This window comes from Salarias fasciatus, assembly GCF_902148845.1.
Source record: "Salarias fasciatus chromosome 7 unlocalized genomic scaffold, fSalaFa1.1 super_scaffold_4, whole genome shotgun sequence".
In the NCBI taxonomy this organism is placed as follows: Eukaryota; Metazoa; Chordata; class Actinopteri; order Blenniiformes; family Blenniidae; genus Salarias; species Salarias fasciatus.
Window position 1 is genome coordinate 2886376 of NW_021941229.1, and position 460000 is coordinate 3346375.

At 47.3% G+C, this 460000-nt stretch overlaps 23 protein-coding genes across 53 annotated transcripts in view; 8 read left to right on the forward strand and 15 right to left on the reverse strand.

Annotated features, from left to right (window-relative positions):
• Positions 1 to 52867: 52867 nt before the first annotated feature.
• On the reverse strand, positions 52868 to 116455 carry wdr7 (WD repeat domain 7). 3 transcript variants are annotated; one of them, XM_030084500.1, is made up of 31 exons: positions 116291 to 116455; positions 114884 to 115055; positions 114275 to 114381; positions 113983 to 114061; positions 113248 to 113422; positions 113062 to 113123; positions 112776 to 112895; positions 112424 to 112569; positions 112078 to 112180; positions 108319 to 108466; positions 107196 to 107311; positions 106977 to 107109; positions 106681 to 106901; positions 106393 to 106588; positions 104892 to 105106; positions 100595 to 100828; positions 100231 to 100524; positions 99673 to 99869; positions 97707 to 97804; positions 93228 to 93350; positions 89257 to 89375; positions 88961 to 89084; positions 83228 to 83341; positions 73495 to 73722; positions 68156 to 68342; positions 60407 to 60524; positions 60164 to 60313; positions 59980 to 60062; positions 59783 to 59882; positions 55710 to 55814; positions 52868 to 54534 (listed from the first exon to the last, which is right to left on the reverse strand). In XM_030084500.1, exons 2-31 carry the CDS (start codon positions 115040 to 115042, stop codon positions 54331 to 54333), a joined length of 4458 nt encoding a protein of 1485 aa, XP_029940360.1. In that variant the 5' UTR covers positions 115043 to 115055; positions 116291 to 116455; the 3' UTR covers positions 52868 to 54330. The 3 variants fall into 3 exon arrangements, with proteins under 3 accessions (XP_029940360.1, XP_029940359.1, XP_029940361.1); XM_030084499.1 differs by having other exon boundaries at positions 113047 to 113123; XM_030084501.1 differs by lacking the exon at positions 93228 to 93350 and having other exon boundaries at positions 113047 to 113123.
• An 810-nt stretch (positions 116456 to 117265) lies between these two features.
• taf1c (TATA-box binding protein associated factor, RNA polymerase I subunit C) lies at positions 117266 to 133175 on the forward strand. Its single transcript, XM_030084371.1, is given in 17 exon segments — positions 117266 to 117655; positions 118222 to 118333; positions 118585 to 118634; positions 118850 to 118948; positions 119028 to 119095; positions 119175 to 119326; positions 119329 to 119409; positions 119519 to 119653; positions 119763 to 119880; positions 119985 to 120056; positions 120158 to 120293; positions 120371 to 120499; positions 120639 to 120810; positions 120907 to 121044; positions 121122 to 122278; positions 124198 to 124590; positions 133123 to 133175. Coding segments are annotated over 16 exon segments (3000 nt in total). The 5' UTR covers positions 117266 to 117538; the 3' UTR covers positions 124462 to 124590; positions 133123 to 133175.
• On the reverse strand, positions 126270 to 131446 carry ccng2 (cyclin G2). 2 transcript variants are annotated; one of them, XM_030084377.1, is made up of 8 exons: positions 131340 to 131446; positions 130058 to 130206; positions 129836 to 129973; positions 129386 to 129636; positions 128782 to 128860; positions 128597 to 128695; positions 128130 to 128329; positions 126270 to 127214 (listed from the first exon to the last, which is right to left on the reverse strand). In XM_030084377.1, the coding sequence occupies exons 2-8, from the start codon at positions 130160 to 130162 to the stop codon at positions 127082 to 127084; spliced, it is 1005 nt and encodes a 334-aa protein (XP_029940237.1). In that variant the 5' UTR covers positions 130163 to 130206; positions 131340 to 131446; the 3' UTR covers positions 126270 to 127081. The 2 variants fall into 2 exon arrangements, with proteins under 2 accessions (XP_029940237.1, XP_029940236.1); XM_030084376.1 differs by having other exon boundaries at positions 129836 to 130206.
• Positions 133176 to 133404: 229 nt separating the features above from the next.
• ccni (cyclin I) lies at positions 133405 to 141249 on the forward strand. Of its 4 annotated transcripts, none has more exons than XM_030084373.1 (10): positions 133405 to 133629; positions 135132 to 135291; positions 137651 to 137785; positions 138012 to 138086; positions 138176 to 138316; positions 139008 to 139136; positions 139262 to 139363; positions 139762 to 140004; positions 140077 to 140167; positions 140245 to 141249. In XM_030084373.1, exons 2-10 carry the CDS (start codon positions 135178 to 135180, stop codon positions 140637 to 140639), a joined length of 1425 nt encoding a protein of 474 aa, XP_029940233.1. In that variant the 5' UTR covers positions 133405 to 133629; positions 135132 to 135177; the 3' UTR covers positions 140640 to 141249. The 4 variants fall into 4 exon arrangements, with proteins under 4 accessions (XP_029940233.1, XP_029940232.1, XP_029940235.1 ...); XM_030084372.1 differs by having other exon boundaries at positions 140077 to 140165; positions 140240 to 141249; XM_030084375.1 differs by having other exon boundaries at positions 140077 to 140161; positions 140243 to 140381.
• Positions 141250 to 143230: 1981 nt separating this feature from the next.
• Positions 143231 to 149414, reverse strand: sowahb (sosondowah ankyrin repeat domain family member B). Of its 4 annotated transcripts, XM_030084369.1 has the most exons (6): positions 148231 to 149414; positions 147485 to 148176; positions 146836 to 147036; positions 146301 to 146740; positions 146005 to 146192; positions 143231 to 145877 (listed from the first exon to the last, which is right to left on the reverse strand). In XM_030084369.1, the coding sequence occupies exons 1-6, from the start codon at positions 149328 to 149330 to the stop codon at positions 145424 to 145426; spliced, it is 3075 nt and encodes a 1024-aa protein (XP_029940229.1). In that variant the 5' UTR covers positions 149331 to 149414; the 3' UTR covers positions 143231 to 145423. The 4 variants fall into 4 exon arrangements, with proteins under 4 accessions (XP_029940229.1, XP_029940228.1, XP_029940227.1 ...); XM_030084368.1 differs by having other exon boundaries at positions 146836 to 147033; positions 147485 to 149414; XM_030084367.1 differs by having other exon boundaries at positions 147485 to 149414.
• Positions 149415 to 151895: 2481 nt separating this feature from the next.
• Positions 151896 to 195545, reverse strand: shroom3 (shroom family member 3). Of its 4 annotated transcripts, XM_030085682.1 has the most exons (26): positions 195214 to 195543; positions 188029 to 188183; positions 175247 to 175396; positions 165652 to 165777; positions 162350 to 162586; positions 161869 to 162173; positions 161531 to 161780; positions 161232 to 161281; positions 160499 to 160946; positions 159923 to 160201; positions 159383 to 159809; positions 159155 to 159279; positions 158926 to 159075; positions 158261 to 158736; positions 157552 to 157764; positions 157301 to 157457; positions 156852 to 157104; positions 156556 to 156632; positions 155155 to 155231; positions 154422 to 155088; positions 154112 to 154322; positions 153538 to 153683; positions 153085 to 153184; positions 152852 to 153017; positions 152640 to 152761; positions 151896 to 152549 (listed from the first exon to the last, which is right to left on the reverse strand). In XM_030085682.1, exons 1-26 carry the CDS (start codon positions 195355 to 195357, stop codon positions 152214 to 152216), a joined length of 5847 nt encoding a protein of 1948 aa, XP_029941542.1. In that variant the 5' UTR covers positions 195358 to 195543; the 3' UTR covers positions 151896 to 152213. The 4 variants fall into 4 exon arrangements, with proteins under 4 accessions (XP_029941542.1, XP_029941541.1, XP_029941544.1 ...); XM_030085681.1 differs by having other exon boundaries at positions 151896 to 152761; positions 195214 to 195545; XM_030085684.1 differs by lacking the exons at positions 188029 to 188183; positions 195214 to 195543 and adding an exon at positions 183496 to 183610 and having other exon boundaries at positions 151896 to 152761.
• Positions 195546 to 197655: 2110 nt separating this feature from the next.
• On the reverse strand, positions 197656 to 201485 carry LOC115383492 (uncharacterized). Its single transcript, XM_030085685.1, has 7 exons — positions 201388 to 201485; positions 200033 to 200152; positions 199562 to 199882; positions 199368 to 199484; positions 198839 to 199279; positions 198542 to 198658; positions 197656 to 198468 (listed from the first exon to the last, which is right to left on the reverse strand). Exons 1-7 carry the CDS (start codon positions 201467 to 201469, stop codon positions 197954 to 197956), a joined length of 1713 nt encoding a protein of 570 aa, XP_029941545.1. The 5' UTR covers positions 201470 to 201485; the 3' UTR covers positions 197656 to 197953.
• A 456-nt stretch (positions 201486 to 201941) lies between these two features.
• Positions 201942 to 211580, reverse strand: LOC115383494 (hippocampus abundant transcript 1 protein-like). 5 transcript variants are annotated; one of them, XM_030085689.1, is made up of 12 exons: positions 211275 to 211580; positions 206399 to 206491; positions 206250 to 206312; positions 206050 to 206177; positions 205860 to 205974; positions 205565 to 205783; positions 205297 to 205410; positions 205097 to 205168; positions 204869 to 204981; positions 204661 to 204758; positions 204416 to 204579; positions 201942 to 204337 (listed from the first exon to the last, which is right to left on the reverse strand). In XM_030085689.1, exons 1-12 carry the CDS (start codon positions 211347 to 211349, stop codon positions 204065 to 204067), a joined length of 1527 nt encoding a protein of 508 aa, XP_029941549.1. In that variant the 5' UTR covers positions 211350 to 211580; the 3' UTR covers positions 201942 to 204064. The 5 variants fall into 5 exon arrangements, with proteins under 5 accessions (XP_029941549.1, XP_029941548.1, XP_029941547.1 ...); XM_030085688.1 differs by having other exon boundaries at positions 206399 to 206494; XM_030085687.1 differs by having other exon boundaries at positions 206399 to 206497.
• Positions 211581 to 223794: 12214 nt separating this feature from the next.
• Positions 223795 to 233861, forward strand: LOC115383497 (spindlin-Z). The gene is made up of 8 exons (XM_030085695.1): positions 223795 to 223930; positions 229101 to 229165; positions 229572 to 229668; positions 230392 to 230440; positions 230542 to 230680; positions 230762 to 230879; positions 230953 to 231186; positions 231302 to 233861. The coding sequence occupies exons 3-8, from the start codon at positions 229629 to 229631 to the stop codon at positions 231499 to 231501; spliced, it is 780 nt and encodes a 259-aa protein (XP_029941555.1). The 5' UTR covers positions 223795 to 223930; positions 229101 to 229165; positions 229572 to 229628; the 3' UTR covers positions 231502 to 233861.
• Positions 233862 to 234067: 206 nt separating this feature from the next.
• dnajc25 (DnaJ (Hsp40) homolog, subfamily C, member 25) lies at positions 234068 to 238114 on the reverse strand. The gene is made up of 5 exons (XM_030085570.1): positions 237761 to 238114; positions 236575 to 236727; positions 235495 to 235865; positions 235313 to 235412; positions 234068 to 234883 (listed from the first exon to the last, which is right to left on the reverse strand). Exons 1-5 carry the CDS (start codon positions 238112 to 238114, stop codon positions 234761 to 234763), a joined length of 1101 nt encoding a protein of 366 aa, XP_029941430.1. The 3' UTR covers positions 234068 to 234760.
• Positions 238115 to 240668: 2554 nt separating this feature from the next.
• spra (sepiapterin reductase a) lies at positions 240669 to 243201 on the forward strand. The gene is made up of 3 exons (XM_030085694.1): positions 240669 to 240992; positions 241826 to 242116; positions 242188 to 243201. Exons 1-3 carry the CDS (start codon positions 240683 to 240685, stop codon positions 242376 to 242378), a joined length of 792 nt encoding a protein of 263 aa, XP_029941554.1. The 5' UTR covers positions 240669 to 240682; the 3' UTR covers positions 242379 to 243201.
• Positions 243202 to 244700: 1499 nt separating this feature from the next.
• On the forward strand, positions 244701 to 252995 carry LOC115383495 (histone-lysine N-methyltransferase SMYD1-like). Its single transcript, XM_030085693.1, has 10 exons — positions 244701 to 244957; positions 248603 to 248779; positions 248881 to 249094; positions 249178 to 249308; positions 250167 to 250205; positions 250321 to 250507; positions 250585 to 250677; positions 250759 to 250922; positions 252464 to 252632; positions 252723 to 252995. Exons 1-10 carry the CDS (start codon positions 244821 to 244823, stop codon positions 252828 to 252830), a joined length of 1419 nt encoding a protein of 472 aa, XP_029941553.1. The 5' UTR covers positions 244701 to 244820; the 3' UTR covers positions 252831 to 252995.
• A 286-nt stretch (positions 252996 to 253281) lies between these two features.
• On the reverse strand, positions 253282 to 262858 carry dqx1 (DEAQ box RNA-dependent ATPase 1). 2 transcript variants are annotated; one of them, XM_030085205.1, is made up of 11 exons: positions 262708 to 262858; positions 259625 to 259984; positions 258937 to 259518; positions 256543 to 256854; positions 256324 to 256423; positions 255675 to 255833; positions 255371 to 255562; positions 255162 to 255287; positions 254263 to 254453; positions 253977 to 254167; positions 253282 to 253886 (listed from the first exon to the last, which is right to left on the reverse strand). In XM_030085205.1, exons 2-11 carry the CDS (start codon positions 259931 to 259933, stop codon positions 253703 to 253705), a joined length of 2346 nt encoding a protein of 781 aa, XP_029941065.1. In that variant the 5' UTR covers positions 259934 to 259984; positions 262708 to 262858; the 3' UTR covers positions 253282 to 253702. The 2 variants fall into 2 exon arrangements, with proteins under 2 accessions (XP_029941065.1, XP_029941066.1); XM_030085206.1 differs by having other exon boundaries at positions 262575 to 262858.
• Positions 262859 to 264774: 1916 nt separating this feature from the next.
• Positions 264775 to 270549, reverse strand: thnsl2 (threonine synthase-like 2). 3 transcript variants are annotated; one of them, XM_030085207.1, is made up of 10 exons: positions 270520 to 270549; positions 269280 to 269381; positions 267926 to 268155; positions 267623 to 267819; positions 267373 to 267525; positions 267063 to 267299; positions 266416 to 266564; positions 265558 to 265683; positions 265332 to 265486; positions 264775 to 265262 (listed from the first exon to the last, which is right to left on the reverse strand). In XM_030085207.1, the coding sequence occupies exons 3-10, from the start codon at positions 268144 to 268146 to the stop codon at positions 265034 to 265036; spliced, it is 1467 nt and encodes a 488-aa protein (XP_029941067.1). In that variant the 5' UTR covers positions 268147 to 268155; positions 269280 to 269381; positions 270520 to 270549; the 3' UTR covers positions 264775 to 265033. The 3 variants fall into 3 exon arrangements, with proteins under 3 accessions (XP_029941067.1, XP_029941068.1, XP_029941069.1); XM_030085208.1 differs by lacking the exon at positions 270520 to 270549 and adding an exon at positions 270200 to 270432; XM_030085209.1 differs by lacking the exon at positions 270520 to 270549 and adding an exon at positions 270200 to 270432 and having other exon boundaries at positions 267926 to 268158.
• A 155-nt stretch (positions 270550 to 270704) lies between these two features.
• tbc1d13 (TBC1 domain family, member 13) lies at positions 270705 to 278464 on the reverse strand. The gene is made up of 12 exons (XM_030085454.1): positions 278355 to 278464; positions 276803 to 276876; positions 276644 to 276684; positions 275717 to 275778; positions 275162 to 275261; positions 274910 to 274992; positions 274416 to 274575; positions 274117 to 274327; positions 273871 to 274034; positions 273627 to 273787; positions 273485 to 273542; positions 270705 to 273378 (listed from the first exon to the last, which is right to left on the reverse strand). The coding sequence occupies exons 1-12, from the start codon at positions 278375 to 278377 to the stop codon at positions 273313 to 273315; spliced, it is 1203 nt and encodes a 400-aa protein (XP_029941314.1). The 5' UTR covers positions 278378 to 278464; the 3' UTR covers positions 270705 to 273312.
• A 1013-nt stretch (positions 278465 to 279477) lies between these two features.
• Positions 279478 to 288677, forward strand: zer1 (zyg-11 related, cell cycle regulator). Of its 2 annotated transcripts, none has more exons than XM_030085195.1 (16): positions 279478 to 279625; positions 281198 to 281445; positions 281536 to 281686; positions 281798 to 282252; positions 282857 to 283027; positions 283115 to 283229; positions 283870 to 284016; positions 284100 to 284273; positions 284357 to 284572; positions 284664 to 284705; positions 285184 to 285303; positions 285582 to 285697; positions 285788 to 285976; positions 286073 to 286170; positions 286254 to 286356; positions 287412 to 288677. In XM_030085195.1, exons 2-16 carry the CDS (start codon positions 281279 to 281281, stop codon positions 287497 to 287499), a joined length of 2352 nt encoding a protein of 783 aa, XP_029941055.1. In that variant the 5' UTR covers positions 279478 to 279625; positions 281198 to 281278; the 3' UTR covers positions 287500 to 288677. The 2 variants fall into 2 exon arrangements, with proteins under 2 accessions (XP_029941055.1, XP_029941056.1); XM_030085196.1 differs by lacking the exon at positions 279478 to 279625 and adding an exon at positions 279701 to 280136.
• Positions 288678 to 291239: 2562 nt separating this feature from the next.
• On the forward strand, positions 291240 to 297873 carry LOC115382728 (endophilin-B2). Of its 2 annotated transcripts, XM_030084585.1 has the most exons (12): positions 291240 to 291526; positions 292423 to 292564; positions 292805 to 292816; positions 292989 to 293117; positions 293196 to 293329; positions 293400 to 293492; positions 293635 to 293697; positions 294697 to 294720; positions 294799 to 294888; positions 295008 to 295108; positions 295244 to 295451; positions 295542 to 297873. In XM_030084585.1, the coding sequence occupies exons 1-12, from the start codon at positions 291464 to 291466 to the stop codon at positions 295647 to 295649; spliced, it is 1167 nt and encodes a 388-aa protein (XP_029940445.1). In that variant the 5' UTR covers positions 291240 to 291463; the 3' UTR covers positions 295650 to 297873. The 2 variants fall into 2 exon arrangements, with proteins under 2 accessions (XP_029940445.1, XP_029940446.1); XM_030084586.1 differs by lacking the exon at positions 292805 to 292816.
• LOC115382726 (protein FAM102A-like) lies at positions 293303 to 326698 on the reverse strand. Of its 4 annotated transcripts, XR_003930594.1 has the most exons (13): positions 326546 to 326698; positions 325930 to 326212; positions 319748 to 319868; positions 319166 to 319195; positions 317621 to 317737; positions 317135 to 317181; positions 316610 to 316770; positions 316383 to 316484; positions 316085 to 316292; positions 315760 to 315881; positions 315549 to 315618; positions 315321 to 315477; positions 293303 to 293330 (listed from the first exon to the last, which is right to left on the reverse strand). XR_003930594.1 is itself a non-coding variant. In XM_030084584.1 (12 exons), exons 2-12 carry the CDS (start codon positions 326073 to 326075, stop codon positions 315432 to 315434), a joined length of 1161 nt encoding a protein of 386 aa, XP_029940444.1. In that variant the 5' UTR covers positions 326076 to 326212; positions 326546 to 326698; the 3' UTR covers positions 312701 to 315431. The 4 variants fall into 4 exon arrangements, 3 of the variants coding, with proteins under 3 accessions (XP_029940444.1, XP_029940442.1, XP_029940443.1); XM_030084584.1 differs by lacking the exon at positions 293303 to 293330 and having other exon boundaries at positions 312701 to 315477; positions 319757 to 319868; XM_030084582.1 differs by lacking the exon at positions 293303 to 293330 and having other exon boundaries at positions 312701 to 315477.
• pip5kl1 (phosphatidylinositol-4-phosphate 5-kinase-like 1) lies at positions 298032 to 307637 on the reverse strand. Of its 4 annotated transcripts, XM_030084580.1 has the most exons (11): positions 306140 to 307117; positions 305752 to 305910; positions 305234 to 305449; positions 301505 to 301555; positions 301267 to 301421; positions 301054 to 301178; positions 300457 to 300491; positions 300318 to 300373; positions 300128 to 300240; positions 299619 to 299781; positions 298032 to 299539 (listed from the first exon to the last, which is right to left on the reverse strand). In XM_030084580.1, exons 3-11 carry the CDS (start codon positions 305447 to 305449, stop codon positions 299098 to 299100), a joined length of 1356 nt encoding a protein of 451 aa, XP_029940440.1. In that variant the 5' UTR covers positions 305752 to 305910; positions 306140 to 307117; the 3' UTR covers positions 298032 to 299097. The 4 variants fall into 4 exon arrangements, with proteins under 4 accessions (XP_029940440.1, XP_029940438.1, XP_029940439.1 ...); XM_030084578.1 differs by lacking the exons at positions 305752 to 305910; positions 306140 to 307117 and adding an exon at positions 307516 to 307637; XM_030084579.1 differs by lacking the exons at positions 305752 to 305910; positions 306140 to 307117 and adding an exon at positions 307295 to 307490.
• On the reverse strand, positions 308944 to 311392 carry dpm2 (dolichyl-phosphate mannosyltransferase subunit 2, regulatory). Its single transcript, XM_030084587.1, has 4 exons — positions 311335 to 311392; positions 310349 to 310438; positions 310043 to 310145; positions 308944 to 309631 (listed from the first exon to the last, which is right to left on the reverse strand). The coding sequence occupies exons 1-4, from the start codon at positions 311335 to 311337 to the stop codon at positions 309576 to 309578; spliced, it is 252 nt and encodes an 83-aa protein (XP_029940447.1). The 5' UTR covers positions 311338 to 311392; the 3' UTR covers positions 308944 to 309575.
• A 483-nt stretch (positions 326699 to 327181) lies between the features above and the next one.
• On the reverse strand, positions 327182 to 330821 carry naif1 (nuclear apoptosis inducing factor 1). The gene is made up of 3 exons (XM_030084951.1): positions 330252 to 330821; positions 329075 to 329125; positions 327182 to 328988 (listed from the first exon to the last, which is right to left on the reverse strand). Exons 1-3 carry the CDS (start codon positions 330694 to 330696, stop codon positions 328426 to 328428), a joined length of 1059 nt encoding a protein of 352 aa, XP_029940811.1. The 5' UTR covers positions 330697 to 330821; the 3' UTR covers positions 327182 to 328425.
• A 60780-nt stretch (positions 330822 to 391601) lies between these two features.
• rab27b (RAB27B, member RAS oncogene family) lies at positions 391602 to 439654 on the forward strand. 4 transcript variants are annotated; one of them, XM_030084817.1, is made up of 7 exons: positions 391603 to 391831; positions 418643 to 418807; positions 431302 to 431473; positions 434807 to 434895; positions 435445 to 435548; positions 435751 to 435874; positions 436160 to 439654. In XM_030084817.1, the coding sequence occupies exons 3-7, from the start codon at positions 431321 to 431323 to the stop codon at positions 436344 to 436346; spliced, it is 657 nt and encodes a 218-aa protein (XP_029940677.1). In that variant the 5' UTR covers positions 391603 to 391831; positions 418643 to 418807; positions 431302 to 431320; the 3' UTR covers positions 436347 to 439654. The 4 variants fall into 4 exon arrangements, with proteins under 4 accessions (XP_029940680.1, XP_029940677.1, XP_029940676.1 ...); XM_030084816.1 differs by lacking the exon at positions 391603 to 391831 and adding an exon at positions 417302 to 417348; XM_030084818.1 differs by lacking the exon at positions 391603 to 391831 and adding an exon at positions 417337 to 417352.
• Positions 439655 to 439752: 98 nt separating this feature from the next.
• The window catches only part of LOC115382872 (cingulin-like protein 1), a 47367-nt gene continuing 27119 nt past the window's right edge, over positions 439753 to 460000 (reverse strand). The window contains exons 4-22 of the mRNA XM_030084815.1: positions 459304 to 459421; positions 458582 to 458760; positions 458414 to 458498; positions 448447 to 448734; positions 447410 to 447505; positions 446826 to 447008; positions 446513 to 446623; positions 446200 to 446258; positions 445934 to 446081; positions 445748 to 445852; positions 445410 to 445562; positions 444411 to 444578; positions 444153 to 444326; positions 443693 to 443782; positions 443518 to 443601; positions 443136 to 443254; positions 442809 to 442917; positions 442445 to 442608; positions 439753 to 442348 (exon numbers count right to left, since the gene is read on the reverse strand). Coding sequence (XP_029940675.1) covers positions 442186 to 442348; positions 442445 to 442608; positions 442809 to 442917; positions 443136 to 443254; positions 443518 to 443601; positions 443693 to 443782; positions 444153 to 444326; positions 444411 to 444578; positions 445410 to 445562; positions 445748 to 445852; positions 445934 to 446081; positions 446200 to 446258; positions 446513 to 446623; positions 446826 to 447008; positions 447410 to 447505; positions 448447 to 448734; positions 458414 to 458452 — 2253 coding nt within the window. The 5' untranslated portion in view covers positions 458453 to 458498; positions 458582 to 458760; positions 459304 to 459421 and the 3' untranslated portion in view covers positions 439753 to 442185. The remainder of the gene's footprint in view (positions 442349 to 442444; positions 442609 to 442808; positions 442918 to 443135; positions 443255 to 443517; positions 443602 to 443692; positions 443783 to 444152; positions 444327 to 444410; positions 444579 to 445409; positions 445563 to 445747; positions 445853 to 445933; positions 446082 to 446199; positions 446259 to 446512; positions 446624 to 446825; positions 447009 to 447409; positions 447506 to 448446; positions 448735 to 458413; positions 458499 to 458581; positions 458761 to 459303; positions 459422 to 460000) is intronic.

Genomic DNA, 460000 nt, shown 5'->3' on the forward strand with positions numbered 1-460000 from the left:
CTCCTCTCCTCCTCCTCTCCTCCTCCTCCTCCTCCTCCTCCTCCTCTCCTCCTCCTCCTCCTCCTCCTCCTCCTCTCCTCCTCTGGCAGGCCGGGGTGTCGCTCTAATAGAAATCTGCTCTCTATGATCAGATAAGCAGCAGCAGCCTCAGAGGGTCCAGACGGATTCGGACAGAGGATCCAGCCGTGGAGCAGGAGGCTCCTCTGGAGGAAACACTGCAGCTCCAACTGTTGTCAACACCCAGCAGACTTGTTGAAAGCGTCAGAGCTGCATTTGTTTTTCCGCCTTCTCTTCTCTTTGCTCTTCTCCAGCCGCTCCAGGCAGTTATCCACTGCCGGCGTCTTCTCTGCACATTGCTGGATTCCCGTCGCTGCGACCCGTCAGCTGAGCCATGTGGGTCGGTCTCATGACTGCAGACGCTGGGTAGCACTTCCCAACCACTTCCTGACCAGCCAGCACAATGTGAGTCTTCAGTGCAGACTCCCTCTCTGGATTAAGGACAGCAGCTCTGCAGCTGTCTGTAAGGATCAGTAAACCTCGTATCTGTGACGGCCGGATCAAACTGAGTGATTCCACCATTCATTCAGCAAAATCCTAGTTTTCAAAATGTTTGCATGCACCTGAGCCTGGTTATAGGAAGGAAGGATGAGTCTGAGGCCCCGTTGACCAGTTTCAAGTGGAAACGTATTGTTTTTATGTTTTCATGTCTGAAACGGCAGAAATCCCGAAGACGGTGCAGAGAAGCCTATAAACACTGTCAACACTGACAATGTGAGAGCAGGGACATTGGTATGGACAGACCAACAGCTTGAAGACAGTCTACTGAGCATGTGGAGGACCAGGAGCAGATCTCTGCCATCTGGTGGAGGCCTCTGGAGCTCCAGTCTCCAGGAAGAGGCATGTTTCCTCTTCTCAATTGGTTCTCAGAATCTTGTGTTTGTCGTGGCTTCAGCAGCGCTGTGCTGGAGCTCTGTCCATGCTGGACGGAGTCCTCCGCCTCACACCGATGGCTCCAGCGTCGGGAGCAGCGTCTCGCCGCCCTGATATCGCCGCTCTGTCCTCCTCTCTCGGTTCCCATCAGACCCGGAGAGCAGCTGAAAGGTCAGCGCTGAAATGCCAGCAGCAGAGTCCGTCTGATGTCCAGCTGCTCGCCGCCCGCCGTGTTGAAGGACGTGGAGGAATCCTCCCAGGGCCTCCACCCTGTTTGCTGGACAGGAGCGCCTCTTCACCATCATTAGCGACACTCCAGCGCCTCGTCCTTCCTGTCATAATGTGAATGAAGGACATCATCAAAAAGTCAGAATTATCACTGAAGCTTTCTAAAACTTTGAGTTTCAAAGGAAAACATTGGAACGCTCTCCAACAGATCCACTTTTGAGGCATTTTGAAAATGCATGAAATACAGATTTTAACCAAACTGTAGAGATTCAGACTATGATTCATGTGAGAGTTTTGAGTTGATTTGCAGACCAGCAGAGGGAATATTAAACCCCCCCCCCGCAGAGAGGCTTCATGAATGCGAGAGGAGGCGGTGGCTGAGGAAGGAGGGGGACGATGAGAGGTAAACGGAGATGAGGAGAGATCCAGGATGCAGATATTGACGTATCAGCTTCCGCCTGATAAAATAGGCCACCTGGATTTTGTTAGTCTTGAGGGAGCTCCTCGTTCTGGGTTATCCCTCTCACAGTCAGAGCTCAGCAGTGTTCGGAGAGGTGTACAGTGCTGCAGTGAATGAGTGAATGGCGATTATCTGGAATGTGCTTCAGATCTGACTAACCTAATGCACATTAATGTAAAACGCTTGTGTTGTGTGAGAACCTGCATGTTCGTCACGAATCAGCCTCACTATGTTCTGGAATCAGCTTAAAAAAAGAAACAAACCTAAACCTCATTATACCTCGAAAGGCTTTTCTGTTGAATCTTTCACTGACTTGAACAAACCCAGACGAACAAACAGTTTATGGGATGCATTTTCATATTCAATTTGTAATAATGAAATGAGTTGGGTTCAGGTTAGCTGACTTTTTTTCTGAGCGCATTAATTTTGTGGATTAAATTTCTTTTCACAGTCTCACAGTTAGAGGACGGAGATATTTAGTGTGAGCAGTGATGCTGTAGACTGATGGATGAGCCACAGTGGCCGATGAAGCGACGGCTGTTTCTCTCTTTTACCTCTAAATGAGAGTGAAGTGACAGCTGCTCCGGAGACGTTAGCTAACAGAAAGCTGCCTGTGGAAACCCCAAAGAGGCTGAATGAGTGTGTAAGTGCAACTAATGTGGTGAAAATACACAGAAATGCTCTGAAATGACGTAAACAGACAGATTCAGAATGAAGTGAAGGAGACTGAACAGATTCTCTGCATGTAAATCGTCTGCATGATTAAAGTGAGAACAAGTGTCCGAGAAATGACTTGATGTCAGTATAATGGTGTCTGGTGTGTGTGTGTGTGTGTGTGTGTGTGTGTGTGTGTGTGTGTGTGTGTGTGTGTGTGTGTGTGTACAGTAGGCAGTAATTTCACGCTCCTCGGGCTCAGGCGCTGCTGCAGCCTCTGGTCGCCGGCCCCCTCCTCTCTCCTCTAATGACTATTGATTATTAATTGACTCCTTCATGAGACGTGAGCTCCTCTGATTGGTTTCATATCACAGAGTTCTCATGAAAATCTGACTGGCCCGACTCACGAGTTCGTTCTGTTTTTATTGAAGTGCTCAGCGGACTGTTGCAGCTTGGAGAGAACAAAAGAAGAACACACATTTCTGAGGTGGAGGGGTGGGGGTGGAGTAGCAGTATGTAGATGGAGCATATGCATTTATTCAAGATCAGGAGGCTAATCTAGAAGGTTTCTGGACTTTACGGCCTCCACAAGTCTGGAGTCAGACTGGAGGAGTTGGCTCCTGTGCTCAGTCCCCGCCCCTTTTCTCCATCAGCCAATCACTGCAAAGCACTGGTGGCAGAATTTCATGATGGGCAGACTGATGGACAGGTTGAGAGGAGTGAGGCGAGGCAGACACGTTTCTCTGAGTGAATCACTAGTTTAGGTACACGGCTCATGGATGATGGGTGTTCATAGTGTGCAGAGGTTTTATATGGAAATGTACGGAGGGACTAATCATGCCTGACTCGCCACTGAAGCGGTGTGCTCAGTTGGATTTGAGCGCGAGCGTCAGGTGAGGTGGAGCTCTGCAGGTGAAGAACAGACGGAGGGTGTAAATGAAGCCTCAGCCCAACGTCCAAGGTCACATTGAAGAATCCAGTTTCCACATTTCATAATTCATCATCCTAACCTCGAAATTGAACCTGTTCCTCTCTGAAGATGAGCTGTGTGTGTGTGTGTGTGTGTGTGTGTGTGTGTGTGTGTGTGTGTGTGTGTGTGTGTGTGTGTGTGTGTGTATAAATGGAGTCGGATGCAGTGCTTTGTTATGTCCACTGTATCGATGGAAGACAGCAGATAGACTGAACATCACTCATAGTTCAGACGGCAATGGACTGAGTCTGCTTTGTGTGTGTGTGTGTGTGTGTGTGTGTGTGTCGGGACTTGCACGTTCGCCTCAGTCACCCTCCTGTCTGTTATTCTCTCCTTTTGTGAGTTCAAGAAGAGCATACTTTATTGATCCTCTCTGGGAAATTATTTCTCTGTAACACGTCCCATTCATGCTCTACTTGAACTCCACATGTTGCTGCAGCGTGCATTTCAATCAGGTAGAGGAAAACCTGAGAAATACTCCATGACTTCAGTCACATCTGACTGTAATTTTCCATTTAGGTCAGGTGGATGAAGATATCTGACTGATTCAGGACGCCTTTCATTGATGATGTGAAGATTTACAGTTTTTCACAATTGCTAAAACACATTTCTTGAAACCTCCATCCATTTTCTCAAAACCTTAAACACAAATCCAAAATCCACACTACATTCACAAAAACCTCAGACATTTCTGTCAAAATCAAATTATCGCCTCAAAACCAGTTCTCTTGTGATCAAAACCACGCTATGCGTTCAGATCTCACACACAGCAAGTAAAAACATCTTCACCTCAGATCATTCATTAGACACTACATGAAATAACTGAGGACACAGCAGCAGTCCACACTTTTAAACCTGCTGGGTTATTTTCCCAACCCATTTCCTGGGTAGCCCTAGATTTTGTGCAGACTGGGTCACTTTTACCCAAAATTAGATGAATTGTGTCGACCCAGCAGAGTGAGGTGATGATTTGAACAAAATCACCATTTTGAACACTCCTGCAGCTCCTTCTCCTTCTTGCATCTGGAGACTTCTGGCAACAAACGCAACAGAAAACTGGAGTCCTGTGTTCTCACTGAGGATTATTGCAATGGCTAAGAAGGAAAAGACATACGACATCCCTCTCCTCATACTCATGTGTGGCTGTGGCTCAGTTGGTAGAGTGGTTGTTTAGCAGTTGTGAGGTTGTTAGTTCAATTTTTTTCCTCTACATGTCAGTGAACTGCACTGAACCCCAGCTGGCTTCCAGTGGAGGGTTTGACAGCCTTGCATGGCAGAGGGCACGTGTTTCTGAATTCTGAGGGTTTACATTTTTACTGTAAAGTAACCTTCCCAGACCCGCTGATAAATCTTGACCCAGCATCAGGGTCGACTCTTCAACCCAAACAGCTGGGTAGAAATAACCCAGCTTTGGCTCGGTCCCTTTTGGGCCCAGCGCTGAGTCAGCAATTCCACTCAATGTGGGTTATTTTTACAGTAACCCAGCAGTTTTCAGAGTGTGTAGTGCACAGAAAATTTTTATTTTACGTATTTGAAATGCATTTAGGAAAAAAAAACCATCTAAGTCAAAGTGATATCTAAATTCACTGTCATAACAAAAAATAAATACAAAACAAACAAAACAAAAGCACACTACTGCATGGTCACGGTCCTGGAGATTCAGTCTCCAGCATCTTGTCTTTGTGCACAGTTGGTCTGATCACATCATTAGAAATATGTGTGTTCAGTTTTGAGTTGTGTGTAAAAGATGACAGCTGTGTTGGAGTTGTGTTCACATTTTGCTGCCAGTGAGTACAATTTTGCAAAAATGTTGAGAAATGTGTTTAGTGACTGAGAATGTGTCTAAGGTTTTGCAAAAAAGAGCAGATCGGTTTTGAAAATTGAGCATAGGACCTGAACAGTGTTTAAGTTTTTGCCAAAAGAGTGTTTGATTCGAAAAATGAGTTTAGGCCACTGAGAGTTTGGTTCAGGCAATGGGGTTTAGTGTTTTAGCAATTGTGAAAAACTGTAACATGCTGAGCCGACATGCACGTTCCTTAACGTTCACCACACCATCATCTGCATAAAGAGACACGTCATTTCTTCCATACGTTCAGATGATGAGCAAGCCTTTATGAAGGAAGAAAAGACTAGACACAGGTTGATGTTAAAACATCAGTTCTTTTCTATTTCATTTTATTTTAAGTCTTTACTAAATTACTTTTTGAAAGGAAATCTAAGGATCAAATTCTGATGAAAAGTGTGAAACTGACCAGAATGCACCTATTTAATGATTTAGAGCTTTAAAAATGTGTGTAGATGTAAAATGATTCTGATTTGAGCTTCTGTGAGGTGATGAACTGTCATCCAGTCTTCCAGTACGATAAGCTCAGGCTTGAGGAGTAAAAGTACTTTAAACAGTTCCAGGTCTAGTTCTCAGAGTTTGGTTCATCATTCTCTTTTTCTATCAGTTCATTTTTAGTAAGTGTTCTTGTTTAACTTTAACAGGCTGTTTTTCCAGGACAGTTTTAACCAGTTTGAAACTGGTTTGACACACATTTTCCATAGTGTTTTTAGTAAAATAGATTCAAAGATCATCACTAAACAAGGTTAGAGTGATGATTCAGTCTAAGGAAACAACAATTTCCAGTGAAAACGAGAAACTATTGCTGCTTTTTGATTTCTGTTTACACGACAACAGAGCTCGAAGCCACTGACGAAAACACTGTTTCAGAGTCAACAGCCAGCCACAATGAAAACAATCCAACTTGACGGTCTGTTCATGTCAGTAATGGGAGTAATGCATTAAAACAAACAGCGTTACTATTTTAAGTCACAAGTAATGTAACTAATTACTTTCCCCAGCGTTACAATGTCATTACTGTTTCTGACACTGAGGCGTGGTTCCATTACCATAATTCACCTCTTTCAGCTTGGCTTTTCCTCCACTGGGGCCAGTTGAGCTGATGGAGCAGGAAGTCAGTGTCCAGAAAGAAGGAACCGCATTGGTGCAAAGAGCGTCACATGATGCGATAGAGATACAGCCGTACAGCCCTGATCATTCAGAGACAGCTTTTAAATGGAAATACATCTATGAATCATCCACGAATGTAGAAATGCTATCTACAGTTACAGATGACATTTGTTTGGCGTCTTGTTTCATATTATCACACAGAAACATTTGAATAATTTAAAGTAGCGTTTCCTGCCTGTAATTTATTCTGTCAAACGTCCATTTTTTTAATTAATCATTAACCTTAAGGAAGGCTTCTTCCTTTTAAAAGCTGTGACTGTTGGGTTTTCCTCTCTAAAAGAATCAAATATGAAGCACTTTATTGTGTTTGTAAAAACAAAGTTTTAAAACTGATACATTGTTGCCAACTCCTCACTCAGAACAGTTCTAAATGACATCATCAACTAATTTGCATATCTACTCATTTGCATATCTAGGTCAAATGAGACGATGACGTCATTTGAAAATGATACATTGTTGCCAACTCCTCATTCAGGACAGTTCTAAATGACATCGTCACAGAGAAAGAAGGAACAAAAATGCTTCACATGTTGTGACAGAGATACAGAAATAGAGCCCTGATCATTCAGACAGCTTTTAAATGGAAGTACAGACTTCTATTGACATACATCTACAGTGTTTTATTGTTATTTTACAAATGTAGAAGTGCTATCTACAGCTACAAATGACATTTGATTGGTATCATAGTGGTATCTCATAGTATCACACAGCAGCATTCAAATAATTTAGATGAATGTGGTGTTTCCCGAGTGTAATTTATGCAGTCAAGTGTGTATTTATTTCATTGATCATTTATTCAGTTTTATAATAAATAACTGAAAACGCATCTTAAAGTTCCATTAAAAGGTGATCCAAATTCTTTGACATATTTAAGCACTTTTTTTAAGTAATGCAGTAGTTACTTTGCCTAGTAATTAGTTACTTAAGACATTATTACTCAGTTACTAAGTGACTTTTTTGAAGAAGTAACTATACCAAATTAGAAAAAGAAAAATGCCCCACACTGGTCTATACCAATGTGTGTGTTCTCCTATCTTTAGCGTTTATAGCGTTTTGTTCTGTGTGTGTGGTTTCACTACAAAACCAACCAACAGCACCTACTAGTGGCCCCACATGAAAGCTACATCGTTTTAAGTGCTTTTGCTGTTCAGTGCATCGGTTTCAGAACGTGGAACTTTTCTGAAGTGAAAACACAAAAATGCTGTGCTCACATATGAAACGTTGTCTTGTAAACGGGGCCTAAATGTGACAGAATGCAGAATCCAGTACATCCAGATGGAAGCTGCAGGCCTGGAAGTTCTTTGTCCGACGCTCTTTGTCTGAGTGTGAACCTGGTGTCTGCAGGGCTCAGGTCCGTCCAGCCACATGTCCAGAGGCTGAAAGGTCAATTTCTTTCTCTTTCAGACCAAGCAGAGAAGATAAATGAGAGAATTAGGAGAGCGGAGATGATCCCCGTGCTGCAGAAGGAAGATGCACTCCTTTATTTCCACTCATCTCTCCAACCTTCTCCAGTCTTATCATATTTTACCTCCCTCTTCCTGTCTTCTTTAGCCTCCCTCCATCCTGTGCTCTCCCTCTCTCCATCCTCATCCCGTCATGTTTTCATCCCTCTCCTCCCGTAATCCAATATTTCATCCCTCCCTCTTGTCTCTACCTCCTCCTCCCCCTTTATCATTCATCTTTTCCTCCCCCTCTTTCTCCCCTTGTCCACAGCACCTGAGAGAGAGAGAGGGAAAGAGAGCGAGAGAGGCTGTTGCTAGGCAACCTGGTTGACCAACGAGGTGTGGAGAGTTGAAGGCGGAGGAGGAGGGTGATAGGTGGAGGAGATAAAAGGGCTGGAGTGGAGGGAGAGAAGGGAGAAAGGAGGGAGGGGGAAAGAGAAGGCGTGATGAGGGGGGAGGCAGAGGGAGGAAACGGGGGGAGGACGAGGTGCTGGTCGCCGCTCGCTGATTGCACCGAGTCGCTCGGGCCAATCAATTGCAGCAGGTGCGTGACCAGAGCTGACCAGCATCAATCACACACAAACACAGAGCAAAAGTCATTCATTGCAGAGCAATTTGGCAAAGTAACGAGATCAGAAACAAAAACAGTGTCAGAGAGAGAAAGAGAAAGAGGAAGAGCAGGACGGTTGGATTTAACGCCTCCAATCAATCTACATGTCTGCAACTTTTACAGCCACAAACTCACTAAATTCGTCTTCAACCACTTAAAGGTAACGTACAGTAATTTCCAAGAAGCTAACACGTAATCAAAAACAGCATTCTTACATTAGCAGCTGCAGTAAATGTGGTTCTAGTTAATATATAGTTTATTGCAGTGATGACTGCGACTTTAATATGTAATAATAATATTCTGTAAGGATTCACATAGTGACTGTAAAAATATCATTCAGTAGCATGGTGGCTATTGTTGTGGATGTGGTAGTAGATATTAAAAACTCATGAGACCTACAAGAAAACATGTCTCATAACAAGTGAAAAAAAAAAAAAAAAAAAACTAACCAAAAAAACTGCATTAATAACTTGACAACAGCAAGTTGCACGGTTAGCTTGTTAAAGGTCTAATACACGATTTTCTCGAAAAGACGAAGCCCCACGTCTGTTACTCACTTTTTGAACAACGCCATGCTCCAGACCATCCGCCCGGCTCTCCTGCTTCTCCCAGGAAACGCGGAAGTGTATGAGCGCGATCTCCTCTTCTCCGGCGTGCACGCCTCTGTTTACAGTTTCTGCGATCGGCCTCGCTCATAAATAAAGCTTTTTTTTTTCCGAAACAGTTACCGTTTCATTATGTCAGACTCGCCATCGGTAAGTACTAGCTCAGAAGCTCACCGGCTACATAAACACTCTGAATGCGCAAAAGGGAGAAGCTGATTGGGCGCAAGCACGGAGAACCGCCTTACGAAAGCAGCTCGTCAGGATGATTGACAAACAGACCCACCAGTGATTTAGGTGATCCACCCGGAAATCAAAATGTTGTATTACACCTTTAACTGCTGCAGGCATACAGAAACAATGAACTACAGACCGACGTGTGTTTGTGCCTGATCAGTTTCATTAAAGGTGCATTAAGGAGTTTTTCAACTTTAAAAATACTCATTTTCCACCATAAATATGTTACACATTTTTAATGATGTGTACAATGTGCCCTGACATATTCATTACAAGTACCTCTAACAGCGCTAAACTGTCACTTGAAAGTCACAGTGCCGGTCCGGCACCAGCTTTTTTTGGGGAGAATTTGAAAGGAATGACGTAATGCATGCTCCGGCTGGACTGATGGAGTTAAGTTTCATTTTGTCCACCATTACTCCGCCAGATGCTTAGTGAGCAACAACTGAGCAGGATCTTCCAGAAAGTAAGAACAGACTGGCTTCTAGCACTGCCACAACTCCACACAGACTCCACCAGGTAAAAGAAACTTCTATTTTACTTGAGCGCTACTAAAAGAGCGAGGAAGGAGTTCCTCTCTTCCGTGCATGCCAGCCACAGGCACGCGTGTTTCACTAAGCTGCATTACGCCCAAGGCCTGCAGGGGGCGCTGTTTCGCATAAAACGTGTAAACTCCTTAATGCACCTTTAAACAATAAAATCAATCAAAAATCAGAAAAGAGGACAAACAGTTGTAGAATATAAATGATCTAGTGGTTTTTTTTTTGCATGTTAGCTGTAGCTGGAGGAATTGTGGAAAAGGTGGTGTGAAATGAACGTATGAAGTCAAAGGTCAAATAATTAGAGTCGAGACAACTGAATGAATTAATTATGTGAGCAAACAGTAACAGGTTAGCATTGCTAGCATGTTATCTGCTGCAGGCTGGGTGGTTGTAGAAACATTTCCCAGAAGAATTGTAGGAGACGTGGCAGTGACACAAAGATTAACAACATAAACCCAGGTTATGGTCTTTCAACTGCAGTCGTAATAACAGCAGCGTGCACCAAGAGGTGAACAAAAGGGAGCGATCCAAGGCTGTTAGCATGCTAGCTGCTGCTGCAGTCGCGTTGGCGATAACAGCCCCCACAGGAAACGCTTCAAAACGAACAGTCCACGTCAAATGAGCTCCGTTTATGGACAATCAATTGTGGTGGGGAAAAATGTGCGTTAATAACAAGGAAGAGATAAAAAGTGATCAAGCGCAGGTTGTTAGCAGCTGCAGCCAGTGGTTTCAGATCCGGCTCCCAGAGGAGTTGTAGACGCCGTGACAGTGACATGAAGACTATTGAGCAGTGAAAACAGCAGACAAATGGGAGCTAATGAGGACAAAACCCGAAAAGGACGGCGAAAGAAAAATGTTTTCCACACCAGGTTCAAACCCAAATCTAATGTTCTCGTCTGATAAAACGGCGCTGTGTCAGATGAGTGGATAATAGAGTCATAAATTCCTGTTGAGGCCTGGCTGGGAGACACGGCAGACTGCACTCTGGTCCCTGATCGTTTGTGACACGCCGTCTTTCATGATCGCTGTCAGGTCATTAGGAGGAGCCCGGGGAAAAGAAGAGCAAACAAGGATGTAAGCAAACAGCAAACAAATGACGGCACGGCTCTCCTGAGCTCCGGAATCCACTCATATATACAGAAGAAATGAAGTTCTGAGACTGAAGTGGAGAAAACTTCATTAGACACAACTAAATATGCAGGGAAAGTCCAGAAAGAGCTGATGGGAGGCACAAGTTTAACCAGTTTGGAGTCAAAAAGAGTTACCGTTCAATAAAAGGCAGCTGCAGGTGAGAAAAAAATCAGGTTTCTTTGTTTTGTAAAGAAACATTGACATGCTCCTGACGTTTGGCACAGACCCTGAAAACACCTCCAGTCATTCTCATTCTGTAACAGGTGCTCATCCAGTTTTTGTTGGAGCTTTAAAGGGGCTGTATCGTGCTTTTTTAGCTAGTCCAAACCCTAGAAATGGCACTAATATGGTAATAGTTTATTTTTGGCGCTAAGGAAAAGTAATTTTGTGTGAAATAAAAGATTTTCTGGGGCTAATTCTGAAACCCGGAAGAGAAAACGCTCCGTTTCACTGAAAATCCCGCCTCTCCCCCTGTGGACTTTGACTGACAGCTACTTCAACCAATCAGCGCTTCAAAACAAATACGCTAGCTAGCTTTAGCTCTTTAGCTCTAGCTTCTCCACACGCAAAAACGTCTTTTCCGGTGAGAAACTCACCAAGCGCAGACCCTTCAGACCCTTCAGACCCTTCAGACTCTTGCTCTTGCTTGACTGTTGCTTTCAGACGATGGTCAAAGTTTATCCTCGAAATCGGAGTTACAAAAAGCAGCAACGCTGATTGCCGAGGGCCTGCGGGAGGGAGGGGGGCTCAGGGGAGCCATCTTCACAGTGTGACGTGAACGTGGGAAAACAGAGCGTTTTCACGGTGCGGGAGGGGCTGCCTCTCTGAGCAGCACAGACACTGGGAAAGCTCAAACACGCAGGCACGAAGGAAAAAAATGCTTTGGGGGTGTTTTAGGTGAGTACATAACTATATGACAAAGTTAAAACATACAAAAAGTGAATTTTGCATGATACAGCCCCTTTAAAACATCCTCTCAGCATGGTGGAGGGAGCATCATGACTCAGGGCTGCTGTGAGCCGCTGTGGACGGACGGCTGTTCATTCCTGCTGCTGTCACAACCTGAGGGTGGAGTTCTTATTCTATCCATCTGTCTACTTAACTTTTTTTCATCTTTCGCTGCTGTAACAGGTGAATTTCTCCACTGTGGGATTATTAAAGTACAATCTAATCTCATTTAGAATGAATTCCTGAGTTTATAAATAAAGTGCTGACATGTCCCATCAGATAATGAGGAAGTGTGTTTATAAAGTCATCAGCTTCGCTCCTCAGACCCCCGGAGCTCAAACCTTTGTTCAATGTGATGCAATCAGGACATCACTGGTTACTTTCTGCTGCTTTTCTGTTCCACTGTTCTGTTCCAGCGGAGCTGGAGTTACCTGATCCAGTGGTTGTGGAAGCTTGTGGTCAATGCTGAGACGGTCCTCGTCCCTCGCCCCCCTCCTCTTCCTCCCTGTCTGTCTGTCTCTGTCTGTCTCCTTCATTAAACTTCAGGCTCCCAGACATCACAACTCACCACTTCTACTGATCAGCCTGTCTCTAAGCAGCATTGATCCGTCCCGGTACGAGCTGCCATTGATCTGATCTGTTCGGATGATTTTACCCCGGGAGATGAACACTGTAAAATATGTCAGGCCTCACGATTCATTTCTCCCCAGCTCCGCCGGCAGTCAGCGCACACGCCGTGCACGTCCTGTCCCCTAGTCTGATTTCTAGGTAACACTTCGCTTGAAGCATATAACGTAGTTATAAACACTCATAAATGATCACTTGAAAGGGCTAGTTCATCAGCTCAACTAATCAGACTGATCTCTGATCAGTTAGTATCAGCTCTTTACTGCTGAGACGTTTTTCACATTTCTGTAACACTTTACTTGAAGCACCCGGTATAACACATTATAGGTAGTTATAAACACTCATAATGGTCTTATAATGTGTTATACAGGGGTGCTTCAAGTAAAGTGTGACCCACATTTCCCATCAAACTCCCTGGCTGTGTTGAAGCTGGTTTGGTGAACCCGGAGACAGTAAATAACCTGTTGTGAAATCAGCTGAGATATCTGGAATTCTCTGGTTTCAAAAAGTTCTGCTGCTGCTTCAGAAGTCGTTATTGTTAAACTACATGATTGATTCTTAAAATATATTTCAGCCAATTGGATGTTGTTAACATCTGAAAAGCTTCAAATAAAAGGGAAAACATTAAACTGCTGAAGATCTGCGCTCACTTTGAACCAAATCAGATCTTTGAAATGTTAATTTAGCCTCGTTAGCTCAACATATCAGGATATCCACCGAGAGTTCCGGGGAATAAAAGATCACACAGAATCACTTCAGACTTCTGAAGTGCATATTGTCCTTGTACAAACTTCACTTTTAAGAATATCAATGTTCTTGAAAGTTTGATGCTTGATTAGAAAATGCATCACAAATGGAGAGAAAACCGTGAAACAAAGTTGATCTAATCATCAGGCATTGATTTGAACTTTGGACAGTTCACTTCATCATATTTAGTAACTTCTGCATCTCTTTACAGTTCTTTATGAACCAACAATCATACATTGAAAAAACAGTAAAATAGAGAAACTAGTTATACTGATTATGGAGATGGTTTCTCTATTTTTGTTGATTTTAGGCCGGATCATAAAGTTTGGTTCTTCCAGTTTACAATGTAAAGAAACACTTGATGAACAGCAAACTGATGAGTCTGCTGAGACTGAACTGTCACTGTGCACGTTGGACGACATGCTGGATTATTATTGATTCCATTTCAGAGCTCACTGACACTCTGCAAGACGTATGAAGAGGCTCAATTAGTGGCAGGAATTCCCCTCTTCAGCACGTCAGCTGGGATTAATAGTGAGGATGTTCAGGAGTCTCGTTTCCTGTGTCTGATCTGTTGCAGCAGCATCTCAGGCCCGTTTACCTGCAAGTAGAAACGCAAAGCTGTTGTTGTGTTTCGGGGTTCTGCTTACGTGACAGCTGTGGTTGGAGCCACAAAATGCAGCTTCTTCAGAAAGATTCCCAAGGTGGAGCTTTTCCTTCGTCGAGAAAACAGGTGGAAAAGCAACTTTGTGGAGACGCATGAAAACTTGGTTCGACATGAAAACTGCATCGTGTGTGAGCCAGTGTGTGGTTCTTTCAGAATCCATGTCTTCAGAGAAATGGACCAGGTCCGGCTGACCTGACTGAAGAGCTCAGAAACACCTGACTCCTCTTCCTGCCAAATCAAAATTCAAGCATTTTGAGGAAATGTAAAATTTTCAACCAGCACTATTTTTTTGTATTTCTCAATTCTCCTTATTATTAGAACTTATCAATTTAACGCTTCTGGGCTTCGATAATCAGGGAAAATATAAACAGATCCAAGTTAGTGGGGAAATTTCATAAAATCACCTGATTCTTCAAAACATGTTCACATTTAAGATGAGTTGAAAAGTAGTTTTCCATTTCTGGAATAGCTAAAATGAAAAACGAATGTGTCCTTCAGCGCGTTCTCCACTGTCTCCAGTCTGCTGTCCAGCTGGAACGGAAGAGTCTTCTTCATGAGAACACACACAGTTTAACCAGCATCAGACGTATCTGGCAGGAGGAGCTCGTTTTAGAGAGAAATCCAAGCAGAACAATGAGAAACGTGGAGATTTAAGCCAATATGAGGGTAAACTGTGATGACTGAGTGTGTCTGGGCTGAAACCACGCCTCAGTGTCTTATTGTTATGGCTGATTGGTGTAGCTTCAGTTTGTTTTCTAGCCTCAGCATCCACATCAATATCAGCTTGATGCTGAACAAGTTCTGGACATATTCTGAGAGATAAATACATAAATCCCCCAGTGAGGCGTTCTGGTTTTATCAGTCGGGGCTTTTTACAGTGTGCTGGCTTCGCCGCCGTCTGGAGGAATTGACAGAGACGCTCAGCGAATGAGGCAGCGACACACACTCGTTCCACAGACGGTAATGTGAGATGTGATTATGAATTGATAAATGTGATAATGGAGGTTCGTACAGCGGGCCTGGGAGGAGACCGCAGCGCCGACTCAACGGAGACGCAGCGAACAGAAAACCAGCAAATCACGGCTTTACATTCGCTTCATGTCCATCGGGCGATACTCAGAATCCCACAAGAAATAAACTCAAACTCCTGACGCTGTCGGTCGATGAGATACGTAAATCAGCAGGTCATTAAAAAAAAGACCCTTCTAAGTGACACAGGGGTATAAATGATCCATTTACAAAGATTCTGTAGAATAAAATCTGCGACAGGACACTGACGCAGATACAATCAGTTTCAGTTTGAGGCTGTTTCAACTGACCAAAAAACAAGAAGAGACATGAAGCACAAACAAAAGTAATCAAATCAAGGTTTTTCATTCATTACTGCTACTGGAGTGACTGGACGGAACACCGAACCTCCAAAAGCACAAAATGAACAGCGGCACCACAGAGAGGAAGAAAGAAAAGATCAAACCTGTGAGAGAAAGAAGAAATTGAGCAAATATTACAGAGAAGATATCTATGAATGTGCAGGTGGAGGCGCTGAGGAGCCTCGATCACAGGAACAGCAGCGTCTCTGCTGGATCTGAAACATGAAAACACTTTCAGACGGTGTGAATCTCCTCCCTCAAACTCCTCCCAGTATTTTACCTGATCTGAAAAACTAACAACACTCATGATGGGAAAATGTGCCGGGTTGATAGAAAGTGTGTGAGATGAGTCAACTTCCACCTGCGGCCACGCCAGTGTGAATCCGGCTGATTATTCTCAGACTGTTAAACGCCACTGTGACGTCCAGGTGAAGGAGTCTCCGCCCCGGCCGCTGCTGTCTGCTCCGGTCCTGCCTGACGAGCCGGCGCTCAATACTGCGGGCGGGGAGATAATTGAGAAACAGACATATTAATCATCTTCAGAGGAAATGACCTGTAAAAATGACAATCAATATCCACCGCTGCTCTGACTCTCCGACTCAAGTGTTTAATCATTGACTCTGACTCAGTGGCACACTTTGAGTGGATTTCGGTTAAGAGTGTGTCTCTCTGTTCACACACACACACACACACACACACACACACGCCTTCCCGGAGCTTCTCGGCTGCCCCGTTTAACCATTGAGGTCCCACCTGTTTACAGACTGACGGCCGCTATCAGCGTCTCTGAACAATGGACAATGGTTGATGTATTCTGGGTTTGGATGTCAGGACACAACGCCGCCTTTTGTTCCAGCGCTGAAGGTCTGTAGCTGTAACCGGCTCTGATTTGGAGATATTCACCACTGTATTATCGCACAATGACATATCTTCTCTTTCTACCCTCCCTGGAATATTTCTGTTCTCTGCTGTTTGTCAGCTGTTCCCTGCAGCCTCGGTGTGGATAAAGCAACACAAGGTCTTCATGGGAGAATTCAAGAGATGCTGCTCGTTATATAAGTCCGGGGTGTTGAAGAATTCGACCCATTTAACAAAGAATAGACCTCATTTCTGGAAGACGAGCCTCCCGGACACAGTGACTATCGGAGTAATTTTAGGTTTTCAGTAGTTTGTGTGCCTCTTAAAACTCTCATGAAAGGTTTGTTTCCTACGTTCAAATAACCTGTTATGATCGTCGCTGAGTGAAGAAGCAGCGGCGAACCTCAAAATTCCACGAGTGATGGTGCCATCTAGTGGACATCCTAAATATGTCAGGAACAATGTAGATCTTCAGTTTCCTGTCTCTCTGCCGTGGTTCGTCTGTTTTTATGACGCCCAGGAACATTTCCCCTCCCTGTTCCGTCATCTCTCGTCTTCCTCTCTTGAATTCCTGTCCACCCCTCCCCCTCCCCCCCCCCCCCCCCCCCCCCCCCCTCCCCCTCCCCCTCTCGCCAGCTCCCGATATGCAGTAATATGTAGAGATGATGACCTATTGATTTCTGCTGCGGGGCGGCCTGACGAGCAGGCAGCGGCTGGAACACACTCCGCCTGTAATCTCACTTGTTCAGTAATTAGCTGTTGACTTATTAGACGGGGGCTGCGGCGGTGACACCGCCGCGCCACAGGCTGCGGCTGACTGATGGACCCGCTTTGATTTTATTTCAGTTTTAGATACATTAAGATGTTATGGGATCAGTCTGAGGCCTTCGCGTGTGGTGAAACCATCCGGTGTCTGTGGACATCAGGTGAAAAATGCCTCCCCAGTAGAACGCCACCCCGAGTCTCACGCCAACACTGCCACAAGCCCTGCTGGTGTGGGCGCCGCCAGGACAACGCTGCCTTGTACCGGCTGATTTACTGCTTCATGTATTGATTTTCAAGTGATAAAAGTCATGTCTGATCAAGGCCTTCTGGTAGAAACGGCTTGATGAAATGTTTCATTTTCAATAAATGACCTTCATCGAAAAGCAGCATTAATTTATACCTGATTAGCATTTAGGAAAACTGAAAACAGGCAGCAAGGGGAATATGAAATGTAACCAGCAGAGCAACTCTTCCTCCCGTCTCAACAAGGAGGAGTGTGTGTTTGAGGGTTAATGGTCGGGAGCTGTGTTTATAGGCAGGGCCGGGGTTAAAGGTTAAGGGTGAGAGGTCGGGTTAATCTCACCTATCAGAGCCGTTTGTATTCATGCTGGCCGTCGCTACCTGTAACGTTATGTAACATGCTGGATGTGTCTGGTGAAACTGCAGGACCGTGAACAGGGTTAGCGTGTGTTCGGCCTGTGATCGGTGCTGTTTGTGTTCGGAGACGCTGATCAACGTTCATCTGTCTTCAGATCTCAGAGAGGCTGCCAGGCAAGCGAGGAGAACTGAGAGGAAATGAAGCTCTGGACTCAGCAGTGAAGAAGCTGCTTCCTGTCGTCCAGACGGTTTGAGCTCATGTCTTCTCCTCATTCAGTTCCAGCTGGAGACGAGGCGGCGTGAAGAGGCCGCGGGGTCCCCCCGTCAGGACACGGTCCGCCTGCTCCACTGGACGAAGACGGATCAAGGAGTGAAGTTTGAAGGCTGCTCAAATAAATAGAGGTGCTGAGGGCGACGGCAGTAATTCTGACCAGACGGGGGAGACGCCGACGCCGGGGCGTGTGTTCGTGTTAATGTCAAGGTTCACAGCTTGAAATGACAATCACCATCAATTTGTGAGGTCCCGTTCCAGTGCCGGGGGAGTTCTACCATTCGGCAGGGATCACAGCTGTGGAGACGTTGTTGAAGACCACCGACTTCACAGGAAGGACAACAGGACAGGATGTTTCAGACTGCAGGTCACTCTCTTCTGGCTGATTATGCATTTTGTAACTTTGGATGAGACGATACAGTAGAAGTCTGACGGCTAACCATCAGATTCAGGAACAGACTCACAGAAGGTTCTGGAACACTGGGACTGGGTGAGGAGAATAAAGGCACGTTGTGCATGTTTATTTCTTGATGCCATTTTTCACAGCTGCGATACGAACCTGGTAAACGATACGAACCTTTTTCCATTTTGGTCAAAACAAACTCAGCATATTTATTTAAAGAACGTAGAACAGACAAAGGAAGATGAGAAGTGGAGAAATAGTGTGATTCTGTTGGGAGCTCCATCCTTTTTGTCCTTCCTTTCTCACCTCGTCTGTATAGTTTCACCTTTCAGCTGTCTGTCGCTGTCCAGGGTCCTGAAAAGTGTCCATTTCACTCATTTGTCTTCCAGCTGTGTTTCTTCTACTCTCAAGCGATGTGTCAGTGTTTCCTTTGAGTATGTTTCCTCTGTTGTGTCCATCCAGTGACCGAAGTGCTGGAGGATTATTTTCTCCATTTCCTTGTTGAAGCCTTTTTGGAAGCGATTAACAGATTTCTAACTAATTATCCGTCCCCTAAAGTATCTTTCTAATGTGTCCTCTATAAATGTGCCTTTAAAAAGAGAATTTTGTGGCTATTGATTGTTGCATATATATATATATGTATATATATATATACTCAACAGAAATGTATTGGATTTGTTTTGTTGTTTGTTGATGAATTTGCAGTTCACACAGGGAAATAAATGGATGGAACAGATCGAGCAGCGCTGAAGACTGAGCCACTGCTGAAGCCGTCACGCCTTCTCTGAAACTGTGAAAGTATAACTCAGTGTTTGTTTTGCACACAGGTGGCATCTGCTCTGACGGATTCCACGAAAACATCTTTAAAAAAAGGTTAAAAGACGAGAATCTGAGGAAAGCTGCTTTTTATGAGCTGTGAACGGAATATTAGTGACCGACAGTCACACCAGCTGCATCCTCGTCATTATTAATTTATATCTGATCCTGTCTGCAAAAGCTCCAGAGACCGACACACACACACACACACACACACACACACGAAAACTGATTTTCTAAAGACATGTACTGTGTATTAAATCTGCCTATTGGTCAAAAATATGTTTCTCTTGTTCTAAAAATGTAATTGATTTTAGTTCAGTTTATTTTAATTCAAAATAATTATTTGTAAACAAAAGACAAAGAGAGGCCACCCAGTCTTGTTTTATTTGACCTCATGTGAAAACATAAATAACGGCTTTAATTAAAGGGAAATAAAATGAGAGGCAGCATATTCTTCATCTTTTCCTTCAGTCCTCCTGGCCGTCCTCCTCCTCTTGTCCAGGCATGTTTTGCTGCTAAGTTGTTATTTATTACTTTACTTGCAGACACTACACAAACACGACCAAAAGAGATGATTTTTTTTTCTGCAGTTCGTCTGTAAAAAATGCATTCATGCCTCTCGGTGCTGCATGCGCTGTGGCAGCAGAGCGTGTGAGTGTTTGTGAAAGCATGAACGCTTCAAGATGCAGAAATCATGCCGGCTGAGAAGTGACAGACTTTATCTGTCTCAGTTCAGCCATACCCGCTGGTCGGACATGTCTGGAAGCTGATCTATTAACAGGACGCACAGACTAACACACAGCATCCATTTGGTGTGTTTATACCGTCATGAATATGAAGTATTGTCCACCGTGACACCCTGGAGGAGTTCATGCTCTGAACGCAGATTACTGGTCAGCTGTGAGCGACAGCTGGAAGTGGGTCAGTTTTTCTTTATTGCATCTGTTTCATCATGTTTTTAAATGGCTTCAGCAGATATCCTGCTGTTCATATGGTGAGGAGCATTTCCTCCACAACAAACATTTCATTGCTCAGGTTCATTGGTGATTTTTTAATTATGTCTAAAGTATGAACCTCACTGCTTTGAAACCCACTTAGTCTGAAATATAGCCAATTTTCATATCAGAAATGATCATTTTTTAAAATAAAATTTGGTCAATATTGTGAAATTTCAGAGCAGTTTTCTCCCAAAGAAAGATGGGTTTTATTTACTTTTTGTGATTTTATGGGTTAAGAGCCGATGAGCCACCGTGAGGGTAAACTGCAAAATCATTCATCTGAGAGCAGCTGTCAATCAAACTTTAAACAGTTCACCTGGTTTTCAAACTAAAAGCCCAAAACTGTTTCAAAATGAATGCTCTTGTTTATTAAAAATGTCAAACAAATCCTTTAAAATGGACATTTAGGCATTAGCCAGGGTTAGGGTTGACATGGAATTGCTTTCTAAACAAAAGCCAAAAACTCTTTCAAAATAAAATCCTTCCTAATTAAAAATGACTGGTAAAAAAATAAAAAACCCTTCAAAATTGATATTTCATCAATTTCTAAATGGACCAGAGACCATGACTCTCAGTCATAGCGTAACTTGAACATACACACTCCAGACCGGCTCTCGCTAGATGAGCCGGGTCTGTTCCTGCAGCCTAATGAGAGATCAGACTGCATTTAAAGCAAAATCATGCAGAAACGTTCACAGACTTCTTCTCACTGGACTGTTTATTAAAACACACAGCTGACTGGTTAAAGTCTGTCCTGCCAAGAATCAAGCATTTAAAAGTAATATAATCCAGTATTTTAGTGTTGGAGTTGAGTAAATGAACATTTTACTCAAGTACTTTCCACCAATTGGACAAAGACTGCTGAGAGGACCGAATCTTGGCCACATGCACGCCGTCCTAATGAAACGTGTTCACATGCACATACGCCTGTGTGTGTGTGTGTGTGTGTGTGTGTGTGTGTGTGTGTGTGTGTGTGTGTGTGTGTGTGTGTGTGTGTGTGTATCCTCTAACTAAATGGACGGGTCTAATCACCTCAGAGGGAGGAACCTCTTCCCCTTCCGCCGCCTCTTAACATTAACGGATATTAACGGCCCCCAACGCTCGGCCGTTTCCTACTGAGAAATGAAATACATCACTAATGGTTTATCACAAACATGGCTAATGCTTTATGCAGACCTCTTACCATTAATAAATGATGGCATGTAAAGGGGCGGGCGGGGGGGAGGGGAGGGGGAGCCGTGAAAGCTGGCAGGGCCTGAAGGGGTGAAAGTTGGATCAATTTCACATATTAAACAGAAAAAAAAGGGAAGCGCTTGATTTGTCCCATTTTGTGGAAACAAGGTGATTAAATCATTTTACCCTCAGTGGATGTTCATGAACTCCGCTCACACGCTTTCTTTCCTCATCCAGTGGAGAATACCGCTGATACGACCGCTGATCGCAGTGTTTTAGATCTGTCTGTGTGGAGTTTGCATGTTTTCTCTTTCATGTGTGTTTTCTCCACCATGAATTAAGGCTGCAACTAACAGTTGTTTAGACTTTTAATTAAAAAATGTTATTAAGAACATATTTTCAAGAGAAGAAGAAAAAGAAAACCAGGAGAGTTTTAAGCATTTTCTTAAAGCGACACTAAGGAACTTTCAGTTTTCGTTGATTTTGGCGGCGCCAGTGGACAAAGCGGTAGTATTTTTCCTGAAGGAATACCACAGTTTTCATGAGGCCTAGCGCGTGACGTGGTAAAATGCTGCTCCCGGTGGCGTGCTGTCGGACTGAACTCGCCTTCATTTGTTTCCAGTGGCTGTGTGAAGGATGGATAGCGATGAGGTAATGAATCTAATGGTGGCTAAACAAAGTTATATCATGATGTGACGCATGCAGTAAAGCAGTCCGCACATTTGGAGCTTTGTAGTGAGCAGGGTTCCTACCACCCTCCTCACAGCTGCTCAGTCCAAGTAAAAGCAATACTGACGTCCTCAGGCCGTGACAGAGGGTCATTCAACTAGTTGTAAGTTGATGTATCATCACAAAAGATATTAAAATGTTTTATTAAGGTTGAAAAGTTCCTCAGTGTCGGTCTAAAGTAATTTCTATAAAAGGCAGCTTAGATTACTGCTGTTGTTATTGCTCTTGTGTTCTTGTTTGTGTCTTAATTCCTCCTATTTCTATTTTACACCTGTGCCCTTTCAAATCTGTCCCGTTCTTTGTCTATGTTTGCACCTCCACCAAAACAAATTCCTCGTACAGCCTTCTGTACTTGGCAGTAAACTCGTTTCTGATTCTCATTCCGATTCTGATTCAGAAGACCTTAATGAGCATTAACGACATAAATACGAGCTGCTGACTCGAAGTGTTTCATAAGATGTTGAGCTCCTGAACCCGGCCAGTTGACCAATGCAAAGTTTTCAGGTCATGTGTGTTTTTTACTGGATTTATTGTGAGGTTTTCCCTCCTCATGTATCTTTTCTGTTCTTTCAGCAGCTGCTATTGGCTGCTGGCTGCTTCTCCTGCTGAGCAGGTAGATTCCAGACACAGGCAGCTCATTACTGCCACACTGTGGTCACAGCCAGTTCTCCAGTCTTAATGTTTATAACAACAGCACCCACTAGTGGCCTGGCCTGGTAACTACCTGGTCCTCAGTGTTCCATTTCCATATAAACGGACTTCTTTCTCGAAATGTTGTTGTGTAAAAGCAAAAATGTAACGATGATGCAGTTCCACAGGAAACCTCATGAACACAGCGGCAGAGAGCTAAACAGCATCTTATATGATAAAAAGAAAGTAATAAAATGTCATTTTCCTTCCATTTAAGATGCTGTAGGCAGGATTCAGCATCTCCGCCATCTTACTTAGGTTTACCTAAGCAAGATGGCGATTTGACCCATCTAAGATGGTGATTTCAAACCCAGCACAGCCAATCCTGTCCTGTTTTCTCTGACATCATGCCCTTACGCAAGTTAAGCCCCTCCCACAAGAACGTGTGACGAACGCCCCTCGACCAATCGCGGTTAGAGCCTCAGGGGCTCTTCTGATTGGTCAAAGATACCTGGAGCTGTCGAGATTCCTTTTCAGCTCAGAACAGAGACAGATGGAAACGCTGCGCCCTCGCGGTAGTGCAGTTATGCTACACTCCTAAAGGATTATCAATGGATACTCTAACATTTAATCCAAAGGAAACACAGAAAAATTAGCATTGACTAGCAAAATCCTGCCTACAGCAGCTTTAAACTGACGGTTGAAGCCTCTAAAGTCTGACATTCAGACGTTTCAAATGTGATTTTATTTTTACCTTTTATTAAAAACACAGTGCAAATAAATGTTTGTTTTTTACTCCTTTGAAGAGCCCTTTAAGTTAAAAAAAATTAAATAAAACTACCTTTAACATGATTATTTTCAGATACATGGGGTCGTTATCAGCAAAATGAAACGTTCTTTGCAGAAAGGTTTTTTTCACGCGTGTCACGTCACATTTCTTCCAGAGCAAAACTGCAGCGTTGTATCAAAAGATGATGGATTCCAGAAGTGTTAAAGGAGTTCCATCTACGTTAAAGTCCAGTTCCAGTCTGTACCGATGTGTCCTGAGGAAGAACAGTGGAGGCGAGCTTCATTAGCTGCTGTGACCGGATGGAAACTCACCACTGCTTTTACCTTGTGAAACCTGGTTTTCCACACACTCACACACACACACACACACACACACACACACACACACACTCACACACTCACACACACTCACACACACTCACACACACAAACACACAGGTTTGACCCTCATGTCCAGAATCCTCTGCGCTCCCCTGTGTCCTCATTAACCCTCCCTCCGAGGCCGCCATTCATCTCGGCGCTGCCGGTAATAACATCCTCGCCCCGTCGCCTCGTTTAACTTTTTCAATTAAAAGAGGAGGACCGCTCTATTAACCCCGCGCCTCCCCGCACAATTTTTCCCGCCTGGCGTTGTTGTGCGGCGGGCCGGGGGGACGGGCCGGCCGGCTGTATTTCACCCGGAGACCGACGGCGGGTCTCGGCGCGCTGACAGCCAGCGGCAGGCGGGACGGTGAGTTATGGGAGGGGCCTCGGCGGAGAGGGCAAATCGTACGTTTGTGTCTCATCCTGTTGCTGATCTGTGAGGAGGAAGATGAAGGACGATGGACACGAGGGAAGAGGTCAACGCCGGCGCCGATCCGTCTCCATACCTGTCCGTCCTCTCTTCTCATTGGCTCCTCTGTGACTCCTCTCTTTCTCCACTCGTCCGTTTCTCTCTCTGCTTCCTCTTCACGGCTTTTTGCCTGTTTTCCTTCAGTCTCTGTCCGTCTTCACCTTCTCTCTCTTTCTCTTTCTCACCGGACTTCCTTCCATCTTTGTAGCAGTTTTCTCTTCGCCTGGGGTCTCGCCTCCCGTCCCAGCGTCTCCGGTACTAATCAGGGTCGAGCCCAGTGGATTATATCGCAGATGAGCTGCTTTACTAGAAATGTCTACTCTCAATAATAGTGTTGCTGATGGATTCCTTCACTGTGACATCTTCATCATCATCATCATCATGAGTCCCACCTTGTCTGCTGGTGAAGGTCACCTTGCTTCGATAAAGACATGATTCCACACGAACATTAACCACATAAAGGAAGAGAAACCTCGTCTGTGTCGACCGTTTCAGGGCTTTTCCTTCTTCACTTCAATCACAATATGCTGAAAACCTGAAGGTTCCTTTATTATATCAGGAAGAGTTTTGAGATTTTAACTGCAGATATTGCAAGACGAGTCACCAAGCAGTCGAGAATGGACTCTGTTTCACACAGGAAATACACAACAACTGAAGTAAAACCTGATTTTTAAAAGGTCAGGATCAAAAATCACAAATATATGATCCATTACCTTAAACTTACAAAGTGCCACCAATGCAAGCAATCACATCAAAGACCAGATCCTCACTGGTAAAAGCACATTTCCTATTGAGACATGGTGAAACCATTCAGGGAAACGGAATGTTCTGAAACCAGAAACCGTTATCTACTGACGGGACGCACTAAAAGTCTCAGCTGACAGAAGAAAGGTTGGATTCCACAAAACCCACTGTGGGGTTTTATGGTAAGAGGTGAATCCATAATGTTCAGTGTGAAAGGAGGTGCGGATCAGTTCAGCCTGGAGCAGACATGCTGCTGTTAATATATTAAAGGTAATTCTTCAGCTGGCCCTCAATGACTCCTGTCTGTAGACTTATCTGTAAGAGAGTTTCTGTTTCTGAAACACTAAAGAAAGGAACATTACCGAACTGACGACAACTCGGAAACAAGAAACCTCCTCAGGAAATCCTGTCCAGTCTCGATTGTCAAATGTGTATTTCTCTGATTTTCTTTGACACGAGGCAGACCCTCCCTGCTTCACACACCCCCCCGAGGAAGATCAATGATTACAGTGAGATACTTGTGTCCAGTCCTCATGTTATCCTGAGGACGTCTTTCTCCAACAGCCCCACGTCCAACGTAACTCCATGTACAAACACAGAAGTGTGTAGTTAAACCTCCGCATTTCACACACACACACACACACACACACACACACACACACACACACACACACACACACACACACGCACACACACACACACACACACACACACACACACTTTTCTGTACAACCATGCAATTAGGCCTTGGATCCATAGTAGCTCGGCCTGTATAGCGCTCAACATGTTGTCTATTGATTTGCCTGTGAGTGGAGAACAGACCAGGGGCCATGTTAAAGTAACTGTGCCAGTGTGTGTGTGTGTGTGTGTGTGTGTGTGTGTGTGTGTGTGTGTGTGTGTGACCTGAGTCTATCCAATTTTACAAAAAAGCTAACCTGCAGCCCACTTGGCTTCACACCCTCCTTCCATCTTTCCTCTTATGTAATACTTCATAAGGCGGAGTTCTCATGTGGTTGTCATTGTTTTGAGTGTTTTGACGTCAGACTTCCTGCTGGTGGCTGCTGGACGTCCCGTCTCGTCTCGTGGGGATGATGGAGGCTGACATCTTTACTCTGCAGATGATGGTTTTCACACCGACTCGGACGGCCTCCAGCATGCCGGGTGTGGGGTGTGGATCAGCTCCTCCAGGCCGGAGTCACACGAGGCGGCTGTGGCGCGGTTGGTGAAGGTCAGCCTTCGATTGGAAGGTTGTCGGATCAATTCCCACTGCCCATTCATCGAAGTGTCCTTAAGTCAAACACCGGACCTCAACCTGAAGGTGCAGCCTCTCCTATGGCCACTGGCTCAGACAGAGCTATCATCAGCCTGGAGTTTTCAAGTGAAAATGGTCCAGTTCCATTGTATTTTTGCTGTTCTGTTTCACAGTAATGCTGTTGAGAGTCCCTAAAACCTGATTTTGTTTTCTTGAAAAACGATTTCTACCCTCAACCTCTGTCGAAGCGTAACTGTTATTGAAAGGCTGAGGAGTTCGTCTGTGCTCCACGCTCATCGTAAATACGTCCTCTGCACATGTACGAGCAGCTCAACAACCATAACGGAGGCTTCCAGACAGTTTGTGCTCCTCACTCTTCTCAATTTAACGGATTCTCCACAGAAGAAAGTACGTTTATCAACATTTATTAAACTATCATCTGCATACGTGGAGACTTTCCTTCCACACAGCAGATGCTGGGTGTCCCTGGACGAGGACCAGGACGAGGACGAGGGCTTGGCTTTACATCAAACTGATTTCTGTCAGCATGATCGGGTGCATTTTTAGCAATTTTGATGTTTCTGTGTGAATGGTTTTCATAACATTGCTATTTCAATGGGAACATTTTCTGAAACAGAAATGCAAAAAAAAAAAAAAAAAAAAAGATGCTGTTGGACAAATTACCTAAAATTCAAACCATCAGCCCACCGTAAAAGTCCTAAAGAAACTACTCTTTGACAAAAATGAGTCAGTTATGACTTATTATTTCAACAGTTATCATAATTTAAAAGAGAGGCTCACTGTTCAGAGCTAAACGTGACGGACACAGGCCCATAATGAGACGTCTGTTGAGTTGTACTTCAGACCCTCTGTTCTTAAAAAGAAGCTATTTTAAGACAATGAACAGGACTGAGCAGCATCAAGCACACTGACAGTGCATTACATTAATAAAACATCTTACCATCTTACCAAAACTAAAATATCAATAAAATATCATGTAGCTATACAATACTGGGTCCTTCTTTCAACAAAATAAAATGTTATTTGCAGCAAAGCACTGTGATACAACTCACAGGGTGTGTAAACACACACGTTTCAGAGCTGTTATATCAGCTGTTATGACATTCCAAAAGAAGAAAAAATATTTTCAGGATGTAGTGAAGCTGAGTTGCCATGGTAACACACTTTCACCAACAGCTGTGAGCACAACTGATAAACAAATCCGGTGATGTGTCTTTAAACGGAGCTAAATGAGCGGACAGATTCCTAAAACCTGAGTGGAGTGGAGGGTCGCTCTGAGCGTCCTGCAGAGGGGGTTGTCTCAGGAAGGTTAAAATGGAGGCTGGATGGAGAGAACGGCAAAAAAAACAAACCCTCAAATAACAGCAGCTCTCACCTTCAGTGTGTGTGTGTGTGTGTGTGTGTGTGTGTGTGTGTGTGTGTGTGTGTGTGTTAGCGTGTAGAGATGGGCTGAAAACAACAATGGATCAATAGGTTTACTGTGGCCTCTAGCCAGCGGCTCTAACACTCTGCTGCTCAGTGTGTGTGTGTGTGTGTGTGTGTGTGTGTGTGTGTGTGTGTCTGCTCTCGTCAATACTTCCATTCAGTGGGCCTGGGGGCCCCGGGCCCCCCCACAGCGCTCACATTTATTTTTAGAGGAGCGACAGCGTCTCTCAGCGGGGCGGCGGCTCCTCCGTGTGTCGGCAGCACGGCTGTTCTGTACAGTCGCCGTTCACCTGTATTCACACCTGACCCCTCGGGTGGAGGCGGCCATGTTGGAAATGTGTGTGTGTGTGTGTGTGTGTGTGTGTGTGTGCAGGGAGGGCCGAGCACTTTGGTAGCGGTTGCTAGGAGCCGGTGAGACGGGGTTGAGCATGTCGCCACACTGCAACACCTACACTCAACACCGCGCCTGAATCACCAGGGAGCTCAGGACCAGACGGATCCAGAGGCCGGCTGACAGTCTGAGGCGGAGTCACAGGAAGAAACGATGATCCGTGTGAGCCACGGGGCTCAGGCCGGAGAGAACGAGTCAGGCAACGCCAGATGGTTTGCCGAGTCTCCCAGTTTGACACAAATCGTCATATTTCACCATTTGAGGCTGGTAGATCCTTTAACGAGGTTCTAGATCTACTTCTTCATTCCTGAACAGGACCGTCGTGTAACACGATGTGTGTTTCACAAGAAAAATACAGAGAATATGAAATTTTATTTTCATTTTCTTTATTTTACTTTTGTAAAAATGTTAATGAGCTGCAATGAAAGGGGACATCAACTGGAGAAAACAAACAGGTTCAGAATCAAATACATAGAATGACTTTCTCTGGTTTTCACTGTCATCGTGTGTGTGTGCGTCTGTGTGTGTGTCTCTCGCTCCCTCCCATGTTTTAGCTCTCTGTCACACTCACACAACCTCAACACACACAGTTTCACCCCGACTGGCTCAGGATATTACCTATCAACTGGAGCTTGATTAATTAGTCCTTAATTGGTTGTCATGTCACTGACCAATCGTGCGACAGCACCCCTGAGGGCCGGGTGAGACAGAGGACACCAGAGAGAGAGAGAGAGAGAGAGAGAGCGAGAGAGAGAGAGAGAGAGAGAGAGGGAGAGGGAGAGGGAGGGAGGGAGGGAGGGAGAGTAAATGTGTGTCCTGAAGGGAGGGAAAGGCATCGGCAGCGATACTCACTCATCCTATCGGATAGAAAACAAACACAAAGAGAGAAACACCCACAGACACACTAAACGTGATTGACGGTGTATTTATGTTGCTGATTCACAGCCGCGGTCGGAAGCTTTAATCGAAGCTCATCATGAATTTACTGTCAGTTTCAGCTCTGAAACACTGGTCGATGTGCTTCCTGCTCAACTCCAAGCTGAAAGACGCTGAAAGGTTCGCCGTTTAACGCCACCTGCTGGACGGCAGCAGTGAAGCATGTTGAGACAACACACCACCTGCTGGTACAAACCGGTATTACCCTGGTGATGAAGCACTCTGTTCAGATAACTGTTGTTTTGGGTTATTCTGAAGTTTCTTTTAAAAAATACATGTGACACTTTATACTATTTGTCCATGTTTGCTAGCTTGTGCTTTTCTTGTTTTAGCATTACCAAAATGAAAGAAATGCTAGAATATTTTAAAGTCTGTTATTGAGATGTTAGGTGTTCTTTTTACTGTATAATCAAGTAAAATATCAGTGTGATTTAGAAAATCATCTTTTACTCCACCTGCTCTTTCTGCACCTGATGGATGCATAGAGTTAAAAAACAAACAAATGATAATTCATTTTACGCAAATTTTCAAGAGAACCGATTGTGTAATTGGACATAATGTTGAATCAATACATTGACTTTAAAGTGTTCAAACATTCTTCATCAACACCAAACTAACCGGGTTTGTGGTTTTGCAGCTTCTGTGGATTATTGCAAAATTGATCAGTGGAGGATCAGGTGAAGCTGCTCCGACCTCACCTGAATCCAGAGCCATCAGAGAGATGATTCAGCATGAAGCATGAAGAGCAGCTTCACACTCTGATCTGCTGGGAAACAGATCATTCCCAACATGGAGCTAAACACTGCATGAATGAACTTTAGCTTTACAGAAGGATCGTTGATCTGCTTTCTGCTGGAACTTTGTCAGTCAAGTGTGATGAGGACTCAGTCAGGGTAGTTCTAAGTATAAGAGCAGTTTTCTCCTTCTTTCTTCACTTCTTATTAGTACATTTCTGTAGATGAGTTACTTCTAGATACAGGAGAGCACTTAACAAGACATCACAAGATAAAACAAAACAACACAGGACAAAACAAGGTGCACAAGTAACAAAGACCAGAGAACAACGCTGAAGGCAATAACTGAAAATAAACTGAAGCAGTGGGTTATAAATAAAACCCTGGTAGAATAGATGAGGGTTAATAAATGAGAAGACACAGACTCAACACAAAACTCAACCAGGAGCTCAAGACAGATCAAGACTGAGGACATTAAGACTAAAAGGTGGAGAGCGAACCAGACATGGAGGCAAGAAGATAAACTACCTTGACTAGGTGCATTAGATTCGTGTCTTGACATCTTATGTTAGTCAGGCAGACAAATGTTTAAAATAATATATGTAAAATTGATATTTTTGGCAACCCGCCGGAAGTTGACACATTTTAATGAATGCTGCTGACACTCTAACTGAATCATGATGAAATATATGAGGGGGGAGTGCACAGAGAGCCCGGCTCGCGGGGGAAAGTGCCAGACAGGAGGAAATGTGAAGGTGTAGACCTCAGTCCACTGCCTGAAAATGTGCCCAAAATCCTCTGCAGGAGGGAATCTGAAAACCCTCAAAGTCTTCTCACAGTTCATCTGCAGCATCATGAAGAAGAGTCCTGGAAACTCCAAGCAGCTCCTCCCTAAACCAGCGGGGGGGGGGGGGGGGGGGGGGGGGGGGGGGCTGCTGGGGATCATTTCTGCACAAAGGCTGATACATAATTATTATTCCATACAAAACAGAAAGGTAGAGTTTTAACTTCAAACACCATAAATACCATTGACTGGGTTCATGGTTCAGTGTGTTGGATTCACAGCAGCTTACAGAGATAATAATACGAGCTCAAACAGGGGAAATTAAAATTGATGCCTTTCCCATTCTGATGAGTTCCTCATACTGAAAACAAATTTCAATTAATTTCAGATCATTATTCTGAGTATAAAAGGCCAGAAATCCACTGAAGGAAGGTAAGGCTCAAAACGCTCAGTTTATAAAAGTGATGTGTGTTTTTGTCTTTAATCAGTGTTTTTATGCCTGTAATGAAAATGGCCCTGCAGGGAGACATAAAGTCTATTGAACTGAATTGAATTGTTCTTCTCTGCAATCTCTGGCTACCAGGCACAGACAGGCTGTTAATAAAAAGGCTATTTGTCAGTCTGTCAGCGCTCGCTCCTCCAATCAATGAGGACTCACCCAGGCTGAGGACGCAACGCAGCAGGAGCACGGGGGACGGCAAGGGGGGACGAAAAGGGGGCAACAAGGGGGGATGAGCAGGGGGATGACAAGGGGGGGACGTCAATGGAGGGATGGCAAGAGGGGGATAACAAGGGTGATAGCAAGGGGGGTGGAAAGGAAGGATTACAAAGGTACGGGAAACAAGGGGGGTAGCAAGAGGTGGCAGCAAGGGAGGGAAAACAAGGAGGGATGGCAGAGGGGGCGTCAAGGGGGGACAACAAGATGGGTGGCAAGAGGGTATGACAAGGGGGAAGGAGGGGGCGAAAGGGGGGGGGGGGGATATGGGAGGACAGCAGGCAGAGGCCAGAAGGTGGGGAAGATATAGAAGGGACAACCAGGAGGAAGAGTGGGGGGGGGACAGAAACGGGGGATGAAAACTGGGGGATGACATGGAGACGGCAAGAGAGGGACAACAAGGGGGAGTGGCAAGCGGGGGGGGGGGGGGGGGGAGGAACAGCAAGGAACAGCAGAGAGGGAAGAAAGAGATAAGCAAAGAGAATCAGTAAGAAGACGACAATAAAGTGAGTTAAAGGAAGGAACAACTACAAGAAAACAAGGAGGAGAAAAGAAGGGGGGAGGGCAAGGATAACAATCAAGGGACAGCAAGAAGGGACGGGTGAGCTTGTTGTTGTCCCTCAGCTTCACGTACTGCTGCCATGTTGACGGCGTGGCTCTGAAAGACCGGAGGACTGAGCGTCCTCAGGCAGGGACACGGTGATGCTGTTAGTCGGCGTGCACACAGGAGGAGTTCATGTGAGTTTTCCCGCTCTGGAAATAATAATTCAATAATTCTGGTTTGAATGAGAGAAGAGAAAAGTTTAGGATCCACCGCTGTAAAACATAATGCCAACATTTCTATCAAACCTCCACCAATGGACTGAAGATAGAAGTGACTGAAGTTTACAGCAACACACGTTATCCTGAAGATGTCGTCTTTTCCAGTAATACTAATCACATTTATTCAGTTTAGTTATCTGTTATTTGCTCTGACTTTGAACTTAATGTGTTCCAGGAACCTGTTTCAGTACAAACCAGTCTGAGGGTAAGCCAGTCTCTACAGCAAGCACAGCAGATCAACATGTTTTAAATGTTTTTACAGATAAAACAACAGATAACAAGACTGAAAGCGAGCAAACACAACAAAATCTAACAATATCGGCATAATTAAGGAAGTGTATATATATGTGTATATATATATATATATATATATATATATATATATATATATATATATATATATATATATATATATATATATATATATATATACATATATATATAAATATAGAAATAGTGTTATTGTATTTAAATTTGAAAACAATTCAAAAAGTTTAAAAAGGCGCTGAAAATATAAGAATAATACAGATTTAGTTTAGAAAAATATACAGGGAAAATATACCAATCAGAGCATGGCAATGCAATCTGACAGTTGTTTCAATTAGACAGAGCATCATCAGCAAATGAAGCTTGTATAATTTATAGCAGAGAGTCTTTTATTACAAACAAAAATTTGACAAATGGGATTAAAAGATTTCCATCCATCCATCCATCCATTTTCTACCGCTTATCCGGGGCCGGGTCGCGGGGGCAGCAGTCTCAGCAGGGATGCCCAGACTTCCCTGTCCCCAGACACTTCCTCCAGCTCCTCTGGGAGGATCCCAAGGCGTTCCCAGGCCAGCCGAGAGACAAAGTCTCTCCAGCGTGTCCTGGGTCTTCCCTGGGGTCTCCTCCCAGTGGGACATGCCCGGAACACCTCCCCAGGGAGGCGTCCAGGAGGTATCCTAAACAGATGTCCGAGCCTCCTCAGCTGGTTCCTCTCGATGTGGAGGAGTAGCGGCTCTACTCCGAGCTCCTCCCTGGTGACTGAGCTCCTCACCCTATCTCTTAGGGAGCGCCCAGCCACCCTACGGAGGAAGCTCATTTCGGCCGCTTGTATCCGGGATCTTGTCCTTTGGGTCATGACCCAAAGCTCATGACCATAGGTGAGGGTGGGAACGTAGATTGACAGGTAAATCGAGAGCTTCGCCTTTCGGCTCAGCTCCTTCTTCACCACGACGGACCGATACAACGACCGCATCACTGCAGACTCTGCACCGATCCGCCTGTCAATCTCATGCTCCATCCGTTCCCAACTCGTGAACAAGACCCCAAAATACTTGAACTCCTCCACTTGGGCTAGGGTCTCTCCACCAACCTGGAGGGGGCAAGCCACCTTCCTCCGGTTGAGGACCATGGCCTCGGATTTGGCGGTGCTGATCCTCATCCCTGCCGCTTCACACTCGGCTGCGAACCGCCCCAGTGCATGCTGTAGGTCTGGGTTTGATGAAGCCAACAGGACAACATCATCTGCAAAAAGCAGAGATGAAATCCTGTGGTTCCCAAACCGGACCCCCTCCGGCCCCTGGCTGCACCTAGAAATTCTGTCCATGAAGATTATGAACAGAACCGGTGACAAAGGGCAGCCCTGCCGGAGTCCAACATGCACCGGGAACAGGTCCGACTTACTGCCGGCAATGCGGACCAGACTCCTACTCCGGTCATACAAAGACCGGACGGCCCTTAACAAGGGGCCCCGGACTCCGTATTTCCGGAGCACCCCCCACAAGACACCACGAGGGATGTGGTCGAACGCCTTCTCCAAATCCACAAAACACATGTGGACTGGTTGGGCGAACTCCCACGAACCCTCGAGCCCCTATGGAGCGTCTAGAGCTGGTCCACTGTTCCACGACCAGGACGAAAACCGCATTGTTCCTCCTGGATCCGAGGTTCGACTATCGGTCGGATCTTCCTCTCCAGGACCCTGGAATAGACTTTCCCAGGGAGGCTGAGGACTATAGGGGGATTAAAAGATTTATGTGATTGTTTTGAGAAGAAAACAAAATTAAATAGTTATCAGTGGGAATGCTTGTCTTTATATACGGCCTGATTTACTAAGATCTTGTGTGATTTTCAGGTCCTGGTTTGCACGTCATCGACTAAAAATAACTAATGTCTGTTTACAGGAGAACGATCTGAGTGAAGGGTATGGCTGTCCAAAGTGTTGAAACTCTCAGCTATCTGTTCTCCTGAAAGCTTTCTGAGGAATGTCTGGAAACATGGAGCACCGAGACGGTGTGGAGGTTATTTCTAGTAAATGTTTGTTTCAGCAGGTCGTCCAGACTGTGACCTCCCTCCAGGTCTGGACTCCTCACTGCAGGGTCGCCACTGAAACTCAAATCAAATGTCTTTATAAAGAAACACACGGTTGTGTAGCTTTGACAAATTAGCTGAAAAATCATCTCTTTCAGAAATGACTGATCCACTGGTTCAACATGAAGGCTGCTGGTCCCTGCTCCTGATGCTGACTCGTGTTAATGTTAGCTTCAATGAAACATCCTCCTTCACTCAGCAGGAGTTTAAAGGAGCGAGAGACAGCAGCTCTGCACCAACTGGGGCTGTTAATCATGTGGAAGTTTGCTGCCGAACGCAGTGGGGTGATGGATGCAAGCGGTGGTTTTACAGTTCTTTATTACCAACACTGCTCATCGTTGAGCTTTTCCTGATCCTTACATCAACGTGCCATTGGCTTTGACACATTGTAAAACTAAAAATAAATGCAAAAAAAAAGCAAAAGCTTCCACGTTCCACTGAAGTCTCAAAAACACGCTACACCTGTAATTAATTGATAAATTAGCATAATTTATACAACGAACAACACATCGATGCATCAACTGATCTGTTGATGCATTTACTGATCTGACAGACGCTTTAGAAATTACTTTAAATGCCAAAAATGATGTGTGACAAGTGAAAAAAAAAACCTGAAAAAAAGACATCATAACAGTGTACTACAGGCGGAACAGCAACAATAAATCAGAGGCTTATTCTAATGGAGAGAGGAGGAGTGGGAGTGGAGGAGGAGGAGTAGAGAGGAGGAGGAGGAGGAGGAGGAGGAGGAGGAGGGGGAGGAGGAGGAGGAGGAGGAGGAGGAGGAGGAGGAGGGGGAGGAGGAGGAGGAGGAGGAGGAGGGGAGGAGGAGGAGGAGGAGGAGGAGGAGGAGGAGGGGGAGGTCAGGAGAACAAACTGAGGGAGCCAAATCCCAGGAAGACCTTCGCTCATAATTAATAAATGAAAGATGTTGTTAGTGCATCTGATCAATAGAGTTGTTAGAGAGAGGGAGCGATTGATCCGCGGGATGAAGGATGGAGGGATGAGGGAGGGGGGCGGAGGGAGGGGAGGGAGGAGGCGAGGGGAGGTGCGCTGCTCGCTCTTGTGGCTGTTTCAAATTTTCACCCTCATTGAGAACAAAGGAGTCTCCTGAGCCTCATCAGCACTGATAGACACTTAGCACCATCCTGACCTTAATAGGACGGGGGGGGGGCAGAGGGAAATGAGGAGGACGAGCAGGAGGGGAGGGATGAGGGGAGGAGAGGAAGTTTTGCAGATACAGGACATAAAAATGAGAAAAGACACAAAAAGTGAAGAGAAGAGAGGAGAAGAATAAAAAGCTGCAAAAGAAGAAGAAAAGTGAAGCAGGAGTGTGTGTGTGTGTGTGTGTGTGTGTGTGTGTGTGTGTGTGTGTGTGTGTGTGTGTGTGTGTGCGTGCGTGGCTGGGAGACAGAAACCCTGACCTCACACAGAAAACAGAAATAACTTGAAATTAAAAGAAAAAAAGGAAAAGTAAAGTTTCTATTTTGTGTCCCATCTTGGGTCCAAACAGGTCTGAGCTATGAAGACACCTCAGCCTCTGATCCGACCAGCCTGAGCCGGAGGAGAACATTTATTCACTGAACAGCAGTTCAGAAGACACACATGGAAGAAGAAGTATTTCTAACAGGACTAAAATATCTTAATAGCTTCAAATTGTGATGGAAAAATTGGAACATCAATACTTGAACATGTGAACAGATCCAAAAAGAGGGATCAGAGGTATTGATCTGCATTTCAGAGAGGAGAACTGAAGGATGGATGGAGGAAAAGAGAAAATAAATAAATAATTAAAAAGGGAAAATGAAGGACGAGGAGGCGGAAGAGAGAGGCTATAGGAGCAGATCTGGAAAACAGGAGTGGATTTAAAATGAAGATTAGAAGAAAAGAGTAGGTGAAGAGAAAGAGAGGAAGAAGGTTGATGGGAGAAACTGGAAAGAAATGTGAGTGAGACAGAATAAGAAATGATGAAGAGAACATGAAACAGAGATATAAACACCTGCTTTAAGCAGTCGGAGTTATGATGTAGTGAAAACGGTAAAGAGGTCAACATCACAGCTGGAGAATCAACCCTGCAGGTTGATCATGAAGACGTTTGTCTTTCCATCTGTCTACTGCCACTTGTCTGGGACCGTCTAACAAGATGTCCAGACTTCCTGTCCCCAGACTTCCTGTCCCCAGACTTCCTGTCCCCAGACTTCCTGTCCCCTGACCCTTTCTCCAGCTCTTCCTGGAGGATCCTGAGGCGTCCAGCCCAGAGACGTAGTCTCTCCAGTGTGTCCTGGGTCTTCCCCGCGGTCTCCTCCCGGTGGGACATGTCCAGAACTCGTCCCCAGGGAGGCGTCCAGGAGGTTCCATCCTAAACAGACGCTGAGCCTCCTCAGCTGCTCCTCTGGATGTGGAGGAGTAGCGGCTCTGCTCCGAGCTCCTCCTCCTGTCTCTAAGGGAGCGCCCAGCCACCCTATGGAGGAAGCTCATTTCAGCCGCTTGTATCCGGGATCTTGTCCTTTCGGTCATGACCCAAAGCTCATGACCATAGGTGAGGGTGGGAACGTAGACTGACCGGTACATTGAGATTAAATTCTCCTCTCATTTCAGCTCCTTCTTCACCACAACAGATCGAAATGACCACATCACTGCAGACGCTGCACCGATCCTCCCGTCACTCTCACCTCCATCCTTCCCCCATTCCTGAACAAGAGCCCAGGATACTTAAACTTCTCCACCTGGGGCAGGGCCCGAGAGTGCAGACCACCCTCTTCCAGTCAGGACCATGGCCTCGGATTTGGAGGTGCTGGTCCTCATCTCATCGCTCCACACTCGGCTGCAAACCACCCCAGTGCATGATGGTCCAGGTTCAATGAAGCCAATAGGACAACACCATCCACAAAAAAGCAGAGACGAAGTCCTGTGGTCCCCAAACTGAACCCTCTCCGGCTCATGGTCCGTAAACCGGACCCCCTCCGGCCCCTGGCTGCACCCAGAAATTCTGTCCATAAAAAAGATGAACAGAACCGGTGACAAAGGGGCAGCCCTGCTGGAGTCCAACATGCACCGGGAACAGGTCCAGACCAGATGATACTCAACAACTCGTCAAACTCGAAGCTTCAAACTACAAGACATGAAAGAGAGCTGTAATTTATTTGCTTCTGAATTCAGATGAATCAGAAGTTCTGAACTGATCTAAGATCTGGTGATAAGAGGCGTTGCATCAGTTTGGAACCAACCTTCCAGCATGTTTTCAGCAGGTTAGTCCCATGAATTTAACACGGCCGTGTTCACAGTCGGAGGCACTGGTTCCTGGAGGTGTGTGGGCTCATCTGTGGGGGTCCGGGTCCAGATGGAGAAGTGGGAACCGCTGGTTCAGACCATCAGGCTCTGTGACCGTGAGTCCACTGGATCAGAAGGAGAGCCAGGCTCTGCACTGTGGTGGTGTGTTTGTCCATTAACAGCTAATAGCAGCTCTGTTTCCCCATTATCACTAATGGATGGAAGTCTCTGGACACACACACACACACACACACACACACACACACACACACACACACACACACACATACACACATAGACACGCACACACACATACGCACGCATGCTGTCTACTGGGACCATTACTTACTCTCTCATTCCCATGCTGTCAAAATTAGCTGTGCAACATAAAAAATACGCACACACGCACACACACACACACACACACACACACACACACACACACACACACACTGCTCTCTAAATGTCTCAGCGGACAGGAAGTGAGGGCGTTAGGGCAAACAAGGAAGTGTTTCCCGCGGCAACCAAAGAGCTTGGTGTCTGGCCGTGTGTCTCGCATGGCCTGTAAACGGTGTGTGTGAGGTAATGATGAGCTGCAGCTCGGGGAATCCAAAGTGCCTGTTGACTGTTTTAATTGTCTTCTCACCTCCATCCCTCTCTCCACAGCCTCCCTCCCATCCCCCGCTCCTCATATCATCATCCTCTTCCTGCTCCGTCGGATGTTTCCCCCTGAACTGATGGACGTGAACCCTGAAACTATTGTTATGATTTTTTTTTGCTTCACTTATCAGTTCATTTTGACTAAACAAAGCTCTGGATTACAAATGATGCCCTGCATATGCATACGCATATGAGTGTGGGCTCCAATATGCCAAATCTACGACTGTCCATGAATGCATCACAGCTGTAAGCCAGCGCTGATTGGCTGTGTGGCATTAATGAGTTTTTTCTTTGCACTTGATCTTAACTCTTTTGGGAGAAGTTAAACAGCAAAAATGGAGAAGAAAAAATACTAATGTGGCGCATTCAAGAGAAAAGCAAAAGAGAGAAAAGAGAAGTTGGTTGCTTCTTGTCATCAACTAACGTCTTACTTTTCATCAAAACTGCACCATGGCCGCGAGAGCACAACAACTGAAGACGAGGCTATGCTAGCCGCTAGCGGTAGGAGAAAGTGGTCGTCAGGTTTTCCAAGGGCAAAACTTTAAAAGACGACCACAGCATGTACAAAGTTCTGAACGTTGCTTTACACGTTACCTGGATTGTCTTGTTCGAGGATGTTCAAGGATTATGGAGGAATCAACTGAACTGTGGGCACCAGCACAGAGAGAGTGTCGAGTCGGTGAAACCTTCAAAAATATTATCTTCAGGGACGGCTGGTATAAATGTGCTAGCAGGGCTGAGCCCTCCCAGCACAAAAAGACAGCTAATACAAAAAAATATGAGAAAATTATTTTTTAAATAACTTACAACAGATTGTTTTAAGTTTAGGTGAAACCAAAGGAAGCAGCAGCACCAATCAGTCAAAAGGAAAACATAGAATATCTCTCAATGGGCTGGTTTTTTTTACAGTCCAACAGATACATTCATTTCATTCGTGTAAGTGATTGGCAGTTGTCATGTCCCGCCCCCGTGGTTTACTGAGCATTTTGGGCCAGCTTCAGTTAGCCCACAGCCACTGACTTTGACCAACAGCAGCGAGTTAACGCAGCGGGGCTGCTGTTGGTGCAGAGTTGGGAAGGAGGGAGAAAAAGTAAAGCTATGGCGGCGTCAGCATGAACCAGGTGGATGATTTGCTTTGACTGAATGCACTTGCCACGCTGTCTATCGAGACGGACTTCTTCCAAAAGTTACCCGACTTCAACGACATGGTGATTAACCTGTTTGCATCCCAGAAAGGCGTCGATGTGAGCTTCTTTTCAGATAAGGTAGGCCCATGTTGACCTGTTGAAGGACTGTGACGCCTTGTTTTTGCTGAGTGAAGGCGTGTTTGGCTCTACATGTAAGCAGGCTATCTCTGGGCAGTCGCTGAAGTTGGATTAGAACACGTTTGTAGTGCGTAAATGTATATGTGTGTGCGTGCACGCGCACTTGTGTGCATGAGAGAGAGAGAGGGACAGAGAGAGAGAGAGAGAGACCGCACTAATAAAGTATAGCGTACCTGTAATTGATGTAACTGTGTGTATCATAGGTGATGTTGCTTTTGCAGCTCTGTTAACTATTTAATCGGTATTATGCAAGCATTTGTTAGCCCCCCAACACATTTCACCACCAGCTGCCACTGATTATCTTTATCAGAATGCTGTGGTCTTGAATGTGGCCTGTTTGAATGTGCCTTGTGTTGCTCTCAACTATAAGAGACCGCCGAGTCTATTGTTTTTTTTTTTTTATTATACATGAATTCCAAAAGATATAGATAGCTGTGTCTATATCTGTCTGAATAGATTGCATGATTTTAGACCAGCTGTGTTCATTTTATTTTTAAGCTGTATCAAAGATGGTACAGATTTAGCCCGTGACTTTTTAATCTGAGTTTTCAGCACCATGGACAGCGAACACTCTGAGATTGACACCTGTCAGACTGCATTTGTGTGTGTGTGTGCGTGCATATGTGTATTTGTTCTTCAGAACAAGTTTGTGAACTGGTTTGTGACTTTATTCTGCTTTCCGAGGCATATAGGTTTGCTTGGCTCAATAAAAGTGAGCATAAGTGTGTAGTTTGATGGTAGCATGAAGGATTGTTTGAATGGTAAAATTACTATGATAAGGACCCGTCCAGAATGCTCCGCCCCCTCTGTGCTGAGACCAAGCTCCGCCTCTGGTTGTGATGGGTTTTTGTCGTTAGATAGATGTTTGTATGTGCGCTGGGTTCATCACATCATCACTAAGAAGAAGAAAATCCCCTCCAGACCATCGCAGCAGCAGCAGCTGAACCGTTGATCCCAGGCAGACTCGAGCGAAGCTTCCATGGTGTTTACACCAAACGCTGAGAGTTCTCGGACCCCCTCTGGTCCATTTCTGGTGGAGACCACCTTTGGCTAAGCCCCGCCCCCAAACATAAATGAACCAGTAGCGTTCAATGGCCAACTTCCCGGAAATCAGACATTGTCAGAGTAATACTTCACAGAGAAGGATTAAAGCTGGCTACACTGCTTCCTGCTTCTCCCTCTCTGTCTTCTTCTGTGGTGTCGTTCATGTTGCTTCAAACGGCTGTTTCAAAGGTCAGAACGCCTGAAGTGGACACAGAAATGTCACCTTTGGTCTTAACTCGCACGGATAAAAATACGCAGTCAGCTGCGACAAATTGTCCGATTTGTAGTTAGCAACAGTAAGTAAAGGGCTTAGGGGCGGGGCTTAATGTGCCCAATACACACTGAGACAGAAATGTTAACTCATGAAATGACCAAAACACCAAACTGGTCCTATAAGACACTCATACAGTCAAACACAAGTCCCAGACTCTCACCTTTTTCATTCCAGTTATCTAACATTGCCGTGACCCCGCTGTGACCCCGCTGTGACCCCGCTGTGACCCCGCGGTGACCCTTCACCACGATTCACATTTTAACCCTGAAATCCAGGGAAACGTTATCATGTCAGATTTTAGTCTCCACAAAGTCCACACATGCTGTGTGAGACCCCAAAGAGATGGCAAAGCCAGAGGGTGTACACACACACACACACACACACACACACACACACACACACACACACACACACAGTGCCTGGTGCAGGCAGCAGGGCTGTGGCTCATTAATATTGCATTGATTGGACAGAGAGGAGCAGTGGACTGGAAGAAGTGTGTGTGTGTGTGTGTGTGTGTGTGTGTGTGTGTGTGTGTGTGTGTGTGTGTGTGTGTGTGTGTGTGTGACTATAGCTTTGCATACTTCCATCTCTGGAAGTTTGAATTCATGTTGTGTGTTGCTCTATACACACGTGTTTGCATATAACCTGTGTGTGTGTGTGTGTGTGTGTGTGTGTGTGTGTGTGTGTGTGTGTGTTTTCTAATGCACTTGTTTCTTCCCCTAAGCTAAAGGACAGGCCTAAGGCTAAAGCTCTGTCAGTGTCAAGGTCACACACACACACACACACACACACACACACACGCACACACGCACACACACGCACACACACATGAATGACCACGTAAACAAACACACACTATTCATGTGAAAATAATAAAGTAATAGAATTCCATTTGAATTACATTTTAAAGACAGACATTAAAAAAATCTTCACATGCATTCATTTCCCGAGTCGCTTGTCCTTCTCAGGGTCGGGGTCGGGGGTCGGGGGTCAGGGGTCGGGGGTCGGGGGGTGCTCTCCAGCCTGTCACAGGGCGACACACATATAAACAACCGCTCACTCTCACACCTAGGGGGCAATTTAGCCTCACGAATCAACCTGACATGTATGTTTTTGGATTGTGGGAGGAAGCCGGAGGACCCACACACACACACACACACACACACACACAGGGAGAACATGCAGACTCCACACAGAAAGGCTTCAAGTCCCAGTCGCTACTTGAACCCAGGATCTTCTGTCTGCAAGGCAAGAGCGCTAATCTGTGCACCCCTGTGCAGCGCCCCCTGCCCCCCCCCCCCCCCCCCCCAAACTTTAACACAGGTTAGGAGCAGCAGAGTGATAGAATGTCCTCCTCTCTCTCCGTCCAGGCTCCCGCTGTATCGATCGTCCGTTTCTCACCAATCTCAGGTCTTAACCATCCTCTGCTGCCGCCGGTCACATCCCGCCCCCGCCCTCGCTCCTGCCGGGCTCCCGTCATTAGCAGACCTGAGGAATCTGGTCTGGAGGCCATTTGCGGCCGTCAGGGACGCCCTGCTCCTCCACGCTGTGTCCAGGTGGGCGGGGCTTAGTGTCTGACTGTCTGAGGTGAGCTCTGATGTTGGGGTTCAGAGGGTGGGGGCTGTAGCGGAGCCAGAATGGGGGCAAGGGGGCGGTTCCCCCAGGGCCACAAGGTCATAGGGTCCCGTTTCATGTGATGTGTTCACATTTACTCGTAAATAAATTCTTATAATAAAATGTGCAGTGTGTACGAGAAGGTATACGCAGATGAGTGTGGGCTCCAATTTGCCAATTCTTACATTACGACTGTCCATGAATGCATCAGAGCTGTAAGCCAGCTGATTGGCTGTGCTGCATGAACGAGTTTTTTTCTTTTGCACTTGATCTGAACTCTTTGGAGGGAAGTTAAGGAGTATGCTAAACACTATGCTAGCCACTAGCGGTACTACCCAAAACCTAACATCGAAGCCATTGATGAGTCAGTGAAACCTTCAAAAATATTATCTTGATCAGAATGCTGTGGTCTTAAACACCTTTCTATTTTAATGTGCCTTGTGTTGGTCACAACTATAAGAGACCGTCGAGTCTATTTTTTTTCTAAGATAAGTACGTGAATTCCAATAGCTGTGTCTATATCTGTCTGAACAGATTGTGTAATTTTAGACCAGCTGTGTTCATTTGATATTTAAGCTGTATCAAAGAGGGTACAGATTTAGCCAGTGAGTTTTTATCTGAGTTTTCAGCACCATGGACAGCAGACACTCTGAGATGACACCTGTCAGGCTGCATTTGTGTGTGTGTGTGCGTGTGTGTGTGTGTGTGTGTGTGTGTGTGTGTGTGTGTGTGTGTGTACGTGTGCGTATGCATATGTGTATTTGTTCTTCAGAACAAGTTTGTGGACTGGTTTGTGACTTTATTCTGCTTTCTGAGGCATATAGGTTTGCTTGGCTCAATAAAAGTGAGCATTAGTGTGTTGTTTGATGGTAGCATGAGGGATTGTTTGAATAGTAAAATTACTATCATAAGGGCCCGTCGAGAATGCTCCGCCCCCTCTGAACTGAGACCCACGCTCCGCCTCTGGGTGGGGGGGTTCAGAGGGTGGAGGGGTGCAGAGGGTGGAGGGGAGCAGAGGGTGGAGGCATCACAGAATTGACATTTGCCATTAGTGCAGTGTTTAAATCCGGCTGTTGTCTAGAGGATTTCCAGTTTGAGAGGTCGCCTGTGAAAAGTCATGTTTCCCGTTCAGGCCTGACAGATTTTCTTGGATTATTTAGAGACAAACGCTTCCTCAAAAAGAATCATTCTCCAAGTTCATTTTATTTAGTATAATAATGTCGATATACTGGTAGTACAGATGTAGGTCTACTATTTAAATGCTCTTTGGGACTAAATTGGTCCATTTTTAGTTTATCAAACGTTCACAGTTTTGCATCGTAATGATTTTTTTAAATGTATGTGTATGTATAATGCAGAAAGATCAATAAATAGTTTGGAAAAAAATAAACAATGAAAAAAATCCTTAAATGAAACCACAACCATTCATTACAGTCTCAGTAATGAAGAATTTCAGAATGAAGCCTTTTGCCTGTGAGACTTGCTTTCAAATAAAAATCTACGAAATGCTGATCTGTCTCTGTGGGTTAAAAAAGATGAAGTCAAGTTATGTTAGTTAGACTGTTCAATCACCTCCAAGCTGAGCGACAAACCTCCACATGCAGCAGAGATCATGAAATAGGATTTAAATATGTAGCATTACATCGCCAAGAATCCAAGAAATGTATTTGACAAAATAAAAGTATGCTCTTTCAGTTTCAGTTTAAAAAAGCATACTTGAAAAAACTTCTATTTTGAAAGAGTCACGATGTGTGTTTAACTTCCAGGCTTGAGAACCAGGAGAACAGACTCTCCAAGACGACAACAATGCAATCTGTGATGAACATCAGAAGCTCCTGCAGATTTCAGCTGGTTCATGGATTCTTTATTGTCACATAAGCACCCATGATGAAATGATGTGGAAGCACAGAAAATTGATTAAAATAGAATATGATGTGGATGTATTCAGAATTCCTTCACACAAGGGTTCTTTCTGCATGTGTGCAAGTAAACCAACAATAACAATGGAGGGTTCAGGATTTTAAATTTAACAGCTCCAGTCCAACAAAATTAAAAATAAGCATGGACTAACATTTACTCCACCATCATCTGCATAAGTGGAGACTCTCCCTGCAAACAGACACTGAGGGGATGAAGAAAGACCGTTTAACAGAGGCTGAATGTTTCTTTAACTTGGATTAGATTGAAGTACAGCAACACGTATCAGCTCTGCTCAAGTCAGCGAGTCGTATCACAGCTGGTGAGCTTCCTCTTCCTCTTCCTCCTCCTCCTCTTTCTCAGTAGATCGCTGCATGAAGACAGCCGTCAGTCATTGGGAGTGATGACGAGCGGCGGCTCTGACAGACGGAGCGGATGCTGCACCACAAAACCAATTCCTCGCCCATCAGCAGCTCATAAGCAGTCCGTCGATCGCCCGGCTCAGACCGTCGTGTCCGCAGACGCTCACGACAACCGGCACGTTGTTAGGGAGCCGCTTATCGACGAGCGCGGCTATAAAATATTTATTATCAAGCAGCTCTTAGTTTGAAAACTTGATCAATGGACATGCCCTCTGGTGTACAAATCACAGCGGTTAAGAGCAGAATCGTGCCGACACCTTCAAGACATCAAACAGGAGAAGGTATTGATCTGACTTTACAGCATGGTGAACATGGAGATGTGAAGTTTTTCACATTTGGAACAGGATTCCTCCACTCATTACCACGGGAACGAGTCTGTCTTCTCCTCACTGGGAGGCTGAGATGATTGGATATTTTCTAGAAAGTTTCACATCATGTGTTCACAGGAGCCTCGCTGTGCAGAATACTTCAGGTAATCTTCGCCATGAGACACATGGCAGCAAAGGTCCGCCTTCTGTCTGATGTTCCTCTGAAACTTTCTGCATCTCTTCTGATACGATGAGAAGATCAAGAGCTCTGTGGAGGAGATGCACTCCCGCCATGGCCAGTGAAAACCAAGCTTCTGAGTCTCTCTCCTCAAAGGTTGACCTTAAGAGCTGTAAAGAAGAGCTTCTTTGTGTTTTTTAGTCTCATTCTTTCAGTCATGACCCAAAACCAGGGATCAAACGTGAGCGGTGAGGCCCAGCATGAAGTCCTCCTCTGAACTGGGTCATTGAGGATTCAGCATCCAGATTTCTTGGGCAGAAATCCTGTGATGAAAATAGGAGGTACTTTTCTATAAGATCGATGTTTGTTTTGTTTTTGCTTTATTGACCAAAGCTCCAGCTGAGGTGCACCTGATCCATGAAACCTCCTGGCAGAGATCATTTAGTTTGAACAATGGAGCAGGTCTGAGGAACTACTGGAATATACTTGACTGAAAACCAGACGATAACAACTCAACTGTCTTCCAAATTAGCACCATGGACATGGAAATAGAGCATTTGACCTCTGTTCAGAGTTTGTTCAGGACATACTCAGGTCACCGCTAACATTAACGTGTCTGATAGTGTCCTGATCTGAGTCTTTAGAGCTGCAGAGATGTGAAGACTGAAGTCAGGACCTTTGACCTCAGGGCCACGAGGTTCAGCATCTTTGTTTTGGTCAGTTTGAGAAAGTTTTCCACCTCCCCAAGACAGAACCTGCTAGTCCTCAACTGAAGCCCAGAAGACCAAGTCCTAACACCGTTTTCCTGCCAGGTTCTCCTGTTTGGACGTGTTCCTCTCTTCAGCCACCCAGAGTTCACCTCCTCTCTAAATTTAACTACAAACTCCCGGCTTGTCGGCACTAAACACTCACACCGTCCCGTTTTTGATCTGCCCTCCGCACGGCACTTAACATCGACTTTCCTCGGTGGATTTCTTTAACTCCGTCCCACGTTTAAGTATGCACGGGTACTTTCTCAGGATTACAGCGAACTTAGCAGGTTGAAGACTCTGATGTTGAAACGCGCCTTCGCTGTCAAGAAGCTGCGAGAGAAGATGGAGGAGGATAAGTGGACGACTTTAAACTGTTTGTAGGGATGAAGGTCTGCAACCGGGCTGCTGCCAGAAGTTTTAATCCCAAATCTGAATTCTGAACGCCAGTTTGGAGAAAAAAGAGAAAAAAAATCCCCAAAGGGACAAATTAGTGCTTAAAGCACCCTACACCGACTTTTCCCTTCAGTGTCTTCTACTAGTATCCATTAATGTTTTATTATCTTCTTTAGGAGCCTGCTGTCAGTGTGCGTGTAACGAGTAATTACCTTAAATTGCTTATAAGAAGAGGATTTAGTGTTGAGAGGCAGATGATCCCAACAAAGGTCCAACCGCGCTGCATCTTAAACCCTTTACAGGCCAGGCACTGAAATGATCTCTTTTTATGGATATCTGAGAGTTTTTTAACTGCATTTTACTGTCAAGTTGACAAAAGTTGTTTAGTGAAATCAGAATTATAATTTGTTTCTTTTTTACATTTAAATGTAATTTTTCTAAATTTCTTCGACTGTTTGCACAGATGTGTTGTTTGTTTTGCTATTTAGTGCACAGCACTCTGCGAACCCCTCGTTCATCTCAGCGTGGTGTAAAGCAGTCGCTCTGCTGCCTTCAGGTCCGTCTACCCACCAAGTGGAAACTGACTTCCTGGGTCTTCATTTCATATTACCATCAGAAGAGTTGTCATCTCCACTTCATGAGATCATTAGAAGCGACAGCAAGTTTCAGGCTCTCGTGTGTGAATCATTGCTCTGATAAACGACTCTCACATTTCACTTTCCACTGGAAAAAATCGTCTGGAGAATAAACAAAATCCTGAAATGAGGAAAACAGCTCACACGATTTAGATACAGTTCATCTGTCATTCAAAAAGTCTCAGAGTTTCAGTTCATGAAGTTTCTGAATTGTAGGAACAGTGATCGTTTTCAGCTGTTATGGCCATTTTAGCTTTTCACACAGTTTGGTTGCTTTTCGTTCTTTTCCTACTGCTTTCAGCAATTTCAGACATTTTAGGACATTGAAACTGAAGTTTCATTCAACGAATCCAATTAAAACAAAGACACAGTGAACTCTTAGTTCTTTAAAGCCTTGTCTCTGATCACCTCACCTCGTTAACCCCCCCACCTCCACCCCGCCTCCACCCCGCCATCTTCACGGCTGTTAGTAACCTTAAGCCGGCGCTAAGCTGCTGCTCCACTCCACGCTGAATTGATAATTGAAAAGTAAAGCGGCGGTGATTAATTTTTGACAGCATTGTGGTTTTAAAGTCGGTGCTCCACCCGCCCCACCCGCCCCCTCCTTCAGCGTGGGGTGCCTCCACCCCCACCCCCACCTCCCCTCCCTCACACCAGCGCCTCCCAGGCTCCTGCGGTTGATGTGAGAAACTCCGGTGAATCAAAGCTCTGAGTGGGCTCTGATGGGGGGGGGGCTCCACCCCTCCACCCCTCCACCCCTCCGCCCCTCCGCTCCTCCACCCCTCCACCCCTCCACCGCTTGGCCGGGCTTTAATGCCTACCTGAGGGACCGGAGGGGAGGGAATCCGAGGCTCTCTGACTCCACGTCGATACTTTCTCTCTCCAGCTGAGCAGAATCACAGCCTCTCTGCTCTTAACTAATCGAAACCTCAACACCCCCACCAGCACCCCCCCCTCCTCCGCCTCCCCCCTCCACCCCACCTCCATCTCCATCTCCATCTCCACTAACTTCAACAACAAACTCCGGGCTTGTCGGCGCTAAACACACACATTGTCCCGGTTTTGATCTCGGCACTTAACATCGACTTTCCTTCGTACTTCTCTTTAAGCGTCGGCACCGGCGGACTCCGTCCCACGGTTAAATATGCACGGGTTCTTTCTCAGGATTACGGAGAACTTAGCAGGTTGAAGACTCTGATGTTGGGGCGTCAAGCGCCTCCGAGGGAGGACGGAGGAGGATAAGCGGGCTGTTTGTAGGGATAACACTCAGCAACCACAAGTTTTAATCCCAAATCTGAATTCTGAATAATGAAGGCAGCAGAGGAGCGAGTTCAGAGAGAAGAACCGGAGGATTTCACCTTCTTCAAGAACTTTCATTTTCTGCTGGTTTGCAGAGAAAGACATTAAAAAAATGTTCTAATCATGAAAAACCTGCTTTAACACATGTTTTTACTCATGTTCAGCACTTTGATCTACCTGGGTTGTTGTAAAGTGCTTTATAAATAAAATTGGATTTGATTTGATTTGGAAACGGTTCCAGTGACAGGATGGTGGATTCTGACAACTTCTAGCAAGTTAGTCCCTTCTACTTTTATTCAATAGCGATAAAATGATTGTCTATAGAACATGTTTTGATCATTTGGTTTTACAGTGTGTGAGAGTGTCAAATTTACTGTTATTTATTTAACAGGGTGCCACAGTGTTTTCATTCAATCAATCCATCCACTGATCAATAGATCAACCAAAAACAAACAAACCAACCAATCAATCAACCATCCAACCAACTGACTGACCGACCAACCGACCGACCGACCTACCTACCAAGTAACCAACCAACCACCTAACCAACCAACCAACCAACCATCTAACCAACCAACCAACCAACCTACCTACCAAGTAACCAACCGAATGACTGACCAACCGACCAATCAACCAAAATACCAAGTAACCAGCTAACCAGAAAAACAATTAGCTGACCAACCTACCAAGTAACCGGCCAACCATCTAACCAACCAACCAACCATCCAACCATTCAACCAACCAACCATCCAACCAATCAAGCAACCAACCATCCAACCAATCAACCAACCAACCTACCTACCTAGCTACCAAGTAACCAACCATCTAACAAACCAACCAGAAAAACAATCAAGTGACCAACCTACCAAATAACCAACCAACCAACCATCTAACCTACCTACACCAGGCGATGGAGGATTCTGGTTGTATGCAGTCCATGATTCAGCAGAACCCGGTTCGGCCTGGGGCTTCAGTGGAGGCAGAGTGGGTGGGCATAATGTGAGACCATGGGGACATTCACAGCTACTCTCTGGTTCCAGTGGAAATGAGGTTTAACAGGAAAGCATGGAGTGAAGGCTGTTCTCAGCTGGTACACCCCCCTGATGTTTGGTACAGATTGGTCAGGGTGTAACGATCTGTTAGGACAGTGTTCCAGGGACCATAACGTTGTGTGCTCAGACAGGAGTGGATCCACTCAGATCTACCACCTCAACCTCCTGGATAGAACCAAGAGCGGCTGAGGTTCTCTGCTGTCTGCAGGATCTGAGAGACCAGTCGAGACCACGACTCAGACAGGGAGAATTGTGGGAAAAGTGACGGTGAAGCTCCAGGTCTGAGTGTGGTCCCAAGTCCAGATGAGTCCAGAAGGTTCACAGCTGGAACCAGAAACAAGACGCACTTTAAAGACAAACTTTCCGAACGGCGACGGCCTGAATTTGGGTCATTTCTGCTTCCGACAAACTGCAGATCTGTATTTCTCCTGAAAACTCGCTCCCATCCAGCTGTGAGATCCCATCGATTCAAACCACCGCAGATCTTTTGATAATCTTTTTATCTTGCAGGGGGATGAAAAAAAAACACACTTGCAGCTAAAATGAAGGAACTTTTGGGAACATCAATAATGGATAAATACAACTCATCAAAACCTCCAGACAAACTTTCACACCAAGCAAACAGAACGAGGAGGCGGAGGGGAAACGTGGAGGATCAGGACCAGGAAGAGACCAGGACCAGAACCAGGACCAGAACAAGATCAGGACCAGGAAGAGGTCAAGACCAGAACCAGAACGAGGTGGATTCCTTTCCAAAATCAGTCTCAAAACTTTACGAGGAACAGAAAGAGAGAAGGAAGATGGAAACTGGAGATGGATGAGAAAAGCATGACTAAAAGCGTTGTTATTTTTAATGATCACATTAAAGTCCAGCACCATACTGGACGCCCTCCTTCAATCAGGGTGCTGAAAGCTGGTCTGGAGGAGACCAGGAGGAGATGTGGAGTGTGAAGACCCACCGTCTGCAGAACTCCAGGAACACATGCTGATAATGAACTTCAACTGAACTGCTGGGAAGGTTTCATGTGTTTCACTGAAGTCTTTCTGAGCTGTAAAACCCCCCAAACACTGAAACCTTCCTCTCCAGGTAATGAGCCACAGCTCAGAAAACTCTCCTCCCCACTTCGGTCCAGGAGCATCGGGAAGTTTCCCTCCATGACCGGGTCTGAACGACGGGCCTTCTCTCAGTCTAGCAGACGATCTTATGATCACCCGCTCGGCTCAAATCAGAAACTGTTCCTGAAGTTCACTTCAAAGACGCACCGAGTCGTTTCCTGGGTTCTAACAGGCTGGAAGGAACGGGTCGGAGCTGCCGATCAATACCATGGACGGCCGATGGGCTTCCATAGGAAAGGTGATTAAAGACTGGAGGAAGCAGGCGGAGAGTGTGTGAGGAGCATGGCAGGGTCAAAGGTCAGAGCCACGTCCGGGTTTCATAACCAGTAACCAGTAAGAAGAGATGAAACTGAAACATGAAGAAGACTGGAGAGAATCTGACTTTATCAGGAACTCCTCGCCAATCGCTGCGTCGCTTCCTGGAGTCACAGACTGAACAAGGTCCTGGAACGCTACTCCTCTGACCTCTGACCTCTGTTTGTCCCAGAGAACGACTTCTCTGCTTTATTGATTAATGTCGATTGTATAGAAAACTATTCTACTATGAAGCATCAGCGGGGTGAATATCTGGAGAAACTAAAACAACCAAACATCACCCTCCAACAGAAAAAGAGGAAAATAACTTCTGTGCAGATTTTGCCTAAACTGATGAATAAACTTTAAAAAGTTTCAATCAACAGTCAGAAAAGTCAGAGGAGTCTGGATCTAATTAGTCCGTCTTCATCCTCCTGTTTCATTTTTCAGACTGGAGTTGAAAGAGAATTATTGAGCTGCTGGTTAGTTTTCACATGCAGGACTGCAACTTTAATCACTTTGCACCTTTAAATTATGAACGATGTTTTTTAATGGAAACACGGTGTCAGGCCGGGGAAACAACGCTAAAGAGACGTGAGATTAAAGGAAGGAATTGATCCGCTTCCCTGTGATCACGGGCTCATTACAGTGTGTGTGTGTGTGTGTGTGTGTGTGTGTTCAGATCCGTCATAATAAACGAGATAAGTCCAACCAGCAGCCCTGGTTGGATGTTTAGAAGCCACAGCTGAATGAATGTGACACTTCCAGGAAAACTAACCGGGTTTTACAGGTGAGGAGAAACATTTTCACCTGAAGGTCATCAGAGTTTCAGAGAGACCAACAGAAAACTGAAATCTGAGGAGAAGAGTGGGAAGGTGCTGCAGAGGAAGGTAGAAACGTTCTGCTGCTGGGATTCAGGTGGGATTAGCTTCAATCCACACCGAAGGAGCAGGAATCCTGCATCTCAGTCCACATTTTCACTTTTTTGCAATAAAACAAAGTCAGAAGAGTTTAACTCAGCGTTTCCCCATCAGCTGATCATTTGGATTTCTTCAAACTAAAGTCGTAGTTTTACCGCTCAGGCTGGCTGAGATCTAAAAGAGCTGTATGTGACACTTCTGGTTGAAAATAAAAGATCTGTGGTGGATTGATGAGCCGCAGTCAGGGAAATGTGGACTTTCTCTCCCACACAGTGGAGTCAAATTTAATGTTTTACCAAAAGAAGTAAGATTAAAGATAAATACTTTCCTTTGGTTTTATTTAGCTGGGTGTTAAAACGAGACTTTTAATTTAAAAAAAAGAAAAACCTTTTAAAAAAAAAACCTCTGATTAAAGAACGTTCATCCAGTGGTTTCTGGTATAAATCTGAAGTCTTCAGTAAACAAGGCAGCTTTACATCAAATGAAGGTTTTTCTGCTTCCGGTTTATTTCCCAGAAGCAGTAGCACTTCCTGTTACCGTCGTCGGAGACCTAACGTGACGGAAACGTCTGGCTTCATGTGAAACAGACTCACAAACAGATCTGGACTCACTTGAATCTTTATTGGACACAAAGTTAACGACACGGGTCAACACATCACGTTTAGACGCTACACGGCCGTCTGCAGCACGTCAAGAGAAGCTCATATACATGCAACACACACCGGAACACACACACCGGCACACACCCAGGCCCAGGATCCGCTCAGAACTGGGAGGAAACGAGGTGAGAAAGTCAAGAATCACCCAGACTTCTGTCTAAAGTCACTAAGAAGCTTCAGTTTTTCAGTCTTAACAGGAACAAAGCGCTGTTTTCTTCTTCCTCTGGCATTGAGGGAAACATTTTGGTCGACTACCTTCACCTCAGACCCTTCTTTTCTGGATGGATGAGCTGATCTTCCTCACTCGTTACTTACTCCTCGGCTCTCCCTCACTTTTCTCACCCGTCCTCCCCGGAGACGCTGCCAAAAACAGCATCTCGCAAACCGTTAAGAGAAAAGGGAAGATTAAGATCTGAGAGCCGTCAGGACCTGCAGGACCCGGCGCCGTTGTTTGTGAGGATTTTCAAACATCCAGCAGACCTGAAGCCTGGTTTTTATTTATTTTTATTTTTTTCCCTCCAGAGGAAGAACCTGTGAAAAGCTTTGACACGCTCAGGTTTACAGGTGTGTAACGGTGTTAGAAGCTTTTTGACGGCACTAATGAAACTGACAGGAGGAGGAGGAGGAGGAGGAGGAGGAAGGGCAGAGGCAGGGCTTCAAACCAGACAGAGCGGCCGTGATTCACTAATAAAACTCTTCAGCATATATAGAGCAGATATTTAGATAGAACTCTCTCTACAGTAAACTCTGAAATCCACATTTTACAAGAAAAGATGGAGGATGGTGAAGGACGTGACGCAGTCTGTCTTCAGTCTGGAGGATTCCTCTGCTACGCCTCATTAGCGCTGTGGGCAGCTAGCAGCTAGCTGGCGGGTCAAGAGTCTGGATCAGGGTTGAAACCATCTGAGTCCAGAGTCTGGGTCCGTGTAGAGACCTGGATCAGGGTCTGGTTCATCCAGTCCACATCAGACGTGGACGTCTGTCTTTTCAAGTCACTTCAAAACTAAATATCGTCAAAGCTTTTTACAAACTGAGCAGGAAACTCCTCCTCTGCTTCACATCAGCCACAATAAATAAAGCAAACATCTCACACTCACACACACACACGCACACACACACACATACATACACACACACTATACACACTACCTACTTTACACAGCACTGCTCAGAACACACTCAGTATTCACACTCATGTGCAGAGAAAGAGTCAGAAAGGACGAATAGATGAAATGAAACAGTGGAGGACTTCCTCCAACAGCGTCACATCATCAGCAAACACACACACACACACACACACAACCACACACCTCTTCATCAGAGGCTGAAACATCTGGAATTAACTTCACAGCAGCGTCACGCCTCGGGAGGATGAAGATGACACAGAAAGAAGAGACGTTTCAGGTCCAGGTCTGGATTTTTGGAAACAGGAAGTGTGTGAAGGGAGCAGTGAGGAGTCAGAATGTGTGTTTAACAGCGCTGACACACTGGGTTGCAAACACACACACACACACACACACACACACGTCTCCGCAGGATGGAGGGAAGTGAGAGCAAACAGCGGTTCACACACGGACAGTCTGAAATGTGAAAAGCTTGTCGTGGTCGTCGGTTTCGGGGGGTGGGGGGGAGGGGGGGTCAGTGACGACCAATCAGCAGCCAGGAAAACAACGGCTCACTTTTCACATTCAAATCAACATTCCTGTGAAGGAAACACACATTTCTGCCATGCAGGAGGTAAACCTTTCAAAATAAAATCATGTACAAGACGACCGAAGCGTTCAGACGACAAATAAATAGGAATGATTCAAAAACACGGCGATGCAGATCAGGATGTAAACGAGCCGATCACTGGGTCACAAATCTCTCTCTCTGACAGAATCTATAAATCTGAGTCTGGTTTCTACTCTTCAGGCGGGAAGCCTTCAGGTTTAGACTCTCTACCCGGCGCTCCGGGCGCCGGGGGGCCGGCGGCAGGCTTCACACCATGAAGCGGTGCTCCTTGCCGTCGTGCGCCATCAGGATGACGTTGCGGTTGGAGGTCCAGATGAGCCTGGCCAGCTTGAGGTGGTTCTGGGAGCCCGGGGACGCCGGCTGCACCGGGGGGACCTGGTAGGTCTTGATGCAGCGCAGCTGGGGGGCCGAGTTCAGCATGCCGATGCTGCCCAGCAGGCTGGTGTTCATCTGGGGGGGGGGGAGACACACTCAGTGACGGCTGAAACACTGCAGCTGAGTTTTACAGAAAAACCTAAGTTGATGTTGTGATAATGTCCTTCACGGACCAACTGCTGGACCCGTTCAGGCCCCCGGGCCATATGTTTCACACCAAGGAAGATAAAGAGTCCAGGAAGGAAGCCTCAGCGCCGAATGAAGCGTGCAGCTGATTCTAACATGATCTGATGAGCAACAACCAGCAGGAACCGTCAGAGGTTCAAAACCCGAAAACTCCCCGAGAACCAGAGGAAACCATTCTGACGACCTGACCTGCAGGGCCTGACACTGTGTGTGTGTGTGTGTGTGTGTGTGTATCGAAACTCTATCGTTTCCTGACACAACACTATTCCTCCACCTCTCTCTCTCTCTCTCTCTCTCTCTCACACACACACAGACACACACACACACACCGACAGAGCGTCTGCCAGCTCATTACCACAGCAGCCGTCTTGTCGGCACGCTGGCAGTGGTTTATGCTTACAGTAATGCCATTAGCGCGTGGGTGTGTGTGTGTGTGTGTGTGTGTGTGTGTGTGTGTGTGTGTGTGTGTGTGTGTGTGCGCAGACAGCCGTGTCAGGGGTTATAAAGACATCTCATTTTAAAAAACAGTTCTGGGAAGGAGGAGATCAGAGGTGTGTGTGTGTGTGTGTGTGTGTGTGTGTGTGTGTGTGTGTGTGTGTGTGTGTGTGTGTGTATTATTCATGCATGTCTGACTACATGCTGTTCGCTGTGATGCAGCCTGGTCGTGTTTCCCGTTGCTGAGAAGAAACCAGGCCTGGCAGGATTTACTGAAACAACTGCAACTTAATTGAAAAAAGAAAAAAAATCTGACTTTTTTCCCCCTTGAAGTGTTTTTGTTTGCATCCTTTACACATTTTCTATTAATCACAGGTAAAATCAACCTGTAAAGTGCCTGTTTAGAAAATCTTCTCAGACTGTCGCAGCTTTAGATGAAACTCAAAATGACATGAAACGTTAATCCAGAGATAATCCAGCTGACTGATCCCGCGGCCCACCGGGGTTAAAACGGGTCGACATCAGAAACGGAGCTGAGGGCCTCAGAACTGGATGAAACCCTGTCAGGCTGACAGACGGAGAGGCCCCGGGCCCCATCTGGACCCCCCCCCCCCCCCCCCCCGGCTCACCTGCCAGAAGGAGATGTGGCTGTCGGCGTTGGAGTAGGTGGCGAGGTACCGGCCGTCCGGGGCGAAGGACACCGCCGTGATCGGACCCTTATGGCCGTGGATGTTCTACAGAGGGCCGGAAAGACACGGAAGATAGGTTAAACACAGCACAGAGTGTGTGTGTGTGTGTGTGTGTGTGTGTGTGTGTGTGTGGTTTCTTGATAAAAACACACATCAGCAGCCACTAGTGGCCTGACACGATAACTAGATAATTTTCAGCTTGTGAACCTTTGCTGAAACAAAAACATCAAAACGACGCCTTTTCTCCTGAAACACTGCCTCCCACTCGGGGCCTCAGAGGCCACCTGTGGCGGCATCATGGACGCAAGCAATGAGTCCAGATCCACCCTCAGACCAGTGCCTCCTCGGTACCGAGCTCCAGCTCCATCCTTCGCTTCCCGAGGGAAGAAAAACAACTGCATGAAAAGTGCTACAAGTCTCCAATACGGAGGGATTTTCTCATTTTCCAAAGTGTAAGAAGGGAGTTACTGAGGCATCATGGACCCGGTGAGGACGACATGCTCCTCCTGGCTTTCGGCCTCCAGCAGAGCCGAGTTCTGGTCTCGGTTCGTCTTTGTGTCTCCAGACTGCAGCAGCTGCCGGCCACGCTCCAATAAAGCTCAGCCGGCCTGTGATGCAGCCTGGATTAAAAACACATTTCGGTTCTTGTTGAAATTTCATCGTGGCGGCTCATAAACCCCCCGCCCCCCCGACCCCCCCTCCCTGACAGTAAGTGTTGATTTGAAGGAGATAATTCCATCAGACTTCTGCTCCGACAGATGCTGCCGTTTGCCTCCACAACTCCCGGGACGGAGAGAAGAAGAAAAAAAACCCACCGCCGCCGCCGCCGCTGCTGCTTAACGCAATAAAGAGTCCCGCCAGATGCGGGACGAGTAACGCAATAAAGGTCCTCCCAGAAACTCCTGGCCCCGCCCCCGCCGGCGACTGGGATTACAAACGCTCACCTCCAGATGAGATTAGGACGCGGCGCCGCGGGCGGCAGGGCCACCAAATAATAACCCGTCTGCGGCGATTAAAGCCAGAGAGAGAGAGAAAACTAACGCAATGAAATGAAGATCTCATCTTTTTAATTGGTTCTCTCGCCCCGCCTCGGTGGGGAAACCCGATTAGATTCCAGCAGAGCAGAAAAAGATGAATTCTTTTGTCTTCTTCACATTTTTCCTCCGTCCCTCCCCCCCGTGGTTTCACATCCCGCTCTGGAGACGTCCCAAATCTCATTCCCCACCACTCCTCTGACAAGAGGAGGAAGATCCAGAGGTCGATCGACTGGATCCAGTCTGTCGAATGATCAGTTGATCAGACTAAAGACCTCTGAAGACAATTAGACACAAACTCAGTCCGTCAACAGGCTTCCATATTCCAGGGGACCGAGCTCGCCACGCCTCGCTCACAACCAGACGAGTTCCCTCGGCAGACGGCTTCATCTCACCGCCGAGTCTGATATGAACTCTGTCGTCATGTTTTCTTCATCTCATCCCAAATATTTAGACCCCCCCCCCAGCTGATTCAGACCGTGGTTTTGAAGTAAAGTGAAGGTCGAGACTGATCTGATAATTATGTGTGAAGTTTTATAAAATAACTGGTGAACAGAGGAGATACATGAGGGCAATTAAACACAAGGCCTGATGTTCTCGTCTGTGTGTGTGTGTGTGTGTGTGTGTGTGTGTGTGTGTGTGTGTGTGTGTGTGTGTGTGTGTCACAGTGGACTGCCTACTGAATCAATCAGCCTATCAGAGAGCAGTGAAGCACACTGAAACCATTTACAGCACTCTGTACTTCGATATACCTGCTGCCTGGGGACGTGTGTGTGTGTGTGTGTGTGTGTGTGTGTTTCTCCAGGATTTACACCATTTGCAGGCTGGGAGAGCTGGGTGTTTGCTACATTCACGGGGTCCAAAATGTTTCCATCATTAAGAGTTTTCAGTAGTTTTAAAACCATCAGTATTTCGTATCTTCTCCATTTGAGCCGTTGACCGTTAGAGGGAACAATCAGGAATCACGTTCTCACTGCGGCTACACAATATTCAAAGACGAGAAACGCTGAGGGTCCGACTCTCTCTGGAGAGCCACAGAGGGCTGAAGAAGACGAGGCTCACACAGCTCCGTATACCGAAACACTCAGAGGGCAAAGCCTCGTCTGGCCGAGCATCTTCGCCAAAACACACGAGCGCCGCAGCAGCGTCCCGACGTCTCAGCCTCCAGCAGGGCGGCCGCGGTGTGTGTCCAGGTCCTGGACCCCAGAAGGACAGGAAGACCAGAGCCGGCACACAAACACACCCAGAACAGGACTGCTGACAAAGAGCGGGGCATGGATCCTGATCAAAGCCGTGGCAGATGGTCTCACTCACACACACACACACACACACACACACACACACACACACACACACACACACACACACACACACACACACACACACACACACACAGAAATGAGTATGAAGAAAAAAAACTGCTGCTTTTCCTTTTTCCCCCTGTTCTCTTCTTCTGTTCTTCCGTCCTCTTCCTCTGGTGTAATCTGGAGCGATCACACACCGGAGTGTGTGTGTGTGTGTGTGTGTGTGTGTGTGTCATCGCTCAATAAGCCTGCAACCCACTGATCAGCTCTCGGCCCTCACCACGTAAACTCACAATGAATTTAACCAAGTTCAGGATTTAAAAAAGAAGACTGGGATGACCTAACCAATGACCTAACCAGGTTCTCAGTTCATTTCTACACATAATGAGATATTTCAGCATCGACACACTCTGCCGCCAGCAGCTCTACGAGCCACGTAGCGCTGAGGTGTTGCTTGAGGAAATCAGTGTTTTCTGGTTGGAGCAAATCGAAACAATAAGAACAGCAGACACAGTCAAAACAAATAAAACGCATTAAAGAAGAGAGCTGGCTAATGTAGGACAGACATTAACATTAAAACTAGAACATGTCTGTTATATTGGAGCATATCAAAACGGCAAAGGTGTCCACACACACGCACATGCGCACACACACACACACACACACACACACACACGCGTCAGAGCGCAAACACACGCGCGCAATCAAAGCTGATGCGGGCTGAATGGGGCGATGCTGTTATCAGATATAAATGACCCCCTCCACCAGACTAGACTGCTCAGGTTACTGCAAATCAATAACGCAGCAAATTACCAACACACACTCACACACACACAAAGTCGAGCAGCACACAAACACTTGCACCGCAGCGTCTTACACACAATCAAACATGAATGTAGGCTAACAGAAAGAGTCATGGCTTCATCATTAATCAATTACTGGGACTGAACTCCTCCCCCTCCTCTTCCTCCTCCTCATTTAGTCTTAGTCACAGGTTTCGTTTCCTTCCAGTGGAAGACAGAGGCTTGACGGGCCTCACCAGAGGAGCAGAGGAGTTTGATTTGTTTATCTAATGATGTTAAGAGTGGAAAACAAATGGAAAGAGATAAAGCAAGGAAAATGGATCACATGGCTGTTTGACGAATGACCAGTTTACAATGCGAGACGGGCTGAAGATGTAGAAGAAACTAGATCCTGAGAGAAAAACCTGAAATAAAACACAAGTGTCACTAATGTGAAGTATAACTTCAAATGTTGGATATTCTGTGTCGCGTTTTGACAAATCTGTTGGAAAAACTAAAAACCCGTTAGTCCTCATGCTTCACTTGGTGGAAGATGATTGGTTGTTTCCACATATTCAGCCTGGCAGGATGACGCTAATGCTAATGCTAATGCTAATGCTAAGGCTGTTAGCTAGCACGCTTCACTTCTGGGTCTCAGTCAGTTTCTCATCTTGTCCAGCAAAGAAACATAAACAGTGAATTATTTAACTGCAACTCTGTAAACATGTTTTCATAACAATTGTGAGACTGAATGGATGTACTGTGGACTGATGGATGGATGGATGGATGGATAGGTGGGTGGATGGATAGAGAAGGATGGATGGATGATGGACAGATGGACATACGAAGGTAAAAGCCACAGACTTGTGCGGACAGGGCAGCTCCAAACCCACCTGACACTTCCCGGTTCGAACGTCGTAGAGCGCCACCGAGCCCTGGCGGGCTCCCACGGCGATCCGGTGACTCCGGTCGCAGTAGCCCACCATGTAAAACCTGCAGGAGCAAACGGCTGTGGTCACACACCGAAACCAGCAGCCGACCGAGAAACACACACGTCTGGCCAGGATGTGGTGAAAGAACCTTCACTCACTTGCAGATGGCAGGGAAACACTCCTGGAGGCCTTTCTTCTTCACCAGAGAGCCTTCAATACAGTACATGATGATATCCATCACCTGGAGACAACCCATCAATCAACCCATCAGTCCATCAAGAAAAGGTCTGGTAGTGCAGGAATAACGCCGAGCAGAGGCGGTTGTGGGATCTGACGGTTTACCTCGACCAGCAGGTCCACCACGTCTCCGGGCATCTTCTCGATCAGGATGTCGATGACCCGCAGGATCTCGGTCTTGGCTCTGGCCAGGGTGGTGGTGTGGACGTTCTGCTGCGACTGGGAGTTGGCCTGGGCGGCGTTGTACCGGTGGACCTGGAGGACCGGGGAGGAGAGAGAGAGACGGGGTCACGGGGCGAGCGAGGGAGGGAGGAACCGGCGCCGAAGAACAGGAAGCGTGTGTCAGACCTCTCTGGCGATGGTGGTGATGAAGGCCGGCGGCCGGGCCGTGGCGATCAGCGAGAGGGCGTGGCGGGCCGAGCGGGCCGAGTCCGCCGGGGGGTTGAGGGGCAAACCCATGGTGACGCTGGGGGGGGGGCAAGAAGAGAAAATCCATCAAAAACCAAGACCCAGACCGAGACAAGGACTCAAGGCGAAGACGATGAAGACTTCAATATACCTTTAATCAAATCACACAGTGTGGTCAGAGCAGCAGTGTGTTCGGTTCCTGGACACCGGTGGGGTACGGAGGGGGACGGAGGGGGACGGTGGGGTATGGTGGGGGCCTTTGGGGACGGAGGGGGACGGTGTGGACGGTGGGGGACGGAGAGGGGTGTGTGAATGGACGGAGGAGGCAGAGATTGAGTCTTACTGCTGCAGAGAGCCTGGAGATTAGCAGGCAGCTTATAATGTCAAGGCCGAGTCAATGGGAGCCATTCAGCAGACGACAGCATAATGGACTCCCACAATGCAACAGGAATTAGACACACACGCGCCCAACAGCTGGCCACACACCCCTCCGAGCACCAGGGGTGTGTGTGTGTGTGTGTGTGTGTGTGTGTGTGTGTGTGTGTGTGTGTGTGTGAGTGAGAGAGAGAGAAAGGAGGACCAAGAGGGCCAGCAAGGCCACCTTGTTAACAAATGACTCTGGGGAGGGAGGGGGGGTCGAGGGGGGGCTACGGGCGGGCGGAGCGCCGGGCGGCGCCGTTCATCTCCTCTGATTACACGCCGCAGCGACACATCCTGTAATTAATACTGGTAATATATCGGCAATACATCAGGGGCATTGAAATGTTTAATTTCATGGGCGGTAATTGGAAGCAGTCCCGGTGTTGATATAAGGCAGCCGGCCGGCGGCGGCTAATTGCGCCGAGACCCGCCGAGGTTAACGTCCCCCGTTCAGAGCCGCTAATGTAATAATCCGGATTACCGAGGAACACGGGGGCGACGGCGCGGCGACACCGGGAGGAAGCCGAACCGGCGGAGGTGAGCGACGAGCGGATCGATCGTATCGATACCGCCCGGATTGGTCCTCATGTTGAAACATCAACAGTCACATTGGAGACGCTATTTTTAGGCAGACGTGTGTTTTTCCATCAGAGCTAAAGAGTTCTGATATTCAGGCTCATGTGATTTCATAGCCTGTGGAGGGAAAAGACTAGAGATTTGACCAATAGAATAAGGGATCATCAACAGAATATTTAATCTCGTTGACCTTTTCCTCAAGATTTAAGAACAAAACAGAAACAAAAACTGTTAAACCATTAAAAAAACGTGTTGAATCTTCCAGCTTTTACAGAAAAGTAGTTTGAAGTGAGCATCGCTGCAGAGAACAGAGCTTTAACGCTGCTTTACGTGGCCGATCAAACTGTTTAAACCAGCGCGGCGTCCTGTAAACCAGGAAGTGAGTGAGAGGCGAGGACGAACCGATTCAGCTGGAAACACTCCAGGCTCGGCTCGGTGTGCCAACCTGGCAACATGACGGCTCTCACAGCCAATATCACGCTGACATGGTCCAGTCGATACGGGGACACACACACACACACACACTGAGGATATTGATTGCGCTGTGCTGGGAGGAGTGAATAACCTCGGTCACATGATGAGAGGAAACCATGAAGCGTCTGCGGCCGACTGACGCTTCAGGAGGGACTGAGTCTGAGACCAGGTTTTACACACACACACACACACACACACACACACACACACACACACACACACACACACACACACACACACACACACACACACACACACACACACACACACACACACACACACCACACGCACACACGCACACACACACACACACACACACACACACACACAGTTTAATTTTAGTCTAGATACACAGATTTTCAGCTATTTGAGGCATTCTGCTTCACTTTAGGAATTTAATCTGCTTTAGAAATGTTGGCTCCAGAGGCTGATTCATCTCTTTATTTGTTTTTCATTTCTTATCCTGAGGCAAATTTCATGGTTTTGGTAGTTTACTTAAAAATAAATAAATAAATAAATAAAGATATTATTGGTATTCTTTTCCCAATTCCTTTGTGGTTCAAACAGTTTCATCTGTTTCCCTGAACCCAGAAGTTTCTCTCTTCTTCCACAGTCACCAAAAGGTTCATTTAGAAACAACTAAAAGCTGAATACTGACACAACCAGGAAAGACACGTTCTAATGGTGACACACTGCATTTCCATGAAGTCAGCGAACTTAAGAAACTTTGAACCAAATCAAATCTGGAGCGACGAACCTGTGTTTTAACGATGCGTTCAGGGACAGTCGGGTATTCCTGAGCTCCAGCTTCACACACTCACACACATACAAACACACACGTGAAAATCAAACAGGATCAGCCTTTCTGAGAAGTGACCTGCAGTGATCGGATCGTTGTGTTTCTCTGTCAAACGCCCCGCCGGGTTCGTCCATCGTGACAACACGGTGTGCTTATCGCAGCGAGACGCAGCAAACACTCATTTCCCCTCTGCATGACAAACACAACCATACGCATTAAAAACACACCGTGTGCGGAGACGCTTTTATCTCTGCATGTTGAAAACATCCCATTGAAAACATGCATTATCTCTGTGGTCGCCTCAACACACACATCCACACACACACACACACACACACACACACACACACAGGTCAATGTCACCAGAGAATAAAGTTGGACTGAACTGGAAATTTTAAAACTTTTACATTTTTACTGTGGTGCTTTTTTTTGTGTAAAGGAAAGAATGAGTTATCTAACAGCAGCTACAGTGTTTGCTGAGCATTCGTCAACTGAAACTACAACACCGGGTGTGAACATGAGGCAGGGAGAGCTCAGGAATTAATACACGAACACTTCAGCGTCATCTGCATAATGTTAGATCATGTTAGATCATCTCAGGAGGAGAAGAGCCGAAAAATCCTAAAACTGCATGGAATGACTGTTTATGCCATAAATCATCAGGGAAGAGATATAAGTGGAGTTTATTTATTGGATCAGGAGGGGAAAAAACTATCTTTGTTCATCACTAGAAACCAAAGTCGACCAAAATGTCACCAAAAGGGCCTGATTGATGGTTAATAATGGCTTCTTCAAATAATCACACCATAATAAACATTTCATTTACACAAGAATCCAGGTTTCTTTCCACACATCTCATTTCTTACTGGGATTTGTTGGTGTTTCTGTGATTATTACAGCAGATTTCCTGAAGCTGAATAAATAAAGCAACCTTGTCAAAGCTCTGCCTGGCCGTTCAACCAGTGCCAAATCAGCAGAATTCAGTAGAAGGAAAATGAGCTTCGTGTGTCGGCTACTTTCCATTTTACTGATACATCCTGTTTTGGGTCCATTAAGGCTGAATCCCATTTCACCCCTTAGCCCTTCCCCTTGGCCCTACCACTTAGCCCTCCGCCTATGAAACGGAGTGCTAAGGGGTAGGGGAGAAAGTCAACCCCTCCGAATTGGGACACCCCTCCGACAATCGCGTACGTCATCAGTAGTCGCCGCTGCCGATGACGTAGGCAGATGCGACAATTATCTGCCGAAGAAGAATGTTTTTCTTACATTTTAAAACTTTATTAATTGACAAAATACTGACATTTATGAACGTCTTTCGTTGCGGACGCCGCCATCTTGCTGATCTTGGAAGGCTTTCTGAGAAATCTGTCATCCAGTGGCGCTGGTGGCGAGGGGCGCTTGTTTTGTTCGCCTGGACCGTCAGTGGCGGGTGGGGTTAGTTCACTTCCGCATTGGCGGGGGCGCTCGTTTCCCACCCGCGCATTCCAGGCGGGCCGTGTTGAAGAAACCAGTTTATTGAAAATAATCGTCTATCTGTTGTGTTTGGAATGCGCCTGGAATGCGCGGGTGTGGAAACGATCACTCCCGTCATTGCGGAAGTGAATTCACCCCGCCCGCCAGGCATGACCTAGGCTGAAAGAACAAGCGCCCCTCGCCATCGGCCGATACCCCTCCGTTTGGAGTGTGCCTCTCGAGAATCTCCTTTTGGAGGGGTGACTGGCCCTCTTTCTTGGCCCTACCCCTCCGTCATAATGACAACTGGGACACTCCTACCCCTCCACGTGAACGCGCAAAACGAGGGGTAGGGCCAAGGGGAAGGGCTAAGGGGTGAAATGGGATTCAGCCTAAATAGGCTGCAGATGGCCCCCGGGCCACGGTTTGGACACCTCTAGGCCACAGTATGTTGCTTCCACAGGTGAGTCACATTACATTTAGAGAAGTGACCTTTTGGATGAACTGCACTTGTGAGAATAGTTTTATTAAAACACGCTGTTGACGGGAGTAAAAACCAGAACGTTCACTCTCCGCTTCGCGCCGCTCGTTTCCATACATCAAAATAATCACGTTATTTTCCTCTCACGGAGAAAGAAAAGACTCCGTCCAGCGAAGCCAGAAAGTCACGTGAGTGCACGCACACACACACACACACACATCCACACAGCAGCACACACTCGGAGGCGACACGTGGTCCAGCGTCTGCAGACTCTCCAGGCCTGCAGGGTTTCCTTCAGCGCTAAAGATCACAGCTGCTCTGCAGAAACAGGCCCTTCACTGACTGAGGAGGAAATCTCTGCTGCCGCCGCTCAGATTCAGCTTCTGTTACTCCACTGATTTAAATTCAACATTGCACGCATACAGTATGTTCCATTTGCATTTCCAAATAAAGACAAAAAAGATTATCTGACGAGTTTTAACTGAGGACAGTTTCAGGATTCCTCATGTCACACAATGTTCCTGAAAAATAGAAGTCCGGCTCATTCTGGGGTCTTTTCAGCTTGACGACAGAAGAGCTTGGCCGCCGTGAGCCGTGAACGTCCTGAAGAGCTGCAGCTCCAAACACATTCACATGAAAAGTTGCATTTTTTAACACTGCTTGATGCTTTTTAGTCAGTTTTATGTGTCTGTATAGAAGAGGTCGGTCTGAAAGGAGCTTTTAGCCACAAGAAAGAATCTGTGCAGGTGTGGGACTCACACACACACACACAAACACACACACACACACACGTGTGTATGTGTGTGTGTGTGTGTGTGTGTGTGAGTCCCTCACCAGGAGCTTTTTCAAACCTCCACCTATTGAAAAGGGATTATCACACATACAGCGCTGCACGAAGTGTATTGACGACTGTTCGGGTGCACGAGGGACAAAAAGCCCGGCTGCGAGTCAGCTGCATGGAAATGCATCCCGCGGTGGACAGAGTCCGCGTACACACACACACACACACACACACACACACTCTTTCAGCCGCTAATGCATTCAGCCCGTCGCTCTCTCTTTCTCCGCGGAGCGAATAAACTGCCTGCGAGGAAGAAACACTCCGTGTGTGGGTGTGTGTGTGTGTGTATTAATGTATTCTCTGGGAGTGTATTATAATGCACTGATGTGATTACGGGGCGTGTCATTGATCAGCCCTCGTGCTGTTTGCCTCAACAACACCAGGAGGCAACAACAAACACCTGCAGACATCACAATATCAATTATACATGATCAGGACGGCTGGGTGTGTGTGTGTGTGTGTGTGTGTGTGTGTGTGTGTGTGTGTGTGTGTGTGTGTGTGTGTGTGTGTGTGTGTGTGTGTTCACACCAGAGTTCATTTTAATCAGAACAAACCTATTAAAGGTAAAGTATGTGATTATTTTTTAAGTTGAAATTAAAAAAAAAAAAATTTGGCTCATTAAATTCACGACTGAAGTTTAACTGCTGGTAGCTATTTAGCGAGCCGACACTGAAACCCGCCTGTAGTTCAGTCCAGAAGAGTTCAGAGTGAAGAGAAAGGTTTTAGAATCCACCTTCTGATCAGTGCTGCTAATGAGGAAACCAATAATCAATAGGATTGGTGGTGATCGATGGCTGCAAACAGTCCTGATCCAAAACTTTGAAGGAAATCAAGAGAAGGAGGAAGAAAGAGGAAGATACTGCAGCGAAAAGACGCTATGACAACAAATGTAATGCTGTCATTCAAGTTCTAATACTGAGTGAGAATCCGTCATTACTGATTATTTGGAATAATCTTTGGTTTTATTCATGTCCAGCGTAATCAAAAATGATCTGTCTGCTTCCCAAGACAACTGCTCGTTGCAGCCCGACTGAAAACCGCACATGAACAAAAGAGATTTCCAGAAGACAGACTCGCTCACACCAGCTCCGAGACGCAGACGCTCATGTCACAGCAGCACAGACGACGTTACATCATCATAATGCCCTCAAATCACATTACAGCCTGGCCGCCATAAGTCACTCTACAGTGTGTGTGTGTGTGTGTGTGTGTGTGTGTGTGTGTGTGTGTCTTTATGTCTGATATTTCCTGTAACATTACTTCAGATCTCTGCACATTAACCTCTGAATCAGGGGTGTCAAACGTAAGGCCCGTGGGCCAAAACCGGCTCACAAGAGGGTCCAACTCCAATTTGGCTGAACCGTCGAGCTGATTTCAAAAATTCAAAGAAAACACTGAATTTTAACAGGTTTCTTCAGAGCAGCAGACATAATACAACACTGAGAGCCGAGCTGAGGTCTCAGTGATGTCGCCATTAAATGCTAGCCAACCCAGCTGCTATCAAACTAGCTAACCCAGCTGCTAACAAACTAGCTAACCCGGCTGCTAACAAACTAGCCAACCCAGCTGCTATCAAACTAGCTAACCCAGCTGCTGTCAAACTAGCTAACCCAGCTGCTGTCAAACTAGCTAACCCAGCTGCTATCAAACTAGCTAACCTTGTTGCTATCAAACTAGCTAACCCAGCTGCTATCAAACTAGCTAACCCAGCTGCTATCAAACTAGCTAACCCAGCTGCTATCAAACTAGCTAACCTTGTTGCTATCAAACTAGCTAACCCAGCTGCTATCAAACTAGCTAACCCAGCTGCTAACAACCTAGCTAACCCAGCTGCTATCAAACTAGCTAACCCAGTTGCTATCAAACTAGCTAACCCAGCTGCTATCAAACTAGCTAACCTTGTTGCTATCAAACTAGCTAACCCAGCTGCTATCAAACTAGCTAACCCAGCTGCTAACAACCTAGCTAACCCAGCTGCTATCAAACTAGCTAACCCAGCTGCTATCAAACTAGCTAACCTTGTTGCTATAAAACTAGCTAACCCAGCTGCTATCAAACTAGCTAACCCAGCTGCTATCAAACTAGCTAACCTTACTGCTATCAAACTAGCTAACCTTGTTGCTATCAAACTAGCTAACCTGGCTGCTATCGAACTAATTAACCTTGTTGCTTTCAATCTAGCTATTTGTTTGCCAACCAACTAGCTACTTGGTTGCTATCAAACTAGTTAACCTAGCTATTATCAAACTAACTACCCTGTTGCTGAAACTAGCTACTTGATTGTTATCAAACTAGCTAACCTGGTCGCTATCAAACTAGCCTTGAAGTCATGCTGTCAGTTTGGAAAAACATCCAGAATGCAACAGTTGGAGGAGAGGTTTCCAGGACAGTTCACTGCTTAGCACCAGAAGTTTTCAATAAATTTGCCTTTATGTTGAGATTGGAGTCCTTTTCACCGTTTTCTCTGAACTGTTGTATTTTCCTCATGTATACTCTGCTCCACAGCAATGAAAAACTTTACAGTCTGAATTCAGAAGTCATTATGACTATTTTACCACTCAAGGTAAACTCAAGTCCCGTGAATTAAAACATGTTTGACACGCCGCGTGTTTGAATGGCGTCTGAACACCGTGCTGGCGGACTCACTTGGCCAGCTGCTTCTCGGCGTCGGCGCACAGCTCCAGCAGGCCCATGAGCACGGCGGACACGTCCATGTAGGGCTCCCAGACGGTGAAGCCGCGGCCGATCAGGTCGATGGCGGTGCGGCGGATGGTGCTGTGCGGCGGCAGCTTGGGGCTGGGCGGCTGCAGCAGCAGGAACGTCAGCGCCTTACCTGGGGAGAGGAGCAGCGTCAGAGCGCGGGCGGCGGAGCGGCGGAGCCGGAGCTGCTCTGGAGGTTTCAACCCAACACATGATTTGCAGCTTGAGCTCCGACTAAAAGATGAAACCGGCAGCATTTTTCACACCTCCATGTCTGCGGTCCCCTGACAGCAGCGCTGAGTGGCTGTGACCTCTTTCATTTCATATGGGTGCAAGAGCTATTAGCAAGGGGTCGCCGGTTTGATTCCCAACAGGCGAAAGCCCCCACTGCATGTTTTTAAGCACATTTTGTCTCTTTCTGAATACTTTGTTGAGCATATACCCATGGATTTAATGTGAGTTTTACAAAATCAGGTAATATTCTGCATGGTTAAGACGTACAATAATTTATAAATTACCTCATTTCTAGAACTCAGACTCTCTTTGTCTGAGCCATCGGTGGCTTCTTGGGCAGATTTGCTTGACTTCCTGTCTGATTCCCTTCTGAACTAGACACGATAATGGAGTGTAGACTGCAACACTCCCACTTCATGGTAGGAAGAAGGTAAACAAGGACAGCCGGTTTCCTTCGAGCAGCACATCAACATCGGCGATATGTCTAAATCAAATCCACACCATCACTAAGATTAACACCGTGAGATTTGATTACTTTGATATTCTTTAGTCTTAATTCCAGTAAATGTGTAGAGGTTCCTATAACACCCCTATTTTTACGGCGAGAATGAATCCTCCTGTTCCTGGAACAGACGCGCAGCGTGAGGATAAAGACAGCAGGCGGGATGGAGGTCACTTCATATCTGACCTGACATTTGAGCCAGTCTCTGTGGGGACAGGCTGACCATTAAGACTCCAGAAAATATCCCCCCATGCCTCAATAACACACACGCTCACACACCTTCCTCCAGGTCTGTCTGTCTGCACTGGTGCTCTCAGCGCCTCGCTCCCAAACGCACCGTCCCCGTTTCAATTTCAGCATCTTTTTCCTGAATTTACTTGTTTTATAATGAAGCAGCTGGTTGGTGTGTGTGTGTGTGTGTGTGTGTGCGATGTCGGGACAGCGTCGTGTCGTGTCATAAGACTCTCCTCAGACGCCACGCCAGCGTCAGGAAGGCTCCGTCTTCTGCTTTCGTCTGAGTTCCTCTCACAGATCAATACCGCTCATTGTGTTTTCACTTGAAATGTAAATGGTAAACAGTCATAATATGGCAATGTGAATATAGATATAGATATATATAAAAGATGTGATTTGGCTGAGTGATCTTCCTGCGGTGTCTCTAAAGGTCCTCCAGTCTCCAGACACACACGGCTAATCTCATCACCTGGATCTTCTGGCATTTCATCATCAGCCTGCCTTAAGTGGCAAAGCCCCTTCCTTATTGGTTTATATCCACACACGGCCCATGAAAGATACAGCTAAAGGCTAACTCTGTTAGCATTGTTGGGCATGACTTTTATATACCGGCAGTGACAGAGAGAGCACTAACTGCGTTAGCATGCCCGTGCTAGGTCCTGATGGGGCTCCATGTGAGAGCAGAGCGGCAGTGATAATGCTGTTAGGCGTCATGACGGCTGGGAAAAGGACGACCGAGCCTTTCTCTGCCCGGTGGAAGTGTCTCTGCTCGGTCCGGACTGACGGGGTCACGGTTCGGTTTGGCTCTTGAACAGCGATGATCGGTAGAGCGCAGCTAGCCGACAACAGAAAACAATTCAACAGGAAAAATGTGAAATTTGAGAAACGCGTCACGATAACTATGTGATTTAAGATAAATTCAAGATTCAAGAAACCTTTATAGAAACACTTATGTCGATGATATTTTGTGCTATCTTTCTTATCCCCCGGAGTGAAGTTTGTTATTGTTTTTAATCATTTTTTTTTCTAGATTTTTGAGCCTTTGCTGGAAACAGCTAACTTTCACTGTAGATTGATCATGTCGTCTGGGATGGAGCACTTTATCACACATGGTTAAAATCCTGTCATGTCCAAATTTCATGGGGATTTATATCAGTGAATATCAATCGTTTTTTTGCTAACTTACATCAACATTTAAGCGTGAACTCTGACTTTTACTTCGTCTTGTTACAAATGAGCACAAAATTCTCAATCAAACCATGAACAGACATCTTCTCCACCCAGTTTAGCGTCTTAGTGTTCAGTTATTTCTCCATGGAAGATCCAGAAGGCTGGAAACACCGGCTGCATGTCTGACGGCAAATTACTGAGCAGCTGCTAAATCAGCGCCGCTAAATGCTAAGCTAAAAAAAACAAGGCAGAATCCTAGCTAGCTCCTGATCAGAAAACAATCTTCCACAGAATTTTAGATTACAAACTGCTCATTGTAGCTTTAAACTATTCTTTATAACTATACTTTATACTGAATTCAGAAGGACTGGAGTTGTTCTTCGTCTGGACAGCGAGAGACGCCTGTTAACACCCTGCGCTGCACTCGGGTGGACTGAGTTCCAGGAGGCAGGAAGTGAGAGAGATCCACACTCCGGTCCATTCCTCACGGCGGACATCTTTGTTTAGAGGCAGGCCGGAGCCCGACTGAACCAACAGCTATTGACAAAGCGTCCGTCGGCCATAATGAGCTGGTAGTTCGGGCAGTAAACACGTCACATTAACACACCGAGGGTGATTAGCACCGCAGGACGAGGTGAAGGGGAGAGCCGGGGCGCCGCGGGAGGACGGAGGAAGGAGTGTGTGAAACAGTGACGGATCGGCGGCGTCTGAAAGTTACCAAGCCGAGACCAGCGCTAACCGGCCCGGCGCTCTCTTCCTGCGCCTCGGCCTAAATGAGAGACGAAGGTAAATCAATGGAGGGGACTGGGTTAGTGGACGAGAGCCGGATCGGACCGGCGGAGGGGGGGACGAGGCCAACGCGGGGAGACCGGGAGCGTCTAACGAGCCGGCGTTTACCTGCGTTACCGCCACGCAGGACACGGAGGAGGCAGCCGGCTCAGCACCGGAACACCAGTCTCCCAGTAACATATTGACGAGCTTCCTCCAGAGCGGCTCCACGGCTCAATGGCACGGACTGGTACGATAATCTGTTCTGTGGGGGGGGGGGCTCTGCTTCGGTCGGACCGACAGCAGACACTCGCCGCTTTCCGGTCTTTCCCTTCTGAATGTTTTATAATACAAAGTAAAACTCAATTTCCAATCAGCTCTCATGAATGTTTGAAAATGCCACGGCTCGGAGCGAGCGGGCCTCGCCGGGGACGCTGGGTATGTTTTGACATTTACCTTGAGCATTATTGTCCCGAGACCGCCGGCCGGTGCTCGGTTTGTCCCACAGCAGGCTCTCTTCCCTCTGTCATCCTCCCTCCATCCCTCCTTCCCTCCTCCTACCCTTAAGCTCAATCTCCCCTACATTTCCACCCCTCGCCGTATAAAAACATCAATCTACAGCGCGCCTTATGGACTACTGTACCCTCCCTCTCTCCGGGCGGACAGCTCTCATTCATCACACGCTGCGCTGTACGCCAACAACACCCATCCATCTTTCAATTTCATAACAGAGCGGCGGGGCGGAGGGGTGGAGGGGGGCGGGCGGAGGGGCAGCGGTGACTGGAAGGAAGGAGAAAAACAACAAACTGAGGAAGGAGAGGAGAGACGCTCACAGTGATCAGAGAGGAAGTAAAGAACTCTCCTGGAGAAACCCACTGTTCCTCCGAGGAGGAGGAGGAGGTCGGGGTCGAGGAAGGGCTCGAAGAGGAGGCGTCACTGTGAATAACCGTCCCTGAGTCTTCTTTAAGACAATAACAGAAAGTTAAAAGCCATCCTCAGTGACAGCTTTGTAGAGGACACTGTGACGATCAGACACTGTGATGATGAACGTCGACCAATGACTCCTGAGGAGAATCTGCCATAAACCTGGATGACCGGGAGCAGCAGTCCAACTAATCCACTATTTACAGCGAACGAAGCTTCTGGACCATCAGACCTCATTACTGCTGTGAGATTTTAACGACTCTTCATCTCGTTAATTAACCGTTTGGGAAGCTGCAGTTTTACCTTCAGAATCGGTTACAGCAGTATAGTAGTAGCTAACTAGTATTTTGATTTACACCTTTAAATCTGGTGTCGTTGGATTTTAAAGAAAACCTCTAACCTAACCTGGTGGGAACTTTAAATATCTGTGGGTTCTTCACATGTGAAACAGAAGTTGAAGGATGACATAAAAAATCGAAACATGGCGTTTTTAGTTTTCTAAATCAGTATTTATCAGATCAGCTTTAATGTCCAATTATTCCAAATGCAGAAGTTCCCAAAAGCAGTCACTTTACTTATAAACGGTGACTCTGCTCACAGAAAGTTGAACATAAATATCAAATTAATTTAAAACTAAAGACTTCTTTAATAATTGCGTTACTGAAAATATCAGAAATGAGACTAAATGTAGAGCAAAACTCATCAGTAATGAGAGCTGCTGCTTTCTACCCGTGATGAGGCTAAGAGATGATAATGAAAAGAGGAAGATGCTGTCGGAGGTCCCACGGACCACGACCTGCCCCGGGGGCGGAGCTCCAGGGGATCAATTAAACCTGGAGTTGTTTTCATCTGATAGAGCTGGACCGAGGGCTCCAGTGTGTGTGTGTGTGTGTGTGTGTGTGTGTGTGTGTGTGTGTGTCGGGGAGTCCACACAGGTGAGCGGCCCGCTGTGCACCACGCTCCACGGCCTATCAGTGCGAGCACAGGCCCTGTCGCTGGGCGGACGCCCCCAGAGGCGGCCAATCAGAGCGCAGGAGCAGCGGCACGGAAGAGCGGCTCTGCTTAGTGCAGGTTTGATGCCCACCAAGGTCCAGCGCTGCAGGCACAGCAGGGCACGGTGTGTGTGTGTGTGTGTGTGTGTGTGTGTGCGTGTGTGTGTGCGTGTGTGTGTCAGGACCAAGCTCCTTAAGGTGTCAGGGTTGGGAGGTGAAAATCAATCCCATCTCTCCCCTCACCTTTAATCCAACACTGAAGTTTCTACTTTGTCAGTTGAGAAGTTGAGTCAAGAGAGGGAAAAAAACAACAACGTAAAACCAGTGAAGAACCAGTGATCGTCTTTAAAACGACGCCAGAACAAGCGGTGGAAACTACAGATCATTTCTACAACAACACCGGTAGCTTCCTGTCCAGCCCGAGCCGGTGTGTGCAGGTGTGTGTAGGTGTGTGTACGTACAGGTGTGCCGGGCCAGGGAGTAGTTGGACGACCCTCCACTGGTCAGGCCGAAGCCCTCGGGGGCCTGGCCGCCGGTCCGGGCCCGTCCCGACCCCTTGGGGGGCTCGATCTCCGCCCCGAACTCGGCCCCGATGACCCCCAGCAGCACGATGGCCGTGGCCTGCTTGCGGCGCTCCTCGTACGAGTTGGAGATCTTCTTGGCGTTGGGGGGCAGGTTGGACAGGCAGCCTGGAAGACACGGAGGACCGGGAGCCGTGAGCCGCTTCAGTCTCTGCTTCAGAAAATATTCATTCAGATTTCATTGTTGTGTGAGCAACAGCTCCATGAAAGCCAGCTGGATGGTTTCTGGCCTGGGAGCGTGGCCTTCAACGTTCGGCTGATCGCTATGAAAAATAAAAGAAACAAGCAGCTAACTGCAGCCAGTTAGAGCAACGCTGACAGACCAGAGCCTCTTTATCCTCCTTCCTCGTTTTCTGACGGAGTGAATGAAGGAGGCGGACGCACGCAGGAAGCTTTTCCTCTTCCCATTCAACTCCGCCGCTTCTTTCTTTCCGTCGGTGCTGAAAGGTTTCAAAGGAGAAGCAGCAGGCCTGAGCCGCGCTGAGCCCATAACTACTGGACAGGCACGCTCCCATTGTCCCCGCAGCGCACACACACACACACACACACACACACACACACACACACACACACGGGCACACGTCTTATTGTCACACACTGAAAGCCTTTAGTCACAGTGCAAACACACACACACACGTCCATGTTGATAGAGCTTCAGGAGGATTTTGCACACTTGCAAGTGTGTGTGTGTGTATGTGTGTGTGTGTGCGCGCGAGCAGGCACATGTGGGCGTGCCCTCTCATTGTGTTCCCCATGACAACCCAAAATAACCTCTTTTGAGAGCAAAATTCGAATGTGTGAGAGTGATAAAAGCGTGTGTGTGTGTGTGTGTGTGTGTGTGTGCAGTATCACAGTGGGAGATGAGAGCTCCTTACACACTTTGGATCAAAGGCTCAATAAGGACTACATAAAAACTGTGTGTGTGTGTGTGTGTGTGTCCCACTGCCTCCACCCTCCGATTTCTATTTCTCATTTTCTCCCTCTCTCCTTGGATGAGCGAGCACAGCATTGTTATGGATTTGTATTACAGAAGGACAAGCACTCGCTGCACACACACACACACACACACACACACACACACACACACACACACACACACACACACACACACACACACACACACACACACACACACACACACACACACACACACACACACACACACACACACACACACACACACACACACACACTAACCCAGACGATCTGAATCAACATGAAGCTTCTCCGTGTTTCTCTGCGTCCCGCCGTCGCCCCGGAGCGAGTCGCCTCACTCCCGGTGCAGAGCGGTGTCGTTTCCGCCGAGCGCCATGTTTCATGCTGTAGTTGTGCGTCGTCACCGTGTAACAGTAATAAGCTGTGCCTAGGGGTGTCAAACATAAGGCCCGGGGGTCAAAAGTGGCCTGCAAGAGGCTGAGATCGAGTCAAATCACCAAGTAAAACAATTCAAAGAACACACAGATTGGTTTTGAACAGATTTCTTGAGAGCAGCGGACGCTGACCAGCACGAGGTTTTGAGTTTTTGAAGGAAACTGAAACCTGAGCAGCTTTCTGTTGAACCCAGACGCGATCTGTTCGGTGGAGATACATATTTTAGTGTTTTAGACCGAGTCCTACTGTAAGTGAATCCATTAATCTTGTTTTTCTGTGGATGTAGAGTTTTCTCCCCTTTGAGTCGTCCCTCAGCCCCGTTTCCTGGACCCCCCCTCGCCCCCCCCCCCCCCCCCCCCCCCCCCCCCCACCCCCATATTTCCATACAATATTCTGCTGCTTCTCTGTAATGAGATTGCTAAACGCCAGCTGTCATTTGGAAGAAGGCCCGGCGGCCGGCTCTGATAAATGGATTACAGATGGCATCCATCCCTCAGGCCAGACTGGGCCAGTAGATAACAGAATTAGAGATAGACTCCCAACCAGAATCAGCAAAAAGTTCACATCTACGCAGAAAGTGAAGGCGAGCGCGAGGAGCCAGGAGCCAGGAGGCGAGGACCGGCAGCCTTCCTGAGAGACGGCGGACTTCTGCCTCATTTCTAGATTTACTGAAGGTTTTGGGAGGAAGGTTGAAAAACACGACAGAACCGAACCGAAGAAGAACATCTGATCAACCTTCAATTAGGATCAAACCAACAAGAAAACAGGAAGTAAAGGAAAAGAACAGCAGGGGGTAGAACTCAGGTAATGTTCCAGAAAGTTGTGTTTAAAGTAATGACTGTACATTTAGAGCAAAAACAAACTAATATCTAAATATTTACTCATGAAACACTGTGAAACAAAGTAATAAGGTGTACTCCAGAGTCCAGGTTACTTTAGAGGTGGAGCTACAAGAAGTTACTGAAACTTTAAGCTGTGATAACTTCAACCAGAGCACTTCACAACCAGGCCAGAAGAAGCAACAACACACGTCAGCCTGAAGGGTTTTCACATTTCCACATGAAACGGTGCAGCGAGATCCGAGAAAACACTGAAAGAATCCGACGTGACGTTACTTTGAGTCACAAACCCAGAACTGAGAATAATTAAAGCAACAACGATAACAATAATACCAGAAAATGTTCATCATATCTGGAAAATACTGACTGATATGAAAATACATTTTTTTGGAGCACAGAAATAAACAGAAAAAAGAATTCAATAAATAAATAAATGCTGCAATAAAATAATAATGCAGCTGAAAAAGCTGTGACTAACAGTTGTCTGTCATGTAAAAAAACTGGATCTTAGGTTGTATTTATGAACTTTCATAACAACATAAAAAACTAATTAGGTTGTTTCTGGGATTTTTTTTTTCCCGCTTGCGCAGCTTTCATGGCAATTTTTCCTAATTTTACATTTTTCTATTTTTTGGGGGCCTATTTTAACCTACTCGGTTACTTCGTGTGTTTTATGGATTTTGAATGATTTGTTTTTTTCCCCGACGCTTTAAGGTGTTTCAGTCATTTCAGCACATCGAGTCATTTTAACAGTTTGGCTCTTTCAGCTACTGTATCACTTTTCTTCGCACCATTTTTGTTGATAGTTTTATCTATTTTCCTAGTTTTTACCTTTTAGAGTGATTTTAGGCATCGTGACTATTCTAAAACTAAAGTGTTTAGAAATTGTTTTTTTTTTTTTAGTAAGGGAAAAAAGGGGGTAATTTTTGCTCTTTCACATCAGATTGATAATAAATAACCCCGCATATTGCAGAGTTCTGCCACACTAAGTAAGTCAAGTAAACTTTGGAGTTTAGTTGATGAATTTCCAGAACAGCACAGAAGGCGACCGTAAGGCGACCCTCAGACCCTGACCGGACCGGAGCGCCCGGCGGAGGACGAGGAGGACGCTGAAGCTGCTCAGACGTCGGAGAGCTTTTTCTGGGATGCAGAGGAGGAACGCTCCGGACGCCCTGCAGCCCCGGCTGCCTCCGCGGCCTCGTGTCGACGGGCTGATTGATTTTTGAAGCCCATCGATCCGCTCCCTTCACGACCGACGGATCTATTATAATGACGTTGGATTTGAATCCTATTTGTTGGCCAACCTGCTCCCAAACATAACTTAATAAAGTAAATAGAGGGACGGCCGAGGCCCCCGCCGCCCGCCTCCGCTCGGCCAAATCATCATAAAAAACTGGAATGGATCGGGATAAAAAGGCTTTCTGCTAGAAATGACATTATCTGCACGGGAAGGAATCCATTTGGAGAAGTGATCTGGACACGAGGCCGAGCGGCGGCAACCTGTGGGAACGCCACGGAGCGGTAACCTTCAGGAAGACGCTCGCGCTGTCATCAAGGATGCAAATCAGTTTAGGAAGCCTGACTTCACGTATCCCAGCATTCATTAGGCCTCCGAGAGGCGACTGGGCTGATGACAGCAGCGCTGCAGGCTTCTGAGAGAACCCTCTGGACCCAGAACCGGACCGTCTCACACATACCATCCACACTTCCCGGTCAGGCTTCCAGCGAGGGGAAAACAGCGCAATGCATGATGGGAAGGACCCGTCCAGTCTCCACTTAAACAGACCTTCTGATGACCAATCGGTCACGTTTCCTATTCAGACATTTCTCGACACAGGAGAGCAAAACCAACCACGAAGTGAAGAGAAGAGTTGAAGAACGTCTTTCTGCCCACGATGCTAAAAAACAGCAGACTTCACTTGTTTATTGGAGAAAACCAAACTGCAAACTTTCCCATCCTTCCTCCCTCCTCGTGCAGCCGCCCCACCATCTTCCCATCATGCACCTCAGCTCTGCCTCCATTGGTAATCAATGGGAGACTGGTAAAACCTGATCGCCAGGGACCGAGGGAGGGGATCAATAGCAGCAGGAAACTGATGTGAGAACCGAGCGGAGGAGGAGAAAGTGAACGACAGGCAGAAAAGACTCGGTGGGAGGAAAGACTCAGACAACGGGCCGAGCAAATCCGAGTCTGCAGCAGCTGGGAGGCAGAGACGCCGCAGCCCGACGAGCCGACCGCCAGAAGCAAGCAGCCTAAAACAAAAGAGTGGAGCGGGGGGGGGGGGAGGTTTGTCCTTACAGCAAATGTCAGGAGACAGAAAATCTGGGGAAATAATTGAAAACACAATTAACTTGATAGAGAAAAAAGATTCGAGTCCTGAAACAGTGGCTGCCCTTCCAACTGGCCCCCGTCCATCTGAAGGTTAAGTGTATTTCGCCGTTTTAAGACGGACAGAGGAGCTATCTGCGCTCAGGAGGAACAAGGCAGCGCAATTAGAGGCTGCCGGGGGGGGGGGGGGGGGGGGGGGGGGTTTCCTCATTTGACTCCTCCTTTTCTGAAGCAAGTCGGTCTTCTTCGGTTTTATCAAACTATTCCTTCAATAACAGGGGACAAATGGGAGAATTTTATTTTATTTTTTTACAGTAAATTTGTAACTACTACTTAGTTAATAAACAGCAGTTACTAAACGGACAAAAGTAACTTGTAGATTGTGGTTAAAGCTCTTTCTGCTAATTTCAAAGTGAAGGTATGATTATAATGTTGTTTCATTCCATCCAGACTCAAAAAGTAAAGCTAAGCAGGTTTTTTTTTTTTCCCTATGTATGAAGTTTAAAGGAGACTGAAACCAAGATGGAAGACCTCATCAATCTTCTTGATCAAAAACAATCTCTGCGGTACTTTCCTCTTCAAAATACAGAAATCCCAGACTGTAAAGCTTGACGGTGATCATGCTGTGTTTAGGAAAACGTCCTGCAGCGCAGGACGCGTCCTCAGAGAAGGAATCAGGTCTCAGAGCGTTAGCACACCTGGCTAACAGGCAGCTAATGGCTACGTCAATAAAGTTGTAGCTCTGGAGATAAATCCAGCCATCAATTAGAAATCCATACGGTGTTTATGAGCATCGATCGGCCCGATCAAGTGTTTGCTTTATGCTTTCAGCACATGGGAGATCATGATCACATGTGCTACGGCCTCAGATCAAATGTTTATCAGCATTAAATATATTGATAAACCACAGAAAAGCAGCTTTTTGCATGTAAAGAAGTCTCAGTTCTTCCTCCCTGCTCTGACATGTGTTTGCAGTTTAATTGAGCAGCAGACGCTTTAATTACAGCTGATCTTCTCGCCACTCTGCAGCCGTCACACCCGTCCTGGAAGATCTCTCCTGAACTTAATTCCACTAATGCAGAGACACTGAAGGACCATAACCCTCTTCACGGAAGGAGATACTGTTTTGTTTTATTGAAGCCGCTGTGGATCGGTCACTTTCTCCTGTCGCTCCCACGGAAAATCAAATCTGTCCAAAGCAATCACATTTTAACCTGCTCTGAAGAAAGGATTCACAGCCTGACGGGGAGATGGAGGGGCGACGGAAATATCAAAGAATCACAGACAGAGAAGAAGAAGAGTAGGAGGAAGACAAAAGGAATAAAATGCTTTCTTTTTCTTAAAGTTACAAACCACTCAGTTTCTACCAAATGGCTGAAAATGTTATTTCAGCAGGGTAAAAAGCGCTATACAAGTGTAGTCCATTTACCATTTACCATTTAATGTTCAAAAACTGAACTAATCAGTTAAAAACAAAGAAAAATCTTAGTATATTATAATGATTAGAAGTTATTTTTGGGTAAAAGTTGTTTTTCCCCCAAATGAAAAGCTTCAAGCAGTTAAACTCACACAAAATCTGTCTGATGCTACCTGTACCTCGAGCCTGAATCCTGCTCTCTATCCAAACCGATCATACTAATGTGATGATATCTCCGATACAGCCGCCATGTGTTTGACCTGTTCAAGTACTGCAGTTTTCCACGAGCATCCCGGACACACACATTATTTATTAACAGTGCTGCTGATAGAAGGAAGTGAACTTTCAGGCTAATGAGTTGAAAAAGAGCTCCTGGGAGTCAGGAGGGATTAAACTATATGTCAGATCAATCAGCCACATTTCAATCAGCTGCTTAGTCTTTTATGAAAACACGCAAACTGTTTGAGTTTGTTATTCAGAAGACCTGATGAAGACCTGCTTTACAAAAACTAGTTACTGTTCAGGAAGTGTCGTTTTAATGTCACATAACACTGGAACTAATGTACCGTCGCATTGATAGATTAACTGTGTCTTGTCGGTGTAAAGAAGAAAAAATAATGTTGGTGTGTGTGTGTGTGTGTGTGTGTGTGTGTGTGTGTGTGAGTGCATACACACACCCCCAAGGCCAGCCCTTCATCTTTGTGAAACATTCACACACTCTGACACACAAAGGATGCCACCCACAGACACTGTCCATCGTCCAGCTGTTCATTCAGCTGAAACACACACGTGTGTGTGTGTGTGTGTGTGTGTGTGTGTGTGTGTGTGTGTGTGTGTGTGTGGGTGTGACAAAGCAGTGTGTTCTGCTGTGATTAGTCGGAGGCGAGGGGAAGCAGGATGAGCGCTGTGCTGCGTATCAAAGCGCAGGTGAAGGTGATCCGGTCTCTCTCTCTCTCTCTCTCTCTCTACATTCCTGTACATCATTAACATTCAGACAAAAGCTCCGCCGCCGGACCGTAACACAATAACCCCGCCGTGCAGCGGAGAGCGGCGGCGGCGGCCGCAGGTCAATCTGTTCAGGAGAAACGTGAGCTGACCCCGCGACCTCCAGGCTCACAGATCAGATTAGCTGGAGAGGCTGGCGTTTCAGCTAACCAAATCACAGCGGGGCTAATGACACTGGGAGGTGAGGGCCGGCGCCGTGGCTGACCCGTGACCTCTGGACCTCCGCCTCCTCCTGCCCGTTAGCGTGGCGCGGCGCGGAACGTCCACCTAATGATGCAGATTCAATAAGAAAAAACAATCCGGAGCAGATGAAACGTCCGTTCTTTCATTTCACACCTGAGTGGGGAGAATCTGCTCGCCGTGCCTTCAGGCGGCGCCATGAGGAGGGCGGCGGGGGAGGGGGGACCTCTGACCTCCCTGGGGTCAGCGCCTGGATGTGCGGCTGAGGGCGGCGCTGCCTGTTCGCTCGCAGAGCAGGACTGAGGGGATGGGCTCGGCGGGACGCCGCCCGTCTCCTGCTTCAGCCCGGCGGAGACCGGCGGCGCTGGAGCCGCCCCCCTCCCTCTGCAGCTCCAGGTCCAGTTCAGGCCGAGTCTGGAACCTCTTCTTCTTCTTCTTCTCAGGCTACTAATGATCAATTCCGTCCTTTGGTTCGATGGAATGAGTTGCCACGGCAACCAGCATTGCAACAAGGAGTCGAGTAAATTGATAAAGATTGATTTTTTTTAATAATGGATTGGTTGTGTTGTGGAGCTGTGGGCGCCACCTGCAGGGCTCCGTCAACGCCGACTGACTGCAGTAAAGTTTTCACGCCGGCAGCTTCCTCAGGCACACCGGAGCTAGCATGGAGCCGCTAACCGCTAACAAAGGAGCCGGCAGCTCCTTCCTGGAATCCATGAATTATTACCGACAGTAAAACTGACCGTGAAGGTGATTCCCAACACAGAAGCCAGCCATGATGTAGTTTTGTTATTGTTGATTGATTGATTGATTCATTCATTCATCCATTCATTCATCAGGCAGGATGCAGCTGGATCCTGGTGAAGAATCCGAGCTGAACTCATCCTCCATGTTTCCTCAGTCTTTACTGTTCACAGAGATTATCGTTGTTTTCATGTTTCAGCGCCCAGTCGCACATTTTAGCACCAAAATACCCAAACAAGGTGCAGCTGATGACCCGAACCCGGTGTGTGTGTGTGTGTGTGTGTGTGTGTGTGTGTGTGAGTGTGAGAGAGAGAGAGAGAGAGAGAGAAGAGTCCATACGGAGGAGGAGGTGCTGTAGATCCTAATGACATCCCCTGACACTGCTGGGGACGTAATTATAGCACACACACACACACACACACACACACACACACACACACAGAATGTGTGTGTGTGTGTGTGTGTGTCTCATGCTCTGGGAGGTTTTGCAGCTGTGGCACCGAGCAACAAATGTCACCTGCACATCCCGAACTCTGTTTTCATGTGTGTTTTCGTGTGTGTGTGTGTGTGTGTGTGTGTGTGTGTGTGTGTGTGTGTGTGTGTTAACAGCCTGCAGTTCCCTCATTCTGTGGCTGTCACCGTCTTTCCACCTTTGTCTCTCCTCTCTTCTTATTAACTAAAAAGTCTTGAGATTTTTTTCAATCTGGGAAAGATTATTCATAATCTGAGGATTAAATCCTCATCTGGTTCATTGAGGGGATTTTTATACAATGAAGAGGAACACGGATTATAGCCTGTGATTTTTCCTCAAAATGACTGTAGACAGACACACACGGTTCATCCATGGCCTCAGTAACGTGCACCGCTCTAATCTCCCGCCTGTCATTAGTCCCTGAAATCACCGAAAGGCCGACGGAACGAAGCGGGAAAGTCTTTCCTCCAAACGGCGGAGTGTTGAGTCTGAGGCCTCTGCTAACAGATTCCGGAGAGAGACCGGCGGAAAATGCTGCTGTCGATAGGAGAAAAATGAGCTGTGAGGAATGATGAATGGTCAGATAGGTGTGTGATATTGACTGGACGGAGAGAGCGATGGAGGCGGGACGGAGGGAAGTGGAGCGGCAGACCGTCTGAACCGCCGCCGGGGGAGAGAGAAACCTCATTAGGACAGATGAGAAAATACGGCTTCATTTAATTTCTCACCGACGACGTGATCACCGTCGGACTAATAAATGAAGAGAGGGCTTTTCTCTCCCGTCTCTCCAGTGTGTCTGCCACCGGGAAACACTCAGGGAAATGTGACAAAGATAAATGGATTGGAAAGTGTGTGTGTGTGAGTGTGTTTCCACCTGTGCTGCAGGTGTCAGTTGTTTCCCGGGGAGAGTGTTTCTCACCTTCCTGTGTGTGTGTGTGACGGTACAGCGCGAGGGAAACACCTTCTGAAATAATCCCACACTTTGAAAAGGAGGAGGAAACAGTCGACCGTCGCTGCGTTTCATTTTCACGACAAACCGCGCTTCCGGAGGGAGTTTATGAGACACACCGGTGTCAGAAGGGAAGGAGGGAAAACACTCCTGTCCTGCACCACGAGACCAACGGCACAAAGGCAGTCTGCACATTCACACATTCAGTCACATTCACACAGGGGTGGAAGACGGCGTGCCAGCGCCACACCACCAAACCGCCCTCGTGATCGTGAGCGTGTCGTTTTCCGAGCGCGTTCCGTCCTACCTGCCGTGATGTCGTCGTCTGTCACGTCCATCTCCTCCTCCGGCGCCTTGGCTTCTATTGGCTGGGGCTCGGCGGGGGGCGGGGCCGGGGGAGAGGGCTCGGCGGCGGCTCCAGCTGAGGGTGGAGAGGGAAGAGAGACGGGCTGTAAAGTGAAATATCAGCTGGTTTTCTCTCCCGGTAACGACCCCCGACAAACAGGCGCGCCGCTAATAAAGGTTTATTGGGGTTCCTAATTATCTGAAGAAGTAATGGAGAAAGAAACACACACCCACACACACACACACACACCCACACACACACACACACTTAGTGTTTTCATTTAGCCTGTATCTCTCTATTGCCAATTAAGAGAGGCTTTTCATTAGCTGCTGGCGCTAATGAACGACGCCGCGCTAATGAATGGAGCCACTAAAGGTGGTCTGCGAGAGGCTAATCTCTGGAAACACACCCCGCGCAATAAATTACACCACAGTGCACACACACACGCGGAAACACACTCACAGGAACACACACCTTCATTATGTCAACGTCTGTTTGTTAGTTTTTTGAAATTATTATTATAATTACATTATTGTTCTGATTCTAAAGCCGAAAGGAAAAAAATAAATATTTGACCAATAACATAAATGTGAAACACACACACACACACACACACACACACACTGTAATTACACTGATTGATCCTGGTTAACTCGGTGCCTCATGTTCCAATTAACACACTCTCTCTCTCTCACACAAACACACACCGCTGACAGCTCTGCATAATGACTTTATGTCTCACACACACGCACACGCGCACACACACACACACACACACACACACACACACACTGACAGAAGGCCGATACGCAGCTCGCTTGTTGATTTCGTGTCCAAAACATTAAAGTGATAAAAACCTAATTGGACTTAATGCAAACATAACTAATGTTTGACCGAGTTAAAGGTTTTTTTTACCGTCCTGTTGTGACTGAAGTCGGTTCTATTTGCTGCCATTGTCCTCTCACACTAACACACAGCAACATGAACACAGGACAGGCGGGACGGCTGAACCAGGACGGAGCGCCAGCTGCTCTTCAGCTGCTCTTCAGCAGATCTTCAGCAGATCTTAACGTGGAAACGTAACTGGTTGATTCACAGCGGAGAAAAGCTGAAACCCTCAGTCAGAAACACTGAAGCCTCACAGCTCTTCTGCAGATACGACGAGGAGAAAGGAGGGAATAATCCACGACACTTCGGATTACGATGGAACAACATGGCTGGAGCACATTTCCAGCCAGGAGAGGAAAAGACGAGGAGAAATACAAAAACACTGACATCTAGACAACTACAGGAGCTGGAAACACGAATATGAAGCCATGCAGAGAGACGTGGGCATCAACATGTAGACGCATGTTTACAGACGGAAACAGGAACAGACAGACATGCCGGCATATCATCAGATCTGTACTGTACATGACGACACCGGCTCTGTGACACATTGAAGAAGCTGGTTAGACAAGAGCGTCGAACCACAAAACGCCAAGTGGCTGAATAAAAGGTTGAGTTTTAAAAAGAAGAATAGGACGGCTGAAGTGGGCAAACTGCTAAAATCTTTTAAGCTCAAATGTAGTGATGAAACATTATAAATGTTCTCCTGAATTCAAAGAGTGAACGTATGTTGTTGCTTCATTTGTTGGGAAAGAGTCAAAGTGTCTCTCGGCCTGTTGCTGTTGGCGTGAGGAGAATCTGCTGGACCTCCTGACTGGACTGAATCACAGCTGAGGGCCAAAGCCAACAGCCGACCTGGGGAGTGTGACGGAACAACCCCCGTCTCACGGGTTCAGGAGAACTCCTGATGTCCCCTGATGTCTCCTGATGTCCCCTGATGTCTCCTGATGTCTGATTCCAACACTGACGTCCAAACACCGGCTGGAGGCTCGTGGAGATTAACAGTGTTTGAACTTAAAGTGTGAGGATTTACTACCCAAACTCTATTCCTGGATCTCTCTCACACACACACACACACCTATAACTCAACCGTCCAGGGTGAGGGGGTGAGAAAGAGAAGAAAAAACAGGAATGGATGAGGAAGGTGGATAACGGAGGGAGGAGGAGGAGGAGGAGGAGGAGGAGGAGGAGGAGGAGGCGTGCTGCCCTGCTCCAAGGTCAAGCTTGTCATGTCAGCCATGACACATAGCTCCCAGCATGCCTTGTTAACCTCCAGGACCTCCTCTTCTCCTCCCCTCCATCCTCCTCTTCCAGAGCAGAGTCACTGCTCCTCTTCACACCTTTCACTCCTCTTTCATTCATTTTTCATCAGGACTTTGTTTTCTAACGCGCTTCCTTTACAGAAACACCGGTTCGGCGCTCAGGACTCTGATACCCGACCTTCCCTTTGAGCATTTCTACGATTTCGTGCACTTTCTGTTAAATCTGACCTAAACTGACAGAATTTATTTGATCGTTTAGACGGTTTCATTCTTCTGAGACACGAACTCGTTTTAATATCCTCACAGAAAACAGGAAAGGAAGAACGCAACAAGGAGAGGAGGAGGAGGAAGAGGAGGAGGAAGAGGAGGAAGAGGAGGAGGACGAGGAGGAGGAGGAGGAGGAGGAGGAAGAGGAAGAGGAGGAGGAGGAGGAGGAGGAGGAAGAGGAGGAGGAAGAGGAGGAGGAGGAGGAGGAGGAAGAGGAGGAGGAAGAGGAGGAGGAGGAGGAAGATGAGGAAGAGGAGGAAGAGGAGGAGGAAGAGGAGGAGGAGGAGGAAGAGGAGGAGCTGAACCTCCTCCAACAGCAGGCTGATGAGACTGACCAACTGGAGACGGAGGAAACACCGACTGCTGCTCAGTGATCAAAGAAACATCTGCTTCACACACACACACACACACACCCTGGAATTGTGTGTGTGCATGCTGGTGTGAGTTTGGACAATGCTGTGAACTTGGTTAAATGGCGTTCAGGTGTGTGTGTGTGTGTGTGTGTGTGTGTGTGTGTGTGTGTGTGTGTGTGTGTGTGTGTGTGTGTGTGTGTGTGTGCGGTCTCAGCTCCTGGTGGGCCAGTGTGGACGCAGCTCCACCTGAGCTGGGCGGAGCTGAAGGGGTGAAGTGCTCCTTTAAGACGGAGAGAGGAGGACGGAGGCCTGGTTCTCTGAGCAGGTTAACTACTCCTGTTTCCTTTGTGTTTAAACCTTTTAAACACTTCCAGAGGAGCTGAAAGGTCAGGGTGTGTGTGTGTGTGTGTGTGTGTGTGTGTGTGTGGCACCGCATGTTGTGAAAGTGGGACTCTGGCTCAGCTCTGTGACATTTCCTCATGAGTGAGAGGGAGAAGGGGGGGGGGGGAAAGAAAGGGAGAGGCATTAGAGGAAAGAAATTAGAGGAGAAATAAAAGTAAAAGAGAGAGAGAATAAGACAAACGGAGAGAGTCACTCTTGTTCCAGTCACCAGAGAACAGACACTACATTCCACACCTGTTCTGCCTGCTCTCCATCTCAGCAGCTCCTCCCTCAGGCGGAGGGTCAAACTTCGACTGACGGGTCATTTTCAGTCAGACAGCCGGAGCTCACAGCTGTTCCTCAGGTATGAGGAGCAGAAAAGCTCCGGAGCAGAGAAACTGCAGGAAATTCATCTGAGGTGGAAATAAAGTCGTTTCCTGTTGCTCCTGAACTCTGCTCCTGCTGGAATGATTCCTGACTTCCTGTTTCACACTGTTTGAGGAAATAAATGCAATAAGCCTGACTAAAGGAATAAATTAGAAAATATAATAATAAAGAATAAATACAAAAATACAAGAAAAAATGAACAAAATATAGAATAAATAATTAATAATGAAAACTAAATGAAGACAACAACGCTGCTCCCTGGTGGCTGAGAGTGAGAACTGCACTTCTGTTTGGATTAAATCTCTTTCTTTTCCATTTTTGAAGCAGACAAATGAAGAGGAGGAAATCCAAAGTCAGCATCCAGACTTCACCCAACAGAGGCTGAGACTGTGCAAGTCTTCAGAGTTACAAAAAATTAACGTTTGGGCTAAAAGATAAAAATACATTCAGATTTTTCTGTATAAGCATATGCAAGTCTATTTACTGATTGATTCATCAACCAAAATCAGTTTAAATTGAAAAATATATTTAAATGTTGCACATATTTACGTGAATTTTATAGTTTTCAATACATGCTGTCATCAGAAAGTCTTATTTGCAGCTGGGTGATTTAAGAGAACACGCATATCTCAGCATCCTGATGAAAAAACAAAGAAAATTCTGTAGATCAATGCAACATAATGTATTAAAGTGTCAGCTCTGACGGAAACACAACGTGAGGAAGAATGAATTGAGGGGTTGAAACGTAGAACGCATGTAATGGTGAATGTCGCTGGAAATGCTGAAACAAATTTTAAAGACGTGCTGAAATGGCGTGACGTCCAGATTCAGGACAGCAGCTCCAGGCTGGACTTCATGTTTCAGATCCCAGGACGGGGTCAGGTTCGAGGGAGCCGTCCCTCCCGGGGGGGGATTCTTCCCCGTGATATTCCAGGATTTCCAGGAGCAGCCAGAGTCATCTTACTGTGCTGTACAGCCCACAGATCAGATTCAGTGACCCTGTAACCTCTCTCTACCTCTCTCTCTCTCTCCCTCCCCCATCCCCTGAGGTCACTGCTCCAGCGCTCCTGCCCCCCCCCCCCGCGCCATCCCCCGCCTGCGGTACTGCTGTGGTAACACAACACTGACCGGTGTCCGTTTCCATGGCGACCGGTCCCCTGAGGAGCCCGCCTCCTCCCTCCTCAGCATCCCGGGCAGCGGCGGGCCGAGTCCTGAGGTGGAGATTCACCTTCCTCTGCACCAGCAGGGCTAACACACACCGGGAAACGCTGCCCGCCGTCACGGAACCGGGCGGACCGTCGCGAGCGGGCGGGAAAAAGATCATCAGCGCACCGGCTGAATGCTCGCTCACGTTTGAACCCGGGTCGAAAAATGATCCGATCGCCGGCCGGCTGCACAGACAGGATCTGTCCCACCTCTCAGAGAGAAACACTCCCAGGAAGACTCTCCACAGTATTCAAACATGAATGGAAGGCTTCATCACTCAAAGCCGAAACACTGCAGAATTAGCTGTTTTTACAATAGAAGTGACAAACTCGCTCCGTGACGAGACATGTCGTTTAATGTTTGAATGGAAATTAAATAAAACTTGTATTTACAGAAAGCACTCAGTGGAGATGCTCTTTGTTTAGTTTGGTTTGAGTCCAACCTGAGGAGGCAGGAGATCGATCAGCCAGACTAAACCTGGCCACCGGGGGGCGACAGATGTCTGGAATTGACCTTTGTGTGGCACACCTGGGTTGATTATTCCACATATTCAAAAGTTCTCCTCACAGACAGACGCTATTGTGCTCCTTCAGCGGAAAGCTTTATGAATGATTCAGTAACTTTTGCACTGTTGTCCAAATGAAAAACTCTGGCAAACAGAAGTTTCCAATACTCGACTGGCCAATAACCAACTACACCGTGTGGTAATTATGAGTTACGCTTGGCCTAAAAAAATACAGCAAAGCCAGAAATCAGATGTGATGACCGACACTCCTCAGCTTCTGTTAGCATGTAGCACCTTTAAGAAACACACAAGCTTAAAAATAGCCTGGAGGTTCCTTCCAGATGGAATTAAAACAACGTTTCAAACCAGTTTCTGCAGCTTTAGATACAAACGACCTTCGTGATCGTCACGCCCCGTCAGGCAGAACGCACGGCGGCGTACTTACGGGAGCTGACGGTGTCCACGTACTGAGGCAGGTACGGCGCCCACATGTCGATGGTGTCTTTGCGTCCCGATTGGCCGATACGTCTCAGCTCGGCCAGCAGAAGAGCCTGGGCCGCCTCTCGGACCTGAAACACCAGCGGGGCCGTTAGCTGACGGCTCTGGATCATGTATACATGTGATGGAAAGGTCTGTTTTCATGAAACCCAACTCCAACAGAAATTCTACAATTTTGATGGAACGTTCTGGAGCAGAACGTGGCTTTGAGCCTCGCTCTGACTCCACACGCCGGGTACCGACCTCCAGACAGCGGTCCTGCCACCTGCGGGCCAACATCTCCAGCAGAGGAGGTCTGAACTTGTCCAGGCCGAGGAGGTCCGGGAGCATCACGCAGTGCATGGCCGCCAGCTGGCTCCACCCTGCAGGCACGCACACACACACACACCCAGAAAACAACAATCAGACAACACCACAGAGACGAGCCGTGGATGAACTGCCCAATGCTCGGACACAAACGCCACTGCTGTCACATAGAAATAGCTTCCCGGCCTCACGGGTAGAAGGATTACTGAGAGGTCCGACGTTTGGAAGAGTTAAAATGTTCAGATGACAGAGGAAGGGTTCTGCACAACCCATCAGCCATGTCTGACAACGAACGCTTCCTGTATCCTCGGATCTGCACAGAAGCATTTCTTTACAGAGCTTCAAAAAGCAGCAGCAGACCCGTGGTGGTCCTGAGCAGCGAGTGACTAACAGCCGAGGGCCTGGAGGGGACGCCTCGACGCGGAGCTCCCACCCACTCCAGACGCCACTCCTCGCAGGGAGACGTTCAAAGTTGTGACTACGCATTTTTATATGACAGCAGCGGCTCCCTCACCACTGGATTTATATTCCATTAACAACCATCGAGAAACACGACACACTTCAACAGGATGGAGGTATATCACCGACACATCATTTGTGCTCCTGGCTGAAGCAAATGATCATTTTCTGGAACAGTTAAAGTCTGAGTTTGATGGCACTTTAACAGGGAAACGACAGAAACAACGTGGTGCATGGGAGAGTCTTACAACAATACCTGAGACGGTTCAATTCCTTCAATTCAGAGGAAAACCGGTCAAAGACACCAAGCTCTCCATGTCATGTCACATTCAAAACGTCTCCGAAATGCTCGAGATCTGCTGACAGTGTAGCTGTAGCATCTGAGATTTAAACACACCAAACACTGGAGGAATACACACCAGCTTCCACACGTCTGGGACAGAAATGGACCGAAACGCTGATGCAGCAATACCAACATGAACCAAACATCTTATTCACATATATCAGGTTAATATATGGCTTCCAGAGAGGATGTATGGATGCCAGATGCACGTGTGCAATGGACATTGAATGGCTTCCGGGCAGGAAAGAAATTCATTCAAATTTCTTTGCTTTGGGGGGGCCGCCATGTGGACTTACCTGCCGGGCCAGTGAAATGTACAGAGATCTCTTCCTGTCAGGTTTGTTACAGGAAAATCCTGTGGAGAGGTGGACTGATATCGACTGAGGTAAATTAAAAATAAAACTCTCGCTCCACATGCATGTGTTCCACGGCTATCAGTCCACCTCTCCACCAAACATCAGCACCACTGTCTTGCAGAAACCTCAGGTGTTAAAAACATGACGAGACTTTTCAACTCCAGCACTCATGAAGTCTGCTTGAGTTTGGCCTGAAACAATGAGCCTGATGTTGGTTTTTCGTGGCTGCGTGGCGCCTCAGAACCTTTTAATGGACTGCTTTTACAGATGAAGTTCTTTTCAAATTAAACACTTCATGAATTCGTCTGCAGAATCAGTTCCTCGCGGTTTGAAGTCCACAAAGCTGCTCCTAACTCTCCGTCATGGTTCCAGCATTTGGTTGATGTGTTGTGTTTGTGTTGTCTCCTTCTGCATCCGTGTTGAAGCTTCTGTATTTTTCATTTCGCTGTTTGGACTCGTGTGGCAGATGTTTGCAGTGCATTTCTGCTGAAGCTTTTGTATTTGTACTGTGTGTTCATGCAGTCTGCTCTGTATGACTTTGGCGTTTGTGCTCCCTACTTTTGTATTAGTTTAACAACTTCTTCATCTGTGCCATCTGCACTGGTGTTCGTGTTACAGTTTGTGTCGAACTTTTTGGAGCTTTGGGATCATTTTTTCCATTTTTGGATCCATGTTGCAGATGTCTGGTGTGCATGTTTGTTGTGTTTGTGTCAAGGCTTTATTATTTGTGCTATAGCTTTTGTATTTGTGCTGTAACGTTTATATTTGTGCTGCGGCTTTTGTATTAGTATTGAAACTTTTGCATTTGTGCTGTAACTTTTATATTAGTATTGAAGCTTCTGCATTTTTGCTGAGGCTTTTTATTTTTCAGTGTCAGGGAAAGTTTTACATCTATATTATTTTTGTGGCTTTTGCACTCATCATACAGCCTTTGCACTCTAGACTAGACGACACGACCTGAGCTTTCTGTTTGTTCACCGACATTAAAAGGTCACTTTTTAAGGTAGATGAGTTTAAGTTGCTTTCATCAGACAGTATGTCAGTATCCACACTGGACTGTGGCTGCTTGTGAGACACTTCATTACTGAACTACTACTACTGCTGCTAAAAGCAACCATTACTGCTACGTCTTCTTGTGTTAGAATGACTGTAGTTGCTCCTAAAATGACAAAGCACTCATGCTGGCAGCAAACCGTTTTACAGACATTGCTAGAAGTAACTTTCACCTATTGTACTGTCATTTGTTCAACCGCTGAGGCCATCTGAAGTCAGAGAATTAAATTCATGATGGGAAAACCCAATAATGTGGATTTTTTTTCATTGTCAAATCACAAATTTTTCAAGTAATTGCAGTCAATGATATCAAGGGTGTACCACTGCTGGTATAAGAAGCCAAGAGAGAGGTCATGGGTTTCTGCATGGCAGTGTTTGAGAAGAAACATATTGAGTTTTAGTCCTCCCCAACATACAGCTCAGTTGGAGAATATTCCCACATGTTCTAGAAGGAATGGTCTCTGTTTGCATGCTTGCTGTTTTCCCATTGCAAAAGCATTCTTCATCAGATAGGTTTCCTCTGAAAATGGGACACTAAGGATTATCAGCTTAAAAGGCACTTGATTTCACCCGGAATAATCATAAAAGAGGAACTTCTCACATTTGAGAGCACATTCATTGGCGTGGAAGGAGAGGCAGGCCTCCAGCCTGTCACAGGGATCAGAATAATTCAAGAAGACGACCTTTCGGTTCAGAGACATTGAGTTACATTGACGATGCGCTGTCATCTGTACTGAAGCTTCGTTCTAATGTTACAATTTAAACCAATTTATCAGTTTCAGATGGATAAGCTGCAGGTGAAAACTGCACACCTACATTTAAGACAAAAAAAAAAAGATTTTAGTCAACCCTGAGCAAAAAGAAAAAGTTTTAGTTTTTTAAATCTGTCAATTTTTTTGTTTTGAAAGTTTGATTTTAATTCCCCCGGGACACACGTGTGGAAATAGCGAGCATGCAAACACAGAAACGTCTGGACGAGTGGACATTTAGACAGAGGAAGACAGACAGTAACAGGGCAGGACTGCACAATACTGAGAAACAAAAAGACAGACAGGATCAAAGGCTGCTGTCAATACACTCTCAAAGGCATCAGTCCCTCCAACGCCAGGGAACTCACACGATATGCAGATGATGCTGTTCTTTATCTCGCCGGATTTTAGAAGTCAGATCAGGTCAATTTTATGTAAAAACTTACAATTTTTCACAATTTCAATTGAAACTGCAAATTACAAGGCAAAGGGAACAAACGAGGCAACTGAATTTCATGTCACCAGGTCTGACGGATTTTAAAATTTGATCGACTTCCAGGTCAAGGATAAATAGAAAAATTCAAAAATGTATTGTGCCTGACTGTTTTGAAAGTGGACTGAGCCCAGCTGCAGCGGACAGACAAACAGCGCTGTGGACAAAAACAGAGCAAGACACCCGAGACAGAACCCTAAACACTGGCTTCAGACTGATGCAGGAGGAGACAAACCAAGGAGCCAGATTGAACGGCTGGAGAAACCGTGAGGAATAGGATGGCAGAGGTGGAGGAGATGGAGTAAGGACAGTAGTGATGGAGAAGGTGGACGGACGACAAGACATGACAGACTAAAAGAAGGAAAGAGAGAGGAGTAGAGGCCATGAAGAAGATCTCCAAAGGCAAAGGTAGGTAGCTCGGGGGGCTAAGTTGAACCCATCAGTTCAGGCTGTACCTTCGTTGACTGAGGGGATGCTATGAGATGCAGGGCCGGGGCTAGGGGAGCCGGGGGCCCCCTGAGGAGGGCCCACAGGGGCCCCCGGGGCCCCGGCTGTGGCAGCAGAGCCAGCTACAGCAGCTTGTAAAGGAAGAGAAAACAAATAGTGAAGAAGGAAAAGGTTAGAGAGACATCCGAGTACCAAATACCAAACGGAGAGAGGAGACAGGCAGTCAGGCAGCAGGGAAGAAGAAATGTGGTTACAGCGACGACGAATAAAATGCCAAAGCCGACAAAAAGATTGAGCAAAAAAAAAAAAAAAAAAAAAAAAAAAATTCAAACAGGAAAAAAAAAAAAAGGAAATAAGCACAGTTGCGTTTTTACACTGAGACTGAAATCAGGGCTGTGATTGGTCGTCTACCACGTCATTGCTGAACTGCCGGTATGAAGCCACCATGACTGTTATCCCTCACCTTCAGCCTTTTTCTTTACCTTCAAGTCGATAATGAGTCCAACATTATCTGAAGTCGTTTAAGCATTACTTTAGCTACTTTGACCACAAATACACTTAGAAGACACATCTCAGGGTAAAAACAGAACACTGCAAGAGAATATACACCCAAATAATAAAAACAGAAATCCCAGAAATAAATGTAAAAAAATAGTTTGCTAAAATGGTACTTAAATAAAAGAATGGCACAGCAAAGGTAAAAAAAAAAAAAAGGCTACATTTTGTAAGGGCAAATAACCAGTAAAGCAAATGTTAAATTCCCAGCAAACGCTTGACAAAGGGATGAAAATCAGAAGTTAGCTTGAAGATGAAAACTTCAGCCAAACAAACCAAATCACACATTAAACATGTAAATATAAAATCCCCATTACTGTGAAATACAAGGCTAAAACATAAACAGGAAGAAACAGGTTTTTTTTTTCCCATTTCCGGTCACACACATTTCAAACCTTGAATGACAAAACAGAATATGTCAAGTATCAAAGAAAACAAGTGAACATTTAAAGAAAATGTCAGTTGTACAGAGAAAACATGGAACACAGAGACGACAGAGAAAACACTGACAGCAACAGGACATCGGCTGGTCGTGAGGACAGGAAAAAAAGAGGATGGAGGGAAGAGGGAGATCCACAAATACAAGAGTAGTGAGTGGAAGTCAGCGAGGAGAGACTGTGGAGTACGTGAGAAAGATTTTGTTGTTTTATTTCCAGGCACTAGGCTGAAGCCATGCAGTGAGCGAATCGTGAAGATGAAAACCGAGACAGGAAGAAAGAGTGACAGGAGGAGTGATGAGAGAGACACGAGAAAGAAACCATTAAAAAAAAAAGATTTTTTTAAACTATATTTTAATGAAGTATCTATTTGCTCATACTCTAATTAGGACACTGTAAAATATCCATATATGCAGATGACACTCTTCTATTTATGCTCGCTTTGAGGATGCTGTGTTGACCAAATTAGACTCTTCAAGCTAAAACTGACATTTTATCATTATTATTAACATGGAAAAGAAAATGATGTTGACATGGAGACATTTACCAAAACGTTACAAAGAGTTTAAGCTCTATTCACTCACTTGATACATGTTTGTCAGAGTTTCTCTTTAGAGTTTATCAAACACTAACAGCAAAACAGAGAAATCTGCTTCCTCAGCGACGGCGGTAACATCGTTTATGTGGACTAGGATCCAACAGCTGCTTGGTAAAGCCAGAGTCACATGAGGATGGTATTAGAGACTGCAGCCAAGAAATGACTCAAAGATCAGTCAGTCCTTCTGAATCAGAATCTCTTACACACACCCTCATGTGAAGAGAAAAAACTGAGTTTGACATTTTTGAAATTTACCTTATAGCAGTGTAAACAATGTGACGTGAACTGCAATTGAGTACTGATAAAACTACAGAAAAAGGTTCCTAAAAATGTGACTGAAAACACAGTAATGGGTTTATATGTGATTTCTAACATCGTAATAACATTCCCACTCCATCTGATGCACAGCGCAGCCTTCATGTAAACGCTGCTGACGAAGTTCCAGATGTTTTGCTGCATTATTGATGCAACAGCAGTTAACCAGGATAAATTCAAAGCATTTTTTAATCTTATGAATTAAAAAAAAAAAAAAGTGGGCACTGATTAATTTAACATTGGTTAAGACCAGGAGTGTCGAATATACAGCTAATCAAAATGTTCCAATTCGTTTTTGCATGCTACTCTTGAAATATTGGGCGAACCGCTGTGATCATGATCAGCTGCACAAGTGTCAGAAAGACACGAGGGGATATTTGAAAACTTGGCAGCGTGAGTGTGAACATAACTGCGAAGGAATAATTAGAGGAGTTCTGAGGTGCTGTAAATGATGTGCGGCGTGCCGGCCCTCACTGCTCCCCTCTGCAGCGCCACACTTTATTAAAGGGGGCCTCCTCATTTATTTCCATGAGAAAAGAAAGTGTGTGCAGTGTTAACAGCGCTCTGCTTCACAAAGCCACACACACACACACACACACACACACACACACACACACACGGGGAGCAGGCTGAGCAGGGGTCACGGCCGAGCGTTCCCTCCGAATGCTGCTGAATAGGCGTGCGGTGTGAATAAGTCCACGCGCTTGTCACGCTTGGCCTCCATTAAGGCGTGACAATAGCTCTGAAACCCCGCCTCCACCCAACACCCGAGGGTGCCACTTAGGGCGTGTGTGTGTGAGTGTGTGTGTGTGGTAGGCAGTGTGAGTGTGGGTGGGGAGCAGGCAGATGGTGACGGCCTTTTTGAATCATCCCCTACTGAGAACCAGAGCAGGTTTCTGTCCACAATGAAAGAGCCGCCACTTCTACATTTTCACCTTCAGCAGGACAGATTCTGACTCAAACATTTATTTCATGTTCATTAAAGCTACAGATGTAACATCAGAGAGCAGAGCCGGGCATCGTCAGGGGAAGCGAAACCCGATTCTAGAATATATAGTCCCATATGAAGCCTCTAAACTGATCGGATGTCAGGCAGGCACATCCCAGGATGCTTTACCTTCATGAAAAGAAATGGGAGTTTTCTCAACAGTGCAAACATAAATGTATTTTAAATCTAATATAAAAAACCCAAAACCCCAAATAAAAATGAGCATTTAGTCTCCTCCACAAAGACAGAAGACGAGAGCTTTGGATAGAAGCTGAACTAAAATGAGTGTGGTTCTCCTGAAAACACACACAGCTGGAGTGTGGAGCGCCTGGCGGGGTCGGCCATGTGGGGCAGGACGAAGGACAGAGTCCAGACAGAGAGCGGTCGTCTGGATCTCCAGGTTCGGGGTTGAGCGGTCGGCTCAACACTTACCTTCAGGAAACCCTCTTCAGCTGCAGGAACCTCCACAGAGAGCAAAACCCAACGAGGCGAGCGCCGCGCACGCCGGCAGTCCTGAGAGGAGCGACGGACGGAAGGCAAAGACGAGATCTGAGGACCGGGAGCTGGAATCACACCAGCTGCAGACGAGCGCGATGCTCATACTGGGAGAGAGGCTGAAGCGAGGCTGGTCACTTCATCGCACTGCGATGTGGCGTTCTTTGCCAATGGCCTGTATTTCAATATGGAGAGCTGCAATACTGATATCCCAGCCTTGTAAAAGGCTTCGAAATGTGCCTGAGTGTTGATATTGGTGCACAGATGGAGGCAGATGTGTTGACTCCAGGCTGGGAATCAGAGTTACACTCGACACACATGCGGTTCGGGTTAGGAACTGCTTCTACCGGTCGCCTTCAATCAACGGGGGGAGGAGGAGAGGAAGTCTGAGGTTTGGTCCAGGAGTCTTCAAACTGTGCTGTGAGTTTGCTTTCACGACGTGTGTGTGTGTGTGTGTGTGTGCGTGTGTGTGTGTGTGATCACGCTCTAAACAGAAACGGGGGGATGAGGTGGGCTCTGCTGGTTTCAAGCTGTCGCTGGTATTATGATGAGCTTCACACCGTCAAACTTTGAGGAAACTCAACTTCACGATCAGATCAGCCTCAAATGAAGTTCTCAGAAAGGGGGACAGGAGTACTCCCAACAAAAGGACCATGAAGGAGGTTCTTTTTGAGGAAGTCCTGTTTGCATTTATTCCTGACATTTCTACCAGACTTCCAGAAAAGTGAGCGGCTGCTTCCCAGTGGCTGACTGAGGTCTTCAGCTCTCCATACCGTCCGCTAACCTGCCTCCATGGAGTCAGAGGAAATCCAACACTCAGCCTCCTCAACCAGCCAAACGGAGGGAACGGGAGCGACGGGAGGTGAGGCTGAACATCTCCGCCCCGGTGTGTTGAACCGGCGCCTCTCAGAGACCTGCTGACCTGCGAAACGGCAGCGGCTTCCTCCTCTCATATCCCCCTTTTCTTTTATTTGACCCTCTGTGGGTTTTATTGCCGGTGGGCCGCATTATCTAACCCCCCCCACCCCCGACCCCCTCCCTCCCCTCGCGCAGGGTCCCAGGGGCGTTGGAAGCGAGCGCGCCCTCCTTTTGTAGTTACCTTGTTTGATCTGGGCCTGTAGCGCCGGGTTGGAGGGCTGAGGGGGGGCGGCAGGCGTCCTGCGAGGGGTCTCCGGGGTTCCTCCTGGTCTGGGAGGCCTGCAGGACCGGCACAAAGGGGAGGCATGAAATATTAACACACACACACACACACACACACACACACACACACACACACACACACACACACGAGCCCCAAAAAACACAGAACACGATTTTTAATGAAAGAAATAAATACATTCTTGAGTTCTGTGTGTGTGTGTGTGTGTGTGTGTGTGTGTGTGTGTGTGTGTGTGTGTGTGTCTGGCTCCAGCCTATTGGATTTCGGTTGGAGGACTCGGTCCTTCCTGAGCAGACTGGAGGCGTCTGACTGTCAGTGACACACACACATGCTTCCAATACAACGATCGATGGTCTGGCCGATCGGGGTTGCCAGGCAACCAAAAACTTCCAGGAAAGCTCCCTCAGTTCAGAAACAAACACAAAAAAAGAACAGGAAGACGGCCACAGCGAGTTAGCAGGTAAATGTGTGAGATTTTGAATCAGAATGATCCAGTATGACGACTGACTGATCACTCCAACCACGTCTCCCCCGTCGGGCTCAGATTGCCCCGACGGAGCATGTCCGATACGTAAACATCCTCCCGACACGCTCCAGGCTCGCTGCTCTGGAGAAGCAGGACCGGTGGGTTCAGAAGACAAAGGAAGAAGCATCGACTTCCTGATCAGACTCTGGAAACCACGTTCAGATCTCAGTTTCTGGACACAACAAGCTGGATTCTTCTAGATTATTAGCACTATGCTGAAGATGCAGTGACCTTCATTTAGAAATTTAAACAGTAAGTTCCTTTTCATGGGGACTAGGTCAAAGAGGAACATTCCGAAGTGTGTTTTTTGTCTGATGGTGATTTAAAAGTTCAGTTTCTAATTTGGAGGTGTGTGAACTCCTGTTCTTGTGTTTCCAGAGCGCTCCTCTCAGCCTGCAGGCTTCCAGGCCCCTGATTGGCTGCTGCTGTGGTGGTTATGATGAAACGCTGGAGCACTAAGAGCTCGGGCGCGCCGCTCGCTCACAGTCCGGCGGCGGGAGAGCGAGCCGGTCCGCCGTCATAAATGTGAGATGGCGGATATGAAAAAGACAAAAACCAAAACACCTTTAAAAATTGAGGGGCGCGGGATCGGAGAACAGAGGAGGAGGGAACGGCGCGGAGCGCAGCCGGAGCCAAGCCGCCCGGAATTTTGGAGAGACGCCTTCAGCTTCTGCTCAATTACAGCCGCAGGAGAAGTTCTGCGCTCGGAAGAACTAACGGAGAGTTCGGAAAACTTCAAGCCTGCAGATGTGGACAGAACACCTCTGACCCCCCCGACTCCCAATACCCTCCCCACCCACACACACACACACACACTCACTCTGACTTCAGCATATGATTAACCAGGACGCCAGACGACAGAAACACTCCAGAAGAAGAAGAGTCAGATATGCAACTTCCTCCGAGCCTCGGCCTGTTTCATTATGTCCAGACCCCCCCCCCCCCCCCCCCCCCCCCCCCCCGCCCCTCCCCTCCCCCCTCCCCCCTGCAGGAGGATCTTTGAAGCGGAGTTGACCAAACGATGAAATGTTGTGTTGGTGTTGCAGCAGCAGGACCTGCTCCACCTGCGTGTTAAATCTTTCACAGCACAATGAGAACTCAGACAGACTAAACAATCAGCCTCACACACACACCCGGAGGACGGGGGGTGTGTGTGTGTGTGTGTGTGTGTGTGTGTGTGTGTGCTCCTGAATTGCCTCTCTGCTCCAGCTTGTTATTTTCAGCTGGAATATCTGATGACGACGGATCACAGGTGAATCCAGATCTGTTGATCTTATTCTCAGACTCTTCCAGGTTCTTCTGGGAGTTTTCACTCTCCAGGTGTGTGTGTGTGTGTGTGTGTGTGTGCGCGCGCGCGCATGCGTGTGTGTGCGTGCGTACCTGGCCGGGGCCTTCTTCATGTGCTCTCCCACGAAGGTGGCGTTGGTCATGCCCATCAGCGTGTTGGCGAGCGAGATGACGGACAGCAGGTGCTGCGTGGTGACGGCCCGCGACACGCCGTACGTCCCCTTCCCCACGATGTCCGACAGCGTCAGCTTGCGGCCCGTCAGCAGCGACAGCTGGCGCAGCAAAGACTCCTGGGAGACGGAGGGGGCGGCGTCAGAGTCCAGCACCGCAGCAGGGAAAGGAACTTCATTTTGAAATTAATTTCTTTTATCGTTTCTAAATATTAAACCTTTCCTGTTTGCCTTGAAGAGGTTATGTAGATGACATCCTGCTGGTGCACTGAGAAACTTTTCAACAAATACGAGTTGAAGTTATGATATTATGCTGTATTATGCTCATAAAATAGATATATTTGTCGCCACACACAGAATAAACAGTGTTCAGTTTTACAGTGATCGCATCAAACTGCTTTATAGCATCAAACATTTCCAGGTTGAATCAATGTTAAAGAGGATTCGGTCATGTTAGTGTGTGTGTGTGTGTGTGTGTTACCTTGAAGGTGGGCAGCATGAGGGACATGTGCCCCCCCCGGGAGATCAGGCCGAAGGAGATGGGGCAGTGCGGCCGCAGCATGCCCAGCCGCTCCAGGCAGATGGCGTCCAGCTGCTGGTTGAGGCCCCAGGCGTGCAGGCAGGACATGAAGAGCTTGGCCGTGTCCATGGTCAGGTTGTACTCCAGCAGGCTCAGGGACTTGGACTTCTCCTCGCGCCTCCTCATCTCCTCCTCCTCCTCCTCGTCCTCGTCCAGCAGGTGCTCCTTGATGGTCTCCTTCATGGTCTCCTTCACCTGGTTTCAAGCGAACAGGAAGTGAGCGCCGGGCGCCGCGTGGACACGGAGGAGGCGGGGGTCCACGGACCTGTTTGAAGATCTTGTTGGCGAGGAAGGAGCCGCCCTTGTCGGCGCCGGCCTGGCTCTTCTGCAGCGTCTCCGGGGACACCAGCATGGGGTTGGGCCGCTGCGCCTCCTCCGTCAGCAGCTGGATGATCACCGCCTCCACGTCGAAGAACAGCACGTGCATGTCGGGGTCCGTCAGGTTGGTCTTCATCGCCTGCACCACCAGGGCGTTGTGGGAGTATTTGGGCAGGTTTCCCTGGAGGGAGGAGAGAGGAGAGAGGAACCAGGTCACACCAGGAGACTGGGAAACAACACACCTGCAGCTGGGACACACTCACACACACTTTGCATATGTACAGTAAAACACCGTGTGTCATAAACAGCTCGTCTGGAGGAAACGTTGATAAATGCTGAAAAACACCCGACAGGCTTCGTTTCCTCTGTGTGAAGAGATTTCTGTCCTGTGTGTGTGTGTGTGTGTGTGTGTTGGATGGAGACACACTGCCATCTAAAGGTAAAGAGACATATTACACACACAACCATGTGTTTGTCTATATTATTATATAATCAATCCCTGAGTAAACAACACGTTGGAATAAACTCATCAATTTTGCAGATTTGAAAATGTTTCAATTCTTCACATAGTTTTTTTGGCTTCATTTATTACTGACACACACACATCGAGTTAAGATCTCTAAAAAAAAAGGAAAATACTGAAAAAAATTGAAGTAATTTTAATTTTGACACTTAAATTAGTGATGTACACTAGATTTGAATTTTGAAAGTCAAACGGGAATACATTTACAGAGAACAAAACTAGACTTTTGTTGAAATTCTTCTGTTTCGGGCAGTTCATTAGTCTGTTTTATTGTCAGTAATGTAACTGATTGAAGGTTGTGATCAGAGACCATTCAGGACTCTCCTGAAAAATAAACTGTTGATTTCACTTTGGCATTATTAGTGTAACAAGCTGAACCACGATATCAAAATATCCCCATAAAGTCAGACTGATTAGGAAAAGTGGAGCTGGAACTGCTGTTGGACCAATATTTAATACTGCCCCTAAAGGTTAAAGAGAAATAATCTGTACAATTTTTCTGATTATTCTTTTAACGGTGTTAATAACTTCATTTATAAAGAACCTTTAATCATTAGCGTGGTTTCTCTTAGGCACTTTAAGACTGATGAGAACAACATGAAGAAATACTGATAACGAAATGTGATATTTCTGAAATGTAAAAGGAAATGTGTTTGAAATGGGAGTGTGTGCCAGAAACCATGAAGTACGGCACTCAAACAAGAACATGTCAGACAAAATACAGATCAAACTCTATTTAACTGAAACACAATCAATAGCAAGACAGCAAAAAACCTCTCAGTGAATGAACCTCACTGCTACACACACTTCCTTCACATGACACACACACACACACACACACACACACACATACACACACACACACACACACGCACGCACACCCCGTCCTGATGGCGGCGTGGAGGTTGAAAAGGTCACTGTCCTGCAGCGCCCTTCCGGCAGAGCTCAGCGCAGCAGCATCAAACACTGGATCTTCACACTGGAAGAAGTCACTGTCAACGCTTCAAAACACAATTTCCAAAGAAAATAACATTTTCCAGGGAATTTCTGAGTCCAGGAAGAATCCTAAACTCTATTAGAAGAAGGATTTAGAGGTTTTGATGACGTTTGGTCCTGAGAGTTGATATTCTGATTGTGGCACAGTGGAGCAGTGGTTCGTGTTCTCACCTCACACATTTTCTAAAAGAGGAACTGAACGATATACTGTGACTTCATGTGTTACTTTGCTTCTTTTATCTATTCAAAGACTTGATCTCTTTTGACATTGTCCTCATCACGCTTTAAGGCTGAACACACACCTGCTGCAGCCCGAGCGGTCCAGACTGCAGGTAGAAGAGGATCAATGGGAATATCCCGGTGACCTGTTTAATGACCGTCATGTACACACACACACACACACACACACACGCACACACACCTGGCTGGGTAGAACTGTCTGGGTTGATGGTCTGACATTTTCTGGTCATTATCCGTCATTACACACAGCGGGGGACACACACGGATACAGACACACACACTTCAGGGCCGGCGGGAGGTGTGGAGCTTTGATTTGAGCAGATATGAGGAGAGAAATGACAAAGGAGGGAAGGGGGGTGGAGGGGGGGGTGGAGAAGAACGCCAATGTGGTCCTGATGGAGCGGAGGGACGGGGCTGTGATTACCGGCAGTTATGGCAGAAAACCCCGGGAGACGCCGACTGTACAATAAAAGTGCCACACAGCGGGGAAAACAAACAACACAAAGGTTACCTGCTGGGGGGGGGGGGGGGGGGGGGGGGGGGGGGGGGCAGGAAGAGGACGAGGCCCACAGAAGAGGAGGCTGCATGTCCAGCTAAATGGCCTCCAAGAGAGTCTGAGAGTCAGAGAGGAGCAGCGGGCTCAACTAAACGCTCTTCAGACACTAAATAATTCAGGGCGTTTTGTTTTGTGCGCTGGGACGCCCGGGTGGGCGGGGCTTCCTCTGTCAGGTCGGATCAGACCTTCAGACTGTGACGAGTGAGCCTCGGTTCCCCCGGGAGGTCGAGCTCGAAGCGGCTCGCACAGGAGAAGACGGCGTCCGAAGACGGAGGAAAGGACTGATTTTCTGGAGCCGTTTGTGGAAACGTGGGAATAAATCCTCCTTCAGCCAGAAAAATGAGCGTCTTATCAATAAAACACACACTTTCAGTCTGTGGAGCTTTTCTTACAGGTGACGCTGAGCTTACAATGGAGGGTTTTCTGTTGTCAAGCAGTGACATCTAGTGGTCAAAGGTGGAATTTACCTGTATATTTACTTCTTTTATTTATACGTATAATTAGTTTCTTTCATTAACAGTCTATAAAGACGGACACGGCTTCCAGCTCACATTAAGAGCCCAGCGCCGAATCCCTGCATGACGGCCGTCCAGGTCGTCACTTTACGGCAGACGATCACATTTTGACAACAGCAGGACCACGGCTCTGAGTCAGTCCTGGTCCTCGTAGCTCTCTGGCCACGCCCCCTTGCTGTCATTTTTTTTGTTTCATGTCTAGCTTCATAAACAGAGATGACAGATTGTTTAAAGAGATTTTTTCTTCAGTGATGGGTGAAAATGGGAATGGGTTGAATTATTGTTGTAGTAACTTTTTCACTGTTGCACTTTTAATATGTCGGCTATGGATTCTTTAAAACCTTATCACCAAACGAGTGGAACTTTAAGTTGGGACGTCCGGTGTGACGCCGTTTCCAGTGAGAGAAGTTTGAGGCTGTGCAGTAAAGACGCAGTTAGAGAGCTGCTGTCTAACCGACCAATCAGAAGAGACACGAGCTTCAGTCTGAAGATACCCGCAATGAACAGCAGCTTCCTCTATCTGTGTGTGTGTGTGTGTGTGTGTGTGTGTGTGTGTGTGTGTGTGTGTGTGTGTGTGTGTGTGTGTGTGTGTGTGTGTGTGTGTGTGAGAGAGAGAGTGCTGGTGACCTTGGCTTGGTCTCCAGCAGAGCTCTAATTGGTCGGTGGCTCCAGACAGCGATCTGACTGAGATGAGCAGTCAGCCTGGAGCTTTTGATGAACGACACACTGAGCTGGAGAAGACGGCGGCGGCGGCGGCGGCGGCGGCAGGAGGAGAGACGTCCAGCCAGATGTTCTCGTATCAACACGGGAACCACAAATAGTCCAGTGCGGCCTTGAGATGAGGAGGTAAACATCTCCATCTCACAGTGTTTCAGAGACACACAGACTCTCACGGCGTCCTGCAGTAACTCCACACCACCGCTGCTCTCAGGAAGAGGCTCCACCAACTCCGGTACCGTCAATACGCAAGAAATTAAAACTGAAATCCGGGAAGGTGGCAGTGTGGCGCTGGTAAAGCCTCAGAAATATCACCTTATTTTGAGCAAGAAGTCAGAATCAGAAGGTGGCTGGCCGAAAAAAAAATGATGGGCGCCGCCCCCTGGGCGTTTACGTTTTAACTTTAAATATTTAAAAAATGTAATCGACGATAATCATTTACTTTAAGTGAACTGTGTCTTTAAATTCTAAACAACACATGTAAAAAACAGGAAACATTATTTTTGGAGAAAAAAGCTCTGCAGAGCAGCTGGGAGTCAGAAAGTCAATCACAAGAAATGTACTGGCAGCGTCGTGGTGGTGAGGCAGTGGCATTGACCACCTGAGCCACCAGGGGGCACTGCTGTCACCGTCAACAGCTTTGTGTGTAAAAACGTACGAAGCGAAGGCGAGAAGCGCTCCTTTCGCTCGTCCTCACCTTGTCGGCGTTGTCGGCCGCCAGCAGGTTGGTGGCGAGCGTCTGCAGCTTGTGCTGGGCCATGTTCTTGAGCGCCGCCAGGCTGCGGCGGGTCATGGCCTGCTTCAGGTTGACCGCCGAGTGGCTGAGGGCGTCCACGGTGGCCGGCGCCAGCTCGTCGCAGGCGTTGAGGATCTCCACGGCCGTGATGCCCATCACGCACCGGTCCAGGGCTCCTGGGGACGGCGGGGGGAAACGAGACGGGTTACAGGTGGGGGGTTGTCAGGCGCTGTTTTAGGCCATTAAAGCAGGAGCTGAGACACTCGTCTGGGAGGAGCCGATTGGCCCACACAGGCCGTGACCCCGGCTCCACGCCGCACCTCTGGGATTGATGGCGCTCCTTCAGCCTGCTCCTCTCCTCATCCCAATCACACTCTTCATTTCTTTCCATCTCTTCCCTCCTTTCTATTTATACCAAAGCTCCAATCTCACCAGCCCCCCCGCCTCCCACTTAGTGTGAATAGATGCTGTGTGTGTGTGTGTGAGTGTGTGTGTGTGTGTGATCATCTCTGCTGAATATGATTCAGGTTACAGACAGACGGCTTCATTCCTGCCTGCAGCGAGAGAGCGGCGTCTTTAGAAAGACATCATTAGCTGCAGACAGCGCCGCGTCAGGACTGCTGCTGAGACTGAGCGAGAGGAGAAGTGGCACCATTACACCTGCATGTGTGTGTGTGTGTGTGTGTGTGTGTGTGTGTGATGAAGGGCCTGTGAGCCACTGCTCTATTACATGTCCAACGCCTGACTACACACACACCTTCCTTAATTTCACACTCAGCTACCCTGCAATCTCCCAGCACTACAGCTCATTCAGGTCAGAAACGCACGCGCACACACACACCTACACACACACACACGGTCGTCCACTTATTGACATGCTGCATTGCTAACTCTTAATTGCGACTGTAGCCACAGAAACATGTAAACCACAGAGGAGAGAGCAGCTCGTCGCTTGAGCCGCGTCTCCTGGCTGGACACGGTCCAACATGGCCGCCAGGAGTTCCAGCAGATCCTGACAACGCCACAACCTGCCGACAGGAGCGTTTCAATGCTGCCAGAGAGGATACTGTTGTTCTCCAATAGTTTTCAGCTTATCGCGCTAAAGCTAACACGCTGTGCTAACTGAGGATGAGATACTAGTGGACACATGAAGACCAAAAAAAATATCCCAAAAGACAGAAGAAAGAAAGTTAAATATGGGTTTGACAGGTTTTAACATGCATTTTGAAACTAGTTCTCTCAGTACTGTTCAAGTTTCTGCTGATGTTCAATTTAAATAAGTGTATTCAGAGCCTTGGTAGAATTCAGAAACACACCCTGAGATGGAATCGTGTTTTGTTTTTACCTGAAGATAAAAATCTGACATGAAGATGGTTCTAATATGCGACTTATTACGTTTAAGACTCAAAATACTAAGTTTGGAGGAGGAGCTAATCAGCTGGTTCCTCCGAGCCGCTCTCACCTGTGTCCATCTGCCAGACGTAGACCGAGCCGTCGGAGCAGCCCACCACCAGGTAGTCGTCCGCCGGGCGCCACTTGATGACCTGGATGGGGAAGAGGTGGCGCGACGCCAGCATGATGCACTTCCTCTCCCTGAGGCTGAGCAGGCCCACGGAGTGGTCGCTGGCCACCGAGCAGACGCAGTGCTGCACCCGGGTCTGCGGGGGGAGACAGAGCCCGGGTCAGGAGGTCGCGGCGGGGCGGGGCCGGAGCTCCGCGGGGCGCCGGGAATCGGACCGGCGCTCCTTACGCTGCAGTTCTCCGGCGGGACGATCAGCTGGGTGATCTCCCCTCCGTGGACGCAGAAGATGTGCTTCATCTCGCCGGTGAAGATGTCCCAGACGATGACGGAGAAGTCCACCCCCCCGGACACCAGCGAGCGCTGGTCGTACCGCGGCGACACCTGGTACGGGTACAGCACGCAGGTCACCTTGTTGCGGTGACCCCGGAGGGTGCGGTGAGGAGGCCAGCCTGCGGGACAGACGGACGCACACCCGGCCTCAGTCCTCAGCTCCTCCGGCCTCGTCCGGGTTCAGACGGCCTCACCTCTCCGGAGCATGTGCTCGCCCTGCAGCAGCTGCACGATGGCGGTCTGCGTGGCGGGCACCAGGATGATGCTGCCGTCCTCTCTGCCGCAGACCAGGCGGCCCTGGGACGGGATGTAGACGCTGGCCGTCACCTGAGGAGGGGGGACAGGGACACGCTGAGTCCGGGGCTCGGCCGGACGCCGCCGCCGGATAACGCCGCCGCGCGCCGGGTTCACACCTTAATGGGCTGCTCTTTGCCCGGCAGGACGCTGAGCTGGTCGATGATGCCCGAGGACACGGGGGTGAGCTTATCAAACGCCTCCTGCAGACTGATGGTGGACGACACCTGCAGCTCTGCTCACAGATAAAACCAGGAGGACTGAGCCAGGCGGGGAAGGACAGCTGGGAAGTCCTGAAGAGCCACTTCAACACGATTTAGCCGGGGTAAAACTCCTCGGTGTGACTTTTAAACATGACAGTTGATGCAGAAAAGCATTGTGTTGACTACAATTGCACATATTTCAACATTTCTCAGCAGATTTTCAGATGTGTGCCAGCATCCTTTATCATGTACTGTTTGCTAAAATCCCTAATCGCTATGACAGCCCTGGTATTGATTTCTTGTAGTTTGAGTTAAAAGCATCACTCAGATGAGCTGAGGCTTCAGATTAAACAAACACGCAAGAGGAATAAAAATACTTGTATGTCCCATAAAGGGCTAAAATAATCTTCTAGTTTGACAGTTTATTTATATCAAATACTCTGAGTTCCGATAGGTTTGCAAAAAGAGCTGCTGTCTCTGTGATTAGCTCCATGTGCTAGCTGTTAGCATTAGCTTCAGCGTTTGTCTTACAACTTCATGAAACTCCTGTTTACTGAAGGAACGACTCTTTTTCACTGATTTAACTTCGCTGGACAGCAACATGAGGCAGGTCCTCGTTAGCATTAGCATTAGCATGAATCCACAACAGCTATCTAGGAGCTACAAAAATGAGGTTTCCAAACAGCATTTTTTTTTAAATAATTACATTCTTACACCACACACATTATTGTCCTGGTTTACAGACATTTTCTTTTTCCTATCTTGTAGGTGTGTCTTTGTTTTTTTTTTTTGTCTACAGTGAAACAGTGACAGCAAAACATTTCTACAGTGAACACCATTAGCATCTCTTAGCTAAGCTTAGCTTCCTTAGCTGTCTAGTGCTCTGCTGCTTTCTCTCATCATTTAATAAGTCTGTTTCTTTCAAGATGCTAAAACCATCTTCACCAACGATCATTTCAACTTCCACCACAACGATCCTCATCATTTCACAGTATTTGGTCTTTTCCTCCTTGATGAGCGGATCTTTTCTGAGACCGACCTGTGGAGGCCGGCTGCTGCTGCGGAGGCGAGGAGTCGGGGACGCTCCACAGGGACAGTCGGCCGGCCGAGTCTCCCTGGATCAGCAGCTTGTGGAAAGGCTCCCGCCGGCCGAAGAAGAAGCGAGTGACCGGGGGACAGATGAGCAGCTGGAGGACGGAGAGGACGAGTCAAGGCCCGAGAACTGAAGGTCCAATCCCCCCGCTCACTGTGTCTCAGCCTCAAACTGCCAACAAATCAATCCATCCCATCTAAAACTAGACATGTCACACCAAACGAGTTTATTTTGGCTGTAGCTCCAAACTCAGTTAAACTGCAATGTCACACTGCAAACTACAGAAAAGCAGAAACACACATCTGGAACTGAGAACTCCAACAGGAAGCGAAGAGAAAAATAAAGGAAAATCAATCTTCCAGGAGAAACTGACTGAATCAAGCACCGACTGTGTGTACCGAGTAAACCCTACTGTGCTACAGGAAGCTCTGGAAGATCTGTACAGGAAACCTGAATCTCCTAAAGCTGATCTTTAATGTGACACTATCCTGTGATAAGATTCAACCACTTTAACATATCTGAGGAGGAAGAGCTGCTGACAGATCATGGTGCTCTGCTCCTCGGAGGTGATCGTGATGAGCTTGATGGGAGCTTGTGAAACTCTGGCCTGCTGCAACGACGAGGTTTGCAGAGGCGAGCAAGCAGACGATGACTGAGGAGCGTGTCCGGTCGGTGAGCTCAGCTCATCTGAACCAACGCTGATGGACAGCGGCCGGGGGATGCAAAGTGCCCCCGAATGACAGAATCCTCAAAACTACAGCAGAGAGGAGGAAACACGTGGTGGCGGGAGGAGCTGCGGCTCATCTGGCCGTCTGATTTAACACTCCTTAAACCGATTCATATGAGTTACGTTCAAAGAATTCTATTTAACCTGACAGGACGATAAAGTGTAGAGAGGCAAGAGGCTTGTTTCCAAATACAGCCTGTATGAATAATGACAGTTCAGACAGAAGCTCCAGAGACAAACTCAAACACAAGCAGGCAGCACTCAATGAGAAGTCACACAGGAGGACCATTCCCTCTCGTCTCCATCATACACTGGAAGGTAAACACGACTTCTATCCACAATGTGTGTTAGTTGAGAAGCTGATAAGCTGTTTTCAGAATGTGTTTTTTATCGTGTTGCACCATAAGAGTTGCGGACTGGGCGTGTGGTTACTGGGTTAAGAAGCATCGGGGACTTTGCATGCATCTTCATCAGCATGAAGACAGATGAGGAGGGTGATGGTGCTGTCGGAGGAGGAGTCGGGGGTTTTAGTGGGAAGAGAGCATGAAGCCATGTGAACCAGAGTGAGATCAGAAGTCTGTCAAGTCAGGTCGAGCAGGACGGGAAAAAAAACCAAGAGCGGAGCAAACTCAACGGGCAGTTGTCGTCCACCGCCGTCCGCTCAGCGGCTCACACTGCTGCTCCACACCCAAAACCAGAAGAAAACCTCTCCAACACCCTGAAATAACTGACCACTGCTTTTCTGCTGCACTCAGTCTGCGGCTCTGCTTTCAATTTTTGTTTCCTGGTCTCAAAATTTCTATTCTTCTGGCTGAAGTGGCGTTCCTCAAGGTTATGTTATGGTCTCACTGTATTTCTCATAGTTTTTGGACAGTCAGCTTAATATAATATCTTTTCAGGTTTTATATTGTGTCCTTTAATCTTTTAATGTCTGAGTTACAGTGCTTCTTAGAACTCCTGCCACCCTGGACCTTTCAGAGTGGGTCCTGAGAGGACCAGAAAGAGATGATTCCATTAAAAACCAATGAATCAAGGTAGCAAACAAAGACCCTAAAGCTCAGATTAAACATGGAGCTTCACAGTCTTCAGTTGGCTCCTGGACAGGCCTAATCACAGACCTCAGGAGAAACTCCCAGAGGGAAGTGTGTGCAGGTTGAAACAGCAGCAGGACATGAAATCAGCGGGAGGCTGAACTGGAGCGACGTGCAGAGCTGCTTTCAGCCTGCAGCCTTCAAACACTAAACCTATGGACCAACTTCAGCAAAGGAAGCGAGAAAGACACAAAAGTCTGTCTGGAACTTGAAAACTCTTCAGAAATGAAGTTCAGCAGCGTGTTTCTAGGCCACCCATCAGAGTGTGAGCCGCTGGGCGGATGTCAGCGTTTTCACTGCAGTTCTTACAGTTCGCTCCTCTCGTCTCGTTCTCACATCCGGGCTGAGCTGCAAGGCTGCAAACTTTCCAAACCGTCTCTTCTCAAAGCGACACGATCCGGTCAGCTGGAGTTTATCAGGTCTGGAGACGTGAAAAGGACCAGACCAGAGGCCGTCTGCTGTCATACCCTTGACTCTGCCGGGTGAACATTTATCTCCATTTCATCTGGAATATTTACCAGAAACCAAATGAGCTTTTATAGTTTCTGGGGGTTAATTTTAGCTTTTGCAGCTCAGCCAAGAAGCTGAAACTTCGTCCTGCTCTTTAGTTTCCAGGATGCATCATCCAGAGTGGTGGGGGGGCTTACAGGCGCCTCTAGAGGCCGGTGTCGGTATAGCACCGCTGGGGTGTAGAGCTCCAAGTCAAACCCGCTGGCAGGGAGGCACATCACCTCCACAGCCACCTCCACCTCCTCCCCCTGCTCGGCCCCCGCCCCTCCCCCCTGAGAGGAGCGAGGAGGCCGAAGGAGGGAGGCGCACGGCAGCAGTCAGAGGACAGAACGACAAAAACAACTGAATGCACACACAAGACACAAATACTACAAATCATAAACACGCACAGATAAAACGGACAAATTAAATCGATAATGAGGTCGGTTCAGACACACGGAGGGAGCGGCAACTTCAGGACGGAGGTCAAAGGTCATTTTCAGTGATTGTTTCAGAGCAAAACGGTTCCAAAGGACTGCGAAAAATATTAATTTCATTAAATATCTCGCTCTAAAATGTAAACAAATGGATTTGCTTCAGAAAATGTAGGTGTATTAATCATCAAAGTTTTTTTGGTCATGAAAATGTGCTGGAGGATGTGAAATCCTCTCTGCTCAGATAAACTGCTCTCAGTATCACGTTAGCAGCATCTGGCCCTTTAATCCGTGTGTCTGAAGTCAACAACAGTCAGAACAAATCAAATCTAATCACAGACAAAATGGACAGAAGCAGTAAAATACCTGGACACACATTTACTGTTTAGAATCACGTCTGGATCGACAAGTTAATCAAGCGAGTTCACTGATGGAACGGAACCAAATGGAACAGGCAGACGACTGACTTCTGGAGGGTTTATTCCGATTAACATTTCTACCAAAACGCATGTATTGTCACTAAGAGTGTAACCCTGAAAACCAAGCAGAAGCTGGAGGAAAGCTGGATTTAGTTTTGACACGTTAGTGGAAGCAGTCAGGACTACTGGTGTGTGTGTGTGGTTCGGGTGGACGCCTCCTCAGATGAAGCTCCAGCAGCGCCACGGGGACAAATTAAAACTTAACCAGCAGCATTTCTCACGGATAATGTCAAACACTGTCAAAACATTAAAAGCCAAATAGATCAGCAGAACAAACACGGTGCGACTCCAGACAGAACATGAATCCACGAGGATTTAAAAGACGCATTTTTTCCTCTTTATAAAGACTTCTTGGTGTTTTTTCTGATTCATAAAATGCTTTGTGAGGGTGTAGTTAGAGCAGGTTTTCCAGGTGTCCACTGTGTTGGAAGCTCCAGATGTGTGTGTGTGTGTGTGTGTGTGTGTGTGTTCTGCAGCCTCCTGACCTGCTTGTCTGAGCGCTCTGCGATGCTGTAGACCAGCGGAGGGATGGAGCCTTCCTTCGTTCTGCCCACGTCGCTGCGGAAGTGTTCGCTCGCAGGGAGACAGCTGGAAAACACACACACACACACACACACACACACACACACACACACACACTTCAGGGTCACCAGCTTCAGATAACATGATAACATTATACCATCTGTGACCACTAGATGTCACTGTGTGGCAGCAGAATGCTGCTACAGAACCACTGGTGCCCCCGGAAGGCATGTGGCTTCACAGAGAAGGAGACAGAAAGAGCCAAGATAACAAACCGAAGAGAAAAGAAGCGCGGCGGGAGCCGCTCACCTGGCCGGGAGTTTGTAGATGAAACTGCAGCCGTCTTCAGTCCAGATGATCACTTTGTCCGCAGCGATGAATTCTCCTCCAGTCCACAGCTGATCGCTGTCACTGGGCACCGAGCACAGCAGGGAGTAATCCCCGGCATCGAACACCTGACACACACACACACACACACACAGAAACACAGACACACACACAGAAACACAGACACACACACAGCACTGTGATGTTAGAACACTCATTTCTTTTGTCTGCAGTTTGTCTTTCAGATGTTGAGGATCTGAGGTGTGTGGGGCGGGGCAGGGCGTGTGGGCGGGGCTTGTTAGGGAGTGTGTTGACCCTCGGGCCCTCCGCTCACCCTCCAGTACTTGGAGCAGACCACCAGCAGGCTGCTCTGGGTGAAGGTGCAGAAGGAGATGCTCTGGCAGCCCTGGCAGTAGATGGGTTTGGACTCCTCTTCGAACACTGGGTCCAGGTCCTGGAAGCACAGTGCGCACACACACACACACAAACACACACACTTCAGGCATGAACGGGACCCCGGCTCTGTTCCCTCCTCCTGCTGACTCAGCAGGTCTGGACATCGGTCCGGCTGTTCTCAGGACAGCAGCGCCTGTGCGGCGGAGTACCTGCATCTTGCTGACCTCAGCTGTTATGATCCAGACCTTCAGGATGCCCGTCACCGACACCGCCACCACCGTGTCCTCTGAGGACACACACACCGTCCACATTAGCAGTTCTGAAAGCGTCACGTGGACGACGACCCCCACCCCCCCAGACACCCCCCCCCCCCCCCCCCCCCCCCCAGACCCCACCCCCGCATCTCCCACCTTGCGTGCGGTGAGATCGGATGATGCTCATGGAGCTGATCCAGTCGGGAGAAATCTTGGACACCAGCGAGTAGAGGACCTCCAGGCTGGTGGCGTCCACCACAAGGATTTCTGGGTAATGGCCGTTGCAGAGGAGCCGCCCCTCCCTCTCAGTGCCGATGGTGAACTGGTAGAACTGGAAGACGACAGAGACGGGAAGATTCAAACAACAGCAAGAAGGCCGTCGTATTTATTTAGGCCTGTTTTAGCTCCAACACACAAACACGAGGAGGAGGAGGAGGAGGAAGAGGAGGAGGAGGAGGAGGAGGAAGAGGAAGGAGGAGGAGGATGAGGAAGAGCAAGAGGAAGGAGGAGGAGGATGAGGAAGAGCAAGAGGAAGGAGGAGGAGGAGGAGGAGGAGGAAGGAGGAGGAGGAGGAAGAGGAGGAAGAGGAGGAAGAGGAGGAAAGAGGAGGAGGAGGAGGAGGAGGAGGAGGAAGAGGAGGAGGAGGAGGAAGGAGGAGGAAGAGGAGGAGGAAGAGGAGGAAGAGGAGGAGGAGGAGGAGGAAGAGGAGGAGGAGGAGGAGGAGGAGGAAGGAGGAGGAGGAGGAGGAGGAAGGAGGAGGAAGGAGGAGGAGGAAGGAGGAGGAAGGAGGAGGAAGGAGGAGGAAGGAGGAGGAAGGAGGAGGAAGGAGGAGGAGGAGGAGGAGGAGGAGGAGGAGGAGGAGGAGGAGGAGGAGGAGGAGGAGGCGGCTACCTGGATTCCAGTGTGAGCACAGGCCAGCTTGGTGAACTCAATGCAGCGTCCATCGTTCACGTCCCACAGACACATCTCCCTGAGGAGAAAATTAGTTTCAGACCAAACCGCAAGAAAATCATCAGGTCACTTTGAAATCAGTTCAACAAACTGAGTTCTTCCTCAGAAAGTCTGAAAATCGGCAGTTAGAAGGGAAATATTACAGCAAGGAGGAGCTGCAGGGTGTGGTGGTAAGGACTGCTCACGGGGGTGTGTGTGTGTGTGTGTGAGTGTGAGTGTGTGTGTGTGTTACCCGCTCTCAGACGCGCTGACGATGTACTGCTTGTCGCTGCTGGCGCTGGCCTTGGACAGACAGGTGATGGAGGCCGTGTGACCGAACAGCATGGCCCGAGGACAGATCTGAGCAGCAGGGAGACGATCGGCATTCAGCACAGAGAGAGAGAAGCTTCATCTCAGAGGCGTCCTGGATTCTTACTGTCGCTGTATCTTCACATCATCCACACTGGATTACTGTTTAATGCGGTGAAAAGAAAATGACCATCTCTGCACGTTGTTTACTGCAGGTCATCTTGTTTCAGACTCCTTTCCTCACTGGAGGTTCTATTTTTTGAGTTGTATTTTTGGGAATGCATTCAGACTTTCTCTCTGGATTACTTTTAGATAGCTTTTCATCTAATTTTGTATTTTTTTCTGTGTTTCAGACTCAGTTTGACCTGATGACTCGCTGTTGTTTGAACTCTAAAGTTACCAGCGTGAATCTAACTGGATGGCTCCTCTGAAAGTGACTTCTTGTTGACTTCCAACTCGACCTCGGTCACACTTCAGATTGATTAGTAAAGGATTTGACACTCGGAGTGTGTATTCAGCCTGTGTGAGACAAGATGGGGTGAGGTCCTGGTACCTTGAGCTCCGGCGTCATGTCCCACAGACAGATCTGGCCGTCGTGGCAGCCGGTGATGATGGTGCTGAAGTCGTCCATCACCAGCAGGCTGCTGATGCAGTGGGTGGGAGCCGTGCGGCCCCACAGCACTATGGGTAGAACCAAGTTGTTCCCGGACATCGTGGTGATCAGTCTGATGGGAGAGAAGGAAGAGGAGGAGGAGGAGGAGGAGGAAGGGTTTTAGGGAATCAAGGCTGATCAGTATATCAGCTTCATATCGAACAGCTGTGTCAAAGAGGCTTGTAAACACAGGAACGTTGTCCCAGGAGCATGGACTGAACTGACGACTCACAACAGGCCGGCTGCAGCTAAAATTCTTCATTATGAACCAGAAACCTCCATCATATGATTCACACAGAGGATGAATGAGTCGGTGCTGATCGTCCAGCTGGAGGAGATCCGCTTCAGCCAGCAGAGCTCAGGTGACGTAACATAAACTTACAGATGAATGCATTCTACTGCAGCTTGTTCTACTCCATTCCTGCTCCTGGGTCCAGCTGAAGACACGCAGCACTGAGCTCTCTGGAGCAGGGTTACAGGTCACTGATGAAACGAGGAATTTACACCATTCAGGTTCAGCCTGCAACTCTCCAGCAACTGCATGATGGATTCTCTCAATATGGACGGAAGTCTCTGAGGAATGCTTCCAGCACCTTGTTGAATCTCTGTCACCAACAGTTAAGGCTTTTTAGTTTAATAAAGTGGCTGCTGACTGTGTGATTTTCTAGTTTAACTCCAGCAGCAGTAATGAACCTTCAGTTCCAGGAAAAACTCGAGGGCCGCCCTGTGATCTCCAGCGGCTCTCCGGGGGTCTCAAACCCCCAGTTGGGAACCGCTGGTCTGGCGCCAGCTCTGCACTGCATCGTGACAAGCTGAAGATGCTGTTAGGACATCCCAGAATACTGAGCGCAGGTGGAAATGGATGGAAACTGAAGCTTCACTTCAGAGCTTCACAGCAGAGTCCGCAGTGCTGCGAACACACCGCGAGACAGTCACGACTCTCGGTTCTGCTCACGAGACACATTCAGACTGAAACGACAGCTGTGCACACACACACACGCCTCGTCCGTGCTCATCCTGCAGGGTCGGTGCTGTGCAGCATTTCACTCAATACACATACACGCTGCAGCATTTCCCTTCACGCGCAGAGGACTCGTTCTCAGACAACACACAGACCTCCCAGGAAGAGAAAAGAGGAGAGACGGGCTGTGCAGCCGCTTCGCAGCGAACCAGAGGAGAGATGAGCTGTGCAGCCTCCTCACAGCTGATCATGCTAATGCTAACATATAAACGCAATGTCGCCACTTCCGGGGTTAGCATCGCGGCTAACGCAACCAAAACAAAATGTCAAAAAATGAGCCCACGTACCAAAAACACAGATCCTACTGGGACATTTCCCTCTGCGGGAAGGCGTGTCGGTGAACGTTTCCCTCAGTGTCGAATAAATCCAAAGATTATCCAGTTTCTTATGATATTTCACCTTCTCGTCCTCCACAAGCAGCGGACTGTTCAATCAGCTGATCCAAATCTCCTTCTTCTCCGGGTGAATTTACAGCAGGCTGCACAGCTCACAGCGAAACAGCGCCCTCTACAGACCGCGACGAGAAGAACAATAATAAAGACACCCACACTATATCCGTCTATCTATCTGTCATATAAGTATTATTCAGAAACACTGTGTTTGTTATTTTACAACACTTTACTGCTTAACGGTTTTACCCCAGAGAGGACTGCAGGGGGAGCCCGCACACAGGCGGATTTTATCAACATTTCAGTCTGTCTTCATGTATATGTTGTTCCTCGTTCTGCCATAAAATAAAGGCGTCTTGGCAAAGGATAACCACTCGTCATCCTACATTATCTATCTGGAGAAAAAGACACGAATGAAACTAAACATTGACATACTGTATGCAGTCATACCGACATTTATGAATAGAAAATAGGCAACATAAGAAGAACATAAATGAAAACAGATGTGCACATGGAAGTGAAGTCATACACGTGAAGTGAAGTCATATTTAAAAAGGCGCTGAAGTAAATACGAAGTTAAGTTTCACTGACTTTATTTGTTTGTTTGTTTGTTTGTTTGTTTGTTTGTTTGTTTGCCTTCTGGACCAGGACCTGTTTATCCTTCAGTGGATTCACTAGAGGAACGAGTCTTTTCACAATTTAAATAATCTTAACTCAAAAGTACAATAAAATATTCTTTATCATTCTACATGGAGGAAATAATCAAATACTATGGTCAAAAATATCCTGGCCGGAAGTTAGCGCTCTAATTTGAAAACGTTCCTGTCGAAATTCCGGAAGTGGTGCTTTGAATCGTTTGTGGCTTTACTTCCGGCCAGTGGTTCGGCTTCTACACGTGTTTACGGCACATGACAGCATATCTGGTGGAATAGCCGCTTTCCCTGCGGTGACAGGCCGCTGGAGCTGCTCCGGGTTGCTCACGGCGGTGTCCGGGCAGCGGCTGATGCCGGGTCGCGATGTTCAGCAGTGCAGGGACGTGTTTGTAGCTGCGGAGCTAGCAGCTAGCGGCTAGCCGGGAGCAGGACAACATGTCCGGACTTGTCTCCCCACGCTGAGCGCGCTGCACACTCTGTGTTCTCGCACACCATGGACTTCCAGTTCCCCCAGCAGCTGTTCCCCTCGTTTTACAACAGCGGACCTCCGGACTCGGTCGTGAAACACTTTGCCGGAGACTGGGGATCTTACCAGCGGGTCCGGCTTCAGGTGAGTCCACCTGTCCGGAACCACGTGGAGCACGTGTCACGCTGACAGATAATCACTCACGTCACTGGGATCTTATCAAATACACCCTCCTTTTAGTGCACTTCAGCACGTTACGTATTTATTGAGCTCGTAATTCTGGATCGTCATCATTCTTTGCGTTCCCGAGACATCTGTTTATTTATAAGCTCCTGCAGAAGCAAAAAGAAACCGAGTCATGATGATATCGTTCATCTAAAATAATGAGATTAGCTTCAAACTGGCTTTAATTTGTAGTTTAGGTTAAAAGAAAATAACTCAAAAAACGAGCATTGGGCTCTGTTCTTATTTTATAAATTCTCACATCATTAGGTGAGTCATTCACTTATTAAGTGTGAATAAAGATGCAGGGAGAAAGTTATGAATCTTCAGAGCGTTCTGTTCATGAGCTGGATGAGGAGAAAGCTCTGGTCTGGTTCACCCACCGGCCAGCAGAGGGGAACATCCAGGCCTCTTAGAGCAGAACCTGATTCAGTCCATAATCAGTCGATGAACTGTTTATCTGGATTCTGGACTTTGTGTGCTTCCAGGGAGGTTCTGGTTCCGACTCCACCTGGACGTTTATACCCAAACATGAAGTCCGGGGGGAGACGTGGCGTCCCACTGAGCCCATCCCGGTTCCACTGCTGTCTCCCAAGGATGGTGAGTTCTCCGTGGGTCCCCTGAGGGCCGGCTGTTGGAGAACTGTCGTACTGAATGTTTTCAGAGTTGTTCTTCTTCTGATTCGACTTCATTAGTTTCCTCTTTCTAGTCTTTAAATGAGTTGACAGTAACTCCAGAGTAAATGCTGTTGTCCACCATGCCCGTCTTTTTTCATTGATTCGCTGTGAACTCGCTGTTTTTTGCATTTCCTAAACATTTGACTTGACTTGTGTGTATTAACTGTTTTGCAGCTTTCGTTCCCTACGTGACGCCTCCGGATCCTCTGAGCTTCACGAAACATGTGAGCGCACAAACAGAACCAGCTTCTGCATGTTGAGGATCTACGTTTCCTGTATTGAATGCTGTTGACTGGACTCTGTCTGAGTCCTGCTCTGAGTTTTAACAGGAAACAAGGTTTTCTCTCTCATTTCCTTTCTTGGAGCTGGAATGCTTGTTCTGGCTGCTTTGGAGGTGTGATGTTAAATTCAGCTCCATCCTCTTCTTCTGTGTGTTTAGATGCAGAACTTCTTCATGGATCATAAACACGACGCCTTCGGATGCATGAGCAGCATCCTGGGAAGAAACTTCTTCTTCTCTGATGGACGACGCCGACAGGTGAGGGTCCAGGGAGTCTTCCTCTGCTGCTCTGCCATCAGATCCGTTCATGCGTTCAGATCAATGTTTGGTTCTGCAGCGGTGTCCTGAGGGCTCGGTCAACATGTGGAGGGTGAGGAAACACCTGGACCAGCTCCACGTGAAGAAGTGAGTCCAGTCAGAGACGTGAAGCTGAACACAGACGGGAAACGTCTGGAATGACGGCGTGTTTTCCTTCTGTCCTCAGGTGTCGGCAGACGTATTACTCGCTGTCGCTGAACCGGTACTGCTGCCTGCTGTCCGACGTGGTGCCCTCCGTGCCCCCCGACCTGCTGGGGCCGCTGCTGCACGAGGAGCTGGCCGAGCAGAGGGACCGCCTGCTGTTCTGCGAAGCGGCCGCCGGGGCGCTCTGGCCTTCGTCCCCTTCTCCCAGAGCAGCGGCTGCCTGCTCTATCCAGGACACGGCGATCAGGACCTGCTCAGTATCCTGCTGATTGAATCCACAGCTCCTCCGCCCAACGTGGAAACCTGAAAACACTGTCGGCAGACTCAGGTCAGCTGCACGTCTTCATTCTTGACTCAGTTCTTCAGACTTCCACAAGGTGGCGCTGCTGCAGCACCCCGAAGGAAGCCCCCCCACTGTGGACAGCAGCAGCAGCAAGCCCTTCAGCTTCCAGCTCCAGGGCGCCATCAGACAGCTGAGCGCCGCCTGCTTCCCGCACAGCTGTAAGTCCCTGGAGGAGGAGGAGGAGGAGGAGGAGGAGGAGGAGGAGGAGGAGGAGGAGGAGGAGGAAGATCCCGGGGGGTCCTCACGGAGACCGTCTGGTGGTTTCAGGCCTGGTGGGCGCGCGTCTGGATCACCTCTGTGGCGTTTGGAGCTTCAGTGAGCAGAACGAGCCTCGTCTGCTGCAGGCGGTCAAAACCTCAGAGACAGCGACCTGCGTCAGCCTCAGGTGGGGGGTACCGGAGGGGGGTCCTGGAGGAGGGTCTCGGAGGGGGGTCCTGGAGGGGGGGAGTGTGTGGGAGTCTCCGTTCTGAGTGTGTCCTCTCTGCTCAGTCCTCATGTCTGCGGTGAAGTCCTGGTGGCGAGCGAGAGCGGAGCGGCACACCTGTGGACGGTGGGGAAAGGGTGAGGACCTGATCTGAGAGCAGGACCGGACCGGACCGGACTGGACCGGTCCGGTCCGGCTGACTGCAGCACTGAGCTGAAGTGACTCTCTGGCCTGACAGCATGCAGAAGGTCCGGGCGGAGGACTCCAACCTGTACTTCAACGCCCGGTCCCGGTGGCGGTGGTGCGAGTTCTCGGCTCACCCCAGGGTGGCGCTGTACGCTGACCGGACGGGGGCGGAGCTCACAGACTTCAGGGTGAGTCTGGTTTCAGGACCCTGTGATCTCCGTCCTGTGTGTGTGTCTGACCCGCCCCCTGGTTTCCCGTCCTGCAGGCCAGTCCGCCCTCCAGTCACACCCTGTTTCGTATCAGCAGCTCGTCCGAGTGTCGCAACGGAGAGCGGCTGATCCTGGTCCGGTACCTGAGGGACGCTCACTGCTTCCACCACCTCGTCACCACGCAGGTAGCTTCACACGCTCGGCGTTAAATACCGAGATGATACCTTAGTCAGTGTCACAGATGAAGTAATGCATCAGGTTGTGTGTTGTCATGAGGTCAGAGGTCATCCTGCTCTCTTTAAGTCGTGCCCCTCTCTCTGCCAGTACTCGGCGTACATCGTGGACGAGCGCTTCCCCGGCGTGCCGATGCTGAAGCTGGACCACCAGATGCGGTCGCCGCCCGTCTTCTGCCACGTCGTTCCCGAAGAAGGACGAAGCACCAAGATGCTCCTGGGCTCCCGCCGCTGCCAGGAAGTCACGCTGCTGCAGTACTCGGGTCAGTCAGCAGGGGGCGGAGCGGCGCTCTCTGCTCTGTTTACATGTGAGTGTTGAGTGTGTGTGTGTGTGTGTGTGTGTGTGTGTGTGTGTTCAGGTGGCCGATCAGATGCCTGCTCCAGTCGGGGTCCTCCTCAGGCTCTGCTCAGAGCCGCAGACAGTCTGGAGCACCTGCCGGTTCTCATCCCCCACCAGCAGAGCGCCGCCGCCCACAGACTGTCTGCACCGGCCACAGGTACCGGTACCGGTCTGTGTGTTTGTGTGTGTGTGCGTGTGCACGTGCACAGCGGCTGACCTCTCCCCCTGTCTCAGGTCTGACCTGCATTGGGCCGGCGGGCGGCGGCTCGGAGCGGCGCCGCCTCTGCGTCCTCCAGCTGACGGAGGCCGGAGACATTTTCTACCAGGTGGTGGAGTCGGAGCGACGCGGAGCCGAGGCCGAGGCCGCCGGCGCCCGGCGCCCCCCGCTGCTGGCAGAGGACACGTCCAGCGAGGACGGCGACGTGATCGGGCCGACTCAGGCCACTCCGGGCTTCGTTCCTGAATCGCCCGATTGGGACTCCGACTCGTTCTCCGAGGATTCAGAGGCGGAGGGCAGGCACCGCCGCCTGAAGAGGTTTAAGGTTCCGGTCGTGGTCAACGAGGATCCGGAGCCAGAGCTGGACCCGGAGCCGGATCAAACGGGTGTGGAGGACGGAAGCACGAGGAGGAGCGGCGAGGAGACGCTCAGCAGCTCACCTCCTCAGGATCTGACTCCGCCCGCTCTCAGCCGGGCGGCGCTCGCCACCTGGAAACACTGGCTCCAGACACTGATGCAGAGCAGCACTAGGGATAAGCCCCGCCCCCCCAGCTCGTCACACTTCATCGTCAGCACTGAGGATCTGCTCAAACCCGTCAACGCGGCCCCGTCAGGAAGCGGCGGCCTGCAGGAAGTCGGCGAGTATCTGAGGTCCTGCATGTCCAGACGCTCGCTGGCCCTGTCCGCCCCGGTCCAGGACCCGGACCTGGTTCCCGTCCCGGAGCAGGTGGACACGGAGGCCTGGACCGACCCGCTGAGCCGCAGGCTGACGGCGTCCTGGCAGGGCGAGGAGGCGTGGCTGGCCTGGTGGGAGGAGGAGCTGGGCACGCACAGGGAGGCCAAGGCTCAGGCGCTGAGGAGGAAGCGGCGGCGCGAGAAGGAGGCGCGGCGCGCCGCCGGCCAGCAGCTGGAGCTCAGCGCCAGCTTCTCCTCCTCCGCCAGCGGCCCGTCCGAGCTGGACGACTTCTCCACCCACAGCCAGGTGCCCTGGTTCGACACCGAGTGGACGGCCCGCCCCTACCCGGACCCGGGTCTGGAGAGAGACCCGACTGAGACGGACGCTCCTGCTGGACCCCCGACCGGCGAGGAGGCGGACCCCCAGACCCCCACCGGGACCGGGACCCCCGATCCCTCACCTGCTCCGGAGAAGAGGCGCGAGCCGCTCGCCGCTCAGGTAGGAACCAGACGGACGATACACCAGATGGACCCGGGCCGAGAGAAAGAGCACTGTTACTGAGAGAAAACCCGGGAAGAGCAGCTCAGCACGGAACCGTCAGTCTCTCTTCTGGGGTTCATTTATCACTCAGAACCACAGAGGAGCTTAGAGCCAAAAACATGAGTTTAAATTAACCAGCAGAGTAGAGACATAATCAGACGAGATGGTTTTAGAAGCTTCTAATCAAGAAACCGACTTTAAATCCAAGTAATGAACTCCTGAACAATATATGTAGAAAAAGATAGTCTGACCTGGTTTTGGCAACAAAAGGTAAAATATGTCTTAAAGGTTTGACAAATTCTTTTAGATTTGAGGAATTAGATGCGAATTCAGAGCCGTGTGATGAGACCATTCAGTTCCACCATTATTGTCCAGCCGTCGTCTCTGGATTGCTGATTTTGGTCAGTTAACACATCAGTGCCGTCCGAATGTCGATACTTGCCGCCTCAGTCCGATGTTTTGACGGCGTTGATGTGTTAGCTGACCACAATCAGCAGTCCAGAGACGACGGCTGGACAAAAAATGGCGGAACCGAATGATTGCAACTCTCTGGCTACGCGGCTCTGGGGCCTTACCTATGAAGCTCGCTGCGCACAAAACGAGCCCCAAACTTTGCGCAGCAGCTCCTCTGCGCCAAAGCTGGTACTTACAAAAATCTAGCGTAGGGAACAAATGCGTTGGACTCTGCGGTCCTCACCGCAAACAAAATAGCTGCCGTACACGGACCGCACGATTCAGGAAAACTACGTGGAGACGAACAAAGAGAAGGAAACAACGAGGGGAGACACTGAGGAAGTCATGTTCAGTGGCTTTGGAATGTTTTCACCTTCTACATCTTCTACAATAAACAAAAAATAAATAGTTCAAAGGGAGCAATCAGACACATCACGTCATGAAAACACCTACAATGTCTTTGTCTCTGCACTTACAAATAAGTCACTTGTAATGACATAATTCTTCTCCTGATACACACTTCAAATTGTTCTCAATTAAATGGCAAATTGACACAAAAAGTGTTTGCTGTTTTGCCATGGCCATATCTGACGTCCGAACCCTGAATCATCCCGGGTTCACAGGATCCAAGCTGCTTGCAGTGACTCTAATTGGCGCTTCTGAATGGATAGAATTGTCTGCTGTGACTGTGACACGTTTGATTTATGGGCCTATGTGCTGCAGCGCATTAAAACCCTGTTGACTCCAGAGGCAAAACCATTTTGATAACGCATGGACGCACAGTCATATTGTGCAACCAATTTCCACTACATTTTTATGTTACTTTTTTTTTTTCCAAGGTGTTTCTGCAGTGTTGAGACACTGAATTATGACGACTCACCTTCAAGTCAGACCACTTTCTTTCACCTCAGCAGCAGTGGCCCGATGGCTCTGACACCTGCTCCACTCGACGTGTCTCCGTTTGTCCCTCCACTGCTGTGTCCTCCAAAAAGGACAGACCGCCTCACCAGTGAGGGCTTGGATTTCTGTCTCGCTGAAGGGTCGCTTCTTGGGCCGTTTACCGTCCATCGTGCGTGTAACGGCGCTATGCGTCGCACCCTCTAATGTACCCGAATTTCATTCATGCGTTCATTTGCATCCCCATATATGGTGCCAAGGGGTGGAGGAGGGGCGGGATTGTGGGCGGGATCGGCCACCGTCATGTTCTGCGCAGGATTGAGATCCATTATTTGGAAATTGCGGACAGTTTTTTAGCTCCCGATTTTTTTAATTTTTTTTTTTTTGCGGACAGAAGTTTGCGTTGCATTATCACGGACCATTATTGTCAGATTTTCCCACAAAGTTTCATAGGTGAGGCCCCAGGTCTTACTGAGGGAGAAATGATTCATCAGCTGTAACTGACCAAAGCTGCCTGATGTTCCCAGGAGAACCCGGTCCAGACGGAGGAGCAGATGGAGGTCCCAGTCCGTACGGGGGCCCCCGCCCAGAAGGAGGCCCCCGCCCAGAAAGAAAACCCCCTTCAGAAGGAGAACCCCGTCCAGAAGCAGAACCCCGTCCAGAAGGAGGCCCCCTCCACCCCCGCTGCCCGTTACACCTCATCCTCTCAGTTCAGCAGCTCCCAGAATTCCCTGGGGCGCCTGTCCCAGTCGTCTCAGCCCAAGAAGAAGAAGTCTCGGATGGGGTTCTGAGCGTTTTGGGATTACCTTTGCTGGACTTGTGGATTAAGTTGGAGCTGGATCTCCTGGAGGACGGAGGACAGAGGCAGCTCAGGAGGACTTGGTAGGACTGACTGGAGTGTGTGTGTGTGTGTGTGTGTTGTGGTGGTTGTGTTTGTGTCTGTGGACTGGGGCTCAGTGGTGTTTGACGTGGCTTCATTTGGGCGTCGCTTCACGCAGTTTTATTTCAGATCTTTTCACTGTCATGAGCAGACTGAGGGAATGTTTTCCTCTTCCTGACTCAGCTGCGCTTTAATCCCACCTGACTGACGAGGGTCACGAGGCGTTCGTGTTTCCTGAACCTCAGGTTCTCCGCATGTCCAGAGTAAGGTGGACGTGTCTCCTCTGGTCCGTCCCTGCTCCCTGGACCGGTCCATTCAGCACGCAGCTGAATAAGCTGACAGAAGCTTAACATAACGTCAGTCTCCATCATTTTCTGTCCCACACCGACACTCAGATACGTGCACTGTGCACGCTCAGTCAAAGCGCAGCGTCGAGTCTTTATAGCTCCGGAGCAGCCGACGGCTACCGAAACCAAACGGCTCTGGGGTCAGCAGGGAAGGGTTCAGGACCACGGTGACCTCTGACCCCCGGGACGTGGAGCTTGAGCGCCTATGATTGACCCGAAAGCGTCACTTGAAAAGAAGGGATTTAGATTTCTGCCTTTTTTCAGTTTTAACTAAAAAAAAAAACAGAACATTTCACTAAAAATCAAGTTTTAAGTGAAAAACAAATCAGAGTTTGGTTTGTTTTTTTGTATCACGCAGCTCTATTTCAGAACAGCAGGCAGCGTTGACAGATGGATGTTCAGGCTGCAGCATCGCAGTAGTGAAGGACCAGAGGAGACCGGACCTTTATTCTCCACGCTGTGCACCATGAAACCTGCTCTACCTCACCAGTGTCTCGGTTCTGCTCAGTATTCCTCGGATGCGGACGCATCAACAATGTGTTGCGTCTTACACAACTTCATTTAAATACTGAGACATCTTTAAGATGTGACGGTCCTCATTTCATATAAAACTCACGGCTACAGGGTCAGATGTTCACGACGGTGAAATGTGAGCAGATTATTTCATGAACTGATCAAGTCACCTAAACATGCCAGACACCACGAAGAGAAACCAGCGAAGGAGCTGGCTTAGTTTGGTTTTCTCCCTGTAAGCTGCTCTGTAGTTTCTGCAGTCTGTTTGTAAATGAAAGCTGAGGTTTGCTGATGTGAACAGACACCGGCTTCCTCCAAATGCTTTGTTTTTGTTTCTTACATGAAGTTGGTTCTCAGGTTGTTTTTTTTTGGAAGAATATTTTTGTACGTCTGCAAACTAAACCTTCTTAATAAAAGAACTTAATGACATCTTTGAGTTTCAGTGGAGGAATGAGCCGATTTAAACAGAACGCAGCGAGAATTTACATCCAGACATCCGGTCCCACAGCTGGTGGTCGAGGTGAGAGACTTGAGACGGAGAGTATCCCGGACTGACGATCTGATGGGGGCAGAGTCGTCTGTTGGCTTCGCTCTATATGCTGAAGCAGAAAAGCTTCACCAAGAATTAAGTATTCAACTCTCAGTCCTGTAAAGACGTCCAACGACAAAAAAACCCAATAAAAATGCAGACAAGTGGTTAAAAAATAAGATTTTTATAAGAGTTTTTTTTTTTCCATACAGGTGACAAAAAAGAATAAATAACTTACTATCTACAGAGAACTATTCACAGATTTTTTTTTTGTTTTACATCATTTACAGTTTTACATGTTTTTCTATCAACATTTTCTTTGACATTTTGACATTTTTTAGGCTTTTCTTGTATTTTTTTTGACACTTGGTCAACATTATGCTTCTCTACAACATTCAAAACACCAGACCAGTCGTTTTTTTTTTTTTTTTTAAAGCTACATCCTAAAGTTGGCAACTTGTAATTCCAGCCGTATCAGACGTACAACACACACTCTCACACACACACACACACACACACACACACACACACTCGGAAGCTGCTTGTTTCTTGAACTCGTGGAGTCAGACTCCAGCCTTTCACCAGTTTAACACTTGAAATGAGAAGAAAGAAGTAAAATAATGTGCAAAATTAAAAGTTTCCTCCGGAAGCCGAGAGCAGCGTTTGTCAGTCGCGTCTGAGGAGTTGACGGTTTGATTCCCAGTGGAGGAACCTGTTCTGTGTCAGCTGTGTGTGTGTGCGTGCTGCGCTGCTCTGTTGTGAAACCGTCAGACGTTGACACAGAACAGAAATCCGACGCCACTTCCCTGTGGTCGCAGGACGGTCAGAGCGCTGCCGCCGCTCTCGGCTTCTGCACGCCCGAAAAAACGCAACCTTCTCATTCATAACAACAGTCGTAGATCAATAACAGTCGAGAGACACTCTGGAAAAACCCCAGCAGGTGTAGGCGAGGCGAGGCGAGGCGGGGCCGGCGGCCTCGCCGTTTGGCAGAACCAGGAAAGTCCACAGAGACCTGGAATGTGAGATCAGAGGCCGAACCCTGGCGTTGTGCTCTCCTCCAGCAGCACCGGAGCTTATTGAAGAATAAATTAAAGACGGCGAGGCGGGGTGGGGGGGTCAGGGGTCAGGGAGGGTCCGGGGTCTCAGGCGTGGAGGTACTGGCGGTGCTCTTGGCGCCGGAGGTGCATCGGGAAGAAGGTTCCTCCTGCATCGCTGCCCAGAGAGCTGCTGAGAGACTCTTCACCGGAGCTCAGCATGTCCACGCACGAGTCCTCGCTGTGGACACACACACACACACACACACGAGACAGTTAATAAAAGGGAAACGCCTCTACCTGCCAAAATAAAACTTCGTCTGAATCCAGTTGGAGCTGCAGGCCTGAGGAGTCGTGTTCACTCTGCTGGTCTGGCTGTTTCTGTTTTGGCGGCGTCACCATGACATCGGTTTACCGAGCGGAGCGTCAGTCAGTGTGAAAGCGTCTCGCTCTGCTGCTCAGAAGGAGAAGCAGCAGTGTAAGGAGGAGGTCAGAGGTCAGCGGGGCTCTGCCCGTCGCCGCTCTCTTCCTTGTTCCTCTTTCCTCGCGCTGTGTTGTGTAAAACGCTGTGTGTGTTGCGTGACAGGCGAGGCGACGTCATGGAAACGTCTGAGCTGCTGGGACGTGACGGCAGACTCGCACGCCTCCCAGCAGGCTGGAGATATGACACACACACACAAACACACACACACAGGAGCTGTGCCGTGTGTTACAACACGTCTGGTAAATAAAAAGACGGCCTGAGCTGTAAGTGTTGATTAACTGTGTCAGAAGTGTAGTTGTTTAGCTGGTGGATGACACACACACACACACACACACACGTACGTACAGGGTGCGGTCCCGCTCTGCTCTAACACACCTGCATGACGTGGGACTGAAACCACCTGACTGACGCAGTGTGTGACGGCCTGTCAGTCGGGGGAGTCCAGGTCCAGCCTGGCGTCGGTCTGAACATGTCAGGGCGTGTTCGGCTGCTAACGCCGCTCAGCGGCGGGGTCATGTGACCCGAGGAAAGTCCTGAAAACACCAGGAACCAGTTCCAGCTTCTTCTGAAACCCTTTCAGTCTAAAACTGAAAGCTGTTGACCTGCATCCCTCACCACACTGTGTCTCTCACACACACTCACACACACTCACACACACACACAGACACCTACCTGTCGTTCTCGTCCCAGCAGGCCTCGGGGATGGTGGGCAGCTCGGGCACGCTGCGGTGGCTGTGCAGGTTCTGGGCGGTGCGGCGCGACACCACCCACTGCAGCTTGCGGTGGTCGGGCTTGCTGCACTCGGGGGAGGCGTAGTCCGACAGGCAGCGGGCCACGCGCTCGCTCCACTGCCGCAGCTCGCCGTCGGCAATCTGAAAGCGGCGGAGAGCGACGCCTTTAGCATCCCAGTCGGTCCCGTTACTCAACAGTCAGCTGTAAACGGAGCCGCCGGTCTGTGGGGCAGCGGGTCAGGAGCGAACGCCGAGCCGCTCATGTAACGCCTGGCGGGCGGCGAAGCCCCGGCCTCATCTTTCTTAAATAAAGCTCTGATTCCCTGAGCACGGCCCGGGTCCGGGTTACATAACGCAGATGCCAAACAGCTGAGCTCAGCCGCCGGCTGCTCGGGGCGCGGCCCGTACCTTCAGGTGTCTCTGGATCTGACAGGCGATCTCCAGCATGTCCTGCGACCGAATGGCTTCGATCTCCTGCCGCAGGAGGGACAGGGCCAGGACGGACGGCTGGGGGGACGAGGCAGAGGAGACACGCCGTGAGGACACACTCCACACTCAGACGGACGGGGGACCGCTCCACCCTCACACCCTACCTTGGCTTTAGAGAAGGAGATCCGGCACAGACAGGCTTTCAGCTGAGCCTCCAGCTTCTCCAGGCTCAGGGTCTGCTTCCTGCTCACACACACACACACACACACACACACACACACACACACACACAGGATGTATTTAGACCACACTGTGGAGCTCTCTCTCCCCCCCCAGCTAGCAGCGATGTTTGTATTTACTCAAACTGAACGTGTTTCTAGCGTCCCCTCAGCCTCAGGTTGAACTCTGACCTCTGATCTGCCTCCAGAACCAAATCACACATTTTATCACTTCCACTGATCGAGACGCTCGTTAAACTTGAACTGCAGCCTGAACATGAGCGCCTGATCATCTGTGGAGCTTCAGTGAGACGTCTGTGGGAACCTGAGAGCCGCCGTGCAGCTGAGATAAAAACAAAGCGGCGGCGTTGGTTTGTTATGCAAGTGCAGGTCAGCTGTGTCAGCAGCTGGACGCAGCCCGCCTTATCACTGCTCTTTATATAAACTGACTGCTGCCCCACATCGCCGCTGCGGACAAACAAGCCGCTCAAACGGTGGAAATGTGAGCGGGCGGCGCTGGGGGTCAGCGCCCGGGTCGAGCCGTCCTCACCTGTCGCTGGAGTGCCAGAGCGCGATGCGGTGGTACAGCTGCAGGAAGGTTAAGGCGGTGACGGCTTTGGCCTTGAAGTCGAGCTTCTCGGCGACGATCTTCTCCATGCGGCTGAGGTCGGACACGGTGAAGCGGCACTGGCCGATGCGGATCAGCTCGTCGGTGGGCGTCAGGTCGCACTCCTCCTCCGTCACCTTGGCCGCCATGTGGAGGCAGCTGAGGCTGACGCAGGACAGGTGCTTGGGCTGGATCTGAGGGGGCGGGACAGGGGGACAGAAGAGGTGAGGTGAATTAAAAAAAAAAAAAAAACATATCGTCTTTCTATCAGAAGCCACTCTGGAGTGTAAACTACATTCTGCCACTGAATGGAAAGCCGCCGCCGCCGCCACTGGGAAGTTTAATTTTACACTTAGTGCAAAGAGTGAAAGTGAGCGCCTGATCCCGCCGTACCCTCATCATTGCCAGGAATCTGTCCAGCAGGTTAACGGCCAGCACGAACGTCTGCGTGCTGTAACCGAAGAAGCTCGTCAGACTCCACAGGTCCTCCACTTTGGCATCTCTGCACTTGGCTGAGATCCGCCTGTCGCCCTGGAAGAGGAAGACGCCGACGGTGAGAACTGACCCACTTCGGCCGCTGCCAGAGCGAGCGCGGCGGGCCGGGAACACACTCACCTCGACGGCGGATTCGATGAGGGCCAGGCCCGTCTCTTTGGGCAGGTAATAAACCTCCTGCTCGTAGTTCAGCCTCAGCTCCTTCATCAGCTTGAAGGCGTCCATGTCTCAGCTGGCACCGGGGAAACGACGTGGAGATCAAACCGTTGCTGCAGGGAGAAACAGAGACACGCAACTTTGAAACAACTTCCACAACACTGTTTCAACTTCTGTTCTTGGAGTGGGATCAGAACGTTACGATTAACAGAAACATCTAAAGAAGACTTCCTGATGTCTCAGTCAGTGCTGGACGTGGAGCTCATGGGTCGAGTGTCATTCTGCCAGTGTATACATGTCATCTGGGGTTCTTATTTCAGTATTCATGCCTGCTTACACTAAAAGAGGAGGAGAGAGGAGAAGACAGGAGGAGGGGGGGAGGAGGAGGAGGGGGGGATTACAGCAGAGCCCGGCCCATTTCCCTCAGCTGAGCCTCGGTGTCACATTTCCTCCAGCCAGACTCTCTCTCTCCAACAGGCGTCCTTCTCGGACTCTTCTGTGTTTAGAACCCGACAAAAAAAAACCCTCCCAGAAACCTAAAACGGTCGAGGACTCCTTCCTGTCCTCGTTTTCAGTGTTTTTCGCCCTGAAGATCCGCGAACTGGAGGACAGAGGAGGCTTTAAATCCTCCGCTGGGAGCGGGGGGAGGGGCTGTTTTTCTGTTTTCCTGTCTCTACTGTACAATAACATACAATAACATCACACACTCGCATTAAAACACACATCTACCCCCCAGGTCACATCACTGCTGGCAGATAAAGCACTAAATCTGCTCATGATGGTTTGTTCTAGTTAATATAAATCACATTAACAGAATCTGAAGCTGCCAGGATGGAAATCTCAGAGAGGGCGGACGTGCAAACTGAGAGAAACAATAATATCTATGAATATAAAGCTATAAAAGAGGAAAATATCGACAGATACTTGACGGAATGACACAATTTCAATACAGACAGGTGAAAATAATAAATAAATAATAGTAACAGGAGGAATTAAACCCAGAATAAACCGAGTCAAACTGTGTGTTTGTAATAAACATGTAAGGACGTGAAAGAAATGATACAGAGAGGACGCGGTCTGGGTTTCTCTGTCGCTGTTCTGGGTTTTGTTTAAGAGCTATTTTTACTCTTCAGGTCCTGCCTTCCTTCAGCTCCTTCCCGTGAGAAACACGGTCAGATTTGAAACCACTCCGTGAATAAAGACGAATAAAGGCGAGCGCGCGGGGTTTTTCAGAGGTTTACTGTACCTGAGTTTCGAGTTAAATCCACATTTCTGCCGTGTTTGCGCTGGTTGAGCTCCGTCCAGCTGAAAGCTTTCCTTCTTCTCTCGCTTCTTTCTCCTTTTCTCTCTTTGTTGATGTTCACATCGAGCACGCCCACCTCTGACGTCATGCAAACCGACCAATCACAGGCTCCGCCTCGCCGACAGCAGCCGTCCTTTTTCCTGCTTAGCAATCCAAACTAAGCCCGCTGTTTCACGTTTTCGCGGAAATTCTGACTGATTTTAGAACAATACTGCATGTTCCGGAATATCTGAGTCTCTGTGCCACGATTTAATGTCATTTCGAATGAAAAACAGCGACTAAATTACACGGCACGGCCCTTTTTAGCAGATGTTTCTGACAGCCAATCAGCGAGTCGCAGTTTTGCACGTTCAAATAGTCCGCCCAAAATGGGCTACTGTGATAGGCTGGTGGTTGAACAGAGTCCGAAATGGGCTGCTGTGATTGGCTGGTGGTTGCACACAGTCCTGAAGCCGTATTTGGCATTACGTAGTGTTTTCTGACACTCCATAGTGTCTAGACATAGATAGATAGATAGATAGATAGATAGATAGATAGATAGATAGATAGATAGATAGATAGATAGGTAATCTTTAAATGATGGTTTCCTCAGTTTGCCTCCTCTCTATGGAGAGAAAAATAATTCTTAATTTTTAATTTAATATGGATCATTAGTAACAATGTTCTTTAAATAAAGACAACTCCATAAATGATCATTATGTGCTGTGCACATTCTAAAAGAACTCATCACAGATATAATGTTAGATCATCTCTTCTTAAATCCCAGGTTTACGTATTCTACAGAAAATGGAGCAAAATATTCATCAAGCTTTGTTTTGACAATCATTCTGTGGACAACTCACCCAAATCTAAAAGAAAAACTCGCTAGAGTCATGTAAGAGATATGATCTGGTGAGAGAAACAGCAGCATCTAAATGTGCTCAGTGCAATATAAAATACAGTTTTGGTGAGTTCAGTACAGCTTGACATTCTATAACATTATAATGTTTGTTCTCCTTATGAAAGTTACAGGTGTGTGTGACCGCAGATGAATTTATCTGGATGAAAGTTGGCAGAAATTAATGTTGCAGAAATGTGGGCAACACGTTGCTACATGTTTGTTTCCACTCATCCTGCCCGCATCCTGCTACTGGAGCAGGTTTCTAACTAACTTAATACATATGTAAAAAACAACTACAACTATGTTCCAATGTATGGCAAATCAGTTTCTTTAAAATGAAAACATAAACTATTTTTTTAAAAAATGAAAAACTGCAAACTTCAAAATTAAGAAGACAATGAGATGGTAAAAGTAAACCTCTAAATGAACTTTTTGGATTGTGAATTCTATGTTGTATGTTGTAACAAATGTTGAGAACAGAGATTTGTCACAGGGAAACAAGGATAATTGTTTCATCTGTTAATTTTAATATATATAACATTGTTTCACTTAACAGTCTCCTTTCTGTTCTTTTAGATGACATTAAACTTTGGTTTCATTCTTTATGGGCTATCTAACATCTATCCGCTTTTCTGATTAAACAAAGTTTGCATCATAAAAAAACCCCACTGAAAACATGAATACAAACGAAGAAAAATAATAGATTATATAGAGATGAAGTTACTGACATTGCAGGATACAAAACCAAACCTACAGACAACGCAGAAACACAACAATGTGTCTGAATACTTCACAGTTCGGAGGAAGGAGACATTAATCTTTAGGATACCATAATACTGTTATTAGTGTGTGTGTGTGTGTGTGTGTGTGTGTGTGTGTGTGTGTGTGTGTGTGTGTGTGTGTGTGTGTGTGTGTGACAGACCTTGAAATTTATTGCGTTTTTATGTTTTTCGTATTGTCACTACATTATTATATTTGTCAGTAGGGTTAGGGTTATAATAATAATAATAATAATAATAATAATAATAATATTATTATTATTATTATTATTATTATTATTATTATTATTATGAAGGCTCCAGTGAAGGTACGCTTGTTTTCCCCTCCTCTCTGCACGGAGGTGGGCGGAGACTGCGGCTCTCTCTTCCTCCCGGTCCCCTCGTCGGAAGTAGACGTATCAGTCTATATTCCGTTATTTTCTTTTCACCTCTTTTTTCCATCCACCCCTTTTCCCCGACGCGCAGCCCCATGGAAGCCACGATGGAGGACTGAAGAGCAGCCCGGGAGCCGATTCCGCCCCTTTCTTTATCCTCGAATCGAGCGGACCGGATGAAATCCAACTCAGCAGGGGAGGTGAGGCGCCGTCTATTCACTGGTCCGGCTCGGTCCCTTTAAAGGTCCCCGGAGCGGGTGCCGCCGGCTCGGGGTCGTCTGAGACGCTTCTCGCTTCTTTTCTGGGTTAAATCCTAAGGAGAGACTGTAATGTTATTGACAGGTTTACATTAAAGTCGCGTATTCGGACGTACGACACGTCTTTCCAGCAGTGAAGTCGCTGTGCGGCTAGCTGTCAACATTAGCCACCCTGCGGGAAGTAGTCGGCTCCCGGGCTCCGGTTATGCACCTGCCGCCGGATTCCCGGTGTTTCCCCTCTAAAGCGGAACTATTCCGGGAAAGGTTCGGGTGTTTTCCATTCAGATGACACATGCGACGATCCCACAGATCTCCAAAACAAAGATATGAGCTGTCAGTTTCCCGAAAGCAAAGCTAGCCTGCTGCTGAGGAGAGATCAGGGTTTGGTGGCATTTCTTTAAAAATGGACACTTTAACCTCTCCTGTAAGCTGACATTATCATTTTTTATTGTCTCAGTTCAATATTATTAGAAAAGGATACATTCAGACGGCAGCCAAACTTTGTTTATAACTTAAAAACAGCGATCAGAGCCGGGGTGTTATGTAATGACTCTCCTGTTGAAGATCTTATCTATTAAGTAACCTGCTAAACGAAGACAATCTCAGCCATAAACACCTTATTTAATCTGAAATACGAAAACATTATGAAAACGTTGTAAAATTAGTTTGATTGAATTTACTTCACAGACACTGCAACCAAACCCCAAAGACAATGTTATATTCAAACATTACACAATACTTTTATAGTCAATAAACAATAACAGTAAACTCACTGGCTGCAAATCAGATTTTACATAATATTACGGTGTGGTTTTAAAGCAGCAGAGTATATTACATGGTATAAATCACCCTGATATTTGAGTAAAATGAGAGAAAAGTGACGGGGTAAACAGTTTTCGGTCTATAATTAACTGAGTGTAATCATTGATCACTTGACAAACCGGACTGTTCAAACCAGCTTCAAACTAGGCACAAATATCAACACGGGTCCAGTTCATGTTTCATACTGAGCATCACGTCAGGCTGATGTGAATAGAGCTAATATTTGCATAAATATGGAAGTGAAGAAGAAAGAACAGACACTTATTGCTGATGAGGCATTGTTAAAACTGACAGGTGTCACAGAGGAATTCACTCGAAAGTCGCAGCTGATGCAGCCTGCTGTGAGACAGATGTTCAAGAGGTCAGAGGTCACAAGGCTCAGAAACCAACCTGCCATTCATGCTTATTCCAGCACGATCTGCACATTTAGACACTTTTTGTTCACATTGTTCGTGAAGAGAATCCGCCATGGAGCTTAAAGTTTCTCTCACCAAGGTGGTGTCAGTTCATTTCCACTGCTCACAAACAGCTCAGCTGGTCTGATTGGGGTTGGGAGGGGGGGGGGGGGGGGGGGGGGGGGGGGGGGGTGAGGCCTGTGTGTGACCTGCTGTGCCGCCCTGCAGGTATCTGTATCCAGTGGGGAGGGAGGCTTGACCCGGGGACGACAGGATGAAGTTCAGCGAACCCTGGGGACGCCAGAGGCTGTCGTTTCTTCTGGAAAAGGCCGCCTCTAGGGAAGCCAAGATGTGGAAGGGCTACCTGCCCAAGAGGCCCTCCTCACAGGTGAGAGCGACCGGGTCTGCCGCTCAGGAGGAGCTTCTGTGTTTCTGGAAGCTTTCTCTCCACGAGTGACGTGGTTATTGATTAAAAAGGAGAAGTTAATCAATCCCAGTGAGAGGCAGCTGCAGGTAGTGCAACACTCTGCAAACACACACCTGAAACAGCTCCGCACACACACACACACACACACACACACACACACACACACACACACACACACAGGTAGGACTCCCGGCACGGTGTGTGTGACCTCCATCCGTCTTGCCATTGTTCTGAGTCTTTCAATCGCAGCCTGAAGTGAAGCCTGTCTGGACGACCTGCAGGTTCTGTTCTTAAGGAGAGGGAGTCTGCTACCCGCAGGGCTCAGGTGTCCCGTTGCCTCCGAATGCATCGGTAACCATGGCAACGCGCCAACAACCCCCCCCTCCGGTGAACTGGGGCTTGTTTCTCTGAGGCCATTGTTCTAATGTGGAGCAGAAAGTTCGGGTCAGAGCACAGTTTGAGACGAAAGAAGCACTTCCTGCCTCCATGGATGAGAACTGAGACAAGAACCGACTCTGAGCCTCATCTGGAGCGGGACGGATCACGTTTCCACTCAGGACACGTTCAGCCTGACACCATTCACATCACCTCACTCACAGAACTGATGTGGTTTAAAGAAAGACTTTAAAATCAGGAAAGAAACCAAAAAACTTCCTGCTTATTTTAGTAGAGGGAGAAACTAGAAGGTTGAGAGCCGTGAAAAGGCAGAACAATAACACACAAACACGCACTGATCCACAGGTTTCAGAGCAGATAAATAGAATAGATGTGTGAAAATGTCCTATCTTCAAGATAAGCTCCATTTCAACATCATGCTGATTTAAACTTTGTATCCTGATGCAACATTTGGTGAAATGTCTCCTTCGGCGCTGATGCAGCTGAACAGTGACTCAGCTGTCTGTACGGTCAGCTCAGCGGCCGGGCTGGACCCTCCGGAGGCCCGGGTGTGGTCCACGGGCCTTATGTTTGACTCAGCAGTAGAGACTCTCTGAGTCAGACTGAACTTTATGAGTGTGTGTCATGAAAATCAGTCAGGATCCAGTCTGGAGCTTTACTGCTGGTTTTAATGTATCTATAATCAAAGCACACGGTGTGTGTGTGTGTGTGTGTGTGTGTGTGCGCGTGCGTGTCATTGTCAGATCTTTAAACCTCCGTCCAGCTCTTGTCTGTCTCTGGCATTGATCAGCTCCGTTCTGAGGCCCGATGGCCTTTAAACTCCTCGCTGTGTGTTTTTCCACTCCCGACCTGGATTCAGAAACCGACTGAAGCTGAGAGGAGCTCTCTCACACACACACACACACACACACACACACACGCACACACACACACACACACACACACACACACACACACACACACACACACACACACACACACACACACACAGCTGAAGTGAGGAGAACAGTGTAGGACGGCAGTGAGGCGGTGGAGGGTCTTATCAGCACCTTTGGTCCAGGTCCCAGCCTGGAAACTGGTGAAAGGGGTCAATGGAGCAGTCTGTCTGAGCACAGAGCAGATAAACACACACACACACACACACGCTCAGTCTTGTATTTCTATCCTTGTGGGGACCGTCCATTGACTCCCATTCATGTCTAGCCCCTAACCCTGACCCTTACCCTAACCCTAACCCACACCACAACAAAGCCTAACCCTAAAGAAATGTTTTTGCACTTTTACTTTTTTCAGTAACAACAACATGGTCAAGAAAAACACTGTTTCTCCTACTTAGGACCGGAAAAAGGTCCCCACAAGGCACGTCGTTCCACGTTTTGCTATCCTTGTGGGGACATTTGGCCCCGACAAGGATAGAAATACAAGAACGCACACACACACACACACACACACACGTATTAAAAGTTGAGTTTAAAAACCCAGTCCTTGTCTTTAGTGTTCCTCGGTGAATCTGAGCCTTTCCTTCCCGCTGGATTCAGACACATTCAGACACATTCGGAGGGAAAACTGAGGAAGCTGTTTACAGTCTGGGAGCTCGGAGGCCGAGCGGGGTCGCGTTGCGTTTGAAGCAGTCAGCAGGGTGCACCGTGTACCGACCTTTGACCCCTGCCGCCCGTGTCAGCGGGCGGAGGAGAGGACGCGGCGAGCTGCAGGTCTCACCCAGCTTCACTCACTGCTTGTTCTGTAGCTTCTTTGTTGTTGTCGTCATTCTTTGGTCACATTGGGATCTATTTCTGTGAAGTTTTGAATCACATTCTCTCCTTTATTTTGGCCACAGTTGTTTCTCAGAGATGAGAGAATGGCGTTTCTGTTTCCAGTCCGTCTTTACGGGCCACACTCAGTGTTTGCCTCCCTCGGTCTGCAGGATACAGACGTCTCCCCGGCTCAGCGGGACGAGGCGGTGCGCTGGCTGACCGAGCTCCACGGGCGGCTGCAGCTCTACCCAGAGACCCTGGTGCTGGCTGTGAGCGTCCTGGACCGCTTCCTGGCTCCCATCAAGGTACGCCGCTAAGGACGTATTAACCACCACCGTCTCTTATTCTCACCAAAAATTACAAATCTAATCAAAAACATGCTTTTTTTCATTGTTTAGAGCCTGAAAATGTTGGTAAAGTGTATAAATGTCTTTGTAAAAGCCTCTGCCTCCTTCTGTTCACCGCTGCAGTGACATGTTAGTAATAACATGTTATTACTAACATGTGTTGAATGTGTTTGTTTGAATCCAGGCTCGTCCAAAGTACCTGCGCTGCATCGCCATCGCCTGCTTCTTCCTGGCTGCAAAGACCTGTGAGGAGGACGAGGTGCGCTCTGGGAACGCAGCAGGAAGTGAGCTGCTGGAGGCTTACCGGTGGTAACTGTGTGTGTGTGTGTGTGTGTGTGTGTGTTCCAGTGTGTGCCCTCTCTGAAGGAGCTGGCTGAGTCCAGCGGCTGTGGCTGTTCCCCATCAGAGATCCTGAGGATGGAGAAGATCATCCTGGACAAGCTCAACTGGGATCTGCACACCGCCACAGCGCTGGACTTCCTGCACATCGTACGTCCCACACACACTCACACACGCTCCCACACACACCCTCACAGGATCTGATGCAGCATCTTTTAAAGTGGGGAAACTGCAGCCTGTGTTTCTTACTGTTAATGAAGAGCAGGTCATTTCTTGCCTCGTCTGGCGACACCTGATGGTGAAAACAAGTTACTGCAGTTAATCTCAGACAACCAGGAGAATTAGAACCTCGTTACTCCAGATTACCAACCCCTCAAAAACACAAAGACAGTTTAAATTAATGAACTTTTAATGTACTTTGTATGAAATGTGTGAAGAACAGTTTAATTTCTTCTGAAAATCTGAGCAGTGTCAATCTTTCATGCTACTTTGAACAAAATCTTTTTCCACAAATTACAACATCTGCCTCTAATTAAAATGTTTAGGTCACGCCAAGCTTCATTTCCCCATTTTCCAATCCAATAAGACGTCTTTAGGACCTTCTTACTGACGATATAAACCAATCACAGCTCCCGATTCAGGCTGATGGGACTCTCAGGGAGACGAGTTTCATGTTTCAGTCTGGACGACTGAGGGAGAAACAGCTGATGCTGTGAGACAATGCTAATGTCCTCCTCCTCTTCTTCCTCCTCCTCCTCCTCCTCCTCCTCCTCCTCTTCCTCTCCTCCTCCTCCTCCTCCTCCTCCTCCTCCTCCTCCTCTTCCTCCTCCTCTTCCTCCAGTTCCATGCCATGGTTCTGTCGTGCCGTTCCGGGTTTTTGGACTCCATGTTGGGTCTGAACCGGTCTCAACATCTGGCTCTGCTCACCCGGCGCCTCTACCACTGTCTGTCCGACCACACACTCATGCAGGTACGCACACACACACACACACACACACACACACACACACACACACACACACTGGCAGGGTGGTTTGAAAATCAGGTGACAGCAGAAAAATGATCCGTGTGTGTGTGTTCTGTGTGTGTGTGCAGCTCAGAGGATCCATGCTGGCCCTGGCGTTGATCACCTTGGACCTGGAGACCTGCTGCCCTGATTGGCTGGCTCTGACCATCGAGCTGCTGAGAAAGGCTCAGGTAGAATGAACGTTTTTTGAGATGCGTTTTTGTATTTTAATAAAAAAAAGTTTGAAAATAATCCAGGTGACAAAACAAAAGAAGAAACTCCCCTGTCCAGTGGGACGTCCCAGGAAGTCTCTCTCTCTCTCTATCTATCTATCTATCTATCTATCTATCTATCTATCTATCTCTCCCTCCCTCTCTCTCTCTCACTGTCTGTCTCTCTCTCTCTCTCTCTCTCTCACTCACTGTCTGTCTCTCTCTCTCTCTCTCACTGTCTGTCTCTCTCTCTCTCTCTCACTGTCTGTCTCTCTCTCTCTCTCTCACTGTCTGTCTCTCTCTCTCTCTCTCTCTCTCTCACTGTCTCTCTCTCTCTCTCTCTCTCACTGTCTGTCTCTTTCTCTCTCTCTGTGCAGATCGACAGCTCCGAGCTGATCCGCAGTCGGGAGCTGGTTTCCCGCAGCCTGTCCCCCTCCAGGGCGTCCCTGCCTCCCAACACGGTCTACATCTACCGGCCCCCCTCCCCCGACCGCCAGGACCAGGCCCCCCCCGGACCCCCGACCGACAGCCGCCTCCGCCTCCCCGCCCTGCTGTCCCCTCCCAGATCCAACCACCTGCAGAGGGTCACGCTGCGCTGCAAGGCCTCCACCAAGCGCAAGGTGGTGCTCGCTCGCTCGCTCTCTCGCTCTCTTTCTCTCCCTCTCTCTCTCTAACTGGTGTCGTTTCCTCAGGTGGAGGAGATGGAGGTGGACGACTTCTACGACGGCATCAAACGGCTCTACAACGAGGACGTGACCGCCGCCGTCCCGGAGGGGGCGCCGCCCGCCGAGGCAGCAGCGGCGGGCGGAGGTCTGGGCGTCCCGCTGCCCCGTCAGGAGGGCAGCTCGTCCCCCTGCCCGCCGCTGCAGCCCGTCGGCGCCTCCTAGAGACCAAACAGGAAGTCAGTCAGTCCCCCCGAACCCGCTCAGCACCCACATCCTGCCGGCCCTTCACAGTAAGAGTTACACGGATTCCAGAGACGCGTCAAGACGTCCGAGGCAGCTACAGAGACAACAGAGTCTCCGATCCCAAACAGAGCCGTCTCTCTCACACACACACACACACACACACACACACACACACACACACACACACACCGGCACGCAGGATGTGGGTGCTCCGGCAGGTCCCCCCCCCCACCCCCGAGGCGTTCAGCGACCCCGAGGTCGACTCCCATCATCCCCTGCAGCCGAACAGAGCCCAAAAAAATGATAATACTGAAAAAGTAAAAAAGCTGCTGCTGCTCTTATATTAATCACGTTTGAACACAAGAACTAAGAAAAGGTCTAAAAAAAAAAAAAAAAAAAAAGTATGAAAAAGTAACTTTGAAAAAAACCTAGAATGGACGTTTCCCCGCCGTGTTCCTCTCCCCGGCCGTCTGTTCGTCTCCTTATATTTGTTTCTCTTCTCTTTCTCTTCATATATTTGTTTTTTTCTGCATGTCCGTCCTCCTGACTCGTCTGGACGGCTGGGTGCTCCTCTCTCCCACCTTTACTAAAACCCTTGGTTGTTAATAAGATGATAATATATTATTAACCCCCCCGCGCTCCTCAAAGTGTTTCCACTGGTTTTATTTATGCACAGTTAAAACGAAAAACAAGTTGTGTTTATTCCTCTTCTGGAAAATGGTTTTAAAAACTGGTTTCATCCTTCAGAATGTCAGGTTTCCTCGAACAACGACAGGTTAAAGTTCTGACAACTTCTGCTCCAGATGTCTCAGAATCACAGACGCTGCTTTGCTTTGACTGAAATATCTGTTACTTGCTTTAAAATACAAAAAAAAAAAAAAAATATCATAATTTCATTGTTTTTGGGCATTCTTTACACAAAACCAAAAAAAAAAAAAACACAGAATTGTAATTAAATAAATCCTCAGTAAAGAGTTAAAACAGAGCAGTGGTTACGTTTGAGATCTGGGGATTTATGTACTTCTACTACCTACTCCTTTAATCCTGGTTTAACTAATCCAGGCTAACCTGATGTTTCCGGATTAAACGGGACCCGAGCGGCTTGTTTCAGCCCGGGCGTGGCGTTGTTCCGGTGTTCACTCTGAGAAGCTGTTTCTATTGAAATCTCCTGTCGAATGTGTTTTTCTGTGTGGAAAAAGCTCTGTTCCTGCTGCGGGCGGCTGCTGGGATCTCCCAGGGTCCCTGAACGCACCACGACTCCAATAAAAGACTCAAGACCAGGAAACCTGAACCTGCTCTCCGTCTGATCTCTTTATTCTCTTTATTAACAGGTTAATGTTAAACTACTCTTCATCCCACACAGGAAGTTGGAGGACAATAATTTTATGGGCGTTAGAAACACAAAATCAGAGGAAGTTAAATTTGTGAGGGTCCATAAAATGTTCGGACGTTAAGTGAGCTTCATTTTGTCATTATTACTTTTATAAACTGAATCCTGGTCAACGTCCTTTGGATTGTGGACAGAAAATTCACAGGAAAATACTTCTAGTTTTAAACTATTGTCCAACTATAGTCCAGTTTGTAGATCAGGTGAGCAGACAGGTACTTGAAGAATGTCTGTTTCCACCTGTGGAAGTCTGCCGCCAGCACTGAGGTTCGGTCTGGAGGTTCTTCCTCAGTGTGGAACGGTCAGCATCAGGTCTCTGGACTCTGAATCGTCTCTTTTTCTGATGAGACCGACAGTCACAGAGTTATCAGAGGACTTATACAGGTGAAGACTGGAGACGTGGCTGAAGTCTGAATTCTGAGGAGAATAGGAAGGGACCCAGGACCGTTCCCTGTGGGACCCCCTACACTGGAGACGGCCATGTCTGAGACAGTCCTGAGAGCAGACATACTGCGGATGGGCTGCGAGGTGGTCCAGGATCCAGCACCGCATCAGTACCAGTGACCCCAGCTGCCGTTTTACTCTTAAATCAAAAAGGAAATCAGTATTTCACAGTGAACAGCAGACAGAAGTTCTCTGGTTTGCGAGTCAGAAGGTGCCTGTATCATCGTGTTGAGTCCACAGAGGTTCTCTGTTCTGCCTGTCAGACGGCGGGATTGAAGAGAGGAATGGAGGTTTGGTGAAACGAGCTTCAGCTGGTTCGACTGGTTGTTTCAGAGCGAAGAGACTCCAGACCTGTTCGAACGAAACCGCACGTCCGCATTTCTGCTAACTCGACGACATTCCTCTGAATCCGACTCTGGAATCTTGAGTCTTTGTCTCTCCAGCAGCTGCAGAATGAAGCCGGTTTGAAATCACAGCTGGAGTCTGAATGACCCAAAGACACATTTTTATCAGAGTTTCCCAACATTTCACTGGAGCATCAAAAGATTTTTAACCTTCAAATGAAGCTTATAATGTGGAAAAGTTTCACGTTAATTATAAAAATGATCTTTTTATTCAAGAAGTTTCAGCTTGAAGCAGAAAACACTTTAAGCTGTTTTAATTTTTCTTAACTTTTAATTTGAGCTGTTTTACAATTTTTTTGTTATTAATTTTCCAGTTTTGTTTTTAATCCCATTTTACATGTTTCTACTCTTTAATAGAAACATTTTATTTTACAGGTTGTAAAAAAAACACAGCTCAAACTGTTGGTTTTGTTTATTCTGTTTTATGCCTCTTCTCTCTCGTTTGAGCTCTCTGAGGTTTTCTGACGGCAGATCTCCTTCACTTCGACACGTCGTGTCAACTTGAACAAAGTCTCCTAGAAACAGTGTTCCCTGATGGGAACAGTTCCGGGCTCGGAGAGCAATATTCCTCTTTCAGCAGAACAATAAACACAAGTCCACAGAGCAAACATGCTCCAGGAAACGTTTGAGGAGCAAAAAGACCAGTTTGAATTGTTGACTCAACTTCCAGAGTTCAGGACCTGAACGACGTCTCGACTCCGAAAAGCCGAAGAGACTCACTCCTTTAGCATCGACACCATTTCTCTAAAATCTCTTTATTTTTATAGGAAGACATAAAACACAAAAAGAGAAGAGAAACTGTGTTCTGGCATGAAGACAGAAGTAATACTGCTGCAGACACACTCCCACCGGCAGAAACGTTTCCATCTGTGCAAAACAATAAAGTGAAGCGATAAAACCCATTATTTACCGTTTTCATTCATCTGTGAAACTTTCCATGGATTCATCCCAGACTCTCCCTCGTTTGAACCCTGAAGACCCGCAGTCCAAGAGGAACACCACCCAAACGGATTGATTTCAGAGTAACTCTCCATTTTAAAGCTCACTGATCATGTTTGCACTTGGAAGATTCCGGCCTGCAGGAAACAGGACGGTTTGAGGAAGTCGCTTCGCTCGGCAAACAAAGCAAGCAGGAAGCTGCTCCATGTCTTCCAGCTCCAAGAATCGTTTGAGCTTATGACATGTTTTGGGATATTTTGTCCTCTTTATTTCATGTCTGTGGAAAAGCTTTAAAAGTCAGATTTATGGATGACTAATAATTAGCCAGATTCAGCCTCTTCTCATTCCTGCACACTGAAGCCCAACATCAGCGGAGAAACGCTCACTCCCTAAATTTCAATCTTCCTTTTGTAATTTCTCATTTCATTTTGGACTCAGAATTGGTAACAAATATTCACAAACGCTCTAAAATCTTGGCACGTTAAATTGAACCGTCAGCTCAGTGAAGGACCGAGCAGGATTCAGATTACTGCCACTGATCTGTGCATTTTTATCATTTAATAAGTGAAGGTAACTGTAACTCTGCAGTGACGGAGCAGGAAATAAATCCACTTATTCTGAAGGAAAAAAATGTAGTTGGCACATACCTTTAACAGAATAACGCTGCATATATATTCATGTTAGTGTATCCCACCTCATCACACACACACACACACACACACACACACACACACACACACACACACACACACACACACACACACACACACACACACACACACACACACACACACACACACACACACACACACACACACACACACACACACACACACACACACACAAAAGCAAAGGAGAGTTTCTCCCAATACTGACATTTTTCAGATTTTTCTTTGACATCAGACCCAAAACAGTGCGATCCTGGTTAATTTATTCCAATTCTATTGGTAAAAAAAACAAGAGTGTGATAAGACACCACACCATACATGAAACTAAAACATGCTCATTGTTTCGGTGGAGATTCGTGGTGAAAACGTGACAGTTTGGATCCACTTCCTGGTTCTGCTCTGCAGGCCCCTCCTCCATGCTGCAGCTGGACGGGCTGAGCTAAAGCCGCTAGCCTGGGAGCTAGCATCGCCTCCCAAACGTGAACAAAAGTCCAGAACAAACCGCCGTCGTCAGGTGAAAAACTACTTCATGAGAAATAGAAATGGTTAAAAACCCTTAGTGTCCCGATGAACCCGATTCATTTGTGGAAAACTAAACTTAAGCTGAGCCAGCAGAGCAGAAAACCACTGGGACTGAGATTCAACCCCCAAACAGATCAGAGCTGCAACACATTCAGGCAACGGTTTCTAATAAATCCAGCTAAAGCAGCGAGCAGCGTGTGAAACCAGAGTCCAAAGAGAACCTGGAATAATAAAAGTCAAAGTCTAGGGCTGTGTGTACTTAGAGAAGCAGGCTAATTAGCTAAATGCTAGGCGTGCAGGAATGTGTTGGAAGCTCGACGATGTGGAGCGAATCCAGACATGAGAGATGAGCAGGAATGGTTACGGCCCGCCGCTTCGGTCCCGGTTCTGATCTGAAGGCCAACGCTGGCGGACCGTCACCCACTGAAGAGCAGAAACCAGTTTGATCCAAACGCTGCAAAAAGTCATTTAGTTTTTTTTTTTCGATGAGTCTTGAGAGCAGACGAAGCCTCGAGGACCTCTGGGACTCGTTGGGCCCTTCAAAGAGGGTCCCCATTAGTGTTCTAGACCAGTTCCAGACCCGGCGGGCAGACCTGAAGTCACGTCGACGAATTCATGTAAATCCTCCTGTAAAGGTGATGGGGTGAGAGAAGACAGCGAGACAAGGACCTGGAGAGTCCCGGGCTCTGGGACCTGGAGAGTCCCGGGCTCTGGGACCTGGAGAGTCCCGGGCTCTGGGACCTGGGACCTGGTCCCACCAGGTGTTCCTAAAGAGGGGAGTCTGCGTGATGTCCATAAATGCGCAGCAGAGATTTGTGCTTGAGGAACGCTGCGATGGACGAGGACCTCTTCACCTTCGTCCCCCCGGCCAGTTTGAGCGGCCTCTGCGCCGAGGAGGCCATGGAGAGGTGGTGGCGGCGGCGGCGCTGCTGCTGCTGCTGGTCCCAGGTGGAGTCGGCCTTGGCCACGCCGGCGCCGGTCACGGCGGCCCTCGCCGGCGCCCCCAGCAGCTGGAACATCTCGAGCGGAGCGCTGCGGCTCAGGTACTGCCACGCCTTCTTCCCCGCCGTGTCCCGCAGCCTCACGCTGGCCTTGAACTTGGTGACCAGCAGCCGCAGGATGTTCTTGTTGCCGTGGATGGCGGCGAGGTGGAGCGCCGTCTGGCCGCTCGTCGACTTGGCGTCCACGTCGAAGGTCATCCCGGCCTTGTCGACGCCGTACCTGGAAACACAGACGGAGGACACCAAATCTCAGCGTCTTCAGGGTCAGATGAAATTTGGCGCGGCGTGATCTGATGGCGTCGAGACGTTGGTACGCCGCCGGCACGCTGCGAGGCGCCGCTGGTTACCACAGCGTGTTGAGCACTCGGTGGTCTCCGTGTTTGGCGATCCAGTGCAGCACGGTGAAGCCGGAGATGAAGTCCTGCCTGTTGAGGAGAGACGGGTCCTCTCTGAACAGGGAGTAGATGTCCGGCCAGGCGCCCGCCGCCGCCTTCACCAGCCAGGCGTGCTCCCGAGGCTCCAGAGGAACCAGGGACTGGGGGGGCCAGGAGGAAACCAGCATCAGCAGGGAGCGGGGGTCAATAAGCCCCACAGGTCAAAACCCTGAACACAACAGACTCCGACAGACTGGCTCTGCTCCCACCTGTCTCCCACGGCTCTCCTGGTCCATGTTGTGGGCGGAGCTGTGGGCGGGGCTGGTGGCGGGGAGGCTCCGCCTCCTTCCCTTCCTGTCCTCTGCCTCCGTCAGGTCGGCCAGGCTGTGGCAGCGCGGCGGCGTGGAGCAGGACGACAGCGAGGACGACGACAGGTACCTCAGGCTGAGGGACGAGGAGATCCGGTGGAGGCGGACCAGCCGGGCGGCTTCGCTGCCCCCTCCCCCTCCTCGGGATTCAGCCGCTCCTCTCCCTCCGCCGCCGCCGCCGTCCCCCAGTCCTCCCGAGGCCTCGTCGTGGATCAGCTGGTCCAGATCTGCTCCCAGGCTGCGGCACATGCGGTTCCTCAGCCTGCCGCTCAGACGCAGCTGAGGAGACGAGACGGAGCCCTCGCTGGATTCCGCCTCGCCGTGGTCGTCGTACAGGTCGCCTGAAGGACGCAAGAAAGGAACCTCAACACCGGTCCGATCAGCTGGCGCCCGTGGCTTACTAAAGTCGTGTTACGTCTGCGGTGAAAGCAGTGACCTGTGGAGAGGTGCCACGGCATGATTCGAGCTCTGAAGCCCTGATCCATGTGGAGGCGGTCCGTGGAGCGGCGCGTCGGAGGCTCGTCGTACAGGTCGCCCGTCGACTGACGCCACGGTACGGCGGTTTCGCTGCCGGCGTGCTGCATCGCGGTCTCATGGCGAGCCGCCTGGTTTCCAGCCCAAACCGCACGGTCTCCTGCTAAAATGAGAAAAGCTCAAGGACTGGTTCGCCAACTTCCAGGATTCACTTCCTTTTCCCTGGTTCCAATCGTCCTCTCCTCGTGGGGTAAATCCACACTAGATGACACAGACGTCCCTCTAGATCTTCAATTATCCTGATCGCTCTCAAAATGTAATCATTCCAGCATCCCGACAGAATTAATCATCCCGCCTCACTGAAATCCATTCCTAACTTCAAGACCAGATCCAGAATGATCTGAATGTCGAACAACATTAAATCACTTCGTCCTCCTTTCATTACAAAATATGAAAACAAGGTTTTGAGGTATTCCGTCGAGAAACCAGCCAAACAAAACAAACCCACCAATAAACAAACCTAAAAACACAAACCCAACAAGCCAATGAAACTCCAGCTGTTCTGGCGGGTTTGAACTCATTCCTTCATGTCTGGACAGATCCGGCGGTACCTGCTCTGGCCTGTAGATCCTCCGCACTGCCGCTCCACCCCGAGGCCCGCTGGTACCCATGATGCACTGCTGCCTCGGCCCCGTGGTAGCACTCCGCCTCCAAAGGCAGACTGCGTCTGGACGTAAACCCCCCCGGGACGGCCCCGGGTTCCCACGCTGGCCTGGCCCACTGTCCCCTCGGCGCCGCCCCCGGCTCTGAGCCACGGTCCGGATCCTCGGGGGTCAGCGTCTGGTCCTCCACGTCCTGGATGTAGATCATGGGGAGAGTCCTTTCTGATGAAGAGGAGGAAGAGGAGGAGACGACGGAGTGGCGAGCAGGAGAGGAGGCGGAGGTGGTTCTCCTCGGGTCATGGAGGGGAGCGCTGCCGGGCGGCACCGGTCCAGAGGGGACCTGCTGGCGCCTGGAAACCTCTTCCTCCTCCTCATCCTCGTCATAAGACACGGCGGTCTTGTAGCTCTGCCGGTGTCGGACCCGGCGCTGGGCAATCTGAGCCTGCTGGGAGGGTTCAGGAAGGGTCCGATGAGACGGGTTCTCAAGCTTCTGGAGGGAAGGGTTCTGGAAGTTCTGGAGAGAGGGGTTCTGGGGAGAAGGGTCCCGGAAGTTCTGGAGAGAAGGGTTCTGGAAGTTCTGGGGAGAAGGAGAAAGATCCCGGAAGTTCTGGGGAGAAGGAGAAGGGTCCCGGAAGTTCTGGAGAGAAGGGTTCTGGAAGTTCTGGGGAGAAGGAGAAAAATCCCGGAAGTTCTGGGGAGAAGGAGAAGGGTCCCGGAAGTTCTGGGGAGAAGGGTCCCGAAGGTTCTGGTGTGACGGGTAATGAAGGTTCTGAACGGAGTCCTGAAAATTCTGGGGAGAGAAGTCTGGAAAGTTCTGGAGGGGCGGGTCTCTATAGTTCCGTGGAGAGCGGTCCCGGATGTTCTGGTGGGGGGGATAGTGTAGGTTCTGGTGGGATGGGTCCTGAAAGTTCTGAGGAGCAGTACCCGGAGGTTTCCCCCTGAGGGACTCTGGGACACGCTGGTCCAGTTCTCTGGGTTGATGGACAGCAGGGGGTCCAGCTGTGCTGCCATGGAGCGGGACTGGATCGGTCCTCTGCTGCCGACCCTGAAAGTCCTGATATGGGGGAGCAGGTTCATCCTGACCAGAGGTCTTCTGCTCCGGAACCGGACCTGCAGCTGGTCTCCCTGCTGGTCCAGGTCCAGGTCTCCCTGCAGCTCTAGATTCAGGTCTCTCTGCAGGTCCAGGTTCACGTCCCCTTGCTGGTTCAGGTCTCTCTGCAGGTCCAGGTCTCCCTGCAGGCCCAGGTCCAGGTCTGTCTTCAGGTCCAGGTCCAGGCCCAGGTCCAGGTCTCCCTGCAGCTCTCGATTCAGGTCTCTCAGCAGGCCCAGGTCCAGGTCTTGGATCAGGTCCAGGTCTCCCTGCAGGTCCGGGCGTGCTGCTCACTCGCTGCTCACTTTCTTTCACCTTGTTGTTGTTCAGCACGATCCCCGCGGCAGGTAGGATTGTTTTTTTCGCAGCTTCTCCCGGCGGGGCGGGTCCCGCCTCTTCCCTCCCCGCCCAGCGCCTCTCCGCGGCCGGCTCGCTGCTCCTGCCCCCTCCGGTGTCCCCTCCGGTACCCCCTCCGGGGACGTGTCCTCTGAACTTCTTCCGCAGGATCACGTAGGATACGCCGTCGGTCTGCTTGACGGTCGCCACGGAGTTGACGAACTTCTTGAAGAGGTCCCGGTTCCGGTCCCGGTCCGCGTGGTCCCGGATGAAGGCCCGGAAGTGCAGCAGCAGGTCGGAGTTCTTCACCGAGCCGCCGCTGCTCTGCAGGAAGTGGAGCACCGCGTCCTGGGTCAGAACTGTCGCCATGCCGCTGCTGTCGCCCCCGTCTCTGGCCCGGGCGTCGCTCCCGCCCCGCTGAGCTCAAAGGTCGGGACACTCCGTGATACTAAACAAGCCCCGCCCACCGCAGGTGTTTAACCCCGCGGTACCTGGCGCATTCCAGCAGGTACCCGGATGTTTACCGGAAAATGACTCTATTTAGTCATGATTTATTCTTAAAGAGTTAGTTTGGTTGTAAATGCAGTTTAATTTTGTTGAGGTGAGATAATGTTTAATCTAATTCTGTAATTAAAAAAAAAGTTCAGATTAGTTTGAGTCAGTTTGATGCAACTTTATGTTGTTTGTTTATTTGGTTAATTTTTAAATAATAATTTTCAATTCACATTTTAGATTCGATTGTGTTTGTTTGTTAACTTACTTTATTCGAATTCAGTTTTTGAACAATTTTGATTTTTAAATTTGACAAATTCAATTTTTATTTCAAAAGAAATTAACTTTAAATTTGCCTAGTTTTAAGTTGTTTGTTTTAAATTTAATGTAATTAAATTAATTTAGTTTAATGTAATTTTGCATTTTGTTTTTCAAATTGCTCAGTTTAATTTAGATTAATTTAGTCATTTTGTGTTACATTAGCTTAGTTCGAGTTAATTGATTTTTAATTTAATGTATTGTTTTGAATCGATGTTATATTAACTGTAGATTATTGCATGTTAGTGTACTTTAACACAGTTAAAATTTTGTTGGTATAACTTTAAAATGAGCACTTTTTATATTTGGTTTGGTTAATTTAGTTTTAACTTTGTTTAGTTTGAAACTATTTGTTTTAAATGTGATTTTGGTTGATTTTGCTTGATATATTTTAATATTGTTTTTATTATAACAATATAAATGTTTATAATCTATTTTTAACTGAGATTTTTTCTTCTGTCTCAGTTTGGGTTAGTTTAATTCTTTTTTTTTCGGTAATTTTGTCCTTCTATACATCCATATATAATACAGCAAATGTTCTCATTCTTGAGTTCATATGTGTGTAGCTGTTAGCATCTTTTTAAGTCTATGAAAATAAAAATGACTTTTTCCAGTAATTTAATAAACACAGAGAAACTTCCAGTAAACTGAAATTCAAGCCTTGTATATTTTTCATCACTGTCTTTCAGCTCATCAAATAAGTATATCAAACCAAGAGAAAACTATTTTTTTGTTAAACTAAACTGAAAAATAAAAGCACTGCTTTTCAAACTTGCTGGTTTATTCCAATGAAACTATCCTGTAATGTATTCATTTTTAGGTTATAATTAAGCATCAGATCTCAACACTTTTTACCCTTGTAGTAAGAATTGGATTCTCTTCCAAAACGTCTGCAAAACAATGAGATTGCAATGAGATTATGAGGATTCTAAGAGTAGAATGTTACAGTATACTACACCGCATGTTTCTCTTTAGTGTTTTTTAAGAGAGAAATAAATCTTTATATCAGTCTGATGTGAATGAGCATCCATTTTTGCCATTTCTTTTTTTGTAGACTTTTTATTTTCGTTTTTGTTAATCTCAAAGAGTTCTAAGTAATAAATAAATTGAAGAAAAGTAAAAAGAAAAGGTAGATGAAGGAATGAAATAACATTGAGTGGTTTTCTTTCTCAGTCCCTCAAATGGCTCCATTTATTAGTTGTTTCCTCCAGTTCTTATTTAAATGAACTATTTGGCTGAGGTCTGCCAAATCACTGTTTTTCTCTCTGCTTGCAATTTGTATTTCTTCACTAGAAGAAGCTCAGAGCTCTTGTCCTTTGGGCCATTTCTATTTGTTGGAATGTGTAAATCTGAAGCCTCCATTCCTCGGCTGTGCTACATAGAAATGTTCTGTCAGATGAGTCAGGGACGTTCCTTCCTGCAGAGCTCTGGGTTTTCTGCCGCTCCAGACGAACCCTGATATGCATCTCTCCCTGCAGCTACATCTGTTTTGCGTGAAAGGTAGAATAACGTTGGCTCGATATTGATCCTGACGACTTCGATCCCGGAGCTGAAGTGGAGGAGGGAAGTCCAGGATGAGCTGCAGCTGCAAATCTCAACACTTTTGAGCCTCGAATCTTCCTGGAAAGATGGAGAAAGATCCTCGCCGGGTGAGCAGGAGGCTGCAGGAGAACCGAAGACCATCTGCAGCCTCTGTGACTCCTCCTCCTGCTGTTCACTCTGAGCCCAACTGCAAATAATCACAATCGGGACAAACACATACACACACTCACAGCTCCACAGGAATGGATGGAGAACACACACACACACACACACACACACACACACACACACACACACACACACACACACACACACACACACACGAGGCTGAAGGCTTAATAACTGCAGTGCCACAGGGTCAGCTGATCAGATGATATCTGGTCTCACCTCACATGACACTTCACTTTGGAATTCATCTTTTTTAAACCTAAATTTGATCTTTTCCCGAGGAAAAAATCAATTAAATGTAGTCTTTTCCACTCTCGTGCTAAAAAGGAGGCGTCTGTTTGCTGCTTTTCATTGAATCATCCTGCCGCCTCCCGTTTGTGTGTTTTGCTGCAGTGAAATGAGAAACACAGCCGCTCCGGATTTGGTGTTAATTTATTGTCTGTACATGTGCGAGTGCTGAGCAGGCGTGGCGAGTCTCCGGACAGGGGTCTGGTCATTCGGACGGCGAGGGCGGCTTCGCTCGCTTCAGATCCCTGACGGAGCCTGAAGGCTGCTGCCGGGGACTTTTGGCCAATAATAAAAAATAACAACAACATTTCACACAAACATGCCTAACATGACGTGACAGGAGTTGCAAAACAGGAAAATGCAAAGAATGAAGTGTAGGTGGCGCTGTCCGTCCCGGAAGCAGACTTTAAAAGAGTCTTAGGCAGGGTGAGAGGAAGCAGTCCTTCACAGCGACGTGACGGCGGTGGGCCTGACGGCGAGCTCCGGGCCGGGCGGCCGGCCGGGGCGGCGGTGGGCGTCGGCCAGCTCCGGCGGCAGCGCCTCCAGCAGCTGCGCCAGCCGCTCGTCCTCCTGCCGCAGCAGGTCGTCCAGGCGGCGCCGCCCCATCAGGAGGGACGGCCCGGCGCTCACGAAGCGGCGGTAGTCCCTCAGCCGGGCCTCGGACAGGTACCCGGACAGGATGGCGTGCACGGCGCGCTGCCGCCGGTCCAGGTTCTCCTTCAGCTCGCGGGCGTCTTCGGTCTGGCGGAGCAGCAGGGAGCGCTTGTGGAGCAGCGACTCCTGAAGGGGGCGACAGAGAGCGTCAGGACAGCGGTGGAACCTGCTCGCCCAGGGAGAACGTGCAGCCTCCAGCGGGACGGCGCGCCTCACCCGCTCGTCTGCGGCGTCCTCTGCTGGCAGCTCTGCGCTCTGCAGCCCCAGCAGCGCCCGGTCGATCCTGGACAGCCGGCCGCACAGCGACAGCAGCAGGTTCACGATCCGATCCAGGTCTCCTGCAGGGAGGGAGCACAGCGGGGGTCAGCGGGGGTCAGCGGGGGTCGGCGGGGGTCGGCGGGCGGCTCCACGGCGGGCGGAGGAAGCACCGATGAACATGCTGAACTTGTCCCGCTCGTTGGGCTTGAGCCGCTCCTGCACCAGGCTCTCCAGGCTGGCCCCCAGAGCCCGGTGGCGCCGCTGCTCCTCGCTCAGCGCCTCCTTCTCCCGCTGCAGCGCCGCCATGCTGCTCCTCAGGGCCGCCACCAGCTCCACCTGCAGAGCAGCAGCAGCCGTGACTCCTCAGCTGATTAACGGCCGTCTAACCACGTCGCTTCTTTACCTTTCTGGCGTTCAGATCTTTCTCGTCTTCCTCTAAAGCAGCCGGGCCTCCTCCGTCTGCGTCTTCACCCTCAGCAGGATCACTGAAGACTTCTCCAACTCTTTAAGAGGTTAAAAACAAGCTGTTTAGTTGTTTGCCGACGTTGTCGGATGTGATCGATATTTTAGTTGAAGCTCCTTCAGTCGTTTGAGTCACAGGTGAATTCCTTCCTTTGCTGTCTGGATGACTGCTGTGACTCCGCCTGAACACCAGGTGTCACTGTTGTTCAGATCTTAGGCTCTCAGACCAAACAGGCCCTCCAGCATGTCCTGGATTGACCTCTGACCTTTACTGCTAACATTGAGCCAGTTGAGCAAATAATGACTTGAAGAGTGAAAAGTTAGAGAAGAACATCCAACGTTTTCAGCTGAACACAGGAGAGTAAATGATGAATCCGGTTCACGTGGGACTGACCTTCCGAACGCGGGCCCCCCCCCACCCTGCTGCTGCTGGCCTCTGAGGCTCGGCCTGCAGTTTGGGAAGATCTCGTTCATCATGTCCACGGTGGATTTTCCCCTGGAGGCGTCCAGGAGCGGCGCCAGAGAAGGGTCCAGGGACACCTGGGAAAAACAGAGTGAGAACATGATTCACACTGCAGAGCGCGGTGTTCAATCCGCGGCTCTGGAGCCACGAAGGCTTTACAGCATGAAAACAATTGAATTTTAAACATTGAATTTATTTTCATTATAGTTACACACCACAGTACTATTCAAAATGATTCATTCAAAAGGGCTTAAAAAACAGGAACACACAAAATTAAAAAAAAATAGCTAAAACCACAAAAGTCACAAAATGGAACCCTGCTGCAGAACATGACGATGGATCAGCAGTTCACACACATCACAACTTAATTCAGACTGAAATCTGAGATTCTGACTGAAACAGAGCGACATCCAGTGGACAGAACTGGAACTGCAGTCAGCTTTGCTACAGCATTTACCGTCTGTCTTCTATTCTGACAGGAAAAGTCATCGCTGGAGGAACCCACCAGCTTCCGGGACAGCTCCTCCACCCTCAGCTCCTCCGGGGTCTTCTCCCTGGGGGGCAGCGGCAGGTACTGCAGCCCTTCAGGCTCCTCCTCCGCCCTGGACGTGTTGACGGCTGAGACCGGCGGCGGAGCGGAGACAGCAGGAGGGGGGACGGAGGGGGAGGACTGGAGGGGGGGATTCCTGGAGTCATCCCAGAACTCGGGACCACAGCTGGAGGCGAAGACAAACATGAAACACAAGATAAAGAACAAGTTCTCTGAAGGTTCTGGATCCGGGATCCTGTGATGGCAGGAATATCTTAAAACCAACCTGTCAGCTGCCTGCTCGAAGAGCACGGGTGGAGGAGGAGGGGGGAAGTCCTCCGTGGGGACGGTGTCTGTGGCGGGCAGTGAGGGCGGAGGGCGGGCCGGACTCTGGAGGAAGACCTCGTCCAGGTCGTCCTGCGGCGTCACGGAGAGCTCCGGCGGCGGCGGCGGCTGGTCCACGCAGTCGAAGAAGCCGGACTCGGAGATCCGCAGCGAGGACAGGCGCTGTGCGGGCGGATGCGGGGGCGGGGGAGGGGAGGGCGGGGCCCCGGCAGGTTGTCCATGTGGCGGCGGGGGGCCGGCGGGCGGAGCCGGTCTGGTTCGGTCTCTTCTGGTGTCCAGACTGAAGGCCCTGCCTCGGAACGGCTCCGCCGGCTCTTCCAAGATGCTGGCGTCACTCAGACTGTGTCTGCTCGGTCTGTCCGTGGCCTCCACTGCGTCACCCCCGCCCCCGTCGCCTCCGTCGCCCCCGCCCGTCTGAGGGAAGGTGATGTTGTCCAGGTTGGCCTGACTCAGCCTCTCGCTGGCCTGCCACTCGGCCGCCCCCGGAGGCGAGAAGGGGCAGGGCAGGCCGACGGAGGCCGCCAGGGTGGAGGTGCTCAGGGCGCGCTGCCGCTCGCTGGTCCGCTGCCGCTCCCGGCGGGGGGCGGGAGTGTGGGCGGAGCCGGGGTCTGCGGGCACAGCGGGGGGTCACAACAGCTCCGCAGCAGGAAGCAGGACTGTTTCATGATGCTCACCTGGAGACGGTCCGGCGGGACGGAAGGCCTCCACGCCGACGTGAGGGGGGGGAGGGGACGGACCGACGTCTGAAGGCCTGACAGACACAAGGAAAACCGGAGCTCAGGTCTCAGCATTTCTCATCACTGCAACATCACTCAGTGCTTTCAGTTTTGCTCAGAAACAAACGCTGCATGAGGTTTGGCACATTTATCGACAGTCAATACAAATAACACCAAAGACTGAATCAGATGAAGCCCCACTGGGTCGTATTTCACCTCAATATTTCAATGTTACACCAAACCAGAAGACAAAAAAATTAAATAAACTCAGAGAGAAATGACTGAAAACAACAAACTCAAACCAACTTCTGAAATCTTCCTGATGGAAACCTGCAGATGTGACTGAAAAACAGGAAATAAACTCCACACTGCTGCATAAAACTGAAAGAGAAAAAGGGACTGTGATTTGGAATTTGCATGTTGATCTGATATCGTTCAGCCTCGCAGCAGCAGATTTATTTCTTTGTTTGAACAAACATCCGTCCTGCGGTGCGGCGGTGCAGACGGGAGCTCAGCATCCGTTTATCTGACTCTCTCTCAGGGAGTCGCCCTGTTTCCCCAAAATTCCCCAGCTCCTCCGACTCCCTCTGCTCCGTCTCTCTGGTCCCTCTGGTTTAATCTCTCCTCCTCCTCCTCCTCCTCTTCCTCCTCTTCCTCCTCACTTCACTCTTTCCACTCTCCTCCTTTCATGCCAGCAGACACTCCCTCATCGGTTCACATCCCTTCCTCCTCGCAGCAGGTTTTAAAATAGCCTCACAGGCTGAATATCAGCAGCCTATTATGGAAGAGAGCTCAAACAGACGATCAGCGACCATCCGATTCCCATGATCCTCCAGTTATTCAGCAGCAACCCAAAAGCACGCCGACGGGAAAAGGAGGTAAAATTAGCCACATTTCATTTTTTAGAGCAAATTAATCATCAGAGGCAAAACAACTGGGAAAGAAGAGAGATGTCTGGAGTCAGGGACGTCTCATTCAAAACAGAGGCCGATGCTGGACCGGTGGTGCAGTGGTTTACACAGCTGGACCGGTGGTGCAGTGGTTTACACTGCTGGACCGGTGGTGCAGTGGTTTACACTGCTGGACCGGTGGTGCAGTGGTTTACACTGCTGGACCGGTGAACCAGAGACCACCGCTGAATCAGAGACCACCGCCACTCTTTCTAGTCTCTAACCTCCAACCAGAACTGCAGAAAGTCTCCATTAACTGGATGGATGGATGGATGGATGGATGGATGGATGGATGGATGGATGACTGCACTGCCATGTTGGACACCTTGGCTCTACCTTCAAGTCCAAACACTGAGTTTGAATCCATCGTCTGCCACGTCTCGCTCTGCAGGGAACAGGTGGGACGTACCTGTCTGCAGCCAGCGCACAGCGTCCAGGCTCTGAGACGAAGACGCCGAACATCCTGACGTCGCCTGGAGCCAAGTCCTGCAAACAAGACCATTCTCTGTAACGCTCAGTATCTGTTCAGACACCATATATTTACAAACGGCTCCGCAAAACAGTGTTACCAGCAAGTTACCAATCGATTTCTTCAGCTGCTAACAAGTTCTCATAAAATCAGAAACGTTCAACTTTCAGGACATGTGTGACATGCTGTTTATGTCCATGACTCTGATGTGGATCATGGAGGTTTTCCGGCGTCACCTGGTTCATCCTCTCGGCTGAGGGCGAGGAGCGGGAGCGGTGATGCTGAGGGGAGATCGGTTTCTCGTCTGACCGCTCCAGAAGGTTCTCGGCAGACACCGAGCCGGTTCTCTGCAGAGCCCCGTTGGGCTGCCGGGACGGCCCCGGCTCGGCCAGAGGCTCGGCGAGGCGTCTGCTGGGAGACTCGGCCTGCCTGCCGAACCGAGCTGCAGGGAGGAGGTCCTGGAGTTCCAGACTGGAGCCAGCAGGAGAACTGAGAAGAAACCAGGAGGGTCGGGTGGGTCAGGGGCAACTCAACCTTTACCCTCCGTCCTCTGGACACCGGCCAAAAACCGATCCTTCTGCAGCCGGATTCACCGGCACCCTGCACGAGGCCTGCTACACTGGAGGCTCGCTTTCAGTTTGCATGAGATTTACTGAGAAGATCGCCATCGGGCAGCTGTGTTTACCCAGGCAGCGGCTGCGCCGGAGGCCTCGGGGTGGTCACCCTGCCGGGGTAGAAGAGGTTGGACTGCAGCATCTGCCGGTCGGGGGAGCAGAAACTGCGGTCCAGAGCAGTGTCCTGAAGGGAGAGCAGACTGGAGGTGGAGGACAGGCTGAGGGTGTCTGCGAGGGACAGGAACACAGAGAGAGAATGTCTGATCCGTCCTTTCCTCTCGCCTGCTTCTGGTCTCGGTCGGGGTGTTTCTGGTCCACCCACCTGTATGGCTGCTGCTCTCCGGGCCCAGATAGGCACTGCGGGGTCTCCACCCGCCCCTGTGGCCGCCCTCATCCCGCCGTCCGGCTCGCTTCCTCTCCACATACTCAGCCAGAGCGTCCTGTTGAACCTGCCGGAGGTCTGGTCTCGACGTGGCGCTTCCGATCCCGCTCGCCGCGAGTTCGAAAACCCTCCGCCGATCGGCCACGCTGGTTTCTGACAGCAAAATGCTGTGATTAGCATGAGCTACGTGTCTAGCAACGTGCCATCAAAATACCAATCAGGTTTGAAAAAAGTGCTTCTTCAAGCAACTCGGAACTGTTAGCCTCTGTTGCTAAAGGCTAGCATCCCTGGAACAAAGTATCAATGCGGTTTGATATAAAGCATAAAGTTGAATCTACATTCTCTAAACAAGCCACAAACACAAGAATCTGCTTTTACGGGACATTTCTCTAGTCATATGGACTGTTTGAATGTCATTTAAAAAGCGTTCTGGCCTCATGTTGTAGCATTGGAGCTAGCTTGTGCCATTTTTGAGTTTCAGCTTTATTCAGATCTTATAAACTAGCTGTGAGACTGAGTATGATATGTTGTCTCTCTACTGTTATCAAAACAAGCCAACCTGACATACAAAGCTGTGTCTCTGAATGCTTTGGCTGGCCCAGGATTCTGTTGGCGGTGCATAACGTACAGGATGCTTTGCAACGTTTACCTCCTCCTCGTCTGAAGAGGGCAGCAGTCTCTGCATCCGAAACCCCGACCTCATTCATATTCTCTGGCTCGGAGTACGAACGCTTCTTCTGGTCCGCCGTCAGGCGCTTGCGGCCGCAGATCCGAAACGTGGCGGGCGCCCCGACAGGCGGGATGACGGGCAGCGCCGGCGGGCTCGGGCCGCGGACCTCCGGACTGACCACGTGCCTCTCCTTCGGGGTGTGTGGGGACGTGACGGGCGACGCGAAGTGTGGCGTGATGATGACTCCCTGGGGCTTGGGCATCGTTTTGGGACCTTTTTTCTCAAGGGAGGGGAACTTGGCGGGAGCGGGCGGAGGCTGCTGGCCGCCGGAGGAGGGGAGCGGTGGAGCAGCGGCTGGAGGCGGGCTGCTGACTGAGGAGCTCAGGTCTCGGCGTCTGAAGGAGGTGGAGCGCAGGACGCTCGACTGGGCGTCTTTCAAACGGTCCCTGTAAGATCTGGTCAGAGACAAGCACCGAACGTGAGAATCACAACAAAACCTTCCAACAGAGATCAGGTGTGTTGACCCTGACTAGCTGAAGGTCTCTGAACTTTGACCTGCAGAGAGACGATGTCCCTCTAAGGACCTGACTCTGCTACAGAGCCTTCAGGTTCTGAGCGACGGTGGCCTGTTGGAGAGCTCTAACCTGTTGGCGTGTATGTCCTGTATGGGACCCAACAACTCCTGGATTTCCTGTCTCCAGGGGAAGTCCTTGCCGCCGTCTCCATAAGAAGATGCATCCACTTGGAGAGTGCTCCGGCTCCTCTGAAGGGCTAAACTGGGATCCGCCGAAGACCTGAACATCACAGGCAAGTGTCACCACCTCTGACTAGAGGAAGAAATGTTGATGGACAGTGATACTGAAGGTCTTCTACCTGTGCTTCATCTGTTCGCTGCTCCCTCCTCGGTAGCTCATGGTCCGCTGGGCTTTGGTGCTTCTCTCCAGCATGTGCCGGAGGTCTTCGGCTCCGCAGGGGGAACTGCGACCCTTCTCCGTTACCTCAAATCAAAAAGCATTACGGAGTGAAGCAAAGAGCATCACAGTATGTCCAAAATACTTTGGTTGAAAGTAATCAGGGAGTTCAAATGTTGGCTGAGTTTACCCGCAGGTGGTTGTGTGAGGTGCTCGTGCTGTGGCTGCGAGTCTTTCCGGCCTGCCGACGCTCGATTCGACTGACTTTCTCCAACACCGAGAGGCTGCGGACCGGCCCCCGCGGGCCGTCGCTAAAGCTGCTGCTGTCATGGCCGCCGGCTGAGTCGACAGCGTTGGGAGGGGGGCACTGCTGGACCTCGGCGAGAGCGTTCTCCAGGCGAGTCAGGGGGTGCTCTCGGTCCCCGTCCTGCTCTCGGGGGTCCAGGTGCTGGTAGTGCATGGCTGCCGACTCACTGAAGTGGCGTGAAGAAGGCTGGTAGGCGGGGACGGGTCTGGGCTGAGGGTGAGGAGGGGCGTGGCTGTGAGGCGTCTGGTCCTGAGCAGGTCTGGGATATGTGACGGGATCTGAGGAGTGAGAGCTGGTCTGGTCCAATGATCTGCAGAGCAGAGAGAAAGTCAGGAGGAAGGCAAGAAAGAGGACGTCCAACTTGTCCTCCAATAGACTTCTGTCGACCACTCGGTCCAGATCCCAGATCCCCCGCCACTGTACCTGCTTCTGTCTCTCCGGGGCTGGACAGGTACGTCTTGTGAGGTTTGGGGTCTCAGGTCAGGGGCTGTATGGATCTGCTGGATGTGGAAGGACTGGTCCAGGTCCTGGTCCGGGTCCGGGTATGCTTGGCTCATAAGAACACTGGGCTCCTGGGTGCTCTGACTGTAAGATCCCTGCTCATTCGGAGGCCTCTGCAGCCTCGTCCGGACTTCCAATTCCCCTTCCGGAGTTTTCCTGTGCTGACTGTAGGGCCTGCTGTCAGAGTCGCTCTGGTGATAACTGAGCATGAAAAACGAAACGGAAGACTTTACTGCATCTTAAGGATTAGATCATGAGTTTGCAAACCTGCAAACTGATAATCACAGGTCCCCATCGCTAACCTCCAGGCCACCACTACCCAAAGCAGGTTTAGAGAACAGCAAGGTTAAAAATGTAAGGAAATGAACCTATGGTGAAGAACGCTTTAAGCTCCAAGGGTCATTTGAAAGTCACAACTCTGCTGTTTTCTGAGTGTGAGAACCGTGAGCGGAGCTGTACAGCCGCCACATTGTTGGCTGAACTATGGGTGAAGCTCACCTTTCCGTCCCGTACGCTGGAGTCCGGAGCTGTGAGGAAGCCGTTGTTGGATAGGACCTGTGGGAGTATCCGTTTTCGGTGGTCGTCCTGCCCCCCTCCGCTGCTCCATCCTCCCTCCCGGTCAGTCCTGGCGGTTGCTGCTGTCGCCCGCCCTCCTTCGCCGGTGCAGGGAAGACTTTCAGCGGTCCCGGGCCGGGACTAGAGCCGGGATTAGAGCTGGGTGTCTGTGCGTAGTGCGGCTCGGGCCTCAGGACAGGGTACACGCTGGTGGGGAGGATGAGCCAGCTGGAGGGGAGAGCCGGGGCGGGGCCCGCAGGGCCGGACGGAGGTCCAGTCGGGGACGGGGGCTGGGGAAAGCCACCCTGTCGGGGCTTCGTGGTGGGGCTGCTTTCCGGACTTTTCTCTATGACTGTGTGGAGCTGACCCTCTGCGCCATACGAGCCTTTGGCTGCAAACACAGTCATGTCTGTTAGCAAATCCACATCAACATCTGGTAAGGTGACAAAAACAACCAAGTTAAGTTAACTAGTTAACGACGTGTGGTCTCTCTTGTTGAAATCTCCGAATAAACCATGACCAGGTTCAATCCCTCTACCCCACTTAAAACAGTCCACGTGATCAAAAACAGGAAGTTGGTATCTACTCTATTCTGACAGTAAACGATAGTCGTGCTATAATCCACACTCCAGGTTTAATTTGAAGTCTCCATCACTCATCAGGCGTTGGACTGTACCTGATGCGACGGAGCCACTGGAGTGATGCCAGGAGCCTTTCTGCAGAGACCTGACAAACAAACACCATCAGATCAGATCAGATCACATGAGAAAAAGATCTCCTTCATGCAGTGAATTATTCAGCAAAATTGAGAAGGAAGAATTATTTACAGTTAATCTTTAAAATAAAGGCAACCAATATAGACATCTAAACAGCATCTGCGTTGTGTTACTGAATCGTACTCCGTGTAAAACACTTCTTACCCTCGTCTGTCAGCTGGTTTCAGATCTGGTCATGTTGCTGTTTGGTGATGCTTACCGTAGCGGCCGGGCGTGATCCAGACTGGACCAGGAGTTTGGTCTCTCGTGGTTCCTGATGGCGGCGTAGCTATCGCTGCGTCTCGGGGGAGCCGGCACCCCCTTCAGGCTCTCGTAGGAGCTGCGGCTGGCCGCCGGGCCCCATATGGAGCCCACGCTGTGTCTGTTTGAAGCCGGGGCGCCGCCGTTGCTGCTGCCGCTGCTGCTGCCGCTGCTGCTGCCGCCATGGTAACACACCCCGCCCACTGAACCTAGAGTCACGGGAAAGTGGACAAACAGTGACATCAAAAAAATGTGAATCACAAATGTTGGGGAGTGTTCCTGAGAGGGAAGCGCCACCTTGTCGGTCTCTCGCCGCGGGCCTCGCTGCTCCTCCTCCTCCTCTCAACTCACTGCTGGAGCTCAGCTCCTGCTCCTGCGCCAGGCCCTGCTGGTTGTCGTAAACCGTTCGGACGTAGCGTAAGTCTGCCTGCTGCATGTCAGCGCCGCCTCCCCCTCTCTGAGGGACGGTCTCCAGCGAGTAGGAGCGCTCCGGGCTGAAGGAGGGCGTGGAGGCCAGGTACTCCGGGATACTGGAGCTGGTGGAGAAGGAGGAGTAGGCGGAGTCCCGCTTGCTGTGGAGGTGGTCGATGCTGTTGGACGACCTGGAACCCGAAATGTTAGGTGGTCAGTGAGGATCGGGGCTGTTTGGGTTCTTTATCACCAAAGAATCTTAATGGAAAACAGTTGAATAACAAAGTGATCCTGATTCAGGAAGCTTTGAGGAGCTACTCCACGCTCTGTCATGCTAAGCTAGCAGCAGTGTGGTTGATGTATGCACCTGGCGGAGGACAGCTGATGGCAGGAGGAGTAGGTGGGGTGGGACCCGCTGTGGCCGTGGTGGCCCAGCGGGTGGTGGTGGTGGTGGTGGTGGTGGTGCTGCGCTCCAGAGGGGAGCTGAGAGGACAGCGGGGGGTCCAGGCTCTCCATGCTGCCCCTCGAGCTGTACTGGTCCGGACTCTTCCTCAGGTAGCTCACGCCCGAGTCGAACCCGCCGGACAGGTCCATGGTGGAGGCGCTGAGGGGCAGGAACACAGTCAGACGTTATTTTGCTTTCGGAATTTTACAAACAAAAATCTGAACAACTGAGTTACGAAAAACTGACCACAGTCTGATTGTCTGTTCACAGATGTATTAAGACACAGAACTGGATGAGGCGCTGAGCGCTTTAACGGTTCGTATAACTGAGTGTCGTCGGCATAAAGCTGGCGGAGCACAAACATGGACGGCCTTGCCAGGTGGCTCGGTTACAATCAAAAGCAAGAGGAAGAGTGCTCCTCCACTGAAATAAATGCCGCTGGTTGTAAAAACTGGGGCTCTGCGGGGCAAAGTGTTGCTGCCTCACGCTGAATAATCACTGAGGAATGTGCATGAGCGAGTGTGTGCGTGTGTCCACATCAGTTTGACCCAACAAGTCCGTGAACCGAACACAACGCAATTAGAGCCGAGGAGAGGAGGACAGGCCCCGTCTGTATTCCTCTCCTCCTGTGTCACTAACTTCTCCCAGCCCAGCTGACTTCCTGTCTCCCTCCTCCAGGTCCAGAACCCGGCTTCTGTTCAAACAGGCTTACACCGGCACCGTGTGTGTGTGTGTGTGTGTGTGTGTGTGTGTGTGTGTAGATGGATGTATGGTGGGTGTTGCCATGGGAGACCCCGAGGTGAGGGGGAGAGCAGTAGGAATGCCCCACACTGAGGGCAAATACGTCAATGGGCCGTTCTGTTTCTCTCTCTCACACACACACACACACACACACACACACACACACACACACACACACACACACACAGTATGCATTTTTTAACTCTTGATTCAGCAGCCGGATTTACCTTCGCCTTTGAAAAAAGTTAAATGATGGTTCCAGTAAAGTTCAAGGCAAGTAGGATAGACTCCATCAGCACACACACACACACACACACACACACACACACACACACACACACACACACACACACACAGAGGCTCTTCTCTACCCTCCGCCGCAGTTCAAAGGAATCACTGACGTAACGTCTCCGGATGACATCAACCTGTTGACCGGCAACTAAATCAGAGCGTTTCTTCCCTGAAGCGTCTGTCGGATAACGGACTCACGCCGCCGCCCGGACACGCCGAACGTCAACTCTCTGCGTGATATTCACCATGGAGAGAACATCACCCAGTCCTATAATGACCCTAAGCGACCTTCAGCCACTCGATATTGAACAGGCTGTGATGTAACGGCGTCAGCAGCGATTCTGATGATCGTCCCAGCAGTGGCGGGGTCACAGCAGCAGGGGGCAGCCTCACCGCTTTCACATGCTGCAGACTAACCCCAGTGAAAGAAGGACCAGCACACAGTTTCTGTGTGTGTGTGTGTGTGTGTTCAGGATGTGACTGGAAATCATTTTCCCCCTTATTGATTTTCCATTTGTTGATCATTTATAATGAAAAGGAAAACAAATCGCAATTGAATTTTTTAAAAAATGACTAAACTGTAAATTTAACAGATTTGACAGATTTAAATATTTTAAAAATAACAACCTTTGCACAGTTGTATGTGTGACATTTGGACACTACATCCACTCTGGAGACCATCTCTTCTCCAAGTATAAGTTGTTTAAATTTTAGGTTTACTTTGAGCTGTCCTGCAAAACCATTTTTTTAAGTCATGGGTTACTGGGATTAAAAACAAAAAGTACTGAAGAAAATCTACTTTCGTGTATTAGTATCGATGATCATGATAAAATAAGAATAAAGGGGATGACAGATGATGTAGCACACACTGAACAAACAAACAAACAAACAAACACACAAATAAATAGTCTCAGGAAGTTCCTTTCCCATCTGTCCAAAACAGGTACTGTCAGTATTATTTTCTACCACATCCAAACAGCTATCCGTATGTAAAGATTTCATAAGATAAATCAGAACAGAAATTTAACAAAGATTCACCAAGCAGTAGTGAAAGTGACAGTCAGAGGTCAGAGTTGAAAACAGCCACTGAGTGAACAACGAAGAGTTGACAATAAAATAACAAACTCAGTCAAGAACTGAATCAACGTCCAAGCAGGAGACTGTTTAAAAAAGGCTCAGACTGCTCAGGAGGTACAGCGATGAAGACCTGAGGTGAGTTTTTACACGGCTGTCTGGAACGCCGTCAACAGGGCCGTACAGGGTGGATGATGGTATATTTAGTGCTGGCGTGTGGATGGGAACAGGTGCACTGTCTGAAGGAATGTGGCTATGAATGTAAAACTACACAATTAATTACTGTCACATACACAACAAATGTTTATATGATATATTTCTCATGACATTCTTACTTTGTTTACATGTTGGACTACATATTTTCAATTGGTAGGATCTGAAAATAAGGATAGTTATATAATTGATTACAAAATATTGGAGGAGGAGAATTAAATAAGTATTACTTGAAAGTATTGCCTGTGAAAAGAGGACAGAAGCTGTCAAAGGGCCAGAAAAGCCTTCTTATCCACTCAACTCTTCACTTCAATCACTGCGTTACACAACGATTCTCATCCTGGTCAATCGTAGACTTTATCTTGAAGTTTATACACAGAGCAGACAGAAAGCTGTTGGTGTCGGTGTGTTATCGTCACAGTGCAGATAAGACTCGCTCCAGGAGTGTTTGAACACTGCGACCCTCGGTGTGACGGCCCACTGCACCGCTCACCCTCACTCTGACGGGTGGGACGTCTCCGCAGGTCACTCAGGTTCAGACGGTCTTCCAGACCTTTTCCAGCACCAGGTCAAACACTGGCCTGCAGGTGCCGGCTGTAAACTGTTATCATGTTTGCCTTCGCTCCGTTCGCTGCTCTTTAGTGGGTACATGTGACCGAGAAGTTAAAGCAGTTTAAGGCAGAAAGTCTAAAGTTCAGAACGCTCACACATTTTAGAGTTTTATGTCCACGGCTGGTATTTTTAAAAGCTAAGAGCTGAAAGAGCAGCTCCTGGTTTACAGATGTTCTACTTTGTTGTGGTTTTTATGATTCTTTAGCTGTGATTGAGTCATTCAGATTTAATATCTAGGAGCAGGAACTTGTACTTCAACAGAGTCAGTATGTGTAGTATGCGAGCGGCCTGACCTGGTGTGGTAGTTGTGGTGCCAGCTGCTGCTCATGGTGTCCATCGCCGCCCGGTCCAACTCCTGCCGAGCGTCGCCGAGCTTGGCCGAGTGCCAGGAGTGAGGACGGGACACCGGCTCACTGCGTCTGCAGGGAGGAAGCACAGGCCAGGAGGCAGGACAGGTGAGCAGCGGGAGCTTCTGGAGGATCCACGTCAGACCGCACAGGGTCAGGACTGGTTCCAGGAAGGGATCCATCGATATGAAATACCGATATTTACCGATATCGATATTGGTATAAAAGCAAGCCAATTTAAAAAAATGACTGATATTAGCCAATAGCAACATCAAGGCCATAATATCCTTGCATCTGGATGAACTGACACATCTTGCTTTCAGACTGTGACATAATGATGCATCTGACGCTTATGAGAGCAACATCCAGTAGCTTTGAGCACATTAAATAGAAATCACGAGGAGAACCCGTGGACTCACAAAACGCTACGAAAACTTTCCATTTACACTTGAAATTTTATAAAGGGGATCAAATAATTTAGTCCAGGTGCCAAAAACCCCGAAGAGAATCTTTTAACAGCTTTAGTTCTGTTGAGGGAAACAGCAAGGCCTCTGATCTCAGACCTGAGAAGCTGTGAAATCAGTGAATGTGTGAAAGTTCAGATATGTCACAACATGCAGGATAAGATAGCAGCTTCTTTATCAACCTGAGCTTATTCTGCAGTTTTGATGTTGTTCATTAAAAAAAAAAAAAAAAAAAAAAAAAGGCTAAACCAAACAGAAGAGTATCTTTTGGCGCGCTGATAACCTGAAGACTTCAGCGCTCCGGCATCCTGACTGAGTTATCTACGCAGTGGCGATAAGAGACGCTGAGACGCTGCTCGGCGGTTTCAGTAATGGTCCCCCGATCCTGGGGGATGTTTGACATGTCCGACCGTTCCATATTTATTCACAACGATAAACAGGAAGCGATTTTATCTGACTAAGTAGGAGCCAGAGACATAAGAACCTGCTTGTCTGTGGGGCACAGGAACCCTGGGTAATGACAGGACGTGACTGGAATACCTCCGCACTGTCCCCGCTCCCCCTCCTCGCTCTGGACCAACCAGTACAAAACTTCACCTTTTATATGTTCATGGCTCAGTCAGGCATCATTATGAAGTGTTTCTCTTTCAGCTGGATGGTATTCATCAGAGTTAAAGTAACTGTAAAGTATTCCTGGTAACCTGAACCGACTCTGAAGGTTTGTCCGTTTCCTTTTCCTCTTAGTCCAGAGAGAAGAAAGACCAAAACTCACAACTCCAGAAACCACAAAGTGAACAGCAAAGACGTCAGTGTGTTCCGGTGTTTCCTGAGCTGAGAGGAGTGTGAGGCGATTCAGATTCTGTGGCCTGGACTCCAGACCGAGGCCCAGCAGGGCATGGCGGAGGCACCATCATGTCACTGGAAGCACGTCTTAAAACAAAGATAAACTCAATCCACTTCACCACAGTGACTCTCTCCGGGCTGATGTTGGTTAAAAACCCCATTTCTGCCTTTGGGCACATGGTTTCTACAGGCTTTCTTTTCACACTAACACAACTTTGCTAACAGTAAAATATTTAGTTGATATTGTATTATGGGTATTGTGTTATGTTCAATTCACCAATTAACAGCTGCCAATACTTTTTTATTGAGATTTGCCAAAGTGAACCCTCTGGCCGGCCGGTTTTAGCCCGAGGGCCTCACGTTGGACACCTCTGTCCAGATTACAGACGACAGAAGCCGTGTCTAAGATATTCAAAGCTATGCTTCTGATTCTTTCAGGTTTTGAGGAAACCTTTATTGAATAAAAGTATTTCTTGTGTAACCGGCTGGTTAGTGGTGATGCCTCACAGCTGTGGCAGGAACCAACGACCAGCTGGGTTGTGTTGGGGGAGGGAATAAATTCGGCGAGCGCACGCTTCCTCCCCCTTGGCACTTCTCTGTGGGAGCAGGTATGTGGCACAGGCTCTGGCTCTGGCTCGGCGTTGGCATATATTAATATTTTCTATTTTGTTTCTTTTTAGGTTCCAGTGTGCGGGTCGGGGCAGCCGAGTTGCCTCTGTTGCCTTGTTTTGTCTTGTTTTATTTTGTTTTTCTTTTTTTGTTTATTGCCCTTTTTTTCCTTTCTTCTGTTTCTTTCGACTCTGCCCAGCTGGGTCAGTGCGTTAGCTGGTTGGACTGTTAGGTTGATTTAATTTGGTCTTGGTTGTCTTCTTGGTGTGATTCATTGTAGGAAACACCAGGCAAGGCTCAGGAACAGACCTGGGGGGTGTGCGTTGCTCAGCCGCGTTTTAATCAAGTTGTGTGTCGTTGTTTCTCACCATATTTATCTTTAAGGTGGCGAATATTGTCTGGTCCTGTGTCCACTGGAGTAATAATAAAGTATGTATTTTTTACCCTCTACATAACTGCCTCGACTTCCATTTCTGAGCTGTTCTACATTTCTCTCGGTTACACTTGTTTTAGACCAAGTGGATCCCACAATTAAACTTATGTCTGAACGAGGGACGCCATGCTTTTCAGGACTTCTGATGTTAAATATGTTTCAGGGTGTCAGGTTGGTGTGATGACGGTCACACGTCTTCATGGCTTTGATCCAGACTCATTTTGATGTTATTTCAGAGTCATTATCGCACAAATGGAGAGACATCCCAACCAATTAAAGAGACAATATTTGACTCAGAGATAATCAATAATAAAATACATGAGAAAGCAGATGAGTCAGTTAATAACTGTAGATATTAAAAACACTCACAGTAGAACATAAATGATGTACGGTTTGAGTTTTGGACATTCAAATCACTCCATGTTAACATTCTGTGAGCCAATTCGAGCTTAATGTTCGGTCTCACATTAAAGAAATGACTGATGACGACAGACAGACCGAAGAGTTTTCGGCCCCGGTCTCCCTGAGCGCCGCTGGTCCTCGGGACCTGCTTTACCTGGAGGTGAACCGGAGGACCTTGGAGATGAGGCCGGTGGCCAGGCCGTTGACGCTGGCCTCGGACGGCGCCCGACACAGAGCTCCATCCGACCGACCCAGCGCCGGCTTCTTCTGCTTCTTCCTTAACTTCCTGCGGTAGAACGCCTCCAGCAGCTCCATGGCCTCGGGTTTCTAACCTGCTTCCCACTTGGCGCCTTCTCAGCCCGTCTCTTCCAGCTTCTTCTTGCGTTAAAAAGTCCCAGAGTCACTTTCCATTTGTCTTTCTTGAACTAAACCTTCCTCACCTCACCTTCATCTTCTTTGGAACAGACGGATGCAGACTGTCTCCTTCTTCGGTTTTCTGTGTTGAACCACTCCCTTATTCCATCAGAATCTCCAGCGAGAGGTCTGCGCTCTCCCGATCCGGTTTGCGTCTTCCAGTCCGGGCTGAGTCCTGCTGTGCTGGCCCTCTGCCCCCGGCTCGTTAACCAAATGAAGCAATTAAGCATCATTAGGCCTCCCTACGATAAAGCCATGAAGTAAACATCCCCGGCACGGCTCGGTCCTGACGCGAGATGTGTTGATGTGGTGCGTGAGCGAGTGGGAGAGAGAGGGAGAGAGAGGGAGGGAAAAGTGGTAAGGAGGGTGAGGTAGAGCGAGACAGAACAAGTAGCAAGAGAGGGAGGACAGAGGGAGATAAGTTCAGTTAGATTGTGAGGGTGGAGATACTGAGGAATGAGGCATCCAAAAGACTGATAAAGAGATGGCAGAAGGAGGGGAAGTATTAAGATACAGAAAGGAAAGGGAGGATGAAAAAGGGATGGAGAGACGAGGGAGAGGAAGCTTTCCTGTTTCACGCCGCAGGAATGAAACGAGAAGAGGAGCGACTTGAGGAGGGGAGAGTTTAAGGAGCAATAAAGGACACAAAGGGCAGCAGTGAAGAGGAGGATCGGGGAGGGAGAGAGGAGCACAGATAAACAGAAGCAGGGAGACGGCCGGGAAACAGTGGACCTTTGAGCTGCAGCGGCACACTGACTGCAGCCCCGAGGGGACGTCTGGAGAGGACGTCTCATGATGCAGCATGTGGTCTGAGCTCCACAACCAGCTCACAACCAGCCGGCGTCACCCGACAACCACAGGCCAACAACACAGCACCACTCAGAGCTGGGACTGGAGCCGGCTGGGCCCGCTGAGGAACTGGAGGGAGGATGAGGAAGAGGGTGGGGATGAGGAAGAGGGTGGGGATGAGGGTGAGGATGATGGCAACCAAGCAACTCAGAAAAAAAATGAGCTTTAATTGACTCGAGACAGTTCCAGTTTAACGATAAAACGCTTTTCTATCAATTCATCTTTACATCCACCATCCATCCATCATCAATTGATCCATCCATCCAAATCAATCCATCATCAATGAAATCATCCATCCATCATGAAATCCATCCATCCATCCATCCATCCATCCACAATCATCAATTCATCCATCCATCATCAATCAGTCCATCTATCCATCTCTCATTCATCCAGCCCAACTGTAGAGTCAGATACTGGAGGACACCAGATCAGCCATAACATTATGACCAGCAGGCTCTATAGTAGCAACAGGAAAATCCCAAAGGTTCCTCAGTACAGTTCTGCCCGTCTTCATTCATGATATGTGTAATTTGCTTCATTTCCGATAAGTTTACGTGTAGCAAATGAAGTAATACCACTGATGACCTGTGGGAGCAGTGCTGTACATTACAGCTCATGTGCGACGGGTGAAACAACGAAGAAAGCAATATAACATGGAGGACAACAGACATGACGTCTCTTCTCCAAACAAATGTCCAACATTTCCTCCAGGGTGAAATCAGGAGAGAGAAGCTCCAGATGTGTCCACAGTTTAGAAGTACTACTGAAGACACACACATTTATTTCAGCAGTTTTGAACGTGTTTCATTGATTAGATTAGATTAGATTAGATTAGATTAGATTAGATCATTTTGATTAGAAACATTGTCCCAGAGACTGTGTGGACAGAGTGTGGCAAATCAGTTCCATATCTTCTGGAACTGTCCCCCGGTGGCTCCAGTTTGGCAAAGTGTTCACGAGAAGCAGGTTTTAAGAGAAAATTACTTTATGATTCTGGATGACGTACCGAAGTGATTTAGAACAGTTATTCAGTGATAAACACCTGTTCAGTTGTTGCGAGTGGCATTTAACAAGAGCTTGACTAGAAATTTGGGCCTCAACATTAGTCCTTCTGTTGGACTGGACCACCATGGTCAGCCTTCAGCAGATAACCAGAAATGACAACGTCCAAGAAGCCCAGAAATCTGGAAAGAAATCAATCAAATTTCCTGCTGGAGGCTGCTGAGGTGAGTTGAATAAATCACTGTTTGACACTATGCTGACTCACACTCATTCACTGGGGATGAGCTCAGCCTTAATAAGTACTTTCTCTTACAACAAGTTGGCAATTAATCAGGTATTCAGTGGGAAAGTGTAACAGAGATTTAAGAACCTGTTTTGATTCTCATACAAACGACTGCGTTTGTCTATAGATGACCTCCAGTTGCACTCACACAGATGAATGTGGTGCAATAAAACGACAAGCCAACGCACCCTCGGCACCTAAACGTTATAATGAGCGTCGTTGATGCAGCTGCCCAGGAATCTGTGTGTACTGTGTGTTTGAAATTATTCCTCAGGCATAATCCATCCCAATAGTGCAGCATGCATGTAAAAAAAGGCTCCTGTGCAAACTCGAGCAGTTTCACATGTTGAACATATGAGAAAACAGGCTGTCGGATCATAAAGTCAAACCAATGCCACATCAGGCTAAAGCACGAGTGTGTTCAGGCTGCTAGGAACCGAGGGCGTTCCTATTTATAACAGAATTCAGGGTGTTAAAATAACAACAACAAAGATGGCTGCCTGAAGGAATCCTGCACTGTTTTTCAAGTAAGAGAAAAACAAGTTTGTCAACAGACCAACCAGCTGACGGAGAGCTGAAAAGAGACTCCCAACACAACACGGGCCGGTCTGTTAAAACTTTGTGCTTTTAAAAACAGGTTTGTGGAAGCTGATCCACTTCTCACTGCAAGGCTCCCTTCACGCAGCCACTGTGAGTGTGTGTGTGTGTGTGTGTGTGTGTGTGTGTGTGTGTGTGTGTGTGTGTGTGTGTGCCTGTGGTCACAGAGATTCTACTTATCTGCTGCTTTGGGAAACTTTTCAGCCCATAATTCTAATCTTCTTGATCTGTCCAGAAACCAAACGTGGCGCAAGAGAGAAAGAGCGGGACGGGCAAAGTGTGGACCCAGAGGACTCACATTAACTGTGTGTGTGTGTGTGTGTGTGTGTGTGTGTGTGTGTGTGTTTGAAACATGCTGTTTAACTGTGTTAAGTCATTTGCTTGTGGTGTGTGTCACTCACGAGGTTAAACGTACATCCTGGGATGTTCCATCACAGCAACTCGCTGCAGGTCTTCAGTAGTTCTAGGAAGTTTTTAAGTTTTCCATGAATTGCTCAGGGTCTGTGGTTCACAATCCTGGAACTCAGCTTGTCTCACATCAAAATAAGACTTTCTAGATGTTTTTTTTATTATTATTATTCTATTCCAATTTGTGAAACAGCCATGCACACAGAGAACAGTTCAAGGAAAACAGTGAAAGTCCTCTTTTCTCTCTAGATTGTATAGACCTACTCAGCATTTGTGTCTCCACTTATGCAGATGATAGAGTGGTATCTGTACACTGTGCTGCAGAATTGCTCCTGAACTCCTGAAGAGTTTGGCGCTGTGGAAGCCATTTGTAATCACTCCAAACTCTACCAGATTCACTTGAAAATGTGAATTCCTCAACTGGCTGTGCTTAAATCTTCTAAACCTGAGCATGGAGTGTGTGTGTGTGTGTGTGTGTGTGTGAGAGTGTGTGTGTGTGAGGGAGTTGTTTGTATTACAGCGTGTGTGCTTTCAAGCACAACTATGCAGTGATGTCGGTTTAGAAAAATGTGGTGATTCAACTTAAGAACCATCCGAGGACGAAAAAGGAGTGGAATGGGAATCAGGAGCGAGGGACAGGAAGGAGGAAGCAAAAGCTCCCCGAATAAAAGGAAAGAGGAATTGAGAGGAGTATTTGGTAGAAAAGGAAAGAAAAAGAAGATGAAAAAGAAAGAGGCAGTGTTTATCCATCAGCCTGTATCGTCTCCACATTAACACCCAGCCTCTGGGGGCTCTGATGGCCCACTTCCTGTTTTGGGACAGCCAATGCGAGGCGGGCATGCCCTCCCTCCACTCACTGCTATCTGATAACCACCCAGGGCCAAGGGAATTGTGGGAGAAAAGAGTCATTCTGACTGTTTATGGGACTGTGCAACAGTGGAGCACATTACGATCACACCGTTACAGTCACCGTCAAACCTGCTCATAGGCACTGCGGTAGCTCCACCAGCCGGGATAAACAGGTCAGGTGAGCTCCCAGCTGCGTCTGAGAGCTGTACTGAGATAATACACTGCAGAACGGAGCAAGGTTTAAAATCAGGTGGGAACAGTGCCCCCTGGTGGCTACAATCATTCATTTAAGGACGTATGGACACTTCAGCCCCTTCAGCCCCCTTCAGTGACTCCCTTAAGCTTTCAGAATATTCCTTCAACACATTTTGTTTTCATTTTCAGTTTATGTACATATTGAACTTTCAAAACTAGCCTAATCTCTTGGCCAATGACAGCTAAAACAGTCAGGATTGCTAAAAACTGATCAAATAGCTAAAACTACTCAAAAATAAAATCTGGAAAAATTCTAAAACTAAAAGGTTAAAATCACTAAAACCAGTGAAAGATTCATTTGCTTGTTCCAACCATTGTGAAATGCACAGAGGCTCTAAATACTGAAAATCAATGAAGTGGGGAAAAAATCCAGGAAAATGAGAAGAAGAAGAATGGCTAAAATCCTCTACAGCAGCAAGAGGAAGACATAAAACATCCCAAATGCTACACACACACACACACACACACACACACACACACACACAGGGCACTTGCAGGCCTCCATATTAGGACGAAACAGGCTGTTGCAGAGTGTCAGTATTTATAGGCAGCTTGTGAGTGGAACAGAGAGAGAGAGAGAGACCAACAACACTCAATCCATATTTCTCACATTTTGCTCGGAATTCATGAATCTCTCACAGAGTTGAAGAACCAGCGAGTGCATAACTTAAAACAGAGGCGAGTCTAGACGAATATAAAGAGCATTTCGAAACTAGAAAATGACAAAATCTCCATCGACCTGCCCACACATACAGAGATATATAACATAATATAACATAGCATAGAACGTGGAGTGTCAAACTTTACACAACAGATACAAAAATTGGTGAATGAATCCATTATGATTCTGATTGAAAGTGATGTGAGGTTACTTCTGATCCACTCAGATAATGTGGGATTGTCTTGGTGTTTTTACATGAATTCAGTTTATACATGAAGGGGTTCAATACGGTGCTTAGAAACAATGGAAGCGCAGCTCTTTAAGAACGGATCCCAGCGTGGATCTTTTATCAAACACTGTGATTCTGCAAATGGGCGAAAACGACACTTTCTGAAAACGAAAAAACATTTTCGGTTGAAACGCTGTCGTGTGAACGGAGCTGAAGAGGGTCATTTCACAGCAGAAGAACCGTCAAGTGTAACAGACAAAGTGAGCTGATGAAGCTGATGAAGCTGTGACGCGCTCCTGACAGAGAAACAGATCGGTCTGAGGTCGGGCCTTCGGCTGCACACACCGGAGCAGTGGGTGAATCACGGCCGACACTGGACATCCTGCCAGCGGGCTGAGGAGCTCCTCTGAGGCGAGGAAGAGATTTATCGACACTGGAAGGAAGCGCTGCTGTGAAGCAGGCAGGAAATCCTCATCCTGCACCCAGAGGCTCCCTGGAACTTCACCTGCAAATCCACTGCTGTTCACCAGCATCTCAGAGGCCACGTTTACGCGAGAGTTTATATGCCCCTTTAATTCAGAATGAAAATCAAACCCACTTTAAAGAGATTCCAGATGAGCCTGTAAACACCTCATTCCTGTTGTTCTGCTTGTTCTCTTGTCCTGTTGTGATAATAACATATTCCAAGATGGCCGCCTGAAGCTGGCGTTGGACTCGAGCCAAGACGATTTAATTGACAGAGCCTCAGAAGAAATGGATATAATGAGAAGAGTTGAAAATGTGGGACTTTTAAAGCTGTAGCGTCCCAGTTAATCGATATAAATACGTCACATTCGTCGCCCGTCCAATCAGAGCCCTTCACCACCCCCAGATCTGAAGCGACGATCAATGAAAGCGATTAAAAGTGTTTTCCATGTGAAGCTAAATCCAGAATGACTTTTCTATAATCTACAGGCTTCAACCGTCTGTTTATCAAATGTTCTGTGAATACTTGGAAGGGTGTGTATCCCTAAATGCTGAAAACACCTGACAATAAGCATCTTCCTGATCCTGATCCTGATCCTGATTCCTGGCCTCGTCTGAACACACACGAGTCAGTGAAAGTGATGCTTGGCACTAGTTCAGGTCAGTACAGATTAACCAGATGGTTGAACCGCCTCTTTTATAAGTGGAAAAACTAAACTTGTGCTGAAGTCTCCATAGAGAATCACAAAGGCCGTGAGGTCCAGACGGTTCCTACCTGGTCCTGATGCGGAGCTGGACTCCCGAACATGGTCCAGAGCGCGGAGGTGACGGAGGCGTCCGCCGCGGCGACGAAGGAGGAGGAAGAAGAGAGGCGAAGGAGGGGGGTGAAGACGCAAACTCCTCAATGTATCCGGCATCCAACTCCCTGAGGACAGACGCAGGAGGAGAGCATCTGAGCTGGGAGGTGGTCCTGACGGGAGCAGACTGCAGTGAGAGTGAACGTCAGGGAGGAGCCGAGCCATCCAGAGGGAGTCACATCAGGCGGTGACCTGCTTTCACCACTCCGTCACTCCATTAAACACTTCCATCACATCCAGGGAGTGAGGGAGGAGGCCCCCGCGTGAAACCCACACACGCTCAGGGAGATCATGCAAACTCCCCAGACGGGAATTTGCGCGCACATTCACACACACTTGCATGCCCTTTATAAATCACAGCCGGCTTCGACTGCTGAAGACCCCCACGTGACGCTCCCGCCGGTCTCCAGCATGGTTAGTCCTGCAGGTTTTCTCTCTCTCCCTCCTTCTGCTGCTGCACCCGTTCTGACCTTTCAAACATACCCGCTCGCCCCGACCTGATTTTCTGCCACGGAGAACTTCTGACGGTCGCCACACCTGCAGAGTCAACACCGCTGCCAAAATACACCCGGCTGGTTCGGCGAGCCGCCGCCACAGAGCTGCTCTCATGACTCTGCATTCACAACGCCATCAGCAGGCGGGACTGATGGCTGGATTCAAATTGTGAAACAGTGCTTCAACTGAATGAACATCATTTTCCAAAGAAAATGCTAATGAGGTATGAATTATTTCCAGGTTCTGCTGCTCTTCATCTGCTGCTGATGAAAACCACACTGTCGACATCTGAATGCCCGCATCTTTGTTTTTAAAGTCAGAGTTCTTCCCTCGCTGCACCCAGAGCAGCTCTTTAAATGAACAATTCTTTTCTCAGAGGACAGAAAGAACAATACACAACTTCCACACAGCCGCAGAGACAAACACACCCAGGCTTATATGATGGAGCGAGGACATTCCTGAGGACAGGCCGCATGTAGCAGGTATCACGATGCTAATGCTAATCCGCTCCACACACACACACACACACACACACACACACACACACACACACACAGAAGCCATTAAAGTGAAACCTGTCAGACTGGTCAGAGGAATGTGAGGCAGCCACAAGGAGAAAGCTCCCGAAAAGGAGGGACCGTACTGTCACATTCCACTTTCCATCTCAGCACACATACACACACACACACACACACACACACACTTCACCTGAGTTTTCTCCAGGTTTGTTACTGTAACAGCAGCCTGAATCTTGAACCTTATGTCCACTGAAGAAGACGGACCAACATTTCTTCTCTTTTTCTTGCACACTGTCTCAAAGAAAGGTCACAGCCGCTCCTGGATAAACTCTGATTGTCCAAACATTTAGTGAAGCCAAGAGCATTAAAATAAAATCGGTCTGCAGTTCTGATGGATTCTCCACTGGAGGAACAATCTTTCTCACACTCCTGCACAGTAATTCACTCCTAATGGCTTCTCCTGTCACATTTAATGCTTTACTGGTTACAGCATTTAAAAAAGCAACTTGTCCCCTGAGAGATGAATTAATGTAAATTCTACTTGTCCTCTCCAGTAAGACTTGTCTTCATAGAATGAAGTTTATCGCCATCCTGCTCAAGGAAGATGCTCTATAATCTGGATGTTAGAGGAGGAAGATGCTCTATAATCTGGATGTTAGAGGAGGAAGATGCTCTATAATCTAGATGTTAGAGGAGGAAGATGCTCTATAATCTGGATGTTAGAGGAGGAAGATGCTCTATAATCTGGATGTTAGAGGAGGAAGATGCTCTATAATCTAGATGTTAGAGGAGGAAGATGCTCTATAATCTGATGTTAGAGGAGGAAGATGCTCTATAATCTGATGTTAGAGGAGGAAGATGCTCTATAATCTGGATGTTAGAGGGAGGAAGATGCTCTATAATCTGGATGTTAGAGGGAGGAAGATGCTCTATAATCTGATGTTAGAGGAGGAAGATGCTCTATAATCTGGATGTTAGAGGAGGAAGATGCTCTATAATCTGGATGTTAGAGGGAGGAAGATGCTCTATAATCTGATGTTAGAGGAGGAAGATGCTCTATAATCTGATGTTAGAGGAGGAAGATGCTCTATAATCTGGATATTAGAGGAGGAAGATGCTCTATAATCTAGATGTTAGAGGAGGAAGATGCTCTATAATCTGATGTTAGAGGAGGAAGATGCTCTATAATCTGGATGTTAGAGGAGGAAGATGCTCTATAATCTGATGTTAGAGGAGGAAGATGCTCTATAATCTGGATATTAGAGGAGGAAGATGCTCTATAATCTGGATGTTAGAGGGAGGAAGATGCTCTATAATCTGATGTTAGAGGAGGAAGATGCTCTATAATCTGATGTTAGAGGAGGAAGATGTTCTATAATCTGATGTTAGAGGAGGAAGATGCTCTATAATCTGATGTTAGAGGAGGAAGATGCTCTATAATCTGGATGTTAGAGGAGGAAGATGCTCTATAATCTGGATGTTAGAGGAGGAAGATGCTCTATAATCTGATGTTAGAGGAGGAAGATGCTCTATAATCTGGATATTAGGGGAGGAAGATGCTCTATAATCTGGATATTAAAGGAGGAAGATGCTCTATAATCTGATGTTCGTGGAGGAAGATGCTCTATAATCTGGATATTAGAGGAGGAAGATGCTCTATAATCTGGATGTTAGAGGAGGAAGATGCTCTATAATCTGGATATTAGAGGAGGAAGATGCTCTATAATCTAGATGTTAGAGGAGGAAGATGCTCTATAATCTGATGTTAGAGGAGGAAGATGCTCTATAATCTGGATATTAGGGGAGGAAGATGCTCTATAATCTGGATATTAAAGGAGGAAGATGCTCTATAATCTGATGTTAGTGGAGGAAGATGCTCTATAATCTGGATATTAGAGGAGGAAGATGCTCTATAATCTGGATGTTAGAGGAGGAAGATGCTCTATAATCTGATGTTAGAGGAGGAAGATGTTCTATAATCTGATGTTCGAGGAGGAAGATGCTCTATAATCTGATGTTAGTGGAGGAAGATGCTCTATAATCTGGATATTAGAGGAGGAAGATGCTCTATAATCTGGATGTTAGAGGAGGAAGATGCTCTATAATCTGGATGTTAGAGGAGGAAGATGCTCTATAATCTAGATGTTAGAGGAGGAAGATGCTCTATAATCTGATGTTAGAGGAGGAAGATGCTCTATAATCTGATGTTAGAGGAGGAAGATGCTCTATAATCTGGATGTTAGAGGGAGGAAGATGCTCTATAATCTGGATGTTAGAGGGAGGAAGATGCTCTATAATCTGATGTTAGAGGAGGAAGATGCTCTATAATCTGGATGTTAGAGGAGGAAGATGCTCTATAATCTGGATGTTAGAGGGAGGAAGATGCTCTATAATCTGATGTTAGAGGAGGAAGATGCTCTATAATCTGATGTTAGAGGAGGAAGATGCTCTATAATCTGGATATTAGAGGAGGAAGATGCTCTATAATCTAGATGTTAGAGGAGGAAGATGCTCTATAATCTGATGTTAGAGGAGGAAGATGCTCTATAATCTGGATGTTAGAGGAGGAAGATGCTCTATAATCTGATGTTAGAGGAGGAAGATGCTCTATAATCTGGATATTAGAGGAGGAAGATGCTCTATAATCTGGATGTTAGAGGGAGGAAGATGCTCTATAATCTGATGTTAGAGGAGGAAGATGCTCTATAATCTGATGTTAGAGGAGGAAGATGTTCTATAATCTGATGTTAGAGGAGGAAGATGCTCTATAATCTGATGTTAGAGGAGGAAGATGCTCTATAATCTGGATGTTAGAGGAGGAAGATGCTCTATAATCTGGATGTTAGAGGAGGAAGATGCTCTATAATCTGGATATTAAAGGAGGAAGATGCTCTATAATCTGATGTTAGTGGAGGAAGATGCTCTATAATCTGGATATTAGAGGAGGAAGATGCTCTATAATCTGGATGTTAGAGGAGGAAGATGCTCTATAATCTGGATATTAGAGGAGGAAGATGCTCTATAATCTAGATGTTAGAGGAGGAAGATGCTCTATAATCTGATGTTAGAGGAGGAAGATGCTCTATAATCTGGATGTTAGAGGAGGAAGATGCTCTATAATCTGATGTTAGAGGAGGAAGATGCTCTATAATCTGGATATTAGAGGAGGAAGATGCTCTATAATCTGGATGTTAGAGGGAGGAAGATGCTCTATAATCTGATGTTAGAGGAGGAAGATGCTCTATAATCTGATGTTAGAGGAGGAAGATGTTCTATAATCTGATGTTAGAGGAGGAAGATGCTCTATAATCTGATGTTAGAGGAGGAAGATGCTCTATAATCTGGATGTTAGAGGAGGAAGATGCTCTATAATCTGGATGTTAGAGGAGGAAGATGCTCTATAATCTGATGTTAGAGGAGGAAGATGCTCTATAATCTGGATATTAGGGGAGGAAGATGCTCTATAATCTGGATATTAAAGGAGGAAGATGCTCTATAATCTGATGTTAGTGGAGGAAGATGCTCTATAATCTGGATATTAGAGGAGGAAGATGCTCTATAATCTGGATGTTAGAGGAGGAAGATGCTCTATAATCTGATGTTAGAGGAGGAAGATGTTCTATAATCTGATGTTCGAGGAGGAAGATGCTCTATAATCTGATGTTAGTGGAGGAAGATGCTCTATAATCTGGATATTAGAGGAGGAAGATGCTCTATAATCTGATGTTAGTGGAGGAAGATGCTCTATAATCTGGACGTTAGAGGAGGAAGATGCTCTATAATCTGTATGTTAGAGGAGGAAGATGCTCTATAATCTGATGTTAGAGGAGGAAGATGCTCTATAATCTGTACGTTAGTGGAGGAAGATGCTCTGTTTGAGGCTCTGACATTTAACACACCGTCATCTGTAAAAGAGCGGACACACTTCGGACACCCAGACACTGAGTGGGCCCGTCAGATGAAGAATAACACACATAATGATGGTCGTCAGAGTACCGTCGTCTGCAGACAGAACGAGTCAGAAACCGAATGGAGATCACTCTCGTCAGCATTCAGCAGTCACATTGTTTTACCAATCTGTATGACAACAAGTAAAAACATCCAACAACCGGACTCATTAATAAGAGACGACGCCTTTCTCTTTGATCAGCAGTATCAGCTTCCCTCCCGAGTCGTCTTCTTCTTCTGTGGTGACACCGAGAGCCTGAACGGCCATCTCCACCACGAGCTGCAGCACTCTGTCAGGTAACTCAAGCCTTTTGTGTCACGAGTGTATCAGATGGAAGTAAGACGCCTCGGGCCATGGAATCAGCAGGTGGTGGGTACAAACACCTTTATAAACTTGGACTCCACCGTCCACAGTATGAAACTTGACTTGACACTTGAATAAGAGAGCGGCTCACTGCTAAGTCACCTGAAACATCAACAACTTTTTTAATCTAAAAAGAAGCCAATGACATTTAAGGATCCAGAATAAATATCAAAGTGGTGATTTTTGGAATGAGATGTAGATGTTTTTCCTCATTCTAAAATGTTAATTTTAGACTGCAAGTGCAAATAGTTTAAAATAGATAGATAGATAGATAGATAGATAGATAGATAGATAGATAGATAGATAGATAGATAGATAGATAGATAGACTGTAATCTGGCTAATCTGGACATGACATGGCCAAGAATGGAATTTTAACTGGAATTAACTTAGAGTCTACAAAATATGGTCGTTGCCATGAGAAATCAATCAAGGCGACCTCTTGTGGTACAAAGAGGTATTACGCACTGGAACAACGTTAATGTCGAACTAACTTTATTAATCCACATCGATCAGTCCCATAACTATCTGAGGTTATTTTTAAACATGTCAGAGAGACAAACTCCAGATTGTAAAGGTGAAGCTGGACTGACTGATCGATTGACTGTCTGACTGACTGACTGACGGTCTGCAGGCGCTGGACGACCACGAGGTGAACAGTCTTCTGGACTTCCTGTTTCCTGGTGATAACAGCGGCCATGTGGGCCCCACAAAGTCACTCAGCTCACAGAATCCCCACGATGCTGCTAACACACACCGACACACACACGGGGGGTTGCCTAGGAAACAGGTGTCGGGCGGTTTGTCCAGATAATCAGTTCTTCCTCTTCCTTTTTTTTGGGGTTGGGGGGGAGAAACTCAAACATTCATTGAGCTCGATTACGTCAACCAGCGACAAAGGAGCACAAAGACGGAGGGTCAGTGGAGATGAATGGAATAAGACAAAGAGAGAGAGCAAGAGACGGAGAGACAGAAAGGGGGGGGGGGACGTCAACAGACGGCGACACAATGAACTGCTGACATTCTTCTTGGCCTAATTGGGTCACTACGTTCACTCTCGAATGGGATCCACCTGAAGGACGGAAAACTTCTAAAACACTAACGCTTGTCGCTAAAGGTCCCTGAAGAGTTCCCTTCCAGGTGATTTAACGACATCTGGCTCACTGACACACACTTTTCAGCACTGGAACCACAATCTGACCTGAGAAGGAGAAATGCCACTGGACTTCATCTAACGGCCACAGAAGGTGAGCAGAGTCACAAAAATCTCAATCAGACCAACCCTCGGCTGAACGAACAGCGAGAACGCAGCACTAAACCCAGAAGAACGTTCAGACGCGTGTTCCTGGAAACAACCAAGCAAAAACAAATATCACGTATTCTGAGATCATCTGTGAATAAAACTCAGGAAAATTTATTCAACATGGCTGAAAATTTGAGGAGACATCAATGTGTCTCTGACCAAAATCCCATAAATATATTCCCAAACGACACAAAATCAACATTAGCACAACTGAAGAGTTAACAAACAGCAGGATACGGCTTCTTTCTCTTTATTTAGAAAATGCATAAACATGTATTATAATAAAAAAAAAAGTGGTTCAAACTAATATATTTCTAGTAAAAGACATATTTTTAGGATTGAAACAATGTCCCTATAAATTTAATCCAAATATGAAGCATTAGGCTCCTTCCTGTCACACAGCAGCAGATATTTTCTTAGATTTAGACAGAGCTGGCTCGCAAAACAGTATAATGAGGTTTATTAGGAGGACTCATGGTCCAATTCAAGCCGAGTCGGTTTGTTATAATCTGTTATTTTCAACATGGTTACAACACGACTCTAAAGATTAGGAATTCTTCAAATATCAGGAACGTTCTGTGAACTGTTTCCCCTCCGGAGGACATTAAACCCTGTGACACTCCAGGCCTGATGCGTTTTCCTCCCAGTGCTTGATGCCTGCTACAAATTCCTTCTTTTCAAAGTGTTTGGGTAGAATGTCGCTTCTATTGTTGAGAAAGTGTGACGTACTGAATCAGCCCAGGTAATGGCTCTGCAATTTCTACAGAGGACAAAATAATGCTGTGTAACATCAACAACAATCTGGTTCAACAACAAGCACGGATGACGGGTGACAAAACCGCGAAACGCGAATGAAATCAGGTTTTTGTTTTCTTTACTCTCTATTGAGAGCTTCTTACGCTCCTTTCTGAGCCGACACCGAGGAAAACATTCACCGAAAACACCGATTTTATGTGATGCTTCAACTTTATATAAAAGAAACAGCAGGAATGATGAAAACCAGCACGCTTAACTAAAAACATTACTGCCAAGAATTCATTTTCATCACAACAACAGATCTGTGATATCTAAAGTACTGATATTTAGTCTTTCTTTCTTATCATACAATTTGAGCCGCATGTTTTATCAACAACAAGTATGACAAGGTAATATGGATTAATTTATCTGATGCTCAAAATGATAGAGTATGAATAAAAATGAACGACTGAACCCACAGAACAACTGTTATTTTATATGTTTTCAAATGCATATTTTCTCATGAACACATTATTTTCTTACATATACTGTCATTATTAGAATATTTGCAAGTGAACTGAAATTTGACCTTTTAAAACTAAAGCTAAAATAAAGATTTCAATCAGAGAGAGTCAACTTTCTGAATGAATTTAAGACAAATAAAGCAAAATGGAGAGAGTAAGTCATATCGCCGCTAAACTGTCTGATTCCTGATGTTTCAGGATCACAATCACAGCTGTCTTCAGTCATGAGACATTCTGTCTCTGAACAGTTAAAAAAGGCTGAGTTGTTCCAGAGGTTTTACCGTTCTGTGCGGGTCAGGGGTCGCGTGGCGCCGGCCCAGTCGTGTCCCGTGGCGAGGAACAGGTGCTATACGCTCCTCATGGTCACTTTCAGTTTTGCATTCTGCCCGAGTCTCGCAAACAAAGCAGATGCAAAGCAGCCGGAGCGGCGGGAGGCGACGGCGGCTGCTCAACCTGCTCGACTGAATACTGACTGACTCACAGCCGGGCGGCAGGACGAGCCGGCGAGGACAAAGATCCGCCTGTCAGAACCCTCAGACGCCAACCAGCTCGCTGCAGCGGGGCTCAGCGCAGTCCCGAGGCCGCCAAAAGCTCTGTGACGAGTCCTTCTGCCTCACAGCAGATACCTGCCGGGCCTGAGTTTGCATGTTTCACCCATGTGTGTATGAGCATCGTCCAAAAACACACACCTCAGGTTAAAGGGTGAGCGTCAGAGAGTGTGTGTGGCTGTTTGGTCCTGCGATGGACCAGAGACCTGCTCTCAACCCGAGACGCTGGGACTGACTCCAGCAGCCCGCAACCCTGAATGAATGAGTGAATGAATGAATGAACGATGCAGCTCTGTGGCTGTCAGGTGAAATTAACTTCTATAAGATAAATCTACCAAAACGGCTTCAGAATGTAAAGTTTAAAAATGATGGAAAACTGTATTAAAACCTTCAGTTCTTCATCAAATCTGTGAATTCAACATAAACTGCATTGCTGAAACAAATAGCAACGCTGTCTGTCCACAAGTATATATTTATAGGCCGTATTATCTTTATTTTAAAGGCTGAACATGTTTTGTTTTCTTCCTCATAATCCTCTAAGCAGCGTCAAATAAAAACCACCACAGTTTGATTCTTAATAAATCCGGAAACACGTGAAGAAACGTCTTCCAGGCTGTCAATGTGGGAAAAAAAGAATTTAAGCAATTTTAGAAAGAGTACACACACACACACACACACACACACACACACACACACACACACACACACACACACACACACACACACACACATACACACACACACACACAGGCAGATGGATGGACAGGCAGGTGTGGTGAGAGTGTGACAGGTGTGTTTGCTGTTGACATCACACACCTTTTGTCCAAGAACGGAAGGTAACACATACACACACACACACACACACACACACACACACACACACACACACACACTGTTCGACACAATAACAGATTGTTGCCTTGAAGGATTGAGAAAGAGGATTTGAAGGAAGAAGTGTTCATGTTTTGTGTGTGTGTGTGTGTGTGTGTGTGTGTGTGTGTGTGTGTGTGTGTGTGTGTGTGTGTGTGTGTGTGTGTGTGTGTGTGTGTGTGTGTGTGTGTGTGTGTGTCAGCGCTGCTCAATAAAAGTGAGTGAGGATGAGTTTCTCCTGGATTTCCTCAGGGTTCACCCTGGTTTTCTGTCGGACTCTGGTTCAGGTCCTACCAGGTGAACCACCTTAAATCCCCAGGGTCACTCCAGCTGTACGACTAACCTGCTCCGGAGCAGGCTATGTTCTGGATAAGAGATCAGTGAGTATAAAAGCTCCGCCTCCTGACCAATCACATCTATTGGAAAAATATCAGATCCTGGTTGTTTAGCAGACCAGCATTGTTTGGATGTATGGAAAGGAAATAATCCAAATGCTGCGTGATCAGACAAACCACTGACTCTTCTCAGTGTTAAAACACAGACCGGGACTCTGTAGAGGAGCTTGAGCAGTGGTTGTTCTATAGAAGCAGGCGAGCGACGTGTTCTACATGTCAGACTGAAAGCTGACAGCTCAGAGGAAAAGCACAGCGAGACGCTGCACACCGGGAGAACTGCTTCTCCTGCAGGGAGGGAAATCCCACGCTCTCACTTCACTGCTGGATGCTTTTAACTGACGCTCAAAGATGTGGAGAACAAGCAAGTCCCCCGTTCTTCCTCAGCAGGAAGAGCAAATCAGCATTCATGATTCTGAGCGCTGCTTGTTTCTCTGCACTGCTCAGTCTGTCCTGAAAGATGACTGGAAAAATACCGTGAACACCATGATGACAGCATCTCTGTTAGTTCTTTCTTCTGCATCCGACCCTGATGAACACATCGAGGTTTGATGCTTTAACCATCCCAGCGTCCAGCGGGCGCCGGATGCAGGAAGGCTGCGGCTCCACAGGCTCCAGTTCAGGATAGGACCGATTAAAAACTGGATCAGCTGAGTTTCTACAGCTCAGAGTTGTTTTTACCCTCAGATCTCATGGTCCAGAAGAGAAAGCCGGTGGTCCATCTGAAAATAAATGAATACTGAATTCCATATTGAGCATTAACGCTTTCAGAATGAGGGGGCGTGGTCACGTGACTGACGGCTCCATCCAGCAGCTGTCAGCAGGTTTATTTAGTGGAACTTAGCTTTCATCCACATTCAGATTGAATTTCCTCTAATTATTGTTATTTTCCACAGTTACTCAGTTTATCGACTTGTTTTAATGAGTTGTTGGTTACCTGTAACAACTAGTTCCTGGATTAACTGCTCTGAAAGACCCTCACAGGATTCTATCATCCAGTTTTTTTGCTCATTTCTTCCAAGGCGTCGTGGCCCAAACATGAAGTTTAGCTTTAAGCCTTCAGCTGTTTAGTTTTCCCGGCTCCGGTCAGGTTCTCTCGACCGCCCTCGGGTCGCAGCGGGGTTACGCCTGGGTCCTCATGACTGCTGGTGGATGGTCGCCCCGTCTCGGCAGGTCCGAATCCTCAGCCGGGGAGCGGACGTGGATAACGTGGCGTACAGAGGACCGCTTGCCCAGCGTCGCTCAGGGGCCCGAGTCCGGCAGCACCTTCCGATCACGTCTCGTCCTGCCAATTGTTACTCTCTGGCCACGCCCACCTGCTCTTATCCTGTCTCGGTCCAAAAATACAAGATGGCAGCCACCAACCTGGCTTCATTTTCTGACAGCAGAAACCAGCGGGTGCCAACACACTTACTACGTCCATGTTTAATATACCGTCTGCGGCGTTTACATTTAGCACATCACTGCCGTTAATCTTCAATCCCAATACTTCATTTCTTTCTTCCTTTGATCTTTTGGCGTTGCTAAATTTATAAAGAGTATTAGCTTGACCTGAAAAGCTGCTTGTCCAGGTTTGACGCATCCTGACAGCGTGAATAAGTTACTGTTGAGGAAACATACAGCCGATCTCCTCTGAGAGGCTTTGGTACGAACCGCCTGCATTCAGAGCGCAAACAGGAGCATCAAAAGAGAAGGTGGACGACATTTTGACCCACATGGACCTGGGTGACGATCTGCCCTAACATAAACAACATCTCATAAAAAAACTCCAAAAACAAGGTGTGGTGAGCCGCCTGAGGAAACGAGCAGAAGTCCCACTAATTCTTCTTACTTTTTCAACACAAGTGACCATTTCTAAAATCTACTCAAACCACTTTGTAATAAAGTAAATGACACGTTGGACATTGTCATGACTTCTGGCCTCGAGGTTAGAGAAGCAGATTTGAGATCTGGTGATCGCAGGTTTGATCCCAATGCTGACGGTTCACCGCTGTGGGTCCCTGAGTGCGACCCTTGACCCCCACCAGCTCCCTGGAGCTTCGTGATTTGGCCGCAACAGGATTTCCCCAAGAGGTGTGTGATGACGTGTGATCAGTTTATGACTGGATAATGTTCCTGCTCCGACCCGTTCAAGATCAAACTGGACTGTTTGTGACCTCTGACCTACAGACAGTTTGACCCCCCCCCCCCCCCCCCCCCCCCCCAACAACAACCTCCATGAAGCATGCAGCTGGCAGCACGGCCACGACTCAGAAAACAGAAAACAAGATCCGGAGTTCAAGCCTCCAGGTCGACCGCAGAACACACACACACACACACACACACACACACACACACACACACACACACACACACACACACACAGACGTCGATCACACAGAGACAAACAAAGACAGACCTGTTGCGGCTCTCCATCCGATCCCTACAGGAAGCAGACCGGACCAAAACACGCCGCACTGCTCCCTGCTCGCCTGCGGTCTGTCCTCCTCGCCACGCCTTCCCACAATACCATGTGTTCCTCTACACCTGGCCTACCGTGTGTGTGTGTGTGTGTGTGTGTGTGTGTGTGTGTGTGTGTGTGTGTGTGTGTGTGTGTGTGTGTGTGTGTGTGTGTGTGTGTGTGTCTCTGTCTAAAGTCTAAAGTCCTGCATTGTGCTGCGTCTCTCACGCGTCTTCCCCTGAATGAAAGCTGCAGTAGCGACAGCGGCGTCTCTCGCAGTCACGCCCCAAAACACAATACATACCAGTAGCTCTGCAGCTTTGTCCCTGGCAAGGCATCAACCTCAAACCTAAAAGAGAGACGGCACGCCCGCCGGCGGCACATCCCGGGGTTTCTGCTCAGAAACTCACCTTTGAGTCCAGGATAAGGAGCGGGACCTGCGGTGGGCTACTGTCCCATCATGCTTTTCACCCACCGGGGTGCTGGTCACTCAGAATCCATAACTGATACCGCTAGTGGGTATGTGAATGGTGAAAATACTGCACCATCAGGTGGAGTGTGTACCTGCGGACGGTGAGCTGCAGGGTCTTGTGCGAGCCTTTGACCAGGGCGATGGCCTCCTGTCGGTATCCGGTCAGCTCCACCTCGTTGATGATGATAATCTCGTCGCCCACAAGCAGAGGCTGCTCCAGGCACTCGGCCTTTCCTCCCTCCTCTATCTGCAAACGCAAACACAGCAGATCATTTCTCCGGGAAACAAAGGCCCCATTTTCCACGGCTTCAGTCTCTGTTGCTGTGAAATCACTTCTGAACCTGGAAAAGAAATTCCTACTCCCACTCCTGAAGGGGTGTGAAAAAGGATTGATATGCCATTGCGATACACAGCTGCCTGATATAATTTGCCCTCTGAATGATCAATATCGCCTCATGTATGTATACTACCACTTCTGCTATCTTGACTTTCTCATTTTTAAAGTAGCTATGTAGAGTACTGCAATATATATCACAATATATTGCATCAGTGACGTCCACTGTAGAACCCACATCATGCATCACATGATGCATGTATGTACAGCCACAAAATCAGAGCCTCCTCAGCATGGTCACTAATATAGGCGGCACTTTCAACTGAATTAAATCATGTGGTTAGAGAACACTGAGTGTGGTTACAGGGTGTTTTTAATTTGGAATTGGTTTATTCTGAATTAAGTAATTCAGGATTATTTTCATGAGCATCGTGTTTACACGGGAAAAACGAAGGATTAAATCCTCTCTCACGCCGGGGTCTGTGACGCGTTCTGATTGGACGGGGCGGCTGTGACGTACTGACGTCTCCCGGAAGTAAACAGCGTTTTTCACGTCTTTCTTTGTCAGTTAACTTTGACGCTACAGCTTTGAAAATGTCGGGTTTTTATGCGCCCATCCTTCAGCTCGTTTTATTATATCCAATTTTTCTAAAACTGCCGGTAAATAAATCGTCTCCATACGAGTCGAAACGCGGACCGCCATCTTGGAATATCGTGCAATCACGACGGAGCATGCACAGAATGACCAGAGTGAAGTCGCACCTAATTAGCATAAAATCCCGCTTTCAAAGGAGAAAAACCCGGCGGTCTGTTCGGACTTGAACTTAATTCTGAATAAAGTTTTCAGGCGTATCCATGGTCATTTTAGAGTGTAATTAGGCTTTATTCGGATTTAAACGGGAATAAAACGTCCCATGTAAACGCACAGACTGAAATGTGATGAAATATTGTGAACACAGCTGTGCTCCCATTCAGCCTTATGCAACATTCAACTTTTCCCTAAAGCTTTGACTCTAATGACAAATGGTTTCCCATATTGGCTTTGATCCAGATTCATTCGCTGTAACACAGTATCAGAGAGGTTGTTCCACCAACACGTCCAACTCCAAGGCAGCACATTTCACTTTGTGCTCAGAGCGCCGTCGGTTTAACTGTTCTCGTGAAAATGGGACCTAATGCACACAAAAACTGGCTGTGACAATCTCAGATCATCACCTGCAAAACGCACACAAAGCTAAACGTGCAAATGAAGCTCGCTCCACAAAGGCTGTGAGAGAATGTTCCCCTGGTGCCGAGCCAGGCTGAGCACATGGAGCACTGCGCTGTGACGGATATATAGGGACCAAACCTGCCGGCTCACACTTCCCATGGCCGCCGTTATCAGGCTCTCTATTGCTCTGGTAGCTAGGAAACACTCGCGGTATGTGTGTGTGTTATGAAGAGGGTCGCTGTCGGGAGAAGAGGCTGGACGTGAGCCTGCGGGCTCGGTCAATTTCACATCCACACCGACTCCCAAATGTTTGTGTGGAGCAGTAATGAGGCTGCAAGGCCTGGACACGTCCCGGGACGAGCGGGCCAGCTGATCTCCACGCCTATAGACTCTCCAGAAGCTTCTTCACCCCAACTGAAAACTCTCACGACCCTCTTCGTGGTCAGACTGCAAGAATCTAACCTCAGCTCTTCAGTTAACTGCAATCATTTAGGCAAATCAGTGAAACCTTTCAATACTGGCTGGCTACACAACAACTGAGTGATAGTTACACCCTAACACCGACAGAGTCTATTATCTGGAGCCAAGCTATCATCCCCGGGAAAAACTGAAGCAATAAAAACTGCAATAATCAATCAGACCTTCCTATGATGAGTACGGTAAATCGTCTTCAAAACAATAATTAATGGGTTTACTGTGTGTACTTTTGGCCACAGTAATTAAATCAATTTCTGATATTCTGAATAAAGACATAAACTTTTACAATTTCTCCTTCTCACACATGTTTGTAGATGATGTGCTATTCTATCTTCATTCACTGATTCTCTGAACAGCATGATTCCAATAATAAAACTTTGAGCTGATCAAAGGCCAGACGGTCTGACGGTGTGGACGACGTAATGCCACCTCACGCTGTGTTCTTATCAGGGCCTGAGGCTGACTGAGCGATGGAGTGAATGGAAACACCAACATGGGTTATAATCCTAACCCTCACCCTGACACCATGAGAGCAAACTGAAGTGAAGCCAGGCATACGCACAGGACGAACATGCAAACTCAAGTAGGGCTGCAACAATTAATACACGTAATCAACGACGTTGCAGGAAGGGAAGAAATCGGTCGACGACCCCAGAGAGAGTTCTGGACCCCTGGATCAGTTCAGACCGGGAAGGAAAGTATGTTGTTTTTTAAACAGGGAAGTGATGATGAATCACTGAAACTCCCTTTATGACAGCACCCCCAACACACACACACACACACACACACACACACAAACACACACACACGCACACACACTGTACCTATCAACACGACCTCATTGCTTTATCGTTGCTGCCAGTGACGACTCTGACAGTCCGTCAGTATCATAACATTATTATGCGTCTGTCCTTTTATCACCGTGTGTGTGTGTGTGTGTGTGTGCATGCGTGTGTGTGTGTGTGTGTCACGCCGTCCTGTTGCCTTGCGCAGCAGGAGATAAGCTGGGTGGAGAGTGGAGGTGCTTGTTCAACGCCTCGGTCTTCTGGCCGCTGAGGCCCCGAAACGTTGGCTCGGCATCGTCTGTTTGGAGGAAACTCAAAAACTGGCGTTGTGTCCCGTAAGGCCAATGAACTCAAACAGTTTCACCTTCTTTCTCAATGAAAAATATCAGAAAACAGACCCAGAAAGCATCCCGGGCCGCAGTGTGAAGCTCCAGATGGAATCAGTAAGCGAGTGGTGGATGTGTGTGTTCACAGCCTGTCAGGCCTCCGTTTCTGATGCGCTGCCAACATAATCAGGTCTGTTTTTAAGATCCTTATTAAAGGGATTTCCTCCATTTAATGAAGGATTTAATGAATCACTGAAGACAGTATGTAATCTAAAGCAGACGTACGTCAGCCCTCCTCCACATTTCTGTGGAAGTGCCGGCTGTTGTTGCTCCGGGTGTTACAGCAGTCGGCCTCCTCACTTCTCCAACACTTCCACGCTGTTACTGAAAGACCGGTGGATTCCACACAGAGGCCACGCTGCTCCTGCCGCTGCTTTTAGCTGGAATCGAGCTCAGAACGGGCCGTCGCGCCTCAAACCTTCAATTGCGACACGTTTCTTGGTGTCTCTGAACCATTTTAAACCACAGATCAGCAAACCTGGAGTGAAGACTGCAAATCACCAGTTTGAGGATCAAGGAGTTCAATATTACCATTGGGTGGTAAATGTGAGTCATTTATATATTTGTATATAAATTAAATATTTAAATATTTGCCTAATGTTTCCAAATGAGACTAAATTTTACTATGACAGCAACTTCTCTTTTCTACCAATTCAGAGTTTCCTCCACAGCAGACCCCCTCAGTTCCTCCACCTTCCATCATTCAATTGAAGTCTTGATATAAATGTGTTCAACAGAGGCGTAAATAAGGTGATGTTCACAGTTTGCTCCATGAGCAGAGCGAAGCGAGACAGCAGCTCTGCGACTCTTCAACTGTAACTCAATAGCTCACCTTAACTCCAACAGCTTTTACCTTGGATCTGTGACAGACTTGGAACCTGAAGACAAAGCTGTTCACAGCCACTCACATCAGATTACATAACCTGGGAGAGCACACACTCGCCACGATGATATAGATTAAACTGCCTGACAGTTACCTTCACGTGTTTTGATGTTATGAGATAAACAGTTAGCCCCGCCCACCGGGAGACACTTCGACTGTTGCTGCCAAGAATCTGTCACAGGGTGTGTCTGGCCCTCCTCTGCATTTCCACACATGTTCACCTCCACCATGTTTTCTTAGCCTGCGGATTGTTGCTCCAGCTTTAGGACACAAGGCTTTTCTGCCGCCGGCGATGGACGGCCTCACCGAGGCCCGGCGGAGACAAAACACCAGAGCCAGCCCAAGGCCGCGGACCGGCCAAGATAAGCTGTGGCCCAGCGAAGAATGAAGCCGCGAAAGCAAAGTGTAATGAGATGTGCTGATGAGAAGGAAAAGAAACATTCTGTCCGAGAAAAACCGAACAAATGAGCGAAACCCCTCCTGAAATCCTCAGCGCCACACACATCCACTCTTCTCTGGAATAAATACACCCAAACGAAGCCAGGAGAATCACCCACTACATCAGTGTGTGTGTGTGTGTGTGTGTGTGTGTGTGTGTGTGTGTGTGTGTCTTTGGTATTCCAGCTGAAATTCATTAGCTCGCAGTCGAAGGTATCCAAACAAAGCAGCTCAGCCTTTTTGTGCCCTGAGTGAAACTTCATACCTCCTCTAATCAGTACAGACTGTGTGATTCTAGAAAAAACATCCTCAGAGAGCAGTGGAGGGCGGGGCTGCTGCCGAGCCTCCACGCAGGGACACCAGGGGAGCTTCATGTAGTTGGAGCAGCTGAAAGTGTAGCTTCATCTGGTGGAGCAGGTTAAAGTGTTTGTTTCATCTGGTTTCTGTGAGTGGGCTCCATCGGACCCATAATGCATTGGGCCTTGGCCATCATTGAAACTGTTGCTGGGTCACTAATTTTAAGTCTCCAAACCACTTTTGATGGATTCTGACCCCCAAGAAACCAAATACCCCATAATAAAATACTTACAGAAGGTTTCACTGGCGTATAGTACGTGTTTATTACCTTTTCTCACAGAAATACTTAAAAGTAAACATTTTCATTTAAGCAATATGGCAAAACTAACGTTAAACACAGCTCAAAGTAAATAAGTCAAATTATTTGTACAAAAAGACGTATTTTAAAAATTCCCGGTCATCCTGGTCCTGCAGGTTTCAACATGTCCTCCCTTCTGTTGGTCTTTACATCAGGGTTGAACTCCGAAGTGTCAGACTGGGGTCTAACTGCAGCGTCGAAACACGGCCGCGTTCAGAGCACATTACTCACATTCCTGTCCTACTTTACTGTCACTTGGCCCCCGTCCCAGAATCACCTCCATGGACGTCCCTCACCAGGACGCGGACGTCCACCAACCGAGAGTCTGAGCTCACGTCTCACTCCGCGATAAGATCAGCCCGACCTCCACCTTTAACCTTGGACTGGTGCAGAGGAGCCAGCAAGGTATGGCAGGTCAGGAAACTCAGCGACACACACACACACACAGAAACACACACACACACACACCATTCATTTGCACAGAAAGCTGCTGATTTGCATTTTGCTGAAACGAGGTCAGGACGGCTGTGCGGGCTGGACGGGCATCGGGGAGGTCACCCTCCGTACTTTAGTCACATGAGAAGAACAACACAACTCTGAATGAATCATCATTCTAAAGTCTGAAGCTTCTGAGGGGCTGTCTGGATGAGCGGTTAACAGTCGAGTCTGTAGTTGAAATCCCTCATCTTTGAATGAAACGAGGCGTCCTGACCAGCCTCCCCCATCCCGTCTCTCATTAACCATTCTATAGCGAGCGTTACGCCGGGACACGTACTTACCATTGTCATAGCCAGCTAATGAGCCATTTATGAAATGCAGCAGCTTTGCATTGTGGTTTAAATCCCACAGGAGCTACGGCTCCTGTTTCTCTCTGTATCTTTTGGGAGCTCCAGAGGAGGAAAAATGCATAGTGTCATGTTTGAAATGAAAAATCAGTGTTGCAGAGCTGCTGTGGTTCTCAGATCTCTGATAGATTCATTCAAAATCACTGCTGTTAAACAATAATACATCTTTGTGAGAAAGCTGCAGTATTTATAACCAGGCCTTAAAAACGAGAGGAGAGCGTGGAAATGCCATAAAAGGTGGCAGAGTGCACGCCGGTTCATGGGGGGAGGCGGCGCTTTGATGTCAGCGTTTCAGGGTTTCAGGGTGAAGACGGAGATGCTGAGCGAGGGATTGAAAAATGGACCAGATCACAGTCTAATGGTGATCATGGACTGACGGACAGGAGGACAAACCCTTTCAATCACGAGAATAAAGCTTACGTTATGAATGAGAGGATGAGAGAGGATTCAGGGTCTGACAGCAGACGTTCTGTTTCAGATGTCAGTTTTCACCGAGAAGCTGCACTCAGTACGAAACTGTCACTTTCACTACTGCTTGGTTTGGTCAAAACAGTGAGGGACATGTATTTATGTTCTTTTAATATTCCCCCCTTTTTATCAAGAAAAAACTAAACTGTAAAAGCACATGAACACTTAAACACACCTGGATGGTTTCCTCAAATGAAGTCATTAAAAAAAAAAAAAAAAAAACCTTCCATGCGTAGTGCAAGGCTCATGGACCAACAGCAGGGAGTCCAAACTATGGCCCATGGACCAACAGCAGCCAGAGGTCATTTTAATTCTAAATATAGGCCGTCCCATACATGACTGAGGTCCTGTCAGGAGTCAGCAGGGCTGGAGCCAGAGAGGTCAGGGGTCATAGAGCCTTTCGAATGAGAGAGGCTCGGAGGCTATATGGAGACGTGAAGCTCCGCCCTGTTCAGGCTGCATCTGGTGGTTCAGGTCTGGGTCTGTGGTTTTGTGGCAGGAAGGTTGTGGGTTCAAATCTGAGTCGATTGTTGAAGACATGCTCATGTGAGTTATATGGTGTGTGTGTGTGTGTGTGTGTGTGTGTGTGTGTGTGTCCTGTGATGGACAGACACCTGTCCAGGCTGCTCTCTGTATGGGAACCAGGGTAGAACTGGCCAGTAAAGTAAGAAACGGACATCAATGAGGTGAGTACTGAAGGAGCATGCTGGGAGGTCCGTGGCAGGTGTCCTCTCCTCAGGTGTGGCTGCGACCCCCCCTCTGGACCCCCCCACTCCACCCGTCCCCTCCCCCTTACCTTGGAGATGATGAGCGGCTGTCCGTGCTCCAGGCCGCCCTGCAGGGTGAAGCCCCAGGGCGCTCCGCCCTGCAGCCGGGCCTCCAGCAGCACCCAGCCGCCGCCGGGCCCTCCTCCTCCTCCGGGCCGGCCCCCGCTCTGCATGCCGGGCCGAGAGCAGCGCCCCGCCCGGGAAAGGAACGGCCGGAAGACCGCGAGCTGCCCGTCACGAGCGCATGCTGCTCCTCGTGCATTTATCCCGCCGGAGACGCGCGAGCCGCCGGGTTCCCGCTCCGTGCATTCCTCCGAGGAACAGCCCGGGAAAAGCTGCTGGAGCCGGGGAGAAAGTTCAGGGAGAGTCGGTCACAGTCCGGGACGGTCAGAGAACTGATCCAGGAGAAAGAGAAACTCTCTCTCTCTCTCTCTCTCTCTCTCTCTCTCTCTCTCTCTCTCTCTCTCTCTCTCTCTCTCTCTCTCTCTCTCTCTCTCTCTCTCTCTCTCTCTCTCTCCGTTTAGCATCACAATAGAATTTACTGCGACTGACTGGGCAGAGAGAAAGGAGAGACAGAGGGAGAGGTGGAGTGAGACAGAGAGTTTCAGCCTGTCAGGAAAAGTTGCAGAGAAAACTCAGAGAAAGAGGGATGGTGTGCTGTTTGTGGCCAGTCCTCCTGTTTACACTCTGCATTCACTCTGGAACCACTTTACATCTCCAGGTGTTTACACTTTTCACAATAAAACAAGCCAAACTTTGAGGTATTTAGTCTTTTCACAGTAAAGCCCCTCAGAGCTGACATCAGCGGTTTCACATCAGCTGGTTTTGAGGAGTTCCACACAGCTTTTCCACTTCCTCCAAATCCAAATAAACAAAACTCTCTGGAGCAATGTGTCAGCTTTTCTTCATGTTTTTATCTTCTGGATGTGAGTCACAATAAATAATCTTCACAAGGTACTTATAGAAAAATAGCAGTGCAGTCACTTCTTACACTTATGTTGGTCCATAAGTGAAGTGCACACAGTGCAAAGACAAGTGCAGAGGAAGGAAAACATGGAATATTGCACAAAAACACGAGTCAAAACCATTTTCTAATCCACATCTTGTAACTGTGGAATGAAACAGGAGTGTTATGTTCAAATGATTTGAGTTGGTAGAAGAACAACGGGGAGGAATAAATAGTTTTTGTGGACCGGAAGCCACTTTTTTGTTGTCTGGTTGGTAATGCAAATTATATTAAGAAGCAACTTATACATCTAATAATATAATATAATAATATAATATAATATAATATAATATAATATAATATAATATAATATAGCTGTCCTTACCATCAGTGACCACTAGATGTCACTGTGTGACAACAGAAAGCAGCTACAGTGTCACAGAAAATAACTCCATTACTTCTGTGTTTGACTGAACAAGAAAAATGTCTGCAGAAAGAAAAATGTCTCCAGCAGGATTTAAAGTAAAAGAAAAGAAACCAGTAAGAGTTCATAGTGTGAGAGAAACCTGTGATGGAGAAACCTGAGGAAGCTAATCGTAGCCCAGAGTCTGCTGGTAGGGGTCAGAGGTCACCAGGGCCTGCATTCAGACCAGGATGGAGAAGGTTGGGACTCGGGTGACATGATGGGAGCCTTTCAAAAGATGCCAGGAGACTCTGCATGTTTCCAGGAGAATTCAGGTGAATCCAGGTGACTGTGTGGAAATCCAGGTGAGTTCATGTAAATTCATTTGGACTTATGGGAGTTCAGGTGAATTCAGGTGAATCCACTTTTCCAGGTGAATCCAGGTGAAACCACATGCTTTCAGGTGAAACCAGGTATTTCCAGGTGACTCCAGACATGAAACATGATCTTTCACCTGCAGACGGTGTCGGGTTTCCACTGTTAGGAGGAATGATGGATGTCGAGTCAGAGGTTTTTCCGGAACATGTGGCTGAAACAGAACCGCTGAGTGTTTGAAGAGTTATTGAACATAAGCGGAGGTCAGGGAGAGTTTGTAGATCAGGAGCCTCCACAAGAGCCAACAGAGAAACCGTCCCTGGAAATAACAGCAGGCAAAGTGATGGGAGGACGCCATCTAGAGGAGAGCAGGAGTAAAACAACCAGCCAGGAGGAAGCGCTCTGCTGGCCGCGTCAGGGAGAAAGACATGATCGTTGATCAGTGTTGGGATGCTGCTCTCTGTGGGAGTGAAAGTGTTTTAATTTTTCTTCAATTTTTCTTAAAAAATGTCAGCTTGTTCAAGTTTTTTGGCGAAAAAGGTATTGAATATAGTCAGAATTTCCTTGCACTCAAACTCTAAGACGAGTTTTCTTTATTATTTTTGTACTTAATTTCTACCGATTCCGTCTCAAACTGATGTTGAATAAATCATTTCCAAACCAGTTTGGACCTGAGACAGCGGAGAACAATCACAACATGCATGAATACTTTAATAAATGACACAATAACTACTGAGTTGAGGAAAATATTCACTTTTATTTTCTCAATTAGCTGCACTTTCATCAAAACCAAAACTTCTGGAACAGATTAGGCACATCATTGGAACAGAGCTGATCTCCATAAAGACTCCTGATAAGTTCTCCATCTCTTTGACACAATAAAAGCAACACAGAGTGCTTCACAGCAGCTAAACCATTAACCGTGAAAAACAGGGAAACCATCCCCCCCACCCTCCACACACTCACACACACTCTGATTAACATGGCATGACACTGTTGTGGAAACGCCTCCACTGGGGCGGTGTACGGCCCGGCGCCGGAGCGCTCAACCCTCCTCGGATGCGCTGTGGATGGTCTCGATGATCCTCTTCTTCAGCCGCCGCACCTTGCCGGGCGGCGTGTCGTTCAGACATTCCTCCACGTACTTGAGGAAGCCGGCGTGCGGCGAGGCCTGCTGGTTCTGACACAACGCCTTCAGGAGGTCCAGCACCTCGTCGCCCGACGGCGCCGTCCTGCGGCGAGACGCGGGGTTGGAAGAGATGGAGGGGGAGGGGGAGGGGGAGGCGGCGGGCGAGGAGTGCTGGGAGTCCGAGGGGGTTTTGGAGAGGGGGGACTGGTGGGGCGGCAGGGCGGAGGCCCGGCGGTCCAGTCGGAGGAGGCCGGGCCCCTCGGGCTCCTCGTCCTCGTCACAGGAGTCGCAGAGGAACATCAGCTGCTGGTAGTGCTTCCACTTGGGCATGTAGAAGTCCTCCGAGCCGCAGATCCGGTTGGTCCTCACCACCTTGTGCTCCCGCTGGAAGATGGTCCGCAGGTTCCTGAACTTCGTCTTGATGTCGTCCACTGGAGAGCAGAGAGCGATCAGACGGAGCCGTGAGGCGGGGAGGCGTGCGGAGCGGCGCGACGCCGCCGTTACCTGTGAACGCCACGCGCTCGCCGTCGGACAGCAGGCGGCTCAGCGTCTCCAGCAGGCTCTGCCTCAGGGGCCGGTTCTGGTAGCCCTCGGCCCGGCGGTCCCACAGCCCGCTGTGCTCTGGAACAGCCACCACACACTCTGACTGACCGGCGCACGCCATCCTGCTGGGGAACCTTTTAACAACCAGCAAACTGCGACAGATGAAATGGTCGTGATTCTGGCTCCATCATTTTATTGCGCTATGGCCAAACTTCATTCCGTTTCAAATAACCACAAACGCTCCAAGACTTCACTGACCTGAGAAGAAGCTGATGAGCTGCTGGACCTTGGCGTCGCTCCACAGGCAGTGGCCGTCGGCGCCCGGTCTGTCGGCCTGAAGCACACAGGAAGGCGAGAGGCCGAGGAGGGAGTCGTTGGCGACCGGAGACGGCGGGATGCTGTCGGCCGCCGTCTTCACGTGATCCGGAGACGCCGAGTCGAAGATCTGGAAGCCGCCGCCGGGCTCGACGTCAGCCTGGAAGGAGCAGGAGGAGGTCTGGGCTCCCTGCTCCGCCGCCCTGTCTCGGTACGACTCCACGCCGTCGTCCTCGTCGCACGACTCGGACAGGAAGAGCAGCTGCTGGTAGTGCTTCCATTTGGACACGTGGGGCGTCTCGGAGGCCCTGCTGGCCTGGACCGCCTTGTGCTCCCGGCTGAAAACCGTCCGCAGGTTCTTGAACTTGTACTTCACGTCTTCCACTGCAGAGGGAAAACGCAGGACTGAGCACAGGCCGACTTTTCCTTCCTCTGTGAGAACGAGCCGCCGTTCAGACAGCGCGATACTTACCGGAGAAGCTCCCGCTGTGCTCGGCCAGCAGCTGGCTCCTCAGAGCCTCGAACAGCCTCAGCCTCAGCTGGCGGTTGCTGTGGTTTTCAGACTTCTTGTTCCACAGACAGCTGTGCTCTGCGGACAGCGACACATCAGGAGCGGCGAGGTTAGAGACGACTTCAGGACTCAGACAGTGAGACGCTTCTTCATACCGGAGTAGAAGGATATGAGAGCGCGCTCCTGCTCCTCCGTCCAGTAACACCTGGCGGGCGAGGGGCTGTAGGAGGACGAGGCGGCGGCAGCGAGCTGCTGGCTGACCTCCTGCGGAGCGCAGGAGGTCAGCAGAGACGGCGGAGACGGGCCGGGGTCGTCGTCCTGGTCCCAGCTGCCCTGCAGGAACATCAGCTGCTCGTAGTACTTCCACTGGGGGACGAAGTCCTGCTCGGAGTCCACCTGCTTCATGGCTTTAGCCAGTTTGGACTGGCGCTGGAAGGTGGTCCGCAGGTTCTTGAATTTGCTCTTGATGTCCTCCACTAGAAGAGAGCAGAACATGACAAACTTGACTTGACTCTTCAGAACATGCAAACTGAGCTCCTTCAGCTGCGTTTTCAATTGGATCACATGGATCGGTTTACATCTTCCGCTTTCTACGATCAGCGTCCTGAAGAGTTCCTCGGTCTCACCGGTGAAAGGAACCGGCGGCGGATGAGCCGACAGCAGGATCCTCAGCTGCTCCAGCGTTTCCCACCGCAGCTGCTTGTTCTTGTAGCTCTCCGACTTGTGGTTCCACAGACAGCTGTGTTCTGGGACAGAACCAGAGGCTCTGATCAGGATAAAAACGCAGCAGAGGTAAGCCACTGTACTGAGGGTAAATGAAGCCGTACATAAACGTTTTAACAGCCTGGACCACACACACGCACTCCACCCATTTTCAATTGATTTAAATGTGGAATACATGAATAGATACAATCAGACATACAGTAAGTTTTTTTTATGAAAACAGCTGCTATAATTCTCCTAAATGTTTGTGATAGTTTTTCTATAAACCCATCAAGAGTCACTCTGGATTATTATTAACTATTTTTAATTAAAAGAATTGAAGGACGGCACAGTGATGGCAAAAACAACACATAATCAGGACTGAGGAAGAACATGTGAAGCATGCAGATCCACAACCTCAACACAAAAAACAGGTAGAAGTGAGAGGCACTTCTATAACCTGACCCTGATCCCGGAGGACTCCTGTCCTCCATGTTTCAGACGTCTCCAACTCCTCCACACAGCCGAACCCGTCTCCTCCAGCTGCATTCGGGTGTGTGGAGGGAGACCTGAGAGGCAGGACGGGGGTCCTCCTGGGCAACACTGATGCCGAGTGATGTTCTGGGTCAGACAGAGGTCAACGAGTCTGATGGAGACAGGAAAACCTGCTGAACACACGCCATGAGAAACCATCTCAATAAAGCATGTGATCAAAGACACTTTAAGGATCAGATACAGTATTAATGTCCTAAAGAGAAGTGTTTTATTTTGAAAAACTGCTATCAGATGAAGGAAACTTTAAAAACCCACATGAATTTAAATGCATCCTGGCAGATTAAAGGTTTTCTGGACATTTCGGTCTTATTTATTACAAATCACATCAATGAAACTGGCTGTGAGATTATTAAAACAAATTATGACAGTTTTGATAGTAGAATATTGATCCCTGCTGATTTGAATTCAATGAATTTCTAATTAAATGCCACTTCCGGTTAACTTTCTTTTATTTATTTCAACTCCACCTGCAAATTTAACCTTAACTTAACAGAAGTGAAAAGAGACCTTGTTCCGCGGTGTTTGTAGAGTCTTTTAGACAGAAATTAAACAGGTTGGCATCACAGTTGCTCGTCGCCATTGCTGCTGTCGCTCGTTGCTGATGGTCGTCGTCCGGCAACGGTTGCCTGTCGGCGTTGCCCGGTCCGACCACACTGACAGCTGCACTTTTAAAAGGTTTTGACCGGGTGGAGGTTTTTCGGATCAGCGTCGGAGGATGACTTACTGGAGAAGAAGGCGATGAGCGCCCTCTCTTTGTCCTCCGTCCAGTGTCGCTCCGCAGTGAAGATCATCAGAGGCGACGCCATGTTGGTTGCTTTTAGCTTCTTCTTCCAATCCGAGCGGAGGACACGTGACCTCAAAGCCCGGCGCTGATTGGACGACTGGGCCTGGACGGACCTGTACCTGCAGTAGCACACATTGCCCGATGTGCACTCATTTCACAAAAATTATAAAATTTAAAATAAAATAAAGAAAACATCACCTGGCAAAATATTTATTTTTTTCCACGTTTTTCAAATTTTCAGATGACGTGCTGCATTCATCCAGTTTTCCGAGCCTTTGCAGTAAAGCATCAGCCATGCTGCTGTTCCACAGTTGGTGAATTTCAGGTCTGAGTCCACCACATCCAGATTTCTGATTGATTTGGAGCGACACATTTAAGATGAGCTGACCTTTAACCCTTCTTCCATCGGTCAGGGCTGTTTGGGCAGCAGCAGAAGCATCTGAACAGGACTAATCAATGCAATGTGGGAAAAAAAAAACCACTCATCAGGCCGATTTCAAGTGTTTTAACCATTTTAATTTCCAGTAACCAACAGTTGGCTGGTTTACGTCCAGACGAGACATTTGACAACGTATTTACAGCGAACCCTCCTTGTATTTCTTCACATGTAGACATTCAGTCCCTCCACATTATTTACATGATTCACTTTCACCAGGTGTTGTAAAAAAAAAAGAAAAAAAGCTGTTTACATACATATCCTCATGATTCTGAGAATATTCATCAAATTGGGTCAAGCTTCAATCGTCAGATGAGATTTGGTTAATTATTTACAAAAAAAATCCTAGAATTACAGGTAATAAAAAATAGCTGTATTAGATATTTGTTAGCATTTTTAAAATCCACATTCCAGACATAATCAATATATTTAAAAAAAACACTCTTGAAACGTCACCAAAAGGTGGGAATGTGGTGGACTTGAAGGGTTTAGATGCCACCGTTTTCATGTCAGATGCTAAATGTGCATTTCCCCAAAACGCAGCTGTGAGTACCAGGAAAAACGGGACCGGGTTCGGGTCTGAGTCCCGGACCGACGGATCTGATCAGCAGGCCCACTGCACACCTCACTCACATTCTACACACACCAGAGTGTCATACACATTCTCCACATGTCCACGTCGGGCTGGATCTGCTGCGTCCAGCTGCTGTCAGGGGAGAGGCTCGCCTCAGCAACAGTCTGGAGGGGAAGAGCTACACTGGATTAACTGAGCCGGGCCCCCAACTGGGACCATCCTCAGTAATCCCCAGCTGGAAAAGTAACTTTATTTTACATATACAGTGTCTGGAAAATGTTGTGCACCTTTAAAATGTCTGAAATGGTCAAAAATTCTAGTCTGAGAGGCATCGAAGTCCTCTCAAAGCAGCCCAAAACCATGATGCTCCCACCGCCGTGCCTCAGCATGGGAACACTTCCTGCTGCTGTGTGTTCTGGGAGCTCCCAGCAGGCTGTGGGAGGAGGTATCAGCCCTGTGCGGATGAATTCACCTGGAATCAGATCAGATCAGAGGAGATCTGCAGGCTGGTATTTAAAACACCGGTGACTCCGATGTCCATCAGATCTCACTTCGTGACCATTTCAAGCAGAAAGCAGCGTTTTCCCACTTTTCCCAGCCACTGTAAGAACGTGAGGATTTCCCTCGGTCAGCAGCACTTTTTCAATAAAGTGACTTTGATATAAAAAAATAAAAGAGAATGACAGAAGATAAGTCAATTCAAGTTGATAGAGATTCAAAAAAAAAAAAAGCTGATTTGAGGTAGTGTGAACGAGGACTTAAATCTGGCGAGGTGGTTCAGTTCTCTTTAATACGGGTTGATTTTGGTGAAATTTACTTGAATTTATTTGTAAATGAAACATATTTAAATGTATTTTCTTATGAGAGGACATAGCTTATTATTTAAAAAAAAGTGCACGTAGCCTGTTTTTTGTTTTTTTCCTTCAGGTTATAGACAGTGTGATTAACGTTACTGAAAAATACTACTCGGTTACACTTCTTACATACAAAAAAATACGTGTTGGATCTGTTCCCAACACACTTCCTATTTCTTCTATCTTGTTCTGTGACGTGAGATCGGAGCTGATCGTGGTGGATTCGAGGTTCTTCACTCATCTTTTAGCTTCAAAAGCAGGAAAAATACTTAAGTATATATTTAAAAATCATAAAAATCTTTTTTTTCCCCCAAAAACGGGAAAAAGTAACTGAAAAACTCTTTAACAACACCGAGAAAAACAGTAGAAATCAAACACCGATAGTTTGGCTGCCATGAAAATGCTGCACGGATGATTTTCTTTGTACAAGAACCGAATGAGACGCGGCTTGAAAAGGTCCAGACGCCTTTTCCTGTGAATCACAAAAACAATCAGCAACTTCAAGCCTGAAGACGATGGGTAATCCTCCGCTCACGCTCCCTTCAGCCGGGCCGGCTTCCCACCGGCCCCGCCTCCAAACGCTGGCCCCGCCTCCTCAGGCGGTGGAACAAGGCGTTAGCCCCGCCCCCGCGGTGGAGCGTGAGGCCGTCAATCGCGCCCTCTTACCGTCAAAGTTCACCCAGTCCGGCACTGAAACCCTCCCTCGATCCGGTTCCTCTGAAAGCGTCCCAGAGCGAGCCCCGCCCCCGCCCGTCAGACGATGCTGTCCTGCAGCAGCGGCTCGAAGTCCTCGTCGCTGGCGGCGGGGGGGCTGTCCTCGTCGCCGCCCGGCAGCGGCGTGTTGATGTGCACGCCGGCCAGCGAGGACATGGGCTCCTTGCTGTCGGGGCGGGGCTTGTCGCTGAGCGACAGCTGGGAGGAGGAGGAGGAGCAGGAGCGCTTCTCGGGGATGAAGAGCGCCACCAGGAAGGCCACGACCACGGTGCACGCCCCCAGCAGGAAGGGGGGGCCGGGGATGAGCGCCCGCTGGGAGGGGGGAGGAGCAGAGGGTTACTTCCTGTAGCGATCTGAGCGGCGGCGGGGGGTGGGGGGAGGGGGGGGTACCTCGGTGGGGCTCTGCAGAGGGATGGGGTCGATGTTGTAGTCCCCCTGGATGGGGTCCATGGTGTTCAGCTCCACGTTGAACAGGAAGAAGATGAATCCGTACAGAGCCGGGCCCAGACCGTTACACAGGCCCCGGATCCCCGTGATCATCCCCTGCACCACCCCTGCAGGGCGGAGGGAGGGGGGCGGCGTGAGAGAGGGAACAGCCCAGAACAGAGAGGAGGGGGGGGGCAGGTTGTTCTCACCTTGTTTATCAGGATCAGCTGACTGTGACACCAGAGCAGAGACTGCAGGGAAGGTGATGGAGGACATGGCTGCAACCGCACCAGCTGCCCACATCATCCTGTACGTACACACACACAAACACACACACACACACACACACAGTTAGCTAACGACACTAATATGAATGACAAGTTGAGCTAAATAGAGAGGAGTGACGTCCGGACTGACCAGGGCTCGGAGCCGAAGCCGTACCAGGCCAGCTGGAGGATCTGGAAGCCCAGACCCAGCAGGACCGTGTTCTTGTTCCCCAGAGTTCTCATGAGCAGCGTGAGGAAGAGCGTCTGAGGACAGAAGAGACGAGAGACATCTCCAGTCTGCATCGTTTCAGAACACTATGGAGAACACGGTGCGTGCGTGTGTGTGTGTGTGCGTGTGCGTCTGTGTGTGAGGCGTCACCTGAGCCACGATGGACAGAATCCCCACCACTCCGATGAACACGGCGATGGTGGTGGAGGAGAAGTTGATGACCTGCAGGGGGAGACAGAGAGCGGCTGGTATTATCTCACCCTCCATCGTTCTGAAGCAGAGCTGCTGCGACTCCAGTCTCTGGCCGTGAGACGCGCACTGCGGCGTCCTGCTTGGACACGTGGTCTCACCTGTCTCAGGTAGAGGAAGAAGCTGGAGTACTGCCCGGCCTCGGGCAGGTAGGACAGGAACACGGTGATGCAGATCAGCAGGACTGTGGAGTCCTGGCCCACCTTCCTCAGAGACTGCAGGACGGACAGACGAACACACAGAAGAAAAATTACAGCACTGCCCCCTAGTGGTCAGAGCTGGAAGCATTTTTTTCTCCTCGGAGCTTCACATAATGTGTGAAGATGATAATAATGAAGCGGGTTCCTCAGACCCGAGGGGGGGACTGACCGCGAAGGGGTCGGCCTGCTCCCAGGAGATGGGGGCGCCCCACGTGTTGAGCCTCATCTTGTCGGGCAGGGACTCGGGCACGGCCAGCAGGATGAAGCAGATGTCGGCCAGGGCGATGAGCGTGGCCACCAGCACCACCAGGTTGTCCCCGTACCAGGCGGACAGGTAGGCTCCGATGGCCGGGCTGGTCACCAGGCTGGCGGCGAAGGTGGCCGACACCTGGGGGGGCGGGGTCAGTTCCGTCACATGCTCTTTCTTACACACATTCTGATTGTGTAGAAACCGGCGCTCGTACCAGTCCGTACGCCGTGCTCCTCTCCCGCTCGTCCGTCACGTCGGCCACGTAGGCGAAGATGACGGAGAAGGTGACGGAGAAGGCTCCCGACATGGAGATCATGGCGAAGTACCACCTGCGGGGCGGGGAGGAGACCGGGTGAGCCGGGCGGAGCCGGGCGGGGCGAGTTACCGGCGTGCCGGAGGCGTACCAGGGGCTGAGCCTCATCAGAGGGATGGGCGCGCACGTGAAGAAGACGGTGACCAGTAGGAAGGAGCGCCGGCCCCACACGTCCGACAGGGCTCCAATCAGAGGGGCCGACATGAAGGACAGCAGGCCCTGAGGACGAGGAGGAGCAGGGGGTCAGTGACCTGAGCCCCACCAGGAAGACGGTTCCACTCCGCCTCCTACCTTCACTCCCTGAATCAGTCCGTTCATCAGGAAGGTGTGCTGAGGGAAGGTTTCATGCAGAACCTGCAGGAGGAGAGAAACACACCAGAGTTTCAGCTGAATGTTCGGCAAAGAGCTGAAGAGGAGCTTCACTCTGCAGGGGTCCTCACCGTGAGCATGGGCGTGGTCAGCAGGCCCCAGGCGAAGAACTCCAGGAAGATCACCACCACGGCGTGGTACACACTGGGCCTGCCGATGCCCTGCTGCTGCTGCTGGGACACACACACACACACGCCGTCATCTATCTTCCCATGTGCTGCTCTTCCCTCTATAACCCCAGAGCAGACTCACTGCCTGCTCGTGTCCTGCACTGTCTGGCTTGTAAACTGAAACTGAACAGAACGACGCAGCAGACGACACTGGCCCAGTTTACATGGGTGTTTTTTTTGTTTTTTTTTTACCAATCCGATTGAAAACTGTCGTATTAAACGCATTTGCGATCCACGTTCACTCGTGGTTCACCGTGGCCCTGGGTGAAGCGGGTTATACGGCGTCCCGTCTCTTCACGTCTCGGTGTAAAGCGCCGGGGCGCCGCTCCGCCTGCCGATGTTTCGAATTAACTGGTGCCCGTGTTAACTCGCGACCAACAGATGTCGAAATACCTGAAACTTGTAGTCGTTGTAGCGAACGATCCGATCCGATCAGAACAATCCGCTCCGAGTGAAGCGGATCCACTCAGTGTTGACATGACTCATTTACAATCCGCTTCGCCTACAGTCCGGTTATACGGAGGACTTTTGGGCCCATGTAAACGTGGCCAATGTCTTATTTCAAAACACGCAGGTACACATGCCCCAAAAAAGAAAGAAAAAAAATCTCTATTATTGTCAAAATACAACAATATTATTTCCATAAAAGCCACATGAGTCAAACGGCTGTGCGGAGCGACCCTGGTCGTACCTGAGCAGCTGGAGTCATGTGACCAAAGAGCAGCTGAGCAAACTGACAGGGGATCATCTCAGGGATGATTCAACCGTTCCTCATCCGCATGAGGCGCTCTGGCACCGGACCGCCCGCTCTCCGCCTCTCCGTCCCGCTACCGCAGCGTTCTCCGACACCTGGCCGCCGCGCCCCGCTACCCGCCGCGCCGCGCCGCGCCGCCCCCCGGCTCCGCTGTGGAGATTTCATCGTAATTACCATTGATGAAATCAAAACTACACTTGGGTTGTTTATTCTTTTCCTGATTATCTACTGATTTCTAATCATTTTCAAACTGTCAACTGCTGCCAGGATTTATCGACGTCTTCATCTGCTTCATCGGGCAGTCGGACGCCCGGCCTCCAGCGTTACCACTCAAAGACAAAGACTCTGCTGCAAAACGTGTCACTCTGATTAATCTGAGGGAGAATCAAAACTAGAGCGCCAACATGTAACGACGGCCAGCCTACTGACACACATGCTCGGGATTTAGGTGATGAAACGAACCCGTTTCTATCTTTAGGCTGAGTAAAAGGAGATTTAAAGCACTCTGACAGGGAGGTACTCTCCGGATACTTTCATGTCAGCAGACACAAGAATCACAAAATCATCAAATATTTGTAATCACCAAGCAGCCACATATCCCATATATTTTCGATTTCATAGCCTTGATATGTCCATAAGTCAGTGAGCGTGGTCAACCTACCTTCTATTCAATAGACAGCCACATGTCAGCCTTCTGTTTTCAACAAGTTTTATGTCAAAGTTGGAAGAAGACTGTGACAAACACAAGATGAGTGCAAACCAAAGCAGATTCCTCAAAGCCTCGGTGACTTCTTCATCTCATGGAAGAGTTTATTTTAGTTCCCGTCAACCGCGCAGTCTGGAAACACCACGGAAAGCGTTAGATAACCCAGGACAGCCCACTCAGACATCTCCAGGCACTATTTCTGTCACAAACTGAGCAGAATTTCACACGTTCGTCAGATCTGGTCCGGTCTGATTCTTTTTGACGGTTTTTACTCAGACTGAGACTCCTGAGAGGAGGCAGCGCTGCGATCAGCTGACTCCAGGAGGAAGGCCTTGCTGCTTTTTCCCTGACTCCATCTGAAAGAGCTTCCTTTAAAACCTACAGTGCATATCAGCAGTAAATGCTAAATGCTAGCACTATAACACTGTTTAGCTAGCGTAGCAAGCTAAATAGCATCTGTGGCTAAGCTAACATTAAAACGCTAATCATCACTTATGTTTTCCAAAAAGTTTTAAAGTGTGTGAGAAAAAGAAACTGCATGGTACGTTCGATGATTGTCTCATCAAAAAGCTCAATGTTGAAAGTTATTCGACTTTATTTCAGAATTGTGATATCTGTTTTTATTTAGCTAAAAGCTAGCTTTGTGTCCACAGAGTTTTCACACACAGAAACAAAATCTATTGACACTGATTGCTGTGTTTATCTGCAGGTTTACTTCCTGTCTCAACGACTTCTTCTGTGGGAAAATGTGTGATTATTAATCACGACACTGCCCCCTAGTGGTCAGAAAGTGCAACCGCTGCTGTTTCCTGGTTTCAGGAAGCAAACAGGAGGACAAATGAGTCAAATAAACAGGAAAATAATCATGCAGTGATATCTTTGTGATTGTTATGAGATAATGTTACTGAAACCTCTCTGTTATTCTGGCGAGTCGTAGCGACAGCGCTGCTCACGTCAGCAGACTCCTGGAAGCAGACCGGCGGTACAGCGTCTGCCAGACGTCATTAAAGTTACGGCGCCGTGCGGCTGGATTGCAGCCTTCAGTCACACCGCTCTGCCCTTCAAACGCCTCGCTCATGTATGAGGTTACAGAAATGATATGAAACACGGTTCTCTTGGTCCAGGGGAGTGAGGGATTAATAATGTTGAAAAAATGGAGCAGGACTCTTCAGACTTTACCTGGATTCCCAGAAGATTCATATCTGACCAGGACTCTTTAAACCCTGGACTTAATTCAAACCTCCTGCAAGCAGCAGACTGGAGATAAACTGGTGCACTCATGAATCCAGATCAGGACTCCTTCACTCTTTAAACTGAACCCAGAGTGATGAAAATAAGCCTGGACAGGACTGAATCCTTCAAATCAGCTAACAGCAAAAGAACCTTCTTATAAACAGTGACTGACATTCTGGCTGAACCGTACTTTAAATGCTTTCCAGACACATGAAGGTCATTTATTCCACAGAGGACAGTATGAAATATTGATCCTAAATCAGATTTAATAAAGTCCCACGCACTCACATATCTTTATTTAATCATGAAGTCTGTGGTCCAGTGAGAATTGATCGTCAGATGCATATTTCAGATTAAAGGTTTTGATGATCGACAGTCTACCGAGCCAGTTCTTTGCTGAAGTCGGTTTCCCATTGGAAGCTGTGCCACCAGGCTATATTTTAGAGATAATCGCAGCGCCAGGCTCCGAACATGAAGCCCACCCAGAAGAGTCAAAACCTGTCCATATCCCAGCATGCACCAGGAGCTGGCTCCAGAAAGGCTTCGGCTCCAATTCCAAATGAAACACCGATAAAACGGGATCGGCTGAGTTTCTACAGCTCAGAGTTGCCTTTTCGTTAGATATCATGATCCAGAGGAGACGTTTTCGTGTCAACAATAGTATTTTTTAGTGTTTTTTCAGTAATTAAGATGATTTACTGATTGATTACATGTAAAATAAAGGAATGAGAGATTCTTTTTAAAAATCTCTGCATTATTTTCCGTCTCTCTGCACTACAGTTGTATCAAAACACTATTTGATGACTTGATTCATACAGTGAGTTTCTTACTTTGAAGTTATTTCTCTCAGGTATTTATGCCGCTAATCAATCACTGAGGAACAACACCAGCACGAGTCCTCGGCTCTCGGTAAGTCCCGCCCCTTGATGCTCTCTGGCTCCAAAAATCCAAGATGGCAGCCACCCCCCTGCCTCCCTCTATCAGTTCTCGTCACGGCTGCTGCGTCCATCTTTATTATACAGTCAACACCTGAAACCACATCCTGAGCCCTGTTCTCTCAGACTGGGGGGGGGGGGGGGGGGGGGGGGGGGGGGGTGTTAAAGCACAGAGCTGTCAGGAGTCTCTGGAGCTCCCTGATCGGTCCCGATCGGTCCTGATCGGTCCTGATGTGACTCTCGGTTCGTCATTCCCCTGACTCTCCTCTAAAATCCTCACTATCTGCTCATCACAGCTCAAGGTGAAGCCGTTCAGAGCTCCTCCTGTACCGGTCCTGATGCGAGGAAGAGGAGGGCAAAAACTGGAATGATGATGATGATGATGATGATGAAGGAGGGAGGGAGGGAAGGAGAGGAGAGAGAGTTTACTGATGGCTGCTGTGTTAAAATGGACGCTGAGGATGAGAGTGGATCTGCAGAGCAGAGAGAGAGAGGAAGAGAGAGGGAGAGAGAGAGAAATAGATACTGAAAAACAGAGAGCAAAAGAGAGAGAGGGGGGAGAGAGAGAGAGTAGGGGAATGAGACAGAGATGGGGTGAGAGAGAGGGGGGAGAAACAGACTGAGGGATGAGGGGAGAGAGAGAGAGAGAGAGAGAGAGAGAGAGAGAGAGAGAGGGAGGGAGAGAGAGAGAGGAAGAGCGGGGAGGATTTCAGGGCTTGTTATGTAACAGATAATGGATCTTCATCCTCGGCAGCCACATTAAAGCTGCTCCGGCTCCATTACAAACACACACTCACCTCCAGCCATTTTAAAGCTTCTCCCTCCACCTGCACCGCCACAACACCATGAAGGATGGAGGAAAAAAAAAATAAAGACACGCCTGGATAATCCGCAATAAACCCGAATAATCACAGATAAACCCCAATATTATTAATAAATAAAAAAAATAAAATAACAAAAAAAAAAAAAAATTAGGATTTATTTTGACGGATCACTGACTGATTATTTAAAACACATCGCTGTGTGGTTGAATAAACGGTATTTCAGCGGACTGCGCTCCGAGCTGCTGATGCTGATCAATAGGACTGATAAATGATAAACAACACCTCGCGCTTCGCCCCGACAGGAAAATGGCGGTTCTCCACCCACCGCGGCTCCGTCCTTCATGATGATCTTCTTGACCAGCACCACCCGGCCGGTGGCCGCCGGCGGCTCTCCCGCCATCTCCTCGCACCTGCCGCGGGTCACGAAGCATCCATGGCGCGTGGATATCCGCGCTTCTCCGGGAGCTTCCAGCGTGGCTCCGTGCGGGGCTCCGGGGAGCCGAACCGAGCCGAGCCGAGCGGACAGCGGGTCAATCCTCACAGCCTGCCGGTCCAGGTCCGCCGCGGTCCGCTACAGATCCGACCGACAGCCCGCTGAACGCCCTCTGGTCTGCGGACCTCCGGACGGTCAAGCTGGCGCTGAGAGGGGGACACTTCCGCTTCTCTTCACAATAAGAGCACGGCTTCACGAAGGAGAATAGAACAGAAATGCTTTATTAAACTCAGAGGCAAATTATTTAAACCATCAGGGGCCACAAATAATCCCATTTTATCTCTGTTCAATCACATATAATCACATGACCTTTTATATTAATCACATATAATCATATTTTATTTGAGACAAACCACAAATAATCATATTTCCTTTTAGTTAAACTACATATAATCCCATTTCATTTTAGCTAAACCAAAAATAGTCACACTTAATTTTCCTTTGACCACACAAAATCACATGCTCTATTAGTTAAATCACATACAATCATATTTTATTTTAGATAGAATGCAAATAATGAAATGTCCTTCAGTCAAACCACATATGGTCCCATTTTATTTCAGCTAAATCACAAATAATCCAATTTGATATCAGTGAAATATAATAATATTCCCAATAATCCCAAGAAGTATTTGTGACTCTTCTTGTTCTTCTCTTCAGTTCCACTAAATTCTAAATACAATTTCTACAATACATCATAGTTTGCTCCTTTGAAACTGCCATGTTTCAATTAATAACACAATGTAATCCAAAACTTTGAATGTTTGTACCTCACGTGGATTAATTCAGTAAAATATTTGTTATTAAAACAGAGCAATAATATTTGTGGACAGAGCAACTGAAACATAGACTTGGAGCAGAATAAGATTTAACCTGCTTTTAAATTCTAATTCAGAGTACATTCCTTCTGCTCAGTCAGACATTGTAATCCTTCCCAACCCAAAATTAAAACAAAACTGTTTTTATGATGTTATTCCAAGTATTTGATGAGCTCTTAGTCAAACATATTGAGACATATATTATGTGTTTTCATTAAATGTTAGAATTTGCTAAACACAGGCTTCAGGAGAATTCTTCACAATTTTCTTTGCAATTTTCTTCTTTTCTCCAATAATCTGTCTGTTCCTCAGCTGGAGTCCTTGCCACCCTTATTCTGAAACAAACAGAGATGCATTTCCTGTCTGATAACCTGAACTTGACCTCTTCGTGATCAAAGACGATCCGGCTCGGTCCATTCCGGACCGGATCCGGTATAAACCCCTGTGACGGGGTTACAAGATAAACCTTATCCTCACGAGAGGGCTGTGGTTACAAAAATAAAAACTGGAGAAAAAGAAGAAGAAATGAAAAAGGTCTCGTGTTCATCAGCATGACGTCACGACTCCTGGGTCAAGTTACATACAGACATCAACAGCAGACCGGAAATAACACAAATCTGCTTCAACAATAAGAGCTTTCAGTGGGTAAACGATGCTCTACACTGGAAAATAACCCTGACTTTGAATCAAACGAGAGGAAAAAAGAATCGTTGATACATGTTTGTGGTTAAAAACGTTTGTTAAACCACCTTAAATAAGCATCATAATATGTGTTTTATGTTGAAAATTAAAAGGGCTTCCGGTTTGTTTGACAGTGACGGAGGTAAAAAAAAAAGTGGTGCTCACGTGTCAGAGGCTGTGGTGGGCTTGAGTGTGTGTGTGTGTGTGTGTGTGTGTGTGTGTGTGTGTGTGTGTGTGTGTGTGTGTGTGTGTGTGTGTGTGTGTGTGTGAGTGATGAGAGTGGGGACTGGGGGGAACGTGATGGGACACCTGACTTCATCAATATCAGCAGAAATCACTTTATTCAGACTCACTCCACTCTATTATCTTTATGTTTTTATTGCATTATTGATGAATTTCAGACCAATCTTCTCGATATCGCTTCGATTTTCCCTCTTTCACCTCTGTGGGACACAGACGTCTGGCCATAACTCACGTGTGCGTGTGTGTGTGTGTGTGTGTGTGTGTGTGTGTGTAAATTTATTTATTTTTTTATTATATTTTTCTTAAGATATATTTTATTTATTTGTATCTAATCCTATTGAAATCAACAACCTCTGCCAGGTTTTAAAGCCCAGGATGTTGCTGGCAGGCATAATGGAAGATGTGAAGATGTGAGGGTATTCTCACTGCCAGCTGTCCGGGGTGACAGCACTGCAGCCAATCAGAGCTCGGTGTGGACAGGACCACGCAGGAGGCCGTGTCCGGTCTCTGTCCTGCTGTCTGAGCTCCTCGGGTTGGGAGGCGTTGCTCGGCGACGGCCTACCTGCAGAGAGGAGTGTAGTTTACCTGTAAGGTGAGCTGCAGACGGGGAGCCGAGGGGCCGCGGAGGGAGAAGCTCCACAGGTGGGTTCTGTTCCACCGGTTCCGTCCTGCTCATTCTGCTTTTTACAGTATGACCTCTGCTTCTCATCTGAAACTGAGACTTAAATCAAACCGCGGCAGCACCACCTGCAGGACACATCTCACCTCTTTTCAGGCTTCCTCAGTGACATTGTTCAGTTTCCACCCTGGAAATGTGTCCGGCTGCAGTTTATACGTGATGCTTGATGCTGAGTCTGGCTTTGAGGCGTTTGGTGTGAAGTTTGCATGTTCTTCATGTGTGTGTAGGAGTGTGAGGACAGCGCCACCTGAGGATGGCGTTAGCCAGCGGTCAGTGGATAGAGAAGGAGGTGATGGGAGAAGCTCCCAGTCCCAGGTGAGCCCCCCCCGTTATTTTTGAATAACTGTCAGACTGTTTAATTGTATAAAATTGTTGTGTGTTTCATCAACTTAAACAAAGGGAAAGTTATTATTGAAATGTTGTCCCCTGAACCCTTGCCCACACTGATCCCTCCTCAACCTTCACATCCACAGACATGGCCATGCGTTAGCTGTCGCAGGAAATGTTGCCTTTATTTTTGGAGGCGCGATCAGCGTCAGCCAGGAGGTAGGTCTTTCTCTGGTTTTCCTGTTGGAAGCCTTTTCGGCGACTGTCTGCTTGATCTGCCTCCTCTGTTTTGTCCAGGACTCCGGCTCTGTTTACTTTAATGACTTCTACATGCTGACAGGTAAAGCTCTCTGTGTATGGAGCTCACTTTCAACCAGCACTACCTTCTTTGTTTGATGCGGAAACAGCATTCTGAAATATAAAACAATATTTTGTGGGGAGTTTAGGGTTAATCGACGCATGAGATGTATGAGTTTAGAGTGAATCGGGGTGTAAGAATTTAGAGCTAATGCAGGCATGAGGTGAATAATTTTAGACTTAATCACAGTGGATGAGTTTGGAGTTAATCCAGAAGTGAAATGAATGAGTTTAAAGTTAACCAAGGTGTAAAAGTTTAGAGTTAATCCAGGCATGAGGTCTATGAGTTTAGAGTTAATCGAGATGCATGAGTTAAACTCGCCTGGGCACAAGGTATAAAACTTTAGAGTTAATGAAGGTGTGTGAGTTTAGAGTTAATCACTTAAACTTCCAAACACATGAATTATTTTAGTTTTCTGTCCAGTCTGCGACTGATGGGTTAACCCCCCATGAACTATAACTAACTCAATAACTGAGCGAGCTGAACTATTTTGACCATCGTGTTTCCTGCCGTGATTTGAATAATTCTATTATTATTGCCGAGCGACTGAACTGATTCCTCCGTCACTTCCACTGTCGCTGCAGTAAATCCTGACGGTGTGATGTGGGAGGAGATTCCTCAGAGCGGAGACGTCCCCTCGCCGAGAGAAGGACACACTCTCTGGTAAACCACAGCAGCGAGTCCTGAACTCATCACTGACATGCCACCGCTTTAGATTGGAAGAGAAAACCAAATATGCTGAGATTGATGGAAGGTTTTGAGTCTAAATCAAGCAGCTTCACACTGCTCTGATATCTCTCCTTCTCAGTGTCGTCAAGGGGAAGCTGTATCTGTTTGGAGGAGCTTCCAGTCCGGACGCCACTGAATGTCTACCGGGAGTCTACAGCTTTGATATCGGTGAGGGAGGTGCGAGCGCGCCGGTGTGGCGTGGCTTTGGTTTTCTTATACGTTTCGTTCGTGAGCAGTGTCTCTGACCTGGGAGGGCGTGGCCACCGGCGGCCTGGCTCTGAGGAGCCTCAGACACAGCGCCGCAGCAGCCGGAGACAACATCTACGTCTACGGGGGGTCCGTGGGAGGAGAGCCCACCGACGACCTCATGGTCTTCAGCACAGGTACATGAGAGGCCAATCGCACGGATTTAGCTTTTTTTAGTTTCTATTCATGAGCCGAAATGTTTAAAAGTGAAGTTTGTGCTCCGTCTGTCTCAGTGTCTCTGACCTGGACTCCTGTCAAAACCAGTGGATCACTTCCTCCCGCCCTGTGAGACACACACACACACACACACACACACACACACTACTGAAAATCATGATCGTATTATATGAACACTTACCTTCAATTAAGAACCTAGAAATAATCAATATGCATGTGTGTGTGTGTGTGTGTGTGTGTGTGTGTGTGTGTGTGTGTGTGTGTGTGTGTGTGTGTGTGTGTGTGTGTGTGTGCAGATGGGGTCAGAGCTTTGCTCTGGTTGGAGATCAGCTGTTCATGTTTGGAGGTTGTGGAACCGGAGCGAACGTTTGTAAAGACCTGTTTGTTCTCAGCACAGGTGAAAAGCTCCTGTGGCTCATCTTCAAGTGTTTGTCCTAGCGCAAAATGTGAAGTTAAAAGTTTCTCTGTAAATCCTGCTATTTGTGCAACATTACATTTCAATATAGGATTGCACTCAAGCCCTTTCATGAGTCTCAGTCTTGGAGTTTGACTGATTTGTGTCATCTGCATACTGATCATTACATCCAATAAGACTGCCTAAATGTCCAGCAGAACTTCTCTGAGCTTCTATTTTTAAACTGTTCTTGAAAATATAGACCCCAACAGTCATTGGCCACAATATCTGATCACGTCTAACATTCAACCAAATATAATGACTTCAGATCTATTTCACTGCAAATCTGATCGTCACATCATGACGGTGTCACATGCTGTAGGAGTAAAACACATGTTGTGAATGTCTGGTAAAGGTTTTGGCTTCTGTCATCTCAGACCCATGAGTCTCTGACATGTAAGCCTTGAATTTCTTTGACGTTGTAGAAAATCTGCTGTGGCAGAAATGGGAGGTGAAAGGAGAATCACCTGCAGCCTGCAGCGGGCAAACACTGACTGCACACCACGACAAGGTACACACACACACACACACACACACACACACACACACACACACACACATGTCCAGGTAAGACTATTGTTTACATTTTTCCATCTGAGAACATTCTGTTGCTGTCACATTTTGACATTTATACTTGTTTGAAGGAGACACTATAAAACTTTATCGTTAAAAAACTTATCCATGTAACTAACAGACTCCAGGAGTCAAGGATGCTGCATTGTCACAGCAGTACGTTACACATAATGGTTTGAAAGCGCATATTCATTTCAGGTCAGCACCAAAACATTAATCGTGAAGCACAAACTTCAGTGTCTTGTTCCTCAGTCTCGTCAGTGGTTCTGTTTCTCAGTCTGAAAATGTTGGAATGTTTGTGTAATATGGTGTTTGACTGACCTCCTGGTTCCTGGACTTTAAGAATGTATGGCAAAAGCAGCACTTTGTGAGCTGCCTCCAAAGAAAACCTGTGTTCCAACAGGAAAGTCGGTAAAAAGAAAAAGATCATTACCTTAGGTGATTTTGGTGATCGAAACAGGCTGTCACATCTCAAAGTAAATCCACATCCTTCATGCTTTGTCTTGTTAGGACATCTACTTCTTTGGAGGTAAAAGCACCAATGAAGACGGCCTGGTGGTGTCTTCCAATGAGATCCATAAGCTCAGTATTGGTGGGTGAGCTTCACTGACAGCAGTTTGCTACCTGTAAAAAGAGAAAGACAGACAAATGGCTCTTGTTCTTTTCTGTCCAGCGAAGATGAAGTGGAAGCTGCCGCTCTACGTCGGGATTCCTCCGACCCGCCGCCACGGACACACGGCCTTCATCCTCCACAGCCACGTCAGCAAGCAAGAACCAACACTGACACGCCGTTTATTTTCATAATGCTTATTTTACAGGCATATGTATCTGTGTGTGTGTGTGTGTGTGTGTGTGTGTGTGTGTGTGTGTGTGTTGGCAGCTGTATGTATTTGGAGGGAAAAACGAGGAGCAGGACTTTAATGACCTGAAGGTGATGAAACTCATAAACCCTTCAGAGAGACAACCAGGTACGCCTTCAGACAGGCTCGATCACACTCCTGGTTGCTTTCCTGACTAACTGTTGTTTTCAGAGACCATCCTCACAGGAGTTGATGGTGTTGGGGGAGGGCTGGTTAGCAGGGTGGGAGAAGGTTTTGTCTGATTCAGTAAATACTTCCTTCCCCAAAACATTACAGTGAAGCCGAACACCAGCAGACACACCCGCGTTCACGAAAAATACAAATACAGAAGAAACCTTCGAAAGCCCAGGTAGTTCCTCTGGTGGTCTCCAACCCACACCTCTGCACCCACAGAATAAAAATCTATTGGTTTGCGGAGAAACTGAGTAAAAACTTGAGGTCAAAGTGCTTCTCGGTGAAAATAGCTAAAACGAGCTCAAACAGCTTAAATCACAAACTGTGTATCAGGATAAAACCTGATAAAATTATAAAAATTAGTACAAAATTGTTATAACATCTAAACTGGCCAAATAATACAGTCTAAAAGATGCATTTTGATGAATTAAATTGACACATGGAAATCTAGGATGAAAGAATAAAGCTGCAAAAAGTGCAAAAAACAGAAGAAGAAGAAACCAACACTCAGTAGAAATTATATTACTGCTAAAACATCCTAAAGAATGCAGAACTGCAAAGAAATAAAAAAGGCTAACAGTGCTGAAACAGCTATAAACGTAAAATAGCTGAAATGATTATAACCTAAAAAAGGTTGTGTTATCTTCATATTATGGCTGATTATTCCGTGGAGTGTTTTATTTCAGTGTTTCCTTGAAACGCTCATATCAGATTTGAACAGCACCAGCATGTGATCAGTGGTGCCCATCCGAGGGGGGCCGGACCAGAGGTTGGAAACCACAGCAGTGAGCTGGAGGTTGAGGTCTTTGGCCTCAGGTTGTTCCGTCTGGTGGCTCCGCTACACGTCTGAGACCAGCTGTGATGGGAGACGTTGGCAGTTCTTTCATTTGCATGCATGATGTGACCCAGCTGGCCCTTTAACTCAGCTTTCATCTTTTTTTCACAGTAATGAAGGAGATTTTGTCAGAATTCGGTCTCCAGGGTTCTCGCCACAGGTCAGCGGCTTGTGCACACACTCGCGTTTCAGTTTCATGTGTGCGATTTCAGCTTCCTGCCAAGCTCCGTTTGAGTCTCATCTCTCACTTCTGACCTTTTGCTTCCACTCTGGTTTTCACTCTCAACAGTTTCACACCCACCAAGGTTCCCAACGTCCGGTACGAGCTGAGCGAGTCGCCTCCGTCCGTCCGGTCCAGGAACGCAGCAGCTGAAGTGCAGGTCTCCAACCAAAACAGCCCCAAGGTTTCCTCTTTGTTTTACAGTAACCGTCTGTTTCTGCTGGCCCTGACTGAAACACCATGACACGCTGCTGCTAATTCCAATTCATAGTTTGTTTTTGATTTTGGTTTTTTTTTTACATGAGCTTCTATTGTTCTTACAAATCTGAATGGTTGAAGAACTTGGTTACGGTTTGGCCCTGACAGTGATCAGTGTTCCTGGTCATCCCGTGCTGCATTGTCAGTGGCCCAGCTGCCTCAGTAATCCAGCCTGAATGTTGGCTTTTTTAATGTTTGCTTTCTCGTGATTTGATCATCTTTCGTTTACTGCTGCAGACATTTGCACACAGAGACTTCGGTGCAGTTCGGGATCAGGCCATGAAAATGATCGAGGCAGCTTTTTCTCTGCTGGACCAGGAGTTCCAGAAACTGGACCAGTACGTTTTTCGTTCACGTCGTCCACACCCCCGCATGATGTACGCACACGCCGACAGAAGCTACTTCAGGAAAACTGATGCAATCCTGCTGAAACACGGCCGAGCCGACGCCGAACTCACTGAATATTTCAGTCTGCTCGCTTAATATGCACATGCTGAGCAAAACGTTAGTTTTACAACTGATTTCTGTCTTCCAGAGAGAAGTCCAAGTTGTGTAAAGGTGCTGCTGAACTGCAGGGAGAAAAAGAAGCTCATGAAGCCCACATGCAGCAGCAGCAACAGGTCGGCCTTGATTCCAGATGATTAGACATCTTGAACTCCACAAGATGGTAGAGTTCTTCGTCTTAAGATATTCAAATCCAGATCCAGGTTCCAATGCAAAGCAGGACTCTTCTTGGGCTATTTGAAGGCTTTTTAATGAAATTACCTTTGCTGTTGGGTTTTGAAGTATATCTTCTGATTTTACCTAACCACATCCATTTGCTGAAAAGATCACAACTTTCCTGAAAAATGTAGTGATGCACATGGTTTTCCTGCACATTAGCAACAAAATGGGCAACAATAAAACTCCTTACATTGAAACAGCTCTTCTCCAAATAAGTATACATTTAATAAGAATCATCACAGCGTCATCAGCATAGAGGGAGAACAGTTCTCACACACAGCAGATACTGAGGAAAGACAGGGTTTAAGGATCTTTAATGTTTACAGTATTCCATTCACACTCTGTTGGCATGCATGCTTAGTTTTAATACTCAAATATTTCATTATTTATTTGTAATAAAATATTTTAGTGTCATAGCTGCAGCATTTCATTTGTGCCAACATGATGGTGAAGTTGTAGCCTGTGAAGATAACAGCATGTTTATTTAATGAATACAGAAAACTAAGTGGGATTTGGTATTGAGGTGCAGTGGTTAGCTCTGCTGTCTCACAGCGAGTGTACCTGGAGTTCTGGTTGGAACTCACTGTCTGAAGGCCAGCTCCTCGAGGTACCCTGGTATCTGTGTGTGTGTGTGTGTGTGTGTGTGTGTGTGTGTGTGTGTGTGTGTGTGTGTGTGTGTGTGTGTGTGTGTGTGTGTGTGTGTGTGTGTCTGTGTGTGTGTGTGTGTGTCTGTGTGTGTGTGTGTGTGGACACAGTTCAGCCTGCTTGCTGCCTCCAGTCTGAGGTGTGTTAGATGTCTGTGTGTGTGTTTGTGTGTGTGTGTGTGTGTGTGTGTGTGTTTGTGTGTGTGTGTGTGTAGGACTTCCAGGAGATGCTCGACAGGCACCGCTCTCAGAACGAGGCCTGGCTCCGGGCGAGAGCCGAGGAGAACGACAGGGAGAGGAGGGAGCTCTGCAGACTCAGAGTCAGTAACGGCACTCACGATACACAATACAATAGAATAGAATAGAATACAATACAATACAATAGCCATTTGAGATTTTTGTGCCATTTATTGGATTTTGCCATTTAACCATTGCAGCTATCTTCATTGTTTGGACTCCTTGAAATGTTTTTTTTTTAAAGTTTTTCTTGTGATGTTGGCGGTTTGAGAAGTGTTGAGCTGTCTAATATGTCTGTGCGGCGGTTTCTCCTCAGGAGGAGGTGCAGCAGGAGCAGCAGCGGCTGAAGGAGGAGCAGAGCAACATCCAGAAACGCAGCGAACATCTTCTGTCCATCATGCAGCAGTTCAAAGGGATGTGATAGATAGATAGATAGATAGATAGATAGATAGATAGATAGATAGATAGATGAATGGCTAGATTGTTGAATAAATTGCTTGAATAGTGAAAAATCCTTTATTCTTTGTTACTTATTCTTCATTTCAAATTTATTTTGACTGTTCAGGACAATTTGATGAGCCAATCTGCTCAGTTTTCTTGGATTAGAATAGTTTGAACGGAGAGAAGGATTCAGATCAAGTCAATATCAAACAGTTCCTCAGAACGATCACGTCACTTTTTTATGTTCATGTAATCGCTTTATGTTGTCAGTGTATAAAACCCCGAAGCACACATCACACAGAATAGCAAAACACTCAAATCAGCATGAGTGTGTTTCATGATGAAGAAGACCACAGCAAGGAAAGTGCATGAAACATTCAAGGGAGCCAGATCTGATGGATATAAGGAAAAAAAAAAAAACCTCACTCCAAAGTCGTGTTCAAATCATAAAATCACTGCATAAATCATGAAGAACTGGTCCTAAAAACATAAAGCTTCACAGCTGTAATGAATATTCAAAGAGAAGTAGAACTGAGTCAATCAGACTCTCTCATTTCACACAAATTAGCTTTGAAAAAAACCTGGCAGCTGATTTTAAATATTTGATAGGCTATTTTTATAAAGACCAGCCCAATCTAAGAGTTTCAACAATGAACCTGAATCGATATTTTTCTTCCTGTTGAGTGGAAAAATTAGCTCAATTTTAATTGGGTGATTCAGGAGTATGTTTAAAAAGACACAAGAATGGGACACATTCTTTTGTTTTTGTATTGTGTTTTTAACAACAGACTTCATGCTGAATCAACAGGAACAGTTTTTACTTCACGTTCATCACATGAGTGAAGTAAAATGCACCCTAGGTTTAGCGAACCCCCTAACCCCAACCACGAAAAAGCACTAAAAACAATGGATTGATGAAAGCAGCAGATTATGTACAGTGGCAGGGACAGCAAGTACATCAAAAACTGCCCAATACATCGCACAGTGTAGAAACTACTGCGAAGCTCCAAGCAGCTGTAACATACATCATCTTCTGACCGTCGATGAGAGCCTGCACTTCCTCACTGCTCCACGTCTGATCTCCAGACGCTGTAACTGTCACTTTTGATCAGTTGAACGAGTCTCCAGATACAGGCTCTTTCAAGGTTTGCACCCATGTGCAACTGATGTGCGACTGTAGGTATTTAGTACTTCATAGAGTTTTTTTTAAGTGAGATCTGCCCAGCATGGTTGAGGTTAAAGGTTAAACGCTAACACCGTGTTCTAAGACCTACAAACTTCAGTGGGATCATACATGGAGGTTTAATATACGTATTATTATATAAGTATAAGTATTGCTACTTCCTTGCTCAGGTTGACCATGGCCATATTTTAAGATGCTAATACTATGCTTGTAATAAGAAGTAGATGAGCATACTTGATGTAAAAAGCTGCTCATTAGACATTAATGCAGGTCAGACATGCTGAAAAGTTCATTCCTGAAGTCTTCTGAAAGACAGTACTCATTGGATTAAATTATATTATTAGATATTTCATCAAGATCGTTCCATTCTGAGTTGTTTTTCCACTTCTATCAGAAAATTCTTCCCTCATGCCAACATTTATGTAAAAAGAGAGCGAGAACAACAGATCTGAGAGGAGAAATGAAAGTGAATCCTGTAGATTTCATTCAACTGATTTTCAGGACTGACTGTGATCACTTACGAGCAGTGAGGAGCGCTCTCTCTCCCTCTCTCTCTCTCTCTCTCTCTCTCTGTCTCTCTCTCTCTCTCTCTCTCTCTCTGTCTCTCTCTCTTCCACTGTCGCATTCAACAGAACAGCGGATCACTATTTAGCAAGGAAAAACAGCGTAATGCGCCAATCGGCGTCCTTGCATTTCCTCCCGGTTGCACTATTTGGCAGAGGACGGCAGGGGCGGGGCTAGAGAGGGAGGAGCGTCAAAGTGGCGGCATTCACACCGGAAGTGTGTCCGTACACTCAAATAAAAGTAGTATTCTGACCCAAATATTCACACTGCTTCTAATCTTCCAACCTGATCTTAGTTCTGGTGTCTCAGTAGTGGACATTTGATCAATTCCATTGTATTTGTCATTTTATACACTTGTATTTTTATGTGTTAAGAGTTTTCATGTAGTGTGCAGCTTTATTTTCAGAAGTGTTTCTATAAAACAGGACTGTTGTTCTGCTCCTTGGGATGCATGCTACATGTTGTGTCTTTATGTTTGATGAACATTTTGAATAACTGTGGACAATTTCAAAGCAAAGAAACTAGACAGTACCGATTCCTGTATCCTGCAGACCAGGCTGTGTATTCACCCTGCGTGTAGTTTTCCCAGTCAGAATGCCAACAGGCTTGAATTTAAGCGAATGCCTGTCTATCTGTGTTTCCTGTGTTGAAATGGGGGCCAGGCCATGTTTCAGGTTCTCCTTGTGTGTAAAACGTAGAGTCCTGAATGGCATAAAACGTTATAAAAGAAGACAATCCGAACATTTCATGTTATAAAATCTCCTGGTACATTCTGTGCTTGTCTTTTATTATTGACTGATCCAATTATTGGAGGTTTCGTCTTGTTTTTAACATCTAAGCTTTCTTCTCTCCTCCCCGTCCACTCCGGAGGGATGCTGTTATTGTGAAGGGCCGCGCCGGAAGCGCGCTGCTCGCCGCTCCGCGTTGCCCCCTCCGTGCTGAGATGGCTGTGGAGTCTCGGTGGTTCCTGTGAAGTCAGAACGGTTTCTGTGGACGTACCGCAGGAGGGAGCGAGCCCTTCGCAGCCCGCTTCGCGCTCCGCCTGGCAAAACCCGAAAGCCACGGTAAGACAGACCGGACTCCGCTCCGCTAGCCCCGCCGTCCAGCCCGCTGGGGGGGAAGAAAACAAAAACAATCCCACTCATTGAGCGTTCGTTTTGTTGGTTGCGTTGTCCCGCCGAGGGGGAGGGGCGGGGAAGCTGTAGCAGACAGCCAGAGACCGAACCCAGTCTGCTGCTGCTGCTGCTGCTGCTGTCTTTCTGTCTGGGCCGCCGCCGCCGTGTTTTCCGCAGAAGCGGCCCTCCGCTCCCCGGCGCCGCCTGCCGCCGCACGGCGCTCCCCGCCCCGCCGCCCCCGGTCCACACCGGCCTGTCAGCAGAGAACAGGAGAAAATAAAAGCGAGCAACATGGCTGACGGTGGCCCTGCACAACCTGCTCACTCTTTTTTTTTGTGTGTGTGCGTGTGTGTGTGTTGTTGTTGTCAGTGCAGATGATGTCTGCATGTGAGGCTGGCTGTCGCTTGAGCCGTCGACTGCATTCTGAGCCGAGCGGCGGCGTGATGGAGAGACAGGCGGGATCAGCTGTCACACACTGGAGTAAAAGGCAGAGAAAAGCTGTTTTCAGCTCTGGGGAGGGAGGGAGTGGGGGGGTGGGGGGTGCTTTGGCACAGTCTTTCAAGGATGCATTTGCTGCATTGTGTCATTTTAACGCAGCCTGCAAAGTGAAAGAAGCCTCCTCCACCTTTATGAGGAGCGGATAAACTGATCCGAATGCACATTTTGCAACACTCCTTTGTTAACTTGTAACCAAATAATCAAAGCAAAGGTCACAGTTGGTCTGGATCCTGCAGGTATGCTGCGATCCACCTGCTGATGCTTCTCTCCTTCCCCACTGAAACAAAAAAAACAAGCAAACTTGAGATGTGGAGCGAGAATGACGTTTTCACTGCCTGAAATTGACCATTTCGCCACATCTGCAGCACATCTGTCTTCCCACACTGTGACAAAGACAGCCTGCAGCCGTGATCCTCCTCAGAAGCTCGCTCCACTCGCCCACATATCACGATGAAATCGCGTCGGTGACATGAATCCAGGGCTCTGGTGATGGGCTGGCGAGGCGTCGGCGCCGGGTCCGGCTCTCTGACTGGAACGGGAGCGTTGGTGCGAGTCCCTGAAAACACAGGACAGGCAGAACCTTCCCGGCTCTCATTTTCTGCAGGATCCGGCTGTGTGAGCCAGCAGAATGTAGCAGCAGCCTGGAATTCACGTTTTTAATGCTGTTGCTGAGGACGGCGATCAAACGCTCCCCCGTTTGGACCCAGTCCAGGGTGGAACCTCTTTTCTCCGGCTGGAATCTGGACCGCTCGTCGTTCTAGAACCGCGTTGCATTTCTCCTCCGAGCGCCTCTGAGCTGGTGTTACTGCGTCTCGGCTGGATTCAGGTCCAAACTCGTGACTGGAGCTACAAAAGCAGGATTTCCTTTGTTTGGGGACATTCTGTAGTTTATACATTTATTTCGTGGTTCAAGGTTATTAATGTGGTGCAGCCCCTAATCATGATGGTCCCTCCGCCATACATCCCTGTGGGGATTATGGCTGCATGATATCAGGTGACGTAGCTTCACAGTGAGGATATAGATTAAACATAATTAAATATATTAGCAGATGAAACGTGTGGTGCAGGAACTAAAGTGGCATCGTACTGGAACCCAGAGCCCAGTCTGAGGGGAGTTTTCACTGTGGGAGCTGGATTGTGGGTGAAGCAGCGCTCGGCCACGGTCTGGAGGATCTGGAGGATCTGCAGGGTCTGGCAGCTGCTGGAAGGGAAACGTTGTTGGACTCCTGAACAGATGTTACCGCGTCGCTGTGAGTCCTTCAAGCCTTCAGACGGGAGTATCTGAGCATCACGTGCAGCAGGAAAAACCTGAATGAAGGCTCCTGGGGATAATCAGTCCTCCTCTGCTGAAGGTGACGGAGGAGGTGGACTCCTCCTCCTCCTCCTCCTCCTCCTCCTGGAGGCTTTCAGGAGCTTCTCCTGTTGAGATGTGCAGAACCAGATCTGACAGAAATATGAGGGTTTCTCCTTGTTTCAGCTCAGTGCTAACGTGTAGTGTTCAGAAAGCTCGGGTTCGATTTCCCTCTCCGACTCGCCGCTGTGCAGAGCAGTTGGAGCAGCGCTGGGGCTTGATGGAATCCAGATGTTTTGGGTCAGGACGGAGTAAAACCTTCAATGTTTGGTACCTGCTTTTTTCTTTTGTGGGTCTGGTTTTCTTAACGTCACAGCTACAGTATGTGTGTGTGTGTGTTTTTGAGGGGGTGGGGGGTTACTCATGTTAGGAACATATTCCATTGTGTTCCCCCCTCCCCCCCTCCTGAGGTAAGTTCTCCAGTCTGGAGGCAAACGCTGAAGGGAGCTGAAGGGATTTCATGAAGTCGTCTTCAGATTTCTGGAAAATCCAAAACAATCTATGGTTTGATTTCATCTCTGTCTGGTAATTGTTCTACACCCCATTATCACATTCACACACCAGTGGAGGTAGCAGTCTATCCACCTGGGAGCAGTTTGGGTTTCAGTGCCTTGCCCAAGGACAATTTGGCATATAGATGTTGACGGAGAATCGAACCAATGACCTCCTGATTACAAAGACGACTGCTCTGCCAACCGAGCCACAGCCGCTTGCCAGTGTGGATGAGCTGACCATGACTTACCATGACTAGTAAGTCAGTGGTTCTATACCTTTAGCTCCACTCACCTAAAAAAAACAACACTTTAACCTGCTCCACCCACATGAAGCTACACCTTAAAGGTGCAATAAGTTAGAAATTTACTATCAAAACAATTAAAATTATTTCCATTTTTCACCTGCCATTGAAGAAACATTCCCTGTAAACAATCTGTCGTCTCCATCAAATGTCTTGGTCAAGTTTTTTTCTTTCAAAATAAGAGTCCTGGGATGGAACGTCAGTGGGTGGGGCTAGACCGTCACACTTCCTGGTTCCAGAGCCAATCAGATGTGAGTTTCCAAGGTTGCCAAACGAGCAGCGCAGCGATCCGTATTTTATGACGGCACCAGTGGCTGACCGGCCGTGCACATGCGCGCCGTGCACGCCAGATGCCAGTAGTGCACACAATCTTTGAACAGGTGACCAGGAGCTTTTCCAAAGAGAACTCCACTCGTCCAAATAGAACCCGTTAAAGGTGTTTTTTTTTTCTCTTTTTACTTTCAGTTTTGCAATAAAAAGGCGACAGCATTAACCGAGGTGAATCATGGGAGAGTCATGATGTCATTCAAAATGGCCGCCCCATGACTCTTGGATGAGTCGCTGTTCACTTCGGTTATTTTCGTTTTTTAACTGAGATTTTGACACAGCTGGTCCAGAGTGATGGCCTAGTGGTAGAGCATCCACCTCACAACCGGGAGGTCATGGGTTCGCGCCCCAGCCGGGTCATACCAAAGACCTTAAAAATGGTACCTACTGCCTTCTAGCCAGGTGCTCGGCATATATAGAATGGGGTAGGGAGTCGAACACACAGAGCTACCAGAGGCCTAGTTTCCACTGTGGCCTGGGGTTATGACTCGGAGATAGTCGCCGCACTTAGCATGGAAGACTTTGACTTGGTCCAGATGTGTTGTTTTGGGCGAGTAATGGCTGCTTTCATCTCATCCAGAGGATGTTTTACTGCCTCAAAACGAGCAGCAGAGTGTGAACTTCAGAGCTGATATTAGAATGAAATCCTCCTTCAGGGACTCTGTCATGTTCCACCTTCGTGTTTTGGCAAAAATATGCCCCCACGGTCAGGTTAACGTCACACAGCGCTCCTTTTAAAGCTACAGTTTGTTCTTTTATTCAAAACTATAAAGACGCCAGGTTGGCACAGCGGAGGCCGGACCGCTCGCTAATTATTAACTAAGAAAACACAGAAGACTGACTGGGTGCTGCAGCGGCTCACTGCTGCCCCCCAGTGCACAGAAGAGGTACAGTTTTTCCAGAACTGTCTGGGAGCCGTGGAGAAGCTGCCGAAGTGCTGGAATGGCGTTTACGTCGTGGTTCTCCTGGCGTTCCTGGAGGTCTTGGCCCCTCGTGGAAAGCCGTTGCCGAGCGGCGGGTGTCGTGGTTGCCCGGGGCGACGGGAGCGCTGCCTCCAGCTGCAGTGGGGCGCTGCAAACCGTCTGGTGCCTCTGGCGGTTGGCTTCCTCTGCAGGTGAGCAGGAATGCGTTTGAAGTGAGGAAGCGAGGCTCAGCTGACGAAACCGCCGAGAGAGGAGCGCGCCTCAGGAAACCGTCGGCGCTCCGCTCGCCGGCTCCTTCCACGACGAGGTTAAACCTTCTCTTTTGATGCTGATGTTGAGCCTTACAGTTGCTGTTGAGTCCTGATGACGGGCAGCCTCTGATCATGATGCTGCTGCCTCCCTGCCTCGCTGTTACTGACAGTCCTGCTCTGTGGATGTGAGGAAACACTGGGAGTCTCTGAGATTAACTCTGATGGTAAAGAGCCGCTCATGGTGAGGTCAGGTCATGGCGTGTGTGTGTGTGTGTGTGTTCTTAATGATTTGTAGCAGTTTTCCCCTTCAGGCTTGGCTTGGCGTTGCGCTCGTCACTGTGGCGTTGCGGAGCGTTTTTCTGACTGGAGGTTTGGAAGCGAGGCTCCTCAGAGTCAGCGGCGTTGCGTAATCCACTGCCTGCAGATAAATAATCCACCGCCGGGCCTTCTGACGGCCTCCGCCGATCAATAATTGAAGTCTCATGCTGTGGCGGTGAAACCTTGATCAGCTGTTGGCCTCTTCTGCTGCAGCCACTCGACTGTAAGGCTGGAACACAAAACGTCTCGGCTTTAGAGACACGAGGATGATCGTCTGCCACTATCTGGAGACTCAAATAACAAATCAAAATCCTACCTCAGTATCAGAATTCCTCACTGCTGTGATATCAGACAGCACAGCATGCTTTCAAGGATAATTTAACATCTTTGCAGCTGATTTATTGACTCAGAGACGTTATTGGTTTTTAAAACTGTTTTGTTTGGTGAATTCATGGAGGATTTTCTATATTTCCCCGTGTGTGATCAGCTCCATGGGTTTGCTCTTCTTCCTCAGCGTTTGAGGAGAAACACACACGCATTTTGCAGAGTGTGACGATCGGACCGCACACTGCAGGAAGTGTGTGTCCCCCCCTGCTGTCCACTGCTCAGAACACACTCCGTGAGGGTTCACACACTCTGGTTTCCTCCCCTCCAGGTCTGACTCCAGCTTTGGCCTGAAGGGAGCGACGTGGTGGCCGTCCCCGCCGTGGTGGATTCTGGGTAACGACTGTCTCCTGTCTCATTCTTTCCCTCCAGACTGAGAGTTTCGTCTTTACATACAAAAGAAAATGATCCAGAACAGTGTGAATCTGGACAACGTTTGACGGAGCGACGCGTCAGGGCTGTTTGATTCTCAGTCTTGCTGAATAAAACGTCTCTTCAGTGTTATTTATCAGACTTTCTAGAATAACCCGAATATTCTCATCTCATGAACAGTGTTGCTGCAGTTCGCCATCTCTTCTCTGAACGTGAACGTGTTGTGTTATTTTGGAGGAGCTCAGAGGTCTGTGGCGCTGCAGCCTCGGCGTTATCAGCTCTGCGCTCCTGGCCTGCTCGGTCAGACTAAACAGCGGTGTGTCTGCAGCGCCGCCTCCGTACGAGCTGACGGATCTCCGTCTCGTCCCAGGTGCGAGCCGTTAGCTGCGTGGCCGGGCAGCCTGGCTGCCCCCCTGCCTCCAGATGAATGAAGAACACTCCAGGACACAGAGACACAGCTGATACAGGTCAGAGGTCACGCCCTGCTGGGGTCGTCCCGCTGCAGCCTCCGGAGACGGCCTGCCCCGGATCGGCAGCTTCATCTACTGGTGTTAACTTCATCTTCTAGTTTGGACTCTTATTTTGAAAGTGTCCTCTGTTAAGAGGAGCCTGGTTCACGCCGCCTCGTGTTTTTACGACCTTTATTGTGGCTCTTCGGAGCAGCGATTCTGATAGCGTCACAGTTCAAAGCTACGTGGGCCGTCGAGCGGCGACGCCTCACCGATCTGGTTCAGCGTGAAAACTGAGCACGAAGAGATTCTGTGAGAGTTTAGAGTGTGTGTGTGTGTGTGTGTGTGTGAGTGTGTGTCTGTGCGTGAGACACTTTCCAACAAGATGAGCATTCAGAAAGTCAGTTCTTCCTCCTGACGGTGTTTAGCTGGTCGTATTAAGACTGTTATGATGCACAGAAACAGCATTTTTATAGAAATATTGCCAAATTTGCAGAGTTTCCAAAGATATGAATCATTTTCCCTTTTTTTATGGAATCATTCCCTCTCAGTCTTATTAAATTGCACATTTCCTCTGGTGTGCGGATCGTCCCTGAGCTGGACGCCACACGAATTCATTCAGCGTCAGTGTTTGTGAGTTTGAACCCAGTCCAGACTTTAGTTTGTGACGTTGAGCGTTTCCAGAGGGAGGATCCTTCCTGGAGCGCCCGACGGTTCAAGGTGCTGCGTTTGTCTCCTCAGGGCATGCAGGTGTTTCTGCAAATATGATGAAGAAAAAGAATCCGCACAAGTGAGTCGGCCGCGATCCCCCGGCGCCGCGTTGGAAGAGTTTCCGGCTGTGTTCTGATTCACGGGTCCGTCTGACTGTTGTTGTTTGTCGTCTTCTTAAAGAAAGCATAAGAGCAATCTGGGCCCCACCACCAAAGTTCTGTCGCAGCCTCGGCGCAACATCGTGGGCTGCCGGATCCAACACATCTGGAAGGAGTCGGGCGGAGGACACGTGGTCTGGAAAGGCACGGTGCTGGATCAGGTACCCGCCGTCGCTCCGGCTCCCCCCGGTCCGCCCGGGCGCCACACTGAGCTCAGGTGTGTTGTTTTTTTTTTGCCGCAGGTGCCGGTGAACCCGTCGCTCTATTTGATAAAGTATGACGGCTTCGACTGCGTCTACGGCCTGGAGCTGCATAAGGACGAGCGGGTCCAGGGCCTGGAGGTGCTCCCCGACAGACTGGGTAAGGCCTCCGCTCGGCCCTCGCCGGCCACCGGGGGGCGGCGTTCCCGACTGACGGTTTTCCCTCCGGACAGCTAAATCCCGCCTGACGGACGTCAGCCTGGCCGACACCATGATCGGCAAGGCGGTGGAGCACATGTTCGAGACGGAGGAGGGACCCAAGGAGGAGTGGCGGGGCATGGTCCTGGCCCGGGCCCCCATCATGACCACCTGGTTCTACATCACCTACGAGAAGGACCCGGTCCTCTACATGTACCAGCTGCTGGACGACTACAAAGAGGGCGACCTGCGCATCATGCCCGACTCCAGTGAGTCTCGCCGTTCCTCTCGGGTTCCGGAGGTTTGAGGGACGGTTTGGTGAGAGTCCGGCTCCGGGTCCTGGTCTCCGGTACCGACCGGTCTTCTGTGTCTCCCTCCTCGCAGACGACAACGTCCCGGCGGAGCGGGAGCCCGGCGAGGTGGTGGACAGCCTGGTGGGCAAGCAGGTGGAGTACGCCAAAGAGGACGGCGGCAAGCGGACGGGCATGGTGATCCACCAGGTGGAGGCCAAGCCGTCCGTCTACTTCATCAAGTTCGACGACGACTTCCTCATTTACGTCTACGACCTGGTGAAGACGTCCTAAAGACTGCGCGGCGTCCCGGGGCTCCGCCCACACGACTGAATCAAACTGCAGCTGCACACGTTGAGACATCCGAAGCATTTTACCCAGCACTCGTTCTCAAACCATCCGCCACAGCAAGACGTACTCCACGGAGCAGCCGGAGCAGATTTCTCTTGGGAATCAGCTTGATTTTTTTTTTTTTTTTTTTTTCTCCTTCGGGAAAATATTAGGAGGAAGAAAAGACCTTTAAATCCTAAAAAAAAAAAAAAAAAAGAAGAAAAAATCACGCTTTCACTCCCCCTTTTTATAGGCTTCGGAGCCCGTCTACCTTTCTGAGTGGAGAAAAAGTGGAAAATTTTCATCTAGAAAAAAGATTTTTGGAAAAAAAAAAAGTCTCACGTTAGAACAAAAAGGCTGTTTTTCTAGAGGAGGATGGACTCACGCGATCCCGGCTCTCCACTTGTCAATTGACTCTGAACAACTGGAAAAGCGTCAGCGAACAAGCCCCGCCCCCGCCGCCGCCTCCAGCCCGCCAGAGGAGGCGGGGCCCAGTGAAGATGTAGCCCGCCCATTGGTTAGAAGCCCGCGGTGGTGGAGCAGCTGGTTCCGGACTCGGGACGGCGCCCGGTCCTGCTCCGTGGTGATTCCAGGTTTAGTCTGGACCGAAGCCCATCGATCACTCCGAAATAATCCTGCTTCATCGGCTAAAGTTACTTTTAAAACTTTTAAAACTTTTAAGAATTTGATTGACTTCGTCAGCTTCCTTATTTTAACATTTCTCTAGAACAGGAAATTTCATCATTTTTGTGGCTTTTACAGATTAAACACTAATCTTAACCTTTAATATTTAGTAAAAATTGGAATAACCTTTCAAATTCTGCACTTTTAAAATATAACGAGACAATTTTTGAAGTTCGATGTGGAGCTATCGAAGACCTCCGCTGGAGCGTCGTCAGTAAAAAATGGGTTTCGGTTAAAAATCTCCGTTCACCAGGCTCAATTTGGACTTTTTTATGAGGCCTCCTCACCAGTCAGCTGAAAGCCGGGGGGGTAGAGTAGAGCGGGGAATCGCCCCCCACCCCGCCTGAGGTCGGTTCCCCTCGTTGTACAGAGCAGAAGGACGTTCTCATCACCATAGTGCGCTACTTCCACAACGTCAGCATCGACCAGTCCTCACCGAAAGACGCCTGCAGTTCGAGACTGGCTTTAAAAGAAGAAGAGGAATGACTTCTCTTATGGGTTTTGTTGTTTTTTTTGTTTTCGGTTTTTTCTACGCGTTCTTGCTTTTATCATTGCCAAAAACTTTGATCCTGTCGTGAAGTTGTTTGACGTTGGATATGATCAGACGGCTTTTTTTTCTCGTGATTTCACTGTAAGCCTTTTGGGTTCGAGTGTCGTTCGTCTTTTCTACGTCGCTGTTGGAGGAGCGGAGAGCGCACGCCGCGCTCAGACGGCAGTTGGAGCGCCAGAACCCGACGTGCGGGCGTCGGCAGCCTGCTCCCGCTCCGGCGCCACGTGTTGCTTGTTGAAATTAGAACTGAAACAACAACAATAAAACAAAACAAAAAAAAAAAAAGAACAAGGAAAAAAAAATCCCAGTTTGTTTTTCCACACACGAGCAGGCAGCCGTGGGAATCGAACCCGTTCTTTTCCCCGGACTTTGGAAGAAAGGCCACATCCGGAGGTCCAGCGTTGGGTTCTGAGGCATGTATGCAATAAAAGGACACAGTGGGTAGAGTTTGGTAAATGAAGAGATTAACAACCAGTCGAGGTTAAAAACTTCCTTTTCACTAATGTAACTTTGATTTGGGTTTACGGCGGACTGGAGGCTCGGCCCGACCGGCTGTTCTGCGCTGGGTTGAACGTGAGGCCTCGAAGTGTTCCGTCATCCAGACACGTTTCCAGAAGAGGAGGGAGTCTTGAAAAGACTCGACCGGCCGGCGAGCAGGGTAGAAAAAAAAGAAGAAAAAAACCTCCCAGCAGAACAGCGGAGCGTGAAGCCTTCAGTCTGTAAACCCTGTGGTGTAGTTAGTTATTGAGGCAGGTTAAAAGCTCATTGTTATGACTGCTCTAAAAGTTAAAAGAAAAAAAACAGTGTCTGCGTTTGTGTATCTGTTTTGTTTTGGAGTTCTTTTTTTAAATTTTTTTTGTCCATCACAAAGCAGAACGATTGTGATCATCTGCGCAGACGCTCTCCTCATCCGTTCTGGGTTCCAGCCAGGCTGTGTACGGTTCACTTTGCTGTTCTCTCGATACCAGATTATTATTGTTGTTGATGTTGGAATGACATGGGCCTTCTATCATCCTTCTGCCTTTAACTTGTTTTGTTTTGTATGTTTGGAAAAATGTATGTTAATTTTTATTGTCATTGGAAAACCTGACACGGTGTGCGTCGTCTTCTTTCCCACCTCACTGCTGCGCTCGGTTCAGGACATTCTTCACAACCACACGCTCCAAATAATCTCACTTTTATAGCCCACATTTAGGAACATTTAGTTTTCAAATTATCTCTGCAAGTGAGGAAAAACTTAGAGGATATTAAAGTTATTCATCCTCAAAGACCAACAGAGGTTTTCTTTAATTTTAGTGCATGAAAATACAAATAGAGGGAAAAACACTGAACTCCCGTGGTTTTTGGTTTGAGAACAAACTTCCCCGGCCGCCGGATGGTTTCAGTACTGTTTGCCTTTAATGCCGCCAACGCGGAACAATAAATAACAGTAAGTGGACGAGCCAGCAGGTGGAGGATGCAGCGATGGAGGATCCTCCAGGAAAGCGGGAGAACGTCCGGAGGCTTCCCTTCACACGACGACACGTCGGAACGTGTCCGTCTACTGTTCTTCTGCTGATGGACGAAAAAAGAAGGAAGGAAGAAAAAAAAAGAAGCCGCTCCGGGCTGAAACGGTTCAAACGAGCCGAGCTTGGCGATGCTGCCGGACTCCGCCTGGCCAAGGACACTTGGACAACACTGACCTGTAAACTGACCCGACACCCAAACTCACCAGCAAGAGAAAAGAACGGAAAAATGGCGGTTTGGCGTCCGTCGTGGGCTTCCGTTTGAAAAATTAGAAAAACAACAGGATGTAAGAAAGGTGGAAAACCTGAAGCGTGGGCTCACAGTTCGCTCTGAGACCTGGTCTTTATGAAAATATCTCTCACTATATAGATATATATATATATTCATTTCTATATAAACAGGCGGGGGCGGGGCCTTCTGTACAGAGTCCACGCAGGCGGCGTGTTGGCACTGAGGTCAAAGCTCCGGGTGGCGCCGCCGTCGTCACTCGTCGATGAAGGTGAGCCGGCCCGGACCCTCGTTCTTCATCCAGCGCCGGTACCGCTTCATCCGGGGGTCCATCGCCATCTTCACCTTCATCTCCTCCTCCTGCTCTTTTTTATACACCTGCAGCGACAGAAAACCAGGAAAAAGACTTTTGATCTTCAAACTGCAGGACTTTGTGTTTTAGAGGAGATCTAAAGTAATCCAAGGCAATGTTTGGGTTTTTTTTTTTTTTTTAAAATCCATAAATTTAGCCATGAGGCCTGTGTTGTCAAGCAGTAGTGAAAGTGACCGCAGACCTCAGGACAGAGTTTCCTTTTTTTCTCAGGGAACCGACAACTAAACAGCAAAGGAACACATCTCAAACTAAAGTAGGCACATTTAACTGTGTTTTTGAACCAGTCGACAAGCAAGGGCTGTGTAATTTACCCATAATACCCTGATCTCTGAAGACAGTCCCTGCTCTGGTGAACGTCTCATAATCAATAAACAAAGCGTCAGGGTAAATATGAGCCCAGAGAGACGGGACAACGCGGTAAATCTGGGACAAACCTCGTAGTTTTCTCTGATCCACAGCTGCTTGTCCAGGAAAGTTTGTCTCAGGTTGTCCTCCAGGCTGTCAAACTGCGACTGGGACATCTTCATGTACCTCCTGAAAAAGACAGAACCCCCCACCCCGATGTCAGAGCCGCTCCGGCAGGAAGCATGGCGCTGGCAGAAGAGGCAGGGCTCACCGGATGATGTAGAGCTTCTCCTCCTCGCCGTACTCCTCCCTGCAGAGGGTGAAGCGGTACACCCAGGAGACGTACCAGGCCACGTAGTGGGTCAGGTAGTAGGGGAAGAGGATGATCTGGCACAGCAGGATGTCGGACAGGTTGGGCTTCTGGTAGCCGCCCTTGATGTCGATCTTGGTCTTGATGATGTCCCGGATCACCTCCTCCTCCTGCTCCCGGATCTCCTCCTTGGAGCGCCGGTTCTTGCCCTTCTCCTTGGTGCGGTTGAGGAGGCCCTGTTCCTTGGCGATCTGCGTGGCCTGGATCCGGTACTTGGGGACCGTCACCAGATAGTTGATGGCTTCGTTGTAGCTGCTGTGCCAGCTGTAGTACTGCAGAGGAGGCAGGAGACCGGATGAGGAGGGGAGTCACCTCGGCAGCGATTCCAGATTCATCCCGAGTCAAAGCTCAGATGGCAGGAAGCTTAAGGTGTTGCGGTCGTCTATAAAAACACTTCATGTGTGCAACTTTTCCACACGTTATGATTTTTGCATGTGCATCACAGCTTCTGTACAACGTGGCTTTTGTTATGCGCCTTCTGCATATGTGTTGGAGCTTCTGCATGTTGTGTTGTAGCTTCTGCATGTGTGTAGCTTCTGCATGTTGTGCTGTAGCTTCTGCATGTTGTGTTAAGGCTTTTGCCTGTTGTGTTGTACCTTCTGCATGTGTGTAGCTTCTGCATGTTGTGTTGTACCTTCTGCATGTGTGTAGCTTCTGCATGTTGTGCTGTAGCTTCTGCATGTTGTGTTAAGGCTTTTGCCTGTTGTGTTAGGGCTTTTGCCTGGGTATTAAGGCTCTGCATGCACTGCAGGATTTTTATTTGTGATGCGCCTTTTGCAGGCAGTGGCTGAAGGCAGGTTACACCCTGGACAGATCACCAGTCTCACACAGTGCAAACACAGCTCATGTGAAATGCACTGAGGCACCAGTATCTTTAAAGTCTAAAATCAGCTGCAGTTTGTTACAGTCTGATCTGAAAGGTTTCTGTGTGGTCCTGACGGCCTCGGTGACCTTTCACCCCTTGGCTCGGCTGGATCCTACCTGGAAAATGGAGATGGCGCAGATGGTGACCAGGATGACCACCCTGACGTCCACCTTGGGCGTGAGCTGCCGGCGGTAGTAGGCGTAGTAGTGCTGGTAGTACTCCTCTGGATGATCCAGCATGTAGTCGTAGTCCCGCCGCGTGTCTTCATCCTGCACGCACACACACACACACACACACACACACACACACACACACACACACACACACACACACACACACACACACACACACACACACACACACACACACACACACACACACACACACACACACACACACACACACACACACACACACGTCAGCATTAAGAAGGAGTTCTGGATCCTTCTCTCCGTTTCAGTGCAGAATGTAATTCTTTTTCTGGCTGCACCCTGAGCAGCTTTCAGATTCTGGCACCAAACCTCCTGTGCTCATGTAAACAAAGATTACTTGCCTTCACTGGGTTAAATGACTGTTAATTATATTACTCTACAAGTTTTTCAGGTTGCCAGGAAGATGTTTTTGTACACGTGTGACTTTACTGCCAAATCATCATAGGAAGGGAACCAAAAGAAGCTTTCGGTAAATGATCACAGTTTCTGCATGAACTGGCGATTTGATCTGCATCTCTGTCACAAACACAAACCATCCCCGCGAGCTTCGACCCTGCCCTAACATTTCAGCCGTTTCAGAGAAGTTTCAGCAAACCCTTGAGGTGTGAAACGATCAGACCAAGTGGATAAACATGCAGCAGTTTAAAATACTCCCTGCTTCCCAACAGCAGAGCTGGAGGGCATGGTGGAGGAAGCATCAGGGCTGGATGCTGCTCTGAGGTTAAAGTTCACTTCCCTCTCCTGACAGCATGCTGACCATCTGATGCCCCAGCTAAATACAGACATGATGGTTTCTGTGCTATTCCAGTTGCACTGAGAGTATTTTGGGACCTGGATGAAGACCAGATCACACTTTTTATGGGATGTTACCAGATGGTCCCTTATGAAATACCAGAATCACTCACATAAAGGAAGTTACAGGAGAAGTCTGGCAACAATATTATGAGATGAAACATGTAGAAAGAGGAAAACGCAGATAAATGACACAGCCTCAGAGTTTTTGGAAGACAAAGGGGGTCAGCAGCATTTCTCTCCTCCTGACAGAGAGCCTGAGCAGAGGAGGGAGACGAGGTTAGAACCGGGTTTTCACCTTCAGCGTCTCGTAGGCGGTCGCGATGAGCAGGAACTTCTTGTGGGCGAACTCCTGGGAGTCTCCCTCCGAGCCGGGCTCTCCGGGCCTGAAGCGGTCCGGGTGGTACCGGCGGGCCAGCTGCCGGTAAGCCCGGGCGATCTCCGCCTTGGAGGCCTCCCGGGTGACGCCGAGCACGTCGTAGCACACCTCGGTGCCGCAGTACAGCCCCTCCAGCAGCGCCGCGGCGCCCGGCAGGGAGGCGGCGGCGAGCAGGAGCACCGCCAGCCGCCACCGCGAGGCCCCCCCGGGAGCCCCCCCGCCTCCTCCTCCTCCTCCGCCGCCGCCGCGGTTCGCCCCCGCGGCCGCTGCCATCGCTTCTGTCCGTCTGCCTGCCACCGACTCCGGAGCTGCCGCCGCAGCCTGATGGCGTGGAGAGCCGTCACCGTGCTGCGTTCACGGATGCTCGGATTTCCTGGGATTAGGAATTCTGCTGGATTCCAGGCAGGAGAGAGTCTGCATGTTCTCTCTGGGGACACCGCGGGTTTTACCTGAGAACTCCTCCTCCTACTAGTTTATGCCAGTGAGTGACGAGAAAATGTCCCAATATGTAGTGGTTTGCAGTCTGAGGTTCACAGGTGAGGTCACTCGCTCACTGGCTCGCTCACTCACTCACTCATTCACTCACTCACTCCTTTTCTCGCTCGCTCACTCACTCACTCGCTCGCTCGCTCGCTCCTTTCCTCACTCACTCACTCGCTCCTTTTCTCACTCACTCGCTCGCTCGCTCACTCGCTCGCTCGCTCACTCACTCAATCACTCACTCACTCAGTCACTCACTCTCTCACTCGCTCCTTTTGTCACTCACTCACTCACTCACTCGCTCCTTTTCTCACTGACTCACTGACTCACTCACTCGCTCGCTCACTCACTCACTCACTCATTCACTCACTCACTCATAATCTTGCTCACTCCCTCACTCACTCACTCACTCACAACCTCACTCACTCACTGACTCACTCACTTGCTCACTCACTCGCTCACTCACTCACTCACTCACTCATAACCTTGCTCACTTCCTCACTCACTCACTCAAAACCTCACTCACTCGCTCACTCACTCACTCACTCACTTATAACCTTCCTCACTCACTCACTCACTCACAACCTCACTCACTCACTCATTCACTCACTCACTCGCTTGCTCACTCACTCACTCACTCACTCACTTGCTTGCTCACTCTCTCACTCACTCACTCACTCGCTTGCTCACTCACTCACTCACAACCTCACTCACTCACTCGCTTGCTCACTCACTCACTCACTCAGAACCTTGCTCACTCACTCACTCACTTGCTTGCTCACTCACTCACTCACTCACTCACTCACAACCTCATTCACTCACTGACTCACTCACTCACTCACTCATAACCTTGCTCACTTCCTCACTCACTCACTCACTCACTCAGAACTTTGCTCACTCACTCACTCACTCACTCACTCACTCACTCACTCAGAACCTTGCTCACTCCCTCACTCACTTGCTCGCTCACTCCCTCACTTGCTCGCTCACTCACTCGCTCACTCCCTCCCTCACTCACTCACTCACTCACTCACTCACTCACTCACTCACAACCTCACTCACTCACTCACTCAGTCACTCGCTTGCTCACTCACTCACTCACTCACTCACTCACTCACAACCTCACTCACTCACTCACTCGCTTGCTCACTCACTCACTCACTCACTCACTCAGAACCTTGCTCACTCACTCACTCGCTCACTCACTCACTCACAACCTCACTCACTCGCTTGCTCACTCACTCACTCACTCACTCACTCAGAACCTTGCTCACTCACTCACTCACTCACTCACTCACTCACTCACTTGCTTGCTCACTCACTCACTCACTCACTCACTCACAACCTCACTCACTCACTGACTCACTCACTGACTCACTCACTCACTCACTCACTCAGAACCTTGCTCACTCACTCACTCACTCACTCACTTGCTTGCTCACTCACTCACTCACTCACAACCTCACTCACTCACTGACTCACTGACTCACTCACTCACTCATAACCTTGCTCACTTCCTCACTCACTCCCTCCCTTGCTCGCTCACTCACTCACTCACTCACTCACTCACTCACTCACTCCCCCAGTCCTGTAATATCTCATAATAACTGTTAGTCACTGCATTCCTACACGCTGCTGACTCTGCTGGATGAGACTCGACATTGTTTAGACTCCTGACTTGGTAAAAGCAGTTACAAAGCATGACCAGCAGGGGTCTCCCTGTGTGGATCTGGACCTGTGCAGTGTCAATATGGTGATGTGTTTCCTGATGGTTATCTCGTGTCAGCAGTGTGAACCATGGACTCAGATTACTGAGTAGGTACCATGAAGGAGGAGACAGCGTAAACAGAGGTTATCCTGGGATTTTTTTTCATGTTCCAATAATAACACATGGATAATCCAACAGTAACGCAGGAGGAGTTAATATGTGACGGCATGCTCAGTTTGGACAGGATGTCCAGATAGACAAAGTGGATCTATCTGGGCATGAATGCACCATCACTGATTCACCATCAACAACTTCTGGCTTCAGTATCGGCAAGATAGTCACACATTGCAAAAACTGGCAAACAACATGTCCCAGAACCTGGACTGACAGCGCATGTACAGGTAATTCACAACCAGATTATAGAGCATCTTCTTCCCTCTAACATCCAGATTATAGAGCATCTTCCCCCCACTCACGTCATTTATATTATTTATCTTTAGACTACAAACAAATCATTGTGGAACCGAGAGGGGGCGCCAGGGAGCAGGCGGAGCAGGAGGAGCAGGGGGCCGGTGGAGGAGGAGCTGTAAGCCGCTGGAGGCGCACCGCGCTCCGGATACACGTCAGCCGTCCGGCCGCTCCTCCTCCACACCATGTCCGCCGCGGAGAGCGCGCACCTGGGCCGGGCGCTGTGCATCATCACCGGGGCCTCCCGGGGCTTCGGCCGGGCCGTGGCCCTGGACCTGTCTCGGCTGCTGCTCCCCGGCTCCGTGCTCGTGCTGGCCGCGCGCTCCGGCGCCGACCTGCGGGCGGTGGAGGCGGAGCTGGCCGGGAGAGCCGGGCTGAGCGTCCGCAGCGTGGAGGCCGACGTGGGGCAGAGCGAGGGGCTGGACGGCGTGATGAGCGCCTGCAAGGAGGCTTCGTCTGCCGATATCGATCACCTGATCCTGATCAATAACGCAGGTAGGAGCACGAGCTGCTGCGTTTCACTTCACTTCCGAAAGGGAGCTGTAATTAGACAAAACAGCAGTCAGGAGATCAAAAATTAGTTTTTTTGTTTCATAACCAGTAAATGCAGCTCTCCTTTTCCTTTCTTAAATAACTAATGGAAAATATGCAGGTATTTAAACAAACTGGTAATGATTTCTGCTCAGATAGACTCGTCTCTCTTCCTGTATTAATATAAAATCCTGCTTCTATTGTTCCTTTTTCTTCTACTTCTTCTTTTATATTCCTGCAGAAGGAAACACTTTTTTTAAGTTATTGCAGTGAAAAAAGTTTGGTGTTAGTTTAAACACACACTTCAGTATAAAAGGGGAATATTTCTCTGTGTGCCTTTTATTTTGTTAATCATTACAGTCTCATGTTGGCACGCTGGAACCTTCTCTGTTGGTTTCACACCGCTCCAGTTTCATTTGTTCAGTTTTTCTTGCTGTGGGTCGAGCTATGCAGCTCTACATCGTCCCATAATATAAAGAGGCTATTGGAGCGATACACCAAATTGTGAAGCACTGAGTTTTTCAACTGTTTGACCAGCATTCACACAATAAAGACGAAACCCTCAGTTAAGTATTGAAGGATGCACACGTAAATCATTTACCGATCTAAAAACAAATATGATGCAGGTGAGAAAACCAATCATCAGGAGAACAGAATGCAGAGACTGTTCATTTTATTTCTAAACATATAAACCCAGTGAGGAGTCCTGGTGCCCCCGTCTGTTCCAGCTGTGCTGGAGTGTGTAGATATTGTGTTGACGGCGTGATTGCAGTCAGACGTGTGTCCTCCGTCCGCAGCGTCCCTGGGAGACGTCTCCCGCTTCACCACCGGCTTCACCAGCCTGCCGGAGGTGGACTCCTACATGTCGCTGAACGTCAGCTCGCCGCTGTGCCTCACGGCGGGGGTCCTGCGGGCCGTGCCGCGGCGCGCCGGCCTCAGGCGCACCGTGGTCAACGTGTCGTCGCTGTGCGCCCTGCGGCCCTTCCGCTCCTGGGTGCTGTACTGCACCGGCAAGGCCGCCCGGGACATGACCTTCCGGGTGCTGGCGGAGGAGGAGCCGGACGTGCGCGTGCTCAGCTACTCTCCAGGTGAGTCTCGCACGCCGCCGCGGGACGCCGCCGGCCATGTCCCCGCTCACGCCCTGTCTCGGTCCAAACAGGCCCTCTGGACACGGACATGCAGCGGGAGGCGCGGTCCCACACGGCCGACCCGGACATCAGGAAGTCCTTCTCCGACATGTTCTCCGAGGGCCAGCTGCTGTCCTGCCAGGCGTCCTGCGCCAAGCTGCTGAAGCTGCTGCTGGAGGACGCCTTCACCTCCGGGGACCACGTGGACGTCTACGACGTGTAGACCAACCTGGTCCCTGCTGCTCTGCAAGGCCCCCCAGTGTTTACAGTTCACTGGTGAAAGTCCTGGACTTCCAGTTTTGGCTTTCTGACAGCAGTTACTATTTAACCGAGCTGCTTCGATTGACATTCCACCGCTTTTTCCAGACCTTCCAGTCTGGACTTCCAAAGTGAACGACCAGTAAACTGCCTGGTCTTCCCTGTAAAGGTACAGCGTGTGCTTATTGTGTTCTGATACATCTGCAATCGACGATCAGTCGGATTTTAGCTCAAGAAATTCGTACCATCAACAAAATCAGCAAATCAACCAAAAACTAAAATGTCGGCGAAATCCTGCAGTACCAGTTTGCACCACAAGGTAGAGAAAAAGCTCCGATCGGAGCCTAAAATTACCCAGGATGGCCATGTGACCACTGAAGAGCGACCAGTACCAGTAAACATCCTGTGACCAACGTCGGCAGAGTTAACGGATCTTACACCAGAAATAAGACGCTGATTTCAGATTTAACTTCGTGACCAAACTGTTACAGCTGGAAGTCAAGACATCAGTTAGAGGAGGAAGATGCTCTATAAAACTGTTAGATCAGTGTAACTGAGGTTTTCTTTCAAAGAACAGGAGTTCGTTGAAATTATAAACGCCCTTGAAGCAGTTGTGTTTGATGCTAACGCTGGCCCTCGCTCTGACGACGGACTGATGGAGATTCACTTGTTTTAAGTTTAGCATGAAATAAATCCTACATTTTTGGATGAAGTGGTTTTCAGAAGGTGGATGTTTTTCATGTATTTGTCTTTACATTCAACAGTTTTGTTGAAAATTATTCTTAAATGAAAAAAAAGGGACATTCCAAGAAACTGTCCAGTTTTAAAAAATATGATGTCAGGCCGTCGCTGACATGGTTATTGAGTATTTCTGTGAACAAACGTCACTCTGACATTTAGTTCATTTGAATAATTCGGATAAAACATCAAACTCATGCGAGTGACGACTCAGTATTGCTCCTCTGGACTGTGAAACATTTGCCACAAATTCAGGAAAACATCATTCTAAACATTTCAAAGTTCACTGCCATTAAATGTGCGATTCAGTGTTACTTGTTCTTACAGATTTTATTTTCGATAAAGAAGAGATGATGCTGTTTATTTTTCTTGTTATAAAAGGTCAAACGAGAATAAATCATTGTTTTGATACCCATAGAGCTCAGGAATTATACATAATCAAGCTTATTGAATTAAAATGTCTGCCTGAAAATGCACTTGATTTAGTTCAGATGTGGTTGATTGATCCTCTCTCTTCTGTTAGCAATTTTCAGGAATGTTTCCAGCTTTTCTTGAAGACATCATGAATTAAATGATGGATGTTTCATTTCATCTGCTGTCCAGCAGTGCTGTGATCGCTTGTCTTCGTTGTCTCGCTGACGTTTGTCTCCAGTGGTGAAAATGAAGGGTTTCATTGTAATGGTGCCTTATTCGTAATCTTTTATTTACAGAATATATATTTTATTATTAGAGTATTAAATGCTTGAAGATATTTCTTCTACCATGATAAAATGCTTAAACATTTATTTTCACTGTGTTTCAGTGTATTTTCAGTCTTATCAGTGTATAGGTGATTTCATGTGAGTGGGCTGTTTGTGTTTAACTGAAGCTGTTACCTGAATCAGACTCTATTAAAGAAATAAAGGTGAAATCTGGGTTTTATTTGTCATTTATTTTCTTTGTTAGGCCTATGTTACAGTCTTATATGGAAACTAAACCAGTGATGTTAAAAAAAAAAAAAAAAACTACACAGAAAAAAATCATGTTTTGATGGAGAAAAATGCTCTTTGCAGACGTTGCTTTTTCACTATTTTTGGGAAAAGTGTGAGATGCTTTATTAGAATGACTGGGCTCTGGGATGCTCTGTTTTCAGCAGTAATGAAAATAGTCACCTTATGAAATGTTGGTAACCTCGAAGCAGCTCTATGAGGGAAGAATCTAAACGCCATCGTTTCCTCTGTAGACGTCCTGAACTGTTCTGGCCTCCACCCCCACCTGAAGCACACCCACCTCTCCCAGTAAACCCGCCTTCGGCCTGCTGGCTCTCGATGTTCCTGGGTTGGCCCTCAGACCCGTCACAGCCCTCTGACGGACAGCAGCAGCCACTCGGGACCAAAATACTGCAGGGTGAACTCACCCAAACAAGGGACGACGCCCGCCAGGACGCCCTGCGCCTGCACACCCCCTCCGGCTGTGCCCCCCCCGGGGGGGGCGCTATTTTGGGCTGCAGAGGAAGAGGGGTGGGGCTAAGGAGAGAGGCAAGTGATTCCAAACGCGAGGAAGCGTTGAGTGAGATCTCTGCAGAGCGTCCCACCCTCAGGGCTTCCTCCGTCCTCCTCCGTCCTCCTCCGTCCTCCTCCGTCCTCCTCCGTCCTCCTCCGTCTCCTCTGGCTTTTGTTTGGCTGACACAATGACCGTGGGCAACATGGAAAGCGCTCAGCTCTTTGATGCTGGGGAGAAAGGTCGCGGCCTGCGGGCCACCAGAGAGATCAACGCCGGGGAGGTCATCTTCTCCGAGCCCAGCTTCTCCGCCGTGGTCTTCGACAGGTACGAGTGTCCCGGACGCCGCCGGTCCGGCTGGACCCGGGCCGGGCCGGGAGCGTGTTGTGGACCGTTCCCTCTGACCCTCTCTTGACCTGTGACCTCAGATCCGGATTCTCATGACGCCAGCGTTGCGAGAGGTGTCAGGCTGTCATGTGAACTTGAACCTGGCCGTTGGGTTCTCTGGGGTTCGGTTTTCAGCGAAGCGAGTATCGAAAACATGACGACACCTTGCAGGCTTTGAACTCTTCCTAGCAAATATTGCAGGAAACACTGGAAATGTTGTTTAACTGTTCAGGAACGCTTCATTTATAATGTTAAATCTGAAGAAATTGATCTTCCTCAGAACAGCATCATTCAGAGTTTTAGGCAAACTGAAGATATAAAGTGATGTTTCGATGTGGAGAGGCGCAGGTCCGTCCCACAGGGATTCTTCTGAAGCGTAAACACAGACCTGTGCTCTGCGTTACTGTGTCCTAACTGGTGTGATGAAGATGAGCGTGAAGGGAAGGTCTTCTCAGGAAGGGAACTCTCACATGCTTCGGTCACATGTTGAAGTTGTATGGAAGCTATGCAAGATATTTTTAGTGATCTGAGTTACAGTAGAGTGGAGACCTGAGGAAGGGGCTTGAATGTTGCCCCCCTCCAGGAAGCGTTCTGCTGTGGGGCTGATTCTCAGGTTTCGGGGCCTCAGTGAGGCTGATGCTGGTCGTGCTCCTCCGATGGATTCAGCCTCACGCCTCTCGCTCAGTCGTCATCGAGTGGCTTTAATCCGATCGTGAAAACACGGTCCAGCAGGCAGAAGAACTTTCACACACTGCTATACATCCTGTAAATAGCCTGACTGGTCTGGCTCAACGCCAGAATGTCAGAAAGTGATCTGGCGGCTCGCCATGAGTCTTGTGAGGCCGGATCAGAGTGCCCGGTGGCGTACAGTCAGCTCGCCGCCGCTCCAGGTCCCCCGCTGCGGCGGCTTCTGCTCGGAGCTGGAGCGGAGTCTGTTCACTGTCTGAGGACAGGTCCAGCAGGCTGAATAAACTGTTTACACACAGATCCACGCGCCTGTTTGCTAAAGGCCGAGGCGTTAATCACAGACTGAAAGCTTCCAGAGAGACTTGATTAAAGATGCTCTGTGTTCCTGCGTTACGATACCTCTCCCATAACAAAGCTACCCGAAGAAAGAAACCCCAGAGTGAAGAACTGCTTTAAATCGCTGCCAGCATCTAAATTTACCCCAGAGCCTGGAGATGCTGTACGGAGCAATTGTTTCTGTCTCTGTTCGGTATTTGACAGACGTGAAGGACGACCGGGGGCTGGAATGTGGGAACAGTCGCTGCAGGTGACGGCTGTTTGTGTTAGCTGTTTCCTGACGACAGCCAAACCACGCTAAACGTGTCTGATGTGTGAGGTTGACGTGGGGACGGAGCTGAAACCCGATCCCGACGCATCGGGATCGAGCCAGGCTCAAGCTGTGGCAGTCCGTGCCCAGTTCAGGGGCCACGCACCTCCACTTTCTCCCCCCGTAGTTGATGGAGTCCAGCAGCAGATCCAACATCTGCAGGACCGTCTGGAGGGATTCTTTCCACTGCTTTTGGCACTTGGCATCTGGAAATACCCTCCACAGAGGAGAGGATCAATCACCAACCATCGCCAAGCGTTTTCCACCGGTGGAACAAATCCGCTCACCGGACAAACCCTCAGACCGTCACCCGGTAGACGGAAGGTCTCGTCTGGTCTTAAGCTGCAGAGAGGTTTGTTGCCACTGAATTCCAGCCTGTGACGTCCTGGAACCGCTCGGATCTCTGGCCAGAGGAGGCTGGACGTGTCAGTCCATGCATTTGGTGACATGTGACTTTTATTTTGAAGGATTTTGTCACCAACAAAGAAAACAGCCAGATGATGTGAGGATCTCATAAAGAGATGTTATAAATACGGAGAAATCTGACCCATTAGGAATTCAAAACAAGTAATAGAACCTTGAAATAATTCTAAAACTCACCGGGAAGCAGGGAAGCTGTGAGGAGCAGGATTTTAGATGAGAGGAAGTGATACCAGAGTAAATCAGTTCGCAGTAATCCAGCTGGTGTCAGTCAGAGCTGTTACAGAGAGTGTCACACACACTCAGGAGTGTGTCTGCCGGCGCTCGTTCAGTCTCACCTCTAAAGAGTGAAGTCTGCTTTACAGCTTAGTGCTGCATAAACACTGAGTTCTGCTGAACACCAGCTCAGCTTCAGCCTGCTTCATCAGGCCAGCAGGGCGGAATTCATCCATCCATCCCTCATCCATTCACCCAGCCATCATCTGTCATCCATCCATCCATCCCTCATCCATTCACCCAGCCATCATCTATCATCCATCCATCCATCCCTCATCCATTCACCCAGCCATCATCTATCATCCATCCATCCATCCCTCATCCATTCACCCAGACATCATCTATCATCCATCCATCCATCCCTCATCCATTCACCCAGCCATCATCTATCATCCATCCATCCATCCCTCATCCATTCACCCAGCCGTCATCTATCATCCATCCATCCATCCCTCATCCATTCACCCAGCCATCATCTATCATCCATCCATCTCTCATCCATTCACCCAGCCATCATCTATCATCCATCCATCCATCCCTCATCCATTCACCCAACCATCATCTATCATCCATCCATCCATCCCTCATCCATTCACCCAGCCATCATCTATCATCCATCCATCCATCCCTCATCCATTCACCCAGCCATCATCTATCATCCATCCATCCATCCCTCATCCATTCACCCAGCCATCATCTATCATCCATCCATCTCTCATCCATTCACCCAGCCATCATCTATCATCCATCCATCCATCCCTCATCCATTCACCCAACCATCATCTATCATCCATCCATCCATCCCTCATCCATTCACCCAGCCATCATCTATCATCCATCCATCCATCCCTCATCCATTCACCCAGTCATCATCTATCATCCATCCATCCATCTACCCATTCATCATCTATCCAAGTATCATTCATCAATCATCCATCCATCATCCATTCATCCATCCACTGATCCATCATCTATTCAACTATCATCCACTCATCCATCCGCTCATCCATCCATCCATCCATCCATCCATCCATCCATCCATCATCTATTCATCCATCCAACGATCCATCATCAATGTAAATTTCATCCATTCATCATCCATCATCCATCATCCATCCCTCCATCCATCCATCAATCACCCATCCATCCATCCATCCCTCCATCCATCCATCAATCATCCATCCCTCCATCCATCCATCCATCCATCCCTCCATCCATCCATCCATCCATCAATCATCCATCCCTCCATCCATCCATCCATCCATCAATCATCCATCCATCCATCCATCCATCCATTCATCCATCCATCCATCCATCCATCCATCCATCCATCCATCCATTCATCCATCCATCCATTCATCCATCCATCCATCCATCCATCCATCCATCCATCTTGTATGATTTGATGTCTCATCATGTTGACCAGGTGAGACTCTGGGAGCTGCAGCCAGCAGCAGGAGTCCTCCACTCTGGACTCCAGGAAGTCCTGTCTGTAGATGAGCAGACAGAAAAGCTTCGCTGAGGAAACGGTATAAACGAGTCCATGTCCGTGTCAGTCTGTTCTCTCAGGTGTGCCACAGCTGCTTCCGCCAGCAGGCTCAGCTCCACCGCTGTGCTCAGTGCAAGTTTGCCCACTACTGCAACCGGACCTGCCAGACGGCCTGCTGGGACGAGCACAAGCAGGAGTGTGGAGCCATCAAGAAGGCCGGGACGGCGCCCAGCGAGAACATCCGGTGAGCAGACCGCCCCGGTTCCTCCTGCTGTCAGCCCCACCGAGTCTTCAGTCTTCACGTTTAGTGCTGAATCCCCCCTTCCTCCTCCCGAACCCCCCCAGCCTGGCAGCCCGCGTGCTGTGGCGGATCCACAAGGTGTCGGGCCTGGCCTCGGACAGCCAGCTGGTGTCGGTGGACCAGCTGGAGGACCACGTGGCCGACCTGTCCAAAGAGGACCTGGACGAGGTGAACACGGACGTGCAGACCTTCCTGAAGTACTGGTCCCACGGGAGGAAGCAGCATTCTGCCGAATACATCGCACATCTCTTCGGCATCGTGAGTTCCCATCACTCGCCAGAGCGTCGCCACGTCTCCGCAGGGCTGTGGATGAACTCACCCGCCGGCCGCTGTGTGTGCAGATCAAGTGTAACGGATTCACCCTGAGTGACCAGAGGGGGCTGCAGGCTGTCGGAGTTGGTCTCTTCCCAAACCTCTGCCTGGTCAACCACGACTGCTGGCCCAACTGCACCGTCATCCTCAACCACGGGAGGTAGGCCAAGCTCCTCCCACCCACAGGAGGAAGTGTGTGTCGCTGTGTGACGACGGATGGACGACATGTGGAAAGATCAGCGATGTAAAGCCCCCCAATGGTCCTGAGTTTGAGCAGGGATTCAAGCTTTTATGATCCCAACTCTTCTGGAAACACAGATTCTAAGTATTAATTCATACTGCTCTCAGATTATGGAGTTAGTTCAGGATTAACGAGTAGTTCAGGATTAATGTAGCCTGGCATGCCAGACTGACCTCATATGTTACACACACAGACATGTATCTCCGTGTATCCCTGAGCATGGAGAGACAGTCTGGCGTGCCAGGCTAGGATTAATGAGCAACTTCAGGATTAATAAATCAGTTAATCAGGATTAATGAGTTAGATTAGGATAAATGATTTATGTCAGGACTAAAGAATTACTTCAGGATTAATGAGTTATCTCAGGATTAATTAAATAGTTCAGGATTAATAAATCAGTTCATGATTAATTAGATAGTTCAGGATTAATAAATTGGCTCAGGTCATGGTTCAAGATTAATGACTTAGTTCAGGATTAATAAATTATTTCAGGATTAATGACTTAATTCAGGATTAATAAGGTAGTATAAGCTTGATGAGTTGTCTCAGTATGAAATCATTAGTACAGGATTAAAGAATTGCCTTAGTTCGGGATTAATGAGTTATCTCAGGATTAATGAGATAGTTCAGGATTAATGAGTTATCTCAGGATTAATGAGATAGTTCAGGATTAATGAAGTGTTGTTCTCTTCCTGTAAACTGGAGTTTATTGTCTTTTCAGACTGTTTTAAACGAAGCAGGTGAGACATTAAAGTTTAAATTCACTTTGTTTTGCAGCCAGACAGCTGTGAGTTCTGCTCTGCACTCCCAGAGGAGGTGATACACACACACACACACACACACACACACACACACACACACACACACACACACACACACACACAGTCAGTGTAGTCCGCCCGTCCATCCACCCGTCCCTCCTCTGTCTCAGGATCGAGCTCCGGGCTCTGAGGAGGATCTCGGAGTTCGAGGAGCTGACCGTCAGCTACGTGGACTACCTCAACGTGTCCGCCGACCGCCAGAGGAAGCTCAAGGAGCACTTCCACTTCGACTGCACCTGCGAGCACTGCCGGCAGCGCGCCAACGACGACCTGATGACCGCCGGCGCCGACAGCAAGGTGCGAGACGCCGGGTGGCTTCTGAGGCCGCGTCCCCTCCTGAAGGCTCACGCCGTCTCCCTCTGTCCGTCCTCCAGCCTTCTGCCGAGAAGCTGAAAGAGGTGGCGGCGCTGAGCCGGGAGTACCTGGAGAACATCGAGACGGCCCGCGTGAACGGAGACTACCACGAGGTTCGTCCCGCCGCGCTCCTGTCCGCTCGCCGTGGGCCGCCGGCGCCGCCCTGCTGAGGCGTCCCTCTGTGTCTCCGTCAGGTGCTGAGGCTCTGTCTGGAGTGTCTGCAGCAGCAGGAGGACGTCCTGGCCGACACACACCTGCTGAAACTGCGCGTGCTCAGCGTCACCAGCGAGGTGCTGTCCTTCCTCAAGTCCTTCTCCGAGGCGGCGGCGTACGCCCACAGGATGGTGGAGGGGTACAAGTGAGTGGCGGCGGGGCATCATGGGAAGTTCACACTTTAAGAGTCACTAAACTTTCCTGCTGGAAAACACACTGATATTCCTAATTCATCCACTGGGGGGCGAAATACAACAGACACCCAGCTAGCTAATATAGCACGCTAACTAGTGTTAGCGTTAAAGTGATACTAAATAAGATTAAGTTTGTCAAGAAATTTCAGACGGTTTGTATTTGTTTTTTTTTCCATTTATACTTATAAACTTTAAACTGTTAGGATCCGTGAAGGTTGACGTTTCACCTTGTTTTTGTTCCACTGTCTTTAAACTGAAATCTGTGAATGTAGACGTAATTCCTGACAAGCGATGTTCAGCGATCCCCTGAGGTTTGCCTCATTCTTTACTCGTTTTGACAACTTTATTATAGAAACTATTGATTAATATCTCCAGTCAAAAGATCATTTGTGCTTTTTTTTTTTTTTTTTTTTTACAGCTCTCTTAATTAAATGAAACAGAGAACTGGTGAAGTGTTTGCCTGAAGGAATCTGGAGAACTGTAATGAACCAACGCCACCAAAATCCAGAGCAGAAGGAACGAACACAAACAAGCCTTTGACAGAAAGAACACGAACACTGTCATGTGGCTTTCCTCTCTATCTGACTCAGCTTCACAAGGTTTAACTCTTCAAGGACAGACTTTATGATCTTCAGAGAGATTTCACAGATGAATCGAGCCTCTGTCTGACTGCTCTGAGGCCACTGTGCTAACCGCTGCTCCACCGTGCCCAATCAAACAATTACCAGCCGCGATATTCACAAGACTCCAACAACCAACGACTTCCTGCCAACAGATTAATGTTTAAGGCACAGTGTGACAATGTTCACGCTGTGTATTTTCGCCTCTTTTCTGTCGTACCTCTGTGTCTGATCTCCCTCGGTAATCGTGTCCGTGCAACACGTCTAACTTCGCAGTGTCACGTTTCGTTTTGAGCTTGTTGGGGTTCAGTGCTCCTCCCAATCAACGGGTTACCAGCTTCACTTCACAGCTGCTCTCTGGATCCTCCGTCAAACACCGTGGCAGCGTGTGAAGGATTACTGGAGGGTTCCGTCAGGGAGATAGCTACGACCCGTCTGAGCCACGTGCTGCGGTCTGGACTCAGACTGCTGGAGCTTCAGGAGGTCGTCAAGCAGACGTGAAATATGTTTTCACAAACCTGGACAAATTCAAGAGATATAAATACAATCTCAGCATGTTGAAAAGCCACACCTTCTTCCATTTGCAACGCTTTAACATGGCAGGCTTCTTTTGGCCCACGAGCCATATGTTTAGAAACCGGGGTCCTACATAATTATTTTACAAAAATTGTTTATTTGAAACTGTATTGACACAAAATAGTAAATGAACATTTGGTGCTAGTCTGGTTCAGTGTTTAGCCTCAATGTGACTTCAACACAGGATCAATGTGAGGGTGGGAATCGAACCTCCAACCCTGGAAGATGACCCACTCCACCCGCTGATCTATGACAGCATTGAGTTGGTTCGGTGTTTGTTTTGATCTCTCCCTCAGGAAGCTGTACCACCCCAACAACGCCCAGCTCGGGATGGCCATCATGCGGGCCGGCATCACGCACTGGCACGCCGGCCAGATCGAGGCGGGCCACGCCATGATCTGCAAGGCCTACGGCATCCTCATGGTCACTCACGGCCCGAGCCACGCCATCACCAGAGACCTGGAGGTACGGCACGGCGGCGCCTTCGTGCTCACAGCCACCGGCTTTGAGAAACCAAAGCGTTTGATTGGGCGAACTGTGGTCTTGTGTTCTCAGTCCATGAGGACGCAGACGGAGATGGAGCTGAAGATGTTCAGAGACAACAAGCACGAGTACAACGCCATGAGGGACGCCGCTCTGAAGAACCCCACCAAGGCCGTCTGAAGGAGGCGGCGGTCTCCTCCCCCTCGCCGCCGCGGAGCGACCGCTACATGTACATAAACCGATTTCCATCTGAGGCACTGCGGGCCGCCGCCCGGCGCTCTCCGGATCCGTGTGTGCGGTTGTTAGTTCACACAGCTGTAACACAACAATCCCTTCAATAAACGAGGAGAGTCGGCTCAGGTTGTGATTATTTGGGTTCCGAACTCGGGTGCTCGGATTCTTCAGAACGTGGATATTTTGATCTGTTTTCTTCCAGCAGCTTCCTTCGCTTCTTTGTTGAACTTCGACAACGTACGTTAGAGCGCCATCCTTCTGGCTTGTCGCCGCCTTGTCGATGGACGCCGCCTCCGTTTGGGCGGACTTGTGTGAGGAGGAACGCCTGGCCTGTTCGTTCAGTCTGAGCAGCGGACGCAACACCGGGGAAGGAGAAAGGAAGTGGAAACCATTTCAAACTGCACTTTTAATGGAGGTCCGTCGTCTCCACGGAGAGCGAACAGACAGAAAGCCAAACATCGGGCCAACAGTATCAAAAGGTTTGACAGCAGAAGGTTTACAGTGGACAAAGACTGCAGGTCCCTGAGGAGAGCGTCTGCATAGATTTCACGCCAGCAGCGTCTCAGGTCACTCGAGTAGTGTGTATTGCTTTCAGCTGAAGAGTTTCACTCCTCAAAGTGTCTTCCATTATTTTCAATTTTTAAAAAATAGTCAACAGTGATTTCACACACAGAATTCCCTCATTAAATACTATAAAAAAAAAAGAAGCTCAATTTCACGTAGCACAACAACACAGGGAGGAAATAGAAGGAGGCTACGCCGCTGTACAGTAGTGTTTCGTTCAGGTCCAGGTTCAGGACCGGGTCCAGGTCCAGGTCTCACTGCACCACGCAGAGCTCGGTGCTGGACTGGCTGTGAGTCTGTCCGCCGGCGTCCCCGTCCCTGTGCGGCGCTGCGTCCGGCCCGGGGGGCTCCAGGCCGTGCCTCAGCTCCATCAGCAGCTCCTTGCCGTCGCTGGAGGGCAGGTTCCCCAGGAAGTAGAGCGGCGCCAGCTCCACCAGCCTGCGGGGGAGGGAGGGGGGGGGGGAAATACCCGTGAGTGACGGAGGAGGCGGGCGGAGGAGCGGCGGGGCGGCGGGCGTCCCCACTCACATCTGAGGGTGGACTTCGGAGGCGATGCGGATGCAGTTGTCCCGGGAGATGGTGAACTGGTGGTACAGGACCCAGGAGGGGGGGGCGGGGCACGGCTGGCGGCAGCGGTACCAGGAGAAGGGGTGGAGGTGGGCCACGTGGCGGTGCGTCAGCAGGAGGTAGTTTCCAGACCCGTCCACGTCGTGAGCCACCTGAGGGACGGCAAGAGACGGAGAACGTTAGAGAACCGGCGGCGTTCGACAGAGTCACTGCTGGGGGCGAGACCGCCGCTGCCGCCGCCGCTCACGTTGAGGAAGAAGCCCGAGATGAGGGCGCGCTTGATGTTGGTGCAGTTGTCCTGGCATCCGAAGGCGGGCGGAGACACGGGCAGCTCGATCCGCTGCATCACCTCCAGCAGCTCCGCCCGCACCACCACCGCCAGCTGCAAGGCCGCCGCGCTGAGGGAGTTCGCCACACACCACGCCTCGTCCTGGTTATCTGCAGCCCGCACACACACAGACACACACAGACACACACAGACACACACAGACACACACAGACACACACACACAGACACTTTTCTCAGACTTCCTTTTGACTGACTGATGCTTTTAATTTGACGGTGTGTAAATGCTTCCTTCCTGTTTCATGTGGTGATTATATGAACTTCACAGACACTCGTAACTGTAAAATAAAACACACTAATAAATCATGAAATTAAGAAACGTTTACAACTGTTTCCAGATTAATAAAGTCAATGTCCATAAATCTGTTTCAGTGTTATGAATAAATATTTCATACACTGACCTTCATATTCTTATTGGAAATAAATGAATAACTAAGTAAATATAGCTGAACTGTTTCAAGTGTCATTCAATAAAATGAGAAAAATGATGCAGTATTAACAAAATGTTTTCCCTCTTTTATCCATTTTCTCATTGAACTGTTATTTTCATCCAGTCATTTATCTCTTCTCATACTACAGGTCCTGACAGCAGTCTTGTTGTTTATCCATTTTGTAGAAACAACAGCTTAGAAACGGACTTTTAATGAAACAAATGCAGAACAAAAATCAAAAATGCAATTCAAAGTTTGATTAATCAAGATTAACTACAAAAATCAAGCAATTAATTGTGAAATAAAAAAATTAATCTTTTGACAGCGTGTGTGTGCGTGTGTGTGTGCGTGCGCGCAGAGCGTACGTACGTGCTGTGAAGGCGTTATAAACGTTGATCAGCGTCATGTGATCTCCCTCTGCGTGCATCAGGGGTCTCCACTGAGCCAGCGCCGCCTCCTCTCTGCCGGGGTCAGGGGTCACGAAGCAGGAAGGAGCTGGAAGCAGACGGACGGCCGTCAGCACGCCGCCGCGGTGCGGATCCCGCCTCTGCTGCCGGGGCGAGGGGGGCGGGGCTCACCTGTGAGCATGGCGGCGATGGTGAGCAGCTCGTCCACGCAGTCGTACTCGCAGGCGGCGATCAGCGCCTTGGCCAGCGGCGGCTCCAGAGGCAGCTCCGACATGATGATGCCCACCTCCGACAGGTTCCCGTCGTCATCCAGAGCCGCCAGGTAGTCCAGGTCCTCCAGGGCCTGCATCAGGGCCTCGGGGGCTGGGGGGGGCGAGGAGGTTGACAGGGTGTTTGAAGCGCACACACACACACACACACACACATACGCACCCACTGGACCGGACCGGACCGGACCGTACTGGCCGTGGCTCACCTGGCCGGTCCAGGAACTTGCACTGGCCCATGTCGGCGATGTCCAGCCTCTTGAGCAGCAGCACCAGGTGGCTGAGGTTCTCCTCCACCACGCCGGGGCAGCGGGCGGCGCCCAGCTCCTCCTCGTACCGCGACTCGGGGTACAGACGCACACACAGCCCTGCGGAGCGGCACGCTCACACTCGTTACACACATTCTGACACACTGCAGGAATGAAAACCTGCAGTGAAGAGTGAACCAGACCAGATCATATACCAGAACATTTGACTCCAGTCTGTCTCTGACTGGGCTGCAGGGTTTAGAATGCAGCTGCAGCAGGAAGTGACAATGATTAACCAGAGAGTGGACCTTCACACCGCAGCCCAGTCATCTTCACTCAACTGAACTGTGAGACTGTCAACGGTAATCGGCTGGACGCCTGTTCAATCGCGCCCGACTCTTTAAAGCAAACCTTCCTTTACTCACACTTCTCAAATTCAATCATTTCCATTGTGTGTGTGTGTGTGTGTGTGTGATTTTTTGTTTCAGAAACCAATAATTTATTGTCATTAAAAGGTGGTGATGGAGTCTGCTCCACCACCATCACCTCCGGTGTGTGTGCGTTAGCCGCAGGGGTGTGTGTCAGCACAGCAGTGTGACCTTTGACCGACCTGGCAGGACGCTGTTGACTCTCTGACGGCGCATGTCGGCCTGCGGTTTGCTGATTGTCCTCAGGACCTGCGAGTTTGCTCTGATTTGAGGGTTGTAAACCTGCGGAGAGACAAAGCCAATCACAACGCTTTTCAGAACGAGGACGGGCAAAAATGATGGAAACACGACGGATAAACACTGAACTCCAGGCAGGGGTTCGCTGCAGAGCGTCCTCTTACAGTTTTCAGTTGGAGGCCGGTGTCCACGACGTAGCGGACGGCCGGCAGGGAGAAGGAAGCCTCTCCGAGTGTTTCTGTGAGGATGACTTTCCTCCTGACGCTGGCGGCGGTGGCGGCGGCTCCCATGGCGGAGGCCTCGGCTGCTGTGGAGCCGTCGCTCTCCTTGGCGGCGGAGGCTTCCGGCTCAGCCTCATAGATCCTCTGGGTCATCGCGCCCAGCCCGGCGTGGAGGGGAAGGACCCGGAGAGGCCCCAGCTGAGGGCTCAGAGCCAGACTCTCCTTCTCCAGCAGCGCCAAGCCGTCCTCCACTTCCTGCACCAAGCAGAGAAGACACAGCGCAGTCTGAATCCACCACCATCCTTATATAGAAACCAGGAGGAGTTCACTGTCTGATGTTACTTATTGTGTTACAACCGTATCCGAGTGTTTACATGGTACTTTTTATTCCTCTATAAATCCGAATAAAGCCTAACTCACTCTAAAATGACCATATGAACGCCTGAAAACTTTATTCAGAATCAAGTTTAAATCCGAACAGACCGGCAGGTTTATTCTCCTTTAGAAGAGGAATTACATGCTAATTAGGCGCGACTTCATTCTGGTCGTGATGACGTAATATTCCAAGATGGCGGCCCGCAGTCCGCATTAGACTCGTACGGAGACAATTTGATTAACGGCAATTTTAGAAGAATTAGATATAATGACAGGAGCAGATCGATCGGCGCTTAACAACGTGGACATTTTAAAAGCTGCAGCGTCAAAGTTAAACAAGAAAGAAAGACGAGAAAAAAAAAACGCAGTTTACTTCCGGGAGACGTCAGTACGTCACGGCCGCCCCGTCCAATCAGAACGCTTCACAGACCCCGGAGTGAGAGAGGAGTTCATGCTTCATTTTTTTCCATGTAAACACAACACTCATGAATTTTATTCTGAATTACTTAATTCAGAGTAAACCGATTCCGAATTAAAAACACCAAGTAAACACACTCATGTGGCTTCAGGACTGTCAATTCCACCATCAGACAAAGGGCGTGGTCATGTTGACAAACTGGGAGTTAAAATGCATCAAACTACACAGCAGGAGCTCAAATGAGAAACCGTTGACTAGAATAGAGGGTTCGCACAGCGGTTCCTCTGGAGGGAGGCACAAAGTCGACTCAGAGTCTGAAATATTGAGGTCAGACTCAGGTTTTTAGGTGAGCATCACATTATGCACTGTATTTGTCGAAGTGAACATCCAGTGAAAACAGCCTGCCAGTGTTTCCTCCAGAGTAACATCGGGGTTGTGGATGTTAAAGGTGCTGTAGGCAGGATTCGGCATCTCCGCCATCTTGCTTAGGTTTACCTAAGCAAGATGGCGATTTGAAACCCAGCACAGCCAATCCTGTCCTGTTTTCTGTGACATCACGCCCTTACACAAGTTAAGCCCCTCCCACAAGAACATGCGACAAACGCCCCTCAACCAATCACGGTTAGAGCCTCAGGGGCTCTTCTGATTGGTCAAAGATACCTGGAGCTGTCGAGATTCCTTTTCAGCTCAGAACAGAGACAGATGGAAACGCTGCGCCCTCGCGGTAGTGCAATTATGCTACACTCCTAAAGGATTATCAATGGATACTCTAACATTTAATCCAAAGAAAACACAGAAAAATTAGCATTGACTAGCAAAATCCTGCCTACAGCAGCTTTAACACAGCGGGACAAAGAAAACTTAGAAATGGTTTAAGAATGAGGAAGTGTTCATGAAACCAGTCCCATCAAGCTGTGGCACAAAACGCATCATTTCATGGATGTCTTGGAGTATTCCCATGCTACTGTGTTCAAACCACAGGGAACAGAGAGGCTTTCTTTTAAATCCAGAATTCTGTATTTGTAGGTTTTTTTTAGATTCTTATACTTTTCCACATGCGATCACGTCAGAGCAGCAGATATAATAATACAGACAATCCAGCGATCGTCATGAAAGTTCAAAGCCAGTAAAGTGTTTTCTAAAATTGTGATTCCAGTGGCTCCCAGCACCGTTGCCATGGAAACAGACTCTGGAGGTCATTCACTCAGGGCTTGTACCGAGGCGTCTCGGCTGTTATGCGGGCTTCGGGTTCCTCGGCCTTGACTAAAACCTGGGACGTGTGAACGAGGACACCAGACACCTGGAAGCCGCCCGCAGGCCTCTCGGGTTCAGGCGTTCCGGATTCAGTCCTCCAGCAGACAAAAGCAGTGAAACTCCGCCGCTCGCCACGGGGCAACGCGTCGCTTTGACCAGTTTTTCTTTTGTGAAAAACACAACAACGAAGCCTCGGCTTTCAGTCTGGGATTTCTGAAGTTCTCATCAGGAAACCGGAAGATAGCGCTCCCTCCTGTTATCAGACTGCGGCGTGAAAGCTGGGGGCGTACCTGAGAGCTGGCCAGGAACACCAAGACGTCGCCCTGCTCCCCCCTGCGGTGGAGGTCCAGCACCACGTGGCAGGCGGCGGCCATGGCGTCCTTCCCCGCCGGGACCTCCCTGTGCAGCGTCTCCACGGCCGCGGAGGGGGCGGGGCTCAGCGAGAGGTGGGGGACGGCGGCGCCCAGGAAGGAGGAGAGGCGGGGCGCCAGCGTCAGGTGGGCGAGCAGGACCACCCGGAAGTTGTCGGGCCGCTGGCGGCAGACGTCGCACAGCAGGCCCAGCAGCACGTCGGTGGGCACGGTGCGCTCCTGCAGCTCGTCCAGGACCACCACGCCGTACTGGTGCAGCAGGGGGTCCGACATCATCTCCTCCAGCAGGACGGCGTCGCTGACGAACCGCAGCAGGGTGTCGGGGGTGCAGCTGTCGTCGTGAGACACCCGGTAGCCCACCTCCAGGCCCAGGCTCAGGTCCATCTCGTCCGCCACGCGCAGCGCCAGGCTGACCGCCGCCGCCGCGTACGGCTGCGAGCAGCAGACCAGACCCTGGGAGAAGTCGAAGGACAGGGCGTACTCCACGCACCACTGGGGCACCTGCTCCGAACGACATATTACACGAATCAAATATTTAATCAAAGTGTTCGCGAGATCTAACGTGAGAAACGCCGGCTCAGGTTTCAGACAGGACGCGTTATCTCACCTGGGTGCTCTTCCCGGCGCCGCTGGGGCCGCTGATCAGCACCATGCTGTGGCTCTCCAGGTGCTCCAGCAGAGCCTGCCGCAGCGTCCACGCCGGCAGGCGGCGCCGCTCCTCCAGCAGGGCGTAGTACCGCGAGGAAAAGGGCAGGCCGTCGTACGGGTTGACCTCCAGGTCCCCCAGCCCCCCGGCCTCGCCGGCGCCGCCCTCCCCGTCCTCGTCCAAGTCCCCGGACAGCAGGGACGACACGGACAGGGAGTCCAGGGCCGTGGACGGGCGCAGCAGCGACGCTTTGGCTGGAGTGGACGACATCTTGAGTGGGGAGGGGGGATGAGGGGGGTTCAGACACAGGCCTGGGGTGACCTGCAGGGCAGAGAGCAGCAGAGTGACCCCCCGGCTCAGCTCATCAGACAGGTCCAACAGGACGCAGAGACACGTTTTCAGATGTCTCACTAACACACCACACTGGTTTTCAAATGGATTCTTATCCCTGAAACACAAAGAACCAAACACAACAGCTTAAAGAGAAACAGAGGAACGGACAAAACTGCTAAAAAAAGACAAAAGAGGAAAAAAAAACACCAGAAGTTTAAAAGGTTTCCAAAAGAGGATAAAAGGTTAAAAAAAAAAAACTCTAAAAGCGTTAAATCAGCTTAAAACAGCAAAGTCGCCTCCTAAAAATGGCTTCAAACTGAAACACTAAAGGGCTCAAAATATACTAAAAAGATTGAAAAATATAAAATACGGCGAAAACCTGCAGAAAAAGGTAAAACAACTATAATTTCTGAAATGGCTAAAATAACAAAAAAAAAAGGCTTCAGAAACTTAAAATGAGGAAATAAATTTACAAAACATGCAAAACTTCAAAAAACAGCTATAAAGGGAAAACAACGCGAAAAGAGACTTTAAAAGAGTCTGAACAGGTGAAGCAGGTGAACGAGGACTTTAACATCTGCTCTTCTAAATTCCAGTAAAACTTCACCAACGTGACCCAAATACACTTTTCAACACAGAAAAACTATTCAGCTACATCTTGACCATTTTATTTTTTTTTAGGGTTAACCATATTTAATGTGGACTGTGGCTCAGTTGGTAGTCGTCTCTCATTCGGAGGGTTGCAGGTTCGATTCCCTATCCGTCCACATGTGAGACCCTGAGCCCCAAACGGCAGCAGTGCGAAGCGCTTTAGGGATTGTACGAGCGTCATACATCCGATTCGCTTCCATTCAGTGAATAAACGAGTCTGGTTCGGCTCTCGGTGGGGGAAACGGCTCGCTGGCGGCGTGAAGGACGCAGACCTGCGGCAGAAGCAGCACGTCTGGCGCTCAGCTGAGGAATGTTCCTCAGACACGACTTGAGCAGAAAGGAAGGCCTGCAGGCACTTTTCATTCATTTCCAAAGACTGAAAAACAGAGGAGTGGCTCGGGAACACTGGTTCCAGCCGACAGCGGGGGAATTTCAACCCTGAAGCTGCAGAAAGTCTCAAATCACCACAAACATGCCAAAGTTTAACCGAGAACAGGGTTTCCATGGAGAAGCACGGAGGAGGCAGCATCAGGGTTTTCGGCTGCCTGCCGTCATGGGTTAACAGAGTTTTCACTGATATACTTCATTCTCTCTCTGCAGGAAAACAAGGCAATAACTCGTATTCACAACAAACCTCGTTTCTGTTTACAGAGCTGCTTTCACTCCTTCACAAATCTCTGGCCTTTTGTTTGTTTTTAGCATTTTTATTTCAAAATGTTTTGGTTATTTCAGCCATTTTGAGCATTTTAGTTGTTTCAAGTCAGTCTGGCTACTTTATCTTATTTCACACTCACACACACACACACACACAGACATTCACACTCACACACTCACACTCACACTCACACACTCACACTCACTCACACCTCCTGCAGAGTTAGCAGAGCTGTGAAACCAGAACAATGAGCCTTCCGTCTCCACAGGTGAACCTTCAACGACACGACACACACCTCGCTCGCTCACACGCACACGCACGCGCACGCGCGCGCGCACGCACGCACACACACACACACACACACACACACACACACACACACACACACACACACACACACACACACACACACACACACACACCCCAAAGTGTCTCTAGCCTATATCCAGACTGCATGCTGGGAACGCTGCAAGGTCGCAAAACACAGACTTGAGTCATTATAGATCAATCAGGTTAAACATGTACAATATGTTGTACAGCTGTAGAGTCCAGGGACAAGAGCAAAATGCCAATGAGTCAGCAACTTTTTCAAACAGTTTTCACTGTAATTTAACACAAGGCTGCACAAAATATCACTTACTGTTGTTGGGATGAAAATGTGCAATTTACACATTCAAAAATGACTTTAATGGCATACATAACTTATTGCTATTAAAAAAAAAACTTCTATTCATTTTCAAACTGAATATGAATGAAATATTTTTGAATCAATACAATATTATTATCAATATCCAGCCTTCAGAAATGGGAATGTCTCAACTTTCCTTGCTTGCAGCTGTAAAACCAGAGGAAGTGAAATCAGCAGATATTGATTACTGAGTTGAAGCCAGCAGAAGCAGGAGACACCTCCACATTTTGACTGGAGCCCTGGAAACTGTGCACACAAACACACCCTGAGACAGGGAGGACATCAGCTGAGGGGACAAAGTCCAGCCTGGGTTCACAGCACACAGAGACAGAGAGGACTAACGCAGAGACGGACAGACACAAGAGACAGAAGACATACACAGAGAACAGAGACAGGACGGACACGCAGACAGGGGACAGACACGGGCCTGCAAGACATCCAACTCTGACTCGTCAAACTGTCTCATGTCCCACAGGACACCACGAGCAGAACCTCCCTGCTGTTTATCTGCCAGCTGACAAACGATACACACCGGGGGGACAAACCCGCGGGACATACCTCCGGGACACACCTGCGGGACATACCTGCCAGACATGCCGGGGAAAGGTGACGCAGGCTCGGGCACACAGCTCCCCTCAGCCCGCTGCCGTTGTTCCGTCACTACACTCCCACCGAGTCTGATAATAGCACAGAAAGGAGCAGGAATTGCACCCTCACCCTGTCATGGTGGACTCCCGGAGGGCCGAGGACATTCCCTGTCCAGATAAATCCATTAGAGGAGGAGCAGGAGGTGGAGGTGTCTCTGTCTCTGTTTGTCTCTGTCTGCTAGCAGGACGCCATGTTGGACTGTCGAGCTGTCAAACCTCACGCTGCGTTCAGGGACACTCGGAAACCTCGGACAATGTTCTCTGTAAAACCTCACGCTGCGTTCAGGGACACTCGGAAACCTCGGACAAATTACACTGTAAAACTTCATGCGACATTCATGGACACTCGGAGATTTGTCAACTATGTTCACTGTAAAACCACCGACGCTAAGCTGTTCGTATTTATTTATTATTTATTTATTTATTTATTTATTTCTGTTATCAAAAGTAAAAAAAAAACAAGTCCATTTAACAAGGCAGGACAGAAAATAGAGCAAAGCAGAAGAAAACAAATTCAGATTTTTTTCTCAAACATTGACTTCACTCTCAGGCTTCTGACTTTCTGTTTTGAATTTACTTTTATCTTCCACAAAAAAATACTTAATCCTCACAATTGTGAGTCATTTCTAAATAAAATCAAAGATCAGAAACTCAGATTTGTCGTTTTTTTAAACTTCTGACTATTTTCCTATCTTCTCAGAATTCTGACTTTTTCTCTTGTATTCAGATGATCTGAGTGTGATTGTTTTTTCTTCTTAGAATGCATTTTTTTCCTTTGAACTGTGAAAGGAAAGTGAGAATTTTGATTTTTTTTTCTCTCTGGAAAATGTTTCAGATTTCAGAGAAAATTGAGAATTTTGTTTTCATTTCTGAAATTACAGCTAGAATTCTGGATGGTATGTCACCCTGTAATATAAAACTAGCTTTAGTCATGTACCAAATAACAATATTTTGTCTGGATTTTGTCATATATTCTGATATATAGCACAGCTATCAGCTTTAGAGATCCTGTGAACAAATCTTTTATTTCACTACAGCTATAATATATTTGATAGACATAAAACTCTGCACTGTAGCGTGCTTCATTTTAGAATTTGTCTTAATTGTCTCCTCTTCCAGGAGTTGCCACAGTGGATCATCCTGAGGTCTATACCGTCACTCCAAACGTCTCTGTCTTTCACTGCATTGATTTTCGAAGCACAACTTCGTCTCAGTGTGTGAGAAAATATGTTTGAGTGCATCATCATTTCATCTTAAAAACTCAAAATCAAGTCATGTATGTTTCACTGTTGGAACATCTGATATGTTCTCTGTGGGACATCTCAAATTGAATGGGTTTATGACATTTGCAAATAATTAAATTGTGTTTTTTATTTACTCATTGTAATAACCTTTTAAAATTTGAGTTGGGTTTTTTCCAGCCTTGAGACATAGCAGAAGAGATTTCTGTCTCAATCTGTGATACAAAGATAAACATGTAAATAATTGAACTTCACCTGAGGTTAGGTTCACTTACACAGTTAGGAGACTCTTCTGAGTTCACACCAAATGACCTCTGTGTTTTTTTAATCCTGCAGAATTAAACAAACATTTGAGCCCAGACGGCTTAAAACTGCTGTTTACACAACTTCAGAGGACGCAGAGCATTTTGAAATGCATCTGAGGAAAACAGGATGATCTCTGTGCCGTCTCTTCACCCAGTTCACAAGAGATCTGAAGCCTTTAGATCATCGATCATACTTTACCGCCATTGTGGAAGGATCAGTGGCTTCAGCCTGTTTGCATCCAGCCAGGTCTTATTTCAGGGTTTGGATTCAACAGACTGAACCAAAAGTTGAGCTCAGGTCAGGTTTAAAAGATTTCTGTAAAATATCAGGTCAGGAGATGGGGAGGCCTTTACCCAGAGAGTCTGGAATTAGACTTTTTGATTTTTTTTCAATTTGATTTCATGGAAAATCATGGAAAATCACTAATTTTGTGTTGTATATTAAAAACAGGTCCATCTCCAAACAATAGAATATCATGAAAAAGTTACATTTTTTTGGTCGCTCATTTCAGAAAGTGAAATCCTAATATTATATACATTCATGACACATAGAATGATGAGTTCAAGGCTTTATTTCCTGAAATCTGGATGGTTGTGTCTCACAGATCATCAGTCAACTCCTGTGTGAACAAGATGAAACTCAAACATTCACTCAGAAGTGGACGAAGTGTTCAGCAGCAGCTTTACGCCTTCTGAAGCTGCGAGAGACAACTCTGACGAGTGTGGGCGGATTTGAGGCTGCGCAAACACAAAGACGTGTCGCCTGAGGCCACAGAGCAAAGTCCACGGGGTCCACGGCGAGCAGCTCATCTCTGGGTCCAGATCAGGAGGTGAACGGCTCGCTGGCGGGTCACTGGCGGTAGAACGGCGCTCCGCTGCTCCGGGCTCGGCCCACGGAGCCGATCCACTCCCTCAGGCTCTGCTCCCAGTCTCTGCACCAGCTGTCGCGCCGCTCCAGCGTCTGGAAGCGGGTCGGCAGGCTGTCCAAGGCCTTCACCGCCTCCGGGGGGTCAAAGGTCAGGCCCGCCTTCTGCACGGCCGCCTCAAACTTGGCAGGAGACGCCGTGGCGATGTAACACCTGCAATGAGAGGGTGAGCCGGCGTCTGTTTCTTCGCAGAGCTCGGGTGTGTGAGGCGCTGGCGCTGACCTGTGGACGCTGGCCGGGTGGGGGCAGTGGTAGTGGTGCCACACGGCCACGGCCGAGTGGGGACACAGCACGTACTGGTTGTCCTCCCAGCACCTCCTCATCGTCTCCAGGATCCCGCCGTCCGCCACCGAGCCGCTCGTCATGACCTGTGAGAGCTGCCGGCCAGACGGAGAGGCGTTCAGGAGCCCGGCTCAGGGTGTGAGGACCCCCTGCTGGGCGGCCGTACCAGTTCACGGTGTTCTGGGGAGAGGGCGTGTCTCTGGGAACGCTGGAACTCCTCCATCATTGCTTTCACCGAAGCTCCGTCTCGGCCCAGGAGCAGCCAGAACACCCGCTCCATGTTGTAGGGGTCCTACAGGCAAAGACACCTGGGATTTATGATCACATGACCTCCGCTGTCGGTTATAACCTCAACCTGACCTTCCAGGAGCTGCTGATCAGAGAGACACACCCTTTCTTTCTACATCCCCTTCAGCTCACACCAGTTCTTTGAATTCCTGTTGTCAATGTCTTTCCTACTTTCACATAAATGTTTATTTCATGATTCACAAATTCAGTGATATAAATGTGCCTTTTGCCAAAACAATTGATAGTTCATTGATTTTTTTTTTTTAATATAGATTTCTTCTTAAAAACTGAGAGAAAAGAAACCTGTGAAGGGAAAAGACATCCCCCTGAACCCCAGACCCCTCCCAGGAGACCCTGTCCCACATTCTGAGATCCACTCATTCAGTTTCTGTGTTAAATAAAGAAAGACAAGACAATATCATAAAATAATAAAACAATAAATACGTGTGCCTCTCTTGTATCTTCTGGACTAGAAGTCACGCATTTTGTAGTTGCTTGGCTGGTTAAGCAACCTATGTCAAAATGTCCTGGTATATACCATCTGTGGCCACTAGATGTCCCTGTATGACCACAGAATGCTGCTACAGTGACAGAGCAAGACAAATGTCTGCAGAAAGAAAAATGTCCACAAAGTAAAAATAGAAAACAGAAAGATTTCAGAAACTGTTCCCGTGATGAAGAAAACAAAGAAGGCTCATCGTGGCCTAAAAGCCCAGGAACAAAGTCGCAGACGTACCTGGATGTCGATGGCAGGAGCCAGAGTTTGTGTGACGCTCGCCGCCATGGAAAAGTCCCCGGCGCTCACCGTCCGGTGGACGATGTCATTAGAATTCACCATGGCGACCAGTTTGAGGGGGACTCCCATCAGCTTGACGACGGTACCGGCTGAGAGAGGGACGAAACAAACGGTCAAGACGCAAACGCAATCAATTCCTTTACCTCATGGATTCATACCACCCAGCAAAATCACTTTACTCGACTACTGCTCCACTCTCTAAGGGCAACAAGGTAATTTTCAGATTTGTGTTTTGAAGAACATATCAGATCAAAGTAATCTGGATCAGTTCCTTTATATACGGGCCTAAATAAATGCGTTCCTGAAGGTTTACGGCGATAGATCTTCTGGATTTGTTGGTTTTGGGGGTAGTCTTTTTCTCTGAAGTACTCACAGACGTGTTCTGGTCACAACAGTGTTCAATATGACTGATTTCTGTGTTTCCTTCCTTTGTAAAACGTTGGTTCTTACATGAATGGTGGATTTCAAGCAGTAGTGAAAGTGACCACCGACTGCTGGGAGACAAACTGTCCCTGTGTGATAGCTGGGTCGAATCCTGGACCGGTACTGCTCAGTATCACCCTATAGGAATCAATCAATGGACTCACCGGCGATGTTGCCTGCCCCTCCGGTGGGAACCACCACCTCCAGCTCCGGCAGCTCCCCGGCGGCCCGGTCCCCGATGCCGCTGAGCTCCAGGTAGGCGTAGATGAAGTGGGCCAGCTGGACCATGACCCGGGACCAGTTGACCGAGTTGAGGCTCATGAGACCGTGAGACTTGACCAGGTCCTGGTCGGCAAACAGACGACGCAGGGGCTGGTCGATGTCGTCGGAGCTGCCGTCCGCTGCGGGAAGAACAGACTCCGCCTTTTCAGAAGACGACCTTCAGTTTAAGGAGAGGCGGTCTGTGAAGAGTACCTGCGAAGACGTGGACGTTGTCCTCCAGGCAGGAGATCATGTGTTTCTCCTGCACCGGAGTGATCCGTCCCCGAGGGTAGACCACCAGCACGTCCAGCCCGGGCAGCCCTTTAGCGCTCTGTATGGCCGAACCGCCGGTGTCCCCTGACGTCCCTGAAGAGGACAACAGTCCAGATGTGTCAACAAGGTCAAATCAGAATTTGTCCGTGACTTACAGTAAAGTGAGATGAAATGCCCGTGCTGCTCTCACCAACGATGACGGTGGCGCGGCGCTGCTCCTTCTGCAGGAAGTAGTTGAGGAAGCGCACGGTGCAGGTCATGGCCAGGTCTTTGAACGCCAGAGTCTCTCCGTGGAAGAGCTCCAGCACCGACAGGCCGTCCTTCAGCCGGGCGACCCGCACCACCTCCGGGACCGAGAACCCACGCAGGGCTTCACTCACGAGGGCTGCAAACACACACAAACACACATGAATGACTGTTACTGCAGCTGCTGCGATGCTTTCACTGTAGTGTTGACAGATAAATGGTGGAGTCTGGTTGTGCCGCGGCAGCGTCCAAGTCCTGTCTGGGGATGAGCTGAGCTGGGATGAAGAGCGAGGCCACCTCCACCACCAGCCGGGCGAAGCTCAGCCCCTTCCAGCCCCTCAGGGTGTCCGGGCTCAGCGGGGGCAGCGTCTCCGGCATGAACATCCCGCCGTCCGGGGCGTAGCCGGAAAACAGGACGTCCCTGAAGCTCCAGCCACCGACCCCTCCGCGGGTGCTGCAGTACAGCATCCTGAAGACCTGCTGACAGGCAGACCAGCAGCGTCCTGAACAACACCCGAGCCCCAACAGCTCCAGGAACACACAAAGCAACAAATACACAACCTGCAGGGCTGTTATACAGGCGATACAGATACAGGTCACACATGTTGTGTAGGTCAGCACATAGCGTAGCACACACATCAAGGAGATGTTGCATTTCTTCTGTAAAAGTCTCTAATTTTTTTGGTGCTATACAAATTAAAATAAATGCTTTTATTATCATTATTTTATTTAACCAATTGAGTTCTATTGAGATTACAGGATCTGTGTTTTTAATGAAACCCTGTCCAAGACGGCAGCTGCACCAAGTGATAATTACATGCAATAAGAATTAAAACATTACAAAGATACATACAGTATTAAAAGCATTATAAAATACAAAGCAATATTAATTCCACAAAGGGCGGCCTGTTAGAGCCCGATATGTAACAACCATGTAAACTGCAATGACCTGAATTGTCATGCAAATAAAATGTAATAAAACTCAAAATGTCAATCAAATCAAATATTAAATTTTTGACATTATTTTTACCATAATGTAACCACAGACCCAAAGATAAATTGTTATACAGGGCAAAAATTCTCTACACTTTGGTCTCAGCATCTTGTCACGTTATTGAACAGTTAATACATTTCAGGTTTTGTTCCTTTATTTAAGTAACTTTTCAGATCATTATGATATATCATTAGATTTACCCTCAAAGATAAGTTTTAAAATATTAAATAAATGAAGTCCTGCATCCTGAAATGGAAAAACGTTCCTTCATTTTCACCCATACAGTCTGGAGTTTTATGAGGTTTGCTTGAGTTTCAGATGCTTCTGCAGTCTGATTTTAACCCAGACACACAGCTTGCTTCATGCACAGGAGTAAATGTTACATTTACAGTATTTATAGATGAGAAAATGTGGTAACTGACAGCTAGTGATGTTTGATGTAATGTCACTGATCACGGTAGGATAGGGATGATTGAACACATTACAGCTACATGTGAGGCACTGCATTAGCATCACTTGTCACACATGGAAGCGGAAACAAGCTACAGCAAGCAGGAAGTGGAATCTACCATTTAACAACACAGAGCTCGGACGACACTTACTGTACCTGTGAGAGTGCAGTGAAAATGGAGATCAGAAGAAGTGCTTCAGGCAGCTTTATTCCACAAGAGACGTGTTTTATAGCCTCTCTCACTGTCTTGTTTCCACACTACGACTCACAGACAGAAGGAACGTAAGAGTCAGACCTTTGGAACCATTTATTCACCCCATAAAGCAGTCACCGTAAACGGAGCTTGACCGCTCGACGGAGGATCATCTTGACCTCATTCAACTTACAGTCTCTATTTTATTTCTATATTACCAACGATATTCTCATTACATAATGTTTTTTTCCACTGCAAAGTCCCCAGCTTGATTTAATTTATCGTTTTGATGCATCAACCTTTCAGAGGGAATGTGATGTTTATCAACTTCTACGCTTCCTTTGCAAGAGCAATTTGTCTGAATTTCAAGATATTACTTTACAACAACTAGATTACAGAGGAGGTTTATTTTTATTTAAATTCTCATCTCAACAAGAATTTCATGGACTACAGTCTGAGCCGGACTCCTCTTTCATATTTTCCCTGTGCATGTGAGAGATTGGATCTGGTAGTCCAAAAAAAGTGTCCTTTGGTTGACCTCTGATGGACGAGGGACCGATTCTAACATCCACTTTATTATGCCAGTAAGAATACATATTTAAATGAAAAAAAAATCATAGCTCATCAGTGTGTGTAGGGAGAGCTGATATGGCTTATTTTGGTGTGGAGAAGAATCTGTTGATAAAACTATTTTTAGTATTGTTTCTTTTCGTTTTGCCACTTTCTTAACAGTCCCTGCCTTCTGCTGGCAGAGCAGCTCACTCTGCAGAGCAAACCCCTCAAAATAAAACCTCTACATTGTAAACCCTTCAAAATAAAACCTCTACAGAGTAAACCCTTCAAAATAAAACCCCGGAGGACAGTCTGGAGCAAATGGCTTCACCTCTTTCTCTCCCTTTACCGGACTGTGATGCGCATTAAACACTGAACCTCATCAAAAACACGTTCCTGAGCGTCATGCGGCAGGATAACCACCTGCTGCACTAACATCCGGGACACTTGTACAAACAGCACGCGCTCTTCTTGAGGCCACAAAACACTCGGGCCTGACGCCGAGGGCGGGAGCGTGAACGTGTACGTGTGGCGGCTCTGCTGACTGTGTTCTCGGGTGACGCCGGTTGATTCTGAGCCGGTAAAACACGTTTCCACGGCCTCTCCGCTCCTCTGTCAACATTTCCGACAGCGTCCGTCTCACTGTCTTACCTGATCAGCTGACTGGAAGCGCCGCGCCAACGCGTCACCCCACTGGACCAAGACCGGAAATGGGCGGGGCTTAGACGTGACGGCATCGTCTGATGTGTCATGCGTCGGTTCACCGTGTTTCACGAGACACTTTGCAGAGTATTTTGACTCACAGCTGCACAGTAAATATAAATCAAAACACTTCGTTTATTCAATCATTAATTTTAATGCACATCTGAAAACAAGTAAAAACACATATATACACAAGTCTTAACACTGAAGACTTTACAAAAATGTGCTTACAAAATTGAAATCATGCAAATAACTGACATAAGACAGAGTATAGAGAACAGACCCCCCTATAATGTGCATGTGCAAACACACAAACACACACAGACACACACAAACAAACATACATACAGACAAAGCCATCAGGATAGAAATAAATACATGTTGAACAGAGGAGCACGTGAATGTAATTAGTAACAGTCCCTCAAAATTCCCCCATCATGACGAAAATGTCTAAGTGAATGCAAAGTGTCTCAGGTTTGGTCTTAAAAGGCCTTTTCTCTTCCTTTCAAGTTGAGCAGAAAAGCCCAAACACTCCTGTGAGACACTGCAGGCAGATGGGAGAAAAGAAAAGAGCTCTTTGTAGTACCAAGAAGTCCTGTGTGGTCGCTGATTATGAGGGAGAAATCTGGAGTTTATCTGGAAATACATTCAACAAGATGAAAACAGATAACTCAAACCACAAAAAAGACTGAGGAGTTCTTCAGGGGCGTGACTGTTAATGTCTAAATGTGCTGGATTGAAAGAGTCATTCCTCATATAAAGGTAAATTAACATTGGTTCCGTCCCTCGGGATCTGAGAATTAAAATAAAAACAAAACACAATCGACATTTCAGGGACATTAGTGAGAAAAAGGCAGGAATAACTTTTTTCTTTTGAAATTCAAATCAGAAACCACTGCTGCTGTCCAGAACATCAATTAGAAGATTTCCTCTTTCTCGCTTCCATACATCCCAGTGGTGTTTGAGTGACTGGAGCTCAGAGACGCGAAGGTTCAGTCGACGGTCAGAGAGCGGGGCGCGGCTCATCCAGAGACGACAGGAAGGCTCTTTGGTTACATGATCATACAATCCATCGGAAAAGGTTTCACAGCAGCAGAATCTGCTGCATCGTCACCAAGCGCTCACACCCTGCAGCAACAGAAGCATTTCAGAGTAGTGTTTGAACAGGGACGGCCCGGCGTCGCCGGCTGGAGGAGACCCAGGCGACTGTCCTCCCGCCATCAGCATGAAGAGAGACGCTTGAAGATCTATGACATTTAACAGACCCGCCATCAGAAACACGTCCTTTTCACGTTATAGTAGGGAAATCATGGTTCACATCCACAGGGCCTTCATGCTCCGAAACAAGGTTTTGGTTGAATCCTGGGCTTCCTCACACTTTCCTTTCACATTATAGGATACAGTTAACAGCTGCTTGGAACACAGTCAGTCTTCCTGCTAATTAGACGCTTTCAGGTTCAATTACATGGTAACTTCATAGATTCATAGACTCACAAGCAGAAGGATGTACTGATATTGATCCATTATTGATTCTATGCTTTTTCAAATGTAAAATACTGGACGCATTCCCACAGAGACATCAATTCAAAGAGAATGAAAGGTACAGCGCTGCAAACACTTCACTCAAACTCTCAGAGCCGATCGATCGGGGTTTATTGGTGGCAAAATGCTCGCCGAAACGCGAGAACCTGGAGCGACGGGAATAAATCAGGATGATCGGGAACCAAACAGTCACCAGGAGCCGAGTTCAACTCTCGCACCAAACCGTTCCAGGCTGAATAAACTGCATCTGTTACTGGAAGCTCTGGAGCCTCCTTTTAGTGTTAGAAGTCACAGTAACCAGTACTGTAGCCGGATGAGCCAAAACCAGCGGTGTCGTTTAATACTAATGTCGGTAAATGTTCAGAAAGACGAAGCTTATCGAAAGGCTGCAATGAAACAGACGACGTTTGTTAGACCATCTCTTCGCGGTAACGATGCTTCTTGGTGGAAAGTGTTTTTGTGGGATGAGCAGAAGAGCTGAGAACGATTCAAATCCTGTAAACAACACTGCTGCAGAGTCAAAAGGAAAGTCTGTCTACTTCCACTGAGGCCGGGTTGGTTAAAAGGAAAGAATCTGACTTGAATCGATCACTGAAAACACCAGCCGGGGAGCAAAATCAGGAAACTGAACCTCAGCAGAAAACATCTGGCTGCAAACTCACATCCCACTAATCCCTGTTCTTTACAGGTGATGGGTCCCGCCAAGAAGCTGTCAATCGATCGAGGAAACATCCGGATACTTTCTAGAAAACTGCACAGTGCCGTGTGTGAGAATAAAAAGTAATGTGATTACACTCCGGTACCGCCACATGTAAACACGAGTCAGTGAGCAAAGCCTGAACGGTAAAAACAATGCCCTTCATTGGAGAGTGGTTCCTTCGAGACGGGACTGAGGTGAGAACCGGAGGCAGCCCCCCGCTTCACGTTCCACACTGAGGAAACTGCAGCCCTGCTTCTCACGGCCCAACAGATAAGGCAAACATGTACAAGTAAAAAAAAGATGAGTAAAAACCGGAGAGCCCGTCGGAGGAGGGGGAGGGAGCATGCGCCGCCCGGGCCGGGCGGAGGCCCGTCTGGGAAGCTCCGCCCACCCACCGCGGCCGTGCACGCTCTTCACTCACCGCCAACACACGTCCGACACGACAAGGCTTTTCAAAGTTCATGTGGGTGGAGCCGGCGGGGGAGGGGGGAGGGGGGCAGTTAGGAGTGATCCTGCAGCTCTTTGGCCTTGGTCAGGATGGTGTGGACGTCTGAGATGGGGTAGTCCTGGAAGCAAACACAACGATGAGGAAAAACTGTGTGTGTGTGTGTGTGTGTGTGTGTGTGTGTGTGTGTGTGTGTGTGTGTGTGTGTGTGTGCTGGGACAGCCTACCTGCAGCGAGCGCATGTTCACTGTGAAGTCTCCCGCCAGCAGGCTGTCACGGATGAGTCTGTGAACGGGAGCAGAGCGTTCAGTCACATCAGCGTGCATCGGGACGCGGCCGGAGGACGGGGCGGCGGCGGACGGCGCTCACATCAGCATGGCGCAGCAGACCAGGATGAGGAAGTGGAAGCGGTCCTGGTCGGAGAACAGCGTGTCCCAGATGCGGATGACGTCCGGGAGGAGGAACTCCTGGGACAGCAGCAGGGTGAGCCAGCGGAATGTGAAGTACTGAGGCTTGATGTTCTGCTCCTCCTGCGCCGAGAGGGACAGCGGGACGGTCACTTCCTGTGCGGACGGCGTCCCGTCGCCGTGGAGACGCGCGCCGGGCGACTCACCAGCTTGAGATAGAGCTCCATGTCCTTCTGCTTCAGCATGGAGTAGACGCTCTCCATCTTGTAGGTGATGCCGCACTGAGAGTCGTCCAGGCTCTTGATGAAGTTGTCCCGGTTCTCCGACATCAGGTTGGTGAAGCAGAAGAAGGTGTCGGCTTCGGCGTGCTCTGCGCGGTCAGACGGTCGAAAACACGGCTCAAACAAACGCGGCCAGGCTGGACCGGGCGCCACGCGGAGACGCACTCTGACCTTTCCACTGGCTGTTGGGGTCTGTGGCGAAGGTGTAGTAGATCGGCCCCACGATCTCGTTCATGCCCTGGACGTAGGCGATGCCCGGGTTGAGCTTGGCGTAGATGAAGAGGATCCGCTCCACCACCTCCCAGTGGGCCTCGCTGCCGTTGGGCAGCACCTCGTACTCGTTGGAGGGGTAGAGGTTCAACGCCTTCCCGGGGGAGCTGACCTGCGGGGGACGACGCGTGGAGTCGTCAGCCTGGAGGACGGTTAAGCTAACGCCTCACACACACACACACACACACACACGCACTCACGTTGGTGACGCCGCTGCGGTTGCGGTTGACCGTCTGTGCTTTGAGGGTGGTCTGCTCCACTCGCCGCCGCAGCGTCTCGTAGTCGTTCTGAGGGTCCAGGATCAGCTGGCAGGGGTATTCGGTGGGCCGCTGGAAGAACGCCATGTCTGGGTAGAGCCGCCTGCAGACACACAGCGCCCTTATGTTGCCCTGCACGAGCCACTCAAATGCCTTTAAATTAAAGGACAATGTTTTTCTGTCCCCTCACACAACGACAGGCTGCTGCTATGCACGGGAACGAGGAAGGTTTCTGTGAGAGTTTGGCTGGAAAGGTCACCGGGGACAGAATACATAATTGAGGAGAACAAAAGCAAAAAGAAATGCAGCCGTATCTCACTGCAGCGGGTCTCAGAGGAGAAAGCAGTGGTGTCTGGAAGAGCAGCACCGGAAGCTTCTGTCCTCCAAGTCCTGTTGTTTCAGTAAAGCCATGCAGCCCGTCTCTAAACTCGTCATACCTCACATCCTTGTCGATCTGCAGCAGAATCTCGTTATCTTTGAAATACGTGTTCCACCTGCTGTCCGGGTTTGGGTTCAGCGGCTGAAAAGAATCAAAACAAACAGATAAAGAAGATTTGTTTGAAACTCTTCAGGACTGAAGGTCTGGTGACGGCCAACAATCAGGACATCCAGAGAGACTTTGACCCGCCGGCGTCGGGGTCAAACGGCGTGAACGCCGGCGTCCTGGCGGATCGGCCTGCTGCACTCACGTGGTCCTCCATTGTGACGTCCTCCCGGGACAGACCCAGGTTGGCTTTGGCGATCCCAGGCTGGATGATCATTTCTTTCAGGAACTGCGAGTACACCTCCCTGAGACCAACACACACACACACACACACACACACACACACACACACACACACACACACACACACACACACACACACACACACACACACACACACACACACACACACACACACACACACACACACACACACACACACACACACACACACACACACACACACACACACACACACACACACACACACACACACACACACACACACACACACACACACACACACACACACACACACACACACACACATCAACTGACGGCAGCAGCAACCAACCAGCTCGCTCAAACGAACCGGAACTGACTGCATCTCCTCGACTCTTTCTTGACATAATGAGTGTTTCGGCCACTGAACCTGGAAACCAGGACACTTCCCGTGTACTTCCTCTAGGATCTGATCTTTCCCATCAAACCTCCGTCAGTGTGTCAGTGTTCTGGCTCTGGTTCAGTGTGGTGTATCTACCTCTGCTTTTTGAGGAACGACTCCCATAGCGTCTGATCGAGAGGTAGGTAATTCAGGAGAATCTGGAAAAACAAATGAAAGAAATTCACAAATGAAGAACACAGGAAGTTTTGCCGTCTCCTCCCGTGACCTCAGGTTTCTGATTATACCGTTAAAGTCAAAGGTTTTGCTCGGACTCCTGACTAAATCCTCTCAAAGCGAAGCCGTTTCTTCTTTGGCTCGACTTCATTCGATAATGTCTGCGGTGCTCCGTCCGAGCGGCCTGAACAGACCCGCTGTGTTTCACCTGGCTGGCAGACATGTGAGCGGCTTGCGTAACGCTCCACGCCGCGTCTCACGGGAACGGCCGATTGCCTCGGTTAACGGCGTTATCCACCAGAGCGGTGGCGGCGGGCTGCTCTCTGAACGGCTCGACCGGCCACCAGGAAGCCACGAGTTCTGGTCAGGTGTCGCTTCCCGGCTGACGGACCACAGCTCCAGCGCCTCTCTTACATACCTGAGACCAGATCTTAATGTCCGTCTCTAAAGATAGGCGGCGGTAACGTCATTATGTTGTTATTCTGAACACGAGGACGGCGAGGCTCAGCGTTTGAGAACTTCATTTTCTGTCTCACTGATATCTGCTGAAGGGAGGCTGTCTTCACCTTCTGACGTGTCGTTAATCGATCACTTCAATGGAAAACAATAGTTTATCAATAGTAAAGTTTCAGATATCTGCAAGACTTGGCAGATGTTGGAACAGCAGATTCACAAAGAATCTTCTACTCACAGTCATTCAAGTGTTAGATCAGTCACAAACCCCAAAAAATTTAATTCTAACATAATAAATAAGACTCTCCCTGGGAAGAGGACGCTCCCAAGCCTCTGATGTCTGACTGTGCTGTGCTGAAAGAAGCAGCGCTTCCTGACAGAAGAACAGTGACTTACTTTCCAGCAAAGTGCGCGGATGCCTCCCTCAAAGGGTATTCCTGAAACGAGTGCAGAAGCAGAATGATCAGAGACATTCTTTTTTATTCAGACAGAAAGCACCAGAAGTCAGCAGCACTGTGAAGTGAAAACAGCAGAGCCTGAGGAGGGGAGGATTACCGTTGAAGCACAGGTCTCTCAGTGTCTTCAGGTTAATGTTTTCCTCACTTAAGGCCACTTTGAACTCCTGTATTCTGAAGAAAGACGGAAGATTTTACAACCAGAGTCATTTTTTCATAGTGGTATTTATATCAGCATCAACCTCTAAGATAAGAAATGTGATCTGGAACCAGGTAATATCCCAGTTGGTGCCTGATTCAAGAATTTTGTTTTACTTATACAGGTTGATCCCTGATTAAACACAAGTCATGGAAGTATAAAACACATGCCATTCACAACAGGGACATTAGAGCAGTGAAATCCTTTAATTACCACCATTGAACTGAATTGGACACACACACACACACACACACACTCTGCACAGAGAGCGTGAGACTGAGGCGTCTCTGTAGACCTCCTTCGTACTGTGGTGGAATCAGCTGAGGTTTATGGATCATCCTTTCACCTCGGAGCTTTCCAGATTTCCTCTCAGAGAGGCCGTGAATCTGCTGAGCAGTGTGTGTTTCTCCAACACACTGATACACCCACGCCTACCAACACGTCAAAGAAGCCTTCAAGTCAGAGGATGAGCCTCCTGCACTGTATAAGTTAAATCCATGGAACCCCGTCAGTCTCTGCTCTGCTTAGATATTAACTGTGTAACCATGAAGGCTGCACAGCGATATGAACATTCACAAAGCAAATCACAAAAACTGACTGAACTTTGATCAACTGCAAATTCACAGTGGCTGAGCCTGAAATGTTAAAAGTGCCATCATTAGCAATTCATTCCCAAAACACTGTGTACTTATCCAATCAATCAATAAAGAGCTCTAAAGGTCAGAAGCAGAAAAATCAAGAAAAAATAAACAAAAATGATAAAGACACAGGACTAATTCTTTTCTGAGTGAAACAATGAAACAGAGCATGTGTACAACAATAAATGAAATAAATCTATTGATTAAAACACACTGGTTAGGTGTATAAAGTGTGTTAAAACAGTTAATAATGCAGTGTGAGTTGAGCTGTGTTTACATGTCAACTGTATTTTTATAGCAGCGTCAAGTTCAGACAAAAGGTGTTTTCATGACATTAAAAGCTGTTTTCCAGGAGAGACAGTCCACAGCTGGAAAACTGAGGACTGCAGCAGCTTCTGAGGGGTTCTGAGGGGTTCTGAGGGGTTCTGAGGGGTTCTGAGTCCTGGTTAGTGTCTGCTTTGTGCTGACAGCAGCACCTCTCTGCAGCTGGAAGCTAGGCTAGGCTAACAGGGGAAGTGCGGGTCAGCTGATGTGCTAACGGGGAGCTAGCGCGGCTAATTGCAGCAACACCCGCTACTCACAACGCGAGACTCGATTCAGTAAAACTCACACTAAACCGGATCTTTACAAGTGTGTGAAAGCAGAGGAGGCTCCGTGTCGTGAGCCTGAGCTTAGCCTGAGTTTAGCTAGCTGGGAGCTGCTAGCTGCATGCTGACTACATCCACAGACCAGATGCTAACAACAACAAAACATAACAAAAATATTACATAACATAAAAACAATCCTGAAATATTAGCTGTTTCGCTGCTTCTCACCTGTTCCTGTAGGCAGTAGACATGTCTGTGCAGGCGGTGGGTTTTCCTCCAACTCCCTCCAGAAAGGAATAAATGAGAGAGAGAGGGAGGGAGAGAGGGAGAGAGAGAGAGAGAGGGGGGGGGGGGGGAACTTCCGTCTGCAGGGATCCACAGGCTGTCCTACACTGTAAAAACTCCCCACTCAAATCCACTCCTACCACATCCACAGGGGCAGTACTGCCTCAGATCCACTCTGTTTCATCTCTGGCAGGTTTCATATCTCAGACAGTAAAGCAGCTCTAAAGCATGATGATACCTCCACAGTCTGTTACTCAACCTTTTCATTTAATGGACTACCAACTAAAGAAAACTGGGGACAAAAAAGACTTCTTCCATCTTCTGTCTGTTAGAATTGGCAGCTAAAGCCTCTGAAGGAAGGACAAACAACAACTGATGGAAATCAGAGTTTACATTTATTGTCGAATCACAGCAGGACATAAGTTTAACCCGGCTGGGGTCTCTGTCCTCAGGGGTCTCATAGGAGGGTCACTTTCTGTCAGGGGTCACGACTTTGGCAGGACTCCTGCAGCGACAGCCACCGCTGAGGTGAACTGATGTACTGATGGGTTTTTGATGGAGTACCTAACGCGACCTATGACCTTTACTGGTGTTACTGTAATATGTGGCTTGCGAAGTTAGATGCCTTAATTTCTTTCTAGTTAGTTTGATTGTGAGACATCAGCACTAACCACTGCACCATCCATTCAACAGTCAGATCTGATGACCTGCCCGGGGTATGAACCCTGTCCTGGGCCAACTGGGATCAGAACCAGGGCCTCTGGACCAGATGAAGCCCAGCAGAAGATCTGAAGACTGAAACTGGAAAGTTCTACAACTGAATCAGTTACAAGTGGAATGACTTCAATACTAATACAGCTACTGCTCATAATATTATTAACTATAATGAACTTTTTATTTTATAAATAACTTAAGGCATATGGAGGAGGATCGCTGCAGGGAGTGTGATGGGAGGAAGAAGGGAAGAGAAGGAAAAGGAATAGAGGGGGAAAGAGGAATTATTACAGGTAGGAGGAGGATGAAGAGGAAGAGGCAGAGGAGGAAGAGGAAGAGCAGGGGAAAAGGAGGAGTGTAGTAGAAGTAGGAGGAGGAGTCTGTTTGTTGACATCGGACGAGAGCCCCAGTCAGATGAGTGCAGCCTGCTGCTAAAGCTCTACTTGTGGCCGCCATCAGCGCACCCAGCCGCGGGGAGAGCTCCGGTGGAGCAGCGGCCGGTGAGTCGTGCCCTCGGGACCCGCTGCCCCGCCGCCGGCAGTCCGGGTTGGTCCGGGTTAGTCCGGCTCCGGCTAGCCTGAGCCCCGCTAGCCCCGCTAGCTCAGCTGGCTAACAGCAGAGAAAGTCATCGTTAGCCGGGAGCTAACCCGGAGCCTGGACCGGGACCGGTAGCACCGAGTCGGACACTCGAGGCTTAACTCTGCGTAACAAGTGTTGACCTTTGATACCGGCGCTGGCCGTGACTCCGCGGGCCGCCGGGGGTTGTCGGCTCCTCTGTCACCGGGGCAGTTGGAGTGAATGGTTGTCCGTGGCATCTCGTTAGCTCCGCTTGCTAACTTGGTAACAATCAGCTGTGTTCGCCTCGGCTAGCAGACCGGACGGAGCGGCGCTTCATCCTCACGGCAGCGGGGATTAAACTTCACACTCTGAGCAAATACCTCCACTTCTCCTGCCTCAAGCAGCTTTTCTGGAGCGGCCCACCCCGCCGGCTGGTTCTGCCTGACTTTAAAGGTTTTGCTTTTACTTTAAAGTGTAGCATTAGCATCTCGCCGCTGCTAGCTGCTGTGACACCAGTAACTCAGACGACTGAGTGCTTTTCATGGAAAAGTGCAGTTTAATGTAGAAATACTCTGCTGTATTTACTGACCAAGATATGATTCGGTTCTGATAGTATTTAATGATGGGATATGGATGTTTTTAACCCCTGACTGTAATCAAGAGTGGACTGAATAACAACATTGAAAGCTGACTCTTAATGTAGACTAAATGCATGTGAACTCACATGATCCAGGTCTGTTTATTAACCTGAACCTCGATTATGAATGCTCAAAAATGAAATATCAAAATTGTTCAAAGGGATTTCAGATGTGTAAAAGCTGCAGTTCACAGATTGACAGACTGGGAGAGTTTGAGGAAAAAGGTCTGGAAGCAGCACGGAGGGCAAAAAACAAAAACATGAGGAGGATGACAGGGAGCAGAACAAGGCTGGAGACGATCCGCCGGCCCAGTCCTGGACCAGAGGCAGCATCACAGCACTCTGAGCCGGTCCACACTCCTCCTCTCATGTCAGACTGAGAAATCCCCAATTCAAGCTGCAGCAGAGTGAAAATCTATGAGCATTCATGCTGTAGAGTCCGGCGCGGCTTTCCACTTCCCCACAGTGCCACCTCTTTTTCTCCACAGCAACTTGAAAGCCTCTTAGCGGGTCTATAACCAGATCTCCTCCATGCACGAGAAGTGACCGACTTTTCACCAATCCGTAAAATAAACAACCTTTCGACAGTTTAATGTCCTGATTTGCTGTAATTCTGACTTTGTGAGCTGTGAGTTAGAACTGAAAGCAGTTAAAGAAGATTGTAGAACAAAGTTGAAATAACTGAAATGTTCACACTTAGAATTAAAACTCAGGTGAAAAGTGAACTTCTTCAACTGATCTGTTGCGAAAACTGTAATATCAGAAATATGTGGTTAATTTATTGTAATTATGATTCCAATCAGCAGCTTCTTTCAGTACGTTTTCAGTTTCATATCTGAGTATTAAATTGTACTCTTTCATTTTGTTTTTTTCCCAGTACAAGCTGCCTGTGGCGTCGAGAGGAATGCTCGCAGCTCTGCCCTGTGTTTGATCCCAGCCTGAGAACCAGAGGCTAAACATGGCGGCCAAGGCGGGAGACGACCCCGAGAGCCTCATGACCCTGGCCACCGTCTTCTGCCTGAGGAACCTGAGGAAGACCATGTGCTACCAGGGCCTGAGGAACAAGCTGTGCCTCCGCTCCGACATCTTCCTCCCCAGCGAAATCTGCGACAAGCTGGTCAACACGTACGTGACGCCCCCCCCCCACCGATCGCCGGCCTCCCGGAGGGTCTGGCACCTGTGTGTAACGGGTGCCGTGTTGATTTTTTTGGACAGGTATATGGAGCTGATCCACACAGACAGCAACTTCGAGCCAGAGGAGAGCTTCTTCCAGCTCTTCTCAGACCCCCGCAGCACCCGGCTGACCAGGGTCCAGCTGAGGGAAGACTTTGTGCGCGACAGAGACCTGGAGGCCATCAGGAAGCAGGTCAGGCACGGCGAGCTGCTGACGCCGTGCACTTTTCATCTGTCAACCAGAAAGCACCTGCTCGACCTCATATTTAATAACCTTGAATTGGCCTTTTCTGTGTCGCTGCAGGACCTGATCGAGCTCCACCTCACCTACTGCAACAGCTTATCGTCCCGCAGCCTGAAGACCCTGTCCTGCTTCCGGGACACGCTGGTCTCGCTCTGCCTCTTCGGCTGCAGCCACATCTTCTACAGGAAGAGCGGCGCGCCGCTGGCCTGCATCGAGGACACGGAGGACGAGGAGGAGGAGAGCCCCGCGTCCAGGCAGGCCTTGGAGACGGACTTTAACTTCCAGGGCTTCAACCGCCTGCGGCTGCTCAACCTGGGCGGGCTGCCCGACGAGGTGGACGCCGAGACGCTGCTCCGGCCGCTGCGCTCCCTCACCTCGCTGGACCTGTCCAACGTGCAGCTGCTGGGCACGGCGTTCCTCACCCAGTGGAAGGAGCGGCTGGCCTCCCTGGTTCTCTACAACGTGGACCTGTCGGAGGAGCTGGTCAGCACGGTGGTGGAGCTGGTGAATCTCAGGTGAGGAGGGGGGGGGGGGGGCTTCAGGGCACCCGCAGGTTTCTTAAACAACACATTAAAAACTGTCTGTCTGCAGCGGCTCCACGAAGCTTTCACAACATGAAACGTGGTTGAACATTGAACTTATTTTTATTATAGTGACACACCGCAGTACTGTTCAGAATGATTCGTCACTCTCGGCTCAGAAGGGATTCAAATGAAGGTACAAGTAGAATCAGGAAAAATCGCTAAAACCACAAGAAAAGGGGAAAAAAGTGATAGAATATTTAAAAAAAAACATTAAATGTGTAGAATTTCTGAAAGAAAAACATAAAATTGTTGGAATAAAGCATGGAAAACTGCTATAAAGGAGGTAAAACGGTTGAAACAACTGAAATTTCAAATTTGTCAGCAAAAAATACTTGAAAATAGGAGCAAAACTGTTAAAATCAGGTATAAAGAGAGATTAAATTTAATAGAATGGTCACTACTCTGGACCTTAATTTCATAAAATGTATTTTTGTATGTGAATGAAAGCTGTATATGAAACTTCCTGAAGAGAGCTGCTACAACAGCTCCGATCAGCCAGCTCCTGACCGTCTCCCCTCTCCCGTCGCCCCCCCAGGCATCTGGACATCTCCCGGGAGAGCCGGCGGCCCAAGTTCAAGATGACCAGGAAGACCCTGACGGCCATCGTGCAGCGCCTGCTCAACCTGGTGTCTCTGGACATCTCGGGCCACATGATGCTGGACAACTGCACCGTCCCACACTTCGAGGAAGCCATGGGACGTCCGAGGTGGCGAGCCCCCCCCCCCGACTCCCCCACACGCTCTCTCTCCGTCGGACCGCCACTGACGACGCGCCGCCGTTCTCTGTCTTCCAGCATCGAGCCGTGTAAGAGCAGCATCTACCCCTTCCAGGAGCTGAAGAGGCCGCTGCAGTTCCTGGGCCTGTACGACACCACGCTCTGCAACGTCACGCACATCCCCGCTTATAAGGTGTGGCAGACGTCGCAGTTATTGATCCGTCTCACTCCCAACGCGTCGGGGACGACTGCTCTTTTTGTATTAGCGTGCTACCTATGCTACAAACACTTCAGTTTCTCTGTGAAACTCCAGACGTTCTTCACTGCATCCTGCAGCAGCTTCATCAGGTGTCTTTTTCTTATGATCGCTTATTGTCATATTTTATATGTTTTTAATTCTAAACCAACTATTCAGCTCATTCTCTAGTTTCATTTTCATTATTTGGTCCAATAGGTTTATTCTTTTTCTTACAACAATTGGATTTTAGGTGAAAACTGGATTTTTGTCTCCTAAAAATGAGTGCTTTTACTCTCTTAAATGGATTGCTGTAATGTGGCCAGTCCCACTGGGAGTGCAGTTTATTCAGAGGTGTCCTTTAACTGAGGGAAACATAACAGACGAGTCGACGGTCTTTACTTTTCCACTCGTTGACGGTCATTCCAGCCAGGTGTGCTCACTCCTTATTTACCCCCCTACGTCACGAGCAAGCCTGTTTACCCCGCCTCCTCTAACGGCAGCTCTTCTCTCACAGTGATAATTCTAAACTGAGATAAATCAAAGGCGGTACCTGTAGCAGATGAAGTCCAGTCATCAGGTTGTTGTTTCCGCTCAGGTGACGGGGTCAAAGAATGAAGACCAGGTCCTGAACGCCATCGAGGCGTACACGGAGTTTCGTCCCGAGCTGGCGCACAGAGCCATCAACCAGCTGTTCGACATCGCCAGGATACAGCACTGCAGCCAGCTGCTGCGGGCTTTACAGGTAGGACGCTGGCTGGCCGTTTCCCCGCCGCCGCCGCCCTGCCTCGACGTGGTGTGACCTCCTCCTCTTCCTCCTCCCTTCAGCTCGTCATCGCCGCTCTGAAGTGCCACAAATACGACAAGAGCATCCAGGTGACGGGCAGCGCCGCGCTCTTCTACCTGACCAACACCGAGTACCGCAGCGACCAGAGCGTGCGGCTGCGCCGGGAGGTCATCCAGGTGGTGCTGAACGGGATGGAGCAGTACCAGGAGGTCACGGTAGGACGGCTGCAGACGCTCCACTCGCGCCCACGCTCAGAAAACAGAGATCCCGTCAGGAAACCACGGCGCTCCCCCTCCAGGTCCAGAGGAACTGCTGCCTGACGCTGTGCAACTTCAGCATCCCGGAGGAGCTGGAGTTCCAGTACAGCCGCGTCAACCAGCTGCTGCTGAAGATCCTGGAGCCGGCGCGGCAGGACGAGTCCATCCAGAGGATCGCCGTGCACCTGTGCAATGCGCTGGTCTGCCAAGTGGACAACCACCACAAGGAGGCCGTGGGCAAGATGGGCTTCGTCAAGGTGAGGCCTCTGACTGTCTGACGCGCCGGTCCATTGAGCAGCTGTGCTTGGAGTCGGGTTAAATTGATGCTTTTTCCTCTCTGTTTCACAGACGATGTTGAATTTGATTCAGAAGAAGCTCCAGGACAGAATGGTGAGTGTCGGGCGCCGGAGTCTTCATTTATCCACACCATTCGTCTTTAGCAAGATGTATTAGAGCGAATAATGTTCTCATATGAGGAGCAGAAAACGGCTGTAGTGAGGAGTCTGCGCTCAGAGGATCAGTGTAGCGTCTCTGAGGACGGAGCGAGTGTGAACATGTGAGCTTAAAGATGCAGAGAGGAAGTGAACCAGCAGGTTCATTCAGTCCCGTTTGGCGAAATTCCTGAAGCCGCTTCAGACTCTTCAGAGTAACCCGGGGGTGTCGAACTCATGAAGGCAGTGACTGCAGACAGATGTGATGCAGATTTAACTCTGATTCACCAGGAAGTTTCATGAAAAATGGCGTCTTTTTATCCTGTGACAAACGTTCAGATTTTGTGAAAACAAATCGAGTCAATTGATCTTAAATTGGCTGTGCTGCTTAACGTGCGTGTGTGTGCGTATGTGCGCGTATGTGCGCGTTGCTCCAGTGTGACCAGGTGATGGAGTTCTCCTGGAGCGCTCTGTGGAACATCACGGACGAGACGCCCGACAACTGCCAGATGTTCCTCAACTGCCGCGGCATGAACCTCTTCCTGGAGTGTCTACAGGTGAGGCGCACACACACACACACACACACACACACACACACACACACACACACACACACACACACACACACACACACACACACACACACACACACACACACACACACACACACACACACACACACACACACACAGAGCCCTGGCCGCCGCTTCAATTAGCACCACAATAGAACCTGGAACAAACCTTGAAGCAGCTGCTGCAGTCTCAGTTCCAGACTGACGCCTTTCAAGCTGACAAGGTTTTTTTTCGTGTGTGTGTGTTTGTGTGTTTCGTCCAGGAGTTTCCAGACAAGCAGGAGCTCCACAGGAACATGCTGGGCCTGCTGGGAAACGTGGCGGAGGTCAAAGCTCTGCGGCCGCAGCTGCTCACGCCGCAGTTCATCTCCGTGTTCAGGTGGGAGAAATGCTCCGAAGACGTGTCGTTTAAACAGCTTCATGAGGAAAACCTGACCGAGGAGGATTCTCTTCCCCGTCTGCCCTGCAGCAACCTGCTGGACAGCAAGGCCGACGGCATCGAGGTGTCGTACAACGCTTGCGGCGTGCTTTCCCACATCATGTTCGACGGGCCGGAGGTCTGGTCCATGGAGGAGCCGCGCAGAGACTCGGTGATGGACAAGATGTGGGACGCCATCCAGAGCTGGGACGTCAGCTCGCGGCGCAACATCAACTACAGGTGCGTCCGCCGCCCCCGCCTGGCCCGACATGCCGGACCGGGCGGGGTTTCCCAGGCTTCCGGGAGCTCGGTGGCTCACGCTCTGCTCCCTCCCAGGTCGTTCGAGCCGATCCTGCGGCTGCTGCCTCAGAGCATCTCCCCCGTCAGCCAGCACTGGGCCACCTGGGCGCTCTACAACCTGGTGTCCGTTTACCGTGAGTGACCGCGGGCCCCCGGCCTGACGGACCAGCTCTTTTTCTTTTCGCAATCCCTCTGATCTCCCGTCTCCGCTCCGCAGCCAGCAAGTACTGCCCCCTGCTGATCAAGGAGGGAGGAATGAGCCTTCTGGAGAACGTTCTGGAGCTGGACAGCTCACAGCCGGAGACCAAGGACATGGCCAGGTGAGGCGGAGCAGAGGGGAGGGTGTTTCAACACGATGGAGGCGTCTCTCTGACTTCCTCTGTGTTTATATGAGACTTTTTCATCTCTCTCTAAATCCTAATAAAGCCTAATTCCGCTCTAAAATGACCACACCTGAAAACTTTATTCAGAATTAAGTTTAAATCCAAATACCGGCGGGTCTATTCTCCTTTAGAAGCAGAATTTTTTGTTAATTAGGCGCGACATCTTTCTGGTCGTTCTGCGCATGCTCCGTCGAGATGACGCAATATTCCAAGATGGCGGCCCGCGGTTTAACTCGTATGGAAACGATTTATTTAACGGCAGTTTTAGAAGAATTGGATATAATGAAACGAGTGAACGGACCGGCGCTGAACAACGCGGACATTTTCAAAGCTGCAGTGTCAAAGTTAAAGGTGCTGTAGGCAGGATTCCGCATCCCCGCCATCTTGCTTAGGGTTACCTAAGCAAGATGGCGATTTGACCCATCTAAGATGGCGATTTGAAACCCAGCACAGTCAATCCTGTCCTGTTTTCTCTGACATCACGCCCTTACGCAAGTTAAGCCCCTCCCACAAGAACGTGCGAAGGACGCCCCTCGACCAATCACGGTTAGAGCCTCAGGGGCTCTTCTGATTGGTCAAAGATACCTGGAGCTGTGGAGATTCCTTTTCAGCTCAGAACAGAGACAGATGGAAATGCTGCGCCCTCGCGGTGTTATGCTACACTCCTAAAGGATTATCAATGGATACTCTAACATTTAATCCAAAGAAAACACAGAAAAATTAGCATTGACTAGCAAAATCCTGCCTACAGCAGCTTTAATCGAAATAGAAAGACTAAATAAAAGCGCTGTTTACTTCCGGGAGACGTCAGTACGTCACGGCCGCCCCGTCCAATCAGAACGCTTCACAGACCCTGGCGTGAGAGAGGATTTATTCCTTCGTTTTTCCCATGTAAACGCGACGCTTATGAATATAATCCTGAATTACTTCATTCAGAATTGGTTTATTCCGCATTAAAACCCTGTGTGACCCGACTCGCTGTCCCTCTCCAGGAAGGTGATCGATCAGTGTGAGAACTTCAAAGAAGACCCCATGGAGACCAACCACGGGCAGGACGTGAACCACGGGCAGCGGGGTTGACCCGTCGGTCCCAGGAGCCTCCCCTCGCCGCCGCCGCCGTGGTGGACTGTGTGAATTCTTCTTCTTTTAGGTCCTTCGTGTAACTTCATAGAGCAGAAGCCCGGGGCGTGCCAGGCCGGACTGTAGGATGCGGTGTGTGGGGTGTTTTTGTTGTGAGGGTGCTTGCTCTGCCGCACGTCAGCGTCCGGGCGTGTCCGGGCCGGCCGCACAGACCCCCCCCCCCCCCCGCTTCCCCATGTGTGTGTGTTCGTGTGTGTGTTTGTCAGACGGGGCGGCGCTCGGTTCTGGATGGAAGGAGCCAAAAAAGAAAAAAAAAGAAAAGAAAGGGATCCCGCCACCCACAGCTCACCGCCGGTAACCTTTAAAAACACAAACCGACCACGTCTCCCGTCCTGCCGCGGGACATGTACAGTGAAGAGTGGCTCACAGTGCTGGACTCTGCTGGTAAATATGTAAATATTCTCTGTGTGTCTCATCCTTTCTACTGTCCGATCATCGTTCTCGCGGCGCGCACGGTGGGGCCTGTCGGAGAACACGGGCGTCCCGGTGTGGTCTGGCCTCTGTGGATCCTCTGTTCTCTAGAGGAGCGTCTCCATCTCGCTTCTGTTTCTATCCGACTCCTGAAGCAGCGGGGAGCTTCGACACTTCATCACGAGCACTTGGTTAAAAAAAAAAAAGAAAAAGAAAAAAAGACGGGAGTGAAGACGTACTGGGACATTCTGGAGGACATGGTCTCCAGGAGTGGACTGACACCAACAATAAGCACATCTGCATGTTTCTCCTGGGCTTTCCACCTTCACGGATCCACCTTCAGCTCTTAGGAAACACCCAGAGACGAGTTTTACTCCGAGCTGCTTCGGTTTAGGCTCCACAGCTCTGGAGAGATCAGAATTTGTAGAAAAAGCTCTGCGTCTCAAGGCAACGCCGCTCGGGGGAGAATCGAGACGGATCCTGACCGGACGAGTCACGAACAGCAAGTTTGAGCTCCTCGGCTTCAGATCGTTAAAGAGAAGAGAAATCGTCCCAAGACTTAACTGCTTTAATTGAAGTGCTTCCAGAGTTTGGATGTCTGATGAAGATCAGTGGCAGAGTTAAAAAAAAAAAAAAAAAATTCCCATCATTCAAAGGTTCGACTGCATCGTCTCCGCCGCAGGCAGCTCTGGGGTGTCATGGCCGCCGCAGGCGCTCTCTGAAGGGGAAGCTTCAGCGTTGGATTCAGACTCGCCTCCACCAGCAAACAGACTGTTTTCTCCGATGTGGTAGAGAGGACCAGCAGGAGAGGAGAGCTTCATGTTTCTCCTTTAGCTGTGAAACTGTTCATCAGCTTCACCGAGCAGCTCCGAGTTCACTCTCAATACTTTTTAAACACATTTAAGTTTTCAGGAAAAATTCACGTCCAAGTACTCGGTCTAAGTTTTAAAAGATCATTTCTTTAATGTCTATATTATAATTTATCCACAAACATGTAAATATACATCATTTTTCTTTAAAAAAAATCCCTTTTGTTTCTGTCATTAAAACACAAACTGTTCTTTGACCTCAGATGTTCAGCAGCGAAATAAAAACATGTTTCAACCATGAAGTAATTCAAAAAAGTGAATTAAGTAGAATAATTGTAATAAAAAAAACCTATTCAAAGTAAAAGCTGTCATCCTGTAAAGGGGCTTTAAATGGAGAGCATTCTGGTTTTCTTCTGAAATTCATTCAGAGTTCAGTTTTTTTGAAGGGACCGAAAATGTCACAACATAAGTTTAAATCAATCAGTCACAAACTTGTTCTACAGTACGACTCCTTCGGATCTCTGTCTTATTTCCACTTCGTTTTTAAGTCACTTTCTTTTTGGTATTTTTGTTTTAAAATGTCGGATGGTTTAACCACAAAAACCAGATCTTTCTAGAAGTGGTTCCTGAACCCAAACTAACCCTCAAAACCATTATTTCTGCTTTTCTGGTTGAGAATGTGTAAAAAATGTTCCTCAAGCTTCATACCGTTGAACCTAAAGTGAGAAACTGTAAAGCCGTGATTTAAAATAAGCTCTTAATTGATTTTTTGGCTCTCATATTTTAATGTTTTTGCTATTTTTAAATTTTAAAAATGTAAAAATCCAGAGAAGCCTGCGTGCTGTGCTGCGAACCAGCTGCGTTTGGTTTGTCCTCAGTTCGGTCAGAGAAGCGAGAAAACTCGTTGACTCACTTCTGCCCCCCGAAGCCCACGTGAGGCATTGCATCCTCTTCGGTCGCCGAGCTCAGACCTGCTTCCTCCTGGATCTGAACCTCACACCTCCTCCTGCTCATGAGCCCAGTCAGTCTTTGGCAGTCGGACGTGGAAAGCTTCTCTCACTCTGGTCTCGTTCTCATGGACGCTACGTATGCAGCTCCTCATCCCGCCTCCTCCTCGGGGCTCCCTCAGTTCTCACTTCTCAGTACAGCGGTTGTCGGTGTGATTTCCATGGGATGTCATGTTGCTTCTCGCAGTAAAATGAATGTTTTCACCGGTGTAGGCGTGAGGTGACCAGCTTTATTAGACACTTAATGTGGGTTTGTGTAATCTGGAGGACACACATGATCAAAGCTCTTCTTCTTTTTTTTTTTTGAGTGTTTTATTTTGTTGAATTGCACAGTGTTTGAATAATTGTCCTGTGGACAGACAGAGGACGATGAGCCGGACGTTCTGTCTGCCGCCCTGTCCCATCAGAACTTTCAGTTTCTGAGAAAGTCTGGCTCTTTGGGTTTCCACTGGGAAAACGGCTGCCTCCGTTTCTCAGATTCCGCTCGGTTCTTCTCCGGTCCGTCGACACGCCGCTGTTGAATTCTTTTGTAACTGCTGATTTTCATGGGAAGACGAGTGGCAGACTTGGGATCCAGACAGTATGGAGCTCCACTTTCTCTTTGCCTGAATAGGTCCAGGACATCAGTGTAAAAATATGAATGAGCAATAAAGATGGAGTGGTTCGAAAGCGGTGCCTTCTGTGGTTTATTCTTTTGTTTTCACTGCAGGTTACACACCTAATGGAAGAATGAAACACAAGTTCTCTTCACTGTTCAGGCGATTTTCCTACCTCCTGTTAGGTTTTTAAAATTCTGAGGATTAAAACCAAATTTTAGGAGTATTTATGATATGAATAATTTTATTTCCTTTAATTATACTTTTTTCCAATCACTGTTACAACTTTAAATTCCTCCAGAGCTTTGCAGTGAATTTAATTCAGCTTTATATTTTATAGCGTCAATTCCACCAGTCATTCCTAGACAGTTTTACAGAGAAACCCTCCTCAAGAATATGAGGCATGTTTAAAAATGTCAAAAAAAAACCTCTTCAATAAAAAACCCTATAATAATTTCTTATGTCTGAATTCTTGCTTGTGCTGTACGTCGCTTTGGATAAAAGCGTCTGTTCAGTGAAACTGTAATAATTGTAATAGTTAATATAAGTGTAATAATATAATATAAAAATATAAAAAAAATATATAAAAATAATATGTATATATATATATAAATAAAAAATATAATAAAATATATGTCTATATCGCCTTCATCTTGTCCTGGCTGTGAGGAGGAGGGTTCATAAGGTGTCCTCCAGGGGGCGGCAGTGAGTCTTGCTCCACGTGCTGCGGTCCCTTTAAGCGGACGTGTCCTCCAGGGGGCGGTAGAGAGCCGTGTCTCTCGCCGTCCTGCGGTCCCTTTAAGCGGACGTGTCCTCCAGGGGGCGGTAGAGAGCCGTGTCTCTCGCCGTCCTGCGGTCCCTTTAAGCGGCGGGGTGTAGCAGCAGCAGCTCCCGAGCCTCCTGAAGCGGATTACGGCTCCGCCGCTGCGTCTGTCCGGCCGCTGCTCCACCGACGGACCACCAACGCCCCTCCATCCGAGTGAGCCGAGCCGAGCCTTCCCCTCCCTCCCCCGGCAGCCCTCAGCCCTCAGCGGGGACGCGGCCCGGATCCGTGCCTGGATGCGCAGCTCCTGCCGGAAACATGGATTTCAACGTCAAAAAGCTGGCTTCGGACGCGGGGGTCTTCTTCACCCGGGCGGTGCAGGTAGGACCACCGACCCCCCCGCGGGGCCGCGGGGACCCGGCCGTCCTCCGGGCTCCCTGGCCCGGCTGTCTGCCCGCAGAGGCGCCGCTGTAAGCCGATCAAGCCTCAGCCTGCTCCATCCATTATTGATGGCTGGACCAGGCGATACGGGGGGAATCGCAGAAATATCGTGACACGCTTAATATCGTGACACAGAAACGCATTAAATTAAATAATCATGCGGTTTGATTTGTTCTTAGATCCAGTTTTTGCACATATGCAGCTGTGTGAATGTCAGTTTTAAATAAGTCCAGTTCAATCGATTTCAGTTCATAATTAATTCACAAGAAATAACATAAAATTGTAGTAATTTAATTGATTGGCAGCTGTTATTAATGGAAATACCTGGAGGCTGCAGGACAGCAGTCTGAGACTCAGACATCAAGGGAAAATAGTAAAAACAGAAAAATGAATTATTCAGGTAGAAACTGTAGCTTCCCACTGAGAATAGGGGGATCCAAACCCGTCTGTGAGGGGTTTTCTCTGCACATCCAGAAGACGTCCTCAAAGCAGCAGAATAAACCCACAAAGACGTCTTTTCAACACTGATTTTTTTAATGTCCAATTTTGATCCCATGAAGGTGAGTTTATCCAAGTTGTGTTTATTTTATGTGATTATTTACATCCTTGGTTTCCAAATGAAAAGCTCTTGTGCAGATGCTGTCTCGAATGTCCCTGATCTCGTCTGATCTCAGACGCTGAGCAGGGTAGGAGACGAGCGGGAACACCAGTTTTCTTGACTTAAAGATATAAATATGTGTCTGGACAAGGTTCAACACTGAAAGCTCTGAAACCTCCCAGCTCTCGGCGAACCTCCAGAGTGGGGCGTCCCTGACTGCGTCCTTCCTGTCCTGCAGTTCACAGAGGAGAAGCTGGGCCAGGCGGAGAAGACGGAGCTGGACCCTCACCTGGACAACCTGATCAGTCGGGGGGACAGCACTAAGAACTGGACCGAGAAGATCTTGAGGCAGACGGAAGTCCTGCTGCAGCCCAACCCCAGTGAGTCTCCGTCCCCCCGCTGGGGGTTTGAAGCCCCTGCTCAGCGCCTTGTCTGTCCTCAGCGTCTCGTCAGTTCTGGCTTCTTTTGAAGTGTTTATTAACGTCTGTATTCCCACTGGAAGACCGCATGTCTGTCCCTGTCCAACAGCAGCAGCGTCTCTAGTAATTCCAGTCTCTGACGTGCTCTGAATGTGAGTGAGTGGACTAACAGGTGTGTATTCTTAACCCCTCATGCTGCAGTCGACCACACCGGTGAGTCCCGGGGTCTTCAGCTTGTTTGTCCTCATAACTTCCTAATTTTACAGATTAAGAAATGTGTTTTTGTTTTGTGATATTCTGAAAGAATTACTGTTAGTCTTAGTGAATGGTCTCCAGGTTTGGAGGTGTTATGTCGCTGATTGAGATGATCTCCGTGTGGTCCCAGGTGCCCGGATAGAGGAGTTCATCTATGACAAGCTGGACAAGAAGCTTCCGTCCAGGACCACCAACGCCGAGCTGCTGGGCCAGCACATGCTGGAGGCCGCCGCCGACTTCGGCCCCGAGACGCCGTACGGTGAGCGGACCGCCGTCCGCCGGGCGTTGACAGGAAGTGACGGGAGTGTGTGTGTGTGTGTGTGTGTGTCCACCGCAGGCAGCACGCTGATCACCGTCGGGGAGTACCAGAAGAGGCTGGGGAGCGCCGAGCGCGAGTTCCTCCAGACCTCCGCCGCCAACTTCCTCTGTCCGCTCCGTAACTTCCTGGAGGGGGACTGGAGGACCATCTCGGTGAGTGGACGTCCCCGCGCCGTCCCGGGAAACCCGGCGTTCCTGACGGCTCCTCTGCTGTCTGCTGCAGAAAGAGCGGAGGATCCTGGAGAACCGGCGGCTGGATCTGGACATCTGCAAGGCGCGCCTCAAGAAGGCCAAGCAGGCCGAGGCCAAGGCCGCGGTGAGACGGGACGCCGCTGTCCGTCCCTCCGTCCGTCCAGACAGAATTAAAACATCAGTGGACAGTCAGTCAGTACAAGAACCTGACTTTCTTCTCCCGTCTCTTGCTGCTCGCCGCCGCTTGTCCTCGTGTCCACCTGAAGGCTGCGCCAGATTTCCAGGAGACGCGACCTCGGAACTACGTCCTGTCTGCCAGCGCGTCCGCGGTAAGAAGACCAGAGGACGAACGTCCAGACTGTCTCAGATCGCTCAGGTGTAGCAGAGGAGGAGATTTTCTCTGACTCCAGTGGAGTGAAGCGTAAACACTCCGGGGCTTCACTTCCTGTCTCGCTGAGACGAACATTTCTGGAAATTCATATTATTTGTAATATTTTATGTTGTGAAAGACAGACTGAAGTACAGTTTCGCGTGTGTGTGTGTGTGTGTGTGTGTGTGTGTGTGTGTGTGTGTGTGTGTGTGTGTGTGTGTGTGTGTGTGTGTGTGTGTGTGTGTGTGTGTGTGTGTGTGTGTGTGTGTGTGTGTGTGTGTGTGTGTGTGTGTGTGTGTGTGTGTGTGTGTGTGTGTGTGTGTGTGTGAGCAGCTGCAGAGCGGCTGGGAGAGCTGGGACGCTGTTCCTGAGCCCAGTGTTTCAGAGCAGATGAAGGTTGGACTCGTGTCGTGTTGTTTTAGCAGAGTTGGTAGAAATCCAGAGTCTTCTGAAGACTTTCCCCCTCCCCGATCACTTCCTGATCACTTCCTGGTCACTTCCTGGTTGCTCCTTTTAGTTGTTTTGTCTCCTGTTACGTAGTTTTTCGGACCCAGAGTAAAACATTTGAATCTGAGACATTTCTAAACTGGTTTGACTTTCCAGCCTTTAATCTGGAGAATCTCAACACAAACCACTGAAAATGTTCCGTACACACACTGACTGCCCACACTCCAGGAAGGAATCAGTTTCACTGCCAACTTTCAAAGTAAAAGCTTCTACCTGTCGGAGTCTTCTGCTGCGTCCGAGTCGACTGGAGGAGAATCCAGTGTTTAGACGGCTCCTGTTGGGAGGCCGGTCTCACCTGTGGTCAGTAGATGTCAGTAGACGTCTGGCTCGGCTCCGTGTTGCTGCAGATCCTCCTGACTGACCTCAGATCAGTGTGATGTTAGCTCCTCCCATCTGCTGCTGTGACCCACGATCAAACTAACCCGGCTGTTTCTCTCTGCTTCCGTCTCAGCTGCTGAGCGAGGAGGTGGACAAGGTGAGTCCCCCCGTCCCCCCCGTCTGGTACCGGTGTGTTCCTCCCTGTCCTCACGTGTCCTCCCCCCACCCGCTCCAGGCCGAGCACGAGCTCCGTGTGGCTCAGACCGAGTTCGACCGGCAGGCCGAGGTGACCAGGCTGCTGCTGGAGGGCATCAGCAGCACGCACGTGAGCCCCGCCGAAGTCTATTTCCCACTGGGCACCCAGTGGGAAACCAACTTCAACTGCCATCCTTCAGTTTTTCTATAATCCAGCGTTTGTCTGCCGCGTCTCTCCCCCCCCCTCAGCTCAACCACCTGCGCTGCCTGCAGGACTTTGCGGAGGCCCAGGCCACGTACTACGCCCAGTGTCACCACTACATGCAGGACCTGCAGCGGGAGCTCAGCAGGTCAGCTGTGAGCGCGGCGTCGCCCGTCACTGAAGCGTTTTGATCAGTGAAAAGAGGTTTCACTGATTCATTGCAGATGTGACTGTATGATTAGTGAGCGTGTGATCAAGAGTAAATCAAACCTTCGTCCTGCAGATCTGCTAATGCCGTCGGCGCCCCACACTCCTCCTCCGCCGCCGCCGTCGGCCCCCCCGCCGCCACCGCCGCCGCCGCGCCGGGCCAGAAGCCCGGCACGCTGTCCATGGAGCAGGTGCAGCTGCCCGTCACGGGAGCCCGGAAGGCCAAGGTGCTGTACGACTACGACGCCCACGACGGCAGCGAGCTGTCCCTGCTGGCCGACGAGGTGCGTCGGCGCTCCGCCCTCCGGCGTCCAGAGCCGCTCCGAGTCGCCGCTCCGGGTTAACCTTCCTCTCCTCCTCCTCCTCCTCCTCAGCTCATCACGGTGTACACCGTACCAGGACTGGACCCCGACTGGCTGGTCGGAGAGCGAGGGAACGACAAGGGCAAAGTGCCGGTCACCTACCTCGAACTGCTGAGCTAATGGACCAGACATCACACACACACACACACACACACACACACACACACACACACACACACACACACACACACACACACACACACACACTCACTGTCTCCCGTCGTTCTGTGTTCTGCTCTGTATCAAACTCTTATGCAAAGCGCCTGCTGATGAGGACGCTGAAGCGCCGCGTGACAAACACTTTATTTTGACGTGGCCGACTTCCTCTTTACTCCACCGGTGTGTTTCCCGTGTGTGACGAAGCCGTGCTGACACACACACACACACAGTTCATGGCTTGTCTTAACACTCCCACATTCGTCTTCATTTAGAAGCTGGGCTCATGACGCTGACGTTAACGTGTGACGCAGCGGAAATGATCCCCGGAGCAGGAAACGCCAAACTCCACTGAACGAGGAGAGGAAGTGAAGGTGGAACTCAGGGATTACTGGATGGAACACAAGTTTAAAAAAATGAGCCCAACAGGTTGATTTAGTGTTGAAAAAAACGTATAAGATGTGATCATGTTGAACAAAAAGTAGAGAAACTGTTTGGCGTTAATCTCAATTAATGAGTTTAAGTCACTACACAGGTCATCCCCACGCTGAATGGAGGAAACCAGATGACAACCTTTCAAAATAAGAGCATTAAAAGGTTTCCAATAGGCGCCTTCAAGAACACAAAGCAGCGTGACCTTTGAACTCGCTCCCTATGCAACTGTGAGGCACGGCGGAGGGACCATCAGGAGCCGGGCTCCCTCCCGCCCCGGCAGATGGATTTCAGCCTTCACTCTCTGTCACCGTTCAGCTCTCTGCGTTTCCTGGTCTCCGGTTCGATCGCCGGTCTGTTGGCCGGCTTCCTGTAAACTCAGCAATACAGACGCAGCAGGAAGCCGTGAGCTGAGGAGCTCAGACGCTTCTCTGAATCCCCGCCGGCCCCGATAGTCACACAGCTTCACTCGTGTTCGTGGAAAAATCTGCTTTTCGTTAGACGATCAGGCTTAGTCGGCATGTTTCTCGTTAAAGGCGTCTCTTTTATTTTGAGCTTCAGTGACTCAGCTGCAGCTGGTCTGAAACCACGTGAATGGAGAGAAGTAAGGGAAGCGAGCTGGAAGGTGCTGCAGGAATCCAGAATGAGGGACTCTGTACACGCTGTCTGTTACCTCTGTGTCTGATCTGTGAAACCTAGAGCATGTGTGGGTTTTTGCATGTGGGACAGTTCTCCTGGGATCTTCGTCTAAATGAAACTTTTCTGACCCGATGGATGAACTGATGCTCAAACAGCCTGATTTGGGGGCATTTAGCTGAGAAGAGGCCGACCTGGACCCCGTCCTGGAGCCAGACCCGGACCTGGACCCCGTCCTGGAGCCAGACCCGGACCTGGACCCCGTCCTGGAGCCAGACCCGGACCTGGACCCCGTCCTGGAGCCAGACCCGGACCTGGACCCCGTCCTGGAGCCAGACCCGGACCTGGACCCCGTCCTGGAGCCAGACCCGGACCTGGACCCCGTCCTGGAGCCAGACCCGGACCTGGACCCCGTCCTGGAGCCAGACCCGGACCTGGACCCCGTCCCACTGATCCCTCAGCTCCTCACTGCCAGCTCCCCGGCTTTTCCTTTCTCCTGTCAGCCCTGGACCTGGACTGGGCCTGGACCTGCTTGTTGTGTCCGGTCGCTGTCGGAATGTGTGTTTGTTGTTTGAAGTGTTCTGCTCTTGTTTTGTCGTCTCGCTCTGGCAGCTCTGGAGAGACGCTGGTCTGAGGAGACCAGGTCTAATGGCAGTGTTCCTGTTTGAGTGCTAATGCAATAAGTGTGTATCGTCTTGTGAGGACCCCCCTCCCCTCCCGTATACTTTGTTTCTTTTAATCATGATTCCGGCTTTTCGTTTCATTTTTCTGTATAATTTAACCTTGTATAATTTGCCATTTTTATTTTCAGAAGTTGAATTGTTTTCACAACAAGACTTTTTGGTTCATATTTCGCGACTGTAGAAAGAAACGACCGTTTCTGCATCTGTATTTCCAGCTGTGACGGCTGCAGATGTTTGGGTGTGTGTCATCCTCGCACACTTTGAAAGCCCCTCATTTCTGACCCCGGGGAGCACGGCCGTGCTACGTTTGCCTGTAACATGCTTTTAATTTGGAGTGCTCTGGAGATGTTTCCTGTTTGGAGAGGTCCTCGCTTCATGACGTCGTCCCTCTGATGGCCACTGGTTTGATGTGCAATAAACATGCATGTGTGTTACATGTGAAACGCCAGCGTCTGGCTCTTCTTAAAATCCCTGCAGAACTTCTCAGATGTGTTTAGTTCATTTTGGATCGTGTTCTGAACCAGTCGACTGGAGTGTCATGTCTGAAACAAGATATTTTTGTTAGAAAGTGAGAACAAACTGGGTTCAACCACGTGTTTCTCTTTTATTTGTATTTAGCTGCTGTGTTAAAAGGACAAGTACACACTGGTATTACTGCAAAAGAAATATATAAATGTACTTTATGAGCTGGGACACTGTCACCGTTTGCATCCTGTCAGCTCGTGATTTCTGTATAGAATCATGTATGAGAAGGAGCAAGGTCAGAGGTCAGAACGGTCAGGGACTCATAAGTTTGGCAAAATGGGCAAATTACAAATCAATGAAAACTTACTTTCAAATCATGCACGCAGATCTGTTTGCTCTTGCTCGAGTAGTTTTTTCCTGCCTCTTGGCCTCTGAGGTAGTGTCTTTAAACCCGGGTGTACCACAGGGTTCTGTTCTGGTTCCACACTTGATTCCTCTTTAACAAACTCGGATTGCTTTCCAAACCTGGACCATTGAGAGCCATTAGTGGCTCATCAATGTCGTATAAGAACTCAAGTAACTCACAATTCAGTATCTCTGTAACTCTCTGCCATAACATTGAGCTAAACCACATCTCTGGTTCCTTTTTAAAAATAACTGAAGACTCAACTGTTCTCTCCTGTTTGTTCTAAAATGTTTAACACAAACATGACAGCATGTTCTGTTTTTACTGCACAGAAGCAGCGTCACTGACCTCAGACATCTCTGAAGTGGTTTTATGGTATCCAGTGTTTTCTGTTGGGTTCGGACGCCTCAGTGAGCCCAGGTCACCCTCGACCCGTCACCTCCGTCCCCAGTCCCTCCCTTTATCAGTGGTTCTAATGTTATGGCTGACCAGTACATGTGTTTTACTGTCAAGTTGAGGCTTTTAAACATTGAAAATAATCAAAAGTCTCTTGAAACCAGCCTTAAAAACAAAGTGGGCTTTCAGACCAGCCTCATTTACGTCATGACTTGTGTCGACCCGAGGCTTTATCTGCTCGTCGAGCCGAACCTTCAGAGCCTGAGCCAGTCTGCCCACAACTCTGTTGGTTTTCTGAGCATGTGGAATAAAGAAATGAAAGCAACCACGGAACGGATGAAGATCAGCGCGTTTCCTGTGGCCTGCGGTGACCTGGACCTGCTGTGGGCCGGGTCTACTTGGTGTGGTCCTGCACCCACTGGCACAGCCGGGCGCAGTAAGTCTGTGGACTGACGGTGGAGAAGGACCGTCCCGGGTGTCTCAGCCTCTTCCACAAGTGCTCCAACCTCTTCTTAAAACTGTAAACGGTGAAAATGTCAATGATGCCGATGAAGTACCGCTGCTCGGGGCCGTCGATGACGTGCAGGGGGTTCTTCAGGTTCGGTAGCAAACGCCGATTCTGGGCTCTGAAGTCCGGGAGCTCAGCGGCGTCGCTGCCCGGCCCCCCGGTGTCCAGACTGGTCTGGAACGCTCCGCTGCCGGAGGAGTTTGCTGAATGCGGTACCTTTAGGCCGCTGTCCGTTTCAGATGACGGTGGGGCGGAGTCGTCTTCTGGGACCGCTCCGGGTACGGCGGCCAGGCCGGCATGAACAGGACTGGAGCCGGGATTCACAGACCTGGAACGATAAAGTCACAGGGAGCAGCATGAGCCAGAGTCCGGTTCTCTTAGCACCAGAATCCAGGACGGACACCCACTTCTTGGTTCTCATGATGAGCGTGGCGAAGGAGAGGCTCTGGAAGCGCTCGTCGTGGTGCAGGGGCTGATGGGCCAGCAGGAGGCTGTAGTCCAACACGTTGAGCCTGCGCAGGAGGTGGGTGTCGATCTCCACCTGGCGGAGGAGCCAGGCCCGCTGACGCTCTGCACACAGGGACAGACCTCAGCTTCAGACGGAACCACAGCGACTTTTCTCTGCCTGTTCTCCAGAGCTGATTTAGCTGAAGGATACACAGATCAATCCAGCTTTCTGTCCGGCGCCATCGTATCACATTTCATTTTGTTTGTTGGGCCTCGGCGCTTCATCCAATCTCTCCATGGCGAACGCAAGCAGAGCGCCACGGGATCAATAGCGTTTCCAGCAGATCGTTCTGGTGTTAGCAGGGCCCGAAGCCACCGGTATTCCAATACCTCTGTTTGCCTGTGACGTTATTCTCCTAATTGATCATCTGAAAAAGCACGCCAGCCCAGGTCGCCTCCGGATCCTCACCCAGAGTGATGAACTGGCCCTCGAAGTTGAGGTCTTTGAGCACCACGATGATGTGGCTGCCCTCCGGCGCCGGCTCCGTCCACCGGCTCACCTCGCAGCCCTTGATGTCGTATCTGAGAACACACCAGCAAACACGTCCAGTCTCAGGCGCACCTGGCCGCCGTCGCGGATCACGTCCGGGATTTCCTACCTGGCGTTGATCCGATCGTCCGGGTAAAAGACGCTCTGCATGACGATGAAGTATTTCTGCAACGCAAAAGGAACAACAGGAAGGATGTCTACGCTGCTTCTGACTGGAGGGAAGGACTGCACTGCAGAGGGGATCGTACCTTCAGCCGGCGCGGGATTTTGATCTTGTGCACGCCTGAAAACAAAAAAACGATGATATTTCTGGTCAGCATATGTCAACTTTAATCTCAATTTTCTTATTATTTACAAACATAATGACATTCTCTGTCAGCCTGTCTCTTCAGTAAGTCACTTTCTCTGTAATTCACATTCCTGTCTGGTTTTCTTCTTCGTAACTGTAGCTCATAAAAACATGCCCACATGTACTGGTAATCCCACTATCATTCTGTTTTTTGTGTATTCCTCTCATTTAATGATGTTCTAACATTTTCAGGGCTGTCACAAGATACTTTTTTTAAAATCACGATCAATCACAGAATTTCCGTAGTTAATCGCGATTAATCATGTTTTCAGTTATTTTGCATTTCAGGTCAGTTTTGAGCCCATTTATTACCAGAGTGTCTGAACAGGGAATCAGATAAACGCAAAGAATCGCCTCGTTAGACACGAGATTCACAACCGAGTTCTAAGTTTATCTATCTTCCTTGAGCCAAATGCTAACCCTAACATCAAAATGAAGTTAACTGATGCGAGTGTGTGTGAGAGTGTGTGTGTGCGCGCGTGCAAACGTGCCATACCTAAGAACTTGACCAGCAGTGAGTGTGGGTATTTCTTCAGATGATCCATGTAGATCTTCAGGTTGGCTAGAAGGAATTTGATTTCTCGTTTGTTCTGGGTCTTTAAAAAGAAACGCTTGTCATTTCTAGAGGGTTGAAGAACAGCACAGGTCAATTGACGCCTCAATTACAAGAGGAACTTTCTGTGATTGTGTGTGTGTGAGACAGACTCACGTCAGAAAGAAGTCTGCCTTGCTCTTGGAGTTGCTGATGAACTGCAGGTAGCAGCTCTCGGAGCAGAGCGACTGCTGGTACTCGCGCTCCGTCATTCCCAGAGAGCCTCTCAGGCTGGAGAACACTGCGCCTGCATAGGTGTCCAGAGTGAAATCCTGAAACCAGAGCGGGGCGGCGTTAGCTGGAGCAGCCCTCGGAGTGTTTGCCGCCGGTCGCTGGACGACACTCGGGCTCCCACCTTGTGAGTCTGCGAGGTCTTCAGCCTGAAGTCTTTGTCCGACAGGTCAGTCTGGGGAGAGAGGCAGAGGAGAGGCGGCGTTGACACCGTGAAGCGAAGAGTTGTTCCAGTAACTGTTGGGTCAGATTGCGTTCCTCCTCCATCACCCTGACGCAACACGTTTCACACGCTGTTGTAACGTTGTGAAAGCGTGTGTTCGTGCTCTGATGTGGGGTCTTTCTACTCTGCCGCTGTTTGGGTGCAAATCATTTACAAAGCTCCCAGAATGGGTCTGGTTTACTTTGAACCTGTGTGAAGTGTGTTAATCTGCATTCTCATGCAGATTCAGTTTGTGTGTGAGTGACCAGACATGCAGAGAGTGAGGGTTCCAGTGAGGGTTTAGCATCCGTTATTGGTTGAAGGGACAGAGACCAGGGAGCTGGATGTGCTGCTGGGAAAGTTCTCAAACCTTTTTGCAGCAAATAGACATTAATTTGGCAAAAGAAAGGAAAGAAAATACAAAACATGAAATGATCAATCAGAAAATCAAAGCAGAAAACAAGAGAAACACTAAAGACGTACATGACGGACATGAATGTCTTCTGATAAAGTTCGCCGATAAGAGTCGAAGGGATCCAGCTGCAGAAATGTCTCTTGGTATGAAAACAGCAGCAGGATGAGACGATCTGAACCTCCTTTTCAAAAACATTATAAACAAAAGTGATCATAAACACCTGATGTTGTAAAAGAATGTGAGTGTTTTTAACCATCTGGTTCTCGAGCCCCGGATTCTTCATTCATTCACGAAGGCAAATGCTCTTTATTCACAACCACTGACTGTTTTAATGCACACCATTTAATGGATCAGGCCCAGTGTGTGTGTGTGTGTGTGTGTGTGTGTGTGTGTGTGTGTGTGTAAAGTTACACAGCAGCCAATACCCCTGCTTGGTGAAAAGCCAACAGCCGTCATACAGCGCAGCGTTATTGATGAGAGGTTCTCACAGCGTGAGACTCTGCAATTCATTTCACAAATGCTTTTACCCAGAGTGCTGTGGTGAGGCGCGTCCGTGCATTCATACAACGCCAGCAGCGATCCATCCTCACACTAACAGCCTGAGTAACTGCAGTGACCCTGACTGGACTGGGCGAGGAGACGGAGGCGACCGGAGGGAGTCGACCCGCGGTGCCGGGGTGTGTGGGATGTTTGTGGGATGTTTGTGACTCGTGGAGCAACACAACAGGCCGGACTGCCGTGCGGGAAAGTGCTGACCGAGCAGAGCGTGTGTGTGAGCGGGATTACGGCGAGCCGTTCATTCAGCATGCCGCGCGCTCCGCCGCCAGGCCTCCGTCAGGAGGTCTGGGGCATTTTCACCGAGTCCAAAACAAAGATTTCAGTTGTATTTGAATGAGTCAGGGTGAAAGAAAACAAGGGCAGGGTGTTAAAGCGAGCACTGATCCATTCTGCCATGCGGCATGTCGGAAAGGTAAAGATAAAATTCATCCCTTCATTCTCACTGATGAAAATAATACTTGTTTTAAACCTGACAGGCTGGATTCCTGTGACAAAGAACAGCAATAAACACATTTTTAACCAATAAATAACCGAGTTCTTCAGTTCCATTGCTGAACGAAGTGTTTCTTTGAACTGTCCAGTTTTAATACAGGACAGAGGTTTTTCAGCTTCTTCCTCAGAACTGGACTTCTGGTATTTACAGTTTGACAATGATTCTGCTTTTCTAGACAAAAACCATCCATCATCATTTTCACAACTTCATCCTGCTACTCTTTGATATCCACCCACTGGTCTCCCTGGACAGGTCTGCAGTCCATCACAGGACACAGACACACTCACATCACTCCTCGGCCAGAGCGCTGACCACTGCTCCGCCCTGCAGACCCTGGATTTAATATGAAAGCAGAAAAGATCTCCATTTTTTATTTGTTATTTATTTTGGGTTTCAGCCTGGAAAAACTTATTTTGGCACTTTTTTATAAATTTACAATGAATTCTAATCTAAAAAGCTTGTTTTAATAAAATGATTAATACCCTTACCCTCCTTTTATTTCCTTTAATAGCAATTTATTTTTCAAATATTCAAAAGAATGAAATGGTTTTGGGGAAAAGCGTCTTCTCCACCTCCAGATTTTCTCACACTTTGGGGACAGGGTGTAGAAAAACATCCCTAAAGGTCAGAACAGGCCTGAAACACTGGAGAAGTTGGTGATACTGTGAAAATAAGAGCTCAGTGAGCATTCCGTTACTAATGGACTTCTCCATTTGCACCCTCGAAGCGTTTTACTATTTTTCATTGACCACAGTGACCCCGGTGACCCCAGTGACCCCGGTGACCCCGGGGAGCCTGATCAGCAGAGACTCTGCAGCGGCAGCAGCAGTTCTCAATGCTCCGGCGAAACATTAAAACCAGCAAGATGAGCTGCAAATACAGGAAGAGCGAGAAAGAACAGGAGAACAGATCAGAGCAGAAATATGAGGAACGGAAGAATTTCTGCAGGAAAAGACAAACTGAAAAACTGAAAGATAAAATAAATCAAGGAACAGATCTGCTGGATGACAACAGGAAGCTGCAGGAGGCTACAGCCTCTCTCTCCCCAATTCTCTCTCTCCCTGCCTCTCTCTCCCTCTCTCTCTCTCCCTCTCTCTCTCTCTCAGCCTGTGCTGTATAATCACTGGTGTGGCAGCCGGGCTGTTCAGCATTTCCAGCAGGCAGAACGAAGCTGACGGAGGCTCAATCCTTCACTCCTTTAAACCAGAGTTCTTGTAAAACACTTTAAATTAATTGGATCAGACATGAACTTTCTTCCACCTGAAGCTCCAGGAATATGAGTCTTCAGTTCTGTAATTTTTTTTTTTTAAATTCAGGTCTTCAGTTTAGCTCCCAAAATAACAGACTTGCTTCTATTGGCTTGCTTCTCTCCTTGGAGGAAACCCTTTGTCGGGGTTGCGTTGTTGTGGTCGTTACCCCGGAGACCGGATCTGTGGTCCTGAGCAGCCCGTCCATGCTGCCTCCCCGGGGGGACCCTCCTCCCAAACTACTTCCTGTCCTTCTCACTGTATGAACACTGCCGGGGTTCTACTCTTGTGTTGCTTCCAGAGTCCCAAAATGTCGGATCCTCACATTACACAGTTGTAAATATTCTGTTCATCAACAGTTCTGCTGTATGGCTGAGTCAGTTCTCGAACTAAGCTATGCTAACTCACTGTGAAGAAACACTGACTCCTGTGTTTTGTTGCTTGAATATCGAGTTTGTCTCCAAGCTAGTGTTTTCCTGGGCTCTGAAAAAGAGGATTGTGGGTAAACCGAGCCGAATTCCACGCTCGAGTGAATACATTGTGCTCCTGGTCTGCCTGCATTTCACAGGTGATTCATGAAGTACAAGACAGAAAGTATCTCAGGAAAGAATAAATCTGCAAACAAAAGTCACGTGGAGCCAGGTGAGGAAATGTCTCTGAGCAACAGACACCACCGCATCAACACAAACACCTTCAGATGGAATAAAACACACCACACACTCATTATCAACGCTTCGCACAGTATTGTGTCCTGATTTTCCATTTCCATGAGTGTGAATGTGCTGAAGGGATAACAAAGTGTGTCACTTTCCCAAGAGATCTGAGAGCACAATACCACGCTAGTGCTTGTTTTTACATGTGTTAACATGTAGAGGTGTGTGTGTGTGTGTGTGTGTGTGTGTGTGTGTGTGTGTGTGTGTGTGTGTGGGCGGACTCACGGGGGGAGTGCTGTCCACGGTGGTCTGGATGGCCGCCCTCAGGCCCTCCTTCATCATGCAGGTCAGGCCGTAGAACTCGTGCTGCTGGTCGATCTCGAACAGGCCCAGCAGCTTCCACTGCTGCCGCAGGCCGCCCCACCTCCTCCTCTTGGCCGTGCCCGAGTCCTGGCGGCGGCGAGACGGCCCCCGGCCCCCGGCGGCCGCCGACATCTCCATCTGGGATCCAGAGAGGCGCAACGGGCGTGAGGCGTGTGACCGCGGTGGCCGCTGCACCGTCAGCTCCGCCACCGGCGCCGCGCTTTTCACAGCCGCAGCAGAAAGAAATCAAAGAGCAAGTGGCGGCCAGAGAGGCCAGCGGCCGGCACAAAGGACAGCTGACTGTCAGTCGAGTCTTTAACAGGGTCACTATGGAGACCCGGCACAAAGGCTTGAAAGCTTCCCGGGCCGCGCTGAGGCTAATGGCATAATGCCGGCCCTCCGCCGCCACCTCTCTACAATCACACACATTCTACACACACCGCTCTGACAGGAGGACCGGCGAGCTCCAGGCTGAAGGAGGAAGGACACACAGAACCACCAAATCAAGGGAACAGTCGTCAGAGTGGCGCGTATCAGTGAAGTCTTCATATCCAGCCTGGAACAGTCACACCTGGTGGAAATCCGCTCTGCTCTGTTATCTACATACATATATGGTAACACTTTACTTGAAGCCCCCTGTATAACACATTATTAGTCATAAACACTCATAAATGATCACAATGCTTTATAACCCACTATACAGGGTTAGGGTTAGGCCCTGATGTTGTAAAGCACTGTGATCATTTATGAGTGTTTATAACTATAGTTATACACTGTTATAATGGTCTTATAATGTGTTCTACAGGGGGGCTTCAAGTAAAGTGTTACCATTCAGGCGTCGGATGTTGTGCCGGTTCCCAGGGATCGGTTCAGACGGACTGAGGACACGTCAGACGGCCAGGACTCCAGGATGTAAACACCACCGACTTTGTTTGAGGAGCATCATCATCGTCAAACATCCGCCGCTGGGTCACAGCAGGGCTCCGACAGCATTCTCATCTTTCAAACATGTAAAGACAATAACGCTCCTGGACGTACCGGGACTGTAAACTGTCACTGAGGAATCAGCAGCAACTCCACCCAAACAGCCCCAACCGACCACAACTCCACCCAAACACAGGCCCAACCGACCACAGCTGTCCACAGTACGAAGCACGGCGTAGCCTCCACACCACACGCTGCTCTCTGAAGTGTTACGGTGAAATGTGACTCGGTGATGCATTACTCCAGACTCCAGTTAATGCATTTAGGTGCAGGCCCGAACGCTGCAGGGATCGATGCTGTCAAATGACCAGATGGATTGAATTATGTAACGTCAGCTTCGTGAGAGAGAATAGTACCGTCGGCGCTCAACACAGAACAGTCTTACTACACACGACGGCTGAATGATCTGCTGCAAAATAGATTACAACAGCTACTTTCTTCCACTTTTCAGCTTGTCAGTGTCATAACATCTGTTCCACATACACAGTAGACTAGTTCACATTGGACTGATGATAAAACTTTGCAGTATATCGTGCATCATTGGTTCTTTTGCCCTCATGACACTAAACTACATGATCCAGAAGGGGAAAGGGATTGATGATAATGGTCTCTTGGCTCAGGACTGTACTGTCAGGAACCATTCATTATTAATGTGTTAATATTTATCTCCTGTACCTCTTTGTTGGACACTGAGCAAAACTCTAATAAAGATGAATTGAATGTATTCATAACATTTAAATGAGGCCTTTAAGAAGCTGGTCACACACACACAAGCTGCCTTCACGAACCAGAACACACTCACATGTCCCTTTTTCCAGCCATGCTGAATATTAAATCCACCAGCCAGTTGTGTTTTCAAAACACTCCTCCTCAATCCACAGAAAAACAGGAGTAATGTTAGTATTTGTAATTCGTTACTTCAGAAGAAAGATGCTGTCACGAGCAGAAATTAAACTAATCATAGTTCAGTTTACCCACATGAAGAAGTTTGAAACTGACCTTGTTCCGTGTCTGAGAAGTTATAGTTTGTTATTTTTTTAAGTATCCAACGTTTCCCTGCAGGAGTGAACGTCTGGATACTGAACCAGAGCCAGGTTCAGCCCGCAGAGGACCCGCACCGCCCCGCTGGAGCCGCGCAGGCGGAGGAAGATCTGCGGCGGTGAGGCGAGGAGGGACCGGGGGAGGAACCGGGGGGAGAACCGGGGGAGACGCACACTTGCCTTGGTGAGGATCCGGGTCTGTCGCGCGGGAGGAGCGGGTCTGTCGCGGGGTAGAAGCGGGTCTGTGCGCAGCGCCCGGGCTGTCCGTCACACTGAGCGGCTGGTGGCCCGGAGCCGCCGCAGGATGCTGGGAAGTGGCTCACGCTGTCGTACTGCCACCGGCCGGCAGGGGGCGCACTGCTCCAGGGGCGGACGCTACTTTCAAAAGGAAATACTGTGTTGGAGAATAAAAATAGATTTATGAGGGAAGAAGTATCAACTCAATGTCACATTTATTTTTATTTTTATAAACTAATTAGTCATACTTCATTACTCCTCTTGAGGACGTTCCTTCTTCACACTGACCATCTCCAGGATTCGGAGTTGCAGCCACATCACTGCACTCAGGGAGCTGATGGAGGTCAAGGGTCATGGTCAGGGATCCAAACCAGGGAGATCCTGATCCCAATTCCACCTTTCTTCCTTCAGCTTTTAACTTAAGAAATGAATCATTTTATAATTATTCATAGTAACATTTTAGCTTCAAATCCAAACTGTTCCACAAGTCAAGCTAAAAGAATCATCACAGGCTTTGTTTTTTTCATTCCTCCTGTTAGATGACTGGCTCCTCACATGAACCTTTACTGCATTTTCTTTGTTAACAGGCATTTTGGGCTTTTTCTACAATTTGTGACACCTTCAATTCAACCAAATCCAGAGTTTTACTGCAGAAACAGTGGCTTCTTTTAACTGCCTGTATAAGCTACATTCTGTTTTGCTCTTCTTTCTAATACACATATTGACAGCAGGGAGCTTTATTACTTTCTCTGAACTCTATACGGGAAAATAGACAACGAACAGTACAGAATATTCCTTTTCAGATGAAAATCATCCATCCATCCATCCATCCCTGTCTCCTCCATCTGATTTGTAATGAATCGCCTTCATTATCCTCGTCTTGAACAAAGAGCAGCTTCTGGGGAAGACGTCGGCCTGTGTGGGTGGAGGTGAGGTTTGTGTGAACAGGATGCGATCCGGGCTCGGCTGGACAAACAGACGGCTCTCAGCTCGTCTCAGCGCCTCCGGCTGCGGAGCGACTGCTCAGAGACAGAACAGGCTCGCTTTCATGGAAGACACTCGTTTCACTCCTCACTGTCACAACTGTGACCGCCCAGTTGCTCAACAGGTTGTGTGTTAATGCTTGATGTTAGCGTTACAGTCACTTTCTTTTTCATTGCACATTTATTGCGTTTAAATGTTTCTTTACTCATTTTTGTAAACAGACTTACAAACTTCTGGACCTGCAGCACAACACAGATATTTCTGAGTTAAAATAAAAAGCAAACTGAACTTTAAAGTCAGACGGCCAGCTGTAATGATTCTGTTTTTTTCTGGATGCAGAAAGCTGCGTCAGAACCCAACGATAACGGAACCACACGGACACAGACAGCACGTTTTAGCCTTTATTGCTCATCAAACACAAAGCAGCACCGGCCCTGTTTTCAGCGATAACGCAGACAAAGTGCTGACACGCTCTGTTTAAACCAGAAAAATAGGATTTCCATACAATATTAGTCACATTATATACAGTATTGATTCCAATTTCCTTCACTTGCTGTTCCCTCAACATAGAAACTGCATATAAGTCATTCCAAATTAAAGAAAACTGACGTGAAGACCTGCGTTCAAAACAAGTTTCTTAAAGATGTTCTCTGCTCTCATGTGGACAGACTGTAACTGGCCGGTGGGCCTTTTTCCCTTCTGCTTCTGTGTGGAATGAAAAGTGGAAATGAAGGAATGTTTCTCTTTGTGCTCCTGCTGTGGACCCACCCGCCTTTATCCAGTTAATTATCCTCCAGTAACGAAACACGCTGCGACCGTCGGCTCTGTCGGTGCAAAGAGGAGCAGATCCAGAGCCGCTGCCGACGGATTCACACCGCGCTAAACCAAACTCAACTATCATCCTTCTGCGAAATCAACTAAACGGGGAAGCAGCTCAGGGGGAGGACTGGTAATTGCTGGCAGTGGCGTTTGGTGGCACCCGCTTTAATTCGCCCGACAGCAGTCACCGAATGTTGAGGTCAGTCCACTTTCTTTGGTTTGCGGTTCTTCCACATGATCACAGCAGTGAAGGCTCCTGTGGAGGAGATCAGAGGCATTAACTCCCACAGTGCGACAACTCACAGGCTCCTGCAGGGTTAAAGGTCAATTTAAAGTGTGTGAAAACATGAGGTGGAGGCAGAAGAGAGACATTTACACTATAAAGCTCAGTGATAATGTGCTAGAAGCTCAAACCCTCAGCAGGATGTCTGCCTGCCTGCTAAAGGTAAAATCACAACACTGCCACCTAGTGGCTGGACAGTGAAGCATTTTATTGATGAGGTAATGCAGCATTTTCTGTCACACTGACTCAAATCCCCACACTTGTTCACTTGTTCACATCACTTGCCCCCCCTGCGCTGCGTGTTTTTCCCTCCCCCCTCCTACACACACACACACACACAGCTGCAGTGTGTGTCTGGTGTTACAAAGGCGGCAGTGTACTGACCGACACAGAGGAGCAGCACCACCGCTGCCACCCCGGGCAGGATCACCGAGTACTCCCGAGGCAGGAAGTACTTGTGCAGTACGTGGTCACTGTCCACGAACGGCTGGAAGAAAAAGATGAAAACCAGAGAAAACCAGTGGGTCAAAACTGACAACGCGACATGTAATCACAGTAACACACAGTGTTTATGTTACAAAGAAGAGTGTTAAAAGGAACTCTCTCTTCCTAGTTTTGGGTTGATTTGAGACAAAATGACACTGACATGCACTGTTAAACAAAATGTAGGAGGTTTTAAGAGGGACCTACCAACACAACGACCCAGACTGAGTAGTATGTGAACAACAGGAGGCTGAAGACCACCAGGCTCATACCAGCTGCTTGATCCACACCCGACGCCTGGAAGACAAAACACACAGCTCAGCAGAAGACTCATTGATTCACTTTTATATTGCAAGTTTTTTGTGGATATCAAAAAACTAACTCCAGCTTTACTCTGCTCATTAAAAGCATTTGATTAAGGAGTTACTTGTTGATCACCACTACTTGAAGCCATAGTTTCCTTTTTCTGCTGTAGAAATGCTCAGCTGAGGGAAGGTTTGGTTATTTAGTAGTTAAGAGTTAAGTCTGTTGTGCTTTGTTTTTTAATGTCCACCTTTAGACATTTTTGGGAGTTATTTTTTGGCCCACGGTGAAGTTAAACGTGCATAATTGCTGGGAGGATTTAAATGTACAAGTGGTTAAAAGTGGTTAAACCAGGGGTGTCCATCCCTGGTCCTGGAGGGTCTCTCCAGACCTGAAGGGACCCCAGGAAACATGTTATTGACGCCTCCCTGCTTCAGCAGCCCTAAATCAAGCTTTAATATACACATAAATAATCTCTCCCCGTTGAATGAGACCTGAACCATGCAGGATGGGGTCCTTCAGGACCAGCCCTGGACCCCCCTGAGGACCGCCCTGCTCAGCCAAACTCCATCCGACTTCAACAGCTGGTCCCTCTTTATAAATCACAAACCTCCGAACAAACACCAGACCGCTTAAACTACTTTCTGGATACGCTGTTGAGAATAAACTGAGACTGCTAATGCAGTTATCAAAGGCTAAAGCTGGCTGTCTTCAGGGTTTTATGAAGTTTATTAATAACATAAAGGTTTTAAAACTAAATCGGAGCTCTTCATCTCGTCACGCTGCTTTCCGTTAAGATTCGCTCAAAACAACAAATGAACCGTATGACCTCCGGTGATCTGGAAGAGGATTTAATTGGGTTTTAAACGGAAAAGCTTCATTTTCCTTACCATTTTCAGCTCATAAGCAGCTACTGATACTTCCGGTGTTTCTTCTTCTGCTGCTGCCGCTTCATCTGACTTCCGGCTCAGAGTGCTTACTCGATCTTTATCGCCCCCTGCTGGTCGCCCCATTCACTACAACAACAATGCTTCATACTGAAGGAGCGCGAACCGCATTGGAATGCTAGGAATTATTATTTTACTGCCGGAAATGCTGCTTTTTCAGCCTCAGATTCTCATGAAAATGTGTTCACATATCAGGAATGGCGAATCTAACACAACACAGTTCCTGCAGTCAGCTGCAGGTCCACACTGAATGTCTGCTGAGAAACCTCCCATGATAAAAAACAAGTTTAATCAAGAATTGTTCTCCTGAACTAAAACTTACAGTGTACTTAAGATTTAGTTTTTATGCACTTGTCAATACAAGCCCAGTATACTTAAGTAAAACTTCCTGTATATCTGATGAGTGCATAAAAGTAAGCAAACTGTGCTGTGATAGTTTCAGCATAGATGAAATATATACTTGAAGTACATTTGAACTTCTTTTTTGTAGGGGTACACCAAACTGCAACAACAAGCACCACATTCCAACATGTGGAGACCCATTTGACGCTGTTTGCAGCTTTATTTGTTTTGCAATTTACACATGAACAAAATAGTACAGCTGCACTGTTTTTTTAATAAGAGACTTTTATAGTTACAGCTGCAGCAGTCAATGTGTTTCAAATTATTGAAATACTGTGTTTATAGCTACAAAATTAGACAGAAGGAGCAATGCTTCAAAATGTAAACATGAAATGCTTCACTTCATTTTCACTGTAATGCATTCTATTTTATTTCATTTTAATGAATTTAGTTTTGCCATTTTCTTTTTGAGCATCACTGTAGAGTCAATGATGAAATAAACTTACATTTTTTTCTCTCATCACCAATGAAACCAAATTGATCTGTAAAATCAGCTCTCATAAGACAGTTTCAAATTTTGCCTGAAACTTAATTCTCTGAAACCCCTTAACAGGGTTACTTTTTTCTCTGAATTCCATATAATCATCTTGTTAATCTTAAAAATTCCAATTCATTATTAAAATTCAGATATGTAATTTCGTTATTATTTTAATCTCAGACATCCAAAATTAAATATAACCCCAGTAGTTCACCTTTGTCAATTTCCGACCAGTTTCACTTTATTTTTATCTGAGGATTTAGTGGAATTCTGACTTTGAATCTCAGAATTCCATCCTTTATAAAGTAGTCTGACTATCTAAGCTTAAAATTCCAAATCTTTTAGCAGAACTCCTGCATTAAATAATTATTTTATGCAGATTAAATCTCCTCCATCAGTTTTGTTCACGTGAAGTTATGAACAGAACAGTTACAATGTGACTTCCACGTTTATTTTCTGGCAGTGTAACACAAGAAGTGACAATAGTTACAAAAGAGAGAGAAAGGATTCCCTATACGTGTTCAGAGAGATAACAAAAATACACAAACATGGTTTCATCACATACTAAGGCTCTTAATAATATTCATATATTATAATTTAACAAATATGATCTTTTCACTAACTTGAATTTGAATTAAATAAGTCTTAAAATATAGTAGAAAACAGTTTATATAAGAATCTATCCCTTCCACCCACCTCACAATGCTGATAGAACTTTATAATCCCACTCCCGACCATTCAGATCGTTAAAAAACAGTATATAAAAACCCTTTCACCAGGAGTACATACAGCACGGACACACATTGGAGTTCACACACGGTCAGGTGCGAAGCGGCGGGTCACATGACAGGAGCGGACTACATCTGACGATAACCTGAACCACCGCGGAGGCTCTGCAGACCAGCCAGCTGGTCTGGAAACACAGAGACACTGCTGCAGACACAGGAAGAGACTCCCAACAGCTGCTACTGCAGGCAAACACACAAACACTCACACTCGCATAAACACCACAATTTCTTTAAAAAAAAAAAAAAAAAGCACAGAAAAATGCCTGAAGCTGTAAAGTGCAATAAGTTTTGATTTAAACTCGTCATTTTTGCTGCTGTCAGTTTCAAACGCGGGTAAGAGCAAAATGAAAAGATGTTTTCTTGAAAGCAGCATTAAGTTTGATGAAAACAGATATAAAGTCCCAGAAGTGTGAGCCGGAGGAGGACCAGGGGCACGGAGGGAGCAGCCCTCTGGGACGCCAGGAGGGAGGATGTTTACCTGACCTTTACCGGTGGATAGCGCGACTGATCCAGGCCCAGATGCAAATCGGTGTCTGTCTTTGGCTTAAAACAGGAACACTACAGTTTAACTCAGTCTGTTGACGATGTCCTGATGTGGTTTCAAATGCTTCACTTCAGGGTAGAAATCCACCGGTGCCGCTTCCAGATGAGAGCGGCCGCAAACAGACGAAACGCTGCGGTAAAACGTGCGGCGCCGGAGCCTCCTTCAGTTCAAGTGGTCTTCTAATCGTCTCCACAGAGGTTTTAAATGTGCAAAACAGTATAAAGGAGAAGTTTCCTCCTCAGGATCAGATCAAATGAACTCGGGAAGCTTCAGCTTCTCCCCGTCTGATCAGTGTTTATGCCTCAAAATACAGACGAAGAAAAAGCAGAAACTGTAGAAAATATTCAGTTTTGCAGCAGATCATCAACAGTTTGTTCCATTTTAGATCTGTTAAACTTTTAAAACTGATTTTCCATCATTGCAAAATCGGAGAAGAGTCCAAGAAAAGGTCATCTGGAGGCCAAAGTACCACCTGAAGAAGAAACCAGCCGAACCTTTTCTTTAATTTGAGCAAGAAGACGATCAGCTTCCTGTAGATTCTGATCCGTTAAGTCAGTTCTGTCAAATCTCCCTTTATTCATAGAAGTACCTGCAGGATGAGTCTTCTATTCGAAAGCTTCTGTTCTCATAAATACATAAAATATCACATGATCAGAGGAGAAGCAAATGATTTTGATGAGCTTCGTAAAAAGAGTTTATCAGGGTCGACCAGTCAGTAATGACCTCTGATGTTTGGACTCCATAAAACACGCTCGTGGAGACTTTATAGATTCCAGGAAGAGTGAGCGACGGATTCCCTGAGTTTTGTCTTTATCGTACACTTTTGATCAGAAAGCAGGGAAAACATGAGTTTATGTGCACAGAATAGCAATGTGTGCCGTCAACTCTGGAACTCATGCAGATGGAAAAACAAGAATTGACTCTAAATTTGAAGAGATTTCACACTTTGGTCTGGACACATGTAACATTTCTTCCTCCTAAAATTTCTGGTTCTGGACCGTGAGGACGGAAACAGGCCTGCCTGCTGCTACCAGGAGCACGGAGCTCATTCCTCACTGCATGATGGGAATTCTCCATCAAAACGATGAAGCAGGCAGCAGCAGGTTTATGCCGGCTCCCTCTGCAGGGCAGGTATGGTGTAAATGTCCACAAAAAAAAAAAAAAAAAAAAAAAAAAAAATCACGTTTTAGAGGAAATAAATCAAGTTTAAAGTTCAGATTTGCTGAGTTTGGATTCATGGTGTTAGCACTGAATGCTACGTGATTCAGTAGCCTGAAGATTTCATCCCTGGAAAAAAAAAAAAAAGAGCCTAAAGACATAAATGGACAGAGTGACGGCGGGTCCAGCCCACGTCCAGGGGTCAGCTGACAGACGGCAACGCCAAAACCACCACAGAGACCGATCCTGAACAATCACAGTCCGGCAGGTCAGTGTCCTTCACAGCTCCTGGGGTCAGGGTCAGCGTCAGGGTCAGCGTCAGGGTCAGCGTCAGGGTCAGCGGCTGGGTCAGCGGCTGGGTCGGGGTCAGGGTCAGTGGTTTTCTTTTCGTAGTGGTTTTATTACATCCAGTCACCTTCAGACGTACCTCCAACCTCACAGCTCCGGGATCGGACCTCTGAAAGGCTCCGAGTGCGAAACGACAGAGACCAGGAGTCCAGACCAGGAGTCTGAAGCTGCGTGAAGCAGGCGGTCTGCAGGACAGACCAGCCAGCGACAGGGACATCTGGAGCTGCAGGGGGGCATCTGGAGGACATCTGGGGGACATCTGGAGCTGCAGGGAACATCTGGTGGATGTGGAGGGGGACGTGGAGCTGCAGGAGGACATCTGTCAGTGGGTCTTGATGACCACCGGTTCGAAGGCTCCAGGAGATCCTCTGCAACATAAAGGAGCCGTGGTTATGGAGGAAGGAGGACAGGAGCAGAGGAGGAGGACAGGTTGTCCTACCTGTTGTCCAGGTGCGCTCCGCTCAGAGCAGTGGTCCCGTCTTTACTCACAAACAGCCTCAGGTTGCTGTCTGTAGAGGACAGGGACCAGAGGACGGGTTAGAACAGAGACCCCTGAACACACCACCAGCCGGAGGCAGACCTGGACCCGGACCCAGAGACAGACCGGGACACGGACCTTGACCCAGAGACAGACCCGGACCCGGACCCACCTTCACAGTTGCTGCTGTCAGAGAAGTTCTGGCTCTGCACGATCTTCTCCACGATGTCGTCGGCGTCGATCCGGGTGTCGTCCACACAGCTGTGCTGCCGCTCCAGGTTGTCCTTCTTCCTCCTGAGAAAGACGGTTTGAGGTTTTAAAATGCAAAGGAGGATGGAGGGACGTGCTGCAGAGGAGGATGGAGGGACGTGCTGCAGAGGAGGATGGAGGGACGTGCTGCAGAGGAGGATGGAGGGACGTGCTGCAGAGGAGGACGGAGGGACGTGCTGCAGAGCGCTCCGCTGCTCCACCGCGCCGCCCAGCAGCACCGGACTCACCTGGAGGACCGGCTGTTGGACATGAGCGCCGCTGCAGACGGAGGCGGGGGCCGCTCCGGTTTGGTGGGCGAGGTTTGTGGGCGGGGCTCGGTGGGGGTGGGCGGGGCCGGGTGGGCGGGGCCACCGGAGGCGCTGCTGCTGGTGGAGGCGTTTCGATGGTGACTGAGGTCGGTGAGGCTGGAGCAGCGGGAGTGGCCGGTGCTGTAACCTGGAGGAGCGGGGGGGGGGGGGCGGGTTAAAGCTACACTGGTTTTTCTTCTTCTTCTGTGGTATTTAGTGTAGCTGAATGACCTCTGACCTGATATCTTGCTGTGCTGACTGGCATAGCTGGAGCTGCGTAAATGACCGGTGTGGAAGCTGTCATCAGGGCTGGACACACACTCGCCCTCCTCCGGCAGCCCTGCACACACACACACACACACACACAGACACACACACACATTAGGGAAAAAAATAAAAAATAAAAAAGCTTCACCCTCTCCTTCCTCGTTTCCATGGTGATTTATTTTGAAAGGCCACGGTCACCTGAGCTGCGTACGGACGCCTGGCGGGGCTTGAGGGCCCGGGGCCCCTCCCCGATGCCCCCCCGCAGCTGGCCCCGCCCCTCCGTGCTCTCCCCCTTACAGTCCGGCTGCAGGCTGGGGTCTCTGTCCACGGCGCTCACCGACTTGGCCGTACTGGGAGGCCTGAGCACAGGAAAAATAAGACTTTAATGTCCAAAAAGGAGCAAAGATTCTGAATGATGAGGATGAGATTCTTCATTTGAAGCTTGGAAATGTTACAAATATCCTCCTGTGGACGACAGAATAGTGATTTCAGCTAAATAATTCATTTTGGTCGTAACAGAGGACAGACTGGCCTTCCCTGGAGCATCTCAACCTTTAAATGTTGGACGGTTCAAATCCCACAGGCAGTTTAAAAAAACATTTTTGTGATAAAATTAGATTAATTCTGGACAGATTTGTGATTAATTAGTTAATTTTTCTAATCGACTGAAACCATAAATATGAGCAGAATACATGATTATTCATTGACTGTTTGAAAACTCACGTTTTAAAGCAGGGATCCCCGGAAAGAAGGGTCATCCCAATGGTGACCTGCTGAATCAAAGAGTGTTAGCAGGGGGGTGTTTGTGTGTGTGTGTGTGTGTGTGTGTGTGTGTGTGTGTGTGTTCTTGTATTTCTATCCTTGTCGGGGCCAAATGTCCCCACAAGGATAGCAAAACGTGGAACGACGTGCCTTGTGGGGACCTTTTTCCGGTCCTAAGTAGGAGAAACAGTGTTTTCTTGACCATGTTGTTGTTACTGGAAAAAGTAAAAGTGCAAAAACATTTCTTTAGGGTTAGGCTTTGTTGTGGTGTGGGTTAGGGTTAGGGTAAGGGTCAGGGTTAGGGGCTAGACATGAATGGGAGTCAATGGACGGTCCCCACAAGGATAGAAATACAAGACTGTGTGTGTGTGTGTGTGTGTGTGTGTGTGTGTGTGTGTGTGTGTGTGTGTGTGTGTGTGTGTGTGTGTGTGTGTGTGTGGCCGTTGCCTTGAGGATGGAGTTGTCCTGCCGGGTGTTTTTGGTGTCATAACCCTCGAGGATGCAGCATCGCACCGTGGAGCCTGAACCAGCAAACTCGGAAATGTTGAGATCAGCAAAACCTAGCTGCATGCACACACACACACACACACACACACACACACACAGAAACACACACACGAGGAAACAACATTAAATGACAGCCTCTCCAGGTTGCTGCTATCGGCTCCTCTGATCCTCACTGAAGGTTTCAATTCTGCGTTTCGTCTTCCAGGAATCGGTCCGACGCCGTGAGGAAGCGAACGAGGAGACCAGGGAGAGAGCGACTTGAAGGAGAAGTCCGCGACCTCCCTGACCCCGCTCATTGACGAGCGTCTGCCGACTCAGCGCCGCCTGTGTGTGTGTGTGTGTGTGTGTGTGTGTGTGTGTGTGTGTGTGTGAGAAAGAGGCAGACTGTGTGGAAGTGGAGTTCATCGGTCTGGCTGTCTGGACGGCGGTGAGGCTGCTCAGAGCGATTCACAATAACTGCACTGAAAATACACAAAATAAAACAAAGAAAGCTCGTAGAACGTAATCGCATGAATTCCAAAATAAAAGTAACATTCCGGCGAAAAAGATCTCACTCTAATAAATACACCTAACAGTACTAACAATTAGGACTCTGATAAGAACACTTCAGCCCATCCTGATGGCCTCTTTCAAATTAAAAGCCCGTTGTAAAATTCAGACTAATGTCAGCGTCGCTCTGTTGCCATCAAGCGTTTCCATGTCACAGTAGATAGAATCCATCTCAGGGTCACCAGCCCAGGATGATCTGGTACTTCAAAATAAGAGACATCTGCGCTTCAAAACATCCACTTCCTGTCGCACACTATGAAATAAGGGTGTTTTTTTTTTTTTTTTTTACATTTTGTTTTGTTTGTTTTCTAATGACTTTACTTTTTCTTTTAGGAACAGAATGTGAAAATCAACTGGTGTTTGAACTTTGGTCACTTCTTGACCCTGATCTTTTAAAAAAATGGACTGAATTTCAATTTCAAAATGAAAGTAATATAGATAATAAATATCTGTTTTTCTTTAAAAAGCACTCTTTTGAATGGAAAATCCAGCGACAAAAACATCCACGGAGCGAGTGAGGAGCAGCAACACTCAGACGGTCAGGCTGTAGTGACAGTGACAGCTGGAGAAAACAGCTAGTGACAAACACACTTGTTTTATTTACAACTTACATAAACTGTCGTTCAGTTCAACATGTGACTTTTAAGAACTTTAAAACTAAACTGATACTGAAAACGTGGACTGAAGGCCCACTCACTACTGCCACCTAGTGTAGAGTCCTAAATACTGCAGCTTCAACTACCTGTTCTCACATGGACGAGGTGTGGACGTTCAACAGAAACACACACACACACCCTCGGACTGCACGGTCACATGCTGCTGCAGGTGTGTTTTAAAGTTTACGAGCGAGAATTGGTCAGCTGAGACGAAGGGGAAAACAAACCTTATCAAGTCATTAAAGTTCCGGAAAATAAGGAAGTAAATCACACAGCATACCTTGGAGAAGGCTTTCCCTCCTTTCAGCTCCTGCAGGGACAAAAAAAAACACACCTTGAACTGGCAGTGTGTGATAAACAAGCAGCGGGAATTCCAGCGGTCAGTAGATTAACTTTTTAATTTAATCGTGATTAATCACATCATTTCCAAAGTTAACCACGTTTTAAACTGAATGTTTAAAATGATGTTATTTCGCATTTCAAGGCAGTTTTAAGCCAATAAAGTGAAGCATTTCTTATGAACAAAGAAAGAATTTAATTTCTGACCTTTTGAATTTTCCTTCAAAATAAGGTTCCATGACAGTAAAATTAAATTTTAAAAAGTTTTTTTCTCTCCTTCCTTTTCTTTGAGCCAATTCTAATGGAAATTCTGCGATTTGTCACGGTTTACATAAATCTAACAGCCTTGCTTGTTTTAATTAATCAAACTTTTCTTTCATATTTTAGAAATTTCTCCGTTAGAATTTGCAGAAAACGATAAAAAGATTTACTGCAGACAGCAGAAAACCATCCAGGTTCATCCTCCAGTGACGACCTGAACGGTGAGGGAAGTGAGACGAACACACACACACACACACTTTACCTTACGTACAGACACTCTGCAGATGCAGGGGTCCAGCACGCCGCTGACCGCGTTGGCGCTCATTTTACACACAAAGGAGAACTTCTTGTTCCAACGGACGCAGTTCTGCTGCACCTCCTCCCTAAACACACACACACACACACACACACACACACACACACACAAATAACTGAAAAAACAAATATGGCAGGCCGATAGACTTCTAAAAGGCCAGAGCAATAAAAACATTAAATGAATCCATAACTCTACAAAGCATTTCTCATGGAGGTTGTTAAAATTCAAAGACAAAATATGGAACCAGGAAGCAGAAGAATTGAAGAAAAAAGCTGCTGTGAAGAAGAGATAAGACGACACTCAACGAAAGTTGTAAAGGAGAATAACAAAAAATAAAATAACTGATGTAAATAAGGAAAAAAAAAAAGTAAATGAGTTGAAAAATGGATAAATGAAAGTGTGTCCCTTTTGTAAATCAAAGCCACGCTCAATAAGTCTTAATAAAAGCACTTTCGTGGTGAAACAGGCTCCATGGGGTGGAAGAAAGGATTTTGTATTTAGATTTTTATTTGGATTTTATGAGCAGGTGAAGAACAAAATCTGAGAACAAAATATGTAACTATTGTTTGAATATGTGCACCGAATGTTATTTACTCATCATTTGTTATCTTCAGTCCATTTCCTGTCCATCTGTCCTGCCTGTCCACTCAGTTTCTGTTTCTATATTATACAGATTTCTTCAATAATCATGCAGCGCTGGACGTTAGCGGGAGGATCCATCTTAATCCATCTGAACAACAGCCTCCTCCCTCCAGGGATGAACAGAGAGGTCGAGATGGGGGTGGGGGGGGGGGGGGGGGGGGGGGGGGTGGGGGGGGGGGGGGGGGGGGTTGGCCTCGCTCGCCGCCCAGATGAGCTCATGGCGGGACACGTCAGGCAGCGAGGGGCTTTCCGCTCTCCAAACACATCTTGTATTTATCAGCAGGCGTCGCTTCGACCAGCAGCAGTAAAGCTGTGTTTACGCCAGCGTGTCGCAGCGGGAGCTGCTGGCGGTCCACAGTGCTCCTCAGGGCGTCTCCGCTGCGGAGCGGCAACCGGTACTTAGCCACCGCTCCGGCCCGCGAGCACGGCACGGCCCGGGACCTGACCGCAGACGACACCGAGTCATTCTCCTCCCCGGCACAATCACAGCGTGGCGAACAGGAGCGGCCGCTTCACGTGACGTTACGCCCAACGAGCGAACACACAGGTCACCCAGCACGGCACCGGAGCCCGACCCCGAGCGGCCCTGCCGGGCTCCGGGCCCGGTCCTGTGTCGACACGCCGCCCGGCTCCCAGCAGGCCTCCCGAAGCGGAGCAAAGGTGAGCGGCGCTCAGGTGTGAGGCGGGGGCAGCGGCGCGCCGGGCCTGCCCCGACACGACGGGAGGCCAACCGATGCTATCTGCCCGCCTGCCGGGGAGCAGAGCGGCGGCGCGCTGCACTTCAACAAGACACTATCAGCCTGAGAACACACCGACGCCCCGGCAGCCCGATGGAATGTGAGCAATCCCAACAAGATGGCCGACGAGCAGGACGCGGGTCTGGACCGTCCTGCTGCACCGGGGTGGAAGCACAATACTTTCCCTCCACAAGTCGGTACTTGACGCAGGCAGGGCTAATCTTCTGCCATCTCCTCTCGGGCGGGACGGAGCGCCGCCCTGGAGGAGGAAGAGGTCGCCGTTACGAACAGAAACTCTGAACCAGGATTTCCTCTCGACATGTAAAATAAAGAAATGCATTCAGCCGGAGACTGAGGCTAACCGCTAGCTGACCGCTAACGGAACACGCTCAACACTGCAACAGGAAAACTTCACACTGCTCCGCAGAGGGTTTTCTTTACCTTTATATTCCACTTATGCTTCTATCTGTACCATGATCAGCTTGTTTAGGTTTTGTAAACATAGTTTTTTGCATTTTACCGTTTGTTTTTTTGGGCTGTTCTTTTGTAAAACCGACAGGTGAAGATTCAGCCAGTAAAGTAAAACATCCATCCAGCTTCACTTTGAGCGTCTCTGGCCTAAGGCACGGCGGAGGCAGCATCACGGAGCGAGGCACCTTTCTCAGCTCACCTCATGCACAAAAATGTGAAACTGGATGTTTTGTAGGAGGAAGTCCTCAGCTGATGCAGAATATTATGAAATAATAGGTGTGCAAACAAACGTTATGGCGTCTCGCTGCAGTAAGAGCATCTGTGCTAAACGCTGAGCTGGTTCAAAAATCAATACTGAGCAGAAAAGTAAAGCATAATGTTTGAATATAAGAGGAAATCTATGCGCTGTGCAGAATAAGGCCTGGAGCAGCGCGACCTTTCCCACGTCAAACGGCAGCCAGAAAAAAAGCAAGGCCAGCAGAAGCAGAGGAGATACGTCTCAAGTGAAACTGACAAAACAGTCAGGCGGAGCGACGGCTGCTTCAGCAGCTTCACGTTCAGAATTTACCTCCTGACTGTTTCAGCTCAGACTATAAAACAGTAAAAGTCACTCCACAGCGTGTTAGCGCTGCCCTGAGTCATGTTATCCTCCTGATCCCTGGTTTCTGCTGTTACGTAACCTTCCCTTTCACCTGTCTGACGGAGCGGCTTGATAAGAGGCTGCGTCAGCGTCTTCAGGCATTGTTGTTCCCTCACGGACTTTATCACGGGGAACTTTTCCCACCAGGCCTATCTGGAGCGGTTCACGGGCGGCTGGGCGGGCGGGAAAACGGTCCGACAGGTTGAGCCGCTTCTTCTGTTGCAACCTCGACAAACGCAGCATTGTGCGGCGGGCGGATACAGGCAGCCCCGTCCCTCTCTCGCCGGAGGCCGGCTGGACGCTCACCAAGAACACGCAGGCCGTTTACTTTCACCCACAGCAGTCAAATCCTCAATCCGATCCTTCGACGAGCAGAAAACACTCAGAGCTCTGCTGAATGATGCATTCCAGCTGATCATTAATTAGAAACTTATGGGACAAGTAGAAGGAAAACACGATAAAGAGGCTGATCTTGAAGCGTGTGTGTACGCCCCGGTTAGAGCTGGACGACATGCTGATTCGTAAATTCAGAAACGAGTAAAAACGGTTGAGGTACTCGTGTGTGAACTGGAAGAAGGCCGGCCTGCAGCAGGGAGTGTTCCAGGCAGACATGGAGGCCACAGCCTGTCCTCAGGCAGCAGGAAGTCCCTGGAATCGGGTCAGAAGTGAAGCTGCTCCCTGCTAATCACCGTAAAGCACCGCCGCGCTTCAGCGCCGCCACAAAGACGGGCTTCAGGAGTGTAAACACTCCCAGCAGCCTCTGATCGGGGGCTTTAGCGACGTGCTAGTAGCATTAGAGTCTGATCCACCTGACGCGGCGCAGAGAAAGCAGCCCGTCCGACTGCTCACACTTCTGTTTTCCACTGCTGAGGAATCAAAACCAGACCGCCGCAACAGCGAGCCGCAAAACAAGCAGCGGCAGGGGACAGGAAGAGGAGGAGGAGGAGGAGGAGACAGCCCATGCACAGAGAGAACATGCAAACTGACACTCAGAGAGACCCTGGCCGGGAATCAAACCATCGCCACACACACACACAGCCGTCCTCTCGTCTCCAGGTCCACAGTTCTCCCCAGAGCCAGCGAGCAGCGGCGGCGGGGGAGTCGTCACTGTGAGGCCGGAGCGCCGAGCAGGAAGACAGGCCGTCGAGTCAAGATGCGGCTCAAACATTTTAGAAATGCAGCGACGGCGAACAGCTGGTGCTCGTTCTAACGGAGGTATTTCCATGCAGGCAAATGTGCTGCTGAAGAGCCACACACACACACACACGCACACACACTCCTTTACATAATAACAGTGCTCTTTGTCCTGCTCCCACTTCACACCAGCCTCGACTGTCGCCACATCTGCATCTTCAGTTCCTTTGTCTCGCAGCGATAAACAGAACTGAAGCTTTACTGAGCAGCAACAGAGAGAATCCGACAGTTTAGTTTTCACTGACGGATCAGTTCCTCTGTGTCATGTCTCCAGTTTGTCCCCGAGACACTTACTTTAATTGAAAAGTATTTGTCTCCTCATTAATGTTTATGTTGCTTCATGTTGCTTTTGGTACACAGGAGTTTAGTGCAATAGTAACTTTTATGCTAAATCTTTGGCTGATTGTAAAGCTGACGCTCAGCTCAACGACTGAACAACAGAGAGAGGGAGAGAAGAGTCTGGATAAAACAACGGGTTTGATTTCATTGTAATAACAAGTAGGAATACACGGATTGTGATACCAGTACCTGGTCTGATGATGTAAAACTATGTGACGTCATGTGTTAGCAATGCTAAAGAGCTTCAGGGCTCACACAACAGTGACGCTACATGCTACATGCTAAAGGGTTTCAGGCTCACACAGCAGTGATGCTACATGATAAAGACAACCCAATGCCAAGTGGCTGAGATTCTTCACTGGTTCGGTTCTGAAAGCAGCTCCTCCTCCACACTGAGGGATCGGCTGAAGTCTGGCCTGGCGGAGGCGTCTTCCCGTCTCCTCTCATTAAAGGTGGAGGAAGCACAGCCAACCGAGACATGATCCCCATGCCGGCCCAGGACCCCTCGCAGGGATTCTACCCCTCAGTCGACCTGGAAACAGTGTTTGGTCCACAGAGAGGAGCTGGAGGCAGACGGCCCTCTGCACTGCACATCAAGCACAGAGCAAGGAAGAGTATCCAGGAGCTGAACTGCTAGCATAAACCCAACACCGAGCAGAAAGACTGGTCAGTGATGCTGGAAATGGAAATACTGCAACATTCCTGACCAAAAAATAATCAATGTGGAGATGTAAAATGGATTTAATCTTCAAAATGAAGACAACCTATAAACATGTAGCTTATTTGAGTTCAGCTACTTTAACAACTAGTTTAGTTTCTTCTTCCATTTTTTACTGTTTTGAACAATTCTAGTCATTTTAGCCATTCCATAGCTTTAACTACTTTATATCCAACAGTTTTAGCCATTTCACATTCTTCCAGCTGTTTTTAAATCGTTGGAGGTCTTCAGTGTTTTCATCATAACTTCAGATTTTGCCCGTTTCCCTCAGTTGTAACGTAACTAACCCAGACTGAGTGTTTCCACTGCTGCACAGCAGGATTATAATCCAGGCCTTTGAGTTTGCTGCTTTGCATATCCTCCTGATTTGTGTGTTCCTAGCGTTCCGTGTTGGTCTGTGTGTGTGTAGAGGTGGTGCACGATGCGGCACAATGCCACAAATAGAACGTCCTCTCACAAATCTTACCCAAACTACCAAAGGCTCTGAAATAAATGGTGCTCTCATGCGTCTCCCATCCCGGGATTAAAATGTTGGACATGCTGATCTGATCCCGGAAGTTATTCAAAAGACAAGCGGTGGTGCCGGCGGGGTGTTCAGGAGGATTTTGCCGCCGTGTTGATCTGTGTGTGCAGCTGTCGGGGACCCTGGAGCCTGGAGCGGGACCGTCACACACCCAGACCTGGCCTTTCTCTCAGCTTTATTCCACAGAGGACATAATCACATCATGGCTTTAATGAGTTTCAGACAGGGCCATTAAGCTCTTTATGAACTTGTAAGACCTTTCATAGGCCCCCGTGTTCCCTGCGAAACCCAGACGCCATGAAGGACCTGCACACCAGGGAGCAGAGGACCGCAAAGTCTGGAGCCACAGGATCAGGGACCGCAGCTGACAGTGGTCCAACTCACTGAGAACGCCACAACCCTTTGATTCAGACGCCATCTGTAGCTACATAAAGCCGAGACGAGCCCAGAATCCTCCACATCAACACCTTCAAACCCCCAGAGCGTCAGGATGGTGGTGCAGTGGCTGGATGGCTAAATGTCAGAGAGAACTGCAGCTTCGAAACACTTCCAAACACAAAAAAAAACCACCCACACACACACGAGACAAAACACAAGCAGCCAAAGGGTGTGTTGATGCTCGACAAATCCCAGGGTGAAGGAGCAGCAGGGTGGAGCTGCAGCAACAGCTCACCGGCGACCGACACCAAGTCCGAACAACACGACAAGTTTGAACTGAAAGACCGGTTTGGTTCTGAAGCTCGAACCGTCCAGAGGTTAAAAACCGGCAAATGTGAAAACGAAACACGTCGAACTGCAGGCAGGCCAAAGCTGAAGTCAACCAGTGAGCTCTGAGCGGGCTAAAAGGTCAGAGGTCGCACATACCTGGACGATAAGATGGCAAAGTCGCCCCCATCAATCAGCCGGATCTTGCAGAACAGCACTCCGTTGACAAAAGGCACGGCGGTCAGCTCCTCCAGCGTGAAGTGCACCTGGAACTTAAACTTCTTCTTCTTCATTAAGAAAGCCATGGAGGAGGCTGCTGGGGGAGCGATGGGATCAAAAAGAGTGTGTGTGTGTGTGTGTGTGTGTGTGAGTGTGTGTCTATAGTGAGGGCTGAGAGTCCTGCTCTGCTTCCAGGTTAATCATTTCTGGAGTGCTGCTGGACCTGAAACAGAAAAAGAAAGAGACGCGTCTGTCCAGGCCGTTCAGAGGGGAATCCATCAGAAAGTCAGGGTGAGATGTTTCATTCTGGTTTTCTGAAGCAGTGACACACACACACACGCACGCACGCACGCACGCACGCACGCACGCACACACGCACACACCAGAGTGGATGTGGAGTTTTCAGGCACTTCTGGAGACTCCAGTCCAAACTTGGGCTGGCTGTGAGTCCTTTCAGATTCTCCCACTGCGAACAGCTGCCACGCAAACACACACACACACACACACACACACACACACATACACACAGTCAGTTCTCACAACACACCGGCCTTACCGTGCCGAAGGGACCGCCGCTGCTCATGTCCGCCTCGGCGGAAGACACACGACGGGCTACGCGGCGCCGCCACGGCGGGTTTTCCTCCACGGAGCTCCACAGGTCTGCCCGCCCCGCACGGAGCTCGACACGCATCTGCTCCGGCTCGGAGCTGAGGAGTCCGGCGCTCCGAGCGGCTCCTGAACGCCTCGCGGGAGCGGTGAGGGACCGTCCACAAAGCGTGAGCAGAGGCGTGTCCGCACGTCCAGGCTTAGGGACCGTGGGTAAATAAAAACTACTCCCTGGAGGGAATTACTCTCCGAACTGTTTAGTTTTTATTTAAATTTATTTCTATTTGTCTTAGAGATACTATAGTTTTGTTTCCCCAAGTTCATTCAATTGCAGGACAAATTAAACACATATGAACAGGAACGGGAAACTAATGTTCCTGGTTCACAATCTTATACATTCAATCACGAGGACGTGTCTGATTTAAAGAAACATTTTTTTTCTTTTTTGGAAACAAGCGGTAGAAGACCATGAAAACAGTGAAAGAGTGCAATTGTTTCCATTTTCTGACTGATTTTTAAGTACAGACCAAGGAGCATCTTTTCAAATCAAGCACAATTGTTTCAACATAAATAATCAGAGTTTTTATTGAAATGTACAAAGAAACAACAAAAATAATTTAGCAAAGCAGATTAAAATATACGATAAAAAAATCAAACAAGATGGGGTTGTAGCCGTTTTCAGTTGGAAAGGTTTTTTTTGGGTGGGGGGATCAGATATGTTTTTAAAATACAATCGCCTCAAAATCTACAGTGTGATCAGCGGACATCATGAAATCACTGCTTTGGGAGTGATCAGACGCTTCCTGCTGGTGGAAAGAAGAAGAGGTGTGTGAGAAGGTTAAAATCGAGCTTGAGGCTGAGCCGGAGCAGCCAGACACCGAGCGCTGCAGCAAGCAGGACTCCGTGAAGGCCCAGGAGGACAGCACTACTGACAGAAAGGCACAAAAAGCTGCTTCAGACGCTCTGATATCACCTTCAACACGTTTGGTTTACAAACCATCAAAACAAACATGGAACCCTGCGCAGGCATGGTGGAGGTACCATCATGCTGTGAGGCTGCTTCCCTACACTGAAGACAGTATGAATGAAATCTGAAGACATATTTGAGTTAAACTGTTCTGCAGTGTCGAAAAAAAAAAATATATTTCAGAAAACTGAAGACACAAAACTCAAATCCAGCATCACAAAAGAAAGAATGGACTGTTTGAAAGAGACCAGCAGAGGGTTCTGATCTAAGTACAGCTGTAATGTATCGAGCAGAGGTTAAAATGTTGACTCTGAAAGGCTGTCCATACTCCAGAATCTCTCTCTGCAGCCAAGAAACTGGACGGGGTGCATTTACCTTTAGATATTGTTTATTTAAATATATTTAAAAAAATGCTTTCTTCTATTTTTGACATCTCTGAAACATTTTCTTGAATGCCATGATTGTACAAAACTTCTCTGTTTTCATTTAAATTCTGCTTTATATATTTTATTAGAAAAATAAAGTGTGACACCGAATTCTGAGCTCGTGAAATCTGGTGTGTTTAACGAGAAACAGACAGAGGAGCTTCAAACCGTCTGCGGAGACACTGCCCTCTAGTGGCCGGGCGTGCACAGTGCAGCCAGTGTGTGTGAGCGGCAGCGTGACATGTGGGCCTCAGTGACGGTGGCTTCCGGTCTGTGTTTACTGAAAACAGGTCAGAAGTTGTGTATCAAACGTTTGTGACCCGAACCGTAACGCTTCGCTGCTTCAGTCACCGCTTCACCAAAAACACCAAACCCCGAGGCAGGGCTGTGTTCGAGTTCTTCCTAAGGCATCTCTGAGCTCTGTGCACGTGCACGTGTCTATTGTGCGTCCTGGGCTTGCTGTGGAGGGGGCGGTGGAGGTGGGGGAGGGGGTGGAGGAGGCGTTCTGGGCCTGTTCTGCTCCTCCGCCCCGGCAGCGGCGGCCGCGGCGCCGCCGGGGTTGGCGGCCTCGGCGCCGCTCTGCAGGAACTTGCGCAGGTCTTTGAGCGCCGGCCGGAGCATCTGCACCAGCGCCAGCAGGGCGGCCTGCGTGCCCTCCAGCGCCTGGGCCTGCCGCTCCTGGGCGAAGGCCTGCGCCTCCTGCGAGCGCCGCATGGTCTGCAGCAGCTCGTTCTGTCCCTCCAGGTGCTGCGCGATCTGCCGGATGTGCACGTTGGTGACGCGCTGCTCCTGCAGCAGGCGCGCCGAGTTCAGCGCAATGCGGCTCTTCAGCTCCTGCGGTTTGCTCTGGCTCTGCTGGGGCGGCGGCGACGCCGAGGACGCCGCCAGCATCTCCACCGGGGCCTCCACGGCCGTCACCACGGCGGGGGCCGCCTCGCCCACCGTGGTGGTGCAGTACTCCACCACGGCGCCGTCCTCCAGGGTGTGGTACGCCGTCTCGGCTGCAAACACAACGCCAGCGCCGGGTCACACGGGCTGCCCGAGCGGACGGACACCTTTAGAGGGAGTGAAATCCAGAGGAACCTACCGTTCAGGGGCTTGGAGTCGTCACAGATGGTTCCTGGACCAGCCGGGAGAGCTACAGACCCACAGAGACACAGAGACAGTTCAAACACACGCTTCCATTCATTTCTATTAATCTGACAGGTGTTTCTAAACTTATGGATCTTTGCAAAAACAACATGCACACCCCCCCAGAATAACTGACAAACACTGTATGGATTGTTTTCCATCACAGGAATTCACTAAATCATTTATCCACAATAAAATTCAGGTGATTCATAAAACCTGCATTACATGTAAACATGAAAAAAAAACTTTTTTGCACTAAAATAAAGGTACATTTTGAGATTTCTGTTTATATGTGGCCCCTGATATGAACATATGGCATCTGAGCCTGTGAACTACCAAAAATATAAAATATTCATCATTATAAAGCAAAGTGAGAAAGGATCAGTTAATATAAAAGCAAAACAAATAAATAACTAGAGAACAATAAATGTAAATAATATCAATAAATAAATGAATGAAGCTGCTGTGAATAAAACACTTTAGGGATGTTCAGGTTCATTTCACTAGCTTAGCTTTTAATTTGAAAAGTATTTTGTGCACTACTACAAAAAACCGGATTAAGACTACTAAACAATAAATGCGACTGATAAAGTCACTGCTGTCTCTGAGTTCTTCATTCTGTGAAAGCAAAGTTTCAGAAAATATAGATTACGATAACTTTTGATTTTTGAAATGAGGTTCCAAAGATTCAAACCATTCATCCATTCATTCATTTTAAAGAACTTGAGTTACTTTTTTTAAATTGTTTTTTTATTATTATTTATTTTTGCGTTTGCTGGCTACTACATGGAATTCTTCCTGCAGTCTGGTGCAGTTTTGCTGAGGAGTTTTTTGTGCATTTTATTTTATTTTATTTTATAATCTATTTTCGGAAAAGGGAAGAGAAAAGGTTGCAAAATGCGTTGAGGTTTTAAATCATGTCTGAGTCAAAGCGTCTCGTGAATTTTGCTCACGTGCTAAAAAGTTTCAACACAAAGTGGGGAAAAAAGTTGAATGAATGAAGAGAAACCGTCAGAAGGGGCGTGCACGGTCCTGCCGCGGCTCTACCTGTGCGTGCGAGAGTGCGTGCCGGTGTGAGCGCGCGCTCTTTACGCGCTGCCGCCAGGCGCGCGGCTGAGCTCGGCTGAGCTTACCCTCCGCCAGCGTGACGGCCGTGGCGGCGTTCACCGTCACCGGCAGCGTGATCTCCGCGTCCGAGTCCCCGGCGGGCAGGTTGATGATGGTGGCCTCCCCCAGCAGGTTGCAGATCCGCTGCTGCATGGCCGTGAGGATGACGGGCACCGGGGTGCAGTCCGCCGACGTGCCCTCGATGGCGGCGCGCGCGTGGGCCACCTTCCGCCGGACCTCCGTCTTCATGTCGGACCACTTCTTCTTCACCTCGGGCAGCTCGCGCGGGCAGGTGGTCACGGCGTTGACCTTCTTCAGGATGTCCAGCCACGCGTTATTCTTGGCCATGTGCGTGACTCCAGCGTTGAAGTGGTTAACCAGTGTGTGCTTTTGTTTCTCTATTTCTTCCACTATGATCTCCACCTCCCGCTCCGAGAAATTCATTTTTCTCTTTTTGGCGGCCGATGCCATAATTGCAGAGAAACCTCTTAAGAAGAGGTAATTGTGCGTATTGTACGCAAAAATAGTAGGATTTACTCAATTGATGTGCGCAGCGTAATGGCTTCCAGAATCGGCTTCTTCTTCCCACTAACGACGCTTACGTAGAGGGCAGCAAGCCCCGCCCCCCTGCGCTCCCATTGGCTACTCTTCTCCTGGTCACGCTCCGTTCTCGGTGGCTATTGGATGAACGACACGTCAATCATTCAACGAGCCAAACAAACTATACACTCGAGGCAAGTTTATTTATTCAAATGTATTTCTGTTTCCTCTGTTCACGTGCTGAATCGCCTGAGAAACAGACAGGTCTTTGAATTTATTGAATAACTTTTTTTTCTCTTTGCATCCCTACAAAGGCGCTGACCAAGAGGAAAAAAGTTATTTAATTAATTAAAAAAATAGTGATTTAATTTAGGCATGAGTACTTCAGTGCATGAAAAAAGTTTGATTTAATGACAAAACCTGAACTAATGTATATAAAAAAAAAAGAAAACAAAGAGGAGCTGCTTTAAGTGAAAAATGAAAGCAGATGTTTGTTTGGGGATGTTCCACAGCTGGATTGGAAATGAAACAGCGATAAAGCAGAGTTCCTGCACCTCAGAACAATGACTCTGGAGCTGAAACGGACGTATTGAAGTGCTTTTAATGCTTTGAAAGGCTGTGACGGCTCTTCACTCTGCTGTTCAGTTGGCAAAGCATCTTCTTTGCAGCCTCCTGCTCTACTGATCCATCAGGAGTGTGAACACTGTTTGTCCAGCGAACCACAAAAGAGGTTTATGGTCTTCGACAGTCTTAATAACATATATTTCACAGTGAAACATGTACATTTTACCTGCACTTTATAACTATATTTCCAAATCAAGTCACCTTATTTTCATGCAGTTTTAACATTTATTGTATTTTATATCATATTTTAACACTTTGCTAACTTTTGAAACCACATTCATGTCATGAATTGTTTTTAAGCAGTATTAATGTTTTAGCTTGTAAATACTCCATTTTGAACCATAACTTCATTTAGTCCATCTCAAACAGTATTTAATCAACTTTATTGACTGAGTTCTCTCAGGTTTAAACTAGTTTTTAGATTCATCATGGCAACCAGAGGTGTCTGTGGTCTGTGTGCTGTTCTTCTCTGATGCATCAGCAGCCACAGGGGGTTGAAGTGGGTTGGGTTGTTGGAGTTGTTCCTTTGTCACTTCATATGTTAAATACATGTCCCTTCCTGACTGAAGGCAGCCTCTAAGACATGTTAATGACATTAACATGTCTGCCCATGGCCCCAGGGGTTCAGGCCGGGGTATAAATATCAGTCTGTATCACAGAACTTTAGAACTCACTGAGCAGCTGTGACTTCTCTCCTGTTGCAACTGGAAATAAAGGAACCAATAAGGAACTCAACGTTGGTGCATTTATTAAAAGGGCTGTATCGTGCTTTTTTAGCTAGTCCAAACCCTAGAAATGGCATTAACATGGTAATAGTTTATTTTTGGCGCTAAGGAAAAGTAATTTTGTGTGAGATAAAAGACTTTCTGGGGCTAATTCTGAAACCCGGAAGAGAAAACGCTCCGTTTCACTGAAAATCCCGCCTCTCCCCCTGTGGACTTTGACTGACAGCGAACTTCAACCAATCAGCGCTTCAAAACAAATACGCTAGCTAGCTTTAGCTATTTAGCTCTAGCTTCTCCACACGCAAAAACGTCTTTTCCTGTGAGAAACTCACCAAGTGCAGACCCTTCATACCCTTCAGACTCTTGCTCTTGCTTGACTGTTGCTTTCAGACGATGGTCAAAGTTTATCCTCGAAATCGGAGTTACAAAAAGCAGCAACGCTGATTGCCGAGGGCCTGCGGGAGGGAGGGGGGCTCAGGGGAGCCATCTTCACAGTGTGACGTGAACGTGGGAAAACGGAGCGTTTTCACGGTGCGGGAGGGGCTGCCTCTCTGAGCAGCACAAACACTGGGAAAGCTTAAACACGCAGGCACAAAGGAAAAAAAAAAACGCTTTGGGGGTGTTTTAGGTGAGTACATAACTATATAACAAGGTTAAAACATACAAAAAGTGAATTTTGCATGATACAGCCCCTTTAAGAGAATTTCCACAACAAGATGATGATGTCACAGAGACTTTCCTGACTGACTTGGCAACAATGTATCCATTTTAAAGATACTTTTTTAGATATGATATGCAAATGAGATGATGTCACAAAGACTTTCCTGACTCAGTTGGCAACAATGTGTCCGTTTTAAAGAAACTTTTTAGATATGATATGCAAATGAGATGATGATGTCACAAAGACTTTCCTGATTCAGTTGGCAACAATGACTTGTTTTACTGAGGGGGCGAGGCAATCTGCCCCCACTTGACGCCTGGTCCGCACTTGCTGCAGCACGCACACGTCACATGACAGAAGCCAAAACGTAACTTAAAATTATTTTGTTTTTTAAATTTTATTTAATTCAGTTAACTGAATATGAATTAACACAATGTGACACACACAGAAGAAATTATGAACTCTATTGTTTTTAAGAAGAAAAAAAAAATTACCCCTCTGACAGCCAGGGGAGGCAAGGTGGCACAGGCGGGGGGGACATTGAACCCCTGATGCCGGGCCTGCAAACACCCCCCACGGTGGGAGTCATGAGAAACACAAACATGGAGAACATAGGGTTGTCCGAGTTGGAGGCAGACTTATAACTCCGGACCACGGCTGCGCCGTCTACTTCGTCTTGCTCCGTCTACCTCTGGCTTTGCCATCGTGAACACACCTAATGTATCCATTCTAAAGGAACTTTATAGATATGATATGCAAATGAGATTGTAATTGAAATTTTATGTATTTGATGCATGTGATGGTTATCAACTTTAAATAAACTCCTTAGCAGACGGCCCCCCGGACTCCTGACCAAGCAAACCCAAATGGGGGTTTCTTTCCTGTTTGTCCTGTTGCATTTTGAGAAAATGTGTCTCCCCCTGACCAGGCTTGATCTCTAAGGTGTCTGTGGTCTGTGTGCTGTTCTTCTCTGATGCATCAGCAGCCACAGGGGGTTGAAGTGGGTTGGGTTGTTGGAGTTTTTCCTTTGTCACTTCATATGTTAAATACATGTCCCTTCCTGACTGAAGGCAGCCTCTAAGACATGTTTATGACATTAACATGTCTGCCCCTGGCCCCAGGGGTTCGGGGCGGTGTATAAATATCAGTCTGTATCACAGAACTTTAGAACTCACACTGACTGAGCAGCTGTGACTTCTCTCCTGTTGCAACTGGAAATAAAGGAACCAATAAGGAACTCAACGTTGGTGCATTTATTAATAGAGTTTCCACAACAAGATGATGATGTCACAGAGACTTCCCTGACTGACTTGGCAACAATGTATCCATTTTATAGGAACTTTTTTAGATATATGCAAATGAGATGATGATGTCACAAAGACATTCCTGACTGAGTTGGCAACAATGTATATGTTTTAAAGGAACTTTTAAGAAATGACATGCAAATGAGATGATGTCACAAAGACTTTCCTGACTCAGTTGGCAACAATGTATCCGTTTTTAAAGGAACTTTTTAGATATGATATGCACATGAGATAATGATGTCACAGAGACTATCCTGACTCAGTTGGCAACAATGTATCCATTTTAAAGAAGCCTTTTTAGACATGATATGCAAATGAGATGATGTCACAAAGACTTTCCTGACTGACTTGGCAACAATGTATCCGTTTTAAGGAAACCTTTTTAGATATATGCAAATGAGCTGATGATGTCACAAAGACTTTCCTGATTGAGTTGGCAACAATGTATCCATTTTAAAGGGACCATTACGCAGGAGCATGGTGACTGTATTGAGCATTGGAAATCTCGGCTGCAGCACTGTATTCAAGCCGAAGGAGAGTACTTCGAAGGTGACAGTTTTGATTAAATGTGAATATAAAAAAATAAAAATTTATAACCACAGTCCGGTTTCTTTTGGGTCCCCCCTCATATTTGACTCTGGAGACACACTGTGTAAATTACAATACAGAGATTTCTCCACCCTAAAGATTTTTGTTTTTTTTGTTTTGTTTTTGTCATTCATACTGTGGCTTCTGATCTGTTTCAGAAACTATTTCAAAGATTTTGTTCTGTTTTGAAAATCTGTTTGGCGTCTATTTCAGATCCATTAAAACTAGGTTTGGCAATCTTGGAAAACTAGCATGTAGCACGAATGTAGCATCTCCCCAAGGCTCCGCCTAGCTTCACCCAGCTCCCACCCCATTGGAGGAGCTCCGGCACCTGCTTACTTGCACGAGCACCGCCGTCCTCAGGGCTGCGTTTCTTCGTTTTTCTTTATTTGCACTATGCCAAGTTATGGCGCACTCAACGGTAAAAAAAAAAAAAAACGGTAAGTCAACCCCCAAACATTATTCTCCGCCATTCTGCAATGACGCTCCGTCCTTCTACACGTGCACTGAACCGAGGCAGTGCACACCACTGACATGTACGCGCAGGGGGCAGGTCGAACGACGAAGGGATTTGATTGGTTTAAAAAAAGGTGTCCTGGCAAGACTATTGGTTGCTGTTTTTCCCGTTTTACTCCTGCTGTAGATAGCGGATATTTTCCGCTTTACTTTAAAAACAAGCTATGAATTGCTTCCCATCGGATCATAAAGATAATTTTAACCAGTATTTAAAAAAATGTATCTCATTCAGATCACCAACCCTAGCTTTAACAGCATTTTAACATTTGGGGAATGTTATGTTTTGGGGAATGTTAAATGTAATGCACAGAATTTATTGTGAGCATTAAAAGGTATCAGCTTCTAATACATTTAAATGTGTTATAATATTCCGTTCTCCAGGTAGGGCTGTGCTAGCCTCGTAAACCAGCCCCGCCCACTCCTCATCCACAATTGGATTTCGGAGCTGGGGTGGGTCTGGGGACAAGCCAATAGAAAGAGAATGCCACTCGGCCATGAAATGCCCGAGCCAATCAGCGTTGCTGCTTTTCGTTTTAATTTTTTTTTTTGGCAACTTCTGGTGATTAAACCGGAAGTGATGCCATCACTGTGAGTAGCTTCTTCCAAAACAGACATGGCGGACATTATGGAGACGAACATTAACTGTAGTCTGAAAGCTGCAATAAGACAAGTTATCGCCAAAATACCAAATATTCCAACAATCAAGCAAGAGCAAGAGTTGGTGCTTGTGGAGTTTCTAACAAGAAAGGATGTTTTCGTGGTTCTTCCAACTGGATTCAGCAAAAATTTAATCTATCAGCTTGCACCATTAGTAACAAAGGAGATACAACCGACAGCCAACCCCATATTTATTATCATTTCGCCGCTTGTTGAGCTTATGAATGAGCACATCAAGGAGGCATCGAGGCTTGGAATCATCGCTATGGGGCTGGATGTTCATGTTGACACGGACATTGAAGAGGGGAGGTGTCAGCTCGTATTTGGAAGTCCAGAGGCCTGGTTACTGAATGAGAAGTGGCGAACTATGCTCGCAAATCCGGTGTATCAACAGAACCTCAACGGTATCGTAGTCGATGAGGTCCACATCACATACAAATGGTAAATATAAGAACATTTTATTTGTACAATCAAGGAAATTGTCCAGCTGTTCTGCATTAAAAATAAGTTTAAGTGCCAACTTATTTTGTTTGAGAGCTTTTCAAAAGGGGGTTAAAGAGCCAATGCTTAGACATATTTAGCTGCTGAACTTTGCCACAAACTACTGAATATATTTGTGGTATAGTTTTTACCTTTATTTACCCGGAACTATTGCTCTGTGAAATATATTAAAAATTCATATTTTGATCTAAGTATTGTTGAAAATATGCGTATGTTGCTGATTTGAGGATAAGTTTGAATAAATAAATAGTGATTAGTAACTCTACCACCTCAAAAGATCTATCAGGTGTATGGCCTGACCAACAGTTGGATTTGTGAACTTAGTAATGACTGTTCTATCATTGACTCCAGGGGACAGGGTGCTAATGGAAAGCCTGCATTCAGAGAGAGCTTCGCAAAGCTTGGAGAACTGCAGAGTTGTTGTTGCAACAACTGCGCTCGGAATGGGGCTGAACTTTCCTAACATCTCACATGTGGTTATGTACGGTGCACCAGAAGACCTAGAGGATATTGTCCAACAAGTTGGCAGAGCTGGGAGAAATGGGGTTCAATCACATGCACTGTATAAAACAAGTCATAGAAATCCTGTGGATGACACAGTTAAAGAGCTGGTCCAGACAGGTCAAAAGAGCTGTTGTCAGAAAAGCTTTGTACAGTAATTTTGAGGATAATACAGAAAGTATTAAGCCGGGCCATCTCTGCTGTACATTTTGTCATAAAACTTGTTCTTGTGGTCCAGGTCCAGGATGTGTCTGTCGTGAGTCAGCTGTGTAACATATTGGTTAAAAATCTAAACAGTTTAAAAGGTTTAAAAATTCTCTGGACATTGAGTCCCAGATATTATCACTGGACACTGTTCGACACAGGATTGAGGGGAATGCTGAAAAAGGCCTGGTGGTGTGGTTGGCACCAACCAACATGAAATCCCCAGAGAGAAAGCAACTGGACAGAAAGATGGTGAAGAATCACTGGTGGATTTCACCCACAGCATCCCCACACAGAGCAGGAGTCATTGTAAATTCTGACCTCTTGTGTTTTTTCCTGTCTGTGGATACCAAAACTAGTCTAATTTTAACCAACAAAACTTGGTTGACATGTTAGTTAGACATTAGTTAGTTAGTTACACATTAGTGGTGTATGTGCATATGTAAGTTTTTCATGTTATTTTAGCAATTTATGTAGTTTCATCAATGTAATTTTAGTATTGTTTTTTTTTTTTTGGTCAGCAGGGGTGTTCCTGGATTTGTTTGGTGTTTGTTAAGTTGCTTTGTAAAGAGGCCACAACTAACAAGGTAAAAAGCAATTTGTTATGTATTTACTGTATTTAAATTGTGTGGTTTATAGTTTTCTTGCATTTTTAAATGAAGTTCATTATTAATATTCCACTACTGAATCAGTTCTGTCACATAAGATGAAACTTATATGGATTTCCACTTGTGTTGACAGATGTCTTACTTGAGAGCATAGCGCAAACGTAAACGAGAAATGGATCAGTTGTTGCGCGACTCAGACAGTGATAGTGATGAAGAGCTAATCAGGGAAGACACTAATGACTGTAAAGATGTCCCTCAGACTCAAAGTAATTCTAGCGGTGATAGCATGCCCAGGGGGCAAAGTATTTAAAACAGCGATAGTATCCCTGAACCCCCGGACTGGTCTGATTTTGACACAGACGAGGATTATTGGTCTACTGACTCAGAAACATGATGAGGGGCAGGGGAGCATCAGCTTCGAGGAGGATTTGAGACAGTGGGCTGTGAATAACAAAACAACACACAGATCACTCAGTGAGTTGCTCTCAATACTGCGAAAGCAAGGACACCTGTTGCCTGTTGTTGCCAGGACACTTCTAGCTACACCACAGGGTAATACAACAGAAGATAAATGCGGGGGGCAGTGTGCTTACTATGGATTGGAGAAGGGGATTTGCTGTATGTTGGTCAAGCTAATGCCAAAGATGTCAATCTCATTGTCAACATTGATGGCATTCCACTCTTAAAGAGTAGTGGTGTGCAATTCTGGCCTATACTAGCAAAGCCTGAGCTTTCAGATCCATTTGTGGTGGCTATATTTTGTGGAAAGAGTAAGCCGAGTCCCCTTGAGGACTACCTTGAAGACTTTTTAACAGAATACAAACATCTCCAAAACAATGGGCTGATTTGTAAAGGCCAAACCTACAATGTCCATATTAAAGCTGTCATCGGTGATGCACCGGCAAGGACCTATCTAAAATGTATAAAGGGCCATAATTCCTATGAGAGCTGTGAAAGGTGTACAGTCAAGTGCTCAAGTTGAAAGAAGAATGGTTTTCAATGAATTTGAACACATAGTCCAAAAAGGTTCATTGGTCTTCCAAGTTATAATCCAACAACAAAGGTTCTTTTCCAAAGACGAGATTGGTATTTATTTATTTACCTGACGGTTTCGGCAGCTGTCAGCTGTCTTCTTCAGAGTGTTTGTCACGTGATGTTGTAGTGACGTATCTTGTCAGCTGATTTATACAGGTTTTGGCGCTATTCTCCCACTAGTGGAAGCAGGAGAACAGCGCCATCTGCAGTCCGACTTCTTGAGTACAGCATCCCAGGTGTGTGAAAGCAGAAAGGCCCCCTCATCCCGGTTAACTGTCTCGGGGCCACGTTTCCGAATTTCAATAGCCTCTTTTATCCAGCGTCGGTGTTTGTTCTCTTCTGTCCCGATGACTCTCGCTCCATCCCAATCCATAATGTGATTTTCTCTTTCTCTGAAGAAGACAGCTGACAGCTGCCGAAACCGTCAGGTAAATAACTAAATACCAATCTGGTCTTTGGAAAAGAACCTTTGTTGTTGGATTAGAACTTGAACACACCTCTAGAACAGATGAGGCCTTTGGTGGTTGGCGTATCCCATCCTTGAATACGCCCACCACCAAACTAGTCTCAGCCCTCTCATTGCTGCTGGGATTCCATGTGTTAGCTCTTGTGTATTAGACTACATGCATATGGTCATCTTGGGAGTGGTGAGGCGCATGTTAAGTTACATGACCCGTGGTCCCAAAATTTGCCGTATATCTGTGAGGCAAAAAGAAGAAATATTGCAAAGGCTCATAGCTTTGAGAGGGAAGATGCCTAGTGAATTTGCTCGTCAACCCAGGGGTTACATGATCTAGACAGGTGGAAGGCTACTGAGCGGAGGCAGTTTTTTTTGTATACAGGGCCTGTGGTTTTAAAGAATGTGGTGTCCCCTGAAATATATAAACATTTCTTGAGCCTGACAGTAGCAATGTCAATGATGCTAGAGTCTGATGAGAGCCATTGCAATGTGTACCTGCAATATGCTCTGGACTTGTTAAAGTGATACTTTAACTTTTTGGCAAATTGGCCCATTTAGCGCAATTCCTTAGTCATTTGGAACAGCATACTTACTTTTTTTGTGAAGGTGAGCTGTTGTTTATTCAGAGGTGAGTCGGGGAAGGTTTTCGGGACGGACACAATGGAAGTGGATGGTATTTTTGTTCCCCCTCGTCAAACTCATCAAATACAAAATCCAACAACCCCAAAACACTTTGGTGAACACGTTATAATCCGCACATTCACTACGCTGTGGAACACAAACAAATAATATTGTAGCGCTACGACACTGAAGCAAATACTGGGAACTACTTTTTCCTTTTGAAATCACTACGCCCAGACGCCATATTTAGTAAGTAGTTCCGTCTTAGTAATCTTCGCATAAACAACTCAATCTGGTAATTCTGCATTAATATTTCACAGCACCGTGCAGCTCAAAACTTCTAGACATAGTGTGCATAAGGGAACCCCGATCAGGAATGATGAAAAATGGAACACTGGGGGAAGCTGATCTGTACTGAAAGGTGGATTGCCTCCCACAAGAAACTGGAGGTTATGTCTTGATACCCCTTCGTCATGATCTGGAACTTCAGTGATAAAAGGTTTCTTAACTAGTTTCCTTATATGTCTGCCTTCATCATCAGCCTCTTCTTTGTCACATGCTTCCTCCCCAACCAGTAACATAAATAAGGCATAACAATTTATTTGAAATTCCATAAATTTTACTTGCTCCACCATTTACTGACACTCCACCATTAAGGTCATGTACGCCAAGGCTGTCAGGGTGGAGGAGGGTAAGGAGACAGAGGGCACGATCCCTGTTAATTGGGTGGACTGAGAGAGGGGATTTGTCAGGTGGCCAAAAGAAAAGGCCACCAAAGCATTTAAATTGAAAGAAGATCCCCAGGAGGACTGGCTGACATTCCAGCTGGTCAAAATCAAGATGACCTCAGGCATGTTTTGTTTTTGGATCTTCTCTCAGTTAATGAAGTCAAACTGTTTAAGTAAAGTTGATTAACAACTGAAATTTGTGATTTTAAGTAGGGCTGTCACTTTAGTGCATTAATTAGATTAATTAATTACACCGCAAATTAGTGCACTAAAAAAATTAATCTAAGATTAATTATAGCACACTTGAGTGGCAATTCAATGTGAATGGAACTGTTGTCTTATTTAGAGGCATGTTATACTTGTAGTGTTCATTTTAAATTGCTGTATTAAGTTAGTTTTAGTGTTCATTTTGAATTTAGTTTGCCATAGTGGCTATTTGAGACCCAGCCTTATTTTATTTCAGAATTTTTTTTTTTATCAATGTTTGTACTGCATTTTTGAATAGAGCACCAGACCGAATTTGTTTGCTGGGATGTACTTAAACCTTTTCTTCTTTTGAATTTCTTTAATGAAACACACTGAAAGTGTTGTTTAAGTTGCCTGATTGGGCTTAGAGTTTATTTTGGACAAGACGTCCTGACTTAGCTTCATTCATCATTAACAAAAATGTGGATTTCAAATCTTCTCTTCTCAGTGTATTCATTTGATGAGTCCTGCACTACAATTCTGTAATGTCCCTTAATTTGAATTCTTCACTTGGGGACCTAAAGCAGATATGAGATTTAAATGTGATTAATTAGATTAATTAATTACAAATCCTGTAATTAATTAGATTAATTTTTTTGATCGCATGACAGCACTAATTTTAAGAAAAACATAGGGAGTGTGAACAAAACACCCTCGCTAGCCACGCAGAGGAGGAGGACGAAGAGGAGGAGGTGATGAGAGGAAGGAGGAAGTCCTCAAAAAGAAATTTCGAAGACTTTGTCCAGTTTGACAAAATGTAGTTCCTGGGCCCAAAGTGATAGACAATGTTTTTATTTCATGTCTTTGTGTTACTTTCACAGCGTCAGATGAAGATATGGAGGAGAGCAGGATGGATAATTTAGTTCTGTATTTTTTATTCAATGTCAAAAAAAACATTCAAATATTGTGAGTAGGCTTCGTGTGTTTCTTTGAATATTTCATAGACAAATGTTTTTCAATATTTACTCGAAGATGGTCAGTTTGATCAATTAATGAAACAATGATTAGGTATACACAACACTAGATATAAGCTAAATGTATTAATTCCTACAGGTTCTGAAAACCCAGCTACTGTAAGACAAATGGTGCCTTTGAGTTCAGAAGAGACATCCACCCCGGCGAGGACACTTCTTCCCTTTGCCTCCACAAAATTGGTGAAAGAAGCAATCACTAACTATGAATAAAGTTTGGTGCTGAAATCCTGTGTAACCACTTAAGTTTAATGATCAGGTGGTTCTGTATATTTCAGAGTCTGAACATCCTGCCAAATCCCCTCCAGACGTAGGTCCAGAGGAGATGTCCCCTCCTGGTGAGTAAACACCTCTTCCCTTTACCTCCACAAAGCCAAAAGGCCATTCTGGGTAAAGTGTCACACACTGATTGTAAGTTTGGCAATGACATATTGTTGTACCCATGTGAAGGTGAAACCACTGTCCAGAAGAATTCACAAGTCTACACCCAGTGAGTAATTAGAAATGTATTTTTCATGTATTTACTTTTCTCTCCTTATGTAGCGTGTTTAAGAAGATCCTTTGTAGGAACATTAATATTTAGGATTTTAAACATTCTTTATTTCCAGGCTCAAGCAAGTCTACTCCTCAAATAAGGCGTAGTCATCGACAAGGTATAGTACGGTTATAACAGCATATTGTATCAACTAATTTCTGCCATTTGGCATTCAGATCATATATGCAAATTCTGCAGTTAGGGTTAGATTATGTGTGTAGAGCGGCTGAAAATTTGTTTGTTTAAAAGAGTAAGTATGTGATTGACATTTTTTTTGGAAACATTAGCAGAGGTTTTTCCCGTGTGAAATGCCATAGGTCCAGAAGCAGATCCCATGCTGGCTCGCCAACAGCCCAGGGGAGGCGTGAGGAGCCTCAATCAGACTCAAAGTTAACCAAGTACTTATCCACAAGCATAATCATAAGAAGTTTGACCTCCAGTGCACTTATACAGATATTGTGGCATATGATCCTAATTTATGATGAGAAGTTGATATATTTACAGGTGGGCATGCTGTACCAAGGCAGCACACGTTTATACAGCTTTATACAATTTAACAACTCTTGATGGCAGGTCTTCAGACAGCTCTTTTGAGCGAGCCATGGTGCTCATCAGGCAATGCTTCTCATCAAGACAATTCTTACCAGGTGTGTGTTTTATAGTGGGCAGGGCAGCTTTAAGCCACTCATCAGTGATTGGGCACACACCTGACTTAAATTGTTTGGTAAAAAATTGGTTTCATTTGCTCTTTAAGTCTCCTTAGGCAGAGGGTTCAGTTACTTATTCCTCCCCCTTCTGTCATTGTTTGCATGCTATCCTCATTAAAACATGAAAACCTTTGGGTGGTTTTAGTTAAAGCAGACACTGTTTTTTCATTTGTGTGATTTTGACACAGATCAGATCACATTTGATGGTGATTTTATGCAGAAATGTGAGAAATTCCAAAAGGTTCAGATACTTTTTCATACCACTGTAAAATAATTGACAAAACAGAAATGGCTCTCATAGAAGCAGAGAAAAACAGGTGGAGAGAAGTGCCCACTCTTCTAGTTGCCATTATTCAGTCCTTAGCGGAGCGAAACATTGGACTTAGGAGCACCACAGATACTCCAGTACTCCAATAGCCTAAACAATGAGAACTTTTTATAAGAAGTTGAGCTTCTTGCCAATTCCTAAGGAACATGTTTGCCGTGTCACAGCAGGAGATAATCACACAACCTACCGTGGCAAAACAATACAGAATGAACTGATTGGGTGTATCAGCAAAAAAATAAAAATAAAAATTCTCAACAATATTGTAAGTGAATTAAAAATTGTAAATATTACTCCATAATCTTGAATTGCACTCCTGACATGAGTCACCAAGAACAAATGTCAGTAACTGCCAGAATAGTGAGCTTGACAGCTCTAGAAATAAAGGAGCACTTTCTTGGATTTTTGCCTGATACTACTGGTCTTGGCTTATCGACGTTGATCTTAAATCATCTGCAAGAAATTGGCATCAGCTTTGATGACTGTAGAGGTCAGTCATATGGCAATGGCTCTAATATGAAAGGAAAGAACAAAGATGTCCAAGCGAGGCTGTCATAACAAAACCATAAGGCACTTTGTGTACCATGTGGGATCCACACCCTAAATCTCATGGCTGCTGATGCTGCAAAACAGTCAGTGGATGCCTTCAGCTTTTTTGGCATTGTTCAAAAGGTGTCTGTTTTCTGCTGCCACACAAAGATGGGCTATTCTTAAGGAGCATGTTAGCATCACACTGGAATATTGGGCGGAGACCAGGTGGGAGAGCAGACTAAACAGTATTGAAACTCTCTGACATCAGTCAAAGCAATTTGCACTTTATCAGTGTTATGGCAGAGACAAAGCAAATGATGCAACAGTCAGAACTGAAGCTCAGTGCCTTGCTGAAGAAATCGGTTCATACAGATTCCAGATTTACACAGTGGTGTGGTACAACATTTTAACTATCATTAACAAAACCAGCAAGCTCTTACAGTTTTCAACCATGCAGCTGTAAACCTGATTGAAAAAACAAAAAAAAGCTCTAATAGACTACAGAAAGACGGGCTTTGCTGAAGCGCAGTCAGAAGCAAAGGTGAAACGTGAGACCATGAATGTGGAGGCTGTCTTAAAACAAAAACACCTTAGAAACACCAAGACACATTTTCATCATGAAGCTCCAGATGAAGCAGTGATAGATGCTATGAAGAGGCTGGAGATATCTTTCTTCAATGTTGTTGTTGATGCTGCTGCCATACAGTCTTATTTAAGATTGCTTTGTAACAATCATGGATTTGAAGGACAAGTTTTCTGTTCGATACAATTTCCCAAAGATGGATGAGAAGGCACTTACTGAAAGTTGTCACCAGCTAAGCAATACACTGAGTGATGGCAGCAAGACAGACGTAAACTGAAAGGAGCTTTAGTCAGTGAGATAAAACAGCTCCTGAAACTTCCCAGAGGAGATATGACAGCATTTGATCTCCTCACCTATCTGCATGAAAAGAAACTCTATGGACTCTACCAAACTTCTGGATTGGGCATAGGTTTACATTTGAACGATTCTGTGGCACGCATTGGCACGAATCGAGTCACAAACTACTCGTTAAGTGGCGTGAAGAGTGCGTAAACCCGTCGTGACTGCGTGCCATGTCGGGACGAGAATTTTGAAATGTTCAAAATTTTGGGCACGACAAAATATCACGACCGGGCCGTGAACTATGCGCCAACTGTCCGTGAACGCCTCATGAACTCATCGGGACAATGCGGGAGGATGTGTGCCAGTCGTGGCATGGCACACACTGCCACGCACTGCAGCAAATAGTTCACGACGACTTCAGGAGTAGTTCACGACATGTTTGTGAATTTGTGCGCGTCGCACCAGGCCGTGCCTTCCCATGGCACGAGCAGTTCACGGCTCGTTCACGTACTTCACGAGCAGTTTACGACCTGTGCACGAGCAGTTTACGACAATCACGAGCAGTTCACGACCTTGCGGTGCTGGACTACAAATTGGGCTTCCTGGTCACTGCTCGCCGTTTCAGAGATCGCAAGCGAGGAGAGAAGACGTCAGAAGAGGAGACCAAGCAGAGAAAGCCAGAAGCCAACGGGCCAGAGACTGGAGAGAGAGCTGATTTTGCAGACACACCACTGGGTGAGGACGAGGCCGCCAGTCAGCGGAAAAAGAGGGTCTGGGTGTCCAAAAAAGAAATCTCGGACTACCGCTGGATGGAAGAGGCTGAGTTGAAGCTTGCTGAGATGGTGAAGGAGAACCCGCTGCTGTATGACAAGAACCAGAAGGACTGGCTAAACGTGGCGGCCAAGAACAGCCGGTGGGACCGAGTAGGAGAGCAGCTTGAGCCTCCGGCCACTGGTCCCCAAAGCAGGAAGTATTACGATAACATGAGGACCAGGGTGGGGAAGATTTTGAAAAAAGAGAAGAAGAGTGGGGCTGGCCAGCCACAGAGGACCGGCCGTGACGAGCAGATCATGGAGACCTGGAGTTTCCTCCTGCAGCACATCGTCCGGGGAGAAACAGCCCCCAGTGGGCGGTTTGCTGTGTCAGAGGCTGCAGTGAAGATCAGCGACGGAGAGGATGGTGAAGTGCAGCCCACAGGTTCACCCATCCCAGCATCTACACCTACAACCCCTTACAGGGCAAGAGAAAGCGTTCAAAGACATCAGATGCAGCCAAAACAACTGCCGAGGTGCCCTTGAGTGACCTGAGTGATGCAGTGAAGATGGTGAGAATCCCAATGTCTACATGCAAATTGCATTTCAGTTTGATCCATTGCTCTTTACATGACCTGTGTAATACTAAATTGTTCCAGTGTTTATATGTTTCAGATCCTCGCCAAAGCAGACTCCTTGGGGGCCAGCCACTCCCACACCGGCCATCAGAAGATAGTGCATGATTTTGCATGCCTGCAGGGCATCCTGGAGGAGTCCTGGCATGAATTCCAGATTGACTGCCTGAACCTTGTCCACTGCTACAAGCAGCAGCGTCAGCTCTTCAGCAGCCTCAGCAACAGCGACCCATGACCTGACCAGCCCCACAGCAGCAACAGCAGCCTTGGCAGGCCCCACAGCAGCAGCAGTTCTGGCATCCAGCTGCCTGGCAGACATCGCCACAGCAGCAACCTCCAGCCACTCAGCCATCACCTCGGATGCCGCCCCAGTCACCACTGCCCTCACTCCAGTCCTCCTGGATTCGTCCCACAGAGAGAGAACCGGGGACGCCACCTACAACGTCAGCCACCCTTCAGGCTCCTTCACCATCACCATCAGTGTCATTGTTGTCAGCCTCCATCCACATGACACCACTCAGCTTCCCGCCCCTGATCCCGGGGTCAGTCGACAGCAGCCTAGACGGTATCCGCTCAGCCCTCTTCACCCCCCGGAAACTCAACACACCACCGGTCCATCGGGTTTGCCCAGGCAGTGGTACCAATGCCAGCAAGGACAATGACTGAGACATTTCTGGCATTTCTTCCTACATTACATTACATTACAATTTACAATGCACAGGTACATTGTTTTCTTTTTAAACCTTAAATATGGTTAGAGCGTAACGTAAATGACAATAAACGAAAAGAAATAAATGAAAAAGAACAGAAAACAGAGAGGACACCAAAACATTGTATTCCTTCGTTCCTTTTATTTAAAAAATGGAACAAATGTGTATATGCAGCTCATGGATCTACTACCATTCTTTCTTGCCACGGAACAGCATCATCAAGGGACATGTAGTAATGTGACAGGTAGTCTCACTGTTCCTTTGCAGCCTTCTGGGTATGATGGCCGGTTAGAGTCAGCAGATCCTGCAGTTGTGGGTCAGTCCTCCATTGACCAGCGATCAGATCATGTGTGTCCAGGTCTTCACGGTCCACTTCTGCAGTTCCGTGTGGGTATCTGGTGAGGATGAGGCTGTGCAGGACACAGGCGCACATGGTGATCAGTTTGATGATGTCGGGGTGCTGATTCATCGTCGTGAAGAAGCAACGGAACCTTTGACTCAAAATTCCAAAGGCATTCTCCACGACACACCGGGCATGAGACAACCTGTAGCTGTATATGCGTTCCTGTAGGACCTGTGACCGATGGGAGAATGGTTTCATCATCCAGGTTCGGAGAGCAAAGGCGTCATCACCCACGAAGTGATAGGGCACCGGCTTGTCATCATTAGGGAGTGGTTCTGGCTGAGGCACTCCAGCTCTGTTCTCCTCTCCAGCATCATGCAGGGAACAGTTACTCCATGTTCCTCCATCTGACACACCACCCTCTGCCCCCACATACACATACGAGGGTGTACCCAAAAATAACCGGAATTTGATTATAACTTTTTATTTATGACATTTCAAAATAAAACATCACCGTCGCCTTCAAAATAATCCCCATCTGCATTAATGCAGCGCTCCAGCCGTGTCTCCCACTTCACGAATGCGTCGTCAGACCCGCGCGTAAAACTGCCGTTTTTTGCCTGCTGCGATTTTTCTGTCACCTCCTCCACATCTGCAAACTGCTGTCCCTTCAGCTCTTTCTTCAACTTGGGGAACAAGAAAAAGTCACTCAAGGCTACATCTGGCGAATAAGGCGGATGGGAGAGGAGATTCATCTCATTCTTCGCCAGAAACTGCGTGATGCGCAGCACCGTGTCCGCTGGCGCTCTGTGGTGGTGGATCAACCGGCTCCACTCCGCCACTACATGGACCGCTTCCTCCTCACATCCTCACGGAGCGTCTGAGGACTTCAGTGTAGTAGTCCTGGTTTACAGTCTTACCTGTAGGGACAGACTCGCTGTGGACGATACCCTGGACAGCCAAGAAGCAGCTCAGCATTGTTTTCACGGCTGAGCGCACCTGACGCACCGACATCTGGCCCTTTTTAAACCGCCCGAGCCACTCATGGACCTGATTCTTCCCCAGAGCATCATCCTTGTAGGCTTGCTGCAACAAGCTGAGTGTTTCTGCTGCTGTTTTTTCCCAGCAAAAAGCAGAATTTAATGTTTGCGCGCTGCTCTGGCTTCCCAGTCAATGTCGCCATTTTGGAAAAAATCGCAGACCGCCTCTGCACTCTGTTACCATAAATAGCGCCTGACAGGCGTCAGTGTCACTCTCGGAGCTCAAATTTCCCACAGATGTGCACGGGGCTTACCTGCAGCACATCTGACGGCCAGAAGTCGGAACTCATTATTATTATTGTTTTCTGACCAAATTCCGTTTTTTTTTTGGGTACCCCCTTGTAGAGGAACTTGCAGGTAGCATCTGCCACTGCCATCAGTACAATACTGTGGAAGCCCTTGTAGTTGTAGTAGTAAGAACCAGCATTGGCGATGTGCTTGCCGTCCACAGCCCCCAGACAGTTGTGATAGTTCCATCTGGAGCTGAACCTGCAACTTCCTTCCACTCCTCTTCAGTTTTGGGGCAGCGCAGCACCTCATCCATGTAAACCACGATGATGGCTTTACACACCTCAGGTATGAACAAGCAGATGGTACTTTTTTGAACCCTGAAGCTTTACTGCAGACTTGCGTAGGAATTCTCAGTGGCTAGGAAGCGGAGGGTGGCAGCCAGCTTGAGTCCAACTTGAAGTGGTTCCCTCATGAAGGTGGACTGCTTCTGGAGGCGAGGGGTTAATTTCTCAACCATCTCTTCGAACAGGTCAGGTGCAATTCTGAGGTAATTTTTGTAGCCCCCCTGGTCTTCCTTGTGGAGTTCAGTCAGCAGACTGTCATACTGTCCAAACACATGCCTTCTGGTCAACCACTCCCTGACCCACACTTGCCTTTTTGTCTTCCTTCGAGGTGGGGTTGCCTTTTCTTGTTTTTTTACCTCTTCCAGCCTTTTCTGCTGCTCTTCAACATTGGCTAGAGCAGCTGTCAGGTATAGGCATCTTCTCTTCTGCACAATGATGGTGTCTCTGGTATTCAACATGTTGTCTGTTCCACAGCAAATCCAAAAATGACCCGGTGTTGGGGAAGCCCCCTTTTTATATGACGTGCGGAATTGCGTACGCAACCACGTCGTGCCACTGTGGAAAGCTCGTAAACTATGCGTGAATACGTTGTGCCAGTTCACGACACTGACGGGTGTGCATTCGTGCGCATTCGTGAACTATTCATGAACTGGTGGTGAACTATTCGTGAACTGGTCGTGAACAGTGCGGGAGCCTGCCGATTCGTGACTCCAGATTGGTACGCCTTGCCATGACAACATTGTGGCAGAAAGTCGTGCAAGTGTAAACCTAGCTATAGCTTCAGTGAACTGTGGGGGGTGGGCTCACTTGGGGCCTATAGCTTTTCTCATGTAAATGTGCCCACACGTCTCACCCCTCAGGTAGCTTACAACCATGCTGTTACTTCTGGACTGAGAGCGAAAGAAAACATTTATAACAAAACTTCCTCCTTTAGAAACTTTAATTTTACTCATTAATTGACCTTTTTTATCTGTATTCAAAAAAGGTGGTAAACTTTTTTCTTGAATTGTTCATATACACATAAATATATATATATATATATATATATATATATATATATATATATATATATATATATATATATATATATATATATGCAAAGCAACACTTTTTCAAAGAAGCAGTAAAAACTGACTGAAGACCTCAAAGAAGTGTGTTAATTTCAGACCATCCTGTCCTGCCAAGAGACACTGTCCTCAGGGGAGTTGAAAGAGGTGCAGACATTATCCCTCACTGTAAGAGCATCCCTTGATGCTCCGTTTCCTCCCATGTTCTGCACTGGTGCCATGCGTCTCCCCAGCTGCTCTGCGTCATCCATCATCCTCTGGTTTTCATTTGGGGCGAGCAAATAGTTGTGCAGGATGCATGCAGCAACTACAAGAGTGTCAACTTTCTGTGGTTGCAGGTTGATTCTGCGATACAAAATTCTCCACCTGCAGGCCAGTATCCCAAAGGCATGTTCAACAACCATCCTTGCTCGAGACAGTCGTGACAGTGAAGATCCCCTTCCTCTGAGTAAGGTTCTGTCCTGGAAAGAGCCTCATCAAATATGGCTTTAGCAGGAAAGCTGCATCCCCCACCATGACAAAGGGCATACTACCCAACTGAGCAGCTCCAGGCAGAGCGGCACTGGTTGGCACATCAAGTGTCATACTCGCCATTTCTCTCCCCAAATCTGAACCACCATACACCCCACCATCACTGGTTCTCCCAAAGTCCCCCACCTGAATGACCAGGAATCTATAGTCTGCATCCACAAGGGCCAACAGCACAATACAGAAAGTCTTGTAGTTGAAGAACTGACTGCCATGCCAGAGTGCGGTGCTGCTTGGATGTGCACATGTTTGCCATCAATTGTTCCCGAGAATTGGGGAAGTTCCATTTCTCCCAGAATCTACCTGCCACTGCTCTCCATGTTGCTTCTGTTGGCCTGGGAATGAACTTCTCATCATCTTCTCAATGGCTGCTTATACCATGTGGACGGAGTTTCTCACTGTTGTGTGGCCTAATCGATGGCTGAAAGCCAGGCTGATGAGTGAATCCCCGGAGGCCAGATACCTGTTTGTAAAGAAATAATAAAAATTCAGTTCCAAGTCAGATAAATTGATTTACTTATTGTTGTTTTTCAGCTGAAATATTCTTTTTGGGAAGACCATAGAGCAAGGCATTACAGTAGTCTAATCTACAGGAGATCAAAGCTGCATTAGCGCCTCTGTACTGGCCTGAGAGAGAAATGGGCGACTCTGGCTTTATTCTTAAGATGATAAAATCTAATCTTAGTTATGTTTTTAATGTGTGGAAAACAATTTAGCTCAGAGTCAAAAATCATGGCCAGGTTTTTAAAATCCCGTAATTTTGGTAAAATGTTCTCTCTCTGACCTTTGGGATCGATAACTGAAACCTCAGTCTTGTCCTGGTTGAGCTGTAGGAAATTCACTGCCATCCATGACTTGATGTCTGAAATACAGTTAAAAAAGGGTTTCTCACGGTAAGGTTGCTGTTTCTACTTCTTGGAAAAGGTTCGCTAGAGCCGGTGAGCTCTGCTCTGCCACGCACACGCCACCGCCGTGCCTCTGCGGGCATGTGGGGCTTCGCTGCGGGTGTGGGGGGAGCGGCGCTGTGCGCCATGCTACGCTGGGCCGGGTGGCATCGCCACCGGAGGGTCAGGGTGTTGCGGCGGTGCCTTGTCGCCCTGTCCCCGTGGAGGGACAGATGTAAATTAGTCCATGGCTAACTCTGGCATATTTACACTACTACTGAAAACGAAGTGTTGATCAATATGCGTTGTCCCCGATAAATCAATCAATAAATAAGTAAATAAATCGTCATGGTAGTAAATAAATCGTCATGGTAGAAATTTCCCTCTAACACACCAAGAGCTTTTCCACTTACGTATCTTTTCAGATGGTCAGTCTGTAACAACTCGCCTGTAGCTCACAGCAAATCTTCCAGTGTTGAATTAACTCTGAAAGTGTTAAGTGGTCTCATATATACACTGTTGTAGTGTTAAATGTAAGTGTTAAAATATACACTTTAAAGTGTTCATTCTAAGAATTAACACTGTATAGAGTTAAATAGGAACACTGGTCAACAGAGGGCAATATTACCTGATGATTCTGGAGCTGCACCTTCAACAGGCTCTGGTGCTGCTGGTTCAGGCGGTGTGTTGTCTCTCACCGTTGATGCACATTCGGCAGTTAATCTCTTCACAGCATTCTGTGCATTTGTGGAACTGCAAAACCCCACTGTTTTGAAACTGGGATCCAGAAGGGTGGCCAGAGAGTTCTGACTGGTCAGTTCATAATGACTCCTCAGCCTGTCAGTCATCAGCCGCAGTAGTGTGCTGCAGAGCTGTGCAGCCTTCTGATCAGTCACTCCCCGCTGCTTTGTTGCCAATGTATGCCTCAGCATACGTATGAGAGGAATGACTTTGGATCCAGAAATGTTTTTCTGAAGAGAGTTCCTCTGTTGCATCTTTGAGCAGTGACAGCATTGACAGGCATTCTGCCATGGTGTGGTAGTCTGAAGTTGACAGTGGAGGCACATTTGTGTGCAGTGACACCAGTGAGGCACCAACTGGTTCCTGCTGCTCGTGGAGGCTGGACATTGTATCAAATGTGCTATTCCAGCGCGTCTCAACTTCCTGTACCAGCTTCAGAACTGGTTTTCCCATTTGCTGCTGTAAAGCAACTAATCGCTCCTTGGCCAAAGTGCTACTCCTGAAATATGCCACAATCTTCCTCTCCTGTCCCCTGATGTCATCCAGCCCTGGTGTTTGGTCAAAAGGTTTTTTTTTACTACTAAATTCAGTGCATGAGCTATACACACACTGTGTCTCACTTGCAAACCATTTCCCACATGCTATCATGTTTTGTGCACCATCCGTAACAACACATCTCATTTTTGTTTTAATGCCCCATTCCTCCATGAGGGAAGCCTTTACAGTGGCAATGTTAGCAGCACTATGGGCTTGAGGAAAATGACCCACTCCCAGTAAAACGGTAGCAAGTTTACCCGTGCTGTCCACAAAATGGCATGCTACAGCCAAGTAAGCATCCATGTGAATGGAAGCTTCCACATGTCAGAGGTCAGGCTTCAAAGTCCACTGAGAAGAGGTTCATTTTTTTTGACACATGCTTCGAAGCTTCGGTGTCACGGGCAACATCACTAGCAGAAGTGATCAGGGTCACCTGGGTCTGCTGAGTGATCAGTGTGTCTCTGGTTGGTGCGAATCTGTTCTCCACACTGACTGTGGTAAGGTCTCTCTCTCCTGCTCGTAGCCTTGTAGCGCATGCTATCGCCTGGCTAACTCACGTGTGGTCACAGGTAGTGTGCAGCTTCGCCTTTGTGCTCTCTGCCTTTCTCCTCATGTGTGCGTGGGTGCGAGTGTCTGCAGCCTGTATGTTCCCCTGCATGTATGTCTGTCTATAGCAGCCCTGTCAGGGTTAGCTGTCGGCATGCTAATGCTGGGGTGTTATCTCAGGTGCAGGTGAATTAGGAGCATGCGCTGCTTTGTCTCCACCGGATTTTCCAGCTCAGGCCGGCATGGGTTTTCACCAGATTTTCCCCACTCCACTGCTTGGATCTGCCAGTTTCCACCAGCCTGTCCAGTCCGGCCGTCTGGATCTGCACGACTTCTATCTGTTGGTCTGCTCTGCTGGTCGGCACCTGCTGTCTCCACTGGCAGCAGACCCTATGTTTATGAATCGGTGCATCCGGGGCACCTTACTGCCGAGAGTAACCGTCTTAATTGTATGAATAAGTGTGAGCTTGGCGTTTTTTCGTTCATTTTATTTATTTTTGTTCCATAGCCTTGTTTGTCTTTGCCTATTAGTTTAGATCAATCCCTGTTTCTCTGTTATTTTGAACTGTTCTTTTTGTTTTGAGATTGATCTCTTTTTTCCTTTCTTTGCAGTTGCTGAGGCTGGTGGTGGTGCGATGATCCACTTCCTTTGGTGTGCTGTGTCCTGGGTCTTGGGTCCCTCTTCACGAGTGTGTGTCACGTTTACCCTGGTGTTTCTGGGTTTTTTTTTGTTTTTTTGTTTTTTTGAGTGGACTCACTTCCCCTCATCCGGCACTGTCCACTCTGTAGTTCAGCAACTGCTCGGTTTCCTTCTTTTCTGGTTTCTTTTGGTTGATTTATCTTTAGTCAATCCTTAAGTGTGATTGTTGTTCTTTTAAAAAATGTTTTATTCATTGTTCTTTAAAATAAAGTGTTTTAAACCGAGGTCACACGTCCCCTGCCTATGAGTACGGTGAACCTGTGTGCCTTTGGGGGTAAAAAGTGGGCACTTCTCAGGGTGGCGTTGTTGGACAACTGATCATTACATTAATGGAATAATTGTGTCTCTCGCTGCCCTGCATCGCTGCACATGTATGGCTGGAATAGCAGAGACGTGCACACATGTTGCAGCTGTGTTGTTTAAGCTGCAGTGTTTGTGTGTAACGTAAACAAGCCTGCACTGTCGACAGTGAAAGCAGTTTGCCGTCCCAACAGCGGTGCAACGAACTGAGGTGCTGTGGCTGCATGGGGCAGACAGAATGAGGAGCGTGGCCAAAACCAGTACAGACTGCGGAGCATCACTGTGGCTTTCAGATGCGACGGTGTGGGTTGATCATAAATCCTAGCTTTCCTCAGGTTGGAGCATCACCAGTTGGGACTGTGGAGTGCACTTGCTGTGGGAGAGGCTGTGTCGAGGTGAAATGCGTGAATAAGCACTGCAACGCCACTGTTACAGAGGGGTGCAACACTGGAGACAAGAACTTCTGCTAGAGAGTAGTGGATGGAGAGCTTCAGCTGAAGAAGGATCATCCTTATTACAAACAAGTACAAACACAGATTTTTGTTGTAGGTGCGAAGTACTGTGATTTGGTTGTGTGTACTCAGGAGTGTGTGGCAGTGCGCATAGCACCTGACCTGTTTGTGTGTGTCTCCCTGAACTGGTGAGCTGCTGCTTCACTCATGGTGTGAAACAGGCACCACTCGCAACGATTCTGTTCCGCAAAGTAAGAGACCACGCAAAACATGTCCAAACAGAGACGTCCAGACACAGGGGAGCAGCTGTGCAGTCGTGGTGCTTCTGTGGTGGCACAGAGAGCAAAGGTGACACGGTGGAGCAAAGCGTTAGTTCAGACAGGCACCGAGTCAAGCTGCTGACCGATCTCTCATGCTATGAATGATTGACCAGTGCTAAGGCTTTTGGAAGCCTTATTTAAAAATCAAATCACTGCTCCGATTGGCGCCTCCCATGAAGAATTATTCGAATTATTCATGGAAAAAGTTTACTCCGAACCTCTACCTGCAGTCCGGCTGTCCTCTCTTCCCAGGAAATGTACGAGGAAGAGGAACAACATCTCTCACGGCTCCGCCACTCCTGTCCCGGCTGCTAAACAGGCTCAAGCTTCCGTGTCTACCTCCATTACTCCAGAGGCCAGCCTCGTCATGTCTGCTCTGTCCAACATCCAGGCTTCGACCGACAGCATGAACACCAGGATCCAGGCTCTGGAAGCAGCCTCCACTACACCGACAGAGGCCTGTTTTCCAAGTTTGGCTGGTCCGTCCTCCACTTCGGCACAGGGTTGGGTCCCATCGTCCACTCCGTCCGCCGGTCAGACTTCGGCGCTTGCTGGTGACGTCACCCCGGCGACCATCGATGCCATCACCCTCCCGGGAAGGACTCTGGGAAGTGCAGTTCCCGTGTCCTCCGGTGCTCCTTTCTTTCCTCCAGCTGCCACGATCTCTCTTAGCCCGAGAAGCCAGATTCTCGCAGGTGACGACATTAATCTTGTTAAAATCCTGCTGTGCTCAGAGCTCCCCGACAGACGTACTGTGGAATGTGGTGATATGTCAGTGTTGCTCAAAGGACAGTGATCCCCGCTTATCCAAAACTCTGTCTCTGGCCGAATTTAATATAGCATTTGGTGTCTTCCGCGGTGTTATTTGTGAAGTCGACCCATCCTGCAGACAAGAGCTCGACACGTACCTAGCTATAATTTCTGATCTGGCCACGACCTATGGAGGTGCTTTGTTTTACGAATATCATAAGTCATTTCCCGCCCAAGCTGCTATGTTCATTCATTGCTTCAATCAACGTCTGGATTGGTCCGTTGTCGATCTGAGCCTCATCAGCAGGCATTTCACGGGACATCAGGCCCTCTCCTGTTCCATCTGCGGCTCCTCTGCTCATTCCCCCAATCTGTGCCCCAAATCTACTGTTAATGTCCATCTGTCCAAGCCTGCTTCAAGCCCCCATAAGGACGTCAAGGTGATGCCATCCATGACTCCTCTTTGTCATAACTTTAATGAAAATATTTGCAAATTTCGTAATTGTAAATATTTTCATGTTTGTAGCTACTGTGGAGAAGCGCACCCCAGGTCTGTGTGCCCGAGGCGAACCTGCTTCATAAAAAAAAAGACAAGAAATAAAGCCATCAATGCTGGTCAACATCCCTAAACTGGCGAAAGCACTGGAAAAACATCCAAACCGCTGCTTTGTCAATTTCTTGTTGACGGGTCTGGTTCATGGCTTCTTGGCTGGATTGCTTTGGCTTCCGAAAACGTCTTTCATTTGTAATAATTTGCAATCTGCTTTGAAAGAACCTGAGGTGGTCGATGAGTTACTGGCAAAGGAAGTTAAAAAAGGTTTCATGATCGGCCCATTTGTTAAATCCCCTTTTCCAAATACCTGGATCAATCCAATAGGTGTAGCCACTCGCAAATACTTTGGGAAAAAGCGCTTAATAGTTGTCCTCTTGCACCTTTTTCTCTGTTATGCATCCGTCGATAATGTCATCAACTTCATTAAGAAGGCAGGCAGAGGTGCGTGGCTAGCCAAAGCAGATATCACAGATGTGTTTAAAGTCATGCCTTTGCACCCATCTCAGAGGCACCTATTCAGCGTAAAATGGAGAGAAAGAATCTATTTCGCAGTCAGACTTACTTTTGGTTGTCACAGCAGCCCAAAAATATTCAATACCCTGTCTGAGGCTGGATTCTCCTGAATAAATGTAGACTGCCTTTAGTGCTCCACCTTCTAGACGACTTTTTGCATGTCGATTATCCAGGCTGGGCATCCCTCTTTCAGAAGAAAAAACATTAGGCTCTCTTCAGTTTGAGTTCTTGGGTATCACTTTCGATAGCCGTCTGGTGCAAGCCTCTCTGCCTCTGGAGAAATTAAATCGTATCAGGGAAGTCACGAGGAACGCCTTAGATGCTGCGTCTGTTTCTAAACGAGATCTGCTTTCACTGCTCAGGCATATTAATTTTGCTACTCGCATCATTCCTCAAGGTTGTGCATTCGTGTCCAGACTTCTTGACCTCTCCAAGTCTGTCGAAGAAGTGATTTGGTGGAATTGGATGCTGGCTGCAGATCAGAGCTCAGGTTTTGGTCGCTCCTGCTTGATAAATGGAATGGTATTTCGTTCTTTTACAGTGAGGATTGAGTCTTCGCTCGCCCTCAAGCTGTTTACAGATGCTGCACCTTCTGTGGGTTTCAGAGGGTTTTACAATAACCGGTGGTTTGCCGATGTGTGGCCGAGGGAATTATCAGCCTTGCCAGCTAATGCTACTTCCTCTGCGCTTATGGAGATATATCCTATCGTCATCGCTTGTTTGCTGTGGAGTGATAGCTGGGCAAGGAAACAAATTCTGTTCCTCTGCAATAACGAGGCTGCAGTTAACATAATCAATAAGGGGCGATCATCAACTCCATTTATCAACAGATTTGTAAGATGCCTGGTTTGGACATTCGTTATTAAAAATGTCACAATTATGTTTTTTTTTTTTCCCTTTTACAGCTGATGTTTGCGAGACAAAATGGAGGTCACTGAGGGACTCATTTGTGAAGCGCCGTAAAAAGGGGCTTCCAAGTGGTTCAGCAGGTGGTTCGTAAAAGGACTGGAAATATAGTGGCATCATGTCATTTATTCTGCACTACCTAAACCCAAGAAGGAGTGGATGATATTATTTCTGTAGCAGTTATTTCTTTATTATTAATTAAGCTACTATTACTAGATAACATTCTATGATATTCAATGCACGTTAGCATGAGCAAATAGATTATTATTGTCTGTACTGCCAATTTCACCAATATTTTTAGTATCCTTGAATTTTTTTTATAGTTCAAAAAGCAATTTGGCCAGTGTTCTGGCTGATGACGGGTCCTCAACACCTTTATCGGCCTGTGGATCAGATGAACTAACATCTGCCAGTGCATCAGCCGCCATTAGCCAAGATGACCAGCCGGTGACTGCAAAGCCCTCAACATCAAGGGAGACGCCCCTACGGTCCAGAAGCCCACGGGAGAGGAGGTCCACTGACACAAGGAGGAGCCAAAGACCAGTCATCAGATGCGGATGAAAGGCTTCTTTCTATATTAGAGGAACCACACCCAATGCCTCAGTCTGACATTGATGAGTGCCATAATTTTGCTCTGAGCCTGGCACCTATCTTGTTAAAGCTGGACGACAATGAAAGGTCGCAGGCTAAAATTGGAATTTTGAAACTGCTGCACAACATTAAAAGTGGCACTCACCAGCCACCCCAACAAAGCCCAGCACAAATTAATCCTCCACCCACATTCCATAATCCTCCAGCCACACTCCACACTCCCACTGCATCTACACCGGATACACTCAGGCCAATGAATGTGCTTTCAAACCACCAGTGCTGCCTTACAATTATCACTCCGTGCTTTTCGTCTTAAATTTGCACTGACGTGAGGCGCTAGCTAGTAGCTAGCACGCGGCTAAGCCGGTTAGCTTAACACCCAGTGTTGTCAGCGTCTCTCTGAAAGTGTTCTTTTCTGTTTTAACATTTCTGCAGGAGGACGTGTGTTGCTCCTGGGCGAGGCGTCCCGTGCCTCTGGGCCCAGCGAAGTCCACGTTCGATGCAGCGCTCCCGCACAGGCGACCACGTCATCTTCGTCACCATCATCAGAGTGTAGTATATGTCTTTGGAAGCTGTTGCTCATAAAACTGCCAAAAATCCAAAGCAAGCTGAGCAAGCTTTGTGAACGTGCTCCGAGTGAAAATATCTCATTGTACTTGATTTAAGATAAATGCACTTAAATATTATATTTCATCAGTATAGAAGGACTTCAAGAGAAGTTCACTGGAATCCAGAGAATTTTCACTTGTTCTACTGGCAGATAGTTTTTTCTTAAATTAAGAAAGTTTTACTGTGAAATTACTTAAAACATTTTGCCAAAGCACCAAGAGAAAATTGTCTTCATTTCTGAGAATGTCTCTTAAATCCAGTCTTTGTATATTGATGGAATACAATTGTTAAGTGAATTTATCTTATGAGAAATTAGACATTTTCACAAAAAAACAAAAAAAACAAAACTTTAAAACCCTTGCTCAGATTTGGATTTTTTCCAGGGAACAATTACAGCTTTATTAGCTGTAGCATAAATTAAATGATGGGTTAGATGTGACCCTGCAGTGAGAGCTCATCGCAATGAAAAAAAAAAACATTTGCCAAATATAAAAACTATACATACATTGGCTGTAAACGACAAAACACCTGAAATAACGATTGCATGACAAAACCATGTCTGATTAAATGTCTCAACAAAACTAAAATCTTGCGACAGGAGTCCGTCGGGTTCTTCAATAGGGGGTAATTGCGAGAGCTGTTATATAATAAATGGATGAAACTCTTCACTGTTTTGCATGAGAACAAACCTAGATACAGACAGGACAACGTATCAGTGTTTGCAGAGGAAGCAACGCTCATACACTAATAAAGGTTTCGATGAATAGAAAAAACAAACAAAAAAAACAAGTACAGTGGGATTTTTCCAGGCCGTGATTTTGGGGAAACATTGGTGAAAAGTGACCACAATAGGTAACGGTGACTCCTTTACAGAAGAGTCAGCCAATGGCCGTGCTTTAACAGTTCTCTGTCACCGTTTTGTTTTGTAGCTCGGAGGCGGCGGGACCATCAGCGCGACCTGTCGATGGTCCTCCGAGAGCTCCAAGCCAACGACACGAGGTTGGCACAGCTCGACCACGACCTTCTGCGGGAGCGTCATGGCCGTGCCCGCCAGGAGGAGCTGCGTCTCCGCCGGGAGGACACGCAAGCCCGCCAGGAGGAGCGGCGCTCCAACCACCAGGAGAGGCAGTAGGGGGAGCACCGTCGTAGGAGTGGATGAAGCTGGCCCTGCTCCGACTCCAAAAGACAGTGCCACCTTTTGTGAAACTGCACAGAGGAAATCCATGATAACGCATGTGAGAAAACCCACAAGTGTGCATAAAGTTAACCCTGTAGAACCCAAGGACTCCAGTCCTCTCCTAGGGTGGTTCCCCATTCTTCTGCTCAGATGCCTGCTCAGTCACGAGCACACATCCCAGAACTGACCTTCAGTGTTCAAGAGCAAGGTGACAGAGTTAAAAAAAAAATAGAAATGATGTTCAGACCTGTTGGTCTTTTTTTGTTGCACGATTGTTCAGTAACCTGTTCTCGGTGACTTTGATATGAACTACCTGTCTGGTGTAATGGTGATGGGTTTTGACCTGTTGGTCATTTGTTTGCATGTTTTGCTGATGACCTGTGCCTGGTCATGTTTTTTTCTTTACAGGAAACAGAAGCATTTTTACTAATCAAGTGTAATATTAGTCTTGGATATCCCATGTAGCAGTGCACAAACCATGGTCTCTGAAACATTCAGGGCAAGTCGAAGCCGTTGTGGGACCATACAAATTATATGACGGCTCTTTCCAAAGCCTGTCAGGAAATGAGTGGCTGGCTGAGGAGGTCAGAGCTCTTACAGGCTTGGAGCGAAAGCATCGTTTCAACAGGTGCTTGTCTTGACATTCACTGACAGTTGTTTTATTTCAGCAGATCATTGATGCATATTTGTACAGCAATTTTGCAGTAAGTGAAATCCCTTGTAGCCATTTTTTTGTTTTGTTGTGTTTTTGTTCATTTTGTTTTCCCCACTTTCACCTGCAATCATAGAAATCTGTATACCGAATGGAAGCAGCAATTGCAACAGCAATCTTCCATTGTGGCCAATTCAGAGTTGTCGAAAAGGTAATTAACCAAACAACTTGGTCTTTATTTATCTGCATTTTATATATATGAACTGAGATCGAAGTTCTATTTTGGTTTCTTTTTGAGTGTTTTTTTTTTCAATGAAATGGCCTGACTGTCTGACCTGGACCTGCCCAGTGAATGTTGGGAAACACTGGATTTTAGTGGTCTTTCTTCCATTTGTATAATTACTAGACTGCATTTTTAAAAGAACATTTTAACTTAGATGTATATTATGCAACAACCCGAATTGGGGCTGTATACACAGGGAATTTTATTTTTCCACTCATTGTGCCCTTAACTCATGCTAAAAAATCCTGATCCGCCCGCTTGTAAATACTTGTAGCCTTAAGGTTAAATTATGGCCGTTTAAGATTAAATCGCTCATGCTGTAAATTCTTTTCAGATTGTATGAACAGACAAAGATGAGGTCATTGTCATTGAACCAATGGGAAATGAAGAAAAATATGAGGAAAACTCTCCGTAAGTTGAGGTTGATATAAAATAATATTGTGTAAATGCCCTTTATAATAGTTTCTGGTATTTATAATAGTTGCAAATGTTGCTTTAACAACTACAGGAATTTCTGGAAGAGCAGAAATGCCGAGTCAAAACAGTGGAAGTCCAAAACTCTGCCACACAAACTGCAGCAAGATGGGTCCAGGTGTGGAGTTTTACTTTTAACTGTGCAAACAATAGTGACTCATGCAAAAGAGGGTAATGTATACATTTTAAAGACTAAACATGTGTTTTTTAGTTTTCAGAAGAGACGGTGAATGATGGCAACAACTTCTGAAAATTAACAATCTGGCGCATACAAGAGTGGGGGTAAGACAGTCTAGGGTTAAAGCATGGGCAATAGTACAAACAGCAGAAGTCTCGTGGACCTGTAGTTTGGAAGGGATTTTTTTGGAAGGCCAAAGACAATTGGCTGATTCTTATTATTTGCTCTGTTTGACTTTGTTATTGCAGAGTCTGTGGAGGACTACTGCGCCTCCTGTGCCATGCTGCAGTATGATGCTGAAGAAAGTGTCATTAACATGGTAAAGTGATTTTTAAATAAGCAGCAGACAATGGATGGATGCAATATTAAGGATGGATGCATCATTTTCAACAACAACAACAAAAAAAAGGACTCAGTTCCTCCTGACAATCTGCAAAAAGATAACAAAGAACATAATTTTAATGAACATCTCAGTCATCACGTAACTTGCATCATTTTCATTGTTTCTGGGTCAGAATACAGTACTGCTCGCTATACATGACTAATCTACCGACCCACACAGATCATTTAAAGGCTCAGAAAACTTTGTAATATTGGGTTTTTTTTGAGACATTGAATTTTGGGTTTTTAATAACTATAAGCCATATTCAAACAGTTCAAAAAATAAAGGGTTGAAATATTTTAATCTGTGTAATGAAGCTATATAATATGGATTTCACTTCCCGAAATGAGTGACAAAAACATTTAACTTTCATGATACTGTAATTTTGAGATGTAACTTGGATAGCTTGTCATCTTGCTATAAAACATGAATGCATGTTCGCAAAGCTAAAGGCAGTTAAAATACCATCCGCAAAATTTCCACATAATTCTGTTACTTTTCAAGATGAGGATCACCCAGTGTAAATAAACTGTAGGTATTGAAGGACATACCATATTTTTCTTAAAGTTGCTGTCCTGACAAAGTCTGTCATTGAAGTTGTTCAGCTCCTATTTGTGCATGACAGAGCGCGAATGCAGGTGCCTCACATGTGATATCTGGAATAGCCTGCTGCTGTGTCATTTAATTCCATCCACGACACAGGAACAGATGACATCTGTCCCGTGCGGTGGTCCACGTGGTGACACGCATCGTGGGCGCCGACTCGCAGCCCCGTGGCCCCTGCGCTCTCCCAGTTGCTGTAAAGGTGACGGCGGCTCTGACCTTCGTCGCCACCGGGTCTTTCCAGCACACCGTGGCCACGGTGGTGGGAATCAGACCGCTGTCAATTCGGCCATACATGCAGTGTCTTCCAGTCTAGTCCGACATGCAGATGAGCACATCATGTTCCCATGAACACCCAAACTGACTGGTGACAAACGTGTATGCTAATTACCCTGGGTCAGGGAACACTGGTGTTGGGAACACAACAGTGAGGAATTCGGTCCACATGGTGTTTGCAGCGATAGAAAAAAAGATGGACAAGTTTTTTGCCCTCCCCTAATGAAGAGACATGGAGGGGAGTTGCCCAGGGTTTTTGGGAGAAGTGGAACTTCCCAAACTGTCTGGGGGCTATTGATGGAAAACACATCCACATCTGAGCACCTCCAAAGTCTGGGAGACAATACTTCAATTACAAAAGACTTTTTCAGTTGTTCTTTTGCCACTGGTGGACGCGGACTACAGATTCCGTGTCATACAGGTCGGAGAGTTTGGGAGAGCAAGTGATGGAGGAGTCTCTGCTGGTTCAGCATTAGGAGTAGGGATGACTCGCGGGACACTTCAGGTGCCCCCCGATGCCCCTCGTCCTGGTGCTAATGCAGCTGTAGCTGTGCCTTATGTCATGGTGGGCGATGCTGCATTTCCACTGAAGACTTATTTGATGCGGCCCTACCCAGGAGATACCCTCACACACAGGAGGAGGGTTTTCAACTAGACTTTCTCGGGCACGTATGGTAGTTGAATATGCGTGTGAATGTTCAGGAGCTGTTCAACCTGGGTTGCTCGCCGTCTACACTTAAGGTGTATACTGCTGCAATTTCCTGCTCACACCAGGGTTCTGATGGCCGTTCTGTTGGTGGTGACAGAACGGTCTCACCTTTTTTAAAGGGTGCTCGTCGTCTCCACCCCCCCAGTTGACCAAGGGTGCCGACGTGGGACCCGTCTCTGGTACTCGAGTCCCTGTGGGCCCCTCCATTCGAGCCCCTGGATCAAGCAGGTTTGGAATGGCTGCCACTGAAGACAGCGTTCCTCTTGGCAATGGCCTCAGGTAAGCGAGTGGGGGAACTGCAAGCCCTGTCGGTTCATGACACGTGCTGCAGGTGGAATGCTGATGGCTCTGGTGTGACGCTCTGGCCTGATGCCTCTTTCCTCCCAAAGGTGCTTAGCTCTACAACCGTTACATGTCCCTTTGAGCTGGCGTGTTTCGGGTCTCCTGCTTCGAATGAGCCACTGTGTCCAGTTCTGGCTCTCGAAATGTACATAAGGGCTACGACGGGTGTCCGTAAGTCCGACAGCCTGTTTATCTGCCATGCCGGTTCCTCTTTCAGGCAAGTTTTATGATCGCAGAGGTAATAAATAATAATGTTATTGATTATATGTAAGCTGGTTTTAAATCATTTTTGTATTTCTAAGGACCTACACAGCCCGTTCATCTCGTTCCTGAAACCCAGCTGGACGCACCAGAGATGAGTGAAACATGGTGAAGACGCGAAGAGCAGCTCGCGCTGAGTCCAAGGAGTTAGCCAAAACTCCTGCAATTCGGAATGTGGGTCGATTTCAGAAGAAATGTGGCCTATTAGATAGAACCACAGTGATCACAGCGGTAGTGAACCCAGGAAACAACCAGGACAGCAGGAGCGAGGACCAGCCCTGGCTGGACATCCAGCCGGGGGCTGAAACACGCTACAGAGGCAGCTGGGAACTCCAGGCTGTGGAAACCCAGAGGACTGTTTCTCCTCCGTTGACTCCAGCCTCCTCAGGCTGGTGGAGGCAGCTGAACGCTGGCTCACCAGGGGAAAACCGCGCCCTCCAGTGGCGGGTGGGGGTTAAGATCCCGGACCAGGAGAGGACAGCTGTCTTCAGGCTCCCCCTCCTTCTCCAACCAGCAGTCCAAGAGCGAGAAGAGAACAGGAGAGTGGGGAGTGGGACAATTTCCAAAATCCCACACAGAGGAAAGTGATCAGGGCTTTGATGATGAAAATACCCTTATTTGTGCCATGTGTTGATTTTAAGCAGTTCATCAGCACTTCCCCAGTCTAGAAGTACTTCTACAAGATTGTATTGACCAGTATCTATTATGTTCACAAACATCAAGAAGTCACAGGCAAAGGGAAACCACACCATGGCACATGTTTACACAAGGAGAGTCTTTTCTAAATTAATCAAGTTAAAATATTTTCACCCCACCAGAACGCTGGTAGCTCCATAACATCAGCCTGATTCCAGACAGAACTGTCACATGATGTTAAACAGAAGCTGTTGCTCCATCCCGCAGTGGAGCCTCCAAAATGAAGCACTTCACTCAGTCTGATCTTCATTCTTTTGGCCACCAGATGGAGCCAAAGAGGACCGAGTTGAAACCTCTCAGTATTCCAGCCTTTTTCAATACAAGCTTCAGAAAGCAGGACACAAACAGCAGCACCAAGAGATGGTGTTCAGCAGGCGGAGGAAGAGGAAGGTGGAGCAGACATGAGGGGAGTTCTTCATCTCACATTCTGTTTATGTACTTGCTGCCTGTTTTCTTTGCTTTGTTATTTAAGTTTGAAAGTTAATGGTTGTGTGACTGATTGAGGGAAAACAGTGACTGGAGAGAGGTTGGGATTTAATAAACTTTTGCTTCCTCTGACCCCTTTCCAAGCATGTTAAATTTTAACTTTAATTGTCTTCAAATTCAAACATTCATTCAACATCTGAAGGGACACATTCACCAGGATTTATCAGAATTATTGTAGATCTATCAGTGACAAAAGGACTAAATATGTCTGATTACAAACAATATTCATGCATCTGATAGTTTCACATTTAAATAAACAAATTGATTAATTTTGGGGCATCTGAACAGCCACCTGGTGCAGAAGTATTTAAAATGACCTTCATTCTGCCATTAGCTGTGAAACCAGTCTTGTATTTCTGAATGTTGACCGTCAGGCTGAATAATGTGAAGAATTGAATTTGGCTCAGAGGAAGACTCAGGACACTGCTGTTGGTGGAACAGATGCTCATCGTCACTTCCAGTAACAAACAAAAACAAAACCCCACAAATGTTCAAAATAATATCGAAGATGTCACAGATCTGTATGATCTGACTGAGGCAGAGGAAAGCAGGACACAGAAATACAGACTAAAACAAAACAGACGTCCCCACACAGAAAGACAGACGAGCCAACGACCAGAACACGCTGAAGACGGCCGATATATAAAGCAGAGCCAGCAGGTGAAGACGATCACACACTCAGCACAGGTGAAACACATCAGCAGCAATCAGACAGGAGGAGGGGAGTCCCAGACACACATACCTGTTTCCACCAAACCGGTTCCCGGGCCGAACTGGGGCCTGGGGCCCAACTGGTTCAAATCCAGGGCCTGAAAAACCCCGCTTTGGTTTTCCACCGCACTGCGGCCACAGAGGGGGAGGTGGAGGCGGAGGTGGAGCGACGTCATTGCGTCATTGCAGAACGTCAGCACGCAGGTTTCTGCCAGACCTTTTCAGTCAGGGCGCCCGGTCCGCGCTAATGTCTGCAGCGCGTGGACAACGAACAGCAGAAAAAAAATAAATAAATAATGCTGTTGCAATCCCGCTCCCGCCCAGTAACTAACCTTTTGTGAAAAGGTTAGTTTCTTATTAGATTTTTCATGTAATGGATTACATTTTACTGTAATCCTTAAACCTTAAAGTCATTTACCATTTTACTTTTTAGTTAAGTTAATTCCAAACATAAAGACAAGAGTAAAGGAAATCTGTCACTTGCTCAGTGTATTTCTTTCAAGAAACATTTAACTCCAGGAGAGATGCTGAAAGCTTAAGTATTATTAAATTGTGGATCACTAAACTGAATTAAAAAAGGGAAAAATTAAACCATGAGTTTCTCCACGAGGAAAAAAAACCCTGGAAAAAAATTAAAATACATTAAAACAAAGTGAGTAAGAATCTTGGAAGAGGTAAGAATAAGATCATAGAAAACATTAAAACAAAGAAAATAGGAAAGGCATAAAAGGGAGAATAAATAAAGCCAGATGATTATTCAGATGTAGAATTAGTTATTTAATGTAAAACATAAGCCAATAATAATGTCCTGATGTAAGGAACAGTGAGGAATTCGGTCCACATGGTGTTTGCAGCGATAGAAAAAAAGATGGACACGTTTTTGCCCTCCCCTAATGAAGAGACATGGAGGGAAGTTGCCCAGGGTTTTTGGGAGAAGTGGAACTTTCCAAACTGTCTGGGTGCTATTGACGGAAAACACATCCACATCTGAGCACCTCCAAAGTCTGGGAGCCAATACTTCAATTACACAAGACTTTTTCAATTGTTCTTTTGCCACTGGTGGACGCGGACTACAGATTCCATGTCATACAGGTCGGAGACTTTGGGAGAGCAAGTGATGGAGGAGTCTCTGCTGGTTCAGCATTAGGTGTAGGGATGGCTCCCGGGACACTTCAGGTGCCCCCCGATGCCCCTCGTCCTGGTGCTAATGCAGCTGTAGCTGTGCCTTATGTCATGGTGGGCGATGCTGCATTTCCACTGAAGACTTATTTGATGCGGCCCTACCCAGGAAACACCCTCACACACAGGAGGAGGGTTTTCAACTACAGACTTTCTCGGGCACGTATGGTAGTTGAATGTGGTTGAGGATACTGTACCGCAGAATCAACCTGCATCCTGAAGAAGTGGATTCAGTTGTGGTTGCTGTGTGTATTTTGCACAACTTTCTGCTAGATCCAAGTGACAACCAGAGACTGCTGGATGATGCTGAGCAGCAGAGGAGACAGATGCCACCGGTGAGACGCCTGGGTCTCAATCCAGCATCAAGGGAGGCTATGAATGTTCGGGAGACTCAGACTTTTTCATTTCTCCAGAGGGGCTGTAGAATGGCAAGACAGAAGGTTGTAAACCTTCTGCGTCGCGGCGACGCAGAACCAACACAATGGATCAAGCCGAGGAGAGACTCATCGAGGAGGTACGGAAGTACGACCACCTGTACAATACATCGTCACGGCACTACAAAGACTGCCAGATGGCCAACAATTCTTGAAGGGAAATCTCAATAAACACGGGGATGGAGGTACAGGAATGCATGAAGAGGTGGAAAAAACCTCCGGCACAAATCTGTGCGGCAGCGTAAAAAAACGGCGGCAAGAAGTGGAGACTCAGGCGGCCAGAAACTTCCACCCCATTTCCATCTTCTCTCCTGGCTAGCATCGCACGTGAAACACAGGGAAACAGAGTCGAACTACAGGAAAAGGTATGTGTTGTTCTTACACCGAAATACATGTTGTATAGATTACTGTTTATTGTACACATCAACTAATAAAGCCTTTCCTTTGCCATTAAAACCAGTCCTGTTCAGCCGAGAGCGACACGGCCTCCTCTTCATCGGCATCTGGAGGAACACAGGATGGAGCTGTGGGACCAGAGCCATGTGCACACGGTACAAACAAATGCAAACACTGTATGATACACAGTCACCTTCGCAGGAGAAGAACTACTACTACTAAGGTACGGTGGTTTCGTCTGCAGAATGTAAAACGTTCCTGTATAAATGTTCTGTTTCATGCAGTCGTCTTTTTTCCCTCTCGTCCGTCAGACGCTCTGCATTCACTGCAGGCTGCAGAGCGGTCCTTCAGAGCGGCTTGATTAATTGCATACAGTGAGAAAATGTCAAAACTGGAACTTCATCAGCCTTTCGGACGCAAACGAAGACATGACGTTTGGTCAAACTTCACATAACAAGGAAGATCAGACCACCTTGCTTTGTTATTTAAGTTTGAAAGTAAATGGTTGTGTGACTGAGGGAAAACAGTGACTGGAGAGAGGTTGGGATTTAATAAACTTTTGCTTCCTCTGACCCCTTTTCAAGCATGTTAAACTGTAATTTTCATCGTCTTCAAACTCAAACATTCATTCAACATATGAAGGAGCACATTCACCAGGATTTATCAAAATTATTGCAGATCTATCAGAGACAATGTGACTAAATATGTCTCCGATTGCAAACAATATTCATGCATTTGATAGTTTCACATTTGAATAAACAGAAATTGTTTAATTTGGAGGCATTTCAATGGCCACCTGGTGCAGAAGTATTTAAAATGACCTTCAACCTGCCATTACTTGTGAAACCAATCTTTTAGTATTTCTGTAAATTGAACAATGTGAAGAATTGAATTTGGCTCAGAGGAAGATTCAGGACACTGCTGTTGGTGGAACAGATGCTCATCAAACCCCCCATCAACAAAACCCCCACAAATGTTCAAAATAACATCTAAGACGTCACAGATCTGAGATGTGACTGAGGCAGTGGAAATCAGGACACAGAAATACAGACTGAGACAAAACAGACGTCCCCACACAGAAAGACAGACGAGCCAACAACCAGAACACACTGAAGACAGCCGATATATAAAGCAGAGCCAGCAGGTGAAGACGATCACACACTCAGCACAGGTGAAACACATCAGCAGCAATCAGACAGGAGGAGGGAGTCCCAGACACAGTCTCCATCTGGAAAGAACCAGAAATGAAACTGGAACCAGGACGAGAAGAACACATGTAATGGAAACAGTGAAACAAGGAAGCATGAAGGAACTGCTTCAGGAAGAAAACTGTCATTTAAATCCTCGGCTGGAGAAACAGATCACTACCAGCAGCCAAGATCTGGATCGCAAGAATTAAAGTATATTTGAAGGACAGTTTGACCCAGAGGAAAATTTTACTGCTCAAAGCTTGCTCTTCTACAGCTCAGGAGGCAAATGTGAGATTCTCATGTCAGCCTCATTTTAGTTTATGTTTTGTCTAAAATGTTTCTCATATGTTTCTCCTAAAATCCACTAGGAGAAATAGGTGAGACAGAATAATAAGAGGGAGTCATACTTGAGACTTATGGGAGATACCTTGCTAATCTCAATTGTGTGTTTGCAATGGCTCCTTTATTTCTCCTCTGGAATAGAAAATGAGCAATACTGGAGCTACTAAGGAGCAATACACACACACACACACACACACACACACACACACACACACACACACACACACACACACAAAATATATGATGACTTCAATCATGTAACCCTCTCCTCCCACCTGACTGGATTTATCCTTCTAAACAACACAGATCATCCACTCATAGTACTGTGATGGGCCTCTCTCTTGACTGCAGGACGGAGAGAAATACATGATCTTTGTACCCACAACCATCAGGCTTTACAATTCTGTAGCAAATAACAGATGAGCTGACAGACAAATGAATCCCTTTTGGGATGAATAAAGTCATCTCAATCTTTATTAAAATTCAAAAATCAGTACTCAGTTATTGCAACGACTCAGTATTTTCAGTATCCAAGTACTGTAGCTGTAATGTTAACAGCATTCAATTTAACATTTAAAGACAGAAAAAGCTATAACACTGTCATAAAGCCTGAACAATAAATATGCCTCAGTGAAAACGTGTTTTCAAACAATAACATTGTCTCTACCAGTGCAGTGTCAGCAAAACTTTACACTCTAAATCAATGCACAACATTGAACAACAGAATTCTTTAAGGCACACATGGAGCATCTGCATAGAACAGATTTTTTGAACATGGTCACTTTAACAAGTGTCTGTATGAGTATGCCACATTGAATACTTCACAGCGTTGTGGCTCTGATGCGGCATTTGTTTATGAAGGCTTTCTTGACCTTACTTTTCTCCACCGGTGTCCAACCATCCAGCGTACTACAGCGCATGATGTAAGCTGCAAGAAGAAAAGAAAGAAAAGAAAGCACATATTACAAATTGCATAATGTAACTGCAGTTAGGAAGACCGTATTGAGAGCTTGTTAATAATCCTGATATCACAAAATTGAAATATGTCTATGGTTCACACAGGAGGAAATTCAGTAAAACTGTGAGGACACTGCAACACTCACAGTTTTAAATGTAGCTATGTAATACATGGGGTTCCAACACTTCAGAAACCATGCCAAATGTGGCCAGATATGTTGATGAATAAGAGAAGGGGCACAAGAAATAAAGAAACAAACTAGAAATAAAAACTAGAATTAGAACAAATTCATTCATTCATTCATTCATTTTCCGCCGCTTTATCCCTTTCGGGGTCGCGGGTGGCTGGAGCCGATCCCAGCTGCTGTGGGCGAAGGCGGGGTACACCCTAGACAGTTCGCAACAAATTCATTTCTGAAAATAATGTGCTTTTTATATTGTTGGATGTATGTTAAGATGAGGAAGATGAGGAAGCAATGTTGAAAAACAAAAATATGATATTAAACTGATTCTCTGGAGCTGCAACTATTAGTTGATTAGCTGTCAGCTAATAAGGGAAAAAAATCTGATTCCAGCTTCTCAAAGGCCCAATATAGAACCCTAGAGCCACTTTAGGTTAGAGGCTCGGGTTGTGCCACAAACACATTGCATCAGTATTGGACAACCTGGGAATGAGAATGATAGCTGATGATAGATAGCTGAAGTCACTTCCCTTGTGTTAACCCTATGGGACCTTATTTCTGGAAAAATATGTATTAGAGGTGTCACAATATTGATTGTCAATTGGATACTGATCAAAATGACATCACAATCTTAAACTGCTAAATTACAGTGAAGTTACAAAAATAGTAATTAGATATCAGGTACCCACGACTTCTCATTTGTTTAGTTATTTTCTAACTAACTGGTGAAGTTATTGCTACATTATATTGTTAATAAATGATTTAAATTTGACAATAAGGCCTTAGTGTGGTACATTGCAAAAATATAATGGAGATTATATCACTCATGACACCATGCAGACCATCGTTTGAAATAAGAATTCTAAATGAAATCAGTCATCATGGCATAAAACTAAGGATTCTGGATTAGACCAATCTAAAAGTGGCACAACCATCTGTGCTAAAAGGGGAAAAAAGATGAATAGAATATAATCATGATTTGATAAATTCAATAAAATCAAAAAGCATTTGGATAATTGTGACAGTATGGCAGTGATCAGCGATAGACAGCTTAACTTGTGATCCCATGAGTTTTGTCATGAATTACACGTTTGTTAATTTATATCTCTTCAAAATGTGACCTGACTAAGAAAAGTAAGTATGAAAAAGTGACTTATTTAGGAGTTTTGTGAAACCACTCAAACTAAATGAAATAAACTCATCGTACACAATAAATTACACGTCAATAGTATCCACTTAGCTGTTTCATGCACAAATGTATGTTAGCTGATTTGTTTTATGCAGTGAATCCTGTTCCTTTACAGCTGGGAAGCAAAAGAACAAGCAAGACTCAATGCACATGTGACAACATGCTGGAATGAAACAGTCAGGCATCGTGATAACACTAGCTTCAGCAGCTCTGGGTAGCATGAAGTCACTTAGGCACTCTTTTGTGCAAATTAACAAATACGAGGGTGTACCCAAAACAAACCAGAATTTGGTTTTAACTTTTCATTTCTGACATTTCAAAATGAAACACCACCGTTGCCTTCAAAATAATCTCCATCCGCATTAATGCAGCCATCCAGCCGTGTCTCCCACTTGACGAATGCGTCGGCAAACTCGTGCGTAATGATCTCTTTAAGGACCTGCTGCGATTTTTCTTGCACGTCCTCCACGTCCACAAACCGCTGTCCCTTCAGCTCCTTCTTCAAGTTGGGGAACAAGAAAAAGCCACTGGAGGCTACATCTGGCGAATAAGGCAGATGGGAGAGGAGATTCATCTCATTCTTCTCCAGAAACTGCGTGAGGCGCAGCGCCGTGTCCGCTGGCGCTCTGTGGTGGTGGATCAACCGGCTCCACTCCGCCACGACGCTCTGCTTCCTCCTCACATCCTCACGGAGCGTCTGAGGACTTCCTGTAGTAGTCCTGATTTACAGTCTGACCTGGAGGGACAGACTCGCTGTGGACGATACCCTGGACAGCCAAGAAGCAGCTCAGCATTGTTTTCACGACTGAGCGGACCTGACGCACTTTTTTCGGCCGAGGGGATCCATGGTGTTTCCACTGGCTCGACTGCTGTTTGGTCTCTGGATCAGACCCGTAGCACCACGTCTCGTCCCCGGTGATGACCTTGGACAACAGCCCAGCGTCGTCCTCCAGCTGCCGTTTGATCTGCCGGCACACATCCACGCCAGTCTCCCTGTGCTCCGGTGTGAGCAGGCGCGGCACCATTTTGGCAGAGACCCGGCACAGCCCCGAATCCTGGCTTATGATCCTCTGGCAGGAACTCCAGGAGACCCCCGTCACATCAGCCACCTCCCCAATGCTCCTGCGTCGCTCTGCCATCACAGTTGCTTCAATGTCCCCGACAGTTTCGGCTGTGCGGGAGGTGGAGGGTCGTCCGGATGTGGGCTGATCCTCAATGGACATCTGGCTCTTCTTGAACCGCCCGAACCACTCATAGACCTGCAGCTTCCAAAGAGCATCATCCTTGTAGGCTTGCTGCAACAAGGTGAGCGTTTCTGCTGCTGTTTATCCGAGCAAAAAGCAAAATTTTAATGTTCGCGCGCTGCTCTAGCTTTCCAGTCACTGTCTCCATTTTGGGAAAATCGCAGAGGGGCGCGGCACTTTTGCTCTTGCTATAATGGGTTCCCACACATTTTCTAATGAATTTCCACAACTTTTCCATAACATTTCCATAAATAGATAACTACCAAATAAGCAGTGTACTTACTTAGAATCCCATTGACTTTGAATTTATCCAGGACTGTCTTCCCATCTGGCACCTTTCCGTGTTTCCCGAACGCCACAGCATTTCGGCACTCCTCTGCAGTAAAGAATTCATCAAAAAGAAGATGGAACAAGCAAAGGCAGTCCTTCTTTGCTTCGGCATGGATTGCAGCCAGGCGGGTAGAGGACAAGAAGAGGCCACTTTCTGGATACAGCTCTTGCTTCCCAGATCTGTTTTTTGGAGCCCCAACACCAGCCTGAGGTTGGATCTGTTCCACTTTGTCCAGAAAGCTTTTGAATGCCTCGAGGTGCTCACCACCTGTGACACAAAAGATGAATTACCTTACAGGGACAAAGCAGCAATCATAAACTCAAGAAAAGGAAGAGAAGAGAGTTAAAAAAAAACACAAAAAAACAAAAATCAAGATTTCATGGTGGGCTAAGATTTTTATCAAACTGTTTAAAGCTTATAAGTTTTAGCTAAAGAACCAAATAACTCCCTGTGTGTAAAGTCACAAAATTTAGTAAAGCTTTACAAATCATAATTACAATTTAATTTTCCACAATTGATGACAGATGATTATTGTCCACATTGTTTGTGTTACAACTCATTTTAAAGTGCATGTGTGTACTGAATAGCAATTGGGTACCTTAGGAAAAACTGCAACAGAGAGACAAAATATACTTACTTAGACCACACAGCACATCCTGTAGTTTGACCTTCTCCTCCTGTAATCTGTCCACCTCTGCCTTGCATGCCGTGCATGGCTTCCATGATCCGTCTTCTGTCGATTCAGGCGAACTGAAACATGGTTCTCCACATTCTGGAATTGGATCACGCTGGATGATGAAAGTATCTCCAGATGAGCTTGAAGAAGGCTCATGTTCAGAGATACTAGTCTGGCTTTGGTCCCCGAGAACAGCAGGTTTTTGGTGTGTATTGGGACTGTACAACATTCTGAGAAAGCTGTCTTTGGCTGTTACGGCAGGAGCTGGTGGCTGTCTTTGCTGATCCAAATCCACCAAAACAGGCTGTGGCGACAGGTCTGAAGATGTGGGCAGTGCCGGGTGAGGTTGGTGATGCTTTGGATACTGCGAAAGGCTGGAACGATGTGTGACTGAAGACAGAATGGGTGCATACTGGTGGAACGGCTGGATAGGTGGATGCTGGTAATATGGATGGGAAACCGGAAGCTGATACTGGGGCCAGGCAGTTACAGGCTGGTGCTGTGGCGGGATAAGTAAAGATGACTCGGTAGGTGGAGGCTGGTCCACTGGCCGGGCAGTTGGAGGCTGGATGACAGCGTGGTCTTCAGTATTTGGGTGATTCTGTGCAGAGGTGGACTGACCGACTTGAGGTGGGGATGGAGAGCTGTAGAATCTTTCGGCAGCTGCATCTCTTTTTTTCATGCCTTTCTTTGTGGCCTTCTTGGCATCCTCTATCTTGTCAGCTGTTCCGATGAAGTCCACTGTGGCACTGTAGAACCTGTTGTCAGACCATTTTGCTAATACTTCTTCCCCTGGCTTCAGATCCCTAAAGCCAGTGATGGGTTTCTCATCTTTGCTTAGTACATCACAGACATTAAAAATCTTTGCTGTGTATCCATCTCCAAAGGTCAAAAATACAAAAAGTCCTGTAAATGAACAGAATAAATAATGGAGATTTTGAGTAACCCAGTACAGGACAAAAATCAGTCTTACTTAAACATGCTGCTATATCTTCTTGGTCTCTATTCTAATCAGCTACGACCTTGGCAAAGCTGAAAATTTATGTCTTCACTTTCGCCTTCAACTAGCATTAACTTTATTCTTTTTGCATTTGTTTCACACTTCTTCACTTATGCGACTCTTAACTGTATCTGATTTCATTTATGCACTTTCCATTCTATCTTTTCACTTTGTTTTTATTGTATTTCATTATTTAATGATTAGGCATTTTATATTTTTTAATAGATATTTTTTTGTGCAGCACTCGGTGCTGAAATTCTTTGCTGTAAAGCACTTCTTGTATGAAAGGCGCTACACAAGGTAAGTTCACTATTATTATCAATGTATAAATCAATGAACTGCTCAGAATAGGGTAGGGAAGAATGGGGTAATGAACTGTGTGTAGCTGTGCTGTGGGGAGTATTTTATGTCACTTTTTAGTTTATTATTATGTTGTTAGATGGAAATATTGTATTAATATTTCAGCATTTTACTGTAGTCACCTAGTCTTACTTTGTCTCAAATTGATTTGTTTTAAATAATGGGTTGCTACAACAGTTCAGTAAATTATCTATACATTTTAAAGAATTCAATTCTGCAATAAAGTGGCAACAGAGTTTCTGCAGGTATCAACAATTAGAGATCCATTTGCAATTTCATGCCTATCCTAGAAAAAAGGTAATACATTTTTCTGATGAGAAATCTATTTTATTGAAATAACATTTTTAAATAACTTTATATTTAAGAATAATTTAATTTGACAAATAGAGTTATAAAATTCTGTCAGTACAACATACAGTTTCAAGTGAGGATCACTCTCCCTTTTCTTGACATTTCTTTAAAAAATCCTGTAAATCAATGTTTGTGCCTGAAGCTGCCAATATATTGAGAATAATTCCAGTGATAAGAGACCAGAAACTCATACATAAGAGACTAGAAACTCTAAGATTTTGGTTATTATAGAGTCCAAAGTAAGTAAAAAAATGGCAATCAATTCAAAAATTAGCTAAGCTGTATAGTAATATAATAACTCAATTACCATCTGAGTCCTCTCTTGGTGAACTGGGGTCCGGTTCGTAAAAGCCCATCTTCTTCGGTGGTTTTCGTGCTCTTTTAGGCATCTCTTTTATAGTATTTCCTGCTGGGCCATCCATCCTGTTAAATACATAACAGTACAACACATTTTAATTATTTAAAAAGGTGATTTAATGTCATATTAAGTTTTATCATAGCTCATAATATGGTGGAGCGACTTGTTGATACCTTTGAATACACAGATTGTGTAAATTTAGACAACTCATGGACTGAAAAATATGGTGCAAAACCCACCAGACAAACCATAATAAGACACAAAAGCCTTAAAGGAACATCATAGTAAAAATCCAGGCAGTGACTTTTAATGGTTGAAGATTTTTGTAAGAACTGCACCCCTGCTTATTGATAAAATATCTTGCAAAGGTGCACCTTCTCAATTCCCTATGTCTCCAGTCTATCATGTTAATAGAGTGACTATAATTTTGATTTTCAAAAAAGGACACTCAGCTTCGCCTAGAGATACTTAAATGATACTCAAAGTTTGCTCAAAGATACCTCATAACTTTAATTTATTTAAAGTATGCCTCCTCTGTATGTATAACCAAAGATCCAAATTAAGACAGGCTTCTCAGAGGTTATTCAACATGACTTACTATGCCTAAAATAATCTCTCCTTTAAAGTGTCAGCGGTACAAAAATTAAAATAAAATTAAAATATGTGGAATGAAATAATGCCTCTTCTGTATTAGAAAATCATTAACAAAATATCTCCTACTCTCTTTTCAATGTAATAATGTAAATGATGAAGCAGTAGCCCACAGAGATACTACTTCAACAAAGACACATTTTTACTTCTTTAGATTTTTTTATTCTGTGTCCATGTGAGCTTTCAGACCCCAGGCACCTTCATGTGACATGGAAACATATGTGGCAGCTTTGCATACTGTGCACATTTGTACCAACAGGGATAGTAAATTGGGACTTTTTTCTAGCAGTAGCAGAGCTGTCCACAAGGCTGCTTCCAGAAGATGAGTCACAAGCAACAAACTAAGTGTTCTGTGCGCAGCGCCAGCCAATTTGTAAATGAAAACCGGACATTTTCACTGATTTATACCAGAGAAGAACCCAGACTCCTCAGACAAGGGACGTTTGGTCACTCTAATGTTAAGATAGTTGCATGAAGTTAGAGAAAATTGTCTTTAATGGTCTCACTACAATGAGACCACAAAGATTTCCAGTCATACCAGATGTATGTAACTCCAAGAGGGTCTGAGCCCGCTGTTTGTAGAAATAATAATGTCAAAGTGCATATTATTTACATAAAGATGTTACCGTAAAAAGTTAATTCCTGTATTTTTTTTTTTTAGTTAAGTCACAGTCACATGTGGTCTGGGCTTATAGCATAACTAGCTAGCTTCGCTATCTGCCACCGTGCCACGCATGCCGACCAGTTTCTTCAAAAATGTATCTGAACCAACATAAACACTCGCCATCAAAATTTTGCAAAGTTTTACCCACATTACGTTTGACAAAGATGTAACTTACCTTCTTTTTCGTCCTTTCACGGTTTCTTCTTCCTCCATCTCTATCCTGTCCGCCAACTCCACGTTGTTGAGTCAACCAACCCGCTTTCAATTAACCAATCAGGATGCAGCATTTGAAACTGATGGCGCTCTCTACCAATGAAATGTTGACTTTGGGGCTGCATCGTCTGAGAGCTCAAGGTTCACAATTTCTTTGCGCCAATTTCAGTGCAGCTCCTTCATGCAGGACGTGAAGACTCAGCTCCTTTGGTGAGTGAAGCTACACTTTTTCTAAAGAACAGGTTTACTTAGTCCATCTCCACCAGCACACAGCTCGTCGGTTTATGACTGTTCGGATGAAAGGCTTGCCAGGATGCACATTATTTTATGAGTCGTATTTGTAATTTGTCTTGTTTATTTAACCAAATGACCACAGGTCTAAAAACAAGAAACACAATAAAAAAATTAAACATCACAATAGAATTACTTGAATGTAATCATTACTCAAGCAAAGAAAGCCTGCAACATCTATCCAAATAACGAAGTTTGATGAAATCAATCCAAAACTACATTTCCCAGAATACCGTGCGCCTACTGGGCATGCGCAGTTTGCGCCACGCGACCACGAGCCTTGTCCAATGTAAACAAACCGTCATGTGTTCATAAAATAAATATAAACTCACATCACTGAAGCGCAACTTTTGACAACAGATCGACTCTATACACCACGCCACCGTCAATGCTGTCAGTCGCCCAGCGATGGCAACAAATGGGTTCGGGCCGCCGTTAGCACCGCTAGCCGAATGCTAACGCCGCTAGCCGAATGCTAATACCGCGAGCCGCCCACAACTCCCAGGTTTTTTTTTACCCCACTACACGCTGCAACGCTGAAGCGATCTTTTTTTAATAGTAAAGGTTGAACATGTGTATAATTACTCAATTTCTGTAACCCTAGTCGTTCATATTAAATTGATATATTTTGTGCACCACTATATGCAAACTCCTAAATGTAAGAACTATCTATGCATTTTTTTCTGTCATCCTGCAGCTCCATTTCTGACATCAGTCAAACATGAATATTGCTCTTCAATAGAAGTTACAGATGGTAGTGAGGTGAGTCTTTATTACACCACCCACTAAAACACAACCTTCACAGTCACTAACATCAACACTCACTCTGCTCATATGTATGTATGTATATGTAATTTGTATATGTAATTTTCAAGTGCTTATTTCTACTGTTGAAATTATTTCAGGCAAACAGTTGGGCATATTTGAAAATGGCACAGAGGCACAACTCACGTTGGAGGAGAAAAGTGAAGAGCGACAAAATACTTGCAAATACTTGCAAAAGATACAGAAGAAAGGTAAAGAAATTTGCATTGTATTATTTTTATATTATCACCAGCAGTGATTGAGTATAAGCACATTTACCCAAGTTCTCTACTTAAGTAATATTTAAGGTGTTGGTACTTAACTTGCCACTTAATATTTCCACTCCACTACATTTTGGAGACAAATATTTTATTGTTTACTCCACTACATTTATCTGATAACTATAGTTTTTATTTACCTTACTGACTGCATGAAGCATCAAAGCCAAAGCAGCACATTTTTAAATTAATTCATCTAAACGATTTAAGTGATTCAGATAGACAGAAAAATGTTTAAAGCAGCTTTGCAGAACTTTTTACCATTTATAAAACTGTCCTTCGTTCTTATTACCCCCTGTTGAAGATCTGCATACTTGAGCTATGTAGTGACAAAAAGTACTTTCTCTAAATGGCTATTTAGCTTAGCCTCAGTCAGGTTAGACACAGCAGTCAGTAAAACAGAATACGGCACCACATTACCTCAGCACTGTGCATCCTGTAAAGTGCTGCTTTTGGGGGGGAAAAAAAAGATGTGCAGTCATCTCCTCAATTCCGTTCTCTTTATACATCCATCTTTTTGACACTGAAGTACATTTACTATAATATCAGATAAAAGTTCTGTTCAAGTACTGTTCATATGTGTAGCTTTTCATTTTACCAAGGCATATTTCAACAGTTCCTTTTATTTAATTATGACTTTTAAGTATTTTATAAAAACTGGTCAGCTGTTATGCTCTTCTCTCAGCTGCATTGCTTCTAACAACATTCCTCAATAGTTTTATATATACAACAATTAAATTTTGTTTGAAATAACAGTCTGATAAGATTGCTTTTTATATGTAGCGTTAACAAAATATTAAGAACATGCCTGAGCATAACCTAGTATAGTTCAACAGCACCACAAAATACAAAGCAATTACAAAGTTAAATTATCACCTCTCTCAAACAGATTCAATAAAATATTAACATTTTAATACACATGAAGGGAGGATTTATAGTAGCATTTCCCATATACTGCATTAGTTTTTTCCAGGTAAATGCCTAATAAAATTGCACATGAGTGTTAAATTTTTTTTTTTTTTTTCTCTCTCTGTTTTCAGCAGGACACACAAGGACTGGAGAACACAGGTAATAAATGTGCAAAAATGTAAAAAGCTAACTCTGTTAGGCATGTAGGGAATTGCATGTTGCAAAGCTTTAAATGGAAAGAAAGAAAAGCAAATGTATCCAATAAATCACTAACCTCACTTGGTTTGTCAACGTTTTACTTGCAGCTCAGGTGACCATAACACTTCAATAGTTTAGTAATTAGTAACGTGTTTAGCAGAAGTATACTGAAAAGTGAACACGTTGCATTTCAACAATTGCTGTAAGTGACTCATTGTTATAAGAAAACAAATTTTCTAACATATTGCAACTTTTTTTTCTAGAATCAACAAAGTCGAGGTCAGATGACTGCTGTACTGAGCAAGAGACCAGTTCCACTAATCTTGAAGATGATGTCGCTGCTGATGTGGAAGACTCTTCCATCACAAATTTGTGTGACCTCCATAACGCAAACCTTACATCCCAGTGCTATGGACATACAAGTGAGATGCACCACTCTGGACTAGAATCAGAGCCTGAACAGCCTTTTCAGAGTGATACATTTGTTGATTACCTACCTGAATCTGTTGAAGAAGGAACTTTAGGTGAAAATGTGTTATTTGATGATGACCTGTCATTTGATGATGACCTATCATTTGAGGACGGTTTAGAGGTAAACCAAGATGAGGGAACAGAACCCAAAAGCTCTACAAACACTGTAGATCATCCACTTTACAGAAATGCACCAATTTCTGTTGCAGAGAGTCTTCTCCTCATAATGACTTTTGCAAACAGACACAAAATAACAGGAAAAGCTCTCAGTGATTTGCTTACACTAATCTCTCTGCACTGCCCCTCTGATATCCAGACTGAATGTCTTCAGAATTTACACAAATTTAAGCAATTTTTTGATGATTGTTCTTCTCTGCTTTTGCACAAATATTGTAGTGCATGCTTCATGACTGTTGAGAGTACAGACACCCAGTGTAAAACCTGTGAAGCCAATGTGTTGATGGAGGGATCAACTTCCTATTTTATTGAGGTTCCCATTGAAGCACAACTGAAGAGATTGTTTGTTAAGGATGGTTTTGAAGAAAAACTTAAGTTCAGGTTTAATAGACATAAAAAGTGTGATGACAGTATTGAGGAAATATATGATGGAGAAGCATATCAGAAATTTACGACTTGCAATGGGCCTCTCAGTGATTCCAGAAACATTTCTTTAATGTGGAACACAGATGGCATACCAATTTTTAAGTCTTCAAAGTTTTCTGTTTGGCCTTTTTATTGTGTCATAAATGAGCTAAACTTTGTTGAACGCACTAAACGAGAAAACATGATATTTGCAGGTCTGTGGTTTGGGGACTCAAAGCCGTCGATGTTGACATTCCTTGAACCACTATGTGACACTCTGAACAAAATCGAAAGAGATGGAATTTCTGTTCAGTTTGCAGGAGCTCAAGAGCCTTTTATATGCAAAGTCTTTACCATTGCAGGAACCTGTGACTTGCCCGCAAAAGCAATGGTACTTAATACTGTTCAATTCAATGGACAGTTTGGATGTCTCAAGTGTGAACAGCCAGGCCAAACAGTAAAGACAGGAGAAAGAGGTCATGTCCATGCCTTTCCATTCCAGAAAATAGATCCAAAAGGCCCGCCTCGTACCCACAAGGGGTTTGTTGATGATGCTAAGATGGCCTATGATTCCAACAGCATTGTGCGTGGGGTGAAAGGACCTACCTTTCTCAGTCGACTAAAAAGCTATGATTTGGTCTTGGGTACAGGTATAGACTATATGCACTCTGTACTACTTGGAGTAATGCGTCTGTTGATGTTTTTGTGGTTTTCCACAGAGTTTTCCCGATGTGCATTCAGTATGGTCAAGTCAATCAGAGAAGTGGACAAACGGATGAAAGAAATAAGACCACCTTTTTTGATTAGATTCCCTCGTTCTGTCTCTTCTCACAGAATGTTCTTCAAAGCATCTGAGTATCGTTCCATTTTGCTGTTTTTTGGGCCAGTTGTATTCCGGGGCATTCTTGCAGGCCTGTACTACAACCATTTCCTGCTCCTTAGTGAAGCAATCTTCATTCTTACGATGGAGTCAATAACCCCTGCGCAAGTAGATCATGCTGAAAAACTACTCTGGAATTTCTGTTCTCAAATGAGTGGAATTTATGGTGAACGATACATGACAGCCAATATGCACTTACTTGTCCATTTAGCAGATAGTGTGAGAGCTCTTGGACCTCTGTGGACACACTCTTGTTTTCACTTTGAAGATAAAAATGGGTACTTACTTCGTCTTATACATGGGACCCAGAATATACCCATCCAAATGGTGAATGCTGTAAAGACTATACAAGTTCTCCCTAGCATCACACAAAACGTGAAGCTGAGCACAGTAGCTACCGAGTTTTTGAACAAAATGACAAATGGCGTTAGTTATCAAGCAAGTAATGCTGTCCATAGTGTTGCCATGATAGGGGCACCATTCAATAGATGTCTTGAAACTGATGATGTTTCTCTTCTGGAACAGTTTCTTGGTCAGGTTTTATACAACAACGTTGTCAAGACATATAACAGAGCTCAAATAGGGAAAATGGTTTACACTTCCAAGCAGTATGTCAAAGCCAAAAGGCGGAACAATTCCACAGTGTTATTTTGTGATGGTATGCAGATGAAATATGGCCAGATTGAATTATTGTGTTCCTACAAAGAAACCAGTGAAGGTCAAAATGAGATAAATCTTGCATTTGTGAATGAATTTGCAGTTGCAGGCATAAATCTTCTAAATGATACTCTGACAGGTGGGACATGTTTCCATATTGTGAGCCTCCTGGAAGTTCCTGTTAAAAGGACAGTAGTTCGACTTGAAAGTATTTTGGGCAAGTTGATGCTAATTGATTTGTCCTCAATGCCTGGCATTGTGTTTGCTGCACATTTCCCTAACAAACTTGAAAGAGACTAAACACTATGAAGTCAAAGACATTGTTTTATTGTGAACTGAAGAGGCCATGAGATTTTCCAACTAGTTGAAATTCCTTCCTGAAAATGTAAAGTCTCAAGTTGATGGACAGAAAGTTTATATTGTGATGCGAATAACGAGACAAATGTCAGTGATCTCAACAGTTTTACATGGGTATTGTCACACAAAAAGGTCACTTTGGGGATTAACATGAGAAGATGCAGACATCTGAATATACTACACTGACATCAGTAATGGTCAGAGGTTTTGGCAGTTAAACTTTAATCGGTTGTAATGTATTTTCTTGGTTCTAGAGGCTACATTGTTGGATGCTAATATAGTTTCATGAACTTGACAGACTGTTATAACTGCTATGTTCCATGTACATGTGTTAATATTGTTATATTATTGATTTTGAGATGTCCAGTGAAACAGATTGTTTTTTGTTGGAATTTTGTAAAAATGAAATTTCCGCAATGCAAATGTCAAAAGTGTGGCATTCTGTTTATTTTTTTGGTAGTTATTTTCCTAACTATATTGACACTGCTATTGGAGGCAATGGTAGTGACAAATAAACAGGGCTTTATTCTGATATTGCACTTTGTTGAAATAATGACTTTATTGCTCTCAAGTTAGCAAGTAATTGGTGTTGTTTTTATTTTACAATGTGTTTTATGTAGTTCATAAAAAAAGAATTGTCATGGAACATTAAAATTATTCATAGAACATTTAATTACTGTAAAAGTAGAAGGTCTTTGTAGCCTACAAGCATACATTTTCAGTCAATTCATTCTGCATACAGTAATACTTTATTTAAAAAAATATGTGGATTACAATAAAGTCAACATGATTCAAAACAACCAAACGTTGATCTGAGTCTGAGAATTCAATGAGCGCTTGTAGAGATCTCTTCATTTGTTCTGTCTGAGCTTAGTATGAGAAGCACGAACTGAAGCTAGGATGAGAATAGATTGAGTTCATAGAGAGAGCTCTCTGATTTCTCTGCCTTGAGATCACAAAGAGACACAAAGGTTGAGAAACTCTGAGAATTATATTAGAGCTTGTTGAGATCTCTTCTGGAACTTTAAAGGAGACTAAACTGAGATTTAGTGCATCTTATTGCTCTGGAGACAGAAATGAGACACAGGAGAAATAAACCTTGGTCTCAGTTTGGTGTCACACAGATCTCAAAGTTGTCTAGGAGAAGTAACTGAAACATTTTTGAGATCTCTTTTTGAATTTTCTTTTCCTCTGGGGAATTTCTTAGTTCCAGTAACATCACTGCTCCATGCTGCCTGTTTTGATTTATGCTTCAAGATAACGGCGTGTTCCTTCATCTGGGAGGGGGTTTAATTTGTGATAAAGTTAGTTTCTGATTAGATTTTTCATGTAATGGATTACATTTTACTGTAATCCTTAAACCTTACAAAGTGAGTAAGAATCTTGGAAGAGGTAAGAGTAAGATCATAGAAAACATTAAAACAAAGAAAACAGGAAAGGCATAAAAGGGAGAATAAATAAAGCCAGTTGTTTATTCAGTTGTAGGATTAGTTATTTAATGTAAAACATAAGCCAGTAATAATGTGGTGACTTAAAGGAAGTGAGTGTGTCACAGTGCTCAAATGTTGAAGAAGGTTGTTCACAGGAATCACTGAATACACCTCTTCTAGAGGACCTCAGAGCTCTACAACCCTGGAGGACCCAGCTCAAATTAACTCAGTATTCTCATCTTTTTATAAGTCCTGATACAGTTCGGAGCTTCCGTCAGACTTGTCTGATATGCACACATTTTTGTAAGACTTGGAATTCCCAAGAATGAGCACAGAGGTGATCAATACATTGGATGCTCCACTGACTCAGCAGGAACTCGTATTGGCTATTCAAAAAATGCAAAACAACAAGGCAGCAGGACCTGATGGGTTCCCAGTTGCGTTTTATAAGGCATTCCACAAACATCTTGCTCCACTGCTGTATTGTGTTTATGATGAATCTCTGTCAAAAGGCTCACTTCCATTCACATTGAGACAGGCCTCTATTGATGTTCCTCTCAAGAAGGACAGGGACCCTGAACTTTGTTCTTCTTATAGACCTGTCTCACTGATGAATGTGGATACAAAGGTTCTCGCAAAGGTCCTTGCAGTCTGTCTGGAAAAGGTGCTTCCACAGATTATCTCAAAGGAAGAGACTGGTTTCATTAAAGGAGTTATCTGTGATTCTGAACAATTCTGAGCCCTGACTTCAGTTTGAAATGTTGGCTCCGCCCCCGAGCTCTCTGACTGGTTCCTCACATTGAGAAAACCCTCCCACTCCCCCTCCGCTCTGCTCCCGCTCAGCGTGCACGACGCTACATGCACATCCCATACGCGTGCACAATCCTCCGGAGGAAACACAGCAGAAGCCACTTCAACTCTTTTTTGTTCAAAACAAATGGCCGCTTCGTCTCAGGTAAACCAGATGTTACCTTGTCGCTACATGTTCAATGCAGAAAGTAGCTTGTTGCTCCGTCGGCTTCCATGCTGGTCTGTTTACCGGTGTCGTGCACGCGCTGAAGACGGCCTCGCTCCGCCCCGCCCTGCCCCCACTGCTGCTGCGCTGTGAGTGGAGCAGAGAGGTCGTCACGCTAAATCCTCAGGCAGCGCTTTGCGGAGCCAGATATCCAAAACACGCTGATCAATGTGTGATTTTTTTTTTTTAACAGAAATGTAGCATGGACTTGCTAGTACATGATGTCAAAAGCATTTTTCTCGTCGTGGTTAAATTAAAATCACGGATAGTGCCTTGAAAGGGCGTCAACTTTTCCCCAACGTCCGTACCTTGCTAAATATTATTTATTCAAAAGAAACTGCAATCACACCAGAAGCGGTCGTATCTGTCGACGCAGAAAAGGCATTTGACAGAGTCGAATGGAATGACTTATTTGCATTTATTGTTGCCAATTGTCTGTATCACTACAAATAACGTTCAGTCTAGCTTTTTGACCCTAAATTGCGGCTGTAGGCAAGGTTGTCCTCTACCCCCCTCCTTTTCGCTCTCGCAATAGAGCCTTTATCTATTTACTTAAGATCTCCCGTTTTCAGTGGCATTACACGATCACATAAGGAATTGAAACTATCTTTATATGCCGATGATTTGTTACTGTTTGTTACGGATCCCATCAGGATGTTTCCTGGTGTCCTTTCTTTCTTTCATAGGTTCAGTTTATTTTCAGGGAACAAGATCAGTGTCACTAAAAGTGAATGTTACCCGGTTAAAGCTAGGGTTGGCGATTTGAATGAGATACATTTTTTTAAATACTGGTTAAAATGATCTTTATGACCCGATAAGAAGCAATTCATGGCGTGTTCTTAAAGTAGTTTGGAAAATATCCGCTATCTACAGCAGGAGTAAAACGGGAAAAACAGCAACCAATCCTTTTGACGGGACACCTTTTTTTAAACCAATCAAATCCCTTTGCCGTTCGACCTGCCCCCTGCGCATACATGTCAATGGCGTGCACTGACCCTGGTTCAGTAGAAGGACGGAGCGTCGTTGCAGAATGGCGGAGAAGAATGTTTGGGGCTTTACTAACCGGTGAGTGCGCCATAACTTGGAGTAGTCCAAATAAAGAAAAACGAAGAAACGAAGCGCTGAGGACACTGCACGCACGTCTCCGCATCTTCGCTCCCAACGGAGCTCCTCCAATGGGGTGGGAGCTGGGCGGAGCCTTAGGGAGATGCTACATTCGTGCTACATGCTAGTTTTCCAAGATCGCCAACCCCAGCTTTAATGTTCAAGCAATGCAAATTTCTCAATCAGATATCCCCTTTAAATTGAATGTTTCCGGATTTAAATATCTCGGAATTCATGTGGCTATGTCTTACAAATCACTATATTCTAAAAATTTTGCTCTTTATTGACAGAGCTAAAGATTGATTTCCAGAAATGGGGTTTTATTCCTCTGACATTGATCGGAAGAATTAAAGTAGTTAAAATGAATGTTGTACCTCAATTTTTATTTGTGTTTCAATGTTTACTTGTATTTTTATCAAAGTGTTTTCAAAAGTATCGACTTGATGATATCTCAATTTCTGTGGAACAGTAAGACACCCAGGGTGAGGCCGAAAATTCTTCAAAATTGTAAATTTGATGGAGGTCTCATCTGACCGCATTTCAAATTCTATTGCTGGGAAGTAAATATAACCAAAGCGCTATGTTGGCTAAAACTAACTGACTCACCCCGGTGTCGGCTGGAAACACAATCACGTTCTTCATCCTCTCTGCTGGCCTTCACTAACAGCCCCGTGGTGATCTCCACATTAAAGATGTGGTTTCAATTTAGGAAACAATTTCAGTTTACTGATTCTGCATTAACTCCACACTCTGTTTTCAATATACGGCACGATAGGGGTCTCAAATCCTTCAAAGAGTTCTATAAGGATGGGATTTTCTGCTCTTTTATAGAATTAATTCAGGAGTTTGATCTCCCATTTTCCCCATCGTTTTAGGTACTTTCAAGTCAGGAATTGTGTAAAATCACTATTTCCAAATTTCCCTCAAATTCCACCTGACCAAAAATGGGATCCTCTTTTGCAATTGAACCCATCACAGAGGTCTTCAAACTAAAAAGTTTATGGTACAATTCAGTCTTATGATGATTATTCAATCCCTAGTACAAAGGAGGCCTGGGAGCAGGAACTGGGCTTAGTTTTGGAAGATCACTGGTGGGAATTAGCGTTGGGCGCTATCCACAAGACCTCCATTTGCGCCCGCTTGGCTTTAACACAATTTAAAGTTCTGTTCAGATGTCACTACTCCAATGATGAGTGAAGTTATTTTTTTTTTTTTAAGACTAGAGAAAATAATGTACTCCAGATAAGGAAGAATTCAACTTAAAGTGGCAATCATTCATTTTATTTTTCAGCACTCCTTTAAAAATTTCCCTGTGTGAGTTTTAATTATTAGTATTATTACTGTTTCATTTTTCTTTTCCTTGTTTTGTATTTTTTTTCTTTTTTCTTTTACTGTATGGTATTTTTTTCATAAATACCTTCTTTTTTGGTTGGGGGGGGGGACTTAAAAATTGGAAAAAAGATGTACACAAACATGGTGATCATTTACATTAAAATGTATTAATTGCTTGATGTATACATGTCAATAAACATATGAAACAGAGAGGTCTAGAACCCTGAGTAAACCACTTCTAGAGGACCTCAGAGGTCTGGATCACGGAGTCAACCACTTCCTGCAGACTTTAGCAATGTTAATTATTTATGGCGCTTTTCCATGAGTTAGCCCCAATTTACAGGCAAGCGACGGGATGGAGAGTAGCTTAGACTGGAAGGACAAATTTTCAATAATGTTCACCTCAGATAGTGTCGTTTCATCTCTCCGTGGAGGATGGTTCTACTTTCAACCGTTTCCTTGTAATAGTTTTCTTACTTGCCAGTAGCATAGCAAGTAGTGTGTTTGTCACTGTTTCTCCAATTTCGACCATTACCTCACCTAAATATATTGTTTCACACCTAAAAGGGAATGTTTACACCAAAATACATTATTGATATGCTCACGAATATGTTCCCTATAAATCCTAATAACCTTCCAATCCCATAATACATGAAAGTAGTTAGCCCCGTTTTTTTTTTCCCATAAAGCCTCCAGCAAGCATCATTACGACTTTGAGTGAAGTGTCTTTTCTGAATTGGAGTAACAAAAAAACCTCTCTTAATTTTTCCAACAGAACTCTTGCTACACATTAGATCCAGCTGAGTTCTACTGAAGTTGACATTTTTTGAGCCAGCTCTCGCCTGAATTCACCACATTTCCTTCTTTTCTCATTGTCTCATTGTTTGTGCCTGCCTCTGGCAAGGCGCAAAGATTACGATCCACAAAAAAAATAAAAAGAGATTACTCGCCCGGGCAAAGGGCTTTTGGCTGCAAAAATCTGGCACGTAACTCATCGTAACTCGTCCCGCAGCGTTTGGAGCAGCACCACAAAAAGCACATCTAAAAGTGTGTAAAATTTGGGAGTAGTGGGAAATGACTTTTCTCAGCGCTCCAGTCAAAGAATTTGGGGAAAATTCCCAAAAGCTGGCAGAGAAATTGATCCCTGAACAACTCCATCATGCCTCGCCATACTTTAATGTAGAAACGTCATTAAAATGTCAAAATGTTGAGCAATTGAGCAGAGACGAACTAGAGGCCTAATCTAGGCTGTGAAAAGGTGTTCTTGTATACAGAGAAAGAGAAGACCCATTCCCCCTTCACTTTTCTTAATTTCAAAGTTTTGTGTTTTATCCCTGTCCTTGTACCTTGCCAAATGAAACTTTAAAACAACCTGTCCCATTCTACAAATTGAATATTTGCACTGGCAAACACTGAAAGATGTAAAGCATTGGGAGAGCGTTGATTCGGATGGAGTCAGTCCTCCAGTGTAAAATGAGAAAAGGGAAGACATTCCATCTCTTGCATGTCTGCTTTTATTTCAGAAGTCACAGGTCCACACCTGGCATCAAATGTTCTTGAAAAGTCTTTAGGAAGCATTACTCCCAAGTATCTAATATCTTCTGCTTCCTTTTTCCATTTCTATAAGTTCCATGTCTTCTGGTGGATCATAGTCGAGTGTTCTGCATTCGGTAATGAGGACAGAATCAGTAAAATTTGTTCTGAAAAGAGTGACTTAAGATATTTTTGCCAAGGTAACAGAAAGAAGGAACTGATGGCAGTATTGTTTTTTTTTAATGCTTTTTTTGTGAATAAGATCATCAGTGAAAATTGTGATATTTTGCTTTTTTAGATCAGATAAGAATAGTAAAAAAGAAAACCTCTGACTGAGGGCCGCAGGGGGCACAGATTTTTTTTTAATGACTTATTTGTGGTTTTCTTTTTTTCTATGAAAAAACATACAAACCAATTATAAGAATTATTCACACTCCTGCTTCATATTTCCATAATAACATCTATATTCCATATTTGATGACAGGAATTGTGACAGTTCGTGTATTTCAAATCTTTCAAACCCAATGTTTGTAAAAAACGATTGCCCCCCCCCCCCCGAGAGTGGCACCTTGCTTCAGTATTTATGATGTGTTATATTATACAACCACGTTCTTTTTCTCCCTCAATTTAAAAAACTAATAAAAGGTGAAATACACCTCAATAAAGAGTTCATGCTCTCTGCAATAAAGCAAGAGGTCACAGGTCACGGGAAAATTTCCAGCTTGTGTCGGTTCCGGTGCTTCAGGGTGTTTTGTAACTGGAAGTGGGAAATCTTTGAAATGTTGTGTTTCCCAGTGGGAGAGCGGGAGATTCCCGCCACTCAGACCTGACTGAGACTGGAAAACGCAACGTTTGCTGTTACGCCGTCTGTTACCGTCGGGCCGCTGACAGGAAATGAAGCTGTTTCCTAGCAACGCATTTCCAGAGAAGGGGTCTTGGGAGATTTATCTTTGGATCATGTTGCTCATGTCGTGCCCGGTTTCCATGTGAGCGTTTTGCAGTTCGGAGTTGATGCGGCTGCCTCCTGTCCACAGATCTGCCTCGTCTTTTCCTTCATTCATGCCGGCTGCGTTCCACCTGTTGAACTCGGAGGGGATGTGAATGGGAAGGTGGGAATCTGCTCTAGGACCCTGAGGAGGAGGTTTCTTTCAGCTTGGATAAATGAGTATTTCCACGGTGCATTCAGGGACTGTAGGAATTATCAGGTTTACATTGATTCAGAGAGCTGGCTGTTTATTTTTGGTGGAATATGAACATTTTCACTCAGGTTTTAAAGCAAAACTTAAATCTGTTTCCATCTCAGAATTACAGCAGCTGGTCTGCAAAGTTTTTTCGACTTTTGTGGAAAAACACCCCCCCGACAAACAAAAGGCTTAGCCTTTGAAAGGAAGATCACGAAGTTCAGGAACTTGTTTAATTAAATTCCGCAACACTCAATTTAATGCTGAAAATACGTGATTTAAAATCCATAATTAAGAAATGTTGACTTTTATATATTTAAAACATTCCAGCTGTTCTATTTTAGCCAATTTGACTAATTTCTATTGAAATTTAGCCATGAAAGCTACCTTAGTACCCTTACCATTATCACTGTTTTTTTTTATGTTTTTTTAATTTAATTTGATCATTTTTAATTTATTTTTCTGGTTTGAGTATGATCTTATTTTATTTCACGTGATATTAAGGCGTCATATTTAGAGAATGAATAAATTACTTTATTGTAAGGTGCATGACAAATGTCAGACAGTTTTCACTGACCATGTTAGTAAAAAACATGTATGTTTTTATTTAGAGCAATGATTGAAAATATTAAGCATATAAATAGTACAACAAAAAAATAAGAAAAATTTAGCAAGAGTTAAACATTTTTAAATTCGTCATTGAATTTGGTCGTAAAAATTCTATTAATTGTGATTAAAAACGTTATTCATTTTCAGCACAAAAAGAAGAAGAGAGAGAAAAACAAAAAACCAAAACAACCTCGTTTGACGGAGCTGAGAAATCCGAGCTGTGGAGCAGTCCGTGAACGCGCCCGGAGCCTCGTCCTCCACCCATTGAGGAAGCCGAGCGGCGCCATCCATCACACCCGGACCCGGACCCGGACCCTCCGCCGAGCACAGGGACCCCTCGGCCTCCGCACGCAGCAGCCCCAGACCCGAACCCTGATCCGCGATCCGTGATCCGGATCCGGATCCGCCCCCGGCCCGGACCGCGGAGCGATGCGCCGGCTCGGTGCGGGAGGAGGACACGAAGCGGCCGGGCAGCAGCGCACACCTGACCGCAGCGTCTGACTCGGTTTTCCCCTCAGAAAAGGTGAGTGGCACTGCGGGGCGAACTCTCCTCCCCCGGGGGGGAGGGACGGGTGGCGCGGCACCCGGGTCCGGGGCTTCACCGCGGCTTCACCGGGGCTTCACCGGCACCGCTCCGCGCTCCGTGAACGCGTCCGGCGCCGCTGCAGGCGGCGGGATGAGTCATAGCCCGGCGCAGGACGCTGGAGGACCGGGGAGGCTGCAGACCCTGCAGAACTCCGCACCGCCGTGCACATCTGGGCAGCTGCGCATGCAAACCGCTGCACCCCCGCCGCCGCCGCCGCACCGGTCCGTACTTCATCTGTTCGCTCAGACTTTGCGGTGTTTCAGAGACTGCCGGTGTTTGTGGTCGGTGCAGTCATCTGTCATCAGAGTTACTTTGCTGAGGGTTCGAGTCTGAGTTTGCCTGTTCTGATGAAGGATCAGAAACCCGTCTTGTGGACCACTGACTGGACGGAGGAAACAGTCGGTTAAACAGTTCTAGTGGTGGTGGAGGTGTCCATATCACCTGTGTATCTTTTTTTCTTTTTTTACATATTTTCCCCCATCTTTTCCATTTGTCCAGTGGTGGCTCCAAGAGAGGGCGTCGGGCACCCCCTCCCCAAGACCTACCAATAGAAAATATAATGAAATGATCAATAAAGTGCATTTAAAAAACAATAATAATTAAGTAACAACTTATGTGCTTGATTTGCAATAAAATGAACCAGGGGGCGGTTTAAAAAAATAAATAAATAAAGGACATGAATTTCAACCAATCGACACCATTTACTGCTTTACACGCTATTTTACTTCATACTAAGAGTATTAGAGGCCCTGCCTGCCATATTTACCACCAGCCGCCACTGCGTTTGCCTCATGTAACGGTTGACATTCACATTAAGTTTTCAAATTAAAAGCTTCTGACTCTCATGTGAGGAGCTCTGCTTTTTGTCTCCATGTAGATCCAAAGAGACGTTAGTGTTAAGAAATGAGGCAGATTATGGAGCGTTGAGCGGGAGAGCAGCACAGTGTGTGATTCGTGGGTATTGATGGCGGAGGAGGTGGAGACGGGTGGTGGACCTGCAGAGGACGCTGGGATGGAAAGTCAGATTCAAGACGTGGTCCGAAGACGTCTCAGAGTCTGATTCTGATGAAACCTGCATAGACAAAACCTCCTTTCATTTTCCACAAGTCTGTGAACACATGACTGTGGCGCCACCGCCGTTGTCGTCATGGAAACGTGACGCGTAACGCGCCGAGACGCTCGGCCTCTAGAGAAAAGTCTGCATGAAAGCAGCTCACGGTTTGTGGCCCCTTGCTGTGAAAGCAGCTTAGTCAGAATAAGCTTCATGTATGTAAATCCTCATCTTTCCATCAACATGTGGCTCCAGAATCACCCGGGTCCAGTCTGGACCCGGAGCCGGGGAGGCTGTGGCCCTGAGACCTGGAACCGGGCCGTGGATCCTGCGAGGGACGATTCGGTTGAACGCTGAGCGAGTTTTTGATGTGGCGTTGACCAGCAGCGTTCGGTCTTCCTCCTGAACGCAGCCGCGGGAACCAACGCTTCAGATTCCTCGTGGATTTGAAGCTCCCCTCCTCGCTTTGGTCTTCATGCTAGCCGCCTCATGCTAGCCGCCTGGTGGTCGACGGCGGTCTGAGTGACAGTAATTGCGTTTCCCCCGGCCCCGCGGACCTCGCGCCGCTCGGTTGCCATGGTGACGCCCGACGGTCCGGAGCGGCCGTTTGAGCCTGATCCTCTGTGAAGTGCGGATCTCACGGTTCGTGTTTCGCCGTCATGCTTCCCGGTGACCTTTTGGCTCCGGAGCCGCCCCGCTAACCGGCGTGGCCTTTCCTCCCGGCTCTCTGTCTTCCCCCGTCTCCATCACCCGCCGGCGGCGTGGGGAGCGCCGCCACCCTCCTGATATCCAGCCCCGGCTGCTCCGGCGCCTCTCTGCTGGCTTTCGTTCCGGAGAGAGTGAGCCAGGAGGACGGAGTTTCAGTTTTCCTCGTGTTTCTTGGCAGAGCCGCCGGCGCCGAGTTAGAGCCCGGCGCCCAGCGGGAGCCGGAGCAGCCACGCTAGCTGTTCTTCTCCCCGGCTAATGAGCGAGCTGGCAGAGCGGCGATCCGGTCGGACCTGTGATGTTTCTCATCAGACGCCCGGCCGAGCAGCGTTTCATCTCCCGCTCAACACCTTTCTCTGCTGCTGTCAAACCCTGTTGTACACTTAGACACTTGAAAGGAGGTGATTTACTGTGAATGTTTGTTCATCTCTGTTGGCTTCAGTTTGTCATTACCGAGCCGCCTTCCTCCCGACTCATCCGCCGCATGTTTGAAAGAAGTAGCCCAGCTCGGTGCAGGCTGCTCGATGCGGCGGTAAGTTGATGGATGACGGTCATCGGCTCCGGTGTTTGGGAGGTGTCACGCCGGCTTGTAGTTTCCTCCCGGTTCGACGCTGCGAGCGGACACATTCAGGTTAACGACTCCATCTCCGGGGTCTCGCTGGCTTCAGTCAGTCGGTCCGGATAATTCACAGCCCGGCGCTCAGGGAGGGGGCGGGGGGGGCGAGCCTCCACAGGGCAGAGGCCGACGCTCTCACACAGAAATACAGTCAGGAAGCAGCACAAACGCAGCCGACGCAACGTTTTCAAATCATCAAAGACCTCACTTTTAGCATAAAAAAGAAACACTCTTCATGTTCATAGCGGTTACTAGATTAGTATTTCTTCTTACTGATGGCTAAATTTCTTTATTTACAGTGGTTTTTTTGGCTTTTTCTCTTCAGTCTTCTTCTCTGGAAGACAAAGGTCCACTTTGAATAAAATCCAAGATGGCGGTGCGTGTAGGCGCTCTGGAGAGATGTTTGCAGTGACACTAAAGCTTCTTACTTTCCACGTTTCCAATAACAACATGCACGACAAGACAAAGGAATTATTAATGGTTTTTAAAGATATTCTGAGAATTTTCGCATATTTAAAGAGTTTTTGAAACTCAGATCTTTGAAATATAGTGTTGCTACATCATGGTAGAGGTTCTCGGGTCCTGTTTACATGACAATGTTTCAGATGAAATCCCGTCATTCTTGTTTTTTTTTTGTTTCAGAAACGTTTCACATTTACACGGAGACGTTCTGAAATCGACGTCCGTCCTCACGTAAAGGCAGAAACACTGAAGATGATGTAGTTAGCATGTTGGGCCACGAGTGGGTGCTGTTGTTTGTTTTAGTAATGAAACCACACACACACACACACACACACACACACACACACACACACACACACACACACACACACACACCCTGCAGACAACAATACATTCTAAACAAAACAGACATTCATATGGGTAGAACACAAAATTGGATTACATTGACTGTCATCTCTAAAACTGCCAAGTCCAGGAGGATCTGGACTGGGACCCGGACCAGGACCAGGACCAGGAGAACCTGGACTGAGAGTCATGGCACTCTGGAGCAAAACAATCTTATTGCCCATCTACTAAAGCTGAGTGTTTTCATCTGTTTTCAGTTTTCTAAAAGTTGTACTTTCAGTGCCTGTGAGCACTGTTTTCATGTAAACACACCCAAAACGTGACTAAAGTTTTGAGTTTTTACTTGACGGCGGTGTAGCGGGACCCTGAGTGACCCCAGACGCCGGCAGTACCTGCAGGTCTGGAGGAGCTGTGGCTGGTATCTGGGCCTGACAGCAGAGGCAGATCGATAACCCAGTCCCCTCATCTGGACGGTAAATCAGCTCGGCCATGCCTTTTCTCCCCACAGCCGCCGCTTTCATCCCGGCTCATAAATACCGGGATTACAGCTTCTCATGATGGCAGAGCCTTCTCTGCGTCGGCCCGTCTTAATGATGGATGGTAAATGTTGATTCGTACGCAGAGGAGGAACCCCGGAGGACCGGTCGATGCCGTTCCTCCACCCCTTCGCTAAGTCCTCACAAAACATCTCATCAGGAGCCGAGTGAGCGGCTCCCCACTGTTTCACCCCGGAGCGCTCAGAAACAGAGCATTTCAAAATAAAGGAACGGGAAACGGTTGGAAATGCCTTTAACCACGAGGAAACCTCCGACACGTTCCAATTTGGCAATAAAACACGATTGGATAGCGCCATCCGCCATCAAAGAAAACTCCAGAGAAGTTGTTTTATGAAGACATTTCTTTCAATCTGCAACAACAAAAAAAGTTTAAATGTGGTCTCAGCTTGGAATCATTAAAGAATGCTGTGAACTGAATTCAAAGAAACCCAAAAGATATTAAATGATCACTAATTTGAGGAGGTCTTTGTCCATTAAACTGCAGTCAGAGAGGAAAAGCCGTGGGAGGAGCTACTCCTGTCTCGTACCGTCTGTTAGAAATGCTGATTATCGGCTCTGTTAACTGGCGTCTCTTTGACAACGGAAGGTTTGTGATCAACGGGGGAAACACAAAGCTGTGGCTGTTTTTCCACAAACTGAGCATGAATTAATAAACTGTGAAGTAACGAGTTCTATATGTCACTGCCAAGAAGTCGTCGCGGGAGTCGACGCAGCCGGCCTTCATCTCTCGCTCACATCCTCGTCTGTCTTCCATTCATTCACTCTTTGCTTCATTTCGCCTCCAACAAAATAGACGTTTCTCTGCTGTTTGTACTTCGGGATGATTTAAGTGGGTCTTGATGCCGTCTCTCTGCCTCCACCCTCACATCTCTCTCTTCTCACATCAATCCAGCTCTCTGTTTCCTCCCGTGGCTTCCCTCCGCTGACTCTTTTGGTGTTTTCCTTTGCTTCGAGCAGACTTTGATGTAAAGATGTGGGCACCTGGAGGCAGAACCTCCACAAAGCTTTGGTGACATCCTCCGGCTCCGGGGAAACCTTGACATTTGATTTTTCTGTATTTTCTCTTTAATACCGCCGCCCGCTCCTGTTTTGACAGGCAGCAGTTGGGCGAGGGCAGAGCGATTCTCTATTAAACCACTGCCTTGACATTTTGTGAATTGGCATCCTCCCTCTTTTTTCTTTTCCTTATGGAGCTGTAGGAGGAAGAGATGTCTGCTTCTGCGCCTCAGAAGGACATGACTGCAGAATTTAATTTGTGTGATTCTTTTCCTTTCTGATAGCAGATGGAAGAAACCGAGCTCAAATTTAAAATCTGTAGCACAGCCAACATATTGCTTGGAGTTCCAACAGGATCTCACTTGGTTTCTGCAAAAGAAAGTGAATTTAAAATCAGTGATGTGCTTTTCTTTCTCTGATGTTCGGCTTGAAAGAATCTTCTCACTCCCGGGCTTGGAAGATCGATTGCCCACAGTTAGGTAGTAATGAAGCCTTGGCTTTAAAGTATAGCTCCATAAAGCAAGGCGAAGAAACTGCTGGCTCGGATTTGATGACAGGGTGTCACAGAAATCATTATTTTGCAAACAATTCAACAGCCAAAGGGTTGAAGGTTCGGTTACTAAAATTGCTTATGAGACAGAACGAAAGAGATTCTTTGGAGCAAGAGCTCCAGCGAAGTCCATTTGACGGGCCATCATCATGGGAAATCACCATGTATTGTTAAGATTAATGTCTGAGCTGCAGAAATACCCCATATGATAGAGCAGTCCGGAAAATTGAGGATATGATGACAGTCTGCTCTGCTTAAATGACGAGAAAGAACCATTTGGTTCAATGTTAAAGAAAAAAAAAACAGCAGGTCCATTGGATCAAAGCCCCAACTGGAACTACCCATGAAGGAGATGCTGGTTGAGCATGCCAGTTGAAAAAACAAGCTTTAGAGTGATTATCCTATCAGAAAACTGCAGAAAGATTCCACTGCTGAAAGAAAATGACCCAGAGGCTCAGTGTCCACGGTGCCAAAACGGCCAGTAGGTTGACTGTGATTCTCTTTCAAGCTCCGGCAAACGGCTCATTTATTGTTGTCCAAGTTGCAGAAATGACCCACATGGTTCATTATCCACTCAATGACCCATGCGGCTGATTTTTCAAGCCATGACACTGACCTATAGGGTAAACTGAAGATTGATTGATTGACCATGCAGCATAAATGACCCATTAATTGATCTTGCTCGCCACACGAACGACTCGTTGTTGGTTGCCCAGACAACAAAATTGACCCAAGTGTTTGTGGCGGTTGTAAAACATTGCCATAGGATTGATTCTAAGTTGCAAATAAAAATCTTGCGCAAACGGTAAAGATATTCTTAAGTTTTCTTGCAGTCTGGAATTTCATTGTGCCTTTGCACTCTCCCTTGTGAAAACATGCAAGGTATGAAAATTTGGTGAAAAATCACCAAATATTCACAGATGTCTGGTGCTTAAATAATAACTACCTCTGTATAGGTTCAGCGTGAATACCATGTAAATAAAACATTAACAGTTCCTCTGCTACTTTTAATGAACACTTTAATGGTGTTCTTCCCTATCAGCACATTGAAGCAAAACTGTCTCGGTTCCCAGTACTGTGTGTGAGTTCTTTTGGGATGTCATTAGAATGTGTTTGTTCCTGCACCAACCACATGGTACCTGTGCTGTAAAAGGAAGCTGCTCATTCGCAGCACATTAATTATGAATGAAACCAGCAGGAGTGGATGTAAGGTATTCACAGAAATGTCACACCGGGGAGTGTTTGGTGTGTCGTTGTGTGTGTGTCTATGCTAATGTGAGACACGCAGAAACGAGTTCTGAGTGTAGGAGCAGGTGCAGACATACAGTATGTATTTCCTGCAAGTTAAACTGCATGATTTTGATGCTGTAGCCAATCAGTGAGCCCAAAGCCAGCCAGCCAACCAACCAGCCAACCAACCAGCCAACCAACCAACCAACCAACCAACCAACCAACCAACCAGCCAGCCAGCCACCCAACCAACCAGCCAGCCAGCCACCCAACCAGCCAGCCAGCCAGCCAGCCAGCCAGCCAACCAACCAGTCAACCAGCGAGCCCAAAACCAACCAACCAACCAGCCAACCAACCAGCCAACCAACCAGCCAGCGAGCCCAAAACCAACCAGCCAGCCAGCCAGCCAGCCAACCAACCAACCAACCAACCAACCAACCAACCAACCAACCAGCCAACCAGCCAGCCAGCGAGCCCAAAACCAACCAGCCAGCCAGCCAGCCAGTGGATGGATTGAGTGCCTTGCACTGATGTGTGAATGGGTGAATGTGATTTGCATTGTAAAGCGCTTTGGGTTCTGCTCCAGCAGTGTGGAAATGTGCCAAGTGAAGGCCATTTAGCAATTTTACCAAAAGACTGACTTAACTGCATCCATGATTTGCATGTGTGTATATTTAGCCAATCAGAGGGACTCTTACTGCACTAGAGCCCCGCCCAACAGTCTGAATCACGGTCTGAGTCTCAATCCGAGTCACGGTCTGAGTCACAGTCTCAGCAACAGTCAGAGTCACTGTCTGACTGAGGACTGAGCAACATTCTGAGCAGCAATCTGAGTAATAGTCTGAGGCCCAGTCTTAGTCATGATCTGATTTACAGTTTGAGTAACAGTCTGAGTAGCAGTCTGATGAAGGAACAGTGAGCTGCTGACTGTGTTGGAAAGCTCAGGATATACTGAGGGGTTCATAGTGTTGAAGAAACAGTGGCACAGACAAACACTGTTCAATAGTTTCAACCTTCCAACCAAACAACCGACCCCAAACAACTCCTGTTGTGGGCAAATGATAGTAGAAGTAGGGTCACTTTTAGCATGGCCTCCAGCCATGCTGGGCGAAAGTGAAGGCCTCTGGGTCAGGAAGTCAGTTTCCTCCCGAAATCACATCCAGTTTATCCTTGTTTACCCTCGTGGTGAACAAGTCCACTCTCTGAGGCCTGTGGGTCTGGGTCTGGAAGCAGCCGTAGCCTCCACTGGAACATTTCTAATGTGGATGATTGGCCTCCGATCACAACCACACACTGAACTGCTGAAAACTGTCTTCTTTTATGCCCCATCATCATTTTTTAGCCTCAACCCATCTGCTTCATGCTTCAACACGTTCAGAGATGCGTGTCTGCTTAGCACAGTCGTAGGAAGTGGTGAGAATTCTGCCTTTCTCTGAACTCACTCCTCTCACCAGGAATGAGATGTGCTGCACACTCATTTCTGAATGAAGATGCAAAGAAGAACCTGAAACTGGGTAAATGTTGGAATCAACAGTCTGACTCTTCGTGCCTCTGAAGGTTCCCCGGGCTGTGAGGTTGTTCCCTCGCCGCCTGGCCTGCTGAGACCGGCTTGCTTGATGTGTGTTTGAAGGCTCTGTGTGGCTTATTGTGGAGACGGCTTCAAGAGAAACCCGGGCTTGTTTTGATTGGAGTAAACCCCTAAAGAGGGCTGTGAGGGAGAGCTGCGTGCAAAAGAGACAAGTGATGGGAGAGGAAGTGCCGAGCAAAGAAATAAGATGAAATTCCTCTGAAGTCTTCTGAGGTCAACAAAGCTAATCAACCAGCAGAGAGTCAACTCCTCCACAGAGGTCCTGCGTTAACAGGATCCTGGAAAGAAATAAATAAATGAGAGAGCGGTCCTTCATATTTAACTTAAAGCATGTGAACTTAATCTCCATGGCTCACAGCCGTCAACAACCAGAGATGTCAGACAGAGGCTGGATGTCATGAAAGACTAAGTAATTCAATCTGGTGCACAACCTATTTACGGTGAGACATAATGCTTCTATGAATGTCTGTTGTTAGTGTCCTCAGCTGTGCCCGTCACTTCTTTATTGTCTTCACAAAAACTGGAAGTCGGACAGTGTGGAAGGAGAACTTTGTTTTCTATTATTCTTCTTGTGACATTGTCTTTTAATCTTAGGACTAGACTCTGACGAGGCTGCAGATCAAGATGTGAATTCATCCATATCACCATATCAGCATGTGTGTTGGACAAACCAAAGACCGATATGTCTCCGTGCATTCAAGCAAATTCAAAATGACAAAATTTTGAAAGTGAAATAAAAGTGAGATTGATTATAAATGGTTGACAAAAGTCTGCTGGCTGGTTAAAATGAAGTGACAGATGATCCAGGTGTGTTTAAATGTGTCGAGTTTCTCCCGCTGTGAAAAAAAAAAAGACAGGTGTCCCTGTCTTTACATGTTCATCGCTTAGCTTTGACTCGACCCTATCACCTGTTGACAGGACTGTATCAATGCTACGTGATGAACTTGAACCTGCTGGTCAGTCAGTGGTCACATGGGTGTTTTTAACTCGGAATTCGTGTATTCTGATTTAAATAATTCTGACTTACATCTATGAGCTTCGTGTTTACATGGGATTAAATCCTCTTTAACGCTGGGGGCTGTGAAGCGTTCTGATTGGACAGGGCGGCCCTCACATATTTATGTCTCCCGGAAGTAAACAAAGCATGTTGCCTGCAATTTTCCTCCCTTTCTTTCTTGATTAACTTTGATGCTACAGTTTTGAAAATGTCTGCATTGTTATGCTTCAAAACTCTTTTCATCGTACCCATTTCTTCTGAGACTCAGGTTAAATAAATCGTCTCCGTACGAGTCAAACCACGGGCCGCCATCTTGGAAAATTGCATCATACCAACAGACAAGCGTGCACAGAATGAAGAATAAAAGTCACGTCTAATTTACAAATAATTACGCTCCTGAATGAAAATAAACCCACCGGTTAGATTTCAGGTGTTGCCATGGTCATTTTAGAGCAGAATCAACTTTTATTTGGATTTAAAGAGGAATAAGGAATCCCATGAGAGCAGCATGGAGGGAGGGGAACATGTCACATGTGATGATGCTGAGGATATCGGTGTGATTTGTGATAAATACACTTGATTTTAAAGATTTTGCGTTTGATGTCTGGTATTTCCACAGTGCTCTTTCTCTTGCCCCTCATTTGAACCCAGCTGGCATTAGTTGTCTTTTCACACGTTCATCTGCAGCTCAGGCCAGCAGATTTTTTTGGCTAATTGAAATGTTGTAATTGCACAATTTGTTTTAATTGATTGCAAATCATTGCTGTTTTCTTTGGTATTTCCTGCAGTGTGTGGACACATAACTTGTATTGGTACAGATAAACTGCAGTTTTGGAGACACGTTGATTCAGTCGTTGAGCCATCACTGTCACTAAAACTGATCAGATCTTCATGCTTTCCTATCTTTCTGCTTTAAACTCATCCGCTTCGAGGACAAAACGTTAAATCCCAGCCTTTAATAAGTGGGTGTTTTTCTCTTCACCTGCCAGAAGTGAATATTAGACGCAGCGTTTGTAACACTGCGGGACTTCTACGGTCGTTTTTCACACCATCACAACAAATGGAAGCTGTGGAGAATGGGAAAAAAACGTGCTGCTGAGAATTTTTGTGAAACATTTTCCCAAAGTACATCCTGCATACAATCCACAGAGGAGGGCGGCTTAATGCAAGAGGAAGAGAGGAGAGGAAGAGATCAAGCTGAGGGAGGGAGGGAGGGAAGGCTAGTTGCCTGGTGACGGAGGCAGAAGGAGAGAGAAGAGAGAGAAGGTGAAGAAAGGAGGAGGAGGAGGAGGAGGAGGAGAGGTACGGAGTTGTTTTCCGAGAGTTACTGGTCACGATGCTGCATCTGTTGCTGCCATGCCTCCCACTGCGCTGGCTCTGGACGCTCAGCCTCTCATATCTCCTGTCTGTGAATGGATCATCCGTCTTTATCTGCCTGAATCAGATTCTTCTGTCGATCAGGCTGTAGTCAGCGAGGATTGTTGGCTCAGGATTGGATGGTTTGCTCCTTTAAATGAAAACGTGAAGATCTCAGAGCCAATGAGAAGACTTCTCTGTCTCATCCGTCGCATCATGGAAACAACACTTTCATTTCCACAACAGACTCCCAACAAGACAAACTTTCTGAATCGGTCCTCACAGGCCTTTTCCTGCAACACCAGATGATCGCGACACTCTCCAGTCTAAACTCCTAGAGCTCATTAAAACTGAGTTTCTAGAAATTATCAGCACCAAAAGCTGCAGGAGAAGCTGAAAGGAGCTGAATTATTCCATTGTTATTTTATTTATACGTGCTCAGGTGAAGAATTCCTCTGGTGTCGTACAAGACGGATCTGATCGGAGATTTGACATTCTTTATTTTTGCTAACCTGAAGGGAAGGACTGTGATAATTCTCACATTAAAGAGCAAGCACACAGCGATTGATCTGGAATATATATTTGGCTGTGCTCCCTCTGAGGCATCCACATTTAAAGTACAACACAAGGTCCAAAAATCTGTTCTCATCTTCTCAATCAATCAGTTTGTATGTATTCCATCACCTTTAAGAGCTAGCATGCTAAGTTAGCATGTAGCAGTCACTTGTGTTGGAAATAATAGTAGCACAGTGTAACAGAGTCCCACGTCCTGGAGTGTCAGGAGGCTTGTTGTTTAGAGCTGCTGTCTCTCCGTCCTGCTGGCCTGGTCATTCGCACCGTTAGCTTTAGCTGTTGCCTTAAAGGTGCATTGAGGAGTTTGCACGTTTTATACGAAACAGCACCCCCTGCAGGCCTTGGGCGTAATGCAGCTTAGCGGTGGCTGTGGCTCGCGTGCACGGAAGAGGGGAACTCCTTCCTCGCTCGTTTAGTAGCGCTCAGGTAAGATTTAAGTTTCTTTTACCTGGTGGAGTCTGTGTGGAGCTGTGGCAGTGCTAGAAGCCAGTCTGTTCTGACTTTCTGGAAGCTCCTGCTCAGTTGTTGCTCACTAAACATTTGGCGGAGTAATGGCGGACAAGACGAAACTTAACAAGCCGGAGCGCGCATTACGTCATTCCTTTCAAATTCTCCCCCAAAAAATTCTGGTGCCGGACCGGCACTGTGACTTTCAAGTGACAATTTAGCGCTGTTAGAGGTACTTGTAATGAATATGTCAGGGCACATTGTACACATCATTAAAAATGTGTAACATATTTATGGTGGAAAATAAGTTTTTTTTTAAGGTTGTAAAACTCCTTAATGCACCTTTAATGGTCACTGTTTCACTGAACCCCTGTTTACTGCCGGAGGAACTGTGACTAATGAACAAGCTCAGTCTTCCCGACAGCAGCTTTGAAAGATGTGACACTGTGACCAAAGTTAGCATTAGCTTGTGTCCACAGTACTTATGATTAGCTTTAGCTAACTTAGATAAGTGTTAGCTTCCCTTTCTAAGGCCCTGTTTCCATGAGAACGATCTGCTGGAGGGTTTGTTCATGTTTTTTTATGTTTCTGTTAAGAGAGACTGATGGCTCTACACACGACAGTTTCAGAAATATTGAAAACACTGTAGTTTACATGCCTGGCTGCTAGTTGGCGTTGTGTTTTTGTAGAGGAGCCATTCATGCAAAAACAGTGTGTTATTCAGAGTCCTTTGTTGTGTGTCTGCTGTCGTTGGAGAAGCAATGATAAAGTTGAAACTGTGAACAGCACAGTCACTTTGCATTCTGCACATGTGAAAGTGTTATATATTTTCGAGAAATTCCAATATGGCTGCTGAGTTGAAGATGTGTGCATTTTGAAAAAAGTATTTTCTTAAACAACAGTGCAAAACTTTATTATTTTTGCTAGTTTATCTTAGCTTTACTTCTTGTCGTCATTAGCTCATAAAATTGAAATCTTTTGATTACATTCTTATTTCTACAACTTGAGATTTCCCTGAAACGTAACTGCAGCATACAGATCTCATTCTATCCTGAAAAAAGACTGAAAGCAATAAAACTTGACATGCATTTCTACCAGGATTTCATAAGAGTAATTAAGTTCTTGGAGTTACACCGCCTTCTGAAATACTCTTTTCAACACGATTTCTAATTTATTAGTTTGGAGCGCTCTTTGACTTGACTGGAACATTTGCTGTTACTCCGTTCCTCCTCTTCTTTTGTGCAGCTCCGTGAACCAAACAGAAAAACTCTCTCAGTGATAACATAGGATTTTTTTTTTTCTTGCAAATAAATTCAGGTTAATTTCCAGAAATTAGTGGACTAATAACAAGGAGTGAAGCAGAGACAGTGACGAAGAGCAAGGAACTAAAGCTGATGCCCAAAGAAGCTGAAGAAAACAGAGGGAAAGGTATAAAAATGACTTGTGGAGGACGAGCAGCAGGAACTTCTCGATCCACGGTCAGGGTGACTGTAGTCATTGGTTGCTTGCTTGCTGTGTTGCTTGTTGCGTGCGTTTTTTTGAGGGATTGTTTTCGATCAAAGAAGTTTTTGGCTCTGTTGCCCTCGGTGTGAAGAAACCTTTAGTTTAAACTCGTGGTGGTGTGTGATAAAACATGAGATTCATTTCTTCTCCTTCCTTAAAAATCTGCTCAAGTTTTTCCAAAACTCAGCTTCCTTTTCGATTCCCTTCTTGTTTTCGCTCGAGACTCCCGTCGTTTTCCTGACTGAAAGGTCTTCCAGTGACAGTCCTCTTATATCCGTCTTGATTCTTTTCTTTCCTCTTCTTGTGTCTGAAATATTTCTCACTTCTTCTTCTTCTCTCAGACTTTCTGACCCTGATTCTGCTTCACCTCCACCTTCTCCCTGTCCTCTTCCTCCTCCTCCTCCTCCTCCTCCTCCTCCTCCTCCTCCTCAGGGACTCCTGACTCACACTGAGTTTTAGCTGATGAAACTCTGCTGCCAGTCAGGCGGAGGTGCCTGTTTCACAGTTTCACCCGTTGAACGAGTCCAAAGCGAACTCAGAGTATCGGTACGAAGTGACTTCCAGCAGCAGGAACCCTGAAGCTTCGGTCTGCGCCGCTCGTCGCTGCAGTGGTTAAATGCTAACGCCGCGGCGCTCACGCTCGCGCCACGCTCCGCTGGAAGCTCATGCATTTTTTAAAGCCGGCCGTTGCCGGCAGCCCGCTCTTCCCTCCTCTCCGTTTGGAGTCCTCCATCATTTGTGCTCCCGAACTGAAAGGTCAGGCGCTCTCTTTCGGACTGATCACTCGGTACTAATGAAGGAGGGAGCCCGGTCCCCCCGGATGAAAGGAGGAGGCATCGATCGCTGGTGAAAATGTCAGAGGAAAGACCTCCAGTTCGCTCACCATGACCCGATGACGACTGGGGAAACGGCCGGAAGTCGCCGGAGCCCGCTCTTTGTGGTTCTGTGAGATAAATTCACCCGTTCAAGTGACATAGCCTGCTTCATCAACCATGGAACTCCATCAGGTTTCACACATTTTAATGAAGAACGGTTCAGCAGTTTGTCAAGTTCACTTTTCTGAGTAACAAATCAATTAGTCAGTTTTAATTTGCAGTCTTACAAAGGCTGCTTTGAGTCCATCTGTCATGATGATATTGTGAGTATCGAGCCATAGAAACTTTATCCGGTCAGCATCTCGCTGGACGTTACCCAGAGATCACATCATGCCCGCCGTTCCTGCTGACCGAGTCTGAATAGCGTGACGCTGTGGCGTGAGGATCGGCAGCGGAGCGACAATGATCCCCGCTGTGCTTCCAGGAAACAAGAGTGTGTGCTCTCACTCAGTCACGCTTTGCCACGGAGCGTCAACAATGATTACCTGTTGTGTTCGGCCCGTCAGGCTGTGCTCAGACTCTGAACATGATGCTGACGCCTCGGACGCCATGAGAACAGGTCCTGGGTTCAGCTCATGACGGTTCATCCCATTCACCTTTGTTCTGGTTGTTTTTTCAATGATGACGCTTGACGGCTGAGGAGGGTGGAGCCAACGGAGGAACCCAGGGTGGAGCTGGTAGAGGAACCCAACAACAATAACAGGCTCTCCCTGCATATCAAAATATGTGTTAAAAATGTGAATAAATCAACAGAATAGCAACATAAAAACCTTTCTCTTTGAGTGGGAACATCACTAAATTTCAAACAGCTACATTTAGAGGTGTCCCCGACTAAGAATTTCCATAGTCGAATCTGATTCGTCCGAATCTGCCAATAGTCGACTGATAGTTGAATCTATCATCTTGTTTGGCGGAGCGGTCGGGGGGAGCATGCCTACACGGGCGCCGGAGCGCAGCACAGTGCAGAGTGGTGCTCACGGGCGCCTATGCCTGCAGTCGGCCCTGATTGCACTAATAATAAAAAAATTAAACAAAACAAAACAAAACAAAAAAAAAACAGCGCAGCCAGGTAAAACAACACTTATTTTTTTCCTACACACTGAAACACAGACTTGAACAAAGTGTCGGTAACTTTTAAACATCAAACAATGAAGTATAGTTCAAATGACCACAACCAACCCACTTCTAACAAACGGGCTAAAGCATGTCATTTATTTATATCTAAAATCTCTGCAGATAAGCTCACATTTTTTGGCTAAACAATTTCTCACATTATCTGCTCAAATTAAATGAAATAGGCTTAATTGCACTGTGTCGGTCCGTTTAGCAGCGCAGCATCCATGCAAAAACAAACACTAAATTAAATAGAATTAGCCTTTTAGATAAATAAAAATAATAATATAATAATAACCTAAAATATTACAATTAAACAAAATAAAAGTCAGCATTAAAAATGACAAATGAGTAACAGAACTGTCTTTTATTAGCCCAATTATCTGGATACTTATAGTATATTTGATAGGCTAACATGTATGTCAAATAGGCTTTATATCATGTTTATTTGGAAAAAAAAAAAACAAGCAATTCTATGTAAAATCAGTCATTCAGCACCCCCATACAGCTGTGATGGAATGGTCCTCGTTTAATAACCACATTTTTTCGATGCTTCGATTGCGTGATTGGCAGTCGAATCAGGCCCCTTCAAACAAATCGTCGAATTGTCGACTATCTGAGGACACCCCTAGCTACATTATTGTTTCATGTAAATTACTTTTGGAACTTTCATCAGCTTGATTTACTCAAACCTCTTCGGTCTCTTCGGTCAGTCTTTCCCAAAGTCTGCAATCATCTGCTTTTCTTGCGCTTTTAGTAGTTTATATAAAATCATTTATATCCTTTTATTTATCCCTCTATTGGTCTCAATGTGCATAAACTAGGGACTATTTTTCTGGGAACATGAGAACCTAAAAGATCTGCAGAGTTATTGAGAACACATAAATCAAATCAACAATGTCATCAATCTGACCCGAAAACCTTGAGATTGTGGTTTCTGCCTTTATCTGAAGCTTCTCTTATTGCTGCACTGCTCTTCTTTTCAATTGTAAAGTCTTAGCTCTTGTTTTAATTGTAAATTTTAAAAGCAATGATCAATTATTAAAGCAATGAAGTGATTGTATTTCATGGGCTACTAAAACCTTTTTATGATATTTAAAGTTAGGATTACAATAGAAGTACAATTTAAATTTAACTTTCCAATATAACTTATTGTCATGGACAGAAGCAGTTGTTCTGGGTTCTTCTGTTTGTCATTATCTGGATTAAAAAATTAATTTTTTAACACATTAATGCTGATTAAGTGGTTAACCCTGACAGATTTCAGCGCTACACTGATCAGTGTGACTCCGAAGCGCCGATGCTAGCGAGATAATGCTAACGGGATGCTAACGGGATAATCCCACTCCGTGTTTTTTTCCGAAGGGCCTCGTGAGATTGAAGCCTGACCTTTCACACACACAGGCTGTCACGTTCTCCTCAGTTTTCCAAGAATGAACGGCCTGTTGTGCGCCGTTCTGTGTTCCTGAGTAAACAACTTTAAATGGGAGAGGACATTCCTGCAGTGTTTTTAACGGGCAGCAGCGTGACTGAGCCATTGTTCCCCCGCGGACCGCCGCTCCGCTCAGTCCGGCTCCAAACAAAGCCTGGATCCAGACGATCCGAGTCCCGGTCCGGGTCCGGGCAGTTCTCTGCAAACTCTTCTGCCTCTGTCTCATTTAGAGGAGGTGAGACGAGAAAATGAATGAAAAACCCATAAATCGTCCCTGAAGTGAGGATGGATGGATGTTTGAGACGTTAAACTCATGTTTTACCCCATTGACATTACCCCAACCCTAACCCTCTCACAATGACTATTTTTAGCCATTTTAGCTGAAATTGAAATTATTTATTCTTTAACATTTATAAATAAATAAATAAATAAATGAAATGACTAAAAACTACTAAAAATGACTGAAAACAGCTGGAAGACACTTGAAAAACAAAAAGAAACTCCCACTGAGATGGTGGAAAAACTACTGAAAACACCTAAAATTGGAAATAACTGAAGTATAACTATATATAACTAAATAGTAAAATCAGGAGTGAGAATTCAGCTAAAAATAGGAAAAAGAGCAAATGCTGTTACGATGACGCTTCATCAGTGAAACTAAAAGTGTTTTTATCAGGACTTTCTCCAGAGACTAACGAAATATTTTTGGTGCAATTGACAAAGAAACTACAAATAATCGGCTGAGGTGAGATGAAATAATGATTTATTCGAGGTGGAACCCATTTATGCCAGAGGATCCACGTGAAAATACTTACAACTGTGCCGACAGAGCAGGAGGGGGGTGTTATAAAGTACATTTAAAAGAAATGACGAGTGTCTTCATGGAGACTGAATTAAATCACACAAATGTTACCATTTTTAACTCTTTCTTTTTTTGTAAAAGGTTACTTCAGCATTCGGAAACATATTTTTTTTCATTTCCGCGAGTACTATTTCACTCACAAGCAATATATTCCAGTTATTGGTTGCACAACACTAATAAGAAATATTGGGGTGATATATATTTTAGGAAGTTGTTGAGTCACGTTACACAACTTTCTCATGCACAGTGCAAACATTAGGCCTTAAATAAGTTAAATAACTTGAACTTTGTCCAATAAATTCCAGGTATAAACATAAGTAAAAACATCTGTCCCAGTATTCACCATGACTTTGTCAACACGTCTTATTTGTTAGTATGGATTGAACCAAATGTTCAGTTGAGAACAGCTGATGAAAACATCAGGAGCTGCGTTTTCATTCCCTCTAGAAATGCACAAAACCGAAATATAGTAATCAAAAGCTGGTGCTTTTACTGAGGAGGTTTTCTCTAAACGTCTGGAGCTGAAGGCCGTAGACGACCTCTCCCTGCTGTCCGTCCTCGTCAGTGTTTCGGGTCTGAGTCGATCGTGGGAACCGTTAGAGGAGTTCTCTTCTCTTTCCACCTATTTTTATCCTCTGTTTTCTTTCCTCGTCACTCTTTGACCCCCGAGGTCGTTTCAGCAAGACCAGACTGCGTCTGTCCGCCGGCTGGACGGCTGGAAGGCTGACGGCCCAGAAGACGGACGATCCTTCTGCCTTGAGAAATGAACGCTAACGTGGCGTCTTGTCCAAACCCCATCGGCTGCTGTTGCTGAGATTAGAAAAGCTCAAGTTTAAACCCAGATATTACGGACCTTTATCTCCCTCTTTAACGGTTATCTGAGGATTTTGTTTCTTCTTATGTTTTCTTGTTTTCTCCTTCTGTCTTTATTATTGCTGCCGGTATTTCTCCTCCCCGGGCCTCGGCCCTCGTTTCTCATGGTTTATTCATGCTCTGGTGGTTTGCGGGCTCCATGTGTGCCATAGCAGGAAAGGGGTTAAAGAAAGTTAAGTTGCAGGACTTGTAATGTGAACGTTGTGTCTTTATGTGTATTTCTTTTGTGTATTGCTGTGGACCCTGCAGGCGATCGGGCTGAGATATCGTATCTGTGGCTGCACTGGGAGACACGGCGTTCTGCAAATAGCATTAATTTCATGTACAGTCTAGCTTCTTTTCTCAGCTTCTTTCTCGATGTCAAAGGACAGACCGAAGAGAACGAGCTCCGGACGGATTTGTGTTTGTGTTGTTTAGTGTGGATTCGTCCCACAGTTTAAATCTGCCTCATTCACTGTCGTGGTTTTCTCACTCTGTGTGTCGAGCTTGACGGAACTGAAAGGTTCCTTTCCTCATGTAGAGTCGTGGTTCCCAACCTGCGGCTCCGGACCCACGCGAGGGTAAACTTTCTGTGACCCAGCTGGAAAACAGTTCCTGTTGGTGAAAGTGGGCGTGTCCTCCAGCGTTTGGCCTCACTTTAACGGTTTTCCTAAATCAGAAAGAGGTTTGGCTAACGAACTATCAGACCAGCTTTAAGTCTTGTTCTATAATTTAACTCACAGAAGGAACCGAGGCTAACGGTAGATAAACACCAAGGTTTCAACAGAGCCCTGACTTTGCCGGTCAGCGCTGCAGTTTGTCCGTGGCGATCATGTGACGTGGTTTTCCCCCCGTGAAGCTCTCCTCAGACCTCATGTTCATGTGCTCGAACACTGGAATGTGGAAACAAGGAGGCTACAGAAAGCTGCATTGTGTTTCATCGGAGGTGGCCAGCTGTGTGCAGGGGAAGCGCTCATATGAAGGCGCTCTGATGGGAAGCGGGGGATAGAAGTCTGATGGTTCGCGGGGGATTTGAAACGAGTGGCGGCCGGCCTTCCATTTACCGCGTTCAGACCAATCCGAAGTCACCGCATTGCTTCCTATGATAGAAACAGACGAGAACGAAGCTAATAGACATTTATGGACCCATGGAGGGAAAGTACATATCAATAATTATCAACTTCAAAGCTTCAGCCAGAGGTAATAAAAAAAGCTAATTGCATTTCCCTCTTCTGGGATATTTAGTGAACGTTAACACCCACCAACTGTCTGGAACTAGTGGAAAAAAGTCAAAAACATTCATCAATTCTCAACCTTTATTCATGATGTCAAACAATCAGCTCTGAAGTGCTGCCGTGTTGAGGTGAACTCTGCCTCGTGCTCTCTGGAGGCTAACATTTAGCATCCAGGCGCATGGTGCTGGTTTAACTGGTTCCCTTCCCGAGGCCTTTACCTCCAGCTGAGTTAGAGGAAAGGGATTTGGAGGCTGGTTGATGTCGGATTTATCTGAGGTTTTGGTCTCAGAGCAGGCAGAGCTTAAACTCAGAGGAGCCGGAGAGCAGCTAGCTAGCAGCTAGCTAGCAGTAGACATAGTTCTGAAATTAGTAGTTACTAAACGTAACTCCAGTTCTACGAGTGTATGCGTGCCCACCTACAGGCTTCGCTATTGGTACTCCTCTTGGCGCCAGCCTATCCACTGAGACAAAACTGAAACCTGCGCACCAATCCTAGCCGTGTGTTGGCACAGCACCGCGCCCCTCCCCGAGGGTATATCACCAGCAGTCCGGCGGCAAATCTCCCTTCTTCTGAATCAGCCAAGAAGGAAGCAAACAGCTGGGCCAGCGGGTAGGTGGGCACGCATACACTCGTAGAACTGGAGTTACGTTATAAACTACTAATTCTACTTCATGATATGCTTAGCCCGCCTAAGGGCGTTCGCTATTGGTACTCACCACGGCGGAGGCTGTAGGGATGAATGTACTCCCAGCTGGCGTGCTGACAGGATTGGTGCGGAAAGACGGAAGTAAAGACACTGGTACGTCCGGAACGTCCGAAATAACTTCCAAGAAAATGGGCAGGCAGCCTGTACCGAGGCGCTGCCCGCATGTGCATAAGCATCGCCACAGCGACACACACACACCGACAGGGGCGAAGCCACAGCGGCAGTTTGGAAAAACCCTGGTCCGTGACCCCACACGGGAAGCGGAACCGGGCTGAAAAGACCACACAGCAAGCGGCAGAACTCTTGTTCCCGCTAAACACCGACACGGTCACAACATGCACCAGCCAAGGCAGAGCCAAAAACGGCAGGTGGGGAAAGCCCTGGGTCGCGACCCCAAGTGGGATGCGGCAGTCGGGCCACAAGGACCAACACGGTTAAGCGACAGAACCCGTGTTATCGCTGGAAACTAGGGCTGCCACAAACGATTATTTGGTAGTCGACTAATCACCGATTATTTTTTCGATTAGTCGACTAATCGCATCATATATAAATTAAAGTAAAACATAGTTTATCGCACCATCATGAAGCTGCTCTTATATAGCCACAATTAAATTTCAGCTTTTAAGTGTTTAAGGCATATTCTAACTAAAATTAAAAACAATTCAGATGAGAGTCATTAAACCTTTATTGAAATATGTAACAAACACTTGTTTAACTGTGTACCATAAAGTGCAAATACTTGAGTAAAATAAGGAAAAGGCACTTGCCTAAACAACACAAAAATTAATCCTTAATGTTAATTTTTTTTCTTAATTTGTGTTTAGCATCAAGCAACCAAGGAATTATTGAAGTTTTCGTCTCACTGACTCAAAACAAAAGTGCATTTTGTGTTCAGTGCTCACTGTATACACTTATTACACTCTGACTCTACATAACCCCAACTACACAGGCTGCTTGTTCATAGCCAGGAAAGTCAGCATTTCTACATGTGTTGGAGACAGGCTGCTCTCTTTTGGGAGCAGATGTTCTGCTGCAGAGAAAATCCGCTCCGATGGGGTGGAGGCTCTGAAACATAACGTTAGAAAACATTAGCGCGACATCACTTCTTATTAAAACACATCACTGTTATAACGTTACAGAAAACATGACATGTGTGCTAAAGGCAGCTAATGAATCAAATCGTCACCGCTAATGTTAACATTGACAGCTATGAGTAAATAGCAAGTTAGCCCTCTATGCTAATATTATTAGCTTACCGAGACGACGGTCAATCATCTTTGTCACGAGCCACGACGTGCTTCTGTTTCGGCTGCTCATCCATCGCAGTTGTGCTGCCGTGGAAGGCAAGTGCTGTCCTGCAGATACTGCATTGCACTTTTCTCTGAGGTTTTCTTGTCATGCTCCCACACTTTGGAGCTCTGCTGCAGCCGGGTAGCCATGGCACCAGTCTGGTGTTGTCGCGGCTGACCACTGCGCATGTGTGTCAAATACAGAAGGCAGACGCGACAGTGGAAGGTACTGCGGCAGTTTCGAGACAAAAACAATAATTAAAAAAAGACTCGTCGACTATTAAATTAGTCGTCGATGATTTTATAGTCGACATAATCGTGATTATCGACCAATCGTGGCAGCCCTACTGAGAGCCGATACGGCCACAGAGTCTGTGCACATATCCATCAGATATGAACGCACAAAGGTGGACGCGGAGGCCCAGGAGGCAGCCTGGCAGATGTCACCCACCGTGACCCCTCTGCCCAGGGCCGCAGAAGCAGCCATACTCCGTGTGGAATGACCACGAATCACCACCGGCGGCGGGAGATTCTGCGCCTCATAAGCAGTTGCAATAGCGGCCCCTACCCAGTGGCCGAGACTCTGAGAGGTCAGCGGGGCTCCACGCCCCCTGGCTCCGTATCACACAAACAGCTGGTCCGTAGTGCGAAAGCCAGCTGTGCGCTCAACATAATAATGCAGGGCCCTGACCGGGCACAGCAACCGCAGCCGCAGGTCGTCTCCAGACGAGTCAGGCAGGGAGCTGAGCGTCCTGACCCAGATCACTCGCGACTGGAAGTCCGAAGTGATCACCTTGGGATGAAAGGCCGGATTAGGCCAGAGGTGCACGAGTCCCCCATCCTGACTGAACGCCATACAGGAGGGATGAACCGACAAGGCGCAGAGATCCCCAACTCTCTTGGCGGATGCAAGCGCCAACAAAATGGCGGCCTTAAAGGAGAGAAAGCGGCCCTCCGCCTGCTCCAAAGGCTCAAAGGGGGGTCCCTTAAGACCCTCCAACACCGTGTGGAGGTCCGACGGGGAGACCCATGCCTGAGGGTGGCCGTAGCCGACACGCCCCGCGTGGAAACCGCTTTACCAGCGGGTGACTGCATGCAGAGAAGCGGCTGAAGCCGCCATGACCCACTGCAATGGCCGATGCAAACACCGCTAGAGTGGATGCAGCGCGACTGCTGTCCAGCAGGGCCTGGAGGAACTCCAAATCTCCACCAATAGCGCAGGAGACTGGATCCAGACCCCTCTCCGAGCACCAGGTCATGAAGAGCTGCCACTGAGACCTGTAGGCCCTGACAGTAGAGGAGGCCCTGGCACTCTGGATGGTGGACACCACCGCTGGAGGAGATCTAGTTCCACTAGTCTCACCCTTCCAGCCTCCAAGCCAGGAGCCTCCTGCCCAGGAGAGGGCGGAGGCGGAGGCGGAGGCGGAGGCGGCGTGATCCCGAGGCTTTTCGGGCTCCTGACCTTGGTACTGAACCCGGGGCCAGGGCGCTCATCGGCAGGGACCCGGGCCGGCGTGGCTTCGCCACTCTGACGCTTCGCTGTGCTAACACAGGCGGAAGCCGGCGGAAAATGCAGTTTGGAGCATTTGCGAGGCACCAGCAGGGCTTCCGCGACGCTCCACTTACGCGTTGCGCACGGCGGGTGAGCAGGTGGCCCAAGTTCGCTGATGCGCCCCGTTTCCACGGCCGCAGCGTGGCGAGATCGTGGAGGGAAAGCCGGCCATGGCGCGGCGCGTCCAAGTGGCTCCATGCGCGCTCCGCTCACCGTTCTCCGCTTTATCACATAGTGGGAGACGGGAGGGAAAAGGCCCTGCCGATTTGACATGCTTCAGTCATGCAAGCACGGCAGAGGGGAGGATTGCTGCTCTCTCCGCCGGACGCCGTCACTGTGGGTGGGGCTCACGGCGGGGCTGCAGGTGCGGCGCAAGCTGCTGAGAGCCTTGCGCCGCCGCCTCCAGGGGCTCGATGATGGCCTGAATGTCATTTCCAAAGAGAGAAGAGGTGGACAGGGGGAGTCCCAGGACTCCTCGCTGGTCACGCTCTGAGAGTGATGAGAGAACAAGCCACAGGTGCCTCTGGCAAGCGTGCATTGGCCACGACGTGGCCCCCGTTGATGGCAGAGGCGCGCACATCCGCATCAGGACCTCGGCCGTGTTCTGGATCTCCTCGATGTCTTCGGAGATATACCGGGTCTTCTCGTGGCAGATCTTGTCGATGGAGCCCAGTAGAAATGTCATGTTGTAACTAGGGCAAACGATTGATTGCCGCTAGCATAACTTCTGTCCAGAAAGCCCGCTATGCGCCTGTCCCTCTCTGACAGCAGCATGATTCCCACAAGGCCAGGCGGAGATTTTGGTAGGAGGCAAAGTCTCACGGAGTCCTCTATGGCAGGCACTCCGGAGACCGGCGGCCAGCCATCCACGCAGCTTCGTGGTACCTTGTCACCACCGCCCCCTTAGCGGTGAGCGGCGTACCCCAATCCCCTGGACGTTCGCTTTGGAAGGATGGCACGGCGGGACATAGCACCGCACCGCAGTCTGGGACCGAGTTCGTAACTGAGTTGCCAGCCCGATTGCGAAGTCGCTCTGTACCGGCTCTGGAGGCTGTGGAGGAAGCACGAGGCCGGTGCGCTTAGCTGTAGACATGAAGAGCGCCGCGAGATGCTCCACAGCTCGCGGGGCGCTCTGGAGACTGGCTGGGAGAAGTGGAGAGGGAGTCACACTGAGTCGACCTCTCCGACACAGACGTTGCTGCTGCTGATGCTTCCGGCTTCGGCCCAGACGTATGGAGCGGGGGCAGGAACATCCTCGGCGGCGTCGTCATGCCCGGAGGCCGGTGATGCGGCGCCCATGAAGGCCGCTCCCCGCTGGGATTCTTCTAGCGACAGGGCGAGGCAGGCAGGGCAGGAAGTCCGCTGGCGGTGATGCTGCCAGCCAAGGCAGACGAAGCAGCGCTCATGGTGATCTTGCTCCATAAGAGCGGTGCCGCACGGAGCGCAGGTGAAAGGCCCAATGCCCGAGTGCGACTCCATCTTGATCTTGATCTTGATCGCAAAGGTCTTGAAATGTCTTCTTGTAAGTCTCAAGTGCTGAGGAAGAAGAAGGGAGATTTGCCGCACAGACTGTTGGTATATACCCTCAGGGAGGGTCGTGGTGCTGTGCCAACACACAGCTAGGATTGGTGCGCAGGTTTCAGTTTTGTCTCAGTGGATTGGCTGGCTCCAAGTAGGAGTACCAATAGCGAAGCCTGTAGGGTGGGCTAAGCATATCACGAAGTAGAAATGAAGGGTGACATCCAAACTGTTTGCTTCAGGTGGGTGGAGCAGGTTAAAGTGTTGGTTTCAGACGGGTTGAGCAGATGGAGCAGTTTTTCAGTCGGCACGCGGCCTTTTCCACTTTCTCTCATTGAGCATGTGCAGAAACGGTGTTGGTCACTGGCACACTCGCAGGTGGAATAATAAAGAATATTTGTTGTTCCAGTTGTGGAGGGAACAGATGTTAAACCCTTGAAGGGACTCGTCAGGCACGTCCATAAGTCTTACAACTTCCTGAAAAGTTCTTCTGGCCTTTCGTCTTTGTTCAAATGACGTTTTTTTTTTTTTTTTTTTTTTCAAATTTGCACAAGAATTCAGTTTTTGTCTGTTTGACTTTGACCGATGCTGCCGCTGTTCCCTCCCCCGCTTCCCTCAAACGAGCTGCGGCTCCAGACCCACCTGTCATGAAACCGAGCTGATGTTGGTCGAGCGACGAGGACGACGCCGTCTCTCATTAGAACGAGACTCGGTTTGAGTCCGGTCCCTCCCTCTGAGCGGCTCCACTTGCTTCAGATTCGAGAAACAGATGAGCTGCAAATGCATTTCCTCGATTCCTCATTCACCTGCTCCCTCCTGTTCACCTGCTTCCTGCGCACACACACACACAAACACACACACACACACACACACACACACACACACACACACACATACACACGTGTGTGTGTGTGTGTGTGTGTGTGTGTGTGTGTGTGTGTGTGTGTGTGTGTGTCATAGCTGAAGCTCCACCCTCTTGTTACACAGAGACACACAGTGAAGCAGAAGTTAACAGAGAAGAAAGAGGAAAGCATCAGAACTCAGTAGGTAACTAACCAGTCAGCTAGTTAACCAGTCAGCTAGTTAAGTCTTAATGACAACAGCTAACTAGCCGAGTGTCAGCCTTTTCAGAGATCTCTGCACGTCTAGGTAAAAATCAGCAGGCGAACAGTGAAGTAGTTTCCCGTCACTAGTTAACCGGTTAACCAGCTGTTGGCTCGTCATCCTGTTGAGTTAAGTGCTGACTGATTCAGACATAAACTCATCAGAAACTCGTGTGCTGATTGATCTTCTGTCGTAACACCTGGATGATCTGTCACCGGGTCGCCGGCGGGTTGGTTTGTTATCATCTCTCACGAACTGGTTTCGTCAGTTTGTTGGTATCTGCTCTGAATTTCCCTGGTTCCTGTAGTTAGTGGTCGGGTGAGGCAGCTGATTTCTATCAGTTTGGTTTTCTCTGCAACTTAAATGTGCGTTTGAATGTTCAGTGACTCATCTGCAATGTTCTGTTTAGACAGTAAATATTAAAGTACCTGTTGGTTTTTGGGAGGGGAGCAGTCTAGAGAACTGAAGCTTGTTGTTGTATTGATCAGTTAAAACAAGGTTCTAATCAAACACTGTGTTTTTCTCATGCTAGACACACAAGGATTCCTGTTTTACAAATTATGATGAGTTTTCAGACAATTCAAACTGTTTGTGACACTTTTCTCTCTGGGTAATAATAATAATCCTGCTTGTTCTGGAGCTAATTCTAGCCATTTTTAACGCCGCTGTGATTACAACAGTTTCAGCTATATAAACAATTTCAAGTTTTTAAATTGTTTTTTTTTTACTTTTTAAAAATTTTATTTCACTTTATGAAGTGAAAATAAGTGTTCTAACAGGCTCATGAGCTCCTAAGTTATTTTAATGTAACAGAGCGTAGTGAAGTGGAATCATTCTGCAGACGGAGAGCAGGGCAGGGCTTTTATTGTGAAGCCCGGGGCCACATGTGGCCCCTGACCGATCCTGACCTGCTTCAGGCTGATCAATCAGAAAATACTGATTCTGGATGCATCTTAAAGGCGTCTGACTTATTCAGACTTTGTGGGAAATCTTGGTCGCGAAATAAGAAGGAGTTCATTCACCCAGGCCATAAATAACCCTTCTGTGGTATCGGAGGCAGATCAGCGATGGGGGTGCGGGTCTCTGCTCCAGATCCTTCAGGTCATCTCGGGGTCAGTTTCCGCTCCGGCTGCTTCTAGGATATGTCACCGATGCGTTCGGCCGTGTGGGGAGAAGTGTTGCCAGCGAGTTTCACCACAGAGCCATTAAAGCAGCATCCGTCCTTCCCCACAGCCTCACAGTCAGCTGCCTGGGCGGGGGAGTGGCTCCGAGCCCAGCCGCCGCCCTCCAGCCAGTCGCTCGCTCGGCGTGGGGAGTGTGGATGCTCAGCTGCTCTGGATGCCTCGTGCCTCCCGCCGGATCTCGCCCCCGTTCAATCAGCTGAGGAGCCGTCCGGAGGTAAGACTCCGTCCGTCCGTCCGTCTCGTTGAGCTCTGTGGACATGTGACGGGCCGCGGGGCGGCGGGACGGGAAAGGCACAAAGTTAGAGAGGAAGCGGCTCGGCTGCGAGGACTCGGTGGAGTTGTCGCTGTGAGCGTGTCGTTGCGCTCGGCTGCATCATCCAGACGGCTCATTATCCGGAGTCTGAGAGGGGAAAACCGTTTCCCTCATCCCGGGTGTCGTGGCGGCAGCGGCGTCCGACTCTGAGAGACAGAGAAACAGACAGATGAGAAGACTTTGGAGGAAACTGATGAACAGATTAAAACAAACACTCAAAACAGAAAAAAACCTAATTCAATTTGAAAATATGACAAAAATTAATAACATAAATTCAGAGGTTTTAGTGAAGTTTCCCGTTGAAGACGCTGCTGAGGCCAGAGTTTGATCAGATCTTTGTGGTCTGAAGATGAAGATTTGCTCTTCTGAGAAAGACAACATGTCAAAACCAAAGACTGTTCCTGAACACCAGGCGACGTCTTTACCTCCTCCTGATTCAGGAGAGTGGAAGCTAAACGCTGCTGACCATATTTACCACAAGGTTTATTGCTTTAGCTTTTTTTTTTATGTGTAATGAATGTCAATAAATTCCCAGTGATTCTCATTTACCTTATTATCCAGCAGCAGCACCGTGAACAACTCATGATTAATGATATCTCCAAATCTCCCTGCTGCACTTTCTTTTTTTTTTTTATCTACACAACCTTACTTCTATTTCTTTTCTTTTTGTAGAAAGGAAACATACACTTTTTTAAATCATCTTGGCCGTCATGCCTGAAAGCTTTTTTTCTCGGGTCACTTGAGTTTTACACCTTTTGGGAAGCATGTTTTCACCCCACTAACTGTCCCTCAGTTTGGAATTGATGCTAATGTGGTTTCGCTGCTTGAATTCACCTTTAGCCTCTTGCTCTTTAACAGCATTTACACACAGGCAGTTTCTTTCTAGACCTTGCGGTTTCCCCTCCGGCGCCAGTTTTGGACCCCTGGTGGGTCGGTGGTTGTTCGGCATCGGACTTTCTTAAGCGTGTTGACTTGTGAAACTATCCAGGACAGAACTGGGACGATGAGGAGTAAACAGTGCATGTAAACTTCCAGAACAAGCATGTCGTGCTGTTTGAGGCTAAATCAACATCTGTTGTGTTTGTGGAGCACACCTCCCGAACTGGTTTCAGGAGAAACCGGCTTTGGTCTCCTGGAGCTCGGCATTAATCTGCAGCATTGGTTGGATTCCCGTGTGGCGATGAAGGCTACTTCCTCTGATCATTTCCTCTTTAATGATTTATAACTGCGGAGATTCCAAAGCAAATATTTGAGTTTGGGTTACAAGCAGAAGGTCAGAAATACAGAAGCTGCTCGTGTTCAGTTTTACTGTGGATTTTCACAGTGAATGATGGAGGTTATTACTTAAAACTTGCTCTTTGACAGACACTGAAACACCGACAGAATCTGTGGCGTTCACTCTTCAGGTTTTCTTGTCTTGCATTTTGAAGCTATACCTCAAGGTGGAGAGGAAGCTCAGTGGAAACTCTTTAACGTGAACTCAAGTTCCATCAAGTCTAAACCTACCACAGTACTCAGCGAGTCTGAACTTCTAAATAGTCCAGTAACACATTTTCACCGTTTTGCACATTTTAGTTCCAAAATATTCCTGCAAGCTCATTTAAAGCCCTTCAAGAACTTATTGTACTTAAAGGCTGCTGTTCAGTTGAATGTCCAAAGCAGTAGTGAAAGTGACAGCTGAGACTACTTCATGGTTAGTAGATTTCACTTCTTTATTCAATGTTTTAGCAATCCAAAGTGATGCTGAGATGAAGAATCAAACCGGCAGCCTCGTTCCTGCTCAGAGCCTGAGCTCTGCCGGCTGTGGCTCAGCTCCAATCCAGAAAACAAACAAACCGTTTCAGACGAAATAAAGAATCTGTTTATTGTTTATTGTTGTTTAGGGATCCCCATTAGCTTCCACCGTGGTGGTAGCTAGTCTTCCTGGGGTCCCAATTAAAAAACACTAACAAAAAATTACAGTAAAAGAAAAGTTAAAGCAAAAGTTTACAAAGACATTTCTCGCTGTACATATTGACAACTCTTTAGCCCAACTCAATCAGCATGTCGCTCACCAGAAATCTGACAGATTTTTTTAAATGCTTGTAACTTGGAGGCTCTAATTCTATGAGGTCTGTCTTGAGCAAAAAGTCTTGAATCATGGCCAGTTAATGATTTTTTCTATTTTAAATTTAGTGACATTTTCAAAAAGGACTTTTCTTGCCATTGTAGTTAATCTCATGTCTTCTGAAGTTCTTGTCACTTCATTGTGCAGATCTTTGAATTTAAGGCCACTGTTCAGAGAGCAAGTTGGTCGTTTTTGTCCTGCCTCACTGGTTATCCTGAACTTACAGCATTGTTTCACCTCCTGTCGTTCACATTTAGAACTAAATGTTCCCTCATGGTTTCAGCCAATGAGGTTTGAGTGCCTGAGATTTGTTTCCACCAGATTTCAGTGTGTTTGGAGTCAGGTGGCACCAAACAAAAACTCAGAATTCAGTGAGAACAACCCTGAAGTCGATGTGAGTTGTCCTTTTCCCTCCCGCCCCATGAAGCCCCCCCGGGGTGTTTTTCAGGCCAATTTAGCAGGCGGAGGAAGCAGGTACAGCGGCAGTGGTCAGACGTCTAGTGATTTCCAATCTGCCCTCTGGACACCAGGCAGTCATTAGCAGCACAAAGGTTAACCCCACGGTGGAAAATCAGCTGTGACAAAAGATCGCTAACTTCTGTTAGCTGCTGGTTCAATCCCTCCTGCTCAGTCTGAACGTCTGAGCTTGTTTAAAGACTTGTTGAGAATAAAATAAAGCAGCTTGGCGAGTGTGCAGGTGAAGATGGTAAAAGACAGAAGAGTTCAGAGAGACTTCAGGGACATTAAATTCAATCTTATAATATTTCAATATTTCAAAATGTTGCATTTGTGGAAAAACTCAGATGTGTTTCTTTGCCTCTGGCATCAAGTCCCGTGGCGCATTTTCAGTTCATCCGCATGACGAATGTATTACGGCGCAACGGAAAAAACAGCCTCAAATAGGATTAGAATGACAACATCGTATCTGTGTGTTCCCTCCAACATAAACACTGCGGGTCGCGAGGTTTCTGACTCATCATACGGGGTGGAAATGGGTTTGACACCGAGGACCAACAGTCCACAGCACTGCAGGAACACAACACTGATGGACACACGGCTGGACCTTCACAGCTACTATATAGACAATCTATCGTCGTTGTTTGTGCCAATGACACCAAACGGACGTCAGACCCTGGGAGATGAGCTTCAGAGTGAGACGTGGTCAGAACTGAGAGCATACGTGACGCGGTCGGGCTGAATCACTTCAGGAGCCAGACTGTGGTGAGCAAGGCAGATGCTCCCAGCTCATAATGACGCCGAGTGTTTTTCTCCACCCGGGGCGAACAAGCAGAAGCACCGGTCCAGTCAGCTGACTGGTCACATGACCTCCCGGCAGTATGGAAGGAGGAAGCCATGAGGGCGAACGAGGGTGAAACACGACATGAAAGACTTGAATGGAGCTAATTGATCAAGAAGCAGTAAAACTTTATCTACTTCATATCTCCATTAAAGTTCAAGCTGAATAAAAAACTCTTTATTCTTCATCAGCACTCACTGGAAGCTGCAAAAAAACAGCTATAGAGTCTTTCACTTTCTTAAAAACACCCTAGCTCAAGTATTTACCGGAAAAAAAGAGTGTAGAACATGTTTTTATTTAAGGCAAACTTGGAGAAAGTCGTGACCTACGTTGCTTGCTAGCATAAATTCCTGACACAGTCTCTGAGTTGAGCTGTAGCGTAACTGTCGGCTATCAATAGGAAGCTGAAATACATCCACAGAAACCCGCTCGAGGCCTAATCACCGGACTCATCACTCCATAGAAGACAAAACTAGAAGTTAACATGCTAACCAGCTAGCTACAGCTTGGCGTATGGATCCGGGCAACGGCTAACAACAGCAAACGTCCAGTGGAGTTGGGAAAAAAAAAAAGAGCCGAAAACAAATATTTGATTTGCTGAGTTTACCGTCAATCAACGACTCCCAATCAGACCAAAACTGATTCTGATGGAATTTCCTACCATTACTATACTTCTGCATTAACGTTCAGCTTCATGCTAATGTGTGTGAGACCACATGTTGGTCTTTTTACAAGGTTTCTTGAGGCTGAATGTGAAGGAATTAGAGCGGTGCACTTGAAAGGGTTCGTTCATTTGAGTCGGGACGGGACGGGCAGAAAGAGCTTCGGCCTCGCCCGGAAATCAAAGACATCAAAGTGCGGTTTCAGCGCCTCAGTGACTTCCTCTCTGCCCTCAGAAGTCGCTCCTGGTCAAACGGCTCCGCCGTGACTCCGGCGCCTCCGTTGCGTGTTTCTGATGTGCAGTTTATCCGTGAAATGCTGAAAGCCGTCGGGGAGGAGAACGTGTCAGACTGTGGAAGAGCTTTCACGGCCGGGATCTCCACACACTCAGCTCACTGCTGAGTTAAAGCTAGCACACACACACAGAGCGGCACAACATATTGATTCGGATGGAAATGTCACAGGTTTTTTTTTTTTCTGCGGTACTGTAAACACAATCTGCTCAGCCACAACTCCTTCTGTGGACGTGCTCGCTCAGATCGGCCAGCTCATTGGCTTCTTGTAGGATATGGTACAGCTGTCACTCCACTGTTTTCCTCATTTTATCTAATATGACTGACGCTTAATCCAAGAGAGTTTGTCACAGAGTGATCGAAGAAAACCAGCAATCTTCAGTCACTGGCCGGGGTAAAATAAAATTTCTGACAAGACAGAACCTGTTAAATCCACTGATTTTCAAAAGTTTCTTCAAAAATCATTCAGCAAGTCAAATCTTTCATTCCAGATTCCCTCAAATATTCAAGTTCTGAAGATCTTCCAGGATATTCCGCTCATGATGAATACTTATTTCACGATGAAGACGTAAACCATCAGATGACGTCCGAACATTCCCTAAAACGTGACTTTTAACAAGTCTTCTGGAAGTGTTTTATACTCCGTAGCTTAATGAATTTTTTCTTTTTGGAGACATTTTTCTTGCTCCGTCAGTTAAATCCAGCAGGTTCTCCGTCACAGCTTTCTGTTGTCACACAGTAGCTGCTTTTCCGTTAACTATAAAATTGTGCAAAACATAAATGTAAATAAAAATAGATGTTTTGTATCTCCGTCTTCCTCTAAGCGGAATCTCGCGGGACGAGTTTTATAGCTAATACATTAAACTCTATTCTATGGAAATCGAAATTTGAAAAATATTGCTTTTATTTTGCGCAGAACTGTAATGGAAATGTAGCTAGTGACATCTAGTGGTTACAGATGGTATGCCCAGTGCCACACATTTTTACGTGTTGCTTCTGTGAAATAAGTTTCAGCCAAACAACTTTTGAAAAGTGACTCATAAATACAGTATTTACAAGGTAAATTCTTGTAATTAAAGTTTCTGTAGGCAGGATTCGGCATCTCTGCCATCTTGCTTAGGTTTACCTAAGCAAGATGGAGATTTAACCCATCTAAGATGGTGATTTGAAACCCAGCACAGCCAATCCTGTCCTGTTTTCTCTGACAGCACGCCCTTATTCAAGTTAAGCCCCTCCCACAAGAACGTGTGACGAACGCCCTTCGACCAATCACTGTTAGAGCCTCAGGGACTCTTCTGATTGGTCAAAGATACCTGGAGCTGTTGAGATTCCTTTTCAGCTCAGAACAGAGACAGATGGAAATGCTGTGCCCTCGCGGTAGTGCAGTTATACTACACTCCTAAAGGATTATCAATGGATACTGTAACATTTAATCCAAAGAAAACAGAAAAATTAGCATTGACTAGCAAAATCCTGCCTACAGCACCTTTAATTGTGCGATAAGTAATTAATTGCATTTTATTGCATCTCTGTACGTGATACGGAAATCAACCATTTTTAGCTGGAGTAGGTATTCAATGAATCAATAAATAGACATATTTGTTTAAAATAAAAATCATGTTGTTCTTCTTTTTTTTTTAACTTTAATTGTCATAATAAGGGAAATGTTAGCTGACAGTCTTCAGCATTGAGGTGAATCACAGATTGTAAAAAATGAGTGTAAAAATAAAGCACCTCATCTATTTTCAAAGCAATTTGTTGTATTAATAAGTCTGTTTATTGGTACCATCGTCTACCAAACATCAGCTTGAATTTTTAAAATGTTTCTTCTTGCTTCAAACGCAGAGATGCAGCTAAAATTTTGGTTGTGAATTGAAATTCCTCTGATCAGTCGTGGTTCCAAACACAGGAGGGACCCAAGGTGATCAAAATCTGACTGGAAAAAAAGGAAAGTTTCCAATTAGAACAGGAAGCAGAGGGTCGCCGAGGAGCGGCGGAGCGGTGGGGACACTCAACCAGACTCCAGCTCCTTCAGTCCTGCTTGGTTCTGCCTCCCGGTAGTCCTACATCCACGCTGACCTTTCACATCCAGCTGTGTGAGCTGTCTGTACAGATGTTAGCCCGCCGCCCGCTGTGGGATTAAAGCAGGATCCAGGAAACCCCGGAGCGACTCCCAGATGGAGGAGGAATCAGATCCACCTGAGCCGGGCGGGCAGGTTCTGCCTGGGTCTGGGTTGGACCTCTTCTCCAGAGGGAGCGTGGTTCCGACCAGGTCAGGTGGAGAAAACATGGCGCTCTGCCGGCGGTGGGAGTTTTGGACCTCGAGCATCTCTGGGCAAATTGAATCCCCAGAGGTCAAAGTCCAATCTTGTTAGCAGTTATTGATCGCTGGATCGGTAACGACAGCAGAGGCCTTCAGCCGAGCCGACGGGAAACAGATTAGAGGCTGGGAGAGTCAAACCCAAAGGTCTCTGACAAGCGTCTGCTGATCTTTTAGGAATACGGACGAGAGCAAAGCCGTCGGAACATCGTGTCTTTATCGTTTTGTGCCCGTCAGGATCGATAGCGGACAGGGTTCTACTTTTTCTAGAGCGTTCTTCTTTTCTTGGAATATGTTCGGTACTTTTCCACTTCACTAATCCTGATATGATTTCATAACTTTGACCAATCAGTGACTGAATGTCATCATGTGAGGCAGAAAGTGTGTGAACCTCCACGTTTCGTTCTACCAGCGAGCGTCTGGCTGCAGTTCCCATTCTCCGTGTGCAGAGGCTGATTAATCCTCTTGGTATTGATGAATAATTAACAAAGCAGAGGCTTCCATCGGGGCTCTGCTGCCTTCAGCGCTGGAACTGGAGTCTGCGTAAAGCCTCTCCGATGGACGCCGGCGCCATCGCACTGAATTACGCAGCAAAAGACGGTTTTAGCAGGAGCAGCGTTTGCACCTCGGCCTCCCCCTCATTAGAGACCGTCTCCAGACCTGCTGTTTTTCAGCTTCAGCCACACAGAATCTGATCACAGCCATCTGCTCTCGTGAGAATCGCTCCAATCTGGAGATCCAACTTCAATTTGGATGAAAATTTATGAAAATGAAATGAATTATTTATTGATTTAATTAAAGGATGAAGGTTGCATTATGTATAAAGATCTAATGAACCTGAAAGATAAAACACCGTTTTTATCAGCGGATTATGAGGATTAGAGTGTTTTGGACTGTTCCCCTCCCAGAATAAACCTGAAGCAGCTTTAATTGAATTTCTGTTGACTCTTTGATGCCATTTTTTCAGTCATTCAAAACATGTGATTTTATAGACTCGTGGTTTATTAACTGTAAAGAGGTTATTTTTTAGGGCATGTCTTACACTTCATGAGGTTTCACTGGGTTTCTAACTTGTGACTTTTTTTAGAGATCAGAACATGTAATTTGTAGAGCATCTTTCTGTTTCTTCTCTTGAATTTATTTTACACGAGATACATAAATTAATATACATAAACTCTTTTTTGCAGATGATGTGAGTCTCTTCGTACCACAGTTGCTCTTCCAGATACCAGTGTTCTTTCTCTCGCCCCTGATTCTCGCCAGCTGATCCTGGGCTGATGGCTTTTGCCTCGTTTAGCGGTTGTTTCCATCAGTCGAGGAGCAGTTTGTTGACTTTGTTGGCTTCTAGTTTTAGCCGCTAGTTTCTCACTCTGCTTCTATCACTCCATCCTTTTTTTTTTTGTTCTGTGCGCTAGGTCTCTCATGTTGACTGTCTGGGGTCCTGACCTTTGACCTTGTTGTCCAGGCTGCCTGAGCTGGTTCCCCTTCCTGCAGACTTCATCCGGGTGAACATCTTTTAGTTTGTGGGCGCGGCGTTTTGCTCCCACTTCACTCTGAAGTACCGTGAAAGAAAGCCAACCGCAGCGCTAATCCCTTTAATGACTGGAGCGACGTAAACCAGGGATAATTGAATCTTTCTCCAACTCAGAGGTGCTCTCACCCACGTAGTGCCGCTCTCGTCTCAGACCATGACTCACTGCCTCTTGAAGCGAAGCGAGCCGTGCCTGTTGGGAAACAAATACAAAGGCGGCACTTCAGCCAGAATGTGGCCATAAACTCAACAGAACCGTAATTCAGCACATCGTGTTGCCACGCGTTAAGCAAGTTCTGCTGCTTTTTCAGTTTGCTACATTAACATCAGTTTTGTTCATCTTGATTATTGAAAAAAAAAAAACAGTTCTTCTATTTCCAGCTGCTAGGTGGCAGCAGTGCGCTCCGTCTGCAGACTTTTCTGCCAGAGAAGAAGCCACTGGAAGAAGAAGCCGAGCTGTGTTTTTGCTCGTCCGGCAAACAAGAAACCTGTAATTTAACCTGAAAACCTGAAAACCAGTTTGAATGAAGTAAAAAAATTCTTCAAAGAAACACGGTCAGTTCCAAGTGTCAGTTTCTCTAATTTAGACAGATCAGCCTTAACGTTATGACCAGGGCTGCTGGAAAAGTCCAGAAGTTCATGTTGAAGTTCAGCTGTAAGGTGGAGAAACTTGTTTTTTTCTTTCTTCTTTTTTTTTTTTTAATGTTTCAGACAGAACAACAAAGTGGCAGCAGACCATCATGTGATAAAACAGTCACTTTCTGCCCTGCACATCTCATTTTCCTGTTTTTATTGATTTTTCCCCGAGGAAAGGAACATTCAGGACCCATTTCTCCCAGACGGGAACGAGCTCAGGTTATAATTTCTGACTATTTCCTCCAAATTATCGAAGCCGTTTGTGAGGAATTGGCCTCATCTCATCACCGCCTGACCCAACAGTCTGCTAATTCCCTGATCTGCATTTCTCTGAAATAATCAGCTCTTTAGAAAACTGTCGGATCCTGACGAACGCTTCACTATCTCACAAATGAGGCGATTTTTTTTTTGGCTCTGTTTCAGATAATTTTCACATCTGACATCCATTTAGAAAAGACTTGTTTATCTCAAAATTGTCAAACATTAGAAAAACCTTTAAATTAACAGCATGACATCTAGATTATAGAGCATCTTCCTCCACCACTAGTAGTTAGTACCTGTCATGAAATAGTGAATATCTGTAACCTGCTTCTTGTTGATGCTGTGATGTTAACATTGAGCTCGACGTTCTGCTCTCCGAGCCTTTGGCCTTGTTCCCTTCAGAGAATAAACAGTCAGTTTACTCTTCAGGTCACCGCTGAACAAGCCACACAACCAGTTTTTGGTGAACAGGCTGGAAGCGGTGTTCTCAGTCAGAACTCTGAAGGTAAAGTCAGCGCCACACGGAGAAAGGTTTGAAAAAAGGTAATGGAGGGTCAAATCGGTTGCTGTTCCAGACCCTTCTGAGAATCTCTTCCTCGTCTTGCAGATCACGATCAGTCCTCTCTGTTTTCTTCATCGCGATAAGTTTCTCTGCTGCAGCGCCTCATTCTGAATTCTTTCTCAATCAACCAACCAACTAAAAAAACGTGACTGATAGTTTAGAAAATACGGTGACTGATTCAAAGGTCAAAATTTGCTGCTTAACATAATCTATAGCTACATTTTTTTCCAATTTGAGTTCTCAATTATTTGGTTTCATAAAATGAAACTGATGGAGCATTTCCAGGCCCTTATCTCACGTTCGGTCTCACAGAGATTTTAGAACTGGATGAGCAGTCACACGCCTCCGAGGGGAAGCAGAACCGAGCGAATGAAGACGTTTTCAGCAGAGCAGAGGAGAGACGACTTGACGATCACAGGAAGTCGAGTTTGGCTCCTCTTCCTCTCTAATCTGTTTTATCTGCACGATAAGAAGAAACTGCTTCCAGTCACAGTCTGCAGCATCTCAGGACTGAAAACACACGCCTGTAGATTTGAGTTGCACGTTAAAAAATAACAAAAACACTTCCTCGTTGTGAATTGTACCTGATTTTATTTACTTAATGAAGCTTAGTTTCACAGTTTAAAGCAGTAGATGTGTAGAGTTCAGGTTTTATGTGTGAATTGAAGTGGTGTGGCCGTGCTGATATTTTACTGATGTTTATCAGGGATGTTTCTGGTGTCTACTTTCTACATCAGCTGAATGAAATCCTTAAGCCAGTTTAGTCAAATAAATCAAAAAAGTTCAGAAAACTACCAAAAAGTATCACAATTTAAAGTCCAGTGATCATGAATTATGTTGTGGATTTAAAAAGCGAGCTAATGTTTTTCATCCAAATCTTTGTTGAATTAAATTTTAAAAGCTACTGAAGGCTCTTTGTTAGCAAGGTTAGCATGTAGCATCCCTGCACCGCGCATTCAAGCTAAAAATAATCTTTATAACTTTACAGCTGAGTGAAGTGAAGCAGATCTTTGGGCTCGTTCTGTTGTCGAGCTGTTTTATCGTCTCAGACCTTCAACATGACAGACTAGTCTGAGCATGGCTAGCTAAAAGCTAGCGGCTAGCGGCTAGCAGCTGCATGGCTGGAGCAAGTTAAAGTGTTGACTTCCTTGATCTAGTGAATAATATGTCAATTTTTGACATAACAGCTGGAAACATTCGTTTAGTAGCTTAATTAATCTGTAATCTCTGTGTCTGAGGAGGCAGCGGGATCACGAGCACACACACCAACCCCTGCAGCGTGGGGCCTTCCCCGCATGCACCGTTACAATTAAAGAATTGAAAGAAAAACACGATTTCAGAGCCTAATATCAGCCCCGGTGATGGATTTCAGCTTCAGCAAGAATTTGGGTGTGTCATCCAGGAAGCAGTGCAGCCAGAAACTGCTAATGGAGAGAGACAGCAGCTCTACGACGAAAAGCAATAAGTTTCAGTCATTTAAATTTTCACTAAAGACATAATATAATGGGGAATGAATTTAATGACATTACAGCCAACATGCTATTTAACAATCTATTGAAGCGAGAGTTGAACCCTGGATTCCTCTCTGCCGGGTCAATGTGAGTTATTGTTCTCCACCGTCAGCTGATCCAGCAATTCACAGCCTGAAGGAGGCAGAAAATAATCTCGCTTTTCACATCCCAACAACCGCTCTGTTCACGCCTGGTGTTCACAGGATTTCAGACAGAACTGACTGATGGAAAGGTGTAAAAACAAGCTGGAAACGACAAAGAGCGTCAGCGTGGATAAAGAAAAATCAACTGAATTATACAGCAATAAGTGTGGCTAAATAATGACTTAGTTGTTTTTTTCTGAAGTTGCTCGGACTTGAAGTTGCCTGACTGGGACAAAATGTGTCAGACTCCGAGCTAAAGCATTAGACGAAAACATGTTTGAACCAAATATACTACAACTGTCTCGTTGCTTCATTATTGTAACTCTGTGAAAAGTTCCATTCTTGCAGTTTAGTTTTTAGACGGGAATGATAAAACTTATTATTTTCTTCATAATACCTTTTAGAGTTTGGACTTTTTGTTGACATCAGGTTCTGCTCTTGCCATTTGCTGTTGGTTAGCTATATAAAAAAAAAAAGTATGAAACCAGGCTGAGGTGGATCCAGTCTGAGGCCTGGATCCGCCTCCTGATCTGAGCCACAGTCAGGTTATTGTGAGGAGATCAGAGCTCCTGACATCTAAACGAGCAATAAAGCACAGTGTTACACACTCAGCTGACTCAATTAGAGTCCTGTGATCCCTGGTCTAAATATACCGCCGAGAGCCATGAGGCCGACAGCTCGCCAGACGCTAACGCTCCGTACGCTAAAGCCCATCCGAAGACGTCTGCCTCGACTAAATCATACATGTGACACACAAGAATATCAATATTGGACTTAATCCTCCGGTACGGACATTGCTTGCCTGGACGATGGGTTTGCTAGCATGCTCTCCTACGTCTTCATGATGTCCTCGGAGCTTCCTGATGCTCTCATTCACCTTTTTCACAAACTGACGAGAGCTGTGTGCGGTCAGGAGGACTCAATCATGCCTGCTGTGATTACCCAGCGCTGGCATGTTCCCAGGAATCCACGTGCTCGTCTGTCCTCTCTGCCTCCGGCGTTCATTCGGTCTGGCGTTTCTCTCTGGGAGCTGCTGGACGCGTCGCTGACCCGGCGTCTGTGTCTTCCTCACAGGTTCACTGCGGCCGGCACTATGACTGATGGAGATTACGACTACCTGATAAAGCTCCTGGCCCTGGGGGACTCCGGCGTGGGGAAGACCACCTTCCTGTACCGATACACCGACAACAAGTTCAACCCCAAGTTCATCACCACAGTGGGCATCGACTTCAGGGAAAAGAGAGTGGTGAGTTCTCCGCTTCTCTTAGATCTGCTCCTGAAGTATCAACAAGTCTAAGTTCAGCAGGAGTTGCAGTGTCGACAATAGAAAGGCTCACAGCCTGCGATAACGTGGTTTGGAAAAGTGGCGAAGCGACTCGTTTAGCCGACAGAGCTCTGGGTTCGGTAGCTTTAAGGGAAGTATTCTCTTCACAACTTTCTGACTTCTCTTCCGCGAGCGCTCAGGTGAGGAGGTTCGGTTACTATAGTTACCGTGGCTTTATGAAAGAATAACAGTGGGTCAGATCAGGTCTGCGTGTTCGGCTGCTTTTCTCCCACAGCGGCTGCTGAGCTGAGTCACACTCCACTTATTCAAACTTCTCCTCAGAAAAAAGAAAAACAAAAATGGAAGAAATTACATGCAAAAAACAGGCAAACAATGAATAAAATCTCTGAACTCCAGGATAAGTATAAAGGCCCTGGTCAGTTAAAGGGTGAAGCTCGTTTGGTTCTGTTGACCTTTTGGCGTTTGCCCGCCCCTGACCTGGACACGCTGAAACAGCTTTCAGTCGTGGTTCCAGGTCACCGCCGTCAGGTCAAGTCTCGTTTTGTTCTTTTATGCCACGTCAGACCAAAAGTTACCTCTGAGATCAGGCTGAAGCTCTTGATGGTTTTTAGTGGATGTTGATCAGGTTCTGGATTATACCGGATTAAATCTCAGCAGTGTGTCACTGACCCTCCTCAGCCCAGGAGTCCCAGAGGATGCCAGATAAAGCTGAACGGAGCGGTACATTATCTCTCTGAAGAACTGATTTTCTACCTTTACTTGAGTTCAGTTCTTAATAATTAAAGATCTTTTTACTCGGTTGTGCGGGGCTTAATGCAGCCTGCATGTCACTGTGTCCTTTACACCACGCCACACTTTAAAGATTTATGTATTAGATTTTTCAAAGCTACTTGCTTGTTTTAGTTGGAAACGCTACTGTACTTGATTTTGTTATTTTGGGATGAAAATATTTAATAATTCAAAATGGATGAACTGTTACTGTTGAAGCCGTGTGAGACGTGTTCACTGACTTTCATGTTGCAGAAGGTCTTAACTCAATTTCCTTTTTGTAAAAAACAAACAAACAAACTAATAGGCTGTTAATTAAGTTGAAGGGAAACGTTGGTATTGTTATTTATCCGGATCATTCTGCTTGTTGACTCTCAGGTTGGACAGTGAGTGACGCCTCCACTGGATATTCAGCTTTATTTTTGGAAAGAAGATGAAGGCTTTAAGCTCAGATTGAGTGAAACCGCTTCAGTTCAGGACCAGTCGGCTCCTTCTTGTCAAGCTGAATATAAAAACAGAACGTCGTTTCCTCTGAATAAATGATAAATGATGTTCGACAGAAGCTTTTTGTAGCCTTCATACCTCTTTCTGTGTGAAGTGCCAATTTAAGCTTTCACTGAGACCAGCTTGAAAGTTGTGAGGCTGTGATTGGTTTCTCATGAGAATAAAGGCATGCAGATGTGTGTGTGTGTGTGTGTGTGTGTGTGTGTGTGTGTGTGTGTGTGTGTGTGTGTGTGTGTGTGTGTGTGTGTGTGTGTGTGTGTGAGAGATGCATCAGACTTGGTTCGGTTCACAGTTTAGTCACCTTGGTGCTTCGCCGCTTTCGCACGTCTGAAATACAGACAATGCTGCTGTAATCCCAGCGCTCCACATGACTCACAGGATCGATTATATTTCCTCACCTCCAGTGTGTGTGTGTGTGTGTGTGTGTGTGTGTGTGTGTGTGTGTGTGTGTGTGTGATCACAGCTTTAGGTCACTCACGTCTTTAACATGTGACTTGAAGCTGGATTTGGAACATTTGGTTCGTCCTACAGCAGAGATGGAAAACACACACCGCCGTCTGTTTCTGCACGACGCAAAAATTAAGAAATAAAGTTTTATCTGAAGAAAACTGTCATTGGAGCCACATGTGAAACTCGTCCCACATGTAAATGCACAGTATATCACAGATCAGTGGTTCATTTGGATGATTTATGACCTTCCAGTTCGCTGCCTGGGTCTTTAATTCAGTGTTTCATAGCTGCTCGGGCTGCATGTTCATGTCCAGATTAAAGATAGATTCGTTTCTCTCTACGCGTCTTTTATTTTGTGTCTTGCAGCTGTTTTTTTTTTTTTTTTTTCAGAGCAGGAGAAATGGTCCTGATTGTTGGCTTTTGGGTTTGAAATGATCCAGATGATTTGTCACATTTCAGGGTTTGGGTCAGGGGTGTTCAACCTGCGGCTCTGGAGCCACATGTGGGTCTTCAGTCCCTCTGTAGCGGCTCCATGAAGCCTTCACCACGTGATGCGTGAATAAGCGTTTAACTTATTTTTAAGTTGTTATATGATTCGTCACTCTTGGTTCAAAAGGGATTCAAAAAAGGTTCAAGTGAATTTGGGAAAAATAGCAAAAACTACAAGAAATGGGGAAAAAAATGGTAGAACAGCTTAAAAAACCTGAAATGTCACCAATTTCTAACATAAGAAAGAGAAATATGGCAGGAAGAAGCTTCCAAAACTGTTTAAAAAAATGGTCAAATGGTTAAAACAGCTAAAATTTCAAAGCTCTCAACAACAAAAGCTTAAAAGAACAAAACTGTTAAAATCATTTACAAAAGTAGGTTCAATGTGATAAAATGTTCACTGTTCTGAACTGTAGTTAAAACTTCATGAATGCATCATAAGATCTAGGTTTTGTTTGTGAAGCTTCCTGAGCTGCAGTCGCCTCGTTTTACTGGTTCAGTGTTCTTTATGGCTCCAGAACTACTGGACTTGACAGGAAGTCAGTAAAATGGCTCTTTTGGTCATAAAGCCTGCAGAGCCCTGGTTTGAACAGTCGAAGGACCATCGGCGCCTGTAGGGTCTGTCAGCTGTTTACAAACATGGCGTCACGTGAAACTCGGCTCCGGGAGGCAAGAAGCGACGGCCGACGACAACAAAGCAAACTACTTCCCGTGAAATCCCTTCGACTGTCAGATTATCTTCAAACCTTATCGGTTGAAACCCTTAGTTCTCAGACAGAGAGGTGTGTTTCACCAGATCCGTAGAGTCTGAGGGTAGGATCGGGGGGAGACATTCATGAAGCGGGAGGTGTGAACGACGCCCGAGGCTTCCTCATGGAGACGCCATTACAGCAGCTGCAGCAGGAAACAGGCTCAGTGTGTGTCAATACACACCTGCCTCCTACCTACTGGGACCAGAAACACACACTCCTGGACGTTTCCCGTTAGGTCCACCAGTTCAGAATCTCCTCTGGATGTTGTTCTGTCTGCTCACGCTGACTGTGGTCACCCCCTTTTAAAACGGTCTTCCCTCTTTATTCTCAGGTCTACACGGCGTCCAACCCCAACGGGACGACCACGGGGAAGACCTTCAAGGTCCACCTGCAGCTCTGGGACACAGCCGGACAGGAAAGGTGGGCTGCCGGGCCGGTCGGCGGGGAAATGAGGGGTCGACTGAATTTCACTGACAGCGTCTCCAGCAGCACTTTAACGACTCAATTCTCCAACAAACCTAAGAGTTTCTGGCTCAAAGCTCCTGTTTCCAGCTGCTCTTCCCTCTGTTCCTGCTCGATACTTTAGCTTCTAAAGCGACACACACTCTGCTTTGACTGGTCTGCAGTTTAATGTGGAGGACAGCAGGAAGAACTCAGAACTGACTTCTCTCTGTCAGCGGTTGAGTTCTTCCTTCTGCTGAGTTGAGGTTGTGAGTGTGGAAACACGGCGCTCTCCTCTGTGTTTAATTGAACTCCGGTTGTCTGATCAGTTGATTGTGTTTACGGAGGTCCGATGAGTCACTGCAGGATGAGTCACAGCTGTTTATTTGGCTTTAATCGCCTCCGTCCAGCCGAGCGCGGCGGTCCGACTCGCTCCGTTCCTGAAACGATCCCGATATTCACTTCAGCTGTTCGTTCTGACCGGAGCCTGTGTTTTCTGTTCATCTGATCGATTCGAGTGTGTTTCAGGTTCCGCAGCCTGACGACGGCGTTCTTCAGGGACGCCATGGGCTTCCTGCTGATGTTCGACCTCACCAGCCAGCAGAGCTTCCTCAACGTCCGCAACTGGATGAGTACGTGGAGGAGAAGTCCTTTAAATCTGGAGAAATGCTGAATTTAGGAGGACTCTTTGTTTACCTGTGTGTGTGTGTGTGTGTGTGTGTGTGTGTGTGTGTGTGTGTGTGTGTGTGTGTGTGTGTGTGTGTGTGTGTGTGTGTGTGTGTGTGTGTGTGTGTGTGTGTGTGTGTGTGTGTGTGTGTGTGTGTGTGATTGCAGGCCAGCTCCAGGCCAACGCCTACTGTGAGAACCCGGACATCGTCCTGGTCGGGAACAAGGCGGACCTGGCCGACCAGAGGGAGGTTCAGGAGAAACAGGCCAAGGAGCTGGCCGACAAATACGGGCAAGTCAGTGTGTGTGTGTGCGTGTGTGTGTGTGTGTGTGTGTGTTTGTGTGTGTTTCCCTTGGTAAAGGGAGTCTGCGTACGGGTCCAGGTCTGGTCTGCGGAGCCCACACAGCAGCAGAGTTCTTCCACTTCCTGTTTGATGCTGAAAGACTTCTCAGCCACTTCCTGTGAGATGAGGTGGAAGATATCTGACTGGTTCAGACCGGATCTGCGGCCCTCAGCTCCAGGAAGTGGCTCTCGGTGTCACAGCTTCAGGAGTGTCATTGTGCCGGTTCTCCTCAGGATCCCGTACTTCGAGACCAGCGCGGCGACGGGGGCGGAGGTGGACAAGGCCGTGATCACGCTGCTGGACCTGGTGATGAAGAGGATGGAGCAGTGCGTGGACAAGCCGCCCGCCGAGCCCGCCAACGGCAACGGCGCCGCCAAGCTGGGCGACGCGCCGCCCAACGAGAAGAAGTGTGCGTGTTAGGACTCCTCCTCCTCCTCCTCCTCCTCCGCCCTGCTCCGTCAGCTCCACAGCACGTCTTCATCCTCTCCTCCTCCTCCTCCTCCTCCTCCTCCTGCAGCTGTCTGCCTCTCTGACAGTGAAGCGTCTCTGTCTCCCTCTGGTGGCCATGCGTGGTACCGCAGCGTGTCAGGAAACAATGTGCCTCAGTGAGAGCAGCAGCCTGGGAGTTCAGCTCGTTGGGTTTCAGCTGGATGGGTTTCATTCCGGGCTGTGTGTCTGTGGAAGTCAAGCTGCGGTCCGTCCCCGAAGGAGGGGACGAGGATGACATTTAACCTTTTCTTTTCTGTCTTTGTTTTGCTACATTATCCTCTGTTTCCCACAATGCACCTGCATCCGCCAAGTTGGATCTATCTCTCGTCTTCAGACTGGTTCAGTTCATTCACAGACGGTTGATAGTCATAAAAATAAAGTGCCAACAAGTAGCTTCAAGTGTTCCTGGACTCCAGATCACCAGATCGGTCCAGTTTTTGACACAAGATGCAAACAGCTCTGTGGCGTCTTTTCTTTCACCAACATAGGCAAAAGTAGAAAATTCAGTTTTTTGCGGAGTTTGTTCTAAACCGAATGTTTCTGAAAACGTCACTCTCTGAATCACGTTAAAAGTCAGCAGCATGCTAATATTGACTCTGTTTTTCTGAGTGTTTTTGAACAGTTTACGATGTTTGGGTAGCTTCAGTGAGGAGGAAGTGGGAATCCCGCCACAGCTCCAGGCCGTCGCTTTACGTGCCAACGCTTCTTCTCGTCCTTCGCTTTTGGAGACGAACGTTTGCAGAGAACTGCCATGTGACTGTTTTGTACGTCCTGACGTTCTGTGTTCAGCATGGGAGATTTTACGGCTCAGCTAAGCTCAACACACTGAGCTCAGTTGGAAATGGTTGGTCTCGTCTGGTAATACCGGATTTTACCACAAGATGGTGCTTTTAGCCACGAGCTAACTTCTTCCACTGATAATGATAAAAACAAAAGAGATTTACAGAATGAAAAATACTTCCTGTCGTCTAAAGAGAAGAAACATGGCTTAAATCAGGAGTTTTTGGGTTTAATTCACGTTCTGATCCCCAAAAAATTCCAAGTGTGAGTCACGTTCCGGAGAGAGGTGTTTCTTAAAATAGAGTCGGTTCTTTTGTGTTGAATTCTTCACTCCACCGTTATTCCAGCGCCCTTCAGTGTACGACTTGCTGTTGTTTATTGGCTTTAGCATTTTCAACGTCAATGGTCCAGGAAAACCAACAATTGGAAAAAAACCTAACTTCGGTATTCAGAATACACAGATTAGTGTTAAAGCACAGTGGGTCAGCAGTTTTGCCTCAAAGCTGAATGAGATAAAAACTTTTTTTTTCTTCAGTGTTCTGGTGCTTTAAGTGAGGCTGTGGTCATACCAGTGTTGACCACCGGGCGGTGGTGAGTCACTGAAGCTTCTTTTCAGCTCATTCATGGTTCACTTTATTCCTTCCTGTTTATCATTATCGTTGCAGCTAATACTTCTCAAATCAAATGGATATCTTTTTTTTTTTTCTAAATTGGCTCTAATTAACATTTTTATTTTATAGAATCTTTACTGAAAGGTTATTCATTGACAGTGTGCAGTTTGTTGTTTTCCCCTCTCTCAATACGTCTGTATGAGTGTGAGGCTCAGTATTAAGACGCAGCTTCGTGGCATTATGCTGCCGCCGCCATGCCTCTGAACACTGGTATTATTGAGTCTGATGGACTCCAGCGGTGGAGCGATGGAGGCAGCCCTGCTCGGTGCCTCGCTTCTCTTTCATTGTGGCGGTCTAGAGATATTTTCTTTCCGTGCAGTCCGGTCTCTCTGATCGTGAAAAAAGCTGCACAGCACTGCTAAGGACCACAGGACTTCCCTTTGTTTTTGAAACAGTATTTTGTTTAATTAATAAATAAAATCAATTATAGACTTTTGTCAGAAAAATACAATCAAGAGTGCAGAAATTGAAAGTCTTTCTATTTCCACCTGTGGTCGCCAAGCTTTTCTCCATGAAACCCTCCCAGATCCCCATCTGAACCATTCCGGATCCCTTTCAGAACCTATTGAGATCCCCTTCAGAACTTTCCAAGATCCCCTTTAAAACCCTTTAACATCTTCTTCAGATCCCTCCCAGACCCCACAATCCTGGGTGATCTGTCCTCCTGCCGTCTCCTCGGTGCCATAAACCCATCCCGCTGTCCTTCCATCACTACGTTCCTGAACCTTCCTGTTCTTCTTGTGGATCTTCAGTTCTTGGGGTTGGTTCCCCTGACGAATCTTTGAGCTCAGACGTTTCATAAACTGGTCTTTCGGCTCGGAGTCGTTCTGCCAGAACGAAACAATCCAGCTGCTCGTTCAGTCTCACTTGGACCAAACAGAGAGTAAATACGCCGTAAAACCAAAACTTTGAGCTACGACACTCTAAAAAAAAGCTTTTCTTCATTATGTCTTTATTTTAAAGCTCATGACACGGAATCGTCCTGATCAGAATTATTCCTAAAGATCACAAAGAGCAGTAACTTTATTATTCTATATTTGAAATATAGTGTGTACAGGATGATATTTGTAACTTTTTCTTGGTTATTGAGGTGTTTTTGTTGAAGATTTCGGTTGAAATGGATCAAAACGTCTTGAGTGATGTTGCCCAGTGGCTCCTGAACCTGGTCCTGGACTCCTCCACTCCTTAGAGACCCTCCAGGATTCAGAAGATCCGGTTTCCTGGACTCCCAGAGCAGCGGCCGGCCCATCAGGCGCCGTGACGCCGGACCGTCTGGTGGATCCGGCCTCCCGTCTCACGCCGACCATCGTCTTTCCGTTGACTTCGTAGCGCATGTTTGTGCCTTTTCGCTTCACTCGGGTCTCCGGTCTGGAGACTCCCCCTCAGACTCTGAGTGTCGTTTTCACTGAAAGTTTACACCGTTTGCAGTCATGTTGTGCCTGTTTCTAAAAAAAACAAAGAAAAAAACCCTCTTCTGTCTGATCCTCTGTAAAGTTTGTGAGCTACTGAGTATTTTATTGCATTATTGATTATAGATTACACAGCAGAGACGTCCCCTCGTTGTGTCGGTATATTCTGGAGACGCCCAATCAATCCGAGTACCTCGAAGAGCTTTTATTTTTGGAAATCCTCTCTGATGCCTGCGGTGGGTGTGCACTCGTTCCTTCAGTTCTCTGTGTGTATCGATGCCTGTGTGTTTGTTGCATGTTTGACACCCTGAGAATGGAATGACATGTGATGCATTCAGTGTTTCCGATGCCAGAGCTGCAAATAAATTTGTTGGTTTTACGCCGCGTGGCTTTATTGTGTCTCCGAGAGGTACAACGTCCCGCTGATTCAAGGTGTGGGAGACCTTCCACATGAAAACACAGCAGAGACACCAGAGGTTCACAGTGGGTAAGAATTTATTGGTATTTTGTTCTAGAAAACTTCTCACCAAAAGAGAGAATGAGGAAAGTAAAAAATAAATACCCGAGAACAGCAGATCCATTTGACGTGAGCTGAACTCACAAAAAATAGGAGAGTGGATTTTATTTCATTTTACAGGTCAATAGACGCCACCGTTTGTTTTTCTTTATTTCATATAGTTACACAATCTTAAGATTTCTTGTGCTGTTTTCATATCAAGATTTACACACACACACACACACACACATACTGATGTAAACGCACAACTCAAGGTGTGGGGAAATTTCAACTTTACCTTAAAACGATTAAACTACGCCAGAACAGGAAGTCAGTTTCCTTCAAATTAAAATAGACCCGATGCATTTCTGGTTCTACCAGGATGTGAAACTTCATTAGGTAATGAGAATCGTTTTCACACACTGAACAACTGGTGTTTGTTTATGGCCAAACATCTATCCATTTGGTGTTGTAGTACCACTATCTGTCACTAGTTGGTTGTTTTCAATCCCTACGAGAAAAAAATCCACAGCGGATAAACTAAAAGTGAAAACTGAAACTTCACTAACTGTGAAGACGGTCTTAATACTGCCACCCGGTGCACAAAGACACACACTGCACCTTTAAAAAGGCTGCTCTGAATATCTCACGTTTTTCATATGACAGTTACACCATCCTGCTCGTCAGCATCAAACTCATTCATTTAAGGCTTTTTTTCCCAGGTGTGCACTAGCAAAGAGAAACTATTGTTTTAATTTGATTTGAATTCAACAGAAAAGTAAGAGCTGCCAACATCTTGGCTTTTTCTCTTCTGACTTTCATCCTCACACAGAAAATAAAGAATTTCCATAAACCTGATGTAATTTAAAAGAAAAATGAATGAAACGACTCATTTCCTACTCAAACCTGATGCTTGACCCATCCATCCACCCCTCCTCCTCCCCCTCCTCCTCTCAACTCTCACTTTGCTCCTTTAAACCAAGCAACATTTCAAGAACTTCCTTCTCCTCTCTATTTATGACTGTCACAACTTAACCTCTTCAGTGTGTGTGTGTGTGTGTGTATGTGTGTTTGTCTGCTGATACATGAATTTGTGTCTCACTTTCTTTGCCCTCAGTCTCGGCTTGCAGACTAAATCAGGCCATCTTAAATCACCGAGTTCCACTAAAGAGACTTTAAGTCTTATAAAATCTGTGTAAATAGCAAGTCTGCAAGTCAACACTGAGGGAAAATAAACCCCATCAGAATAGATAACCCTCTACAACAGAAGGCATCTGCAGGTGAAGACATAAAAATATTATACAATGAATTCCAATTGAAAAATTTAAATATACACAGGATATTCAGCTGCTATATTAACCCACCATGCACATTATAAACAGTATTTTGTGTAAACATAGCTGTCCGTCTTCAATGTGTATTCGTTTGGTCTAAGATTATCTTCTCTTCGGCGTTCTTTCTGTCTAATGTTGATGCAAACCCAAAGTTTGTTTTTTTGAGAATGCAAAATCAATACAGCAGCAAACCCCCTAAAAATACCTGAAACTGAAGTCTAAAATCATCCGACAATTCATTCATTCACTCAATCATTAAAAAAAGTTGCCCCGCCAGCAAACTCAATAATCTTCAAATCACAAAAACAACATAAACATACACACAAAAAAAAGAATTCAATATAAATAATCACTAAAGGGTGCAGCTTCGATCACTTCCCCTGCTTTCCCACAGTAACCTGTCAACAACCAGACGCTGCAGACGCCTGGAAGGAAAATCCCTCCAAACGCTGAAGAGTCTGACTATTTCAGTTACTCAAACAACAAAAAGTCCCGTCGTCACCAAACTGAAGAGACATTTAAAAACAACTACAGTGAATCCCGGATCCTCCAAGCCTCGTTTATTGCCACCAGTCAGGTTTTCTGTGTGCTGGCTGCAGTTCCTCCTCCCCTCCAGCAGGAGGCCACCGTGGGGAAAGGGTTTATCAGTGAACGCTTACGTCTTCCACTGAATTGACTGCTGATTATTTGGAATGTCCGAACTTCCTGTTCACTACAGGAATGAGAGGTATCTTCAAAATCACATATTTATGATTTAATGCAGATTTTTCTTTATTTGCAAATCCGTCAACTTCCTGACTCGATTGGTGGGGATCGCCATAGCAACCGCCGACCTCCACGGACAGGATCTGGGCTTTAAATGACTGAAATCATAAAGGTGACGCTCTGAATCCTGGTGGAACGCTGCTTTTGTTCATCTGGACAATTTCGTGGTCGATGATCCACTTTTTTTTTTTTTTAAGCTAGCTTAAACGAACAACTGGTGGCAGGTGAAAAACAAAGAAAACCCCCTGAAAGACGCCTGCTGCGTCGTCTTCTTTAATAGCTGAAGTATGTACAGGTGCGTTCCGGCGAGGAGAGTCAGACTTTGGTGACGGCGCCTTCCTCCTCCGCCGCCGCCGCCGCCGCCTCTACCCGCTGCTGCTGCTGCTGCTGCTGCTGCTCCTCCTCCTCTTCGTCGTCGACGCTCAGGTCCAGACGGAGGTTGTCCAGGGTCTGACGGATGGACAAGGTGTCCACACGCCTGCAGGACACACAGAAGGACTCATTTATCTGTGTGTGTGTGTGTGTGTGTGTGTGTGTGTGTGTGTGTGTGTGTGTGTGAGGTGTGTGTCAGTACTTGTTCTGCAGGTGCTGGTCCAGCAGCTGCCTCTGCAGCCGGCTGCTGTTCTCCCTCTCCTCCGTCAGCTCCCGGTGGGTGTGACGGTACTGCGCCTCCTTCCGGCTGGCCTCCTCCTCCGCCTCGTTCAGCTGCCGCTTCAGGGACCGGATCCTCTGCGTCATCTGAGCAGAACACCACCGACACCGGACCCGTCAGCCTCCAGCCGGTCAACCAAACACACCGTAACACCGGAGGGCGTCCAGCACCGTCCAGAAGGAGCACCGGACCGCCACCAAAACTTCACATGGAGGACTGAGGTCTGCTGCCCTCTGGTGGAGACATTCTGCGTGTGTGTGTGTGTGTGTGTGTGTGTGTGTGTTACCAGGTCTTTCTGCTCTGTAGCTATCCGGTGTTCCTCCTCCATCTGATCGGTCAGCTCGTTGATTCTTCTCTCCAGTTTGCTGATGGTGTTTGTCAGGGTTATTTTGTTCCTGTATGACACACACACAGACACACGCACAACCACACACACACACACACACACACACACACACACACACACACCCTCCATCAAAACATGTTTTTGCTCCAGAAAGTCTAAAAATGAGAACTTTTCTGGTATAACTGTTCCTGTCATCTCTTCAGGGATGAGAAATGTGTGTGATGTGTGTGTGATGTGTGTGATGCGTGTGATGTGTGTTTTCCCGACCTCTCCTCGGTTCTCAGGCTGTTCTCCAGCTCTTTGGCTCGGCTCTCCGCTCTGGTGATGACGTCCTCCTGAACTCTGGAGCTCTGCAGCTCGTCCAGCTCCAGACGCAGCTCCCGCAGCTACACACACACAAACACACACACACCCGACACAAGTGTCAAAACACACCAGAAGCAAATCAAGAAATACATTGTTGTCATTCTGAATCTGATAGAGCCGATAAAGTCTTAATTTTGTGCATTTTAATCGGAATTAAGCCAATGAAGTAAGAAATTAAACTATATCTGAATAAGTTGTTTCATTATTGGGTTATGATCCCTCTCTCTCACACACACACACACACACACACACACACACACACACACACTCTCAGGCAGGTCACCTGTCTCTCCATGGAGATCTTCTCGAGCTCCAGCTGGTCGCTCAGATCTTTCTCCTGGATCAGCTTCAGCTGCAGCTGCTCCGTCTGACAGAGGAAATCATGTCAGGTCATGAGAACTTCACACACTCCTCTTTTACTTCTGTGTGTGTGTGTGTGGATGTGTGTGTGTGTTCACCTGTTCGATGGCTCTCTTCTGCTTGGCGGCCCACCTCTGCTCGCTGTCGTGCAGCTCCTCCAGCTCGGTCTCCATGTCGATAATCTTCTCCTGAAAAACACACACACACACACACAAATACACACACACACACACACACACACACACACACACACACACACACAGACGTATCTTCAGAACACGATGTAAATTTGGGATTATGGAATGAGAGCGCTGACTGCTGAATTGGATTTGCATAATTAATCCTCCATTAACCCTGAGCGCTGATGGTTGGCGTGACTGATAGATTCGAACTGAGAGGTCACACATGCACACGCACGTGCGTGGGCAGATTATTTCGAGGGGAAACTTGGAGAAAATTGAAAATAGCTGATGAAGAATGCGAGAATTGTGAAGAATGACCCTGAGCTCCGTTACTGAATAACATGTGGGGTTTGGCGTTTGCCGTCCCTGTCGCTACCTGAGAAAGTTTGAGCTGCTTGGCCAGGTCGTCCTTGGCCTGGTTGGTGGTGTGCAGCTCCATGGTCAGGTCGTCCACCGTCCTCTCCGCCTGCTTGACCTGCAGCTGCAGCCGCTCCCTCAGCTGGATCTCCTCCTCCAGCGTGCGTTCCTTATCGATCAGCTTCCCGGACACCTGCAGACAGGCCGAGTGAGCGCAGCGGTCCGGGAGGGGCCGGGCGGCGGGCGGCGGGCGGCGGGCGGAGGGGAGTGACCGTACCTCTCCCTGCAGCCTGGACACCAGGACCTGCAGCTTCTGCACCTCCTGCTCCTTCTCCAGCAGGGTCTCCTCCAGCTCGTCCACTCTCATCTGGGCATCGGCGCGCAGCTTCTGCTGCAGGCTGAGCTCGGTGGAGGACTGCAGGGACGCCTGCATGGCGTCGCTCAGCTGGAAACACACACAACCTCACAATGTCAGAGCCTGACAACCTCACAACCTCACAATGTCAGAGACTTACAACCTCAAAACCTCACAATCTCAGAGCCTCACAACCTCACAACCTCACAATGTCAGAGTCTGACAACCGCACAATGTCAGAGACTTACAACCTCGCAACCTCACCATGTCAGAGCCGCACAACATCACAACCTCACAATGTTAGTCTGACAATCTCACAATGTCACAACCTCACAATGTCACAGCCTCACAACCTCAAAAAAACACAACTTCACAATGTCAGAGCCTCACAACCTCACAATGTCAGAGCCTCACAACCTCAAAACCTCACAACCTCATAATATCAGAGGCTTAAAGCCTCACAACATCACAACCTCACAATGTCAGATCTTCTGATCCTTACAACCTCAGAACCACCCAACCTAAGAACCTTGTAACCTCACAGCCTAAGCACCTGACAATTTCACAACCACACAACCGCGGATCCTCATAACCTTATAACCTCACAACCTCAGCATTTTACAACCTTATGACCAAACAACCTAAGAACCCTAAAACCCCACAACCTCAGCACCTCACAACCTAACAACCCTACAACCTCAGAACCTCACAACCTAACAACCCTACGACCTCAGAACCTTACATCATAAGAACCTTACATCCTCACAACCGCTGATCCTCAGAACTCCACAATCTCAAATCATAATCTCACAGTCTCAGAACCTCAGACTAACAGAACCTCAGATTGTCTCAACGTTAGCCTCTCAGCTCCACAGAAGAGAGACCAAGGTCTGAGCTTGGATGGTGTGTCCACCTCCGTACCTCGGTCTCCAGTCTGATAATGTCGTTGTGGAGCTCGGATGTCCTCTTGGTCTTGGTGTCCTTGTCCACCTCCAGCTCCTCCAGCTGCCTCTCAGCCAGCCACAGCTTCTCAGCCAGAGCCTTGGAGTGCTGCGTCTGCTTCTCCAGGTTTTCCTGCACACAGAACACACAAATCAGAACTTCTACAGGCACACACACTGTCCTCTAACCTATTGTCTCTGAAGAATACCAGCGACTTGTTGGAGCCATCTGATAATTGATAAGACCCTCTTTGGCTGAATAATTATCATTTTAATGGGGACCGGTTCCTTCCAGCCTGTTGCAGTCACTCTGCGTACCTCAGCATCCTGGATCTTGTGCTGCAGTGACTGCTGGAGAACATTGAAGGCGTACTCCTGAGTGTTGACTTCCACCATCATGTCGCGAGCTCCCTTAACCTCAATCTGAGCAGGAGGAGAGGAAAACAGTCAAGCAAACAGATCGAGGACTGAAATAAAAGCCAGCACTCATCTCGGTGAGCGTACCTCCATCTCCCTGCATCTTTCGGCCATGGCGCGGTTCTCCCGGTCCATCTCGATCATCTGCTCTCTCATCCTCTTCATCTCATTGGACAGCTGAGTGTTGGTCCTCAGCAGGTCCTCGTTGTTCACCAGCAGGCCTCGCATCTCAAACCTTCACTCACACAAACCACAACCACACCGTCAGAATTCACGGGGAGTAGGAAAAAGGGTCTCAAGAAAAAAAAGAGAGAGAATACCAGACAGAGAGAAGAAAAGAAAGACAAACAAACCTGATCTGGTTTCTTTCCTTCTCCATCTCCACACTCTCAGCTTCCAGGAACTGGTTACGCTGCAGAGGAAAGAAAAAGCAAATTACAACACAATATAATGAAATCATATCTGTCTACAGTTCATCTGCATCAGCAGCTGCTTCCATGGCGTCCTGCAAGGTTCTGTCCTCGGCCCCGTCCTATTCAGTCTATACCGGTCCCCCTTTGTTACACCATCCACCGTCGGTTCTCCATCTTTGCTGACGACATCCTGCTGTTTCAACCAAACCGCCACAGACTGGACTGAACTCCACTGAACGCTGAGTCAGGTCACCTTCTGCAAGGCGTCCAGCTCCTTGGTCAGCTCCTCGATGTAGTCCTTCCTGTTGGGCCCTCCCATCGGACTGGTGCGCAAAGTGTAGTGGTTTGTCACCACCTGAGGCACCTGGAACAAACACACACAGTGACAATCAGACCACACACAGACACACAGACACACAGACACAGACACAGACACAGACACACACACACACACACACACACGCACACACACACACACACACACACACACACACACACACGCACACACAAAGTGGTCTGTGATATTCAAACAGTGACAAAGACAGACTGGACTGAACTCCACTGACAGTGTTGATTTCAGTCCTCCTCCTGACGAGGGAGTCGTAGGCGGAGAAACGTGGGCGTGCGCTGCCCAGGGTGGGGGTGGGGATGCCCAGGGTTGTGGTGGGAATGGGCACCGGACTGGGACTGCGGCTGTTGAAGGAGTACAGGTTCATTTCCGAGGTGGCAGGAGAAAGTCCACTTTGAACCTGAGGGGACAGACAGAGGTGTGTTAGCTCCAACTCACAAACTGTGGGGCACAGTGGTGCAGTGGGCGGCACTGACACCTCACAGCTAAAGGACCCAGGCTCAGTTCCAGGACCGAAGATTTGTCTGTGAAGTTTGCACGTTCTCCCTCAAACCAACAGTCTTCTCATAATTAGCAGCCAATAAAGTCATAAGTTGACAATTTTATGTATAACTCACCAGTGTAAAAAAATATCGAAGTCTATCATGTAAAGTAACGGCATTATGCCAATATGTGAGAAGTTAATGCAATTGAAGTAGCATTAAAATTGATTGTGTGTAAATCCTGTTATCACCAACGTTACCCTGGACTTTCTCAGTTTTCATGAACTGAATGAAACACTTCTCCCAGCGGCTCACACACCTTGATCTCGGACATGCGGTGCCTTGGACTGTAGTCCATGGAGGTGGCTGTGGCGTACGGGCTGTTGAACACTCGGGGAGGGCTGTCGTAAGTAAACTGCAGGCACACAGATACCGTTTACTTAACATTAGTCACCAAACAGGGAAAAACAGACCTCACAGTGCAGAGGAGTCAGATTTAAAAGTGTGGTGGTAGCCATCATTGTCCAACTGTTTCTGCAACAACGCTAGTGAATAAAAACCCCATTAATGCCATAAATGACTAATGCAGTTTCCGGCAGGAGGACATTTATGACTTTAATAGACTTTCAGATGATTTCAGGACCAATCATCACCAGTGAGTTGAATCTGCACGTTTGAAACAAGAGCATGAGCATCATGAACAATAACAACATTTCATCCTGCTCATTCCACAAAACACTGAACATGTGATCATTTTGATTGGCTGAGAGGTGAGATCAGAGACAACTGCTGTTCTGTGGTGAGTCAGTTAACAATGTGAAACCTTCAGTCTGTGTTTAGTCCGGGAGCTGGATCTGCTCGCCAGCTGTAAAGGAAACAGCTGGTTAATTCTCTCTCTCACTTCTCAAGATGCACGGGCAGAAAAATACTGCAAATGGACTGGTTTCGGCTCAAATGTACAAGTAGAGTATATTCAGCAGTGATCAGGAAATCTCAGCAACATTAAATGATTTTGGATCTTGTGAGAAGAAGAGAAAAACCTTTGTTTGAAATCTGACTCCAATTTTTTTTTTCAGAAATTGCATTTAAATCTGTTGACCAAAATTCAGTTAAATGAAATATTCCAAAAAATTACACATCATTTTAACAGAAATAAACACAACAATTATTTGCAGATGTAGATATTACCATTTCTTTAAATTGATTGAAGAGAATTTTACTGAAAGTCCAGCAGATGGCAGTGTTCAACAACTGCTGCTGCCTCACGGTCGGTCGGTCTCTCTCTCTCTCTCTCTCTCTCTCTCTCTCTCTCTCTCTCTCTCTCTCTATGTGTGTGTCACACACACACACACACACCTTGTCAGACATGGTGTCCCAGTCTTTGGAGGTCAGGGACTCCAGGGAGCCCTTGTAGCTGTTGGCCCCCGGTCGGTTGTTCTCCCATCGCTTGGTGCCGTTCTCCGCCACCGACCCGCCGCCCCCGGGGCCGTTGGTGTCGCTGCCGCCGCTCAGCCCGTTGGTCTTCATCTCGTTGTTGAGGAAGAGCTGGTACTTGGGGTTGTGGGTGCTGGGCCCGGCCTTGGGGGTGGACGGCTCCTCCTCGGACGGACTGTCCATCTGCTTGCTGGAATCGAGCTCTGACTCCTGGAGGAGGAGGCGATAAACCTGAGTGAGCTGCTCGGTCTGCACATTCAGTCCAAAACAGATCGAAACGCAAACATTACAATCAGAGAAATCAAAAACACTGATCAGATTTCTAATGTTAGCAAGCAAATTGAACACAATCAAAAGTAAAGAGGAGAGGGTTATTGATGGTTGTTTTTAGAATAAACTCACTATATCAAATCAATGAGATCACTCCCGAATATCGAAGGTCTAATGATTTAAAGCTGCATTCATTTGATTTACGGCCATTATGAGCCCTAGCAGTAATATAGCACTGATGTTGATTTATTGTTGGTGTTCAAATTCCAATGTTGTGGAGCTTGTCAATCAGGTTTAGACTCCTTTTATCTCGAAACATGCACTGCACAGCCACACGTTTGCTAGCTTCCCATTTAGCATGAGCTGCTAATATCTCATGTCAAATTAATTAGTTCCTAACTGGAAAATCATTGCAGTATATTCCTTATTCCCAAAGAATAACATCAGATCCAGTTTTCAGCGAGATAGGAGGAGTCAAGGTCTATTTTGACTTGAACAGTGAAGTTTAACTGGAAACCTTCTGGCCTGGGTTTGAGGCTTTTTCAATTTGCCAGCATGCATTTTTTCCCCCAAACTCTGCAAAATTTACTGGTTTTATGGTTAAATCAATTTTTAGCTAAATGATTTGAAAGCACACAAGTTCAGTGTTTTTCAGTCAGGCTTCATGCAACACAAATCAGCAGTCACTGTGGGAAAAACATCATTATTCAGATTAGACTAAACACCCAAAATGGAATCATATGTACCAAAAAAACAAAAAACAAACAAAAAAAAAAAATAAACAAATCAAAGTGAGAATTATGAGAGCCGTCAGTCAGTTTGAGGCCTGGTGATTAGTGTGATTGAAGAGAGCGCATTTACAGTCTTGTGGCGGTTTCATGCATTTGGTTCCTGATGCGGATCGATTTGCGTGCGCCGATGCGTTCATGCAAAGAGGCGCTTCGGAAGAAGCTGCCATGTGGCTGCACGGCGTTCACTCACAGACGACGAGGAGGCTTTTTTTTCCTTTTCATGCACAGACGTCATGCGGATCGTTCGGTGTGGAGGATTCCTTACCGATCCCACGCCCGAGTCATCCACAGCGTCTCTGCCGGACTCTGCGGGTTGTGTTTTGTCCTTTGGTTGTGCCTTTAATTTGTCAGAGTTGATATCTACTGGACAATCGATCCGTGCTGCTATCTGACTACCTCTGGGACTTTTCGGGGCTGGATGTACCTCCATGGGACTTTTTGGGGGTAGTTCTATCTTCTTGGGACTTTTTGGGGCTGGATGTACTCCATGGGACTTTTTGGGGGTAGTTCTATCTTCTTGGGACTTTTCGGGGCTGCTTCTGCCTTCTTGGGACTTTTCGGGGCTGGTTCTACGTCCCTCCCATAGGTTGTCTTGCTCAGATGAGACAGGGTGACACTGGGAGCTGGGCTCCGATCTCCTTTAGTGCTTGTCGGTGTGGGTGGCCACGGGTTCAAACCACTGGACCATCAGCTGCGTCAGTCAAAACCTCCACGGACAGAGACTTTAGCATCAGTCCAAGCCGGGCAGAAGGGGAGGTGGACCTGGAGAGCTCCGGTTTTGGAGAATTTACTGATCAGGTCTTTGATGCTGTGCGCTCGCTGGAGGTACGACTGCTGGGAGGAGTCTTCAGTCGGCGCCCCTGTAAGAAGCCTTGAAGGTCTGCGAGTCCTCTTCATATTTGGTGGATGTAGGCTGAAAGAGGCGAACAGTAACAGAAACAACCCCAGAAAGCCGGTAAGCAAAAGTCTGAAGACCACATGGTGTTGGCAGACATGGTTAGGACCGTGCTGAGTCGGTACCAACATTTCTAAACACCAGTCATCACCAATCAATGACCATAGTCACCAATATTCTGATCAGTGAATGATTATCACTTCTGAGAATCAGCTAAACAGCAGTAGCTTTGAGGCCTGGGCTACTTAGACGGCCATCTTTAGTTGAGAGTGTTGAATGGAAAGACTGAGTCAGGATCAAAGTGGTAAAAATATGGAGAACTCCAAGCCAGTAGGCTTGACAGTCCACTGTACGATACCAGTTGGCAGCATCCAACAGGAACTGTGAATACCTGACCCTCAGGCAGAACCAGAAGCTGACAAACAGTGATGCACTGAAGGGAATCGTCGATCGGGTTTGAGTTGGGTTACGCATTCAGCCCAAAACTCCAGATGAATGAACGGGTGTTTTAATGCATAAAGCATGCACCAGACTTTGTGCATTGATAACATTGCTCAGCTGGACTTTACTCAATCACATGAACGAAAACACCAAAAGCAAATCTGACATACCTGGGAAATCTTTCCATGATCAGGATTGAGAACCCAGATGCTCTCAATCCTGATACGTGGTACTACAAGCTGATTATCAACTCGATGATTCAATCAAGGCTTTTCCAATCTTGACCAGCCCATGTTAACCATAATAATGTCAATGTTTAACTTGTTGAGATTACACACATTAAGCGAGGGACATATAAACAGACAGCACTCAGCATGCTGCAGCTCTGCCATGTGTGACCATATCTTTAACCTCATTAGTCCCAAAGTAATCCTCGTGGAGCTGAACAGACTTTGGAACAACTGAAGGAACAATTTCACCGCTAGAATAAGCACCAGATCCAAACCAAGGTGTGTTCATCCGACTCCACCCCCGGTGGTTACTTTCCACATGAGCCCAGGTGTTGCCTATTACACAACCGTTCTACAAACTTTCAGATGTTATATAGTTTAGAAAAGAGCCACTTCAGAGCTCCCATGGAGTGATTCCCCATTCTCCCATCACTTCAAAATCCAAATCTCTCATTGAGTTCTTTAAGCGGATGATAATAATCTGTTTGTCTCTCCATCTCTGTCTCCTGCCTTTACAGTGTGCCGCCTGTCGACTGATGAAATGCATAATGGCATCAAACCCAATGTGTGTGTGTGTGTGTGTGTGTGTGTGTGTGTGTGTGTGTGTGTGTTCCCATCATGACATAAATCCCTCTTGAGAAACTGCAACATCTGCTCACTCCTCTGACCCCCCTCATCCTCTTCGCCACCCCCCCGAAACGCGACATCCCACATTCTCACACTGAAATAAAAAGGCACGAGGGCAGATAAAACAGATAGGAACCGACACTGGGAGATGAAAGAATCCACTCCACTCGCACACACGGAACGAGGGAAGAGAAAGAGAAGCAGCAGAAAATGTCAACACTTTTCTGTTTCTGCCCAAAAAGCCTCTCGAATAAATCCAACTTTAATTAACAATCACAACAAGAAGGCCGCTGCCACTCAGAGAAATGAAGTGGCCGGCGTCCAGGGGTTTAAATTTCGGGGCTCCGGGGCCCAGAACACCGAGTGGCCTTAATCCAGGGACTGGCCCGGCCGCCTGCCCCCGGGGGACGGCGCTCCCAGGCCGGGGCGGGAGACGAGCCCGGCCTGAGAGGGCGGAGGGTTTAGGATCGCTGCTAATCATCACGGTATTAACATGTTTACAGGCCATGCAGGGATTAGCTCTGAGCCCATGATTTTTAATGTTATTATTCTCTGAGCTCTGGTGAGCTGCGAGCGGGAGAAGGACACAGAGGCTGCTGATGAAGAGGGCTTCTGCCCAGTTGCTGGAAAATATATTGGAAACAACACACACACACACACACACACACACACACACACAAAGTATTTGTATTGCTTCTTGGGAAAATAAAATTTTCATCAGACTCATGTCGTACGTTTGAAAGAACGCTGGTGAAAACCACGACCAAAACCAAGACCTTGACAACTTTCTCATATTTAAACTGTTTCAGTCTAGGCTTCTAACGAGTCTTTACATTCGCTAGCCATATATGTTGAATTGTTTTAATTTGGCCGTTCAGGACGTTTCCTGTTACGTTTCTATGAGACGCTGTCAGGCGAGTCACATCAGGCCGTCCGTGGTCGTACCACCGTTCAAGAACTTTCTGACACCTTTCATCTGGCACAAGCCAAGAGTTCTCCACTAGTTCTTAAACACGCTACCTAAATTCACTGAGTTACACTACTTCCTGCAGACCTAACTCAGATTAATTCTGTCCCCCACGATGCAGAAGGATGAGGCTGAATGCTTCCTCATGACTTCACTGCAGTACGTTTACCACAGACCGTGCGCCATCTGACATGGACACTACAACAGCAATGCAAACTGGGAAAATGGCCAATTGGAAGCTGCATTCAGGATTTATTCGCAAAACTTTCGAGGGAGTTCAATTATTTTTTTTCCACGTAACGGTTTTGATCTAGCGCCTCAAAGCAAAGACTGTTCTTGAAGAAATGAACAACATTGGTCTGCACGCTGAAGACAGAGAGCTCGAGAACGGAGCTGTGTTTGTATTCCTAAAGGAGAAAAACGGTGTAATCAGGGTGCTTTGTTGGAAGTGACAAAGCTCCCCTCCGGTCTCCAACCACAGTGATTATCACCTGTGAATTCGTCCCGGTGTTGTGTTTCCCCGGCTGCGCTGTTCCGCCGTATCATCCTGAGAAGCGTCTCGCTCGGCGGAAGGTGTTGGGAGTGTTTGAGCGAGCCTGTTTGACGACAGGCTGGTTTACTCGAGACTCCAGGAGATTGAGCGGGTGGCCATCTGCACGGCAGACAATACAACATGCACACTGTTCTAGTAGGAAACAATAAATTTGATCAACTGCAGACACCAACCTGCCTCATCCATCTCTTAAGCTAAAACAATTTCCAGCATTTCATTATTTCAGAGCTTGTGGCTCGTTGGCAGCATTCAGGAGGAAAACAACAAACTTCCTGCTTCTGACTGCTTTCAGGTTCTGTGGCCGGTTTCTCTGGGTGGCTTTAGGCTCTCCATCTGATTTCTTTAGCTGGTTTCAGGTTCTGCGGTCTGTTTCTGGGTCTTTGGTTCGTTTCTGATTCTGTGGCTTCAGGTTCGTTGCTGGTTTCTTTGGTTGTTTTTTTTTTTGTGGGGGCTAATTTCAGGATCTATGGCTGGGTTCTGTGGTTGGCTAGCTTCAGGTTCTTTACTGGTCTCATTGGTTGGTTTTAGGTTCTTTGCCTGGCTTCTTTGGCTGGTTTTATGGTTCCTTGGTTGGTTCACTTCAGGTTCCTTGCCTTGTTCTTAGGTTGGTTTCTCGTTCTTTGCCTGATTTCTTGGTTTGTTTGTAGGTTCTTTGGGGGTTTTTTTTTTTCTTTAGTTGGTTGGCTTCAGGTTTTTGCCAGGTCTCTTGACTTTTTAATGGGTCTATGGTGGGTTTCAAGTCCTTTGTTAGTTTCTTCGGCTGGTTTCAGGTTCTTTAGCTGGTTGCTTCTTTCTTTCATTGGCCATTTTCCAGATGTTTCACTTAGATTTTTTGAGCTTGTCCTCTTTGTTCTGTTGTTTCCTGATTGGATTGAAGTTTTCAGTTTGGAATATTGATGCTTTTAATCATAAACTATAAAACAAGGTTACTCCTAGTGTCGACACGTCTGCTCACTTATCTTTTTCTCGACATATCGCTCCGGTTTTCATTAGCGAACGACAAATCACATCATCAAACAGTACACACACACACACACACACACACACACACACAGATGCAAACAAGCAGATGCACTTTAATGGCAAACAAAAACAAAACTGTCACTATGGCAGAGCGATGGAACAAAAAATAAAATAAATAAGCAATTAGCGGCGGCAGCGTCGTGTGGAACACGTACGTGTGTCGCAGGGAGCAAAACGTCGAGCAGCGTTCGGCCCGAGGCAATCTGCTTAGCAATATGTTCCCCTGTTGTTGTTGTTGTTGTTGTTGTTATTGGCCCCTAAACACACACACACACACGCGCAGGAGCCGTGCTCGTTCGTACTCTGTGTGGCCGACAGTGATCCTTTAAACAGGAAATATTTGTTACAAATCGGGCTGCAATCTGCAGGGATTATCCTCTTCATTTAACGTGGGAATAACAAAAGGGATATCAGATTACGATCAATGGATCTGTTTGACTTCAGTAAGCCTGATGCAGACGGAGGCTGTGGAGAGATAGAAGCGGCTCATTAACAGCAGGGTGTTCAGTGAATGAAGCACAACTGTGGGAAATTATTAAGCCATGAATACGAATGATTAACTTTTTAATATCAATATTAATATTTTAGTTGTGATTGAAGTTATTTCTTTGAAGTGAGAGTTGCTGAAGCCACTTTCTCCATCTTGTATGATCTGAACTGTAAGAGTTTAATAAATGTGACTTTTAATGTGAAAGTGGCGTTTTCAATATTATTAGGATTATATTTATTGAGAAAATGTGAAAAATAAACCAAAATGTTTCCTTTTTCACAGTAAAAACTATGAGCTGATGACAGAAAAACAAACTGAAATGAATAAAAATATTTTAAACTAGAGGACAAACACACAGGCAATGGATTAAAGGGGATTTTTTGCAAAACAAAAACCCCTTATTTATTCATTTATTTATTTATTTATTTATTTATTTATTTTAACATCACAGTGTGCTGTGAGATGTTCCAGCAGTGTTTTGATCCCTGTGTGATCATTGTTTCTGCCTCTTGAGGATCTTTTGTCTCTTCGTCGGCCTCAGCTGTGGGCGACCTTTATCGATTCGGCGAGCGCCGAGTTTTTAACGCTCATCCAGCTGCTCCTCGCACACCTTCGTAAACACAGACAGGCTCTGCAGAGAGCTGCTCTGCCTCGTCCAGCCCGAGCGGCTCAGTGTGAGGACCACAGTAAAACTGAAAGTCCAAAACTTCCAGTCAAGATTGAAGGAGTCGAGCTGCCGTTAGCATGACGCATCTGGTAGCTTTGTGAAGGAAACGGTGAAAAACTCCAGGGGAGCCGCTGTCTTTCCATCCTGAGCAGAAAACCCACCGTTAGCAAGAACAGAAGCTCTTCTGTCAGCGTTATTATCTCCTAAACTCCTGTTTGCTAATGTAGGAGAGAATCCACCACCCTGAGCTAACTCGCTAGCATGTAGCCACATTAGCTGTGATTAGCATTAGCAGTGTTCACATCTCATAGTAAGAACTGCCTGCACATTGTACTAAAATCCAGATTATAGAGCATCTTCCTCAGAAGACAAAATCAAAGTTTGAAAGACTTAAATTTTGATAAAGTAATTCTTTTGTTAGTTTTTTTTTTTGAAGGAGTCTTGTTACTCTTGCTCTCTTTAATTTAGTCAAACTGCTGCTCTCACAGAAGTCTAAAACCCTGGCGCCTCTACAAAAACCTTTTCCTGCCTTCAAGTCCAAAATTATTAAATTCATCCATAATCAACATTATGGCTATAATGCCAATCCGTTTTCTGGCAGATTAACCTCAAGTAATCTGATAAAACGGTTAGCAGGCCTAGATTAGCAGGGCGGCAGCGTGAGAGCGCAGTGGAGGGGCCGCACCTTCCCACAATCCTCCACACCAAAACACAACCCTGCTGCATGAACAGCTATTTTCAGTGGGCTAAAGTAAAACCGTTACAGACTACACTCTGTAATCTGTCATGCAGTTCGGCTTCCCGTTGACCTATTTCCCTTTAAATCCACCAGAGTCTTCAGCCGTCGGACTGACAGGTGAGTTTTCCCTCTGAACTCAGTCAGACGGCAGTCTGGTTGTTCATGACGAGGAGAGAGAGCAGACTGAAATAAAACCACTTCCCAACCACTCTGACTCATTCCCACTTCCTCTACGAGAAAATAGTAAAATAATAGTGTCGATAAAGCGGAACCACCGGCTGCTAGTTAGCCTGGTATGCTAGCTGATGTCTTACGAGAATCAGAAAATGATTCAGATCTCTGGATTTCTGTGTCTTCATGCAGAACAAACCTGCTGTTTGGGCGCTAAATCCAAATGTGTGATGTTTCAAAACTTTTATTCCAGGAAGTGTGTTCATCCAGTCTGCAGCTTTATGGGTGAACAACACCGTCGTCGGCTGTCCTCTTTTTAATCCCAGACGCTCTGATTCTGGATCTGTTGGACGTTTCACTGTTTGGAAGTTTTGTAATTCAGTTGAACAGTGAAATGCTATGGGACGGCCGGGTTTATAATCAATACTCTACTGTTTATGTTTATCTATCAATGATCTCTTCCTGTTTCATTCAGTATATGATGTTTAAGTGAGAACCGTCCCTGCAGGTTTTGGTTCAATGCTAGAATGCTTAATTATGTGACGCAAATTTAAAAAAATAATAATTAAAAAGTCACTGATGAGCTGATGTTTGCGTCTAAAGGGATAGAGGATGGTGTGATACCGTCCCGCTCCTTCAGCCACTCTTCCCCGGTGAGAACGTGATTCCTCCTCTTCTTCCCTCTTCCTCTAACGCCTGATTGGTGGCGGATTTGGACGGGCGGCGCTGGCAGCCGGCCCGTCTGCTTGTTTGTGTTTAAGCTTCACGAGTTAAACTGTGGTGACACTTTGACAGGTTTCCTGTTATAATAAGACTCCGAACCAGGTTTCTTCCCTCATCGTTTCCTGTCACAACTGTGTCAGTTTATTATGGGATGCTTTTTTTTTTCTCTTTTAGGGAACGATGTTATCCGTGTGTGTGTGTGTGTGTGTGGTGTGTGTGTGTGTGGTGTGTGTGTGTGTGTGTGTGTGTGTGTGCGAAGGTCTACATCTGTGTGTGTGTGTGTGACAGACAGAGCCAGATGAGCGGGCAGATGTTTCCTCTGTCTCTACTCCGACTGTCTGAGAAAGACTGACAACAGCTGGACTGATGCCAGACACACACACACACACACACACACACACACACACACACACACACCACACACACACACACACACAGCCGTGTTGTTTTTCCTCCTCGATTATTCTGGCTCAGAGCAGCATTCGCTACCTGCGCACTAATTCCTCCTAAAAGTTCATGGCCATGTGGAGAGACGAGCGACGGATGTTCAGATTCTAGAAGCACCGCAGTAAAAACCCAACGAGAGCTGCCTGTTCTGAAACGCTGGAAATAAAGCTCAGGTGAAGGGAAACGCTCACCGGACCGACACCAGAGTCAAGACGTCTGACTGAAGGAAGACGGTCAAAATCAAAGTTGCAAAAGTTGTTTTTCCGTCATCATCCGAATCGTCCACCATCAAAAAGCTCTCTAGAAACCAGTGAAAGTCAGAGCTAAACGTGAGCCGGGTACGATCAACCTCTCACAGTTTAATTGTGATAATAAATAGTCATAAACGATCCACAGTACAGCCTCACCAACATTCAGGCTAATCTTGTCCGAGAATTAACACTAAAAACACCAATATTTCCATAAAAAAAATTTTTTTACCAGAAAATAACCGAATTTCAGAATAAAACACGGTGTGTCGACTCTTGTTCGCAGCTCGTGGAAATTACACCCACAGATCAAAATTGAACAGAAAAGTTCCAAATCATCGAAGAAGAACCAAAAAATAATGAAACAGCTGAAATCAGCACGGAGGTGTCCGGTCGCTATGACGACGCCTCGGTTCAAGACGGAGAGTCTCAGCCTGGTTCTGACCGAGACCTGCCTGATGAGGAAAACATCCTCCTCATGAGCCCTTCATCCGCCCCAAGCACTGAGGTGCAGGACTGAATCCCTCCACTGCCACAACCAGCCTGAGCCAGAGACCTGTGAGAGGTTCTCGACCCGGCAGCCCGGTCCTGCGGAGGATGATCCTACCATGTTGTTCTCTTGTTCCGCCTCGTTCTTCTCTTGCATGCTGTGGTCACTCGGCCTGCTGGTGAAGGGTTCCTCTCCGTCCGGCCTGTCGGGGTGAGATCAGACCTCAGCGCCGGCCGCCGGTCCAGCCGTCCAGCTGCTCGGGGAGTCTGGCCGGACTCCTCCTACCTGGGTATCTTCTGTGTGAAGCGGCTCAGTTTCTGGATCTCCTCCTGGTACCGGTGGAGGTCTTGGCTGAGGAGCTGGTGGAGCGCGCTCAGAGCGTTCTCCTGGAACAGCAGGCTCTGGGACTGGACCAGCCGGTCGGCGACGGAGGCCTGGAGCTCCCGGCAGGCACTCAGCTGAGCCTGACCAGGACGAGAGCAGAGACGGTGGACGTCATCCTCCGTCTTTTATCACTTTCAGTCACATTTGGGATTTTAGCAAGTCTGAGCACAGAGAACACCGAGAACACCGAGAACACAGAGAACACCGAGAAGACCGTCTCCATCTGTCTTGTCTCCATCTCTCCATCATTTCTCGTCTCCTTTCTGACGTTTCCATGTTCTCTCCGCTGCTTGTAAGGCTACAGTATGTCTTGTGCTTATTGCCCCCGCTGGACTGGAGGTGAACTGCACTCGGGGAATGCCAGAAATGATGAGTACAGGATGGAACCCTTGGCTAAAGGTTACAGAGGAAGTGTGTCTGTCTTAGAGGTTCCATTTCACTCTGTTCATACGTCAGTGTGCCCTTGAGCAAAACACTGGATTCAAGAAAGGGAGGCTTGTGCACCTCGCATGGTGGCTATCACCATTCCTGTGAGTGAAAGTGACCAACACTGGACACCATGTGTTGCTCGGTTGCGTTGCTCGGTTGCGTTGCTCGGTTGCGTGACGTTGTCGCGGACTCACAGTGGACGTCTGGAGGCAGCGGCTCGTCTTCAGCTCCTCCTCCGTCGCTCTCTTCTTCTCCTGGAGGTGAAGCAGCTCAGTGTTCACCAGCTGCTGGCGGCCTTCGATCTGAGAGAGCCTGACAACACACAGATACACAAACATCACTACACACAGGTACAAAAAGTTTCCTGCGTACAGACACACAGGCTAAACTCTCACTTCAAGCTACAGCTCAAACTGTGGCTGAAGGAGAGAAACACCAGATGTTCATTTCCAGATACAGAAATATCTTGTAAAAAATCTTCCATTCAACAACAAATAAAGGCGGCCATGTTTTAGAAAAAGAACACGATGAGGGGTTTTCCTGCTCAGGCGGGGCTGTCTTATGGATGTTCCTGAACACACAGCTCGAGCATCAGTGGGAAGAATGAAGCAGGACAAACGTCTCTGCTTTCCTCTTGTGTCTTCTTGAGGACAGACAGCAGGTAAGACAGGTAAAGCGTCACACTTCCACCTGAACATTCGTCTCTCATCCTTCGTCACTGCTCCACCATCAGCCCTCTGGTTTCCACTGCAGGTCCTGCTAGCAGCTAGCAGCTAGCAGCTAATGGTTTCACACGGACACGTGGTTCATAACAGAAAGATGCAGAGAGAGGAGTGAAAGTTTTGCTGTTTTATGTGAAAGTGTTCACACTGAAGAGAAATAATTCCCTGT

Bases quoted from the DNA above. Each gene is read 5' to 3' on its own strand.
- wdr7 (XM_030084499.1), bottom strand. From the start codon at position 115,042: ATGTCCGGGAACAACTTGGTTCTACCCATAGTGCTGTGGGGCCGCACG. The intron at 107,312-108,318 runs GTCGGTCTCAGA...ATCTGTGAGCAG, and splicing joins GCAGCAGCCGGCCTCCACAG to AGCTGCAGGTGTCGTCCACC. The intron at 60,063-60,163 runs GTAAACCGTCAG...GGTTGTCTCCAG, and splicing joins TGGTGGACCTGCTGGTCGAG to GTGATGGATATCATCATGTA.
- ccng2 (XM_030084376.1), bottom strand. From the start codon at position 130,162: ATGGACGCCTTCAAGCTGATGAAGGAGCTGAGGCTGAACTACGAGCAG. The intron at 128,861-129,385 runs GTGAGGACGGCT...GTGTGTGAGCAG, and splicing joins CTCTGGCACTCCAGCGACAG to GAAGCAGACCCTGAGCCTGG. The intron at 128,696-128,781 runs GTAGGGTGTGAG...TCGTCCCCCCAG, and splicing joins TCTCCTTCTCTAAAGCCAAG to CCGTCCGTCCTGGCCCTGTC.
- ccni (XM_030084372.1), top strand. From the start codon at position 135,178: ATGAAGTTCAGCGAACCCTGGGGACGCCAGAGGCTGTCGTTTCTTCTG. The intron at 139,364-139,761 runs GTAGAATGAACG...CTCTCTGTGCAG, and splicing joins AGCTGCTGAGAAAGGCTCAG to ATCGACAGCTCCGAGCTGAT. The intron at 140,005-140,076 runs GTGGTGCTCGCT...TCGTTTCCTCAG, and splicing joins AGGCCTCCACCAAGCGCAAG to GTGGAGGAGATGGAGGTGGA.
- sowahb (XM_030084367.1), bottom strand. From the start codon at position 149,330: ATGGCGACAGTTCTGACCCAGGACGCGGTGCTCCACTTCCTGCAGAGC. The intron at 146,193-146,300 runs GTGGGAGCAGAG...TGGCCCCCCCAG, and splicing joins AGGAGAGCCGTGGGAGACAG to TCCCTGGTTCCTCTGGAGCC. The intron at 145,878-146,004 runs GTAACCAGCGGC...CTGTGTTTCCAG, and splicing joins CGAGTGCTCAACACGCTGTG to GTACGGCGTCGACAAGGCCG.
- shroom3 (XM_030085681.1), bottom strand. From the start codon at position 195,357: ATGCAGAGCGGGGGCCGGCCCGGAGGAGGAGGAGGGCCCGGCGGCGGC. The intron at 159,280-159,382 runs GTAAACTCAGCC...TTTTGATTTGAG, and splicing joins CCTCACACAACCACCTGCGG to GTAACGGAGAAGGGTCGCAG. The intron at 154,323-154,421 runs GTTGGTTTTAAG...CTTCGCCTCCAG, and splicing joins TTCGAGCAGGCAGCTGACAG to CTGTGGTCCCGAGTTCTGGG.
- LOC115383492 (XM_030085685.1), bottom strand. From the start codon at position 201,469: ATGGCGTCGCCTCTGATGATCTTCACTGCGGAGCGACACTGGACGGAG. The intron at 200,153-201,387 runs GTAAGTCATCCT...GTTCTGTCCCAG, and splicing joins GCTCATCGCCTTCTTCTCCA to AACACAGCTGTCTGTGGAAC. The intron at 199,883-200,032 runs GTGAGACCGAGG...GCTCTCTTCTAG, and splicing joins GCCGCCGGTTCCTTTCACCG to TGGAGGACATCAAGAGCAAA.
- LOC115383494 (XM_030085687.1), bottom strand. From the start codon at position 211,349: ATGGCGGGAGAGCCGCCGGCGGCCACCGGCCGGGTGGTGCTGGTCAAG. The intron at 204,982-205,096 runs GTGACGCCTCAC...TTCTGTCCTCAG, and splicing joins TTCTGTCCATCGTGGCTCAG to ACGCTCTTCCTCACGCTGCT. The intron at 204,338-204,415 runs GTACCCCCCCCT...CCCCCCTCCCAG, and splicing joins CTCTGCAGAGCCCCACCGAG to CGGGCGCTCATCCCCGGCCC.
- LOC115383497 (XM_030085695.1), top strand. From the start codon at position 229,629: ATGAAGAACACTCCAGGACACAGAGACACAGCTGATACAG. The intron at 230,441-230,541 runs GTGAGTCGGCCG...GTCTTCTTAAAG, and splicing joins AAGAAAAAGAATCCGCACAA to AAAGCATAAGAGCAATCTGG. The intron at 230,681-230,761 runs GTACCCGCCGTC...TTTTTGCCGCAG, and splicing joins AAGGCACGGTGCTGGATCAG to GTGCCGGTGAACCCGTCGCT.
- dnajc25 (XM_030085570.1), bottom strand. From the start codon at position 238,114: ATGGCAGCGGCCGCGGGGGCGAACCGCGGCGGCGGCGGAGGAGGAGGA. The intron at 235,866-236,574 runs GTAGGATCCAGC...CCTCCTCTGCAG, and splicing joins GCGCCATCTCCATTTTCCAG to TACTACAGCTGGCACAGCAG. The intron at 234,884-235,312 runs GTTTGTCCCAGA...CTGTCGCTGCAG, and splicing joins GGATCAGAGAAAACTACGAG to GTGTATAAAAAAGAGCAGGA.
- spra (XM_030085694.1), top strand. From the start codon at position 240,683: ATGTCCGCCGCGGAGAGCGCGCACCTGGGCCGGGCGCTGTGCATCATC. The intron at 240,993-241,825 runs GTAGGAGCACGA...CTCCGTCCGCAG, and splicing joins GATCCTGATCAATAACGCAG to CGTCCCTGGGAGACGTCTCC. The intron at 242,117-242,187 runs GTGAGTCTCGCA...CGGTCCAAACAG, and splicing joins CGTGCTCAGCTACTCTCCAG to GCCCTCTGGACACGGACATG.
- LOC115383495 (XM_030085693.1), top strand. From the start codon at position 244,821: ATGACCGTGGGCAACATGGAAAGCGCTCAGCTCTTTGATGCTGGGGAG. The intron at 250,923-252,463 runs GTGAGTGGCGGC...TCTCTCCCTCAG, and splicing joins AGGATGGTGGAGGGGTACAA to GAAGCTGTACCACCCCAACA. The intron at 252,633-252,722 runs GTACGGCACGGC...TTGTGTTCTCAG, and splicing joins CCATCACCAGAGACCTGGAG to TCCATGAGGACGCAGACGGA.
- dqx1 (XM_030085205.1), bottom strand. From the start codon at position 259,933: ATGTCGTCCACTCCAGCCAAAGCGTCGCTGCTGCGCCCGTCCACGGCC. The intron at 256,424-256,542 runs GTAAGAGGACGC...GTCTCTCCGCAG, and splicing joins CCGGCCTCCAACTGAAAACT to GTTTACAACCCTCAAATCAG. The intron at 255,563-255,674 runs GTGAGCCACGGC...CGCCCCCCCCAG, and splicing joins CAAGTTCCTGGACCGGCCAG to CCCCCGAGGCCCTGATGCAG.
- thnsl2 (XM_030085207.1), bottom strand. From the start codon at position 268,146: ATGCTGTACTGCAGCACCCGCGGAGGGGTCGGTGGCTGGAGCTTCAGG. The intron at 265,684-266,415 runs GTACGTCTGCGA...CTTTGCCTGTAG, and splicing joins CTCCTGCCATCGACATCCAG to GACCCCTACAACATGGAGCG. The intron at 265,487-265,557 runs GTACGGCCGCCC...TCTGGCCGGCAG, and splicing joins CCCCAGAACACCGTGAACTG to CTCTCACAGGTCATGACGAG.
- tbc1d13 (XM_030085454.1), bottom strand. From the start codon at position 278,377: ATGTCTACTGCCTACAGGAACAG. The intron at 276,685-276,802 runs GTAATCCTCCCC...CACTCGTTTCAG, and splicing joins GAGAGACCTGTGCTTCAACG to GAATACCCTTTGAGGGAGGC. The intron at 273,379-273,484 runs GTAGGCTGTCCC...GTTTGCTTCCAG, and splicing joins TGAACATGCGCTCGCTGCAG to GACTACCCCATCTCAGACGT.
- zer1 (XM_030085195.1), top strand. From the start codon at position 281,279: ATGGCGGCCAAGGCGGGAGACGACCCCGAGAGCCTCATGACCCTGGCC. The intron at 282,253-282,856 runs GTGAGGAGGGGG...TCGCCCCCCCAG, and splicing joins GTGGAGCTGGTGAATCTCAG to GCATCTGGACATCTCCCGGG. The intron at 284,017-284,099 runs GTAGGACGCTGG...TCCTCCCTTCAG, and splicing joins AGCTGCTGCGGGCTTTACAG to CTCGTCATCGCCGCTCTGAA.
- LOC115382728 (XM_030084585.1), top strand. From the start codon at position 291,464: ATGGATTTCAACGTCAAAAAGCTGGCTTCGGACGCGGGGGTCTTCTTC. The intron at 291,527-292,422 runs GTAGGACCACCG...CCTGTCCTGCAG, and splicing joins TCTTCACCCGGGCGGTGCAG to TTCACAGAGGAGAAGCTGGG. The intron at 293,698-294,696 runs GTAAGAAGACCA...CTTCCGTCTCAG, and splicing joins TGTCTGCCAGCGCGTCCGCG to CTGCTGAGCGAGGAGGTGGA.
- pip5kl1 (XM_030084578.1), bottom strand. From the start codon at position 305,449: ATGGAGATGTCGGCGGCCGCCGGGGGCCGGGGGCCGTCTCGCCGCCGC. The intron at 301,556-305,233 runs GTGAGTCCGCCC...CTCTCTCCCCAG, and splicing joins CCGTGGACAGCACTCCCCCC to ACTGACCTGTCGGACAAAGA. The intron at 300,241-300,317 runs GTAGGAAATCCC...GTGTGTTCTCAG, and splicing joins GACGATCGGATCAACGCCAG to ATACGACATCAAGGGCTGCG.
- dpm2 (XM_030084587.1), bottom strand. The intron at 310,146-310,348 runs GTAGGTCCCTCT...TTTTTCTTCCAG, and splicing joins CAGTCTGGGTCGTTGTGTTG to CCGTTCGTGGACAGTGACCA. The intron at 309,632-310,042 runs GTCAGTACACTG...TCTCCTCCACAG, and splicing joins GGTGCTGCTCCTCTGTGTCG to GAGCCTTCACTGCTGTGATC.
- LOC115382726 (XM_030084582.1), bottom strand. From the start codon at position 326,075: ATGGCTTTCTTAATGAAGAAGAAGAAGTTTAAGTTCCAGGTGCACTTC. The intron at 319,869-325,929 runs GTATGTGCGACC...GTGTGTGTTTAG, and splicing joins TTTGCCATCTTATCGTCCAG to GGAGGAGGTGCAGCAGAACT. The intron at 316,485-316,609 runs GTGACCGTGGCC...GTGTGTGTGCAG, and splicing joins GGCGTCCGTACGCAGCTCAG to GGCTGCCGGAGGAGGGCGAG.
- naif1 (XM_030084951.1), bottom strand. From the start codon at position 330,696: ATGGCATCGGCCGCCAAAAAGAGAAAAATGAATTTCTCGGAGCGGGAG. The intron at 329,126-330,251 runs GTAAGCTCAGCC...GTGGGTCTGTAG, and splicing joins GGCCGTCACGCTGGCGGAGG to CTCTCCCGGCTGGTCCAGGA. The intron at 328,989-329,074 runs GTAGGTTCCTCT...TTGTGTTTGCAG, and splicing joins CGACTCCAAGCCCCTGAACG to CCGAGACGGCGTACCACACC.
- rab27b (XM_030084820.1), top strand. From the start codon at position 431,321: ATGACTGATGGAGATTACGACTACCTGATAAAGCTCCTGGCCCTGGGG. The intron at 431,474-434,806 runs GTGAGTTCTCCG...CTTTATTCTCAG, and splicing joins ACTTCAGGGAAAAGAGAGTG to GTCTACACGGCGTCCAACCC. The intron at 434,896-435,444 runs GTGGGCTGCCGG...AGTGTGTTTCAG, and splicing joins GACACAGCCGGACAGGAAAG to GTTCCGCAGCCTGACGACGG.